This window comes from Anopheles coustani, chromosome 3, assembly GCF_943734705.1.
Source record: "Anopheles coustani chromosome 3, idAnoCousDA_361_x.2, whole genome shotgun sequence".
Classification (NCBI taxonomy): domain Eukaryota; kingdom Metazoa; phylum Arthropoda; class Insecta; order Diptera; family Culicidae; genus Anopheles; species Anopheles coustani.
Genome location: NC_071288.1, coordinates 4,800,134 through 5,362,784, shown reverse-complemented (window position 1 = coordinate 5,362,784; position 562,651 = coordinate 4,800,134). Strand labels below are relative to the sequence as shown.

The 562,651-nt window shown below is 44.8% G+C and overlaps 51 protein-coding genes across 74 annotated transcripts; 27 read left to right on the top strand and 24 right to left on the bottom strand.

Moving 5' to 3' along the window:
- The first annotated feature begins 2,477 nt into the window (after positions 1-2,477).
- On the top strand, positions 2,478-5,344 carry LOC131261234 (major facilitator superfamily domain-containing protein 6). The gene is made up of 11 exons (XM_058263214.1): positions 2,478-2,623; positions 2,694-2,957; positions 3,025-3,261; positions 3,348-3,483; positions 3,550-3,885; positions 3,958-4,119; positions 4,190-4,459; positions 4,536-4,632; positions 4,697-4,780; positions 4,851-5,059; positions 5,123-5,344. The coding sequence occupies exons 1-11, from the start codon at positions 2,478-2,480 to the stop codon at positions 5,342-5,344; spliced, it is 2,163 nt and encodes a 720-aa protein (XP_058119197.1).
- Positions 5,345-8,995: 3,651 nt separating this feature from the next.
- LOC131261236 (glycerol-3-phosphate acyltransferase 3) lies at positions 8,996-20,260 on the top strand. 2 transcript variants are annotated; one of them, XM_058263216.1, is made up of 7 exons: positions 8,996-9,717; positions 14,662-15,318; positions 15,498-15,734; positions 17,687-17,920; positions 18,082-18,197; positions 18,268-18,408; positions 18,486-20,260. In XM_058263216.1, exons 1-7 carry the CDS (start codon positions 9,565-9,567, stop codon positions 18,781-18,783), a joined length of 1,836 nt encoding a protein of 611 aa, XP_058119199.1. In that variant the 5' UTR covers positions 8,996-9,564; the 3' UTR covers positions 18,784-20,260. The 2 variants fall into 2 exon arrangements, with proteins under 2 accessions (XP_058119199.1, XP_058119200.1); XM_058263217.1 differs by lacking the exon at positions 15,498-15,734.
- Positions 20,261-27,517: 7,257 nt separating this feature from the next.
- On the top strand, positions 27,518-35,143 carry LOC131261246 (uncharacterized). The gene is made up of 4 exons (XM_058263229.1): positions 27,518-27,624; positions 28,461-28,628; positions 33,851-33,971; positions 34,081-35,143. Exons 2-4 carry the CDS (start codon positions 28,490-28,492, stop codon positions 34,277-34,279), a joined length of 459 nt encoding a protein of 152 aa, XP_058119212.1. The 5' UTR covers positions 27,518-27,624; positions 28,461-28,489; the 3' UTR covers positions 34,280-35,143.
- Positions 35,144-35,788: 645 nt separating this feature from the next.
- On the top strand, positions 35,789-37,989 carry LOC131261239 (SAM50-like protein CG7639). Its single transcript, XM_058263221.1, has 6 exons — positions 35,789-35,986; positions 36,079-36,251; positions 36,312-36,493; positions 36,561-36,699; positions 36,770-37,440; positions 37,519-37,989. The coding sequence occupies exons 1-6, from the start codon at positions 35,966-35,968 to the stop codon at positions 37,668-37,670; spliced, it is 1,338 nt and encodes a 445-aa protein (XP_058119204.1). The 5' UTR covers positions 35,789-35,965; the 3' UTR covers positions 37,671-37,989.
- A 338-nt stretch (positions 37,990-38,327) lies between these two features.
- Positions 38,328-44,176, bottom strand: LOC131261233 (OTU domain-containing protein 5-A). 2 transcript variants are annotated; one of them, XM_058263211.1, is made up of 8 exons: positions 43,748-44,176; positions 43,485-43,570; positions 41,846-42,359; positions 41,605-41,761; positions 40,586-41,471; positions 39,990-40,093; positions 39,697-39,915; positions 38,328-39,602 (listed from the first exon to the last, which is right to left on the bottom strand). In XM_058263211.1, exons 1-8 carry the CDS (start codon positions 43,895-43,897, stop codon positions 39,454-39,456), a joined length of 2,265 nt encoding a protein of 754 aa, XP_058119194.1. In that variant the 5' UTR covers positions 43,898-44,176; the 3' UTR covers positions 38,328-39,453. The 2 variants fall into 2 exon arrangements, with proteins under 2 accessions (XP_058119194.1, XP_058119195.1); XM_058263212.1 differs by having other exon boundaries at positions 39,700-39,915.
- Positions 44,177-44,566: 390 nt separating this feature from the next.
- Positions 44,567-45,221, bottom strand: LOC131261248 (protein kish-A). The gene is made up of 3 exons (XM_058263232.1): positions 44,985-45,221; positions 44,812-44,921; positions 44,567-44,750 (listed from the first exon to the last, which is right to left on the bottom strand). Exons 1-3 carry the CDS (start codon positions 44,985-44,987, stop codon positions 44,645-44,647), a joined length of 219 nt encoding a protein of 72 aa, XP_058119215.1. The 5' UTR covers positions 44,988-45,221; the 3' UTR covers positions 44,567-44,644.
- A 1,442-nt stretch (positions 45,222-46,663) lies between these two features.
- LOC131261237 (GPI mannosyltransferase 2) lies at positions 46,664-50,904 on the top strand. 2 transcript variants are annotated; one of them, XM_058263219.1, is made up of 2 exons: positions 46,664-48,253; positions 48,347-50,904. In XM_058263219.1, the coding sequence occupies exons 1-2, from the start codon at positions 46,786-46,788 to the stop codon at positions 48,472-48,474; spliced, it is 1,596 nt and encodes a 531-aa protein (XP_058119202.1). In that variant the 5' UTR covers positions 46,664-46,785; the 3' UTR covers positions 48,475-50,904. The 2 variants fall into 2 exon arrangements, with proteins under 2 accessions (XP_058119202.1, XP_058119201.1); XM_058263218.1 differs by having other exon boundaries at positions 46,664-50,904.
- A 120-nt stretch (positions 50,905-51,024) lies between these two features.
- LOC131260384 (probable ATP-dependent RNA helicase DHX34) lies at positions 51,025-54,908 on the top strand. Its single transcript, XM_058262087.1, has 5 exons — positions 51,025-53,001; positions 53,078-53,665; positions 53,728-54,139; positions 54,199-54,511; positions 54,572-54,908. Exons 1-5 carry the CDS (start codon positions 51,025-51,027, stop codon positions 54,894-54,896), a joined length of 3,615 nt encoding a protein of 1,204 aa, XP_058118070.1. The 3' UTR covers positions 54,897-54,908.
- Positions 54,909-56,526: 1,618 nt separating this feature from the next.
- Positions 56,527-59,298, bottom strand: LOC131261232 (uncharacterized). Its single transcript, XM_058263210.1, has 5 exons — positions 59,131-59,298; positions 58,936-59,049; positions 57,294-58,868; positions 57,085-57,214; positions 56,527-57,014 (listed from the first exon to the last, which is right to left on the bottom strand). The coding sequence occupies exons 1-5, from the start codon at positions 59,296-59,298 to the stop codon at positions 56,653-56,655; spliced, it is 2,349 nt and encodes a 782-aa protein (XP_058119193.1). The 3' UTR covers positions 56,527-56,652.
- A 20,503-nt stretch (positions 59,299-79,801) lies between these two features.
- Positions 79,802-82,185, top strand: LOC131261238 (uncharacterized). Its single transcript, XM_058263220.1, has 4 exons — positions 79,802-80,151; positions 80,229-80,655; positions 80,728-81,202; positions 81,271-82,185. The coding sequence occupies exons 1-4, from the start codon at positions 79,922-79,924 to the stop codon at positions 81,684-81,686; spliced, it is 1,548 nt and encodes a 515-aa protein (XP_058119203.1). The 5' UTR covers positions 79,802-79,921; the 3' UTR covers positions 81,687-82,185.
- Positions 82,186-85,592: 3,407 nt separating this feature from the next.
- On the bottom strand, positions 85,593-104,150 carry LOC131261247 (dynein light chain 1, cytoplasmic). 2 transcript variants are annotated; one of them, XM_058263230.1, is made up of 3 exons: positions 104,080-104,150; positions 99,930-100,098; positions 85,593-86,069 (listed from the first exon to the last, which is right to left on the bottom strand). In XM_058263230.1, the coding sequence occupies exons 1-3, from the start codon at positions 104,133-104,135 to the stop codon at positions 85,908-85,910; spliced, it is 387 nt and encodes a 128-aa protein (XP_058119213.1). In that variant the 5' UTR covers positions 104,136-104,150; the 3' UTR covers positions 85,593-85,907. The 2 variants fall into 2 exon arrangements, with proteins under 2 accessions (XP_058119213.1, XP_058119214.1); XM_058263231.1 differs by lacking the exon at positions 104,080-104,150 and adding an exon at positions 103,236-103,381.
- A 1,670-nt stretch (positions 104,151-105,820) lies between these two features.
- Positions 105,821-106,906, bottom strand: LOC131261245 (large ribosomal subunit protein uL22). Of its 3 annotated transcripts, none has more exons than XM_058263226.1 (3): positions 106,883-106,906; positions 106,455-106,548; positions 105,821-106,385 (listed from the first exon to the last, which is right to left on the bottom strand). In XM_058263226.1, exons 2-3 carry the CDS (start codon positions 106,533-106,535, stop codon positions 105,903-105,905), a joined length of 564 nt encoding a protein of 187 aa, XP_058119209.1. In that variant the 5' UTR covers positions 106,536-106,548; positions 106,883-106,906; the 3' UTR covers positions 105,821-105,902. The 3 variants fall into 3 exon arrangements, with proteins under 3 accessions (XP_058119209.1, XP_058119210.1, XP_058119211.1); XM_058263227.1 differs by lacking the exon at positions 106,883-106,906 and adding an exon at positions 106,842-106,871; XM_058263228.1 differs by lacking the exon at positions 106,883-106,906 and adding an exon at positions 106,855-106,865.
- A 208-nt stretch (positions 106,907-107,114) lies between these two features.
- On the bottom strand, positions 107,115-108,341 carry LOC131260378 (NAD-dependent protein deacetylase Sirt6). The gene is made up of 3 exons (XM_058262081.1): positions 108,232-108,341; positions 107,499-108,167; positions 107,115-107,432 (listed from the first exon to the last, which is right to left on the bottom strand). Exons 1-3 carry the CDS (start codon positions 108,295-108,297, stop codon positions 107,115-107,117), a joined length of 1,053 nt encoding a protein of 350 aa, XP_058118064.1. The 5' UTR covers positions 108,298-108,341.
- Positions 108,342-109,147: 806 nt separating this feature from the next.
- On the top strand, positions 109,148-122,362 carry LOC131261229 (mucin-5AC). Of its 6 annotated transcripts, XM_058263204.1 has the most exons (10): positions 109,190-109,225; positions 109,325-109,410; positions 109,775-110,069; positions 110,144-110,220; positions 110,304-110,480; positions 110,556-110,906; positions 110,974-115,953; positions 119,328-119,465; positions 119,546-120,982; positions 121,465-122,362. In XM_058263204.1, exons 3-9 carry the CDS (start codon positions 109,912-109,914, stop codon positions 120,820-120,822), a joined length of 7,158 nt encoding a protein of 2,385 aa, XP_058119187.1. In that variant the 5' UTR covers positions 109,190-109,225; positions 109,325-109,410; positions 109,775-109,911; the 3' UTR covers positions 120,823-120,982; positions 121,465-122,362. The 6 variants fall into 6 exon arrangements, with proteins under 6 accessions (XP_058119188.1, XP_058119186.1, XP_058119190.1 ...); XM_058263205.1 differs by lacking the exon at positions 109,325-109,410 and having other exon boundaries at positions 109,148-109,225; positions 119,546-120,070; XM_058263203.1 differs by lacking the exon at positions 109,325-109,410 and having other exon boundaries at positions 109,148-109,225.
- Positions 122,363-122,427: 65 nt separating this feature from the next.
- Positions 122,428-123,180, bottom strand: LOC131258677 (mitochondrial import inner membrane translocase subunit Tim29). The gene has a single exon (XM_058260034.1). It carries the CDS (start codon positions 123,091-123,093, stop codon positions 122,461-122,463), a length of 633 nt encoding a protein of 210 aa, XP_058116017.1. The 5' UTR covers positions 123,094-123,180; the 3' UTR covers positions 122,428-122,460.
- Positions 123,181-123,791: 611 nt separating this feature from the next.
- Positions 123,792-126,912, top strand: LOC131260804 (uncharacterized). Its single transcript, XM_058262627.1, has 2 exons — positions 123,792-123,969; positions 124,031-126,912. The coding sequence occupies exons 1-2, from the start codon at positions 123,793-123,795 to the stop codon at positions 126,728-126,730; spliced, it is 2,877 nt and encodes a 958-aa protein (XP_058118610.1). The 5' UTR covers position 123,792; the 3' UTR covers positions 126,731-126,912.
- Positions 126,913-129,793: 2,881 nt separating this feature from the next.
- Positions 129,794-135,538, bottom strand: LOC131260805 (ubiquitin-conjugating enzyme E2 Q2). 5 transcript variants are annotated; one of them, XM_058262629.1, is made up of 8 exons: positions 135,418-135,538; positions 133,147-133,853; positions 131,842-131,958; positions 131,410-131,751; positions 130,808-130,882; positions 130,449-130,740; positions 130,230-130,378; positions 129,794-130,110 (listed from the first exon to the last, which is right to left on the bottom strand). In XM_058262629.1, the coding sequence occupies exons 2-8, from the start codon at positions 133,306-133,308 to the stop codon at positions 130,000-130,002; spliced, it is 1,248 nt and encodes a 415-aa protein (XP_058118612.1). In that variant the 5' UTR covers positions 133,309-133,853; positions 135,418-135,538; the 3' UTR covers positions 129,794-129,999. The 5 variants fall into 5 exon arrangements, with proteins under 5 accessions (XP_058118612.1, XP_058118611.1, XP_058118615.1 ...); XM_058262628.1 differs by having other exon boundaries at positions 135,406-135,495; XM_058262632.1 differs by having other exon boundaries at positions 129,794-130,098; positions 135,406-135,495.
- Positions 135,539-137,091: 1,553 nt separating this feature from the next.
- LOC131261033 (cryptochrome-1) lies at positions 137,092-140,411 on the top strand. Its single transcript, XM_058262918.1, has 5 exons — positions 137,092-137,579; positions 137,659-137,993; positions 138,072-138,733; positions 139,365-139,613; positions 139,681-140,411. The coding sequence occupies exons 1-5, from the start codon at positions 137,429-137,431 to the stop codon at positions 139,922-139,924; spliced, it is 1,641 nt and encodes a 546-aa protein (XP_058118901.1). The 5' UTR covers positions 137,092-137,428; the 3' UTR covers positions 139,925-140,411.
- A 2,378-nt stretch (positions 140,412-142,789) lies between these two features.
- On the bottom strand, positions 142,790-161,070 carry LOC131272605 (phosphatidylinositol transfer protein alpha isoform). Of its 2 annotated transcripts, none has more exons than XM_058274415.1 (9): positions 160,974-161,070; positions 159,618-159,878; positions 153,627-153,657; positions 148,394-148,505; positions 148,073-148,224; positions 145,447-145,524; positions 144,452-144,561; positions 144,208-144,387; positions 142,790-144,131 (listed from the first exon to the last, which is right to left on the bottom strand). In XM_058274415.1, exons 2-9 carry the CDS (start codon positions 159,632-159,634, stop codon positions 143,993-143,995), a joined length of 819 nt encoding a protein of 272 aa, XP_058130398.1. In that variant the 5' UTR covers positions 159,635-159,878; positions 160,974-161,070; the 3' UTR covers positions 142,790-143,992. The 2 variants fall into 2 exon arrangements, with proteins under 2 accessions (XP_058130398.1, XP_058130399.1); XM_058274416.1 differs by having other exon boundaries at positions 159,618-159,853.
- Positions 161,071-163,094: 2,024 nt separating this feature from the next.
- LOC131271349 (N-acetylglucosaminyl-phosphatidylinositol de-N-acetylase) lies at positions 163,095-168,617 on the bottom strand. Of its 2 annotated transcripts, none has more exons than XM_058272751.1 (4): positions 168,600-168,617; positions 167,505-168,478; positions 167,336-167,429; positions 163,095-163,797 (listed from the first exon to the last, which is right to left on the bottom strand). In XM_058272751.1, exons 2-4 carry the CDS (start codon positions 168,244-168,246, stop codon positions 163,626-163,628), a joined length of 1,008 nt encoding a protein of 335 aa, XP_058128734.1. In that variant the 5' UTR covers positions 168,247-168,478; positions 168,600-168,617; the 3' UTR covers positions 163,095-163,625. The 2 variants fall into 2 exon arrangements, with proteins under 2 accessions (XP_058128734.1, XP_058128736.1); XM_058272753.1 differs by having other exon boundaries at positions 168,578-168,604.
- Positions 164,407-164,937, top strand: LOC131271352 (mite group 2 allergen-like Ixo r 2). The gene is made up of 2 exons (XM_058272755.1): positions 164,407-164,476; positions 164,555-164,937. Exons 1-2 carry the CDS (start codon positions 164,407-164,409, stop codon positions 164,935-164,937), a joined length of 453 nt encoding a protein of 150 aa, XP_058128738.1.
- Positions 166,608-167,133, top strand: LOC131271351 (uncharacterized). Its single transcript, XM_058272754.1, has 2 exons — positions 166,608-166,677; positions 166,745-167,133. The coding sequence occupies exons 1-2, from the start codon at positions 166,608-166,610 to the stop codon at positions 167,131-167,133; spliced, it is 459 nt and encodes a 152-aa protein (XP_058128737.1).
- Positions 168,618-168,974: 357 nt separating the features above from the next.
- Positions 168,975-173,623, top strand: LOC131271348 (phagocyte signaling-impaired protein). The gene is made up of 8 exons (XM_058272750.1): positions 168,975-169,198; positions 169,583-170,300; positions 170,364-170,484; positions 170,558-170,833; positions 170,895-171,090; positions 171,176-172,413; positions 172,487-172,748; positions 172,844-173,623. The coding sequence occupies exons 1-8, from the start codon at positions 169,150-169,152 to the stop codon at positions 173,020-173,022; spliced, it is 3,039 nt and encodes a 1,012-aa protein (XP_058128733.1). The 5' UTR covers positions 168,975-169,149; the 3' UTR covers positions 173,023-173,623.
- Positions 173,624-173,688: 65 nt separating this feature from the next.
- On the bottom strand, positions 173,689-183,819 carry LOC131261081 (TBC1 domain family member whacked). Of its 5 annotated transcripts, none has more exons than XM_058262985.1 (5): positions 183,552-183,795; positions 182,848-183,389; positions 176,362-176,750; positions 175,921-176,285; positions 173,689-175,847 (listed from the first exon to the last, which is right to left on the bottom strand). In XM_058262985.1, exons 3-5 carry the CDS (start codon positions 176,641-176,643, stop codon positions 175,325-175,327), a joined length of 1,170 nt encoding a protein of 389 aa, XP_058118968.1. In that variant the 5' UTR covers positions 176,644-176,750; positions 182,848-183,389; positions 183,552-183,795; the 3' UTR covers positions 173,689-175,324. The 5 variants fall into 5 exon arrangements, with proteins under 5 accessions (XP_058118968.1, XP_058118969.1, XP_058118972.1 ...); XM_058262986.1 differs by having other exon boundaries at positions 182,848-183,152; positions 183,595-183,795; XM_058262989.1 differs by lacking the exon at positions 182,848-183,389 and having other exon boundaries at positions 183,761-183,819.
- A 469-nt stretch (positions 183,820-184,288) lies between these two features.
- LOC131260377 (cytosol aminopeptidase-like) lies at positions 184,289-186,000 on the top strand. Its single transcript, XM_058262080.1, has 2 exons — positions 184,289-184,495; positions 184,564-186,000. The coding sequence occupies exons 1-2, from the start codon at positions 184,289-184,291 to the stop codon at positions 185,998-186,000; spliced, it is 1,644 nt and encodes a 547-aa protein (XP_058118063.1).
- A 212-nt stretch (positions 186,001-186,212) lies between these two features.
- On the top strand, positions 186,213-187,740 carry LOC131272534 (short-chain specific acyl-CoA dehydrogenase, mitochondrial). The gene is made up of 2 exons (XM_058274292.1): positions 186,213-186,338; positions 186,481-187,740. Exons 1-2 carry the CDS (start codon positions 186,308-186,310, stop codon positions 187,671-187,673), a joined length of 1,224 nt encoding a protein of 407 aa, XP_058130275.1. The 5' UTR covers positions 186,213-186,307; the 3' UTR covers positions 187,674-187,740.
- Positions 187,741-187,790: 50 nt separating this feature from the next.
- LOC131272533 (membrane-associated tyrosine- and threonine-specific cdc2-inhibitory kinase) lies at positions 187,791-191,203 on the bottom strand. The gene is made up of 4 exons (XM_058274290.1): positions 190,816-191,203; positions 189,193-190,751; positions 188,706-189,099; positions 187,791-188,624 (listed from the first exon to the last, which is right to left on the bottom strand). Exons 1-3 carry the CDS (start codon positions 190,870-190,872, stop codon positions 188,760-188,762), a joined length of 1,956 nt encoding a protein of 651 aa, XP_058130273.1. The 5' UTR covers positions 190,873-191,203; the 3' UTR covers positions 187,791-188,624; positions 188,706-188,759.
- A 658-nt stretch (positions 191,204-191,861) lies between these two features.
- On the top strand, positions 191,862-197,701 carry LOC131272426 (uncharacterized). Its single transcript, XM_058274149.1, has 4 exons — positions 191,862-191,936; positions 192,016-195,305; positions 195,369-195,581; positions 195,649-197,701. The coding sequence occupies exons 2-4, from the start codon at positions 192,045-192,047 to the stop codon at positions 197,542-197,544; spliced, it is 5,370 nt and encodes a 1,789-aa protein (XP_058130132.1). The 5' UTR covers positions 191,862-191,936; positions 192,016-192,044; the 3' UTR covers positions 197,545-197,701.
- LOC131272427 (suppressor of fused homolog) lies at positions 197,671-199,321 on the bottom strand. The gene is made up of 2 exons (XM_058274150.1): positions 199,179-199,321; positions 197,671-199,114 (listed from the first exon to the last, which is right to left on the bottom strand). The coding sequence occupies exons 1-2, from the start codon at positions 199,319-199,321 to the stop codon at positions 197,854-197,856; spliced, it is 1,404 nt and encodes a 467-aa protein (XP_058130133.1). The 3' UTR covers positions 197,671-197,853.
- Positions 199,322-216,166: 16,845 nt separating this feature from the next.
- LOC131260376 (homeobox protein Hox-A13-like) lies at positions 216,167-218,279 on the top strand. The gene is made up of 3 exons (XM_058262079.1): positions 216,167-217,682; positions 217,754-217,932; positions 218,010-218,279. The coding sequence occupies exons 1-3, from the start codon at positions 216,167-216,169 to the stop codon at positions 218,277-218,279; spliced, it is 1,965 nt and encodes a 654-aa protein (XP_058118062.1).
- Positions 218,280-219,571: 1,292 nt separating this feature from the next.
- LOC131260482 (poly [ADP-ribose] polymerase tankyrase) lies at positions 219,572-232,376 on the top strand. The gene is made up of 12 exons (XM_058262219.1): positions 219,572-219,610; positions 221,205-221,626; positions 228,255-229,037; positions 229,113-229,972; positions 230,038-230,257; positions 230,336-230,568; positions 230,643-230,915; positions 231,063-231,354; positions 231,425-231,582; positions 231,650-231,942; positions 232,015-232,171; positions 232,261-232,376. Exons 2-12 carry the CDS (start codon positions 221,431-221,433, stop codon positions 232,336-232,338), a joined length of 3,543 nt encoding a protein of 1,180 aa, XP_058118202.1. The 5' UTR covers positions 219,572-219,610; positions 221,205-221,430; the 3' UTR covers positions 232,339-232,376.
- Positions 232,338-233,520, top strand: LOC131260368 (loricrin-like). Its single transcript, XM_058262068.1, has 2 exons — positions 232,338-232,357; positions 232,404-233,520. The coding sequence occupies exons 1-2, from the start codon at positions 232,338-232,340 to the stop codon at positions 233,518-233,520; spliced, it is 1,137 nt and encodes a 378-aa protein (XP_058118051.1).
- Positions 233,521-234,906: 1,386 nt separating this feature from the next.
- Positions 234,907-238,462, top strand: LOC131261086 (protein spartin). Its single transcript, XM_058262996.1, has 2 exons — positions 234,907-235,419; positions 236,208-238,462. Exon 2 carries the CDS (start codon positions 236,234-236,236, stop codon positions 238,094-238,096), a length of 1,863 nt encoding a protein of 620 aa, XP_058118979.1. The 5' UTR covers positions 234,907-235,419; positions 236,208-236,233; the 3' UTR covers positions 238,097-238,462.
- Positions 238,463-238,543: 81 nt separating this feature from the next.
- Positions 238,544-261,105, bottom strand: LOC131261087 (beta-TrCP). Of its 2 annotated transcripts, none has more exons than XM_058262997.1 (10): positions 261,042-261,105; positions 259,569-259,948; positions 246,963-247,185; positions 243,323-243,509; positions 242,990-243,254; positions 242,719-242,910; positions 241,946-242,208; positions 241,678-241,867; positions 241,454-241,597; positions 238,544-241,345 (listed from the first exon to the last, which is right to left on the bottom strand). In XM_058262997.1, the coding sequence occupies exons 2-10, from the start codon at positions 259,620-259,622 to the stop codon at positions 241,130-241,132; spliced, it is 1,734 nt and encodes a 577-aa protein (XP_058118980.1). In that variant the 5' UTR covers positions 259,623-259,948; positions 261,042-261,105; the 3' UTR covers positions 238,544-241,129. The 2 variants fall into 2 exon arrangements, with proteins under 2 accessions (XP_058118980.1, XP_058118981.1); XM_058262998.1 differs by lacking the exon at positions 261,042-261,105 and adding an exon at positions 260,881-260,898.
- A 2,069-nt stretch (positions 261,106-263,174) lies between these two features.
- Positions 263,175-267,004, top strand: LOC131270820 (uncharacterized). Its single transcript, XM_058272484.1, has 7 exons — positions 263,175-263,676; positions 264,335-265,230; positions 265,314-265,447; positions 265,541-265,616; positions 265,699-265,793; positions 265,864-266,194; positions 266,269-267,004. The coding sequence occupies exons 1-7, from the start codon at positions 263,177-263,179 to the stop codon at positions 266,856-266,858; spliced, it is 2,622 nt and encodes an 873-aa protein (XP_058128467.1). The 5' UTR covers positions 263,175-263,176; the 3' UTR covers positions 266,859-267,004.
- A 963-nt stretch (positions 267,005-267,967) lies between these two features.
- LOC131261202 (uncharacterized) lies at positions 267,968-269,377 on the top strand. Its single transcript, XM_058263169.1, has 2 exons — positions 267,968-268,029; positions 268,759-269,377. Exons 1-2 carry the CDS (start codon positions 267,968-267,970, stop codon positions 269,375-269,377), a joined length of 681 nt encoding a protein of 226 aa, XP_058119152.1.
- A 56-nt stretch (positions 269,378-269,433) lies between these two features.
- On the bottom strand, positions 269,434-270,986 carry LOC131261201 (phospholipid phosphatase 4). The gene is made up of 3 exons (XM_058263168.1): positions 270,554-270,986; positions 270,082-270,467; positions 269,434-270,012 (listed from the first exon to the last, which is right to left on the bottom strand). The coding sequence occupies exons 1-3, from the start codon at positions 270,694-270,696 to the stop codon at positions 269,498-269,500; spliced, it is 1,044 nt and encodes a 347-aa protein (XP_058119151.1). The 5' UTR covers positions 270,697-270,986; the 3' UTR covers positions 269,434-269,497.
- Positions 270,987-271,105: 119 nt separating this feature from the next.
- Positions 271,106-271,652, bottom strand: LOC131258787 (uncharacterized). Its single transcript, XM_058260166.1, has one exon. The coding sequence runs from the start codon at positions 271,600-271,602 to the stop codon at positions 271,123-271,125; it is 480 nt and encodes a 159-aa protein (XP_058116149.1). The 5' UTR covers positions 271,603-271,652; the 3' UTR covers positions 271,106-271,122.
- Positions 271,653-271,762: 110 nt separating this feature from the next.
- LOC131259469 (signal recognition particle subunit SRP72) lies at positions 271,763-274,316 on the top strand. Its single transcript, XM_058260969.1, has 3 exons — positions 271,763-271,999; positions 272,062-273,874; positions 273,939-274,316. Exons 1-3 carry the CDS (start codon positions 271,891-271,893, stop codon positions 274,090-274,092), a joined length of 2,076 nt encoding a protein of 691 aa, XP_058116952.1. The 5' UTR covers positions 271,763-271,890; the 3' UTR covers positions 274,093-274,316.
- On the bottom strand, positions 274,223-277,150 carry LOC131259467 (uncharacterized). The gene is made up of 2 exons (XM_058260966.1): positions 276,227-277,150; positions 274,223-276,158 (listed from the first exon to the last, which is right to left on the bottom strand). Exons 1-2 carry the CDS (start codon positions 277,062-277,064, stop codon positions 274,393-274,395), a joined length of 2,604 nt encoding a protein of 867 aa, XP_058116949.1. The 5' UTR covers positions 277,065-277,150; the 3' UTR covers positions 274,223-274,392.
- Positions 277,151-277,685: 535 nt separating this feature from the next.
- LOC131259468 (bifunctional lysine-specific demethylase and histidyl-hydroxylase NO66) lies at positions 277,686-280,087 on the bottom strand. The gene is made up of 2 exons (XM_058260967.1): positions 279,810-280,087; positions 277,686-279,724 (listed from the first exon to the last, which is right to left on the bottom strand). The coding sequence occupies exons 1-2, from the start codon at positions 279,987-279,989 to the stop codon at positions 277,784-277,786; spliced, it is 2,121 nt and encodes a 706-aa protein (XP_058116950.1). The 5' UTR covers positions 279,990-280,087; the 3' UTR covers positions 277,686-277,783.
- A 423-nt stretch (positions 280,088-280,510) lies between these two features.
- On the top strand, positions 280,511-281,212 carry LOC131259470 (large ribosomal subunit protein bL33m). Its single transcript, XM_058260970.1, has 3 exons — positions 280,511-280,551; positions 280,655-280,758; positions 280,831-281,212. The coding sequence occupies exons 1-3, from the start codon at positions 280,511-280,513 to the stop codon at positions 280,881-280,883; spliced, it is 198 nt and encodes a 65-aa protein (XP_058116953.1). The 3' UTR covers positions 280,884-281,212.
- Positions 281,213-281,340: 128 nt separating this feature from the next.
- Positions 281,341-322,587, bottom strand: LOC131259466 (1-phosphatidylinositol 4,5-bisphosphate phosphodiesterase). The gene is made up of 13 exons (XM_058260965.1): positions 322,379-322,587; positions 319,712-320,316; positions 298,402-298,724; positions 298,154-298,213; positions 295,850-295,987; positions 293,727-293,806; positions 289,050-289,126; positions 288,819-288,978; positions 288,574-288,740; positions 286,224-288,493; positions 286,051-286,140; positions 284,786-285,186; positions 281,341-284,210 (listed from the first exon to the last, which is right to left on the bottom strand). The coding sequence occupies exons 3-12, from the start codon at positions 298,570-298,572 to the stop codon at positions 284,896-284,898; spliced, it is 3,504 nt and encodes a 1,167-aa protein (XP_058116948.1). The 5' UTR covers positions 298,573-298,724; positions 319,712-320,316; positions 322,379-322,587; the 3' UTR covers positions 281,341-284,210; positions 284,786-284,895.
- A 3,853-nt stretch (positions 322,588-326,440) lies between these two features.
- Positions 326,441-430,457, bottom strand: LOC131258641 (uncharacterized protein CG43867). The gene is made up of 17 exons (XM_058259996.1): positions 430,047-430,457; positions 429,888-429,980; positions 357,450-357,512; positions 333,875-334,632; positions 333,397-333,781; positions 333,076-333,328; positions 332,036-332,598; positions 331,828-331,968; positions 331,617-331,761; positions 331,438-331,550; positions 331,182-331,361; positions 329,299-329,394; positions 328,229-328,341; positions 327,762-328,140; positions 327,514-327,688; positions 326,797-327,436; positions 326,441-326,631 (listed from the first exon to the last, which is right to left on the bottom strand). Exons 1-17 carry the CDS (start codon positions 430,359-430,361, stop codon positions 326,442-326,444), a joined length of 4,602 nt encoding a protein of 1,533 aa, XP_058115979.1. The 5' UTR covers positions 430,362-430,457; the 3' UTR covers position 326,441.
- Positions 430,458-466,239: 35,782 nt separating this feature from the next.
- Positions 466,240-468,397, top strand: LOC131260364 (organic cation transporter protein-like). Its single transcript, XM_058262064.1, has 4 exons — positions 466,240-466,498; positions 466,557-466,782; positions 466,885-467,779; positions 467,856-468,397. The coding sequence occupies exons 1-4, from the start codon at positions 466,347-466,349 to the stop codon at positions 468,206-468,208; spliced, it is 1,626 nt and encodes a 541-aa protein (XP_058118047.1). The 5' UTR covers positions 466,240-466,346; the 3' UTR covers positions 468,209-468,397.
- Positions 468,398-512,135: 43,738 nt separating this feature from the next.
- LOC131258642 (serine/threonine-protein kinase VRK1) lies at positions 512,136-514,251 on the bottom strand. Of its 2 annotated transcripts, XM_058259998.1 has the most exons (3): positions 513,944-514,251; positions 512,532-513,875; positions 512,290-512,464 (listed from the first exon to the last, which is right to left on the bottom strand). In XM_058259998.1, exons 1-3 carry the CDS (start codon positions 514,187-514,189, stop codon positions 512,438-512,440), a joined length of 1,617 nt encoding a protein of 538 aa, XP_058115981.1. In that variant the 5' UTR covers positions 514,190-514,251; the 3' UTR covers positions 512,290-512,437. The 2 variants fall into 2 exon arrangements, with proteins under 2 accessions (XP_058115980.1, XP_058115981.1); XM_058259997.1 differs by having other exon boundaries at positions 512,136-513,875.
- A 25,323-nt stretch (positions 514,252-539,574) lies between these two features.
- LOC131260353 (hatching enzyme 1.2-like) lies at positions 539,575-540,720 on the bottom strand. Its single transcript, XM_058262053.1, has 4 exons — positions 540,600-540,720; positions 540,350-540,529; positions 539,969-540,286; positions 539,575-539,912 (listed from the first exon to the last, which is right to left on the bottom strand). The coding sequence occupies exons 1-4, from the start codon at positions 540,718-540,720 to the stop codon at positions 539,575-539,577; spliced, it is 957 nt and encodes a 318-aa protein (XP_058118036.1).
- A 94-nt stretch (positions 540,721-540,814) lies between these two features.
- On the bottom strand, positions 540,815-541,741 carry LOC131260348 (high choriolytic enzyme 1-like). The gene is made up of 4 exons (XM_058262046.1): positions 541,690-541,741; positions 541,479-541,610; positions 541,252-541,415; positions 540,815-541,189 (listed from the first exon to the last, which is right to left on the bottom strand). Exons 1-4 carry the CDS (start codon positions 541,739-541,741, stop codon positions 540,815-540,817), a joined length of 723 nt encoding a protein of 240 aa, XP_058118029.1.
- A 7,306-nt stretch (positions 541,742-549,047) lies between these two features.
- LOC131258643 (heterogeneous nuclear ribonucleoprotein 27C) lies at positions 549,048-552,994 on the bottom strand. Its single transcript, XM_058259999.1, has 2 exons — positions 552,834-552,994; positions 549,048-551,923 (listed from the first exon to the last, which is right to left on the bottom strand). Exon 2 carries the CDS (start codon positions 551,764-551,766, stop codon positions 550,534-550,536), a length of 1,233 nt encoding a protein of 410 aa, XP_058115982.1. The 5' UTR covers positions 551,767-551,923; positions 552,834-552,994; the 3' UTR covers positions 549,048-550,533.
- Positions 552,995-553,579: 585 nt separating this feature from the next.
- LOC131258640 (DNA polymerase alpha catalytic subunit) lies at positions 553,580-558,772 on the top strand. The gene is made up of 4 exons (XM_058259995.1): positions 553,580-553,663; positions 553,731-553,934; positions 553,997-558,112; positions 558,181-558,772. Exons 1-4 carry the CDS (start codon positions 553,648-553,650, stop codon positions 558,495-558,497), a joined length of 4,653 nt encoding a protein of 1,550 aa, XP_058115978.1. The 5' UTR covers positions 553,580-553,647; the 3' UTR covers positions 558,498-558,772.
- Positions 558,773-559,074: 302 nt separating this feature from the next.
- LOC131258644 (nucleosome assembly protein 1-like 4) lies at positions 559,075-562,324 on the top strand. The gene is made up of 2 exons (XM_058260000.1): positions 559,075-559,216; positions 560,243-562,324. The coding sequence occupies exon 2, from the start codon at positions 560,291-560,293 to the stop codon at positions 561,509-561,511; it is 1,221 nt and encodes a 406-aa protein (XP_058115983.1). The 5' UTR covers positions 559,075-559,216; positions 560,243-560,290; the 3' UTR covers positions 561,512-562,324.
- Positions 562,325-562,651: the final 327 nt, after the last annotated feature.

Genomic DNA, 562,651 nt, shown 5'->3' with positions numbered 1-562,651 from the left:
CGCAAAACGAAAGCAATCGTTTATTTTATATTTTATCCTTCAGTTTACGCGGTTATACGGTTGGTGCCACCATCATTAGATGCACCAACCAAATGGTGTTGAATTATCGATCGAGAACCCGCCTTGGCAAACGCCTAGGGGAAATGAATTACATCGGTGCTAATGGTACACCAAAAAGCGCTCATCGCATAATGTAATGGTGCTTGTTTGAAGCCAGAGATTTTCCACGCAATCGATCCGTACCCCTAGACCTATTTTTACTTTTGTGGTAGCTTTTAGAACCGCTTGAATTGTAACGCCGTTTATCCCAAACATTATGCATGGGGTCTCTAAGACCAGGATTCGAAAGCTTCAATTGCCACGGTGTATAAGTGAAATGTGCTTGAGCCAATAGAAGTTTTAGATCAAAACTATTCTGAATTCGAATAATAAGATTCGCCAGCTATACATAGTACACGTTCCCAGGTTGGCGAAAATACGTTCTCCTCTTAATATTCTAAAGATAAACTTAGAGCCTAGACGATATATACAATAACAGACGATTTACAGAGACTGATGATGAAAAAGTGCTGTCGTAGGAACAAGACGAATCAAAACGACGAATGTTACAGGAGAACCGCGTCCAGAAGGGACCTCAAATAACAAGAATTCCTACACGCAAGGCTAGACCCAGCGCAGTAGTTCCTATAATGCCATAACGATTGGACCGAACGTTTTGTCTTCCACAATTATCTAATAGAGGCAACTTTGAAAGACAACCTATGCTGGTGCCAGTACGATGGTGCTTCCCTTTTATCAGCGCTTCCTTTTGGATATTTCAGAAAAAGTAGAAGAGAAAATCGCTCAAAATAGACATAAATCACTAAGGAACACACATGCCATTCATGAGCATCAGGAATCATCAGGTAATCGTTACAGCGGCCCGATGTACTCGGGATTACATTTACGAACAGGAAGAATCGAAGACGAGACTAATACAACAAACCAGAAAACAAACATTATGAAAATAAATTATCTGTGATATCAGCATATATATTGTATGGTTTAAGAATATGTTGTTGATATGAACCGCAGACATCACAAAACCCTCGGTACAGATATTTGATGCACATCAATACAGTTTTCTCTTCGTCTCCGGACTATCAGCATATGGATTTTAGATGTATACTCTCCTACTTTTGGAACGCATTTCTGCACCGATCAATTACAATAGTCCAAGCCGATGAGCGTTTTAGGCTCAGGTTTTATCGTATCAAACTTTGCCTCTTCTGGAATATAATGTAAAAGATTTATAGCCATAAGAACGTAAGTTGAAATAGTAAATAGTTTTACAATCTTTGTACATTTTGGATGAAATAAATGCAATTTGAAATCGATGTCATAACACGAAATGAAATAGATAGAGGTGGTCTCCCCGCCGCAATAACGATTCAGGTAGTATCGTTTCCCTTATTACGAAAACACAAACGGGTTCGTGTGCGAATGATTTGAATTTCGAAATACCATGAAACGATGAAAGCAGGTAAGTATAACGGCCGAGGCAAGTATCCAACGGTCCTATCACGTGCTGTCACCGTACTCCTACTCCGGACCGGAGCTTCCAAGTGACGGAATTTTGCTCTACAGCAGCGCTTTCCAGTGCGCAGGTCCAAGGAAAAGCACCACTCGTCCGCGTCCCCCGTTGGAAAGGTTTATTTGGTTGGATTTTTCTTGGATGTTATCGATTATCTCTCGAGACTCCCCCTAGGGCAGCCCGTGACGAGACGTGCTGTACGTGTACGTGGTGTGCCATCGCTGAAGCTTTCTGAAGGACCGTTCCGTGCCGGACTTCTTCGGAGTGCTTTTTCGCTTCGGAAGCGTAAGAAAAACCATCTCCAACCAGAGCCAGTAAAGGTGGAGATTGAGTTTGGACTTTGCTCGCTGGTGTCGGGGTCCTTCTGCATTCGCATATTGTAAATGAGTAGTGTGAGTTCACCATAGCAGCTTTTCTTCGATTGTGAGTTCGCGAAAGCGTTACACTGCATCAGGTCATCAGCAACACTTGGCCCTACCTTTGCCAAAAGTGACCATCGGCCTATATAGAGCATATCGGAAGAAAGGTTCAAAGGTTCCCTCAAAAAGGCAGTTGTTGGGTGTTGGGAAAAATTGGGATCGTTCGCACCGTTTGACATTGGTATCGGATTGCATGGGTTATGTCACTGCTGTAGTAGGAGTGCGAAGTGCTTCCAGTTGGGGAAGGAACGGTGTATCGGGAAGGAAATCGATGCCCTTGTAAGGGTGGGTGCGTTGTGTAGGTGTGGACCGAATTGGTTCGACGGTATAATCCCTTCCTCGACGTACGGTGGTGTAACACAAACAACGTGAAGAAACATTGCTGACCTGGTAGCTCGCCAAGTTCTGTTTGGGGAAAACCGTATCGATTGAACGTGTAGGAAAAATATTCCTCGAGTGAAGCAGCTCCAGCAAGCAGGAACAAAATGCAACCCTTTTCGAACGATTACGGTGGAGGGTACGGTGGAAATGAGTACGGTCAGCAGCCCGAGCAGGAGATTCCGATGCGCCCGCAGGGTGTTGCCAGACCGATGGTGGACCCGGAAGCCATGGGTGAAGTGGACCCAACACTGTAAGTGCTCCAAGGAGGTCCTCACGTGGACTTGGTTGGATATGCATGGTAAATGAATTCTTCTCTTCAGCTACCCTCAGGCGAAGGAGTCCACACACAAGATCCGGGGTAAATCGGATATCCTCGAGATGCTATTCGGTTCGGTCGATCAGGAGCTGCTGCCGGTGAAAACGTTCTACTTCTTCTTCTACTCGGCCTTCGGGTCGCTGTTCCCACTGATGGGTGTCTACTTCAAGCAGATGGGCATGAACCCGGGTCAGTGCGGTTTACTCATCGGTACCAGACCGTTCGTAGAGTTTCTTTCGGCACCGTTCTGGGGCAGTTATGCCGATCGGTAAGTCAGCTAAATACGGTTTAGGAACGCCAAACGTAACAACCACTTGTCGATCGTATATTCGCAGTTGTAAAAAGGGTAAAATGCTCCTGATAGCATCGCTCGCTGCGTGGATTATCTTTACGCTTCCACTGGGATTCATCCAACCGCCAGCTACCAGCTGCATTGAGCGCAAAAATGCCACTGACTTTGAGCTACGGACTCCCCAAGTGCCCCGGATCCTGAAGCGCTCCATCGACGAGAGTATGCTGGAGGAGATCAGCTTCGGAAAGTACACTACCGACAACGATAATTCATTCACAAGGTACACGAAAACCTAAGCCATCGATGTTGTATAGTAACAATTAGGCGTTTGTAACTAAAACAAATGTATCCTTGTATTTCCCGCAGAGTGGAACGTGCGGCACGACCAGTTGCGGCGGCCGGTGTATCACCGCTCGATGTAAGCTACGCCAACAACTTCAACGAAAAGCTTCACCGAGATTGGGTCTCACCGTTGTTTTCATCGATCGTCTATAGAACTGCCGTAAGTATTTGGAGGATGTTCTTCCCCTACAAGGTCCATCAACTCAACTCATTGATCTTGTTGCAGGATATTCAAAAAGCCTTCTTCTTACTGCTGCTCCTGGTCATCATAGGCGAATTCTTTAGTGCTCCGGCAATAACACTCGCGGACTCGGCCGTCATAACCATCCTGGGCGAAGATGCCGACCGTTACGGCCACCAGCGTATGTTCGGTTCGCTGGGATGGGGCTTGGCCATGTTTTTCGTCGGTATTGCACTGGATCACTCGACGGCGTTCCCCGACCACCCGTGCGGTCCCGAAAAGCAGGAAAAGAACTACACCATCTGTTTCGCCACCTTCTCCGTGCTGATGGGGGCGGCACTGATCTCGGCCACTCAGATTACCTTCAAGTATGACTACTCGGTAAGTCATCGCGTACTCTCATCAATCGTTAGGATAAACATAAGTGGTTTTGTTTTACGAATTCGCCACCAGCAGCAACAGGAACCGGTTCAGGTGGAGAAAGTCCCTCAGGAAATGACGCACGAGGAGCAAATGCAGGCACAGCTCGCACAGCAACTTCAGCTACCATCTCTTGCAGCAAGTGGCACGGGAATGGCCAGTGCAGCTCCACCACCAGCAGCTCTTGGAGCGCAGGTAAGCGGATCGATCTTCACACCTCTGTTGTAGAACACAAATTACAAATCATCAACCGGCCATCTTCCAGACGAAAATGTTTGCACAAACTACACGCGAAATGCCGGAATGGGTAACGGTACTGCGGCAGTTTAAGGATCTCAAGTGCGCCTCGTTCCTGTTCGTAGCCTGGTTCATGGGTTTCGGCATCGGGCTCATCTTTACCTTCCTATTCTGGCACCTGCAGGACTACGGAGGTTCACCTACCCTGTTCGGTGTGGCCTCGGTTATCAACCACATCTCAGAAATCTTTGCCTACTTCTTCAGCTTCCGATTGATCACCCAAATTGGCCACGTTAAGGTAGAAAAGAATTAAATGTTGCAACTTCGAACACGGCACTTATTATATACACTATTTTGGGTGTATTCCTGTGCAGGTACTGTGCCTTGGATTGGTTGGTAACATTCTTCGGTTCCTGTACATCTCTTATCTGAAGAACCCCTGGTGGGTGTTGCCGTTTGAGTTCATGCAAGGTATGTTGCGAATATTAGTGGAATTTCGATCAATTAAAGCTCACCAATTGGTTTGTGTTTCAAGGTATTACGCACGCTGCAGTTTGGGCCGCCTGTTGTTCTTACATTGCGCACAATACACCACAACATCTAAGATCGTCCGCTCAGGGTAAGGCCGTTTTCGGGTGAAGCCAACTTTAGAATGTGTTCAAAACTGTTTTGCATTTCTTACTATCCAGGTGTACTTCAGGGACTTCATCACGGTTTGGGTAGAGGCTGCGGTGCCGTTATTGGTGGAATGTTTGTCACGTACTTTGGCACTACGGCCACCTTCCGGGGATACGGTATTACCTGCATTCTGGTGCTGGCAGCGTTCGTGTTCATCAACTTCTACCGCAAGGACGAAGGCTTCATCTCGGAGATTCCCACCACGGAGGATCCACATCAAGTAAGATCGATGACATCTATTTCGTTTAAGAGAGCGTACACTAACTTTGTGGCGTACTTTTAGGTGGCAGAGGAGACAGCCCACTTGGCCCCGCACGGTGTCCCCAGTAATCCGATACCGCGTGCCCTATCGAGCACCCGGCTGAATGAAATCGGCCAGCAGAATGCCGACAATGGGTACGGTACGTACCAGACTACCGGTGGTGCCCTGGACGTGCCTGGAGGAGCACCCAAAAACCCATTCGGTGCTCCACAGGGTAATGTGTACGGTGGAAATCAGTACTAAAACCTCACAGCACTCAAGCACACACAAACCCAGACAAAAAGAATGTCACCGACAGTGGTATGAAACTTTAAAGCAAACATGTAAACGTTGACTGAATCATATAGGTTGGTACAGGGGACGATGTAGTCGAGTGAGACACACAACAGGATCGATGTCTTGAACAACAGACACTCTAGAATGTAATGGATAACAACTTTAAACTCACTTAAACAAAAAAAAACTATCGAGCAAACAAGACCGTGTACATGAGCTCAAGCATAAGCCATTCAGCCATTCCGGGCCACCGAGCTGTTTGAGGCAGGAGAAGGACTATGTGAACCATTACTAGGTATCCTCGGCTAACGGCGAGCCGATACCATAGCCTTGGTCGTGGTTGTTAGCAGCTAATCCTTAGACGGTAGAGCACGAGCGGCATAGCATTTCACTCGTTTAATAATCCCACCATAGAGACCACCTTCGTCGCGATTCGTCGGTGCTATCGGTGGGTAGCAGCGCCCCATGGACTGGAAACATTCCGGACTTGGGACCGCAAAACAAAAAAAAACTTGTCTTACTTTAAGTTTCCCAAAAACCAAACAAAATGCTCCTGAAACGATCAGCAATCATGACGGTCGCGAACGCGATCTTTCCTCTATTAACTACTACTAGTACTACTAACTTATCGCTATCGCTAGCACTAGTCGTTATGTAAGCGCATCTTGCGCCAAGCAATTGTCGGAACCTCCAGCATACACTCGTCTTTCTCTTCGTTGATGTTTGGAACTATTCATATTATACTAGAGACGGCCACTATTCGATTGTTATGTAGTGGCGCGCGTACGGCGAGAGGCGCCTCAGAAAAGGTACTCAGTACTCTATCATCGCACATCATATACCGATTTCGCTAGTGAATCGACCTTTCGGTGGAACATCTGTTTGACTATCTTTTAAGTGAAACTGGACAAGTATTAACTAGTTAAAGTCGACTAAACGAAACGATAAAACAATTCAAAGTGTGTGTATGTGACTGTTGTGTGTAGAACGTAATGTGCAACGTGCTGCAACACGAGATGGCACGAAGCAGATGGGTTCGTTATAAAAGGATAGCACTACCGACACCCTCTACTATTCGAGTGATTAGTATAGCGTAATCTAGGGATAGCCCTAGCAACTTAACGCAACTCACAAAGGATACGATAGGGTATAGAATAATAATGGGTGTGATTGTACAACTCTCACACTCTCTTTCTCTGTTTGTCTATTGGTGTGTCTGAATGTGTGCTAGAAGAGATTGGTCCATTGTAAATCAGAAGAAAACCTCTAAGGATTGTATTTCTTTTCATATAGCATGGACATTAGTGGCTGCCTTCACTGCTTGAAATCGGTTAACCATCGACGAATGATAGTGAAAGAAACACATTTTCTAAATGATTTGTTATGAGTTTAAAAATAATATTTGGAAACACGTGGAAGCTTTTCAAACGAAACCAAAAGAATCGAAATCTATATGTTCACACAGTATATCAATGGCACAACGAATACTAGGTTTTTTGGCTTTCGATCGGACGACTACGATCGAACGTTGGGTTTTTGTTGGTTGTTTTCGGTTATGTTTGATAAATCGCGTAGCGCTTTGTAGGGTTCGGTAGCCTTTGTTTAACGATTCCCATTTCCATAGGCAATCGGGGTAGCATGCAAACAGACGAAATGCAAACAATCTGATAGAATGATAACAATTTTACACAACAGATATGAACAAAAACAAAAACGTAAACAAAACACGCAAAAGCTTTATTAACTCTAGCGATACATCATTACGCATATCAGTTTCCAACCTTATATTTGAACAGTGTTTTTATTCAGAGAAGTATATTTAAAGCAAAGCATAAACATGTACGAAACGGTGTGCAGAGATTGTTGTAATATGCGGGCGATGTTGAATCACGGAATCAGAAGGACATTGGATAAGTCTATCCAAGACACAGGCGTCTGATATAACAGAGAGTATTTACTAAATATAGCAAAATATATATACACTTCACATTTCACACTGCACTGCTACAGTAAAAACGAGACAAAAGGAAGGCAATCTGGACGTGCACACTCTGGTATACTCTTAGTTGCGACTGTTTGCGTTAACAATTATAGCGGAGAAACTGTATATTTATTTATTTTATTGTTCAGCATTTCAAAAGAGTTCGAAATATGATAGATTTAGTTCGATGTTTAAATTGTTGATAAATTAATTAGTCTTGCTAGTTTTAAAAACCTAATCGAATCGTAATACTATTTTCAAGTTTTAATTCTTTCTATAAAACCATACCAATTCCTAGCGATTTCAGAACATCTGATGTCTCTGATGTATTCGTATCCCACTAGATGTTTGCGATGCCGTAAAACGAAAACCTGAATATACTTAAAAATAAAACAAAATAATTTATGATATTAAAGAAATTACTATATTCACACTGGCACCAAAGTAAAGCCAATGATCAAACAAACATGAACATAACCATTCCACAAAATGATGCCCATGATCGATGTACAGCACCGACTATTGAGGAATAAACGTAAAAATTCTTGCAATGTAAAACGCACTCACACAGAATTATCGTAAGAACTGCACCACAATGAAATTATGCTGTAAAGGAATCCTAACTGCATATGCAATCTCACCATCATGGGCAAATAAAGATAAACTCAAAGAAACATACGATTGTTTTAATGTAACATTTTTCATTATTGTAAGGCAGTTCGGGCTATAAATGATCTGAGAGTTCTATACCTGAATGTAGAGAGAAGAACCTCAGTTGAACGATTTCTTATTTTCGTTCGTCCACGTGTTATTTTTTCAAAGTATCACTCCATGGCGTTTTCAACTTGACACTATAAACGAACTCTTTTGCATGCATCGTAATGATCAAGATTGCTTAAAAACCAGGTTATAGCCAAAAGCCTTCGATTCAGTTTCTCCAAATTTAATTTAAAAAAAACTTTAAACGAAGTTGTGTGTCTTAAAGTGGGGAGTCTAACGCTAAATTAGGCCAAGCCACTATAAAGTTATAAACAAATTAGTCATTTCCGTTATTGTTCAAAATTATGACCAAGGTTTTTGAAGCTTGTTGGTACGTTGTCAGCTTCGTTCTAGTGATGAGAAAACCGAATCTCTACTAGGTATGCGAATCTCCAAATCCGAATCCCAATCAATTGAACATTCCCGAGACGATGTAAACCAATCAATGGTGCTTCAGAAAGCGTTCATCCTAATTTTAAGTAATCAAGTATGAATAAAATCAAATCAGAACCGAATCAAATCGACTCGCAAGCAAATCCAAACTGACTCAAATCCCGAGCGAATCAAATCTGATCTGAATCCGTCAAATGAGATCGAGTCCCGATTGTGCCAACACTAGTTCCTTGATGAGGCAGATGTGTATCTACGTCACATTCAAATATTTATTTCATAAACTAAGAATTTAGGAAGAATCTTCGTTGCATCAAGCTGTTTGTCTTCAAAAGACCTTTCATTTGAGGGGTCTATCGCTCAAATTGGCCGAGGCACTAAAAAGTTATTAGCAAATTAGCTATTTCAGGGACCAAGCTTGTTGATGCCATGATTCTGGGAAGTGTGCGCTGACAGCAAACTTCGCAGATGTGTTCCGGCGATGAGACGCGATTGACGTACAGCTGCGGTGCGTAGAAAAGAAGCGGTGGTTTGTTGTGGGCTGTTCTGTATCCCGTGGTTTGGTGATAATGACGGCGTTTCTGGTAAAATCGCGGATGTTGGTGACGGAAAATCGGAAAACAACAATCAACTGATTGTCTACTGTGTGTCGCATCAGAGCAGGCGGAAAGCAAATGCACCAAAAGTATCGAAGTGGTTTGGCAGAAAAAAAACGATCGAACGGCGCTAGACGTTGACGGTGGTTGTGTGGTTCGACGGGGCCGGTCCTTGGGACGACCACGCGGTTAGAAACGCGAAGTGAAAACGCAGGCAAACTACTGCGACGGAGTGCAGTGTGAAAGAAGTACAAACCTTCGCCTCCTTGGACCGACGGCGGGGAAGCGCGACTGCAGCGCGGGGTTACTGAAGGTTGACGGAGCGCGCCGTGACAGCGCACGACGGACCAGCGCTGGCATAACATTGTGCATGGGTTACGTAGTGATTTCGCCGTGATTCGAAAAGCTTCCAGAACCTATCACCTTTCGACGACGGCCCGTGGCCACTCCGACACATCATCATGGGTGGACTACTGGCGCTCGGGTCCATCATGTCCATGATAACGCTCACACCGTTCTTCGTTTTCCTGTTTTCCATCGTGTTTATGGCATCGATCGGAAAATCGTTCGGTGTGCGGCGGCTGTACGTGAATCTGTTGGTGAAAATCTTCGAGGTAAGTACGGGTGAGAACGCGGGCCATCCACTTTGCGGCATGAATGAACGAAAATCGTCCTAACGACGAGGTCGTCCTGATTGTCTACGTCAGCGCGTGAAAACGCCGCGACCCCGGATCCCTTGCGCATCTTCCTGTTAGTGAGCCGGAGAAGAAAATTGTTGCTCATCGTCCGGAAAACTCCCACACCGGCCAGGATGGCGCTATCCGACGACGATGAGCGCATCGTAAAACAGCAACATCAAGTTGCCCCATCATGTGTGTGGGAGGTTGTCTTGTGTCTCGCGGCAAAATCAATACTCTTCATTCGTCTGCGTCTGGTTTCAGGATGTTCATCTTTTCGCAGAAAACAGATCAAATCGATCCGGTAGGCGAGTGAGTTTCAACCTTTATCCTTGTGTCGCCTGGTGGGCGAATGTTTTGATTTCTTCTTCAATGGCACTCAACGACGATTACATTCCGGGTGCTTACTTTCCTGGGATGTATTACGAATTTCCCAATATTTTCGTAACAAGGAGGCTCATACCAAGAGCAATATCGATTGAAAATGTGACTGCGGTAGGATTCTATTAGAGAATCAATCGTTCCACACGTCCTACCGAATGAAGCGATTACTTGTCATGCATACGGGCTGGACTTTAGCTCGAAAAGGGGTTACCGTGCCGGCGAAACGCTGCCGGATTTATCCAATCGGGAGTGGTGCCTCCATAATCGATAGCGCGCCGTTGTCGTCGCCGACACCATGAACGGTCAGCAAATTTCCGTTTTCTTTATTATGCCACCCCAACCGTCGCGTCAAAGGCAAAGGAAGGGACTTGGCTAGCTGGGGTGTTTTTGTAGAAATACTGCTGAATCATCGACGAACCTTATCAAATTCGCTGCTAAGACGCTTGTTGTTTCATGCGTATTTGACTTCTACCCCTATCCCGGGCCCGTCTAACCCAGGACCTGAAACCGTTGCTTATGTTTTCGGTCGGTAACGTCGTAAGACGTTTGGTACCGCACCAGAAAGGGCAGTTGGGGTCACGGCTCAACTTGCTAATGCGCTCGAAAAACACAGAATTAATGAAAAATCATTTTTGTTCCGTAGGTTGCGGTACAGAATGTCCCGTTAAAATTGCATCAGCGTGTTTGATTACATGCTGCCATGGAAACAACTTCGATTACTTCCTCTCCCGTGTGCGAAGGAACTGATCTAGTTGTCATTGATCCTCCATACCAGCTGTAACCTGTCCACTGCAGCTATGGGAAATACTTCCGCAGGAAGTGATGGATGACCTCCTGGCCCGCATAGGTTACGAGCGTCAGGCGGGTGCTCAATCACATGCGGCACACGAGTGGCACGATGCGGTGCCGTATGCACTATTCACGCCCGATGCCGTGGCTCGGCTCCATTATCTGCTGTTGTGACCGTGAAATTATAATCACCTACCCTTGCCAACCCGTTGGGCTGCAGCGATTTCGCGACCCCAGGTCGCTCAACATGCGGTGGAGTCGAGCGTGTTCCATTACTGTTTGGTGCGTGATGTTCGCCCCGTTCTAACCTTCCATGCTGGAGGAGTTTTGCGCACGGATTCCACCAACACACATGAGCGCATCCTCGCTTGACTATCTACAATGTTTTGTTGTACGTTTTTTTTTTAAGGTACTGACCAGTTGGATGAGCGCTTTGTTTAACCAGCGATGTGAAGCTATTTTTATTTACGCGATCCAATGCGAATGCTGATGAGTACACGGATCGATTCTGATAATGGCCAACAAGAAAATCCCGCCCATTCTGTGACGTCGTCGTCGGGTGTGCGAGCAATAATGTGCAACAACGGGAAGCACTGGGAACGCGCGGGGACGCATCTGACGAGCCCCCAATCGAAAGCCGGTTGCATTTGTTGTCATTTTCCCTTTCTTACACCTCCCTTCGTTGGCGGACGATCGGCGTGTGTTTACATGGCCGGTGCCGGTGAACCAAAAAAGTAGTTCATCCGTCCCGTTGAGCAGACAAATGTCTCGTGGATGTTATTGTGCCGAATGGCGATTCCGAAATTGATGTCAGACGAATGATGCGACAGTAACAAAGCGGTCACGCTTGATTGAATGGACGTGTGCGCCCATCCGTCTCAGCAAAAGGTGCAGTAGTTCTAGGGTAGACGAGTTCAAGAGTCGTTTTGTCTGTCCTCATACTCCCTGCGGAACTCTAACTTAACGCGAATGCATTAATAGTTAAGTGAGCTTGACATCCGTGGACATGCTTGAACCTAGTGTACCCGCGCAACCGATTCGCTATACTTCCACGACATCTTTGGAAACCCTATTTGAGAAGCTCTTTAATGTGGGTACGATAATGACATGATCTTGCTTGCTATTAAACCACCTTCCGCCAAACAGCGCCCTAACACTTGATTTGCCACTTCATCTCCCTGCAATCGTTTTATCTTCCTAGATAGCTTATCGGTGCACATATGCACTTCATTCTTCACAGCGTCCCATTCCCTTCGACTCTATCGGAAGGTTTAATTATTTTCTTGTCGCACCGTATGGTTTGTGTTTCTTTTTCCCCTATTATTAGCACCCCCGCGCGCACTTCATTTGATTTGATCTAGTAGGGCTTCAGGTGTTCGTACGCAAAATCAATGAACACGCAAAACAAATATATTTTATATCTGTTGGCCAACAAACGCTAGCGATAAGATTAGATCTCCCGCTCGCCGGGATCCGCAGCATTTTGTGCTTTCGGTTCGCAAGAGTTATTGCTGATACATTTATCGCCATTTGTTCGACCCCGCGACAATTCCCCCTTCGTGGCATGAGTTTGCTTAATTATTTTCCTTGTTGTATCATTTTTTTTTCTTTCGGCCAAAACATAGAAAAATCGTATCGCAAATGATAAAGATTGCACAACCAAAAATTTCCAGTGAAATGTTATTACGCGGCCCGTAAAATGTGTGACGTCCAAGCTCGTAAGCGTAATGAATGATTTTTGGTTTTGTTTTGCAGGACAATGGGGTAAACCGTACGAAATAAATTCAAATATTGCTTGTCGAAACCACCATACTATTTTCAAATAAGTCTTGCTATGTTATTCAGTTTATAAAAGAGTAAAACATAATTATGCCGGTTAACCCAAAACATGCATCATCAAATTGCTTTACAATTGTTTTTAATCTTTTCATGAAAGCTGTTTTAGTAACGAACAAGGAAATATTAAATTCCATTCCAAGCATACCTCCTAGTTTTGATTTTCTCGTTTCAGAATTTTTCAAATGTAATCAAGTGACTGACATCTTCTTGTGAAAAAATGCTTCAAGCTCGTTTTCATGTTATCAAGTGAAATTCATAGAAGCACAGAACAGATTAAATTACGAAGAAATTACGAGAGAAATGTTGGTATATTTTTATCGCTATCTTTCTTCCAAGCAAATGAAAGTGTACAATGCAAATGTCACTTAAAGATTTTGAAATAAGTGTATTTTTTGTATTAGTAAATCCATTACATGTTCTGCAGCATCCCTGTTCTTTAGATAAGGATTTTCCAAACCCCCGGAGGCATTTGTTCAACAAATGCTTGCTTCATTTTTTGTATACGCCAATTTGTCCTCTTTTAGAGATTCTATCCTGGGGAATTTGCGCACCCTACGGACGGCTCGGCACACGGCACTCGCGGGGCCAGTGTTTGATGGTTTCCATGCTCCGGTCTCAGTTTGCTTACCAATTACTTTATTTATTTGCTCTATTACGATCCCCGGTGCGGAAGCCATGTCGTCGTTGTCGACGGCGATGTCATCGGTTTAAAGGCAACGGCGAGGGCAGAAGATTGGGAGTGGGGGGAAGTTGGATGCACTGGAACAACAGAACGGACACCCTTAGAACCACCGGGGAACGATAGGAATTCTCTAACACCTTCGCACCAACGAGCGGCGGGGTGAGCACGTGGGTGCAAGGGCATCGGATGGCGTGATTCCTTTTGCACACAAACAAACACATGCAGACCTCGCGGTATAGATGTGGCCCCCTAGGAAACACAGCTGATCCGATGTAAATAGAGAATCGTTGTCTTGGCGGGAGAGAGAGAGGGGGGGGGGGGGGGGGACACTATGTTACGGAATAGTTGCAGCAGTAAGACGGTTGCGGTTGGCAATCAGAGGCAATTTTCCTCACTTCCCCGCACGTATCGGGAGAAAAAGTAACCGATAGTGGCGATGTGAATAAACCTTTGGAATTGTGTGTGTTTATTTACGCGCAGTATGCAGTTGATAAGCATAACACGTGCTGGCACATGTTTCAGAAAAACAGATAATAAAAGTGAAGAGCAATAATGTTGGAATACATCTATAACTGATCTTTCTTCGCCAAAACTTATTTAAGCAATATTCAGAGGTAGGTAACCTTGAAAAAAACCACCATGCAAATGCGCTGTTACCAAATTTGCATCCCGTGCCAAGGGTAGCGCCACGGTGGACTGACGAAAACGTTAATTCTCTATGGTTTAGTGTGAGATGAGCGAAGATGTTGGCCTTTTCGGTTGACCTCCAGCAGGAACAATCCGCTTAGCCAATCTTGTCTCTCTAGATCGATGATGATCACGCCGATGATGGGGATGCTTACGTCACTCTGTTTATGTTTTTTTTTTCTGCGCCCTTGTCTCATGCGTACACCGTGACGCAAGCATGAAGCGTTAATGTTTTCGGACGTAATGACAGAGAATTTGCTTTTTAGGCTATCTTCATACAGTAAGGATGGTTTAATTCTCTACGTAAATCAGACGGAAACAGTGTTTTTTTGGTATAGAAAATAGATTTTGTATTAACTTTGAATGAAGCCAGAGTCTACAAACCGAGGATAATTGATTTAATTACATTAACGATTAGCATGGCTCCTGGATATAAGAATTTTTTCATGCACTCCAATTTTGGTATCACTAATTACCCTGTTCATTGCATTTCATTTTAGTTCGGGCGACAAAATATCGAATCGGTGCGGCAACAACAGTACGCCAACATAACGAAATCGGTCGCGGAAGTAGAACAAGCCCGGGCCGCAAGCGAATCCGGCAACCAAACGACAGAAAGTAACGACATCGGTGATGGCAGTGAAACGAAGGTGAACGGAAGCATCCCCAACGGGAACAGCACGACCGGCGGCCAACACCGGCTGTCGAACGGTGGCGACGCGTCATACATCGTGAACGGCGGTAACACGGTCATTAGCCGGGCGGAGTCGCTGATTCTGTCGCCGGAAGTGATCGACGATACGCGCAGCAAAAGCACGGAACCGCACGAGGAAGACGGCGGCACGGTGGGAGAGGAGGGCACGGACGGTGAAGACGGAGCGGGGACGGACGGTGGATCGGAAGGCGGTGAGCATGAGGCGGCCGGTTTCAAGTTGGCCAACTGCCTCGACTACGTCAAGTCCGGCATGGAGGCGATCATCGAGGACGAGGTGACCAGCCGGTTTCTGGCGGAGGAGTTGAAAAATTGGAACCTGCTGACGAGAACGAACCGACACTACGAGTTCATCAGCTGGCGGCTGACGGTGATCTGGATGATCGGCTTCCTCATACGCTACTTCATCCTGATGCCGATGCGTGTACTCATCTGCTTCATCGGGGTAAGTTTGAACGTGGCCGAGTGCTCCCGGAGGCTGTTACGGTGCCTCGCGCAGACGAGGACGAATGAAAGAACCGAATTGGCATTGACTTTCGTACACTAATTGGCTTACACTTTCCCCTGGGATGGTCTTGGTCTTCTTCCGTCGGGATGGCACGGTCCTCAAAAAAAAAAAACAAGGTGGTCTACTGCGTGATTGGCTTTGCTTTCGTCGGCATGATCCCGACCTACCGACTGCGCCGTGCGATGAACGATGTGGTGTTCAAGCACACCTTCCGCATGATCACGCGCTCGATCTCCGGCGTTGTCCGGTTCCACCATCCGGAGTACAAGCCGAAAAACTGCGGATTCTGCGTCGCGAACCACACGACCCCGATCGACATTGCGATCCTGTCGACCGACTGTACCTACTCGCTGGTGAGCAAATTGTGTGTGTGTATGTATCGGTACCGGTTTCTGCACCTGGAAAACGCTGGGGGAGAAACGCAAGGTTCTCCCGTCGTGGAATTGTTTTTGTTGTCGGGCGCATCCTTCCATCGTACGAGCCATCTGTACATATAAAAAAAACCTTCATTCGAGAATGTGTCGGACTGTGATTGTGCCCCCATTGTTGTTGTAGGGAAATCAATCCTCATAGGGAAAGATTTGACTGGTACTTGCACGTTGCAGCAATGATCCATCCATAAAATCGACCCCTCATAAATTGTATGTCGCGTCACGTATCGCGGTTGAAAGTTCGATCCATCATTATCGCTAATCCCAAACGTCCTTCATTTTCTTATCTCCCGCACGCACGTTCGTGGTTACTTCTTAAAAGCCATATGCTACCGAAACATTTGATTTGTTTCGTTGGGAATTCATTACGGGCACAGCGAACTAACTGGTTCATAAGCATTCCTATTTTACTCATATTTGGATACTCCTACTTATTGTGTTAAGAAGGCTGAAAAGATGAAGTTGCAGCTGAAATCAAATAGCACATATTGATGTATGCCGAAAATTTTTTCGTCAGGTCCTAGAATTTCTCAATGAGCATATTATGGTACACCCACATCTTGAAAGTTCTTATAATTCCTCAAGCAAAGTTCACGGATATTCCATCAGGCTGTGTATCAGCGACCCGCGCGACAACATTTCATTGTAAAGTACTTAAGATAAACTTATCGGAGCCCAACGTTAAATTTTTTTTGTTGTCCCTTCCCTTTGTACCATTTTGTTTCACTGTCAATCCCTTTCCCCGCTTGATAAAGCGAACAGATTGTCGGCGAAATTAATCTCCTAACCGCCACCTTGTCTAATTAGCGACGGCGCAGCGAAGCGTCGCTGGCTGGTCGGGGCGAGGGAAGAAGGTATGCAGAAGGCAAAGTTCAACTAAACGATAACAACAACAACCCCGATGATAGAAGTGTTGCCGACTGCTGTTACGATGCAATCGCAACCCACCAACCCTCGCGCTCGGTGCCGATGCTCTCAGTCTCGAGTGCATTGATGTTGACAAGACACGGGGTAGCGATGGCATGAAACACCTTCAGGGTGGTTGTGTCCCGCGCTTTGAGTGAATCTTGGTTAAACACTAACCGCCGTTAAACATTATGACGTCAGGTGGACAAAGTCTACTACATCGAACCCTGGGGGGAGGGAAGGGCAATTAACTGATCCGGCTAGAGAGGAGGGGCAGTTTCGTTGACAAAGGTTCGTCGTATGCGCAGACGAACAGCTGATGGCAACATAAGTCATCATAAAAGCTTTAATAGGGCTATCTTAAAGAAGTTTTGTTCATCGTTTGTTTGGTACAACTCTGAGGACGATAATCGATACAGTATCTCTAATTTTCTGTTGATAATTCAATCGCAATATAGCATCAGACAATGTTTTGTTGCGTTTTAACGTATGTCGTAAAAATGAACATTTCCTCGCAAAACACAAGACTAAGGTAATGCGCAGTTTTTGCCTCACCAGCAGATTGAAATGCTGTGTGAGTTCCTCCAACTATCCCTGTTCCCTCTGAAACAAAGAACCATGCATCTCAAGACGCACGTGATTTACCCTCTCAAGGATTAAAAGAAGAAAGTAAAGTTTTGCAAACGACGTCCACATGAGCTACGCGCAAAAAGCTATTCCACTCCCTCGAAGACCATACCATCTTAAGGCCAAAACATAAACCTTCGACCTCTCTTGTACATACTCTCGAAGTTACGAAATTCACCACCGGACCACTTCGGGTTTCATAATTGTAAATATAATTTCAACCAACTCATCCGACACTCACGCTGCGACATCCTTCGCCATCCGATTTTCTCTCTTTCTTTCCCTCACCGCCACACGATGCCATCCCCTTCGTCACATCCGTCCACAACCCCCTCGGTCAGGTCATGTGGTTAACGTTCTGCACCGCCGTGGTAGGCTGCATACCGGAGGGTTCCTTCAAGCGTACCATGGTCCGGAGCGTGCTGATTCAGTGTTTCGGCTTTCTGTCGAGTGCATTATCATCCGTGGTCAATTATCATAACATAGAAAATCGCCCATTGAATGGCATCTGCGTCGCCAACCATACCAGTCCGATCGATGTGTTAATGTTAATGTGTGACAATTGTTACTCGCTGGTAAGTAGATGAAGCGACACGCGACCGGAACGGTGGATCCCGTTCCGCCCCATGCCGATGCCACACATCCGCTGTGGCGCTGTCGTTATCGTCTGATCACGGTGTGAATGTTTCTTACTAACTTGACTCTGGTACATTTCTCATCTTCCTGCGGCGTGAAGATTGGACAGCGACATGGCGGATTTCTGGGAGTGCTCCAGCGAGCGCTGGCCCGAGCATCACCGCACATATGGTTCGAGCGAGCCGAAGCGAAGGATCGTTTGTTTGTGGCGAAAAGGTGAGACTACCCTGGGGGAGTAGCGAGGGCAATGGAAACTTGGTTTAACCTAGTGACACTTTTTCCCCAGGCTTAAGGAGCACGTGTCGGATCCAGTCAATCCACCGATCCTTATCTTCCCGGAGGGAACCTGCATTAACAATACCTCCGTGATGCAGTTCAAGAAGGGTAGCTTCGAGGTAGGCGGTGTCATCTATCCAGTGGCCATCAAGTGAGTGAGAACGGCACATAGCGGCAGCAGACGATTCAGATCATGATCGTTTCATTTCCTTCCTTTTACTTTTTTAGGTACGATCCACGCTTTGGTGATGCCTTCTGGAACAGTTCACGGTACTCGATGATGCAGTACCTCTTCCTAATGATGACGTCGTGGGCGATCGTCTGTGATGTCTGGTATCTGCCACCGATGTACCGCGGCGAGGGCGAGTCGGCGATCGACTTCGCCAACCGGGTGAAGAGCGTCATCGCCAAGCAGGGCGGTCTGGTCGATCTCGTCTGGGATGGGCAGCTGAAGCGCATGAAGCCAAAGAAGGAGTGGAAGGAAAAGCAGCAGGAAAAGTTCAGCAAGCTGCTGAAGGGCGAATGACAGGCGGCCTAGCGGTCGTCGCCGTGCCGGCACCACCGAGCGTCCTCGGCAACAACCGCCGGACCGAAGGCGATCGAGCCGGGAACGATCACGGCAGAGAATCAAACGGAGGCAGCCCCACAGTAACCAACGACAAAAGAAAAAACTCGACGAACTCATGCATCCTCCAAGGAACCATCGAACAGCATACAAACCCCCCCATTTATCCACAACGGTCAACACCGATCAAATGCCAATCGACAGTGCTCTTATACCTTTCGCTTCGACGTTTAGTGTATTTTGTTCGTGAACTAAAATTGTTCTATCCCTTCTTTGCATTTATGTTGTTAACAGAACACGTTTTGTACTGTTTCCATCTTCCGCCCGATTCGGTTTGCTCTGTTTAGGAATAGTATAAAACATCCGGATATACTTACGGTTTATAGAACCGAACCTCGTGCGCTAACAAAATGTGTTTGTTTTGGTTTTTCGTATACGATTTGCATTAACACATCTTCTATCGCTTGATTGATATTCTTTTACACTTTTTTGTCAAATCTTTTCCAAATTTCTGGTTCTGGCAAAGTTGTGTTACTTGTGATTAAACGTTTTCGCTTATGATAAAGAATTCCCAAAACGGTTTGCATTACTAACCCTTACATTTTTCTTGTATATTCCTCCCAATGGGAAGGTTCCATTTGTTAGTATGGCGCTTTAAACTATCGTCGTTCATGTTTCTTGTTATTTACATCATTCTTTTTCGAGTCTGCTAGCTCATGGCCTCTGAAGCCATCTATAAATGTTGTATACCTTTTAAAGCAAACTTGTAACAATGGGCAAACCAGCTTTATCTTGGAAAAGATAGAATCGCTAGGGCAGCTACTACCATAAATGAGTATATCCACAGTATCGTTGGTATCGTATCGTTAACGCTACCTTAAAAGCATTGCGTTGCATTGAAAAAGGAAAAGAAGGGGAAGGGATAGTGAAGGTACGGTAGGGTAAGTCGTTTATCGTGTATCATAAGACTGAAAGAAAAAAAAAAGAATAGTATGGTGATGCAGGCAGGACGCGTGATAGGAATGGCTAACGCAGACAAACAATCTGTTAGCGCATTGTACATATTGAGAGAAAGACGATTTTCTTCGACGAATGGTCCAAACAGCAGCGATTAGCGGTGGAATGTTTGAGCATATTTATACGGAACCATATGGCGCAAGTAGGTGAGTGATCAATGATATGTGCGTATGTCAATCACGGGAAGCATATAAAAAGGAAACGTTGGCAGGGACAGTGAGATTACTTAAGATCGACCAAAACCAAGTGTACGAGCCGTAGGAGGAAACAACCAAGAAACCGATACTCGAGTAACACGAGTTACACGAAATTATTGTTACTAATCAAATATGCAGTCCTTAAAGAAAACAAAACAAGCATATGATACCAATCATAAGACCATTCATTAGGTCTAACCAAAATAGATGCTATTTGAACACTACTTCTTAGGCTTGAATCTTTTACGGTTGGCACGGGATGTGATGGACCGATCGGGCATCGTGTTTGATCACTCTCGATCCTCTTTAGGAGTTTGGTTGAGTTGACCGTGAAACATTGAAAAGGTATATACTAATGTGTTGTGGTTTGTTTGGTTGTGCGTTTGTTGCAAAATTAGGAAGTAATTCATAAAAAAAACCACCGGTTAGAAAGACATAATCTAAATCCTTCCCTTCTGTGCACGGTCGCATTGAGTTTTATCGTTTCGTTCTCAAGAAGCTTCCTTATTCTTGGTGGTAGTAAAATCCCTCTGGTGCCAACCCTGTCGCAAGTAGGAAAAAGGACAGAAGTAAAAGACCCGGATTGGATTGCTAGCGATGTGATCTTACAAACGCAATGGCTTCGTCCGGTACGTGTGTTTAATGCAGTTCAATAACGCAATTGTTTCCAACGTAAGGCAAAGGTGTAAAGATTTCCACATGTCCTTTGTAACCAGTACCGAATGAGGGTGCTTCGTATTCACTATGAGTAGTCGAAAACCTCGCACCACACCATAGATTTCTTGGGAATATAGTAGACTTCCGAAAGAATACAACGTACCAAAAACAAGCCCCGACGTATGCACTAATCACAGTCCGAGACCTCACTGGCAAACCATGAACGGAGTGATGCGAATGACGACTTTTAATTTAAAACGTAAGTGAAAGCACACAACTCCGATATGTTTAACAAATATGCATAAACGTATATTGTACAGCATCGATTGTAGTGTAGAGGAAGCTAAAGAAGTGCGCAACTGTCTATAGAACACATTATTATTTAGGTTCTAGGATTCTAGCGAGCAAGGAACTGCACACCGTTAAGTAAGTACGTTGCACGTTTTCCGATCGCGTCTGACGATTTGGTAAAAATAACGATTTATTTCAACGGTTGAAAAGGAAAAGTTGATGCGGAATATCTGGTTTTGGTTCCGCGGTAGCGATCGGCGACGGGGCAAAGTATATAATGATAATGAATCACTAGACGGCTTGGTGGTACACAATTTTCGGGAGTTGGGAAACAAGGTGAACATGCTAATACCTAATACCTGTCAGTCAATGATATTTATGGTAAAGTAAGGATATAAATAGTAGCGTAGATTTCCTATTTGCGGATTGAGTGTTCGGAGAAAAAGGGTGCTCGAGTGGTTTGAGAAGCGAAACTGTGAACGTGAATAAATAATAAATGGGATTCTTTTTTCCGTTTTGTTAAACCAGTGGTTTCCGTGAAACGCTTTGTGTTAATGTTACATACCTTAGTGCATATTCCTTTTAAGTTTCAGCATATTTAAGATTGCAAACTACTGAAGATTGAACACTGGTTGCTAGCACGTGACATAAAAAGCTTAAAAGGAACTATACCGTACAAATGGCCAACACTACAGTAAGTAAAAAGAGTCAGATGTTTCTACTCATGAACATGTTGTGGGAAATGGCTCAAAAGAAAGGCTTCTTTTAATTACACTATTTTCATTTTTGTTCATTTTTTTCAATTTGTACTGTTTTTATTCTTTATTTCAGAAGGAAAGTTTAACGTAGGCCAAAGCCTGTTTATAAACAGGTTAAGCTCGGTGAAGCATCATGCAAAAAGCTCATGCCAGCGAATAAGCTTTTCAAGCATGCAAGCATCTCAAAAATATTATTGTTCTAAATCGATGGCATAAATAGGTAAGAAAATATTTTCCCTTCAATGGTTTTTGTGTCAAAAATAAACTTTCAGTTTACTTTGATGTGTATCCATAAAGGGATCCAGGAAAGGGAAACCCAGGAAATCAGACTGCTTTGATCGAGGACCACGATGTCGGTGAGTAGACTATACAGAGGCGCATAACGCAGAAGCTTTACATTGGAGCGATGAGTGCAGCGTTTAATTTTTGTATTTCAACTTAACATTTCAAATGCAAGGTTTATTTTGATACATTAGACATTATTACAACAAGGTGCAGTGTGTAACATAGTATTAAATTTCTGAATGAAACTTAACCTTATGTCTTTTAGCTGTATCTTCATGTTCATGCTTTATTGGCCAATGGTAAAATGTACACGTTTTAGCGAGAGTAAAACGAAGACAAGAAAATGAGTCACATAAATCATTTAACGACCACACCGTTGCCTTTTAATTTGGCGGCCAAACAAGCTTCAAAGCCAGTTTTTACTGAGCCGAGGTGAATTTGTGCGCGGAACAAGTTTTCCGTTGACTTTTTCGGGGAGGCCGGATCGCCGGTACGTCATGTACCTACAACCAGTGCAAACACCGCCGCACCGGTCTGACGCACCGGTTACAAAACCTATCACATGCCAGCGTCTACTGACATTTTAAAAACACGGACAGTATGGGGACAACAAAAGAAGGGAACGCGAGCGACAACGTCCCGGGGGTTGTTGCGGTTTGGGGATGAGGGGTGTGTCGGGAACCCCAGCCCACTTCCCGGTAACGAGGACCCCATCGCCAACGGCACCCGGGATTGACGTCTTTTCGGAGCCGTCGCCTTCAGCGAGGGAAGATTGGGGTTTTCCTGTCCCTGAGCGGACCAGTTCGGCCAGCAGTGCCCTCGGGGGGGCCACCGACTGGAAATTGGTGTGGTGATGCCTACGTTTTGGTCACGCATCACGTGACAAAACGCGTCGCCACCTTTTAGGCCATCGCATGAAAGCACGGCCGTGCACACACTGCAGTGTTCTTTCTTTGTGTTCCTCTGACCTTCCCGGAGAGCTTCAACGGTAAACCTGAACCGCCCACTGCAACCCCGGTAACATCTGCCAAGAGCCTTCTCGCGAAGTAACGACTGGTTTTTGCAGCCCAATTGCCGGTTGTGGCAATTGCAGTTGTGCAAGCTGTAAGAGCGTCACCGTGGATCATCGAGAAGCTGTCCGGTCGCTTCTGCGCGCGCGTCGTAATCCGACAACCCTTCCGAAAAGCCGATCCGACCGATCGGTACTACGCAACCGAGATAACGAGCGATTCGCAGCTGAAATCAAGCCTCAATGCGACTTTAATACCATATTTATGACGGTTTCTTCATTTCCGGTACAATAGACGGCGAAGGACGACATTGTTTATTGTTGGTTAATAATCTTTAATGTTATTTTGGTGTCTATTCTTTGTTGAGCTTCTTCCGATATCTTAAATTGAAATTTTACCATTGCGGTAGGTGTTTTGGTAAACCTAAATGAACGTCAAGACAAGAATTGTTTTAAATGCCATCAAATAACGGCAATCGACCAATTCCACGTGCAACCGACCGGAATGACGTCTTTCGCTGAAGAAAACTTGTCACCTTCCAGTGTAAGTTTGTTGTGCGAACAAACGTTGCACAGGTTTCCGGCATCTGGCATGGTGGCCTAGACAGGGAAAAGGTGGGAAACTTTTCTCTCGCTCGTATGGGTTTTCATTATCACACCCCGCCCCACTACCGTAAGGTCATACATTGAGCGCCATAGGGAAATGTTCAACGTTTCTACGTCATGTTTGCCCTTGCCGAACCAAGCCGTACATGGTTCCGACAAGAAGTTTTCCCTTACAATGCGTTACACACATTCAATTGTAATCAAAGGTTGTTCCTCAGTAGTTCGAAGTTGTTTGGTTTGGCAATTATTTATTTTTTTTCCTTCCGTTAGAAGAACACGCCGAAGGCACAAACCAAATCTGCCGGTTAATATTAGAAAACTCCCGTTCAAATATTTTCTAGGGCAGTAAAGGAAGGATCGTTTAAATCTTGGATACGGTATTTAAACCCGCTCATGAAACGATCGTAAACACCCCGGGACGGGGGAAAACCCGGCTAATCATCAGTGCCATTCTATGCAAAATTTTCTCATTCGCAAAACCCATTGTTGCGCTGGGGGCTTCTTCGGTTCCGCCAAGCGAAATCCACGACACTGTCACGGTTGGGTTGGGTCCGGATTTTGCTTTCGCGGCCCCAATGAATGTTTTCAGTTTCCCAGTCTTATTTTTTTTATCTGTTTTGTTTTTCACCAGAAGACAACCCCTTTCCCACATCCCAGCCGATCTGGCCGAAAGGAGTTGGATAAAATGGTGTGCCTTTCTGGGGCCGAACGTGCGGACGTAGTTTTTCGTTGCGTGTTGATTTTTTCTCCACTACTTGAACGTTTCTCTTTGTTTTGCCCACCATTCCGCCACCATTCTCACTATTGTACCATTTGGAGGTGGTTGGAGAATACGAAGATAAATCATTAATTATGGTAAATAGACAGATTGTGCCAAAAAACCATCCGCGAGGGAAAGACACCGGTCCGGAAAGTGCAAGGCACAGCATGAACATTTTAATCGCCAACTTTCTAACGTCGGATACATTTTTTTATACATTTGTAGTTAAACCACAGAAAAATCCCTATTTCATCAAAAGTTATAACACGTGACCGCCGTAAGAATGTCATAGAATGTTCAATCGAGGTTCGATCCTTAGCCAAAAATCCTTAAACAAAAAAGCAATTAATCAGAAACGTAAAACGATATGTTGTGTTAAGGCATTAATTTATACGACCAGTGGTGCTATATTTGTAGGCCGATTATAAACCAATGCCACCTCCTTTCAGATGTTTGATCTGCAATTTCCATCACTATCCAAATGCAATCATCTCTACCCACCCCACGATCTGGCAGGAACATTACCCTTTATACCATAAACTGATTACCTTTTGCATCTTACTTTTAAGATTCCCGGCACGCACCTTTTTTACCGCACCAGCCTCAAGGGGATTGATTAACAGTCCAATTAAAAGCACTGTGGAAATTTGATATTCGTTTTTGCATGCCGTTCGTCGTCCAATGTCAAAACTGGCACGGTTCATCAAAGCACCGCCCTAACCTCGATTCGTAGATCTTCATAGATTAGAAGATCCGATCCAGCGCCAGCAGTTTGATCAGTCCTTCGGTCAACACCCTCGCAGCTCCCCTTGCTTCGCCTCCATTTCCCACTGGTGGGGGCTGTTTCCATCGGTTGCAACGTTGGCTTTCGTATCGTTGAACGTTCCGTGGCTATCATTTCAACCTTCGTGCTAGCTCATTGATTTAGCGAGCGGTTTGGAAAATCTCCCACGAGTTCCACCAGTGCCGGCAGCACGTTTCCGGTATGGGTTGATATTGAAAACTAAAAAAAAAAAATCGAAAAGCGATGACTACCGTTTCCCAGGAACTTGATCGGCACGAAATTACAGAAATAAAGCTGCCTCAAATGGAACACACATGCCGAATAGAATGCAACCATCGAATAATTGTCGGAACTTTAAACTTTAAACTCGTCATTATTGACGCGGAAGAAGCCAGGTTTAATCATGCTCCAGTTTTTGTTATTTGTTATTTGCCCGGACGTGATGCAGCGGAGATATTTTATGATTCATTCTTGTTTTTGACGCAGGCAGGGCTAGGTTTGAATTGCTTGGCCAAACAAAGGCTTCGTTACGCATCATCGAAAGATCGAGTGGCAAGGACGTAACACGGAGCAAGGTTTATACCCTCCCAAAAGATCGACTAGCAGCGGGTTGAGGGAGGTGTTGAAACCATAGCATTCATACCTGCTACATTTTTATGACCAATTAAGACCAGGTCCGACCGGCGAATGTGGCTGCGACGAAGACTTCCTCCTGTCGCGGGCACGGCACTAAGGCAAGTTCGAACGACCAATCGATTTCCAGACCGCAGGCGGCTAATCAAGAAATTAGCGCTGGACAGAAGCAAAAAACTCCAACACCGCAGACGGACGTTGGTTGGGCCCGTGGTATTTGTGCCAGGGTGGCGCGCCCGCCAATGCAACCGATACGACACACGCACGCGCACGACGGCTCCAAAAGCCCAATGTCCCATGCAGCGACATTCGATCGCGATCGACCACGAATGCGCCGACGAGCCCGCGATGGCGTTGTTACGAATACACTAAGCGCACCGCTTGGACTGCATCGACTAAGTATAGGTCTGATCGGCGTCCGACCGTCCGACCAGGACAGCGGTCCCCGGTAAAAGGAAGCGAATGGTAGCGCAGTCTGAGGTGGATAGATTTTTCTCGAAAACCGATCCCGAGAGTTGGAAGGAGTTCGAGTCGAGCTTGAAGAAACGTGAAGCAAGAAGAGCAGTGCGAAGGAAAATGGAGAGACCCGTAGGAGGGGGTTCACGTGGTCGATGGAGACTTATTTTGCTGTTGTTTTTGGTTGCCGTTTCGGACCATTTCCCTCCATCAACGCTATAAATGTTCGAGATGGTTTGGCGCACTCTCACCGAGGTCGAGTTGAAAATAGAAAGATTTAACGCTTGGCCTCCAGCTTCCATCGGCATCTAGATACTATATGCTATGGCCCGGTACATTAAGCTTACTGATCTTTATTTTTAAAATGTTTAATTCCATTAAATGCTGTCGAAACTTTCCCCTATAGATGCACGAACGATCAAGAGGTACAAATCTTCAACGCCACAAATGGAAAAACTCGATCACAACTCATCACGCGTAAAATCGCGATTACTATCCGGCTATGTTCCAAACATCTTCAAAGGACTACACTCATCCAAGTAGGACTTATTTGCTGCCGGCTTGATTGTTCAAAGGAGAATCTCCTCGAAGAGATCCCCCATATCATAGTAGCCGATAGAATCCTTGGAACATTCAATGGAAGTCGGAAGACCAGCAACTTGGAAGACATTTACCGCGAAATTTGCTTTGGTGCTGACTCGACATAGGTCCGCCATCAGCAACAACGACAACAACAGCACCCGGTAGAATAGCGGACCACTAAAGTCGTCCGCCAAAAGCGATAAAAAAGCGGTGCACCACGGGCGACTTTCACTGCGGCTGCAATCCGAAAAGCTCTCGCCTTTTGGCAGGGGTAAAAGGAGGAAGGTAAGGGTTGTAATTATTATTATTCGCTGGGTACTCTTGATGTTTTTCTTCTTTTACTCGAAGTCGCGGTGACTACTCGCCAGCCAACGTCTACTATACATGGTGTGCTATCCCCCACCAGCATCCGCACACTTCAAGTAACGCAACTCGCGCGCAACCCGAATCCCCGGCGGACGGCAGAGTCAAAGTGCAGATCGGGCGTCTCTGTCAGCGACCGAACCCCGGCAGCACCAACGCCGTGCTCTTTCTCGCTCACATGGCGAAGAGAGCGGTTCGGCGGGAGGAAGGAGGGGCGGCCTGTTGCTTACGGTGGGTCACGCGCAGAAAAGCAAGAAATAGCGAATCTCGCACACGGCCAGCGCCATTCGTCGTCCAACCGTACGTGAGTGCGTTCGTCTGCTCTTTGAGCTCTCGGATTTTGCCGGAACCAACACCCGAACCAAGCCAGCCAAAGTCACCGGAACTTTGTTTCCTAACTTCAGGTCAGTAGTGCAGACGGTTGTTTCAAATGGAAAAGAAAAGTGCGTGATCAGTGTGTTGCTTCCGAACAGCAAAACCTTAAAGTGCGATGGTCTTTCCACTTTAAACTAAGTGACGTTGACCGGTTGAATGTGCGTCGTATCGCGATCTCTAGAAGGGTTCTTTTACTTGAGCAGTACCGCCGGTTGTCCATTCGACCGGGATCGCCGGTGTGTTACGTTGATTATGTTTTATTAGAAAATTGGATCTGACACACAAACTCCGAGCTCCGGGTGCTGCCGGTTGCCGCTGATACCGCCTGGCATGTTCCAGATACACATGGCGAAGTGGACCGAGTCGATTCGTTCCAGCGTACAGATAGGACAGATCGCACGAGTAGGATCTTGTACAGGATACCAACAACAAAACAATAAAATGAAATAAACGAAGCGAAATACAGATGGATCAACATCGCAGTAGGCATTGTGTGGCGTGAACTCTGCACGTGGAGACGTACTTCCAACGATCACAGTACATTCATTTCTTTTCTGGAGTGATACATTGTAGCAATAGGCGATACGTGACGAGAACTGTATCTCGAATTTGTGTCTGGAACTTCGCCAGTCTGGAAAGTCAGTTTAAACTTACGTGCAAGTGCGTTGAAAAAGGAAACGAATTTAGTTTACCCAGTCGTTAAGCAACGTAAAATACAAGTTGAACTAATTGTTTGTCCGTGGAAAGTTGATACTAGTTGAATTTAATTAAGTGCTGCACGCACCGGAAGGAAACTGCCTCTTTCTACATCTCCCCTAACGTTTGTAGGAATCTCAACGATCTATTTTTTTCTCTTCCGATATAGAAAGTCAACTTCCTACCTAAACACCCAAGATGCGTTCGTTCACCGTTGTTGCCGTGCTGGCGCTCAGCTTCTGCTACGTCTATGCCGCCGACGAGGCCCCCGCCAAGGAGACTGAGGCCGAGGGTGGCAAGACCTACAAGCGACTCATCCCTGCCGACGTCTTGCGAGGTAAGTGTATCCGGGTGTCTCCCCGAACGCCAACAACAATCGAATCGTTCGAAACGTGGTACCATTGTTGCGTACTGCGTACCAAGGAGTGACTTAAAGGGATCGGAAATCGTTTCGTCACATTCCGGTACTTACGCTGCAGAGGCCATATTGGCGTGCGTCGGACTAGCAGACCATCCGCCGAGAACGGATTGCATTGATCAAGGCGCTTGTACGGGGGGGTTGGAACATTTCGATGCTGCCATCGTTGCTCATCCACCAAGGCGATCAGTTGGCTCATTACCGAAGGCCTCACCTCTTGGCACCTTGGAGGAGTAGGTTAGGCAACGCCAAGAAGAATCGTACGGCGTGTGTGTGTATGAAGTGTGGCGCATTGTTTCCACCAGATACGGAACACTCGAACGGAATGTGTGACGCTTCGGTAATGCCGCAATTGGTGAATTGATTTGCCGGACTGAAATGCCAAGCCCTGCTGCCGGGGCGTACGTGTATCCTATTGCTGCAACTTCTAGCGTACCTGCACACCAGTGTTTGCACACCAAGTCCAATTGCAGCATCATGGGCGGGCTCCTTCTTCATTCGGTAGAGGCACACCTTTTGGGTCCGGACCGGTGCAAAATGTAGTAGTCGGCACTGTTTGGCAAGCTCTTTGCTTAAGCCTCAAGTGATCATCCGATAGATTATGACTAGTTATAATGGGAAACCATTTACTGAACTGGTTCCCGCAGCGAAATGGAACTGTTCCGTGTTCCGTAATCGAGTGAAGTAATTGAGGTGGCAAGTGAGAACTACCTGAGCTTCTTGGCCACTACCCTTAGGGGTATGTTTAGTATCGGAATGTAGTGCGTGAGTGTCAACGACGGTTGAAGTTACCGATAACCCCCAGTCCAACCCATGGGTCATAGAAATCTGGCCGCGTTGTAGGTTATGTCCCCATTTCGTGTGAAGCGTTTTCGATCAGCATTTCGGTCGGTGTGGTACTAACATGCCGCGCCATTGCTTACCAAAGGTGTGTGCAGTCACACACCTGTTTTTCCTACCATACGGGATTGAGCAATTGGCGATGACGCGAACGGACGCGGTCTGCGTTTCAACAATTTAAACGCCCTGCCCACACGGCGGTAGCACACTCTCTGGGAACCGTTTCTTGATTACCTAGTATTACTGGTCCCTTTCAAACTTCGGCAAACTTTCAGCACCGGTTCAGCACCGGGGAAACACGTTCCAACGGGGCGTTCTTTTACGGTTCTAGATCAATTAGAGGAGGCGTGTTATTTGTGGCAAACAAACTGCGCTGCAGCAAAAAAAACACATCACATCAAGTAGACGTCAAGCTAGTAGCCTAAGCGTTGCTATGGCAGCCCAATGCGTCACCTTTAATGTACCGCTTCTTGGGCACAACAGGATAAGGTATTAAGAGCAACTCTCGGTCCGCTAACAGGCCATGCAGCTAACAGCCCGCCAGCCCCCGTAAAGTGCAGTTGGCATTGAACCGCTGCGGCCAACCGGTTATGTCTTTAAGCGTCCGACAACGGCGGCGACGAGGGTCCCTTCCCCTTTCGATTTCGGTTTCGATTTCTTTCGCTCATTGCCAAACCAGTGTCCGAGACACCGGGGTTTGCTAAGCATATGGTGGCGCTGTGATTAGGAAAGCCCACTACAAGCAGCGCCATGAAGAAAACTAAAGGACACCTCCATCATGCTCTAGCCGAACCGAGATGAAGAACGATTTTAATGATCGTAATGAAGTGTAACAAAGTGTGTCCCCTCCTTGACGGCGGGGAAAATTGCGTTCGACTCGGGGTGTGATCGAGAAAATCCGATTCGATCGTATACCATGATGGTCAGTGTCACCTTCAGAATGCGACGGACGAAAACAAAACACGTTTACAAATGAGTTAGTTTTAGAAAGTTAGAATAGACCACTTTGGCAGTAAAAACTAATTCCAATCACAATTTTAAAAAACAACATAAAGTACACGATCCGTGACATTAGCACGTGCCTACGGTTAAACTGTCGACTCCATAAACGCGTTAGTTGCTCTAGGGCAACCAAACCAAGAAAATCATTATTCCGCCTCTAGAAGCTTCGTTTCAGCAAGCTTCATTTTGACCGAAAACCCGTGGATTAAAAGCCGACTTTTCCAGTGTGATTATGCACTAAACAGGTCATGGTTCCGTTTCCGTTTGACATCGCACGGCATAATACAGGGGGAGGTTTTTTTTTCTACTGTTCGTGTTTCATGCACCGTGCCCACGCTTAGCATAACCGTTACGCATTGACACTGAAAATAAAAGGGTAGCCCCGAAATGCGCCACCTCCCACTCGGACTCGGTTGGTTTCCTCTGTCAACAGCCCGGTTTCCGTGGGCACATCTTGCGCGCACCGCGGTTCGGAGGGAGGTTTTTCAGTTCTCTCAGTTCAGTAATTGCTTACCATTGTCCGCAAAAGCCAACTCCCTGCCAACGAATCATCATCATCAACATTCAGTGTCACCCGGCAGCAGCAGTTCATCATCGATCATCGGTGCATCGTCGTCGGTTGAAGGTTCCCTTGGAAAAGGGCTTATGTTTCACATGTATGTTTTTGCGAGTTTCATGGACGTCCATGGGTATATGCAAACCTTAAGTAGTTATTAGTTAGTTAGGTTTATGATACCCATCTGGGAATGCTAATTTAGCAAACAATGGGTAGGTTTATAGCTTCGGAATTTATTTGATTGATTTGAAATTTGAATTCCCTGCATCAACTTAACTAGAATGGAAATTTAATTCATAAATCAACATTTCCTATGTTGGATAAATCACAAGTAAATCCAGCAGACTCTTGCAGCGTTTTTAAAGGTTCATACCCAGATAGTTTAGAAACTTCGAACTAAGTATAAAAAAAAATGTTTAAAATTTTGTTCACCCACACGTTGTCTAGTGCAAAACTGGTAATGGGCCGTGAGCGAATGGCATTTCCTTTCACTTTCGAATGTCTTACTAAAAACCTTAGCATTTGGTATGTCGGTTTTTCCATTTCCTGCTTCCGCTCAATTAGGTCCATTGTTTCCATTTTGGAGTGAAATCGTGGGCGATATTCTGCAAGCTTCCTTAAAAAATCGCATTGACCAGCGTGGTTGTTGCATTTAATTTTACCAGCAACAACGTGGAAGTGAAGGTGGAAACCATCCGCTCTCGACTTGCTATCCGGTGATACATATAAGCGACCATTTCAAGCATCTTTTTACACAAAAATGACATCATATAAGAGACATCATCAATTGATGATTGGATGGATAAACAAATGCACGTACAATTCCATTCTGGAAACTTCGGTCGATTGTGCTAACGAAAGGGTTTTGCCATCCATTCCAAGGGCCACACGGAAAACGGGCAAACGGCAACGGTTTTGCGAATTCATTAACATCAGGAAAACAAAGCAACAGCGATGATGATCATGATGGTGATGACGAGTAATACTGATGGTGATCGAGTGTCCAAGTCCGGCGGGGTCGTCACAAGCAGGGGCCACTGTCAAGGTGACTGGAATGGAGGCAAATCCAAACCACACTCTCCGATGTGCTCGTGCTAATTTGCTATGCCAAGCGTGAAAAACGACAATTTTCACCGCATCGTCTCTAGCCACCGAGCCGAGGGTTCGTAGTAGAAGCAGCAGCCGTATTCGTGCCTTTCTGACCACACCACGATTGCTTTTACGAGCTCTGCCTGGTCCCTGGAGTCCATGACTCACCGCAAGTCAAATTAGATGCACATTAATGGAAACACAACACATTCTAAACATGAACGATCATTGACGAATGGTATGATTAAAGGGCAGCTTCAAGTGAGAGGGAATTGCTCGTGACGCGATCGAAGCAAAGTGAAGGGAATGAAGGGACGCGATCGTAAACGGTTGACCATCGCCGTGGCTCGCACTTCGCGAGCATTGGTTTACATAATATGGTTTTATTAGTGCACCTTCACCGACGGTACCGGCAGTGAATGCATCCGTTCGGAAACAACTTTGTCGTTCCGGTTGCTGTAATTGCAGCCATTCGCTAGACGCTCGTCTCGTAAAAGCATGCACAAGCGAACACATCCAGCGGGAACCAGTTCTGGAAGGAAACGAAATTGAAAAGAGAAAAAAAAATGGCAGAAGTCGTCCCAAAATCGTATCCCTTACCCATTACGTGATCGAGCGGGCCATCCCCGCGAAAGTGCCACGAACCCAGACATGGCGGAAGAATTATGCAATTACTTTCCACCATCCCCCCTCACGAGCAGCAGCACATCTCGAAGATGAAAGATCCGCAAAAGGTTGTCCGTAGGACGGATACCGCCTACCACACACCGTAAATGGCGAAAACAAGCGAAAAATAAATAAATTGCTGTCACTGTTCGCCAGTTTGCTTCACTGTTTTTTGAGGAATTGTTTGGTCGCGCGGGGCCTGGTAGGATTTATTGCTTCTTTTCCTTACCAAGTTTTTTTTTGTGGTGGTCACGGTACGAAAGGCTCTCCTTCTTCGTTTGGCGTCGGTGACTCATGCACTTTTGGGGGCGACGTTGTGTGACCAAAAACTTTTTGTCGTTTTGGTTTTTCTGTCACTCTTTTTTAAAGCTAATAAAAAACCAGTTGGGGGTTAATATATATCGTACGGGATGTGAAGGTGCTTGCGGTTTAAATTAACATACATTATATCACGGATTGCAAAACAAGCTTTCGCGCCTCTTAACTTTGCGAGCTGTACACTTTTCGAACTCGAGACGTAAAAGCACTCGCTTTCTTCTTTGGCGACTATTGTTCTCCGATGCGATGCGAACGAAAAAGGGGATTTTTACAGCCATGATGTTATGATGTTTCACCCGACACGAATCTCGGGTGAGCAGAAAAAAGCGCTGGTTTGGTTCTTAAATAAGAAGATGCCCTTTTAAATTGTTTTCTTGTTTTCGCGGATCAGAGTTCCACTTTGTTTCACTTTAAGAAGAAGGAGAATTAAAGTTCTTTCAAGAGTCCATTCGCATCGCCAGTGAACCTGTTTTGTATCGCTCATCAGTATGCGAAGTTTGGATACACATATTTTGAAAGCATGCATTGTAAGGGAATTTATTACCCTTGGAGTTGATGCTCCGAGATGTTCTCGTTCCTTGTTTTTAAACGTTCGGCCCACGGGAAGTTAAGAATAAAATTAAATTTAATGTGGTGTTTTTCTCCATTACTCTTCTGTTCGCCGCTTCAGATTTCCCCGGCATGTGCTTCGCTTCGACCAAGTGTGCCACCTTCGAGCCAGGCCAGTCCTGGGAGCTGACTCCGTTCTGCGGCCGTTCCACCTGCGTCCTGTCCGACGACGCTCAGCCACGGTAAGTTCGTGGGCCCACCCCATCGGACAAAGTCAACCAACTGGAATTTAAACCCGAAAATACATTTTCTCATTCCCACGATTATTCTCACCCACTAAAAAAAAAACAGTCTGCTGGAGCTGGTTGAGGACTGCGGACCGCTGCCACTGGCCAACGACAAGTGCAAGCTGGACACCGAGAAGACCAACAAGACTGCTCCGTTCCCGAGCTGCTGCCCGTCCTTCACCTGCGAGCCGGGCGCAAAGCTCGAGTATCCGGAAGTTAAGGCTTCCACCGAGACGTCCTCGGAGCAGCCGGCCAAGAACTAAGCGGCCTCTTCCCCCTCATCCCTTCGGCTTTCGGGACATTCCCGGCAAGCGTCATCTTAATCTTCGAGCTTTTGAGCGGCTCGGCAGCAAGCTCTTATCCTAAGAATCGTGAAAAGAAGAAAAACAAAAGAAAACACTAAACCTAACGAAACAAACAAACAAACAAACAAACAAACAAAACATCCAACCGACAAAAGTTGTGCGAGTAATTCCTTTAGTATATGTTTATTATTTTATTTCCGTAAATCTGCTACTCCATTTCCATTTACTCTTTACTTCTACACAAGCCTTCTCCCATCGCGATTAGATAAACGTAACCAACCGCCACCAATCCATCCTCACATCCCGCTCCGTACATCCGTCAAGCAACAATATCAAGCAGTATATGAACAATTAGTCAAGTTTGTGATATTAGAAGTATATATTTATCTGGAGAGGAAGCAAAAACAACGCATCTAGCAGGACGCAACGGCAAAGGAAAGGACCCCCGGCAGAACCAGAAACAATAGTGCACGTGCAAAACCAAAAAAAAAAAAACTAATAATGGAGAAAACGGTCAGCCGAGCAAAGTATAGGATGAAGGAAACTTGGCAGCATTTAGTGTGCAGCAGTAGTGTTCTCTAGCTTAGCTTTGTTTGCGCCCCCCACCCACACACATGTTAGGCTCGTTGAGTATCATTTCTTTAATATTTTTTGTCATCCCAACTTGTCCACTTCATGCATCCCGTACATTTCTCCTCATTCAATCCGGCGCAGACGATCATCTTGTGTGACGCAACGCATTGATTCAGTGTAAAGTTTTGTATTTTTTGTTTTTTGAAGTATCTTTTCAAATAAATTCAGTTCGTATGAATTACAGAGTAAGCGAGTTTGGGTTCTGTTTCTTTCTGCTTGGTTTTGTTTTCTGGACGATAATAACGCGAGCAGTATCGCTATCACAGCGAAAATAGAGTCGTTTTTTGCTAACTTCATTCTTCACTTAAACTTGTAAGAAAGTTACTATAGGTAAATTTGTCATTCGGTTCTAATTACAATATGAAGATGAAATCGGGCCTTTGGGGGGAGGTAAATTTATTATTTTAGTTAACATTTTCTACAAGATTTTGCTAACACTCGTCAAAATCTACAACTGAAGCTGTGGCATAAAAAATATTCTCCGTCAGATCACGTGTCGATAGAAGATCTCGTCTATTTTTACCGCCAAGCGTTTTTGCGCCAAGCAAGCTTTTGGCAAGGTGGGATAGTAGAAAACGAGTGACATTTCTCTTGCGTATAATTTACACGATTTTTGTCAGTCTATGGACTTTCTTGCGAAATATGTGTGCTTATCGTCTGTATTGTTTAATTTACCATATTAATGATGCTTTTGTGAAGCAAAATGTTGAATAATTACTAATAACGGGCTTCAATGACTTTGGTCAACTTGACCAAGGTATAAGTGCGAACTGTCAAATTTTCACACACCGGTTTGAAGGATCGAAATAATCAAACACTAAAAAAATACATGTTTGTTGTTGGATTGCCGAATGGTGCAGAATGGTGCATTTATAGAACCTTTGAAGGAAACATTCTGGTGGTTTTCCTGCGGCAAATAGTGGAGAAAGGTTTCGGAACGTTCCGTGCGTGTTAGTGTTTTCCCGACCTGACCACCGGCCACACAATCATTACATAACGTTCGTTCCAACGATGGGAGGCGGTACATCGAAGGCAAGTGGTGATCACATCTAATCCGTTTGTTCCGCTGCAAGGTGGTCAGCTGGTAATTTGGTTTCTTCCCCCTTCATTCCGCGTTCCAACAGGCCGACGCTGGACCGGAGGCTCGTAAGCAGCCGGATCTGACCCGTTTCAAAGCGCGCGTAGATCGGGTGTACATCGGTGGCCTGAGCCGGACGTACGACGATTATGTACAGCGTGCCGCAAGACACCTGTTTAAAGCGACCAATTTTCAGGATGTCATCATCGAAACGGCCAAGTATGCGAATAGTTTTCCACTCTCGAACAACGGACGGCTTTACACAGTTTTCCATTTCAGCGTGAAAGATGAGCTGCTCCGGTTGGGAATCTATAAGAATCTGCGGATCTCGATCGACACCAGCAAGGGTGACGGTGCATCACCAAATGGATACACCGTGGCGTTTCAGGGCGAAGAACTGTCACGGATCACGGGCAGCGTTGGTGTCGAAGTTGGCCAAAACGATGGTGCTGCAACGACCGGTAAGGCGTGGTGAAAACAGCATCCGTCCGGAATAAGAACTGATATTCCTCTTATGTTCTTCCACAGAGCTGGTCACGCCGAACTTATTTGGGCGGGGAGAACGATTGAGCCTCAACTGGAGCCATAGTTACGTGCGTAACAGTGTGCTAAATCTGAAGCTCACCAAACCGTACCTTCATACGGCCGTCGGTGATTACGAACCGGAGTAAGAAAATTTCCCCACAGTGACCCCCTGGCGTTGTTATTCTAATTTATTCGTTGATAATTTTGCACAGAACCTCGATTACCATTTTCCGTCATTCATCACCATCGCCGTGGGCCAAGTACCGCACCGAAGACAACGGCATGTTACTTGACTTTTCCTTTGCGATCCCGGGGCTACGATTCAACAACAGCCTCCAGTACGAGCTGGGCATGAAGGAACTGTTCGCGATAGACAAACAAACGCCCTTTTTCGTGCGCGAACACTGTGGTCCCCGGTTAGCTTCGACCTTCCGCTACATCTGCCAGTTTGATGGTCGGGACGATAACGTATTTCCGGCGAACGGTGCATTCGTGAAAAGCACGACCGAACTAACCGGCAGCCGGTTGTCGCAGCTGGGAATCGTGCGCCAGGATTTGCATGCCGAGCTGAACGTTCCACTGTTCCTCGGTATGTCCCTGCAGCTGTGTGGCCGCGTTGGCACGATACTTCACGACAAAAAGAAGGAAGCGCTCCCGATCAATCAGCTGTTTTTCCCCGGCGGCCCGCAGTCGCTGCGTGGATTCGAGTTAGCCGGCGCCTGTCCCCGGAGGGACGGTATTGCGGCCGGCTGCCAGTCCTATTGGGCGACCGGGTTGCACCTGTGGAGTCCGCTACCGTTCAACCAGTACTTCGGTGGGTTCGGAAACCTCTTCCGAACCCATGCATTCTACAATATAGGCACTTGCAATAGCTTTACAACCGGTAAGCTTACGACGAGGACGAGTGTGTTTTGATTACCATTCGACGAAAAACTATATGTCCCTTTCTCTTCCTTCTAAGATAAACTTCGCAGCACAGCCGGTGTCGGACTTGCGCTGAGGATGGGCCAGAAGGCGCGCATCGAGTTCAACTACTGCCAGCCGCTTTCATATGAAGTAGGCGATCGGGTCGTGAAAGGTTTCCAGTTTGGCATCGGTTTCGATTTTGTCTAAGAAACTCAGACCAGGAGGACCATTCGCAATGGAGCAGATACAGTTTGGTTCACCGTTTCCCACTGCTTTTGCATTTCCGTCTTTGTTATGTTTGGCATTACGTTTTGAAACTGTTGCTTTTGCTCTCCCCTTCCGGATCGATGGGATCGGCATGGACACCTCTGTTTGATCGATCATTTAGCGGGTCAATTCCGCCGCATTGAACTTTTCACACGCATTTCCTATATGTTTTTATCCCTCAACCGATCGTGTCCTCACCCACACAAGTCAGTATGGTTAAGTTAAAAATGAATTGAAAGTGAAAATAGATAAATAAAAACCCAACAAAATGAAACTTACCTAGCGATTGTTTGCATATAAAACATAACCGAAAAAGAGAACATAAAAAACACAACAGTATCAGCACGTGCTGACACCATGATTAACAAATTAAATTCATTTGTTGACTCATATTTAAAAACAATTTCGGATGGAACACAAGTAAACCCTGGTGTTTTAATTATATTGATCACTTGCATGTATTATCAATAATATTTATATTGTTCGTTTGTTTGTTGTTTTCCCACATCATGGCGTTTTAGTATAAATTTTGAATGCTTTATAATATTCCATCTATTCGTTAGCCTGCACGCAACATTTCAGAATAAAACGAAGGAAACAAAAAGAAAGGGCGTGCGTATCGTGCCAGTAACGGCTTCCTGCTATTGCCACCATCACGCTGCAGTTCCATGCGATGAAAGTAGAATCGACGCTCGTAAAACTATTACAAAGGGTGTTAGTAGCGGAGAGAGAGTGAAAAACAAATAATTGCATGCCCGAATAGATGAACCCAAATTACATCAAAATGTTTGCACAATCATATCCGTATTTTTCGAACTTTACCACCTACATCACTTAGAACAAACATTACGTTTGGAAATTCCCTGCGGCTGGAAAATGCAACATTCATCAGATTATTTTTCCTGCTGCTCTCTGCTACACACAAGCAACGAAGGGGCCCGGCCAGCTGTAGCTCTGTACACTATGTCGTTTAAATACCTCACCGTTCCCTTAACGCACTAACGTTACATAGAAAATTTAAAACATTTTCATAGCTATGGTTATGTTAAAAAGAGTGGAAAAGAAGGAAATGAACAGACCCCGAAACGGCACTACAACTTATCAACTTATCGTGCATACTCTATACGCCAGCGAAAGATGATACCACAACACGTTGCCCGGCTAATGGGCGCACGTTTGTGGAAATAAGCGAAACATAATAAAACCATGCCTTTTTTTCTCGCAAAACATTTTTTTTTTCAGCCAAAGCACTAATACCACCGTTGGTTGTGGGTCGACAAAGAACCAAAAGCAAAGATGTTGATGTTAAATTTATGACCGTAAGTGTAATCCCTATTGCTAAATCCACTAGAGCCGTGTTGGTACTTCGATACGATAGAACTTGGTGTGTCCCTGCTGAAATTGCTTACTTCTTACGCTGTGTTCTGTCTGTGTACTCCTCCTTCCGGTTATGTCCGTGATTATCTGCTGAACCTCTTTCTTCTTTTCCTTTCCGATGCCGATGAGAAAAGCGTCTAAAGAGGCAAACTGGCTCGGTTAGAGCGCGCAACACACGAGAAGGAGTGTTTTAGGAATCTGGAAATTCTGTTCGAGACAAGCAGGACTCTGCTCGTCCTGCATCGTCCCTGTTATTTCTTTCATCCTTAGTAACGTTAACTGACAAAGCTAAATGTACAAAACGTAGTGTATGTGTGTGTGTGTCTGTGTGGTTTTGTGCACCTCCCTAGGGGGACGGTGAATCGTACTCTTCGTCCGTCGTGCCGTACTTATCCTCGTGCAAGGTTTTCGAGCCGTCGCAGCGTTTCACGAAATCCATCGCCGACTCTTCGAGCGCCTTCTGGATCATTTCCCGTTCCGATAGCTGGCCAAAACCTGGCGATAGGAAAGCGAGTCAACGCAAAAGAGGGAAGCTTGGTTAAGTATCTGTACCCTCCCGTGAAGCGTGGTTTGGTTGGAATACACTCACTACCATCGTCGGTATAGGAGGATTCCAGCAGAGATTGGTAGAACTCGGACATGGGCGTTTCGTCGCGGGTTGGTTGAAGTGGTGGCTGCTGCTGCTGCTGCTGCTGCAAGGTACTGCTGGCCGGGGTCGATAGACCGCTACCACTGCCCCCATTGCTGTCCTGTGTCGACGTCGTGCTGCTCGAGGTGCTCGGTGGCGACGAAGCTTTTGTCATTTGGTCTTGGATTCGAACGATAAAAGGAATCATTACTTGGGATTAGGATGGGCTTAACTTAGTTTAGAAAATGATCTACCTTTGACTGGACTCTCGGGTCGTAGAGGACTACTTGAAGCACTCGCCGTCCGATTGCTGTTCGCTTTGCATTTCTTCATTTCGCAACTGATGGCCTTTTCGATTCTAAAAAAGAATGAAACAGATTTTTTAGAAAATAGAGAAAAATGGGGTTAAATACGATCGATGGAATTATATATCTTCCCTTTGCGAAAGCAGAAAGCAAACATTCTGAGGCAAAGCAGCACGATAGTCAGCAATAATGTGCTTGAATCCAACTCAAACAGCTACACCACAAAATTAAGGTCACAGCAGGCCAAGCAAAATCAAATGCTTTGTGAGGAACAAATATTGAACAAGACTAAAAATGACGAATTGTTCTTTGTGCTGTTTTCTATATATTAATGGACTATTCTATAGTTGATAAATTCATCAGCACGGGACTATTGTGTTTCCATCGCTAAACCATCGGTAGAACAATTACCTCACAAAGCAAATGGCATTTGCTTCTTACTTTGCATGCTGCGCAAAGAAATGATAATCCATGGATTGGTAAAATTTATAGATTTACAGAGCACTACAAAGATTATGCACGAATAAGTACAGTTCTCTACTTACGGGGAATTAAGGTTCCGTTTTTTACGGCGATTTCCTTCACCACTGCAGGTCATGGTATTATTGCTGGTATTACCGGTATTTGTGTTTGCGCTCGTGGCGGTGGTGGTGGTGGTGGTGGCGTCCGTACTAAAATAGTACTGCTGCTGTTGTTGCTGTTGCATGGAATATGAGGCGTCGCATCCTCCGGTTGGGTCCTGCGAGCTGCACTGGGCCGGCGAGGGCGGTGAGCAGTCCAACTCGAACGAGCTGTTCTTGGAGCTGGAAGAGGAGCAGGCTCCTCGATCACCACCGGCCAGTCCAACTCCACCGCCACCAGCCGTCAACGTAGCCGAGGGCGACTTGCGCAGTTCGAGCAAATAGGATGATGCCGTCTGCTGTTGCTGAGCTGCTTGCATGAGGCCCCCATGGCCCGAAAACGACTGTGAACCACTGGCGCAGGCCGCCATCATCTCGGTCGACGTGATCGTGCTGCTGGTGCTTTTCATATTCTGACTACTACCCCCACCTCCTCCTCCGCCTACTCCTCCACCACCACTACCTCCACGCCCTGCACCACCGTTGCGCATATTGTCCCGGCACCACTGCAGGTAAGACTCACGGGCGATCTGCTCCTCGATCGCCTCGTTCGTTGCCTCCCAGTCGGTCGTTTTCAGCTTGTCTTCGAACATCGTCTTCTCGATCTCGAGCTCTTCGCTCATGCGGACCGCATCGGCCACTTGCTTGATGTCACCCTCGTCCGGCCGGTAGCCGGCGAGCCCGAGACCCACGCCAACGGACGCTTTGTACGGGTTGACGATGGCGTTGTAGTGCGAACAGCGCTGGTACGACAGTCGGAGCGGTTCGTTACCGTTGTTTATTTGATCCGAGTTGAATATATTGATAGGTTCTGCAAAATGAGAGGAGGAGGAGTTAATAAATTACTACAGTATTAAATAATTAATTTACTACGATCTTTTAATGCTAGAAATAACTATTCACAATTGAGTTATGGGATTCTCTTACAAAAAATACATTCTTACCACTTTGGTAGCAGTACAGCTCCACGGAACGATTGTACATTTCTGACATTGCTTGAATTTCTATGTGATTGCCGTGAACGTGATTAGCCCGTTTCCGCTTAACGTACTCAGCAATGTCTTCGGTGACGAACTGTGCGAAGTACTCACGATTTTGGTACTGAGAAAAAGCGTAAATGAAACATAGAGTGGTTAGATTAGGTTTGATTGATTGCAATGGGGTCACGTTGGGGGTCACACTTACAATATAGTCCATCGTCTGCTGACGGATCACCTCGTGCATATCCTGATCACCGTAGACCTGCAAGGAAATCGCTCGAAACAGACACGCCCCATCTTCCTCCATCTCCTGCAGGATGAACCCGCGGTCCGAGAGGACCTTCGCGAACGCCTCGTCACGCTTTTGCCACTCGTCCGGCGTGAGCTGGGCATCCTTCTGGCCGATATGTTCATCACCACTATTGTAGCCGGACAGGGCTTCCTCGATGACGGCGTTGAGATCTGCTCCGGAGGCTCCCACATTACCCACCGCTCCTGTGTGGCCGTTTAGAAGGGAGCTCCCAGTGCCCGCCGCTTGAAGCGAGGCCTTTGGCGAACGACAGCCACCCGCCGACCCGGCCAGCGGGCTCGAGCAGGAAGAGGTCTTACCACTAGCTGACGGTTGCAGCACATGATGATGGTAGCTGGGCGAGCCGGCAGTCTTGTCCCGCTCGCGGCTTTCCCGTTTGTGATAGTGATCGCGTTTTAGGCGCCCAAGGCTGTGGTGAAAGTGGGCGAATAATTAGGTTATGATAAATACGCAAACAGGTTCTACGATCAAACATTTTTTTTCCTATCTATCTTGATCTTTCGAAGCATTAATAAAATTGTTTCAGTGGTTCTTGAAACTACTTGCTATTTCTTGTAACGGCATACGGGTGGAGAGGGAGGCGGGTAAGTAGTAATTTTGTTTACTTCGGTTCGTCGAACTAATACATATTATGACATTCACCTGACAGACGAATGACATTCATAGATGCATTTTTTATGTTCGGAAAAAGACCAATCCTGCAACAGATGTTGAAGCAAAAAATGAAGATTTTGGAAACTTCTGCTACCAATCCATCGCCCTCGACAAAAAAGCCAGATGGAGTTGCGGCGAACCAAGGGAAACAAATATAAACAAAAGCCATTAATCATGCTACCGCAGGTCTGTATGTCTCAAGCAAACCAGAAGCCAGAATGCAATAGAAAATAGAAGAGGTCAATACTAAAAATAGGATCGATTCGACAGACAATGCACATTGGGGAGGTGGCCAGATCCTCCTAACACGGCGGTCCAAATAAAGACACGGCGATGCTGTGGGACGTTCACGTACATCTCAGGAAAGCACCGACGTGCGAAACAATATGCATTAAAATCGCACGACACATCTGGGACGTTCTTTCGTACGTCGACATCTATCGATTTTGCCTCCAGTAATTTGGCTATTGAACCAAAAAATGAACACCATAGGTGCTCCAACGAAACCAGCGCTAATGGGGAAGGAGAATTCCGAAAAGGAATGTCACAAAGATGGCCGATCCGCTCAAGAAAGTAAGAGGGAGTGAGAGAGTCGCCAATCGGGCTTAGCATTCCATCGGGCTACTACATACATGAAAAGAACATGCGAAAGTTTTACGCTAAATTCGTGACGCATTCGCATCAGAAATCGATTTTGTTGCTTTTGTCAAAGCTTTTACTGACGATTTTACGTTCGATGGGAAACTGTTCATTAGCCATCAGCGGAGGTGAGGGATTTGTTTTCTTTTGTTTTCTGCTGATACGCAACAAATCAAAACCTTCTGCCATGCACTAATTGCTTCGGCGACAAATGGAACAGTGTGTTTGATGGAGTTCTTACTTTTTGTGTGGGCTCCTGCGATGACGGACTACGCTTTCATTGTCGAAGTTGTGAGGCGTAAGCCCCCGCTTTTCCCTCGGCAAAGCCTGTAGAGTAGATCAAAAAAAAAGGTCACCATGCATGTTGATGAATTCTATCAAGTGTCCATGTCCCAACACATCGCATCTGGGGCGGGGGTCAATCGTCGTGCCATCGTTTCCCCCCTGATGTGAAGGGAGGACCACTTGGCACCACCTGAGCCAGCTGCCTATCTCGATAATTACTTGTGATTCCGATGACGACAGCTGATTTAGCACCACATTACGGTGCGCCGCTCGGACACCTGCATTGCCTACACCATGGACACTTTGGGAGGTGCCCTCTTGCGTTTCCTCTTTCGCACTTTTTTGATTAACCACTGGCTTGATAGTCATCACGGAATGCGACTCTCACACCATTCAAATTCACTTTTCACACAGTATGCTGCACAAAAGACTCCAGCACAAAGCAGTGGACACTTTTCTAGCGCTGTTACTTCTTTTCTGAACGACACTTCCTGGTCCGATTGCACAAATCGTACATACTCTATCCGCCTATTACGACGACGAAGTTCTCTGCTGCTTGCTACGATGTCGGATGACGAACATCAAACAACGACGACAACCACAACGACGACATAGAAAACTATTCGCTGGAAAAGCAATGCAGAGGAGCACAATATTATTGTTTGAAGGCGAACTGCTGGCACGATTGGAATTGACAAATCGCTGTGCTACGGGAAGGGTTGCCAGCGTTGGACTGCTGTGGTGCATCATGACAGTTGGTTGGAACAACAACCTTCAACCACTCACAAAACCTTGATCACAATTCTAAACTGTAACTAAAAGAGCCAATTCCTTATGTTTTACGACAAAACTGTACTATACGACTATTGACCTTATGTTATTTCATGCACTTTTTAGTCTAATTATCGTACCTGTGAGAAAACCCGACTCCAAATTCTGCCGAAAACTTCCGGTGTTATCTAGCATTCAAGCGAATATTTTAGTGCATATGTTTCGCCGGTAGCTTTTCCAGGATTCATTTAAACAATGTTTTCTTAGTCGAGTTATGAGTAACATAATTTATTCCTTCAAATGCATCTTCGATACTTGAGTTACAGCATTCGCACGATATACTTGCTAGGACCAGAATAATATTGAGACAGCCATAACTAAACAGCACACGGACACGTAAGGAGATTTTCGTTCGCCGACTCGTGCGAATTTCCAAAACAATCCCAACATTCTGAAACAAATAGACGATTATGTGTGTTCTACTTTGAAAACCGAAGCTGCGAAATACGTACCCTTTTTTATTTCGGTCAATGATGCTAGGGAACAGCGAACGTAGATAGGTACAAGTGCAGATCAGCAGGAGCAGCACCGACAGGAGGCTTTGGAAGTTAAATATTGCGCTCTGCAACGAAAGCAATGGTCGTTAGACACCACAGGCAGGTTTCAGATTCATTGCCTTACTTACCATTTTGTAATTCTTGTTGTTGAACCAATCTTACTGCTCAGAAAATCCTGCTGCATCGGATCTGATTTGCGAATCCACACAAATGACGTGTTTACATTTTTGTTTTGACAATTGGTTCAACTCAGCAGCTTGAACCTCAAGCAGCTGCTCAAAAACAGCAGATAAACAATGCAAGTTTTAAAATAATCTCGAAGGTTTTCGCCATTTGACACAATTCGTGATAAATTTTCACTTCCACAAAGTTGTTGATCTGTCCTTTCATTGGACAGGTCTGTTGCTAAATGAGGCACTGAAAAGTTATTAACAAATCAGCTATTTCATTCCAAGTAGTGACCAAGGTTTTTAAAGCTAGTTGATATCAGTTTGGCATGCTGCGGCTTCATTCTAGTGGTGGGTACATCGAATCCCTAAATCAGAATCCCATTTTCCCCCCCAAAAAGGCGCGAATCCAGCGAGCGAAATGCACTAAGTCTACCGAAATAGTTTTGGATCAAGTCAGAATCGAATCAAATCGACTCCCAAACAAACCAATTTGATTTGAATCTTAAGTAAATCATATCTGAATCGAGTCCCATTCGAATCAACTCTTTAGAATCCGCTAAATGGGATTCGAATCTTTGGAATCCGTCTAGGGATTCAATCTTTGAATCTTCCGAATCCTGATTCTGCCAATACTAAATGTAAACATTGGCAAAGCAATTTCACCCAATTCTTCTCGCTACGAACGATTGAAGCAAAGGAACGATATAGAAACTATTCTACACTGTAAAAACAAAGTTTTATTACAATCATAGTTTGTGCATTTAGTTCATAAACCATTGCGGTGATTGATACACGACATCGTCGAAGAAAACGTTACATTGAGATTTGGTAATTCTTTGTGCCCTGTTATGATACTCGGCATGTTCGCGTGTCGTATTCCAAGTTTTATCTAAATTTAATATCGTGTATTATAGATAGTTCAATAGTTTGGTGTGCCGCTGAGTTAATATTAGCAGTATACAAATTGGATCGTAAACCAGGTAAGTAATTCCTTTGCTACGAGAATGTTTTGCGAAAAATAATCTCCGTGAAGAATGGTACACGCGGTATTATTACGATGATGTAAAGTGGACGCCTGCGCGAAAGGATCCGAGTTCCGGGGAACTGCTCATGTGTACCATCTAGAAAAGGAATTCTCAATTTAGTGCCTCAGTGTTAGTTAACCAAACCAACTACGACTGTGTGGAGAAAAAGGACGAACTGTCTAAGACTTTCACCACCCGCGCTGTTACCGCTGGTCTGTTTTTCGGGTTGGAAGCATTTGTTTGTTTTAACTCAAGCAACATCGTGCATTTGTTTTGCTCACGAGCTTCGCCGTGCTCCGGGATCCGTCCGACGAAGCTCCGTCCACTGACGAGACACGCGCATTACCATTCGCCAGCCAAGTCAATCCCGGGGAAAGAAGAAAGATTTTGTGTTTAGTTTTCCCACCCAGGACAGTGTGTGATCTCGTTCCGTGGGGGGTGCACTGTGTTTCTTTACTCGTTCCGTTCGGTGTTCGTATCCGAATGGGTGAGTTGCAGTCATGAAGGGACTGGAACCCTTGCGCCATTGAAAAGTGTATACAATTTGTTTCTTCTTTCTTTCCAGGATCGATAATTGGTTTGAAATTTGATGGTACCTCGTAACACATTCTGTACCAGAATGCTGTGTTGCTAATACATTGGATTGAATCGGAGGAAAATTGCTAAAATCCCCGTGTGGAGCGTGGTGCACACAATTTTATGCGCTGCTTCAACCGACCTGATTGAGCTCAAAAATGCGAATGGAAAGCAATGGCGGTAACAGCGGTGGCACATCGCCAAAACGTAGAACAAACGTGGTAGGCAATGGGAAAAGTAACCTTCGCCATCACCAGCATCAGCATCATCAACCGCATCACTATGCCAACAAACAGACGGAATCGAGTGTACTTGACGGAGGAACAGATGCAAATCCAACGTCGTCGACAGAATTGCCTCCCTCGTCTGGGTCATTTTTGCACATATCAATCATCAAACTGGCTCTTGGCAGCCGTTTGCTCGTAATAGCACTTCAGATCATGGCCAATCAGCTGCTGCCGGATCACGATGCTGGCGTGTTCATTGCGCCCCGTGATAAGGATGCTCCGGAAAGACCGCTGGATGCGTTAGTGCGGTTCACGCTCGGTGGATTAGATCGATGGGATGGCCAGTACTTTCTGCATATTGCCGAGCACGGTTATACGTACGAGAACACGTTGGCGTTTTTCCCTTTGTTTCCGTTCATTCTGAAGATCGTCAGTAGTGCTCTGAACAGCACCGATGTTATCACCTTTATAAGCTATCGCGAGCTATCCCTCGTTCTTGCTGTCCTCTTCAACATGGTCTGCTTCATCGGGGCTGCCAAAGCACTCTATAGACTAAGCAAGCTGGTGCTGGGCAGCAAAAAGAAGGCCGAGATCGCGGTACTGCTGTTTTGCTTCAATCCAGCCTCGATCTTCTTTACCGCACCGTACACGGAGAGTTTGTTTGCCTGGCTGTCGTTCGCCGTGATGTACCAGTGCATCGAGGATGTTACGTCCGTCTTCATCACGATCCCACTGAGTCTATCTATCCTGTCCCGTTCGAACGGCATGATCAACATCGGGTTCGTGCTATACTTTGCCATTCGGCGCATTGTGGCCCAGTACAACTTCCACAACGTGATCTGCATTTGCTCCCGTCTCTTCACCATGCTCATCATCGTACTCTTTCACTACGGAATCGCACAGGTGTACAACTACTACCTGTTTTGCTTCGAGCAGAAGTTTAACTTTCCGGCTCACGTTCGAGAGTACGCGTCCGAGCACGGACTCATCCTGGCAGGCAATAAGACGGAAGAATCTTCTCCCTGGTGCACAAACCTACTGCCACTCTCGTACTCATACGTGCAAAGTCACTACTGGAACGTAGGGTTTCTTCGCTACTACGAGCTCAAGCAGCTGCCAAACTTCCTCCTCGCCCTACCGGCCATCTATCTAACACTAAGCAATTCCTACCGCTACCTTCAGGAACATTGGGAATACGCCGCACGGTTGGGCCTTTTCCGTGTGTCCAAGAAGCAATTTAAAATGATGCGTCCTTACGATCGACTCGCGCTCGTGTTCGTCGTCCACGCGATACTGCTTACGCTTTTTTCGCTGTTCTTCGTGCATGTGCAGGTCACGACTCGCATCCTGTGTGCCGCCAGCCCCGTGCTGTACTGGTACGCCGCGGAATATTTCACCGGCGAGCGAACGTTCATTAAGCGTCAAGTTATTCGGAAACTTTCCAAGCAGGTGAAGGACGGCGATGAAATCAGCTGCACGCATGTGACCAACCACGTCGATTTGAGTGATCTCCTGGACATTCGCTGCATGAATTGGCAGCAGCAGGCGATTTTGGGGTACTTCGTCGGGTATACCGTCGTCGGGACTATATTGTTTAGCAATTTTTATCCATGGACATAGAGAGAGCGTAACCCAGATCGTACTTGATTGTTAAATGAACTCTACATTTTAACATTAGTATCCTAATGTCTTAAAAAGGAAGAAACCTTGCGCCTAGAACGAAACTGGTTGCTGAACCAATAACCTTGCTCTACATTACGGTTTAACACTTATCTCGTGCCTTTTTCGCTCTTACATTATGAATACTACCAAACTATGGATAAAAAGTCGTAAGAAACCTAGCAAGTGAACTCTAAGGTTTACGCCATCGCAAAAACCTATCGTCATGATCGATATATCAGCATTGGTGTATGCTGCGTTATCTATTTTGTTATATGCTTCTCGGTCAAAGAATGTTAGCTTCAATTCGAAACAATGCCAAATTTAAACTTAGTCAATTACATTTATTTATAAAACGGTTTGCTTTAGTTTCAACATAGTTATACGAAGATAATTAGATCGTCTTCCATTGGATCTCTTATATTTGAGCGAAGAAAAAACAGCAAAAGGCTTTCCAAACAATGCCGCGAACGAACGAAAACCATACACCTTGTTTAAGACTGTGTTTCTAAACGATAAGTAGACTAAATGCTAGCTTTGTGAAGCTAGCATTGGTTGTAAGCAAAAGACGCTTGTAGCTAGACTCTTCATATATCCATTTGCTCGAGAAAGGTACCATTTACAAAACTTGCCTTGCATTACCACCGAATTGGGGAAGACAAACTATTGCCATATGATATTGGAAAACAACATTATTTCACCATTGGCACAATTGAATTGAAAGCCAAACTGAACGAACAAAATTTGCTCCGCGGCTGCTACGTAGAGACAAGGCGATATTAGTTGTGCGTTTAGCAAAGACAGGTGTTTTTGGGTCAACGTCAGTCCTACAAAGCTGTATGTAGAGAAAATAAACGAATATAGTTGAATGTAAACATCTTACATTAAACCCAACATAATATGGTTTATAATTATTAGACTTAACTTTACAAAAGCAAACAGTGAGCTGACTTTATCGTAGTTTATTCAAGTAAAAAACGAACCATTAGAGTGAAACCAACGACTTTGTTGGAAAGCGAAGCAAAGTCCGTCAACGAAATATAAACGATCGAAGCTATTCTATATTGAACTCGTAATTATACATCAAAATCAATCCGTTATACATGTACACCTAACAAAACTGGAAACAATCAAATCAATTTCTCGTTGTAGCACTAGGCAATCAAGCGAACTTAACATATGCAGTGAAAGTCATTCTTTCCATAGAACTAATTACTGAAAACTTTATCACCCCTCACCGGAACAGATGTTGTAGTTTATACAAAAAAAGTGCAAACAGACCACAATTGAACATTTGAATTAAAGGTAGTTTAAAAGGGGCAACCCGGGACAGAACAGGAACACTATATTATACAATATACGTAGGTTTTAGGAGACCAAAGCGATAACAATTGAGTTAGTGATTAGTTAGAAATACAGAGTGAAACAAATATTAAAGCAAATCAGCATAATCAACTAAACTAGTAAAACGAGAGAACTTAAATTTGACGTTAACTTCATTCATAATCCATCCTCTTAGCAAAAGATACCATTAATCGAGCAAGTTTAAATATTTCTGATAATACAAGCAAATTTTACAAAGCAACAGTTTTTATAACTGTGCGTTATATTAAATAAAAAAAATGTAGAAAAAGTCATTTAAAGCAGAAGCATTAAAAAAGATAATGAACAAAATAACCGAAAGTCAACATACGCATTTTACACTATTTGCATAGAAGTTTGTTCGTTTTCGCTTAGACGTGGAAAGTCTAATTAGGGTTTTATCTATTTCAAGTGTTCTTCTCTACTCGATGTGCAATATCGCATGCAGTTTATCTCGTTTCATAAGTTTCATAGGGACTAATCACGAACAAAGAAGGAAGTATCTGTTAACTTAACCACTATTTGTTATCATCTTCACACTAGGGGACCACTACAATGGATGGAAGAGCTTACGAGTATCCTTGCGATGTATCTTTCTTCTATATTTAAATCAGAACAAGATTTAAAAAAAAACAATACCTTACTATCTCGGGGATTTTCATCGTTCATCAAGACCCGTCGTTATCGTAACACTATCTATCAAAAATAAAAAGTCTAGTCATTAAGTTACTGAACACTTGTTACATTTACCCCGTTCATACCAACTGTTGAGCAAAACACTATAAGCCACTAATAGCGACTATAATTAGTGCGTTTCATACTTCTGAAGTCGAGAAACTAGACAATACCTAGTTAGTTAGTTAGTTTAGTTATGCTGGTAGACTAGTTCCGATAGAAACTCAGACTTCGCTACCGTTCGCTCTATTGACAATTACTAACAACTTCAAGCGTAACAATATCATGTTTAAAAACACACGTTTATTATAAATCGATCAAAATAGTAAGAAATAAAGATGCAAAGTCTGACAAAAGCGAAGGAAATGTGTCCCTTTTTCTTGTTCCCGTATTCTTTTCAAACTGTTCATAAGAAAGAGCGGAAACAGCTTGTGCCATTCATGATTTACGTTTCTCCTCTTCAAGATACACGAGATGAGTCGCCGGTCAGAAGAACACCGATCGAGACACCGCGAGCATCGAAAGCAACGATCCCGTTCTCGTTCTCGAAGCCCATCGTCAAGAGAAAGCGGTCATGGTGGTCAAACCCTATCGTGGGAGTCAACGGAAGAGACAAATTTGATCAACTTTTCCTTTCTCGACTACAAGACGGAGCTGAACCGTGTGCTGCGGGGATACTGTGCTCGCGATCAGTTGGTGGATGATGTGAACGATTTCTGGCTATTTGTGAACAAATACGAAACACTACTGAAGCGTACCGGCCAACCAATTCTACCGAATCCACCAAACGAAGCGCAGAAAGAAAGCTACACCGGGCGCGTGCCATCGGAGTACAACAAAGCACTAGGTTGCTGCTTGGCACTGAGGGTTCCGCTGGAGGAATTAAGGGGACGTCTGGGAAACAGCAAAATCACCCGCACCAAACTGCTCCAGTTGCTGCAGATCGTGGCACATTATTTGGACTTCCGGCAACGGGAGAAGTTTAATAAGCTCCGCAAACTTCGCCAGGCTCAGGCAAACCTGCCCGTTGCGAAGCACCGCGAGGAAATCGTTGAAGCGGTCCGAAACGAACGCGTGGTCGTGCTGGCCGGTGATACGGGCTGCGGTAAGTCCACGCAGGTCCCGCAGTACCTGTACCGGGCGGGATATGAGCGGATCGCCTGTACGCAACCGCGTCGGATCGCTTGTATATCGCTGGCGAAACGAGTTTCGCACGAGCTGCTGGCCGAGTACCGAACCGAGGTTGGCTATCAGATCCGGTTCGAGCGTAGCAAAAATACGAACACAAAAATTATCTTCATCACCGAGGGACTGCTGTTGAGGCAGCTGGCCAGCGAGGACAGTCTCGAGCAGTACTCGGTCATCATTCTCGACGAGGTGCACGAGCGCCATCTGCACGGGGATTTCCTCCTCGGAATCGCTAAATGTCTCATACGCGCCCGACCGGACCTGAAGCTCGTGCTTATGTCGGCCACGATCAACATCAAGCTCTTCGCTGACTACTTCTCCGAGGAGGAAGCTCGCATCATCGAGGTACCGGGACGTCTGTTTCCAATCAAGCTCCACTATATGCCCCAGCTCCAGGACGTCCCAGTGGCAGGAAGTTCCGGTAAACGCTCGCAAACCGATCGTCTCAGTCCGGAACCCTACCTGCAGATCCTGCAGCTGATCGACCAGAAGTATCCACCGACGGAGAAAGGTGACGTGCTCATATTTCTCAGTGGGTTGAACGAAATAACGGCCATCGTCGATGCGGCCCGGGAGTACAACGAGAAGAACAAAAACTGGATCATACTCCCGCTGCACAGTACGCTCTCGATCGCCGAGCAGGACAAGGTGTTCGACTATGCGCCGGAAGGGATGCGGAAGTGCATCGTGTCGACGAACATCGCCGAAACTTCCGTCACGATCGATGGCATCCGGTTCGTGGTGGACAGTGGGAAGGTGAAGGAGATGAGCTACGATGCGACGACCAAGATGCAGCGGCTGAAAGAGTTCTGGATATCGAAGGCATCGGCCGAACAACGGAAAGGGCGAGCCGGTCGAACGGGACCCGGCGTCTGCTACCGTCTGTACGCCGAGAAGCAGTTCTACGACTTTGACGCTTACACAACGGCGGAGATTTTAAAAGTCCCCCTAGAGTCGTTGCTTTTGCAGATGATATCGATGGGTTTACCGAACGCTCGACTGTTTCCCTTCATTGAACCGCCCCCGATGGACAACGTCGAGAATGCGATCGTTAGCCTGAAGGAAGCGGAAGCGTTGACCGAGGATGAAAAGCTCACACCGTTGGGGAAGGCGTTGGCAAAGATTCCGGTCGACATTGGCATTGGGAAAATGCTGCTCATGGGTTGCGTGTTCCAGCAGTTGCAGCCCGTGCTGACGCTAGCGGCGGCTCTCAGCGTTCAGTCACCGTTTACCAACCGAGCCTACAGAGATCCCGAGTGTGAGGTAAATACCAAAAGCCGGTCGAAGAAAATTATGCCGTGCGTGCTGACTATATTTGTATTTGTTTTTTTCCCCACAGAGAGCCCGTAAATCACTCGAGTCGGACCACGGGGATCCCATTACCCTCCTCAACGCGTACAAGGAATGGCTGGAGGTGAAGCAAACGCGCACCGACTACGGTCGCAAAGGGGACGATCGGCGTGGCGAAAATTCCAAAGTCTGGTGTCGCCGGCGCGGCCTCGAAGAGCAACGGTTCTACGAAATCACCAAGCTGCGCAATCAGTTTCAGGATCTGCTGCAGGACTGTGGGCTGATGGAAATGCAGAACAATGATAATCTTTCCAGCGCCGAACGGGCGATTCGGAATGGCGAGCTGCGGCAGCTGAAGGAACTGCGAAAGGCCCACCGTATGGAAGCACCTCGGAAGCGAAAACTCCTTAAATCCGATCCCTGGGGCCTTGGCGGGGAAGATGACGAGGAGGTGGATGACGGGAAGGTGGACATCCGGGATGTGGAGTTTCGGTTGAGCCACGACTCGTCGAAGTTGCAAAACCTTGTGTCGGGTGCGACGGCTTGCAGCTATCGGGATCTGATGACCCTGAAGCTGATTTTGGTCAGCGGTCTCTACCCACAGGTTGCGATAGCTGACGAGTTTAACTACTGCAAGGTAAGTATTTTTCAGAGGGAATTCCACGAATATTTCAATCAGATTCCTTTCCGCATTTCCAGAGTTTATCGGAGCAATTTTTCCACACTCGCTCGAAACCGTACGTCTCACTGCATCCGATGAGTTTTTTCGGCAACAACGCGCAAATACTCCAGCTGACGGACAGTGAAATAGAGGAGAAAACGGGTCTGTACAAGTCACGCCAACCGCTCAGCTCACGGCACCAGATCGTTTGCTATCTGACCCTGCTCGAAACGAACAAATCCTACCTAACCAACACGCTGCGGATGCCGGCAGCACAAACGTTGCTCCTATTTGCACACACGATCGAGACGAACGACACCTGCTCGCGGATCGTGTGCGATCAGTGGTTATGTTTGGACATTCCTGCCCCCGAAAGTGGCCAGGCACTACTCTTAAAGGCGACCAAGCTGCGGCGCCTTTGGAATCGTTTGCTGGCAGAGAAATTAAAAGGTAGAGGGCACAAGGAGATGCCGTAGTTAAAACTAACTTGTTTTGTTTTTTCGCTCCAGCCCTCACTGTAACGGCAGATGGTGAATTGACGAAGATTGAACGAAATGTTTCGATCGAAGAAATGAATCGTGAACTGTGGTCAAGCTTGGCCCAGTTCATGAACACCGAGGTATGCTACACCATCAAAAAATTGCTTCCGGCGGATCTGAAATCACTCTTCAAAGGACCACAGAGACTCGTCGACGGTGACGATGACGACGATCATGAGCGAATAGAACTGCCCGATCCGAATCCTTTCGCCGAAGATTTCCAACCAATCTACAACGAAACGAAGGGGGGTATCCATCTGACCGAAAATGTTACCTACGGATGGTACGTATTCCAATTTAGCTGCTTGTTTCAATCAGTTAATTTTTATTCCTCCCCTTCCAGTATCGTCGAAACGGAATGGAGCATGCAGATGCAGCAGGATATTCTCGAGCAGGACTGGGAGTGTAAAAATTGTGGCGGAACCTACCAACTCACCGGGTTGCAAAAACTCCAGCACGGCAGCATCTGTAAGCCGGTTGAGGTCAAGGAGGAACGGGACCAAAATGTACTGGCAATGGAAGGAAGTTCGTCGAAAAAACACAACGCAAACCGATACGAATGTCCGAACTGCGGTCGCACCTTAATGTTAAGTGCAATTGAAACGCTAAGGCATAAAAAAGCATGCACTAAACAAATCAAACAAGAGTTGCCAGATAAAGAATCATAAGTTAAAATGTAAAAGATACCAAATACCCTAATGGTAATATAAACAGTACTAATATTACAGCCCAATAAACGGGACACTTAGAAATGAATGTATATATGCGTTACCTTTTTCCGTGGTTTTATTCATGTATATAGATAACTTTGGCTTTTACAATGATTCAGATCAAACTGCACGTGGAATATACCGCCGCCAACCGCCGCATTACAAATATTGACTACAAAGTGTTCAAAATGTCTATCATCCTACGAGGAACATCAAGCTCTGAGGCTCCTAGGAGGCTACTTACATGTGACCGTAAACTGAAGTAAATGCCCGATCAACGCTCATCGTGATTGATTGATAACCTCTTTGCTGTTCAGATGTTGTTTCGAAATTCGCCAAATGAACTCGTCAAAACAGCTAGCTTCCGTATCGTTAATTCTTGGTGCAACTGGTAGCGTTGAAACGTGGGAACGTTCCAGAACAAACATGTCTTTTGTTGAACTCGTATTGTGATTATTGTTGTTTTCCCCTTATAACATTTACACGATCACACCAACTACCGTAACATCTTTTGGCACTGTGTAAGACATTCTGATTTTCTGAAGCAGGATTTCTGTTATTCCTTTGGCGGTTTTCAAACGCCATGAACTCGATTGTGTGTGTGTGTGAAAAAGATGCGTTGCGTGAGCTGGGCGTGGCATTTATTTGTTTTATCTCTACGAGAGTCAGCGTGTGGAAGAAGCTCTTCGACGTATCCTTATATATGCTTACCTGGTTGTATTCAGCTGTCTTCTACATCTACTGCTAGCTACTATAAGTGCACTGTAGCGCTACTGGTAAAATGTTCTTCACTTCACTAATCGCTTGAGTCTACTCGAGTTTGTGGCTAACATTACCTAAAGTTTGTTTGTTTCATGTTGGATTTTCTTTTTGCTTTCCTTTTTTATATTCTCTCCCGAGCCGACGACGAGGGCTATAAATGTTATAAATTCTATCTCGCACTTTCATCCTTCCGCACAATGTATTGGCACAATTCAGGACATCGATTAACATCTAATTCGCTAACTGTTGTACACCTCGACATTTACTTTTTTTGTTTGCGGTTGATACGTTTCCTTGTTGTGTTACAATTCCTAAATAGTCGCATTTGGCATTTGGTTTTTGATTATCTCCGGTTCATTTGTGCCGAGTTTCATGCTGTTCTACTTTCTTCCCAAGCGAGCTTCAAAGTCTCATACACTAAGAATTGTTAGAAGTGAATTTAACGTTGAAGGAAAGATCTATCCCAAACGCTATCCCAAGAACTGTATTTAGCCGAACGAAGAAGTGCGTGACCGAATGTGAGTTGTCATATTGTAACGGCAAAGGGTTGAGAGAGGTAACTTTCACTAGTCTACTAAATGGTAAGGAATAGACACGTCGTGGGAGGAATAGAAATCTGTTCTTCAAACCGTGATTCTTTCAAAATTATCCACTTGCTTCTACACTTGTTTGTTTGTTAACTCTGGTTACCAAGAGCCGAGCTCCAGCCGCTACAGCCTGCTCTGTTTCTCGAATATATTTTTCAAACAGTAAGTCATCTTTGCGCGCGACGATTACCGGGGCATGCGGATAAGCCAATGTTCAATGTGATATCGAATCGAATGTTTCTCCCTTCGTTCTCGGACCCCCAAACACTACCGTCCACCCGGGGGGAACACTCCCCACTCGTAAGCAGAAGTGCTCAGTAGTGTTTTTGCTTCACTAAACATTAGTAATCGTGCGCACACAGTCGTCACAAGCTCAGCTTCAGCGCCTTCCGTTGGCTCTCCAGCTTTAGCTCCAGCATCGTGTACGGTATGACCGAGATGACGAGCAGGATCGCAAGGATGATGATCTTCGGAGCCTCACAGAGCACTCCATGGCCAGCGAAAGTGATGGCCAGGCCGAGGAAGCGTAAAGCCTGCAACGGGGCGGTAACTTCGGCGAACTTGTTCGGGTGCGTCGTGGTGGTCAAAGCGAACAGTAGCGTCTCCCACACTGCATTGCATACCCCCCAAGCAGCGGGAATGACATACAGCACGGCACTGTCGTCTCGTGATGGTTTCCAGCGGAGAAGTACGAGCAGCAGGCAGGCGTGAAACAAGAATCCGGCCACTAGGGAAAACAAACAAATGTAAAATGATTGGCGTATGGAGCTTACGGTTTCATTTAGAAGATAGCTTACCGATAACAACGACACGCTTCGTGTGCCTAAGAAGCATGCTCAGGGTGCAGGCCGCAATTAGCTGCATCACACCCATTCCTACCAACGCTCCGGCGACACTGTTCGGTCCAAGTTCACACGCCACAAATGCCTGCAAGGAAATGAATCGAGCATAAACCCGATGAGTCTGTTTCTTCAAAAAGGTGTGTGTGTGTGTATGTGGCACTTACCTTCATAAAATCCGCCATCATGTACGCCTGCTCGGTACCGACGAAGTAGGCAAGTGGCCCGGCAAACAGCAACGTGTCGGACATTCGACGAATCGAGTCAAACTTGACATTAAACTCGATCTCCGTCGTGAACGCCGTCACGATGAAGGCGAGCACGCCGAACACCAAGTAGATGCCCATCAGGGGCGTTGCTCCCGTGTAGCCCTGCAGTTTCATTTCATTTCCTAGTGCGCTACTGTTGACCGGGATGTTCCGATCCCACACCGGGCACAGATGGGAACCGCAAATCCGTTCGCCGTAGTCATTTGTTTGGAACATACTGTACGGAAAGCGGTCGAGCAGTGGGCGGGAGCTGTCCCGGCTGTCATCACTGCCACCGGAAGGTGTGCTGCTGGAAGGGTTGGTGGTGAAGGCTGTTGCCTCCTCCCCCGGAGTGGCCGGATCCGGTAGTCGAATGTTGTAAAGAAAGTACATCGTTTCACGCAGCGTCGGCATCGAGGGAGTGACAATTTTTGGCGATGACGCCGTCGTAGGTTCGTGCTTGGTGGTGGTGCTGCTGCTTGGGACCGTGGTGTCTTCTTGCGCCGCTGACATGGCAGTCTCGGGCAGGGAAATGAGCATATCCCGCTCGAGTGGCACGTATCCTCCGAGGTCGCTGCTCGCGGAGAGGTTCGGATTCAACTGCGGCACCGTTCCGTTCGGTGCCCCTGTCAGTGCCGCATTAGGAACTGGTTGCGAAAGGCTCGATATGTAGTAGCATCCGATTCGGTTCGATCCCGAGGCGCAGGTAAGCACGAACGCAGCCACAACCGTGCCGACGATGATACCAAAGTCTCCGGCCGCCCGAAACCATCGTCCAAGCCGGCGGACCTGCTCCTCCCGGCTACACAGCAAACGATGATCGTCGTAACTGTCCGCGCTGACACCGGCCGTACTAGTCCCACCACATTCGGGCTGCGAGCAGCTCAACTTGCCCGCCATCGAAACTAGCAGCGCCTGCTTGCAGATCACCGACGGACCGAGCAGCATCCCTAGGAGAAGATAACCGGGCACGAGGGACAGCAACACTGGGTAGATGTGAGCCGCCAGGAACAGACACAGGCCACCGTAGCTCGCCGCCAGCACGATCGAGTAGCCAAAGCGTTGTACCAGCTTCGTAGTCGCAAGGCTCATTACGGCCGTCACGGCGCAGCAAAGACTGAGCAACCCCGAGCCCACGTCGGGGCCAGCGGCAAGCCACGATTCCTGCTGGAACCAGGTCGAGTTCGCTCCCTGCAACACAACCAGCGGAACCAGTGCCGTGCACATAAATCCGTGGGCGATGGCCACTAGCACGAAGTTCTTGGTCACCCGCGAGCGGACGTGCGAGGGAATCTTGTGCCGGCAGCCGTAGCTACGATTCTGCACCGTCAGCAGCTTCCGAACCGAGGTGGCGCCGATGGAACTGTTAACCGAATCCCGCCGATGTCGATTTCCGAGCGAGGAAGATTGGAACTGATAGGTTGGTGCGAAAGTGGGTCCTACGGAGATCCGGTGGCTGCGATTCGATGCTGGCGAGTAGTTAGTTAGGTATTGCTGTGCACATAGGGATATACGATTATAAGCATTCGACATCACCGCTCTAAAAGGTCGCACAACTTACGTCTATTATTGGATCGTCCCATATGTGATGGGCCTGACCGGAACTTCTTGTTCGCATAACCTTTCGCGAGCCAGGCGGACATTTCTGCTGGAGAAAGCTCTTTGCCGCAGCAATCTAAAACGTTAATAGAAAACAAACACATTCACCGCAATGTTTATACTCGATTGATTTAATCCTCCCACCCGTCTGTCTCACCTGTTGCTTGTGGATGAAAACCGGTCGCTCCAGTGTCCGGACCGATTCCTTGTCCCGTCCAAAGTCTCGCTCGATGATCCTTTCTCGGGCCAGCATACGTTCCCGTTCGACGAGCCGCCGTTCGAGCTTCTCCGTCGACAGGTCGCTTAAATTTGGCAAGCTTCCCATGATGGCGTTCTGAAGGACACCTTCTATCGTTCGTCTGCTCGTTCAATGGTGCCTTAAATTTAATTCTGCTATAAAGCACCTGTCGTGGGTTTCATCGTTCTCTCGGGATGTGTGTGCGGAAAACGATCTGTTGAGATGTCGGAAAACGATTTGTTGTCAAAAAGAAAGTATGGTAGTTCTAGTAATCTTGGAGATAACGACACCTTCAATAACAGTTGATTGTAATTCGTGGAAAACTTGTTTGGAACTTTTGAAACCTCTCTATCAACTATGGATTGATATTGCATAGTTCCTTGCTCTCCATGCCTACTATATTTTTATTTGGATACAGTTTCCTAACCTTTTTCTTTGGTTGTCTATCTCTACTGAAATGGTGAATGCAAAGACAATTAACAGACAGGTCGGGTCAAAGCTGTTTTTTGCTCCGCCATTTTTGTGACAGTTGGTTAAAAAAGTGTTTACAAAAATTTCCAGCTTACTTGTGGGAGGTCTCCGCCAAAATCTTCGCGAAATAGGTAGTTGGTAATTCTAGATCACAGTATCCATGGTTTTGCGAATAGAAACTGCTCTTCTGTGTGAAATCATGGAATATGGATCCTTTTGCTCGCTGTGATTGCCGAAATTAAGTGTGTTGGTCTGCCTTATACGGAGCCTTCCTCCAGAACATATTTCGAACGCCTCAACTCTTTGTTCTGTTGATGAAACATACCAAATTTGCAGTTTTATCCCACTTTCTTCGCTGTTCGTGAGAAGTAAACAAAATTTTAACCAACTGTCTAAAATTTTCCCACGGTTTTCGGCTCGTTACATGGTATGCTGCGACCTGTCTGTTAATTGTCTTTGGGTGAATGCCTGTTTTCCTTAACTCCTTCCCGGAACAAACGATGCGGTTTTCTTTCCTTCCAAACCGGGTCAATCACAATATGCCTCGCAACGGAGGAACCGACAACTCAGTACAACATAATTGAATTGATCGTATACCCAGAAATAGAGCAAATTTCCCTGGACTTCTCCACACTCTACGTCTAGAAATGGCATTAATAGGCTTCCTACGGTTCGGTTGCATCCTAAAATGGATGGAGATTGTCTTTCATGTATAGGGAAAACCTTATACCAGCGTAGAGGTACGGGCTTCCGGCGAGTTGAGTTCTATTAACGCAAGGTGCCACGCGTCAGATTTTACCACCATTTTGACGTTTATAACCAAACTCCGTTATGCTATCCGTTTTGTCTCAGACAGGAAGACTCCTGACGGAGCCACATTTCCGGCAGCTGGTTGCAATCGAGGTGGCATTTGCTATCCTTTTAAACTTGCTCCATGCTAACTCGATTCGAGTCGTTTTATGGAAGCTGAAGCTGAAAATGTGTCTTTTTTTCGTTTTTGCTTCACAAACTAAAAACCATGAGACCTCGCGTCCGGGGAGCTCCATTGCATGTTTTGCAATGAAAGCGGGAGGATACGACAAGCCTTGACGGTGCACCAGTCGCTGGAAACGTCGTTCGCAGCTAAAGTTTTATGAAAGCGAACGACGAAGGTCTTCCGGCACCTGTACCGACACGATTGCAGCACGATTTAGAACGAGATACGACAGAACGTGAAATGGTTTATTCAACCCTTAAAAGAAAATTATTCATTAACCAAATGTTTGTGGTATAATAAAAACAAGTATTCTAATGTTTGTATCGACTCTCAAACATAGAATACTTTAAGAAGGAAATGAATTCATCAACTTTTTATTTTGATGTCTTTTTTAAGTGATTTGAAGTACATTTAAAGTATTAAATAAACAAAGTGAAAGTACAAATGTTAATGCTTCAAAAGTAGATGATTGAAAGGCAAAAACTATGGTCAATATTCTGACTCCTATTTCATTTTAAAAAACATTATATCTTCGAAAGTATCAGGCCAATATGTTGCTTGGAAGCAATAACACACCTCCAAGGGTTTAGCATCCGGATCGTTCCTTGAAACTCGCGCACGCCACACCGGAAACAGCCGACCGGAGACAACCACATCAAGTGGTAGGAAAGTGTCGGTTTCAAATCGCTCCCGTTATTCCCCACATCCTTGTGTTCTTCTCGCTTCAACGTTTCCATCAATCGCTCGAAGAGCAGCCCTGCTTCCCTTTGGGCAACATTTTTTATGTTCCGAAAAAACTTCTGCAACTCCCCCGAAAATCAGGACAATCTCATATATTCGTGCAACTTTCGTTAGGGTATTGATCTTTTTTTTTCCTTCTACTTATTGTTTCACTGCCAAGTTTCGTCCCCTCTTGCGTTGGTTTTGCATTATCAATGAGATTAAAGAAAAGCTTTAGCAAAACCCGAGCTCTTCCTCTATTTTAATAATCCCATCCAGAAACTCACGTGTATCCAACTGGTGGCGACGCCACTGGAAGCTTTAGAATCTCCCCATGGCGAGTGGGAGGATGGTATTGACAACAAAAGGGACGAAACGCAATCAAACACCCCCTCGGGAAACAATGGCCCACCCGTTCCCATGGTTGGGTTTGAAACAGGCACCAGTTTGCATCCGGGTGAAACTAAAATCCATCATTTTCAGTCGCATATTCTGCTGCGGTTGGGCGGTAAAATATGAATCCCACCACACTCCAAACTTCTTCGAAGGACTGTTAGCTTTTTTTACTAAACCAACCTGAAACCTTTTGTTGGCTGCCCGCCACGCCACGAGGAAGCCAACGGCATTCATCTAAATCACCAGTGGCCACAGAAGGAACAAATCACAAAGCCGGCCCACGTGTCCCTGTGTTCCGGTGACAAAAGCAGCCACACGGAGATCCACGGAACGTTTCGTGTCGTTTTCCTGCTCGTTCATGCGTGCAATTTACTTGCAAATTTAAACCGTCCCACCCCCCCCCAAACCCTTTCGACTTTGGCCCACCCGCGGGAAACAATGCACTAACGTGGGTTGCTGCCGGAAGCTACCGTCGGAGATTAGGTCCTCAATTTTATGTGTGTGTGTGTGTGTGTTTTTTTCTCGTTTTTACTGTTGTGCCATTACGTTTGGCACGGGGAAAAAATTGCGGAGCAAAAAAACCCCATATATTTTCTCGCCCATACCCGCCTTTTCATTCACAACCGATTACGTCGTACGGTCACGTTTTCCCTTTCCATCACATCATGCTCTGGTGTGGAAAGTGTGTGTGTGTGTGTCGGCACTCGGCACTTTTCCGATCTTCCTGCCCTTGGGTAACGAGAAGGTAACACCAGATATTTGCCCGCAATGGACCATTTCATTGCGATAATCTGGCGTGATTTGCGAACCCCGAGCGCAGAAATGCGTTTGGCGAGGGCGACGATGGGGGCGCACGGTGTTTTACTCGGCCGGTGGAGCCACCCGGTGATCCGTGCAATCGAAACACACGGACGTCCCACAGGCCCAACCGCAACTTTGTAGCAGAAGATTGCAAAGAGAAGCTCCTCGGATTGAATGCTTCAGCAGTGCGATTCGTTAGCCTCGCCATTTCTTGGGTCAAAAGTCGTAGCGCCGGGAATGGAGGGAAGAAGCGAGCAGGGAATCCATCCACGCACTCTAGAGAGCGTGTCATTAGTTTGCATAAAGGGCAAGAAACGCCGTCGGTCGTTGGCGGGATCGAGATCCCACTCCTCATAGTCTGTCATTACCCTCCAACGCAAGATAAGCAGCATCGTTCCCTCGCTGAGGTGAACTAAAGTGAAAGAAGTGAAAACATCGTACAATGACATTTTTAGTTGTGCATAGCAGCATACCAGATTTTGCCTACATTTCAAGAGTTACCTAAGCTCTATATGTTACTCCACAGATGGGATAAAGTTTATGTTTGGGTCATGGATGGCTGGCGTTTTGGCTCTTTTCGTATTTCGTTTGTTTGTTTTGTGACAACTCTCCGAAGCCTCCGAAGAATTATGAGAAAATAAATCGATGAAATTGAAAATACTTGAGACTTACTTTCAAAAATGTATTTAATTATACTCTTCAAAATTTAAATATGCATAGTTTCATAACATTGTATTGCATAACTAAAAGCTTTGAAAACAAGTAGACTTTTCCGCAAAATAAAACCTCTCGCAAAGAGATGCCGCAGACAAAAAGTAATTCAGTATATTAGTTTCCATTCCAACATTTAATCCTCCCACCATCCTCCCATCGAGCATTATCTCGTACATTGGCGTTTCCTGCAGGAGAGTATTATGCGAAAATTGCCATAGAAATAATTTCCGGAAACAACAAACCGTTATTGGCGCTCCGCTCTCAAGGACAAGAAGACATGCAAAGCTACTTAACTTTGACGATTTCTTCCACCACTCAGAAGAACGCATCCTTCATACAAGGTTTCGCTGAATTTCGATGAAGACATGCCTTCAGCGCTCGAGGTATCATCTTCGCAAGTGGTTTGGGCGTACGGTTTGGCGGGATAGGCCATACCCTCTGGTGGTGATGGCTTCACCAAGAAACGTTACAAGCTCAAGTCAAGTAGCGCCGGAAAGTGAAATTGATAACTGGCACACTCAATTGGCGTAAAGTGGAGCATCTTCGCATCGCTGTACTGCTCTGAGCATCAAATTGGAACATAAAAGCTCATAAAAATTATGTAAAATAATCTAATTATAAATGTTTTACACCGGAAGGCTCGAGATAAATCAAGGGACATTGGAAATGGTATAATTTTGAATGAAAGATAGAAGTCACAATCCGTTGGTTTCATATTGACAACTTATTTTTTTGTTTCATTTGGTAAGAACTTGGTTATTGCTGGTTAGAGTTGATAAAGGCAGATGACACTAGACGAAGGCTAATCATGCTAGTGGAACATGAAGATATGTTTTCTTTTCAACCATTGAAGGGAAAATAATCTTTTCTCAGAACAGCATGCAAAACGCCCATGCCGTTCAAATAGTAAATGCCACCGCCTTCACTTGGGGCGCATAAAATATTTAACCCAAATGAGAAATGAAGCGAGGAATTCATCGTCGAACGAAGGTTTCTGCTAGCGAACGCCAACTCTTTTGCCATTTTACGAACCACTAAATTGTGCCAACAGCAAAATGTGCAAACATTTTCGGTGCAATTATCTAAATTACTGAAAGTGCGCGTGGGTTTTCGGTAACACTCGGTTACCCATTTCCCTGGGGAGGTTTCTTAAGGCAGTCGTCTTTTTGTTTCTTCTCTTCGAAGAAATGATGGGGTCGGTGCTGCATTCACATCCTGCAGCGCTGCAAAGTTTCTTCAATGTTGTTTAATATTAATCTTTTATGCTTATACAACTCCGAGCACGTAGTAAACTCCAAGCATGCACAACAAAATAATGAAACTTCGGAACAAATATATACTTATTTCACAACTTTCCCGGCAACCCACCATCTCGAAGCTAATGAGAAGGTGGGTAATTTTTCCGAAAACTATACCCCAGTATCAAACGCCTTCCAAGGAAGAAAAAAGTATCGCTTCAACATCAGAAGCAGCAGCTAGAAAAGAAGCTAAAAAAAGAATCTTCAAATGAAACATGGAATAAGGCAAATTGGATGCTTCTCCCGCCTAGACAGTATCATTATTTTCCAGTTTGTAGTACATGTTGCTAGCTCGCTGGGCAGAGAAAAGAAAGCTTTATTGCTGGGCAGGAGCAACACCTACCAGACATGAATAATCAATTTACTGGCCGCCAACCCGCGAGGTAGGCAACCTCCAATTTCGCTTCGCATTTTCCGACTTTTACCAACACGAACCTTCGGTTTGGCAGAAACGAACAAAGTAGCAAATTTAAGAAGAGCCAAATTGGGTGTAAATCGAGAGAACCACGTGAATTGATAAATAAAATACACGGGTTCCACGGTGACGGGCATCGGACGCTTTCCCACCTAGAGAGCCTTCGTGCGATATCTTAAGATCAACCGATGGTTATTCTTCCCATGAAAAGAAGCATCTATTATTAACCGTCTCATTCCGGCTTCCGAATCGGAGACGATACATCAACTTTACGATGCAATGGAGCATCTAAACTGAGGTCCCAGCAAGAGCTTTTGGCAGTAAAAATAAATATTAAATAAATGAGATCCTAATGGTGCTACAAAATCGATCGATTTATTTAGTCCGAACGAAATTTCTTCCAAAACCTGAAGTTCCAATAATGTTGTTCGTATAGCCTTGATTTCCTATAGCATTTGTACGACAATCGTGTTCTCAATCGGTTGGTTGAAATCATCACCTGAAACCTCCCATTTTTCTATTGCCTTAAATATCCTTTATTCATCTCTCTCTGCTTCAAGGACACACACTCTTGGTATTTACTCGCAAAAGATTACACATCTTACCTTTTTTTATGTTAACACGGTCCACTGATCCTAGTACTATGCCGCACCACCACCGTACCCGTACGTCTTCTGGCCACTACTTGTCCTTTATTCCAAATCCTTTATGTTTACACAGACGTGTTTGTAAGCGAGTGCCGAGTGCTGCCCGGTGCAGTCGCAGTATCCTTGAAAATGCGACACCCGGAGGGTTTTCCCAGTGCTGGCCAATTGCACGGAAGGCCACTCAACCCACCGCACACCTGAATGACAACAAGCTTTCCCCCTTTCCTCGTACAGCGTTTTTGGTGTGGACTTTAGATTCCTTTCTTCAGTGGATTGCGTTTGTTTGTTGGGTTTTCACGGTGGTCTTTTTCGAGCTGCTCATAAAAACACACGTTTACGTTCATATTTTCGTCGACACACACACACACACACACACACTCACACACACAAGTGGTGGGGCTTACTGCTGTTTGCGGATGACAAGGAGTTTTCCTTTTTATCACATTCTAGCAATAGCTGCTCCAAGAGGTAGTTTTCATCCTTTTTCCAATGTATTCCAGTGGTTGGAATGATAATTGGCACACTTTACTGCGTATTTGGAACCGTAGAATATGGGTTTCCCTTGACGCGTGACGACGGTATGCACTGAAAAAGGACACTAGCTCGGACACGACGCAAATCTGTGCCAGTCGAAGGATGTTTCAGCACTGAGAAACTTTTCATGAACACATGCACTAATATCAAACCAAACCATCCTCTTTCACCTGTGGGTGTTGGGAACTACCTCTACGCTGGGACTGACCAATGGATCGCATCAATCTGCCAGCGTACCGAACGCGGGACAACGCTTTTTTTGCCTCGGAAAGGTCCTGTGACACCATCGACTGTCGCACGCATACTGCGATGGAACATGCTCGATCCCTGCGTCCAACCCATGGCCGAGCAGATGGCGTATCGATGTATTCCCTCCGGTACTCGGATTGCAACATTTTTGACAGCCACGTAAGGACATGCGCCATGGACCATCGGGGGCCGATGGAGCTTTGCCTGGTACGGACGAAGCTTTCGTCGACCGGAAGTATGCTATTCAAAATTTTACTCTCCACGATTTTGATACCATAATTCAAAAGAATATACTTGTTAATTTTATAAATAGAATGATCCGGTCGAATCAAAATTAATAATATTGGCATAAGTAGAAGGAAAAAAAAATTGTACGAAACATGATAAACCTCTCTTTCGAAAAACAACTAATGCCCGCTTCTAGGTAACTTTCCCGTTCGATTGAAAAGTGTAAGCCAACGTTCAAAGCTACCATCAGTTAACATTTTCGCGTTAAATTAATTTACAAAGATCTCCGACAAGTGCCTAATCTAGTTAATGATAATGATGGCCAGTTGATTGTGCTTCTAGACGGAATTAAAAATAGGGTAATGACGTCACATTTTTTATGATACGTTTATTTACAAATATATAATGTTTTTAAAGTGTTTATAAATCCCAAACAGAGCTGATTTTGACAAGAAATGTTGTTGAATTTATTTCCAAGTCCAAGTAAAAATTCTTTATGGTACAATCATCTTTTTTATTAGATAGCGAAAAAACAATTGTTGAGCTACGAACGCAACTTCCGGTAGCTCATTCCGAATTCGAATAATTCAGTCGAGTTCGAATTAATAAGCCTGTCCATTTTACCCTACCTTCCCTTAAATATCAATTCAGCTAAACATTGAACCAGTATCGCCACCTTCCTTTCTACCAGTAACAATTGAATATCAGAACATCAAAGCAGATGCCTATCATGGAGCTCAAAATTGAGCTCAAAAGAAGGCATTTAAGTCGAAGCCATCCTCAAATCAGGTCAAGAAAACTGATAAAAAAAAACAGCATCGCCTCAAGGGAACTCTGCTGTGTTTTCTCCTCGGACGCATTAACGCGTTCAAAACGTTCTGCGAAAGCAAGCTCCCCCTCGTTTAACCGTTTATCTCGAAGATGATTGCTGGAACAATTTCCATAATTAAAAATTAGCCCATACCAGACCGTCAAAGGTTTGGGCGTGAAAATGCTCTCCGCTTCGATTTATATTTCAATTTTTGATCTTAACGACCTCTTCTGCAAAGTAAGTGTGCTCTATCGATGCCTAAACGGCGCAGCCACACCTTCGTACATTATCAAACCGATCTAGAATGTTGAACAAACTGTCTGCACTTTAAATTCGCGTCTTCATAACGCCATGCCTGATCGCAAACGCTGGTCGCAAAAATAAGCCCATAAATAAATTTATTGATTTTTGCGCCAAACTTCTTTTCAGCTGATTTGTCACGCGTTAGGTTCCGTCGTTCTGCTGTGTTGATGCTGCGGCTGAGCCGTGAAGTGGAAAATTGTAACACCCCTGCACCGCAGCCACCACCGTTTCCCGTCGTCCTTCGGTTTTTGGCTTCTTGGTAGGAGACAGCAATTTGAGCCACGGAAGAAACACTTTTCGGTTGAGTTTATTCTTTCGGTAAATAGAAAATGTTACGGTTGTTTGTTGTGCTTGAGGAATAACAAGACTTTTGGCATTGGTACAAAGCGAATAAATTTTATATCCATTAACAACATCTCTTTTAGGAATCTATCATAGCGAAGCGCTTTTGAGTATAAGAGGAAAAGTGGATAATGTAATGAAACAAATAAGTCTCTTATTAATTTATTGCTAAAATTCCAACGAAGTTAAGTTTTGTGAACGAATTGCCATGAAAGCGAAGGTGATCAACAAGAACATCTATGAAACTAGTTACACTTGTACACACAAGTGTTGTCCTCATTAATCCAGCATCCATCCATTTAATTGATGGAATACCCCCTTTGAAGTATAACAAAAAAAAGCAACATCAACGAAACAGTCAGCATCTGCAGCGTGTGGATTAAAACATCTGATCATATTACTCATACTTACGTTGGCATGCAGGCCCCTTAGTCCGCCCCCTCTCACGGAAACACTTTTTTTTTCATTACCACCCAGTTTATTGGGTTCCAATTTTGCTGCCTCATTATCGTTCGACCTCACCGGCTTATGTTAATATCAAGCTGTTCGTCGAAAGCCGCCTTATTGCTTTTACCTTCAAGCATCGAACCCAACGCTTTTCGTAAGGAATTCTTCTCGCAGTTACTTCGACACACCTAAGAACAGGTTCTTGCAAAAAGGGGGCGTTCGAAAAATGAAAACAAATCTCTGCATCGACGTACATGCGTCCGATCGTAAGGAAGATGAAGGATGTCTGAAGAGACTCAAAGGAGGAAAATAAAAACCAAAACCGCAAGTAAAGTGACGCGCCCTTCCTGCACATTGACGGCGCGTTCCAAAACGAACACAGTTTAAACACAAACACACACATACCGCTCCCAAAAGACATCGATCAACGACCATCCCCTACCCCGTCTTGCTTGCAGACGGATCACCCGATATGGCGAATCCGATTCGCCATCGTAAAACCACGGTCCAACCGGTTAATGCTAGTCCGAAGCTAAAAAGCCACTGGGTTTATTGGCGTAAAACGGATATTGACGTAAATAAAGATCGTGGGTTGCCTCCAGCATCCTAAGCCTAAGGTACTAAGTTCTGGGTGGTGGTGGCGTTGGCTTGGAATCAAATGGATACCGTATCTAATAAGCATTAGTTCCACTTTAGCACAGTTTGTACGTCCATGGACGAGAAAGAATTATTTGCTAACAAACGATCAGTTGGTTTTCACTTCAAAGGTGTGTGTCTTTAACGCACACGTGATTCAATCACGTGCAATGTTACACATAAAGATAATTTTCCGAATTATTGTACTAGGAAACAACTACACTTATGAGTTCATTTGAGTCCTTTAGAAATTGATTAGATATGTCTTTTATACTTCGGTTACGTAAACGATCGTGATCCTTTCTAAAACTGTCCCAAGCAGCATCAATCGATGACCGATGACGTAACGCTAATCGTGTTGATAAATGCCTTTCGTGGTTACATAACCCATAGACTACTTTAATCTGTAATCTTCGCCATATCTTTTTGTTTTAGGACCCTTGTTTCTAACAGCAACAGAACCTTCAATACTCAACCAGTCGGGAACGGTCTTGGCGGGAACAATTGTAATTCGCTCCCGCGCTACGATTGCACTCTTGGAATTTATGAAAATGAGAATAAAGCAGACACTTGCAGTATTCCGTATCCAAGCAAAGATTAACAGGTCACTACCTGGCTACCTTCATCAGTGCTCAAGTGAATATATAATAGCACCAATCGCCACCAACGTGTGCCGGTAAAAGATTCAGATAATCGGACGATGAAACCACTCACGATCGCACTGTAGATCATCAAATATGCGCATACGGTAGGCCGCACTGGACAGGTGTGGGATATGCCAAAGCGATGGATCTAGGCAATTCTAGCTTGCAATGGAATGCTATAATAAGTGCGAGTAATTAGAATACATGGGTAACATGGAATTATTCCACTATGATTTTAAGTGTACAAGGTTCAACCGTTCTCAGACAATAAAAAAATCCGAACATCTTCAACGAGGCACGGAATTTTCGTAGTTTATTTAAAACTACTGTAAACGTACTGTCTAGTATCCAATAGTATATTTTTGAAAGCACCTACATCACATTGACACTTTTATTTGTGTTCAGCTAACCAGAGTCCTTCATATCGGACACGTGTAAATCAAGTTCGCACATACTGTGACTTCCTGCTGCCTTGCAATCACTTTCGCACGCGCCACAACCTTAGCTCGATCGTTCAACCAGTGCAACCCGGCAAACACTACCTTCCGACAAAAACCTACCAGACAGCCACGATCCAATCCCTAAGATATGGCCGACAAAATCAGCAAAAAAACAAACCCTACTCTGTTGACCCTTTGGACGCGAGTCACAAGTCTATGGCGTGCGATGGAGCAGACTTGATCGGGTGGAAATAGCCCATGCAGTGGTGCACCGGAACGTGAGACATATGAGATCCCCGAGTGCCACAGCCTTGCCCTTCCCTACAAGCCGAGCAAGAACAGAAGGCTACCCAACCCACCACTTACATTCACTACCACTTTGGGGGCGATTCTGGATCCAGAACACCGCATCCTATTCCACAGTCTCCCGCGATTGGATCCAGAACCTTCGAAAGGTCATAAGGAACGCGAGTTTAGCGTGCGAACTTTCAAGGGAAAATGGACCAACCTGCATGTTATCGCATCGTAACAGTCCCTCGGTATGAACCACGATCGTGTTAGACCGGCCTGCAACCTTCATTGGCCACGGACAAATTGGTGAACCTTGCGAAGCAATAAAACTCGTGAAATCTTTCCCTCCACCGCGGTTTCATTTCTCTCCAACGCCAAACGGTGACACCTGCACACAGGCACGAGGGAATTTTATTGGTTCTATTTATAATCGGACCGAACGACTGCCGCACTCGCATGGTTTTGATGAACGCACCTCCGCAGAGTGCCGGAGAGATACACAACGGACCTGCTGCACATGCAAAATAGTTGCAAAACAGTATTGCCAGCGGTCGATTTGCCAAGCCGGTCCACTTAACGCAGCCGCACAGGTGGACCATTAATTTACGGTTTACTGACGCTTTGGGACCAAGGTTGGCACGCGCATTCGAATGTCGGGGGCTGTTGTATGATTCGGATTTCCAATCACTTTAGCCAGGTCCACCTGAGCATCAAGAATTCTTAATGTCCCTCTCCTTGATACTTTTTTATTTGATTTGCGACAACGGATCAAATATCTATCGTGGAACAAGCATTGTCAAGATCAGGAAACGGTAAAAGGTATTATACTATATTTTTTGCGAAATACTATTGTGATATTTTTACGTGTTTTTATGCTTCATTTCAGTCAAAGTCTCCACTGCCGGGTACAAACAGGTGATGAAATTTTGATTTATTGAGATTATCTACATCCTGGACAGTAGTTCAGCGTTAAACACTTGGTCACCGATTTAAAACAATCTTTCATCCCAAATGTAAACAAGGAAATCAGACGCATTCTGCATGACTCACCAACGCAAGGGGAAACAAAAGAAACAACATTTTTTGGAAATCCCTCCCATTTCGGAAGCACACGAGAGAGGTGTCTCCAAATAGCGGTCATCTGGCTTCCGCCATCCCCGCCCGCCAATTCGAACGAACCACGGTTCAGATACTTGTACAGGAAAATTGGAGGAAACCCCACCATAAATATAGTTCCCTTCCACCCGTCGCTCCGTTGGAACCGGTTCCGTGTTGGTACGCGGTTGGAACATGCTGGTCTTGCTGACTGCTAGCGAAAGTTGCGGTCTATTAAGAGAAGCACAAGAAAAACCCCCAACACACAGTCCAACGCCACTCCCGGAGCTGAAAGCTGGTTTCAACTGGCTTCAACTGCCTGTCTCTCGCATTGAACTTGACCGTGCATCTTGCCGGAGGACGGAAGGCTCTCGCACCCGCCGGTCGAAATGATGCGGATCAGCGACGCTTCATTGAACTTGACGTTACGACCGTGGCTGCTGCGGCGGGTCTGACGTCTTGTTTGGCACTTGTTTGGGTAATCCCAAAGATGTACAGTTGATGGGCTTTTAAATCTCACACTGCGACATGATGTCGATGAGCAAAAGCTTCAGTTTTTAAATTTACATTAGTGCACCTGTTCGACAACAATGTAAATTTAATAGCTTCTATTGCTTGAAATTATTTAAAATAAAACAATATTTCCACAATAACAATTAAAATTGACATAACTATTAATAAATGACAAGCGAAATAAGTTAACAAAATATGACCCCATCAATACATTTCTCATTAACTTTATAATTCATCAAATAAAATTTTCAACAATATGATTCTTCCAATGAATAGTGACGACTGTGAAATCTAATTCAACCAAAAAGGCGAGCTATTTCCACCGGAAATACCAACAAAGAAAATAGATAATTAAACTCATTATTTGTGGCTTTTCGGCGTACTTGAACCCAGCATAAGTTTGCACGTTATTTGGTGTTTATCACCTGAAACTTGTTTCCTGCTTAACTTTCTCAACTAGACCGATCAGTTGTGTTATAAGCCACATACCATGCTTTCTTCTGAAGTATTGGTGTGCGGTTTAATGAGATTCTCAGCGGCGGTAGCGATTGTAAATTGTTTTTGTACCTAAGCGTACATTCGTCCCCTCGACCGCCGCCGGGTGAATAAATGTACTGCTTGAACTCTCATTTAATCTCATCAAACACGTTCCACCTACACACGCCCGCCGGTTGATCCCTTCAGGTGGTCGACAAGACGTTTGATCCCAATGGCCACTGGTGATACATTTCCATCCAGGTACGCGCACAGCGAACGTCCGACATAACATTTCTTAATTGTACCAAAAACAAACGCTACCGTTTGTGCGATGGTGAGAGTTGGCCGGCTGCGACGAGACAGTTAATTGACTTTCCGCTGAAAACTATCAACAAACAAATCGGTCGTCAGCATGGCGGCACGCGATACACCCTTCGACTCTGAGCTATCGGTTGTTATGGAGACGGTGGTGCGAAGAAACCCTGGCGAAGGAGAGTTATGGCCGCTGGTATGATGGCTTGCTTGGTTTCCTTTCCCATTCGGTTTTGTTGCTACCAGTTGTTGTGTATGTCGATTTCAATTTCCCCTAGAATGGAACCCACCTACGACCAATTTTGCTTCTAGTAAACTTCTCCTCCCCCTCCTCACAAGGATGATTTGGCAGGGGTTGCTATGATCCCGGTTGCCTTTTGTTTACTTCAAAGACGTTGTTTTACCTCGAATGGAGGAAAGAGACTGATGGATCAGATCATTGCTCTCTAGTTATCCTCATCCACGCCAGTCCATTCCCGCTATTTCTTGTTCTTAGTTTTCGTCTTCCAGAAAAAACCCCAAGATATTCGCTATAATCCACGACCAAGAGTCCAAGTACCAGCGACTAAAAATACATCCCATAAATGCCCGTCATGTTCTCCCGTAGAACCAGAATCGTTCTGCTCCAAGAATCTAGATCCAGGGTCAACTGGTACAAAGGCAACAGTCCCTCCAAGCCAACGTCGCTACAACATTAAAATCATGATCTTGGCAGCAACTATCGTAGAACTTTTCTGGACTTCCCGGTGGACCATTCTTCGTCTTCGGAAGTCCGATGGAGGGCACCGGACTAGAATTCAAAACCCTGCCCTCTCCCCTTGGAGACAGGGCCTGACTTCTGCCCGTATTTCCACAGTGGCAGCAAGCAACGAACTCATACCTCCCCATATGAAACTGGTTACCTTTACCGCCCCTTGGCGCGTGTTTTCTCTCCTTCTCGCAACCGACGGTGATGGTGGTGGTGGTGGTTGTGGTGGTAGCCACTTGCACGGTTTGTAAACCTTTTCGCATTTTCTTGTGCTTATATTGGCGCGTTCTGAGCCACCGGCAGCTTAGTCAGTGTCCGAATCACGCCGGCGACGGTTGTCCAGCAGCGGACACAGTCTTGTGAACGAACGAACTAGAATCGGGGGTTCGAAACCGATCAGCACACAGAGCAGAACCTGCGAGAAGAAACCGAGAAACGCATCGCTTGAGAAGAGGCGCGCACCGTCTTGTTCTCTGCGGCGCTGTGTGATCGTGTCCGTGTTGATCGAGTGCCAATCAACCAACAAGAAACAAGTGAACCTATATCATATTACAAGGGTGGAGTGCAAATCCAGTGCTTAGAATTCCTCACCAAAAGGCTTTTTGGGGACGAAGCTTAGCATCGAAGTGTGATACAGCAGGGATCCGAGGCATTCTAGCATCTAGCTCCGGACCTGATTCTTGTTCAGCGCAGGCTCAACAACACTGCCAAAGGTGAATGTCAGCAATTGTCTGTAATTATTACGGACTCAATCATCCCTCCATTTCATCCTCCCTCCTCCATTATCGTTTGTCGTAAAGACACTTGGGATTCTAGGAGAGTGCCCTCGAGTCACGTTTCTGGTAGTATCGCTTTGTGCCTCGTTCTTTCAATTTTGTGCCCTTCGTGTGGTTTTTATCTCATCTTCTGCACCCATCATTAGCCGCCCCACGGATGATTGGAGACGCGTCTTTCCAACCTTTTTTCTTGTTTTCTTGCAAAATCATGCTTTTCTTCTGATGACGCCATGTGAGGCCACACGAAATTCAAAAGAACCGTTTTTTCTCTGTTCTCAAGACTTGCCAAGCTAACGTTCATTGAGTTTCCGCTTCAAGCGGAGAAGATCTAACAATACCAAACAGTGAAACCAAACCAGTAAAGGTAGCAAGTTCGGCAAGAGAAGTGTTTTCTTAAGAAATAAAGTCACAAAAACATGTTTAGGATGGTCGAAGTAATGAAACGCAAAAAAACATTAATACTCTCATTATACACTTCTCCTTCATGCAAGCAAACAAAGTTACAACCTTCCTGAGAGGTTCATAAATTGCTCCTTCCGTGTCACCCCGAAATAATATTTTCAACGCCGAAATCGAGGCCTTCAAACAGTTCAAGTTCCGGCAGCTTTAATGCGTAACGGTCTCGTTAAATCTCCCACACTTGACACCTTTTTTTAATCCCGTTGGTGGTTTATGGTTCTTTTTCCGTAATTCAAACAATGTCCGTATCCGAAGCTGACATCAGCATGCGAAATCTGTCAGTTTTTATGCAATGTTTCGATTATAAGGTTCAATAGTGAGCTCAAGTCAAGGTTAAATAATATTTCACGGGTTTGAATTGATGATATCATTAATTCATCGTTGCATTGGAATGTTATGAACAGCCTACAGCTTTGATTATAACCTTTAAAACCACAATCGTCCATAATTACAGTCCCTGATCGCCGAAAAATTTACATTTCATTTACAAAGTGCGAGCTGCAAAGGGCTAATTAAACCGGTTGTGACTTGGTTGGTTGGAATTAAAACGTATCACCAACGACTGCACTTCCGAGGTGCGATCGTCCCAAACCCGCCATTTTCTTTAAGGCCATCGAGATTAAAATATTCATGACAAACTTCCGCCCTCCGTCGGTAACCTACATTTCTTATGCTCGACACCAGCGACAATCGTTATGGTCGACCGATTCCGACCGACCCAGGAATGGTGCTGATCGCCGTTGATCCAAACCGAATGATCAAGGGCCAGAACCGCCTGCACCGGAACCATTTATCATCGCGGTTTTACAGTGTTTGGCAGCGAGCGGATTTTGCTTCGGAGATTCGAGCTGTAGGTGGACGCTTTATTGTTTCACTGTTTCGTTTCGTTCGAACCGACAACAATCACCGCCAGTGTTTCTCATCTTTAATCTGGCTGCCTCTAAACTGGCACGTCGACCTAAAACCTTGGATGAGGAATTTATGAACACGGTACAGATTCCGATCATGCCCGGACATGCAGCGTGTCATAAAACATCATGCGAGTCTTACAGCGACCGTTGTCTAGGGTTTAACTAGAGCCTGGAATCATTTTTACGACGTAAACCTGACGCCAGCGAGGTCTTTTTGCAAAATTCGGATGACGAGAGCCGAATCCGCTCCGAAAATTTAACAAGAATCCCACATTTTGTCTATGTCTAGGATTTCCGATCGTTTTCTTCACCACAGCACGATAATGCGGAAATCAGATGGAAATAGTTTATGTCTCCTGTATCATAGCATTGGTTTTTATTAAACCCCCCCCAAACCACCAACATCCCTTCCGCGAAAGCAAACGGCCATTGCCACGATTTATCATCGGTTTTACCTTGAACTTCCTCCGTTTGAAGAAGGAACCTAACACGCCGCGTTGGTACTGTGTGGGAACCGTCAACCGTCTGCGGCCATCGTTAATGAACCATCGCTAAGACAAAACGTGAGCCAAAAAAAAAAGGCGTAAAACGTTACGTTACTTAACTACCTCGACGCGATTACGAAGCGATGCGTGCTGCCAACACTTTCAATTTCACCATCTTGCGATCGTTCCGTCGCAGTAAGGGGAGAGTTAAGAGACTTAAGCTCTGCGTGAGACGGATCATTATAAAGGTATGTCCATTCCTGCGCTAGCCTGTCTATAATCGCATTCGGACACGGAAGGATGGATGTTTTGTTGCCTTCATATATGCGAGCTAATTGATTTTGGACGCCTCAAGCGATTTGGCGATCTAAAGAAGTGTATTTATGTGACAACATGTTTAGATTATAGAATAGTTAATAGATTAATGTCTAGAAAAACAATAACATCTGTCATTATCTTTTGATTAACTAATATAATCATATGATTTAGTTCTTCAAATCTGCAGTTCGTGTAATAACATATACTTTAAACAAACAAATTATTTACAAAAATGAATAATGGATTTGAACTTATTAAATATTACCGTGAAATTCCACTGCCTTAAACCCCTTTGATGTGCTCGTTGTCGCTCACATTATATCCATGAATAATTTCAATACCTGATGTAATACATGTCTGTCAAAGCAGTATGTTATGGATAAATAACCAATTCCATATGCTTGGGAAAAACAGAAATATGCAGAACTACCTGAATGTACGAAATGAAACATGAACAGAAAAAAGTTAAAGCTCAACCCACCGGGTAACGAACAACCTACGCAAGTCTCTAATTTACATAATAAAAATGTGACATAGAAATGCACATGATAGCCTCGAGCTATTTGTGCATTTTACACTCCATTCGATTTACATTCGTGTATTCTAGGTCCCCGCGAGCCGTGGTGCCCATTTTCCTACCCGGTAGTGGGTACCCGGCTACTCCAAGAACCTTTCAATCCGGTCCACAGCTTGACTGCAGCCATAAATATGCAGCAGGAAAGTGCATCACGCTACCGGACTTGATTGAGCGGCGGTGTTGATTGATAATTAAATCCGCCGTTCGCAAACACCTGCTGGACACCAACCGCCGCAGCGTGAGTGGCGGTCGAACTTGAACTTGAGCGTCCCTTTTTCCGTGCGTGTGTCAACGAACAGGTGGTGATCGTGACGGACGCCGTCGGAGAGTTGGGGGATGTCTGTTTTCCGCCCGGCAATAATGACATATCCGTGTCAGACTCCCCCTCGGGGCTACATATTTATCGTGTTAGAGAGCTGATTTGCTGTTGGTTTTCTAGCTCCTCAAACAACCGGCCGGTTTTAAGCTCGGCTACGTGTGTAGGACTCCTCGCCTCCGTGTGAAAAGGAATGCGCCAGAGAATGGTCGAACTAATCAACCTCGTGGGGATCAAGCAATTAACACTAAACGTTCGAGACACTGTGCACTTTAATGATTCTTACAGTACAAGTGGGTAGTGTGAAGGTATCGGTTATGTAGAATATTTAATCACATTTGAAGCAAGGAATAAAACGCAGTCTTGGGACCCTTTTAATCAAACCCTCTGCTGCCTCCTTCGTCAAAGAGATAATTCCAAGACCGTGTTAAACACGCTGCATGATTTTTGCTTGACAACAGCATCTAGGAAAAGAACTGCAACATCGATCCGGGGTTCCTCATATCAGGATTCGAATCAAACAGGATTCGATTGCTAAATGCGCTCCACACGAGCGACATTCCATTTTTGCTCCACTTCAACGGGTGGCCAAGGAACAGTTTGTTCAATTTGCTTTTGTTTCCTGTATCGATTCATAGGCACACCGGCGGTTTGCCGATTCCGAAAGTGAAAGGATCTGCTGTGTGTAGGCATTATATGTTCGTTTATGTTTCATACACTTAAAATTCCAACTGTCAACTTATTTGTCGCGAAAATAGCGGGCAAACGATAAAGAATTAAAAAATAACAGCCCCACACGACGGCGGCTACCTTGAGGAAAGGCTGGGCTTGAAATTGAACCCAAACATGGAATCATGTGCGTCCACGAGTAAACCGAGGTGGGTGTAATATATTTTTACCGTCGCATGATGGAGGCCGTGTTTCCGGGTTGGAACAAACGATTGCGAATCGAAAACAAACATGCAACAACGAATAAATCCTTCAAGCTGTTTTTTATATGAGCTTCTGTTATAGATGGAATAATCTGTTATGCGTTAAATTTTTTTGCAAAACATGTAAAATGTGATAAATTGAATAAATTATGTTGATACAATAATATTAAAAAAACGGAAAAAAACAAAACAAAAAAATATGAAAAGCATGGAAAATTTGTTAAAAGTATGCAAATAACCGCAAATAAAAAATCGACCAATTAACTTCAATCGAAACATACAATACTGTCAACGCGTTAACCAGCATCCGGCAACAAATAAATCAACCATCCGGACGCGTTCCGTACGCGGTAATCTAATTAACACAATTGACATTCATAGCGTGTAATGTAGATTTCACGTAATAACAGACAATAAAAACTTCCTTCCTCCGACCACGTGCGCCCACTTAACCACTAAGTCGCGTTTGACACTGTGGAATCATCGCAAAACAATCGAACCCTGCACATAGCATCCATAAATCATCAATGACGAACTCCACATCTAGTAATCGCGTGGCGTGGCGTGATTTTGTCATCTTCTTCTGTTTTGTAACAGTTCCCGCCACCAGGTTTTATTGGTTACGCTTCGGAGAGAGACGTGTCGAGTTGATCTCTAGACCTATTACTACTAAAACCGGTTCCAGTGCGACATTGAACTGATCATCTTCGGATAGACCGGCAATTGTACTGCCGGTTCAATTACATCATTTGTTTATATGGTACATAAGTCACGTTGTTTGCATGTCAGTTCTTTTTTCCATATGAGCTGTATGAACAAGGTTCGATTAACGTTATTGACAAAAACCAAACCGGCCGTTCAGGACATGACTGGCGTGTTTGCATATCCACTCGTATTTTAATTGAGAAATAACGATCAATTAGTATCAAACTCACCCGTCCTCACGTATAAACAGCCTAATACAGTAGAGCACATGTCAATTATAGTTGATCAACGATGATTGAGGGCTAATCATCCGGCAAACACACGCACACCCACGGATGGGAGAATCGAACCAATAAATCTGAAAAATATAAGATGACTAATAATCGATTCGAATGGCAAAACGTTTGACAATTTAGCGAGAAAGAATTCAGTTATTCTTACCTTACAAAAATGCGCGGGCAAGCCAAAAAACACACAAAATGCTTTCCATACTCCAAACAGATGAAAACACTAACACAGGTCCCTTTGAAAGGATCATCCATCTTTATCTTCGACCATCTACAATTGAAGCTTATCAGCTTAGTTGGCCTGTTGGATCGGGAACGAGTGTACACGGCAAATTCGTCTATGTAATAGAAGTTTTTATTGTTTCTTCCGTATTTAATCTGCCGGCAGGAACGGTGTATTTATTTGAGAGTGTGAAAAAAACCCCTCCAAACCATCATGCAGTCATCGGTGATGGAAAAGCTGGGCTTTCTGTACAAACCGTACGTGCTGGCCGTGCTGACGATCGGCTACATTGCGGGCGAGCTGGGCCACTACCTCATCGGCGTCACCTCGAAAGCGACCGCCATTGAGCTGATCTACGGTGACCAGGCGTGCCAGCAGAACCACACCGATTACCTACGCCACGAGCTACCGGCCCAGTGTGCCGATTTTGTAATCGAGCATGAGTAAGTACCGAAAAGGTTGCACTTTGCAGACGCACCAATCGTAACGTGTTGGTTTTCCCTTTCTTTTGCGCTCCCAGATGTCATCAGCAGCACATCAACGGCACAGTGTACTGCGAGTGGAACTACAATGGACTCGGTCTGGAGTATCAGCTGCTGGCCGGTCCGAGTTTCATCGCCGTGTTTACGGTGATGGGAGTGGTGCTCGGTGTGGCCGCCGACCGGTACAACCGAGTCCGGATGCTGTTCGTGTGTACGCTCGTGTTCGCCATCGCTATTCTGTTCCAGGGAACGGTCAAAGAGTACTGGCATCTGATCCTGCTGCGTATGGTGATGGCAGCCGGAGAGGCTGGTTGTAATCCACTCGCTACCGGCATTATGTCTGACATCTTCCCCGAGAGCAAACGGGCCCTCGTTATGGCCATCTTCAACTGGGGCATCTACGGAGGGTACGGTATCGCGTTCCCGGTCGGTCGCTACATCACCAAGCTGGACATCGGTGGACTGGTAAGAACGAACGCGAAAGGCTGAACAACAAAACACTCCCTATCAACGCCTGCTTTTGTTCCTTTCCTTTAGGGCTGGCGTGTGTGCTACTACGGAACCGGAGTGCTGGCCCTGATCATGGCGGTCCTCACCGGAACGACCCTGCGCGAACCGGAGCGCAAAAGTATCGGCGAAGATGCGAACGCCAAAGCGAAAATTTCCCTTGTCAAGGTACTGACGCAACCGCGCGTCCTTCTGCTCATGTTTGCCGCCTCCATCCGTCACTCGGGTGGCATGACGTTCGCGTACAATGCCGACCTGTACTACAACATCTACTTCCCGGACGTTGACCTGGGCTGGTGGCTGTTCGCCGTCACCATCGGAATCGGCAGTATCGGCGTGGTCGTCGGTGGCATCGTGTCGGACAAATTTGTCGCTAAGATGGGCATCAAGTCCCGTGTGGCCTGCCTCGCCATTAGCCAGCTCTTTGCCACACCGTTCGCGTTCGGTTCCGTGTACTTCGAACCACTCTGGGCGATGATCACTCTCGGAATTAGCTACTTCTTCGGTGAGTTTCTGGGTTGTTCCGTTACAGAGTAACAAACGATCTTAACTCGTCCTTTCTTCATGTTATAGCCGAAATGTGGTTCGGAATCGTGTTCGCCGTGCTGGTGGAGATTGTCCCGCTGCAGGTCCGTTCGACCACGATCGGAGTGTTCCTGTTCGTGATGAACAACATTGGTGGAAACCTGCCCATCCTCGTCGACCCGCTGGCCAAGGCGATCGGCTACCGCGGCTCGGTGATGTTCTTCTATGCCGGCTTCTACGGTATCAGCACGGTGCTGTTCTTCATCACGATGTTCTTCATGGACGGTCCGAAGCCGGACGCCCCCGCGATCGATCCGACCAGCCACACCAACCACGTCGAGATGGGCCACGAAAACAACACCTTCCAGCCAGACGACTATCTGCCGCCACCGCACACCAACGGCGCAAACGGACACCATCGTAATATCGTCAGCGTACGACCGTCGGAAAGCAGTCGACTTTAAGAAAAACAAGCCGTAGCCAGCCAAGCTCGGGCAAAGCAAACCCCACGCCAACTACGATTGTGGCACTTTGGGGGATGCCTGTCCGACAACCACTCGCAAAGTACCTCTGTGCCTAGACTGTACATGTTTTTTATAATGATTATTAATATTTTTAACACTAACGTTGGTGTAACGTGCAAACGATGCTCCACGGGGGACCCGCGGAAGATCCAACCTAGGATACACAGCCAAAATAGTGGTCTCCCACAGAATCTCTGCGCGCACGGACTATCTATTGATTAAGATGTAAGATATTTATACCCATCGATATCGATGAAGGTCACACACGCTCGACCTAATTACGAATCCCAAGTTCAGACAGACAATGCCACAAGAGAACACTGAACGCTCGAAATGCTTTTGAAGCACATCTCAAGTCACGTGACTCATGAGATATGCTATATCCTGATGTGACGTTCTGCTACGAGAGTAATGACATACAGTAATTGTACATTTTACAGACCGTGTCTTATCGGCACCTATTTATGTAGATACTCTTCTGTTGCGAACAAACAATAAACGAAACCACCCTTTCCGAGATGAATACCATTTTGGAAACATTTTAAAATTCGTCGGTAAGTTTGTTTTTATCAAAAGAAATTACACAAAACGAAACAATTTGAAAGAACAAGACATAAAATTTGGTCAATTTTCGAATCATTTTAAAAACAAATAGACTCAAACAATACTTTGTTGGATTTGATCATGTTTTCGATTTTTTTTTATATTACTTATTTATTTAGTTCTTGTTTTGCGTTACGATCTCCTTCCGACACACATTCTATAATTTTGCTCGAACATTACATTCAATGTTGTTACTGGTTTGTGTTGAGTGTGTAATTTGCTGTGCAATTCTGCCGACGACTTATTCCCCACAACAGTACCCCTTTCTGCCTGAAGAGTGGAGGAGCCTGCATTTGTCTAAGAAGTAGTAGAGTGACCCGAAAAAAGTGTGTGTACACCGTTGTCTACGGAATGAAAGCATTGTAAGGTGACACAATTCTTCATCCTTCCGGCAATTGTTCTAGTTTAAATTCTTCACCTTCTTGGCTACATAACTATCAAGAAACAGCTTTTTTTTCACAGATTTTAGTATAACCTAACCAGCGATCGATAAAATTGTAAAATCTGCTCAAACAAATAGAAAGAACGAACTGATGTATGCCATATCCTTGCGACTAATATATGGAGGAAGTAATTGAATGACATACAGCAAGACACAGCAACATGCACGGATAGGAACACACCAAAAAATACATTCCACTCGCATAATTACACACCCATAAAATCCGATTTCAACCGATGTTGCGACGAATGATGAAGTTCATATGTTCCGATGTACGGGAATCGTTTCGGAAGATTTGAGTTTGTACAGAATACAACCCAAAGAAAAGGGCTTCCAAAAAGACGTTAATTTACACCAATTTTACGACGCACATCTATGACATGGAGAGGGTATGGGGGGGGTAGTGCGGGGAGGGGGTTGATAGTTTTCCTAACGAAGATTTTTAATATTGTGATAAAACAACAACACATACGGAACATTACCAGAACATTGGATCTCTCTGGGAAGACAGTGACGATGCTGGCAACAGGATGAAAAGGAATCGAAACGAGATACAACATTTTCCTGTATTATAAAACATTATCGTATTTGACAATCATTTATGACTGGACATTTTGTCGTCGCCGGGAGAGAATTTGGACGGCTTTTCCATGCAAAACACCGACCAGAACTACCAGAGAAACCATGCAAAAAAATCGACAAACATTACAAAGATAATGTTGCCGGATATGAAAAAGAAACGATGATAAAGAAAAAAGGAAACCCTTTCCGATTTTCGATTTCCTTAAAGAAGAGCAACGAAATAGTCCTCCCACATGTTAAATTCTTTTCGTATATCTTAACAACTATTAGACTCAAGTGCACTAGAAACACCGTTTCCACGTCCTTTTGCTCCACACCACATTGCTATCGCATTGTTTTGTCATACACACTTGCACGCGCGCACACACACACACACACACACATGACATCACATCCATCAACATTTAATTTCAATTTGGTTCGATGATCAGGGGAAGATATGAACACTGAGATATAATAATGGCGTGAACTTTAGTGCTGGTGGATGGATGGTGATGTGGTGAACGTGAGAATTGAATATCAACATACGATGATGGTCACACGTCGGCACCAACCTCAACATTGGGCCATCATCCCTCCCTCTATCTGCATGCGTGCGTGCCTGCCCGTACCTGCCTCGCAACTAGCTCACATAATCACATCCATAGCAACCCAATCCTGACGGAAAGTTCGGAAACTAACTGATTTTGCCTGGGCGTACTGCCGTTTCGTGATTGACTTCTTCTATATACTTTCCGATCCCCACTCCGATGTTCTTCAGGATTATGTGCAGAAGGAGGCATAAGCATGCGCCAATGGCTTCTTCCAAAATTACGATTTTTAGCTTCGCACATGGAGGATTCATGAGTTCGAGTGTAATTCTTTATTCATAATGCTTCATCCATACATACTATAAGTAGTGAACAGAATGGGTTGCAATCAATAAACATAACTTAACCGATGGTTCGAAGGACATCCCGCCCCTTCGAGGTAAATAAGCTTGGTCCTAGGACTATAAAGATTTTTTAGTGCTGTCTCCCAATAATCCCTACTACTCGCAGCCTCCAGTGAAGCTGATCAGCTCGCATATCGACGATGATGATCGTTGGCTACGTGCACAGGACACTTCCTATCGACATTGAGCGGAAAACGGAAAAAATAATGCGCAATATAGAAGGACTTCGGCGTTGATGGTCTATCCATCATTACTTTCTACGTGTGGCGTGTTTCATCGAAATGGAACGATACCAGATGTTCAATCAAAAACTGCATCTTCAGGGATCACTCCTTGCCAGAGCTTTTCCAAAAGGAGCTACTAAGTGTCTCTCTCTGTCTGTTAGTAAGTTTTGACGGTGTTTGGGGCATACTTGTCTCTGTTGTCACATCTAGCTTCTCGTAGGTACACTTAGAAATGACATCGAATCGTACGCGTCCTCTTGTTGTGCGCGTCCTGTGGTACAGTAATGAAAAGGCTTCACATAAGTACTTTGAGAACTACTTTTCGATCTATGGCGTTCAATCTGGACAATCGTGAGCGTTTGAGATCCAACACTATTTTCTTCCGGCAACCTATACTGACCCTTTGTTGATTCTGTTCGTATGAAAGTGTTTCTAAACAAACTTGTAAAAGTTTGCGGCTACTATGATGCAGCCTTCCCTACTCCATACTCCATGTAAAGCAATGTACCGTAGAATCTAGCAGAAGCTGTGCCTCTATTTCAGAATGTCTACCGTTCACTGATGAAGACGCTGGGCGTCATCCTTATGTAAACACCTTCGACCGCGATATGAAATAATAGAAGAAAAATCCGGACACGAAATGATTGTTTAACCAGTTTATCTGTAATTATTGTATACTTAAAGATTTTCTTGGCATAGAAACGAATGTTATTTTGTATCGGTCCATCTCAGCTTATTAGTTCGATCCTTTGTAGTTTTTGTTGTGTTTTTTAACTGGATTCAATGGTATCTCGGGTATAGCTGCCGGTTTTAAAATCAATCGGAATTACGTGAAGTTACTAGTTCATTGTAGTGTGTTTGACTATCTTTCACCACAACCTGCTATACGCCATAGAGCGAGTTGGATCAAGCTCTCACATCCCAAGTTGAACTAATAGCCGGTACTGTTTTGTATGTTACTAATCATAACGAATGGAGAAAAAATATGATAAACCCATATTAATTTCCTCAAGAGACCGCCCTGTTCCGCATTGTACCATCCCATCGAAGATCTTTTCTCGCTCTCTCTCTCTCTTTCTCCAGAAGCTGGTCGTTCCGCCGGGGATCCGCATCATCTAATAGAGGCATCAGATTCGTTCCTCAAAATTTCAAACACACGATTTCTAGTTGTACTTCGGGTACCGCGTTCATCCACTTATTCTACTCATCACCACCACACCAAGCAACTGGTTTCAAACGGCATTGTGTTTGTTGTTTGTCCTTTCCGCGCGACCATCCACTCGTCCAGTCCTGTTGTTCCGAAGTGTTTTTTTCCAATACAGCTCCACCATCCGCACAAACGATGAAGCCCGGAGATACTTAGCTAATTTTGTGATCTAACCGCTCTTAAATAATAGGATAGCGACCTGGCCGAGATAGAAGTAAATAAAGTGGCGCGTTTCGTGCGTCACGTACGATCCGAAGTTTCGGCCGACGATGCAGTGCCAGGTGGGGTTGTACTTCTTATCAAACTCTTTCTTTATGTAGGCAGCAATGTCCTAAAATTATATAAGCATAGCGAGGAGGAAGAAAAAGCAAAACGTTAGCAGACATTCGAAACACCGTGACTTATAAGAAATAGAGAGAAGAACTCTTAAAAAGGATGAAACGATGGAAAGCATAAACTTGTTATAAAATAATAATCCTGAAAATCATTTAATCGCAATCGAGAGAAACATGGAGTTCAGTTACCCTCTTCATGTGTGTTTCTTTTTCTTCGATACACAAACACTCCGAAGTGGGCAATAAAAATCCATAAAGGAAATCTGTTGCCTGCGTTGTAAAACACGTTTTTCAAGGATCGTACAGTTTTACGAGCTTTTATTCAGGGTAAGCATCCATCGATCAAACGATTCTGACCGACGTTCCTAGGAAATACAGTCAAGTTGCTTTTTAAAAAACATCTGCATTTCATTAATGTATTCCAAAAAAAAAAAAAAAAACGCAGCATTGGTAAAAACATATACGGAACCCTGTTAGTAATTGAAACATGTGTTTCCCACGTTGAACAGTCTACAATAGTTGGAATTCTCTTCGCTTCCTCCGGTAGAATATTTATAGAACACACCATACCCTCTCGACACATTTATCGGGGAAGAGACAGTTTCTTCGTTGTTTGTTCTTAATTTTTCAACAGTTCCAGCAATCGCCGTAATGGTTGGACAGTAACATAACATAAACCGACGGAATCAGGAGTCGGTGGTGGGTATTCACTTTAATTAAGCGACCCGACCCCCATAGCCGCACCATAAGCGGTTTCATGTATCAATTAGGCTTATGTGAGGTGTGGCGCAGGGTCCTCCACAGTAACCGTTTTAATCAATTCCCGAGCATATCCAACCTGCGGGGAAGGTGTTCAATGAATAGCTTTATTGCTTCATTAAAATTTGAATATCTGCATGCATTGGTATGCAATTTGCATTCTCCCAGAATACAATAAAAGATTTATAAAGTTTACGCTGCGGGACGGAGAAGTTGAACTTTTCAAATCTCAATAACAATTGTTGTCCGACCGAAAGTTCGCGCCATTGCTTTCTGACACAGAGCTGACTTCGTTTGAATCGTTAAAAGAAGTTGTAAAGTGCAGCCGAGATGATACCACTCTTACCATAAAAATTCCAACGTAAAACAAGAAAATAAAGCCCTCAGTCAATGATATTCTGCAGATCGTTAACGAAAAAACACATCTAAGTTGACTTAAGTGAGAACGAAGTTAATAAAGTTTAAGGTGTAGGAAAAACTTAAATTAAAAAATGTCAACTAATCCACCAGTAATTACGTTTGCGATTGAATGTTGCAAACAATACGAAAACAGAAATGTCTGGAATTTAAGGCTTATACTAGTTATTCGTCAGAAATGGAAATGCAATTTCCCCCAACGTAATTAAAAAGGACAAGTAAAACAGAACTATTTTCCTTTTGTTCCAAACAATGACCACTAAGAATCCAGAGGCATAAGGCATATATTTCTTAAATTTATGGAAACCATCATTTTTTGCTGCATTGACTATGTCGGATCTAACACACCTAGCGCTTCCTCTCATCATCAACAGGCATGCAGAGTCTATTGAAGAAAACGGGTCGCATCGGTAAAACTTTTTCTTCCTGAACTCAGTATAAACTCCCACTGGAATCCAACTTTTCCCTGCCCAACCGGCAGGCAACTCCAGACACATATTTATCGCACCCATTTTTATGGAATGTCAGCGTCTGTGTGTGTGTGAGTGTTTGTGGCAACGAAGTGTTGTTTTTGTATGCAACGAGATCCGGTTGCCAGCAACAGCCGCAACCTGCCGAGAAGAGTTCAACACCGCACACTACCGGAAATCGTTTTTCTTGCGCTCAAAAGGGATGCTAACAAAGGACTTCACCATTCCTCTACGATAACGATGGAGCCTGACTATAGAAGGAGGAGGGTTATGCTGGATGCTGCATCACCGGAGAGCGTGAATGCATCTCTCCTTTGTGCAACGATGCATCAGCTCGGTTGCGTTGGAGGGGTCTGTCCATGGTGAACGCGTGTATGACAGTACAGAGTACGAGAAAACGCTTGAGCAGTGGCCGAGCACCAAACGAACAGTTCACATACGACGGCGAGCCTTAGCGAGCCCCCTTGTGTGTACATGAAAGGTAAACATAATCACAACCTTGCCTCCATGGCCAGAGTTGGGCCCCTCAGCAAAAGCACAGCAGACTCAGGACATTCGATCGGTCGCAGCATTCCACGAGCAAGGATATTCCACCGTCTCTCGTTTCACAGATTCAGCTTCGTTGGGGTCATGTTTGTCTAGCAAATAGTGGAGATGAGCGACATAATCAGCAGCACTCGTCTGCAGAAAGTTTTAGGTCACTTTTGGTCTGTTCATCATCAGTGGACGAGAACTAAGGTTATGATAATAATGATGATGATGATGCACCCTCGCCCTTGTTCGTATCTAATTCCGCCTGCATCGCACCAAGAAGAATGTTGTTCCAATGCACAACCAATAGCAATATATGTAAAAAAAAACTCAATAGACGTCACTTGCACGTCGATCATTAATGCCATTTATCATACTTTATGTTCAGAATATGTTTTATCAAAAGAGCTCTATCATATGCATAATTCACTTTGCCCCGTAGAAAGTCATCCTGTCTGCGTTGAGTTGGCTTAACATTGAGAGTGATGCTGTTATGCAAACATGATTAAGAAAAAATCAATTAATGGAATATAAAAAAAATCCCTATACCAATGCAGATAAACGAAGGCAGATACCGGCAGAAAGATGAATAAAAAATCCCCTGTGCAACACAGCCCACTCTACCAAATGCGCTGCTCTTTGGACGAAAAATCCGCTGGACATGTACACGTTGGACACGTCAATGACTAACAAATGAAAAAATCTATTTATAAATTTAATTTTAAATTTGGTGTGCTGGGCATTACCGGGAGTTTCCCATTGTTAAACGTCAGTAATTTAATAAAGCCATTAAAACCATGAAATTCGAGACTATCTACTCCTCTTTGGTATATGGAAGAGAAATACATGAATTTAACTAAGCTTCATGCACTACATATTATCGTGTTCCCAACAGCAGTTGCCGTTGAACAGCAGTATTAGACCAAGAACTCAATCTACTTCCCAAACTCCGTAATCGATTACGCGACTAAAGATACTAGAACATTCAAATCCAAGTAGCACACGCCGAAGAAGTATTACCAGCCTACTTTGATGTTTTTTTTTTTTTCGGAAGGACCACCAAAACCCACACAATTGCATCAACCTTTTTCTTGCCAGGACACGGACACTCTTTGAAAATGTTAAGGTTGGCTGCTTCGTAACATTCTAGTAATAAACCTACCTCTCTTAGTATACGAAGTCGTAGGCGTCGGGTGCTCCTGTTCCCAATTATAGTGAACTTGGGTTTGTTTATTGGGCTCTTTCTGGCTCGTTCTCTTTCTCTCATGTACCTCACCCCAACTCTCTTTGACCTCCGGAAGCACAACCAGGTCATCGACTAAATCCCGGTCACCTCGAAAGTTTGAGGTGAAAACAACGCATACCAGAGAACCATTTCGTGGAAACGCGTGAAAAGGCTAGTCCGAGTGGTGTGGTGGTGGTGGTGGTGGTGCAAAAGGATAATGGTAAGAAAACGCGCAATGGTGGTAGACATTTACGAATTTGCTGCTGGATGCATTTTCTCCTAGTTTTTGCTTCTTCAGCGTAATAGCCAAATAAAAATGAAACCTCGCTAAACAAAGCAGTGGAAAATTAGAAACTTTTACTTGTCGCATATCTGAGCGCGTTGTTTCATTCTTGTCAATCCCTACCTTACGTACAACTTTCCGCGCTGTCCCCAAATGAGTAGTGAAGCTCATAATTCACCCTAAATGCTTCCAAAAAGACTCGTCCCCATCGCCCTACGCCTTCGTCTTGGAAGGCACCGGGCATCTATTTTTCTTTCAACTCTTACTTCTGCGTTGATAGGTTCTTAAAGCGAAATTTATTTGTTTACCGCACACAAACAGCAGCAACCGGAACAACCGGAACGGCTCCCTCGATGAGTAACGAGGAAAACGGAAAACACCCGATGGTGGAGACGATGCTTTATAATGCGCATACCACATTTCCACCAACCCCGGGGAGGACACACCGGGACATAGTTAAAACTATTTTATATATCGATCCGTTCCGCTCACGCTTCTCACATTTAGGTAGGAATATTGTGGAGAACTTCTTTCCTAAAGGATTTTTTCCGCAATGGGGTTCATCGTCAACCCTAGGTAAATGGTACCTCTAATGTCGTTGGGGAATTGCTTGCTAGTATACGCGCAACTTCCTTCAAACGACTAATAATTTTTAGAACCAAAAGAGCACGCAACACAATTTCCCCAGTGTTTAACGCATCCTGCACACACCTGTTCCGTGCGTAATCCATTTCATTGAATTAAAGTTATATCAATTATTACCTCATTGAATCTATATCTCAAATTGCTTCCATCTAGTTTAACTTACATTTTTTTCAAAACAGTACAATATTTACGATGCCATTGTGGCAAAGAAAATGACATCATCGCACTTGGGTTGCCAGAGACAACCATATCAACAGTGTACAATTTGCTCATTAAACACTTTCCTAATAGTATTTTCTCCCATCCACAGCGTGTTACCTGCACCCATCGTACTACCATATTCGCGCAAAAGATCGGAGCAAAACCTTATTCCAAGGAAAATTTGTTTTTCCCCGAGGCAGTAAATACAACTTTTCAAACAGTCATTTTCTTACACCCTCCTATTTCTTGGAAAACCAAACGCGAGTTCACACACCTAACCCAGCGATAGGCAAAACGAGAGAAAATGGCAAAGACTTTCCATCAACGTCATCTCACAGCCGCCACCGCGCCTTTTACCCGACGCCCATCCAATACCTCGTGTCTCGGGGTTCGGAGGATAATCGCGATGGCAGCCTCCTCTAATCTTGACATTAAATGGATTTATTATTTCACTTTTCCTCCATCGATGCTCTTGACGGTGGTGCAGGCAACAAGAGCGTGTCGTGTGGAAGAACAGTAAGCGGCGATAATGGGGGTGGCGGAGGAAAAGAAGTGTGCAACAAAAAGCTTGTCGCATAGAAGAAGGTGGCCGACGGTCGGCTGCCTCCGTCGTAGAGTTGAAAGCAAATAAAAGTTAATTCCAAAATTGAATCAGAGATGCCGAAGGAGCAGGACAAGAGAAATGGTACACCATTCAAATACCACCACACCCAAACCTCTGCTGGCAGGGATGTCCATCCGGTCTTCCTGCTCCGGTCGTCCAGCATGGTTGACCGGGAACCAAAAAAAAAAAAAGGAAAAAGGAGTGCACGCAAAACAGGACCTCCTTTTCCGGTCGGTCATACAAGAAAAAAGGGAAAACCAGGTGATGAGCACTCTTACAGGTATCATTTCTACAGAGGCGAAAAGAAAAACCACCCGGGAAGAAAATCAGTCGCTTGTTGAATTGGCCATCATATTCGTGTTATTTTTGTTTTGTAGGTTATGGCTGCCAGCGTTTAGTGCTCCTTTATCCATTAAATGTTTCGCCAGTAGTAAAAAGCAACAAGATGGTTTGTCTCTCTATCGCTTCTTTCTCTCTTGCTGCTGGAACCTACCAATACCTCACATCGCAGTCTAGCTCTGCGAGTTGATCTGACTCTCTTTTGACTACCCGCTCAGTTTCCCACAACCGGATGAAAGCCACCCACACACTAAAACCCAACGGATGGTACGCAAAAGCGTAGCATCACCGTTTGGTGATGCTGGCGGCGTAGGGTTGGTGGTGACCTGCTATAATTACCACTTCCTCTTGTGTAGAGCGCAGCAGTGGCCAGCTACCACATCTGGCTTTTCCGCCGGTGCTCGCATTCCTGGGTGGAAATCCGTTCGCCATGATGCTGTGTCTTTTTTGACGCTAAATTTAGCAACGACGCGTCCGTCGATCATAAAATGGAAAATTCCAGTCCACTCTACCCCGGCCCCGAAGGGTGCGTGCGGGGGTTGTGAAGAGAAAACGGGGGCGATAAATAAAAAAAGCGATGGGAATTAAATTTAAAAGGATTCTCTCTCCGGTTGCGTATTTTTCCAATTCGTCCTCCCCACCGTTGGTCTACTCCGATGATGGGGACATCAGTTTCGAAAAACTGTTCAACTATTTATATACCCCGCCAACACACCGATGATGCCAGAAAAGTGGACGAATGGCCAGCATTAGATCTTAATACCAACTTTTCCGGCCGTCACCTTTGGAGCGGTATCCATATTTCAATCATCTAACGTCTTTATAACGACGGGAAACTCTCTCTCTCTTTCTCTCTATCTCAACACTCACCCTTTTTTTCATAAAGGTTTCATAAATATGTATTTCGAGGGAACCACCAACTTTTCATCTGTTGCTCTCGATTCTCGATCGATCTAAAACACTTATTGCCAATCTTCCTTTTTTCCGGGGTGAAAGAAGAGGAGGAAAGCTTTCCGCCGGTCCCTTTCCGGTCCCATTCAATAACTCGACGCTCTCTCAAAATCTTCACTTATGGTGTCCCTCGTGGCGGGAGTTTAATTCCATTAGGAGAAAATAAATCAATCAATTTATGAATTAGTTAGCCCTGCCTTGTAGGCGGCTAACGATTTGTGTTTGGCGTGATACAAAACAAAGCTAAAGCCGTTTGCTTTCCTCGGAAGGAAAACGGAACGCTCAAACGAGGGGAGGGAAATAATAGACGTGCGGAAATTTCAACTTCCGCATCCGGAAAAGGATCTCAAGTGGCGGTAGCCGAGACTCGTTCGTCTTCGTAAAGCAAGAAATATTCATGACAATACGACATCCGTGGCAGTTTCCACAAAATGTGACATCAAGAGAGTGACTTCCCACGACATACAACAAACACACTGAAATGTGGTTTGTACTTCTTGAAAAGCTTGCAAAAAGGGTGGGTATCGAGGTGTACCATTAAAATAAAGCATATTTTAGCATCAACTGATGGCTGCTGCTTGTGAAACTGTCAATTCAATTAAGGAAAGGAGGAGTATTGTGGGGGGGGTAATTAGTTGGAAAATTTGATAGCAGAATTTTCATCTCCCTCATTTGTCTCAACCAGACCGGCTGTAGGCTGTAAGTTATTCGCTCTACAGGTAAGCGAACTTCTGACCCATATTCTGACGAGTGCTGCTGCGCTGTTTATCTAAGCGCTCAAGTGACTTTCCGAAACACCTTGAATCGCCTAGAAATTCATCTCGCGTAGGAAACTTACAGTTACTACCCAATAACATCGAGCACGGAGTGGACCGTAGTGAAATATGATTCGAGATATGACAACATGGCCTTCCATTTCTTCTTGGGGATCTGGCTAAATACCGTTTTATCTACCTCTTTCAACGTGCCTGTTAGCCAACGCCGTGCAAGCTAGCTTTGAGAAGGTGAGATATCATACGCAGCAAACCATCCATCCCACCTGACAGAACGGACCATAAATCAGCACCGTTTTGTAAACTGTGTTTTTGTATTGTGTTCTGTATCGAGATAAAATGCTCTGAATGTCAACATACGCACCACCAGGACCATGTACAACCGTGTTCAAACCCATTGGAGATGGGGGGGTGAACCCTTACTAATGAAAGGGAAATTAAACGATAATGTAGTTCAAACGGATAAGTGTCATCAAAAGCGATCAAAAGCTTCATTAATGGCGTTACATTTACCCTTTCCCTTTCTCGCAATGAAACGGGATAAATAGAGGTGGAGTTAATAACTGCTCATCGCAAGTACGTTTAACCAAGCACTCGAAATCTCTCCAGCTCTTCTGGGCTACTTGCCTACCCCACTTTAAATGAGCCCTTACCTTCTTAGTACGGTGATAATACACACCATTTCCCTTTTAAGTTTTACATCCTGTCGATTATAGGTCTCTCAACCGTAGAGAAGTGATCACTTATAAAAAAAAAACCTGTGTAGAATCTTCACGAAGACATTTCGATACACAGCAAAGTATACCTGGCTCGGGAGGTGCTGTTTTAAATTCTAGGCCTCTAACATCAGAGTTCCCCATTTCAACGGTCTACCATAGTGTACCTTAAACCTTCTTTTTCTGCAAAAGTGTTGATAATTATACAGTGGCTTTTACACTGAAGTTGTCTCTCATTTCACAAAGCTTTGGCAGTGAACTGTTCCGAGCAAAGGCGCATCGCGTAGAACGCAAAAAGCCAAAATGTGTCGTGTGTCTCTGGAATGAAGGTTCAAATGTACTTGCCATCTGTTTTTTAGGTCAAGCAATCCGCTTTTGACGCCGTTCCATTCGGGATGAGAGGCATTTCGCTTCGTTCGTATTCCCTCACTATAGCGCAGTTTGCGTTGAGGGAATACGTACCAAACATCAAAGAATTTTGGAGTGGAATAAAACTTACGAGCAAAACTAGGGCACAGGCAGTATGATATGGCATGGCGACGTTTATTTCCATCGGATGAATTCAGAAGGTCAATCAAACGGAAAGTATACCATTCGATAGCGATTGGAGGACAAGAGAAAACTCAACTTTATTGCAGTTGTTAACTAATCCGTTGCAGTTCGTGGTTTAGTTTTTTTTATCTATATCTTGCCTCTGGACATATCTTATACTGGACATAACAAGAACAGTCAAGTTATAACAACGCCTTCTGCTAGAAACGTCTGCCGAAAATAAACCAAACCTAAGTAAATAGCCAGTCAGAAGCGACTAGTTAATATGTGTGCCCTACAAATATGGATATTTTGAAATCATTAATCCTACCACGTGCAACTGTGAAGTTTGAACTACAATATTTCACATTCTTTAACAATGTATCGATATTTTGATATTGAAGGATCCTATCAAGTAGAGCAGTCAGGTCAAGTAGAAAAACCGATACTCAAATGAACGATAAACTCGGATGCAGGACTACAGAGAATATGCTATGGTGCACCAGCAGGAACCAATTTTCCCGAACCTGTTGTTGATGGTTGCTTCCAGCAAATTGCTGGACCATCGATTTGCAATACACTTTACTCCGACGACGCCGAATGGCGAGAAAGATGATGCATGGCAGGCGGGAAGCGGTCGCCGGTTGGTTGGCTGGCTAGCTGGCTGGCCTCAGTCGGTCACCATCATTAGTGTGTGTTGCCCTGCATAGGTGAAATAGTTCTACCCCTCACGGTGACGGTCACAGGTCGGTCGTCAGGGAGCTCTAACACAACAAATGCAAGCCCTTGGCCGTCGTGCCGATATGCCGTGGTCTGGTGGCGCGAGCAAAAACTCATTAAACGTTGGCCGTCCCTTTTCGGAATTAGATCGATATGGTGGTGGTTTTGTGCTGGTGTGAAGCGCGGCGGCGATTTGGCTCGGGGTGAATTTTAGTCCTAATGGGGCCTTTGTCTGCTTTGTTGCTCGATTGCATACCCTTGACGAATGTATTCCAAAGGTTCTTCTGCGGCTTTATAAAGCCATTGAGGACTTTGGAAAACGTAACTGCATTGAGTACTGTTTTGCACAACGAGTAGGACGCCACGCGTATTTTACGGGATTATATCATGATGTGATTTAACCACCACCTACCAAAACTGCAATATGGAAACGAACAACATGCTAAACAAACTACCATTTTCACTTTCCGTATATAGCTTTCCCCGGTTCAAATAACCCACCCACCGCACAAACACTGATCTAACAATACGCCACCTGTTTTATGCCCCCGTCAACCAATTCATTATGTCGTGACCTAACCTAGAACACATCAGGTGACTAAGAAACCCCTACTGACTCGTATCAGCACACTAAACTAGGGTAAGTTTAATTATCCCAAGACAAATCTAGTCCACCAGCCAGCGCATTGGAAGGGTGAATTTAAGTGGATGAGTCAAAAATTCGGTCAATTCCGGCAAAAGTAGATGACTGCGCGTAAGCTAGCAAAAAAGCTATCCTTACCCCGTCACACTACGCGATTCGGTTGCCCCAATCGAAATCGACAGACAATTCGAAGAACCACGCGATAGGTTGTCAAAGTCAGTGGTAGTGTTCTCATTCTATCTAAACGATAGCAATGAATATAGATTAGTTACCCCGATGCTATCGCCTGATAGGAAAAGGATTCGGCATAGCCTGAACCTTTTTGTTTCTAAAAATATGCACGATTGAAGTGATTCAAATAAAAACTAAACTAACTTGTATATACGATGAACGATCCAAATTCTAAAAAACTTTACAAACTTGTATTACATAATTTGCCGAAGTAAACACCCTAAACAGGATCATCTTATCATTAGGGAAATATGTGGGAACTTAACCGCACTCTACTGATACAAGAAGGTCAACAAGGATTTCAAGCAACACAACACCTATTTTTTAGTTATTTTTCTTCCACACCATTGTAAAGGTGGAATAGGTCCTTGAAATATCTAAACCTAGTAATGACCTCACAAAGTTTCATTGAAGGGTTAAGAAACTCAACTGACATCAAGTGAAAAGCCAGTCCTTAGCCTTCGGAAAAATAGCTATTCAAAGGCTCCAAATGGTTTTGGCACCATCAAGGATTCCGCAATCCCGGAAACAGTTCTCCTCAATTGGATGCCGGGCTGGTATTCGTGTCGCCCGGCTGCTTTGGAGAAATTCAAAGACCACTCTATGAGGACAGAGTATTGCTTGGCCGCTTATGGTACTAATCCAAATGACCCCCGAATCAACATCTCGATAGGATTTTACACCCAAAGGAACGCTTCAACTGAAGGTGATTTTATACAAGGACATAGGTGTTGTTTTGGTATTCTCATACCAGCCATTGCTATCGAAAAACAGATCAGAAGTTCTATATTTATTGGCCGTAACCAACATGAAGAAAACAATAAACAAACTTCCTTCTATCTTCAATTTTTCCATTTCAAAACCATGAAAATAAACTCATCGTACTGAAACGCACAGGATTGAAAGACAATAAAAAACTAAAGATGTAAAAAGAGAAACTAGCATCTGCATATAAAATGGGAGTATTATTGCGAAAATTTATAGACTTCTCCCCGCCGGCCTTTACTTTTGCTATCAAATCGATACCAAATTCGCACGACCTCTCGCATCGAATGGCCAGGGAGATTAGCTACCTAAACCTCGAGTTGTGATGTTATGCCAATTTTTATGGGACAATCGGCTCCAATGGTAGGCGGCGCTACAATACGGTTACTTCGATCGACTTGTGGGTAGAATTGCGAACTATGTTTTGCTTTTCCTGCCAAAGGATACACGATATCGTTGCTGCTTCCCAACCCAAGCAGGCACCGCAAGTACAGTAGAACAAGACTACCGTGCCGCCTGGTGAGGCGGAAGCATCCGTAGGGGAAAAAATGATAATTTGGTTCTACCAATGCCAGGAAGGGAAGGCATTGCCTTTGCACTTGACATAAATCAGTACCACTTGAGTGGCCCCGCTACTCTCACCCGCATCGAAACGACTCCGCTTTCATCGGCTTCGTACGTTGTTCCTGTGAAGTTTCCTTTCCACTTCCGGCGACCGGCCATTTATAAGAACGCGAATGTGCCCACGAATCCAAAATGTGTGCGCTGAGGCTAACACTTCGAGAACATCGACCACTTGTGATCAAGTGCCGAACTCTGAAAGCGGAACTTACCAGCTTCCTGTCTTCTCTTTCCGTACACCTTGTTGTCTGTCTCCTCCTTCTTCCTTACTATAACGTGACACACACGCGAATTTATTCTGCGATTGTGCGACCGTTGTTTCATGTATGGCGTTTCCGCTTTTATCGTTTGACCATCGATTTTTGTTTCCCCATTTACTACTAACATTGCAACTCACGAAGAAAGTTTTCCCAGTACCTTTCAATGTGCATTTTGCCCACGGCCATTAGTGGTTCTTCCTGTGGAAATCCCATTCCTGTGGAATGGGATTACTGTATACCGTTTCAATTCATCGGCATCCATTGCTCGATGATGATAACACGCTCTCGATGATGCTCAATTTCCGCAGCGCATGTGAAAACGGTAAGGAAAACGAAAACTTCCATTACCAAAAAGTACACTTAACATGTCCCTCCTTCTACAGCAAACTCAAATGCGTTGTATTGTGCACGCATTTCTCTTTTTCCGCAATCGATTGCATTTAAAATTGGGGTTTAAGGGCGGGGAAATCCTGCTCTATGTTTTTCCTCTATACGGGTTTGAATCGTTCAACGCGATTCGTTCAGCACACTCCGGCAAGGACCATACAGGAAACAAGCCAGCATTTTGGGCAAACTTTCGTCAGCGATGAAATTGGTACTGGAGCATTGGAAGGCAGTACGTACTTTGGGGGGCCTTATATATACGAAACGTGGCCAAGCGCACATTATACCGCGATACCCTCTCCTTGATGCAGGAAAAAATTCAGCAAATGTTCTCGAGAGTGGAACGCCTCTCTTTCGCCAATCCCCAACTTTACCCCATGTTGCCTACCTCCAGCTCTTCGCTGCAGCATATTGATTTTCCGTGTTTATTTTAGGGGGATTGATATGCGTGTCCGTTCCTTAACGACTATTTTTCCATCGGCCGATTCCTTCGTCCGTAGAAAAAAGAACATTTCTAAGCACCCATAAACTTCTACAGCGAAAGCATGAAGAATTGCTTTTCAAAAAGGTTGCAAGAATAAGTCCATGTTATGTTTTCATCCGATACTACGGATGTTTATCTACAAATGATTCGTAGAATGAATCAAACTTTCAAGTTCAACACAGCGTAAACGATTCCACAACTATTCAAAGGTAAAGGAAACAGATCTGCGAACACAATTTCAATTATGTTGTTTCATGAACATCCTTGTAGACGTCCCTACTGTTCCTGCCAACATTAATCGTTTTTGCTGCACAGCTACAACACTGCAAGTAAAACTTGGGCCAAAGCTAAAAATAATACAAATTTATTACAGACGCATCTTGTCGGACTTTTCTAGCGCGACCCAAGCGATACTGCCTCGCAAGAAAAACAGCTGTTTCACACTCCACTCAACGACCACCGCCGTGCGCACTCCGCCGGAAAATCATTTACCATTGGTGACATCATCATAACTCACCAACCCCCGGCTACTACTGATGCTTTTAGTCACCATTCATTCGCTGCACCAAAAGCAAATGCGGTCATGGTCGGGTCGTGTGTGGATGAAACGGAAAAAATAGGGTGGGAGAAGGGCGCAGTTTGCAAGAGTTCACACAATGATCCCTTGGTTACTGTGGACCAGTAAGAGTTAAATGTCTTTCAACCCGTCTCTTGCGGGTAGGTTGAAGTAGATAAACTTGAAGCTGTTCCTTCCGACAAATGAGAACACTTCCTGCTGACGTAAGACAATCGTCAAGGGAAACGTAAGAAGAATGTAAAAGCGACGATAAATGTGTCGTAACGGCTGAAGGCAACAGGGCAGGGAAGGAGAAAATTAACTTAAACCCATGTTCACACGTGATCTAACACGGTGCAGCATCGTCACTATTCAGACGCCATGCTGTCTATGAACTTCAGCCGGGTTGAGGTTGGTTCTGTCTATTAAGAACCAACACCCAACGGTACGGAACTCTCGCCCCACACACGTCTGGTACAATTAACATCGACATCAAGGCACGAGAAGGTCGTTCGTGAATAAAGTTTACCAAGCGATATGGGCTTATTACATTATCCTTTCGATAGTTGGAGGCACGAGCAGCCACTTATTGCGAGCGATACCGCGCACCGAACGTCCTTGACTGACAAGGCCTTGCTCTGTCCGCGCCCGTGTATCCTTGTAAGCTCGTGCATTTTCCCGGGATGTTTTTCCGACGCGAGAAAGAGAGCACACCCTTAGCCGTTGGAGGTTCCCTTTACCACATACCTTTTCTATGTTATATTTTTCCAGCGCTTGTGTTGCACAATCCACCGCATCCTGCTGCATTTCCTCGCCCATGTCGGCATTCTTGATCACGGCTTTGCGGTCACCCATTTTTTTAGAGCTATTGGTTCTGTTTGTTCTGGATGGCGACGAAGGTGAAGAAGACGAAGACCTGTGTGGTGAGAGGGAGAAAACAATGTGAAAACTTGATTAGATTCCGTGTCCATAAAACTCCCGATGAACCCATTTCCACCAGCAACCGCATCATTTCCCAATTACAATGCCTTTGTGATCGCAAACTGAGCATCTTTTGAGCAAAATGATACAGTGTAATTAAAGCTTTTCACAGAAATAATGGGTTGTGGGATCTATGATCAGATTTTTTTAAAGCACGCTATAATTTCTTTTTTTCTGGATTATTAGATGGATCACCACTATTTATTGGGGAGGGAAAACCCTTTTACTATCCCACCCGTCAATAAGATCCCTAGCGAAAAACCTTCGATGCGGATGTGATTTTTTTAGGAATTCTAGTGTTTGACGAACCCTTTCTACGATGTAAAACTTCTGTCGACTCTTAACCGATCTTTCCAAAATGATATGCTTGGCTTCGCAATGGTTGCTTCGGTTTGAGCAGTTATTGTTCGCACAACTCAAAATCATTTGGTATATGCCTCCTGAGATGGTGAAAAACATAACAACGAAAGTCTGATCGAAACATTATTCAATTTAGTCTTTAGTAAATTGTTTTGGAAAATGAAATCACCCTAACTTTCCCTTAGCACTGCATCAAAAGCAGCGTTGTTCGCTCTTACTTTTTTCTCTCACTTTTACTTTAATGTCCCAGTCAACAAAACGAATAGGGCGCAAAGAAATGGTTGTGGAAAATCGCATCGTGGCGAGCGCTGTTTCGCATGTTCATGTACAATTATGAGAGTGTCGGAATCAACCGCCGTCCATAATTTATATCCAGGTCATAGACGTTCATAGCGGCAGCAGGGTGAAATAGCAAAGTATTCCTCCATGGGCGCTTCTTCTTTCGCATTACCAAAAAGTAAGTCAATGATTAGGTTTAGCTTCGTGATGTTGAACGTGTCAACTCATGTGATCATCGTGTTGCTGAAAATCGCAATAGAAGATTTTGAGGTGAAAAATTAAATTTCCAATACACAAGCACCATCGCGTGTAAAAATCCTTTAGCGGCGAATAACGGGACAGCGTTTTTAACAGCAGCACCTTCCGAAATCGACAAAAACACGAACAACGGGGCGGGATGGATGCTTGCCTTGCTAAGTAGGAAGGTGTCACGATGCATAAATAGCGGCAACACATAATTCATTATAAGTGGCTTTTTTGCGTTTACCCAGCCAAGCGATCAGTTCGTTTGCTGCCATTACGTACCGCACGGGAAACATGAATAAAAGAGTCCAAGGCCAGTTGAGGCCACAACAGAAAAGGTACGGCGGCGCACATCCACTACACCCGGAGATGGCATAAATAGCGACCTTGAACAATGCCTATCCAAGACGAGCGAGGCGGGCTTGGTAAGTCAACCCATATCACCCGTTGTCATCACGCTCCTACCGCCCCGCCCTTCCTTCTCTTACAGCTTTATTTTGATTCGTTGAAGCATGCTTAGAGGCTAAAATTTCTTTTATCCTTCGTACTCGTCAAAGTCCTGGAAGGATACTCTACTAATACTTTAACGATACACTGCGAAACCAACATCTACAGTGCCTGGATCCTAGTAAGCTGGGGAACCATGTTCGACACGAGCTCCGAAGAAACGAACAGAAAATTCAGCTCCACCTTTCGCCTTCTCGGAAAAACAGGACACCCCAAATAGGTATAGCGCCCAGCAAAGGAGGCCATAGGGTAAAAATGGAAAAAGGACTGTAAGCATCTACCTACCTAGCGAACAGAAATGGTTTAAGGGTTAGTGCATACTTTTTTTTCGCATCCCAGAGATTTGCAACAGTTCCATAATTTGCAGTCAACAACGTGGAGCCTGCTCTCTCGGGCCATGCACGTGCAACAACATACGAACATTCCACAGCCAGGACGACGCGCATGTATGGACGATGTTTCCCGACTGAGCAAGAGGAACGTCATAAAACGACATCGTATGCTCGACGATACTTTACAAGACCATACCCTTGGCGCTCCGATTATGCGCTGGGTGATAAAAACGGTGAAAAAAGAAACTGCAAGTTTGTTCCCTTCCTTTGAGCGGGGCAGCAGTACACCATCCGTATATTGCAGTATAAAGTCAGAGAAAAGTTATGGCATGAAACAAGGCCCAAAAATGCACCGTTCCTCCAGATAAACGCGCGCGTTGTTGTGGTAGCGTGGACGGTTTTGTGCGCCACGACGAAGCTTCTAGTAGGTTCGATGACAACTTCCACCACGTTGGCGGGTAGGGGGCTAGGTCCAACGGATTCCCATACAACCAGACCAATGCGGTCCGTCCGGGGCGTCCGGGGCATCCGGGATCCGGGGATCCTTGGGCTGCAGAATGATGTGTCAACTGTCACGCGAACGCTTGCGTACTTTTCCTGTCGCTTTCTTTCTCCCGCTAGAAGACGAGCGTTTGCGCTCCCACGAGTCCGAAACTCAATATCCGTTGGCTCGCCCGTCCCGAGGCTTCCGGCATCGGCGGCCAATTGGAGGAAGAAGAGAGTAGATGCACAGGAAATTTCATCAGCTACGTCACAAGCCGTCGCTTACTTCTTCAAGCCCTCGCCTTGCTCCAACAAGCAACGATTTGACGGCAGTTAACCATTTACAGACAGATCACGTCCTACGGTAGAGAAAATTTTGGTGGTATACGAATAAACCGGCTTCTCGGCAGCAAACGAAATACGCAACCAGGAGCGAGTTAGAGGCATTGGGATGGACGAAATAGGATCGACGAAGTCGAAAAACGTATACCCACACACGTTATTTGAGTAGCAGTGTCCCTGCACCCGCCAGCCGATTGTCCTACACCGTTGTGTACCGAAAAAAAAAGCCGCTCAACACTTTTGCCCTTTTCTAGCCACGGTGATGGGGCGACGAGCGCACGCACATGCACTACACGAACAAATTCCAATGAAGACACCCTTCCTCTCAAGAAGAACCTTTCTTTTGTAGAACACACTTTTGAAAACGCCGCACCAGGTCCCGCGAACCGATAAAATGTGGTTCTTGTTTGATTGCGCTTGCTTTTTTGCAGCCGCCCTTTTCGTTCGCAAATTCCCACACGTCGTTCTGCAACCTGGCGTTCTTTTGCAAACTGCTTCGTTCTAACACACCAGAAAAGATGCTCACCGTCTAGTATTTGTACTCCGTTTCGACTACTTTAAATGATTATCACCAATGTTTCGTGGAAACACGAGATCACACTTCGTACGCAGGTTACGTTCTCGCTACTCGCGCTGCTGCTTTCCGTACTCTGACTGCTTGCGGAACGCGACGTACTTCGCACAAAACCGCCAGTTAAAATCGTGGAGGTTTCTACCAGGCGGTTTCTAGCAGCCGAAAGCATGCAAAACCGTTTGTAACCGGTTGACGTGACGTTTCGAAAACAGTATCGTATGCTACGGGGAAGAAAGAGAAGGCCTCGCGCTGTAGAGATGCGAAGTCGGAGCTGGAGCGAATGGTTTCACCAAATCCCTACTGGGAGCTTGTGAAATGAATCTTCTTTGCATGATTTACAAGCAAGAAATAGCGTTGGTAGATAAATTAGTCGATCTACCGAGCCCAGATCTAATGAATTGTTGGTCACTCCTTTGCCGCATTGGAGTTAAAAGATTTGATCCCTTGCGTTAATTACCATCACTAGCTCGTTAGATTTGTATTACCGGTAAAAGGGCTTCACGTAGAACAGCTCACTAAAATGCTCGAAGAGTCATTTATATGACTCGCAAGCAGATCGATTTATACACCACAAAATTACACTCTCAAACTTGAACCGGTTGGCGGTTTTTTCCCAGCCAATGTGCTCTAAACTAATGAAACGCATCTAATTTAAAAAAGCCTCGTGAAATGTTTTTGCAACCGTTGCGTACCAATAATAAATCTACTATGTTGCTAAAATAATAAATTAACTCATAGGTATATTTTACAGCAAACAAGCTTTCACATTGAATATATCAAAGTATTGAACATTTACCAACGTATCTTGATTTTGATGTGTTCCGAAAAGGTTGCTTTAACTGATTTGCTCATGTAGTCATAGTTTACCGGCAGTGAAACCAGATCGATTATTTAGCCTTCGGTATCGAATGGGATGCAGAGTACAAATGCCAGCATTCTTTATTGCTCCTTTCACCGAGAAATGAATGGAAAGGCTTGCATGCCAAAACCTGTGGAAGAGAGAGTTTGAAGAAAATGTTCTTTTAACGAGCGAGTGTTTAATGGACTGGAGGTGCTTGAGAAACGAATACATTGGTTCTATCAGGAATAAGAAATTCAAAATTAAATCAAATTGAAGCTAAACATGTTTCAATGCTAGTAACAATGTTCATTATTAAATTAAACTATTGCTATTTCAACTCAATACAATATGATTCAGTTTAAAGATTGGAAACCCCATGTCACCGTTTCGTGCACGAATTCTGGAACCAGCGAACCAAAGTGACAAGGACATCAGGGCGCAAAAAACAAACACCACACAATTTGGTTTTAAATTGGTATCAACAATCACAGTTTTCTATACGCTGTGATTTAGATGGGGCCGACAATTTTTATCGACTATCGATAAAATCGCAATAAAATGTGGTGGTCTACTTGCCGAAGGACGAAAGAAAGTTGCTGCAAAACCATATACTTAATCATGCACGCACACCACCGCATACACCAAGGAACATGTTTTCGCAAAATTTTCTCTCGCAATTTTCCTCTCGACGTACGTTGTTTTGAAGCCTTTCTGAACTCGGTCGAACAGCATTGAGGCACGAATACGGTATCGCAGGTAATATTTATCATTTTTGTCTAAAACTGAATAATTTTCGTATGGGGACCTTAGTGAAGTGAAGCGAAATGATAGTGCGGCGAGACAATTGAAAGGCATGTTTTTAATTTTACTATTAATAGTTGCCCGAAAAATGTAGTAAAAGGCAGCAATTGAACTGTTTTCTACAGCACAATATACGATACCACTTCACTTTTGAAACAATTCAACTTTACCAAAATCGGCTTTCTTCTTGTTACCTGCTCAAAATACCTTCGAAGAAACACTCGCTCCACACTTTGAGATGACCTTTTTCCTCCACTTAACCGCAAACGCTAACGTATCCTTGCGGTCGATCGTTCCGGTAAATGGCAAAATATTTCTGACCTTATCAGCGCTCACAACCCGTGTCAGCTGGCGACAATGTTTCTCATTGAACCATCCCCCAGCCATGTGAAGTAGTGAAGCTCGAATTTCGATTGCCTCAGGTTTGTCCATGTGATCGGCAAGTAGAGTGAGAGAATCCTTTCAAACGACGAGAGTCCTTGTGGAAGTGACAATGCTCTCAATTGCTCTGGTGGTGTGTGATAAGTTCAACTACGTCTTGTAAAAAGAAGATAAAAATGCTTGCTTTTCGCACCGCACTTGGAGATAGAAGAGATGTAAACTCTCCGACCACGAGAATGCATATGATTTGTTGTTGCTGGGTCGATCCTTTGAGGAGAACAATTTGTCCATGAACTTTAACCGAGGTCTATCTCCTTTAAAGACTGTGTAATTCCAATGTCGAGTTGTATATACTCACCAGGTCAGCATACTGTTTAAATTCCTATAATCAGAACAACTAACCCTTTCTGACAGGGTCCAAATCTACACCTTAAATAAAAATGAACTGATTCGTTGGATATCTTCTCTATGTTCGCAAAAAGTGAAAATAAACTAAACGGGTTTTTTCTCACCAATCTTTGCACTTTCCATGGAGGTTTTTGTTTGTGTGACGGTTTTATTCACCACCTTAAATGAACAATTAGCACAACGAAAAATTACTCGTTGCGCATCATTTTCTCCTTCTGCCTCTGCATCTTCTTCTTGGACAGCTTCTTCTTCGCTGGCTCTCCGTTGTCGGTGGCCTTGGTCACGACATCCTCCTTCTCCGTGAGGGACAGTTCGATGTGACACGGCGACGACATGTACGGGTTGATACGACCGTGGGCACGATACGTACGGCGGCGCAAGCAGGGAGCGCGGTTCACCTGGATGTGATCGATCACTAGGCGGTCCACGTCAAGACCCTTGTAGTCCGCGTTAGCTTCAGCGTTCTTCAACAACTGTAGCAAGAACTCGGCGGACTTCTTCGGCCAGCGACCGACCGACGTATTCCAGTGCTTAGCCTGAGCGCAACGTCCAACGCCACCGTTGAATCGACGGAATGGAACGCACTCCTTCTTGTCGATGACATTCTTCAAGAAACGCTGAGCACGACGGAGCGGCATGCGCTTGATGGCTAGTGCCGTTTCGCGGGTGTTCTGTAAGTGAATAAACGATTGATGTCAATTTTCGCGTTCGCTAGATGCTCCTCCACAGGCCATGCTTACCTTGAAATGTACCCGAAGGTTCGACCCGCGAGATTTGCAGGATTTGGAAGGATTATCAGGTTCCTTAGCGTAACGACCCATCTTGATCCGAAGTCTATGAAATGGAAAACCCTTGATTAATGATCAACCCACAATTCGCAACACAAAACTGCTTTAACTAATGTATCGGAAAAGTATCACTCGATATGCTACACTCCGTGACAGCACCACACTTCGATGGTCAGGAAGCCAATGTTGATGTTACTTCAACGTAGTGAACTGTTCGATTTCACGGTAATATCTTGGACATTTCTTCAATATTCCACCACAGCACCGAATTGAACACTTTTCCGATACAAGTTCTACACATTTCATTGGGTTTTTGGTCAAAATCCATCTAATATTGACCATTTTTGCCGACAACAATTTCAATGCGCTCCGTCACTAACCTTGCAAGATGCCGGAAAGAGAGACTTTCGGCCCTTTGACAGCTAAGCTGTTGAGGAGTTTCCGCTTTGCTGGTTGTCAAACATAGCAGTCTAATGCATAAAATACAACAATTTTTCAAGCAAATGTCATGCACTTTTAATTCAGCTTGTTGTATTACAGTAATGGTCATATTTATAAAAACAGTCAAAATTATTTTAGACACTACTCGGATGTTGGATTTACATAAAAATATTAACAGATCTTATTATCTTTATTATCAATCTCTTGGGTTTGTGCTTCTGATTTAAGCTTCTTTGCGTTATACTTCACTTCCGCTTTGTCGTCATTTTGCATGCGCTTTAGTTTTCCTTTTTCCTTAATCATTTTATCGTAAAGTTTATCCATGGTTTTTACTACACTGTCTGGGATATTCCACCTCACGCTATACGGTATGCTTTTCGTAGGATCTTCAGCTGCTTGATAGTCCGGTATTTCGATTCCCAAACGTTTGACAACTTTTTCCATTACTAGATCAACATATGAGGAAATTTTCATGTCTGCTTTTTTGTCCTGCATCAAGAAAACAACCTGTTAGTGAAACTTAATAGACTAACTAATCAAATGTTAATTACTTACATGTTTGGTCGGTTGAAGATTGCATATAACTAGCCGTCCATCATACTTTTTATTTTTCAATGGTAGATCCCCGCTTGGGACAATTTGTAGAGTCGTTCCAAGGCATATGTTAAGTTCTGCCATGGCAGAGTGCATAAAGGCTAGTTGAAGATCGTTCTCTGGAAGATCGTGTTCCCAGTCCAAGATGTTATCGATAAGGTTGCCTCCTCGACAACCAAGCTGCTTTCCAGACCCCCGACAAATATTACCGGTCAGCTTTTTACCAACCGTTGGTGCTGGAGTACTTCTAACATATTGTTTCCGACATTTGAGGCACACTTCCACAAACATGTTGCCGTGTAGCTCGGACAGATATTCCCTGGCAAGTCCTGAGCGGAGGTGCAACCCGTCGATGTTTTGGCTCACAATATACTGAACATGCCCAGCGGCAACCAGAGCCTTCAAAGCCATATGCGTTTTCGTTGGAATGGCTTCATCGAACGAAATATTCACCGAAGGCTTCTCTCCCTTTTCCTCAAGTGTCCAAACTCCTTTCGGGCCACGGAAGTCTGGTATACCCGCACTTGTACTGATGCCAGCTCCGGTGTGGACGACGGTGTGCTTGGACGCTAGAATCATTTTTGCCAGTTGGTCACACTTTGATTCTATCAACTCGGGAGGGTCGAATATCTAAGGAACATGCATATGATTAATAGACTGTTAGAGGAAGTTGCTAAATTTCGATAAGCAATACTTCTGGGACACCGAGAACTCCTTTGTTTTCATATTTAGATAAACCTTCAGCGTAATTACAAGACATCAAGTGAATACGATTTCGGCGTTCAGCGAGTGACTTTATTTGTGCACAGCGATTACAAATATTTGTATTTTTTTTTTTGCGATGTTGTTTACGCATGTCGATGCAGCCGCCAAACATGTTTATGATAGGGAGTTCATCTCTCTCTCAAATTGTTGATATTGATAAACTTTTACATCTTTTCTAGATCCAGTGTAATTAAGGGTGCAAGAAGTATCTTTGGCAATTACATTTGAACACCAAGAATTATGGAAATAAATGCCCAAACATGCTGAAAATGTTTCTCTTTCGTTCTACCATTTCAATCACCGCAGCGAAACCTGCGCTGTCGATGCAAGGATCGGCGTAATTATGAGGTTCTTAGGTAGGGTAGGCGTAACATGACAATACCCACTAGTGATGGCAAAATCGAGTTTATCGATTCAAATCCATTCTCAGCTCCGGAACTCCAAATCCGAATCTTTGTCCGTCAAACAATCGCGAGACTAATACCATTTATTCCGAACGAAGTCGTCCAAACTAACCGATCGTTATCAAACAAATGACTAAAAAAGCATCACGAACAAATTTCATGAAAGATCGTTAATTTGCTATACGATCGATAACACATCAAGCACTAGCAGTTTGAATTCCCCTCAATTCTCACACATTAATTTTTGCAACTACCCGGTTGACAAAAGTTCAAATTTTTGTCAACCGGGAAGGTCATTACGTGACTAATTTGGTGTCTGAATCGAGTTCCAAATCTGATCCGAATATGTCAAATGGGATCCAATCCTTTAGAATCCTCCAAGGGATCGACTCTAAGAGTCTTTCCGATCCCGATTCTGCCAACACTAATACCCACCCGCCGTCAAAATGGCGAAGACAGAAAATTAAGAGTGCTGGAGTTTGATCAACAAAAGTGCTGTGCAAAAGGCTAAGAGAAAAGGTAAGTTTCAACTAAAGCGCAGTTATAACCTTCATAATTATAATTACCAGAAGTATGGATGAATTCTCGGGACTCACAATGGTACAATTTGATGCTCAGTATTGCAGAGAGTCACCTTTAGCGACATAAACCGCGTCCCTTGCGCGGGTCACACAACGGTATACCTTAACGACAACGATAGAAACGTAAGCTTCATCAGCATTGGACAATGATGAAATCTATTGAGAACGTTGTTGAAAAAAGGATAACGAAAACCATTCTCAAAAGGGATTGTTTTTCTATTCCAGAGCCGTTTGGCCGCCAAGAAGCGTAACTTTTTTGCAATTGGTAGGAAAAGATAGAAGTTTTCTCAACACTAGTTTAGGAAATGTTTGCAAAGCGACACTGTTGCAGTAAGAATATGATTGCCTTTCGTCTAGCGATATGTACGCAGATATGAAGCTATGTTTCCATACCGCACATCGCGTGCTATTTGATAAACGACATCGAAAAAGGTATCCTCAAAGATACCAACATTTCTTTAATTCTTGTTCTTCATGTTTATTCTAGCGAAGTACAACTGCCAACAGTACGCAACAAAGACACCATTGGACGGAAGTAGAGCAAGATCGAGACATCCGTCGTTTAGGCTAACCTAGCAAGCTAAACATACAAATCGCTGCTCTTGCGAAGCAAACGGATCCGTAATGGAGGAGCTGAGCGACGGAGAAATAGTATGGGTGAAGGTCAGCAACAGCTGGTGGCCGGGCGAAGTAATGGGCGAGGAACGGTTAACGGAAGATTTTCTATCCTCGCTCCGGAAGAAGCCACTGGCGGTGGTGAAATTTTTTCAAGAGGATACCTAGTAAGTAATTCTGGTGGGCAAATTATGTCCAAAACGAGAGTGAAATAGGTACTAATTTCTCTCTTCTGCTCTAGCGAATACGTAAAAAATCCAAGTTTCATTTTCAAATACAACTGTCCAAGAAAAGGAGAATTCTTGCGCAAAGGTTTGGGTAAGTGCACTGCAATAATGGTTACTAAGGAACAGCAACTCGATATTTTTTTTTTAATATGTCTTTAAATACTTCCTTTGTAGAACAATGTCGGGCCAAAAAGAAACATATGGAAACGTTTCCGGCGGATGTAATGCACGCCGAACGCATGACGGGTGGCGACCCGAACATAGTAAACTCAACCGATTTTCTGCCACAGAAAAAGGAACGTTACTCGGGTTTGTTCCAGGATGCTGCGAAAGGGAAAGGTAATCAGAAAGGTGCGTGTCGAGAGCCGTTTTGTTAAAACCAAATTCTATATAACTGCCCAATTCATTTTATTTTGCCGACTGCAGGAAAGCCCGTGAACTTGACCACACCAACCACACCAGTCCCTGTTCGAAAACCAACACACGCTGTCCGCATCCTACCACAGACATCGGGGGGTACTGGGAATACAGCACTGTACGAAAGCGAGGCTGGTACATCATCCAACACTTCCCTTTCGGAAAGTGTTTCTTCGGTCGTCGGTTTACCGTCACCGATGGCTTCTTCGGCGCAATTGTATCACTGTTACAAGTGTAACTACAGCGCCAACCGGCAGAATTTGATCGTTTTACATATGAAACATTGTCGAGCTACAGGAGTTGCTGTAGGGGCAACACCAACATCTAGTGCAACAGTAACACCGTCGCCTAGACCAAAAGGTATGTTGTATTTCTGTTGCAATTAAGGAGTAAAGTCCACATGATAAATTTGTATCTTTCTTCGCAGTTGTACCCGCAGTTGAAATACGGCAACCATTGGACGATACTACCGATGATGAAGAATCCGGACAGCAGGAAGTTGGCACAACGAGCGTAGGTCGCATGAAGCGTTCGTTAATTCTATCCAAGGAACAGAAAGAGCAGCCCATTATTGCTAAACAGACGGGTAGAACGCGATCCGGTGAAACAGTGGCACGGAACCGTGCCGGTCGGACACCGAAGCAAACAGGATCGGTTGGCCAACGAAAGAACAGGCGTACTCAACTGGTGAAAAAAGATGACGAAGAAGATTTACTTGTGGATGATGGGCCATCAGCAGAAATTTCCGATCCATCGGAGGTACATGCTACTGACCAGCATCGTGTAAAAGAGGAAAAGGAGGAACCTTCGGGCAAGCTCGAACAGAAACCTTTAGACGAAGGTGTGGGAAAGAAAGCTAAAACAGACGTGAAGCTCAAGAACGAACTGCTGGCGGATTGGAGTGAAGATGACCAGGAAGATGTTCCCGATGGCGGTGACAAGGGTGAGGTAGAGAAGAAAGCAGAATCGATCGTGTCGCTAGAGACAAGTGTTCCTGCAAAGAACGTTTCCGAATCAGTGCAGCAAGAACTGAGCAGCAAAAGCAAAACTTCCAGGAATGAAAGAGAAGAATCAATCAAAGCCGCCGCCCCGTTGGCTCAAAACCACGTATCAAAAAAGGATACTGCAGCGAGCGAGGAGCTTGGTAAGGATAACAAAAGGAATTCTGTAGAGGGCAAGGAAAAGGCAACTGAACATGGTTCCTGCTCATCGGTGGTCGTTGCTTCGGCTGCACTGCCCTTTGCCAGTGTTGCCGTAACTACACTCATCACCGCACCTCCAGTGATTTCGCCGTGTACTACCATCAAGTATCGGAATATTCCGAAGAAGCAGAAGCGTGAATATATCGAAGTCACAAACGACGATGCGTCTTCCGCACCATCGCGAGAAGGTAGCACGGCAAGCAGCACCTCGTCGACGGCCGGATCGAGTGAAATGCTTGGTGGCGGAGGAACGGCGGTACCGTCAGCAACGACCGTTCCCACGTCCTCGGCTTCAGAGCGTCCGATCAGTGCCAAGCAGTTAATTTTGAATCGTGCGACACGAGAATCGAGTGGGGAAGGAGGAATAGAGGAGCCAGTTGTGCCCAAGGCAGAAGAGACCAGCGCAGTAACAGTTTCCCAGCAGGAACCGAATAACGAAGCGACAAAATCCCCAGCGGAAGAAGCTGTATCCTGCTTCGATTTCGAGGAAGATGAGGAAGGCAAACAGGGAACGAAGAAGTTCAGCTCTATCTCACCACCATCGCGCCGGTCCGGATCGCTGCTTGATCGGAAACGACATGACAGTGAACGGAAAAAGTCCGCCAACAACGAGGACGTGTTGATGGCACCTGCAAAGCCTACCGACGAGAATGAAGTTGAAACGGTGGCAAAGCCAACCGATGACGAAGATCTAAGACTCCGCCAAGAAATTGATTCACTACTGATGGAGACAAACGTACCGAAGCTATCGGATGATTTAAACGAAGTTGTGGCCTCAGGCCCCGTAACCTCCGACAAGGTTGACTGCAATCGTACCCTTCCGCCTAAAGAAAGAGGCAAGCGAATTTTTAAAACTCGCAACAAAACCAACACCACTTTATTAACAACCTCTTCATCGGTTGCCCCAGTTGATGACAGTGGAGTAGGCGACGAAACACATCCGACGGTTGACGCTTCCCCTTCATCAGAAGAGAGCAGTAAAATGCCGGACGTCGAGCAACCCGAAATGGTGTCTCCCGAGCCGAAGCACATCGAAGAATTCGATGACAGCGTTGCTATGCCGACGAGTGCGTCGAAAGATAAAAAGAAACCGATGGCCCAGAAAGAAGAGGACTCTGCTGCTGGTACGCGTGGAAGACGGTTCGAGAATTCCGACTTCGCAACGATCAAATCGAAGCGCACCAAGTACTCCAAGAAAGAGCAGCAGCAGCACGAAGAAGAAAATCAAATTCCGTCAGTAACTTCGTCGGAAGCGGCAGCTGCTGATGTGAACGAAATGAAGGAAGCGGATGATAAAAAACGGAAAGATGAGTGCACCCCAGTAGTAACAACGACAGATGCCACATCGTCGTCGCTTGCAAAAAATAGTGGTGCGAAGGGACGTCGGGGAAAACAGAAGAAAACTATCCCCACCTTGGCAAACCAGCCTGAGCAGCCTGCACCAGCCGAACCGAAAGTAGCCGTCATGGAAGAAAAGGCAAACGTCGGCGGAAATCATCATGATGTTGGTGTTGATGAGAAACAGCCACGTAAAGTCGTTGCGGATGCTGTCGGAATGTCGTCTGCGAAGAAAAAACGGAAATCGAGCGAACCACATCTTCCGGACAGTAGTGATGGTGCGATGGACGCCACCGCTCCACAGGCAGTACCTACGTCGGAACGTAAGAAAGGAAAAAAACGAAAGGAAGCTTCCTCGTCCGATGAGGTGGCCTCTGAAAGTAATGCAAGCGGCAAAACAGATGCGCCAGCGAAAACACCGAACGAGAGCGAGAATGACGTGGGGGAGCAGGTGACTGACCGTAGTGTCGAGAAAATGATCGTAAAAGAAGAAAAAAATGTTTCCGTGGATCCGGTATCAACACAACCATCACCTGCAGAAGCAGCAGATGATATCGGAAAGGTCGCTAACACCAAACCCGCGAGTATAACCTCAAAGAGTATTAATCCGCGGAAGCGACATCTTCACTCGATGCTTCAGTCGTCCGAAGCCGTCAGCACACAACAGAAGCGCAACGATGCTAAAGTGTTGATCAACCCGGTTGACACTTCTACCGATGTGGTTCCGGCGGTTTCAACGGTTCCCGGTTCGGTGGAAGCCGTCGTCGAGTCCGAAACTCCATCCATTCCAGAGAAGCGGAAGCGTGAATTGAAATCAGAACCGTCGGTGTCCGAACCTTCAACAACCGAAGAGCCACAGGTGCAACCGGTGGTCGCTCCGGCGGCGGTGGAAGATAAATTCGATATTGATAACATGCCAATCGTTATTGGCGACAACGGGGTTCTGGTAAATGAGGTTGTGATGGTAGAGCCACCGAAATCGTTGGCCACCGATGGTGCCTCCTCTATCCTTCCAAACGCCATCGCCGTCGTAAAGAGTATCAATGGTGGTGGAGGTGGAGACAACGCAACGTCATCATCGTCGACCAAGATGGCGGAAGGACTGCTACCGAAGGCACCGACGATGAAAGAAAAGCGACCAACGATTGTGACTACTGTAAAGGGTGGCACGGCGGGGCAGGAACAGATTATTATCACGAGCAAAGGAACGGTGCTAACCACTTCCACCTCGTCCTCGGTCAGCTCGAAAATGGCTGCAAAATCTACGGTAACTGTCACTAGTGCTTTTAGCATCGTTAGCGGAGGCCGTAACACTGCCTGTATGACAAGTGCGACCACCACCGCCTCTACACCAATGGCTCATCGTCGAAGCAACAATCTCTTGGAGCAGCCCGAATCGTCAACTTCCTCGTCGTCGTCGTCATCGTCGTCATCGTCATCGTCAACATCGTCATCGGCCAATGGGCAACAAGCGACAAGGCTACCCTTAGAAGATGGGAACTTATCGGCCACAACAAAAGCAGTCTCCGTTGCCAAGCCATCCTCCTCGTCCTCCACTGCGTTGTCTTCGTCCAGTGCTGCACCAAAGAAAGTCATTACTAAAAAAGCCCTGCACCCGGGTGATACCACGAGCTCCGCAAGCAGCAGTAAGCAGCATACAACCGAACCCGTAAGCGATGGCGCGTCGTCTTCCGTGTCGTCTTCGTCCTCGTCCGTCGGCGGTGGGGTCAGCAACGTCGGTGAAGGTGGCAAGAAGATTCTCCGAGTATCCCCACAGAAGCTGAAGGAGTTCAGCCGCCTGGGATACATCGAGGACCGTGGCAATGGTAAAGTGCTCACACCGAGCGGAATGCGTAAGTTCAAGCAAGAACTTCAACAGCAGCAACAACAGCAACAACAGCAACAGCATGAGGAGGCTCAGGGAAAAAAGAAAGCCAAGCCTACTGCTCCAGCAGTCACAAAAACGCTTCCGTCGACCAACGTAGCAATTGCATCGAGCAGCAGCAGCAGCAGCAGCAGCAGTGCCGCGCGACAATCGGTGACGGAGGTGGCCTCATCGGGTAACGTGGTGGTTGCGGCAGCAGCTGACTCATCCGTGCAGGAAGGATTCACCGGCGCCAGCGAAGAACTGCCACAAGAAGCGGCTCACGGTGAGCCGGCAGCGGGTGGTGCAGTGATCATTGCGAATGCTGGAGAAATTCCCGTGGTATCGCCGGTAGAACCATCGGCTTCCGGAACAACGACTGCGGTGTTGATCGAAAATTCACCGACCAGTAGCGCCACCGAGGTGATACTTGGTACCGCCGATCAGACGGTGGAAGCGAGTAGTAGCAATGGCAACGGCGGTAGCGCAGGTGGATCGACGTCCGGCGTACAAGAGTCCTCGCAGCTGATCGCCGTGCCGGCCGAGAACTTTGGTGGTCCTCCGAATCTATTCTACCTGTGCTCGGTTCGTGATGAAAGTCTTGTGCCCGTCAATAACGAGCTGCTATATTTGGACCCTTCGAACCAGCTCGTTGCCCTTCCCGAGCAACAGCAGCAAGGGCAGATGCAACCAGGCCAGGTGGGGGGAGCTAGTGCAGAAGACATCATCAATCAGGCGGAAGTGATCATTCCGGCCGGAAGCCATGGGGCCGAAGTGGTGGGTGTAGGAAGTACCGTAGCTGTGGCGGCTGCGGTCGGAGGTAGCGAAGCGGGTAGTATCGTTGATGCCGGTGCCGTTGGTGATGGTACGCAACAGAGCTTCCTGCTCAACACTCAGGACGGCCAGCAGATCATTCTCGACCAGCAGAGCCTAATGGCGCTGGCAGCCGGTGGCGAAGCACCACACCTTCTAACGGCTGATGGACAGCAGATACTGCTTCAAGGTACGTAAACGATTGCCTTTCCTTATTTGCTCCATGTTTTCAAATTTATATGCGCTTCGAAGATCGATCAGATGAGTGATGAAAATATGCTCAGTGTCAGCCGAATGTGTTTAGCGGCGATTCATAAACTTTTTTAACTTTAAACTTATCCATAACTCATGGTTAATTACCTCTGCTTAATTGCAATGTTAGTTTGGTATACGATGTAATTTTAACCACTAAAATAGATTAATGATTCAGGTGTAACAACAGGGCATAAGACAAATTATCTTCGGCTAAAGCTAGGAGAAACTTGGGAAACATTATTTTATGCTTAAGAATGTAGGTAAAATCACACTCTTCTGAAACCTTTTACAAGATAGAATCAACATTTATTTAAGCGTGTATATGGTTTTTTGCCTTTTATTATTTGGTTAGTATATGTTGGCATGGATAGACGATAAAATGGTGAGGCATGGAATGCTAGGCTTTTCTTATAATTTTAATTCGCTTTCAATTCGCGCAACACCTATGTGTAGAATAGTAGAAACAATTTACTACCTCCTCAATGTCACACGATTAAATGGCAAATTAAAGCACATTATAGGAAATGCATCGATCATAACACTAGCACCCATTCATTCATATATTATTTGACTGTCCATGTAATGCTTAATGGCCAATAAAGTATTCACTCCATTTTTTTTTTTCAACCCAGAAAACAGAATTTCAATAAATGGAAGTCCTACTTGAGGTCCTCGCGGTAGCAATATGCGTAGATTATAAATTAATCAGCATCCCTTTTAATTTTTCTTTTTTTGTGAAGTAAACATTCGGTTTACTAGTATTAGATGAGGGTTGTTTATTTATTATTTTCCCTTTGGTTCTTCTCGGAGGTTAGTTTGTTTGTCCCCTCAGAGGGAGTTGACTCCCGTAATGCAACACAATAGGAATATTTTTAACGTTTCGTAGTCCAAGATAAAACGGCCATATGGGCCTATATGCCCAAACGTATATATTAGATGGTCCTACGTGTGCATCTTTGCCACGTTTTATGCCGTTTGTATGTTACGTTCGCACGGTATAGTTTTCCGACTCTGTTTTCTCATTTCTTTCTATTTTCTATTCGAAAATTTCGCAATCAAAAAAAACAGACAAAATTTCCACCCACTTCTTTCACGTTTCTGTTTTTTCCTGTAGGTAGCCTTTTCACCAGTTCCGTATCGGTCGATGATCCCGAGTATGTTTGAATCCCGAGTCCGAACTGCGCGAGTGCAAACTACAGCGAAAGAAAGAATGCGCGAGAAAAGCGAGTGAAACGAAGCAGGCGGGAAATGAAAGGAAATATGCAAATAATGCGAAAATTAGAAAGGAAAAGAAAGGAAACAATCTTATGACTATGGTTGCGCCCTGCACATTTATAGGAGCGAGGTGTTGCAAACTGCAACGGTTATACAATTCTATGCAATATCTATTTCAAAAATCACTTACACATACACACACACACACACACTCTGTATCAATTTCCGCCATCTGATCTACATCTAGTAGACCTGCAACTACGATGACCTGTATGCACGGGAATGGCTGGCAAACGAGGATTCTTCTGACTGCACCACGCCTGCTCATTTCGTCACTTCTTCTGGAGTCAGTAGATCATCGCTATAGTTACTTGATAAAAATTCGTACTATCTGTGCCCAACACACTCGAACACAACTACACTACACACTTTCTATCACATTCCTATGGCTACTGAGCTTTTTCGATGGGCTAGTGTTACTTGTACTAAGGTGTAGCTTTTATTAAATTGACTGCTTGTGTGGAACGTCCTCTCTTCATCCACTACAATACTGTCCTATTCCAACAGCTTTATTTACCCCCATTTGTGCAGAAATGTATTGTACTAGCTTTTAGTTTTACCTCTATTACCCGTGTTTAATTTCTCAAAAGCGTAGAATTGCTCCGGGCGTGTTGTAGGTTGGCCCCGCAAAGTTAGGGCAGTTTGAATAATACACTTTTCCTGTATATTTATTGTTTATCATTTTGGAGGTAAACGTTTTAGGAACTAAACGAAACTTGCTGTAAACACACAGATGCATGTGTTGAATAACGGCTTTGGATGATAAGGTATGCCAATCGAATAATGCAAGAAGCTGCGCGCCCTTAGAAATGGTTATGCACTTACAAGATTATCAATCTATTTATAGCACGCGGACTCAGATTGCGGATATACGCAATTTAGAATCGGTTGTCCGCAGTTGGATCTGCGACGGCCGAGCGGTAGCGCCGGTTATAAAATCGGCCCATGAGCGCCAGGGCTTTTCAGTACGACGGCGTGGGTTCGAATCCCCGACCGGACCGTCTACCCTGTACGAGAGGACTGACTATCCACGTACTCAAAGGGAAAAAAGTCTTGTTAGGCCCTCCATGGCCGCCAAACAAGGTTGTTACGCCAAGAAGAAGAAGAAGAAGAAGAAGAATCGCTTGTGCATAAACTTTCTTTTAGCAAAACGGAACTTGCATTCTCGAAAAACCAGGACACTCAAAGGAATAGCAGAACACAAATAGAGTAAATTAGGATTTTCTTTGTTACAAGAGAAAATAAGATACACGAGACCACGTTGGTGAACATTTGGTAAAAGATTTTGTCAAGAAGAAACAAAATTAGTTATGCGCACGTTGTCGTCGTGTAAGCGAAAGTAATTTTATTAGATGTTAAAGCCCGCAAATATTTTAAACTGTTTGTCTTAGACAGACTTTGAAAAAAAAATACATATATACATATAGATATATCTATAATAACCGCTTTATATGCATGATGTGTGTGGGTGAATGACGCTAATTGTGCTGTTGAGATCTTTTTTTCAATCTGACTTTGGACTTGTAAAATCAGACAAACTATTGTAACGTGTACGTTCATGAATCTTTCGATTTGGATATAAACGAAACAATAAAACTGTAACGGTAAAATATGTCGATGGCGTAAAATGGCGTCTGCAAAATAAATCATGCACGTAAACGATATTGTTTGGCTGTTCAGTTTAAGAAGATACATTTAGAAAAAAAGAAAAATAATTAGGCTTCACGAGAGGGGATTTTATGTACAGATAATGGTGAAAAATATTGTTTTTCAAACGATAGTTATTAAAAATGTAACAAACATATTGCCAACACAATATTTAACAAACGATGATGATAATGCAAAAGAAGAGGTTTGTGTTTAATTTATTCAGGTTGGTGTGTTGCATGAATGTTGGATCCAGCTCTAATGATTCTTTCAGCTGGCTTTAGTGGGCCCCATCGAGCGGGCCATTATCATTGAGGAGAAATTGTGTGAAAATGTTATACGTTATCTTTCTCTGTCGTGGTTCCTTTTTCAAATGCCGTGTTGCAGAATCTGCACAAGAGTGGTTGGCAGCTCTCTCCGCCAGTCAACAGGGGGGTCAGCAGTCAACGCTCGGTACTCTAGTGACACCCGAAGGCACGCAGATCATCGTGGCACACGAACACGCTGGTTTGATCGAGCTGCAAGGTAGGTTGTTGGCTTTGAGGTTCCAAATGAGGTTCATTCAAATGATGCAAACGGTTTCTGCTGTACTATTCGATTTTTAGAGCATCCAGTCCTTTTGCCGACAGATACCATTCAAGTCAATCCAAACACGACGGTGGAAACGAATGCCGTGTTGACAAAGCCGCCCATCATGTCGACGGTTGAAGTGCCAACCAAAAATGGCATCGAGATTCCGTCCGCGGTCGGTGCTGGGCGCATGGAACGAAAAGGGTACTCCATTTCATCCACCTCCAGAGTGACGGGGGCGGAAGGGCCGCCCGGTGCGCCATCGGTTGCGATCCTGGGAGGAGGAGGAGTAGGAGCAACCAGCAATCTCGACGAATCGCTGGCGGCCGTCATCGGGCACGTTCCGAGCAATCCGCACGTACCGACCTCACTCGAACTGCCGATCACCGTGACGAATCCGGCGATCGCAAAGACAACCACCACGAGCAGCAGGTTGAATCCTCCGCTGTTTCCCGTAACGACCATCGCGACGACGGTTCCCTCGCCCTCCGACATGTTATCGTCCTCTGCCCCGACGGTTGTGTTGATAGCAGCAGACCAGGCGACGATAGCCGTAGCAGGTACGATCGATCGTGTTCCCTCTCCTTCGAATCCTTCTCCTCTTCCTCCTTCTTCTCCCCCGTCTCTCGTCAACCCACTTTCAGCAGCGAAAAGGAAGCAATCGTACGATGATACCGAGCCGAACGAGGGAATCATATTAACAGCGACTCTCGAGAAACCACGCAAATGTTCGTCTCAACTGCAAGAACCGATAGTAGCGGATGAAGACGTGGACGATATACAAATTCCCAACACTCCCGAGTCGCAACAGAACAGTGAACGGCAGATGGAGTACAGCTTCAGTGACAACGACTGCGTAGACGATCCGGAAGATAGAAATCGTCCCGAGAGGGAGCTAGACCACGGAGACTTTCCGACCCCAGAAGATCCGGACATGGAGAATAGCAACTCGAACTGTAGCGAAGTGATTCCGTTGCAACCGAATGTAGTCATTCTGGGCGCCGAGGATGACGGTATTGATGAGGAAATTGACAACGAAAATGACACCGACGAGGACAGTAGTGCAGAGGTGCAGGTGCACAATAGTCAACGTCGTGCTAACAGCAACAGTTCTGGTCCACCGAATCGAAATGCGAATGGATCGGCCACTGCTGGGTCGAGTGATGGCAACATTACTGAACGCCATCAAGGAGGTAGTAGCAATAATGACAGTGGGATCGACGCTAGTACACACACCCCACAGGTGCACGATGAACAGGCAGGAGGATACGCAACAGAGCGGATCGCCCGTAGGACGATCGTTGAAAGATAAATGATCCAAATGTTGGAGATTGTGTCTATTGCACTCCATCACGCAGATTGCAGGGATTCGAGTCAAAGGTGGAGAGAAACGGAAAACTGAAGCAGGAGACAATTAATATAACGGCCACGAGCTATGATTAACAAGAACACATAATGAAACGAATATATAGGTATCTATACTTTCCATGTAACTTGGTATTTGTTATTGACCTGTGACGAAACAAATCTAGCCTTACACGTGTACATAATTACTTCTAACTGTGTAGAGCTTTTCTTGCTATTTTCTGCTCAGTAAAATCCAACTTTTTGTTTACAAACGATTAAAATTAGCTACCTGATCCTTTAGTAGATTGTTATATTTATTTTCCTGCTTCTTTTGTTGCAATAGTAGAGGATGGAAAGCAACCGTTACGATTTTAATGTAATGATCTAAATCACTTTAATGATGCGGTTTCTATGATACCTTACATTTGAATGACACCTCGTATATGCTCGTTTTTCCTTGGGATGTATTTTTTTCCTATCAACTTCTTTTTACCTCTTCTTATTTATTGCTTTAGATTAATGTATGTTCATATTTTTTTCAAATTTCTTACTACGTGGATTTTTTTTAATGCTTCACATTTTTCTCTCTCACTCTTTTCTCTTTTAGATTCTCTCTTCTGCTAACAAACCATTTATTTGGAAGCATCCACTACGGAAGATTGTGGGGCACATAGTGCTCGTCTTCTTTAATTGACACTGTAACGGCATTCAACCTAATCATACCAGTGGCCTCAGAGTATCTGGAAGCGTGTACACTGTGTAAAATAGAGCTACCATGCAAAAGTAACTAATTTAATGTGGAATGACACATTCAGCTGACCTTCCTACCTTTCTTGGTAAACCAGTAAATGCAGACGAGGAAGTTTAGAAGAGTTATGATAGTAAACTGAATAGAAACACTTTTAATCACAGTACACTTCGCAAGGCTTAGAAACTCCACCGGAAATGATGATATTTCGTGCTGCGAATCCTAAGCATACACGTGGTCAGTACTGAAGCAAAGATTTCATATTTCCCGCTATCCGTTGCAATGTTCAGTATGATAATTAGAAAAGATAAATATCGATTGATTGGTACATTTATCAAGTGAAAAATCAAACGATGCTCAAATTGTTTGAAAATTTGTGCACACAGTGTTACCAAAAGAAACCGATTGCTAGATGGTATGGAGCCGAGTGGGTTACAATTAACATTTTTAAAAGTGTCTCATACCCGTCTGAACTCTTAAAGATACGATGATCTTATTCAAGGGCTACTAATAGGGCTTCGCAAAAAAAAACAATTCGGATAACATAGTGCGAAGAAATACCTATTTTACAGGTCAAACTAGAAGCAGCGTTAAGGTTGATTGAATAAACGATTAAAATTAAGTAGTGGGGGTAGTTTGGCAATGTAAGCAACTAAGTAGCATGCAGCTACAACTGAGTAGTAGGCTTTGTAAAATATAGCGCAAACAGTACAATTAAGATTTTTTCCAAGTCGAATAAATTGGCATATATTGCAGAAACATGCAAATAACATGTCGTGTGTCATTATGCACGAAAGAATAGAAACACGTGCAGCATTGAACAACAAAAGTGGTTTTATATTTGTCCTACTAATTTTATAAGTTTTCTTCATTGATGTCGTAGTCAACCATTTTCCGCTCGAGTGTCCAAAATTTGCCATTGAAGCCAACGTCGACAATGCGTTGGTGGAAGGTTAGATAGCGTGGTTGGAGGTATGGACATACTGCTTTATAGATTGCTAGTCCTCGGTCGTAGTTATCCAGCCACATGAACGACACCACACCCAACGATAGCCGCCTTATGATGCCTTCGTTGTGGCAACGCTCCAGAAAGGTGATGTGTTGGGATGCAACTGGATTCTGGCAAGTTGGATGTACGAGGGAAAGCTCATTGTACGCCCGCCGGTATTGGTCGTAGAAGTCGGTCTCAGAGGGATTTTTCGCACCGGCGTAGGTGGCCGATGCTAGTAGTGAAAGGTACACGCCACTCCGTACCGGGCGATCGCGCATCGTTCGCCCTGTGTCGATGACCATCTCCTTGTAGTCTATTACGAGGTTCTTCCAATAAGTGGCCCATTTTTCCAGTATCGTCCCTTTGTACCGCTCGGGGATAGTGATCGAATCGATGCGAGACTGAAAACCGGCGTACCGGGTCTTGATCTGATCGAAGCTGTTTCGAATTAACGATGGTGCTCTGCGGAATCCTCGGGCGCCTGAGTTGATCGACATTGCTTCGTGTAATCGATGTTAAACTTAAACTATACTTATCGGCAGCAAACGTGAGCAATAGTGTACGAGAACGTATTTTTATGTAACTTCAACAGACAGTTGTTTGTTTACATTGGATACGTTCCGAAAATTTAGCAGTGTTGCCATTGGAATTATTATGCAAATTATTTTAAGTTACGCATTTTCAGCTCTTATGCTCTATGAAATAACATTTTCATTATTCTTTTTAAAAGAATCTACATTCTCTGAGAATTTATTGGGACTGTTGTAAGAAACTATAAACAAAAAACAACTAAACACATTTTCCAACTTCTTCGTACTTTGGCAGCACTGCATTAAGCCAGTCCTCTCAACATGTGTAATTGTGTTTGTTTCTTCACCCCAATGATGGGGTGGTACACAGTGGTGATGAAAAGTTTCAAGGTAACTCGCTCCGATTGATTCGTTGTTTTGAATCCGACCTAGAGTTCAATAATTATAATACAACAGTGGAGATCACAACTTTAAAGGATGGTAAATAAAAAGAACCATCGAGCAACATTCTGCCTGCATTAACATGTTCAGACATTTGATAAAAACATTGGCGCCGTTGGCAAAGACTTCCTCTCCGGAATCCGATCCGAAATTAAACTGCCAACACTTCAAAACACAACACGTGCGCGTTTTTGGTTTGTTTATGAATTTCGATGAAGTATAACGATGGAAAAACGCGAATCCAATGAACTGCTTCGTTTTTTAACGAAAATTGTCAACGATTACGGAATAAGTGACTCAAAAGGGGAAGCAGAAGGAAGCAGGAAATCAACGGAATCCCGAAAGAGAAAAAATACCACCGACGAGAACCAAGCCGATGGTAAAAGGTTCCGCCCGGTAGAGGTAAGCTCAGAATTTTTGTGCCTTAATCAATCACACATAATGAATGGCTTTCTTTTTACAGTGGGTTAATCCTGTACTTAGACCACTGGTGCAAAGCCTGATCAGTAATCCGAACAAAACCTACCAGCAGTTCCACCTACATCACAATGTGCTCCAGGTTCCACTGCAGCCGAACGTACTTCGAAATGAAACTCTTTTTAGCCATTTTGAAATCAAAACACCGTGGACGGTAGGCCTGCCGGTGCCACTGTACTGCACACCTGGTCCAGGTCCGACGTCACCCGATCTTATGGTGCGGCAAGTTCTCGCAAAGTACAACTATAAGCGCGAGCTGACCAGCGTACATCGGTCATACAAGCTCATCGAGACGCACCGGACGCGGCCGGACCTGGATCTACGGGAGGTTGAGGAAGACCCTACCGTCAAGAATAGCGCCGCTGTCATTTATGCAGGCCTTCTCGATCGAGACCCCGATCCGTACCTTTTGCTCGAATCCGGCTATGACTATCACTTTACTGGTGGTTCCATGGCCACCATCGTTGCACCGGAAGGCAGCAGGACGCTCGCCACCGTATTCGCAGCGTGTGGAGGAAATCTCGAAGAGGTGAACATCATTCAGCTCGACCACCTCGGCTCGGAAGTGCCAAACAAAATTGAGGCCAAAAAGTCAGCCAACTACCTATCGGAAGATGCTGGTCCGGTACTGGAGATAACTGCCGACCCCGGAGGGCGTTGTGTTCTCATCCGGAAGCGTCATACTATTGTTGTTCTTCGTAACGTACCCAGTGGTAGACAGGAAAACGATGAAGAACTGAGCACTATGTCGTCCGACGATACGGAATGGCGTGCAACTCAACGTATCCGTTCGAAGGTGCCCTTCGCTAGCGTTTGCATGGTCAATTTCGGTTTCCTAGTTAGACGTACGATCAGCATTTGTACGGTAGACTACAGGAGACATATACGGTTATGGCAAATCGATCGTAAAGCAGATCCTGTCGAAAAATGTACCAAGAAACTGCCAAGGAATGAAGGCCGCTTGGAAAAGAAGACGGAAGAAATTCGAAAGGAAGACAACTGGGCGGCGGTGAGGTGTGTAGACGGACGTTCTTTGGTTGCCTGCTTGAACCGTCATCAGATTCACCTTTACTCAATCCGAGAGGAAACCGACAGTTGCGTTGATTGTAGCGATTCGGATGAGGAAGTGGAAAGCCCTAACGCCACGTTCGTGTTACGGGGAAGTTCCAGCATATCTCAATGGACTATGGCATGTGAAAGAGCGAGCGCCCTCGAAGTAGCGCCGTCTGAGAGACTTATCTTTATAGCCACGTGCCATAAGATTATTGTTGCAAACGTGGAAAGTCTCGAATGCGACAAAGCGAGTAGCTCATCATCCAGCTCGATCAACGATGAAAGCATGTTACGAGTCAACGTTTTGATAGTGTTTGCACACAACCTTCAACAGCGGCCAGCGTTCATGAGTCACGTTGCATACGCTGGGAGCGATGAAACGGATGAGGAGAGTGGACATCAACATTTCCTTTTGGTCGGTAGCCATTTGCCGATGAGTTACGGTGTGTGTTCGTTCACGAAATCATGCATCAAGGGTTCGGCCTCCGAAAAACCACAATACTACACCCGGCACCTTCCACTGCATCCACCGACGTTCCATGACGCTTACAGGAAAGCTCAGGCGAGTGGCCACTGCCTCAGTACCCACGAGCCACTGAAGCGGCGTTTCTATGCCTGCCAGTCCGGAATGGTGCTGCTTCCGGCGAATGGAAATGGCGGCGAAGAAGAAGATGGCTACCCTCATATTATTTTACTAACATCGGGTGGAGATTTATTGCATCAAAAAATAGTCACAAAGCGACCGGAGCAAGACTCATCATCGGCGAGCGATCTTACACGATCCCGGATAGGACATTCGAACGTTACGGAAGAGCTGCACCATTGGCACGAGAAGCTGCTGCTGGATGAATCGATAAAACCCAAACCGTACAAGGCAACCGATTTTAGAACGTTAAAAAGGTTTCGCGACATCTTTAACTGCACGCACGACCCAAACGAGCTAAAGGACATCGTATTTCGCCCTCCAACCAAAAAATGGTCTAGAGGGCAGCGCGAAAAGCAGGCCGATTTGAGTGCGCAAATGTGCAGGGAGCCAAGTCCCACGAGGTCCATTTCATCCGTCTCCGATACATCCTTGTCGGCTTCAGCTGCGGGTGATTATGTCTCTGCCCGGGCGACAGTTTCCAACGGTCCTCGGCAACGACCAGAGCCTCTAGCCTGGCGTCAAACAATCGAGGAACTGCAGGAATACAAGGATGTCCTAGCGCCCGGAATGCTAGCCGTTTGGGGCTACGGTGGACCAGTTGGTGGAACGTTTGCCCAAGGCTTCCCGGAGCAAATTCCTACCAAGCTGCCACCCTACCAGAACGTGAACGAGCGAGTTGGTAGCTGGGTTGCGAAGACGACTTCTGCCGAACAGTTTGGATTGGGTAGGGCCGATGAACACATGAGTGAGATTCAGGACGAAATACCGTACGACGAATTTGGGCTACAACCGTGGCAAGAACCGAAAAACGCCAATAAGGTTGAACTACCAAACCAATTCCAACGGTTGCGCGATGAACAACTGATGGAAGTAATCTCGCAGAATGACACGGCATCACTTTCTCGAGCAGTTTTCGAAGTCCAAGCGGAACCGAAACCTTCCACCACTACCCGTCCGGCGAAGAAAAAGTATGTGAAAGGTTTCTGATCACAAACTCTGGCGGCCATCGATGGACCGTCAAGTGCATGGTGACGCATTTATGTGTGTATGAAAAAAGTTTTTAAAATATAAAATATATTTTAACCTTTAAACGAATCAGTAATTATTTGGAAAACTCCATTTCATAATATTTATAACTCGCAATAAACCGTCTGTTTCGTTTCTGTTCTGAAAGGGTTTGAATTTATTACTTCATTATTTATTAATATATATATATATGTGTGTAATATATATATATTTTATATATATGTATTTATTTATAATTTTATATAAACTATTGTTTTCTTGTTCTTAATCTTAATATTTTCCCCTTACTTTAATATACGCCCATCCGTGTTCTCTCACAAGTGCAACATTGCTTGCAAGTTGCTTCTTTCTCTGTTTTTTGTTTGAATTCGCCTCCCGATCTGCAGTTTTTCGCTCCTTTTGGATTTCGTATTATTTCGTTAATCCTTTTTTTTCATCCTTCGTAAATTTTATCCTCGCCTGCTCTAGTAATCGATCTATTTTACATATTTCACAGTCTGATGCAATTAAACATAAAAATACAAAGAAAGACGAACGTTTTTATTTTCATCTCATTTCCCATGTAAAAGTTCTAACGCCTACTGTTTTTGTTTTTGCTGGGTGGAACACAATCCACCACAAGAGCGCGCGATCGCAGCGCGAACTTCGCTTCCCCTTGTTCCATCGTCTAATTCCTATCATACATTTATTACGCATTTTCGTTATGATATATCGTGTCATCTTACTTAACTCTTTTGCTGTGCGCTTCTACCACGCTAATTCAGCATTAATAAGTGTGACAAAAAGCGCAAACTACATACACGCATCATCATCATCATCATGCACACACCAATTTCCGTGTTCTTCACTTTTCTTTTTTTTTTTTCCCCACACGCTCCATAGTCCGAGTCACAAAAATGTGCAATTTCGAATGTTGGCAATCTTCCCATGGAAACACAGTCCACTGTGAGGATGGATTTCTCCTGCTGGTAGTACTTAGGTCCTATCGACTCCAGTTTTTCCCGATGTTCTTTCAGTAAGGTGAACGTAAAAAGCATTAAAACATTTGGTTATTTTAATGAACCGTCCCGCAGCGATGGCCAGCCGAGGGATCTAGTAGTCATTGTTTTAATACCTGTTGTTTTAAACATATAACGCAGTAGAACCTGGATAGCGTAGAACAGAAGAAACCGGGACTTTATTCTAGCTCTTCGAGTTTACTTTTAACAGGTTTGGTAAAACCCCAGGCCTTCGCACTAATGAGGTTCTTCTCACGTCCAAAGACGTCGTACGTTGTGAAGACTGCAAAAATGGTGTTCCGATATTCATATGAAAGCAAACACTTGTGCTTATATCTACATCTGGTTCATATCTTCGTTTCGACAATATTCAGGTTTTACTGTTTTTGTGGTTTGAAAAGGTAGTTTCAAATAATCAAACTTTTACGGTTACCAGTTCTAGTTTGGTATAAACAGAAAAGACCAGAAACAGATTTCTATCCTTCTGTTGTCCTCTTTCATCTATCCTTGGAAGAATCGTCGGTTGCGATGGAAATTATTGCAACAATTATACATTGTCCAAAACACCACTTTCTCCTTTGCCGTTAAACGTAGAAAGCTGTTTTCTTCCTCGATTCACCCATTGCTACCGCAAATCCATTGGTTTACTCCGACTTCCAAATTCTTGCTTCGAAGGACAAATCTTTGCGGGACCAGGTTGTATGCGTGTTTGGGGTGGAAAAAAGCTCAATATTCTTCTATATTACCTATCAGTCTAATGATGACAGTGAAAGGACAGGTCAGAATCTAAACGTAGGGATTAGATTATACCACACAAAAGATTGCCACACGAAGCTGCCAGCCACTGCCCTCTTCCCACACACACCACCCTCGAACAAACCCTTATCGCCTTCTCTCCTTTCGATCTTCCTCTGCACTCCTGATTTTGTTTTTTGTTTGTTTTTGTGTTACTTCTTTATTGCCTACCCTACAACATATATCACTTGCACATTTGCCTTGTGCTACGGGGTTCGGATTCCGCTCGATCGTAATTTGGAAGTGGCCGCATCGTCGGCAGGGCAGAAAGCGAGGGCTGGTTTAAGAAATAACCGGTATGGGGGTGTGGTATGGTGTGGTGGCAGAACCACATCCCAAACGGGAAGGAGGACTGAAATGGTGGGAATTTAAACTAATGTTAATCAATTAATTGCTAAACCTCTTACGTTGCCCAACACAAACCCCCCAACTCTATGTACTCCTCTGGGTGGTTTCCTTTTTGTCGATCGTTTATATTTTAAGCAAATCATTAAAGAGGATGAATGTAATACAACGACCAGCTACAGGAGAATGTAAAATGTTTATAGATTGCGTCCATCGTTAGCGGCTTACTATTAATTAATGATGTTTACTTTTCCATTAAGCCAACTGACCTCCTAGTTTTCCGCTGGAACTGTCCTTCAATAGTGGATTGAACATAACTTTAAGACCCACGAAATTAGCACAGACATGATGGACCACGAGTTTCGGTGCCCGTTAGAACGTTTCCACCCTCGCAGAACCCGAATCGGCGCGTATGCGTTCTCTGGACACACAGGAAATTCGGGACCGATAATAGTGGGTAGTGGTTTCAATAGTGGGTGTATGTGTGCTAAACGTTTTCCACGGGTTTGTGTGTATGTGTGAATCTGTAATTCTATGTTTCCTACTACCTATCGTCACTTGTCGCTGACGGTTTCCATTCATTGCTCTTTGCTTATTCTTTTTCACTTGTCTCTACATTTTATGCCGGTACTTTGTCCATTTCGAGAAACTCCTAATCGTTCATACTTCGGTCAACCCGATAATTCACAAACAAACACACTACATACGTTCCCTCCCATGGGAGGAGGAGGGTCTGGGATTTTTCCTAGCCTCCTCGCCGGAGGGAGGCTATTTGCCATTCGTTCGCTTTCACACACTCGCACACACGCAAAGACACATCTTATTTCTACCAACATAAGCACGATTAAAAGAACTTATGTTATAAGGAGTAGTTTTTTCTCGTTTGTTTGTTTTTGTTTGTTTACTGTTTGATCGTCATCGGATCTTGATGATGCTGCTTCGTCTTCGTTCGCCGTTACACTCACTCCACCGCCATCGTCTCAACGTCGGGAGATCACACCGAGTGGAGCGCAGCAGCTGCCGTTATGCCTGAAAACTTGCCGCTGCAGCATCGCCACGGACGCACGGTACCTCCACAACCCGCCACCGTCCTTAACCGTCCTCTTTCGGCGGCGTAAACCAGCCATTCTTTTCGTGGATTTGCACGAGCGATTTGAAACTCTGCTGCGCTCTAGCTAAGCTGTACTGACCCTGCGAAACAGACTGAACCTCGATTAGAGTTTGTGTCGGCAAACGGGGACATCAAGTTTTTCAGCTTCACATTCGTTAATCAAAGGGCATAGTTTCAAGTTGATTGAGGATTCGTGTATAAAATGTCTCACCTTTGTCGGACCGAACTGTATCCTCGCCTTGCCCTTGACTAGTGTTGCCGCTATTTGCATGATAACGGCCTCCACCGTGTAGGCCGAGCTCCAGCCCTGCTTGGTGAGAAGTTCCATGCATATTGCACCACCCACCAGTACGTAGCCACCTGCAGTGGAAGGTAAAAATTAGTCTACGCAAATGCCACGCAAATCTATGGATGGCCATCGGATACGCACCGGATATGATCGGATGTACGACGCGTACGAACGGTGGCTCGAAGGGGTACGATTCTTTGAACATAATGTTGAGCAGTATGCTGTCCTTGCCCTCGCGCTCCTTCAGCAGGATCAGATCGTTGTGCAGTGGGCTGTCCGGGTCAACTGACATCAGTCGAATATTCCACTCGTAGATCGAATCGTTCACCAGCTCGATAGAGTACATGTTATTCTTGAACGAGTCTGACCGATAAATGTCTCGCAGTTCCTTCATCAGTCGATCCGTCGCTTGCACCGAGCCGGAAACTGACCCCTGAAGGGCGTAGAAAAACGAAATTTATACTTTTTCTTAGAGGCGAAGGGAAAAATCGTATACTTACCTTCAAATAGTCTTGCCGTTGTGTTTGTCTTAATCTTTCTAGTGTGGCTAAATGTTCCACTTCCATTTCGTCTTTCTGCAATGAAATAAGGATCAACACTTTAATTACAAGGAAAAATCATTTTTATAAGCTTAAAAGAGAATAGTTAACTTGGAATCGAAACAGGCCTCACGATCAAAGACTCTACCGGAACCGGGTGAGATCACCCTGCACCGGATTGTGTATATGGGTCATCTTGATAAGCAACATTAAGTGTGTGTTCCACAAAAGGAATGTAATGCGAATTGGCAAGAATAACACAACACACCAAAGAAATACTTCTTTCTCAAATGAAATGGGGAAATTAAAAATTGTGACGAGAAAAGATCCTGTTGTGAACATTGGTTCTTATTAGAAATTATTCACACCTAGTTTAATAGCGCGTTGTACGGTCAATTGTATGTTTTGCAGTACACCTTTCTTCCTTTCTGAGACTCAGAAGATCGATCATAGCAGGCATCACACACTCTTTTGCACATGGCACCAGCCTACTATGATAAACAATTCATTGGGCTGACTTGTTATAGCCTACTACAACACGCAACCCATTTCGCCCACCATACCTTAGCTGTACTGCGACCATCGTCCATTTCGAGGGGAAGATCCTCTTCGCCTTCGCTCTCCTGATCACTCTCGCCCACGACATCCTCTATATCATCACAGTCGGAGTCGATCTCTTCGATCGGCTGTTGTTGCTGCATCTGCAGCTCCTGGTGTTGTTGCTGCTGGAGCGCCGGAAGGAGCTGCTGAGGTGACATGCCGTGCTGCTGCTGGTGGTGGGCGGCCGGATGTTGGAGCTGGCCGGCGGCACCACCATTAGGTTGGAAGGCCTTTTTGAGCGTCTCCAGATCGGGAGGTAGTGGAACCGTATGCTGCCGGCAGAGCTCCCGTAGCAGTATATGAACCTATGATGGGATGGAGAAGAAAAAACAGCATGTTTTGTCATTTCATGCGTAGAGCTCTAACCGTGGAAATGCGAATTGTACGCTACTCACCTGATTTATAACATGATTATCTAGTCCGTTCGTATTCGTAAGTATTTGCACGGCGTTACTGATGCTCGTGTCCTCACTCTCGGCGAACCATACTGGTGGTGTGGATGGGTATGTTTCCTGTAAAGAATAATGAAAAATGTTGTTAAATGGACATGTTTAAGGCTGGTAATTCCAGAAAAAAAAATCGTTAAATCAAAACCGTAGTGCGGACAAGCTTTTTGACGAATTATTTCCATTTTGTTGTTTCGCATCAAAGAAAAAAATGTTCATTTTATGTTTGTAAATGTTTTTCATTTGTATTCAATTTATAAAACAAATCGGAAAGTCAATAACCTCTTCTGTTATGTTTCGGCCTTGATGACGGTCAATGGTCAATGGATAAAGTTAAAATTTATCTTGCGCAAGAAAAACAAGACAGGAATATTCTCTTGCAAACCAAATGCAGTTGCGCATTACTTTTGCTACTGAAATAATAGCATCAAATAACATTGAGCAACGAATCAATCGAAGGATTGTCAACAAGAACTAGAACGAGGATGACGAAAACCTAGGAATGCAACTGCTAAACAGCTGGTGCATTCGGTGACAGTGCAGTGCAGGTGTATCGGAATAATTTTATGTCGTCAACAATGGCGCGTCTGAAACAAGAGCCAACCCCTTTAACTCAATATAATAAATTAAATTGCGTTTTTTAAATATGAATGGTGTGAACAAAATTACAATAGATACACTTTTAGATGACATTAAATCATTAATATTTGTTATTAAATGCTACGTTATCAGAAATCTATAATGATGCTAAGAAACCAAAATTGACCTGTCGTTTGTAGAACTTTGCACATAATGCAATGTCTTTGTTATCTAGGATGAATCAAGCAAAATAACTTTCTTGAAGGTTTTTGAGAAGGCTAACAAAAATGTTTATGGGATTCCTGCACCGATTGCACTTTGATATGTGCCATATGCAAAACAAAAACATATGCATGTACGTGTCGGAAATACATTATGTAGACTACGACAGAAACTATAGCAAGTTCTTCGACCAAAGCAATTCAATACTCTACAACGTCATATCTATGATTTTCCCAGGCTTGATCGGCTTCGTAAGTGTCCTGATTCCATAAGGATGTCTGATAGCTATCGGAGGGCATTTTTTAATCAATGGATCCGTTTTAATTAACCTTTAGAGGATTTCCGCTAGCATCTCCAAAAGGACCTGTCTCCATATTTGCTTATCCCAAGAAGGTAAGACGTAAAACAAAACAAAAAAGGGCATAAAGCACGGAGCATGAAACCGTTACGTACCGTAATGTTGGCATGGATTACGTATTGTTTGCCGTTGCGGCCGATGAAGCGGCAGCTCAGTTCGTCCACCGTGGCGCTAAGGATCTGGAACCGTTCATGGTTCTTCGGGAAGACCTGCTCGAGCGTTTTGATTTCCAGCTTCAGCGTATTCAGGCACGCCATCACGCCGAATGTTGGTGCAGTGCCTCCTCACCACACCTGCGGAGGGCTGGGGAGGGGCACACAACGCCGCGGGAATGGATGAGGGAGGGTAGGCTGGGGAAAGGCAACTAATAATAATTCCGGTTCCTGTTTGGATCCGACGTCTGCGATGATGGAGATGATGGTTCCTTGGTGTTGGCTGCTGCTGCTGCTGCTTGTTTGTTGTGGCGCTGATGGCTTGCGGGATACCCTAAAAACGCACTGGGAGGAGATGGAGTGTGTTTGCACTCGTACAAACGACTTTCAAATCAACTTTCACAACACTTTGCACTTAGTTTTATGTTTAGAATCGGCAATCACAAGCTAAAATCACTAGAGAATTTTTTCGCTTGAAACAGAGGTAATCGTCGAGCTTTGACAGATCCGTCCGTCACACTTCTACCTGGTATACTAACACATTCACACCAGGACGAATGACGTTTGGCTTCGTGCGCACAACAGCCTTCTTCGCTACTGCTATCGAGTGGAATTATGTTTATGTTTATGCCTCCAATACGTAGAACCAGCTAAAACAGAGAAATTGTAAATCCAGGGCAGGACACGGAAAAGAAAAAAAATTGTTTTATAATACCACGATTTTATCAGAACAGCAGTTACATGTATTTTGTGTTTTCTATGAATTTTAAAAAGAGGAATTCTCATTTAAAGTTATGCAGCCTCTTCTTGACCCGAACATTTTTTGTCCTAAATTATTGTGTCCTGCTGCTGGTACAGTTCTCAAAATACATTTACCCAGTGGAGCTATGTTTATTAGGACTTTGCACGAAGAAGGACCCTATTACACACGCTTCTTTCCTGACGACAGATCAATGAAACTCCGTGGCCTAAGTATAGACACTGTAGCTTGTTCCTTAACCCCTAACTCGTATATCCTGGAGGAAAGGCAGGCAGGGACTGCAGGGATGTAATGAAGTCCTTTGTCGATGATTTCCACACAAATACGTTGTTGGCCCTTTCTCCGTAGCAAAAGTTTGCATTCCACTAAACATGAACTTCATCAATTTATGAGAAACATATACACACACGTATAATTACACGCACAGGGCACACAACATATCGAAAATCGCTTGGCTACACACATCACAAACTGAATGTACTGAAAAACATCGGAAACTTCAACATTACGTCCCGACCGTACACACTTCCGGGTTTTGCGCAGCTCGGCTGTTTTCCACTCTTGTTGTTTAGTTTATATCACTTCGCTGTACGTTTCCATTCGAAAGATTCTCACCAGATCAGTGCCAGTGCAATAATACAGTCCATTCGGACGTAACGCACAAACATGTCCGCGGTTTAACTGTTCTGCTGAATTTTCATTTTGAGCTTTACCCAACCAGTTCTCGCCCCATGCTAACCCTCTACCACACCACCACACCACGCCCACCCCACGCACACATCGGGTGACAAGAAAAGTAAGAAAGTTATTTTGTAGTGCCAAAGATTGCTACCGACTGAAATCATTGAAGTCAAACAAATGTGCAATATACGCTTGAGTTTAGCATGCACGGGAACTTTCCGAAAAGGAATGCTTTTTCAAAACGGTACTGCCGATCATGATTGAAAAACATCCGACGATGCGTATTAGGGGAAGGGTTAATAATTTATCTTAATGTTGGATTTTCACTTCATCACTCGTTTTCACTCACATTATTGTTTGCCAATAGCAAAAGCTAAAAACGGGGGAATGAAGGAAGTTTAAAACAAAAAGGAGGACTACTTGATGGGAATTCGCAGGCTGTCTTCCGTAATGCCAGTAAGCCCCAATGCCACACAGTTCATGGTATAATCTACGGGCATTTCAAGAACACCGCGGCCAATACGGCGATATATTACATTAGCACATAATTAGGAAGAATATTTCAGGTATCCTAAATACAAAAGCGTTTGGCTTTACGATGTTCATACTGCTGGTGTTTTCCTGAACATGCCATTCAACAATAACTGCACAATCTTCGCAAGGTAGCCATGTATAAAATAATCCAAATATAATTGCAGTGACGCAGTGCAATTGTGAAAGGAAAGTCTTTTACTTTGATCAATCAGCTCACTGTGACTCACTCGAAAACATACATTCGACAAAGAATTTTGTCTCACGGATTCACACGAGTGGAAATTGGTCTGGATTCGCGATCGCAGACTAAATTATACACGCGGAATGAAATAGGACTTCACGATGAAGATTTGCCATCGATATTGAAGCACGTAGGGAAAAGCTAGGGTGTCCCAGAGGGCTGCAGAGGTGATACACTAAAAAGTTTACTTGATTGAAATGGCGGCTGTTTTGACAATTGCATTTCGTTTTCGCAGAGTTTAATGATCTTGATTGTGTTTTTACCAATTTTGAAATATCAATAAAAATCCACGTAAATCAATCCTTTTTTCAAAAATAGAATGCTATCTTAAAACATATGAGAAATTTTAAAAATGCCTAAATAAAATCAAATTACAACTCGTAACACCTTGCAAAGACATGAACCCTTGGTCAACATTTCTGTCAAATTACATTTTGGAACGCGACTACGATATTCCTCCAAAATGAGATTTCAAATTCACAAAATGCTCCAAAATACCTACAGAGATAGACGTTAAGATTTTTTTTCTGGAAGATCACCACAATTTCACCAACCATTTGCATAGCGATCGCTGTGCATCGATGCACCAAAAGAACATCAGATAACCTTTTTTCTGCAAAATAGAATACAATTATCTAAAATACCAAATTTGTTGATCCTAAAACGTCTATAGTAGATTTCAAATTGTAAGATTAGGAATTCCTAATGCGCATGTGCTTTCTATCAACAAGGATTCGGGTTTTGTCGGAATTTGTGCTTGGGAAGTTCTGGCCGTATTGGTCTCTTGTGGGGGATGTTTGGAAACAGTTATGTTTCTGATTTTCAAGCTGCAAAACGTAAGTACGTAGACGTCGCTTAGGTACTGGAGAGAGTCCGTACAAGTGCTGTAACCGGAAGAAAAAATGGTTCCTCAGTAAAAGGTTGGCAACCGAGGAATAGATAATGGATCGAATTATGTTTCTTGTGTTCACAGTTTGTGCATACTATATAGCGTTTTTTCTCTAGTAGAAATTGGAACTGGCTGAACTTATTTCTGTGTTCGTTGTCTAACAATTCTTAACATTAACATTCGTCTTATCCCGTGTATGGTGGGTTCAAATTCTGGTAGCCCAATCCAGACAACACATCTTTAATATCAAAGCATTAACGATTGTCTGAACTTCTTATAGCTAACAGCTAATTTAATATCGTTGATATACGGATAGCACATGCCGCAAACAATCCTTTACTTTTGTCGTCCACCAACAATTGCAGCTATTCCTGGTTGGTAATTATGCTCGAAGAAAGCTCAGCATAAAACCACTCCGTGGTTGTACTCCTTGTAAAGTCGATAACCCTTTTTCCGAGAAAATCAGGGTGGCATTACGAACGTCATGATGCGTCTGCCAACAAGTTACCAAGTGCTTACCTAACCACTATACCATCTTTTAAAGTATAATTGACCTCAATGATTGAAATTGGTATACTTACTAACTAGTTCTTTCGATAGTTAAATATCTGGGAGATCCGTGGGGTGATTTTCACGTGTCGTCGAGCTCCCCCAACGGCTATGCTAGAGCAACAGGTGCTAAGATGTTGTCCTCCACTGTACCCCCTTGTTTTGTTCATTATCAGCTGTCAGTAGCAGGCTGACAGAAGTACAACATCGTTTGCTGCGCGGTTGCTAGCAACACAAACAGCAACAACACCACGAACACATAAGTTTTCGGCGATAAAACCAGTTCGCGGGGAACACTACCCGCAAATTGTGACGCACGGTTTGTTCCTTTAGCTAATCCGCTTCAAAACGAAAATTTTTCCCATAACACACGGAAGCGCAGGTAACACCTAAACGCGTTCGCTAGAAACGAGTTCTACCAGTGCCAACAGGAGGAGTGCGAGGTTTGCGGTTGGTCGGGAAAGTTGTGTCCTATCACGCAATAGGAAACATCGTACGTACTCTTGAGCGAGGTCGTCTTTGACAGCTGCAAAGAGTACGGTGAGCGCATCTTGCGCACTTCCTCGTAAAAATGACGATCAATAATATACTCTGGTTCCGCCACGGACTCCGATTGCACGATAATCCGAGCCTCCTGGAAGCGCTGAAAAATGACTGCGCAAATCATTCGAGCGAAACGGTGAAGCTGTTCCCAGTGTTTATATTCGATGGGGAAAGTGCAGGTATGTTTCAACAATAATTGCCCAGATCCAGATGATCAGCAAGTGACCCGGTTGCTACGTTTCTTCCCCCCCGCAAAAGGTACCAAAATCGTCGGTTACAATCGGATGAAGTTTTTGCTGGAATCGCTGACTGACCTTGACCGCCAATTCCGTGAGCTCGGCGGGCAACTGCTCGTATTCCGTGGGGATAGTGTGACCGTGCTGCGACGCTTGTTCGAGGAGCTGAACGTTAAAAAAGTATGCTTCGAGCAGGATTGTGAACCGATTTGGAAGGAGCGCGATGATCGGGTGGCGAAACTGTGCCAGTCCATGGATGTCCGTTGCGTCGAGCATGTCTCACATACGCTTTGGAATCCGCTGGAGGTGATCCAGACGAATGGAGATATTCCACCGCTGACATATCAGATGTTTTTGGTAGGTCAAATGCTTGACGATGCTCGATCGGTCCCAGGCCATATAAAAGGATTTATTTGTTTTCTCTCCCCTCTATAGCATACGGTGAATATTATAGGAGAACCACCGCGTCCCGTTGGAGCCCCCAACTTTGAGTATATCGAATTTGGCCGCATTCCGGCCATTCTGTCCTCGGAGCTGAAGTTATTCACGAAGATTCCAACGCCCGAAGATTTTGGGATACGCTACGATGGACAGGCGGACATCGCGTACCAAAAATGGATCGGTGGTGAGACGCGAGCCCTTTCCGCTCTTGGCTCACGGCTCAAGCAGGAGGAGGAAGCATTCCGTGAAGGATACTACCTTCCAACGCAGGCCAACCCGGAGATACTGGGCCCTGCGACGTCGATGAGTGCCGCCCTTCGCTTCGGATGCCTGTCCGTGCGCCTGTTCTACTGGTGCGTTCACGATCTGTTCGCCAAGGTGCAGTCGGACAGCCAGTTCAAGTACCCGGGTGGGCAGCACATCACCGGACAGCTGGTATGGCGCGAGTACTTCTACACCATGTCGGTGCAGAATCCTTACTACGGCGAAATGGAGCGCAATCCGATCTGTCTGAACATCCCTTGGTACGAGCCGATGGACGATTCGCTCGCCCGTTGGAAGGAGGGTCGGACGGGTTTCCCGATGATCGATGCGGCCATGCGTCAACTGCTGGCCGAAGGCTGGCTGCATCACATTCTGCGCAACATTACCGCGACGTAAGTAGCTAGTATTCTCGCAAATTGTTTAATAATTTGGGCGCCTTATCAGATTATTCAAATCGTTTGCAAAAACAGATAGAGGCGTGTATCGAAATCAAAAAGTTGTTAGCACAAGTAATCTTGTTGTCAAATTGCAGTCATGTGTCCTACAGCTGTTATCTCTGTGCTTGAGAAGCATAATCAGCCTTTTTTTTGGCTAAATATAGGAAAAAAAAACATTGGGTCCACTACATTCATTCCTGCTGTAAAATTGTATTAATACGTGCTAAATAGCCGTTACATTGATTCCTGCTATAGCATTGTTATGGATTAACATATTTAGAGCGAATGTTAAATTTGCAAATGTTCCCCATGTATCCAGTCCCTTCGTTCTGTTATGCAAATGATGCCATGAAGATGATGATACGAAGGTGAAGGTGAAAAGAAAACGCAATAAGATGAAACGATCCTCGTGCGATCTTCGCCCGGTTGCTGGTAATGTATTCGTCTTTCTTTCCCTTTATGCCCTCTAGTTCGCATTTGTTGCGTGATGAACGGGTTTGCTTCTGGGTAATCCCAGAGCAACGGGACTGTTCGTTAAAGAATCATATCCGTGTGACAAAATAAATCGTTTAACATCGTCTTCCAGCTTTCTCACTCGAGGCGGCCTGTGGATCAGCTGGGAGGCGGGCCTGCAGCACTTCCTGAAGTATCTACTCGATGCGGATTGGTCCGTTTGCGCTGGCAACTGGATGTGGGTGTCCTCATCCGCGTTTGAGCGGCTACTCGACTCGTCCAAGTGCACCGACCCGATCTCTCTCGGACGGCGCCTCGACCCCAAGGGAAGCTACGTGAAGCGCTATGTGCCCGAGTTGGCCAACTATCCACCGGAGCTTATGTAGGTTCTCGCCAGCGATCATTATAAGCAACATATTTTTTATCCTTTTTCTTTTCGTTCCCACTAGCCATGAGCCGTGGAAAGCGAACCGGGAGCAGCAAACCGAGTACGGGTGCGTCATCGGTGAACACTATCCAGCTCCGATGGTCGATCTTGCCGTAGTCGGTAAGCGCAACGCGCAGACAATGGCCTCATTACGAGAGAACCTGGTAGCTGACGGCAGCTCGACGCCGCCCCATTGTCGTCCGTCCGACATTGACGAGATCCGGCAGTTCTTCTGGCTGTCGGATGATGTCGTCCCGGAAGCCTAAAAGGCCACATCCGCCCCACACGATATACAGGGATACAAGTGTACACTACCAGGCTGCAACAGCACTAAAGCTAAAGGGTAAAGTTACCGATGGTTCCAATCTCGCCCTGTAAGGGTGAAGAGTTTATTTTTGTTATTTCTTATTTTCTTCTACGCGGGATTTTGCTAGGTCTGTGCAATGTATCTACACATTTTCTGTTGTTGGTGGCAATCTATAAGTTGGGGTTGCCGCTTATCGTCGTTATAATCACGTTTGAGAAGATTTACTTCTAGTTTTTAGTGGTATACGTTTTGATATGCATTTTATAATGAGAACAAGACGCGCGAAAATACGTTCCACAGATGCAAGAACGTGAACACAGTTAACGAAGGGTCAATGGATGAAGGGTGGACAAGATTGGTCTCAGAAATGTATAATCCTAGATGTATACTAATTGTATAATCAATGTGCAACACAAAAAAAATGTCAATAAACTTACCATAAAATCAGAGAGTATCTACTTGTTATCAATTTGTTCTCACTCCACAAGAAGTTGTGCACAGAAACAATGATTGGTTTGGAATTTAATGTTTTCTTTTGTCGCTTAGTTTTGTTTTCATTTGCTGTTGTTTTCTTTTTAAATATTTTACACACATACTGAACAAGAACATCAGTGTTTGTTGTATTAGTATTGTTTTTTCTGCACTGTTTTTTTTATTCTACTACACTTTTTCTTCCTATTCGTTTCGATCGTTTTCGCTGCATTCTGCCGTTTTTCCAAGTGTTCTCTTCTGCTCTGTACTAATGCAATTCATATTAGAATCAACAATGTGAGTTTCCTCACTGCTACCAGGATGCTTTTATATATGAGCTTAGGTTCGCTTTTCTCGATAATTTTGTATTTTACTGTAAGTGTTAAATATTCTTCGCTTCGAGTGTTTGCTTTCTAATTTGTATAGGATTTTATCCCAGTTCCCTACATCTTCAGGACGTTCTTCATCGCTTCGTCTTTTTGCAACGAATGGGTGCACAATGGTTTTGCATTTACGATGGTTCGTACTTCGTTACCATGTTCCCAAGGAGCAGTTTTGCCCAGCCAGCTTTGATTAGGAGTAATTATTTGAAGAGAGATTCGATGTTGGCCAATACACATGTACAATGTTTCAAACAACATTTAGACATTAGAAAATCCATCCTCAATTAGTCCTTCCAGGTGTGCGTATCACATGGTGATGGAAGTAGAATTGATAATAACAACAGTTTGCATCGCTCCCATCGACAACTTTTTAACCGGCGTAAGTAGTGGTTGGATTATGTTCCGGAGTTCATCCCATCATAATCGCAAATTTCATCCAGAAAACCCCTCTTCCTAACCGATATCATCACAAACGCAAGGTGGTTTTTCTGATTTTTTTTCATGTACTAATCACTTCATCATTGTTGAACTACGTGTATGGCGTACAGGCTAAAGGGTTCTCGTGGTGTGTTAGATAAGAGCTCTTGTGTTCGTACAATTTTTCCATTTGGTTCCCCAATTTATACGGTTGTTGTCTAGTTTGAAAGTACGAGTAAATATATTTGTTAAATATATGTTTATAGGGTGTGTTGGCATGTGCTACATGCTTTCTCACATGTGGCCATTCTCTACTACTCGGTACTGGTTACTTTTTTGAGTCTGCCATAGAAAGGTTCTTTTGGTGCCGCTGTGTGTTCTTAGATATTTGTGTTCCCTTTTCTTCTACTATTACTTGCACCACCAAGTTTAAACAGTAATGTTTATGTTTTTCGGGTTTTTTTCAATTTCTTCAAACATTTGAAACCCATTCTCGGTAAGATTCTACAGCGCCGATTGATGGAAAGAAAGAAGACTCAAATGACCGATCGGTTGAAGTAAAAACCTGTGTATATAGCGCTACTAAGGACGGCTTCGGCATCGGGATAATGGAGCAGAAATAAAACTTTGTCGGAAAGTATTCCCCAAAATGGCATGGGACAAAGCTTGTTCTAATCATAAAAATGAGTGGCAACCGTTGGTTTTAAATATTGCAGAGCGCTTAAAACTTATTGCTTCTACTGTTCTGTTTTTTATGTTTGGCTTGTAGGTAAAGTTGTTTATTTTGCGTTCTATTTTTCCACGTTTTGTCAGCTTCGTTTGTAAATATTGTCAATTACTTTTGCGCCAACTACGATTTACGATCTTCTGTTTTGACTTACAATATATTTCTTTGCTTTTTTGTTGGCATTGCATGCACGAGGGTCGAATGTTTGCATAATTGCCATTTTAAATGGTACAATTTTGTATTTGGTTTGATAGGTTGCATCGAGCAACAAGTTCTGATGTTCTTTACATTGAACACATGTATGAGCTTGAAACGTTTGCATTTGACTTAGGTGATCATATTTAGGATGCCAACCAAGTTGATTTTTCATCACCCTGCTTGTGTAATTAACTAAAAATGTGTCAAGAAATAAAATCTACCATTGAAAATAAAACATATTAAACTTAAATTATTTCAATACTCACCTTTAAAAAACAAACAGTTGAAAGTGGGAAACCTGAATTTGTGGTCTTCCTAAAACGCTGATAGAAAAAAATAAAAATGGATAATGCAAAAGAATAACGTGATAAATGTGCTGCTGTGTTGGAAATAAAAACGTGATCGTTCATGAACGAGCTAAACCGCCACAACAATAAAATGTGGTAAATGCACTTGTGCAAATACTTGTTTTCCAGAGAGTCTTCTATTCACTGCTGAACCAGATACTGTCCGGTGGATTGGAAGATTGGCTATAACGGGTATGTAAGCTTCCTGCTTAACATTAACGTGTTTCTACCCCTCATCTGAAGAGGGCTTTCTGACTTTTCTTTCAAACATTTTGCAGCATCTAACCGTAACGCAAGAGAAAAGTTCTTCCGGTATGCTTTCCCAATCAGGCTTATGTGAATGAAAAGCAACTGGTGTTTTATTGAACTAATAATCCTTTCTCGCGTTTTTCTTTCTCACTGGCTCCTCATCCCCTTTCCTCCATACTTGTGTGTTTTAAAAACCAATGGCATTGTCAGGCAAAAATCGACACGAAACAAATAATAGGCCCTAAGCAAAAGATAAGCAAATTGCTAGCTGTTTGTCGGCAGGTAACCTTCTTCCACCCGTCGTCCTTTAAACCTTTCCTTGATTAGCGTTTTGCGTTTGGATTTTGTTTACTCTGTATCACTAAAGTACCGGGTGCCATGCATACCGCGTTTCTGTTCGCGAATAAGATCCTACCAGTTTTAATGCTGTTCGGTTTCACGTTGGAACGTTGCGTTTGTGTTACACGTTTGTCCTGCTCATTTCGGTTTACGGTGTGTGCGAGTGATCCCGAGCAGTGCACTCCCGCCCGACCGTATTGTGGGGTTTTCTATTAGAAGAATTGGAATTGTGTCCCTATTTAATGCTTCGCCTATGATTTTACCCTTTTTCCGCGCTCCCGCACATTCAAACATCACATTTTATCGTTTGTTTGCTCTCCATCATACTTGGACAATGTTTTCCCGCTTTTTTTTATTGGTTATTGCAAATGTTTTTTCCTTTTATTTCCTTCGTTAGTATTACCATTGCTATTGCGAATGTTAGTTCTTCCCTTCCTTTTTCTGCACACACATTTAATGTTCTCGCTACATTTCACCTTACATGTTAATACACTTTGCGCCTCGTCCTTTGACTGCCGCCCGGTTGTCTTGCGATCGTCATCTTGCTCTTGTTTGTCCCACTATTAGTTCTGTTTTGTTTTGTTTTGCCTCTTACACCACACCACACACATAACCTTTCCAGTTGTCGCTTGCGGTTAAATCACCTTAGATGAAAAAAAAAAATAAAGTAACTTACGAGGAAAACCAAGAAAAAAAACATATAAACAAACGACCGCCTCCTTCACGCAAAACACCTCCTCCCATATTTTTCCATTTATTCCGGAGACGAAATGAGAACGGTTGGTCGGGTTGTTGAACCACCCATCCGTCTCACTTGCAGCCCCAAACAACTCATCCCTGGCGCTCGTTGCTTTCTCACAGCTGTCTACTTGATACAGGGTGGCCGGCTGGTAAGCTTAGTCGGTTTCAGCCCGCATTCCGCGCACTTCACCGAGGTGGCGCTGCTTGTCCAGCTCCTCTTTGGTTTTGTCTTCCAGCTCACGGATGTCCTGCATTGTTAGCCCGTGCCAGCTATCCATCCAACAGAAGACTTGTCTGCAAAGTCACCAAATAAACAACAGGGGTGCGTTTAGGGCGACAAACTACTGACCAGACAAACCCTTCCCCTTACCGGTGGAATATGGTGAACAGCCTCCGTTCCGACTTCTGGATGAAGCTTTCTATTCTCGACTGTAGCCCGAACCATTTGAACTCACACGTGACCAGCTTGTAGCAGGTCATGACCGGCGATACCTTCTTCTTCCATTCTGGGCCGACCAGCGGACCGCGACCAGTTTTCTTCGACTTGAACCTGAAGAAGGTCGGGAAACTTTTAGTATTGTTGCACAGTTGTTGCGGATGGGGTTGGAACTTACTTCGTAGGATCCTCCGTTTCTTTGTAGTCCGCCTGCGTGACGGGATCGTTGGCGATGTCGATGTGGACCACATCACGCTGCTTCAGCTTCTCCGGGGTCAGCTCGTGGGCCTTTCGTATTCGCATATTCGAAGCAACAAAAAAGGTGTACACGAATGGCAGATTTACAGCAATATTACGGGGGTGTTTTTGTTTGTTTCGGTTGATAGCGACACCAACGGAGAACAGCATAGTGTACAAGAAGAAGTAAAACAGAAAACTGTTAATAATTGAAACCACGTGGAGGAGAGGTTCCGGTTCTATTTCGTAAATGGGTTTAAATGTTGTTTTATTAATTTTGCTAACGACGATATGTTGTTATGACGATAAAGCAACCGGATGGGAATGCACCGCATCAAAGCAAGCAATAAACTATGAGTTGGAGAGGCTCGAGTAAGTGTGAACAATAAAATGGTCAAAGCAGATACGGGGGATAAAAAAAAAAAAGATATATAAAATGACGTCACAACGTTGAAGGAGCAATTTAAGTATTAGCAAGGGAATGACGCATGTTTGCTAGGTGAGATTTTTTGTTGATCTCTAGAATTGTTAAGATTAAAATTTAAAAGATTTGATTGTCTCGTACAATTACACCAAGAAGATTATTTTAAAGAATAACAGATTTTCTGAGTCCCAGGACCTGATTTCAGTTCTTAAAATAATATATGCAAGCATAAGGTGAAATATAAACATCTCATATAGACAAAAAGTTCTAAAGAAATACCCACATTACCGAATGTCTTACATAAGGATTTAATAAAACTGTTCATCTCGAATGCTAGTGTTTCTAGTGCTAGGTGAGGCAGTTTCGTGAAATATATAGCAAAAGCGTTTCCCCCGATTAGAATTACACTTAGAATATTCCCCACTTAAAACTATACTCCTGACTGGGTTTTCTCGGGATGGTTTCGATTTTTGGTGCGAAAACACCATATGCGGGGCCGAAAATACACTCACATTAGGCTGATCGCCGGCATCGGCGACGTGTAATGATTCGATGCAGATGATGAAATTATCCTTCATGTAGCCGGGATTCTGCAGCCATTGGGAAGTGGTAAGCGCGCGCGCGGTAGTGATGTTGGCAGTGTTGGCGACCCCAGTGTTGGGGCATGTTGTGGAGTGGAGTGAGCGAAGGGAAAAAGGAAGTGGTTGGCATGTACAGAAGGAGTTTGCGGTGGCGTGATATACCCGTGGTTTGATATTCCACAGCAAGGATGAACGAAAGCGGCCACGCAAACGTAGGTTGACGATGGGTTGTCGTTTGTGGTTGCAATATTCGAAGCGAATCCATCAGTGTGCCAGCGATGGACGGTTGGTGGCGGGTTGCGTGGAAGGTGGGTGTGTATGTTGGAGGACCGGTTGGAGGCATGCCGGTAATTCGATTGGCATCGAAGAACCACCAAGTGCCATTGTGAGAGGTTGTGTGAGCCGTTTAATGATCAACGTTTAGGGATCGATTTGAAAGGATTCCGTGTGCCAGCGGGAAGGGGGGTGCAGGCAAATCCAGCAGCGAGAGCAGGTTCCGGTGTCGATTCACAGGGCATATACAACAGGACATATACACACAAGTAGGTTTGTTTTGTTTTACATGTAACCATTAACCGCCGAAGGAGTGTCGAAGAACATTACGTTGTGTTCGTTGGACATTTTCCGGGATGTGTTGTTTTTTGTTCGTTCGTTCGTGGATTGGTTTAAAAGTTAGGATTAATTTTTCAGCGCAGTGTGTTTCCAGCAATTAGAGCAAGGTTCCGCCAGGTAGCAGCATGGAAAGAGATTGTTTAACGGGAGCGGAACGGAAACAAAATCCCAGAAATGGGAATATGGAGAGGAATGTGGAATTGGGAGGGTAACACAAAATGAAAAAAAAACGAACCAAACAAGCAAACCAAATAACAACAATCCAAAAATCATATCCAAAATCGTCCAACGGGACAGGGAGTGAACGTGGGGGGGGGGGGGGGGGGGGGAAGAAAGTGGAATAGGGGATACATTTTGGTAGGCATACATAGAAAAAAAGAGCAGAGAAAAAAAACGAAACAAACATACATTAGTTCCACACCACATCCTTTGCCACTTACGTTCTCGAGATCGTCGTCACCATCGATACTGTACGTCTCGATCATGATGGTCATCTTTTCCTTCATCCAATTCGGGTTCTACGGGGAGGCGATGGTTTAATTATTCACTATTCAATATAAGGATCGTTGACTGACGACGACGCTGGAAAACCCTCCCATGGGTTGTCGCAATGGGTCATGCAAAGTTACGATGGAGTCAAGTTGGATCTATTTTCTGCACGGACACACAAACACAGTTCATTCGCCCTTTCGACGTGTGTTGCACGGGTTACGAATTAAAAATAGCCCAAACGTAAAGGACGGGGCATGATAACGGAGGTAGTCCTTGGAGAAGGAACGTCCATTGGTGGTAATAATAGGCCCGAAAGGTGTTCCATCCAAAGCGAAATCGTAACCGACACACAAAGGCACACAATCATTTTATCAATTTCCGGAACATCCGGAACCTGCTAAAAAAAAGGTACTAATCCAGGACGAGGACAACGTTGATCGGAATTACCATCATCATCGTCGTCATCATCATCATCTCTATTGCTGCACGCGCATTTGGGTTGAAGATGGTATCAAAAATTAATTTCGGTGATTCGTTAGGAATCGGAACGCTTCCACTTGACCGTTATTAAAGTGTCCTGGTGGTGTGGAAAGATCAATAAAAATGTCCACATATGGCATTCATATGTTTGTGTTTGTGTGTTTACCAATGTTATATCTCGCATGACAAAATAAACAAAATGCTGCTCCTTTGAAATTAGCTGTTATGGCCTTATCACACTGGTCACCAATGGTGGCATGGAAAAAGCACTGGATTGTCAAACGACCATCGGAAACGAATGACATTGGAGTGGCTGGGGGTCCGTTGGTGAATGAGCTTGCCCGTATCACCGAGCTGTCATTGTGTGGAGTTTGGTGTATCTGGCATGTTAAGCTTGATTTGAAAGTGATTCATGTTTTTTAATTTTGTTAATAATCAATTATAAGCATAATAAGATTATAAAATTTCGGTATTTTGATCTTAAACTGCCGAAAACCGCATGAACCGAAAGTGAATTATATAAACTCCCACTCCCAGGTGGCCTGCCTTATCACACTACCAAGAGGCACCATTGTGTCAAACTGGATGCCAAAACTAAATTTTGATAGTTAGGTGGCTTTGCAAAGCCACCATTGGTGACCAGTGTGATAAGGCCATTACAGTTTGAATTTCGGTAGTTTTGACAAGCTCCCGCCTGCTTTGTTAAATTATCTTTTTAGTTGTCAAAAAAAGTTTCCCTAAAAATGGTTTAAAAAGGTCAACCCAGTAAAGTTTGTGCCTGAATGTATGTTTCCCATGAGTTTCGCTCTTCACGCATGTGTCCACGCAATGAAGACACGTGTTGGGAATTCGTTGGAATTTGGAAATGAGACGCTCACGAACCGTGCACGATCGACGGCACAACAACTTCGTTTTCAGTTTGTCGCTAGGCCGGGACATCGGGCGGCACCGAACGATCGAACGAATGACTTACGGTGATGACTGTCCGGCAGTACGGATATGCGTTCCAGGCTTCCTCGTGCACCTCCAGCGATCCCTTTGGGGCGAGCAGCCGGATGAAGGCCGGTACCTTCGAGGCCAGATGGTAAATTTTGTACGTATACTGGCCAGAGTTGTACTTTCCTCCTGCGGATGTTTGTGGCGATGGTCAGTTGTCGCGGAGGGTTGTGAAGATTTCATGATGAACGGAAGCCACGAACGGAACCGCCGGATTTGTGCGATGGAACGAGAGAAAAACATCATAATTATATTGCACACGGTTCGTGCGTCAGGTTGGGCCTCGCCGGGTTCTTACCCAGCAGTGGGTAGTTGTCGAAAGGTTCATTTTTCAGCACCTCGATGCCTTCACCGCCTCCGGTTTCATTTTTGGAAACTTCCGCCACGCAGTACAACTGTGCAACTTGGTACTACGGTAGAGAAAAGTGAGAAAGAAACAAAGAATTTTGTTAGAAAACTTACTAAATACACTCCTCCCGATACCGCTGTTTTGAAACCAGCACACATCAAACACAAAAAAAAACCTCTCCAACGCGCAAAACATCTCCTCTTGAAAGTCTTCTCGCCCGGAAGGCCTACAATTGCAATTCAGACACTTCTTCCGGCGCGCCTTAGTTTTTCGAGGGGTAGGACAAAAAAAGAACCCACCATAAATCACCCACCGCATGATCCTTCCATTCCATCCCTATAACAACGCCCACCGACACCCTCATCTATCACGAAACACTTGATTTACGAAAAATTATCAAATGAAGTGTGAATATCGTCCGCCAACCTCCGGTCGGATTCCTATTAAAAAGGAAAACTTTCCTGCGGCCGTGGGTTGGTCGAACGGGAAGGGAAACGCAACGAAAAAACGAGGACGAGGATCCACCTAACTAAGTGCAAACCGAAAGGGGGACACGACACGTCTATGAAAGAGAATACTTTATACTCGTACCTTGGGTTGTTGTTTCATACTTTTTCCAAAGGTCAACGTTAAGTTTTTCTTTTGCAACAGTGGACTTGCTTTTTAAGTGTTTCTTGTTTGCTTTATTGGAAGGACATTTGGCAAACAGAACACTTGCGGCCCGTTCTTTGGGGAAAGACGAAAGGGCCAATCGAGCTGTTTTATTTTAGCGTTTAAAAAGGGTTTTAAAAGAGATCATTTTATCCTTCACGTCCTTTTTTGTGTTTAGAAAATTGTTCTAAAATTCCTGACGGAGATACTGAGATAAAAACAAGCTTAAAATTAACATCCGCATAGCTTTAGCGGAAGTGCACAATCTCACAGGAAAAATGAAATATTATGAATGCTACCCGTATGATTTTTCCTACGAACATTGCCATCTTCAACCATCCATGGGTTGCTGTGTGTGACATCCTCCTCCGAGATTGATTTCAATGGAGCCAAAGTTCAGCATTAGTTACGTCTCTCCAACCTATGGTGCTTTGGGAAAAGCGCAACGATCAACTTTACATTCATTATTTGCATGCACGGGTTCGACCAACGTGAAAGGGAAAGGATAGTTGAGGAATGTGCTTTTTCCGGAACGAAACGTTAGTTAAAAACCCCAACTCCCAGCTCTTCCAGCTCAACCAGCTGTTTATAGTTTTTCCTTTTCAATTTCACCCTATCAACTGCAGGCCAGCGGGAAGCGAATAGATTGCCCAGCAGGTGGAACAAAGTTTGATTTGTTTTTTAAGATGGAAAAAACAACTTGTGAATTCTGCTGTTGCGAGTTTGCGTACATCCAAAGGGCGCCACTTCCGTTACAACTTGTTTCATTTTTCTCTCCCTTCGGGAAAACTCACTCACCACCCGCCAGGGCAGAACGGTAGTCCCATGCAAGATCGAATGTGAAACGTGACAAGCGCAAAGGTGGTCTCAAGCAGAGCAAAAGGTAAAGGTCGGATTTCAAATTTAAATTAAACAGATTTAACTTCCTTCCATCGCAGGGCATGGTGAGATGAAGAATAATACACCATAGTCTTCGTGCTGACGTGACGAAAAACTTTCCGAGTGCACTTATTTTGGGGAAAGATTACGTAGGAGTGCGAAAGAAATATAGCCCATCGAGCGACTTCAGGAACGTACAGCTTATAATCTTTTTGGACTCGATAAAACGAGCCTTTAAAATCAATCCCCAACCACCGGGTAGTTCTGCACGAGGAGCGAAGATAAAAACACTGTCCATTAAATTTTGCACAATATTGGCAAACGTCAATTTCATCCAATTGGAATTGGAAATTGGAGAACGGTGTCGCCGTCACGGTGGCCGCGTTATTGGCAACCGCTTCTGCGTGTCCTCGTGTCGGTGCAAGGTAATGGGATCTTTTTCTCCACCCAATTTCCGGCCCCCGCCGATGGATGCTTCCCTTCGGTAGCAATTGGTTTTTCGACGCGGTTAGTCGGCTGGGGGGGACTGGGAAAAGGCCCGAATTCGGGGTTGGAAAAGAAATTATAGGTGTGCGTAGTTTTGTTTTTTTCATAGAAACAAACCCAATCTTCTTTCTATTTAGATTTTTGTTCGGTAAACAGCACATGATAACTGCCTTCAAGGTGTTAGTTAAGTCGTACAGTTAATACGCTTTCTAAAAATAAAACTATGCGCCAAAGGTTGAGGTGAAATAATCGATACAGCCATCATCATCATCATCATAGTTGTATGACGAACGGAGGAACAGATTATGCTTCCTTGCTCAACAATCGCGATCTCGGAATCATTTACTTCATCTTCACCCACGAGACTCGATTACGATGCGGTTCCCATGAATGTTAGGCAGCGGAAAAGTCCACGACGTACGGTGTTTACTTTTTATTATTTCTGGCCATTCCTCGAGCCTTTCGTTCCGTTTCAGTGACGTAAGAGAGAACACGATCGGGCGAGCGGGCGATGGTTCATTTCCAACACGTTTTCCATACCTACACCAACGTCAAGTGCCGCATCGTGGTTGGTTTGGGGTTCGATGGCGACACACGGCCAACAAACTGACCACCAACATCAACAACCACGAAACCAAGCAGAGCATAAAAGACCCCCCCGACCATGATTTACACCCATCCTGAAGCCATCCTGGAAACGTGGTATTTATAGACAAATCACAACTACAACTAACCGGGTCGGGTCGGGTCGGCTGAGCAGTCGTCTCACACGCGACAACATTTCCACGACTGGAAGGAGAGGTTATCCTGTGTGTGGGTTTTTTAAATTTGCCACACCGTTTTGCTTTAGCCGTGAGAAGGCCATCGGGACCCAAACATGCATTGGGCGGACGAGCAAACGTGATTCCTAAAGGACTTTATTATTGGAAATCCAAAATGTACGTTCCAGGGCGAATTAGTGTTGTGGTCAATTACAGATGGCAAAAGGTTGGCCAGGTAGAGTACGAATGATTTTATTCAACTGGCAAAAAATACACAAGCACAGTCACACTACTTATTTCAATAAGCTAATCGCAATTTCTTGCGAAAATGGGGAGAATTTGGCGAGTGTTATTGATTTTTCTATGCAAATGATGATGACCATTCAAACCAAATGGAAATCGTTATATACCGGCGTTCTTTTTACTTCCAAGGATTCGTGCTTTCCAAACCGACCTTTATCGGCGTTGGAGTGTCCTTTAGCGAACCGCTTCTTGAGAGGTTGGCAATAAAAAGAAAATCTGTGTTTCTATATCAACACAGACTCAAGCGAAGAGCAATTATTCATCATTCTATTTGAAGAGAATATCGCTTTCAACCTCGCCTCCCCCCTCCAGCAAAGGATTTACGACTTACCGAGCCTTACGGTAGCTCACCCCATTTTTCCTCATGGCTCCAATGCTGCGAAAGAGATTTCCAGCAAACGAATGATGCTACCGTAACCGTGGAATCCACGTGAATCTCCTGCGTCACCGATCCCCGGCATTCATTCATGGTTTTGCACGGGTTACCGTGGTTCAGTTTGTTGCCCGTTGTAGGTGCGAGATTGCTTTCTGGTTTTTGCTTTCGCCTTGCCCGCCCTTCTTGTTCATTGCATGTAACAAATTTCTCGATGTTGAATATTTAATGTTTATCGTGCAACGAAGGAAAGTGATCTGCGACGAGAAGTCCTTCGTATTCTTGCTAAACCAACTTCCAGATAAGCACCGAACCGAGAAGTTTTCCCGGCTTGCAAAAAACCACCACAGTGTGGGTGTGTGTGAATGATCCGATTTGAATCCTGTTAATATTGGTAGCTCCCACCCAGTACCGATATCAGTTACCCCGAAGTTACGTTTTTTTATTCTTTGCAGCTCTCCAAGATCGTCACAGACGTATGGAAACAGTAGTTTCATTGTTTTTTTTTCTTCGTTTTTCTATACTTTTCCCCCCATTTTCATCCATAAACAGAATGGTTGCCCCCACGCAGAGGGAGAAAACGACAATGAATGATGGTGAGTAATAAAGTTTCCGAAATGAGAGGAACCTTGAGCCCGATCAGAAACAGTGCTGACGGAGCGGTTGATTAAAAAAACATGCACACAAACACACGGTTTCTTTTATCGAATACTTTCACTACAAGTGTGCCAAAATGGGTATGGCTTTTGGAAGAAACATTATTTTGCATATTCATTCTTCCCCCGTAAGGGTGATTTTCATTTCCACCTAAAGGCATCTTTTCTAAACTGTCAAAAAGCGTGATTACATAAGTATCATTTTTCCTATTTCTACCCACACCAAATGTGTGCCTGCCAAAGAGAAGAGCTAGGACTAACTTCTAGGATTAAGTGCTCACGAGGTGTGTGGAGGGTTTCCCGATGAATATTTGCGCCTTTACCATGAATTCTAAAAGGTGAATTTATGGAAAATGTTCGATCCGATGGTCTTTCGCCGCAACACGTTGGCATTTTCTTCTTCATTACATGAGACAATATAATAATTACCGACCGGAGGCGTTCGAATAAAAACGATCCTAACGATCGCCCAGTTCTCTGGAGGTGGTGGTTGAAGGCAATCCTTTTTTGAAGAATTTGTTTCATTGCAACGCAATTTGGACTAGCATCAAACCAAACGAAGATATTCGTTCGTATTCAAGAACTTTGCAGCAGTTAAACTTGGTCACGTTGTTACCATAAACCCCTGGCGCGTAACTGGTTTACGTATGTATCTTCAATTCCATTGAACTTTTAACCATAAACCCTTAATTGGGTTGCAACAAAAAGCTCCAACATGTCATCGGCATGCTACGAAAACAAATCCCTCCCTTCAGGCTTTTTTTTTGGACGTGGGACAAACAGTGTGGCGACGTCTTCTGTGGCTCCACCGCTGGAGCTCCACCAAGGAGCTAACGAACCAGCGTGTAAGGATACTCTTTTTCGGCATGGGGTCCCTTCCTAAACCGGAACGTGTTACAACGATCCGGTGATCCGAGCTGGTGCGTGGGTTGGAAGAATGCGTGCTTCTGTGCGAAGTGCCCCCCTACTCTTGCGGTTGGCAGATGTGGCCCGGGGATTCGTGAGGATTTTTGTGTTTAAATCGGGCGCTTTCATGTCTATCGGCTGGAAAAACGATGTTAAGTGACGCTTACCTCCTCGACCGTCAGTGGCAGGGTAACTCGACTGTAACGAGAAGGGAAAAGATAACACAAATCGGTAATTAGTGTCGGTGTCGGCTGGGCGGTAGGTAGCAGCAAGCAGCGGGGCAAACGTTTCGCCGTGGACAAGTTCTTGGTTTGCTTGTTTAAATAATTAGGTTGGAGGGAAGCAAACCAAATGTCTGTCATACAAAATCAAATCAAAAAGAGTTGATTTGCATGATGGAGGAATATGGGTGTTGAAGAAATGGAATGAATTATCGCAAGGCATGCTTTGAGATATTTTTAAATCCTTTTTTTCCCATAAGTAACCTTCCCAACATCGAACGAAAATGGTTTATTTATTTGTTTGGATCTCCATTAAAAGCTGCGATAAAATGCATAAATGACGACAGTGTTTGATGATGAGAGGGCAGGGAAGAATAAGAAAGCAAAAGCGTAGCAAAGTTTGAAGCATTACATAACACAACACACAGCGGCGGTTCTCCAGAACCATTCTGAGCGCGGTAAGAATTTTATGCTGGAACGCTTAAACACGTGGAGCGAGACGAAAGAGAGAGAGAGAGAGAGAGAGAGAGAGAGAGAGCTACTAAAGTTACACTACTAACAGTCAGAGAAGAGTGTGAACAATTCCGCCGGCCCTCGCATCCTTTTTGACACTGGCGTTGGCATCCTTTCTGGCACTATCCTGTGACTGTGAGAATTGTTGCTCACTGGCTAGGAGTGAACATTTGCCACGAAGTGAGCGAGTGAGCGGTGAACTGCTTGAACGAGACGATTATCTCACAAAGCCGGCAGTCTCGAGCCTTCCTTGCGAAGAGGAAGAATAAACATCAGCCCAGCACGTGCTTGTGACGCGATGATGATGCTGAAGGAAGAGCTTGTAAGGACGATGGAAAGGAATGAAAAATCAAGAGACAGCATCAGACGGTTTGGTAATACCTCTCCCCTTCTCACCAAACGACCAACTAGTAGTTGGTTTTAATTGTATTAGCTGTCGATTTTCTGCTACTAAATGTTCCCACTTCCTCTTCCGGGTACCGATCGCTTGGCACTCATGTTTTAAGGGCGGTGGAAAGTAGGTTAAGTATCAGAATCGAATTAAGGACATGATTGGGGCGAACCCTTTTCGCGTTCGCTGCGAAATCAATAAAGAGCTTCATTGAAAAGAGGGAGCAGCAGGAGGTATAGCTTGCAGCGGTTTACAACACGCCATTATTTACGCAGATGTGATAACAACAGCGGACAATTACCTCGACTTCAAGGGCGCCGGTTCAACCGATACGACTGTGCAACGTGTCGGAGTGTCAATAATGAGTTGCGATTATTGGTGGTTCGAAAAGTTGGCCCGAAGAAGCCATTTTCGTTTCCGAACGCCAACTATCCGCCAACTGTGAAACCGAAAGTCATCGAGGCCGGGCGCGCGTTCGGCCAAGCATAAAGATAACATTCTTTCGCTGAGCGCGCTGATAAGGTTTCGGTGCCGAGAAACGAGAGCTACAAGGGATTCACTACTTTATGGTGCGATATGTTCGCGTTATCGCATTTTATCGTTTCTATCTGATAGCTTTACGGAAGGGCTGCTCGTTGCGCAACACTACATCGTCCAGAGCTTCCGGGGCAAGTATGTTGAAAACTTGTGACTGACTTGTGTAAACAGCAATGCTTCGATTTAGGAAAAATTGTGAATAACCAAAAGATAATATAAATAAAATGATAAAACCTAACTTATTGCGCGCAAACAACCAAATCATGTAAAACCTATCGAAATGCCCATAGCTAGACACAAGAGGAACATGTTTCGAAAAACTACTCAACGGTCCATGGGAACTAAACTAAGAGGGTTTGTAATTAGTTGATTGTGTTTTGGTTTTCCTGTGCGTTTGATCATATCGTCCGGATAGTAATTGCATTCACACGCTGGCCCCTACAGCCACAAAAGCTTAATATAGGGATTTCCTATGTAGAACTACTTGCGGGTGTTCGACTCATTACTTTGTTTTTTCTTTTCATTCAACCTTCGTAAACCACTTTGCGTTGCTGTATTTCGCCATCGCAAGTCTCAAAAAGAAACTAATGCTTCCAAATGCAGCAATTTCATCTAAGGCAGTAAAGTAAGTCCACACTAATAGTTAAAAATAAAAGACTGGCGGAGAGTTTTTGCACCTTTCTCTCTCGCCACTCGTGACGTCCTTCGCACTTTATTGCCGACCGTTTTCCATCATGGAAATGTTGATGTTATTCGCACTTTGAATGTATGCCAAAGCCAAACGGCCGAATGGTTGGTTCATCTTATTCGCCGAGAATGATTGCCCGTTGCTCGTCTAAAGAAGTGTTTCACATACGCAGGTTGTTGTTGTCAGGGCCTTTTGGTCTATTCAACTACCATAGGATACGTAGGCCTGCGAATGTATCATTGCACTATACGGGGAAACGTTAAATGTAATTAAAGACATGTGGACACACGACTTACAAGGTCATTTTAAACCAGTCAACCTTCAATGATGGCGGTTCAAATGTTAAACGAGATGAATAGGTTCTCAGTTTGGTTTAATTTCTATTAGAAAATGCCAACAAAGAGGGACATAACAGTACTAAATCATAAAATTTAAATTTTGGCAAAAGCACCTACAAAAATGAAACATTGTTTTGTTTTCTTTAGTTGTCAAAATATATTCATCATTTGGAAAACTTAAAAAAATGGTCAAACTGCCATTTGCTTCACTTTTGGCACGGTTCACCAACACTGTTATAAAACGATGATTAATCGGTGCCACGACCAAGTATCTGGCCGGCATAGATCCATCATTCGCTCAGCAGTTCAAAGACGTAACGTCTATCATTGAATAAGTGATATCCGGTCATGGAACGATCGTCTTGGAGGGAGTCTCGCACGCCAATGATTAGTAGTAGGTAGGTTCTATATGCAAATAAGGGGCCTCGGAGGCAACCGAACCCATTAACCTTCTCAGAACCAGCCAGCCACGGTTCGAGTATCCGATCTCGCACGCTGACTCTGGTTAGCGATTCTTAACTCATGCATGATTAAACAGAACACGGATACTGTTTGCAGTTCACCCTCTCTTTCTTCTGACTAAGAGTGGAGGAACAAAATGGACCAAAAATGATTAGTGGTAGAATGATAAGATCTCGATCATGGAGGGGTATAATAATGTTATTTGAAATATTGATGATATTAAAAACCGCGTGCAGGCATTCATCAATACAAACCACCATCGATGAGACCATTCGCATCCAGTATCCCGGCGAGTTATGAAGTGATATTCCCAGCCCATGATTAATGTCTAATGAGGGTCATTTAGTTCTATTCCACCAGCGGGCGCCAATTACATTCCCGACCGTCAACAGGGAAAGGGAATTTTCGATTCTTGAATCTCCCGCCCCGAAACGAAACTCGACCGCTTATTTTTGTCAGCTGACGGAAGCGTGAAAGACGGATCCGGCTTATCAACCACCGACCGACGATTCCATTTTCTTCTTCCTTCTAATCAGGCGACAAATGAGCATGTGGGCGCGTCTGAACAACCACTCCTCTATCCAACGAATCTAAATCGAAAATCGAACTGCCGCCTTCAGTTGGCCAGTTTATTGTTTGATATTTACTTGCGAAGCATTCGATGGCGGTGCCTTACATACGATTACATTGTTTAATTAAGATCTGTACACGTGGAACATAAGCCCAACCGCATTGAACAGCGTCGGCAACAGCTAGAGAAAATCGCTTTCAAACGACATTTTAGTAACACATTCAATTTTAATATTTGTTATAGTGTTATGAGTCGAAAACGTTTAACGTTGCTCGTTTCACTCTTTCGGAACTAGCTTTCCTTACGTTTTAGTTCAAATCAAGCACTTATCAACGATGGATTCCCTAAGGAAGATAAGCCCTTCCATCGTTGAGCCACGCAACCGGAACGAACTGAGCTCCTCCGATCGATTTGGTTCAAGAGTTATCGCGAATGACGGTAAAAATTTGCTGGTCTGTTGAACCTGTTTGATAAGAAGCACCTATGATTGCCCCTTTTCCTTAAATAGTAACATAAATTCGTACTGGACTATTCGTGTTGTGTTATTGATCACAAAAATCATATGCCGCAGGTTCATAGTTGTTTAATAAAATTTATAAAATTCTTAAACACATAATCGAGGCTATTTGGAGAAAACGCAAAGTAGGACTTGGAATTGGTGTCTGCTGAGTCATTTTATGCTTTTCTTATGTCTGTTTCGCTTTCACACATGTGCTACACGTTGGCAAACGTACTAACGACCATATTTGGACGAAAGATAACAGAAGCTCACATCACTCAATAATCTACTGGGGTCGATAACGTTTCGCAAGAGATTGTAAGTACCAAAATGAAACCTGTAATCTAACCTGTTTGCTTCATACGAGTCGGAAAGCTTTTTTAAACTATTCTTGTAAAAATGGCAAAAATGTACAAAAAAATTTTGTTAGAGGTCAATTTGAACAAAACAGATAGAAAGGGACAATGCACTTGCAACTACATACAATTACGATAAAAAATCAATCAAATTAATTGGTGCCATAGTTCGTGCATAAAATTGAACGGAGAAAAATTGTCTCCTTGCCAAAAAATGCTCCAACACGGGATAAACAATCCCACAGTCTCGTTCTTCACCATCATCCGTCCTTGCGATGGTATACCCTTCTGAGGCCGGCGTGTTGCAAAATTGCATTTGCTTGTGAATCAATGATAACGTCAACCTTGACACCGATACCGTGCAAGTGTGTGCGGGATTATTGGTTCGATTACTCGTGTCACCAATTAATGTCTATTATGCGCCTTCCAACGGGATCAGTCATCAAAACCCCGTGAGCAATCAGAAACTTTTTATGTTTCTTTATAATTGTCGAAACTATGGCATTGTTAAAACTATGCCACCCACTCCAGTGCAAAAATTGCAAAAAAGTTCCCCTCTTCAGGACATGAATAAGAAATGAAAGTAAATCACAACTGCCAAGACTTTCGATCAGGAATTAACCATTCATTCACCCACTGTGCAATCGACCATGCCAATCAATGGGCACCGTAAAAAGAGGCCACAATAATGTGCGGTCGAACGGATGATTAGCGTGAGAAGGGGCCGTTTTCTTGTGACCGGTTTAACATTGAAGGCATACGCGGAATGTGCGCAAAAACATGATACAGATCTTAAGGTTCGATACATTTCATAGAAAAGCCCCAAACTTAGCCTTGGAGCACTTTTTGGGACAACTCCTCATGGAAACAGGAAAAAAAGAGAACAAAACAAAAATTAAAGTAATGTCTCCTCTGCTAGTAAATATTAATTTAATACAACAATAGAAAATCAACCAATTTCCACCAAAACCAATCAACAAAACAGATTGAATTTTTAAAACCTCTAGCAAACTGCAAAAATCAACAAAACAATTAACAATATCTCATTCTCACTTATAGTGAGAAAATTTGAGGAGGTTGCGGCGTGTCGCTCTCGCCCGAGAAGACTCTCTCTCTCTTTCACTCACCAGCTCCAAGCTGATCTGTCAAGTTACAATTGCAAGAATTGTACGTCACCAATTCTTTCGTAGGATAATTTTCGTTCTTGACAATGGGGAGTTTTCCAGGATTCCTTTCCCGTCCTGTCCATTAAACCCAATGTTTCGCTTCACCAAACACTTTACCGCTTTAGCTCCTGTAAACTCTCTGCTGTTCTCCCAGCAGTCATGTGTCAAACTATTGGCGGTGAAAAATCAATTTTTGTTTTGTTGCCTAAGGAACTTCCAACTAGTAAGAACGGCTAGGAGTTTAAGCGAACAGTGGAAATAAGGGAGTATTTTTTCAGCCTTAGTTGAAATAATACATGGGAACAACACGCTTGGTATTTTTAAATGGCTCCACATTGATCATTAACTGTGAATATTATGAGTTGCAAGGGTGTATTTTAACTGGCTATTATATATATAAAAAATTAAATACTTACAATTCTTTGATCAACATTATGCACTTCACTCGCAGTCAAAGCGTTGTCACTGTTGTTGTTTTGCTACTTTTTGTTTAACACTGAACCCAAAAATCAGCTATCCTTCCGGCCGATACTGATACAAGGTGTTGGGTATCCTTGCAGAAATGCTGTTCACTTATTCTTTTGACACTTTCGTTCACTATCGAATGGAGCAGATTGGTGGAAGCAGCACGATGCGACGCAACGGAAGCTCACTGATCGTGAAAAGGAATGCAGATGCTATAAATCAATATTTGCAATTAAGGTACGTAAAAATGTGAAGCCAGGGCCGCATAAGCTGAGACTACAATCTTGAATCACACACTAGATTCTGTTGTATTAAAAAGATAATTCTAAGCAATTGAACCAATCTATAATGAAACTAAACAAAGAATCAACAATGTTATGGCATGGTAGAACGCCAAAGCGTTTTATCAGGATGCTTCATGAACGGAGGCCACGGTGCGGCCCCCCCCCCCCACGGCAGGTGGGGAAACTAAATCCTTGAAACATATCCCTACGTTATCCCTTGGTGTTCACATGCACACTTTCTCTTTTCGCGCTGCATGAGTGTGCTGCTCTTACGAGATTAACCGGATGTCTCGTTGCCCCGCGGTGCACCATTTGGGCATCCATTTCAAGGTCCATTTGGCCTACTAAGAACGGCGACTCCGTGAAAATCTGCACGACGAGTGGGTGGGAGATGTTGGATTACACAAGCTTTCGGCAAACTCGTTTACAGAACAGATGGCCTTCTTTCTTTGACTGTTTTTGATGATGCTGCTGCCTGACTCATCTCTTCAACCCCGCTACATACCACTCGGAATCTCTCTTTTCTATCTATCTTGACTTTGCGAAACGTGCGAAGAGGTTAGCGCACACAGTGTACTTGAGAATGCCGTCGTTTCTGTGTGCTTTTATTGCTAAAATTGATGTTGGCAAGGCATGCTGCTGTCGTCAGCAGTTAGTACACGTCGCCTTGATGTTGACGCTCCGTGCACCCGCGGAGACACTTCCGATGGATAGTGGAACAGGAGACGCACCCGGAACAGTGATAAACATCCGAACCAAGCTGCCGGAAAGGTACTTCACATAAGCCTCGTGGACACTAATGCGTGACTCACGCTCTACACACGGGATTTCGAAGGATATTCGGTTGTGTCGGCTAGTGTTGGAGTGGGTGGTTCCTTTTACAAGAAGTAACCCTTCTTTTCGCTATGACAATGTGAATCCGCCCTAGGCGGGGGGCGAGCGCCAATGCGACCAAGACACGCGTTCAACTGCGAGACAGAGGAAAGAACGGGGCGAAGAAATGTCCAATACCGCATAAATCACCTTCTCTATCGACAAAATGTCCGAACAATTCACACCAAATTGTGCGGAACCGACGACCGAGCTGCACGCCACCGAAATCGAACCGACCAGAATCGTTGAACCAATAGAACTGATTGTGTCAGATTTTCAGAGATGTCAAAAACTCGCGGAGTCTCAAAATTCCATCTTGTGACTCACATACCGTTCTACTGCGAGCGTCAGATATAACGCAATTCTCTGAATTCGCAAACAAAATGGATCAAATCGGATGGTGCTATTTAATGTCGTTATACATAACAAGAACATTTAAATTAGGCAAAAATAAAAATTACAGAAAACGAAAGATACAGGCATATCCAGCACCATTTTAGAGAACTTCAATAGTGTCCCACCTGCAACGCTGAACCACTTTGGGCTGTCATTTGTGCGATATACGTTTACACTCGCTAGTTCCGTACGCCGCTCAAGCTGCTATACCGGCTTTACAGGGTTTCTTTCACCTTTCTTGAAACTTGTAAGAAGCTGTGAGATACAGCCCACTAGGCAAAAACTTGCATGCTAACTCCTAATTTTGTGTCACCTCGATTTTGCCCATACAAAATTGAGGAGTTTTGAGCAGTTTTGAGGAGTTTGAGCCCCGGGCTTATGAGCGTGTGTGAGTGAGAACGTGCAGTCCAGATCTATGCATGTGTTGGTGAGGACCATGGGATTTATGTATGTAGTAGTGATAGATATTTTCTTTCGGTTGGCGCCACAAAACACGAATGTCAAAATTAAAATTCCATCGAATTTTTATTTATTTATAACGCAATCGCAATTTGCTTACGTTCAGTTTTAGCTCCTACTGAAGAAAGGTAAGATTTCCTCACTTTGCATAAGTTAACCATTAAAAATAATACAATGTAATGTTTACAATTATACATACCCAAACTTCAGATGGCTTCACCAAAAAAAGAGATCATTCCGAATAATCCGGTGCCAGACTTTGCAAAAGAATTTCTTTCGATACGCAGGAGCATGGCGCAGCTAAAACTACAATCGGACATTGTTACTACGAAGGTTGAAGAGCTACATGAAAAAATGGATAAGCTTACCGAAATGATGGATAAACTCATGGTAATCCATAACGCCAGTGCATCCGTAACTGCTAGTGATTCAATGCCAGAGGTTACCTTATTTTCAACGTTGGAGAGCTTCGAGGCGATGAATTGCCTGGGAGTGCGGTTGGAGGACGAGACAGTCCATATTAGTTTTAAAAAATGGGTGAACCGCAATATTCGCGGAGGCAGTGCGAAACAGCGAGCCTGCGACGCACTAACTTTAATAAACTGCCTGCGACTGCGGATTCTCGAACTTGTCATTTGCTCACTGGCTTTTTTTCCACGCACGGTTCCACTAACACAGACAAATTTTTGAATCGCTGTGTCCAGACACGGGAAGTTATGTTTATACCACCCGTGTTGGATCCGACAGAACGTTGATTTATACAGATGAGCGGGACAGACGATGACGAGCTACACGCTAAAAAGAGATAGCATACTCGACAACTTGTGTGCAAAGACCGAAGTATGGGCCAAGAGGGATCGGGGGTGGGAAAACTTGTATGGTAACGGCTAAATTGACTAGTGGGAGGATGATTTGTTTGGTCAGTTAGAACGAGATGTTAAGTGTTAATACATTCTAAGGCGTTTCGCAAGACGTCTAATACCGATGATCTAGAAGTCACCAAATGTAGTCTGGACGATGGTGTGGAAGAATATCCACTTCTCGAAATTATCATCGGAGCCCCGGTTCGTTGCGAATGGCAAGGTGCCGCACGGCGTGCTGCGGATGGGACGCACGCCTTCGGTTTCCTGCATGTTCTGTGTTAAGTGTGACACCCTGGAACACATGTTCACCTCCTGCACTCGCTTTATTGCCGCCTTGGACCTGCTGCAGCAGTGCATCAAAAATGAAGCTCCAGGGGTCAGTCGTCATTCCAGTGTCTCCGATTTCCAGTGCTTGGAGACATAAGCATACATAACACATGTCCTTAAGTGTGAACTGTATATGTGATGCTAGAGTATAAGAGAGTTTATGGTTTAACTTTCACCATTTTATAATTTATAAAAAAATACATACAAAATGATCATGTTTATTTTTTCTTTGAAAAAGAATTTCATTTGCCATTTATTTGCCGAACGAAAGTAAAAAGGAAAAGTAAATGCTATGCAAATTGTTCGTGAAGTATTTTCGAACGAAGTTTCGTACCGGAATTTACGCGGATGGCGGCTTAATATGCATCTTTGCATCTTTAATACTTTTTAGTTTTAAGCATCGAAGCATTGCTCACGTATTTCAACAACTAATTGGAGTAATTTAACTAATCATTACAAATTCACCGTCATACAGCCCTCTCATCAATACAACTACCTGGCACTGAATCGCATTTCAAATTTCAACTACTTAATGGATAACGAGCAGACTAGCGAAAGCGCATTACAATTTTTGTATTTTTTGTTCGACGCTATTGTCGATCGTTCGTTCGCTTGTACGTCGCCAAACCTCCCTGGAGATATCACGTACGCTGTGCCTCAATGGATGGTCCCGCGGTCCGATGAACGAAGCATGGTAGCATTTACAATCTAATTTGGTGGTTGGCTATCGAAATAAGATGCTGCCTGTGTGCCATCATTAGGTGTCTAGTATCTCGAATTCAACGTCCGATTTGTTGATCTCGCGCAATGAATTGATCACCATGTAGCGGGAGAATACTATATACAGCTTCCGGAACCATACCATCTGGGAGTTGTGCAGGCGCATTGCATTTTGCACAGCGCGGCGCGCCCGCCAGCTGAGAATGACCCTGGGAATAGAAAAATATAAAGTGCATCAGACTTTCATATTTAAGGAAATATTAAATGCGCATTCACATATTATTTTTCACATTATGCAACAAATGAATATATTTATTGCATACCGATTGCATCCAATCGGTATGCGATACCCTTCCAGAATGTCATAGCAGCTGCCCCTGCATCTTATCGACTAATCCTTGACCGATAGGAGATCGAACCCGAAAGCCAGTGTGCGTTTGTTCGACGTCATTGCAATTTCATCGGATGGTCGATTAGCAGGCATCATTAAACGATAATTCCGTTATCGTTATTTTCACCAGACCCCGTTGGGAAGCAAGGTAGACCTGGGCTCACACTATGCCTAAATCGGACGATAAGGATTTAACTATGTTTTTGGACAGCTGCGAAGATAATGCCTAAAAAGTGCGTATATACTACTATTTTAGTAACACCTAGACTAATAAATCACGCGTTTGTCAAGCGGATTTATTTTGAACCGATAAGAAATATCAGCAAAACCTCCAGACACGCACTAGTTAAGGTTTGGTAAAAAGACTATTTAAGGGTTCTCGACTAACGGAGCTCACCACAGTAGCTCAGCGCCTCCCGAATCCAAAATGATCAAGTTCCTGCTGATTGCCGCGATCCTGCCGGCTGTTGTCTTCGGACAAACACCCTTCCGTCCATGTAAGTTTATTCGCTTGCTGACTAATAAAATTGATCTATACTAAGCACTCGTACAAACTACTCCTTCTCTTGGCACAGGCTCCGGTCGGCCCGCTCCTGTCTCAGTTAACATCGAAGGCTGCACTGCGCTTCCCTGTGACATCGTCTCAGGTGTTCCACTAAGAGCTCATGCTACAATCACCACACCAGTGGCCACTCCCACCGTAACCGCATACCTACGCGCTACTCTGTTCGGTCTAGACCTTGGATTTAACATCCCTGAAGATCTCCAGGATGCTTGTGCCGTGGGCATCACAGGAGCATCGTGTCCTCTCACTGCCGGACAGACTTTTGACTACACGCTAGAGTATGCCATGGTACTTCCGATTGTCGGTATTACCGCGCAAGTGGAAGTCGGTCTGAGAGCAGCGGACGGTACATATATTACCTGTATCGACATTGATGCCCGTATTAGCGGATAAATGATATGTAACTTACAAATAAAATTGTTTAAAAATAGCTACATGAATTGAACCCTTCTTCCGATGAAAAATGAAGTAATGAACTGCGCCCTTGGGTTCCCCTTTGATTCTCGAAATTTAGACGATAAGTAACTTTATAGGATTTCTTATCGATAAAACTTATATCGTACACAAACGAATGCTGGGAGTGTCTTCTAGCAATATTTTTCGTTTGCGATAAACTGCGTAAGGCTCTCGTTGATAACAAAATATAACCATGGATCGTTCAAACAAAATATAACCATGGATGGAGGTAAATGGTAAATTGCAACATTACGCTCAAATGAAGTCAGTCTCGAAGGAGACAATCTGTTAAACATGAATTCATATAAACTTACAATAGAAATAAAGGAACAATGGATAAAAATGACCTTCTCTGGTATAGTAACTTCTCACTGCTCACAAGAATCTTCTTCTTCTTCTTCTTCTTGGTGTCACGACCTCTTGGTCATGCCTGCCCGTTAAGGGCTTACGAGACTTGTTTCCCTGTTGTACGTGGATAGTCAGTCCTCTCGTACAGGAGGGAGGGTCCGGTCTCGGTTGGGATTCGAACCCACGCCGTCGAGGTGGTGAGCCCCGGCGATCATGGGCCTATTTTCTAACCAGTGCTAACGCTCGGCTGTCGCGGACCCCCACAAGAATCATTTTGCTTATTATTAAAACATCTACCGCTCCACCTGAGTATGTAACTTCAAGCCGGTCTTCACGTATTAAAAACTGATCCTTAGCGTAAGATCTGGTTATTACGCAATAAAACATCGATAAGAAATCCTCACAGGTGAAAAGATAGAAATGCTGTACCCTTGATGCCTTGACGTAACAAAGTTCCCCACAGTAAGGTGTTATTTTTCTGCCAAATTTTTCTATCTTATCGTGCGCTTTTTGTTTTAATTGTTCACCCAACCGATGGAACAAACAATTTACCCCCCACAGTGGGTGAATTATTCACACACAAGAAGAAGAAAAAAGGAACAATAAGTATCCTTAGAGGTAAAGTGCAGCTAATCCTTCTTTCCGTTCCGATTATCGGCTACGAGTATTCAATCGATAATACCTCAATACGTTTTACCGATTGATTGCATATACTGTACAATGCAGTTTAAACATTAAATGAAAACGATCAAATAATTTAATTAATTTTACAAACTCCTCGAGGACTAAAGATGAATAAACAAGAAACTTAGTAAAAAAGAAACTTACAATAAAAAGGAATTGATTCCAATTATTTAGTAAAAACGATAAATGTATCGGATACCAATCGATCTTGGGACTCAACGATACAGGAAATAAACTTTGTAAGTAGAACCAAGGCGATCCAATAATCAGGAAAAATAAATATTATGCTGCTTTTTTTACATCGTATTTTTTCCAATCGTGGGTTTTTTAGGTAATGCAAAGATAAAGTCGAAACAAACACATACGCGACAATTAATGGCTCCCTTTTGTGGCTACCATTATTTTGGCGATCGATAAGAAACAACGATAGAAGAATTTGGCTAATCTGCTTGATTGCAAAGCGTCCGCAGATTCGAACCCCCAGCAGCAAACATCGTGCTTCCAGTATTTAAGCGGTGTCTATAAGCAACATCAGTCAGTTCCACTGGAAAGCACACAAACCACAGCCAAGCGAAATGTACAAGTTCCTGCTGATCGCGGCCCTGCTGCCGGCCATCGTCTTCGGACAGACCCCGTTCCGAGCATGTAAGTACAGCACCGTCGTTGACTAGGACTAAAATGGTAATCTAAAAATGATTCCTACACGGTCTAGGCGGCGGTGGAAGGCCAACCCCGGCAAGCCTCAGCATTGAGGGATGCACTGCTCTGCCGTGCACCATCACTTCTGGTGCACCACTGATTGCCCGTGGCTTTGGCATCGTGTCTCCTGTTGCCACGCCCACCCTGACTGCCTACCTCAACGCCTTCCTGCTCGGACTGGATGTTGGCTTTGAAATTCCGGCGGATCTTGAAGACGCCTGCGCTGTCGGCATTGTTGGCGCTTCCTGCCCGATTGCTGCCGGACAGTCGTTCGACTACGAGCTCAACTACTCCATGGAACTCCCGCTTACCGGTATCACTGTGCAGGTTCAGGTTGGCCTGACCGCCGCCGATGGAACTCCAGTCACCTGCGTGGAGATTGATGCTACCATCCTCGCCTAAAAACCGCCCTCATCCTGCCCTAATAAACTGAATACCCACTAATCAAAAAACCGTTTTTAACTCGTGTTTGCAAGATTCGTTGGAATTGATTCGCATCGTAACGTTTCAAATGTCTCTTATGAAAAAGTATTCAGCTTTACGTTTCTTACTATTGCTTCAAACGGTTATGGAATCATATTTGCTACTTGTGTTAAGAACTTACCAATTAGTAGAAAGCAGCAGTGTTATCGGCAGATCAAATATTGATAGATATTTTCTGCAAAGGTTTACCGTTTCTAACGTTAATACTTTACAATCTGCAATTGATGAATATAAAAAAGGATTCTGGTTAGGTCAAATGTGCTCGCCAACTAATCTAGGACGGAACATACTGCTAGGGATCATTCCGGAAAGGCATAGCGATGCGGTGGCATAGTAAATTGCACAATGATTCGGATGGCCGCTTACACCATCCTTGTCGAACGTAATGACCAGATCCACATCGAGCGATTCGACTTGGCGCAGTAACTGGTTCGCAATCGTCACCGTCTTCCACTCGATCGTCGGATCATCCTGCAGGTGGGTGGCGTTAAACAGCGTAATGTCCTCCGGCCGGACACCGAGACTTTCGCAAGCGTCCCACAGCTCCTGTCGGCGGATGGGCCCCTTGCGGTCGTGATTTCCTTCCGAGAGACAAAGCACAAACACGCGACACTGGCGTCGGCGTAGTTCCAGTATCGTGGGCCCGAAGAACATGACTTCGTCATCGGGGTGGGCGGTCACGAGAAGTGCTCGCGTGCATGGCGGCAGATGACTTTTGCGTACCAGCCATCGGCGATATCCGGGACCGAGCCGACGAAAGAGTAGTTTGTATAAAATTATGCATAGTATGCTGTAGGCCAACAGCACCAGAATAATATGATCCAGTGTTTCGTTTAGGTAATGTATCACGATACTGTAAAATGCGTTTAAGTAGTTTTCCTGACTTCGCCCCTCCTGTTGCTGATTCTCTGTATCCTCCTTGTGGTATACCGCTGGTTCTGTTAGCAACACCGGATCGTAAAACTCTTCTGAAGAGACTGTGGGAATATTCACTACACTTCCGTTCGCGTCGACCGGTGATGAATGAAACATTGCCTCATCACATCACATGGACCAAGGTGTCACAAATCGCTCTAACAAATGAGAGAAATAAATACGCGGGCAAATGGTCCATCTAAGTGTGCGCTGCTTCTGCTCAGTTACAGCTAAAATTAGTTTCTTCAAAATATGGTGCGTTGCCGATTTTGGTAGAATCCAATTTTTGGTTTTTCCAATCGAAAGGGGTCCGGCTGCAGTGCACTCCCAAGTCAAGTCTTGCAACGATCTGGGAGGAAATTAAAACGAATTAAATGGCAAAAATAGCATGCCAGGATGTTCTTAATATAGGATCTCTTTTTTTAGAGCTTCACTTTTCTTTTCTTACCGATATGATACGTTTTGTTTACCTTTTTGCAAATCTTTCTGAGGTCCGACATGCCAATTTACGAAGTGACACATCAAACGGCTGTTTTCTGTTTTCTTCTTCTTCGTGAACATAAAAAGGAGAATTTCGAATCAGCCCTGATCTAGAATTCGAATAATTGTTTACTGGTCTTTTACTTAAAACCTACATATATTAGTAGTTTAATGGATTTCGGAGAAGTAATATTCGTTCTTATAACTGCATCATAGTAATTTATTGAAAATTCTTTTCAAAGAAAAGGAAAACACGTTTCTGACATATCTCTCCGCGGTGACAAGTGCAAGTTTGACAGTTCGCAAACGAAGGAAAGGAAAATGTCGAAAGACAAGTGTGTTCTGCCCATCACTCTTGACGGATGCTGATCCACACGGAATTGGCCTCAAAAAGCCGTGGAGATCGTTCTACTATCGTGCGGTGGTCAGCATAGCAGTACAATTGGTTGGACAGTGAATTAAAACAGCACGCAACGAAAACTACAATCATCGACGGTCGACGACGACGACGAGCTGCTGAATTCGCAGATCGCCAGCACGATGCAGAACGACGACTTTGTGTACGAGCGCAAACTGCGGCCAATATGGGGTAAGTCGTGGGGAGCCCACACTGTAGCATGCTTTTCTTTTTGCACATTGGTACACAATCGTGAATGGAAAGTGTTACTTTGGTGGGATAGTCGTGCTCGATTCTTCACAATATTTTACATATGGTATCCTATTTGAAGACGTGTTCTAATCTACGTCACCTTTCTGCTGTTTACTTAGCGGAAGGTTGGTGGAAGTAAAGGATTCGTGTGGGAGAAGAACTGCCTTGTAGATGGAGGTATTGAGTTTTTCGATGAAACCGGTTCCAACAGCCGGCCGGCCGGCCGGCATCGTTCGCTTCTTCTATAGGACCTTTCGCTGCTTTGCTTTGCTCATCCCGTCGTTTTCTTCCGAGCGATTGAACGTATTGTTTCCCTATTTTTAGAATCGATCGAAATTGGCAACTACAAAAAGGCCCTGCAGGATGCCGAGAAAATGCTGAAGAAAAAACCCACCATGCAGTGCGCACGGGCACTGAAAGCCTGGGCATTTTTGCGGCTCGGACGGGAAGAGGAAAGTAACGCTATCATCGCTACCCTCGAGAAGGAGGAACCAGTGGAGGCGCCAACCCTGCATGCCCTCACGCTGTGCTATAAGGAAACGCACCGGCTGGACAAAATCTGTACGCTATTCAGCAACGCCGTACGGCAGGTGCCGGGAAGCGAGGAACTGCTATCGCAGCTCTTCATCGCCTACATGCGCGTGGACGACTTTAAGGCCCAGCAGTCGGTCGCGTTGCAGCTTTACAAATTGCGGCCGCGCAATTCGTACTACTTCTGGGCCGTCATGAGCATAGTGTTGCAGGCATTGCGTGGCCCCGATGCGGACAACGCGCAGAAAGTGCAACTACTGTTGGCCCTTTCCCAGCGCATGGTTGATAAGTTCATTGCGGAGAACAAGCTGGAGGGGGCACAGGAAGCCCAGCTCTATCTTCAGATCCTGCAGGAGCAGCACAAGTACGGCGAGGCGTACGATTTTCTCCACGGTGCCTTATGTCAGAAGCTGTACCCGGGTGCGCCGGTATACGGTAAGATAGATCTTCTCAAGAAGCTCAACAAATGGGGCGAACTGAATCGGTTGCTGAAGGAACTGCTGCTTCAAGAGTAAGTAGTTGTAATTGCACCTCACGCAGGAATACAAAACCGATGTCCATTTTCCACCCACAGTCAGGACCGTTGGGATTACTATCAGGATTACATTAACTCGACATTCGAACTGATAAAGGTCGGAGAAACCCCAGACGGAACGGATCACACGGTTGAGATGTGTCACGAATTTTTATGCGACGTAAGTTTGTCGGGAACATAAAGGCCAAATTTGTCTAAGGTAGTAAGTTTGGCTCATGTCTTGTGAATTGCAGATAATCGAAGCCCAAGCGAAAAAGTGTCGTGGACCGTATTTGGCTCGATTGGAACTGAATAGACGCATGTTGGAACAGCGGTACGATGAAGAGCAACTGTTTGGCAAAATGTCCGACATGCTAGCGGAGTATTTTGAATTGTTTGGCGATAAGCCTTGTTGTGCGCTAGACATGAAGCTCTTCCTCGAGTACGTCCGGCCAGCATCGGAGCGGCGTGTGCTTGCTGCGAAGTTATTGAATGGCCTTGGGCTTAGTTCTGCCACTCTACCAGCGAGTGTAAGTACAGGACACGAAGATTAGGGATATGGGAATATGACAGTTCTTTCCGGTTTCACAGAAAGCGCAAATGCAACGACACATCTGTACGCTACAGCTTGCGCGATACAGTGGGGCACATGCGGTCGTGAGCGAGGAACTGCTGCATGCCATCTACACCTCATTGAGTCTACACTATGAGCACGGTTTCAATGCACACGGCCAGGGCCTTCTCGTTACCGATATGGGACCATCGGATCCGTATGCAATCCTAGCAGGTATGTACGGTGGGAAATGGCTGGGAATGCCATGTTTTGTGGCCACATTGCGTTGACCATGTTATTGTTATTCAATTCAACACAGCTCAAATCATGTATGAACGCGCATGGCGCATTCAACGTTCCGAGCCGGCCATCGAAGCGCTCTGCCTGCTGGCCCACCTGCTGTCGAACAGTGTGAACAATTTCCACGCCAAATTGCTTGTATTGCAGCTGTACCACCGATTAGGGCTGACCCTGGCAGCCCAGGAAGCCTACGAGGCGCTCGACATCAAGCACATTCAGCTCGACTCGCTCGGGTATCTGCACTGCGCACACCTGGCGAACGGCGGATTCCCTGCCTTCGCCAAAACTATCTACGAACGTACGTTAAACTTTTTCGAGAACGACAACGAAGCGGCAGCCGAGTTTCCGAAGGCATCGTACAACTTTGGCACCTATTCGAAGCTGGTGGAAATTATCGACTTCCGGAATCGGCTCACGAATAGCTTTCACTTTACGCTCGTCTCGGTGGAAGCGCAGCTGCTGATGGTGGTCGGTTTCGTCGGTACCTTACCGCAGCTGCTATCGCTGTATAGACAGACGCGCCCCAAGCCTGGCGACGATCGCATTCGGTGGAACAAGCTGGCGGACAATCGTGATCTAACGATATTCGTTTGCTGGGATCCGACGAGCAATGACGAGGAGGGTGACGCAACGAAGACATCCCATCCCATGGCCAATGGTAACGAACGTGAGCAACCGTTTGCTCCGGCCAACTCCAAACCGGTCGGAGCTTTGCTGGAAGAGCGCCGGGAGGCACTGCAGAAGGTCAGCTATGAGCAGGATTACGATCTTCTTCGGTTGCGATCCGGTCTGCAACGGATAGTCTTCTCGCTGGTCGAGCTAAGTCTCGTGCGTCCATCGGGTCAAGAAGAAACCAGCGGTGCTACATCCGAATATGCCGTGTCGCTTAAGTTGCGCGATCATTGGGTCACGCTGATGGAAGAAATTCGACGCAAGCAGCACGTCCCAATCAGTGGGCGGTATCTAGTCAACCTGTTGCCCTCGCGGTTGCATCTGTACCTGCGCCTACCGTACGAGGCCGTGTTCACTCACTTGGCCGACTTTGTGCTTTCCCTGTGGCGAGGTTATAGCAGCGAACACAAGCAGAACCCCAACACTACCAGCCTCGAAGCGCTTTCTCAGCAGGCGGAACGGTGCGCAAACGATGTAACGAACCTGTCCGAAACGTTGAAACGTGCTATCGATACGTACCACGAGTCGGTTGATCTACTCTGGCACTGGAAAGCCACGCACGAGCTCGTCAATGGTTGCATCGAGGTAAGCAACGCTTTGCAAGCCTACTCTGATTTAGTACTAATTGATTATCGTTCTTTCTCTCCTATTCCGGTAGATGATCTCACTTATGGTCTTCGTGCTAGCGGTATGCTACGATAAGTATGTGCACGCTTCCGCCACACCAACGGTTACACCAGCGTCGGGGAAACGGTCCAAAAAGCAGACGACAAATGATGCCGCCGCTAACAGCGACACTGCCACCAACGGTGCCTCCGGACCTACACCCGCTTGTGTGCCCGAGAAGGATCGACTTGCACTGGTAACGAAAGTCCTGCGAGAGCTGAAGCAACGAATCAACGAGGTGGACCTGGCGTTAGGTACGAACCTCTTACCCAATGACATCCAAGTACAAACTTATAAGGCAAACTTTATGAGGCGGTTGCTTTAATGTTATTCACAAACCTTTTTGCAGCCTCCTGGAAGGCGCCCGTCGTCGAGGATACCCTGTCCGCTGCCGTCGAGCGAATGTCGCTAAACCCCAAGTGTGCGACGAACGTGGAGGCGGCGATTGTTGTAAACACCCAGTCCGAGGTGAAGGAACTTCGCAAACTAGTAAAGGATAAGCTGAAGCTGATGAGCAAAGCCATTTAATTGTTCGCGCCAGAGACATTTTTCGCATCTAGTGTATGACGTTCCATTTCAACACCACGTGCCCAGTGTCTCGACTCCACCGCCAACCGCCACGTCACGTCAGTAGTACCTTTTTTTCCTCTCCCGCTGATCGGTGAGAAATGCGCCCTGTAGGGATTCGCATTGGTCAAGTCTTGTTAGTAGGCGATTTAAAGTTTAAGTACGACCATGCCGATGTTTCCGATTTCTAGTTTCTGCGACTATAATAATGCTTTGGCAACCGAATGTTCTAGTTTCCCCTTTTGTTGCAATAAAAATTCGTCTGTTCTCATCTCAAGCGCGGATGCACAGCATTCGATCGCAAAAACGTCGTGTTTGGATTGTTCCTTCATGTTTGCGCTGAAAAAAGAATCTGCCTAGAATAGACATTGGAGGGAATGTTCAATAAATATTCATTTCAAATACTAAAGAACATGAACGACTGATTGCGACGAGTTTTGGTGCATTTCTTGGTGCATCTGTGTTACAAGCGGAAAACAATACTAACTGTTGAATCAAAATGGCATAAAGACTTCTCTCCGAAGGAGCTGACCGGGAACTGAAATAAACAGATTGAGTAAATGATTATTGTAACTAGAATAAAAAAACGCATCAGTTATCCGAAAAATCCAATTCTTGTGACGACAAAGTTATTGAATAATTTGACTTTATTATCTCTTTGAAACGCATTTTTATAAGAATTTTTTTAAACATGTGCGCATTAGAGGCTTTCGCTGCGTTCTACATGTGCATGCAGTTACTTCTGCTCCTTTTCCGCTAGGTTGTTACAGTTATTTGTAATAAATAATAATAAGACGGGTACGGATGGAACACTAAATTAAACTACCTAGCTTTCCTATGACATTTTTCTTGCGTTTATAACTCGCCAGACCATTGCACATCAATCCAATAATTGTGTTTTTGTATATAATGCTTCATTGATTTCATTTAACATATATGATTAAATAGATGTTTCATGCACCCGCAACACAATTTTGATCTTGCACGAAGGTGAAAGAAAACAGGAAATTAACGTACATATTAAATACTAGAGACGAGCGCAGACCGTTAGCCACAGCACAATCTCGTGGGGAGAAGGATGATTATTCTAAGGAAAGAAAGGCACCAGTGAAATTGTTCTCTTGTTCTCGATTTCTTCCTCCTTTTCAACTGCCCTTTTTGCCAAGGGAGTACTACTTCGTGCCACGTCGTTTTATCGATGACTTAAACATCTAAAAAAATTACATCGAAAAACAGCTACAAGCAAAAATGAACGCTTTTTTCTCTGATTTATACGTAGCTTTTCAAATAAAACTACAGATAATGTGGGTTTCAAAACAGAGATATCATACGTTATGTACTAAATATGCGAATGGGTACACATACAGTTTTCTCTGTGTCATCTATGCCGTAAATTTCATTCAAAATTAAACGACAGGATTTTGTAATAACATTAATTCTCTGTTCGAAAATTTACGATAAAAATGATTTTACATTTTTTGCTGACGTGGTGTTTGAGACGATGGAATGAAAGGTAAGGAAATAACTGTTCTATGGATCAAAGATTATTCATGCAACATTGCTTCCCTTTACTTCACATGCATTTTAGTTTAAGTTTCAAAAAGTGTATATTTCCTACATCTATCACACGAAACTCATCGAAAAGATTCGATCGAAAAAGGATGTAATGCAAGAAAAGAATATCGAGATCGGAATAATGTTTTCGAATGAAATCGCCTTCCTAATAACGATCTCCCTAAGTTCAATGATGGATGGGATCTGATTGATGTTCCTCGTAGAATAGACGCAATATTGTACTATAAACCATTCGCACCAAAACAATGGCAAATGGAACGGACGTAGCGCTGTGGTTCGTTTTGTCTGATATTGTTAACCGTTGCAGTGTCTCCATCCTTATAGCTACTAATTTTGCTAAAGAAGTTCTTCCAGTGACTTCTTATGGTGCTTAAACTACCAACGTTCCACTCTCTACACTTGTTGTCGAATTTCATGCGTACATTGTCAAACCAATTTATATATCTTAACACTATTTATCCCAACAAGAGAAAATATTGAAAGAAGTTTGGGGAAAGCAAAAGCTTATCTTTTCGATTATTTTTGCTTGGAAAGAAAAAGGTTGCTGATATTTTTAAACTTGAACAACGAGCAGTGGTGTTTGTAATTCACTTCTTAGTCAGCTTCCGGTTAATGTAGCGCACTTGAACGTATTTCCCCCCGGACTAGTTCTCCCGTCAACTCCCTGCTTCTAGGGCGTGTCTTCGGGCTACGTACTCCTACCTGGTAACGCGGCACCACCGGTCCCGTTGGTAGACCCATTTTTCTGCTGCTCTAGCTTTGCCTTCCGGTGCAGCATTTCGATCTTTTTGTGCTCCCGGTGGAAATCGTCGATAGTGATATTCAATCGGAAGATATGGTGCATGATAAAGTCCTCCTCGAGGAACTTTTTCGGTGGCGATCGGAGCACTGCCAGCGTCTCGCACAGGCCGTTGCACTGTGAACGAACCTTCTGCGGGCCAAGCGTCGCTCCGATGATGACGAGCGCGACTTTGAAGAATATCCGAACACCCTCGCACAGGAAACAGTCCCACACGCGCAATAAAGTGTCCCAGGGAAGAGTACGCGTCATGGCGCACAGAAACCAGTCGGTCATGTACAGCAGTGGGTCGACGTTGTGCTTTTGCAGATGCCGGTACGCTGAGGGAGATGTTTTCTTGAGTAGCCGGTTCAGCATGCCCGCGTCCCGCTGTAGCATTTCGAGCCCGGGTGTGAAGTAGTTTTCCAGGTATCTGTAATGAGACGAATCGAAAGCATGATAAAGCATGTCTCTACGGAAGCGCCACGGCAAGCTTATCATCTTACTTATCGCAGATTGCGACGAAACACCAGAACGCCTGTTCGGCAGGGAGCTGCATGAGCAGAAAGGCCGCGATCGGAGCTTGCGCCTGACAATAGCCCACGGTCGGATTGTACACCGAATACGCCTTCAAGACGTTGAACAGCTCCTTCTGGCCCGGCTTATCATCGTCGATGAACATCTCGTGATGTGGAAACTGTCGATGTTGGTCCTTGCGTATCTCGTCGATAATCTGTGGATTGCCCGGCTGCTCCAACAGCTGCTCGTACCAGTTGGGAAATTTCTCCATCAGATGGTTCTCTCCGGTCAGCAGAAACCAAGCCTTCTGTCGAAGTGCATCGGGGATACCTTTGCGACAACGTTCCCTAACCTAATGAAGACAAAAGCGTAGCGACATTAACATAATCCCCGATCACCAGGTTTGAAGTTGGACGTAGGTTAGGTACCTTTTTGTAGTTCGTGTTCATATACTCCGACCAGTGCGTCGTCATGTGGATCCATTTCTTCTCACGAGCGAGGATCTGTTCGCGTGTCAGAGTTTCCTTTTTTGGCTTCTCCGAGAACTGGTGCCCACCGTAGAATCCGTGCCGGTCCGGACAGTGCGAGAAGGTGCTGGCCGTCGAGCTGAGGGAAACGGTGTCGGCGTTCTTGCTCGACTGTCGATGCAGCGACACGGACGTCGCCGACGCGCTGCTCGTGGACGTTGGTGACGTTGCCATGGCGATCATACTATCCTACGATCCCTGGTTTTGTTCGACATCCGCTGTATTCTTCGCCAAAAAATTCACTAACAAGAAGTCACTGATATGTTGTGATGTGATAAACTGACCTCAAACTGCAAATGACAAAATAAAACAAAACAAGTATCGTAACTGTAATCTAGGTTCAGTTCATCTTACTTTCTTTTACTTCCAAAAACATCCGACCAACAGCCATTGGCTCAAGATTTAAAATCACATAAATTATCGCTTAGTTTTTGCTTTCGACGTTCGTTGTCTATTTGTTCATCGTCCTACTGTTGCTAGCGCTATGGTTAACACGAAAAATACTACCCAGAGACGACAGCTTCAACCACAGCAATACGGCATTCTCATGATTGGTATGCATTTATTCTTTTGAGCAAAAGTGAAAGTAAAACACTGCGTTGGCTCCATCGGACACTTTTGAAACAGCTAGCGATGAACAGAATAGAGCTAACGCATATTTTTCCACAAATCAGTCAACTATTTCCGCTCCATCCGATACAAAACTTTTTACTAACCGATGGAGAAGGAAGATTGCCCCACAAACAATTTATAATCCCGACAGTTGCTAGTTGGACAATGTGTACGTTTTGCTTTTACGATTCAGAAGAAAGCATAAGTGTTCAACCAAAATCAAAGAACGACACGATGTAGTAGTTCGATCGTTCGTTCTAGAAGGAATGAGATCTGTTATCCCCCGTTGGCTGCAGCGTATCACTTACTTCCGTATAATTCAGCGCAAACGGACGATTTATTTTTGTCCGAAAGTCCCTTCCGTTGTGGTAGGTTATGGTTTTAAGTACGGACTGCCAGCGATCGAGTTGGAGCGGTGTTAGGATGCTGCTATATCCGGATCACCGGTTGATTGGATGTTAGCTCCAATGGTTGGGCGTTGGAAGTTTCACACACTTTCCTACAGGAATGTAACACCGTAACGGCGTACTCCCGATGGCTAGGGGTTGGCAAAATCTAATTCGTGAAGGGAGAGGGATCGACACTAGCGATCGGGGATGCATTCGGCGGAGGCTAAATTTAAACCCCAACCTTATTGCTGTCGCGGCAACTACCACAGCATTCGACTGAGGGATTCCAAGTAGGGAGCATGTAATGTTCCATGCGGTTCGACGAGGTATTGATTGATGACTCGCTTTCGGTGAGGCGAGGGGAGAAACATATAGCCCTAAAATAACACGATCGTATGCAATTGATTTTCCGATGGGTTTTCGTCTCGGGTATCTTGGGTGTTGAAATTGTTAATACAACACAAACGACGAGAAGAACCACTTCTTTTAAGATAAGCTGAAATGCATACTACTTGCATTCAATAGACACACGAAATCGATTTTTGTAGCTCACCAGTAGAATAAAAACCGATCCCGATATGTTGTATATGAGGAGGCCGGCCTTCCGTCCTGTACCACACTGCAGAAGATTCATTTATTTCAATTGAACCTAACCGGTTGCACACCATTAAGATTGATCTTCCGCAGAGGAGACGGGAGGGAACTAAAACAACGCAAACTTGGCCCGGAAAAGAAGAGCACCTAGCGTAGACGTTTGCTTTGCTAAAACCGTTGATTGGTTTAGTGGCCACTCGGGATGTGTGTGCATAGCGAATGGCTTCATATGTGAAGAAAACGGGATCTTGGGTTGGAGCCAGTAGAAACAGAAGAAGATACTTCGGCTTACAAGGGTTCAAAGACTAGCGGAGTCGGATCAATGTTGATAAATTATGTTCCATAGTATTGCATCCGTCGTTTTAGCAGATCAAAAGCCGGAATATTTTAACAAGGTTCTGAAATCAGATAGTAGGTATTTCATAAGTTCAAAAGACATCTGGAAGATTCGTTTGAAAAACAAAAAAGCGATTCTGTATGGCTAACTACGTTGCCAACAGGCTGGCACACACTGTAGTATGATACTCGCTCAATCGATTTAACACACCGCTGAGTTCACGCTGTGCCCTAATTGTTCGCGCAAAATAACGGATGGCTTCTTCAGCACCTCCATCGCACGCTCTCTTCCCCATAAAGCGAATCGGAACCACTCCAATCCCTCCGCCGGGCACCACATTGTTGACTGCGCCGTATACTCCCGTTCGGTACTCCCGGCCAGTGAAGCGCAAATGTCTAAGTGGGTGAGCGCATTTCGGTTGAATCTGGGCGAATTTGGCCAGCGAAGAGAAACGATGTACCATGTAGATGGACAGGAAAAGTCGATGGTTTTGTAAAACCAACCTGGAAATTTAAGAGCGTTATGCGAAGGCTTTCAAATATACATTCAATACAGATTGAAGGTGTAACCCTTTAACCTCAAATTGTGTGACTGCTAACGAGCTCGGTCTTTCAAATAAGCATGCCAATCCGCTGCACGTGTTAATGCGAGATCTACGATGGCGCGCGCGCGCGGACAGACACTTTCCAACTTGCACTTGTTGAAGTAGAAGACTAGGGAGCCACAGGGTTCCGCGGCAGGGTGCCAATCGTGTAAAATTAGCATAACCTACCTCCCTCCAATATTTGTCGCAATAAACAAGACCCCTCCGAGGAAGGAAGACGGCCGCTACGATGGCCACCATCGCCAACTAACTTTGCGTAAGCAGCAACAAGTAGACAAGTGAACCCTCCCCGTCTAATGTGTCTCGCGCGTCCGGTTAGAAATTGAGGAGTAACGCGAAGCAAAACTGGCGAATAAAAAACGAACTCATAAAAATAAAACAATCGCGCACGGGCGATCACGATCATCCATCGACGGTTTGGTTTCGCCTTCTGTTTACCGAGTGTTGGTACCTTAATTAACAAAATGAAAGCCAATCGCAACCGCCCACCCCCAACGGACGTTAGAAGGGAATGGTCCGAATTGCGTTTCTAATTGGAGGATCAGAAGTGTAACGTATACGAAGGTTATTTCAATTGCTGTCAAAGCGGAAAAATTGCTATCAAATTCAACTGTTATTCTGGATTTTTTTCATGCTATCGGTCCATGCTTCCCAACTGAATTGGGTTTGTAATGTGCGTAATGTTTTGGGTACATTACTAAAACTTGTAAATTCATTTGTTCAAGTCCAACAGTTATCATTAACACCAAATTGGGTTCGAAAGTTTAGTAATTGTTGATTTCCTTAAATAGAATAGTTCTTATCGCGAAAAAACTATACAAATTAGCCACAAGCTACCTTTATCAAAAACTGTTACTGAAGTGAATGGAAAAATTGGTTCTAGAACTGGACAATGTTCCGACAAGGTTCCACACCTTTTTTGTGATTTTAGAATACATACACCCTACACGACGAACTCCTTAAGTTTTATCATTCATTCATTATCATGCTAGAAAAACGGGGTTAGCCTCAATAGTGTGCATGACTCTTATCTTTCCCGTGATAAACACTATACATGGCGATGGTAGGCATGGGCAAATTGAATCAGAACTGTATGATTCACTCTGATCTTTCTACTGAGCGAACGAGTACCGCACATTCAAATCAACCAAAATGATTCTTCCGCACGCCGATGGTCCCGACTATGCATACATAGGAAAAATCACGACTCGCCAGCTGTGTGACGATGCCCTAGTGGCAAAATCAGCATGCTTTCTCGTTCTGCCCAATTGACAATTGATACCGACAGAACGAGAAAGCATGATCATTTTGCCACCGGGTTCCTTACCGTCTATAGCCGTACGCCAGCGGTGCGATATTGATTCGTTCTACGGTTGATCATGAATGTGTAAGACAATACGTCACCCGCTGGCGGTGTGGTATAGGTTCTACGTACGATCGTTCACTGTGCTCCCTAGCCCTGCTCAACCGCACGCCAGACGTGCGGTATTGATTCCTCGTGCGGTCACCTACCGTGCCGGCTATAGCCGCACGCCAGCGGTGCGATATTGATTCGTTCTACGGTTGATCAAGAATGGATAAGACAATACGCTACCCGCTGGCGGAGTGGTATTGGTTCTACCCACGACGATCGTTCTCCGTGCTCCTTAGCCCTGCTCAATCGCACGCCAGACGTGCGGTATTGATTCCTCGTGCGGTCACCTACCGTGCAGGCTATAGCCGCACGCCAGCGGTGCGATATTGATTCGTTCTACGGTTGATCATGAATGGATAAGACAATACGCTACCCGCTGGCGGAGTGGTATTGGTTTTACCCACGACGATCGTTCTCCGTGCTCCTTAGCCCTGCTCAATCGCACGCCAGACGTGCGGTATTGATTCTTCGTGCGGTCACCTACCGTGCAGGCTATAGCCGCACGCCAGCGGTGCGATATTGATTCGTTCTACGGTTGATCATGAATGTGTACGACAACACTCCACCAACCGGCGGTGTGGTATTGGTTTATTCATTGATCAACGAGCTGGCTAGCCCTGCTCAATCGCACGCCAGAGGTGCGGTTATGATTCTTCGTATGGTTGATCAACTTTCCTACTATGTAAGTGTGGGGCAAATCTTTACACCATTCTTTCTTTCGTTCGTACATAAACGATAGCAAAAAAAAGCGGTTATTGTATCAACCGCTATAATTTTGAATGAATTACTGTTTTAGGTGGGCAACGATATTAATTATGGTTGTTAAAATCACATCCAGAAATATCATGAATAAATATTCTAATATCGAATATTTATGTAAAAAATATTCTGAATGTATGTGATATCTTACAATATATCCCATTTTTCACGGTGTTATAATGACCAGGCCAATATTTGTCGTTTAATCTATAACCCATTCGACGAAAAATCGCTCTTGGGACGTGCGGAAGAATCACCGCACGCGTTCAGTTCATCTCACTGAGCGAACTGCACCGCACCTGATCTTTTTAAAGAATCATCTTTCCCATCTCTAGGCGATGGACGTGATTCACGGGATGTTGCTCTTCATGTCGGCTGGTCAACGGCGCACCTCGGCAACTCCTGATATTGCAAAATTCATCGGGGTGTGAGATGTTCGTTTAGAATGAGGTAGTAAAGACTGTGGTTCTTCACACCAGCCAGACGAATATAGAACAAGAGTGTCTCTTCAAGTATACAATCCTAGTCTTTATAAGCGAGAAATAGCACACTAAATCCCATCAGCCCTTTGAGTATCATACATATGGATTTCTACCTACAGTCAAGAGTTACAACTTTAGTTAAAATGACAACATCAAATTTATTTTACCAATACACGAATTATTTAAAGTGGCAGGCAGTCGAAACGAACAGAACGGGAGAGAAAAGCAGAACCGTGGCAATTGATCCCAACAACTCCACCAGATGTCCACAGTCGTGGATCACGTAAACGCATTGTTTTAGGAGCTCTATGCTAATTTTCGGTTCATCAAATTGTGCTCGATGCGAAGTAGGCAATGTTTCAGTCTGCTGTCCATTTCGGCCATGGTATATGGTAAGCCAAACCGAAAAGTAAACATGTTTGGCCACGGACATTGGCATCGCATATCGTCATCATCTCAGGTTGAACTCAGGGGTCGTAAATCTCCGTTTGCCGGATCGGACTAGGGGGAGCCGCAGGGTATTTACATTTGATGTCCCTGGAACCGCAGAAAGTTAGACCGTGTCACTCATACTCATTGTTTGCACACAACAATTTCACGCATACACGAATCGCTCCCTGGGCGGTCGGAGTCACGTTTCGTGTCGCCGCCACAACACCACGAACGACGGTGATGTTTGAGCTAGCTGAGGCTTCTTCTGCGATTTCACGCTTCCATGTTGCTCAACACATTCTACGGGCAATAGTGGCGTGGTCGCTTTTAAAGAAATGTTTAAACTAAAAGACCTTGGCCGAAGGAAATAATGTCTGGTAATGCACGGCCTGCAGGTGCGAGTTTCGATCGAAGCGCTAACCCCTGCTCACGTTCGTAATTTGTTTCCGTTTTTATTTTAATCACGCGCGACATAAACGAGAACAAATTCCGACCGAGAGATTTCGATCAAGACTGATGTCATCGAAGTGAAATTAATCACTGCGGTTGTCTTTTTTGTTGTTGTACGATTAGAACTGAGGCGGAAAGTTTTGAACAATTTCTCCGTTCACCGTCATTTCAAAAGCATACATCAGCGTTATCAGAAGAATGCAACCCTCTTTTACAAGCATGTGGAAAAGGAAAGGAGAATCGAAGGGTATTCGCGGTGTTGTGTAAACTGGCAATATTTCCAGTTGCATTTCTGTACCTTTTTTCTTACTTACATTATCATACACAAACAGTGTTATCAGCTCATCTCGTTCCAGGGGAGTATTAGCTGCTACGGCTTGGACAAATGGATACTAAGCATCACCACCGAACGCGAATATTAAACTCTACACCACCAGGGTATCGACACAGGGGATAATAAATGATAACAATGCTACTTGACTCGGTTGCCTTTTCTTCACGTACAGGAACAAAACTTCCGCAGTATGACGAACTTTATCAGTGCAGATATCAAATTAGCAATATAGAAACTGGAATTTCCGAAGTACGTGCTTGCCCTTTTGATAGTAAGATTCATGCACTATTTTCAAACATTCCCCATAACAGGAGGGAAAAAAAACACTATGTATTACATACGCGTTTTGGATACTTGCGGGCGGAATGTGCGCTCGTGGTGACGAACGTATTTTCTTCTTTGCCTTTGCACGACAAAGCTTTATTCAAGGCTCCACGGTATCCAGCGGAATGTGAATGTTGCTCCGAGCCGATTTCACTGCACCTGGTTATGATTTCACCGACAGCTCGTCGTACTGCTGCACTGTCGATAGATTATAAATTTTATTGCCTTCCACCGTACTCGTCCGTCAATTTCGTCACTAGTCAACAGCGAACGGAACCATTTACGGGAAATGGTATTTTCGCTCGAGATTGGTTGTTTCGCTGAACATTTGAGCAGCACACAGAGCGCCCTACATCGTACCACTGCTGCGGGGGAGGTCTACATTATTTTTGTCAACACGTACGCCTGCACATCCGTTTGTTGCTGATATTGTGTATTTACAAATAAGTTTATCGATTTTGTAATGGTTTCTCTAGCGCATCACTGAGCATGATCACGAAAACATTTCGCGGCAATGACCACAATATCACCCGAAGGCTCGCTGGGCCAGCAAATGGTTCTACGCGTACACGAATAATGTCAATCTGCTAAGTACGCCGTTTTACTACCAGTGCTGCTGGGTTTTCGTAAGCGAAGCAGTGTGCTGTGGGAGGAGGCTAGCAATACTGACATGCTAGTTCGTGCCATGCGAACGTGGGAGGTAAAAACTCGAATAAATGACAGTTCAAGTGACAGAACTGGCCTGCAAGCTGTCAAGTACTAACTTTGTGTGTACCGTTGGTTGGAAATCGTTTCTCCAAATTAAAATGTTTTCTTTTTAATGACTTCTAGAGAAATTTATTTGTCTTTCTAAACGGAAGGTGAGTGGGTAAATACAAAATCGCAGTTGTGCAAAAGCTATCGGGCACGATAAAATAGACACAATTTATTTAACAATTTATCCATTGTTAAACTCATCGAAGTAGACTTGCCTTCGTACAAACGTATTCTATTTTAGTCATTCGGTTAGAGCCTATGAGCAAGATCAGATAGGATTTTTCGAACTTTTTTCCGAAGACATTTTGGCCAGATCCAGATCAAACGAATCAAATAGAAAAATGTCGTTTAGAGCATTGCAGAAAATTGTTCGATCGTCTTTAAAATCTTTTCATTATTTGCCCATCCGAAACATTCAACACAATGTGAAAATAAAAGAACAGTGCTCGAATCCAGCGTCTCGAGGGTTAGTGCTCGGAGTATACGCGGACGAAAGTGATCGACTGGATATCGGGGTACTTACTCCGACGGCAGCTAAGTATAATGAGGTATTTTTTCACATCATTAAAATTGTTAATCCACGTAAACTAGACCCTTTTGCATGGCATTTTTCTAGGCGTATACCAGTGGACGACTGCTTGAGCTTCTTCGACTGGCCGGACCGATGCCGAAACGTGGTGAGGTGAGAATTTTATACAATCTCGAACCAACCTATTCCGCCGTGGCAGTTTGTGGTCTTGGTAGCGAATGTCTCGGTTACGATGATGTAGAAAAGATGGACGTATCGAAGGAAGCAATCCGTATCGCAGCAGCACGCGGTTGTCAGGAGTTGCAGAATTTGGAAGCCAGCCGCATCTACGTGGAAGACTTTGGTCATGCGGAATCCGCCGCGGAAGGAGCCCACATGGGGCTTTGGGTCAATCAGGAGCTACGCAGCGTGGATCAGCGGAAGTTTGTTCCCCAGCTTCAGTTGTACTACGAACCGGAACTACCCTGTGATTCCAATGGATGGCGCATTGGACTGGCGAAGGCCGAAGCCCAGAACCTTGCTCGGCAACTACAAGAGACACCATCGAATCTGATGACACCTACAACATTCGCCCAAAACGTCGTTCAAATTCTCTGCAACTCGGGCGTCAATGTGGAGGTGAAGGTACGCGGTTGGGCTGAGAATCAAGGAATGACATCCTTCCTGACGGTAGCTAAGGGTTCCTGTGAACCTCCGATCTTTCTCGAGCTAAGCTATTACGGTGCAAAAAGTAACGAACGACCGATTGTACTTATCGGCCAGGGTAATACCTTCGACAGCGGCGGCCTTTGCCTAAAACCACTCGAAGCATTAACGGACATGCGAGCAGATATGACGGGAGCAGCATGCGTTGTAGCAACCTGCAGGGCGATTGCCGCCCTCAAGCTGCCCGTAAACATTCGCGCACTAATTCCACTTTGCGAGAACATGATCGGATGTAATGCAATGAAACCGGGCGATGTGATTACGGTCAAGAATGGCAAGAGTATCGAGATTGTGAAAACCAGCAATGAAGGACCTCTGACACTGGTGGATGCATTGCTGTATGCGGAACACTTTGGCCCCAAGTACATCGTGGACGTTTCGACTATCTCGAAATCCGTGCTGGAAAGCTTCGGAAAAGTTTGTAGCGCCGTCTTCACCAACTCCGAGGACCTTTGGCAACGAATGCAAAATGCCAGCATTCACACGGGCGATCGAGTATGGCGGTTGCCATTGTGGGATTATTATACGCAGCAAATTTGTTCTGCAGACCACGTGGATGTGCAGAATATTGGTTTGGGTGAGGGGGCGAACAGCTGCAAGTCTGCTGCGCTTCTTCGCGAGTTTCTCCCTTGTGGGCCGTGGCTCCACATTGACGCGTTGAATGTAATGAAGACCAAGGGAACCGACTTTCCGTACATTCGCCGTGGAATGGCTGGTCGACCAACGCGCACACTGATCGAATTTATTGCTCAAAGCGTTGTCCAACGCCCGGACTGTGGCAAAGGGAGTTCTACCAAAGAGGTTCAACCATACCGATAGAAAATTACGTAAGGGCTAAGCAAATAAATCCATAACCGTCTAAATTTGAATGGTGAGCGTTCATGTTATTTTTCTGACATGTCGGAGCAACAGGCAGTTTTACTGTAGTTTTGTAAGAAACACAAACAACAGAAAGAGGGAGTAAGAGAGATAGACAGAGAGAGTGGAGAAAGCAAAACAACAATCACTCGATCGCACACAGTTTCATCTCTTTCGGGTTATTTGTCGTGACCGGTGTCTCGGGCAAAGTCCCTTCGAACAGTGTACAGTGAATTTGCATTTAATAAACTTTACGATAAGATTCAACATGTTTGCTCTTCGTTCGGCTATCCGCATGGGTAAGAAAATTGCCGTTAAGATTGGAAAGCTCCGATCATTTCGACAATCAAAACAGTTGCACCTTGTGTTGATTTACACACACGCCATCGGCCGTTGAACTTTGGTCCTTCGTTTCTTGATTTCCGGTTACCGCTCTTTCAGGACATCGTCTTCGATATTCCAATGCACCTCGTACGATTGCGAGTTTAGCCGCACTTCCAGAGACTCATCAAATGCTGCAGAGAACCTGCCGCGATTTCGCAGATAACGAGCTTGTTCCGAATGCGGCCAGGTTCGATCGGGAGCATCTCTACCCGGCGGAACAGATCCGTAAAATGGGTGAACTGGGCCTGATGGCGGTGTCGGTGAAGGAGGACTACGGTGGCACCGGATTGGATTACCTCGCCTACGCCATCGCGATGGAGGAGATTTCGCGCGGATGTGCCTCGGCTGGGGTTATAATGTCGGTAAACAACTCCCTCTACCTTGGACCACTGACGCACTTTGGCAATGAGGAGCAACTGCAAAAGTTCGTAGTGGGTTACACGGATGGATCGAAGGTGGGATGTTTTGCCCTGTCTGAACCGGGCAATGGATCCGACGCCGGTGCGGCATCAACAACAGCAACACTAAAGGGCGACCGATGGGTCCTGAACGGTACGAAATGCTGGATTACGAACGGATACGAGGCTGGTGCGGCGGTTGTATTTGCCACCACCGATAAGTCGCTCAAACACAAGGGCATTTCCGCATTCATTGTGGCGAAGGAAACGGCCGGCTTTTCACTCGGAAAGAAGGAGGACAAACTGGGCATTCGCGGCTCATCCACTTGCTCCCTGATTTTCGAAGATTGCTCGATTCCGAAAGAAAACCTGCTTGGCGAACCGGGCTTTGGCTTCAAGATTGCGATGCAAACGCTCGATGCGGGTAGAATCGGAATTGCCAGTCAGGCGCTGGGGATTGCTCAGGCCTCATTGGAATGTGCGGTGGATTACGCCAACAAGCGAATTGCTTTCGGCAAACCCATCGCAAAGCTGCAAGCAATTCAGACGAAAATTGCCGACATGGCTACGCGCGTCGAGTCGGCCCGCCTACTTACCTGGCGGGCAGCCTGGCTTAAGGATAACAAGAAGCCGTTCACCAAGGAAGCTGCGCAGGCTAAGCTGGCCGCATCAGAAGCGGCGACCTACTGTGCCCATCAATCGATTCAAGTGCTCGGTGGCATGGGGTATGTGTCTGATATGCCGGCGGAGCGGCACTATCGGGATGCAAGGATAACGGAAATCTACGAGGGAACGTCTGAGATTCAACGGCTCGTCATTGCCGGGGCAGTCCTTAAGGAACTGTCGGCATAATACGGTAGAAGGGTTGGTTTATGTTTGGAAATTCATCTTAGTTCAATTTTCTGTTATATGGTACATTTACGGATGAAAAGATACATTAAATATTATATTTTGCAAATAATATTCTACTATAGAAAATACATGAAACATATTTATTTGTGACTATATGATGATATCCACTGATATACCTTCTTCCATTTGCCAATTATTAATACATTATTTACTATTGTAAAGTTCAACAGCAGATGAGGATCCTCTTTCGAAAAGGATCATGGTGGCATTTGTTAACCATAGTTTAGTAGACTAAAACTATCTGCTAACGAAACGGTGTTACTTCAAAAGTTTGTTCATCGAGGTTATTCTCTAGCTTCACTAGAAGTTGGGTACACACTTTGTAAAGGGTTCTGCTATCTTTTCTTAAATATCGTTAGAAATGTAAAGACCGTTATCTACATAACGGTGTGCAAAAACAGTTGACGTTATTATCTGGAAATATGTTTTTTTTCTACACTAATCACACACCTTGCTTTGAGACCATATCTTTAGCGTGAGTGAAAAACTAGCAACTTCAACCGTGTCCATTTTCCGCGAAGGAAGGCAGAAGGATTTGTAAATAGAGAACAGAAACTACGTGGTAGAAAATTATCACAATACTTGTTAAATAAACCCTGCTGCTTCATCTCTATTCCTACTGCTTGCGTGTAACGGCAACGAATTTTAAATTATGTTTTCTGCGTTGTCCCAATCCCATACCCTATTGGTCGCAAAACATGTTCGCGATGTGCGATACACTAAATACTACTCTTCCTTGCTTTTTCGTTTAAACACAGCTTTTTCTTGACTCTTTGATTTGATTAAATCCTGTTTAAACTGCATTGCGGGACTACTAGTATGTTTAGCATTTGAGATCTAATGCTCTTTGAACTTCCGCCGAAAAAATATCGTTGTATACGGGTACAACTTCTGAAAACAAAGGTTAAAGATTTATTAATCACCACGTATAAATCAGACAGCACGCAGCATTTCTGTCTTAAGGTTACTTACCTTCTTTGCGTTATAGGCAATCATTTTCAGTGCCAATTGCGAGGACCTATTGTATCATTCTGAATCGTCGTCCTCATTGAAACACAACTTTTTCTTTATTAAAAAAGACGAAAAGCCGGTGGATGGAGTATCACAGGCCGAGGCACCGGCACTACGGAGTAAGGAACAGTTTGGTGTACTGGAGATGGACAGTTCGCGCACCGTGGCGGACGGTGATAGGAGGTCATTGGATGCATCGCCGCATATGGATGCGTTAAGGTTTGGCGGGGAAGGCCCAAGGGGACGAATATCACTGTCGCTATCATTTAGCCGAGGAACTTGACACGGTGTTGAATGGACTCGACGCGATGGACCATTATCCGATGCCGATGGAACATCGAAGTCTTCGTCGAAACTGTGTGGGAGAAAACAGGTTTTAAGTATTCCTATTTTTTTTTAAATCCCTACTTCAGTTGCTGCTATAATATCATGTTCCACCAATACGTACCACAGGAGCCGCGAAGGCGACCATAAAACTCTACTCGAGTGCCGAGAATCATTTCGACTATGCTGCAACGGCAGCTGACCGTTTTGCAGATGATGCTGTAGATGATGATGATTCAGCGGGGTTGAGTTGACAATACGGATCGTCGGAGTGTGAACGGGGATGGAGTTGTTCAATGTCGGCGTTACTTCCACGCTGTTCTTATCATTGTCAGAGGAGTCGTCCTGGAAACTTTCGCGTAAGAAGTGAGCACGGATATTCCGAGTATTCCCACTGCAAGGACTGCTTTCGAACGAGGACAAATCATCGAACATGTCATCCTCTGCCAGCAAACTAGAGACGTGATCCTGGAAAGACCGCGACACTCCAAAAGATACTCCATTTCGGTGTCCACTTGACGCGTTGGAAATATTCATTGCGCTCCCACAACAGCTACTCGCTTCATGATTGGTCCGCATGCTCTGCTCTTTCACGCTGTGTTCGGCAACGGTTTCCGTCTTGTCCGCGGGAAACTTTCGATGCTGCAGGCGTAGGCAAGCCGCAAACCACATGACGGCGGTAACCACAAATCGCCAAAGAGAAGACAGCTTGCGGCGAAAGTACGATCTTCGTTTTCTTGACTGGTGCAACTTCCGGATTATCGGATGATTCAGCAGCGCATCCACCGTTGGTCGGTCCTCCGGCAGTGGCTTCATCATGCGAACAATAATCTCCCTCAACGATGGCGAGATTTTCCGCGCCAGATTCTCCGGCAACGGTTGTCCACTGCGCAGTCGCTGCCACATGCGTCCATTCCGGGGCAATTCTAGGTTGCACGTTAGCTCGAGCGTCGCGATTCCTAAGCTGAATATATCGGCCGCCTTCGTGTACCGACCGGCCATCAACTCCGGTGCCAGATAGCGTGAATCACCTTCCATAGCGTCCTCCGTTTTGCCTTTGGTGAGGTCGAAAACGAGCCCAAAATCGGCCAACTTACACGTTCCATCGTCCGTGACGAGAATGTTGTCCAGCTTTATGTCTAGATGAATTAGGTTGCGATCGTGTAGGCTTTTTAGGGCCAGTAGTAGATCCAACAGTATCGACCATATTCGTTCGTCGGAAAGCTGCTGCTGTTCGCGTGCATACACCTCCAGGTTTTCCCGGCACAGCTCCATTTGCATGTACAACCGATCGTCCTGTTCCCAGGCTTGGTAGAGTTTCACACAGTTTTCGTGATCGGAAAATTGCTCGTACTGTCGTACCTCTTCCAAGCAGTTGCTGCGGCAATACGAGCTGCGGAAGTAGGTTTTCGATTTTTTCACGGCATACAGGCGACCGTCGGTACGGCTACGTACTTTGAACACTTCCCCGAACGATCCCTCGCCCACCTTTTTCAGCTGCTCGAAGCATTGTTCGTAGTAGGTCTCCGGACGAGAACGATTGTACAATGAGCTTAATTCGGCCCGGCTATCGTTCAATCGGAACGAGATTGCGTTCGCTACGGATGCGTTAAGGCTGCGATTGTACGGATGCTGTATCTTCGGTGGCCGACGCATATGAAAGGAATCATGATTTCCTCGAGGCTAAAGAAAAAAAAGCAAATCAAAGTTAGCAAGACTACGTGGCATCCTATGATCAACTAAATACCTGTTTGAACGAAAAGTCTTCTTCAAAAATTTCTGGGACAGGCAAGGGAGATTTCATGGCTGCTGTTTTTTTTACGAGCCCGCACTCTGGATAACTATAGACCGGTTTTAGGATGTATCCTATTTCAGTTGATTTCGTTCTGGATGATTCACATCAACGCATGTTTCAGCATATGGTTTCGAATAACTGCGAAAGCACACACTATTTGCAGGATCGTGTATTAAACGGCTCAAAACCTAGCATGAACAACAAACTTTGCTTTGTTTTCAATGTTTAGCTTATAAACAGCATCCACGCACGATACAAAAATCCTATTGGATTCGCTTCAGCTTGAAGCACAACAAGATCCCTGGATGGAAATCTCTTCGGAGACTGATCGCTCAACTTTTCGCAATACTGCCGTTGTGAGGTTAGGACGTTCTAACGTTTACACCACTTTTTGGGGATTTACCCTACACTTCGGTTCGTTGATTCTCTAGAATGAATATCCTCAATAGCTGCCACTTTTATACATCATTCTGATGCAAACGCATTTCACGACGAACGAAATAAACTGCAACAGGTTTACGCTTCGGACATTCTGCCTCGCTACGAGTGTGATTTGTTGTGATGTTGTGATTTGAAGTAACACTTGGTCGTTGCAATTTCAAATGAAACTCGGAGGGCTCTCAGCTGTCACTTTAGGTACAGAGCCCTGTTGGCTACGCATTGGTTATCAATCAGTGGAAAAATAAATGTTTCCTCAAACGTTTGAGGTACCTTTACCAAATTCCTTCGAAAAAGTTAAAAATATATCAGTAAACGAAAAACGTTGACTATAATTCTCTTAAATTAAGCAAGAATATTTTATTTCTTATTGTCAACAGGGCACTCACCGGATTTGGTTTTTTGAATCAAAACCTACGCCTATGAAAAAGCGAGAGAAGAAGAAACCTGGTAACTGACAAACATACGAAGCGGCAAACGCAAGCTGGTTTTAGTTCAGCTGTTCGTAGAGCATGACGCTCCGGCCTAACATTTGTAATAAACTTCAATCTATGGCGGTCTTTTTAATATTATTTTGAGGCTTTCTTTTTACCAGAAGGCAAAGTGATCGAATAACAAACGAGATTATTAGTATTGTATGTATAAATCGTAAGTTGATCATGTATGAAATGTGGCCCGCATCAATACACTCTTCTTTTCACTTTCGTTCCACAGCAAATCGTTAAAGCTGCCATTAAACCAACATGGCTTCTGAGATATCCTTCAAGGAAAAGGTTGCAAAATATCGTCGACAGCTGGGATCATCCAGTGTACCAGAGATGTTGCTTCGCACGCTCAAGGAAATGGAATGTTACGTCGACGGCTTTCCAGACGATTCAAACAGGCAAATATGCGCCGCACATCTGGGAAAGGAACTGGTGGATTGGATCTCTCAGAAACAGGATGATGTGTTACAAATGGAACTCGGTCAATCGTTGTTCGTCGTGCTCGAGCGTTTCCTAGCCATTTGCCACAAGGCACAGAGTGCAATAAGGTGTTTTTGTGTAGCCCGATTGTATAATGCGGGCATTGCGCTCAACACGAAAAACACCAGCCAACGTCTGCGGTTGCGTGTTTGCGCACTGATATATCAATTTCCGATCGAAGATGAACAAGCGGAACTGTTCGATCGGATAAAGCGAATCGTGCTGAAGACGGTACAGGATTGGGGCTCAAAAGATGGGACAGGAAAATCGCTGGAGGAAGGCATCGATCTGGTGATTGAACTGCACCGCAAGTTGCTCGTTCATGCAGCGGGCAAATCAGCCGCCACCAATGGAACACGTTCCGGAGCATTGACTTTATTCCGCGAACTTTTCGACACAAATTTGGCACTGCTGTATCGAATTTTTACACTCAGCCGACCTAAAGCACACCATCTTTTCAATGTCGTCATGGAAACTATGAAAACGGTGATGCGACCGAATGAGATAGAACTGGAAAGTTTGCTAAACGAGAGTGTCGGCTTTGTGGAAAATATTATCACCTTCAGCGGAGAGGGAGGAGAATACCTGAAGTTTACAAAGTTCATATCCATGTTCGCCGGACTCAGTCGGGAACCGTACGCCAGCTGCCTCTACCTGCTTGACCAACAGCTACAACTTCAACAGCAGCCCAAACCGACGATCAGAGATATAGATCAACTCACCAATCAGTTGAAAAAGCTGCACAGAGAATATGTATCGAACCCGTTGGTGGTGAAGGTGGCCATCTTTCTCGCCTGCCAAGGAACCGTCTACTACTATCGATTACCACAGGATATAACACTGGCGATTTCGGGGAGTGTAATTGAGTTATTCCAATCACTAATGCCTTTCGTACGCCACTGTCCGGCGGAGACGGTGCCTGAGCTATGCCGAAAGTGCACCAGCTCTCGCCGTCACTTCGCTGAACGATTGCTTACCATGCTGGTGCAACAGTGCATCTCGCAGGTGAAAGATGCTGTCGAACGGAAAGCAACCGGTGGAGTTCCGCTAAACCCTTCCTGCACCGTTGACCGGGTCTGTGAGCTGATTACGAAAAAGTTGGCCCTACTTGACTCGCTCGGCTGTGAGCGTAAACGTCTACTGATCGATAGTACGATTCGACAGAGCGTTACGTGGATAAAGTACGCCCTGACGACTTTACGCGATGACCCGAAGAACGCCGATGATACTGCGGAAGTGCTTAAACTACTGAAGCTATTGATCACCACACAAAACACTCATAAATTCGATTTCCTGACCGATTTGCATCTGGTGCGACTGCTGGAAAACTGCTACATCGAACGTCCCGATTCCACGCCTGCACAAGCGAGTGTCTTCTGCTGGGGAAGCGTCAGTGTCCGTATGCTGAAGTTACTCCTCACTCTACGCGAAGGTAGAACTGGTGCTGAGAAAGAAGAGGATCAATCGACGTCGACAGTCATCCCCATTATTCGATCAATCATGTTCAACCAGGTAAACGCACCGGATGGTGATCCGATTCGATCGCTCAGCACGGTTCAGCTGTACGAGCATCCTTCGTTCGATCGTCACGGATTCACGTTCAGTTGTGTGCTATCTAGGGAGGAGAAGTTTACGATACTGGCCAAGGAAATGGCCCTAGCGGTGAAGTACAAAACGACGCTTTCGTTCACACCATTGGACTACTTTATCCAGCTGCAAAAGTTGGGTGATCTGCGCGAAAACTGTCTCACCTTCGGTATGGCACTGTACGGTTTCAGTGATACCGATGCGGAAAGTATACCGGCGGAAACGATGGACAAGCTTCGTGCTAGTTTAGCCGCGTACGAACCGACGAACATTCAGGAGCGCGTACAGCGCTCGGCATCGTTGGCGATAGGAAGCTACCTTTCCTTCAGCCTGCTTAGTCGCGAGACGTTAAGCCGGGTGCGAGACGTACCGTTCAAGATCGAGCACTTCCGAAACGACCAGATCGACGGACTGCTTACCGAGAGTCAGCTCGATCGGGAAATTCGGCTGATCGACCAAATGGAAGCGATTCGGGCGCACTACGGTGAAATGCTTACGGCGCTGGTGGAGGACAACTTCCAGTCGATCGGAGTGTTGCTATCGGTGGTGCAGATTGCGAGCATCCTGGACAACGTGGCTAGATACTGTCAGCTGAATTACTATCCACACCGGGCGGTCGAGCTACAGCTGCAGAATTTACTACTCGTAAGCCAGGGCCGGGAAGAGCGTCCACTGGAGCAGTGCGCACCGTTGGGATTTCTGTTGGAACAACACCGTGAAACGGAGGAACTGTTGGACCAATGCGCTACAAGCGAGACTGCATGCTGGCAAAAGTATGCCGGTACAAAGTTGGGCCCACTGGCGAATCTTGCGAAACGTGCTGCAGAACTTCTGAAGTCTTTCTCCAGTCCAGCGCAACAATTCACCGATGATGTGCCCGATAATAGAAAATATCAGTTTCTCAATCTCTACCTAAGCCTGGCCGTGTATTATGCTTCACTGGGAAACCTTGCGAAATCGCTTGAACTTATACGCCGAACCCTGGCACATCTTCCTCCAACCGAGCCTTCGTCCGTTTTCGGGGAAGGAACAGACGGCGTGAAGTTACTGTCTCCAATCGAAACCATTGGTCTGCTTGTTAGGGGTCGGACGGCGCAGATCATTTTTCGCCTAGTGGTCGAGTACGGACTTCCCTGGCCAGGAACCACGGACGACACGGCTGAGGCGCCTCCCGCTATGTGCACCTTCCTCAAATCGATGCTCAGCAACTTTAACGAACTGCAAAAGCTCCCCAACAAGCACACGTTCGTCTTTTCGCTAGCTACGGTCGAGATGACGGTTTCCGTACTGCAGTACTCGATCGTCCGGTATGACACGGGTGCACTGGTGGAACCGTACGTTGATCAGCTATTAAAGTTTGTCCTTCGTCGAGGAGCTGGACTGCGCGTGATGCAAGTATTGCTACTGTACGGACACATGAGTGCCGATATGCAGAAGCTTGACCGGGGCGAGGTGAGTGGGCAAAGACCATCAATCTTTGTGAAGATATTATTCCAATTGTTTGATTTTTTACAGATCTCCCTACGTTATCTCTACCGTGTGCTAATGCTACGACCCATTGGCAGCAGTCCAAGTCGCAAGGAATTTGGGAAGAAGATCCAAGAACCTCCCGTACTGTCCGACCGACATGATAGTCGCCATCGTGTGCCATTGGTGTCCCCAAATGGTACTGATAACGATTGCGACCGTTTGCGAAAAGTAGTGCCAAAACATTTGGAGAATTCGATCGTAAGTTTGCTGGTTGCTTATTGTGCCAACTGATTTCCAGCTCTCTAACGTTTAAAATGCATTCCAGACACCCGCCAAAAAGTGGACGCATTTGGACCCGAGCGAGTCGGCAGAGCCGACGATCGAGCAGTATTTAATGTTTCGACATGCGACCACTTGTGACTGTTCCTACTGTCGCTATCCCCAGTACAAGTGTATGTCGTTTCAGGCGGCCGCTCTATCTGCCCGACTTTCCGCTCTCCAGCGATCCCCTGTGAGCACGAACCGGGCCGAACTCGCCTACGAGGCTATTGTCGACCATTGGATCACCGCGGTGGAACCCGAGCTGGATCGATCTTCCGAGACGGCCTCCGGTTGGTTCGGCGCTGGCTATAGGACGGATGTCGTTACGAGTGTAATCCGGACGCTTGTGCAGTGGGGACAATTTCTAGGTGCATTGCATAGGTTTGGTCCCGCGTTGAACGCATTAGATCGAGCGGTTCGGTTCAGCGAAAGGGTGAAACAAATTGCTCCGATTGATCCGGCATTGCTCGAGGATGTCAATTTCAACAGAATAACGATGGCTTACGCACAAAAACGACACGACAGTCAGCCATCGCTGCGACATAAAAGAAGTCGCTCGATGATAGAGAAAAACTTTCTCCAGACGGTGGTGCCAGGAAGGATTGATGGTGGTGACCCAACGGATGGTGAAATAGTGACGCTGAGCACGGAGCTGAATAAACTCTTGCTGACACCACAACAGCAACCTCCTTCAAAGATGTCGGAAAGTAGAGGTCGGGGCCCATCGAGGACTGTCGATGGTGTGAACGAGTTGATTCGGCAAGCGGCCTCCCGGCGTCATCAGCTGAAGAAGAAAGCTCAGCATGAGCCGGCGGTTCCAACGATCACCCCGCTTTTTTCCCGATCCTACTCTGCTTCGGCCCGCAAACCAAAGACGGTGAACATTTTCGTGGATTCGCCACCGGGACCTCCTGCTGGCAAGCACAGATCCGCGGTTCCCGCTACGGTAGCGAAAATGAAGCTCTCTTCTACGGCACAATCGGCGAGTGCGCCAAATAGTGCCATCTCCGGGGATGACGTTGATGTAATCAACGAGCACATACCACACACTGCTCCGACTACTGAACGAAAACGCCGTGTCTATGGAAAAAGAGCATTGCTGCAGGATGATTCCCTCACGCCCACCAAAAGCAAGATTAAGTCGTACAAAGAAGCATTAGAGGCACCCGGAAAGGGCGAAAACAACCGAAAACAAACCAATGTGCATCGTTTCGAAATGAACGGTTTCCCCAACCTTGGCCAGTCGACGAGTGGTTCTGAGGTCTCGCCCCCGAAAACTCCCCAAAGGAGCAAAACAGCTGGTACGCAAGCGAGAGAAGATGTTGCTGCCAGTCCCGGATTGAACGGTTCGTTTCGGGATGTGCTGGTGCTGGGCGGGGCAAAGAAAACCAATGATTCTTCGTGTGTCATCGTGCTGGACGATTCTGCCGATAGTCATCAGTCGGAGGAAGCGGTCGAGGCAAGTTTCGTCCACCATGCAGCCACCATGTCGACGGGTAAAAATTCCGCCCTCTCACTTAAATCCTACTCCGATCGGAAGCGGCTAGCACAGGCGGCCAGTGGATCGAACCTGACACCCTCGACACAAGCATCCACAAATCGTAGGGCACCCTTTGTGGCAAGTAAAACCAAACTACGTTTTGACGATCCCAGTCCGGAGCACAAAGAAGATAATGTACCCTCACCGGATGCCACCAAACCTTCGGTGGTAGCGGCGGAGTCATTGCAATCGAAAGGCTTTGTTAGCGTCGCGCGCAACACTACACGAAAACGAACATGCCAACCAACGATGGACGATGCGCCAGAGACGACCGGACCAAATGTTTCGCCAAATAAAATGCCCGCCTCAGGTGTGGATACCATCGCCACAAGGACAAGGCAACGCAGAAAACGAATATGAGAGATTGTCGCGGATTTCACGCTTTTAAATCTACCTGAATTACCGAGAATGTTTTTAATTATGTTTTGGACTGAATAGATAATAGAAATAAACCAATTGAACTGTAAGGCAACATATTTGTGTAAATCGTTATATTAACTAAACATGGTACTACTTTCGATACGAAGTAAAATTGAGATTTATTTTAAAAAAAAGGCATCCTTTGTCTAATCAGAGCTAGTTCTCACACCATGCGCTGTGTGTGTCAAGGCACTTTTAAAATCTAATACGAAAGAGAAACACTTGGCACGTGCGGCGATTGGACATTGGTCACGCCAGTATCGGCCCTTGTTGGTTGAGCAGCTCCGGTGGAGGGTTGTCGATGATAAATCGGATGTTATATTCCGGCCATTCGTACGTGAGAGGTATCTTGAGATTGTCCGAACTCTTGGTGCCCAGCTCGGCAAAGCTGTCCACCATTCGCGGCACGAGCCGGTTCGGGATGAGTATTTGCACCCAGCAGCCGAGCACGGCGTAGGGCGTTTGACGGTTCACGATCGACCCGGTCACCGATTCGGCTACAAACGTGACCGCCATATTCTGCGCCTTGAAGGTAAAGTGGCGACCGTGACGAATGCGGTCCTTAACGGCGAGGATGAGAAATTTGGCGGCATACGGTGCCAACGTGAGCTCGATCCCGGTCAGTGGGAACACCCGCGACGGGATGTTCGGATTATCGAACGGGTTAACCATGTCGGAGGAAGTGGACCCAATGGACGAATGCTCGATGCCATCGTTCGGTTCCTGCTTGACGGCAATGTTGCACGACGAAATGGAGCGCGTGAGATCTTCTTCCGGATCGAGCAATTCGCTTTTCACCTCCACAGCGAGGGTCCCTTTGGCGAGCTCTTTGAAAGTAAAGTCCGCATTTACGCCAGCCAGATCGGATCCTTCCTTCTCGAGATCGAGCTCTAGCTGACGGAGAGTTTCGGGAAACTGTTCAAATACGCTTCCGGAGCGTGCCATATCCGTGATGAGCCATGGTCCACCCGTAGCCGGATCTTTACGCAGCAAATTGAGCACGCCTTTTCCGTTCCACCGTGACGCCTGTTCGAGCTCTTCACCCGTCACACCTACAATCTGCAGAAAATCAACCCAACCGAAGGGAGTTTCCGTCCGCGGAAGCTGCGGATCCTCGGCTATCAGCATGTGCTGAATGTCGGCAGCGGTGGCGTTGTTCGCCTTGCTTCCATCGAGCGGACGACGCCATGGTATGTTATCGCCCGAACAAAGACGGTTGCCCGATTGGAAGACGTACTTTGCTAGCGATTGGAGTAGGTTCGCGGGCCACGTTGGAGGACGTTCATCTGGCGGAGCGTCGGGCGATTTCACCAATCGAAACGTTAGCTCGAAACCCATTCCGGACCGTGGTTCAAGTCCACCTGAGGTGTCCGCTAAGTGAACTCGCCCATCCCCATGGAGATCCGACAATCCGAAGCTTACGTAGTGCCAGTGCGGGGGAATGTTTTGCTCGGGATCGCCTGGATTGTGGTACATGCTGATGTAATCCAGCGGATCTTGTCCACCAAGCCTGTAATGTTCAAATATTTTAAGAAGCAAAGCAAACTCCTTCCAGTGGATGTCTGATATCTTACCAGTACTTAAGGACGGTGGTCACTTGCAAGGGATTCGTTTGATCGGGATAAATTTTCAAACACTGTTCGATCAGTTTTTGCAGCCCTCGAGGAAGAATGCGTCGTTTGAGACCATCGTCTTTTTCAGTCTTGTTTGTTGCCATCGTTTGGGATTGGGCAATACAGCAGCAACTAAAATTCGGTAAAACAAGGCGCTGTAAACAAAAAACTGACGCTAGGTATGGGGTATCACTTTTGTAAACAAGCGAACCAATTTCACATATGACGGATTAGGACTCGGATTTGAAGATCCGGAATGGATTCAGTTTTCCCATCACTACAAGGGTTGCAAAATGTAAACAAGTTACTAAAAATCAAAGCCGTTCCTAAAGGGAATCGTAAAATATGAAAAGCAACTGTGGTAACAGACTATTTAAGAAACAACCGTTAAAGTTCGAATTCGTTTTGCAATGTTTTTAACAAATTTAGCACTCTATTTCGGAATAAATATTTGAATAAACATACAGAAGCGTGTTTTTAAAAAATAAAGGTGCAATATGATTAGATGTTGTAATAAATAACTTATTTTCACATGCTCATATTCAGCTCAACAAAAAAAGAGCGATGATTGTGATAGCAAAAAGTTCTTCTTTGTGTGTTTCGTTGTCGAATTCCACTGCATAAATTTCATTAAAAAGTTTTCAAAATGGCCACATATTTCTATCGCCCTATTATGAGTCAGCTTTCAATACGAAGCAGTTTTTGCTTAAATCAAACAATTTTATCTTTTATGGACCAGGCTTGGTTGAGGATTGTATTTTTGTTCAAGAAAGAGATATTGTTGTGCAACATCTACCATATTGTAAGCGAAAAAGGACGAAATGGTTTGCCACATTCCTTCTCTAGAACAAAACCGGGGAGCAAGGTAATCATGCCACCAACAAAATAATTAAATCTGCTTGTAATGAACAAAAGTTTGCCGCTACTTCTGTGGTATAAGCGTTCCACAACCACCACCCAACAATTTTCTCTTTATCTTTTGCCTTGCTACATCAAGCGACCAATATAAAAAAAAACACGCGAACGATGGGCAAATTAGACGAAGAACTTTCTTCGTTTCGAGTGGATTAAAATCAGATAAGATGAAAAAAAAATGTTTGAAAAAGAGATGTATAAAAACAAATCCTCCCGCTTTGCGCTACCAAGGTAGAAAGGAAGGAAAAAAGTTCAGGTTCTGTTGCTTGAGATAACCACTGTACGTGGTCCATGCACACTATACGTGTGGAACTACGGAAAAAAGCTCAAAAATATACGAACAAGTGAAAAGGGAGAGTTAGAATCATGATATGTTACTACAGGCAGAATTAATTGAATTAAATACGTAAAAGATTGCTCAAAACATTAAGCTACATAACAGAATTAAGATAACATTAAAATACTTTTTTCGAAAGAATGCCATTGTAAAAACAAACTAAAAAGCCAACATATTAAAGATAGCAAATCGAATCGGAGAATTATCGTGGAATATTTCATAGATCTGTGCTAGCATCGAAACTCTGGTGGAACAATGCTCGTCCTCGACGTGGAAAAAGTAAAATCCAGCCATCATTTCAGAAGGAAAAACAGCGAAGGGAAACCGATCCGTACAAAACGTTCATGTGCCAGTTCAAAGATGAAAGGCATTCCGGAGGCGACTCGGGGGCGAAATCTATTAACGATTCGACCAGAGTAGTGCCCTCCCTCCAGGATCCTGTACAGGCTGGACGGCAGGACGAAGGATGAACCGCAGCCCATCAACCGTCCCGGAAACGGCTATTTAACTTCCTCGCACGGCCACGGGCCTTCCAAACGTTTTCCCTCTATTTTCGTACCTTTTTTACTGCGGTCTGCACGGGGATCCGGGTTTCCCCACGGATAAACGCGCTCCGTGGATGTTTATCGTTATGAGATTTGCAGCTCGGTGAAAAGTGAAATTCCGCCCTTCCGTCCCGGGGACGGGAATGCATGAAGAAGAGCATGTAAAACCGTACCGGTCAGAGGGTGAGGAGGGACAAGGTAGAATTGAAAAATGGCCGCAACGGAAAAGCACGCGTACCTTGGAAGGAAAACTCTATCAAAGCGAGTCCGTTTCCGAAACGAGCATCCGAAATACTTTCACTTGATTTTTCTCTCTTTCTAATGATGTCGATATATTTTTTCGCTTAGTTTGAAATTGTTAAATTTTTCTACTTACAAGAGCTATAATGGTTTTCATGTTTATCCTTGCAAACAATATTTGCCGAATATAATATTTACTTTATAGGATTTCGCTGCCATTGATTTTACAATCCTTTTTGTTTTCGGTTATTGTTTGACTTGTTTTTTTCTGAGAAGTTTCTAGACTTCATTCGAAAAACTTTCCCTATAACTCAATTGCGGTCGCATCAGGGCAACCTCTTTGTAAATTTAATAAATGTCTTCATAAACATCATCGTGCCCGGAACGGTTATTATAAATTGCAACGCAATCGAGCGTCCAAAAGATTTTCCAAGGCCCTCAATGTGTATTTGCATTGGCGTCGCCTTACCGAATCAGCGTAAAGCTCGGTGATTTATGGAAGTCGATAATGAATAAATTTACCAACAATTTGTTCCCGCACTTCTTTCCAACAGCCGTATTCTACGTGCTAGCTGAAAAGCGGCCTCTAGACAAAGACAGTGCTTTCCCAGGTGGCAGCATAAGATGGCCACTGCTGGAGAGCATTGTACCAAGGAAGTTCGAGGAGAAGAGAATATTAAAGCATCGAAAGTACAAGGAAATCCGTATCCAGCCGCAAAAACGGCTGTCGCGATTTGTTTTCCTTCGCCCGCTTTGTGCTGGGAAAAAGACGCTTAGCACAATTAGCACTTGATGGATGGTTGCTTCCCTTGTAAGAAAGAAGTCTCAACCAGCGGGAAGAGGAGATCAATAACGGGTTGTCACGAAGAGGTACGGAAAGGGAAGAGATTTATTTATTTTCCTTTCGATAACGCCGGGGTTTATATACAGCTGGAAGTTTTCTTCGTTTTAATCGCCTCGGAAGTGTCAACCTTGGTAATAATGATTATGTAAAGAGGACGGGAAACGAAGCGTAATCGCTAGCGTAATCGTGGTATTCTGCTGGTCAATCTGTCAAAAAGAATTTTGGCTCACCTACCCTATAATCGCATGCGTAATCTTGTCAGAACGTAAACAAACCAATCAATAGTTCATTCATCCGTGACTAGTTATCAAATTTCTATGATTATTTAGCGTAGTTTTTGTATTTATTACAATAAACAACAAAATAATAGCAGTAGCTTCAACAAATGTTGCCATTTTTACCAAATCGCAAAACATAAACAAAGCAAAGATGACGCTTGGCCTGAATATCGACGATACACGAGAGACCAGCGATTACGCTTCGTTTACCGTGCCCTTAAGGATAATATAAAGCTGCAGATAGACGGATGCAATATTTCACTGCAATGAAATAAAATTTGACATTCCTACCAAAAATGACAGTGAAAGCAATATTTCGATGCTTAACCTCCCCGTTTGGATCTTTGCAATGTTGCAATGAAATACGCATAGAAATATTGCAATGACTGTCATTTTGGGTAGAAATGTCAAATTTTATTTCATTGCATTGAAATATTGCATCCGTCTATCCGCAGCTTAACTAATAAGTGGATTTATATAACAAAGAGTGGTGGAAAACAAAACTGGTTTTCTGTCGAAATTTAAAAAAAATGTAGCCTCTTTAATTCTTCCTGACAACATAAATGTGCGTAGTTTAATTTCGCTACAAAATATTATATTTAAACAAAGAATCACATGATAACAATACTTTTCTTCGGAAGTTACCCGGAAAACGGCGTCGTTCTCACAAAGAATAACGTGACCATCGACTCTTAAGCGAGTAAGCCACTTGTTCCTTCGTGTTTCAATTGGCCGGGCGTTCGGCATGCGCCAACCCGCCATCGGGAGGTATTTGGGCATGTAAATTTAATCTAAATCTATTTAATGATCATGATGATGACAATATTTGCTACCGTGGCCACACAGAAGAGGGAGCAGACCTTTCGCTCCATATAAAAGACAAGAAAAAACGAAACCATGAGGGAGAGATGGAAAATTCGTATCGCGCGGAGATAAATTTAATATGACGTAAAAAAGAAGGGAACTAGCAGTTAAGGGAAAAAGAGCTACAACGATTATTTTCGGTGGCGGATGAACGAAATGTTTATGGATAAGAGTGATCGGCTTTTTTTTTTTGTCAAACAGGGCCTACGAAGAATTGTCCACCAGTCATTCCCTCCATGAATGGCCTTCAAATGGAGGGGAAAATGCTTGTTTAATGTTTGAATCACGCTTTTCCTTCAAACATTCACACCAACCGGTGGGGTGCGGAAACTTCCACCCGCGGAAAAGGACAGATCCTCGAGAGGTCGACTGTACAGAAGTGGAAAAGTTACGTCAGGGGGGGAGGATGTAGAAGCAGGTGCCATCGGAAGAACGAACACGTGTTCGGACGCGTGACAATTCGGAGAGAAAAGCAATAAATTTCATATTAAACACCACCGAAGACCCGCAATGAACCATGCGACAAATCTCTGTCGTTGTTTTCGGAAGCAAAGGTGACTTGATTCCGCGGAAGGAACATAAACACGTGCTTTTTTCGTTGGCGCAAAAGGGAAAACCACGTGCCACCGCTTAACGTACGAGCGGCTCGACACGTTAAACTAGGTGATGTGTTCTTTTGATGTTGACTATCTTGTGTCCATCGGCAGCTCATGATATTGATATGGCATCAATACGTAGATGATGATGTCTCATAAAAGTTTGCCCTCTTAAGGTAGCACGTGCATTGGGACTTTTCTCAGATAAAGTTATTTAGCATGCATAAGACAAATGTAACATAAATATGGAGTTGGTAGGAAAGAATAAGAGCCACAAAGTGTAAATATATTTTCCCCCGGGAATACAATACTTTTGATCAATCGTATATGTTCAAGCAGAAAATATTTTAATGAAAATCTCTACCAACAACTAGTGATCAACAAGTTGACATTTATAATAGCTAAATAGTGAAAAATTGGGAGGGGCTTTCTTAGTTCAAATAGGCCAAAATGACCTCCGCTAAAAACTATTTATTGAATGCTTAAGAATCAATGTACAATTTGTCACCCTTACCGCCTGGAAATTAGCATCCATCCCTCCTAATTTGTCCGTCCATCAGGCATGAAGGAAAGCTAGCTGTCAAATGAAAATTTTCCATTCGGCTCGCTTAATGCTTTACGGTACGGATTGCAATGTTCAAGCTTTGGTAAACAGTATTCACGGCACATTAACTTTTACCATCCAGTCAAGTCAGCTATCATTTGGTGCTGGAGGGACAAACGGGGACATTTTCTAGAAAACGAGGAAATGGTGGCCACCGTTTGGTTAAGGCACCTGTTTTGTATTTATTCCCCTTAGCAGTCCTTTTTCCATCCTCGGATGGCTATGCCTTGACTTGAGGACTCCCTTGAATCGGCTACTGGTGAAAGCAATTTCGTATTATTATAGGAAAACGATGAAAATATCCTTTTGGAGGAGGAAAAGCGTAGCTGGTATGTATAATGTCCCCTAGTGATATCAGTCACGATTTACGGCTTATTACGGCAAATTAGTCGTATCATCATTATTGGATTTGCTACAATCGTTTGACAAATATTTTAATAACGCACATTCCAACCTCAACCGTCGCGTCCCGTCCCGTCTAAAAGGCCTTCCTTCGTTCCGGAGGGGTTGCAAACCCGAGGGAACCACGCTGCCACTCCTTGACTGAATGAGCTCGTTCGGGTCCCGAAAACCCTCCCGACTTCAAAGGTAGCTTCCCAATGTTCCGTTACCCAACTCAAACCAACTCTCGTCTTTGATGCATTTTCCGTGCAGAGCTAGGGGGAAAACCTAGCGAAAGCATTTGTGTTGTTCTTTTTCCCTCTGTTTGTCGGGGTTTCCCGGAAGGTGAGGGTTCCGGAAAAAGGTGGCAATAATCACAGACAAACATATTGCCCGAGCTCATTCATCTTCATTCGCGTGACACCCCGTTATCCACCCGGTCGATTGTTGGCATTATTAGATCGAGAAGTCGACAGCCCCTTCAAGTAGCCATTTCGGAAAAACATTTGCCCTTTTCCCGATCACTTGCATGCTTTGTTTATTTTTTATTCTTTTTGCAACATGCTTTTGCAGATTGGTAAATGTTTGCGGAATTGATCATCTTCGTTTTCCCACTTTACTCTTCCACGACGTTCATTAATGGTTCGTTGCGGGAATCTTCGAATCCACCCCGCTTCGGGGTAATGAAATTATCTACAAAATTTTAATTAAACTTTCGATATTATTTATCCTCAAAATAACAACATCATCCCATTAGCGGCTGCAGTTGAACAACCACCGGATCCATCGTTGTTGTTTTTCATCTGAAAAGGATAATCACTGGCCGGCGTAATATCACGACGGCGAAAAGCGAACGATTATTAGCCGCAGCGCCGAGGCAAGGACATTCTTCCTTCATCAGCCACTCCCGGCATTGCTCCTCCGGCATGGCAATGGCGGCTGGATAATTTTGCGCCAGATTATCGCCATAACAATAATAATCACCGAGGAGAACGGAGGCGAATTTTAATTAATGCGTTAATTAATTACCATTCCTTCCTGCCGCTTCTGAGCCCTTGTTTTCCCTTTCGAAGCGAACATAATGTCACCATCAATGGGTAATTTATGTGTCTTTTGGCGGGCCAAAAACGTCCCGATGCCGTGATGTTCGGCGGAAAAGCGTCACCGGAAGCTACGGTAGCTCTCCACCTTCCATCGCTAATGGGATGGACTCGCGTCGGGTCGGTTCGGGACATAATAATAAGCTGATGTTTCGTGGTTTCCGGGGTCCGGGGTTCGGCTTGGGAGCGGTTTTATTATATCATAATTCGAGTGATAATAATGACGCCCAGGGCCGATCTTCAGGGTGATGATGGCGCATGCTAGTACCGTCTCATCGGATTCGTTGAGAGGAAACGCGATGACGATACGTTGGCTATTTGGAAAATGGCCTGGATTTACAAGAAGCTCTAAGTAATGAAGATTCCAGAAAAGAGTTTTCCATACCAAAGATGGTTGCAAAACGTGTAGTTTTAGCTTAAATTACTCAAAAGAAAACATTTTTAATGATAAAAGGTTTTTACACGCTCAAAAACTCCTTGTCATATTTTCGGTTAAGTTGGGGATGTCAAAAAAATGAACACTCGATTTCTATTTGTTGCTTGTTAATGTGCAAGCATGTGATCATTTCATCTGCGCATCAAGCTTTGTGGTCAGTTCAACTGTGTTCAAAAATATTTCTTACCAGTTATTTTATGAAATTTATATTATTTATATTATTTAATTACCCTTTGGACGTTTAATTGTGTCAAAAAAACACAAAAACTATCTAGCCCTCTCGTGTGGAAATGGATTAAAGAGGTAATTTCCAAAGTTCAAAGAAGTCTCAGATGCCTGATAAACCAGGGTATATCCAAATGGGGCTCCAGGGCTCGAGCTGGAGTAAAAATGTATTCTCCACTCGGTGTTTTTCCTCCGCTCCTGCTCCAGTGGAACTACCATAACTAGCTTCCGGGTCCATGTCGATCGTGTGCCCCACGGTACACTGTTATCAAAGAGAAAAATTAGCAAATGAATCAAAACAGGCGAGGGCGCTTTTCCTATTTTCCACCGACCTCAGGCTGGCCTGTGGTAATTGCAATCAAATCTGAATGCAAAACCATCATGGCCCTTTGCTCATGGCAGCCATCATTCGGTTGTGGTTTACCTTTTATTTATCTCTTCCTCCTCAGGAGAGCTACCGCTTTTCCCGCTTTTCGCCGGTAAACGGACGCCATCGAGAATTGTCTGGGGCCCATCGTGATGATCATCATAATTTTGGTACGATATAATGGCCTTTTTCAAATCCCCATTTCCCAAGCGATGTTTGCTCCCTACCGGAACCGGAAAAGTTTTCATTTTTCTGCCCCCCCTTCGTTGTTTCTCCTTTTTCTCTCACACGTACAACCTCCCACTACAATTTTCCACTTCAACAAAATGGACGGCTTGGTAGAGGGATGGGATGAAATAGCAAAACACACAGATATTCCACTCGAGCTTACTCGATGGATGCGTTTGCAGTTCAAGCAGATATTGGACGAATAAATGGATGGAGTGACTGATAGCAGGGTTCGCTCAGAATAAATAGTCTCCCGGGAAACGAAAAGGGCAAACGGGCAATTTTGTGGCCACCAGAGAGAAAGAGAAGCCGGATAAACGAATGCACGAATAATATTGTTTTACAGTGTTGATGAAAGCCAGCGGCCGAGGCTTCAATCATAGTCGAAGAAAAAACAAACAAATGTGCATTGCAACAATGGAGAAGTGGGGATACGACTACCCTCCCCCGGAGGGTGGAGATCAAAAATGGCAATTTTATTAATAATTTTGTAGCCATATCATTGCGAATTACTCCTCTTCCGTTCGGCTCTCCTGGCGACGAGGCAAACAATCGTCGATGGTAACCAAAGGATCAAATTAATATGGATTTCCCGGCTACCGGGCGGGCTTGACCGGGGTCCCCCCTTCTAGAAGGCTCAGCGCAAGGTTGGGTGCAAGGGGAAAATATTCTCATCAAAATTTGTTTTTGCGTTCCGAGCAATTATTCGTTTACTCGTACTATTCGGATCGGCAACCATCCTGGGTTGAAGTTGGTTTTACAATTTTGAATTTATTCCCGTGGTGAAGCTTTTCCAACAGGGGCGGGAAATGTGCGGGTGGAATGGTTGCACTAATTGTATGTTATTAGATTTTCAACGCAAAAGGTAAATTTTCTAGCGGTTTGCTTCTCTAACCGACCTTTTGTTTTTGATGGAGGCCTTTTTTCTGGTCAAAGGCTTTCCACTGAATTTGTTTTACTTAGCTCAAACATTATTTGGTAGTTGTCTCGTTTAATTATTCTACATCTACTGTTTACTCTTTCACAACACGTTGCCTTTGACTCTCGAAGATATTGGATTGAATTACTTTATTTCGAACATAAATATTCTCGTATTCCTTTGATTATCGAGCATTCCGTTCGGTTGCATTTCACCGAACAAAATTGTTTTCGAACGAAGCGGCGTGACTCGAGTGGGAATTCGCTTGAAGCTTAAAAAATACGGGATAATCAATCGAAATAACTTCGAAAATTTCAATCTATTTAATTACACCAAAGTAAGGATACACTGGACACATATATAAAAAAGATGTTGTTTGCTAACACAAATTTATTTGATTTGTAGAACAAAAATACAGCAATGTATACTGAAAATAAATTGTTCAAATACTAGTCCCTGTATGGACCAGCTTGTAAAGCAACATTTACATACCTTAAGGATAATCTCTGTACAAGCTGTAATTAAAATATGAGCTAGTTCAACGATGCAGCAGCTATGCATCTAGCATAAACGAAAATTTCTAACGAGCGAGTTTCAATGGATTAATTAAAAAGTTCATTTGGATTGCAGCAAATATGGCAACCCATATGCCCAAGTCTGTCCTTACTGATGGGCAGCTTGAAAGGGTGCTGGCTAGCAAATGTCCTGCTAAAAGGGATTAGATTTTATCGGAATCATAGTCCGGCTGGACAAACGCTAGCTCGTTACGACAGAGTAATACCGGGAAAAAAAACTTCCATAGCAACGACTGCAAAACTGTAGCTGAGCTGAACGTTTAATGGGCACCAGGGATACTGAATTTATAATAAGATTAGCCGACCACTGAGTGGATCCACATTTGTAACGTTTTGTCTGGATGGTGAAATTTGATTTTTTATCAGTGTTTTGAATTGCATTTCAGCAGTTTCAACGAATTATTTTCAAAAGAAAATTGTTTAGTACATCAACCACAACCCACAAGACCACAGAGTGTACTCAAAACCAAATGAAATTTTGATGAATAATCCACATTTATTGTTACACAATTATGAAACAAACACTCGGAAAGTTAATCGGTATGAACTAATAATGATGTCGAAGCAAATTAACAAGAAACGGAGAAAATCCATGCTACCACATTTTCCACCCCAGCGTGCATCCTTCCCTCCATCGTAAACATTCTACTGAATTATTACGAGCCGGTCGGGTTTTCCGCTTCGAGGCGGATGGAAGTAAATACGTGGGCGGAGCCTAAAACCAACAGCCACCGGCAAACGAATGGGGGAGAAAAGCGTTTCCACGTGGTAGAGGGAGGTAGGAAAAATGGTTGCACAAACTACCCCACCAACCAAGCGGCCACCCATCGCCAACGTAGTGTCTATGGTTTTACTTTACGGGAGACCGTCACCGTTGTCATCATTAGCATCGTCGGAGGTTGCCATAAAACAAACCGTGCCGTGCGTCGTCATAAACATGGCCCCATGGACATTGGACTTTGATGGCAGTTTTAGCCTTCCGGATGGTTTTTTTACCGGAAGCTTTGAGGTGAAGTTAGAACACAAAGATCCAGACAAAAATTACTCTTTCATCTTTTTCTGTACGTTTTCGCACAAGGGTAAGAGAATTAACCAAGAGATGCAAATTAAGTCTTTAACATACCTTCGGAAGCTTCGATGCACAATAGATCTTGATGGTAAACTCCAAAATGATGGCCTTTAATTTCAAACACTCTCTTTTCTCCTTCCTTCACTCAGTTCTACTCCTCCTCGAGGAAGGCAATTGAATGTGTGAAGTCTTAATTAACTCAATGCTGGCGTAATCTAATTAAGGTCTGGAGGGCAAACCTCGACGGCTATCGATCGATTTGGGGTTGAGAAATGTATAGCCGAAGTATCTTTGCTTCTAGTAAACTGCTAAAGACGAATGTTTGGTGATATTTAAAGCCTCCACTGATTGATCCAATGGCGCGCCAAATGTAGCTCAGCCTCGCTAATTGCCTATCGTATTTGAGAACTCCTCTCACGACGGCATTCCCGACATTGGTACATTTCCTCCGCGTCTGGACGTCTGGTCCCGAACCACGGTCTCGGAATGTCACCATTTTCGTGGAATTCTACTTGATGCTGGGCCTCTCTCAATCCCATGCCTACCGCCAGCCTGCCTTTTCCCAATCGCGATGGAGTCAGAAAGTGTCGAAGACGCGCAATAATGCAATTAACGTTCATTTCCAGTTCATTTGCCCTCCTCCGCAATGGGGAAGAGCTTTTCCGAGCTACGCCAGACCCAATTTTCCGGCCATCGCTTCAATTGGGCGTTTACCCCGTCCTTCACTCCATTGGCACAACTCAATTACAGTCCGTGCGTGCTACAGAAATTGGCTCTCATTTAAGGCTCATGATAAAATCCGTTCAGCTTCTCTCCGGTTTCCGCTTTCGAAAGCAAGCGCGTACGCCGGAAACTCCTTTCCGGACAAGATTGCACTGGTCTCGGTTTTCACTTTCGCTGAAAACATCCGTTCCATTTCAACCCATAAATACCCCAATCGCAAATCGGCGTCCTGCAGACGCTGTCTGGACTTCCGGGGCATCCATGTTGGGTGCCTTCAGTATTATATTCTTCTACCCCGAAAACCCGTCGGCAACGAGAGTAACCGATTCTGGTACTCCTTTATCGTGTCTTTCGTGTCGGCTACAACATTTACCTCCTTTTCCTGCGGGGTCAGTTTTTAGTTTTACGTTCGTCCGACGGAAGAAATTTGCTCGAGAAAGGATACGTAAATGGCGTTTTCGGGAGGAACATTCTTACTCGGAAGGACGTTTTTGATATGGCCTCCCGCGATAGGGACGATGATGGAAACTCGGGGACGTCAACGTAAGACGACGGCGCAGTACGAAAAGTATTTCAATTAGAATTCCTTTCCCCGCTATGTCGGGCGAATTGTTGTTTATTTTGTGCCAAAAATCCATGCAATTTTCGTGTGATATTTTTTCACTTTCAAAACGCGGCTCCTTGATATAAGAATATGAGTATATTACAAAATAAGAATCTAGTATAGTAAATAAAAAAACCCAAATGAATATGACAAGTGAAAACGAAATACTTAAATAATCTTATACATTAAACATAAAAAAGACTCACAAAAAGATACTAGATCCATTTTAAGTAAAAACTAACGTTTCAAACATTTTCTGATGAGTTACATAACTTCTGAACGTCACATAACTATTTCTAATGGTCATGTTTGTTTTATGTTAGCTTATTGATTTGCCGGTGGTTTACTATTCCAATATACACCTTTCAAACCGCTAGTTGCTTTACAAAACCAACCACTTTTGGGTTTTGCCAACGAGCGTTCGTTTACGCTTCATTTAATTTGCTCCCCATTGCTGCTCATTTGATCTCACGACGATAGCTACGGAACATTCCTTGCATCCACAGACAGTCTTCAAAGCCCCATACTTCACTTTTCCTCTCTTTTCCCCATCCTGGGAGCTCCACCGAGCCACATCCTTCAAACCTTGCCAAAGCAATCTTACTGTCAATTAAATTTCCGTTAAGAAAATGAGCCCGAAAATTCACAGCAACTTAATCAGACCCGGGGCGGGGTCCCTCCCTTCACCAGATCGGTCGGTGGTCGGGTTTTTCCACATCCTTTCCCGGGGCCCGGAAATTTCCATCGGCTCGGCTTCGTGCTTCATTTTCCGCTCGTAACAATTACCCCCCGGGGCTGGGAGTTTTTCTACGTGCGTGAGTGAGATCGCCAACGAAACGAAACGAGAAGGGGAATGAAAATGTGCACCGGGAAAATATAGGAAAATAAGTCGGAGGTGATGCGTTTTTCACTGGCGTGGAAACGAGACAACAGTTCGCATTGGTTTACACACGTTTTATCTTCCGAGTTGGAGTTTTTCCTCACGCGAAGAAAAATGGCCGATCCAGAAAACTTCCCCTGCTCGTGGACGGAAATGGCAAAGGCAGTTTTCCGGAAACCCATTTCAGTACGCATGACCAAATCCCCTCCATGGGACGGAAAGCCGACAACATAGCTATCCTTTTTCCATCCCAGAAGAAAATAGTACCTTACGAGAGAGTCCTTTTCACTCCTTTAGAGGTGTTCCTCCTCTTACCACCATTCCTTTATCATGCTCAGGGTAACAAATTGTGGTGAAAATATTCCACATTCTCTCGCTAATATTGTTGTCAAGTGTTATGATTTTATTTTAGCCCATCCTTTTCCCATCGCTAGGCTCCCCAGAACCTAGCTCTCGGTTGGGCTCCTAGGGTTTTCCACATGTATATTTTCCCTCCTACTCCTTCTCCTATTTTGAGCGGTCCTTGTGTTCATTTCGCTTTCCTTTTCCTACTGTACGGTGGAGGTCGAGCGACTGAGGACGGATTACACAATGAACATTGAGAGATCACAGATTTGTTGGGTTGGTTAGACCTTCTTCCACCCATCCCTCCACCCCACTAGCTCATGCTTCGTACCCGTTGCACGTGTGCTTCCCATTCATGACTTTATGGTATTTTTATTAGTCCTTCCGGGAAAACGGGGAAGTTCCCTACCGGAACCGAATCGGGTGCGAAGGGAGGAGGTGGTTTTGATTGTCTGGTCAAATTAACGAACCTTCCGCTGCAGCCACAGCCGTTTCCCTTCCTCTCGTTGCGTGCACCTGCAAAAACAACATCATCACCATCAGGATCATCATCCTCCTCGTCGTTGTCGTTTTTCCTACCCTAATGGAAGTGAAATGGTGGTCGGGATGATGGTGGCTAATCGGTTGCATCGGGGAGGGCGATATCATTCCGAGACGAGAGCCTGACTGCATTGTCCTGATGTCCGGCACCGATGCTGCCAGGATGCCAGTCCGTTGTTGACGTTCGACCGCGCGGTATCGTCACCAGTTCACAGGAACTCCTTGCTCAACTCCAAGGAGCAATGGACAGTACCTGTGTCTATTAACCTAATAGTGGTGTGTTGTTCATTAAGCTGTTTGATTATGCAGTTGTTTCCTAATATCCGAAGTGTACAAAGGATGGTAAAAGTTTCTCCAACGCTTGTGACAATCTATCCTCAGCTCATCAAGTACTTAGCGAAACATAAAGATTGTGATTCCTCCGACGGTGTTTTGATTTCTTGCAATACCAGCTGTGGGGGAGCTCAGAAGTATTAGACGCCCGGTGACTCGGGAAAACCCCCTTGGTTCTCTTCGGTCATTGACAGGGGTCCATCGACATTAGCCTCACTTATCCCCACCACAAAAGGGGCAATTACAGTGGACAAATCAAATCCAACTTCACCATGCCATAGGCCAGGCCTACCATCCTTTCATTTGTGCACAGTGGATCAGGTTACACCCAACGCCCTCAGTTCAGGTGGTCAGCCAGGTGAAACCAAGTGGCCAGTTCGGTGTGTTTGGGAGGTGAACTACTCGTGAAATCACAGTAAGGTTCCACTTTTCGTCGGTTGCAGACCATAGTCAAGCACTTACTCCGAGGTTCGATGGCTCTACATTTTTCGTCAGTGAGTTTGGAAAAGTGGTTTAAAGTGATACAGTGAGATTAGTTGGGAAAGTTCTCGTATTTGTTTATTAGAGTTTTTCCTTCAGAGAACGAATGAGACTAATTAGAATTGGGAAAACTATGAATGTGTGCTGTATAGAAATAAAGTGACAATTAGACACCTCCTTCGGCCAACGGTAGTTTTGAACTGAAATATAATTCTAGTGATACGAAAAGGAAGCCTGTTGATGATTTATGTTTGAAATTAAATAATAATGAAACATTGTTCGAATAAATAAGTGTGGTCTCCCATTCTGTCGAAATATACTTTAAATACCGACGAGATACGACGATACCAGACGAGATACAGAGTGTGCATGTTGCGAAGTGCTCTGAAATGAATTAATTGATGATGATAAATTGAAAAACAAGTGATTCTCCGCCGCACTCTCAGATACTTATGTATGAATGTTCAATGGAGTGTGATTGAATAACCACTACTATTTTCGTTTCGAAAAGTAAAAAGCTGTGGCTGTCGAGAACGCAACAATTGGTAGGTAGCTTTCGTTTGAAACACTGCGGTCGAATTAAAATTGATCATTTTTCTGGTATCATCACTGGTATTTTTCGAAAGCTTTGTCCCATTTAGACGGTCTGTTTGCTCTTCTCCGTTCGACTCAGGATGAACCAAAATTGTAACGTTATCTTGCGTCACTTATGCAAACCGGTACGGTACAGGGAAGGGATTGAATTTCCAGTTGAAGCTACAGTTTATGCCAAATTGTTTCGCATCTTCCGTCTCGCCGGTGGCGCAAAAGGAAGGGTTAATCTTAAATATCACCCACTAGGGCTTCATTGGAATGGAAATGGATCGGTACTTATGGGTGTCGCCAGAAAAGGAAACACCAGAACGTAAACCAACTGTGCGGCGAGATTCTCACTTTACTAACCGCTATAAACTCGTTGTTCGTCTCCGGTGAACAATAGAGTCGGCCCTACACTTATGCTGCCATTGCCATTGTTCAAGCATGATCATGTTTCCGACAGCGGTCTGTATGAGGCCCAAAACATACCATATTTGTATGCTTTCTTTGCAGTCAGCCCCGTAGAGACTCATAAGAGCATGTTTGAGCTGTCCATCGAAGTAAATCCGGAAGTTTGATACTCGGTTGGATGATCCCTTTTTCAACAATGATGATTTCCATCAAGCATGGTAAAGTGACCTCATAAAAAAGGACATGCGATACGCACTGTTGAGCATATTTATGCAAATGTAATAACCCCTTGCCAGTGTTTTGCATTTGTTGCGTGTATCCATCCCTTTTGCGGTTTCTCATTCAACAAGCTGCCCAAACGTTATACTTTAAACCAATTAAGTTCGGTTTTCTTGGGGCGAATGATTTCCTCAATAGTTTATTACGTCTTTGACATGTGTATAGACAAATTTTCAAAAGTTGTTTAGGTTTTGACATAAAATATACCCGCATTAAATCAAAATTTACCTCAGAAATGACTATCTCTGAAGATTCCAACTAACCTTCTCCGGTGGTAATCTACAACGCCTTATACGAATCACTTTAAGTATTCATTACATTGTTCAATTCAATCCATTCGATCGTATATTGCAATATTATTTGATTTACATTTCTGATTGAAAAATGTATTTTATTTCTCTTTAACTTGTAACTTATTTACAACGTTTGTTGTTTTTCTGAGTAGACAAGCCTTTGGCTAAAAAGTGGAATTTAAGTTTAGTTAATGCTGTTGGCAGCACTTTTTTGCGTTGTTATACATTTGTGATCTCTTCTTTTTTATAGTTGTAACTACAGCGGTACTTACATTTTCGTAATAAAAGTCTTTTCGAAAATAACATTAAAACAGTATAGTTGTTTAACAAGACACTTAAATATTCTTCAAAAACTATACTTTATTGGTTTAATTCAAACAGTTAGAGCTTCATTTTTACAGCAAATCAACATTTTGAAAACCTATAACATACTTTTACTTTGTCTAGCAAATCAATATTTTGATAACCTGTAACATACTCTTACTTTGTCTTTTTAAACTCAATTTTAAATATTTATAGCTGTCAGAACCCAAGAATAATGGACAATTTCTCTGAGTTATGGAGTTCACGTGGCGTACTATGGAAACCCATGAAAGACTACAGAAAAGATTCACTCTCAACAAAGCTTATCGTTCACGTCTTTCGGTTGGACATAAACTTGTCTTTTTTTCTACTTTGGGTCAAGCTTGGTTAATTAGCGGTTAAAGTACCTGCTGGTTCGTGCGGTTTTCGGATAGTTCGATGGCAAACGATAAAGTTTCGGTTTCCCTTGTCGCTTGTATGGTTAATATGGGTTAATTAATAGAGTAAGAGTAGGGGGTTTTGCAAGTTATAGCCACCGTAGCAACACCATAAATCACCAGCGAACATTAATCTCCTTTTTTTGTATTGTTTTCTCAACTATTCCCATCAGATCGAAGTGGTACTTGTGGGGTAACTTCTACAACACATAGTTTTCAAAAATGATCCATCATCAGCCCACAAAGTATCACCATGCGAACCCGTTGACACACTTCCTCAATCTGCATACTTCCCACGCAACGGCCGCTGCTGCTGCAGCCCTCGCTCTCGCCTCCGACGCTGGGCTGGGACAACACCATCATGGCCATCACTCCCACCATGGACATCCGGTGACCGGAACCAACACCCATCAGCATCACCATCTATCCAGCAGTTCACAGCAGCACTACCAACAGCAAATGGAAGGTCAGCGTCAACACCGAGAGGATATTAACGCAGGTGTTGGGTACCGGGGAAAAACCTGTAAATTTGAGACACAAACAGATGAGGACGAGGAAGGACAGGACGATAGTAGCAACGAGCGAACCTGTGCCGGAGACCGGAAACGTCCGTTCGATAGGGGGAGCGAGCAGGAGAGACAAGAAGAGTTGAGTGAATCGGAGAACAACGTTGATATCGATGTAGATGATCGTGAGACTGGGGAAAGTGAAGGCAGAGGGATTGTTGAGTATGATCACCAGGAGAACGGCAGAGAAGGTTGTAGAACATCAAACAGTCTACGTGAGCAACCGCGATGTAGTAAAGAAATGGTTAGCTCTAGTGACGTTGAGGAGGAAGACGAAGAAGATGACGAGGAGATTATCATAGATGGGAAAGGATCAAAGGGCGAAGGCGGCTTCAGGGATGGGGACGAAAACATGCATAGAAACAACCATGCTGGGTGTGCCAGTCCATGTACCAACGAAGCAAACACCGCCGTACTTGAAACGGATGGATTTGTCGGAAAATCGTTCACAATAGCGGCCATTTTGGGGCTCAAAAAGAAGCAAGACGAGGCGGCTGCAGCGGCGGCTGCCAACGAGTACAGTGATGGCGCTATGAATCTCTCCACGGGAGCCACCTTCCAGCCACAACAGCATCAACAAAGGGCAGCTGCTGCAGTGGCTGTTGCTGCGGCGGCCATGGGTCGTTTACCGCTCGTAATGGCGGCAATGGAAAAGCGGGAGCGTGCCGACAGTGTGGACAGTGCGGATACTTGCGGTGGACCGCTAGGGTACGGACCGCTACGTCCTCTAAGTGCTGGCCATCATCAACCTGGTGCTACAGGAGGAGGAGCTTTAACGGCCCTGCAAAGCCTACACCAACTACCGGGTCTTCACGGCACTGGAGGAGGCTTTTCAGCTTTTCATCCATCCACTGGTGGCGTTGGGGTTCATCCAAATCTTCATCAGCAACATCAGCATCATCCCGGGAACCACCATCACCCCCATCACCATCATCCTGGATTCGGAGGCCATCACCATTTTCATCACAATCAGGGGCAACCAACTCCACAACACCCCCAACAGCAGCAGCAACAACAACAGCACCAGAATCAACACCAACAACTACATCTTCAGCAACATTCCACGCATCAACAACAACAGCAGCAGCAGCAACAGCACACTACTGGTGGACATCATATGGCATTGGGGCCACATCATCATAGTCAAAATCATAACAGGGATAAGTTTAAAGGTAAAACTCCTATTGACCATAGTCGAACATGGATGTGTCTTAATTATAAAATTTTTTCATCTCTCCCTCAGATCTTGCCAAAAAGTCCAATCTTTCATCATCAGCCGCATCGCTCAAGAGCAAAAGAGTTCGTACAATTTTCACCCCAGAACAGCTGGAACGTCTTGAGGCAGAATTCGAACGGCAGCAGTACATGGTTGGTCCGGAGCGACTCTATCTGGCACACACGCTTCAGCTGACGGAGGCGCAGGTAAGGATCCTTGAAAACGCGGCGATCCTTGAAAATGTTTCCTTGAAAAGCCATTTCCGAATTGGATCCCATTGTAGGTTAAAGTGTGGTTCCAGAATCGTCGAATTAAATGGCGCAAGCATCATCTAGAAATCACACAGCAACGGTTAGCAATGATACGGCAACGGCAGATAGCGAACGGATTACCGATCGGGACTACACCAGGTCCACAGGCTCATCTCGCCCAACCGGCGCAGGCACAAGGAGGCATGAGTGGAGGCCGGATGGTTAACCAGATCGACTCGCCGGATCTGACTATTTGTACCGATTCCATGGATGCACGCAGTGCTAGTGAAGGTGACGACTAAGTCGGCGATTATTGGCGCTAGTGAGGGTGATCTACACCAGAAGCTCGGACTTTATACAGGGAGAGATAGGTTAAATATATCGTATTGGGTTCGCTGTTAATTACCAGCAAGTAGCTTAAGCTTCGTAGAGCTTTAATCATACATAAAAGAGATGATGCAGATGAGATAAACACAAGATTTGATTGGAGTTAGAAAGCAGCCTGCAATAGATGTAAATTTGTTGTAAATATGTATGGGTATAAATAAATCTACATTGGACATATCAAAACAAAATTGGGAAATCACTACCGAAATTAAACCGATTTTTATAATTTAACTGTTTTAATCTAAGGTGGTTTGAAGGAGTAGACTTTCAAATATTACTGAACAGTTTATGAATTGAAATTTTGAATTTTCGATTAGTACTCCCACATTCAAATTATTACCACAGCAGTCATGAACATACGATTTGACATTTTTGAAAGTCACAAATTGGTTGTAATAAGTTTAGTACCGTTTTTTTGTTCTAAAATTCAATTGTTTTGAAGCCAAGATTATTATATAGTGTAGACGTGTATAGTGACCTTGTTGTGGAATTCTACAAAACTAAAAACAATGCAAAAACTTTTCTTAGAGCAATGTAACTTGCCTTCAAAAGACCTTTCATTTGTGGGGTCTGTTGCTGAAATTGACCAAGGCACTAACAAGTTATTAACAAATTAGCTATTGCAGACATTATTTCAAGCAGTGACCAAGGTTTTTAAGCTTGTCGACACGCTGCTGCTTCGTTCTAGTGGTGGGTACATCGGATCCCCAAATCCGAATCCCAATCCATAAATCAATCGCGAGACGATGTAACCAATCAATGCCAGTTTGGAAACCGTTTATCCTAATCTGAATCCCCATCGAATCACAACTGATAAATCGATTTTTCCGTAATAAAAACATGCCACACATTTCCGACGTTCGCCGCTGTAAGTAGTTCTGTTGATCATGAAAATAAACTAACGTAAGGAAATGTATGATCTTCGCAGGCATTGAAAAACCGGGCACAGTAATTTTTTTACCCCACCCTCAGACCGTACCATTAGGTTGATAGCTTGGCCGAATATTAACGGTCCACACAACGTTTCAAATAATTGTAGATCGAAATTAATCGATGTTCTACTGTCAAATCAAGTCCCAAACAAATCAAATCTTAATCGAGGATTGGGAATCAATTGGATTCGAATCTTTGGAATCCGTGTAGGGATCGAATCTTCAAATCTTCCGAATTCCCATTCTGCCAACACTAATAGTTTCCAGAGTCGTCCGAGCATTCGAGGCAGACGTACGCGAAACTGTAGAAAAAGGTACTAGCAACAAACACAATTTTGCTGACCGTTTTATTGCATTGGTGGCGAGCCCATTGTGTGATTATTACAAATTCTAGCCCTTTTGCTACTCTGCTCCACCGTTGCAGTATTATTTGCAAGTTAAAACCGACATAAACGCAGTGCTACGTGGTGATAAATACTCCTGCGGGGGGTGAAATACAGTGACCAAGAATGTACTCCCTAAAAATATGGAAAAATAATAGTTTTCCAATGTTTCAGTGTGAATAAATGCATTTAGTTGTTTGGAAAAGTTCTTGTCATGATGGATGGTCGCCCGTGCTCGAAGGGAAAGTTCTCAAGTGCTGCGAATGCCCTTCTGTTTCATCGTCACGATTTACCTTTCTGCGTGTTGCGTTATTTATGTGTGGTGCCCGTGTGTTTATCGGTTTCCCAAGCCTTCACCAACCACTCCGCGTGCGATAATATTCTCCGCGACCTGTTTCTAGTGTTCCCGTCAAGTCGAGTGTCGAGCGACGTTAAAAACGAACGGGACTCTTTCGGGACAACTTTTCGCGGTGGCCTGTTTCTGTTTTTTAGCAATCTGCGAACTACCTCGCCCCTCTTTTCCTCGCTCCCTTTGCAAAGTTTAACGTTGGAAAATCTCGCACCTGCACTTGCTCTTAGCTACTGATACTACGCCTGACGGGTGTAGGTCTTTTTTCTTTCTTGGCATGTGAGTCCTCTTCTTTGTTGCTTGGACTACTTGTGTTTCTTCCCTTCGCTTTGATCTGTTGTGCCAGAAAAGAACAAGGTGGATGGGAAAAACTGTCTTCCTCAGCATCGACCTGTCATAACCTCCGTCTTCTATGGCAACCAACATAGCAGCATAAAAATCTTGTCCATGATTTTATTTGTTTTATGCTAACACTGGACAAAAAAGAAGGGGTTTACTAGCTGCCAAAACAACAGAGAGATGTTGCGAATGTTTTAATTTTCATCAACAAAACTTCTCCCGTTTTTTTATTTGTTTGTCATCTTGGTTTTCTCATTTTCCATATGTCACTTCTCGCACACACAACAAAGTTTGGCTCAACTTTCCCCCGAAGAGGCTTCATCCACGGAAAACACTTGATTTTCTGTTCATCAAATAAGTTGCGAAGTCATTATTTTGAGGAGGAAACGTCCCGGTCCGCTATCGGAGAAAAATCAACGCAGGAACATAGTGGAGAGGAAGTATGCAGCTGGCATTTCCTGCCCGTGCGCGTTACCAGAATATTTGATGCGTTGTTTTTGTGTGATGCAGGAAAGCGAATAACCAACCATTCCCGCAAGGAAACACTACCATCATTCGACGCATCGGACCTTCAAACGAAAAACCGAATAAAAATCAAGTGTAACGGGAAAGGCGCAACCCTTTTACAACATCGGCTGTGCTTTCAGTGCTCAAATCGTCCAATCAAACATTTCGCTGCCCAAAAACGTTTCCCTGCTGGACTCTTCTCTAACTCCGCGAGGAAGAAAATTGATCTATTACGGCTCCAATCATTTCCGTGGCATACCGTTTATAATTCCATCTGGCCCTTTGCCAATCGATGTAAGGCGATTAATGGTTGATTTCGTTTCTTTGTAGTGTGCGGTGTGTTGTACGTGTGTGTGTAGTGTAGAATAGTGTTTGTCCAACGGGGGTTCCGAAGGGGGTGAACCGAGTGAAACGGAGGAGGGAGTGCATTGGCTGCAATCAAACACACCGGAAGCGAGCGGAAGCCGGGCGGCGGGAGTCGGGAATCTAGCCACAACGCAAGCGACAACGGAAACGGCCAAAGAAGCTGGATGCGTGCGAGATCGGTCTGAGGGAAATGTCGGCCAACCGTAGCCGCTCGATGCTGTCGGTAAACCTCGAGGCGGCCGCCATGGCCAACGATCCGCTGCGCGACCTGTTCGAGGCCTGCAAGACGGGCGATCTCGTGAAGGTGAAAAAGCTCATCACACCACAGACGGTCAATGCGCGGGACACGGCGGGAAGGAAGTCGACGCCGTTGCACTTTGCTGCTGGTAAGTGTAGGCTTTTGTTGCCTTCTTTCGAAACGTTTCGATCTAAGCATCCTTTCTCCTAAGTGTTGTTTGTTAATTGGCGCAACAACCGCTGGGCGGACTAGGCCTGGCGAAGCTCCATCCGAAACCACTTTCTTCTACGTGGGAGAAGGACAAGTTTAACAGAAAATGGGACACAGTTAACAATCATGTACATGAAAACCCCCCAATGTGAACACATCGTGGACCCCAAGAGTTAGGAGCCAATTTATGCCATCAGCTTAAAGAATTGAATTGTGAAATTCTTTTCCCCTTTTCTTGCTTGGATCGATTGAGAGTCAGAAAAAGTCAGTATAGCGACAAACAAGAATCCCACATAAGAAACGGAACAAAATTTCCATCTAGTGACACTTGAACTTTTACTTCCGGTGTGTGGATCAGTATTAGCTCAAACTGCACAAAAAGCCTCCCACGATTGACCCACTCTCTTTTTTTCATTTCAACTTTCTCCGTCCTTCCATTAGTCCTTGGACACACACACAAACATACAGAGCATCCTTTTGCCATTCTCGAGATGGAAAGAAGGGGAGCACATCATTACTGGTGTCCTTCACGAATGCAAAAATAGTGCAGCAGCGACGATGCTAGAGTGCAGTGCAAAAAAATGCACGTGTGTGTTGTACAAGGGGAGAAAGGTTGACAACTCGTTGAGCGTTATCAACCCGATGGGAGCATGCACCCGTAAAACGACAAATATTTTCCGAGACCACATGACTGTGTTTCATACCATTTGCGATGAACGAGCTTTAGAAAGCTTCAAGTGGGGCAAATGGATATTACCATTGCCAAGGATACCACTCCATCGGCTACCTGTCTTTATTCTTCGACTTCCGGTTGTTCGGCAGTGGTTCGCAGGAGATGAGAACGTGCATAATATATGACGAAATTGCTTTCGACCCGATAGCCAAGATACATGAAGGCCAGAAGCTCAAGGATATGCCACTATTGAACAAAAAGCAGCAGTAGTATTAGACGCTTTTAAACATCCGACAGCTTACCCAATCTCATCGGAGTCCTTTTGTTATCCGATAGATTTAAGCAGCATTGACAAAAGTGAATGCAGAGAGAGCATTTCTACCTGTTGACGTGATGTAGCGTTGAAATTGAATTCAGAAGTGAGGATTGTGGACTTCAACGATAGTATGCAAAAACTGTACGTGACTGTAATGCCAACAACTTCGTGGGCCATCGTCATAGAGTTTCACTACAGACGCGTCGACGCCCTCCCCATACCAGGGAAACCGAAGTGCGTCTGTATACTTTTGCATTCAATCGGTGCAGACCTAGATCTCGGGGGTATAAAAAGAATTTTCAATGTTAATCAAGGGTTGCCCAAAAGACCAAAGTGTGGAGTTTCACATGGCAACGTAGCTTCGACACTCGCATTATGTACGATTATTTCCTACGAGCTACTTGCAAAAAGTGGAAGGAAACGGAAAGTGAAACCTCTATGAGGTTAAACTCAATACGCAAAGAGAAACCTTAAGTGAAGTAGGGTGCAGGTCGTTGTGAGGTCCACCCTCAAGACAACAACGAAACAACACAAGCACCAACAGCTTGGTTGGTTGGCGGGGAAACAAAATGCAAACAATACTTGTAATAAAGCAGCATCTCAGTCATTCACGGAAAATACAAATGTAGTCCGCAGCCGGAACCAGTGTTGTCGAGGAACTTTGGAGACACTCTCGGAAGATCATCTAACATAACATACAAATGTATCGAGGTTTTAATAAATTGAACCCGATGAAAAATATCGGCAACTGTCCGCCAAGGAAAAGGAATAATCTCGTCAACAACGTGTAGGCTAGGCTCATCTTCTGTTCGTTTCTTTTGCCCACTTACTTCTTCTTCCCAATGACGACGATAGGCTCTTGAAAGGTTGTGTTGCGAGATACACCTTATGATTCATTCGCCCCCGTGTGTGTACACAACTTCTCCGGCGTCTGTAGATTGTGGCGTGCGTGATCCACGGAGCGATGATTCACGAACAGACCGATCACAATGCAGACACGCAACAACGATCATCGCAAAAATAAAGGCCCGAACGTGAAGCTGCCTCCAACATCCGACAATGTGTAATGATGAGTTTACACATGCTTCTCTATGCATGTTTTACCGTTGCTGCTTGCATTGTAAATCCCAAATATTTCCAACTGCTTAACCAACGCGTCAACGCGTTAGTGGTTATTTTGTGTCCGTTTGCCCTTTCTTCGGCAAGTGAAGTTGTTAATGTAATGATAATCAAAAACAAGTTGTGGTACCATGTTTGTCGATCACAAATGGAAGCAAACCCCCCACGCCACGGCCTCGCCTTTTCTCTTCTGCAACTGCAGATACTTTGCCGGATTGCCATTTGGAGCTGCTTATCATCGGACCACTTCGGTCACACCTCATTGCATCAAATTATTCTCTGATAAGCAATCAAAAACACACCTTGTTATTTCGAAACACCAATAAACGATGATGTGACGGTATTAGATATTGATAAGATGCATTTCGGAAGATAGCAGAATCTCGTTTGCCTTGTAGGAAAAAATCACACATTAGAGCACAATTTAACGACATTTACGACGTTCATAAAAATGAAACGGATGACCTGTTTTTCCCCTACGATCGTTATGGTGGTGTGTCCGTGGCAATGAAAGTAAGCACCCGCTGTGCGTTGGTGCTTCAAACGATCGCACAGCTTTCTTCCTCCGGAACCGGAACGAGCTTCCGTTCGATTTCGTTTCGAACGGAATGAGTTTGTGTTAATTACTAACAGCACCACCTTCACTGCCCGAGCGAAAACTACCATTTCTCTTTCGTTTTCATTTGTATTACCAATTCCCCAGCGAATTGATTTCAATTCGATATCCAAGTTTGAATTCATTGAAAAGTATCCACTTTTCATTGGTTCCAAACTTTGCAGATTTTAATTAAACTTTTCCGGGAGCCGATGTGATCAGTCGAAATGGGCGATCGTGAAGAAAAGATATTTCAAGAAACGTTGTGTTTCAATGATTCTTCTATCAAATGAGCATTCATAGTATGAACTTCCCTTTGGAGCCCCACTTGTAGACCTACAAGAAATAGGACTTCCCAAACCCAAACCTCTTTCGGCATATGTTTGATCAGATGTTGCCCGTATGTAAGCTTCCCTTCCCATCACCGAACGGTACGAAAACAACTTTTGTAGTAATCAACCATCTGCGAATCGAATCGATTCACGTTGAAGGTGCCTACCTTCTGACCTCCATCGAGTTTCTCTCCAATAGACGGCCTCTTTGTTGTAACTTCCTTTGCCGCTGCAAAGCTTTGGAGCTGTTCAGACAACAGATGCTGCTTTTCCCTGTCAGTGAATGGAAAAATTAATATCTAGTAAATGGGCCAAACGATGATGGACAGTTTGCGGCGTACCGGGACAAAGAAACTAATTTCTGCCCGTTCTTCGCTTCTATTCGTTTTTACTCGACAAAACGTGGATTTTGGTTGTAAATCTGGCGTAATTCATGCTTAAGCACAAGCAATGTTCCTCCGTTGGCCTATGTTGAGGTCAAAAACGATAATTATTTTCTTTCAACAATGTTGAAACGAGGCTTCGGTCGGGTTTGGAATGGAAAAGGCTTGGCGAGGTTGAACGTGGTTTGAAGCGACTACATGTATGTTGTGGTCTATTGTGTTTGTGTTTCTTTTTTAGACTGTTCATGGACACGCCGTCGGATCTGTCGAATGCCGCCTGTAAATGCTTTCTCAATGCAAGCCGACTGGAGCTTCCGTGTAAAAGTGTTTAACTTTGAGCTCAAAATAGCATCAATAAAAACTATTTCTGCATATTGACGGTATAAGATTATCTTGCTAACCCTAACCTCGGATGCTGAGTAAGACGGAGGTTTGTTTGGCTTCCTCTAGAGCCTTTCACTATCAACCCACAATACTGTGAAGAAAATGAGTTGAAAACCAACACAAGCCCTTTTGTGGGGGTTTGTGCAAGAAGCGGGGGAATGAAATGGAACGATGCGAACTTGAATTATGGAACCGCCGACGAAGGAAATGTGTGTATGTATGCAGCCAATGTAAAGCGTGTGCCCAGTGGGTTTTCACAATAGAGATGTCAAGAAGGAAAATCGTTCACAAATGATAGGAGGAGGAGAAGAAAATCATAAATGGACCTTGTTCAAAAGGAATGAAAAGCGTTGTTTGAAAGCGAATGTTTCATCTTTAAAAGCATCACGTATTGTTGTGTTAGGAGTAGAAATCCAATCGAAATAGTTCAAACTTTCATATCATAGTTTCAATCATATTTCATTCGGATTGTCTCCTGTTCATCAGGAAACTACTGCATCAAAATTGAGACCACCGGACGACTCTGACACTATGCTCTATGCTCTATGCGTCCTCGCCTACTACCAACTTGTTATGGTGCATAAGCAAAGCTTTTGGTAAGGAACCGAACTGCTGCAGCTCTGTTGTAACCATCCGTGTTGTTGCCGACTCTACCAATACTACTCCGGTGGTGGTTGTTACCGAAAGACAGCATATCGAAACCACAAACAGTGCACTGCTGCACACGAACACTGGCACAAGAATGGAGCGCCACGAAAGACGGCTCCGACGACTCTGACGGCGGCACGCCGTGACCTGGTTTCGCACGACGTAAGCCACCCCAATCGTTGTCTGCAGGGATTCGTTAACCAGCAGCACCATGAAGGAGGATAGATTCGCAACATGGCTATGGCTATGGCTATGGCGTGGAGAAGCTGGAGTGATGGTGCGGGATTATCATCTCATGTTCGTGTGGACAGCGACACTGCTTCGTGTTGTGGAAATTTTCATCAGGCGAGAGTCATCTAGTAGCTCCTTCTCCTACTGGGAGGGATGTTGGTTGCTAGACATGTGGGCTACTTAGTTGTTCCCGGGGGAGTATAGCCATGTTTTTAAATGTCGTTACTCCTAAACCTAAACGAGGTGAGGTCAGCCATGACTGCAGCCATTGGAAGGATTATGCTATAACTCTACCCTTATTAGTCGCTATGGAAACCGAGCTCGCGGTTCACTCCACGCAAAACCTGCTTCAGTTTAGACTGAAATGACTTTTTACCAGCATTGGAACGTCGCGGACCCTTGTGTTTACGATCCATGAGCTCTAACTTTCGCATTGCATTTTAATTTTTATCATGCACATCCCGTATGCTTATGCTCCCTACGTGTTCTGTGTAGATGAGCCTCAAGCGAGTGTCGTCGAGGTCGACGGCGCGGTGTTTTTTCCCATCCATCCTCGCTGGACATTTGCCAACAAACCATACGTCTCGACCTTGGTGTCACGGGTTGGTAGCGCTCCTGCAGAACGCCCTTTTCGAATGGAGAGTCCCCGGTTTTGTGGAAGTTAGTTTTGTATCCAAACGAGCCCCGAAGCATAACCTTCACTTTTCTAGTTCGCCTGGGTAGGGATAATTTTTAACCCCAAAGCGAAAGAAAAAAAAAGTGTTACTCAGGGATGGGGAAATTCTGTCCGATGGAAGTTTGTATTTTATTTCACGACACATACGGGGACATTTTAAATCGAAAGTATTTTTAAACAATCTACTACACTTTTCATCCATATTTTGTTTGCCATGAAACAAACAGATTTTAAAGTAGGTCGTGATAAACATGATGGCACAAGAGATATTATACCTTTCTTGTTTAACGACGTTATAAACCATAATGCTTAAACCAGGCATCACCTCTTTTGCTTTTTAATTTGATGATTAAATCTGTCGCACTCCGAACACTCTTGGCATGGAGTCTCCGTTGGGAGTCGCCCCATGCCAAGCAGGCCAACAAAAGCGTTATGTTTAATGGTGATGAGTGCAGTAGCATAACGCAACAACGCCAGTAATCAGCTTTCCGATTGCGAATGATAATGCAGGCCAAACGTTGACGCACGCTGCGTTATAAAATCGTACAAATGGTGGTTGCTTTTAATAAAAAAAAAATCACCACCAACCGACGTGCGACGATGGAGTTTCGGCGTGTGTGCCTTACGAAAGCCATGGCCTGTTGGCACGGAGTGAAAAAGGGGGTTCTACATGGGAAAGTGGAAATGGGGTGCGTTTTTATGTTTGCCACCTCGCAAGAGTGGCGCTTTTTAGCGAACACCGGGGCAAGCCAGCGATAGACGGGGAGGCTATGCTCCAAAACCAACCAACAGGGGGCTTAGATCTGACCGCGCTGCCGTGTAGAAATGCAACCCCGACCCGATGGTGAATATGACAGCACCTTAAATTGACCGTAATAAATCATTAACGCCATCGACGGGGAAACGAACCGGACGAGGTGTAGTAAAGAACCAAGCGGACCGTGAAATCGAACCTGCGGTACTCAGGCGTGTGGTACATAATCCTTTGGTGTTGCTAGACTTCCTGTTGTTGAATGGGTCAAGAAATAGCGTTAACACTAACTCTGATGAAGTAGGCCTTGTATCATGAATGTTCACGGTTTAATACCCATTTGAAGCTTTTGGTATATTTTGTTGTTTTGAAGCTTTTGGTATAATGTTCAAGCGACGAAAACTGGATCTCTCTTCTTCTCTGCTAATGACCATCCGTTGGTTTTTCTTTCTTTTTAGGTTATGGACGAAGAGACGTGGTTGAGTTCCTGCTCGCGAACGGAGCCTCCATTCAGGCGCGGGATGACGGTGGGCTGCATCCGCTGCACAACGCCTGCTCCTTTGGACACGCGGATGTTGTCCGCTTGTTGCTGGAGGCCGGCGCTAATCCGAACACGCGTGACAACTGGAACTATACACCGCTGCACGAGGCTGCCAGCAAGGGCAAGATCGATGTGTGCATCGCCCTACTCCAGCACGGTGCCGACCCAAACATCCGCAACTCGGAGAACAAGATCCCGCTCGATCTGGCCGATCCTTGCACGCGCCCCGTGCTCACCGGAGAGTATCGCAAGGATGAGCTGCTAGAGGCGGCCCGCTCGGGCTCGGAAGAGCGGCTGCTGGAGCTGCTGACGCCCCTGAACGTCAACTGTCACGCCAGCGATGGGCGAAAGTCGACCCCGTTGCATCTGGCCGCGGGCTACAATCGCATTCGGGTGGTGCAAATCCTGCTGCAGCATGGGGCTGATGTTCACGCGAAGGACAAGGGTGGTCTAGTGCCGCTGCACAACGCTTGCTCTTACGGACACTTCGAGGTGACGGAGCTGCTCATCAAACACGGTGGCAACGTGAACGCAAATGATCTGTGGGCGTTTACGCCGCTGCACGAGGCCGCTTCGAAAAGCCGGGTCGAGGTGTGCAGCCTGTTGCTGAGCGAGGGTGCTGATCCGACGCTCCTGAACTGCCATAACAAGTCTGCGATCGATTCTGCGCCGACCCGGGAGCTGCAGGAGAAAATTGCATGTAAGTCAACACGTAAAGACTACGACGAAGACCATCCTTTATCTTGTTGTTTTGGTTTCCTATCCTCCTGTGTAGATGAATATAAAGGCCACTGCGTGCTGGACGCATGCCGGCAGGCGGATATTCAGCGACTGAAGAAGAACCTCACGACCGAGACGGTCAACTTCATCCACCCCTACTCTGGCGATACGCCGGTGCACGCGGTCGCACAGTCCGTCTATCCGAAGCGCAAGCAGGTGCTCGAAGTGTTGATCCGCAAGGGCGCCCTGCTAAACGAAAAGAATAAAGACTTCCTCACGCCGCTGCACATCTCGGCGGACAACTCGCACAACGAACTGATGGATGTGCTGCTGCGGCACGGTGCCAAGGTGGACGCACTGGATGGACTCGGCCAGACGGCACTTCATCGGTGCGCCCGGGAGGACAACATCCAGGCTTGCCGACTACTGCTCTCCTACGGCATCGACACGGGCATCGTTTCGCTGCAGGGCTACACGGCCGCCCAGCTGGCCACGGAGAACGTACTGAAGATCCTCCAGGACCCACCATCCGACACGGTGGACCTTGAGTGTCAGCTGCTGGAGGCGGCTAAGACCGGCGATATCGACTCGGTCCGGCGGATCATACTCTCCAGCCCGATGACGGTCAACTGCCGAGATCTGGACGGACGTCACTCGACACCGTTGCACTTTGCCGCCGGCTACAACCGCGTGCCGGTGGTGGAGTTTCTGCTCGAGCACGGCGCGGAGGTGCATGCGTCCGATAAGGGCGGCCTGGTGCCGCTGCACAACGCTTGCTCGTACGGCCACTACGAGGTGACGGAGCTGCTGGTCAAGCACGGGGCCAACGTGAACGTGGCGGACTTGTGGAAGTTCACACCGCTACATGAAGCGGCCGCCAAGGGCAAGTACGAGATTGTCAAGCTCTTGATAAAGGTAGGTTGCAAACACAAATCCTGTGACGGCAAATGTATGTTCTTACGCTCTCTTTGGCATTGCAGCATGGAGCTGACGTGACGAAAAAGAATCGAGATGGCGCAACACCACTCGATCTGGTCCGGGAGGGAGATCAGGATGTAGCCGATTTGCTACGTGGAAATGCAGCGTTGTTGGACGCGGCTAAGAAAGGTAACCTGGCACGGGTGCAGCGGCTTGTCACGGCCGATAACATCAACTGCCGGGATGCACAGGGTCGTAATTCCACTCCTTTACACCTAGCTGGTAGGTTTCGGTGAATTCGTACGAAGTTTATTCCATTTTTCTCTATTCAAACACATCTTTCACTCGCTTTTATTCTAGCTGGTTATAATAACCTAGAGGTTGCGGAATACCTTCTGGAGCACGGTGCCGACGTGAATGCCCAGGACAAGGGTGGTTTGATACCTCTGCACAATGCCTCCTCGTATGGCCATCTCGACATTGCCGCTCTGCTCATTAAGCACAACACGGTGGTGAACGCCACGGACAAATGGGGCTACACACCATTGCACGAGGCCGCTCAGAAAGGGCGTACCCAGCTGTGTTCACTTCTTGTGAGTTTTTTTTTTCAAAAAGTTACTTTCGGTTCCTAAAGATGATTTACGAAATCATATTCCCCATCTTTTAGCTCGCACACGGAGCCGATCCATTTATGAAAAACCAGGAAGGTCAAACCAGTCTCGATCTCGCCACCGCCGAAGATGTCAAGTGTTTGCTGCAGGATGCCATGGTCGCCTCGCAGGGTACGGCCGGTGCTTCCGGCGGCACGCTCACCGGCGCCACAGGAACTGCCATCCTTTCCTCGAACGGAACGCTCCTTGCGACGACCTGCTCACCGACCACGGAAACGGTCACCTTGCCGACGGGCGCATCAATGACGCTATCTGTTCCCGTGCCACAGGTTGGAGGCTTAATTATTTCCTCCCTATAAATCGTAACTTATTGGCGCAGCAACCATTCTTTTCACCTCTAAGTTGAGCCCACGATGGATACAATTGCACCTCATATTCACCATACGTTTGTTCTTTTTCCCTCGGTCAATTTACAGCTCCCAATCCGTAGCTGCCTCAGCCCGGCGCAGGGCGCCGAAGCGAACGTCGACGGTATCGTGGTGGATCACGACGACAAGATGTCCTCGGTGCCGTCGATCGAATCGTCCGTTTCGGTGTTCCTCACCAGCCTGCAGCTGGAGCATCTGATCGACCTGTTCGAGCGGGAGCAGATCACGATGGATATCCTGGCCGAGATGGGCCACGAGGATCTGAAGCAGGTCGGTGTTTCGGCGTACGGCTTCCGGCACAAAATTCTTAAGGGCATTGCTACGCTTCGAGCGACCACAGGTACGATGAGAGGGTACGAAATGATTGCATTTTGAATGGGGATGATCAATGCGGTTGGAACTGCTTACAGGACTAGGACTTACGCCGAACCCTGGGACGCTGCTGGTGGATCTTCTTCCCGACGACAAGGAGTTTCTTGCGGTCGAGGAGGAAATGCAAGCCACCATCAGGGAGCATCGCGATAACGGCCACTCTGGTGGCTATTTCACTCGCTACAATATTGTACGGGTAAGTAAGCAATACCCTTCTCCCCCCTGAAGGAAGACATAACACGATCTTTTTGCTTGCCACACAGATACAAAAGGTACAGAACCGAAAGCTCTGGGAGCGGTACGTCCATCGACGGCAGGAGATTTCCGAGGAGAATGGTCACCAGGCGAGCGAGCGGATGCTCTTCCACGGGTCACCGTTTATCAACGCCATCGTGCAGAAGGGTTTCGACGAGCGGCATGCGTACATCGGTGGCATGTTTGGAGCCGGAATCTACTTTGCCGAGCACAGCTCCAAGTCGAACCAGTACGTGTACGGTATTGGCGGTGGCATCGGATGCCCAACGCACAAGGATAAATCGTGTTATCAGTGCCATCGGTAAGAGCTGCTTCCTGAGTGTTTAGTGCATTAGTTTGCAATGTAGTTAATCTGTTACTTCTTGTTGCACAGACAATTGCTACTCTGCCGTGTAGCGCTTGGCAAATCGTTCCTGCAGTTTAGTGCGATGAAAATGGCACATGCTCCCCCGGGGCACCATTCAGTGATCGGACGTCCATCGGCAGGTGGATTGCATTTTCCCGAGTACGTTGTCTACCGAGGTGAACAGGTACGTGTGTGTGTGTGTGTGGTAACGAAAATGCAGGACAATTGCACGGATATCCTGACCGTTTTGTTTCTTTACCTTGCTTCTTTCAGGCTTACCCGGAGTATTTAATAACGTACCAGATCGCCAAGCCGGACGATTGTGCCAGTGGCGAAGAGCCGGCAAGATGATGGACAATATCGGCCGCTAGTAACATCAGCCAAAACAACAACATTCTCGTCTCCGTCGTCGGTAGTAGCGGTGGTGGTAGTAGTGCTGGTGGTGGGAACGGTGGAACTGGTGATGGTACTAATGGAAGTGGCGCCTCGAATGGAAGCAACAATGCAATTGTCGGTGTATGCAGCAACGTGGGAGGATTATTTACTGGAGGCGGAGCAGGTGTCGTGGGAGGTGCCGATGGAAGTGGTTCCGGGTCGAATTTTACGCGCATTCGCTCGACGACACGCTCAACGATGGCTAAAGCGACGGCAGTCCGTGTTTCGACGGGAAAAAAGTTTAGCCAACTATTGATCATTACGCCGGCGGTCGCGATCGATAGCAACGAACACGATGACTACAATGGTCCGTTTAATTCGTCCTCGCTGGATAGCGGGTGTGGAGGAAGTAGCGAGGGTAGTCTTTCCGATGACCCGATCGTCGACGAGGCAGGGCAAAGCCAGGGTGGCGGTGATCGTCGCAACAACAACAATGGCACGCGACTGTTGCCTTTATTCGCCGGAGGAAGGGCATCGTCATCCCAGACGGCTTCGGCATCATCGTCGACTCCCGGATGGCGCTGGTGTGGATTGATCTGTTCGGCGGTGAAATGTTTCCGTGCGGCTGCAGCCACAACTACCGGAAGGCAATCAAGCGCCTCGGTTAGGGAACCGCTAGCCGGAACGACTGTCCGTTACACAACGTCGGAAGCTGGTGCTGCACCCTCGGGAAGATCCCGTGCGGGTGGCCGTCGTCCTGGTGCTCCCCGGTTTAGCCGCAATCATGTGTACGAATACACGATCAAAAGCTATCACCATCCGCAGCGTGAGCGACGTTCGAATGGCCATGCCGCTGGAAGCCGATCTGCATCGATATCATCCGAGTCGTCTTCGCTGTCCGGCGGTGGAGCGGTAGCACCAATTGTCACGGCCGATCATGATCATATCAACAATAACAACGGCCACTGCCCCAACAGCAGCGCCAATGGCAATGGGAATATTATAATGAGCTCAACGTTGCTGCCAAGAACGGGATCGGGTGCGGTTGTAGTTACGACTACGCAGATGCTCACGGACACCGAAAGGACACCTTCACCCTTGATGGATACGGGCACAGCTAGGGCCAATGAACGGAACAACATTATGTACAAGTTGTGACCGGGCAGTGTTAACATTGAGCGAGGAGTTAATCGACAGGAGCGAAGGATCGACGTTACTTTCACGGTGATCCTTGGTTTTACCCTCTATGCATGAACTTTCAAAACCGACCAGCTTTCGATTCATGTTGTTGAAGCTTTTTTCGAAGAGGGAAACCACAAGCATCGTGCTTTAGCTGCCACAATATCGTCTATATATATCAGCATCTCTCTTTATTCTTAAAAACAATACCCTTCCAGCCGCAGGGGAAAGTATTAATCGAAAGCCCATCTTGTACTGAGCCGATACCAGGACGGAAATGTCGTAGGGCAAGGGAGTGTGTGAAAGCATGTGAACGCCCGTCCGCCCGGGATCAGTTAGTTAAATAATCGTAATTATTCATGCATCATATTTAAAGGCATTTTTGCATCGACATTGCTAGCTACAACGCCATCACCGGCAGACCACGTGTACCCAGTGGTTTATTTCCTTTTTTTACCGATTATCCACCTACCATCGAAGCGAACCACATACACCGCCATTGCATATTCAGCCGGACGTAAACGCGAACGAACATGGCTACGAAAAGACAGAACCCCCGATTAGTTAAGCGCCAAATAGCGGGCAAAAAGAAGACCAACGAAGCGACGAAACGAACAGATCCTGTCACGAAGGATACACCCCACGTAAAGACAGGCCAGGCAACTCGCTCCTTCGCATAATTAGTTAAGAGGCTGAAGGAGTAATGCGTACGTTATTACTCCTGCAGGAAGAAGTTATATTTCATATACGAATCCACGCAATCGTAAATTACCAAGCCAATAACGTGATTCTACACAGCAAAAAGGGAAAAGTAAGAGCGATAAAATGAAAAAAAATCATTAAACCGACGGGAGGAGGCTCGATCATATGCAAATGGAATGCAATTTCTGTAAGTGACCGACTATGGCGACGCTCTTATTATGTTGAGCGAGGAAAACAAATGTGCGGAAAACCCGTGGTAAATATTTCGAATTTATGCGTGATGAAACGTGTGCGAGTGTGATGATTCAGAATAATGACAAGACGAGAGGTAGCAGGAATGCAAGCAGACACATTATACATCCTACATTTTTTACTATAAATAAATAAAACCAACATACGAAAAAGTAACTCAAGATGGTTCGCAAGTTAATACACAATGATGACGATTAAATAGGGTGATTCCATGGTGTTATATTATCCCCAGCATCCCCTACAACAAGATAAAAATGTCAGTGGCGTTGTTATGAAAAGGTTGACAGCTGTTTTCTGTGAAAAAAGAAAACATAACTTCCCCCCCTCATCGCTCTACCTTACGATTGCGCGAAGGGCAAATAAAAACAAAGCAATCTCCGCCTGCAAACTGCGGTCAGTCGCGGATTGAAGCTTGTCGTGGACTATTCGCTCTCGTAGGGATTGCCGAAAAATAGAATCTCATCATATTCTAACTCAACGCTGAAGAATTCTTCCATGTGATTCATCAGTTATCGAAATAAGTTTTCCACGTCGAAGCTTCCGGAAGGAGTAGAAAACATTCATCCAATAAAGTGTTGCTTTACCAAACCGCTTCGGAATAGTTGGGCCACATTAGTCAAAGTGCTATAATTATTGGTATCGTCATGACCGTTTCGTTGTAAAGTGTTGTTTCGTGGTTGTGCTAAAATTTTCCCCGGAATCTCAAGTACACGTCACCGTTTGCTGCGTGGTTTTTCTATTTTCCAACTCAATAAACGGGACGGTTTTCAAGTGGTTGACGAAATATCACATCATCCGGCAAACGCTGTGCACTATCGCGTGGTTAATTTGGCGTAAAACAGTCCGTGAGCTGGTGGTGTTCATTCGTGGAGCGTGCAGCTGATAACAAACTATCTACAGCAGCGGGCGCAAATTGACTGCAAGGTAATAAAAAAAGAAAATGGGACCGTTTTATAAACCTGTTATATTTTTGGCATCGGTTGTGTAAGTTTCTGGTTTTTAGAAGTGGCAAAGACATGTTTGCATTGCATTTTCAGAATGGTGCAACGTGAAGAAGTAGAAGAAAGATTGATCTCGAAACTTGTCAAATAAAGCCATTCACTTTCCGTTTCTTTGAATGCCAACTAATCGAAGTAGCACTTGAAAGGTGTCGTAACCAGGAAGAAACCACTTTACGGAGGCTTGGATTACAGAAAAACCACCTCAAACATACAGAAGAACCTTCTCAAGAAAAGACCAAGAAGGAAAACGCCGTCGTCATTGGGTTTTAATCAACAATTCTAATCGCATGCGCATCGCGTACGTATTGGGAGAGTGCCAAATTTCCACTTGTTGCATGCGCTGGATTACTTGTATTTATTTCCAAATAAAGCACCCACGAAACATTTTCATCTTTAAAAAGTTCGATATTCGATGCAATGAATGATATTTGGCAATCAATCACAGGTCAGTTGGTGACGTCGAATCTTGTAGGTGCTAGACGATTTCAAATGTATTGGAATGATTTACAATAACTTACTCTAGACTCCCTTTAGTCGTGTATTTTGTTGTAAAGTATGGCTTCTTTTTCTTCCACGCACAACCAGAAAGCATCAGCACCTCGCACTAGATGTAGTTTTTATTATGCCTATAATGTTGTTAATTGCTCTATGCTAAACACACATTTTAGATGACAAAATGACCTCTTACTTACCCCCCATTTGCTTCCTCAGAGACGGCAGATTTCGCCTGGAGAACGATGTTTCCATCGGATTCGACGACGACGCTGACCGCCAGCGCCAAAGAATGGCGCCGTACATTCGACGCGATTAAAGCAGGCCATGACGAAGCGTACCGGACGATCGAGCGCGCGATAAAGTTTGAAGAACACGAACGCCCCGATCTGGCACTTCAGACGTACAAGGATGGTATCCAGCGGATCGACGAAACACTTGCCCTTCCGGTGGAAGTACCGGATCTGGGCGTGCAGGGCCAGGCGGACGATAGCTGGCAGCAGGCCATCGGGATGATTCACAAGCTGAAACGGACGCGTGGCGAGGTGCTGCAACGTGTTGGGCAGCTTGGTGGAGGGGCAGCAGGTGATGGTGGTCAGTCGGAAAAGAATGATAAAACTGGTCAACGTCCGTGGACGTACACCGAGCTGGCGAGGGCACTGCAGGAAATGTCCGACGAGCAAAGCAGCGAATCAAAGGAGGCCGCTTCGACGCCGACGACGACGACGAGGTTGGAGTTGCTTTTCTCCTGCGACGGAGTACAGATGTATTACATCGAGCCGGACGGTGTCGTTAGCAGGACGATGGCCGATTCGACTTTGCGCGTCGTCCGGATCGAAGGAGACGAGCAGAGGATGCTTCAGTCGACCGTTTTTCTGCAAGTCATCGAAACACGTGCTGCTATTCGAATTGAAAACGCCGAGGAACCGCTGGCGGAAATTCCCGAGGCCATGGAGGCCACGATGGAGCAGGAACCACCATCGGTTTCCATTCCAGAAGACCAGGCCAAGGAAGAAACAACCGAATTCCTTCTGTATCCACTCATCCCGGGCGTTTCTCCTTGCTATCGGACCGAATTCGGCGCGTTTATTCTGCCGGATCTTTCCACAGACGCTGGTGTGGATGGACGTGCCATAGGGCTTATCATTCCGCCAGGTGCGGACGAGGTGGTGCTAGAGATTCTGGTCGCCTTTCTCCACGGTGTGGTGACGCAACCCGCGTCGGATGTGCCCGTAGGTCGTGCCGATCGTAAACGTTCCCTCCTGCCCGATTCGACGACCGTTTCTGCCGGAATTATCCGCGGTGCGTTCTACTTATCGCAAGGATTAGTACGGGGCGCCGAGAAAACGGGCCAGCTTATAGCGACCGGAACGCCGTACGTCATCTCGAAGATGGGTCCGAAACCGGAACCTCAGCCGGACGCAGCGCAATCCGCGGGAGGAGGAGGAGTTCAGGTGCCAAAAAACGTCCGCACCGGCATCGAAATCGCCCGGAGTGTCACCGGAACGGCGGCCGGTGTGACGAGCTACGTGGCGGGGAAAGTCGGATCGGCCACGATGGCTCTCGGGCGCTTCCTGGCACCGCACATTCAGCGTCACGGTAGCGCCCTGCTCTCCTACGGCACTGGTATGAGCGCGGAGGACGCCTCGGAACGGATGAACGGTGCGCTTACGATCTGCGCCGGTGCCGTCGAGGGTTTCGGAACGGTTTACGAAGGGCTCGAACGATCTGCGTCCATTCTCGGCCAAAGCCTAAGCAGCAGCACGGTGAAGATCGTGGAGCATCGGTACGGCGAGGAGGCGAGTCGCGTCGTCGGCAGCTCGCTCGATACGGTCGGCAACGTGATCAACGTGACGCACAACGTGAACTGCATCACGCCGAAAGGGTTTGCCAAGCGGACGGCCAAAAATGCCGGCAAAGCGCTCGTTGCGGGCTATCGACCAATGGTGCCGGAAGTGGACGCTATTGCTGGTTCCAACGGGACAACGCTTGGAGAACCAGGATCCACCATTGGAACCATCGGAACCGTGGCAAGCACCAGTAGAATCGTACCAGCCTCTGTACTCTATCCGGATCTGGGAGGTTTGGCTAAGCAACTGCAACAGTAAAAACAGCCCAACAGACTCCAAATGGAACATAGAGGGACCGATCCAGCAAACCAGGGAACGTTGTGTTAAGGTTATGGTTATTTAGATACTCATCCGTCAAAGGCAGCAATCTCCAAACGAAGGCACTAGAGTTTACCCACATTAAGGGAACTTTTTTTTGTAAAACGCTTTAGGTATATCTTGCCATTTTTGCATTTCATGTTTTTACTTCGGAATGGTTTTAAAAGTAAGAACAGGGTTTTAAATAATAGGATGTAAAGTGAGATTTTACGCGGGACAATTATTGTGAAATCAAAAATGATCTGAGATGAATCTTATATAAATGTTAACTCAATGAAACAATAAATTAGTACAAGTGTTTACCCAATCAAATCAAGTTTTTCTCTCAATGTTGTTCAGAGATTGATATCGTCTTTCTCTTAAATCATTTTTGTTTAGTTTGTTCATTCTATTGTTTATTATTTGTCTCCCTTTTTTCCCTTATCTTGTTTTTTTGTTTGTAATGCAAATTTCTTCACAATTCTCCCTTTCGGTCTATTCTTTTAGTGCTACTCTCTTTTGTTCCACTTAACTGCTCCACTACTATACCTACACTTGTTACACTCTTATCACCTCTTCTTCCATAACTGCAGAAATGTATCCTTCGTCGGGAACTACTCTCTACACAAGAACAGGTATTTCCGGATCACGCTCTGGTTACCATTATCGTTTCCATATTTCGTAATAATTTTTCATTAACTGTGTGTGTGTTTCTTCTTGCAGGGGAGAAGGGCGTTTGTTCAAGATACTTTAGGCTGTTGGTTTTAAATGTTGTTGCCCCCGTTTTTGTCTTCAACCCTTCTGTCGATTCATTGAACTATTTATATCGTTTTCCTCTTTGTTCTTGTTAAAATGCTGCCGTCAATCGCTTACGCTGCGGTATTATGCGCATAACTTTTCCTTCCTTTCTTTAGTTTTGGGAGGAATTTTGTGGGTTTTCGTTCCATCGTTTCCCGGCATTTGACTTGTGTAGCGGAATGGTTTTTATCTAGATTTCATGTTTTCCCCTGTTGTCGATGTTGTGTTTTAGAGATTTTCTGTTTAAATTATTTTGTTTTTTCCTTTGCCCGCTCGATTCACACATGTATTTTGCTTCCATCCTCTAGATTGGCTATTTTCGTAGAAGCATTTCTTGTGTATGTGTGGCAATATGTGTGTCCGTCCCAGCCTTCCGGATACAGTACCAGCAGCCCCCATTCGTAATCATAATCATAATAGTAAATCGTGCTAAAAACAGAGTAAGAAAATCATCATACAATAATAATATTCGTGTTCACTACAATAACAGTCGAAAAACACTACTTCCGCCGTCCGCCCCTGTTTGGAATTCGATTCTTTTCCGTTTTGCTCCAGTTTTTTATTGGGTGAAACTCTATCCATAACAATATCCAACCAGTGTGGCTCCCGCCTCGGTTAATTTTCTTCTAGAGATACTCTTTCCTTTACTTGAATCCTCGCCGAACAGCCAATGTATTTCTTGTTTTGTTTTTGTTTATTTTTTAATTTAAATAGTTACTCTATGATCCTAGGTTTATCTTTTTATTTTTTTTCCTTTTGAGACTTGTTGGAGAAGTTTATGCAGTGTAAGCAAAATTAGAATAAGAGAGTAAAAAAAAACATAAGAGCTTCAATTGTTTGTTGAGACCATAAAGCATTTCCTTCCTCAATGTTGCCTTTATTGCATATTTTTATACGCTTTCACTACGAGGAATCTGTTACCATATCCTTGTATTTATCATTTTGTTAATGTTAACTAACTATATCTTCCATTGACGATCCATTTATCAGGAAAAGACAGCGGGTTGGACAGCTTTAAAAACTGTTAAATTGTTCGTCAATTTCATTCACTCTCGACACGTACACGGATTGTTGCTTACTTTCTGCCAAAATTGCCACGAAAGAAGACACAAACAACGTGCGGCGCCTCGCCAACGTCCTCGGCTTTCCTTGCGAACCATCTCATCTAATGAACACGTTCGGTTATTAGTTGCTGCTAAGGGGTTTTTCAATCGATTCCATAAATTGTAGGTGAGAATCGACCCATCAACGGTTTCTCGATTTTGAGTTGACATCGTCATCGAGGCATCGGTGTTGCTAAGGAACGAAGCGTTCGAAAGCACGAATGCCTACTTGATTTGGAATAGAACATGTTTTTACAAATAGTTTAATAAAATCACAATCCTAAAGGTCAAAAAAACAAAAATCCAAAAAGAATCGAGTTGGTGGAAGGTGAACTGATAAATTCGTCCTATCATCATGCCGGATCCCGGGTTCCCCAGGATCGACCGGCTCCGCCCGATGATTAGCTTGTCATCTCAGCCTCTCCCGCGTACACCTTTGAATGTGCCTTTAAATTGCTCTGCAACAGGAAGGTTTGTGTTTGTGTGTGTTATAATTATTCCTTTATTATCATCGCTGCATCTTGCTACACTTTTGCTCCGTTTAGTCTGAATCAGTTCTGAGTTTTTTTTCCGGGGGGGTGGTATTTATGTATATGTTCGTGTTTTTAACTTTCTCCTACTCCGTGCCTTTCTGTTGTTTACAATCCCGTTAAAAACTGTACCGCTCCAGAAATTGTTATAGAAGTAACATATAAAAAAATGTGTTGCGAAAAAAGAAAAACAACATGAATGTCCCAAGCAATTCGTAAGATTTAATTTTGAGAAACGTTGTTTTTTTACAATAAGTGGCGCCAATGGTCTTGGGAGTCTCCTGTTATGAAAAAAGGGAACCAAAGTACCCCCCCAGTCCGGGGAGCCAGCGTTCACCGGAGAACCAGAAGGGAAACGGAACGGAACGCAACGGAGGAGGTACACGGCGTCAGAGAGATTGGAACAGGATGGGGCTTTTGATGGAAAGTGATGATGATGATGATACATTCACGCGATTCCTCTCGGCCAAGCAGGAGTGTTTTCCGTCTTTCTTTCACCCCCCCGCCGCTTTCTCGCTGACAGAAGTGGAAAAAGGTAAGGATGGGAGGGGACCTTTCCTCTTTTAGTCGCTCAGTTCGTCGTTCTGGTTGTTCGTCCTATTGTTGTGTAGCAGATGGTTGACACCGTTGTTCTGGTTGTTGCTACCGTTGCCACCACCACCTTCAGCGCCCCCATTCGGACCGAGGGCACCACCGCCAGCTCCCCCGAGACCGCCGCCAACGGCACCCACACTGGAGCCACTGCCGCTACTGCTTCCGCTGTTGTTGTGAAGGTTCATCTGCGGGGGGAAGAAAACGTAACACGCGGTTAAACTCGTTCTTGCACCATTTTGGATGGAGCCAATGTTGGGCACAATCTGTTAGGCGCGCTCACTTTAGGCACATACCATGCTGGTATTGGGCACCACCACCGACGGCTCCTCCTTGGGCGAGCAGTTGAGGAAGTCCCATATCAGAATCGTGTCATCGTGCGAACTGCTCACGATCTGGAATTCATCGAATTGCAACCGGAATACGCGACCGGTATGTTCCTGTAACGGGATGAACAATGCACCATTAGCCCTTAGAACTTCCTCCGACGTCCGACTTGCGTTTGGCAAGGGCAACTTACCACCAACGTTTTCAAGCACAGCGTGTTAGTCTGTGCTCGAATGTCTAAGGCAGCTTGGAGATCCCATACTTTGATTTTGCCATCGTACGCCCCGCTGACGATGCGCTTCGAATCGAACCGGATGCAGCGAACGAGCTCCTCGTGGCCCTCGAGAATTCGCAGGCAGGTCCCGCACTCGATGTCCCACAGTCTGTTGACAAAAGAAAAGAAACGTTTTTTTACGATATTTGCGATGCATTCAAACGTTTGTCCATGAATACACACGTACCTTATCGAATTGTCGGAGCTGCCACTAACCACCAGCCGGTCGCGGTACTGTAGGCAAGCGATGCCCCGTTTGTGGCCGTTCAGCGTGCGCAGAAACTCGCAGGTCGTCGAGTTCCACACCTTAATCGTGCGATCGCCGGACGCCGACACGATGTACTTTTCGTCAAAGTCGACCACGTTGACTGCCGCCCGGTGCCCGACCAGGACGCGCCTTAGGCCGATCTCCGTCGGCGACACCATGTCCCATACGGCAATTGAGCGGTCCTACGTAACGACGAAATTCGATGAGAATAAAATTAAATAAAATATCTACAACATTTTTAAACAATAACAACTTTTACTAAACGATAACTGTCAAAAGCTTGTTGAACCTCAAACTACCTTTTGTAAACGCAACAATTCCATGGCAACGTGAGATGTTTCATCATTGCAACGACACTTAACACTTCGGTTTGGCAAAGGAATGTGTTGCTTGGTAACTTGTGGTTTCCAAGCTCCACAAATCAATGTATGAGATAGCACTCTCCTTTGCGCTTATCTTGGTTGCTTTGTTATATTTTGAAGTATTTGGAGTTAAATTGACGAGTAACATAGTATTTTGCAATTTTAATGATGCAAATAGTTTAAGCCTATCCTGTTGCCTTCCGTTAGAAAGTTTACGTGGCAAAACTGTGTTAAGAAACTGTCTATCCACCATGAACGTTGAAAGTTAGCACTCGATGAAAGTTGCTATCATTTCGCCAGCGAAAGACACAAAAAGTTTGGCCATTTTACCTTTGAACAGGTCACCATCATGCCGTTGTTGAAGCGTAGATGTAATACCGCCTCGCAGTGATGTATCAGTGTGTTGACCATTTCGCCTGTCTTGACGTCCCACACGCGCACCGTCGAATCGCTGGACCCGCTGATGATGACCTTATCGTCGTACTGCAGGCACAGCACCGATCCGGTGTGTCCCGTGAGGATCTGCGGAAAGTGAGAAAACCATACGCAGCCGATTAGAACACCGGAGCCCGTTCCAGGCAGCAGGTCTCGCGCGCCGTACCATGCAACACTGAAGCGATGAGCGGTTCCAGATCTTGATGGTGTTGTCCCGCAGGCCGGACACAATCTTGTCGTCGTCGTACTGCAGACAGTAGACGCCCTTCGAATTCTCTGACCGGCAGTTTATCCGCTGAAGATTGTGATTGCCCGTGCGCCAGTTGTTCTCGATCGCTTCGATGTCCTTCATGATCTTCGGGAAGAGCTCGCGGTAGAATTTGTGCTGCCGCAGCGTCACGCCCGGTCGTGGGATGAAGAGATATTTGATCCTGTTGAGGGAAAACGAGCGGGCATTAGCAAAGGGAGACGTTATCCAGTGAAAGGCCGATGAACTCACCATCCTTTGCGATCTGCTAACCCCCGCCAGAGGGTATCGGTGCGGACGTTTCGTTCGATCAACTTCTTCCACAGCATGCCCTCGGAGATGACGCGGGACCATTCCTTGCAGACGCGTTCCGCCCGGCACAGCGACTTTGCGTCCAGATAGGAGAGAATGTTTTCCGCCACGTGATCCAATCCTTTTGCTGCAAAACAAATGACAATCAATATTAAGCCAACGTTATGGAACTATTTTGGTTGAGAAGGTATCCTTTCTTTTGCTCAAGGATATCGGGAATGTTAAAACCCAAACCCGAGTAAAGTATTGCGTACAACAAATAACATTTTGGGAAAATTGTCCTTCCAGTTTTTGCCTTCGATCCACACGGACATTTGGTATTTTATCCTTCCTTTGGATGGTCATGCTGAGTTCCTTAGAAGCTTTTTCCTATTTCCAACATTCATTGACGATGAAAAACAGTATGATGTCAAGGTTACTCTCCCAAACCTTTCTTCCCTTTTTTGCCTTTCTTTCTTTTGGATTCCGCAGGGTGTGAAATTAACGGGACTAGCCTTCATATGGACACCATATGGCAGGCAATAGGGAAACGAGATGTACTGTACTTTTCACTATAACTCAGTGAAACATTGTGTGTTACTTCGCTGAAATGGCTTCCATGGGGCGACGACGGCGACGCTGAACGAGGAACCACCAAATCCCTATCGATCGATTTCGTGATTCATTGCTGGACACAACGGCACGAACCCGGAACGCCGCAGATTTATACGTTTTCTCGCTGCCTCAATGCAAAGTGTGTGCCGTGGCGGCGCCGTCGGCCAGTTAAAACAATATGGTTCTCTTCACACCACTCCGCGGCCGAGGCTGATTTGCAAAATCACTGACCGCACCAGCTCCATCGTTCCCTTGCGTTTTGGGTTTCGTTTGGCCGGTTTGTTGCGCGTAAAACAATCATGCAGAACAAACACGCGACGACGGGTTTGAGGTGCCCCATGGTTATTAAATGCCGCCCAGGGGTTCAATGAACGCGTGAGTAGTGGTAGCGAACCTTCCGCACGTATATACATTTTTTCCGTAATTAAAGCCCTTTTTCGCACGCAAAATGCCCCGAACCTGGGGACCCGTGCGGACGTGCCACCCGAGGGTCAATCACAAACAGGCGATGGGACCGGTAGTGAATAACCACAAAGGGAATGGGGATAGGTTTGAGACCGAAAATGAAACGAAAATAGACCTAACGTCAAGATGACGATGGGGTAAGCGACGGCGGACTCAACCGATCCTTTTAATGGCGAGGATTGGCCAACATATACTCTTTGATGGTAATCTTTAGCCATTAGCCTTGCGTAACCCTTCCAAAGCGAGGAGCATTTCGGGATGCCAAGTCCTGCGAAACCCCGAAAAAGGAGCACCAAACAAAGGTGAAAACTGTGACCAATCTACTTCCCGAGAGGGATGATCTTAAAATAATCTTCTATCATATAACGTTTAAATTGGGTTTAAAAGGATCGTGTCGGTTGGAAGCAGCCTACAAGGAGGGTAGACCTTTGGAGTTTCTAAGCACGCTCCACGGGAGGATAACGATCCTAACGATAAACAGTTTTGATGGACGGACAAAACGTTGGGATGTTTTTAAACCATCATTTCATCTTGCTGTTTGTGCAAGTTTGTTGTTAATGCATTTTTAGTGACCGAATAGTCAATGAAACTTTCCTAAGTCAGTATCTTTTGTTGCAGTTGGAACTAAAAATCTTGATGGAAAACTGTCAGAACTTGTCAAACTCCTAATCAGAAATTACTTTAAGTTCCGTGTTCATCTCCCGTGGGGGAAACTATTTCCAAACCTAGAACATGTTGTCCCGGTGTCTCAAACCTTCTACGGGACATCATCCGTCCGTCCTTTATGGTTACCCTAATGTGTTCTACGTTGATTCTCTGTTTGCTGAACATCGACACCATGATGATGTCGCGACAATGTATATTTTCTTGCGAGGTTTAACGAGTTTCTTAGTGTCTAAGGACTCCAGCAACTGACTCCCGCGATTTGTCATTCTGCCACCCCTTGCGACAGTGGGTGGAAAACGGTCAAAAAAAAAATTCGAAGGAGCTTTTTCAGAACACACACACACACAAACCCCCCAATTAAGGGCATGTGGCGAATGTTTTATGTTTTCTCCCTCCCTCACTCTCTCTCTCTCTGGTTGGCTGTCGATTTTACCGAATGGTGTCTTTATAGCTTCTACCTGATACTCTCTATTAGTTCCGGTCTTCTCATACCACCTTCTCCACCTCAGGAAAGCCGCAAAAGAGATGATTATGGCGCTGGGGCATCAACAACGCCAGACGCCAGACCCGGCCCGTCGCCATCGGCTTTTATAGCTTTCGTCGGCTCAAATGGGTCAAATTTGTCCCACCCCTCGTGGTAGTGACCAAGGGGCATGTGTTGGGCACCGACCGACGCCGTGAATGGGCTCTTCTAGTTTTATCCACACCGTAGAACCCGAACACACCCAACCCGGGGAGGAGAGCTCTAAGGCAAACCTCTAAGGCTAGGAGGCGCTGGTTCTGACAGTAAAATGTAGGTTTATTGAGTATTAAACCGTTCCCCTAAAGGAACGGAGATCCGCGCCGTCCACAACAACGGTGAAACCAATCGAATGTTCCGAGGTTTTCGGACCGGAAATTACACCCCATCTAGGGAAGGCATATGGGGAACAAATGTGTTAGCCGCCGTCGATAACGAACGCCGGGGGGTGCTCATCGGATAATTTGGGTAGCCATTTGGCGCGCTTAGCAATGAGTGATGTGCGAAAAGTGATTTCTAAACGTTTACCACCCTCCTCAAACCTCGAACACTCCGAGAAACCGATCGGCGAACGGTGGTGGGAGGATATTATTTTTCCTCCAGCGAAAGCTCGTGCACCAACACATGTGTTTTAGTCCATTTTTCCATCCCTGCCATTTCCGTTCCCACGCCAAACGATTCCTTGGTGTGGTGAACTTGAATCGGCCCTTAACCTTCCGAACCATCCTACTATCCATCCGCTGACCTTTTTCCTCCTTTCTTTTTGAGTTTCTCAGTTTGGGTCCGGGATTGCCTTTCCTACAGAATCTCCCGAGCAAACATGCGGAAGCAAACAAACTTTAGCAAACTCTCCCATCATCGTTCTGCCTCTTTCTAAGCCTCCATTCTTTTGCCCATTGTTGGCGAGGAAAAGAAAGGCCCCCGGGCCGGCTCTTCCTAAACAGGTCGGTCGGTGAAAGATCTGCGACGAGTTGGGAACCTGCGTTTCCTGCAAACTACCTGACCATCATCGGGGACATGCCCGACCGAGAGATGATGGTGTGCCCGTGTCTGCGAGCAGACCTGGAGAACGGCGGCAATCGAGAGCAAGCGCGGGTTTGACCTACTTTCGCGTGTGACCTGGCGTACGAAGGCCCGCCGGGAGAACGCACCCAAAACCGGTGGGCTCTCTTTGCTGGAGTTGGTGGTTGGAAAAAAGGGCAACTCATCATCGGCCGCATGCCGCGCCCCACTCTCGCATGCATTAGAAGGGAAGGTGGTGGTGCTCCTTTGGAGGAACAAGTTTCCCCCCTCGGCCGTTGCCACGAAGGGCTCCCGCGGAAGGGATGTACTTACTGGGTAGCAGTGTGATGAAGTCCCGCTGGAGCATCGGTTTCAGGTAAGCGTTGATGTGTCCGTGCTGGTAATGGCACATGCGGGAGAGAAGCTGCTCGACGAACTCCACCTGGTTGGCCTCGTTCCATTTGGTGAACAACGTCAGACAGGTGTCGAGCTCGGTCTGGAACGCCGGTGACGGTTCTTTCTTCCGCGCCGGATCGTACAGTATCTGGGTGGTGTACTGGAACGGAAACGGGGTGAAAGGAGCAGAGAACAGAACGGAACACAATTAGCACAACAACAACAACAACAAAAAACACACACACGTTTGCGTACAAAGAAGACGGGGCCCTGTCAAACAAGAGGCTGTGAGAGAGCGAAGAGCGTACATCGGTCGTCGTAATCGCACAAAAATGCGCTCGTTAACGGAACCGGAACCGGTTCCCTCCCTTTCCCCCCTCCGCTGCGCGGTCGGGAAATCCCGCTTTCCAAACAAATTCCACCCCGAGGCCAAGGGGAAAACTAGGAAAACAGTTTAATGAATGAAGCCGAATTTGGCGGAGAACAAACAAACATCTGTGGTTATCGCCTTTAATTAAAGCCTTCGAACAACTGAGCGAGTACAGTTAAACGTTGAAGAAACGTGCAATCAAAAAAGACCACACTTTACGGTTTTCGAACGTTCCGCAACTAGACGATGGCCAGCGTTTGGTTGAGGTATCGAATTTGTGTTTTGGGGAGGAACAACAAACCTGATTTATATCTTTCCGAGAGGAGAGTAACCGCGGCAGTGTATGTAGAACATCAACATTGCTAGCCTACTGTAAAGTAATTGATGTTGAATCGACAAACCTTCAAATGGCAACACAAACGGGTAAGTAGAAAATTCGTCGTTTCCTAGGATCACGACCAAGTCGAGAGGTGCAGGTAAAAGTAGGCGAAAATCGCATTCCGGTCGAAACATACTTTTGCGAGGATTGTTGTGATTCGCGCTCGTTTTCTGATGCGAAAAAGCGATCATAGCCTACCTTATCCTGTATCTTTCAACTGGTCGTCTCTACTTCATGCGACAACTTTCATTCTGGTAGATCCCAGAAAGTGACGAATTGTCTATTTACCCGATTGTGTTGCCTGTTGAGGATCCGATCCGAGACTCGATCCTCAGAATCCGATCCGACAACTTACAGTTGGTTGATCCAGATTCCAATCTGTGGAATTGGAATTCTTCCTAAAGCTAAAATCTAGAGCTGGAAGAAAAGCTGGTTTCTTCATCTGGGGGACTCTGTCCTGGCACCGGTTTCCTAGGTCTTGGATTTAGCATCCATTTCGAATCGATCGAGCCAAGGATCGAGTCTGTGAATCAGATTGAGCTCCATTTGTAAATCTTAGATTGTGTAAAAGAGAAGAACTAAGGCAGTATCGGGTGCAACATCCAAAATAATCCTTGATTAGGTGGACCAATCAATAAGAAGCACAGCAGCATTAAATCATTACAGGGTTCACCAAACATTTGGAATATTTGATCTCAATCCAGATTAATCTTTGATCAGTCCTGGGAACTGATCTTTAGGATGCTGCCAGATTAGAAACCCGATTCGTGTGTAACCAACATCCGGATCCCACTTCCCAATAAACATTCGTTTGAAACACCGACCATAAGTAAACGTTATTCAATTGTAGAATGAGACGGCCCAAAAAACTTTCTTTTACTCGCCATGACTCACCGAAGTCCACCCGGGGTAAAATTCGAGTTGTAAGTAACGTTACATTCGGCTATCGGAAAAGAGACAACGACAACGACAACTACAACATTTCCCCACGTGTTTGCTTACTGCTGCTGACAAGCGCTGTAAAACAGTTTCAAACAGCTCCAAATATTTGCCTCGCATACACGAGCAGTGATTTGGTTATGTTATTTTTAAGACGATATAAAAAAACCACTCCCGGAGGTGTCAAAAACTCCAGCACCGAGCCCGCAGGTTGGTTCCCACCCAGGCCGTTTTCCCACCATCAATTGTGCATTACATACGGGGTGGTTTTGGGTGATGGCCATTAGCACCGTTTTCTATGTCACCATGCCCCCGCCGGTACCGTTAGTGCAGCACTCACACTGGGGCGGCTTTTTGGTTTTTGTGGGACACAGGGGCGAGGCTTCCAAACTCTCCGTTGCATTGCACGTATTGTTGGGATCCGCAACGTAACCACCGTTTCGGAGCAGGCTCCCAGCGTTAAGGGCGCAGTTTATTGTTTAAAAAAAAAACCTGCGACTCATCAAACATTTGGAATACATTTGCATACACTTTGCGCATCGATAGACGACGCGTGAGTCGGCTTCAAGTGGTTTTTGGGAGGTTTTGTTTTTTAATGAAAAAAAGGTAACAAATATTTGCCCAAAAATAGCACCACATTTTAAAAAGGGATTACGAACCACCAGGTGGGCTTAATTAAATCAGGCAGGTTTTCGACATTTTATGCCCACTTGGTATCGGGGGCTAAATGCAACCTGAAAACACTGACAAGGGGAAGAGGGTTGAAAGTTTGGTTTTCTCATCTAATCAATGGATGATGAGATAACCGAACCCCGGCTTCGGCCTGTGGCCACTTTTCTCTTTCGTTTTCGGTAACACCAATTGCTCCTATCAAAAAACAAAAAACAAACTGTGTCGTAAAGCGACGTCGTGTCTGGAAAATTCACCCCAAAATTCCGTGTGTGTGTATGACGAGACGAGGCGACAAGGCCAACAACGGTGTGTGCTAGCCCAAAATGGTGCGTTCCACGATGCCTTCCATTTTCCATCTGGGTCAACCGGAGGAAGAGGGAGGAGACTGTCACGTGGTTGCATGCAGTACAGGGGAACGGGAGGGAGCCGGGTTGGCTAAAACCCATCACCTCCGTGGACAGTGCATTCGGCGCTGCATGCGATGAACCTCTGGCCTCTATTTGTTCCGAGCCATCATTTTTCGATCCGACGCTCATCGAATGGCTCCGTTTTGCAGCAGAAGCCAACGCATAGTACGTTAGCGATGGCAACGAGCGATCGATCGGGGGGTGGAGATTGCCAAATTATCACGCCACACGAAAAGCGATCGCCGCAATCGTCGGTCGAACGGATACGCGATTTTCCCACCTCCTACCCCGCGGCTACAATCGAATTTGAGAGATCTAGATCGAGAAATCGGTACCGATCGTGCGCGAAAACGCTGTGCCTTGCCAAATTTTGCCAAGGGGCACACTCGAATTCGATCTCGATTGGAACACGAAAGAGGCCTGTTTTCGCCGGGTGTTTCGCTTTTTTTTCCCCTCCCAAGCCGAGCATAGCTAAAGAGAACCCAATTTAAACCTGAGCACCGGAAATCACATGACGAGCATGGCCTACAAAAAAAGTAAAACAAGGTGCACCACCCCGTGTAGCTAATCAACATTTGTGCGAACAGTAATTTTATGATCTCCACCACCGATCGTGCACATCGAACATCGAACGCTTTCCTAGCGCGTGTAAACGAAAGGAGTGAAAGTGTTACAAGAAAACAAGTGAGGAAAATTGGGGTTAGGATAAAAAAGAAAGAAAACAAGATTCACACCAAATAAAAGCACGATGCATCGGACCAAATAAATTTCGTGACTCAATTTTGAAACCAACCCGTGGACTTCGAAGTTGCCAATTTCAAACCGTCTTTTTTCTGTCCTGCGATGGATGATTAAGTGTTGAAAAATGAACAAAACCTCCACCTTGAGAGGGTGGTTTGCTTGAGATGACAGATTTGTTCTTAAATCAAACTCGGCAACAGTATTGAACATATCTTGATTTTCAGCTCAAGTATCGGCGAACCCGGCATGTTTGCCATGGTCGTGGTTAGCTTCAACTTACTCATCCTGCTAGTGTCGTACGAAGATTTCACCCATTCAACTATTCCGAACCGCTGATCGATAGGAAGAGCGCGTGGAATAGATTTGTCAACCGAAAACGAACGGCAGATGGTGGCGATTTTTCGAACCGAAAACATGAGTTCTATTTTAGTTTTCTGTTGTGTTCAATTTTTTTCGCTCTAAAAAATGAGAAGGAAGAGTTTTCTTGTGACTTACGATTGATCCATTGCCAAAAACAAAAAGATGTTTCCTTTCGCATTCTTTCAAACTTCTCGTAGTCTTTTTTCTTCGTCTTGGATGTGGATTTCCTCCAGTACGGCTTTTGAATTCAGCTTCCTGGACCTCCGCAAGCTAACCTGGAGACATAGACCTCTATAGTGTTAAGGCCATATGTCCTTTCGGTAGACATTTCCTGTGCTGGATCATTGCCTTTTCTTCTCTTCAAGAGTTGTAGATGAGAGCTGCGGCTATGTTTTGAACCTGAAACCTTAACTGAATAACTTTGTCGAAAACAGTGCAAGCAAAAAGCGGGCAGAAGTACAGGAAACCTTGACTCACTTACTCTTTTTGCCAGGAACGGTCAGTTCAAATCTGCAACGATCGGACAACAAAAGTGCACACGTTTGACTGTTTCCCTTCCAGCTTGTGTCGGAGGCATTTTTTTTTTCGTTCGCCATTCCTTCCACTTGTGGCTACACTGTGTTGAAGGTTTTCGTGGTCATAACCATGCGTCTGCGAATTTTACGTTTATTTGGAGCAACAAAAAAAAAAGTGTGTGTGTTAAATGAAATGTTACTATACAATACAGCGTGTCGTGTCTCCCTTCGCAGCGGCTTGTCGTCGTCCGTAGTATCGAGGGCGCGAAATGCAACTCCCTTGTAACCGAAAAACAAGGCCAATGTCACAGACACACACACACACACACACACCGACAAGGCGGAGAAATCACGGCGAAGACGGACGACTTTGGAATTACAATTTCGTCGCGACATGTGCGAAGTTCTTACACATTCTCGCCAAGGGAGGGTGGTAAGATGGCGGTTTCGAGTATCAATGGACAACAAAGAACGCGAGTTGCATTTTTCGATGTAGTTGAAAGAAAGAAGAAAATTGTTTATTTTGCAAAGGGACAAGGGAGGAAAGTCGTCAAACTGCACCTTCTTGCACTCATTCATTTGCATGCCACGACGACGACGACGATGATGATAAAGCGGCGGGCAATGTACCAAACCCGAAGAAAGAAGGAGGGAAAGAGGGAGGACTTTGTGGTACAAAGGGCATGGAAGATTATTTTATTTCTTTACTTCCAGAATAGCAAACGCTTGAGCAATGCTGCGATGTCATTACAATTAAAAGACAATATTCAAACATAGATAAAATACCCGGTGGAACTTGGTTTTGACAGCGAAATTTGAACCCGTGCTTATGAAATATTCGAAATAAATTATCACGCTACCTTTTCCTTCATCCTGATGTGGAAACGATGCTTTACCACAACAGAGAGGTTAAAACATGGCGTGAAGAAACTAATTGTTTCCGACAGCTGTCGTTCGTTACGGCAACATGCATTCATAAAAATACCGAAAAATAAACATACCACACAGGGGGTCGGTCGGGTGAGCGGCTTTCACAGTGAATTACATCAAAACCATCAACATCACGCATTTCCCTTAAAACACGCACATTCGTATTCGAAACGGTGCCAGGTTTTCACTGTCGAGGCGATGCCACTGGTGGATGGAATTGATAAATCATTTAACGTAACACCGATTGACGCCGGTGGTAGTGGTGGTGGTGATCCTTTGTGGCGAATGAGGAAGGTGTTAGCAAGTAAATAGGATGAAAAATTCATAAATCCACCCACCACCACGGACTATCTTCTCTCGATATGATGAATAAATTATCCGAAGCAATGTTGTGATAGTCTGATGATTATCCGGAGTGATCGAAAGTAATTTAGGCGTCATTTATCATTTGGAAGACATTCAATGGGAAATAGTAAGTAACAAACTAAGGTCTATATTGTATCAACGGCCTTTTTATATAACTTCGCACCCTCGCCCAGAATTCATCTGGGTCCACCTAACGATCTGTGGGATGCACCTCTAGCGAACCCCTTCAATATCTCAACGCTTAAAAACCTACGTCGGGTATCATTGACTCACCAAAGCTGCACCTCCAACGTGTAATCTCGCAATCGAAGAAGGTGTACTCCATTCACCAGCCATGTGACTCTCTTTTAAGCAACGAAGAAGAACTATCTGGTTGCCAACTCCAAGTGGTCTTCTCTTCCCATATCCACCTCTTCGTGGGTTGGCGCCTCTCGTTCATTGTTCGTTGGCTTCGTAATCGAAACATTACCACCAGAAGGTACGCCGCCCCCGGGGGGTGGGGGCTGCCATTCGACACGCACCTCTCTCTCCTTCTCGAACATAACCCCACCGGCAACAAAGCCGTTTGTCTTGGCGCCTTCAGCTTCACAACAGCAAAAGCGCGCTTGCAATTCCACGTTTTGCACAATCGCACCACACGGGCTGCGTGGCTGATCTTTTGCAGCATCACCTTCGTACGGGTGGTGCAGAGTACTAGGCTTTACAACGGGGAGGCTTTGCATAGACATCTTCGGAGGTTGCGAGTGTCGAAACGAAGACTGAAACAAGGCCATATGCCAACCAGCGGATGGCATCATCCATGGAAGACCAAGGGGCACCCCCTCGTGGTTTGAAGAAACCGATTACGATTGTGTTTGCCTCATAGGAACTCCTCTTTTGCGTCAGAAGTACCAATGGAGTTTGTAATGCGAGTTGCAGGAAGTACAGAATAATCGATTATTGATATTCTTAATGCAAGTTGTTGCTTCGAATGGATGTACTAGTCGGCAATATCTGAGTCATATAGAGCTTCCAAGTAAGTCCCAGTTCAACCATGACTAGTGGGAGAATGGAAAAATGGAATGTAGTTACCAAGAATCATAAACATGCAAATTCGCCGATTATATTACTTTCCTAATTGCTCTAACTTTCAACAGTCTTCTTCCGAGAGAGAATAAATCAGAAGCTAATAAGAACCATCGAAGGACAACGAATCCGCTCTAACGGAAATTATGCCTTGGTTGTTCTAGGTCCAAAAATCTCCTTCAATGTTTCATCCTTGAGCAAAGACCAAAACCTACGACCGACAAGCACACACGGTCAATTTCCGCTAATTCAGGTTTGAACTCACACGCGCCTGTCCTTTCTCATATGTGCAGGTATCACTTTTTTTTTCTACCGGATGTGACTTCGTTTGTGGTCCCTGTCGTTGCCTTCCTAAGTTGCCGCTCAACTTTATTACACTTCGCCTTCACCGGACCTTTAGCTTACTCGCACGAGAGTTTTGATCGGGGAGCATGGAGTGATTTCTTCGTCATGTTATTTGTCGTTTTCGTTCCAGTCCACTCCAGAGCATCGGCAGGTTTAGAGCGTGATGCGTCGAGCGAACGAGGCCGCATCCCATCTCCGCTGGAAACTGGTTCCACACCACCCCGTCGTGGTTAGCGACTCGTTTTATGTCTCTACCTCAACCTGTAATCGATACCTTGCGCTGCTGCCTTGCTGCCGATTTAAACCCGACGACCGGATGCTTAGAAGCGCGAATAAGGGTTTGTGTATCGGAGGGGTCTTCTGCGTGTGCGGTCACTTCGGGCAACCTAAGAACTCACACGCATCAAACTTGCCCGAGGAACGTTGTTTTTGGTGTCAAGGTTTTTTCTACCAAATGAGGCACATTAAAAGGCTATCATAAGCCCGCTTCAGAAACCGGGCGGATTATGTTTAAGGGAAAGTTCCCGAACACGAACCGAAAGGTTGGCCTGGAGTTTGGAGTCGGAGGAGAAAGTTTCCAGGAACTTGCGGGATCGTGTCAGATAACCCTTTTGTGAATGAAGTGTCTAACATTGGACAGGGGGAACTGAAACTCCGTGGAATAAAAACATAAATGTTTATTTATTTTACGTATCTTAAGTATGAACACTAGACGAAACATGAATGTAAGCAACTGTTCAGGAATTTTTACTTCAAGACATTTACCTCATCACTTCTACGGCTGATTAATAAGTTAATCATTTTCACGGCACACAAATTATCTTAAATGATCCCAATTTCATCTGCTTTCCCGCTGCTCTTCTAACACTCCTCCTCTTTTCTACAATATGTTTCTCCTTCTCTGATGCTCTTGCCAAGAAAGTGAAACATACTGAAACGTCTTCTAGATTGCTTTTTTGTGTCAGTTTCAGCACAAAGTATGAAGATGCAAAAATCGGAACGAAGAAGAAGGATAGATTAATAATTCCGCGACACATCTTTACCTATTCCTCCGCTTGATTCACCTTCCACATTTCCACAGCCACACACATGCGGAGAGGAGCTCTGGTTTTGTGTGTAGGTTTTCACCCCAACCCGGGTGCATTCGCGTGGCCTAGTTTTCCATTCCCGGAGCTGGCAACATGGAATGGAACATGGGATGAGAGACTGGAGACTGGCTGTGCGTCGTCTTTGATGCGAAAGGCACGCTTCAGAACACGTGTGACAAATTTAATCTAGCAAGGGACATTTGAGTGGAAATCAGCGAACCAAGGTAACGAGGAAACATTTCCTAGCATGATGACAGATTTGATGGATGCGCTGAAGAATGTTCCGATTGTAATTCCAAAGGCTAGCCATGGGACATTTGTTTGTTGGACCATATTATTATCCAAACGGAACTAGGTAGGTAATCCGGGAGAGATCGTAAACATTCACTCCACAATTAATCGCATTGCAAACTAGCAGTTCTACCGTTATTCCGTTATCAAAAGCGAACTCGTCATACCGTTGGCGTGAAGTGGCTTTGGGTAAAAGCCTCGCAACAAAGTTTGTGCCAGGTAACGATTAATAGATAATGTATCCGGGGATCATTTTTCTAACACCTTTTGTTCCCGAAGCAATACATATTTGATGTGATTAGCTTTCACAAATGACTACAAGAGAAAGCTGATCATATTTTCTGAAAAAGATACATAAAAATGACTCCCAGAACGCCGATTTTTTCTAGCAATCGGGAAAACCGCTATTGTGCGCCACGATGCATCGTTAGTTTCCCGGACGGAAACCGCAATGAAACAGTATCTCTCATCGGTTGCATCCATCATCCATCCCATGCACCGTTGACTCACCGACTCACACCCCCAGAACCGTCTCCCCCTTTCGCCGCCTCTCGCGGGAGTTGGGTTCGTTCACACACATTCAACCGATTGCTTGCAAGCAACAACAAGACGCACACGGGCACGACCGATGCATGTACTGCACTCCCTTGACCCTCGACGAGCACGGATCGGGTGGGTTTGGGGAAGGAAAGGGAATCGATCCTCGGTTGTACGGAGGAGTGGAGGCTCGTGCGCTTCACAAGAAACACGCGGGACGACTTCCTCGACAGCCGGTTATTCGTTGTGTAGATGTCGTTTACACCTTCACAACCCGACAACCCACAGCCGCCTCCGGTTCTCCCTCGCCTTCGCCATCAGCCCGCAGCAGCAGCAGCAGCCTCTGTCGCGGATGACCTCGATTTCTTGTGCCGCCGGACGAGCCTCAGATTCAGGTCGGCCCCGGTGCGACTGTAAAAGGGCACACACTACCTCCTTCCGGAGCAGAGAACGGGGGGGTAGTGGAGGTGATTTTTTGCTCAGTTTTAAAGCCGCCAGCTTTATTAGAGACCACGGGTACAGCAGCAGCAGCCTCGAAGTGTGCCACTCACACACAGGTGAACGGTTGAAGGTGGTTTCCGCCATCAAATGGAAGAAGGTAAAGTTTAGCTACACCTTTCCTTTATCTTTTGATAAGTTAAATACATTCTCAAAAGTCTTCTTACAACATCAAGCTTTAATTATTCTCTTGACAATTGCAGAACTTCAAAAACTTTTCTGGATGTTCCCTTTTTCTTCTCGATTCTTTCTATTTCATTTGTTATTCTAATGGGCTGAGTTCTTTTCTATTTTCACTTCAGAAGTCTCTTTCGTCATTTATCTTTCTTTCCTTGCAATTTCACTAGTACTTTCATTCGCATCCCATGTTTTTTTCTTATGTACCGTCTAAATTGCACATGCCCCCCACCAATGATGCACTACGATCCTCTCTACCCCTCTTATTCTATCTTATTTCTCGAATCAAACTCGAATCGTACGCAATACCGGCAATTTTCCTCTTTCCGTTCAGGCTTTGTGAGTTTTTTTTTCTTCTGCTCTTAGTTTCTCTCGAGCGTAAATTGATTTATTTTTGGACCACGAGGTCAGTAGGTCCCGATGCGTCTGCTGCGAGAAGGGAAAAGTGCAATGATCGTGAGCGTTGGCTGCACTGCACTGCCGACATGCGGTTGATGAGCATGCACTTTCATGTTGGTGAACATTATTTTCTGCACAATTCGTTGACAAAGAAAGTGTCGCATGCAGAAAGTAGCCCCTATCTAGATGAACTGCAAAGTTGAAAAAAGAAACGATAGCTGATAAGATAACGAACGCATCAGCAGCAGTCGTAGATGAATTAGAACAAATTCATACTTCATTGCATGCACTTCAATTTAATTTAGTTTTCTTTTTACTCATCTCTTTTTCCTCAACATATTGTTCAAAAGTTCGAGTCCTGTTACAAGTTATCGAAGATACAGTAAATTACAAAAGAAAAGAATATTGAACATAAAATTAAGCAAACCAAGCAACGGCATCCCGAGGAGTCGTTTGTATCCCGGCGCATCCGGACCTATCTCAACCAAAATTACAATGTGCAGTGTGCAATTGCATCATCGTCTCAACGCTGCATCGCTGCATCTTTCCTGTCGCTTCGGTCACGCACGCGTTTATACTTGTTTTGGCATGTTTCTCTTTGAGTGTGAGTAACGTGGTGTCGGTCACTTTCATGAGGAATATTCTTACCGGATACGAAACAGTATTTATTGATCCTTTGTTTGTTACTGAAGCGAGAACGGATAACCATTATCCAGTCAAAGGTCAATAACGTACAATAATCTTTCCAATCCGTTTCGACCTACTCATTGCAGATCAAGATCAAACATCTTAACCATCGTCTTAACCATAAGACGCGGAATGGACCGCCTGATAAATGACAAAAATAGGATAACATTTATTTAAACTTCGTTACGTGAACCGACGCAATGTTTTATCTTCTGTTTCTGTCCCAACGTTCCCACGAGGTCACTTCCGGTTCGTTTGCCTAGACACACACGGTGCGAAGGAATACAAACCTAACCGACGACATGAGCATTAAAGGAGGCAAAATAACGTTCACGATATGCATTTGAAGAGAACGTATAAAAAAATCCTCATCTTATTTGAAGCTGTTGGCCTCTGTGCGCTTGATTTTGCAAAGCGTGTTAACCTTGCACCGCACCACACAGCTCTCCCCCACCAAGCCGGATCCGGATCTCGACTCCGATTTGTTTCCTTTCCCTTCGTGGAAGTGTAATAAAGTTGGTCGGAACTTCGTCGCAGCGTATGGTAGAATTTAAAATCAGAGTAATTTATCATGTCTAAACGAATAAAATTGTAATTATTGGTCACCATAAGGATTTGAAACGTGCGTCAAATGGAAATTGAATTACTTCCCAAAAGGAAGCACCAGAAGTATCACTTCCTTGTCCTGAATACTCAAGGCTAAGAGTTTGAAATCCCCAAATCGTAACAGTTGTGATAGCTTAGGCACAAATCGAATCATCAAACGGCGATTTCCTCTATCCCCTTCCTTCCATTCGGAACGTTCAACCCGCGGCCGGAAAGAAATGCAAATGAAGAACTTTCTCTTTTTCGTTCCTTTCACTCACTCGTCCATGGAAGGTTTGTTGTTTGCTGAGCCACACAGAGTCGTTCGCGCGACGGTTTTACTTCAGATGGAAAGTGTACTTTTCCACCGTGCAAAATTATGATTTTTCATTTACGCTCATTGATGAACCGTTGCACTGCAATTTGGTTGTTTATGGAAATAAAAGTACATTTGCCCACTCCATAGCGAATCATGCGGTTCGAAGGAAAACGCATCCAGAGCGGACAGCCAATGTCCAATTTTTCCAACCGTTGGAAAGGAACTTTTCCTGCGGCGCGTGAAAGTGCATGTCGCTTAACAGCGATTCGACGCATCCGGAAAACAGCGGCGGTAAACGGAAATGTAGCCACCGATCGGACACAAGCCGATCGGTATGTGGAGAAATGGAACAGAGAAAGGAAATCGATTCCGTGTGCGCCAACAAACCAAAACCGCGTGGGCGTGAAAATAGCCCAATTTTCTTTCCCTTGAATGTTTTTCCGCTGAAAGTGAAACTCATTGCTCTGCGGTGTCTTCCGCGCCCCGCCGAGTGTTCCGACACACGGCCTTTGGTGTGCAGCGATGCGAGGTGCATGGTTTTGTAACCGAAGCAAGCTCCCCAGGGGTGGGAGGAAAAACAACGACAATATGCACATATTTATATAAACATTTGAAAGGAAAACCGCCTTGGCGCTTTCGCTCTCCGGTGAGGGGCTTGAGTTATGTGGATTTATTCTTCCTGTAGCAAACAACAAGCGCGAAGTTTGCCATACACATATCAGCCGAAGAAACGATGCGAAAAGTTGTGTTTCGGGCCGTAATATCTCACAACGAATGTACTTCTTCATCGGCATAAACTTTTACCTTAAAAATTCAAACCATTAAATGAGATAGTTTTGAAAGAGGGTGGCCTACTAAACATAACAAACTCACCTGTGAGTTGCTGATCCCATCGTCCATGATTTTATCCGTATCCATTTTCATCATTTCGGTGTCCAGGATTCCTTGCTAGCGTTTCCTGTGGCGATCACCAGAAACGCGACGGTCTAAAGACCTATGTAAGTTGCTTTTGACGACAAACTCCACTGAGAAACCGGCCCGGGAAACTGATCCTGCAGGAGAAGCGTCACCCGGGAGAGATTTTCTTGTTTTGTGTTTTCAAACGATCACAGACACGGTCAAGTGCGTTGGGATTTCCTTCGGGACGTATCCTTGCCACCGGTGGTGCAACATTAATGGAGGTTGCTTGTATCTTAAACGAACACTTTAAGGATAATGCTGATCACGTTCAACCTATATATTAGAAATAAACACTGTGGACAAAAAGGTAAGAAGCTTTCATTAAACATCGCTCCGCGGGTTTCGCACAAACATAAAACGCAAACGCTGGCTGTCTATCGAATCACTGTCGATAAAGGAATTTCCACCGAGCAAGCAAGTTGTTAGCTAGCAAGTTACGGTGAGTAGATGAATCTAGATGGAAAAGATAACAAATAAAAAAAAACTCCCGTAGGCATAATCGATCGTGAAGTGCAGCTTCTTCCGTACACCGACAGAGCGATAGAGCGAGAAGTGCCTATCTGCAGCACACGAAAGAGATGGAGAAAAGAAAAGGCAGCACAAAAAGAGGAACCCTCTCTGAATCACTCTCTTTGGAGAAACTTTTTACTCTCCACTTTTGTGCGAACGACATTCACATAAGCATTTCCACGATTTTTTCCTTTCTTTCTTTTCGTGCCTCCATTCCCAATTCCACACGGGCATATTGTGTGCTATCTTCCGCGCTAGGGCTGCTGTTCTGTGGCGGAAATTTCGCTGGTCAGCATTTTGCTGAGGAAACTGTACAACAACACGCGGGCTTAATGGGGATCACTCTTTTTTCGAGACACACGAAAACTAAATTCACTCCAGCACCACACAACAACGCACGCTTCCTTCGCTGAACGTCGCATAACAACGCGTTGATTTCGTTTGCAGAACGCACCTCTCTTTAACAAACGTCAACACTGACGGAAGGCTGCCAAATGCATGGTAAAATAGCGTTGTGCTGCGAGGAATGACCCAGCAGCAAACGTGTACCAGGCACCAGCCAGACGGAGGCCTATCCGCCGTAATCAATATTTAAACTCCGCTCGAACGAAACACGGGTTCGAAAACAGGCACACCACACACAAGCGGGCGACAATGGCGGCGAATGCCTTTTCCGAGCGTTGAGTGGAGAGGAGGCTCGGGCTGCGAAAGTCACCTTTCAGGCACACTGGGCGCGCACCTCTGAGTCGGGGATGTTTTCCGCTTTACCCGTAAGATGCAGCGACCGCGAACAACTTCTCGGCCGTTCTCGATGGGCAATGATTAGCGATATTCAGGCAACCGTGGGTCGCAGAAAGATATGAAAAAAACACTTACGATTCGTTCGTCCAGCATCGAACCGCGGAGACGAGACGAAATAGTCCGAACCGAACGAGTGACGTCAACTAACTGAAAAAGGTCGAACAACAAGAAAACTGACAAAAGGAACCCCTAGGACGGTGCCGTACGAAACGAAGCACATTCGCTGTCGGCTGACGTCACGATAGCAGCAAAGAAGCGGGCCTTCAGTGGTAGATAGAATGAGCGCAAAACACTCTGCTACTGCAGGACAAAACAACATGTTATGACTATGCAGAATGTAAACGCTCAATCGAATATTGAGCTACTGTGTGAGCGAAACGGCTAGCTACTTGACGTGGGATGGAATGAGAACAGCTTTTCAAATCAATCTGGCAGCACTGCTCTCAGCAAAGTTGCTGAATTCCGTGCGTTTTGACACAACTGCACTATGGGATTTCAAAAGTGTTTAACGTTTTCAGGCGATGCTGTGCTTCCGTAATTATTTTTGTACACTTTCAAACGCACGTTCTTGTTATGGCGAATGAGCCAGTCATATTTTAGTTCAGTATTCAGTCCATAAACACTATCTGAATTCGTTTCGGCTGTGGACCTCAGTGTTTGTTGATAACGAGCGCCAAAAATTTACCGCAAGCCGCCCCGGGCAAACAGAGCAAAATCAGTTGGTGATGTGCATTCTAAGTAAGATTGAGCTAACTGGTGTATTCCGATAAACATTGATGGACTTAAATAGCAGTTTTTGCAACTCTTTTGTGATTGAAAGATTATTTCCATCGCTAAAACCAATACATTCGATTGATTTAGTTTACGGTTGTTTTACGGCTAGAGCTGCTGCGTGTGATCTTCTTATCATCTTCCCCGAGATCCACAATGGCACAATCCATCAGGTTGCGCGGAAGACAACCGCACGGGTGATGCAAATGTGGCGGAAAAGAGGACGTTGGGAAAGATTGGAGGGTGTCTGGTGTCTGTGATTATTCTAAAAAAAAGTACTGGTCTCTGCCACGGGTGGCCCATTATTATCAGTGCGCGGTTTGTCAGTTCGCATCGGGAATTTGGTCGATTCGTTAACCTATTTATTTCACCTACATCGTGGCTGGCGGAGCGTGGTGTGGTTGGCTGGTCACTAAATTCTAGCTAGTATTTATGTTTCGTTGAAAAATGAGTGCAGCTCCCCCGTAGTGCGCTGAGTCGTGTCGTTTCTACTGCGAAGATTGAGAAAAGAAGCTACGGCTAGCTCGGAAAGAGAAAGGGAGAGAGAGAGCGCACGAGTGTGATTAGTGCTTGGCCGAGAAAGTGATAGAACGAGCGAGGAGCGTTTGCGCCGCTGGGCGAGTGGAGAGTGTGGCACTACTATTAGTAGGCGAGATAATCATAAAAGGATACGATCGTTACACGGCTGATAAACCAACAGGAAGGAAAAGTACCGTGCTAGGGTTCACAGCAGCAGCTGTAATCAGTGCTCGTGCTGGTGTGCCGGCCATCCGGAGGGTCGCGCTGCCTCCCTGCGTGGGTAAGGAATTTGTGTCATCGGAGAGGCCATCCCTGAGCGACCCGTTGTGGTCTTTTGGGGCCAAGGACCGATACAGTGCGAGATTACCTGCGCGCCCAAAAGAACGAGTGAAGGTCGTCGCCGTCGCCAACGGTGCCGTTGACGTCGTCGTCGTCGTTGTCGTCTGCTCTTTCGAACGGCGCAGCGTTGGGTGGACCATTATCTGCGGAGGAAGAAGTATTGCAGGGCAAGTGCCGCCACTGCAAGAAAAACCAAATACGACATCGCAGAGGAACGTGACTTTTTGGCCATCAATAATAACGCGCCCTCCGCCCTCGCGTCCAAGATCCGCGAGTATTCGCGCTTTGACAGTTGATGTGCGAAAGAAAAACAAACCAAAACAAAAAGTAAATAACAGCCGCAGAAGCCGCAGTTTGGTTTCCCCATCGAAACAGCTGTTGCTTCACAGGAGGAAGCTTCTGCTCGTGTGGCGCCCGGTCAATCCACTCACCGTCGTGCAGACGGGCGCTAATCGCATCAGCGTGTCGCCACGTTCCTGCTGTCTGACCGAGGGAAGAAGTGGACGGTAAACCTGTGCTACCATATTGTGTTGGAGCTCGACGGTACCGTGCCGTTTACTCGTGTCACCGTTGCTCCACACATGCCACACCGGTGTGTGGAACTACAGACTTCGCTAGACCGGAAACCAAAGGTAACAATGTCGGCAGCATCATCGTCGGTCGACGAGGAATCGAGACGGGCGGCGTGTGCGAGGGGTGACAAAAAGATGCGCGTCGTGGCACTGGTCAGCGGAGGGAAGGATAGCACGTACAACATGATGCAGGTGGCGGCCGAGGGCCACGAGGTGGTCGCCCTGGCCAATCTCCATCCGAAAGATCGGGACGAGCTGGACAGCTACATGTACCAGACGGTCGGACATCAGGGCATCGAGAAGCTGGCCCAGGCCATGGAGCTACCGCTCTACCGGCGGATGACGCGTGGCCATTCGATCAACACTAAGGGCCACTACGAGCCGACCGAGGACGACGAGGTGGAGGACCTGTACGAGCTGCTCGGTCAGGTGCAACGGGAGCAGCAGATCGAAGCCGTTGCCGTCGGCGCCATCCTCTCCGACTATCAGCGTGTGCGCGTCGAAAATGTGTAAGTTTAGGAAAAACAGATCATCCGTCGTCAATCGCAACGCTCCTCGTGATGCAATTGCGTTCGGCACACACCGAGTCATAATAAGCTGATGCTGATGAGCTTCCCTTATCTTATCGTGCCGGCGGACGACAATCAAATGCATTTCTATTGCATCTTTTGCAACCCCAACCAAGCACCGCATTGCAGTGTCTTGTGTCGTTGCGCTGTGTTTGTTTTTCTTTGATTCCCTCCCTTGATACGTTCAGTCAAGTAACGCGCGTCAACACGTGTTTTACATTGTTGTTTCGTTTGTTCCTGTTTGCTTGTTTGCTCGCACTTGTGACGTCATGCCGAGTGGTTGTCAATTAATTTTGTAACTGCATATTTTTTCTTTTCTGTTCGATCGATTTTGATTTATTTCCTACGGAGAACTCCTCAAATAAGGATAAATTTGCTTAGAGTTTTTAATTTACCATTTTTTTTTTACACTTTCCTAGACACAGTCGGCAACATTGTATATGCGACCGCACGATGGACGATAAGGTTAATTTATGAGCCATGCTTGACGAACAGCCCGGGCGGAGATTTTTGTAATCCATCCCGTGGGCATACATTTTAGCAAAGTTCTGATAGGCCAGCGTCTAATGAGGGGTTTTTTTCTTTCTACATTTTCCAGCTGCGCCCGACTGAACCTTATCTCGCTGGCCTATCTGTGGCGCCGGGACCAAACGGAGCTGCTGCAGGAGATGATCGACTGTCAGGTGCACGCGATCATCATCAAGGTGGCGGCGTTGGGCCTGATGCCCGACCGCCACCTCGGCAAGTCGCTCAAGGAGATGCAACCGCACCTGCTGCTGATGCGGGACAAGTACGGACTGAACGTGTGCGGCGAGGGTGGCGAGTACGAGACGTTTACGCTCGACTGCCCACTGTTCCGACGGCGCATCGTCGTGGACGACGTGCAGACGGTGATCAGCTCGGCCGATCCCGTCTGCCCGGTGGGCTATCTGAACTTCACTAAGCTACGGTTGGTACCGAAGGAGCATCGGGGTGAGCCGGTGGTGATTAAAAACTCGCTCGACTTCATCCACGACCTGAACGAGTCGAGCTATAGCGACCTGAGCGATCCGGACCTGAGCGAGACCGAGCTGGAGCTGATCGAGCGCAGCAGCAGCGGAATCGTGGCGGCCGTTTCGCGCGGTGCCGCCATGCGCAACTCCTTCAGCAAGGACGACCTCAGTGGGGGGCTGAGCTCGGCCGTGCTTTCGCGGAGCAACAGCATCACGAAGGAGCTGGACGCGACGACACCGACGAGTACGGCCACCAGCACGGCCACCACGACGCCGGTGCGCATCATCACCAAGGCACGCGCCAGCATACCCTCCGACAACGGTGAAGCGCTCGCGCTGCCCACCGAGCTGGCCATGTTTCAGTACGCCCGCGAAAGCCGTCCGCTGTGCAACAAACCGAGGGCAATCGTTAACTCGAAGGGTTGGATGTGGGTGGCTGGAGTGCAGGGCGTCGGTGACGATTCCCGGGAAGCGATGGCCAGTGCACTGTCGACGCTAGAAGGTGCGATTCAAAGGGCAAAGAAACGAATTACCAAGTCGTTAAACTCTTGAAACATTTCTTCCAAATAATTTTTTTTTTTCTAGAAATGGTCCAATCACGTTCATTCACGCTCAGACAAATCTGCTACATTACGCTGTACGTGCGCAATATGGCCGAGTACAGCTTCATCAATGCGATCTACTCGAAGGTGTTCAACTTTCCCAATCCTCCCACGCGGGTAAGTACGAATATGTAGTTTCTGAAAAGGTTTAAGCCAGAAGGATTTAAAATGTTTGAACGTTATCTACTACTAATTTATTTTCTTTCCCAGGTGTGTGTTGAATGTCCGTTGCCAGCGGAATGTGCCGTTGTCCTGGAAGCTGTCGCTTTTAATCCAGTTTCCAGTGGTAAGAAACAGTTTCCCAGCGGAGTAGAATTTTTGTGATACATGCGCCTAATTGTTGCTTTCATTATTACTTTCTTACGTAGCATCAGAACTAGAACACAGACGACAAACGATGCACGTACAGGGCATTTCCCACTGGGCCCCGGCTAACATCGGCACCTATAGTCAGTCGACGAAGGTACGCGGACGCAATGGCAAGGAAGGCCGTACGAAGTGTTCATTGAATAAACCACCCGTTTTCGTTGTAGGTCGGCCACATAACGTACATCTCGGGACAAATTGCGCTCGTTCCGGGTAGCATGACGATCATCGAGGGTGGTATCAAACAGCAGTGTAAGTTGACTCTACGCCATCTCAGCCGGATAGCGAAAGCAATGAACGCACAGGGCGGCCAGCTGCGGGATGTGGTGCAGGGTATCTGCTTCGTGACGCACCCGAGCTACATCTATGAGGCCCGGCGGCAGTGGGAACGACGGACGGCCAACGCCATCATCGATTACATCGTCGTGCCGGCGCTGCCTAGGGGTGCCCTGGTCGAGTGGCAGGTGTGGGCTCACTCGCATAACGACAAATTCGACTGTAAGTACCCGTTGGTTACATTGAGGCAAGGGATGTATTAAGTTATCTAAATAATTTCATTACTCTTTCGGTAGATGAAGAAACTGGCTGCGCCATCGGTGAATACTCAATCTCGATCCGGCGACGTTGGAACTATGAGAACAATTGCTCCTCGATCGTGTGCTACGTCTCGACCGGTCTCGCCACCTCCACCACCAAGCTGACCGAGCTTACGGACGACTATCTCCAGCGGCATCATCAGTTGGCGCAGCGTGTCACGCCCCACCAGATCCACGAAACGATCGCGTATGTCCTGCGCAAGTTACTCCAGGACTGTCCCGGTCTGCTCGGTCCCACCAGTACCAGTCCCACCTCCGGTTGTTCATCGTCCTCCTCGTTCTCCAGTGCTGTACCAGCGGCCGAAGTAGAAACCGAGCACCAAGTAAACCACCACCACCACCACCACCAGCAACCGCTGGCCGTTCCAACGAAACCGGCCGTCCATCTACGCGTGTTCTACCAGGTCGATGCCGTTCCGTCCGTGCAGTTTCTGATCGATGCGCTCGAGAGCTTCCTGGTGTCGCCGGCCAATGTGGCCCGCATCGCCTACACCGTTATCCCGGCCTGCCATCTGCAGAACTTCAGCACCTTCATCTCTATCTGCGGTCTGCGCCACCACGAGTAAGCTAGAGACTACTCCGCCACGCGCTTGTTTTTTAATAAGTGGTCATACAATTTCACTCTAAGGTAGCTTTTTAAGGGCATCAAAAAAAAAAAAAAGATCAAAGAAGAGAACAGTCGTGAGCAGTCGTGATAAGGGCACTAACAAAATATGGGATAAAAGCTTTCCGTTTTGCGACATAGTGTTGTAAGGGCAGACAGTACAGTTGAGCAGGTTCGACTTCCGGAGGAAAGGACTAGGAAAGACATAGGCATTATTGTAGAATCGCGAATAGTACGGAGCGTGTGAATGTGTGTTTGCGTGTGTAAGTGCGATTTAGAGTGAGCAAGAACAAACCCTGGGTGAGAGAACGCAATGCCGCTGCCACCGTGTGGGAGGGGGAGGCAGGCGAGTATGATAATCTAAGTCCGAAAAGTTCAAGTCCGTGTGTAACACGCCGAGGAAACGATAAAAAGTATGAATAATATATGAAATTGTTGATCTTACGCCATGTGAAGTTTTTGTTTTGTTTAAGAAAGAATGAAATGAATTTTAATGAAATAATTAAAAATCGATAGACGATTTTCATTCAGAAACAAACTTATGAATGGGTTTAAGTTTGCAAAAAATAAATCCGTCACGTGACGCAAACCACCAACATTCGCGCACTGCTTATTACACGTGCACCTTCGTGGTCGTTTGGTTAACATAAAAATCTTCGTTCGACCGGTCCGGTCAGTATCTGGAGGGCATCGAGTTTGCCATCGCCACTTATGTTAATCGTCTCTCCGTGACTTTGTGTGTGTTTGTGCTTCTTTCCCTTCAATCAAACGCAATCGGGGGTATCTCGCGCCATCCCCCTTATCAATGACGGGGCGCAATTAAGACTTTACAAAATAGTACGAGGAGTGAAAGAGAAACCAGCCCTGGGCAAAACAACACCCTTAAGAAGCGGCCGGGCACAAGTACGACGGGGTGCAATTGCATCGAAGGTTCTCTGGAGGGTAGGCTCGTAGTAACAGCTGACCGTTTCTAGCGAGTGGAGTTTGCAAAGCGAGCCTTGGTTCCGCTTCCCGTTATTGCACAGGTCACAGGAGCCCGGGTTTAAAGGAAACATTTCTTTGACGTTGAAGATGCCGTCGACCAAGTTCTTCCATTCTACGCGTAAAATAATCGGTGCAGGCGTTAACTACAAGTAAGTAGCTGTGTTGGTCTTTGAAGTCAAGTGTTTTGCTCAGTATGACCTCCTTCTGGTTGGATTTATGCGTAGAAAACATTGCATATTCCGTAAAAACTTTGGCAAAAGCTCTGTGAGTGATGAATTGGTTTAGAAACAATTTCGGTGTATTGTCACGGTCTAGGTTGCCTTGGAAAAATGGTTTCTTTTTAATGCCGATCATATTTTTGTTCATGATCAAATATATAATACAAATAAATATACTCTAGGACAAATGCGTTACAACATTCCGTCTAATCGTACACTTTATTATCGGGTCTTGTTTAAACTAGCATAAAATAATTGGGTTACGTAAAACTATTTTTCTCTTGACCGGTTAAAACAATGCAATGAACCATAGGACGGTATGACTTTGTTGCTTTATTTAAGGAATTTGAAAATAAGGACGATAAATCAACAGCCTCTGGATATCTTTCCTTTGGGTTTTAAAAAGTAGTTACAGTATTTGCCCTAGTTCAATAGATGAAGCTATGATCAATATTTTTTCTCTTATCACTCTTAACACATACAGATAGGTACATCTTTATAGCATTCAGTAGGGAATCCTTGCTCCCACATGCTGTGATACTTTTTGCGTAATGTTTTCGGTCGGATTTCGCTAATATTTTATCTCACTATCGAGTGCCTCGCATCAATTGTTTCTAACCTTGCTTTGGATTTGACGGTTTTGTTTTATCGTCGCTGCAGAGAAATTCTGCGCCTCACCAACGCCCCGAAACCGGACGCACCCGTCATATTCTTCAAGCCCATCTCGTCACTGCTCGATGCGGAACTATCAGCGAGTGCTTCCACATCCGTACCCACGATTCGGGTACCGCGCGTCTTTGGTGGTGTGATCAACTTTGAGGCCGAGCTGGGTGTGATTATTGGGCAACGGTGTGCCAACGTGACGCCCGACCAGGCCATGGCGTTCGTTGGTGGCTACTGTCTGGCACTGGACATGACCGGCATGGACTTTATCATCAATGCTCGCCCAAGAGGGCTACCCTGGTGTTTGGGCAAAGGGTTCGACACCTCGACTCCGGTTAGTCGATTCATCGCCGTCAAGGAACTGCCCAATCCGGACGATGTGCGCGTGTGGTGCGATGTTAACGGCGTGCGCAAACAAGATGACAGCACGAGCAATCTGATCTTCCCGATCGCTGAACTAATCGCGTACGTGTCGCGGTTTATGACCCTCGAGGAGAACGATCTGTTGCTCACGGGAACACCAGCGGGGGCGGGTCCAGTGCGCCCAGGGGACGTTATTGAATGTGGGCTCGGCGATGGTTTGGTACAGATGAGGTGCAGCGTCGTCGATGAGTAGTGTAGAGACTGAATGATGTTTGTTTGGTTGTTAAAAAATCCACAATAAATTCGTGCTTCGTTCGTAGCAGGCGGATCATATCCTTTGGGTAACGGACACCTGTCAGCCAACTGTGATGGATTATATCCACTTAGCTTCCTTTTGCTCGATGGCGGAAGAAAGAAGGCTTCTCGTTTCCCCCTCCGAGTCGTCGGCCCCATTGCCTTCGATCGTTCGACCGTCGTAGTTTGATTTTGTGACCAGTGGCGATCCGGACGGGGGAGGCGGCGCCCCAGCTTGGAGCCTTTTGCCACGGTTTGGACTGTGCTGGTTCTTTATGGCTGATGGTGACGAGCCCAAGCACGACTCCTGATACTGCAGGGGCAAGTACGGCAGATGGCAGTTGCGTTCAGCAAACGCCGGATAATACTGACGGTAGCATATGTAGGAAAGGACTAGTCCAATCAACGACCCAATAGTCACGTCCTGCCAGTGATGATGGTAGTCACAGGTTCGACTGATCGCAATCATTGTTGCTGCGAACAGAGGCAGTCCTGCCAATATTACTCGCACCGAGCGACCTCGACCACGTTCGTTCATCAGGTGCAGCTTTCCGATCAAGTACCAGGTAAGAAATCCGAGACCAACAAACGCAACTACACAGAAACAAGTAAGAACCATTAGGAACATGTCGATGTGAGGGACTAATCTTACCGTATACTTACAGGAGGAGTGTCCGGATGGGAAACTTTTCCGCCCATCCATGAGAGCCCGCATGTCTGTTCCGGTGCAACGCAGATCTTCGTTCATCACCCCATCGGGGAAGCAGCGCCAGAAAAAGTCGGGCCGTGGGCGACCGACGGCAATTTTTATCGTGTTCGTAATGACCCCGTTCAGACCGAGGCCAAGGGTGAACGCCAGCACGGCGGAACGTAGGTCGTGGCGGTCTTGCGTTCGCAGATAGTGCAGTGTGAAAAACAGCCCCGGCACACCGAGCACCACTGGCCAGAGCATGGTGAGGGGGACGTAGCTATCGGACCTTGGGTTCCGGTACAGCCATAATTCTTCCGGTTGAATTTTACGCACAAACGGTGCTTTGAACTCGAGCGCTCTAGATAAAAGAGGGTCAAAGGTCGGTCGGGGATTATCACAATTGAGAGGGATTTTGTAGCAGAGTGGCGATCCGGTTATCCTTACATGTATATACAGGTCAGTATAATCCTCACGGTTGTCTCCAGGGGTAGATTAAGCTCCAGTCCGGTGCGAAGATGTTTCTTTTGTGATGACTCAACCGAGCCTCCACAGGGATATGCTGGTTCCAGCGAATTCGTGGACGTCATTCTATTGCCCGTTGGTGCGCGAGGAAATATGTTTGACCGCCTGTTTTACCACGAAACCACTTGGAAACAGGGTATTCACGTCTTACCCGGTCGAGGGCATCGAGCACATAATGACGGGATGGTCCAACGCGGTCGAATGCTGGAAATCGTACGATCCAGCTGCAAATGCCACAACGCAGTCGACTGACAGTTGTGGAGGAAAGACAACGGGCATGTTTGCGAAAAGTGAAACGAATGTAAACATCAACGGCATGTAAATAAAGCAACCTTGCAGGTTTCCTGCATGATGATGAATCCTTTTGTTTCTCATCCAAGCAACAGATGGTAAAGGCAAACTTTAATAGGAATTCGAATGATTAAAGAAGATGTACTTAGTTGGAATGAAAATACTACGAAGTTTTGATTGATATTGCGTCAGCTAGTAGCTCAATTTTCACTATTGTGTTTATTAAGTGCCGCAAACAAGCCCAGATAGTGACCAAGGGTTACGCGGACGTTCGCTCGCTCGACGATCGACTCCAGGGAACGAGTAAATTTGTCTTTCGCACTGTTTAGCGTCGGTGGGCGGAGAATACCGAACCAAGAGGCCGGATCGATGCGGTCTTCCTCCGCATCGACCGGGTGACTTTCGAGGGTCATGTGTGGCAAGGCACCGGCGGACTCGTCCGGGGCAACTGCGACGGTGTGTAGGGCCCGGAACGGTTTGTAATCTTCGGCCGGGAGCTGAATGGCACTAACGGCATTCGGGCCTTTGGTGAAGCGCGTGTGGGCAAGGTCTATTTGACCCTCGGTCATTAGCCGATCGATATCCTGGCTCAGCTGGACGTCTCGCTCCACCAGCTCGAGCGAATTGATCAGGAGTTTGTCCATCAGTTCACATAACTCCTCCCGGTCGGTGTTTTCCATGGTGATTTTTAAGATTTCTCCACACAACAGGAATGTTTTTCCTCACAAATTCGTTGGTATTTCGATACTGTCATGTGACTTTGACAGAGCTGTTATGTTTGTGTGTTTGTCTGCCCCGAACGTCAGCGAATGCCATGTCGACCGAAAACTGTCATAAACAGTGGACAGCCTCTTGCTCAAGCTGATACGCGTGGAAAACTGTTTTCCTAATTCCGAATCAAATTTAAAGGTAATCTTCTGAATTACAACGTGTAAGAAGTCAGCTGTACCGGAAATCCGGACGCCACCATGTCAAAGGCCGAGGCCAAGGAAGCCACCATTAGGCAGCTGTACACGGAGCTCAACAAGTACTGTGGCAGCGCCGAATACGACAAGGCCCTGAAAGTGGCCAACAAGAGTAAGTTACGATCGGACACAGCCACCAGCAATACTTACCTTTTCATCCACCGTTTTTTGCAGTCATTACGTTGGATGGCTCGGAATGGAAAGCAGCCAAGTGTAAGTTGGTCTGCCTGCTACAGAACGGGAAGTTCGAGGAGGTGCTCAAGTTTCTTGACCGCGGTACATCCATCCCGGACACCACCTTCGAGAAGGCGTACAGCGAGTATCGGCTGAATCGGGCCGAGGATGCCTTCCGTACGATTCAGGCGGTGGCGGGTTCACCTGGCGCATCGGTGGAGCAGTGGGCCGCTCTGGCACCGAATCTAAAGGAACTGCTGGCGCAGGTCCTGTACCGCCTCGAGCGCTACGATGAGTGTTTCGAGCTGTATCGCAGCATTATTAAAAACACTCACGACGACTACGACGATGAGCGGAGGACGAACATGAGCGCGGTGGCAGCGAATCGGTGCATCGTGGCGGGAGCTAACGGCGACCAGACGCAGCTACCCGAGAACTCGTACGAGCTTGCGTACAATGCCGGCTGTGCATTGGCTGGCCGCCAGCAGTACGGCGAGGCGGAGCGAAAGCTGCGCACGAGCGAGAAGATGTGCCGGGAGGCGCTGGAGGAGGACGGTGCGACTGAGGAGGACATTATCGATGAGATCACGATCATTAAGGTGCAGCTGGCCTACTGCCTGCAGATGCAGGGGCGCGTGAAGGAAGCGTCGGCACTGTATGCGGACGCACTGCGCCATAAGACGAATGATGCCGCGTTGACGGCGGTGGTAAGCAACAATCTGGTGGTGATCAACCGGGACCAGAACGTGTTCGACTCGCGGAAGAAGATGAAGGTAGCCACCTCGGAGCAGGCGGAACAGAAGCTAACCTCGTGCCAGCGCAAGACGATCGCCTTCAACAATTGCCTGCTGGCGTACTTTGCCAGTCCGGCCGAGTGTGGTCTGCTGGCGACCAGGCTGGCGGTGGCTCATCCGGAGCTGGAGTTTCAATCGCTGCTGATCCGTGTGGCCCAGCTGGCTCGGGACAAGAAGTATCGGGAGGCGATCGAGTTGCTGGAGGCGTACGCGCAAAAGTTGCCACGCGAGCGCACGGTTGAGTTGTTGCAGGTACGCTTCGCCATCGTTCAGCTGCAGCTAGTGGCCGGTAACCGTAAGGCGGCCATCGAGACGCTCGAGGCGCTCGGTGATGCACGCTATCGGCCGGGAGTCGTATCGGCCCTGGTAACGCTGCACCTCGGGCTGGACAACAAGCAGGCCGCCTCGGAGATTCTCAAGAGTGCGGTCGATTGGTACAAGCGGCAGAAGGGCGGTATCAGCGACGCGGATCTGAGCGACATGTGGCGCCAGGCTGCCAGCTTCCACCTGCGGGGTGGCGAGCCTGCGACGGCTGCCAAGAGCCTCGAGGAGTTGCTCCGGACGCACCCGAACGATATGAAGCTACTTGCCCAGCTCGTCATCGCGTACGCCCAGTTCGACCCGGCCAAGGCGCAACAGGCCAGCAAGCGACTGCCGGCTCTGGAGACGCTCACGACCGTGTCGGAGATCGATGCACTCGAGGCAACCAACTGGATGATGATCGCGAAGGCCGTAAAGCGCAAGCAACCACTGCCAGGTGGCGGTGCTTCAGGCGGTGGTGCACGTGGTACGGGTGCGGATCAGTCACCGGGTGCCGGAACGCCTGCCGAGCAGCGCAGGCAGAAGCGCAAGAAGCGTAAGGGCAAGCTGCCGAAGAACTACGATGCCAGCGCTCAGCCGGATCCGGAACGGTGGCTTCCACGCTACGAACGTACCGGCTACCGGAAGAAGCGCGACCGTCGTGTGAAGGAGGTCATCAAGGGCAGCCAGGGAACCGCCTCCGGGCAGGCTGACCAATAGTAAGTCTAAAAGCGTCGTCACGATTTTCGCATCGCAGAAACTAACTTTCTTTCTTCTCTACAGCGACATGAGCAAGGTGTACAACCAGGCGAAACAGTCCCCGGCCACGCCGGGTGCTGGAGGCTCGGCGCAGCACGAGCAGACGGCTGCAGCTGCCGCTGCCACCCGCCAGTTGCCACGTAAGAATCAGCACAAGAAAAAAAAGGGCAAACACTAAAACATTTCCAATAAAGTGTGCATTGCATATAACGTCAATCAATTAAACCTTGTAATGCGCTGGTTCAAAAACACATCAAATATACACCGAAGAACAGCTTTGGCGAAGGATATTGTAGTTATAAATGTGTAATGATGTGGAGCCAATCATTTTGTCCGTACATCTTCTGCATTTTGTGTAAATGATACGCGTTTTTATTCAAATTAAATAATAATAGATAAAAATTCTAATATCTTCTTTTAATGCATGTTCAAATATGACGCTCTGCAGACTGTTGGGTTATCTTTGTGTTAAGGCACTTCAATCATTACTCACCGACGTTGAGGCGTTTGTTCTGATTTTGAAAGAAAAGCTACACAATTGGATGGAAGCTAACCAAAGGTAGTTGCTACAGGTGGGAATCAGCTCAAGCACAATTCTATTCTTTCCACTATAGAACATGACATGATGTGTACCTTCCGTCTTGCCAGTATCGTCGCCGTCGTCTTCGTTAAGGAGCACCTTGGCCTCGCCGTTCTTCAGCAGATAACGTACGGTGCTGTTAAATTGCTCTCGACCTGCCTTGTGACGCAGGGCCGGCAACAGGTGAAGCCAGCAGGCAGCCCGTTCCCGCGAACCGAAGTAGAGATCTTCCGTATTCGTGTACTTTTCACCATATTTAATGAACTTCACCGCCAGACGTCCAATCTCTATCAGTTGCTTTTCCATATCCGCTTCAGTCTGAAGCGAATGCGAGACTTGCAGGCTCATGGTTTGATCCATTTTGAGCGCGGCCGCATCGCACTGAAGTTGACAAAAGCATGCCATTATGGCGGCCCAATCATGTGCACCACTGCTTTTCTCCTTGGCCAGTACGCTCCAGGCGAACAGCACACTGTAGTACACCGTTCCGACGGTGGGTGATTCGTGGTTCAGCGCGTAATCAAGCGCTTCGGCCAGCGTCAGCGGCGGCTTTTGGGCCTGCGAACGAGTGAACATTTTCTCCAGCAGCGAAAGTGTTTCGAGATGTTGACTTTTGTGTGGAAGAGTGAACGTATTTATCCAGGCCCTTTTGGCGCGCCCAAGGAGGACAAGCTTTTGAGCGGTCGTTTGTTGGTCTTCGATACGTTTGCAAAGCTGCACAAATTGAGCATTAAAAAACACCTCATCTTTCGTTCTAATATGATCCCAGTCGTGCGCGTCAAGCGACAGTAGGTGGTTGTACACGATGCGGGAGCCGTCGAAAACGATCGGTTTGTTTGCAGTCCTTTGGGCCATATCAAGTAAGAAGCGTAAGGCGCGTGAATAGCAATAGCTATTATCAGTGTGTCCGTTAATTAACCAATGGAAAAATATTGTATCGCCATCCGGCCCGAGTCTAGTAGAGCGGATCGTGTTCAACTGCTTCGTTTCCTCCTTCTTGAGCTCAACAAGTGCTTTCAGTAGCTCTAGCCGGTTGTGGCTCGGCGCATTCCACCAAGCCAGCAGTGTACCGAACGTGAGTAGATGTCCTTTGCCAATGGTGATGTACTCACCCAATTCGCAGGGCACATTGTTGAGCTTTCCAACCAATATCATAAGGGTAATCAACCCATCAATGATCTCCTGCGTAAAGACTCCATTTTTCAGTGAGCATATCTTCTTGATCGGATCAAAGTAGCTTCCCACGTAGTTCAGAAGTTTTCGAATTGCAGTTATCTGGAGCTTAAACAGAGTTTCAAATTTAAACTCGTATCCGAACAGCCGGAGCGTGATAAACTGGTCGTCTACGCTAAACTTCACATCCTTTAGCGAAGGAAAGTAGTTAACCGCTAAATCCAGCAATTGAGGAAACCAATTAGGAAGCTTGCTCCTAATGGTGTCACGTGCCAAGTTGGTGCAATAAGTGAGGAAAAATCGTTCTACTCCGTGCTTTTGCATTCCTATAAACAGTGCGGCCGCATTCGCCGCTGTAATTATTTCGCGGAACGCAAAGCAAAGGTTTGTCGCGACTGCCACCCATTCCTTGGCATCCAGTTGCTGCCAGCCGTTCACGCAACTGATGATTGAGTATACGGTGTTTGCGGTGGAAGTGACCTTAGCCGTTACTGTTTGGATGATATAAATTGTAATTAAATTGAAATCCTAGTAACCATGCAGTGTGTTTATTACCTACCCTTCATGAAGGCTTCCGCTTGTTCAAGCAGCAGCAGCTTCTCCGGCGACAGGGCGTTCCGCAGGCGGGTTACCTTACTGGCCGCCGTCAAACCGACGCTCGAAAAAGCTACCAGGTTTACCACCAGGGCAGCACTGCGACCGAAAACCACCGTCCCTCGCTCATGTTTGCACCCGTCCACCAGGTCCGCAATGGAAAACCCGAGCAAGGGTACGTTAGCCAGCACAGCTAGCGGCATGGCTACCACTGGAGCGATCGGTGCCAACAGCAGCCCCGACGCAGCGGCACCACCCACGGCTGCGATTGTTTTCAATGTCTCAATTTTTCGCTTTTCGATAGTGCAACTGGACACGAGCAGTTCGTGACACTCGTTAAACTGTATCACTCCATCGGTTGGAAACCACAGCTGGCACGGGGGCATTCTGTTCGACTCCAGGAACTTGGGAAAGTCATCGTAAAGCCGCAGGTTGAAGTCCAGGTACGAGACAGATCGTGTTTTCGGCTTACGAACACGCAACAGTGGCACGAGGGAAAGACCTTCCGCTTCACGGACAAGCACCAGTGGAATAATCATAAACTCGAAAGACGGCATACGCTCGACGATGGGAAGCAGCGCTTTGCGGGCTTTTTCATCCAGCAGATCCTTGCTTTCGAACTTGGCCAAATCATCCAGGTTCTTATCTACATAACCCATCACAAATCCGAGTATGTTTATCACTTGCATTTGCGATTCTGCAACAACGAACTTGTCCGCCTGTTCGCTTTGCGTTTCCGGTTCGGTATTAACGTTCCGGTAGATGAACTCCATCATCAGTTTGGTGATATGTTTTTGAGCCATGTTTCCCACACAGTAGTTTGGTACACTTTTAGCCTAAATTTGTTACTTGCTCCTTGCTAAGACTCTGCAGCGCTTATGCACCAATGCAACTTCGGTAGCAGAGTGTGTGATCGATAAGTGTACAATGCCAGGGGTTGGCACAATTTTTTTTATTGCGTGCCAGGTTAAAAAGAAAGCAGAAAATGTCCCCAGTTTCGGGGTACTTTTAGTGCAGGATTTTTTAATTTAAACTACAATTTCAAAAAGCACAACACTGCGACATCGCGTTCACTTTTGTTCTTGAGCACGTAATCTGCGAGGCACAATTTAACGACCCCTGTGATAAATAATTGGAAGGTGGTTATAAGGGTGGGTTGAAAGTGTGGCAAAGAAACAAGATTGCATTAATCCAGACGAATACCGTTGTTAAAAGAATCGTTAATTCGATCTACTGCGATAGCAAGCGAGTAGAGTTGAAAAACCTGATAGCCAAAATCGCGATCGTGATCGTGTACAAAATGTTCTTCATTTGATTCCAACACAAATTCTTCTGAGCTCCATTTCAACGCTACATGTCATCAAGTACTTGATCTACACAGACTTGAGTCTACAACTGTAAACGTAAAACGAACTCTTACTACGGCCTACTAATTTGTTTTGTTTTGTGTCTTTCCTTGGAATATCTTCGGTTCACAATTGAAAGAGAACGGACAATTGAATTGACGGATCTTAACGGGTTACTATGGCGAAGAAACTTCATCAGTTGCCGCTGCAGTCGCTGCCGGCCTCCGGCACACGATCAAGCCCTTCTCCCACAGGCTACGGATGAACTCGAGCCGATCTTCGACTGGTAGGCTGGCCACGGGAATGTACCGCGGGTACATCTTGATTAGCAGCTCCACCCCGAGCGCCGTTTCGTGGTCGAGCTCGAGAAAATTCGCCTCGTACTGGTGGTACTCGCGCGAATTGTCCGTGTGGTAGTAGATACGCAGCTTGTCCTCCTCGCTCACCAGCCGCAGGATGTTGCGACGCAGCAGCCGCACCGACGACTGCTCCTCGATCGGCCGCACGCACTCCACCGTTCCGTCCGGACGGAACTCGTAGTTTCCTGCGCCGTAAACCGTGTCGTTCCACTCGGTGTAGTCGACCAGCGGTGGCAGGGCATCGTGCTGGAAACGCTTGGCCAGCTGATCGACGGCCGCATCAATCGCCGTATCGGAGAACAGCTTGTCGAACATGGCCCGAATGCGCACGATCAGTCGACGTCGCTCGGTGGTCACCTCGTCCGAGTGAACGATACCGAAGTGGTGATGCAGATCGAGCGGTAATCCTTCGCGCAGCTGCTGGTTCTCCTCGGCGGCGCTGGCCAGCGCCAGCGGGAGCATCTGCTCGAATAGGTCCGCCCAGCAGTTGCGCTGGTACACGCTTAGCGTCACGTGCAGCGAGTGAGCGCCCGGAACGGTGGCCGCCTGGTGGATGCAGCCACGCGGAAAGTACAGCAAATCGCCCGCCTCAAGCACCACGTCCAGCAGTGGCGTAGCCAGTTCCTCCTCGCTCAGGTTTTCCGACGATACGCGCGCCAACGTTTCTTGCGGCTGGCGGGCCGGGTACAAGCGCCATCGCTTGCGACCCTCAACCTGTAGTACGAACGCCTCGATGTCGTCGTAGTGTGGCGCGAAGCCCTGACTGTTTGGTGGCGTTAGGTAGAAGTTGGCCCCGGTCATGCAGTGGAAGTACTCCTGCAGCTTCACGTTCAGCTCGTAGATCGAGCGCAGGTAGGTCTGCGGGTTGAGCATGCGCACGCTGCAGCCTTCGCCGTAGAAGTGCCACATGTCGGGCGGGAGGACGCGCCCATCCGGGTTGTGCGTCTCGCGCTGCCCGCCCACGTACGACGTGATGTCGATGTTCTTCGTGTACTCGACGTTGTTGGTGCGCAGCATCTCGTCGATCATGGCGCGCGACAGCAGGCCGGCGTAGTATTGCCGGTCGTTGCGCTGAACCAGCAGCGGCTTCCGCTCCCAGTAGCTACCCATGAACTCCTCTACAGTGATCGGTCCGATGAGCCAGCCGAACGTATGCCGGCCGATCGTCACACTGTCTAGCTCATTTGGCATTCCCGCCGGCAGGACCGGTGTCGAGGCGGCTGGCCGTTGCAGCTTGCCTTGGGGTGTTTTTGGCTCCTGCTTAATTTTGATGGGCGTGAAATTGCTCGTTGGCGGAGGCAACACATACTCTCCTCCTGCTTGCGCAGCACCGTTCGAGGCCGGTGTGGCCGGTTTTGAGGCGTTCGCTTTGGAGCGGTTTCGCTTAGTAGGAGGTTTCTTAGCGTCCGTTGCACCATTCTGCTGCTGCCTCTGCCCTTTGGTACCACCGCTTTGCTCGCCCTTTGGTTGCGCCTTGGGAGTCGTCTGTTGTTTGGCCTTCTTTTTCTTTGCTATCGCGGCCGCTGAGGTGGCCTGCGGTTGTGACGTCTTCGTTGGATACAGTTTGATCTGAAAGCGCACCTGCTTGGCGGGTTTCTTCTGCTTCTTTCCACCATCGCTAACACCACTTCCGGCGGGAGAAGTAACCACCATGTCCGTAGCGTTGGTGGTATGTTTATTCTTTTGTTTCTTCTTGGCAGGCTGATCGGTTTTGCCATCTTCTTCTGTACCCAGTTTTTCATTCATTTCCTCCATGATCTTCGGGGGGGAAAAGAATGGCAAATCGAACGTTTTATAAACGTGAAAATACAAAAAAAGACGCCCAAAACGGTCACTAACTCACCTCGTTGATCATTTGCGCTTTCATTTTCGTAGAGGCTGGTGTGGGCGTTCCAGGCGGCTGACCAGCGACCGGGGATGAGGCCGGCTTTTTTCTCTTCTGCGGCGGTTTTTTACTGCTCGCGCCTTCCATGCCTTCGACGGCGGCGGACTCGGCCACAACGACCGGCACCACGGTTTCCATCGCCCTGCAGGACCGATCACAAATTTACACGATAATAGCACGAACCCCAACACGCGCTTTCACGCAATGTTTACTATGATGTTGCTCGTGCGCCCTCTCCCGCCGCCCTTCCCAAACATCCGTCAAACGGTGAGCGCCGTTTTTTGTTATGACTTTTCCGTTACACGTCCCAGTGACAACGCGTGGAGAAGGGGCCCGCTTAGTAGCGATAAAATCCAAACGAGTTAGAAATATTCTGGCTGGTAATTGTAGTAATGGTTTTACACAACCTAGGCAATGTTATAATTTTCAAACTCATAAATCACCAGCACCAATATGGTAGAATTAGCAACTGAAGATTCATCCGGTTCGATCTGAGGGCTGTCAAAATACTCCATATTATGCAACCTTCTACATGTAGATTGTTTTGCAGCAACATTGGTACATTTCGGCAACTAAAAGAACGTAACCGGATCCGGTGGTCTCGTTTTAGCTGATAATTTTACGTTATTTTCCACCTTATGGTGCGTAACTAGAGTGCAATGTTTCTCACTAATATTCTACTGAAGAAAGCAAAGAGCAAGTAAGCCTAAGACCATGTTTTTCTATCATGTAGCCTAAGACACATGGTGTCCGTAACTTCATGACTGTTTTCATGTACTATTCCTTTCGTGTTCGTTGTGCAGGAACATCCTTGTTCTCATGGAAAGTGCGGTCAGCGGCCATCAGTTTACGACCATACGGGAACGGCTTGCCGATAAGCTGGAGCTGCAACGGTTCGACCCATACAGTAGGTTTTACGGTGCTTTTACACTTTTGGGTTCCATTGTAATTCAGTATCCCCTTTCCAAACCATTTCTAGTTCAAAGGATGTCTCTCTATCGGGAACGGAAGCGAATTCGAAGCTTAAACTGATTGCCAGCAGAAGGAAAGCGTAGCATTTCATTCGTAGAATGTACTGTAAATGAGTAGAATAAGTTCACTACACGTGGAATAAACCTATGTCTTGCACACCCTTTAAACTCTCATAGGGCTCACGCCAGAAACAAACACATTGTTGCTGAATTCAACAAAAGATCACATATTATGTCTTATGCTCTATCGATTCAGAGAAAAATGTGATACCAATATCAAACATAAGAAATTGTCAACATGGATACCATAGACATGCATGTATCCATGGATACGTTACAGTGGAAACTTACCACACGTGGTGTTAGAATATCTCGAAAAACACCCAGTAGCTTGCCAATATATTGCTTGACTAAATGTAAATTACATATGTTTAGTTTGATTCTTGTATATCTTACTTCGTTCAATGCTTTCGGATGGTTAACGTATACGTAAAGAAAACATCCCACATTACATAGTACATTTGTTTTTCATTTGAATTCATCATCATTGTTGCATTCCCTAAGGAGAATTGTTGATAACGGAACGGTGATTTGAACAATGCTATAATCATTTCACTCGCATCGGGCTTCCTTGGTCAGCCAAGTTGCCATCATGCCGACCGACCGATACCGTATTTCCTTAGTTCGTGTGCCCAAGCTCTTGCATGTTTCTTCGTTTCTCTATAAAATCAACTACGAGTTTGGCTACGTGCTCAAACAGTGGGCTGGATGGGTTTTTAATTTAAAAAACAAACTGAACTGGTACAAACTGGTCCGAGAGCGAAAGAGAGAACACACACACCGAAAGTATTCGTCCTTTCTACTAACGCTATAGTTATTAATTGTATTATTATATAACAGTATCGTTTCACTAGTTTATGGTTGATAGTTATTTATTATGCTCTTGTCTGTATTCATTGTTTTATTCATATATTATTGACGACTGGAAACGAGCGGCGTCCAAAAGAAGAAAAAGGCTGGCGAATACACTCCACAGCTGACCGATTTGACCGGGGCCATTGGGCCAAGAAAAAGGGGTCCCTCGCCTTCCGGTACTCGGAACCGGGCGAAGAGAAGCACTTCTTGTTTCCATTTAATAGATAATCTCCTTCTTCTCGGGATGTATGTCCCGTGTGTCCCATGTTCACTGCTCCTGTCTCTCTTCAGAGGGACACATAGTTAGGAATGATATTTTTGTATGTGCGTGCCTTTCCCTTCTCTCCTGCTCTGCTGGTGTTTCCTTAACGTCCCATATTACACCACCGACGTCGAGGGTTTTGGAGGCCGACAATTGTGTCCCGCTTCCGGTGGCGCTTATGATAGTAACCTGCTTAAAACATAAACGACTAGAGTGTTTCTTTTTTTTATCTGTCAACGCTGGATTTTGAATAGCTGTATGTCCCGGGACCTCACTGCGCACCACTGCAGCAAGAGTTAACGGAAAAAAATGTTTCACAACAAATCTAGGCAAGTGCAATATGATGTGGTTGAATAAAAAGGGACCTTCCTTTCATCCTTTCGCAACCCCCCTTTTTCGTCTGCCGATTTTCGATAGCGCCCAGGAAGGAAGGAACGAGAGGAATGATCAAGAAGGACACTGAGACGACGAGATCAACCTCCCAGATCCAGTTCCGTGGCATTGGAGAGGAATTCCGGTTCGGTTGTCTCGAAATAGGCACTAATATGACTCTCATTCGCATTGCGTTCGTTTGCGCACACAGGATTGCACGTTCATTCGTTAGATTTGGGTGTACGTGTTTTAAATGTTGCTAATTTGCTTACGAACATTGAAAAGTGCTAGTTATATAGCATTCAACGCCGGAAAGGTTGAAACACGCACGTTTAACGGATTTCTAAACAACAGAGTAAGTTAATCAGGTCTCACCATGGCAATGGACGCATATAGAAAGAGTGCTTGGATTCGAAACAATCTCTAGGAAAAGTTTCTTCCCTTTGCAATAACTAAATCAGCAGACATTTCCTCCATGATTCGTTTTTTTTCAGCGGGCGCGCGATTCTGTCGAAAAGACAAGAGAACTCAACTTTTTACTACTTAATAATTTTGATTAGAACATAATACAAGTATTGTTTGACAAGTTAACAGCGTGTTTCATACCTTCATACTGCTACTTTGGGTGTAATTTGGTATCAATTGCCTCATCTTTGTTCCGTGGCTCTTACTAAAAGGTAACTGGTCAATGATTTTCAATCGGTTTCCTAATGTTTCTTGCTTTTTTCACATGCAACAAGTTCACTGGTCCTTCTAACAAATGAAAATCAATCAATCAAAGAGATTGTACAATTTGGATATCTGTTTCTGTTTCATTCGCGTTGTTTTCGAGCGATGTTTGATTTCTTTTCCTTTTTATTGTTTATTGGATTTCTCTAGGATTGATTTTATCAAGTGCATGGCCTGTCCTTGGTATAGAATAAAATTGCTAGCGACAATCAATTTGTCCTTTCACAAAATCGGAAACTCAAGCGAATGGTATAGAAGGAACGATTCCTCTAGAAAATGTTCATTCTCAATTGACTTTTTTTCGATAATGCCCGATCGCAAATAAATTAAACTGATCTACTAACACTAAAGAGCTACAGCCAATCAAAGTGTTTTTAGACATATTCTCATTAACAAAGTAATTTAGCAAACAGCAAAAAGAACTATAACATTCAGGCAAATGGAAAACATGTGACTATAAAAAAGGCAAGAAAATGTGTTCTCGCTGATCGCTATAATTGTTCTTTCGCTTTGGTTTTCTCTTCCTTAGACCTCTTAGATTATGTGTATATGTTTGTATGGATTTTAAGTTTACATATGTATGTGATTTGGACAAATGCATTGCACATCGCTATTGTTCACCCACGTGGCGCGTGGACAGTTTTCCCTGCTGCGATAGGACCTTTCAGCCATGAACAACCATGAACGAAGGTAACTGTTGGGTTGCCGGTATCGGTATTATCGGTTCATAAACTGTATAGGGTGGATACTGGACGTAAATACACTCTCCTTGATGCCTTCCTTCCCGGTAGTTACAACAATCCGGTACGATAACTAGTTGGTTCTTTAACATAAACTAAATAAAAACAAAATAGCTAGCTGGAGATCCGTGGCGGCTTGCCACGACGCACAACATCACAAACGATTCTTTAGGTCCTTCAGGTCCACAACCCCGCCGAAACTCTCAAGCCGTTATCCTTATTTCTGTATGACCACCGTTCAGCCTTCGATCTACGATCCAGGATATGATTGGAGGATTGAGATCCGGACGTTCCGGTCGGTTTAGGCGAAAAACTCGTACTTCGATGCCAGCTTGTATTCCTCTTCGTCCACTTTGTACATTTCGATGAGCTGCGTTTTATGGAGAGGAAAAGAAAAGATTTTAATTTTGATTGTTCCTTTCCGTTCGATCGGTTTGGGCGGATGATAGTGGTTAGTAAAGCAGCTTATTTTCCCGGTTGCTAGGATAGAACTCGATTTTTGTGGTGGCGGCTTTTTCCACATTTCAGCTAGTATGGTAGTTGGTCACTTTTTCCGACTGGAGTATCGAATTAAACCGTCTTAAGAGCCCCCCAGGGAGCAGACAAACTAATTATTAAAGGTTAAATACAAAAGAATCTATTTTGAAACATAGAGAAGATGTTTAAACGTTTCAGGAGGATTGGAAATAAACAGTTTAAAATATATATTGATATAAGCGTGATTTCCTACCGTTGATACTGTGCGTATGCAAATCCATAAAACATGGCCATATTACTTAAAAGAAGATGCTGAACAAGCAGTATGACATTATAGAAAGAGACAAACTTGTTTATCCTTTAAAAAATTAAAACAACAAAGTGAGTCGAAGCAAGAATGAAAGAAAGCGATTAGTAGAGAGTAGAAACAACAAAAGTACAACATAAAAATAGAAAAATATAGCTTACATTGACTAAATAATACTTTTTTGCATTCAGCACGAATCAGAAAGCGTCCACTAAAGGCGCGCTGCTTTATGCATTTTCCTTTGGAGCGGCATCAATGCGAAGGTGGGTTCTCAGGAGCAAATGCAGGGACAGTCGGCCCTCTGTTTGGCGTTCTCTCGTTTCGCCTCTTCGATGGTGTTCAGTCGGAGCAGATGCTGCGCCGATGGCGGAGGAATGGTTGACACGCTCCGGAACGCAGCAACGGGTGGTGCCGGGGCTGGGGCTGCCTTGTTGTTCGATCCCGCGACGGCGTTCGGGCCGGTGAGTGATGCCGTGCTTGCCGACGACTTGGCCATCAGCTGCTCGGCATCAATACTAGCGCTACTATCACTACCTATAAGCCTACTTCCGTTTTCCGACAGCTGATGTGGAAAGTTTGTGCGGTTTTGTGCGTGAGTTTTTTTTGGTAACGCATTCGACAAAAAAAAAATCGATTGAAATGGTACAAAAGAAAAAAACAAAATTAACGATGCTCGTTTTTTTGAAACTGTATCAATGGAATCACAAACACATAGAAAAATATATGTAAACGAAAAAGGCAACAAGCCACAAAACAGGCAAAGTAGTAACAACAAATATGGGAAATAAAATTAGACTAATGCAAAGTAATACTAAAATGAGTAAATTACAACTAATAAAACATAAAAAGAAGAGGAACCGAAAAGCACAAAACAAAACAAACAAACTTATGAATAAATACAACGTACGAGGGAACGTTTCGAATTGGAAGCTAATGGGGCAAACATCTGCTCTCACTATTTGGGTCCTGGAAAATTCGAACTACACATGCACTACACAGGCGCAGCCTACTACGCAACTACTATCACTCTGTCTATAATGCCTACTCGATGACTCGAATGCAAACGAATCTGGTAACCACTGAAACGTTATACCACGGAACAGAAATTCACTTTTCCGCGCCACGGCAGCGAGCGGCACGGGTCACGGTTGGTTTTGATTTTGGTGAAAACGTTATTATTGCGCTTTTTGAAAGGAAGATGAAAGAGGATGGACGTGGAAACACGAGGAGCATACAACAGCACGATTTACATAGCGAAGATCCGAGGGGGGGTGGATTGGCCGGCAAAAGATGGTGAAGGAATTTGTTTCAACACGAACTGAACAGAACGAACGATGCGCTATACAACGGTTTCGATCGTCACGATCTCCCGGCCAGCGCCACCAACCACCAAACCACCCATCAGACCGTTGGGGGACTGGGATACCTTTTGCACATCGTTCGCCAGCTCCTCCAGCTGCTTGTCGTGGGTGACCTTTAGCTTTTCCTTCTCCCGGTTCTGCTTGATGGTGGCAGTCTGGAAAAGGAAGAAATGGCCCGTGAGATTCACCGTTGGGTCTTTCAAAGCACAGACGTGTAGTGTGTACTGTGCAAAGTTACCTTTTTCTCGTCCATGAACCGCTTGATATTGTTTTGCTTTTTCTCGCGCAACCGTCGATCCTTCTCGCCCTTGGTCTTGAGTGTTTTGTCGTTCGCCACCTCCTTCGAAGTCTCGACCGAGATCTTCGCCTGGCGGCTGTTTAGCTCTTTGATTTCGCGCTCGTGCTTCGCCTCGAGCTGCTTCATTTGGGCGGCCTGTGTCGTCTCCATCAGCTTGCGAAGGATGTCCTGCTGGTCGGCGAGCTGCTGCTTGAGTAGGTCCCATTCCTCCTTCTTGTGCCGCTCGGCCATCTCCGTCCACTGGGCGTTCTGCTCCTGGATCAGCTTGCGCACGGCCGGATCCGCCTTGATCTCCTCCTTGCTCTTGCCTTTGATCAGCCGCTCGATCGCAGCGTTCTGTTGCTTCTGCACGCCCGCCCGCTCCTTCGCGTGCTTCTTCTTGACCGCGTCGAGTTCCTTCTGCTGCTTCTTGGCCGTCTTCTGGAAGCCCTTCTCCTGGCGCAGCGAGTCGACCGTGATCGGATCGAACACGAGCGGCGGCTCCGTTACCTTCTGCTCGTCGCGCTTCGCCTGATCGTCCTTGTCCTTCTTGCCCGTCTCCTCGATGCCCATCGCCTTCATGTTGTCGGAGCGCTCCTTGGCTGCGCCCATGAACGCTCGCGGATCGGATAGCGCGTCCATAAAGTCCTCGAACCCGTCCGGCACGTAGATCTTTAGCTCGATGTTACAGAACAGCATCGGCAGCGACATCGGGAAGTTGGCCTCGGTACGCAGCGAAATGTGCCGGTAGCCGCCTTGCAACCCATCCAGCGGCAGGATACGCTGTCCTAGCAGCTTACCGTTCTCGTCGTACACGCCGAATCGCAGCACGGCCAGATCGGGCAGCACCACCTTACGGAACAGGAATGGTTCCTCGTTGTACACCGGATTGAGACCGTTCGCCGGCACCATACGCGTCCGGAACTCCTTGCGCACCGTATCCGACGGCAGTCCGTACATGTCCACCTCGACGTACGTGCCCACCTTCTTGTCGGACAAGAACTGGCCGGCGATGACCTGCACGGCACAGGAAGCCGCAATCACCCCATCGACCGGTGCGTCCGCGAACGGATCGAAGCTACGGTCCGCGCGTCGCATGAAGTCCGGCTTCAGCAGATACCCGCAGTTCCCGTTGTACTCGAACTTGCCCTGGTTCAGCTGCATCGGCAGATCGGACGTCTGGAAGTTGAGCGACACCATCTGGCAGCCGGCGTTCCAGAACACCTGCGGCATGTAGTTGGACGAGTCGGCCCGCGTGCCCTTCGGGTAGATGCGCGACATCTGGCGCTTGTTGTAGTTCACGAACTCGATCGCCTGCGACTTCAGCAGGTTCATGCCGGTCGTCTCGGCGAACGACGACATGTTGTGGTGCACGTTCTTCTTCTCCGCGTAGTCGAACGACTGGAACTTGACCGGCTGCGCGTAGTTCACCATCGACGACAGCCACGGGTGCACGTTGGTCGTCGAGCCGGTGTACTGGATTGGTGGGGCCTCTGGATCGCCCCCGTCCTGCGAGGCAGCTGCCGCCGCCACCGGAGCCACCGCGGCCGCCGTCGGAGCGCCCCCCGCCGCCGCCAGCTCTTCGATCTTCTTCACATCGACCGCACTGGCGTCCTCCTTGTCCTCGTCCTCGATCACGAACTCGCCCTGCAGGAACAGCTCCAGCTCCTTCTTCTCCACCTCCGTCTTCAGCCGTTTGTTCTTGATGAGAATCTTGCGCTTGAGTAACGAGGGCGGCGGTAGCGGTGCGCCCGGCTCGAGCGGGTAGTCCGGCAACTGCTCCTTCAGCAGCAGATCGCCCAGAATCTCGTCGCAGTACTTGGCCAGCTTGTACTGCTGCGACTTGCAGCAGTGGTTCTCGAACGACAGGATCACCGGGTAGTCCGAGGTAACGAAGGCCGTGTCGCGCAGCGCGTAGATCACGTCCTTGAACAGGATGTCCGTGCACATCGCCATACCGTGCGTGATGATCGGCTCCTCGTCCTCACCCTTGCCGTCCCAGCAGTCCAGCTCGACGCACCGACATCCGGCCAGCAGCGTCTGGCGGTACATCTCCACCGAGCTCTTGCCACCGAACTGCCGCCCGGACAGGTACGTGTTGTGGGACGAGTTGATGTAGTAATGCGACAGCGGCTGGTCCATGTCCATATAGATGTCGAGCCGATCGAGAAACACCGGCGCATTCTCGTCCGACATCAGGTACCGAATGAGTCCATCTTTGGTGAGTGTTTCTATATTGAGGGTTTGGAGGATAAAAACATGAGTCATGAGGGTTCACTGCCACTTCCAGAAAAAAAGACCCAGCACATACTTGCTTCACGCGCCTCATCGTTCTGCTCGTACATGTTGATGATTTCCAGTGCTCGCTTCTCGTCGTACAGCGGGTAGAGGATTTCGTTCAGGCGCGGATCGCGCTGCTTCTCGTTCAGGAAGTTAATAAATTGGTCCAGGTTGATCGAATTCGCCTTTCCCTGCGTTCTGTTTCGGGCGGGGGGTCGGGAAAAGGGGTAGATAAATACACAGTTCTTTACGCCAAAACTCCCTAGCTCTACTCACATCGAGCGGAACAGCTCTTCGATGTCGTTGCGGGGACAGATTTTGTGGTACAGCTCGTAGAACTTTTCGAACGTAAAGTCAGCCTTCTCGATCGAGTCGTTCTTACCGCTCGGCAGCCCCAGGTCGGCCAGGATCTGATAGATAAGCTTTTCCGTTTTTCCTACGGAAGATACGGAGAATCGTTTTGAGAGCACTGCACTTGAGGTGGACGATTTCAACAACGATGCTTACCGGAAGCGAATGTACGGGCGACCACTTTGACCGGAACTTTTCCCCGCGGATCGACTAGAAATCCGAGCCGCATCCAACTGGAGGATCGAGGTGAATGTGTTGTAAAAGAAAAGAGATGTAGGTGAGCGAGTTTATATTTCCTGTTTACAGTAGGATGTTTCAATAAGGTGAAATCAAGCAAGAAACAACTTTAAAACTTACTAACTATTAATTATTACTGTTAACAAACACTAACATAAGCATCAAATGATAATCATGCATGAAAATAAGAAGTAGTTAGTACCAGGATAAAAAAATTAAAAAGAGGAATCAAAATGTTACAGGAATTTTGAAGCCTGAATAATCAATAGACTGAGAATAAAGTGGCAATGAAAGCGAGAACATAGATTGAGCGAATAGCAAATTATAACTTCTTGATTTCAAATCAAAGAATCTAAGTATAACAATAAATAAAATGCGTACAGAAAATCTCGGAACAGGAACATGGTTGCTACTTATAAATAACTTATATTTTTTACACCAACTTTTATGATGAAACGCATCAATTTAATCGTAAGGATCAATCTAATAAATATTATGTAACGTTACACGTTGACAATCTCGTGTTGGAACCGTCCCGGGTGGGCGATATGTTTGTTCAATGTCCGCCGGCAACACTCGACACCCGCCGATAATAATACACATCTCCGGGGGCCGGGTGTTGGCACAATGTTGGCCGCCCAATCGCTATGATAGCCTCCTACCACCCTCCTCACCCCATCCTTAGCCTACGACACTGTCGTCGATGTTGCGCCTGCAATCAACGCTTGTACAACACAATGGGTTGAATTAGGGCGTGCTCGGTGTTTGGCCACTCCGGCCCGACGGTCAGTCAGCTGCAGCCACTTTGCATCGTGTAGAAGGGTAGTTTCGGGATAATCGGGTCGTGCTTCCCGGCCCGAGTGAAACGCCTTTTTGTGCTCCACTTGAGGTGCTCTGACCTTGTGGAGCAGTTTGTGCCGGGGTAATGGTATGGTTCGCTTTCTCGTTTTATTAGTAGATAATTTATGGTTCATCTTTATTGTATGCCTTTGGTTCCATCCGGTGGATGAATATTTCAATGCAGGGATTAGGTTCTTCATTACAGTCACGTGTTTGGTTACTCCAGTAGATGTAATATTAACCTCCTTATTTATTGATCACCATGTCTAAGCTGCAACGATCTTATACAAACTACACACTTTCTAATTGATTCTACTGGAGTTAACGTGCCTGTTCGTAAGAAAACGATTTAATCGAGTGACAATTGAAATCTCCGTTCGTTAAGCACGCGTTCGATTGCCTTCGATCAATTCACACCTGACACAATATGTGCACACAGCTCGGCTCAGGTTCGTGCCACGTGTGGAGGTGAGAACAAACAAAAAATTATCATACATAAATATTGCAAGAAACAACCACCGTGTGTTCGCACCATGAGATGTAAGCGGGGCGCGGTTTAATTGAGTAGTCAAACAGGGCATAATAGTTATATTAGCCCCAGGGAATGTTCAACAAGTTCTTGCGTGTCCAGATAAATGATAATCCGAACGATTCTGAGTCGTATTTACATCAGTAAATCACTAGCACGAGAACGATGATTAATAAATAAAAGTATCGCAGAAGATAAGGTTGTCGTGGTGAGCTGTTCTGGAGAAAGCAACGGCAACAACGTCAAGTGCATAACGCCGGCTCATGCCGTCGATGGAGGCGCATGGTGGACGGTGGTATCGGAAGCGCATTTAACGTAACGCTGCTCGCAAACAAGACGCGTCTAAATTGCTTAAGTGCGCCATATCAAACGTGGTGCAGCGGCACACATTCGCGTTCTGCTGGTCCCCCGGGACGAGTAATTTAATTCGATTCCCACCCAGCGGGCCGCCTTCCCCTCCCCCTTCGCGCCCCCACACGGTCGGTGCAGTCCGTGAAAGAAGGTGCAAATTCAATTAAGTCCATCCGCACCGATTCCGTCCGTCCGTCCGTCCGTCCGTGCGATGCGCTGTGGTCAGGATGCCGCCACGATCCGGGCCCGGGTCGAGATGAAATGGATATATTTGTGGCTTTGCGAGTTCGAGGTTTCGATGGGGTTCCACTCCCATTCCCTCCCGTACTTGAAAGTCAATTTACGCAATATGCATGATTGCCTCCAAACCCTGGATGGAGCTTCGATGGGGGTTTCTTCTGCGATGCATCCGTACCACTCGAGAGATTCAGCTAAATATGTGCCAGCAGTGCCTAAATGGACTAGTATAGCCTGTTTTTGCTGTGCAATACAACTGACAACGGAAGATACGGGATGATGAACGATGCGATGAGCGATATTCTAATGAACAAAAGCGAGTCTTTTAAAGGTACGAAACGAGTTTATCGAAGTCAAATCTACAAAAAAGTTACTTTCTGGCATACCTCGGTAACAAAGTTCTAAACATAACGTCGAACGAATAAACTAGTGTCTACTACTCAACGGGGATTTAAGTAAACATCAGATAAATATGTCTCATGTACTTTCCGGTCATTGGAACTTACTGCTTCATCAAGTTCGTCCTTGGGCAAACATTGTTCATTTTACTGTTGTGTGTGATGTCACGAAGTCCTTGTTGCCAAAGCTACAACCGAGGGTAACAGAAGCATAAAAATAAACAATGGAAATAGAGGAAACTATATGAACCATGAAAAGATACACGAAATCGAACTAAATTAAAATAAGGTTGTGTACATTTGCTCGAACCAAAAGTCCATACGTCACAGAACATCGGCCGAAGTCCCCTGTTTCTCGGTGCAATGGCGGCACGGAGAGTGTGTTATTTTCCGACTTTCCGAGAAATTGTGCAATTACAACATGAACCCCCGGGTTCGGGTTCATTTACTGCCGCCTTCGTCGGCGTGCGATTCGGGTGGCCTTATCTTCCGCTCGCACGCCACATTTAGGTCAAGGCCTGTGGGAAATGAAGTGAATTACGGGACGACGACGACGGGCTGGAGCGACGTTCTCCGGGGGGTGCTGTGCTGCCAAAATAACTTCCCCGGGAAGGCGAAACGAAGGAGTGAACGACACCGAGACCAGCATCAGGCAACTGACGCATCCTTCCTTTCCTACCGGGGGAGGAGGATGGTAAATTCAACCAGACGATGACCTTACGCTGGCTAGAAGTATCCTTTTGCAGTTGAAAAGGAAATTATGTCGCAAACTTAATTACGACTGCGTTTGCTGGGTGGTTATTTTTCCTCATGGTTCAACAACATGCAAGATATGCTATAATTAATTGAGGTCTTTCTGAGTTGTTCGAAATAGAAGGTATTTATAAAGTGCAACCGAGGTGTTTACATGTTTTTGAACTTTTCTGAGCTATTTTGCAAAAAAAAAAAAATCAAAGCAATCCTTGGTGAATGCCAAGATCAATAGGGCACAGATAAGCCAAGATTTATAGGGCACAGTCCTTTACTGAGAATGTGCTCAAATGAACATCGTGGAGGCAAAGGTTTTGATTATTTTTCGTTTTCGTGTACATTGTGTTGTGTTGTCACTGTTATATTCACAAGGGTTGCGTCAAGATAGAGCCGGCAGATAGTAGATTTATCGTGATCCACCGATCGATTGCTTTACTATTGTTTGCCGCCGATTATCAGAAACCAAACATTTGCATAGTTCTGCTTCCTGCTCCGCTGTGTATTGGAAGTCGTCGCGCAAAAACAAGCGTTTGAAAACGGGCCATTAAAAAAGTATGGCGCGTATTGGACGGCACGGTTGCGTACAATTTAATTTACAACACACTCCTTCCGGCAACCCGATAGTGGACGGTCTCCGTATACGGCATTGTTTTTCGTGCCTTGCAAGAGTTTCCCAGCACGTCGCCGACGATGGGAGTGGCGGCAGATGTAGTTGAATTTTTCCCATTAAAAACCGGCACCGGCGAGTGTTGTGTGACAGATGACACACAAGCGAAAAAGAACTGCTACGGACGGATTATCGAATAATTTATTGAACACTCCCGGCAACTCTCCATTGCCATAGCCATTGTTTCAATTAAGTTCCATAAGGTCCGTCCCTCCCCGCCACAACCCGGGAGTGTGGGAAATGGGGATCGTAAATACTTCCCGTGGTCCGTGTTTATGGCGAACTAGTGGAAAATTACCACCGGGGTAAAGTGTTCTTCCCCGTGCGGCACTATTTCTCGGGCGGATTTAAGTAATAAGCAAAAAAGTAGATGCGGCGCCGCACCAACGTCGGGGCGGTTCAGTTTTCCGAACTATGATTGACGCAATAAATCTTGAAAAGTGTTTTAAAACCCACTGCGTTTATCCCAGTTGCAGTTGCAATTAACGATTAAATGTGTTTTTCCTTTTATGTGTTCCCCGAGCGGAACTGCAACAAATGGATTAAGTGGGGTGTAAAGTCGAAGGAAAAGTATGTTAATCGCGGAAATGAGCTGGAGCGTTTACAACCCGGATTAGTATAGTTTTACTAGATGTGACAGAAAAAAGGCATTAGTGTGTTGGAATCGAAGCACCGTTGGATAGGAAAAACCGAATGAAAAAAGCATGCACAAAAGCATATCCCATGCACCATTGAAAATAACAAACAAATTGAAAACATGCAGAGCAAAAGAGTGGGAGAGAGAGAAAGTAGAGGAATAACGTCATCAAGACACAGGAACTTACTGCTTCTTGAGGGCGGTCATGGGGCAGAAATTGTTGGCCTTGCCGTTGTGGGTGATTTTCCGCAAACCGTCAACCCAGATCTGTGAAGCGGGAGAGAGTTGAAGAATAAGTGGAAGTCGCGGACGGTTTCAAAACGGAGCCAACATATTGACGTGAAATAGCAGGTCCACGTTTGACCCACGCGGCTGACTCATGGGCTCGGGAACTGTGACAAGGAACGCAAACTCAATTTAAATTTTCCCGGCCTGCCACGGCTCGTTTTGTAATGGGAAAACTTCCCCCCGAGGGCGACGCTTTACATGGGCTAATTAAATAGAAAAGCAGGTCTCGTCGTGCCGCACAACTTCCACTAGGCCGCACTAAGAACAAATAATTGGTTGGAAATAGTTTGTCCAACCCGTTTTGTCGCCAACATTGACAATCGTCTATAGAGCGTGGTGTGACAACGAAACTTTAATGAGTTTGAAATTCTTCCCGAAAATATGCTGTCGCAGGAGGCTTTTGCTCATCCACCTGTCAACCATTGCGCTCGAACAATTCATTCGGGACGGGGGTGTGAACTCACATACGGAAGACGAACGGGAAAAGTTTTCCCGCCTGCCAAGACCGAGGAATAATATCGTATTTTCATTGCGTTTGGAGGAAACTTTGGAGCACACTATGAAGTTTCCAACACTCCCAAAATTCGTTGTAATATTCTTGTCTGCAGCCGTTGATGACAGTTGAACGGATCGCGACATCATGTTCCGTGGGTTTCTAAAACGCCTTCAACGTCTACGTCGCAATCGTTTCCTGGAGTCGATGTCGGGACCGAAGATTGATCCGGAATTCCGGATGAATGGTTGCGCCCTCCCGTCCTCGCACCTTTCCTTCCTTCGGTCGTTATTATCGCCCGCGGGCTGGATAAAGCCGACCCCAGAGCAGAGGTTAGGTTGGAAGCCAAAGGTCACAACAACAGGGAGGGGCCCGGCCGATTACGGTCGTCGAGACGATCGGTGCGGAACGAGTTGGCCCTAGGGTCGACCACCGGAAGGCTTGGGGGCGTTCGGTTGACTGCGCAAATTATCTGCCAGTGGGTATTAATAACAGCGAGCGCCGCACGTATGATGGCAGAACGATGATGCTGATGATGATGATGATGATGGCGGCAACAAACGGGCGATGGTGGCGATGGGGCGCAATATAATATATAACAATGTTATCACTCGGAAGGCATCCTCCGCCAACACGCAGGACGGTAGCCCCCCTCCCCCCGTCGTTGGTGTTGAGCGGGAAAACCGGAAGGGGCCACAGGGTTTTCCTTCGCTTACTTTCCCTTCCGAGTGTTCGGGGCAGAGTTTCGTTACCGTAGCCGTATGTCTTGGAGTTCCGAGTTTGGTATGAAGTTCCTAGCTGTTTGCCTTCGGGCGGCGGGAAAGGTAATATTGTCGGAGTATTTAACCCCCGATGTTTGCTCTGCACATGGGTAGTGGCCAGTGCACGCTTTCCTTCCGTTGGGTCCACGAAGGTTGGTTCCAAGTCCAGGGAATTGTTATCCCCATCACGGGAGGTACAACGTGTTATAGTTCGCTTCCTTCGTCCACCATCGGTCCTGCCCCTCCCGTTGAGGTTGTTGTTCACTAATGAGCGAAACTGGAAAGTGAAGTGAACTTAATTCCCGACTCTTGGGCACGCCGGGTCCTCTCTTTCGGTGTCGCAAATTGCGTTTAATGATGGCGCACAACATTCAATCAGGTGACGCGCCGGTTGGCGCCTCGTATGTGTTGTTGCGCCACTCAATTATGGGGCTCGATCGATTTCCACCCCCGGTTTCTCATCGTAAGACGAGCCGATAATTGCACAGAGCTTGCTCCCGGGGTCCGTGGTCCCGTTTGCAACAAGTGTCCGGCAACAGGTTGGCTCCTCCTGTTGGCTTGCTGTCAAATCGGACGATCCTAACCTCCACAATTCGTCGCAGCGGGTGATTGTAGGTTTCGTCTAGCGTCTAGGCCTAAATGCAGCACCATCCAGAAAATCCCGCAGTTTCCTCTTCCAATTCCACGTGGGGAGGGTTTCCCTTGCTTTGGTGCAGCTGAAAAAGGAAACCCGGATGGTCCGGTTCGGTTCGGTTAGGGTCGACTTACCTTCGCCGTGGCCGCATCCGGACAGACGACATGCTGGTAGTTGATGTTGATGTAGTCCGTGCCCGAGCAGATGGTGAGTGATTTTTCCTCCACATTTTCACCATGCTTGTTGCACAGTTGATTGTACAGCTTCATGTCCTGTTGGAATGGTGGAGGAGGTGAAGAAACGGAAAGCTATTAGAATGTTTGGCACTGAAGGAACGGTCCGTTTCGGACACCCGGTAGCAGACAGCTCGGGACACTCTCTGGACAACATGTTGCTCACATCGTGGGGGGGTGTTTCTTATGACGTACGTTTTCAATCAACAACTGTGAGCTGTTGTATTTAAAATAAACGCTTTGAAATGAGTACACAAGATTACTCAATTTCGTGATACCAAAGGGCGTAATTGTTTTATATCACTGAAAATTTATACTACCATCAAAATTACACATTCTTTAGAACTTGCTTGAAGAGACATCATTTAAATTCATCTCATTCAGCATACAGAAAGAAAGCATCCACTGAAAACATATGAAAGGTGAAAGCAAGTAGCACTTCGGTAGCGTTGTAGTTTCACTGAAGTACAGTTTCAGCACGCTTCAAACGACATGTAAAGCGTTTTGGATGGCACTTCCGTGTTGTTTCGAGGGTTTACTTCTCCGCCCCGTGTGTGGGCCCCGGGGGTGGAGCCGGAAAAAACACCCCTCGGTTACATCAAAGAGGTGCGCGAAGGTGCACATAAATGGTAGAAGCTGCAGAAAAGCACATCTCGAGTAGCGGCACCGTACAAAAGCTCCGGTAGAGGTGGCTCCACACGAATTAAAAAAGGAAAGAAAAGGAGAGTTAGGTTACCCGCCGGGGGAAAATCCGTCCTAGAGCCGCAGTTGTTTATTTACAGTAGCTTTCTGCAATTTGGTGACGATGACTTACGCTCGATCGGATATGCTTGAGTTGTTAGTTAAAGCAGGAAGGATTCATTTCCACAGTTAAACTAACTAAATTGCCTTATGTGCTATGTTGAAATATGAAATCGTCTAAGAACTGGTTAAATCAATGTAAATTTAAATTATATTTCGATTCAAAACGATTTCCAAGTTGCTAGGCAAACAGTAAAACATGGTATGCAACGAAAGGAATATCGAATTTAGTAAAATAAAGTACATGTTAGATTGCCTCTTTGTTCATTTACTTTCTGAATTCGTTGAACGGGTTTGAAGATGGAAGGATTGTTTACAATAATTTGACTTCATTAATTGCCTTTTGTGTTATGTTTTCATGTTAAATTGGTTAAAAACTGCCCAAATAAATATAACAATGTAATCATTCTGATCGAACACTATTCGTAATCGTTCTACAAATAATTTTAAACTGGCAGATATTCTCGGCTTCCAATCCTCTTTAACGACGATGCAATTTAATTCATGTGATTTGGTCCATCGCTGGCAAAAAAAAGAGATACATACATTTGCATCAGATGAAGTGACGAACATGACTGTTTACCGTTCTAGCCATTTTGCTTTCTCATCGAACTGTTTTGCTTTATGTTTTCATCCATCCGAGGGATGGAACATCAATCTTCGTATTGCTACCGTTTAGGGTGCATTTAAAAATAAATATCGACAATACAAAAAAAAAGAACCAGCGGGAAAACAGACACAGATCGTTCGCAAATCGAACCCAGACCACCGTCATCGCATCGATTGTGGATTCGAATTGACGAACGGCTTTTAGCCCGCTGCAAAGAGAGTTCGCTTCGAAAAGCGGTTGCAATTAATACTTCCTCTCCATTCATGTCAAGTGGTTTCATTGCAGGAAAATTTAACCGAAGCAGGCCGCGGCCAGTCCCCGACACGCGGCAAATGGACCGAGGCACGTGTTTGACGTGCTTAATCCGATCTGGAGAGCGGGCCGCTTAATGGCGCGCGCCGTGGAACTAAATTAAAATATGTACGACGAGGCCCGGGCGCGGTAATGAGTTGATTTTACTCAACGTCAATTAAAATTCATATTGTTTGGCGCGGGAAAGCGTTCGGGGCCCGGGTTGAAGAGCAACGGGATATATAATACAATTATGTTACAGTTTATAGGATTACTTTGGCGCGAGATGCAAACATTGGCGGACAACAACAACTAAGCGAAGCAGGACGTTCAATCGGAGCGTTGTGAATATTTTTAACCACCATTCTACCGGATTTCCTCATCCTACGCTCTGGCGCTCCAAAAAGGATGCAGTGTATAGGTCAGTTAATTTCTTCCCTCCGCCTCACACTTCGGCCCAGAAGCATCCCACGTCAATAAGACGTCGACGACAGAACACTCACCTTTGGCATTCCGCCCGCTCTGATATCGCTGACTTGGCATAATTCAATAACGTCACCTTCCTGCGGGGGCGTGATGGGAAAAGAAAAAGAAAAAGAGAGGAAGTTGAGTTGAAGAACGAGAAACTTGACGGCCCGGGGCCACGTGCACCAGGGCACGTGGGCACGTGGAGCTCGTGGCGAAAACTGGCGAAAAAGGAAAAGCGAAGTGAAAATGGCAAATGGCAGGAAAAGGGGAACCTGGAACTTACCCGGCCCTCGCTTTTCCAGTAGATGAAGAACCCGTACTCGTCCACCTTGAACGTGCAGTTCGGCTCGAGCTCGTTGTTGTCCTTCTCCTCCGTCCACCGGTCGAACACGCATCCTGTCAGCAGCGGCTCCGGCACCGAAATTTGCCAGTTGAACTCGAACTTCTTCGTCATCGTGCGGCGGGCGGGCGGGCGGTTGGGTTCAGAACGGAAATGCACACACTCCTACACAGCCCGCACAGGCGAGAGAGGACGGGAAACACTTTCCTTGCGTGGCCGCTCGCGGGAGGAGCTCCGATGGCGCTGCTCACGTTACGTTTGTTTATCTGCAAGCGTGCAAGTGGAAGGAAGAAGAAAGTAAGCATTTAGAGAAAGCATTACCCGGAAGTGGCGGGGGAAATCTTGAGTGAGAGTGAAAACCGGGAAAACAACAGACTAATGGAAGAGAATGGGAGGACAATTTTCTGCCCGAAGAAAGCAACGAAAGGAGTAAACAGCAGAAGTATAATTTAATTTCGCCACTATCCTTCGAGCTCGCGCGGTTGATGAAAATAGTTCCACAATTGTCCCCGTCGCATCCGAGAGTTGGAAAAACGTGATGCTTTGTAGATGTAACGAAAGAGTGATGGTGGAGTGGAGAGGCAAAACGAACGAAACGAAAAAAAGGCATGTAACAACCTGCTCGACGAGCGAGCGAACACGCGACTTTATGCGTCCCCCCCCATCATGGGGTGGTACGTACGTATATGCCACCCGCCGTGGTGGTGCCGCCCTTGAGTTTCCCTCCTCCCTGCCCCACCATCCCCTACCATTCTCCTCCACCCGCCCCGTCCTTGCCTTCAGCACGATGGCAGTAATTAAATAAATCAAACAACATTTATTAAATTAAGTGTTACTACGACAGCCGTCGTGCCATTCGCGGCACATGCCATTCGATTAGTGGTGACATGCACATGCACCACCACCACCACCTCTCACAGCTTTTCCCACCCCACTTGGGAGCATTACCGATCGTGAGTCTCGTGCATCGCGCGCCTCGGATGCAGAGACCGGGTTTGGTTTTTTTTTGTTTTTTGCCAAGGTGCCATCGGGTTCGGTTCCCTTAACGGGCGCGCTTGACTGGAATGACACCAAAGTGTCTGACTTTTGGCCGTGGCAGCAAAGCAAGAGATAAATACAACTTCACCAGCTAATGAGATGACCGATAAATTGCTTAGAGACTTCGGTTAAGTAAGAGTGGTTTGCATCTTCATTCTGTAGCGCTCTGCAAAATGGCGAAGCGAAGACGAACCGGCCCAGCCGTTTCGGTGTCCTTCCAAACCAGATGGTCACCCCGTTATGACGTTAGAGTCGCCGTCGTCGAGTGATGCCTTAAGTGCGTTGAATGGTTTCGCTTTGGACACAGACACACACACACGCACCATGTAGGCGTGCGATTGTAAGTAATCAAAGCAAATTATCCCCCGCGACTCTGAGGGGGGAAAGGGCTGGCGTGTGTGCGAGTGTGGAAAGAAAGGTAATCTTGTTACGGCTGACATGTCCATCGACCGAAGCAGAGGAGGGTGGGGTTCGGGGGGTTCTGGCCGACCGGAACACGCGCGCACACACCCTTTGGTGGCGGTAGCCGGTTTGTTGCTTTCAATTAACAGTTTATCCATCATGTTCACTTCGTTCCAATTACATCCGAGTGCTGCAAACGACACACGGGCGAGGAAAATGCTACGGTGATCTCAGTAGAACAAAACGAAGAAAAAAAAAACAACGTTGCTCCCACAAAGGGCTGTGAATTGATTGACTTTTTCACTCGGAATCGTACGGTGATTAACAAAAAAACAAAACTGTCACTATTTTTCATCCTTCATCCGAGCTTCTAGCTGTAACAAGCTATGCGGGAATATTTAAAAAGCAATTTATATGTCCCATTAATTCAAAATTTAGATTTATTAACTAACAATTTGCTTGTTATGTTTTGATCGAGTTCATGAACAAATACACTACACAAAAGGCCAATTACTTACAATTTCTCCATTTTCTTTTTTCTACAAACGTTTGATCTGTTTAGATAAACTTATGGTTCCAAATAATGAGCAGTAAAACGAGAGGTCGGGTTAAAGTTTTTTTCTACTCCGCCATTTTTGTGACAGTTGGTTGAAAAAGTGTTTACAAACATACGTGCAGTATGTGGGAGTTCTTCGCTAAAAACTCTTTAACGAAATAGGTAATTGGAAATTTTGGATCAGAGTACCCATGGTTTCGCGGATAGAAACTGTTCTTCTGTGTGAAATCACGGGATATGGATCCTGTTGGTTGCCATGATTAGCGAATTAAGTGTGGTGGTCTTCCTCACGTGCAGGCCGCTCCAAAACATATTCCGAACGCCTCAATTGCCCCTCTGTTGATGAAACATACCAAATTTGCAGTTTTACCTCACTTTCCTGGCTGCTCGTAAGAGGTAAACAAAATTTCAAACAACTGTCAAAAATTTTCCCACGGTTTTTCTCTCGTTACATGGCATACTTCGACCTCTTTTCCATTGGCTTTGAGCGGGATGGTTGATTTTGGTGTTGCTCTGGTAATTTTTTTTCTTTTGTGCTGTTCACAAAAATACATGCAAAAGCATTTGTTTGCACTTCTCGAGGAAAGAAATCTTAGAAGATTGAGTTTTTAAAAAACGTTTTCTGGTTTATCATATTACCTTTTGATATATTTTAGTACATGCCGTGCATAAAGCGTTAGGAAACTTGTAGGCCTGTGCAATTAAACAGATTGAAAGTAATTAATCGATGAAAGTGTTGCCCGAAATGTTGTGTTCAGGAGAAAATCATGTCCTGTATCCAGTCTTTTATTGTTGTAAAAAGCAAAACTAAATCAATTAAAAGAGAAGCATCGGTGTACCGGTTTATAAAAAAAAAAACAACATTGAGTTTACTGAAGGGGAAAGTGTCTGTTCAAAATCAGAAATCCCTCAACCGAACGTACAAAGGACGTCCATTGTATAGTTACCTTACTCGGAAAATCCTCACCCTCGTACTGCACTCGTTTAACATTCGTTTCGTGGTTACTTTGAAGGGTTTTACACCCGGATCAAAGTAAAAACTATAACGTTCCATGAGCTCGCCAGAGCCTGTATGTTTGTGTGCAGCAGCAACAAACACTATGCCAGTGTGGTGTGAGGGCTCAATCGACTGGAAAAACACTGGTTCAATCCCACTCCAAGGTCAGTGCGGCCCTGGTTTGCCCAGCTTCCGAGCGCTCGGGATGATGAGGGGAGAGAGAGAGAGAGAGGCGGCAAGGGAAAACTAAAACTGTAATCCTACCGAAACTACCCTCCCCATCCACCCGCTTCTTCGTCTGTGTGGCGAACGAGTGGCGACCCATTTCCGGCCGACAAAAGCGGGGAGGTGGCCCAGCCAGCACAGGATGGATGTCATCAATTATTCACAATCCGTAGTGTGTCCTTTTGGGGACACCACGTATCCTGGACGTTCACTTCAAACACAAACGTCCTGTGACCCTGTGCAGACTTGGCGAAGGGTAGGTTCGGAGGTGGGAAAAGGTAATTTCATGGGGACACATTTCCACCGCCCCGCGCGGCTGGTGGAAAAGCGCGGGATCGCACCGAAGGTACGGCGAGGCCGTTTTTGGGCTATAAATAGCCGCCTCTTATTAACACTTATTATTCGGCGTGGGGGCGGACACCATCCAGCAAAAGAGTGTGTGTGTGTGCGAACATCATTGCCGCTGGAAGAATGGAAGAAGGATGTGTCCAAATTTCTTATTTCCGCCTCCAATGTCGACCCGCAGCGGGTGGCAGAAAGGAAGAGGTGTGGCATAAATTTGCAAATCTTCGTACTGTTTTGGATATAAATTTAGGATTTCCTTGCCTCGCAAAGCGATGGAAGCGTGACCGAACCGGTGGAATGTCTCGGAGCCAACAGAGAAGTGGTGTTAAATGGCAATGCAAAATGGAATCGGTTGGATTTCCTTAAACGAACACGATGGAACATTCCAATCGACAGCAATGACCAGGGGTGTGTTGGTTGATGGACAGAAGGCAAGTGACGCTCCTAACCTTCTGTTTCCGATCTTTACACGGAGAAGGACAAAATGTGAAAGATGAAAGGAAAAGCGCGTGCCCTCAAGAAGATACGATGCAACTGGAAAATCGAACGCAAAAGAAGGGATGATGAACAAACAAGATGAAAAGTAAAATTATAAACTGCTCGTACAAGAGTTCCGTAGATTTCTTAGGAGGAGAACAGTGTGTTCAAAGATAAGTGAAGCCAAGTTGGAAGTAAATCTGTTCTGGAACCGGGTGGAACAGATATCTTCTCATTCCTATTTCCCTTTTTCCTCCTCGGGGAGATACTTGTTCACCCCGTTGAGTGATTCGCCATTTGTGCATTGAAGATGTGGCCTAACAAGCGACTGGTTGAATAAAGAAGAAATTTAAAGTAGATCAAAGTTGAGCACACCAGACCGCTTCCACGCTTGCTTCTGCACTTTACATCGCGCGTCCCTCTTTTCGATTGAACGCACAAGAGGCCGTTCCCCGTTCCACACTCTCCTTTAGTGGCTCCAGGACTCTTTGCATGCCATAGTTCCATCGGGGTCAGTCGATTCGGATCGAGAAAGCCGTAAAATCGCCCCAAGGAAGGCTGAATATCGAGGAAAACCTCGCTCCCAGCCATATAGTATACATCACAGCCGCAATCGCTTAACTCGCAATCCGCAACTCGATCGTTGAAGTTCGTTCCTTCGCGGAGTGGAACGGAGGCAAGTAGGGGGAGATTTTTATCATCCCTACTAATCTTTCGCCCCACCCGCGAACTCCCCAAAAACCCCCATTTTGACTTGACGGGTCAGCCATGGTGAACTACTTCAGCAAAGCTGAAAATAGAATCTAACTGGACATGAAGTGAGGCCTCGTTTGCGCGAACAAATATTCTGATGTTTCCATCGACACCCCCACCCCCTGGCATTCCAACATGATGGAAAACACTTTTCCTGATGCCCCTCCCCCCAGCAGCTTTCGACCACTCTGTGTCGACCGAGTTTCATTCCATGGGTTTGATGTTTTACATCGCATCAAAAACAATTGTATGTCGCTAAAGTTTACAACCGCTCCACTGCTCCATATCAACGATTTAGTATATTTTATTCATTTGGCTCCAATAAGAGACAAAATCGAACCGTGGTTACCTAACCGAAGCAAGGCGGGGAAGAAGTTTTGCATGCGTGATACAATATCCCTCGAACGCCACTCCGGAGGAGCAATATTAATATTGATAGGTCCCCCGAGACGGGACTATGTTTTCATAAGCAAATGTGTTTGAATTCACACAATCCCACGAGGTGCACGGGTGCGGGGGGAAAGGAATAAAAGTTACCAAAGAGCAAATAGATTTGTATCGATCCGGTCCGGACCATACAAGTGCTGTTCAATGAACACCGCTATGGTTTAATGATTTTTGAAGATGAAGTTACAGTTACATTGCTTTTTGTCTCTAAGAACCATTTTTCTTCGAACATTTTTGTCGCTTGCCTAAAACAAGAAAATGGAAAACTTTAATAATAACTAATAAAATTATGCCTCATGCTTAACGTTTTATCTATTTTTGTGTACTCTTTTCTACCAATTCCGTTTAGCCAAAATTGCCAAAATTCGCTTGATTCGTTTATTATTATTTATTTCGATCGTATAATCGATCGTTTTTTGATTATGCCGAATGTATTTAACCCTGCGTAATAACGTTTTTTTTTAAAAAGGGACAAATTTTTAATGTTAGAGACCGAAAATTCGTGCCTTAGAGACAAATATTGGTTGGCTGATGGACAGAGCCCAATTAACACGTTGACTGCCATGGCTATCATTTTTGATAGTGAGCTGTCATTAGTTCTAAAAAGGTTTCGTCCCATAAATACATGAGAATGCAACGCAACGATTATAGTAATGTTCAAAACTTATTCTTTGGGAAGCTTTGGGAAGGAAGATTCTTTGTTTAGCTTTCGAAAACCGTCGGTTTTATGAAAAAAAAGTGTGCCAAAAACGCTTAGCAGTCAACGTGTTAAAGGAAAATATAAGCAAGTTTAGTGAAAGTACGATATATTAGTTGACCAACAAGACAATATTGATTAGAAAAAACATCTTTAATATTTAATAAACTGTGATGTAGAATTCTACATTTTTTTTAGAAAAGATCACAGATTTAAAAACAATTGAACAACGTGCTGTTTAAAAAGCGTATCCTAAGTGTTCCTTTGAAACCTTTCACCGTCTCGGGCGGTGGCGGGCCTTTTTGCCACCAGTTCTGTGGCAATAGTTTTGTGACAAAAGACACCGCAACAAACACGGAAACAATAGCAGCTCACAAGTGCGGTTTTGTGCTCTTTGTGACAAACACAATTTAAAAGACGCGGCCACCTTCTACGGGCAAGTACCTGTGAATGGGCAGGACCGGTTTTCCGACCCACCAGCGGTAGAGAAAAGCGAGCAAAAGCGCGATGGCGACGTACACCAGAAACCACTGCATAAAACCTCCGACACACTACACGCCCTCCCCCACCCTTCTCCTTCTCTTGCACTTGCCTCGCGAAACAATGGAGACACTCGGAGATTAAGACACAACACGACGGCTCTTCCCGGTGTTGTGATTCAGGAAGATTTTTAGAGCCACTTCTAGACAGGGGCCTCGAACTGTCGCACACAAACACTCACACATACACCCACCCACTCGATTTTCCACCGGCACTGAAGTTCTACTATGTTCCGGACACGGTTTTTGCTCGATGGCCGCGGACCGTCTGCGAGCGGCTCGGCTGGCCGACAATGGTTTTGTGCGACAGGCGCTGGAGCCCGTTTTCCTTTGGTGGGCTTCTCCCATCGCCTCCCGCCCTTTCGCCCCCGCCCGACCCGGGTCCAATGGCCCCATGGGGAAAACGGGAACCTTCGTCCCGCAGGGGGGGGCGAAAACCCATCGGTCTAAAGTGTGTGGAAGAATAAATGCGTCCGATGGGAACCTTCAAATTTGATTGCACACTCGGAGCCATTACAGCGGAGTTGACATTCAAGCTGGGGGATGATGTGGTGGGATTTCTGCACGTGAAAAACTATTCCCCATAATGTGCGGCAGTTTTCCCGAAAAGGAACAATGGGCAAGAACTAGAAGGCGAAACAGGATTAAAGGTTGGGAGGTTTCATACGACGGTGCCTGGGACGTGTAGCGTTCGGATTAGGGAAGCCATTCAGCGTACCAAGGCTGAACACCTGGTGCTGTTGGACATCCGTAGACATTGCTTCAGTAGGCAGTTGGGTTGGTTAGTAGGATGTCCTAGAATGTGTCTATATTTTACAGAACACACATTGAAGGCTCCAAAACGGTGACATTCTACAAAAGAGGATTTAAAGTTGAGTAAAAACACCACCAAAGAATTCTGGTTTGTGGAATAGAAAGTGGAACTTCAGAGCCAGGCAATATATATTTCATAAAACATTTGCTATTTAAGAGATGTCAAACACGGTTTCTCCAATGTGTCCGCTTGAGTTCCAACACCTTTTCCACACCATATTTGTGGTCGAACCGTTTCGTTCTCTTCAGTTCAAAGACAGGAAAAAGAAAAGAAGCTTCCCAGATCCCTTGCGGGTTTATACACGGTGAAATCATTTTCGTGCATGTTACATATTTTAAACCTACCGGTTTGGTCGGTAGAACTGGGTTGACTGGGTCTCGGGATCGAGAGGACTAGAGCTGTTCCTTTTTTTTTCGCCTCTTGTTCTTCTGGTACTTGTAATCACTTTCCGCAGGCAACAAACAAACATTGCTATCGATTTAGAGTGGCGTATGTAGGGCTTGGTGGAGTCCATAGGAAGACATTCACCAAAGGCTTCCTCCTGGCAAATCCATTTACTGGGAGTAGAATCCCAGCACCATGTGGTGTTCTCCTTGTGCTGCTGCCTTCCGTTTGTTTGCTTTCTGCTTTTCTATATCGATTTTTGTCAAGACTGCCACTCCCCCCTCCCTTGGGTGGCCTGGGGGCTTGGTTTTGTATTTATGAAGTTTTCCTTTTGGGGTGAAATTGTGTTTTTCTATTGCGCCGCTAGAGGGGGCTCGCAGAAAAATGTCACCACAGCTTTGACAGCTTCGTTGGCCTGTTCCGTAGAATCGTTCCGTAGGTGACATTCAGGCTTGGTGAAAGCGCTATTCTTTCCCCCCGCCCCCGGGGCCGTCACCATCAACTGCCATGAAGTAAATGCAGCGTTTTCTTTTCGGTCGCAGCCCATGGAAAATCTAAAAATGGCCAACGATTGATCGATCGTTCGCACCGGTTCTCGCGGGTTTTTGGACGCTCGTCGTAACGGTTATGCAAGCTGATAAGAGCTGGGACAAGTTTTCAACTTTTGCAAACATTGATTTACCATCTGTTTTGATTTCCCTGATGAATTCCAATAGAGTCTGGGCCATTGATAGTTGATGGCAAAAATTGGCAAAGTGACTTAATGAAAGTGATAAGTAATAAGATATGAGTTTTCGGTTGTGTCATTGAAGAAATAGTAGTATTCGTCTTTAAAAATTATGCGAAATTGCAGACACGGATTTGTTTGTTGGCGCTGTGTCCATTACAGTTTGAAATATGTAATTCCTTTAAAACTCGTAATTTAGGAACAAGGAAGCAGAATCCACACTCCACTGGAACACACACACTCCCTTACGGATGTGCGATCTTTCTCGTTTGGCGTCGGACAGAGAAAACAACTGCACCGGCAAAACGATGAGCGAACGATGTTTCCATCTGAACTGGGATTTCACGTTTTCCTCGACAGCCCAGAATTTTCCCCCATTTCTTCTTCTTCTTCCCGACGATCGTGCCCCAGTGCGAATGACAGAGGAATTTGCTTCGGTGAAATGATTTATTTATGCTACACCATTACCGCCATCTACAGCTTCACCACCACCCCCCGGTTGAAACGCGGGCACACACACACACACACAGTCCCTTTCACCTGCCCCTACCCTTGTTATCATGAAAATAATCATCGTCAGTGTGTGATCTACTCCCGGCCGACATATGCAACAGTATGCATGGGTCCTGTGGTTTGTCTGTTCGAAGGATTTCCTCCCCGAAAAGTAATTACAGTGAAGGTATCAGGATTGGCAAGTTGAATTATTCAATCTCACAAAGTGGAATTCAATTGAGGAACGCGCACTATGTTTAAAAAATACCGATTGTCAACTCATTTGAGTAAGAGATCAATAATTGTGTCGAAAAGAAAACCTGGAAAGCAGAACGGTGAACCAAACCTTGGTCCAACACTGTACACATTTGGGTTGGGAGGAAATTCGGCCGAATTTTCATTTCGTGTCCCCGCGAGCCACGGGCACACGATTACCGTTTGTTTATTTTCCTGTCCCGCATCCATCGTCGTTTCGGCCAGCTTTTCCCCGTCGGCCTTTCCACCCGCATGCATCAGTGGTGCTGGCGGAAAGTCATGATCATTGCCAATGGCTGCCGGGATGGAATGCTGGGGGATCGTGGGAGCGTCAGGAAATCATATTTTTGATCAACCACCTCCACCAACCCCCCGCCCGATGTAACCCGCTTTTCCCGATTCACCGATTATCGGCACACACACACTCACTCCCTCTCGCTCTCTTTTTCTAACGATGTGCGAGATGCGGTTTTGGATTGGGAAGGCATCGGCATGTTTTTGGCACTTTTGCACCGATTTTTTGCCGCTTGCTCTTTTGAATTGCCCCTAGATTTAGATACTTGAATGTTTTATCATGACAGCGGGAATGTGGTGCAAAAAACCAGAATTGCTGCTGATAATAAATAGTATCTGGGGGGGGGGGGGGGGGGGGGGGGGGGGGGGTGGAGTTTTCAAACTTGTTTCCCATGAGGGAAACAGTTTATAGAATTCGTGTCGTGGAGGTAACATATTCAACTTAACTTAAGCAGCTGAATTGTGATATTTTAATTTTTTTAAATTGTTTATTTCACAAAAAAAACATTTCCAGTATGAATAAGGAAGTACAGGCCGGCCTCGGTTTTCATCACCAAACGGGACGGTCTAACGTTCTTAAGCAAGCCGTAGACGTTACATATTAATCTGCACAGATGTTTGACGTCTACAGCCTTTCCTTAGCTATTTCCAACATCCCTCGAGATATTCGAGATATCTGGAGGGATGTTTGACAGACGATGGGTACGAGAGAACAAAGGAAATCTGTAGACGTCAAAGATCTGCACAGATTAATATGTGACGTCTACAGCCAGCTTTACGATTATAATACCTACTTAAGACTTGACGGACACAAAACAATCGTTGTTTGTGTACATTCTTCTCGTCTGAATTTGCAGTGGTTGATATGAAGGAGTTCTTCAAACTTTAACAAAGTTCATGTGTTTGATCATCAAATCAATGGCCATCAATCGTTTTATACTCCGTTTTACTTCCTGGGTTTCCATGCCGTGTAGGTTTACAATAATACATACAGTGCTTCAATTGAAAGACCTTTTTGATTGAGCAAAGTAGGCTCTGAAGCAGAAAACCTGCACCACTCGTTTATGAGTCCATGTTCGGCTCTTCTTTCATACAAAATGCATTGCATCGTATGAGTAAAGAACAAAGCACGCTACTATAAACCAACTTCGAACGATTTGTCAAACGACGAAAACCGAGGCCGACGAAAACCGGGGCCAGCCTGTATAGGAAACTGATTTGAACAACCTCAAGTCTCAAACTTTGAAGTTTGTAGGTCAGATATAGTCAAGAAAACAAATTTAACCGACCTCTACGAGTTCAGCTTCGGTTTTCAACAATTATCGGTTGTCGACTTAATGACCTAAACTACAAAATAGTTTGCTCTTTATTTTGATTATTTTTAATGTGATTGAATAGTGGCGTTTAGACATTATGGATCAAATAATAAATTGAGAAATTAAACCCATCGGTAGTAGTTTATCATTCTCTGAACCTTTACTCACCAGGAGTGAATGTACTTGAGGACCTCTAAAGACACCTTGCAATGTGAACTCCCTGACATCGGCCCAGGTATTAATCGGGTGCACTCGTCTCCTAAGCATCGATGGATGGCGTCGTCACCGGTGATGATGTCAAACGGGTCGAGGATTAACTTTTCCCCCGGGTGCCACCAGGTGGACACCTGGAGCACCCGGGATTGATGGATTTATTTATACCGCTTAACCTCAGAAGCGACGAGAAGCCTATGGATTGATATCCGATTCCGTCGTGCTAAGTGCCCATAATGGATCCTCTTTGATTCCATTTGAACCGAAGGTGACCGGCGGAAATCGAATGACGGATAGATGGATACCCATCCCGTACCTTCCTTGACCAGGTGTGTGATAGTTCGTGGCACGTTTGAGTGAATTACAGGCGGTTCAATACCACGAGATAGATGGGAGGTGTAGTGGATGGAATTTAATCAACGAAGCGATCCATTCATATCGTCGTCGAGATTGTACCCGAACAATGCAATGCAATGTTCAGCTGAAAGGATGTTCATGCGCCCGCGGTAATTGTGCAACTTTCAAGGCCTACATTTTAATAACTTTTCCGACCTTGACTGGCACATGTTATATTCTGGCACAATGCATCCACGTCCTGGTAAACTGAAGGTAAGCGATTCTAGCTAGGACTACGGTCCACGAATCGATGTACTTCTTGGAATCGGTTCAAGTAACATCGGTCCGCCTTTTCTCCGTTGACCTTCAGGTTCTTCGCAAGGCACGGTACGAAAACGCTGCTCCAACCCGTTGGGCCCGTGTTGGAAAGCCGACAATCCCAGTCCGGGCCTCGAGAGCGCCCATATTTTCCAGCACACGTACGTACAGCACACCACCAAGTTGGAGTCAAGTTATCGTCAGCAAATTATCCAACGTTTATCACGTTTGACGTCAGAGCGATCGGCCACACTTTGGGGCTTCTCCTTTCCTTCCTTGGCTCGGAAAAGTTAGGCACCCTGAAGTCTTCTCCATTTTCCTGCCGATGTCCCGCCGACTGTAAAAGTCGGGGAAGGGAGGAGGGTGGCCAACATGTTAAGTGTTCCGATGTACGTACGTCAGTTCCAAGCCCTTCCACAAACCGTGCGGCGCTTCGGGGTGCTTTCAATATGTCGGATTATATTTTTAGCGAACAAGCAGCGCGGCCTCCGATTTGATTGCATTTCTCAGCCGGGCTAAGTCAGCTCCATATCCCTTGATCCATTCCGCGCGGGAACCTCACCTTGTTGGGAAACGAGGCGTCAGGCGGTTGAGGCGTCAACCACACCAGATGTACGACGTTCACTGTTCGCTTCCCGCACCACGACATTATTGACATCATCGAGAAGCAATCAGCATGCAGGCGGACATGGGTTCGACTCTGAGGAATTAGTCCACAAGTCTAGTACGATTTGGAAGCAGGAGTTCCGAGGCGACTCCCTTGTGGCGAGAGACCGCACAACCGCAACCACGTTCAGGGTCTCTCGAACTGGATGAGCTGAGACTTCCGCGATTCACGATTGCCGGTTGGATCGGGTGTTGAGTTGTATAATCGATTTTTACATACCCCACATTTCATCCTTGATCGATCCCTTCCCAAAAGGGAAGGTATGGAACTATGGTAGGACCGGAGAGGCTCTAAAAAGGAGCTTCATTTCTGTGGCATCTCCAAGCGAGTCACGATGACTACAATTGGAACTTAAATGCCCCGTGGGGAAATACTCTTTTCTTCCCCCTCACCTCTATGATCCGGAGAGTTTCCCAGATTGTCACAAAAGGGGCTCATCAACGATTCTAGACCTCCCCGCCGCCGCTCATCAGCCTCTCGAAGGTCGACCGTTTTATGATGGTTCGGCTAACAAAGGAGTAAAAGACCCGGGTACGTCTGAACGGCGGAAGGAGGCTTGGCATGGTTACCCTGTCAGCCGCAGGCATTGTGAGCCCCGGCAGGAAGTCCATGGAAAACCGGGCACGTAAAGTGGGCCAGGATCAATGGCGGTGCATCTGCAGTGAAATTTTCCATCGCTGTCGTTGAAGGTTGAAGGAGCAAAAAAAAAAAGGGAAACAAAAGGAGTGCAATTTTTATCGTTTTTTACTTGCTTCCAATTTGAAATAAAGGTTAGATAGTAACAGTGAGGCCGTTTTGTAGATGCAGTTGTCTTGCATGGGCTTTTTGGAAAGTCTAGCAAATAGTTTCCTTGACCTATATTTCAGCTTATAAAATATGAAACTGCAAACGTTGTCCATGAAGATAGCCTCCAATCTGTTGGAAAACATTTCTTTTCGTTACCTTTCGAGGCGATTTGAGTGAAGTGAACCGTTCCACATATCAAAAGGCTTATCATACAACGTGCTTCCGTTTTTACCCCTTTCACTCTTCGGTGATCTTCGCTTTTCATAGAGCCACACCTCCAAAATCCGCCCTATTACGGTGTGCTGATAAAGTGAAAATGCCACGAAAAGTTGATATCGAAAAGATGTAAAAACAACTTCTCGTCCTTTCACGGCACCACGTGCCAAACGTGCAAAAGATCTATCCAATCTCTCTCTGGCGCTCCATTTCCGCAACTACATAAAGTAAACAGACGCCATACACTTTTTCTCCGGTTTTCCCACCTGGCCTCCGGAAAGCGGGGATGGAGCGAGGGGGGGCGGAATACTCAAGCTGCTGGCAGTGGATTTATTAAAAAAGTTTTTTCACACCACAAACGGCAACCAAACTACTTATACACACACACACCCACACATAGAAGGGAAGATAGAAAACTAAAGGCCACCGCCCGCAGAAGGTTAGACGAGCTGTTTATTGCGAAGAATGTTGCAAGAACTGTTACAGCGACGGACGGAACGAGGGGTTTGGTAGTAACTGTTTACCGAGGTGCCACTCGTGTTCACGCTTTATTTTCCCGGCATTTTCCGCCGGGACGAGCGAGTGTGTGTTTGCAATGCGAAATAAAATCGCGAAATCCGGAAGGGTGTTTGGGCTTCCCGTTGGTCACCGAAAGGGAAAAGTGTGACCAAAGGGCGGGAAAAAGGGAAGAATAAATGGGGTGAACCGCTTGGGGAAAAGGTCAACTGGTGCGGTTTTGCCACTTTCGAACGGCTTCGCTGGGGAAACTGTCAAAATAGTAAAACCTTAAAAACGATAATGGCGACAGCTATTTGATGTTACCGACCTCGGGAGAGTGGTATATGAAAGGGGACAACTTTTCGTGGAAATGGTTCAAGACTTAACAAACAAAGGCACTAAGAATGTTTCGGTTTGATATAGTTTGTTCACAAGTGAATAATAGACAGTTGTGAAAAAATTACCCAAATGTGACAAAATAACCCTTTAAGTAACAGTGTACAGGAAACCGTGCTATCGATTAGGCCATGTGTCGCCGTTAGAAAAAGAAAACGATCCAAAACCCGCTTGTACCAACTACGCAGAAAATATGGAAGTAGATTTTATCAGGAAAGGGACATCATGGCCGCCAGACCCCGGCCTTTCTTAGCATAAAAACAACTTTCTCCTCGAGCTCTATTTTTACTCCTTCTTACCGTGGAGTGCGAATGGGAGAAGAAGCAGAAGAAGAAGAAGAAAGGTAAGGCCCGAGGAGTGATCACCTTCATCATCGGCGTCATTATCGGCACGGAAGGCAAGAAAGTTGGACCCCGGTGCTAATGCGCGACCATCGTGGATGGAGTGTCCTTGGAGTGGAGGGCTCGTGCGTATCCTCTGGTGCTGACGACATACAGCTCGTGCCTTGAAACCTGGACAAAGGGCGTGACACGGAGGGGGGAGAAAGAATTTGAGCGGCCGGATGGATTGATTTTTGAACTGCTGTGCGTGTGAGTGACTTCAGATACGAAAGCGATCACTGTCAAATGTGCTCCAGATTACGAGCCTCCGGAAGCATAAAGAGGGAAGCATCGTGAAAGACTAGAAAAGGAACTGCCTGCCTAAAGCACATGAACATGATTTACTTTTCGCAATGGGAGCGAGTTTTCATAACTTTGTTTCGATACAAAGCAGCGTGGCGAAGTTAGGAACTCATAACTTTGGGCCAATTATCGATACTTTTTGAAAGTACTAATATCATATCCAGATATCTTCTGACACAAGCTTCGATTACTTGGCGATAATGAAAACTTCCATTCGTTTTCAAGAATTTGCAAAAGGAAAAAGATGAGTAGGCTGTATGCTAGACGTTTGATTCAAAAACTTTCTTCGCGTATTTTTAAAAGGCACAGGGTTTCGATCCATATAATGGAATGTTTCAATAGGTAGAGAGAGCATTTTAAACACACAGGAGATATTTTTAACCGGTTGAGAGAACTTTGCAGTCATATAGGGAAATGTTTCAGACAGCTAGGGGTGGCAATGCTCCCCGGTGAGTTTGCACTATTCCCCTAGCTGTCTGACACATTCCCCTATATGATTGCAAAGTTCTCTCAACCGGTTGAAAACATCCCCTGTGTGTTTAAAATGTTCTCTCTACTCTCTAAATGTATCGAAAAAATGGAACAAGAGGAAAATTGTTAGTAAAAAAACGATTGATCCATAGATTTTGGTCTAATATAAGCAAGACGAACATGAAAAATATATAAAAAAGAAAAGCACACTGACAATAAATACAAACACATACCTAGAACTAACAGAGAGCATCATAGAACAACACAAAACCTTAAGCAAAATAAATGTTGCCTAGCAACGAAATGGCAGCCATCGTTGGTTATTCTTTGTTGCCTCCTTGGCGAGGCAAACGTTTGGCGAGGTTGATGAGGGCTCGAAATTGCAAAGTCGAATGGAAGAAAAAAAACTGTACCGGCCCATAAAACATTTCCCCGTGCATTACACAAAATCGAGCAATAAAATGCGCTCAATTAGAAATGCAGAACCACACATCGCCAGGTTTCTCCCCCGGGGATGTACAGATACGAATCGGCTAACTCTCCGATACCAGTTCCCCTACAGCATTTGGCTGGCGGCCAACGCACGGTCGGATAAATGAATGAAACCAGGCACGGGAAAAAGGGCAAAGGAAAATTCGACATTAGATAGTTTAAACACGAGAGCGCGCGACGTCCGCGTTCCATTGGCAACCACGAGCCGCAGAAGAGCTCGGTCGGCCAGGGGGTTTTTCATGGTCACATTTAAGTGCGATCAGGCCATCTGTTCCCTGCTTTGGCGGTTCGCGGAAGCGGACGTTTAAAGCTAGATGAACTACAAACCGTTTCGGTTGGGATCAATAAAAGATTGATTGTATCATAAAATCATCTTCCAGCCTCTATATTCGTTTACATCTCAGATGTTGGTGTAACGTAACTTTTGCAACGTAGAGATATATGAACTCAATTAGAGATTTGAATAATCCTTTACTCTCATACTTGAGTAGTGTGAGTAGTGCTTCGTGGAGTAAATCTCCAATTAGAAATCAGAGCTACCTTAGAGGACCCTCTTCAAACTCAGAGCATTCGCAGGGAGGGAACAGAAGGACCTTTTGCATACATTTGTCCGACATTCCGTTTCATTTAAATTAATAAACACCACCGTACGTGGCGGAGGGATTGCGAAAGGTTCCACTTTCGATCCACTAGTTCAGGAGGCTGGATCTCAGTTTCTCCCACTTGGCCTGGAACCGTATCCTCTCCCTCCATTCGATGCGAAACGATGGTCCAGTCCCGGCAAAACTTGAAGTTTCATCTTCCCAAGTACAAAACGACTCCGCAATGAACTCCCGGGTGCAAAGGGCGAGGAGGTTAAAGACGTGGTGGCGTCCGGTGTAGCCCCCGGGTGAAGTTGCCGTGAACTCGTTAAATCCAACACCTTTCACCCGAGGACAGCACCCTGGGAGTTAGGGTAGACTCAAGAGGAATAGTCAAAGTCCAGAAGGAAGGTAGTCCAAGTGAGACGAAACAACTCGGGACGGACAAGGACTCGACTCCGCTGGACGGAAATGAACCGGTGGCAGATCTCGTTAGAGGCATCGTGTATGCAGTCCGGGGACTCGGGTGAACAAGAGCTTCCAGGTGGTACCCGGGCGGGAGGATTAGTAGTACTCTTCCCGAAGGATCTCTCCAACTATGCCTCTTCTCGCAATCACCGTTCCAACTTGGTAATTTATCTCTTTTACGCGATGAGGATTTCATGGATATTCATGGAGGAGTGTTGAGGCAGTACTTCATGCCTTGAAATTGCAATATAAATTTGCTTTTCCGGGAAATTCCAGCCCTCTCTATCTGCTATCCATTACGCCAGCTACGAGGCAAGGTACGGATGCCAGCACAGGTGAGCACTTGCAGAAGAGTGTCGCTGACACGAGCTGCAACGTACCGGGGCCAATTACGGAACCCTTGTTCCGAAGGACCATGTGCGCCCGAGGGTGTGTGAAGTGGAAAAAGGGCTTGAAATAACACCATCGAAATTGAGCCGTCCAGTGAGAGAAGTAGTACCAGAGACCCGGTTCTACATATCGATGCCCGGAGATCGTTTGTAAATTAAAGTTATTCCATCCGGGGTTTTCCCATCACGAATTCCTACCCCGAGGGGGGGACGAGATGTTAATGACGAGATCGGAAAATCACATTTTTATTTGCTCACCACCACCGCCGAAAATTAACACGATTTTCCAAAACCACAGACGGAACAGACTTTTCGGGTTTCGTTGTGATGTTTTCCGTTGACCGCAGGGTTTCTTTTTTGGGAACGCCAAGGTTTTAACAAGGGAGGGCAAAGAAGCTGGGGGAGGGAGGGGGGGGGGGACTGAATGGAAAGGTTCGGAACCGAGCTTCTGCTGCATGCGGGAAATAGTGGGTTGGGAAAACTTTGACACAACGTGTGAACCAACCCACCTGTTACTGGGTTGGGTTTGGAAAATCTGTCTTCTCTTTTCTCTCTTTCTCTCTTTTCTCTCTCTTTCTATCTTCTCTCTCTCTTTCTCTTTTTCTCCATTTTATGTACTGCTGTTTTTCAAAGTTTTCACTGGACTGGTCAGCAGTTCTTCTTCGTCAACATTCCTTTGAATTCCGCCAACATTTTGCCATCGACTCATTTGAAAATCGGAAACAGAAGATGGAAAAGAAAAATTCTAACGTAAATAAACCGATTTAATACTGTTTTTTATGGATAAAATTTGATGCTAATACATTCCTTTTTTTATAAAGTGCGTTTCAAATGTTATTAGATTGAAGGTTAGAGATATAACTTAGAAAGTTCAACCAAAATATTGTGTGTTAAGTTCAGCAACACTTTACCTTCCAAGCAGGAAGAAGTAGTAAATCGCACAGAAAAAAAGGTCAAAAAGTTTATTTTTAAGTTCACCTCAGTTTATTGTCCAAATTTGTCGAATCAATTTACGCCTTTGACTTCATTAGCATCAATCAAGATGTTTTGCACGACTTCGATTCATTGTCGTGGTGCTGATTAAGGCGCGAGAAATGTGGCCAGAAGAGAATATCTGGTCCAAAGCCGAACCTGGAATGTGTTATTACCCTAACTTTTACTACAAACACGACGGTTTCAGTATTTTCCCCCAGAACGTTTGACTTATGGTAAAAGTAAACAAACGTTGGGGAAAACGAAGAATGAATTGATTGAATTCGAAAATCGCTTCTTTTTTATTGAGGGGGGAGAAGACATCGATCAGATTCAGACGCACAGACAGAAGCAGCTTCCTCTGGGGCAACGCGTGTCTGGTTGTTTTTCCCTTCCCCTCCCTTGGCCAGCTTCCGGTTTGGTTTCCGATGGTCGGAATGGCGAGGATGCAATTTAATTACCGTATATAAAATCGCTCCCAATGGTGGGAAACCGTTCGTCGATGGCGTTCGGGGTCCCCATCCCTTCCTGCTACTACCCGCGTCAACCGTTCGGCCCGTGATTGTTTACAGCAATTGCCCTTTGGCGGAGGTCACGCGAAGCAACAGCACGGCTCTGGCGCGAAAAAAAACCGCAAACCGCTGGAATGCCACGCTGGGGCGATTTATTGAGCGTGATTCTTTACGACAGGCCGACCCGAAAGCTGCCGTTTCGCCGCTACTTTGTGCATATGTTTTGCGAGCGAAATATTAACGATTAAGCGCAGCTAAAGTATTAACTCAAAACGCGACGGTGGAAAATATCTCCTAGCGCTTCGGGGGGACCTTGGAATGCAATCGGTTCGCCGATAAGGGGTGAGGGGTTGATTACGTCATATCTTGTACCCGATCTTATCTGTATATTGGAGTCGGTGGATAACGTGGTATTTGATAGCGTGAACCAGCTCATTGTTTGTGGTAAAATAAGAACGATTGCTCCACCGTAGATTGTTTTGGAACTCGTCGTGAGCACATTCAATACGACACTGTTTCTTAACCGACCCATTCCTCTGCCCATCGGGGCCAAGAAGAGTTGTGTCGAAGGAAGGCACGACAGCAAGGCACGGGAACGGAGGATAATTGGATCGAATTACTTAATTCGATAGTGACTATAAACGCATCGCTCGAGCAACGGGCAGCGATAAAAACCGGCTTCTTTCCCGAGTCCGCGAAACGTTATCTCGCCTACTTCGATGGGATGGGAGGTTTGGCAGAGAGCAAATCGTGTCAATTCCATCGCGTCCGTGATGATTGGCGATAATCGGGCGTAATTTTGGGGTCGTTTAAAACTGAAAATGAACTCTCCACGCCACGGTCTCCAACACCGGGAATGGTGGGGTCGAAAGTTTGGCAGATTTCGGTAAAGGTGACACAATGACATTTGAATAGGAATGTCGAACATGGAACAAAATGACTTTGGTAGCCATTTTGGCATAAAGTCTTTGGTATATTTTTATTTTCTCTGCTGAAGTCTTTGGAATCTAACTATTGCTGGGTCGAATAAATCTATTCTAACTTTACAAGAAGAGGGATTGGGATTCTGGGATTGTGGTTCAAAAACCAAACCAAAAGTTTATGTTTGCCTTAATGTTCAGAACGGAACGGCTGGTTTGAATTGTGTAAATTTGTAACAAGTAAATTCGAGTAGGCGTTTCTTGACTGCGTTTTGGGGGTGAAATTTTTTACTAACGCAGTAGGCTAGATTAAGTTTTTTCTGTATTGTAATAATATTGCGTTGTAGATAGTTTGCACGAGAAGCACGCGTTTACCATTTTTTAAAATAAAACACAACGTAGGGACGTTAAAGGAAACTAGGAGTGATAGTTTCAAGAGGTAGTTTCGAACAAAACACCTTAGAAACGAAGTTGATATCAATGTAATTATGGTGGCTTATAGCCAAACATGAGCGGCAACGGTTGTATCTTGCAGATTTTTTCATTAATTCTCCCTTTTTGATACAAATAAGGAACCATTCTTACGTTCATATATACTTTAGCTTGATTTGAAGGTTTGTGTGGATGTGTTATTGCTCTAAATTTATCCACAATCGTTAGTTCTACAATATTTTCCCCCCTCTTTTAGTGGATCACCATCTTATCTTTCTCGGCCGTTTCGTGATTCACCAAAGTAGTACAAATAAACTAACTTCTGGCGAAACCATTCCATGAGAAAAATAAACTCCAAACGAGTTGCTAAATCCCGGAACTAAATTAGGAAGCACAAACCTAGGAATGAAGCATTTTCCTTAAGCAAGAAGAATAAAAAAAATAGTACACCCCATAAGGCACAATGCCTTCCACTGTTCTCTTCCCTTTTGGCGGCGGATCCGGCCCGGGCCGGCTTTCCATTGAAGTAGCTGTGTCCCACAGCCCTTTTCCCAGCCACCCACCCCTTCATCCCGTGGTATGGTAAGAAAGTGTTATCATCGCCGTTGGCAAACACCTGCGCATCTTTCGGACGCACCGTTTTTTTGCGGTTGGTGTTTTGGTTGTTGAGTAAACACACATTTTTACTCGAGTACAGCCGATGTGTGTTTGTTTAGCGGAGGGGTGGTTTTGCTGGCTTTTGGGGTGGGATTGGGAGCTGCTTCCGGTGAACTAAACCAAGGCGGGGTTTTTGGAACTGTTGTAACTTTTGGGCTTTTTAGCGTACTCGTTTAAATAACGTTACCTTCTTTTATCCTCTCGACAAGAGAGTTTGATAACAAAAAAAAAACCCGGAATGTATGTAACGAATGTGTTTTTTAGCAAATAATATTGGCACACTAGAGAACGTGTTTTGTTGATTCTATCGGTGGTAAGAAAAACAACACGGAACAATATACGAAATAAAGATTGGTCGTGCTATTTTCGGCGTTCGATATACGGTTTTTACGATGCCTTTTAAGAATGAGCCAAACTTAAGTAAAGTGTGCTACTGTTTTCACATCCTTGCGCTCGGGGATGTGTATATGTGTATTCTGTAAACTCACCTTGAACTCCTCGTGCACGTTAACGATGTGATGCTGATGGTGCAGCGCGCATTAGTTTCACGAGCTTCACGTGGCGCAAAATTGGGGGGTGATGGTGATAAAATAGGCCGAATGGGCCCGGGTGCTCTGCGCTGGGTGCTCCGTGTTCGGAAAATTCGATTCTTCACCGAACGCCTACCATACGCACACACACGCACACGCACCGCCTGACGAGTGATGTTTTCCACAAATCAACAATTTCCGCTCATTTTCCCTCGCGGGGCACGTGCTTGCACGGTGATGACGATGGGAAAAAAATCCAACACAAATTTCGATCACGGCCACCGTGCGGCCATTTCCCGCACCACACACTTCACACACCGCCTCTTCGCCCCCGCACCGAGGGTAGGGAGGGGGAGATGGGTTTGTTTTCCGTGTTGCACAGCCGGCTGCACAAAATCACCACCACAACTGCACGCGCGCGGGTGGGAAAATCGAACTCGCATACCCACGCATACACACTCAGCCACACACGTACACCCGCGCACACACACACTCGCACACACACACATACACACACCACACCGCACCACACCACACACTGCTTCGTTTGTGGGCTGCTGTTGCTGGCCGAGGAAGAAACAAGTTGTTGTTATTAACACTTCACTACACGGGATCCGAGTGTGCCGTGGAAATGATCTACGTGAGTCAGCGCGGGGAGGAAAACTGTGTACCTTTGTACACTGGGAGTGTGTCCCCCCGCCCCGAAGAGAAAGAAAAACCGATTCAAAGCCCGGGGAAAATTCGCCAATCCGCCAGCGCGAGGCAGAGGATGATGACCGATCTGTCAAAAATCCGTCGACTGAGTATCGGCCGTTCGCGAATTTCCACCGACAGCTGTCGGTGAGCTCCACGGAGTGAGAAGTGCGTACTCGGCGCTGTCGGGCCAGGAAAACGCTGACACTGCCTGTGTCCTTTAGTTTTTTTTTTCTATTGTTGCGTCCCCACTTCGCCAGGGATTCAGGGAAAATCGGCGAGCACACGGGACGGGAACAAAGTATCACTGATGGCAAACCATTTTTGCTGCCACTGCTACTGCTCTTGGGATGCAGGTACTCATTTTCGCGAACAACGGTTACTGCGACGATGGGGGTTGTTTTTCTCTCCGGGGATTCGGGTTTTCCATCGCGAACGCGCGTTCGCGTCGCTCTCGCGGAAAATGAGTGACCACCTTGGGCCGCGTGGGTTACTGAATGGGCAAGAGATAAATGCGCACGATTCTCGCGAAAAACGAGATTGTGTCCCCAAAAAACCCCCCAAACGGAAATAGAGGATGGGGGAGAGTGAGAGAAAGTCAGGGAAAATACACAAAACATCCAAGGGGTAGATTTATGCCAAGGGGGGTGGGAAAAGGAAGGATATCTCCGAAGCACGCACGGGAAAATGGAAAAGCAAATTTTTCCTCCGTACTGTACTGACGGTTATTAGAATGGAAGTTTAATCGACTATTACTAAAGTGACGTTCTTTCCGGCTTTTCACCCATCCCCGACACTGGAGTGTCATTCACTCGCACACGCCCTTTTTGAGGTTTTCCGACCGAAAATGGCATAGGAAAAAAATTGGGGGGAAAATTTCCTCCCGTTCAGTTTTCCACACAACGTGTACAATAGAGCATTTCGGGCGTCTTATCTTTCGCCCTTGATGTCGCGAGGGTTCACGGACCGTTTTTGACAGATCCCCAAATCTTACAATCGAACACCTTCGGCGAGAGCCTGATGATAACACACGAAAACGCTCTCAGAAATGCTAAATTTGGGGGTTCAACGTTTCCAAAGGACACCCTTCACGCAGACGATGCTGTTTTAAAAGTCAGGAAATTGTTTAGAAAAATGTCTGTTGTAGTCAGCGCCGAAAATTTTATGGGAGAGCTCTCGGTGTGATTCCATAGCAAAGTCTCTGCTACTGGGGTTTTCCTCAAACCCGTCGACGGTGGAGACTTTTAAGGTTTTTCTTTTTGCCAAAGTTTACTTTTTGTTCCTTCATTCACCCTTATTCCGCGCCCTTTAATAGTTATCATTTTACGTTGCCTGTGATAAAGCGGAGCTGATCGAATTCTACTAAGCTATCGGGCGACCCCCAAGGGGGTTTGATAAGAGCGCGATGCTAGTTGTCGCCAAGCCGATTTAGTAGGTGGTAGTTACAAAAAGTATTACAACCAAGTAAACCATGGATCCCTCTAATCATGCACCCATGCAGGAAACATGCACCCAAAATTATGCTTTAAAAAATCACAAGGACATTAATCAAGTTAGGCAAACGCATGACCTAACCTAACCTAAGATCTCGATCCCGTGGTTTGTTCCGGTCAGAAAGGAGGGGGACCATCCGCTTAATCGGCGACCTGGCCTTTTCGGGGGGGCTCTCTGAGCAAGGTCGTTCCGGTGCTGTGAAGTCCAAGGCGCGTCAGATGCATTCTGCTTTTGCTTTTTCACACTGCCACTATCTGCGAGTGTGAAGTTTTATTTGAAGACGTCTTTGCTTTGCGACGGATTTGTCACGGGACTTTCGCAAGAAGAAAAGAAAATTACGATTGGCGCCCGGTTCTCTGTGTGTCCCAAAACGAAAAAGGCATCTAACGACGACCGACGACCGTGAGTCTTTACGGCACTGCGGGGTTATCTGCTCACCGTTTCACATGGCGTATTCACAACGCAGCTCGGTCTGGGTAAGCTTTTAGGCTATCACACTCGACACCACCGCAATGGCCACTCTGCGAAGCTGGCCAATTTGTTGTTGATGTTGCGAGTCGCGGTGCTGTACACTTCACAAAGTACACCGGGTGATTGAAAACGGAGGATGGTCGTCGAACGAACGGACGAACGACGCTAACCGTGCGACTTCACCAACGACTTTGACAGAACTGACGCTCGAACTGACTTTGACAGAATTTACTCGGCTGGCCGAGTAATGCCGGGCATTTCTGCTGAAATAACAAATTTGTTAATAACTTCATGATCGCTTAACCGATTGGTACATGTGACCCCTCAAATGAATAGTCTTTTCAGGACACACAACTTGTGATACAAAAGATCTTTCTGTTTTTCCTAGTTTTTGAGAAAATTAATTGTGGGAAAAAGTGACAGCACTCTACCGGGAACAAGGTTGATAAACCTCGATTACTGTTTAAGTAATTTTGGCAAAAATTTGCCAAATTGTTGAAAACTATTGATTCTTTCAACCGATATTCACAATTGACCCCTTAAATGAAAGGTCTTTTCATAACGTGCAACTTTGTCGAAGGTAGATTTTCGCGTAGTTTTTTGTTTTTGATAAAAAAAACCACAGGTGGGAACGCGTTCGCCCGAGGGGGCGAAAAGGTAAAGCAACCTTGATTTCCAATTTAGGTTACAAAAGCCAATTCTCACATTACTTTTTAGTTCCTTGACCGATTTCCACAAATGACCCCTCAAACGAAAGGTCTTTTTATGACACGTAACTTTGTCGCGAGTAACATTTTACATTTTGACCAACCTTTCTAGTTTTTCTACCAGCTCTCGACGAGCGAAGAGCGGACAATTTCCTCTCCGCGAGAACGAAACTTCGGTTCGGTTTACCGGTTCGTAGAACAGATCTTTTTGTTTCATATGTTCAAAAATGGACTAAATTTGACGGTTTTCGTTTCTCGACTAGTTGGCAGTTGATGAAAAAAAAGAAGTGATTCAACCCCGCCACAGTCCTACCAAGTCGAGGCAAAGCAGTACAAATCTCATCCGGTTGCACGAGTCAGGTTTGGGCAAAACTGGGAAGGTGTTAACTAACAATTTAACAAAGTACAGTTATTCACATTTTTAAATTTTAAACACCTGTTGTTTGATATTGGATAAACGGCGAAACAAATTGTCTGCAAGCAAGGAATACTTACCATTTTAGAAAAAAATCATAATTGTAATAAAGCATATATTATTCAATAAACAACACGTCACGTTAATATTTCAGTATCGGTTAAATATTTCATTTCGTTTTCGTCTTATTTTCACCTTTTTGTTTGTTTTCCATCCAGAATGGTTCGATTTTGCAACCATCTCCTGCTTTAGTGTCATCACCTTATGTTCTTATCGCAATTGATAAAATTTTGTTACACAAATTTTTATTCTCCGTGATGATTGATGGATTTCGAAAACTTATATTGCCAGAAAAAACTTACTGCATCGTCTGCCTCCTCTTTTGGGATGGATAGTGAACTGAAATGGATGCCGGAACAATAAGTTCTTCAGACATTCTGTGCGTTTTCATGGTGAAGGAAGTAAGGAAGCCGAATGGCGGTTGTGGTAAAACACGCTTGGCTGGGAGGACCTACAAGGGATTCACTAAGTGACTACCGTGCCACATTGTGGCACATACTGGTTCCTGGACTAGTGTGTTGAGGCCTTTTTTTCCAGAGCGGACGCTATCTGCACATGCTATGCTACTGTTAACGTTTTCTTCTCTCACACTATAAAGAACTCACGCACGCATAAACACACGCAAACTAGCACTATGGTGGTCTACTATCCTGAGATACTTGACGATAAAGGATGTCAAAAGAAGGAAAACTGTTTAAAAGCTCCAAAAGTGTGCAAAAAGAAACCAAAAACCATCCACCAAAAAGTGGAGTCTTCGAAAGGTTGTCCCTAAGATTTTTTTTCTCTATCCTTCACACCTTCTGTAATGTTCAATCCCCATTACAAAGCTTTGACTTGATGGGATACTCCACCTGAAGAGACTTTCGATTCTAATTGCAACCTAAATTCGCTTCCCTATGTATTCCTATCGCTATACAAACTGGCTTTCTCTATCGGCTATCTGGGTTTCCATCCATGGCGTAGTACCGTACTGGGTATCGTTTTTAAAGTGTGTCCTCTAGTTATGTCCGCACTCACAATAGTGATGGCAAATGTCTCCATTCCTGTGTTTTTAGGCTTCGGTGTTTGTATTCGTTTCTGTTACTGCTTCCATCCACCGTACTACTGAGGGCTTTTGGATTGAGGAAGGAAGGATACGCGCCCGTCGTTCGGTACGAAACGTTTCGTTAAATGCTACCCTGTGTGGCATATATTCTATTCTAATTTAATACACATTATCTTAAAGTGTTCGGTGCGATTTTTCATTTCGTGAAGCAAACTCTGACATCTCTTAATTCGTATGTTAAGCGGATCTCCTACTCCGTTCATTTTTCTTCTCCTACTTTAATTTACAAATATGATTTGCCACAAATTATACTTGTGTTAGCAGCCCGTTTGACAACTTTTACCTCCGATTTCTTCTGCCGATTTATTAATTATCATTGTTTAATATTAGATTCGTTTCGATCACAATGGTTTACAGTATTGTTATTCGGGATTAAACGTTTTCAAATGTGCTCTTTTTTTCTATTCTGTTATCTGGCACACAGACAGCGTACGCCACACCGTTGACTGTGCCACGGTAAGCTCCGTTACGTGTGAAAATTGGTAAACGTCGACAATTTGGCTTCTAGGGGGATCGTTGTCCTGGCGAAAAACATTAAAACATAAGGGCAAACAAATAATTATGATAGATGGGTTAAAAATACCTTAGTTAACAAAAAACAGCACAGAGAAACAAAGAAGTAAATTAAACATGAAACCGGAAAACAGGTCCTTAACAAAATAAAGAAAATTAGTAGAGAAGCTGAAAGCTGACTTTAAAGAACCTATACCTTCTGTTCTTACCATAAATGATGCACAGTTAAAATTTTTAATCTATCGATTTGGTTTCGAGTTGCCTTCGGTCTACGGTCACGCTTATTGGTGCGCCTAATCAGCACGTAGAAAATTATTGTGAAAAAACAAACCCCTACTAAATGCAGATACAAACGTTCAAATTTACTGCACCGTTGCTTTGGCAGAGTGTTCTTGAATACATTATAATTACAGTAGAGGAGTGGCGCGTGGGCTTTTGTCCCTCTTTGAGCTTAAACAAACCGCCGAACGATCTCCATATTCAGATCTTATACGTCATAACTTAGTAGAGGGAATGTTTTGTGTTGTCGAACTAAGTAACTTATCGTACATACATATGGTTGATTATGTTTTAACTGGTCGCTACATAAATATATCATTATACACTTTTCTCGATAGCACGCGCAATGGTGAAAACAAAAAGATCTCATTACAAACGATGTAACACACATGACTATCGATGTGATCGTCACGAATTAGGTAAAATACCAAAGTCTCCTTCAACACGCGGACAAGGACGTCTCATGATAGTGATTCACTGTAACACCCTACGATGAAAACAAAACGTTTCAATAACATTTGCTTCATGAAATTTGGTAATAATGATGATGATGATGATGATGATTATTATTATGATAATGATAAAGATCACGAAAAGGTTGATAAGATTAGTGCGTGCCTGAGGAGGCCACAAAGAAAGCTAATGATAAAGAGGGGGGCAAAGATGATAAGCTACGAAAATGAGTCGGTTATGCTCAGAGTATCGAAGCGCTTAAGCTCGGTCGGTTGAAGGTTGATGATGTTGTCGATTTGTCCTTATCATGGTAATATTTCCCACGACCGTCGCTCATTCCAAAGGAGGATTATACGTAAAAGTCTACTGTGTTGATAGGAATCGTTGTAAATGCAAATGATAAACGATCGCCAGCATCCGTCCCAGCGTAAGAAGGGAAGGAAAGAAAGCACGCTAGTCTTTGAAGAAGGCTCGCCGGGGTGAGCCGGGCAGGTGCGCTCACTTGAGCCGCTGGTGATCCGGGGTGCTTTTCAGGATGTCCGGCTGACCGTGCGAGCTGAGCGTGTGGCTGACGTGGGAGTTGAGGGTGTGCGAGTGTGAGGTGAGCGTGTTGTTGGCATGGGTGGCGTGGGAGTTCAGCGTGTTGTGGGCGGGAGTTCCCGTCAGCGAACCGGGCATTGCGCGGGATCTGCGGATGGAGAAGAAAACGCACACAAACAAAGAAAGGATAAATAAAAGTACACCAGACGAAGCTTTAGCGGGTTCAGCGAAGCGCATGGGGTCGAACATTGAAAGGATGAGGATGATTTTTGGTGGAAGATGAGGGATATGAAGTCGGAACATCCATGCTTACCGAATGCTCCGATGGCTTCCATTGCGGGTCAGCGTGTTCATCTGTGGCGTTCCGGGCAGCGTGTGCCCGAGTGCGTTCATATAATCCGCAATCAGTAGCGTGATTTCCAGTATCTTTGGCTTGCTCATGGCAAAGAGTAGCTTCTGTTCGTTGTTCGCCGACTGGAGCGTGTCCTCTGCGCTCACAACTAGCATAAAATCGTCTTGGCAACCGCCGAACGTCATGACGGTGCTGTACGGATAGCGTGCGATCGTCGCCATCGAAGACAGCTCGAGCACACTGAGGGCATCTTCCGAGACAGCCAACCAAGCCATTGCCTGATCGGAGTGTCTCGGTTTCGCCTGGAACAGGGACGCCCCGAAGAAGGGCCACTTGCGGGCACACGTCAGGTAGATTCGCACACAGTCCAGTATCGATCGGCCCTTGAGGAGCGCCCACTTGGCCGAGAGTAGATCCTGGAGCTCTTTTAAGCCCTCCTGGTTCAGGGCGTCCCGGTAGCGGTACGGGTAGAACTTGTCCAGTGCCTGCAGCGAGCTGGTCTTTGATTTATCCGCCGAGAAGTCTCCCAAATCGATCTGGGCCATAAGTGAGGCCAGTTCCAGAGCCAGATCGCGCGATAGCGGAAAACGTCCTTGTACCACTAGAACCAAAATTCAGATTAATCCAAAATTTCAGATTAATCATCACAACTATGACAATAGTTATTTAATGGCATACCTTGTAGATTCACTTGATAGCAGAGCAGTAACCGTTCCTTCTCCGTTTCCAGTTTGGCCGCATGCTTCCAGTAGAGCCGGTTTTTATACGTCAGCTGAATAACGCGTGAGTTCTCGAACTTGCCCGATCCCTTCTCACGTAGTGCCGTTTCCCATTTTGAAATCACGTCACAAAGCTAGAGGAAAGAAGCAACGACATGTCAGTATGATCGCTGCATTGCCATGACAAATCTCACAATATTTTCTTACCTTCGCCTGCGGATCGAGATAGTGCTCGAGGTCCTTCTCGATCGGGTCGTCACTGAATAGCGTGAAACCGTTCGCCGAATCGCGACAACCGATCTCCTGCGCGAGCGTACTGTGGAACTCCTCGATCGTGGTCGATCCATCGAAGGACACCACCTGGTACGTGCCATTCATCATGTGCACCGGGATGGCGTGCGGGAGCGAGTGGTGGTACGGATTCTTCAGCAGTATTGACAGAACCTCCATGCGCGACGGCTTCGTTTCGCGTCCTCCGTTCTGCATGGTGCGTTCTAGCGCTCGCTCGCAGTAGGCCGCATATTTTCCGCACTCCGTTTTCGAGTCAGCGTTCCGTGAAAGGTGTAGCTTTAAGTACCACAGTAGGCTGAAGAAAAGGCAACGCAAGGAAACATGGGTTAAGTTACTGCGATAGGAGGAAACATTACGTGCAGTGGATATTCCTTAACACTTACCGACTGTTTTTAGGAACGAATAGTGACACGGCCAGGGCCAGTAACTGCCAGCCCTGGATGAACGTGTACGTTGGAGGGTTTGACTTGCAATCGATCGGAGGAACGGTTGGGGCCTGTAACGTGGAGTATTTCCGGTTGAGAAAGGAGAAGCAGCAAATCAAGTAGCAGCATTGATAAGTAACTTAGTTAGTAAAGCAACATGACAGGCGTTTAAATTATAGGTTAAGTTTGTAACGCATAGTTAGTTTCAACTTGCCACCAAACATAAACAATCTATGCAAGTAAAAAGAGGGATTTTTAATTTAAGGTAACATCACGAAAGAAGCTTAAACTGATGATAAGAAATGATTCAATGGAAAGTTGAGCAAACAAACGGTGTTCATGATTGGTTAGTCATAGAAACGTGTTAATAAGTAGGAATCAATTAAAAAAAAGAAAAGCAAAATAGAAATGCTATGCCCGTAGTTGGTGTAAAGCGTAACCAATCGTACTAACTCAAGAAGAATAATAGTCAGCCATATCGGGGAGTAAAATTGTGAATTTTAACATTTTTTGCGAAGCAGTTTTCAAAGCCAATGGGAAGCGAAGGAATGATTATTGCAAAGGAAATAAGGTTGAGGCTCTTTAACTCCGGATAATATTGTGTTGGCATTCGAGCATTAAATGGAGCAATTGGATTTTAGGGATTGTATTAATCAAAAATATTCACAATTCACAATTGTAGTAAAAATTTGTTTGGTACCAATTAAAAACATTTTCTTACTTAATAATAAGCTTATTAGAGGAAAATTAGGGCATGGCGGCCTTAATGAGGGTCTATACGAGCAAAACAGGGTGCAGATTGTGTTAAAAAATCAGGTGAAAAGAAAACAACCAAAAACGCCCTGTCAATAAAGGGTTGTGTAAGTAGAGTTCGGTTGGCAACTAAAGCAAGAAAAATAATTCGGACAAAAAAAAAGGGATAAAACCAAAAACACAACTAAACAAAGTGGTAGAGAACAGAACAGAAACCGAAAACATCAAACCGAAAAGTCGTAGCCACAAAACTCAAATCCAACAAATTGTCCTACCTGAATGGAAGTGGGTGAGCTCCCATTCGCTTGGGCACCTGGGCCCTGCTGCGTATCGCAAGTGAACAAACTCTGGGTTGCGCAAAGCAGTAGTTGCTACAGAGAGGAAAAGGAGAAACGAAATTGCACAAACGGATGGACACGGTAACCGGCGACGATGGAGGCGGGGAGGGTGTGTGGCAGAATTGGCATCAGAATCCAAAAATAACATATCAGTTGCCAAAGGTGTCGTTGGGTGGTTTTTTGCGAAAGGAACATTTTAATGAAATACAACCATTTTGGGGAAAGATGCACAAACAGGAGAAATTCAAATCAATTTTTCAAAATAGGTACGGGGTAGGGGATAAAGAGAAAAAAGAGAGAAAGAGATAAACAAAGTTCAGTTAATGGAATATGATTGAAAAAGATAATCAATCGAATGAACATGATATGCATCATTTGGTGGTATAGAGTAGAACGGTAGTGACGAGAAGTAGTGAAAGGACATGAAAACTAGTTTGATTTCACATATGCACTAATCGACACTGCTATATAGACCCCTATCGGTATGAGCTAGGTGTATAATAACTTTGTTTTATGCACAATCCTTTTGCACACTACAACAGTTATTGACTAGTTTGGCTCCGATACAACTACAACTATGTTTTGTCTAGTTTGCTGATGAAAATTAAAACATCGATAAACAATACATGAAGTAGAAAAAGATGATAATCACTGCAGCAATAGGACTTGCCTAATGTCTATGTTCAATCATACACATGCTCGCGGCAGGAAGTAGATATTTTTATCGTTTTTCATTTATAACTATAAAATAGGCTAAATGTATAAATCAACCATTTAGCTGGCATACATGAGCTCGAATGTATTTACGGGTTTCTGTTAAAAATAAAAGAACTAAAAAAATGTGAAAATAAATAAAAAGTTAAACAAAACTTCGATTGAACATCAATTGAAATAAAGAAAAGTTTTACAACTAAAATGTTTGTTATGGATTGCATCACTGTAGAAAAAGCATAGAAGTATTGGTCAAACGGCAAAATATAAAAACACAAAAATAAATGTATACAAAGCAAAGCGAGTTACACATGTTGCTATGAACTAAATTGTTATGCATTTTCTGCTAATCTAAGGCAAGCAAAAGTATTATCATTCCACAATTAGTTTTACGATACAAAGCAAAATGTTAAAACAGCATTCGATAGTATGATATGTTATCTTCGGACGGAGAAAAGGACGATTAAATAAGATGAGTATGAGTACTGAGGGCATTCTATAACCTACACTCGTGTAACGGTTGTTGGCCATTCGGTAAGGGTTCGCTATTGCGGTTGCTAAATGAAAACTAATGAACGCAACTGAGATGAAACTAACGTTTGGAGAATTTAAACCGAGAAGTGTGTGGGACTCGTTGAAGATTTTGTGTGAAACCTTTACGGTATGGGACGATTTTAAATACTGCATTCGCTGCTATTCTAGTTCGGAAGTGAAAACAAAACTGAACAAAAACGCAAGGGTGCTGCAGCTGATTGTGGATCGATTTACATGGCCGAATCATGTTGTTTCCTTTGGGAGGAAGTAAATTTCGTGCAAGGAATGATTTCAACAAAACCGAACAAACGATCACGAATTTGGTGAAACATCCAATTGGAAGGGAGGGTTGTGTAACGATTGATTCCGAAACATTGTTGTGGGGATAACGACAAACAAATAATAAAGATGGTTAACGCAGGGTCAACGCCGGTTAGAACTAAGTGTTAGATTGAAGACGTAACGCAAAACGAGTACGGAAAGACGAATTAAAACTGGAGAAGAATAAAAAGCACATAGAAGCGCCCTCGTCGGGACAAACTTACACGAGCGGGTTTGGCCAGTTTCTTGTTTACCTGGACACCTACACCCAGCTTCTGACCGGTATGGCGGGACGTTTGCTTGATCAGCGCGCAGATCAGCTCGGACTGCAGCTCGGGCATGTCCAGGCACTGCTGGAGTGCGTTCTGCGCCAGCACGACATGGTAGTCGATGCCGGGCTGATTGACCGCCACCGAGAGGAACAGTTGGCAGCTCTGAAAGAGATGAAAAGTGTTAACCGAGCGTCGTGAAATCGAACGAAATACTTATTGAGATGGTCGGTGTTGGTACCTTGAACAGTTTTATCGCTTCCGCTTGGAGCGTTTCGGAATGTAACGAAGTCAAGGGGGACGTAATGTTGTCCTTCGTGTGAAGCAGAATCGGATGTCGCCAGAGAACACAGTCTGGAGGGAAGGAAAGAAGGAAATCAGTAAAGAACAGCCACTAGCGCACCGAGGAAAAGCTCGTACTTGGATCACCATCGGTTTCCATCAGCTTTTGGATCAACTGTTCGTACTGCGTGCCGGCATTGGGTCCTCCTCCCGAAACGACCGTTAGGTGATAGAGCCAATTGTCTCGCTCTTGTTTCCCTGGCAGGATTAGATAGGTAGGACCCTATGGACATGGAAACGGAGACAGATTAGTGTGTGTTGATCGCGTGCCGTAGATCGGGCTTACCACTCCTTGTTGTTGTGGATAGATGGCCACCGTGAGACGCGCCTGACTTTGGGCGGGATCTTCCCTCTCTTCCGAGTCCGAATCGGATACGTGTTCCACTTCCTCAACGCGTGCGTCCCGCATATTGATCTGTCCGAGGGGATTCTGGAAAGGTACCCAAAAGGTGAGGGTTAGTATATGAGTCTTCCCAATCAGAGTATTCCTTTCTTACCGTCTCGCCCGGTGCCTTGAAGTAGAGGAACATTTTTCCCAGCAGCACACACCAGCACTTCTTCGCGTGTCCATTCTTCACCTTCGTCACCCAACCCTGCACGGTCGGTTTCTGATCGTCGCGACTCAGCAGCAACTTGGTGGCGTTCCGACGCTGCACGTTCTGCAGCACCCGGATCCAGTCGTCCATGGTGGCGTTCGAGTCGGCCGTCAGATAGTACACCTTCTTGCCGGTGTCAATTTCGAACGTGGACGCACCATCGGCCCGATTGATACGGCACGCTTCGTCCAGCGCTATCTGACCCTGCGGTTTCCGGTTGACATCGTGCTGGCTCTTCCAGTACGTCAGCGTGCCGTTCTTCAGCACGAACCACCGTTTGCGCCACGTCTTCAGCTTTCCGCCCAGCTTCGCCAGGTGGCCCACTTTCTCGAGCGTTTCCATCTTCTTGTTGGGCGAATCGGCGTACGAGGTGCGCATCAGGAGGGAGGGCATTGACGCGTCCATGCAGGTCGTATCGACGGTGGACACCGCGTCCGGCGGGATGGCGTAGTCGTCCGAGAGGCCTGATTCAAAGGACAGTTCGGAAATTACTGTCGAGCGTTAAGCGGATTTCGCCGCCGGGACACGCCAGATCGAGATCGATGATCGAGTGTTGGTGTATTTATGTAGTGTTGTTGTTGTTGTTGTTGTTTGTTGTTGATGTTAGTGTTTTGTAACGCAACGCAAGAAATAGAAAAAAAACGTAGAGAAACAAACGAAACAAAAAGAGAATCAAAATGAAAATAAAACAAAAAGATGTAAATGAGTGAAAAAGTTTTTAATGGTATTAATGTCAATGCAATAACTTCAAGCATAGTAGAAAGTAGATTTTTAAATTTAAAAATGCAAAGCATTTGGTAAATAAAAAAGCAGACCTTCAAAATAAAAGGTAAGTTTTAGGAAATTAAAACATGATGCAACTCGAATAAAAATAAACTTATTTATGGATTCTGAGTGTATCCATCCATTTCTTTGCCTTGAAAAAAACCCTTGGAACTTACCACGCCCTTTGTTCTTTGGACTTTCCGAGCCGGAGCGCTTGGCCGGGCTGAGACTAGAGGAAGTTTTGAGTGACTTCGAGGGACTAGAGGCACTGCCGGACGTGCTCGTCTCCGTGTTGTCCGTGCTGGTGGAGTTGTGCGAGTTGTGCGTCGAGGTGGCGCAGGTCAGCATCGCGCCGTGGCCGTCCTCGCCGTCGCTGCTGTCGTCACTGGAGTCCCCGGTGAACGGCATCGAGCGGATCTGGGATGCACGCTGCGAAGGGAAAAACAGTGAGAATGTCAAACCAGGGTTTCTCTGCGACCTTTTGACGTCCGCCTTACCCCCTTAACGGTGGCGTACACCGGGACGCTGATATCACAGTAGCCTCCGGAGACGGTCTGCGAGCGGGTGTTGGGCCCACCGAGGCTGGACGTCATACCGGAACCGGACTCCTGGTCCTGGGATTCGTTCTCATCGCCAGCACCGTTGCCACTCCCCGCCCCGGCCAGTCCATCGTTGGCGACCTGGTAGATTTTGGCCTCCCAGCTGGGGAAGCGGTGCAAGGGTGGAGTTGGTGGCCTCGGTGTGCCAAGATCGGCCACGGAGTCGGAGGTGGTAGTGCTGGACCCTCCGCTTGGGAGTCCCTTAAGCCAGGCCGGGGCCTTCTCACGCGAAGGCGTGTATATCTCGGCATAGTCGTGTACGGCGTCGACATCCGAACCGGGACTTACGCCGACCCCGGGCGGCGGAGGAGCCGGATGCTGGTGGTGGTGATGGTGATGGCCCACGATCGTCGGTGGGTGATGATGGTGGGCCGACGTTTGCGGTACGGCCGTGGACAGCGTCGGAGGCTGCTGGCTGAGGGGAAGCAGATTCAACCCGTCGACGGCGGCCGCCAGATCGCGGGCCAACTCCTGCGGTTCCATCGAGAGGTTCCGCCGGTGGTGATGGTGGTGGTGGTGGTGATGATGCGGGTGATGGTGCGAGCCGGCGCCGGAGCTGCCGGCGTGGAGCGAGCGGTGTTCGGGTGGATCGAGCGACTCGCTGCGCCGTCGGCCGCTGCGCCGCTTGACGTCCTGCACGTCCAAGCTCAGGCTCGTCCGGACGGGCTGCGAGGAGGCGATACTGCTGTGCCGGGTGCTTTGCGTCGCGATGTGGTTCCGCAGCAGCTCGAGCTGCTGGTTGCACTTGATGTTCTGCTCGCGCAGCAGCTGGTTCTGCTCCTCGAGCTCGCGCAGCTTGTTCGTGACCCACTCCTTGATCTTGGCCGCCTTCGCACCGACCTGGCGCGCGTCCTGCAGGCGCAGCTGCTTCTGCTCCTCGATGGCCGACTCGAGCTGACTGATCTTCACCGGATCGGTACCGTTCTTCGTCGGCTCGGCGTTGCTTCCGAGACCGCCCGGTCCCTGCCCTGGTCCTCCGGCTCCAGCGGCGGCAACGGCTAACTGTTGCGAGCCTGCTGTTGCTGCTGCTGCTGCTGTTGTTGCTGCGGCCGGATTGCTGCTCGGTGATGGTGATGGCCCGCTTAAGTGCTGTGACTTGGGCCAGTCACACAGTCGCTGCTCCATGGCCCGCACCTAAAAGAGGAGGAAAGAGAAGTAGAAAGAAGAAAACAAGTGTGAGTCCATGAGACAAAAACAAGCCATTTCATTTCCCTCCGTGGAGCAACACTTCGCAGCAACAAGTCCGCAAAGGCAAGCAATTTCGCCGTAACCAAACGCCGAGAATGGAGACTATTATCCTGGCTGTTATTAAACTTTCCCACTGCTTCATCACCGAACACACTCGGGTCGCCTCCGTTTCTCGCCGCACGATGACCGAGCAAATTAGTTTTCATCATAGTTTAATTGAATTTTGCAACCGCATTCAGCCGGGACGGTCGAGCCGGGACAGTGGCCGGGAAGGAGGCGAAACCGCTTAAAGGACTTTCGTTGGGTCGTTGTCCTTGTCCATTTTGCGTCGGGTTTTCTTGAACGAGGATGGTGATGCAGCATCGTGAAACGTTGTCTTACAGAGACAATATGCGATGTTTCTTTTCTCCCGAAGCTTGTCAGCCAAAGGAAAATCTTCTTTAGAAAAGGAAAACAAAAACGGAAATAATGGAAAATTGCGAAAGAGAACGCGATTTCATTGCCGAACGGTCAGAGGATTAAAGTAGAATAACAAACAATAACAATGAAAGTTAAATCGACAAACACTGGTTGCTAAAGGAAACCACAAATAAAGACAAATGTTTTCTGGTAAAAGTTTTACAGTCTCCAACAAAACTTGGTTTGGGTTCTTGCGGGAAAGAACATTTAGTCACAATGAAATGCAAAGTGTACAGACGCGTGTCGAGACACGTGTCGCCACAGGAACCCAGTTCTAGAGCACGGTAAATCTCTCAGCGCCAGTTGACAATTAATTAGTAACAATGTTTACACATTGTCATTCGAGAGGATCCGATTCTTCCCCCCGGGCCGGGACAATTCGTTTCATCTTTTATGTCCTTCGTCTGTCTATTACTGTACGCCATCAGAATGGTTTTTGTCCTGGAAGCGACCGTTTTTTCTAATGGATGAAATTTGTTTTACTTCGTCCGTTCTACAGATTGAAGCAGCGAGTGTCTGACAGTTTGTTTAAAGAACTTTTGCATGGACAAATTAAATTGTACGTAAAAGGGTCAAACGAAACGAGATGAAGAGACCGTAATTCGATTGTCCCGTACGGCTGCATTGTTCTACATCCAATTTGTATTCCCCGTGGAGTTCGTGACTTCTCGTGCTCGGAATGTGCTGGCGCGTGTGAGTTATGACTGTGAGGTTCTTTCAATTATCTAATTCTTTCTGGGCCAATTTCGTACCAGAAGCTCCAACCCGAACAGGGGCACGTTCAAACGATCGCACATTGCGTTATGAAGAATGACATAGTAGTTATCCGTTGGAAGTAAACATTAACACACCCACCAACCAGTCGGCTTCAGTCGTGTTGGGAAATGGTTCAGAACATCCCCCCCTGGGAATGGGTGATGAAAAATGAGTATTCCACGCGCCCCGGGGAATTGTCCCAGTGTGAGTGAGTGTCACGAAGTGTTCACGCAGGGCATGGCGTGATATATCATCCCCCCACCCCCATCCGAGAGGGCGAGGAATCTCGGACGATGCTCCGGAGGAGTATAGCTATGCCCCCCCTGGTGCAATGACACCCTCCTAACGAGATAGAATGCACACAATGTGCGCAGGGGCATTTCTCTGATGTGTTGTGCTCGTTGGCAGTGAAGCTTGACAATCGCTGGACGTTTCCATTTCACTGATCAAGGAACTTGGCTGGGAGCGGCGATCAAAAGAAAGAAAAAAGGGTGAAGATGAACCAACGGGTCACGTTGTGCAACAGCATCACTTACATTTGATTGAATATTCGCATCCATTTCAAACCCCTTTTTCCAATAGACTGCAACCTTATTGTGCTATTCACACGTTTCATTGGAAGATGGTGCTCGTTATATGTATTTAATAGATCACTTTCTAGTAATCTATTTTAGTCTCTAGTCGATGATAGGTTTTTTTCATCGATTTGTATCCTTATATCAGTTTTCCAGTATATATATAGTCTTTCCTATTTCGCCCAAGTCTATGATCGTTTGCATTAGCTTATGTTACTTTACTTTTGAATCTAAAGGTTTCTTTTTATTTTGTCAATAATTTTACATAACTTTCTTTTTGTATTATTAGTTCATCATGTTTTGTTTCTTTTCTCCTATAAGTGTGTCATTTTTCTTGCATTTAATTGCGCTTGAAAAGTAACACGAATACATTTTTCTACGATATTTTGGATGGTTTTTCAACCAACTTTTAGAGTTACCTATGTTTCGAAATTCTGACCAGCATTAATGGTAAAAAAATCGTTCAGAATACACTTGCACTGGACAGGAAAGAACCATTAGTGAAACAATTTGCAGTTTATCACGCCCTCTTGTTCCTTTCTTTTTTTTCCCCTTTCAGTATGTCATTGTTTCGCGTTGTTCGCTGGTCAGAAACTTTTGCGCTCTCGGGTTCGCAAAGTCCTTTGTGCATACGAGGATGCACTTTCGGTGTCATCGTTGCACCGAAATACCGCCTGAGATGAAGATACAGTGTTTCGTTTCGTTACGTTTCACCGGCACCAGAAACACCGAAGACCGACCGAGTAGAAATGGAAATGCGAAGCCTGGCAGGTACGTGCGCGGATGTGTCCGTGTGAGATGGAAAATTTCACTTCCGATTTCACAACGAGCAGACACTGTTTGCTTTTCTAATGTTTTTTTTTTTGAAAGTGTAGGTTTACATGCAAACGCGAAAAAAAACGCACGTTCGTACTTTTTATCTTATGCTATGCACTTTTTGATGGACGTTTGTTCATACCATTCCTCTTGGATGAACAGTTTTCCAAGCTTCAAGCGAGCAAAAGAGGTATGGACGTAACATTGCGCCGGGACAAGATGAAATATTGCAGATTGCGAAAAATCTTTCCACCATTTCCAAAACGGGACGGAGAGGTGGGAAAGGGGTTTGTAGCAATGCAAGGGACAGAAAACAGCCATTCAAAACAACCAGCGGATCCGAGGGCTATGATTGAATTTTACTGCTTGCTGGCTTACTACTGTTTGCTCTTTCGTGATGGAACCGGCGCTTCCCTGTACCGGGTAGGATGTTGATCTTTACCATCCACCAACCGTTATCTCCATCCGCAGACATCCGCTCTCGGGGATCGAGCGTTATTTCGGGTAGGACGATGGCAAATCAGACAAACGGGTAATCATTTGAGTGAAGGAAAAACAATACGGATACTTGTGTTGGGCCAAAAAGGGTTCAGAAGTTCCCGACCCGGGTGGGGGGGAGGGTGCAGCAAGGAAGTGCATGTCATTGACCTGGGCCACAAAAAACGGGCAGGAAAAGTTCATCCGGTTGCATAACTGATGGGCGCACAAATCGTGTAGCATGTCGGAAAATGCCCCTTTTGGTCGTGTTTGGAGCAGAAAACCCTTTAACGGGGATTGGTATGAATTCAAACGAATGCTGAAATGCTTCATCAACATCCTTTGTTTGCATAACACGGGCGAAGGAACGGGGGGAAAATATGAAAAACCATCGGATTGTTTTCCGACATCGATCGAGAAAGATTAAATTCCATCGGATTAACAATGATTCCACCGAAAAACATGCACCAAAACGGGGCACAAACAGTGGATAAACATCTCTTTCGGGGCGATGAATAATCGAGGTGTACATAATTCGTAATCAACTTGCGACCGACTTTGACATGTTACATCGTTTTCCAGAGGTAAGTACGTGCATGTGGCACGTCATAAGACGGGGGGCGTTGTTGAATTAATCAACCTGATTTACGTGATGTGTTCCATTTCGAACCTCCCAAGCCAGAAAGGAACTACAAAATTGGCTCACAACAATACAGCGTGCCGTTAACGTTCAACAAACCAGCTCCTGGGCCAGGGAATGTAACCTCGCACTCGCGCAAATGAACGACTTTGGGTGGGAAATTTGTTACCCTTCACCAACCACCGACGCCCACACGTTGTTAAGGAAACATTGTTTTCCCTCCTCCCTCCCAGCGAGATTCGATCACCCTTTCCCTTCGAGCGGGGAAAACTTTGGCGAAACTTTGGCGAAACATTTGAAATCGACTCCCGAACTCCAGAGTATATCCTCCCGTTCTTTCTCGAGAGCGCGCGACGCCTGCTTTGTTTGTTGCTTGTTGGGTGAAAAGTGCATTTTGCGTGAAGTTTAAAATTTACGGCAATGGCAACGGCACCGAAATACACAACCGAACACGATGCTGCTGCCGCTTCTTCCGCTCAAGAAGTTCGACAAGCGCACAAGTATTACAACATAGCGCACCATAGGCGATGCGGTAGTTTCCCTGCTTTCCTCGCGAACTTTCCGTGGATCCGTGTAATTTATTGCAAATGCGTTTCCCATCAGGCAAGCAAGAGGGAGAGAAGGAGAGAGTTTTCTCACAGCAGTTTCGCCCCGCAAGGCAAACCTGCAGCTGATTAAATGCAATCTCGTGCCAGCAAAACTCCCGGTGGTGGATGATCCGCGCCATGGGAGGGAAAAACCGATACCATAAACATGGCTACCGAAGGTCCGGGGGGTCGAGGATGCTTGGAGCTGAAAGATACAGCACTCCCGCACATATTTCCCGGCAAAAACGTTTCCAGGGGAATGTAAAACCATTTCCCGCACCAACGAAAGAGCTGATGGTCTTTGCGGAAATGCGCACACACACACACACACACGAGAGATAGGGTTTATAATAATCCTCTCGCCATCCATAATTCGGGCGGAAAAAGCTCGTCATCGAACCGGAACAATCCGTTTTTTTCCATAGATTGTGTGCACTCTCAACGGATGCACCGGGATGCAGTCGATGTTTTTCCTTCATCAAAATGCATCTCGGTGCGCTGATCCTCGCCTCGAAGGTACCTTAATCCAATCGACGACATTACTTCCCGTTTATGGTTATTATGCCATCGGCATTTCTACCGGAAATGCGAGTGCGAAGGATTACACGACTGGGAATTGGATTGGATTTAAGTAAATCAAATGGAAACGTTTTGAAAAATATATCTGGTAGGTAATGTTAAATTTTGTTTCATGAAAATAGGGAACGTTTTACATACATTTCGTTAAAGTTGTCTTTTTACTAACTGACATTCAGCCATTTGCAAAAGAAGCAAGATCAAAGGAAAGGTTTGCTTCCTTTGGAGTAAAAATTGCTTCGGGCAACCTTTGAAGAACTTCCCACGACTTCGGTTTCGAGCAGGTGGAATGTCTCGTCATATTTGCATACCTCATCGGGTTCTCGTCAACTTCGGCTCGGCTTGAGCTCATCCTTGCCGGCGAAAGTCACCTGACCGAACGAAGATCAACTTTCCAAAGCTTCGTGTGCTCAATCATTCATAGGGCTTCGAGTTTGCTGGTTTGCCTTTACCTCTGGTTGTACCTTTGGCCTATCACAGCCGTACAGAGGAGCACCTTATTTTGGCTTAAGAAAGTTTAAGTGGAAGATTTGTACGGGTTCTACCATTAGGGGTTAATCCCATCTAAAGACACCCAACTGGAGCGGGAACTCGGGGAAGAATGCGTAACGAAACTAATTAAACTTTCTTTGCAGCAGTGTCACTTGTTTTCTAGCTCCTTTAAATCCTTGTTAAAGTACTGAGCTATCAAGAAAGTACAGTTACAAACCCATTGCGAACTTCAATCTATGCGTACTCTAATTGAAGTTTTGTGAGATAGTCTTCAAGGTTCAAATGCAACAAAGTATAACATTTGATATTGTTGATTTGAAGTCTCAGAAGATATGCTTCGGTGTCAAAGTAAGGAAGATTTAGTTTGGTGTCATCCAAGTCTTAAACGGGACACTTGCAGGTTCCATTAACGACTTCAAACGTAAAGCCACGGATTGCGGATTCAATTAAATCCTTCAACAGACACTTCAGGTTCCTCCGAGGGTGTCATTCTAAGTTCTTTCTTTCCCTTCCCTTTCCGAGCTGCTTTAAATCTGCAAATACATGAAGGAAGCTGTCAAGAATTGCACTCTATTTCCGCGTGGATCTCTTTCTTCGCGCCCCAGTATTTTGCGTTGCGGTTGTAAGCGGCTGCGAAGGAAAGTTATTCTAAAGGCAGAAGAAGGTTGTGCCTCCCCTTTAAGGCTGCAAAACGTGGTGGAAAGAAAGGGTATGTGCCTTTCCACTCGGAGCACTGACAACGGCTCTCCGACCAGCAAGGCGAAGATCAAGAATGTCACCGATGACATCGCGAGGCCATAAAAGCGCGCCGTGGTGTGGAGAAACGAGCGTAAGAAACGCACGGCGTAAGGCGTCTAGTTTTTGCAAGGCAACGGCCACAAAAGGGCACTGACAGCTGATGATGGCTCCAAGACGTCGGTAAAGTGGCGGACTTTACGGGGCGGGAACGCCGTAGAAGGGCGACGACTGGCGCCGACTGGGAGTTGAAGAAATCGTCGTCTAGCCTGGGACGTTCTAGCGTCTAGAACGCAATGGGGGGGTGCAAAAGTGTCGCTAAAATGGCAAAAGTTGTGCGGCAACGTATTAGAATTCGCTCCAAAACGTTGGGACAGTATTAGATGAAATAAAAAAGAACTGAATACGATGCCCTTCAGCAGCCCTTAACGGCTCTCGACTGGGCTTCATCCCGGTTGTTGGATTGCAGTTGTTGTGCTGCAAAAAAAAAAGTGGATGGCGCAACATTCTAAATCGCTTTACAAAATAATGGCCCACTTTACCGTCGGTTATTACTCAAACAGGAAACATCGAGTTCTATTTCTCAACAAAAATAGCTTTCAATACTATTTGAATTGCTTCCTTTCCCGTTCCACAATAAAAAAAAACTCCAGCTGGATCACCCGAGGTCCAACACTTTTCGAATCCGGTTTCAATTTTTCGTTTCGCCATGGGATGCAAATAGGAAAAAAACGGCATGGAAATGCAATAAACGTGCTAGAATGTGAGCAAATGAAATGTAGAGTGGAAAATAATCGCACAGCCGCGCGCGCGCTAGATGATTGTTTTTAAATTGCCATTTTTCCATTATTTCCTTTACAGACAGACGGAACTGAATGTGGTTGGAGTTTGTTTTCATGGGGCAGATTTGCATCGTTCGTTTCCAGCATGCATTGATCCTCCGCAGAGGGAACTTTTCTTTATCATCATTCTAAATAAACTTGGTTTTTTGCTTTCGAACAACATGGCTTAATCATTTTTAATGTCTCTACGGTTTTGATTGGATAGAAAACGGCGTACGATTCGCATTTGTTTACTAGTATTATCGAATGGAAATTTGTTCTGCTTGTTGCCATTGCTGCATTGATGTTTTCACAGTTAATAAGTTCGTCTGACTCAAAACACATTTTACCACTTTGTTTGTTTATGCATTTGAAAATGGTATGGCGAGCGAATTGATTACGACCGTGCGCCTCGATTACGATTGCTACAAAACGTAGAGCAGCTCTCTAATAAATATGTTTATTTATGCTGGACCCTTCACCGTAACCGTTGGCTTTACTTATGTTGGCCCACAAACTGACTGGACGAGAGGGAAGTTCCTGTCAGGGGGGGGAGGAGAGGCAAAGTCAATAATAATAAGCCACAGTCACAGTTCGCCAGATGGTCAAGTAAATGCAACGACTTTCTATGATACGAACCCCATTGAGTTTGTTCATTCCCATTTTCGTTTCGTTGTGGATCGCTTGGAGAAAAACTTCTGTTGTTCCAGTTTGGAAAAACTAAACCATTGTGTGGCTTAGTTTAAGCGATCTTGCGCAATTCCATTCCGACCGTAAGTGAATCATTTCAAGCAGAAGAATAACGCACATGAAAGTTGGCCATGATTAACAACCTTCGGCCCTTCTCGATTCGATCGATGGAAATCATTGGGGATTCAAGTCGGTCACCAATGGGAGGTGGGGAGGGTTCGGTTTAATGCTGTTTATGCGCTCGATGCTTGGGCAAAACCCGTGCCGCTCGAGGCATAAAATATGGGTGCGCTCTCTTTATGGCCGGCGCACTGATTGACGTATCTTCTCCTTTTCGGAAAAAATAAAAGGAGCAGAAACCGGAACCGGTTGGCAAAGGAAGCTTGGAAGCAATGGGTGGGCTGGTGAGGGGGACAAATGTGTAGGTGGGGGAATAATTTCGACCAAGAAAATCAATACGTACACAAAAGAAATAATTTTCTCAGCGCCATTGTGCTGCTCGTCGGTTTCTTCGCTGCAACGACGACGAGGAAGAACATCCGCTTCCGTGCGGTTCATCGAAACGTTGATACTGCTGGCCATCATGGTGGCGGTGAAGACGTTTTTATTCTCTCGCAGTTTTGGTTTTCATGTAAAGTATCTCGGTTTTTTATTTGTCGGAATTATTATGTATATATTTTCAATCTGATTTTTCTCCTCGAACACCCAGATGACACTTTCGGCACTTCACTTCCATATCGATATCATTCGGAAAAGAAAACGCACATACAAAAACACACACATTTGGGCACAACACCTTTTTATGGTTTTTTTGTGTGGCGGAAAATTGAGATCAAATTTCGTTGAGTGTTTTATGATTTTTCTTAGAAAAATCTTTCTTCACACGTGTTTGCACTCAGTTAATGATTGTAAATTATGGCTGAAAAGGTTTTCCATTCCAAAAGATAATGGGCACATACATCACAAGGAGACGTATAAATAATTGATTAAATTTTGTAATATTACTTTTGAGCACTTGTTCTATGCAATGTGTGTTATTTTAGCATCACTAACAAAACTGTGGATCGATTCGTTGGAAAATAGCAAGTTTTCCCAAAACAAGAAAGATTGTATACTTTCCTAAACACAATTAATCAAAAGTAACTTATGGTTTTCAAGTTATTTTTGGTATTTCTTCCTACCGATAAATCAAAAGGAAACATCGAACGGAAGATGATTGAATCCTAGCTTTATACGAACCCTTGTGTTATGCTCAATACTTTATTCCTATGTTTGTTCTGTTGCTTCCAACCTTTTCGGTTTACTCGGGGTGATTAAAACCTATACCAACACAGACACACACACATACACATCCTTGGGAACCGTTAACTGACGGGAAGGATACGCGTTCCTTTCGAGGGGTTACCAAGGGAACGATAACCTCACACGCGCAAAATAGGGGAATAAAACTGTGAGGGGAGAAACCACCGATGCGATGACTGTACAACGCATTGATCGACCGGAGGATTTTACGATGCCTCATCCTGCAGTTTGCCGATGAAGAAAAATAAGTTGCAAAGTCCTTCTTCTCGAGCGGTGCGCTTGAGATTTCCGTTGATCGTTGCAATGCAGTTTTCGGTTCGCGTCGCTGTCGCAAAAGAAAATTTATGACCAAGTGTGCATTTAATGCGTTCATTAGCATCATGCGTTCCTGCGACTTGCCTGGCGGCCAACTGCGCGGTTGTATGCGTAAGCGAACGGAGAGCGAGCGTCAGCTGGCCGCGACCCTTCGGCAACGTTTCGTTAACATAGGGACGGAACATGCAAAAGGGAACATGACGTGGCGGGGAAGTTGTCGTCGGCAGCGGCAGACGTCGAGACGATATGGTTGATGAATTTTCAGCTTCGCTTTGTCGTTCCTGCCCACTCTTTCCCGCCGCACCCACCCCCAAAGCACGTGCCCTTTCGCTCTTTCGCACGTCTCCAAAAACGGAGAACATATTTTCAACATAATTATGCTCGCTAAGTCCCGTGCGTTATGGTGCGATTTGTGATGTGTTGCGCAAGCAACAAAGAAGTGGCGCACGAACAGGGACGGAGGGTGGCCAGCGGGATGTTGAACCGTCTTTCGGGGCTTTCTTTGTGTTTCACCAGCGCAACATTAACCCTTCGGTGCGGTTTTGATTGGTTTTGACACGAAAATTGCACGATTGCGAAACAAAACCAGGTGACGAAAAACGCTTTGTCAGAAAAATTAAACTTCTATGGGGGTTTCAATTTTTTTCATAAAAGAACAACAAAACGTCGCCAAACCCCTGGCGCCAATTTTGGAAGGTAGTAAACGTGTTAATTTATTTGACACACTCAACAGCAACTCTTAACAGGAAAAAATATGCCAAAATAATGTAGGGCAGGTTATATTTTTCAAACCCAGCCTAAAAAAAGGCCCCTTCAGTTCCGTTCCATCGACAGTAGATTTTATTTTTTGTTTATGAACATAATTTACTGTTGATCGAACAACACACTCATACAACAAACAGGCGGCAGAAGGCATGGCAAAAGATTTGCTACCTTCGAACGGTTTTCTTGCGTGTTTGGTTCGCCTTCCGAGCGAAACCCCCGAATAATGGCGAACGAGAAAATCACGTGCAAAAGAGTGGTTGGAAAGGAACATTTGGTGAACTTTCCATTTCTATCGTGGTTCAAATTTTGCCCGAAAACGATTTGTGCGTGCTGTTCTCACAGGGTAAGGAAAATTGTTTGGAAAACTGATTTGTTGAAGTCCGACCGAAAGTTGTTCGGAATGGAAAAAAATCAATTTGTATACCAATTTGTCGCAAGTTTACATAATTTATGGTTTGGACGCATTGGAGTTGGTAGGAAATTAATCAACAGAACCGTTGTGCGAATATGTTTGACTTAAATCAAGGCAGTTTCCGATGAACATAATTTCGTCTCGTGTCTGTGCTCGATCATCACGTTTGGCTTTCGAAGGGAAACAGAGCATATGGAAAACTTTTCACGCACGCATTTTTTCAACAGGATCTCGATTCGTTCCGCTTCCTTCCGATCATCTTGTGTAATCGAGCACGCACGGCGTGGAAAACCCGCTTTTCATTCCGCACTGACTCACGTACGCATCGAAGCAAGCACGCACGAAACGCTACGAAACGACGATTCACACAATTCACAGTAGCGAAGAAAGAAAAGTAAAACGGAAGGAAACAGCAGGCGTCGATCAATTAGTTCCATTTGCGGTACGATTTTTCCCGTATCCGGTGTTTTCTCTTCTTCTTGATGCGCCGTTTAATTGTGGCAATAAAAAGGTGGAAAGAATGAGATACTTTAAAACTACTCAATGGTAGGATTTTCCTATTTTCACACACTGAGAACAAGAACCAACAACAGCTTCAAACAATATGCTTTTTCACTGACCACATGATCACGAAATTTTCATTTCCCTCCGATTTTCCGTGCCACTAACACCACCTCAAAAACGCCCCGACTTTGAGAAGATCAACCAAACGGGCGTTCCGGCACCGCAAATACACAACCGGGCGGAATTTCCATCGCGAAAAATCCACTCCCGAAATAAAGATCGAAGTGTGCGATGGGATCTCTTTGGTTTTCCTTTTTTTTCTGCTAATTAAGAAACCAAAATCCTCCTAGTTCGCACTCGAGCCAGCGGGTTGTTCAAGATCAGAAACCAGACCAGAACTTCCAAACCGATCCGATCGAGCGTTACGCGAAAACTATTCGAAGAAGAGTCCTCGTCGCCGAGTCGGGTTCGCTATAGAATACGCAGGAGGAGATTCCATGATGGAGAGCGTCGCCCATATAGGATTCGGCAGAGAGAAAATGGACTCCCAGAGTCTGAGTGAGCGAACATTAAACTCGAGGTTCTCTGGTTCTCGCGTGTACGCGAAGGGACGGCGATGTGCGTACTCCCTTGTTCTCAGTTGGTTTTGAGGCGTTTGAGGCATGAAAAACGCTTCAAGGGACCGCCGGCACACGACCGCAAGTTGGGAGCGAACTACGAACGTTGACATGGTTACACGGGGGAGTGCGGTTCTCTTAAACCATTTTCCCTTCCAATCGCTGTTTTCCACAAGCGAAGTCCACCGCAGAAGTCCACACCAGGAAAAGGCAGGAAAATCAAACGCACTCTCTTTTCGGTCGTGGAGTGGCCGCTTCGACTCACGCCAAACCTGTGTTCTTTGGCAGATGATTCCCATTCGTTCTTGATTTGGTTTTTTGGAACTGGCACTTGCCGAGAACGGGGTGCGAGGAACGACATCATTAGAATGGCTACACTATACTTAGCGCCACCAAGACGCAGGGCAGACAGAGGCTAAGAGTCTTCTAAGCCGAGTGCCAGGCGAGGTTAATCCGAAATGGATTACGATTACGTGTTTGTTTTATGTGGGGCTGATGAAAAGGCCGGGCGCGTTAGATGCGTTCAACATTTTCGTCTGCGTTGGTGTTGGAAATGATAGACATATAGAACCTGTTTCGGTTGTTTTTCCTAGCGATAGGCAAGGTTTGGGGAAATACTGGTCACTACACACGGATGTGTGATAGGCACATACTGGCATAAAGATTACTTGTTTCTTGCATTAGTTTTTGAGGAACTGAGCAATCAACCAACATTGTTAGAATTTTGCACGCCCGTAGAAGTTGGAAACTAATTAGCGACGCCACCGTCATGATTGGCATTTCGAAAGTAATGGTCGTTAGGAAATAGTCAATTGGAAAGAAACATCGAAGAACTAACATGTGCAAATGAGAGGTTGCCTTTGTGGTGTGTAATGATGAGCGTCTAAGGTATCAATTAAATAAAATAACAAGAATTTAGAAGCCCCTAAACTACATACAAATTGAGGCAGCAATTTTTGGGAAACGTAACAGAACTCCGTAGAAAACAAAGTATTAACAACGTATTGTGATTACATTTTATATTCTTGACTGTGTTATGATAGTTTAATTCTGTTGTAAATGAACAAAACAAGCATTCTTTTCATTACCGATATTGAGCATTTGTTTGTTTAAACCTTTTCTTAGCCCAGGACATCTGACAGAAAAGGGTTCTCACCTGAAACGAGAGAAAGAAAAACGGAAGAAATTTAATATCGTTTGTATGGAAGCAATTTAATTAACAGTTCCGCGTTCCAATCCCGAGAATTCGTTTTCTTCTATTTCCCACTACGAGCACAATCACCGACGGTGGAAAAATTCTTTTAATCCCTTCTAGTTTTCCCACCGGTCAGGTGTCTTGTACCTCGGGTCAGCTGTTTTGATCACGTCCCGAACGTGTTGTTGTCGCAGAAAACGATCGAAAGGTAAATCCCCGTCGGAGCAATTTGGAATGCAGTTTCTGGATTTCACGTTTTTGCTCATCTGTGTTTGGTTCGAAATTGCATTCAACCTGCCATGGTTCTCCGGTTCGGCCTTGGACAGGAAACCAGGGTCTGTTTCCTTCAGAGTGCTTCCCGAGTACCCTTGTGAAGTGTGTCCCAAAGGGTGGATTTGCCTTTTTGGCACAGCTTTTACTACTGCAGATGCCACTGCAATATGCAAAAACCCGGAAAGCCATCCCCAGGAGCAGCCACGAAAGCCGGCGAGGATTGTTTGTCATAATCAAATCTCTTTCGGGGTAGTAGTGGAGGGATAAAAAAGGAAAAGAATATTAAGGAGTTGGGGACAACATAAAGAAAAGCTGTTGACGTTTCATATAAAGTGAATCTTATCCTTTAATGAAAAAAATACCCGTTAGTATGATTTCGAACACTTCACAATAAAGAGTCGTTGTGCATAATGCGCTTCTATTAGAAAAACAATAAAATTGACACTCCTTGATAGGATTTTTATGAACATAAATAAAGGTTCTTGTTTTAAAACCCATTTCAATAGTTTTCAGTAGATTATTTCGTTGCTCGCATAACAAATGGCTCCCATTCTCGAGCCTTTTCTCATTAGCCGGATGGCAGGCATGAATTAAAGCAACATGAAATACATTACCATTTTCACGGTAGGGAAAAACCAGTACCACTAATGGTAATGGTGTAAATTCAACACTTTATGATTCCTCTCCGCGATTCCTCTCTCTGCAGGGGAAGGTGCATCCGGTATATATTTTCCGTTCCACCACAAACATCGCTTTCAGGGTATTTTGTTTTCGAAAAAATAAAAGGAAATTACACCCCAGTCGACAATGTGGGGAAATATTTATGTGTCACTAATTACGGATGCTAGCGGGAGCAAAGGTGCTATTTAATGCTCTTTGATTTTTTTTCCTTAGTTCCAATTTATCTCTGGAATGCAACGCGGAAGTATGGAGTTTTGGGAAATGTGCAAGGAATATATTGTATCGTGAAAGTTACGCGTTTCCGGATGGGGATAACTGATTTCACTTTAAGATAGAAAAGGATCAACTATTCTACAAGGATACTATCACCAAAAACAAGTATAAATGTAAACCCTCTGACAAACCTGCACGTATAATGGTAGGTCAACTTTCGAATAAAGGAGATAATATTCCTTTCCTTTGATATCCGTCCCTTTTTTAACAAGGACACTATCACCTTCAAAGCCATTCGTACTGCAGTTGAAGTGTGGCAACGATAAAACCATGCCAGCAGGAAAAAGGCAACGGATCGCCTTCCTATAAGCCAGCAGCAAAAGAAGAGGATCACACTGCGTAACCTAGAAAACGTGCAACTTTATCAGTCAATCCTCTGCTACCGGCGAGACGTTTGGGATCTTTGCCAGCATAATGTTTAAACCCCTTCGCTTTGTAGTCCGCTGCGGTAAAAACGGTTTGCACGATCCGTTTTCCGCTGGGAGTTTGTTTTATGTGCTTCGTGCATTTTCTCATCTTGCGCGGAAAAGCGGAAACGTGGACATTCTCAATCACACCAGAGTGGATAAAATTTTATTTAACCTTACCAAAAATGAATCATCGAACATATCTTAAACGGCATGTATTCAATATGTATTCATGATTAAAATAAATAAATTTAAATCATACATTTATCATAAAGGCTTTTTCTTACAACACCCCGTGAGCATTCAATTGTTTGCAGAGTCCCCCCTCCCACCGTGTTTTTCATATTATCATAGAAAAGTTGTGCATCGTACCCGTTTCACTTTTATCGTCATTTTCCGACAACTTCCTTCTGCAGCTTCGAAACAATACCTGGCGAAGAGCCACGTCGCCCGGTGGAAAGTTTTTACTTGTCACAGCTCCCTCTGCTGTTTCATCTCTTCCTATTTTTTCCTTCCTTTTTACAATTTTCAACTGAGAGTAAACTGTCGAAAACAGTGCCAGGAAGTAGGCGAAAAAAAACCCCGCACGGTTAAGGATATTACTTTATTTTCCCTTTTTTTCGCAAGGGTTGCTCGGATAGAAGGAAGCGCTCGATCTCGACAAGGATCCCAAGGATCCGTAGCGCATTGCCATCATTTTAATGGGACAGGATCAAAATGGGAAACAAGGACGTTCGCAAAAAACCGAGCAGACAGTGAAACCGAACGGAATGGAAAACGGTGTTCAAACCGGAGTTTATTTCACTGAAGAAAAGGGGCGACATGAAACTTCGGAAAAATAACTCAAAGATGGATTACTTCCATCGCTAGTTTCGCAGGATGATGATGCGGTCCCAGGAAGAAGTTGCAGTTTCGTTGCAGCCAAACGACAAATCCAACCTGAAAATTGGCAATCCATTGGGTTGAATGGAAAAGTTGGATTTTTATCGCGTATAAATAGGATACAAGAAATATTTCTTCCTTCGCAGCGTTTCGGCGGAGTGCAACTTAATGTCGTTGAAGAAGTGGACAACATTTATTATTTCATCTCTACTTTCGTTTATGGTACGTCGGATTGACCGGACGACTGTTGGTTTCCACCGACGGTTGGAAAAGGTGAACGAAATAAAATATTTTTCCCGACGACGAACGTCTGCAGTCGAAAGGTGATTCGTTCCGCCTTTCAGCTGGAAGACAGACACCATTCGATAAAAGCGATTGCAGGGAAAAAAACGCTCACAAACGATTCAATTAAAGTAAATCGTTTGGAAACGAGGGAAAACTGTTAGGAGTTAGGATTGGAAGGATACTTTGGACGTTGGTATCATGATCAAGAGGGTGCGTGGCAAAAAAAGAAGAAGGTAATGATAATCGTGGCCATATTTGTGACACTTTGTGAAAATTTGTAGCTGAGCTTCGCAAAGGATGAAGAAGTTATAATAATCGTCATGTTTTAGGTAATAGTACAACCTTGTTCCTTTTACGAGCAACATATCAAACAGCACATTTACTGAAGAATTATTTCAAGCCCGTGACAAATTCGTTAACAAATTTTAAAATATGTTAGCCATTCACCTTTCGGCGCGTCCCGACAAGGACGACATCGCTTAATGATACCGATAAATCAACTTTGAAGAGTGACAACTTGAAACCCGTGACTGTTTCCAATCGTGCTGCCACTCCTAACGTTTGATCTGTTTTGTATTTTCATCCACCGTAACCGCTTTTCGCTGGCGGCCCGGTCCATGATTCATATTTTCATAACCGAAACGGGAACGTTCCGAAACACTTACATTTACGTGTGAAGTGTCAGCTTTGTTTTTAATTCCGCTCGAATCAAATTTAATTCCATGAAGCAGCTTTGACGATGCTCGTTTCAGCATTTTCTTGTTTTCTTTCACCCTCCACGCCCCGCGTGTTTCGTTTTGTGGTGACACATTAATGACTCTACTGAAGCCAAACCTGAGGCGACCGCAGGATGAGGTTTTTCTCTTGGGCAAGGAAAAACACGTCGTGTGGTTGACGTTCGTTAAATATGTCGGGTCGGTTTTTATTACTCCCTTCCCTCGGTCGGTTCATTGTTGATTTTTCAACTGATAGTTAGACGCGAGACAGTTCCGAGCCGGCGGTAGTTAATCATTGGGAAAATCCATCGCGACAAATCGCGTGAAAAAAGAAGAAATGAAATAATAATAAAAGTCAAAAATTCACCATAAAACACCGAGACCGTCAGTGCCGTTGGGAAATGGAAAAAATGTAGCCCCGCAAGGGACCAAACAAATTAGGTGTGAGATGTGTCGAATTTTCCAGACTCGCGCGTTGTTAGAACACATTTCACGCAAGAACTGAATACGTCTTTCGACTTGGGGGCAAGCGTAAGTAGATGGCAGCATAAAGCCGGGCCAACCTCTTCCAATCACGCCACGAAATTTTTAAAACAAAACCACTCACAACACAGCGGGTTTTCTTGACTTTCAAACACACACATAAGGCGAGAGTCGATTGCCTCCTGTTGTGGCCACCTCACTTGACTTGGTGCCCTGCTACGTTGGCGATTGCGTCTGCGGGATTTATAAATAAAATCATTGAGAGGAACATATAAGAAACCGGCACCAGGCGTTTTCTTTCGGTTTTTCTTTCCGTTTTTCGCTGACGAACGCGCGCTCAAGTGCGGCCATCGCAGACGGACGTTTCCCGGGGGAGGGTTGGAAGTTTTACAAACAAGTTGATCCAGTTTTTGACCGGAGTTTGGGACGCGTGGATGCGGAAAAATTGTCACCCGAAAGATACGGGGCTCGGAAAACGGCTGGGATGAAATTCGCGTTCGCGTTGGCTTTTGGGGCATGATTTGACTGCTTTACGAAATCTGCAACACGCGAGGGAAATACTGCACCTTCCCTGGGAATCGGACGGTGCGCTCCCGCTGGGCCAGGGAAATGGGTTTGGTTTTTCCGACGACTCATCTTGCGCCATGCCAGTGCGTCGTTGAATTGAACGTTGCAGTAACATCGTTGCATTTTCACGATTTTCGCTATCGTCACAAACACACACACAGACCGGGGAGTTTCTCTTCTCGTGAAAGTTGGCGCTAGGCGAGGGAAAATTAATTTATTTCCAACCCATCCGTCCGTCAGCGAATGACGAGCATGAAAAATCCCCTCCCCGACAGTTGGTTTTCTTTGGAGCAGTTTTTCTTTCGCAAAATATTGAAACTGACGTTTTGCAGCGCAATTTTGAGGTCAATTTAATCATCGATAAAAAGCGTTTTTTTTACCCCTTTTTGTCAAAAACGATTTAATTAAAACGATTCCCTTTTCCTAGCCACGGTCAGCAGGATGATGATGGACGTATAAATGGAAAGTACTTGTAATAAATTTTCCTCCTACATGGTTGCATCAAGGCGTGGCTCGGTGCGAACGAAAAACATGAACCATGTTTTCCACCGTGTTTCTCTTGTTTTCCATCGGACGGGTTGAATTGTGGTGAAAACACTTGACACCACTTGACGCCACGGGAAAATCGGTTGGTTTTGTTGGTTTGGAACGATATGCCAAAAGTTGTGATTTACTTATTCACTCTAGTATAAATACTCATATATTCTTAGGTTTATTAGTTTTAACAGTTTTTATCATTTTTTGATTGAGTTATTTTTATCTTTAAAAATACTTATTTTTTTGCTTGACTTGAAACAACCCTTACACTTCTCGGATGTGGTGATAACTCTACTTAATCTTTCCCTGGACCTAAGGGAAGAAATTTGCCACTGTTCATGTGTTAGTGGGTTGATGTGGGGTGCTTCTTTCTTATCGTTTAGTTTTCACCAGCTTCCCTCTTCCATAAAGTCCAAACTCGTCCACGGAACGGATCGATCGTTACAAGACATGGATCAGCGGGATTTGCTTTGCGGACGGGCTGCGGATTTTGACCAACAACAAGGACCCATCCCAGGCAGAAAGGAAGTTTGTACATCGCTCAACATCTCGTGCGCTCATGCTGACACCGACGATGATGCATACATAATCCGGGTTGGCAACACTTGAGAGCGGCGGCTTTCTTGCATGCTGCCGAAACATGGAAACACGTTCTCGGACGAGCCAGCATCCACCGTGTATCGGGTGCACAGTGGAGAGGAAGGAAATCGATGACACCCAGACGAAGGTACGGGCGGGGAAAACCCCTACCACGTGCCTTATGCTTATGCTCGTTTGCAGTCGTCGCCAGAGTGGCCAGTCTGGCTGTCGGCCAACATATTTCGGTCGCCATCGGTAGCAAAACGACCCCCGGAGAAAATTGCCGCACGCCACGCGTGCCAGGGAAACTCGTCATACGCCACCCTTTTTTCCTGGGGGTTTCCTGAGACGGCAGGGGGAGGAAAGTGTCTCGCCAGTTGTTCTCCGAACTATACGGGACGAAGGGAAAATTGAGTGAACGGCGTGATCTCGATGCTGGCGGTGGCGTCTGGTGTGAAATGATGGGTGCCAAAGTTTCGGCCACTCCCATCGCTCACACCCCCCAAACTAGGTTTTCTTTTTTTTCTAACCTTTTTAAAAAGAATTGGAGAAAACGAGTCTATTATCGTGTGATGGTTTTAAAAAATTAAAGCAGTTTAAAACATAAGCTACAGTAAACAAGGGTTTTTGTGTAGCAAAGTGTGAAATATATTTCTAAAGGGTTTTCGAAACCATGATCATCAATACAATAACGATAAGGATGTTTATTAATCTATTACTACCATCTTTAGACGAAAAGGTGAACATATAAAACAAACACCGATAACATTTTCTTAACCGTTTCGAACCGAGGAGAGAAGGGAACAGAAAAATCCAAATCAAGCGTCAAGAATGTTCAAAGGAAAAACTTTCCTTCGCGATGACCATATTATTGCTTAGGAAAAAAACAGATTTTCTCAAAGTATCTTTCCTTCGCTAACTCTTTCGCCACGTACCGCACTTTAAACCACGTAGAGCATTGGAAAATGGAGTTGATGACAAGAAACTGCGACTAAGTTCGTGGAAAGAATGAAGGTATTTTTGCACCGTATAGACAACCGATTGGAAACCGGTTGAGGCAGAGTGTCATTCCCTTAGGTTATTCTTTTCAAGGTATTTCTTAGATCTTCCTGCCTGAAGAGACGGAGAGCGGAGACACGGATTATCGATGGCATTAAACTTTGCCCACGCTTTGCAGACGGAGAGCGGAGACACGGATTATCGATGGCATTAAACTTTGCCCAAAGGGAAAGATGCTTCAGAACAAATTTTAAAAACTTTTCCGCTAACGATGGTTAGGACATTCGAACGTGGCATCGAAAGAAAATGAGGGAAGATATTGAAATCACGTGCACAGTGTGGATAAGGTCAATGCCCTTCTAACAACAGATTGATTGATTAAAACTCGTTATGTAAGACAGAAAAAAATATATAATTTCACATAATTTTGTTTGCTTCATTTTCATACATTTTCCCATTGCTTGGCTTCACAGGAAACAGCTAAATAATTACTATGTAGGTCAAGGTTAAAACACGTGCGTGTTTGATCGGTATCGGTGTGTTGGTAGCTTTGAGTCTGTTTTAACAACGACGATGATATCGAAAAGCCCAAAGCGATCCCAGACTGTTTCCCCAAACGATCGATGAGATGTTCCCGTAAGTCCATGCTTTCTCCCACGTTCTCAATTTTCCTTCCTGTTTACCTTATCTCATAGATCCCGTGACATTTTATGTTTGTGTGCTGGTGGGCTGCGTGACGGTTGTTGACTTCGTGGGAATCTTGAAGGATATTGGCACTTAAAAAAGTGACACTTTTCACCGAAACACTGCTACACTTCTAGCGAAATAGGTTTAGATTAGGGTTGGAAAACATTTAAATACCATATCAGGGAAGTACACAACAGGAAAATATTACAAACAAACGCCGCCACGGTTACCTACACAGCGTTAGAGGACACAACCTTTTTTTTGTTTTTCGTTCACAAATGAGAACTAACATCCAGTGTTACGAAATTTGCTCACTCACTTTCTCGATCGAAAGAGCAACACACAGGAAAAGCTTCCATCTCTTTGGAGCTTCCTGTCACAGGACGGACGACGCTTTTCCTCGCTCTCTCTCACATTCGCGGGGAGCATTTTCACCACTCTGTTGTTGTCTCACAGCCACGGTTTTGGCATTCCTTTAACTTTAACTTTATTTCTTCTTTCGCACATTTTCCATTACAACACAACAGAGCAAGGGTGAAAACCAGGGAAGGCGGAGGGAAATTCTTGCCATTCCGTTCAATGAAACAGAAGCACCCAAACGCTGATGGATGAAAACATTGACTGGTGACTTTTACGACCGGAATTTTCTCAACTTTGTCCCGAAAGTGGCGAAAGTTGACGTCGTACAGCTTGGTTTGGTTCACACTTTTACGTTTTCGGTATGAACTTTTCCGACGCATCTGGGCCCAGAATGGGAGACATTTCCAATTCTTAAACCCCCTGCTGAAGGATAACTCTTTTACGACCTTTTCATCGATTTTGATATGGGTTTTTTTTTCTTTTCCTCTATTTTCCACCAGCAGGTAGAGGAACAAGTACGGGCTGTGCAAGTTTGCGCAATCGATCACGAACACCACCGTACGCGAGAAGGATTCCGACGCGCATTTGAATATTGAAACTAGATGAAATGAACGCCAAATTAAGAACAGGGGGTTTATGGTTACGGCCAATAAAGAAAACGACTACAAGTAACATTAATCAATAAAAGCACGCGCTTCAGACACGATTGATTCTGCACTGAACGGAAAATGCTGTGCATTCTACACGCTCTAAACCTGCTATCTTTTCTGAAAACCTATGCAAAAGGACGCCCTCGTGTCTGGTGAAAACGGAAAACACAGTTGGCGCTGGATGGTTGTGGTGTGTTCGCTATTTACACAGTTGTTTTCCGATTTTCCACGCCACTTTTCCACTCTCTAGCAGGTTTGGTTTGCTGCTTTGAACTGTTAAATCATAGCCGCACTTACGGAAAACGAATCGAATCGAAAATTTTCCGAGTAAATACACGCGCACGCGACTAGCAAAACAAGATCCGTCGAGGTAGTCGATAAAAAACGCGTACCCCTCAGAACGTCCGTCAAAAACGCGAGACATTCGAAACTACCTCGCTTAGACGTGTTGGTGTGCGTATGTGTGTTTGCGTTTGGTTTATATGAACTATGTGTAGTGCTGCTTACTGCCACTAACACAACACGACATTCGTCCTACGGGTGAGGAAAACCAGTGTCAACATAAGGAGTTGGGTAAAAGGCCCTTTTCAAGGAGGGCTGGAATGATGACAGTTTTCAAAGAAGGCTCGTCTGAAGGGATCGGGCGCACGGAAAAGTCCTTTTTCCCCCTGTTTTCTTCCCCCAAGAAAAGGGACCTTCATCTTCTTTCGATGGGCTCGTTTTCGCAATGGTGTAAGTATCATCGAGCAGCGTGGAAAATAGGCCTTTTAGTCGTTGGATTGCAATGTGTCTGTGTATGTAGACAGTTGAATGCCAAACGATGGTATTTGTGACCCTGCAGAAGGATCCTTCGTGCGCATGCGAGAAATTTTGGTGGATCGTGCAGGACGAGCGAAGGGATGAAGATGGTGGGTGCAACCTGACAGATCCAGACTGTCATAATTTGACAGAAAAACGATCAAAACGGAAAAAGGAGTGCTTTTGATGGCTGCTAAGTTTGCACCGTTTTGGAGCTTTTTATAAAGTACTAGTTCTCAAGCTCCATTGAAATCCAAATGTTAAATGGTAGTGTTTTCTTGTTTCCAACTTGAGTTGTGACAATGTTGAGAAAGGATTTATTAAAAATCAGGGAAATTTTTTTGTTTTTTAACATTAAAACTAATAAAAGCTAACGAAACAGTATATCGGAAACAGGAAAACATAAAACTAAATAATACTTCCTTAACTTAGATGTATAAGGTTTGTCCTTTTCGACGAAGCGATCGATTGCTAGGTATGTTTACCCTATCTGAGAAGATGAACAAAATATCGTTATTCGGAATCAAATCCCTCCCTGTTACGTTTGTTTATTTTGGGCCGTGTTTACTTTTAACCACATTAAATGATTGAGTGCAAGTTGTATTGGGGTTCGAGGGAAGCCTGGGAGGAAGAAACGAAAAAGAATCTGTAGAACGAAAGGCAAATCCATCATAAACGAATAAATGTCAACGCTCCTGGATACCTATCGTGAAAAGTAAACCAAGTAAGAAACTGGCTTATCGAAGAAAGGCATAAGAGGGAAAAGAAATTCTTCGTTTTGAATAACACATTTTGCCCGAGGATGAGGAACATGGTCTGCCAAGATCAAACGGAAAAGAAAACACGACTTACCTTATCTTCAGCTTCATCGGCGCGTTCCTCCGCTTCGATGACTCGCTGCTCCAGTTCGGAGAGCTGAAAAGAAAGCAGAGTGGAGAATTTCAACTTATTTTTTAGTTAAATTAATTATGTCTATATTCTTTAATAAATTATGTATTTTTCAATACGTTTTTCTGGTAAAAAATTGTAAGATTTTTTAGGAGTTAATTCTTCGAAATTGCACAAACGGCGCTAGTTTCATTTCGAACTACGTTTGTGTCTCGACTAAATACGAGCAGTTGTTCTGTTTGACAACCAGGTGGCGCTGCTGTTGTTTCAAGTGATTACTCGTCTTCGAAGGAAAACGATAATTTTACGGAAAGAAAACTCGCTTCCCTGGGCTTTCGGCCACATTCCACGAGGGTCTCATTTACCCAAACATTTATTTGTAATTAAGTGATGGAGAAGTTTGTGAAGTGATTTACCACAATGGACCTAGGAGAGATTTGTCAACTCTCTCGATTCCGACTTTATTCTAGGATTGAAGTCATAATGAGCAGTGTTGCTGCCTTTTGCCTCCAAGCGAAATGGTCGGCCATTGCTTTCTACCACGCGATTTTCTTCTGCTGCTGCTGCCGTTGATGACTGCAATTAGTGCTAATTAAAATTTCGTTTCGTGATCAACTTTCTCTTCCATGGCGTTTGTGTTGTGTAGTGTTTTGGTGGCGCGCTCTGGCGCTGATGAAAACATTCCACCATTTCCAGCAGCAGTTCCAACAAATGGACTTCGCCCAATGCAACCGGAGGAAAACGCTGGAGAAGGGTGACATTTTTTGGAAGCTCCATCAACCACACGGAAAATGCAAGCAGCACACAATCGTTAATGGTGGCGTAGGATGAAGGCAACAGAAGGCAAAGCGGCAAGAAAATACAAACTAATGATCATGAGCTTGGATTGCAGCTTGGCAAAGCTAAACGACGACGTGGAGTTCCGAAGAATTCGTCTTAGCGTTTGTATTACCGAGGATATTCTTGGAACAATCGCAAACGGAAATGACTACATAGACGGCGTGGGATGTCATTAGGACGAATTCTGTGTGACTAAACGGACCTGCAGCAGGGAAACAAGGGAAATGATTTAATAAACAGCATGAGAGCGACAAAGGAAATTAAAATTTTGGAAACTTTAAAAGCAACAGTTTTCTTCAGATAATGAATTTTGATGTAAGAAATCTAACTCAAAACATCCATGTTGAAGTGGTTATTTCATAGGGTTATTTATGTCGAATATAAGAATTTCTGTATCGTAAGCAAGGCACTCATGTTCCTTCTTTTCCACGAGAACACCATTAAAGGCAGGCACGGAAAATGCAACAACTTTCAATTACAGATTCCCCTCCAACCTCGAGCCAATATTTGCCAACCGAGGCGAGCGGTGGAAACCCCTGATTGAAACCTTTTGCCTCATCCATTCGCCGAACGTCAATTTTCCGGTACTTTGGATTTTGCGGTCAACAGGTTGTTCGGGTTGCTCGGGAAAACCCGTCCCTTTGCTCCCGGTTTCGAAGGGATCGAAATGGCTAAACAAGCCTCCGGGCTCAGGAAAATTTGTTGTGAGCATCGGAATGAAATGTAATTATTCAGCCCCACTTACCCCGGCGACCTCCTCCCGCGCCGGTTCACCAACGTTCTTTCCGATCTCTTCCAAGTGGAGGGAATTTTTCTTCTTCGAAGTGGCGGCGAGATTTTGCTTTCCGCCAGTACAATCTAACGCGTTTAACGAGTATCGAAAAAGGTGAGCAGTTGTAGCAGTTCCGGCTTATCGAACGGGAAAATCGATCGTTTTTCGCACGTAGCGTACATTAAGGCGCGTGAGCCAATCCAGCGCGAGGAAAATGGGGAAAGCCTCGAAGGTGAAGATTTGCCAGGAATATTGTTAGCGTGCCTTTAACCATTCGGAGGAAAAAAGAAACGCCGTTCCGAAACCAAAGTCTAATTCAATTTAAAGAGGTATGTAAAGGAGCAAAGTTGAGGAGTCGTAAAATTTCCTGTTTAAAGGCGAAAAAAATCAAGAACTCGAAAGAATCATTAGACAATTAGTTAAATTATCTAAACCTTTGAAGTACGTTACGTTTTCCCACGATTCCAAGAATTAGTTCAATCAAAGAATCAAACAAGAATTCGGATATTATTATGTCCATTCAAATGAAAATAAACTTTTCCCAAAGTAACGTAGAGTTGAATAAATGATTGATTACTGAGAAGTAAAGATTTCCTGTGAAAAAGAAAACCGACACAACACAAATAGGAACGAAGTCCCTCTGGCGCAACTATGCTAAATGTAGTTACTTTCCTAACAAGGCTGGTTCCTAACAAGGCTGGCTCCTAACAAGGAAAAACAATGTGCGTGGGTTTTGCTACGGCTGTAAATGGGATTTGACGAATGCCAGACGAAGTGTAGGTTTTCCCGTACTTCCCTTTGTTGGCATATCATTAGGGGGAGCATTCCGCGGGCGATGCGATTTTCCTTCAACCATATTCTTCCTTCAGTTCGGTTTGGAAAGTAGGAAAGAAAAAGCCTACCACCATTGCGGGGGTGCTCTGGATGGAAATCTATTTTGATAAATGTTCCTGCCGAATTGTTTTGCGAAAGACATTCCACGCTCACATCCGCCGAAAGCAGCGTTTCGTGAAGAATCCTTCAAGAACACCTTAAAGGTTTCTACCAGAACCTTTTTCCGTTTCTTCCAGTAGAAAGTGGTTGGTTTTCGGAGGGCTCGAAGAACAGGAAAAAAGGATCGTAATGCGCTCTCCCAGCGTGGACCGGAAAATAGGCGAACGAATGGAGGATTTTTCATCATTTTTCCCCCCGCCGAAAGAAAAGATGACAAGATGATGGATGAACGACAATGGCAGGGAGAAAGGATGATTGTTGTTACACTGGGTAGGGCTTTTTCCTGGCGAAAAATCCTTTTTCCACACCGTTGTAAGTACCAAAAATACTGCCAAGTGGGGTGGATCCAATTTTCGTTGAGTAAACAGTTGCACTTTCACGCCCCAAAGCCCCAAACCAATGTTTTCCGTTGGGTTGTTTCCGTTGCCGTTTGTTTTTCTCTTGAGTTAAGGTAAAAATTAAGAAAAGCTGCAAAGAAGAGTTATGAACGTTACTGAATCCTTTCAGTTCGGAAACATGTCCACTTGTTAAGAATCCTTAAGTCTTTTTTATTCTATTTTTGCTTAAGGTTCTTTTCCACCTTTACGCTAATGAACTGGTACCGATTCAAAGAGGTGTAAAGCTGTACAACATTTTGATGATGATGGTGACAGATTTTCCCATAACTAACACATTGCAAATAATTTTACCTTCTGAGTGAAAACGAGTCCAGCTTTCTTGCTTTCCCTTTTTCCTTTCACCCGCCTAGATAACCAGGACTCGGTTGAATTCTAATTAAGTTGGCGGCCACTGGAAAAGTTTTCTCGTTCATCAAAACTTCAACAAGTGGCTTGGGAAATGGTAGCGAAAGGAAAGAGCACGGGAAGAAAAGAATAAAAAGGCACGCAGAGAGTGATACAAACACCGTCAAACAACCATCACCTTGGGAACATCGAGAGGCAAAGATAGACATTACGTCCAGCATCCATCCCTTCGGGCGGGATCACAAGGGTTCAACCATCCGAGGGCGACGGGGACGACGCAAGCCTGTCGGAGGCAAAGTTTACCCCCCTCTCCAACCCCCCATTCCCCCGGTCCGTTCCGGTCCAGGTTATTTTGAGGGGGATTTTTGTTCGCCCCGGGCCAAACGGTGTGACGAAGAAATCAAACACAACGAGCTACAATTTGATAAATTTAATTCACTTGGTGTCTGTTTGCGTTTTCCCAGGAAAAATAGGGAGGGTACGGCCCAGTGGCCTTTTGAAACAGGATAACGCACCTAAGAGGCCGCAACATTCGCACGCCGACACAAAAGAACTTTCCCCGTCCACTCGAGCCGAATTTTCATTCTTATGCCCTTCCCCTCGTGCGGTAGAAAAATGCAGGTGTCGGAAACGGAACGGTGGTGGTACGTCACGCCCTTTTGTATCGTAAGTTGATGCCGTCTGGCGAGGCTTTCGGGGGCTGTCGTCAAGGATTCATTCGCTCGCCACTTGAAGGAATACAATAAGCCTAACGAGGGGAAGACTTCGAAGCCGTTGGTGGGAGGGTAGGGAATGGGGAATGAAGTACCAGGCGTCTCCAATTTTCGGAGATTCTTCAGCGAAAAAGATGATCAAAGTAGAGAAGAAAAACCACCTACAGGGCGCTTTGAGAGGTTACCAAAAGCATGTTTCGAGGGGTGGCGGTCGGGAAAGCCGGCCTATTATTCGACTATTGATTGTCCGTTCGTTCGAATACGTTCCCGGTCGGTTCTTTGTCCTTCCGGTGACGTCTATCGGGGTGGTTTGATTTTTCGCAGATTTTTCGTGTTTGCTCGCCGGGGCAAGAGTGGGTGTGGGGGTGGGGGGAATAAGGTGGGAAAATCGAATTTTATCTACCATCAAATTTTATTGTTGTGCGGTAGATGAGCGGTTCCGTACGCAGGTTAGCGTGAAAAGACCCGTGACGAAACGTGAGAGAGGGCGCGCGCGAGAGCGAAAGGAAGGGGAAGAAAATGTGCCATCAGTTCGTCGCGAAGATTGTGCGTGGAAATGGATAGCGTTCGAGGGATTTCCCATTTGTTTGACCGATTCGCACTTGTTGATTTCCGGTGGCCTCCCGCAAGGAGGGAAAATAATCGTTAGAATATAATTTGGAACTATTAAATTACTTCCGGGATGAACGACATGGAGTTAAAAGAAGTTGTAACAAATTGAAATGATTAAATCCATGAAAAGAGTTATTTGTTATACGACCTTTTATTAAAAAAAAATACATTAAAATCAACTCCCAATTGAATGCACTGGAACGGTACCACCTTCCAAGACATTACCCTTTGCACGTAGAACACGTGTACCCCGTGTGACCTAATTTTCCGATCGAGCACGAGCTCCACCCAATGGCACACTGCGCGGTGTGCCCCGAAGCGTGATGATTTTCCACGAGCACAATTACGATTACCTTTTCGTCGAATGCACCCCTTGCTTGCTTGCACGAGGCGCCAACGTTGTAACGCTTCATGTAACGCCATTTATTTCGACACTCGTCGTGCGGTCGGTGTGACATGTTGACATTGGAAAAGTCCAGGAAAATCCCGGCACGTTCCACGACACAACCGGTGGTTCGCTTACCGAGTAGGGCAGGTGCCTTTGGGTTTCTGGAGTAAAACCAGGAACGAAACCAAAGGCGAGCATTTTCTTCGGGTCTTGTGGGACACACACACACCACGCGCGCCGGAGGAAATTGCAGCGAAAGGCAAACATGAACTCGCCCAAATGCACCAAAACTCCGGTGCTACGGTGCCATTGTGTGGCAACGCTACAATGCATTGCCCCCCTAATTAGTTTAGTTCTATGAATAAATTAGAGGCAATCGTTTCAAGGCAGAGTGTCAAAGGAATATTTTGAATAATTTCGGTTCGACGCGGAAAACTTCTGTTGAATACTTCCCTTTGCGAAGCACAATCTGTCTTCCTAAAAACATATCCAACTACAAGAATTCACCATACATGCACAACTTAAAAAGGGAGAGTCTTGCTGGAAACAACCCATTTTTCCAAATGGTTAACGGTGATGATTGTTAAAAACAATAATATAAATTCCGAATTTTCCAAGCGAATCGTACACGACCGTCCGCTATGTGCCACACTAAGGAAACGCGAATTATTCCTCCCATTGTTCAACGCCCAGTTGGGATGATGGTTGATGTGGTGGGGAGACTAGTATTTTCCTTTACCTTTTTTTTCTCCATCCCAGCAGGAAAACGAAACAGAACACAGCTCATGCATATTTTATCCAATAAAAACAAAGCGACGCTCATCGCTCGTCCTCGGCTGCAAGGGAGAGGTGGGTGGGTAAGGGCAGGGTGGGTTGTCTCCCAAGGACTGCATCAACATAGATCAAGCATCGTGTCGAGATGAAGGAAGTGAAGTGCAAGCGAATGAATGTTGACAGCGCAAACGACGCCAACGGCAGCGATGGAAAGCAATATTTTCCATTATATTTGTAGCGCGTGAAACTTTCCTCGCTATACACGGAAAACTGCACGCAGGGAAAACTTTTCTTCAAACCGCAAACAAGTGTGAAAGTTTTGCGATGAAAAGTTGGTGGTTTAGTTGCAGTTTCATACAGAATAAAATATGCATATCGCGGATAAATGAGTTAAATTAGTAAAAAATAATGGAAGGAAAAACGGAGGATTTTTACCTTTAGAATATAATCCATTTGAAATAATCCACGTAAGGTGCAAAACCTTGGTCAACATTTCATCCATCATCCTCCAAAATCCCTCATAATCCCTTGAGAACCCGTACCTAAAAAAGCATAAGAACACAATTTGTCAAAGTGGTGAAAATTAGTTTGCAAAGGATGAGTAAACAGTCCAAACAAAAAACTACCTACAAAAGCTCTTGGGAGAGAGACAACCCCGTACGTTCCTTCTGGTCCCTCGTCTGGACGTAAATTCATTATGGTTTCCCAAGGTGGATCCTCCTTTTTTCCTTTTGGTTTTCTCCCGGATCACAAAACAAAAACGATAAGGAAAACACATGTTCCACTTGACCATTGTTTTTTGTCGTTGCGTCTGCAATGAAACCCCGATATCCATCCATGTGGTGATGCCCTCTACTGATCTCACTACAGTCGACAACAATGACACAGAAACGGACCATTCCTTCCGTTTGGTGGAAAGTGTTCCATGATTTTCCTCCTTCCTGGCGAAAGGTTTTACCGAGTAACTCTGACCTGAGGTTTTCGGCAGAGGGGGAAGGAAAGAAGACTGCAAGAAATATGATCGCCCATGGATTACCCGCTCGCTTCTTCAAAGGCTAAACGTCGCTCCCTCACAATCCACACCGCTTTCCATCGGCACACAAACACGTGCCATTTTCCACGTTGCATCGTGAGCTGCCGTGTTCCTTTTTCTTTTTCCTCACTCGATGGGAGGGGATAGCATGAAAGATTGTTTTAGATTCGTTGGACAATACCTCGACGGTGGGAAGGGGGGGAAAAACACTGGACGGTGGCGCACTTTTCCCCCTAGAGAGCAAGACGTTCGTCTCTTCGAGGCACGCCATCCCTAGTGTGCGCATCTTTGAGTTACGGTGGAAAAAGAACTTCCTGTCTTCTGTTCCTGATGATCGCTGGCTGGGAAAAGCATGGCAGGGAAACACACACCCCGAGAGCCCTGAGCACGAAGTGCAACAATCACGAAGATGTAATTCATTTATTACCCGCTTCCCAACGGGGGAACGGAATTGAATCGGTCCCGTGACTCAGGGAAACTCCTCGAAGCGGAGGAAAAGAAAACCTATAGACATTGGAAGGGGAGAAAAAAAAATCCACTGCACCTCAGTTGTTCTGGAAGCGATGAAAAGCTTGCGTTGCCATGGTGAAAATCCCCCATCGCAGCTGATTCTAATAGCAACCATCGTTAGGTCGCTGATGTTCTACCATTTTCTTGAGCTCTTGGTTGGGAGAATTTCCTACTATTTTTTTTCCATCGTTTTCAAATTTCCCCGATGTTTTGCTCCGTCCCGTTGATAGGGAACCATTTTTCACCAGCGACGTGCATTTTACAACCCGGATCTGGAGTGGACTGGAAACTGGAAAAGCTCCTCCAATTCGTCGAGATTTTAAGTGTAGGAGATGTTTTCTTCTCTGCGAGATTTAAATACAATTTGTTTGGCCCAAAAGCCAAATGTTACGTTAGTACAAGCTCCTTCTTGTTTGGAAGCCATTGAAAAAGGGTTAAAATGAAAAATGTCTTTGCTTCCCCATTCGTGTTTCCCTTTTTTGAATCAGTTACAGTCAACCTGAACCAAAGTTTTCCCGGATCAATCGATGTGCTTGCGGTCGCTATGCGAAATAAAGCCTCCCATAAAACCCAAGCGATCCGAAAGGGAGGAAAAAGCTCGAAAGATTAATCGCAACCACTGACGACGCTAATGATAGACCGTAACGTGATGGATGCCTCATGTACTTGAAGAAGGAGCCAAAAAAGGTACACGATTGGGTACCAAAGATCACCCCTACCGATACTCACTCCCTTGTGAGCTGAATGAAATGGTTTAGTCATTTTTATACGATGTTACTTGGGTGGCTTTTCTAAGCAAACACTTTTTTTCTGAAAAGGGTAACAGAAGAATAAAAAAGGAACGCCATAAGAGAACTAGAAAAGAGTACGTGCAATCTCTAAAGGAACCATCAATCGCCAATCAATCGTAAGGATGGAAATATATTCCTACTTCCAGTTCAGTTCGATAAAGTGACGAAGTGGGGGTCATTATCCTTTGAGCTTATGTTGGGTGGATTTTTCAAAAAGTCCCATTTAATAAATTTCAAATGATGAAACCAACGGCGGCATGAAGCATATGCTGGAATCTTTTAGGATAGGGAAATAATAAATCGTCTTGATTGAACGACGAAAATACATGCTGTCCAATTTATTTCATACTTCCGCCTAGCTGAACAACATACTCCCGGAACAAAACGGATGATTGCTTTAATATTTCCCAAAATGCCTTTCAAAAGAACGCACGCAACCGTGATGGACGTTGAGTAAACCGGCAATAAAACCATTATTTTACCTATCCATAATTTTTTTTTCGTTTATGCGCACGCCCCGCGTTATAAAATAAATCGAAAAGGACAAAATTATCATCGCTCCCAGTTGACCCCACCGGGGGCTTGTCGTTTAATAACCCGAGGTAAAAAGGAAGCTACCTACATGCTTCATTCAAATCGCTTCTTCACTGCTCCATCGGGCAACAAACGGATGCAATTAATCGTTTTCCACGTGCCATTATCTACTTTTACTACCGCGATCGAGGCTAAAAGGTTTACGGCCCCGGGAACCGTCATCATCGTCCGGTGACATTAATTGAAAAAAGCGAGCGGGCGAAAATAAATTCACTACGTAATCCTGCCCTCCTCCCCGCCCTCAGCGAGACTTCCCCAAACGTTAAAGGGTGGACTTTATTTAAATCTCCCGCCCGTAATCCCGCATCGTAATAAAGTGGATTCACCGAAAAATCGCTACCGCAAACAAAAACACTTTTCCGGGTCTAGGAAACGTGGGATAATTTTTACAGAAGAATTATACTTCCGAAAACAGGATGAGATTCACCTGGACCTTGGAAAATGTATGCCACTCACGAGCACTCGGATCGTAATTTACTCCGGGACTGTTCGCTAACCAGGAAAACTATTCCCAAAGGATGAAGAGGACAAATATGCCTGGAAAAACTACCTCACAGGTATGATGGGAAAGAGAACTGGAAGCTTGTGTTTTTAAAGGTTTCTCTGCAAAAAAAAAAGGTTTTATTTGTATGTGAATATCCGTTTCCGGTTCGACGATGTCCTGAAATATCATTTTACAAATTGTTCATTCAACTATTTGGGGAAGCAAAGCGAACGCATGCGATATCGCGTTTTCATTAGAGGTCAGTCCTGGACTAGATCCATTAGATCCCTGGTCCACACACACACACACACACTGAAACCGAGAGACAGAAGGTTTGAGCTTCCCTTCTCTAATCGACCGTAACCGAAAGGAAAACAGGCAGGAAAGGCAACCAACCCTAGGGCTCATTTCAGTCGGGTTTGCGGACAATAAAGCGCTGAATTTATTAGCAAAGATTAAAAATGATTTCAGGATCGGCTACCGTTCGCCCTAGACCGGGACACTCTTTCCATATTCGCCTCCAACTAGCTTTTTCTTCACTTTTCAGGCGAATGCGAGTTTGTGACTTCATCAGCAGTCAGCTTTTTCTGCTACCCTTATGGACGAACCCGGCCGAGCACGATATGGCATGCAGTCGCTTCGATACCACTTCAAAATTCGCTTCAACCCCCCTCCCACTTCCCAAACCGACCAACGAGCGAAGGGTCAAGCAAGGGAGGCAAGGGAACCTGGAACGATGGTCTTTGTAAACATAATTGATTACATGAAGGTTTCAAAACGGCAAAATGCTAATTACTGCTGCAAAGCACAAGTTATGGAAGGATTATGAAAATCAACGACATTAAGGATGTGGAACTTGGCAGCAGGGGGAGGTCACACAGGGGTGGGTCGGGGTGGTGGGCGATTGGTGAATGAGAAAGTATGTTGCAACGCCAAGAGCAGCAGGTTTTTGAATGCTTTTGCAGCAAATTTGAACAACCCTGCGGTTGGCTGGTGAAAAGGGTTAGTTTTTTGCGTTGTATAAAGAAAGAAGCGATGTTTTTCGGCGTGAGTGGTAGGTATATGTGTTTGTTCGAAATGGCGTTAGGAAAAATGTAAAAGCTTTTAACAGATTTTTCAAACGAACGCTTTTCCTTCAGTGCATTCTGCTGGAGGAAGAACATTAAACATTGTATCAACTTTTAAACTAGATCCAACTGATCCGGATCCGACAAGAGTTAGATTCTCAGAATCAGAACTCAATCCCTGCTGTGCCAGATGACCAACGACAAATCCGGAATCAAATAACTTCTCAAGAGATCTTAATCTGGATTGTGAATTTTAATTTTAGGAGATACTAAGAGATCAGAATTTGTTTTTGGAATCCAGAACTCACGGGATGTGAATCTGTACTCTGGATCTGGATCCCATATGATCCGAATCCGGATTCTTAATCTAGAACTCAATAGATTTATATCCGTATTCTGGATCTAGATCCCATTGGATTTGGTTACCAAGTGAATCAACCAGGGATCAAGCTCCAGAAGCCTATCAGGACCCACTTCTCCAACACTACATATTCTGAATCAAACTAAGATATCTTGGTGGCATTTATTCCGAAACACTTACCACAATGGTTCCCCTTCCATCGATTGCTATCCGGCGTGGAACAAACCAGAATACATTTCCTTCCCATAATTAATCATTCCGCTAGCGCTAATTCGCAGATATATTATTTACTCGGAATTATTCTTCGCCAATCCGCCTCACGCTAAATCAGACCGAAACGAATCCATCGGACGCGTTCTAATTATAGACGGCCGCAGAAGCGAACTTTCGAACGAACGACCGAAGAGAGCTTTAACTTCCCCGAGCGAGCTCATTTGCATAATGCTACCGGACCGGATCGCATTACCGTGCGATTATCCTCCACGCGAAAACGCGGGGGCCGTGAAAACTATTCAAACTTTGACCCGACCTCTCCGGCTGGTATTAGTTTGCACAATTCGTTGTTGATTAATGGCTCCCACGCTTCCGGGGCCGGGACCGCTTTTTGCCGGGAGTCGTGCCTTCCTCGTGCTTTAAATTATGCACGCAAACTATGTGTCCTCCAGCGGAAGAATGCCCCCAGCACAGAAGGAGGCGTGGAGATGGATCCTTATCTGGCGACCGTGTTGTGACGCCCAAGGACCTTTGACCGGGCCTTCTCGGAAGGTGGGTCAGGATGGTCAGGACTTTTTCTCCCCCTCAGGAAGAGCAGAACGCTGTGTGGTGAATTGATTGGTAATCATTTCCTTCCCATTTCGTGTAGCGGATCTTTCGATCGGGAGTTTTCCACCCGCCAGGGTGGAAATCGAGTTCAAGGTGGCCGGACACACTGGAACTAAATCGATGGTCATTAATTTTCCCTCACGGTGGGCGACACCCAACCGATGGTTGGACGTCAAATTGAATTCATCTCGAGCGTGTTCGGGACGAACGGACGAGAGGGAATTTTCCGACAGTGAATTGCGTCGTTTGGAATTGAAACGGCAGCTAATCATTCAATTCGTGCGCAACTTCCGGGCGGGGAGAAATAAAGTAAACGAAGTAGCTACCGGTGCCCTAGCTGGTCGGCCCCTTTTTTTCTCTTTCCCGAGTGCCAGGACCAAGGTGGGACCGTCCTCCGGTGGCAGCGGCGTAATTCATCTTAATATATGACCGAAAGCAACGCGAAATTTGCGTGCCAATTGGACGTTACGGTACTTCGGCGTGTTTGGGATCGTGTTCCAGGGGCGGGAAGGCCCTATGGTATTATTTTTCATCTCTTGAACTGTTCAAACTTTATCATCCCTTAGGAGAGGGGGCAGTGGTCGAGTTGAATTAAATACGTTATAAACAAGTTCGCCTCTTGCTTAATGTTTCATTGTTCGTTGATGATCGGCAGCAAATAATAACCAAAAGTTTTCTTTCTTCGGTTTACCGGTTAATAATTACTGCTTGTGGATGAATGATTGATTAGAACGAAAGTAAATCAGCGAAATGAAATCAATAACGACACTGTTGTTTGACACGGAATTGCGATAACCATTAGAAAGTAAAAAAGGCAACCTTAAGTAAAAACGAGTGATGGTTTAAGGCCTAAAACCTGAGAGTAGATACGATAATTTGCTTTAAATCAGAAAGAAGATCAGAGCAGATGATAGTAGACAGTTTACAAATGTTTCAGATCAGACAAGATCGTGTACGACAAAGAGCAGATCAGCTAATAAGAAACTATTCTTCTAATTTTAATTCAATTCTTCCAAGTGGTGTTTGATTTTATTTTACTCTGCACTAGACTACATAACTAATATTTTTATTTGTGTACAATTTGAACGTTTCATGATACAATCCACCTCCAAAAGGTTCACCACGAAGAGTAAATCCAAACAAAACGAACGCCTTATCCTGTCAAAGTTTCTTTCTCGGAGTGCACTTCCGCACATCGTAAAAGTGAAGGTTTTTTTATGGATATATTTTATATTAAACAAGGCGCATAAGCAGCAACGAGCTTTTCGCGAGCACTTTTCTATCGTTTATGCGCTCTAAAAGTCGCTCGAAAGGAGGACAAAAAAAGTGGATGAATGTAAAAGAACGTGGAAAAAAAGAATGAAAGACAACATGAAAAACCATCTAGCGATAACGCAGCGCCCAACTGCGGTGGGTTGGAAAAACTTTGGCCAAATGTGCGCGCGTTACCATTCACTTTATCATATCTTTTGGTAAACTTTACAGTTTTATGTACTTTCTGTACTTGTTTTCGGGGTCGGAAAAAAAACCAACTTTGCACGAGAGTGGCCCGATACCGCTTGACGGTGCGAAAACTCATCGAGCCGTTTTTCTTTAGATCGTTTTTTCCTAAAGTTTGGGTGATTTCCGCGAGTGTCAATGCAGCGTGCAAAAAAGGACAGCTAAAAACATCGAAACTTGCATAAAAAGAAGAGAAAAACAGGCAGCATCTACTAAACGCACGCGACCGAAACGATTCAAAATACCGCTCACGTTTATTTGCATTGGATGGAAAAACAGCTACGATTTCCTTTTTGGTTGGAAGAAATTCACGTGTCTTTGGGAGAGTTTCTTTTAACCTCCAAGACAGTCTTTAATGATTTCTTGGACGGTTCAAGTTTGTCCCATTTCGAAACGCACACATATACACCCAATCTTGACACAGTTTTCCTCTTCGATTGGTTGTGTCGGGGTTTGTTTCTTTCTCTCTCTCTCTTGTTCCGTTTTATTTCCCCCTCCTTCTCCTCCTTCAGCCCGCAGAGTTTGGGGGAAAAAAGTTTGTCGTCAAAAAGTGCATTTTTATCTTTGGCCAACCATTTTTAGTGTGTTTCCGTTTAAAAGGAAAACTTTCGCGTTTTGGGGGTGGGTGGTTTTATATAGCTTTCTTGTTCCACTTTCCGCCGAGCGGGAGTGAGGGATAATGGAAACTTGTTTTCCACGATGGGCACGACACGATAATGCACCACCTCCGACTCCAGGGATAAGACGTATCTATCTGTTTCCCTCGCTCCACCCACCACGAGGGAGGAGGGAGAGGTGAAACCCATAAAGTGTCCTTCTCGGGCGCAAATGCAAATGTTTCAATTTCAACCAGCGTCGTCGGTTGGTGTCGGGAGCGCGTAATCGTAATGGGAATTTTATTGTTCATTTTCATTACTACAAACGACCGATGCTTAACGTAATCTTGCTTTACTGCAACTCGGTGTTATGGTGTGTGCGCTTTTCTCCCCCAAAGGAGCGCCACCCCGGAACGTCGTTTTGAAGGTTTAGGATTATCTCCACGAGCAAGAGAGAGGGAGTAAAATCCGGGAAGAAAGTTATGTATCACTATAAAGACGGTGCGCCAAGGGAACGGAAGAAAAGGGAAAACGGACAGTGCTCTTACAGGCGCGAGTTTGGTTTGATGAGTTTGTTGTGTACGGTGATAAAGGGGGAGTGGACCATAAATCGCCGCCACCGAGCGTACCGAGATAAAAGGGAAAACACTCCCAGATGCACGGGACATAAAAGTGAACCCCGGAAACGGCTAGTTTCCAAGGGGGTTTTTCCGGACGAACATCGGACAGGGGGGGTGTTTGTTTCACTTGATATTAATTCAAACGGTCAGCAGCCTTTTGTTTTTCCCGGAAAGGCACGCAGAGTAAAAGTTCAGGTGATGTTTGATTGTGCTTTGATCGTCACGTCTTTTATTGCTCCCGGATTGTCGTGCGCCGTTCTCTAATCCCCGTGAGAGCCGGTGGCGGTATCGGAAAAACAGGCCGCCGCCGCCACCACCACCGCCTTTCGACGTTTTACGACGACATTACGCCCGTCACAATCGGCATTGTGCTTTTCTTTCCGTTTTATTAACCCCCCCAAAGTCGCAAGTTCGGTCCCAAATAGTGCAAGGATTTCCCGAACGAAACGAGGCACCTCTTTCGCGCGGGAAGATTTATTTCCCTCGCCGATAAGCGATGGTTGCCGTGTGCCGTGTTGAATAGTGCTTTCTTTTATCGTCGACCGCCGAGATTCATCGCATTATGGTTTGCCGACTTGTATGGGGGGGGGAGGGGGGGGGGGGGATGGGTAACTAGCGAAGGGAACGTCGTCATCGAAGCCGGAAGGCTGGCGGAATGGCCTATTAAAGGGTGGGAAGCGGGAGTCAGATTCCGGCGCACTTCGCTGTTGTCACATTAAAGGCGTTTCCCACGAGGATGAAAAAGGATCTGGGCTGCCGAGTCGAGCTTTGTCGTTCAAGCTCTTAAGCGATGAGGAATGGGAGTATCTCTAGTTCGTTCGGTGAGATTTATCCGGGATTATCCATCGCTGTTTCGGAAAGATCGGCTCTCGGCTGAAGAAGTTCTCCCAAGCGCTAACAAGTAAATGATTTATGGAGACGCTTTACAAGCAGATGGAACAAAGCAAAACATGTAAAAAGGATCCTTCAAGCAAGCGAATTCGATTGTTTCTGTAATTGATTAGATTTTCCAACCAATGAAACAAAACATTAGACCTGAAGGTTTACCCATAAATTAAAAAAAAAAGGAGAAGAAAAGAAACCTTTCCCAAAACTGAATATAGGATCATCGAAAAAATGATTTTCAAACACATTTGCTATACAGTAAAATCTTAATAAAACTGTCTTTCAATACTTCAAACCACCAAAGAGTGAAAAACCATACTACATTAATCATAATAATCATTTGAGGAAAAATTTCCTCCGAGTATGGATATTTTGCATAAATGCATGTGGAAAATGGTGCCCATAAAAACGACATTAGGCGATAAATTCATTTTCCATTGCTTTAATACGCCGGCTTTCGCCATTAAACGGAACCGAAGGAGTGGCTTTGTTATCAAAGCTTTGCAATTACGTATTCAACAAACTGCTTCAACGACGTGAAGAAAGCTTCCTTGACTTACCATAAGATCCCTGTGTCTTCCTTCAAGTAAGGCTTCATTTTCCACCGGAAAACAGCTCACCACAATTGAAAAAATCGCAGGGAGGTGAATCAGAGGGTTCATTCAAACTGAACTGAATTAATTCTAAACAAATAAAACGCCTACTGAGTCGCATCGACGTTGGATTGGGCGTTTGTTTCGAGGAATGATTTGAGTTCTAAAGATTACCTTTCAACAGCCGGGAATTGGAGAAATGCTAATGCCATGCGTGCTTGCGAAGATATTCATTCTACTGGTATGTGTGTGGTGGTCGTAAAATTTACCACAATGTTCGATTCACTTCAGTAAACAGAAAAGATTAATGCAATTTGTTGGAAGACTCGTCGTTTGGCAGAGAGTCAACGTTCACAAATTCTTATTGTTGATCGTTAAAAAACAAAGCTTTGAAACAATCAACACCATGGCGATGAGAGAAGCCGGGTTTTGGACCCGTTTATACTTTTTCATTCCATTTTAATGGCATTCAAGCCGGCGTGCAATTAGAACGCGACGCAGATCATACGACCAACAACCGAAAGAAGGCATTTCAATTTGCATCTTTCTCCAGCGGAAAATAAAAGGACGAAGCCTTTCCCGACCGAACTCTACACGACGCACTCAAACGAGCTTCCACCTGTGCGTGTGTTTGTATGTATGATGAAAATAACATACACAAAGGTCGTTTTCCGTTTTATTTTCCCGAGCTGAATTCAACCTTAACAACAATGCGAAACCGGACGATTCCAGTTAATGGAACAACAATGGGCACTACAATGGGAACTACGCCCAGCAAAAACCCCGGTAATGGGCTGTTCAGTTTTCCGAAAGGGGGGAAAACACGTTGCAGCGTAGTCGTGGGGGGGAGGGAAAGGTTTTTCCTCTGGAGGGAAATTTCTACGCATTACGGCGAACTACACATCACAAACCGAATGAAAGCACCCGGGGATGGAGTTGACGCACTGTGGCTCTTCCGAAGTCGCTACGAGACCCGAAAGGGCCAGGCCAGGAGCAGGTAAGTGCAGGTAATGATGCTACCATCTCCACACCTACACACCGGTTCGGTGCTTAAAGTAGCCATCATCACATCCGACGAGCGGACGAAAACCTTTCGGAGGGCGTGCAGGAACGTGGAACCTGCTTTTTACGATCCCTGCCCCCGTCTTCAGTGAGTATGTGTGTGTGTGTGTGTGTGTGTGCTGCTTGGAGGAATGGAACTCACGCAATGGAATCGTCCAAATCTGAGCTACGGCGAGTACGCCGAGACCGTGATTTACAGCTTTCCGGAAGCTCGATCGGAAAGGGATAGAAACTGTTTCTGGGCTGTTCATATTAACTTGCCTTCGTCGATGCGCAAGGATGCTAATTGATCTTCTCACCACGGCGTGGAAGGAACACGTTAAATCTGGAGAAGACATACCTGCGAAAAAAGGCGAGAAAAGGCGAAGAGAAAACGTTAGAAAGGGTTCGTCGAAAAATGGGAAAATGATGTCGAAAGGAAGGCAAGTGCCGATAGAAGTTCTGACATTCAAAGATGTCTTTTCCAAATGGAGAAGTAATTCAGAAGATACGACATGCTGAGAATTAATATTATTGTTAGTTGGGTTCTGGGGAGCCTAATTTTCCTATTCCGATTTTAAACCTATAATATAGCCTACTTGATTGTTCACATAATTTACATTTCGCATAGTTTGCTATGATTCAAACATCGTCTATTCTGAGACCAGGATTAAACGAATTAAGTTGAAGACAACGAACCTTTGGTGAAAGAGAACTTAAAAACATGTATTTAAACATGTGTAAACTATTCATTAAATGTAAAAGGTCATGACAGTGAAATAAATTTCCATAATACAACACATTTGTTAAACAAATAGGCAAAATGAAAAACAGGAAAAATAAAAGATATACATTTGGCAAATGAATTTCGATGGTTGTACTTCATCAAACATTATTACAGATGATAAGTCGTTGCTTTGTGGCACCATCACGAATTGCCGTCGATCAAAAAACGAGCGGTTAACGAATTGCGTGGATTTAAGGCACTTACTTTGCTTGTTAAATATTCGCTTGGTTCGCGTATCTCGTAATCAAAGATGAAATCTCCCTCGGCATTCTTATCTTTCGCGGCTATTTCTTTCGTTTTTTGGTGGCGAAAACAAACACCAGGGCAAACAGAGAACAAATATACCGGCAAAATGAAAAAGAACCCCCAAGTTAAAGCAACCCTGCGTTCGGGGAATTTTGGGGCTCGCCAACAACAGGGCGCTGAAGAGCCTGGGAAAGCAAGGAAAAATGTGAGCATAATCGTCATCAGCAGCGCATCATCGCCACCATCATTGTTGAGGGGGACGCTGCCTTGCTCAAGTGGGGACCGTCTCGCGGTGAAGGCAAAGTGCCACATCAACCAAGAGACGGCGCCCGGGAGCCTTGGGAAAACAAATGGAAATCCTCGACGAAGCGCGGCGAAAGCCGACCGAGAATTGGCCGTTTGGTGTATGAAAAATTAACGAAGATATAAGCAAATTATGCGAACACGCGTCGCTGGGCGAGCGTTTTATTTAGTTTTCCTCTTCCTCTCGTGGTTGTTGTTGAGTTGTGCGGTGTGTGTGTTTTCCGTGGGAAACGTGGTGGACACGTTCAGGAGCTTGAGAAATTTGGAAACACAAGAACACAACGATTTTTTAGTTTGCCGCGAGATTCTTGTGCGGGAAAACTACGGGAAAAAATGTGACGCGAAACGTGAAGTGAAGTTAAGCATTTTGTTTCTGTTTCTGTCCCGGCCCACCGTAAGTGTGTGCGTGTGTGTGTCCAAGCTCACTCTTGCATGAATGCGTTGATGTGCCCCAAGGACCCGAGGGCTGGCACAAGCAAACCCGTGTTGTTGGCCATGTTGCTGGTTGTGTGGGTGAAAAACAGCGCATGAAGCAAACGCACCATACGCCTACGCACACTTACACTTGGGAATGGCTGTAAGGAATTCTTTTCCCTCCTTTTTCCGCCAGCGAACCGGCAACGGAATAAATATTTTCCCTTCCCAAACAAATCCCCTCGGGCAAGTTAGTTGTTGACTGGTACACTTTGGATGGCCAGTTTTTCTTCCAACCTTGTTGTTGTTTTTTTTTTATTTTCCCTATACCACCGGGTATCGTTTCATTTTTTTCCCATCGCAACGTAGGCGTTCTGTTCTCCTCGTTTTTCCACACAAATTTTTCTTTGTGGCTACACCGTAGATGAAATGGAATTTCATCTCGCGCATTTCATGGAATATTTTGCTTTTCCACTAAGGCTCTTTCCCCACCACCAGGTTTGGTTGTTTTTCCTTTTTTCGCCGACGTCGACGACGATGACGACGGTAGGCTTCGGAGAAAAGCGGATGCAACGAAGAAAAACGACGGACGAGCTTAAAATAAATAATACATTAGAGTAACAATTCCACCAAAAACGCATCGTCCAATAAGGGAGGGGGACGGCAGGGGAAGGCAGTGGGGAAGCTATTGGTGGAAATGGTTTATGGGTCGTGTTAGTGTCGTGGTAAATGTTTTGACAATTACTGGCAAGTCCTGAGAAATCGTTGAGTGTTCAGGTTCTGTAAAACCGCAAGGTTCGGTTTTGATTGCTCTATAGATTGTAGTTTATTCGTAAGCGGAACTATAACAATAATTGTAAATGTTCACCAGAGGTTTTTAGGAAAATTTGAGCGGAAGATATGATTTTATTTTCACTGAACAAATGTATAAAAAGTTCAACATCAAAATATTAAAGACTGTGCGCGTTTGGTGCGCTCTGCTTTAAAATCTTGAAAAAGCTTCTCTCACCATATGAAAATTGAAACTGTCAGGAAGTTATGTTTTATTTTTCCCGCATCCACACGTCACCGGGAGGATACATTTAAATCTCGTTTGTAGCACGTGCAACATATCACGGGCCGCGAGCGGATGTTATCTTGGCAAACATGCCGCGAACGCCAAATGTTTATGTCTGCTGCCGAGAGACAAGTGCCGTTTACACATTTTGCCATTTTTCCCCCCTCGCGCCATGTTGCCACATCCCACCGAGCCGGGAGCGGAAATGACAAAAGAAAAATCACTTCCGAATATGCTTCCCTCCGTCTGCTTTTCAACATTAAAATATTTCTTTCACGAAACGTCTGCAAAAAAAGGAACGACAACAAACAGCAATCGTTTGTAGGCCGTCGCTCGGAGGAACGTTTTGCTGACGATAGATCAAAACTATACACCGTTGGCATAAGTCAGAACACTTAAAGTCAGCTCGTTGTGCTGGCTGGGAGGATTGAGATCAAGCACTGGAAAATGAAGCACAACGTTGAAGGAAGCAAGTTTTTGTATTGTGTTGCGTTCGTAATTTATATCAATTTGATTGCTTCCGTTAACAACAGATTGTGCCCGTAAGTAAACAAATGGCTTTCAGAGTAAGCAGTGGTTGGGTTTTGGAACAATCTACATGTTTGGTGCACAATACTTCCAGGTGTCTACATGGAAACGAGATTTTAAAGAGTACTGTGTAAGAATATAAGCACAAAGTCGACTTGAGTGCATAAAAAGTTTATCAACACAATTCAATTCGTAGAATTAGCATAAGTCTGTTGAGTTTTCCTTCGCTTAGTTGACAAAGTTTCACGACTGACGAAAGGTGCAAAATTCCATTTAGGATCAGGGATTATCAGTCAAGTACCGAAAGCCAGCGCCCCGAAAAGGAAAATTCATCAGGCAAGCGGTGAGCGTAATGCATCTTACGAAACTGACCTCCAACATAAATAGACGCAACTTTCGATAAACAATTCCCACGTCGTTGCTACGAGGATTTACGACGAGCCCTTCGGTCGTTCCGTGGTTTACTTGCGGTGGGGGAAGGAGAACTGCGCTTACGGAAGCTTTGCCAAAGAGTTTTTCAGCCAACTTTTTGGCAGCTTTTTCCCGACTTACCACCGCCTACGGCATGCAAGTTCGCAGTAGGCCGACGAAAATCATTTTAAACTCTTCCACCAACACAAAGTGGCAAAGTGCCGGAAGAGTGTTGTTCGGGAGGAAGATTTAAAATCCATTACGCGGTTATTACGCGACTTGCGGCGGAATTTGTTTGCAAACGGATTTATGTTTGCCATACTTTCGCTTTTGTTGGACGGAATTTGGTGATGCGGTCCAAAGATGCTGAATTCTCGCCTGAGAGAAGCTGATAGACAAAAAAAAGGCAGAGAGAAAAAGTAAGAAACGCAATAAAGATAAGCGATACATAGAGTTAGATAAGAGATGTTAAGGACTTATAAGTTCTCTTTATGTACATCGCCAATCGTTGAAATCTCTTGGTTTTACTAAAAGAGTCTTTTTAATTTGCATTCTAAATAAATTTCACTGAAAATATTACAAAAATGCTAACCAAGGAAGAATTTGGTTTTGTCCTATTTATTACCCAATTTTATCCCATCAACTTTATTGCGACCCAAGAACAATGTTCGTAAGAAAGAAAAGCTTTTACTGAATTGACATTTTCCGTGAAAGCTGAAGCAACAGAAGTCTCTAAAAGTTGAGAACGAGAAATTCGATTGACGAATTTTACTTCCAAAAATAGAAAAACTACTTTTCAGTCCTTTTCTAATAAGTTAATTATTCGTTATAAAATGTTTGTCACTTCGAATGGGCAGTTTTGAAAACCCCAACATTAGCATCCACACAGCAAAACTTGACTACGTCGAGCGGTGGAAAATGTTGAAAAAGATACAGAAAAGAGAATGTTTCAAAGAGAATACACAAATAGGTAAAAATGCGACCAAAAAAAAGGTACGGGTAGCGTTTCGTTTTGAGCGATATTAAATTAAATTTAAATTTTGAATGAGATATGCACGAGAAAGTAAGGCAATGGACTAGAAACCGTCCCAGTTGAGTGTCGAAGAGAGAAGTAAAGAATGAATGGCGAAGGTTGGCTTCTGGAAAGAAGCGCACAGCGAACGCAAATGACATTAAAAAAGGACACACTGAATTTCATCAGCTTGCGGAAAACGAAACTGGCGGAAAGCGGCTACCGAATGGAAGAAGAACGAAAGAAACGTACCGCAAAAAACACATTCAAAAGCTCCTCGACCGGGGGCTGCTGGAATGTGCCGGGAATAAACAGAAAATAAATTCCGCCCGGCAATTTGAAACGTGAAGAGGGGCTGATGCTGATGGGCCGGCGGCGAGGTCGCCAGTAAACGACTTCACATGGTAATAAATAAGCTCATTTTTTCGTCAGTTGGCTGAAAGAAATAACTCAGTGCAGGCGTGCCGTGGCGTAGGGCAGACTTTGTAACAGAATTTTGTTAATTTCCTTGCCTCGCGCTGGAAAAGCCACGACAAGGAAAATCTCACCAGGATTACTGCATCTTAGCACCTGTGTGTTCGGGATTTCTTGGGTGGTTGTTGAGCCAATTTTCTCCTCTTTAATTCAGTGTTCCAAAATCTCGAAATGAAAGAACGAAAATTAGCAACGGGAAATAAAAAAGATAACAACACTGCCTTTAATGAATTATTCCACCAGAACGAGAAGTTGCAAATTATGATTCCACCCACAACAAACGGACGTTGTCGAGGTTGGGCGATAAATTATTGACTAATTGGCAGCCCAAATCACTATCGACGGCTTTCAACGGATCGAAGGGTCAGTGTTCGAATGGCAAAAAGATGCAAATGTAATTTACTGATGATGGATGACGGCGTGACCGGGACGAGAGTTCGCGCGGCCATCGACGACATTATCATGAATCATGTCAGCGTTCGATTGAGTGGCAGTGAAGATACCCCGTTGTGTAAATCCTTCAGCCATGCACAAAACCTCATACACTTTTTCCCGCCGACACGTTAAAACATAATAAATGGGTAGAACAAAAACCAAAAAAAAAATCAGCCATCCAATTATCGGTTTAATTGTGAAAATTAACTGCCAACGTGTTCTCGCCATTTCTCTGCCGCCTCGGTTTCCACCGCGTGGTGCGCGAGTGTCACACCGTGGTCTCATAATTGAGGTAATAAATTAGATTTCCTTGCGCTTCAAGTTAGCAGGACTTTTTTTTTATTTCCCCATATTTTCATTTAATCTCCGTTTTCCTTACTCCCGTTTGGGAATGAGTTTTTTTCCGAACGGATTTTCTAAAATACCTTCAACACTCGAGAGACCATCTGTCTATCTAGAGGCAGAGAATTTCCATCACACGCCCTCAAGCGGAAGCGATTTAGCAACGTCGACACAATGAGCGACATTGTCGGGATTAGTGAAAATCATATTAAGCTGTGCGAGCGCCCGGTGACTGACAGCAGTTGAAAAGAAAATCGTTCCCGTCTCGGGCCATGTCTCGGGCGCAGGTTTTACACGAGATAAGATCAGAGCTCAGCTCGCTGGGTTGAGGTTAGCAACAAACTAGTAGCTCGTGATGGGAAAAGCAACTGTTTTAGGAGTTTTGAAACAGACTGTACAATCATCATGATGGCTCAAATCGTAACTCTTTAGTAATTCTTTTCTGATTTTAAACCAGCAAAATTACTTATTAGATTAAAAAAGATATTTCCATACCAAATCCTTTGATCATAATCCAAACAGGGATCCGATCCTTCTTTGAAATCCCAAACGGAGATCCGGATTTATCGAATCATTCTATTGCTGTGGCGACTAAAAACTCCCAGGTGGATTCGAAACCGATTTAGGGATTTTGATTTTCGGTTGGGATCCGAATCTTTAACGATTCAAATAACGAAAGAGTCAGAAATAGTGTCTAAAATGGTGTAAAGAGTTCAATTCCTTAGTACGATTCAGTTCACTCACTCATTCGTACTCACTATGCCCATCACTACTAAGGTGATTTTTTGAAAGGCAAAATAAAATTCATTGATGACCGTTACCGGCGGCTCGGCTGGGCTGTTAAAACAACTCTATGCTACCGGCAGCCTTCGGAAGCCATCGGAAAACGCCCAGGATGTGACCGGAACATTATGCTTAACGGATAGAAAGCCAGACAAACACACACACACACCTCATCGATCGATCGAAAGGAGGCGGCACCGAGTGGTGTCGGATTGGCAAGAGATGGGTTTTTGTGGTGAGAAGATAAATTACTCCATTTCCGGAGGTGCAAAATCACGGAAGAACCACCACCACCACCACCACCCCCACACCACGCCAACCTTCCGTGGCCAGGATAGAGACTATCGATTTATCGCCACGGTTCGTTGCCTTCGTTCGTGCGTTCATTCGATCCCTCGATCGATCGCATGGCGGTGGCCCTTTTTGTATTCGGTTCTCCTTTGCGAACCGGAGAGTGACGGTCCCATCGGTAGTCTAGGTCCATCCGTTTGCCGGTTCGGTTCCGCCGAACAGAAAGCCGGTCGGAGCGAAATCGCAATCTATTTGTTTTATGTTTCTCATTAGCGTGACCCATTTTCCAAACGACGGCCCGGTCGAACGGATCGGTCCTGTGTCAAATCTCTGTGTGAGGGAAAACCGTTGCTCCGCCATCAGGAAGACGGCGGGAAGTTTCGCGGGAGATTGCCATCGGAATGGAGGTCACTGGCCAAGTCTGTGGCCACGAAATTAACGGCCATATAAATGAGCAACACGAAGCGAACATATTAAATTAGAATACTTCGCAAACCTCCGGCCGGGAGACATTTGTACATTATTCAATATTCATAGCGGGGGTGAATCGGATATCGTTTAGTTTGCAGTTAATTATTCATTCGAAATTAAGCTTGGAGTGAAAATGTTTATGAAACCCCACTTGAAAGTTAAAATTTGGGTGAAACAAACGCAGAGATAACATGAAACTTTAATTATACAGTATTTACCTCAGTTCATGTATTTGTTTTGGTTTTAAATTTCCATCCTTGGAAACACAGTAATGGTCTATAAATTACTTCATAGAAATGAAACGAAAATGCACTTCTAATTGCATTTCTAAGATGCGCAGATTGCAATGACTCGCTGCACTCATTGCACTTCAAAGTAACTGTAATCAGAACGCCATTTCTTAGCTTCCCTTGCTTGAGCAAGGTATGAAACGGTGAAAATGGAAAAAGGAAACATATCTTGGTTCAGTAAATCACTACCAACAGTTTTGTCATCAGCGTGTAAGAGGTTTCTTTTCGGGCGTACGAGGTTCCTACTTTCTACGAAGGCTCAGGAGATTGAGAGAGAGAGAGAGAGAGAGAAAGCGGGAAAAAGGGTGTGGGAAAGGTGAACTACAGAGCAAAGCACGAATGGGATATTGCCGGAAGAGCTCGTAAATTATCCACGGCAATCGCGCACGTTTCGGATTGCTTGCTACCCCACCGGCCTCTCTCTCTCTTCCTGCAAATTTTAATGTACCAATAAATATTTGTCTGTTTAAATGCAGGTTAACGTGAAGCGTGAATTATGAGCTTTTCCCGGGGCCACCGCCACCCGTGGAAAACTGGGCACCAAATTATGTCGCCTTTTGACTGGAGTTGAGCTGGAGTTCGGAAGGGAAGAAGACGGCACAATAGGGTGCGCAATCATGATGCCGTGGGAAAACTAATGTACGCCGCAGCACGAAGAAAACGATCCGGGGGGAAAATCACCTGCGCGAACCCCTTTCATGTTCGCTTTGATAGTTATTATTTATTTGCATTATCCTTCGCCGGTGAGTTCCGGGTCACGTACAACAAAGCAAAGCAAACGAACCCCGGTAAATGCGAACAAACATTTCAAAATTCTACCTCCGGAGATCATAAATAAGAGCTCGAGACATATTCAGTGCCGAAAAGCATCTTCAGGCCGGGGCCGGGAAAATCCCTCAGCTGAACCGTTGCGTTACACATGTGTAAATAAGGAGTATGGTTACATTCTCCGGGAGGATATCCTAAACTCGCAAGCTCCAGCGCAGGCAACACAGACACACATCAAGTTGGATAATATTTTTCCAACCAAACCCAAACAGGCATTCCACACACGCTTTCAGAAAGAACGGATTGTCCCAGCGTAAACCGGATGCAGTTCTCCCGTTCTCCCAACGGCACTAAAGAAGGTTTGTTTTAAACCATCCTGACATCCACACACATCACACGTTGTAAAGAGGTTTTCCCATCGAGCTGGTTAAGCCGGAATTTCTTCGCGGCTGGTAAAAACCTCTCCATCCTGCCGGAACGCGACTACTAGCACCATTTAGTTCCGAGGCATAAATATACATTTTATCCAGACGGAAAACAAAGATAAATACCTTCCACAGAAATGGGTGAAAAACACAATCGGTCGGTGCGCCCCGGCCCGGAAAAGCTCGGCTGTGGGAATCATACCAACGCGTGCTCAACAAACCGTCGTAGATGGAGGCGCCCAGCTGTGTTGGTACGCTTCCGGTCGCACGCGGTTGAAAAACAAAAGTAAAGCAAATGAAACAACCCTTGAGAAGTTTTTGAAAATACCAATAAACAAAGAAATTTAAACGAGTTTTAGAAAAGTGCTTGTAGTTTTCATTATTTAAGATAAGAGTTCCCTGAGTCAACATAGATGAAAATCGACATAAAAATTTATTAAATACGCAAATTAAGCAAATGTAACAACTCAAATTTCATAATAATCATTATAATTTCAACAACACAAAAAAACAGATGAAACCCGACTTTGTGAAAGTTCAAACGATTTTTTGCAAAGTGACGTAAACGTATAATAAAAAGAAAATGATGAATAAGAATGATTCAAAAACATGCAACATGGAAACCTCATTTTAAGAGAATAAACAAAACGAAAAAGCGCTACATTGTGACCTAGGTGGAGTTTGTAAAATTCAGCTTTTCCCTCTCTGATGGCACCACGTATGAAAATGATGAATGTTCATTTTCGTTGCTCAATGAAAATTAATATTTATTGTCCATTGTTTTGCGACGGGTATGCAAAAGGAAAAAACGAAAACAGGAGGTAAAACCAAATAAAACGAAAAACAACTGATTCTTCTTCCCATTCTCACGCGAGGGCACGGTTTTATTTTTACCGTGTTGCGTTGGTTTGAGTGGCAGATCATTTATTCCGCCATATTGGATTATGATGGCGAATGGCAGGCGATTTTCAGCGAAGGATGAAAACACGGGGCCACCGTGGTCCCCATGGTGGAAAAAGGCTGAATACAGCTGTCAGTTGTCCATTTTTTAGCCACCCAACCGGAAGATACTTCTCCGCAGATACACCCACACACAAACACACGCACACAGACAGCAAGGAACTGTCCGAACGGTCGGCTGACGGTTATTAACATTTTGCTCGTTCGTCATGCACGCATTTCCACCTGCTTGCCACTATCCGGGTCGAGGGTTCTGATGACAGATGGAGGGAGAAAAGCCCATATAATCCGGCCGAGAAAAGAAAAAAGCTTTCGCTTCGCAACCGGCAAAGTTGATGGAGAAAAGATGCCGATATGGGTGAGTAGGTTATCATTTTTCAACCGAAAAATATCTAAAAACCAGCCCCGGGTGTCTGTTTTGAGTTGAAACAAATACGAGCATGACATAATAAGCCCTTTCCCCAAACGGAAACTGACTTCGGACATCGGCGCGTAGCAGACGCATCATCATCGGGCTGCCAGACGGTGACCGAAAGTTGGGCCCTTTCCTCACCCTTCCCTACGTCCGCAGGATCTTCTTAGGGAACCTTTTCCCAACACTCAAAAAACCCTCTTCGAAGACTGACGCAAAATAAAGAGTGTAGAGCATTTGCGCCTGACAGCTAGACATATATATGTCAGAGGAATTAGGGTGTACGCTTCTTCTTTAAGAGCGGGTTTCTTCTTCGTTTCGTGGAATCCTTTTTTTCCAAACCATCCTTCATTCGGCACTGGCCGTGACAGCTGCAAGGACATGGTTGGGATCCACGCACATGTGTAGCTTGGAAAGAGCAACGGAAAAGCGGAGAAGAAAATTGGAGCAATCAATGGAACGGTCAACAGCAGATACAATACTCCAAATCGATGCTCGAAAAAGATGAACCTTCATAGAGGCTTGTTTCGATCTCGACCTAGTGTAGATAGCCATAAATCCCCCGAGTCTATAGGAATGTCTGCCCAAACCGACTGTATTCAACATTAATTTACCTTTTGAAGTTACATATGGTCGAATTTAGTACAAAATGGTAAGATTTGTTTCGTCAGACCGATTTTATGATTATTCTCTAAATAATCTACTCTGTGTTTAACATTATACGATCAGAAGTTACTTTTAAAAAAGTTTTGATTGTCAAAAAGATTTTTCTTTTCCCACCACATCGTATCCTAAGGGATTTCAGGGGGGAGGACAAAATGGGTGACAGATTCGTGTCCCACGCGTTTCTGTGTCAAGGATGATTTAGACAATTTGCCGGAAATGTGTCAACATACGAAGGAAAAATAAGCAGATTCTGGGTACGCCGCCCTTCAGGACTTTCCCTCGAGGGACTCGGTTAGGCTTTTCCGTTCAGTCCGACTCGGTGCTGCCTTCGTTAGCGGATACTTACAAGATTACCGCTTTTCCTTTCTAATCTTTTCTCCGTGTCGCTTCGGCTCGGATTGCGTAATGGGGCGATTCCAATTACGCGTCGTTCGTTCGTTATGATGCACAGAAAGCTTTAGTACAACAACAGCAACAACAAAAGGAACCAATTGTACTGAGGTTCCGTTTGGAAAAGGGCTTATTTTATACCATTCGTTGGCACCTTGATAGGCACAAGATTTGAATGACAGTTGATTGGGTCGTTGGTGTGATTTCCCAGCGGCCATCACTCACTCCGGAAAAGTGTGGATTTTCTTCGCTCAAGATCACGAACCGAAATTTCACGTACACGGTTTTTCATCGAGTTGACAAGCGACAAAATTGACCACATCTCTCCCGGGGGAATGGGAGGGAAAAAAACTGATCAACCTCTCGACCAGGACTGTTTTTATCGCATTTCAATTATTTTCGATATCCGAACGAAAGATGGAAAAGCAAAAAATTATGATTTTTTCGACGTTTGGATTCCCTCTGCTGGACTTCATTCGCACTTGATGATGGAAAGGCGAAAGCATAACTAAGTGAAACCGATGATAGATGAACGAGTGTCGTGCAAATAATTTGGTTTTTATCATTGACCGGCCGGGTCAAGTGGCAGAGCCGACAGGTACAGATGAGAAAAATATGCAAATAATAAATAAGTTATATACGATACACAGCCGAAAACACGGTTGCAAAAGAGCAGCGAGTGAAAGTTCTGTTCCGAAAACAATTTCCCGGAAGATGAAAATACACTGATTGCATTTTTTACAGCTTTTTATATTGTTGATTTTTAATCACGATTCAGAACATCGAATGGGGAAAGTAAATAAATATGTCCAGCGCCGTGGAAATGTCCAAATAGTATGCTCGTTTTGGTTTTCACCGGAACGGCAAAATAACTTACATAAATATAAATTCAATGATTATTCAACAGAATTAATGTAATTACTTTCGTGTACTTCGAATCGAACTTCACCAAAAACAGACGTAAGATAGAATATGTAAATTGTTAAATATACAATTGTTTACAATAAATTTGATTATCTCGTTCCATCTACCTAGCCATTAAAAACATTGTCGGTAAGTCTGATGATTTATCGAACCGATATAAATTTTTTCACTTAAAGAGAAATTTAATCTTTAAATAAATGTGTCACACTTACAAACATCCCATGCATCTCTTTCTGATAAGTTCAATGATTTTCCCTTCGCAAACATGTGTGGGCACAAGCTTACCTAGAAGAAAAAAGAGAAGAAAACAATACACGGCATTAGTTATTTATTTTTCCCATTAAATACATCCGTAACAAAACGCCGTCATTATCCAACCACTCTCAGCAGGACATAGGAAGCATTAATCACATAATTTCCTCACTATCGAGTCGATGCCGTCCGTTTGGCAGCCGCCTTAAACGGGTGGAAGATTTATCGGCCCTACATGGGCCCGTAACTCGAGAACCGTTGATTAAAAACATGATTTATTTGAAAACGTTCAACTGTGTTTCTCCGTTTCAAACGAGTGGGAAGTCGAACACCGACGATTATCTCGTCTGTGATTGTAAAAGCATGATGTGGATTCAACTTGAGACGATTGAGAATTTCTTCGGTAGGAATTAAGAAGACTATAGTGCTTCTGTTTATAATTTTCGTAAGAAGATTTAAGCTAAGATTAATTTATGGAAACAAAAAAAACAGTGTTTTCCACACAACACACGCCAGCTGTTGGAAAGCGTTTTACCAGTCGCTTCGATAGAGAGTCATTATTTATTATCCAATTTAGATTCAATTATAGCTACACGATGAGCGATCGAGAGCAAGATGTGGCACTCGTGTCTACGGATTCCTTCTTATAAAGGATACTGAAACCGAAAAGAAAGAAAAGTTCCATCTGAAGCCCGAGAAGTGAAACGGGACGATCATAATGACACGAGCGGGAATGCACTGATCTACTCAAACCTTTCTGCTGAGAAAACGAAACGGTAAAAACGCGCTATCGAACGACCAAGGAAAGGGAGGCCGATGGGAAGCTGTCAGCTCCTGTCAAGCTTCCGGAACAAACTAAACGAATCGGACAAACAGGACGCATCGACACAATGGGAGGTCAAGCACGGAACCCATCGGCGAGCAACGGAGCGTATCGAAGCCGGTCCAAATCCGTGCCGGCATGGAACGTTGGGGTTTGGTAAAGCTTGCGTCGAGGAAAAGAACTCGGTTGGGGTTCGCTGAAGCGAACGGGTCCGGAAGTGGTAACTTAAATCACGGTCTAATCTAATGAAAGCTCGTTCAACCCTCGGACGGTAACTGGTTGGGTGGAAGAAAACTTACGACGGCTTATGGAACGGCAACGAAGGATGGGGCGAGACGGAAAAGAAGTGAGTAAATCAGAGCAAAGTGAAAAAAAAGGCGTAAAGAAAAGAAGAAAGCAAAACTATACCATTCGATGGGACCAGCGAATGTATGGTGCGATACAATAAATAAATAAATGAAGAAACAATTAATTGACTCCGGAGCACGACAACGAGGTTCAACTGCAACTCTAATGAAGGTGGAAATGATTTAACTCAATTTGATTCATCTTTAATTGATTGCATTCGCTTCAGATGTGGAAAATGAGAACGCGATGTTGTTAAAACAGTTTATGTTAACTCACACTTTTGCGTTTAATACAATAGAATCTTGATTGCAGTGACGATGATGTTAAATTATATCTTATAAAACAGGTTTTTTCTATAGGAAGTTGATTTCCATTCACTTAGTTCTAACGAAAGGAATGACAGATAGGTAAGTGTTGACAAAAGGTACATAATTTGAAGCTCTACGCTTTTCCAGAACCCAGTCTATATGTTCCGTTGATAGGACACTAAGGATTGTGGTTACTATTCCTGATGAAGCTGAAACCTAACGTTGATCGCACAAATTACTACGGGCCAAACAAGTCCACATCAAACACTCCACAAGAACGTTGGAATCCTATGGTTTGAAGAACGATGGAATGGGAAAGACGGGTAAGATTTTCATTAATTATCGAATCGACTCGGAAAACCAAACATCCAGACATCACACCGACACCAACACCACCACCTGTCAGCTACACTCTCCTTCTCGTTTCGTCAGTTGACATTGGGCCATTCAGGGATTACAGCGTGGCGCTATAGACGAAGACATTTTCGTCCCAGGAAAGCTATAATGAATTTCGTCCCTTAATGAAGCATTCGGAAGCAGTCCTGCAAGAGGATGTAAAACATTAGCACACATTTGGCACTCGATTGAAGTGGTCTGGCGCATTACGGAACTCTAATCGAGTTGTTCCTGAGTTGGTGCTGAAATTCTAATCAAAGTATTGAAAAGGATGAATTTAATCCAAGAAGGAAATGATGCAGAAGTAGTTTTCGTAGTTTAAAGGTGGAACCTTTTACGTTTCTTTATAATGCTTCTATGAATAAAAGGTAAAACAATACATCACACAATTTTGTAACTATTCTTGTTAAAAAGGTTAAGCTTTTATTACAACAAAGTATTCCGCTCAGGAGCGTTTCCCATGTTCTACTAAAGAAGTCAACCGTTTCCCGTAACAAACACCAGGCGCCTCCATCTGTGGTTGTCTTGAATTTCGTAATAAAAAGAGCGGCTGGAGATGCGGAATGTGCAGAATTAATCTAAAACAGAATTCCAAACAGCCCGATCAGTTGCGGAATCACGCTCGGAAGTGAAACAGTGAATCCATCTGCCTTTTTCTTCCGTGCGGTAGGCCGAAATCTTAAGCAGTAGATTGATTGCCTTCACTTTCACTTTTCCGCAAGCGCACGCCGTCCCAAACGTTTTGTTACGAACGCTTGGTCAGATTCAGTATTCCTCTGCTCCAGTGTTGGGGGTAACGATTGCAAACTACCCGAACGACGAAAGCTACTGGACAAGGAAAAAGTGAAACTCATCCTCAGCCTCGGCTCGCATCACTCAAAGCGAAAGCCGGAAACGAGGAGACGCAGATTTTAATTCCCTTAAAAGCATCCCCGGTTGGGTCCAACCATCTTCGAGCTGAACGAAATGCTCGTGACGTAACCCACAATCAAACACACACACACACCAACAAGATGAACGGGAATTGATTTTTCTCCAGTACCCCTCTAGCGCCCCTTCAGGCCTCCCCGTAATCTCGTGAAAAGTTGGAATTTTGTGCTGCGCCATATTAATTAACTTGAATATAAACGTTAATTCATCACGCCGGAATGTTTCTCGACGAAGCGCAAGCTCGGAAAATTCTAAAAATGCCTCTGCGCACGATGCGTGTTGCGGACGACCCAGCGTTCTTGCCGGCACGAAGGAGATTGATTGAAAAATTATCGACAAAATGGAATAATCTGTTGTGTTTAACGACGCGAGCAACGGAAGCGAAAGATAATTTTCTCAATTTTGCTCCCCTTCATGCCAAAATTATCCTGGTGAGGCGAGAGAAAAAGTACGAGCAGAAAAGAGGACAACACGCTGTTGCGCTATCGATTACCGGCCATCAGTCAATTTCCGTTTTCGTTTGCAGATGCCAAACATTCCATCCATTTTATCCCGCGTCTGTAAAGTCGGTAGACCGTTGCATTTCCCAAAAAAAAAAAAAAACCGGAGGCAGCTATTTAGGTAGACGTGGGTGGTCACAGGAAAAACCTGCGGTAGCTAAATTTCTAAGCCTGCTCTAAATATTGGATTGGCAGGGGGAGGCAGCACTAAGCTTTTCCACCGCTTCGCTGCAGCATAATCAACCATGGCAAGCTCAGATTCAATCAATCATAACAACAGACGAGGGAGAAAATCCATCCAAGCAATTTCGTTGGTATCTCGTTCGTATTTTCCTGTCTCTTCCGGGCCGGCCAGACACAAGCAAGCCATGGTCTTGGTAGACATGAATTTTCTATGCATTAATGCCCGCCTATTGAAGCATAATCAAATAGATTTTCCGTTGATTCCATTTTTGTCTGCTCCGTGTTTCGTTTTTTCCTCCATCGTATCTCATGGCCTTTGCTTGTTCGAACGATTGTTTTGGTTTGGTTTTTTTCTGGCTTCCAGCAGTCGAAGGATTTTCCAATCAAACTGCACGCTTCGCAGGAGCCCACATTCTAGCCATCTTCTGCCACACCGGACTGCACTTCCTGTTTGCAAATATCCGGCTGGCAGTCGAATGAGAAGGAAATTCACTTCCGTCTGCCTCCGATCCGGTACGATGTCGGAGAGAAAAACATGCTTCCTGAAATTGAAGATTTCATCTTTTGCGATGTGATTTCTATTGTGTAGTTTCTACCATTCTTACCGAAAGATATTGTGGTTCTCTCTAGTTTAGGTTTGGTGATGCACACCGATGGATCAATAATTCCGTACTAAATTCGTTGAAGAGGACCACGAAATCGATAGGTTAAGTATAACAAACATTCGTTAATTTGTTCATGTTGTGTACGTTTTAATCATCGTTGAGGTGATCCAAAAGCAAGATCGAAATTTCTTATCGAATTCTTTAGGGTAGTAATGCAAGGTCAGAAAATGCTTTGTAAGATCAGTTTAGATGTTCAATTTAGTTGTTAGGTTTACTTGTTGTATTAATTAAAACGAGGTTATAGGAAAAAGCAAATGTTTACTAACTTTTTTAAATGTTAAGTTTTTGGCCGTTTGTACGTTCTCACTCTTCCTTCTTTCTTCCAACCAAACCTGCAAAGTCCCATTAAAGGTCTAGACGGCTTCTCATTTTCTAGTCCCGTGTGTTGCACATTATTTTTACACGCTTCAACTTCATTTAAAAAATCCCGAACGAGGTGAACGAAACCGCAAAACACCACCCGGGGTGTTGTAAAGAGCGTCGGGACGAAGGCAAAACCTCGGAAGTTATGGAAAAGTTTCCATTCGGCAGCCCATTTGAATACAACATTGTGTGTGCTGGCACAAAAGGCCTCGAAACGTACACGAGACGTGCTAAAACGCGGTGAGGAATATAATTTCTCTTTTCACGCAAGCTTTCTCCTAGGTTCGCACCCGTATGTGTAAGTGCATGTCCATGTCGATAATCCTTTCGGGACACCGAAAAAAAAGGGAGGAAAACCCCACCCCGAGGTGTAATTTTGCAGAGGTGAACGCCATACCAGCAACACACACGCCGCGCTGTTTCGAATAGGCGATTTTAAGGTCTGGTGGAGTTGCGGATTCTCGTTAAGCTTTTCACCTTCACAAAGTTGAGTGTGTTGCTTCAAGCTTTGCATTTAAGGTTCAAATACTTTTGACCTGATGTGTACCTTTAAAGCATTGATGTTTCGGTATTTAAATTTTAGTTACAGAATACGAATTAGCTTCATCATTTTCGATGTCTATTTAACTGGTTTAACAGTCAGAGGTAAACTGTAATCAATCTGTAATTGTCGGGTACGGCTAAGCTTAAAAGGTTTTTTTTCTGAATTATCCCTTTCGATCGCAATAATATAACGATTTATGCATACAGCTTTCGCTTTTCGTTCCTCTTCGTTTCATCTCATCAACATAATCGAGAAGTTCAAATAGATCACTTTCCGATGGCTCCATCATCCGCAACCCAACGCGACATAGAGCTCGCCAAAGTATTTCACATTGGTTTTGACGAGAGAAAATGATTGATACTCCTTCAGCTCCATTTCCAGCGAAGAGAAAAAAAATTGAAGCAAAACCCTTTCCATTCCGAAACATTTGCTCGCCAAATCTCCACGAGATCCTCCATCGGCGATGTCATTCGGGGCGCAAAGCTGCGCAACCGATTAGAATGTAAAACAGGTAGAGAGAGATGAGACTTCGGTTTAGGGCACTTCTACTTAATCGAATTTCCAAATCGTTCCCAACGTTAACCAACGTCGAGTGCTGCTTTAAAGGAGCATGGCGCAACCGTTGGGGACATCTGGGCAGCTGGTTTCCTTCCTTCTCTTCCCGACTGTGGCTGTGCACTTGAATATTAGATGGATGGGATAGAGAGAAGGGGGAAAACCTGAATCACCGGTAATGGAGTTGCATCCATCATCGCCATCAGTCTTGTGAAACGATCTGAAATTCCTCTTGCATCTCTTTGCTTTTCTTTTTGGCTGGGCCATGTGTTTGGAACGGTTTCACGAGTTTTTCCTTTCACTGGTCCACTGATGGAAAACTTCTCCCCAAGAAAGAGTTCTTCTCTAGAGAAGCGGAATGAAGTTGCCACTACAACTACATTCTTGTGATGACGACCAGGTGTTTCTTACCGTCGATGGAAATGGGTTAAATTGTTGGCTAAAAATCCTTTCTTTCGAGCTCATCATCAGCATTTTCATCCATCTGGCGCGAGAATAGCTTTGGATTGTTTCATTAGAGCCCTAGGCGATTAGAAAAAGTACTGCAATGGGGATGCTTATTAGCATAAAAGTTGGATCAAGCATTAGACTAATTTGTCACGGGATTTGTCAGGGATTCAATTTATGTTTTGGACAGATCTCTACGATTTGTGGCATATTAAATGCGTAAAATCATTTAGAAATCGTTATAGTAAATTAACTTTACGACGTACGCCCCTTCTTTACTAAAAAAGATAAAACTACTACCAGTTTATTTAAAATGCTACATTACAAAGGGCAATACTTTTCGATAAAAAAATCGCGTTAAACACTCTGTTCTTGTTACAAAGAATCTGTTCATGCCACATAAGAGATAGTTCGATGTGAGAAAAAACTGATCAATTGGACTAGAAAAAAAGACAACGACAACTTGCTATTAACTTCGCAAATGAAGCATTGACACATTTTGAGCTCTCGTCTTACGTTCCATCCACGAGTGACTGATTGCCGAGGGTTGACGGATGACTGAATCTAGAAACTCCTCCTAGTTCGAACGATCGGACGTGTTGATGATGGAGAAGACGGTAGAAAAATTGGTAAAGTGTAATGTTAAAGAGTTAGAAAACTGAAAAAAACACATGGAAACATATTCTGGAGAACTTAAAGAGCAATCTTAAAAGTTTTTTAGCAAAAGAACATGTTTGGTCATCGATGCTGAATAAGACTTGTGTCAACGTATTGAAAAATATGAAAAAGATAAGGCAAGTTTACACAGTATTCCTCAATAGCCTACTAATAGAGAAACTTTACCAACTGCTAACTATTGCAACGTTTCAATTTTCCTACCATTCCTTTGCAAATGCAACGCCATTCAATGTGGAAACTTCCTCGTGCATCGGAAAAATATTCGGTCACAACCTGGCACCATCCCTCCCCCGTTCGAAACCATTTCCTCCGGCCCGCCAAACGTCGAACGTCATCGTTTGCGTCAGCTTCTTCAAGCATCCATCACTCGAGCACCTTTTATGCTGGCCCACTCAGAGCTCGAGCTTGACGATGACCGGAGGCGGAGTAAATGGCGGTGTGCAAACGTTCCCATAAACTTTTCCCCCTCTCCCTCCATTCATTCCCCCTTGGTTTTGGCCGCGGCGGTCCTTGACGAGGGCATTTTCTTGGGCTCGGGTTCCTCCTTTTGGGTTGGAAATTTATTATTCAATCATCGCATGTTCACTGCTCGTATAATTCTCCCGCCCGGAGGACCATTCCATCTTTCCCGCCGTGCCATCGATAAAACGGTTCGCCGTGGTTGGAGTTTGTCTCTACGATTTTGTTTTTTGCTGTTGTACTTCGCAATCTGAAAACCGATCACCGAACGAAGGGAACTGCATGTCGAAAAATAATAGAGTTGATATGGAAAAAAATCGCAGCGACTCATTCCAGTCGTTCGTCTTCGGAACGTTTAAGTAGGAAAGGAGCTGGTGACAGCGGAAGGGAACGAAGCTGGTCTTGTTTCTCACTGTTCTTATTTTTCCTTTAGCTGCACTTCGGAAAACCCCAACCCGAGCACCTCCGGGGTTCGGTCCAATCGATAGCAATAATATGGGAAATGATACTTTCAAGTGGTTCTCGAGCAACTTCTCGCTCGCCCCCCGATGGGTGGGTGCTTCAAATAAAGTTCTCGGGTGGAACAAACTCTCTTGCGAAACTAGCGAAAAATAGTGGCAGCAAGAACGTCAAAACGCCAGGGAAGCGGAAACAAGCGTTCGGAAGAAATTGAAAGACTCATTTCAGCCGGCATGGCGGATTCCGCTTCGCGCTTGAAACGATCCGATTTTTCCATCGCTGAAGTTGTGTATCGACAGTACTTCGACTCGAGCGAATGAGTTCACTTACTCAACCCGTAGGAAATTGATAGGAAGAGCCGTTGCAACACGAAATGAAACATTCAGCTAAAGTGAAGAAATCTTTTACGTTGCATTATTTATGGAAAACTTTTCGTTTCAAAGCATATATTCAAGAGATCATAGGGTGCATCGTTAAAGAGACATAAAATCTCTCGATGAAGTTACAATCATGAACATCAAAATACATTTTACTAAATCAAACTATTCTACCATTTCATTACGTAAACCACTCTTTCCTACTTTAACTCGCACTTTGTTGAGAGCTTCGAAAGGATTGACTAAGTTACGATCCGCACGGGGATTTAAATCAGACTAAATTGATTTCCGGATAGTACGACGAAACGTCGACGTACGCCCTTTCAACGTGAATCCCGTTTCCCTTCCGCTAAGCTGCTCTTCTTTCCTTTTCGGAAAAGCTTTCCCTTAAACCGGAGGTCAGCTCAAGCTGGGAGACTGTTTTTCCTCCTTTTTCGTTCCTCTCCCAAGCAAATCCGCTTCTTCATGGAGGATTTCAGGTGAGGATTTTGCTGTGGACTTATCTTTGTCATGCTTTGGGTTCGTCGTTCTGCCGGAAAGTGCGCAAAGAATAAATTTCCAATGCATCGAACGGCAATTCCCTCCGGGGGTTGGGTTCCGGAAAGCGGATCCAGCACAACAAAACAACCGAAGTCGAAGGGCGCGTCTCAGAGTACCGTGTGGCATTGGGCCAACTTTTTCATCACCGGAAGGAGCTGGAAAATAAGAGAAGATCCTGCTCGTGTCGTCCGCTGCTGCGAGTGTTTAATGAAGAGATGCAGTTGCCTCCATTTTGGGGAGGGAAAATGAATTGAAGCCGATCGTGGATACTGGAAAATCTCCACTGTTTGGGTAGGGATTGTTGTACGATGCACTCGGGACGTGCTTTCGGTTACGGCTTTGCCTATCGGATTGACAGGGAAGCTATAAGCACGAACCGGAAGTTGGACTCTAAACGGGCAAGACAAGCGGAAGCACTCGAAATGAACGAGGCGGAATAAACCCGGCAAGTTTTTGTACATGGCCACGGAGCAATTTCCGAGCCGAGCGAAGTATCGGACTATCGATGAGCTTTGTTTGAAAAATCTTTCGATGGAGGCGCCTGGTGGCGCGTAGAATTAAACGGAACTATTGAGGGTTTTTTAAATGAAAAGGTTAAGTACGACGCCATCAATATACATTTTCATAACGCTACGGTTTCTAACCTCTCGAGTATGGTTTTACCTATACGGATATCTTTCTCACATTATTTTTTTCTGAAACGTAATCCAGCGATAAAGATGCTATTCCAGTTAATCGCTTTAATCGACTTCTTTCTCTTCGTACAATAAAACCGGTTTCACAGAAACGCTTCATTCGAATAAAATTAGTGTTAACGGTTATTTTTATGTGCGCCGAGGATCACTTCACGCCGATAAGACGCCCAAAAGTTTACACCGGGATCGTGCAGTCATTCAACCCGTCGTTCGCGTTCGGGTTTCGCCAATTTCCATACCGAATGAGCTTCATAAAAATTGGCGACGCCTCAATCCGCTTCTCCAAGCGAGGGTTGGGTTTAAAATATTTAACGGCGATGTATGCAATTGCAACACTTTAAAAACAAGTGCCTGCGGGTGGAAGCCCGATTATTTTGTGTGCGGCTTTAAGTGGTCAAACGTGGAAAACGACCATCAAACGACGTCCGACATGCAGATTGCTACCGTTTGGACCAATTTCGATTACCATTAAAATTTATTATTTATGAGCTTTTTAACTTACCCACGTTTGTTATACCATCGACCCAAGTGGTCGATACAATGTTTCTGCTCCGAGCTGGTTTTTTCGCAATTGCAATGCTAGTTGAATTAATAAAAAAGAACCACATTAAAAATTTGCTTCAATTTTCCACTTCCCCCTTGGCAACAACGCGGCCCGGCTGGACGTACATCGACAGTGATGACTTTTTCCCGTTTCAATCCAACAATTTCAACGCAATCTACCTTTTCCTTGTTTCCTTTTCCCTCCGTACGAAAGGATAATAGAGAAATGCAGTGGGTGCACCAACACCAGTGCATCCATTCCACCGGAAGCGTGCACCCGGTTACAATATCAACACGATCACGCCTGGTTTATTGTCAGCATGACGATTCGCAGACGAGCACGAAGGGACGAGACAACATCACGGGTAGTGGTGAGTTGTGTGAAAGCGGTCGCGGCAGACAACGCAGAATTTTATTTCCCGGTTCCATTTTGAACTCACATACATTTCACCATCCCCGGGCGATTTCCGTTTAAACTCGTACCATTATGTTTTTCCTAGATCATTTTCATACCTTCCAGCGCGAGCGGGTTCCGGTTTTACGATTCGCATCGCACGAATGGCAGATAATATCCTGTTGCATGTTTGATGCATTGCTCGTGTCTCGCTGTCCGGAAGCATTCCCTGTTTTCCTAAAGTTAACTGACCTCCACCCTCTGGCTAACCAATAGCCTGAACGGTCGGCTTGCAGTTAATGAATGTTTTGTGTCTCTGTTTGAGTGAAGAATGGGAAAAAGGGGGGATGAGAATGGAGGAACACTTTTTACTTCACGGAACAGGACATACTGCATGAATATTTCTTTTTACATAGTAGTTTGAAAAACAAACATACAGTTACTCCCAAAAGTGAAGGTACGGTAAACCTCAGATGAGATTCTTTAGTGATTTTGGCTCAGTTTTGGGCTATTATTAATAAAACAACATATTTGAAAGTCACTAAAGTCATAGTACACACATCGACAATTGCAAGAAAAAAGCTTCAGTATCAGTAAAAGTGTTATATTTTGCTAAAATGTGCTATCTTTTACCTTCAATAGTGGTCCTTTCAGTTAAAATTTCGTATTATTCATACAAAGTTGACCTTATCCTTGCTTGAAAGCATGAAAATCCACTATTTCGATAATGGATTAGAAATAAACACTGTACCGTCACTCTTGGTAGAAACTGTATGTAACTATGTAAAGCACCAAGCAAAAAAGTTACACGCGAGTGTGCAAGAGAAAAAATCAAAAGCATTGCACTTGCACCCGGTTTTTACAACTGCAGTAGTTGTTGTTCCCTGTCGTTATTACCTACTATTGCCAAGGCTGCCGTTTGCAGGAAGGAGTAAAAATCGATCCCACCCAGCAGCAAGTGTTCCCTTGGCCCAGGGAAAGGGGGGAGGAGGAAAACACACTGAACCACACACTTAACGACCTCTGCTGCAGTAGTAATAATAATGGAGAAGCCCACACCATCAACACTGCATTGCACACGGTTGTTGTTACTGCAGTCCATGTTAAAGCCGAAACCGTAAGTGGCGATTGGTTGGGTTGGGAGGTCAATTTGAGATCGGTGCGTGTGTGTGTGTCAGAAAAAAGAAGAGTTACTTCGCACACACCGATGTACGTTTGCATATCGGATCCGGAAGCCATCCATTCCGGGCTGCATAGCCAACTCCGATGCATAGTAATCAACTCATCAAGGGCCATGGGAGCAATAGGAGAGTGTTCGAATGGGCATCGAGGTGCAGTGTAATGAAAAATTAAGCGAATGTTGGTTCTCGTTAAATTACATTCCTCACTCCACAGTACCCCGTTCGATGTTGCGGATTATATATGTGGCACTAGGAATTTCCATTTGGTCAGTATAACATTTTTTATGATCATTTTCCCTGCCATATTCGACCACGGATCATTACAGACACTGTATATTGGACACACTACGACACTGAACTTCTTCACCTTCGAGTAGGTAAACAACATTCGAACCAATTCCATCGAACTTCTGGCCATCATCAGTTTCGCACTCGAGCACTCGCCGCATGAGTTCCACTTCAGATACACCCGACCGATTGTACTCCGCTGGCTTACCTTCTTGAGCATTTCCTCCAGGGACTCCATGTCGAGATTGCAGTAGAGATTGGTGCTGTTGTTCAGCATCGGGTTGGAGCAGTAGTAGTTTTTCGACCGGACCAGCAGATGCTGGTGGTGGCCCAGTTTCCGGCCGGCGATCGGCGTGCTGCGCGCGGACGAAACGAGGGCGCCGGGCGAGGGGGAGGCGGGGGAGAGGCGCTTGTGGGCCGGCGAGCCACCGCCCGGGGTGGAGGACGAGGCACCGTTGGCGGCACCACCGGAAGCGAGATGCTCGATCAGGAAATTATGGTAGCCGCCCTTCGGTGGAGGCGTTTCCAGCAAGAGCAGTATCGTGGCTAGGTCCATTGCATCAACCGTGTGCGATATGCGAGATTACAACCACCGACGACGGTGGACAGCGAAGACGACGACGACGACGACGAACGCGTCAATGATACCGATGACGGTGCTGATAACGAGCTTGATGATGCAAGCGAACGATTTGTTCCGTGCGACGATGCTCGTTCGATTACGACGGGATTCGGCTTGCTTGGTGTAGTGAAAAGGAGCTGCTGAGGCTGCTTTCCAGTCGAGTCGTCGCCCTCAAGTTTCCACGGCGAAGCGGCGGCAAAGCTTAGCGGCAAATAAAAAGCAAGCAAAAGCGTAACGGCAAAGCGGATGATGCTGGTGGCGACGGAAAGCGGCATTAACGCAAATGGGGCTGGCGGGCAGTTCGGGGCGGCAAAAGGCCAACCAGCAGCAGGGAGACACACACGCACGCACGCACGCACGCACACGGTTTGGTTTTGTTTATTTTATGATTCTCCGCTAGCACGCCGGGATATGTGTGTGACGAGATGTGTTGCCACTGATGCTTTTTTATGTTATCGATTAGCACCACACGACGATGGCGAGGTTAAAGAACGGCCCGGGACCGTTCTGGCGGTATGTTTTTCCGATACGGTGACACATTTTAAAGGAACACTGCTTCGGAACACCTCACTCACAAATTCACTATCAGCAGCATTTGTTTACAGCTTACACGATTATTGGGAAAAGATTTTTCACTACACAATTTCGTTCCATTCGAATTTACACCCAAATATGACTACTCTTTTTTCACTCAGCTTAACAAACCATCACTTCTTCCTAAAACCCCACCAAAAACGACGTCATGATATAATTAAATTGTGATTCCATCATAAAAATGTAAAAGAGAATATCTAACAAATACGAAGTTCAAATATTGATTTTGAAAGAAAAGAAACAAAGATAGAATTAATAGAGCAATTTTAATGATGAATTAATTGAAAACAGAAATCAAACGGGTATAAGGGTTTGGAGAACACTGCTGTTGAAATATACAAATTTGATTTCCAAAACACACAATTTTAGATCAAAAAACAAGTCAAAGGGACTATTGCTTCACCATTTAACACTTGAATAGAATTTCACCATACACTATTCACACTTTCGAGTAACATGCATCACATTTGAAAACGTTAGTGGAAATAATAATCTCATCGACATCGGTAAGTATTTTGGTTTTTAAATCTTCTCCAACATTCTTCCTTAATGAGTTGTTTTCCTTCGTTTACCACAAATGCTTCCACGGTAAGCTACGTACTCGGTCGTTCGATTAGTTTCGCGAAAAACTTCGACTTCAAATTTCGGCCCAGGTGAAAAGCATCCAGTTCGGACGACGGTTAACCCATCACTGACAAGCCCCGGTCGCTGCCGTGTAGCTCCCAAGGCAGGACGAAAATTCCACGACGGTGAAAATTGGCAGGAGATAAGAAACGACCAATTTTCCGAGAGTAACCGTACTCCCACACACACAGGGCGGAAAAGTCCTGTCGCGTGGTCGGCGAAGAGCGAACGAAGTGTGAAAATATGCGAGCCTGTTTTCCAAGGTATTTTCGGGCGAACGCTAGATGAGAGAAACAGTGGAAAACTCCTTATTGTCCGCTGCTCACTCTCGTGTTGGGAGGAAACTCCTCAAAACTCTCCCCCAATGAACACGCCGGCTGGGATGCGAGCGGTGGTAAACAAAGGTAACTCACTCTCAAAAGGCAGGATTTTTCGAATTGAGTTACGAAAATCCTTGTTTGAAGGAATGAGTGACATTCGCGGAAAGGGATATTCATTACCGAATGAATTTCCCTCGCGAGGGATTATTTTCCTTTCCACCCAAAAGTGTAAAAGGGCGGCGGTTTGATAGACTCCCAAACTGCAAACATTGTTGAGACAAATGTTAATTTTAGAGAACTCAAAACGGTAACCTTTCATTTATTTTCCATTTTACCTTTTTCTCTTTTCTTCTATAAGGCCATAAGGAAATTTAAAAAAATCCCATTTTAGTTCGTTTGGTAATATCTAACCTTGAAGAGCGTTTTGCAATAAAAGGCATGATTTACAATATTTTATAAATACGGCCGAGCTCCATCAGCCGAGCTAGCTTTCCCGGTCCGGCTTCTTCCGGATCTAAGGCTAAACCGAGAACGACCGACAGGAGGATCGGCAGTAGTTTCGCCTTGACTTCGGTCACGGGCAATGGGTCACGTCAGGGCACCGTTACATTTCCATTGACCATTTTTTGATTGGCTCGTTTTTCTACGTTCGCTTCCTTCCGGCACCACGAGAAACCTTCCGAATGCATCCTGGGAATAAAATATGAAGGCAAGGCGCGAAGAAACAGAATCCAAAACGCGTCCGAACACGCTTCGAATTTTCCGATCCCGAAAGGTATCTTTAGCGGTTGACGATGGGTTCGGGGAAAGGGTAGAAAATCGATTTTTCCATGTAGCGTTCGTATTAAAGAGGAACTGCCGGCGATTGACGACACGAGATCAAAGACGATGCTGCAAGGGAGTCGACACGAGGTGTGCCGTTTATGGTTGATAATAAGGCAAGATAATGAGGTGGACAGTTCTAGGAAATGAGGGGAAAAAAGTGGTTAAAATACAAGGTAGAATTTTTATGAGTATTTTCCTTCTCGGAAAACATTCAACTGTGTCCAACAAATTAACGTTGCGTAAGAGTTCAAATCATACTTTTTTCAACTGTTCTTCATCGACTTCCTTGCCACATAAACTTACGAAGGAGAAGTTGATAATAAAACCAAACCTATCAACCTGGGAAGGAGGAAGCCAAATGGAACAATTCTAATCATCGAATTTCAAGCACACCAAATGGGGCCCCGTCGATCGGAAAAGAACTGACCAATTTTACGGACGTTGATCGAAAACTTATTTTACGACGATTTCTATCCGTTCTCCAGGGAAAATCCCTTGTGCTGAATCAAACAAAATAGCGTTCGGGTAAATAGAGTAGCAAGGCGAGCGATGGCCGCTAGTTTTCTGTGTTTCTATTTCAGTTGTGACTGCCGAAATGGTTCATTTACGAAGGATACGGCAGCGAAAAGGGTGGAAATTGTGGAGGGAGCGACATCCTGTCCAGTGGTATCAGAACCTAGACTCGTTTTCGGTGCAAAAGCTATAAAGTTGTTCATGCTTTCATTAACCTCAAAATAAAGATGATGTAGGATGGTATCGGGAACGCTTTCGGGAAAATTTATACTTAAAGGCGATCGAGGGAGTGGGAAAACCAACCAAACTTTATGATTCAACGCCGCGTCTCCACGGTTCCAGAAGCGGAAATTAGGTCAAACTAGCACAGGGAAAAAAAGGAAACAATGGTAGAAGAAAAAAAAACCCCAAAATAAACGATACCATAACGTGCCATTATATACGAACGTTGGTGCCACGTGTTGTTTTTCGGTGGTGGTTTTTCAGCCGATTTTTCGATGCGCCTGATGAGGGTAGTATAAATAGAATCCTTGACCAGCACCCATCGAAAGGGTACGCACAATGTGTTACTCAAGCCGCAAGCCGTCAGCAGACTCCCCACAAATGAGTCCCGAAACAGTCGGCCCGTAATTTGAAGTCATCGCATGTTTTTCCATGTTTCTTTCTTCCCCGAAAGAGCGAAGCGAAATAACGAAAAAGCGTGTCCAAATCCACTAACATAAAAGTAAAAAATGAATAGGAAATGCAAACAACATTAGGCGCCTCCAGATTCAGGCCATTCTATCATCGGCTTTATTATACTCTTCCCGGCAAAAAAAAAAAAACCAAAACAGGACGAATGCGGAATTGGTGGCCATTATCCGGAAAGAAAGGTCAATAAATTGTTAAACCTGCGTGTTCCCTAGGGAAAACGATGGAAATCATTCGTTTCTGGAAGGACCAACGAGTTTACCACAGGAGTTGTTAAATGGAGCTATAACGCAACCACTTTTTTTTGGTAAAATTATTCAGCTAAACACCTTTCTCCAAATGATTTTATGATACATGCTACTACATAAAGCACCTTTATCAGAGCGGAACATTAAAGAACAAAAAAATAAAATTACAAACAAAAATAAAAACAGCATTCGGACTATGAAAAAGTCATAAATATTCCGATAAACTCACGAAAGAAGACAACAAACTCGCCTCCGAACCGATCTATCAAAGCTAATGTTCCACGACGAGAGTGTGGGATTTAGGTTAATGTCAACTTCTGGATATTGTATGTATTATTTATTGGCTTTTCCTCTATCCAATCTTTCCGATTTGAACTGCGTCCAAAGACCATCGGTTTTCGGCTTTTCCTACGGAAAAAGGTAAATTTACCGGTAATTTCTTACGCTCGACATTACGAACATTTCACGTATGCTGCCATAATCGGGTGCCACAAGACCTCCTTGGATGAAAAAGTACTTCATGACAGATGATCTGCCGGAAGTGATACTTTATTTTCTGACAAATATTTTTCCCCGGGTAGGTAAAGTATTATCCTCAATTGAAACGAAACAGAAAAGAAAATATATTCGCAAAAAGGCCGCAACTGGAACTTCTCCAAACCAAAAGCAAATAAAACAACCCGAACACAAAATGGTAAGAAAACAAGCAAATGGAAGGTGACAAATCTCATCACTCCCACCCCTCGACATTGAGCCGCGCGCAAAACTGACGAAAATCTCGCGGCAAGGCCCACTCGGCCAGTGGTTTTCCGAGGACGGTTTTTCTTTCGGGACTTGCGCCCGAACCTCCTCCAAAGCTTCATACTTTTCTTTCGACGGTGCACAGGCGAATGCTCGTTTTTCATGCTTTTGCTGATCGTTAAATTTATTTTATAGCCAATTCGGAAAAGTCGTTTTTCGCCCGTCGCTGCTGCCCGCCTCCCGTCCCCGTGTACCTTTTGTGTGATGTGTCCTTTTATATACCGCCTCAAGCTGCTGTTGAGGTTATACTTTCTCTAGCAAGCAGCAACAAAAACGAAAAAAAAACCCAACCCCAAAGTCCAAGGATCGGACCGAATGTTGGGGGGAAGGAAATTATGAACAGTGTGAGAAAACACATTGACTCGAGCGGAGGTTTCGACGATGTTGAACTATCTTCCACCGCAAGCTGACAGGTTGCGCTCGCTCGATGATCCACTAACGCGCCATTCGGTGGATGGCATAACGCCACCATAAAGTGCCAACCACCCTCGGGATAGTGATTGTTTGAGGGCAAAGGAATGAAAATCATATCGGCACATCGCAGGATATGATGTAGGACTTAATCCACAGTCCTTTTTTTTCGGTCGCCTCTCGTAGTTCTGCTTCGCCCGAGGCCCTCACAAACACACTCGCTGCGAGGAGAGTGCCACGAATGCTTTTGATCATCGTCCACTTTTATGGATAAACTATTTTTTGCGTTTTCAGCAGCACTTCAAACGGCCATAAATTCGTCGACTGTTTTCAAACAAAGAGTCGCAAAGGAATGTCATAAAATCTATTAAAGGCGTTTACACTCCCGACCAAGCGGTTGGGACCAATCCATTGAAGTGAAACATTCAGGATAAATAACATATGAATTACTCTATATTTGACTTGTTTCAGTTATATGTTATTCAAGATCATTTTCTGCTCACCATTAGCATACACAAAAGCTTGTTTAATTTCAAATCAAAATGTCACCATCGATTTTACTATGCCTTCTCGACAATTTGAGAAAATAGTTTCAGTACGTTTAGCGAGTACGACGAGTAAAGTATAGGACATTACTAAATCCCGCTCTGTCTTCCATGAAACGAAAGCTTTTAAGCCGACCTCGTTCGTACTGAATGCCGTAGAAGGGAAAGGAACTAACACGTAACGTCCTCATAGTATCCTCATGTCTTTCCATCAACTGCTCATTTTCCCTAACGAACTACAACATTAATTTTCCCAGCTGCCTTTGCACCGGCACCGAAGGCACAGCATTGGTACGCAACCGTGCAGAACAGTGAACCTATGATGAATAGCTGTCAGCGTGCACTTCCGGAACTGATGTCCCGTCAAGGACACCTGCAGAACCTGCGCTAGTTGAAATTAGCGACATTACCGTGTGCGACGCACGCCAAAGGTAGGCAAAAGTTAGTGGAAAGTAGTCCTTGAAACGAGATGCACCGTTGCAGCTGCATCAATGCGTGCAGTTGAGATGGAACTTGACACGCCAGGCATCCTTTTGAGCGTAATTGCGGAGTGCCTCCCTTCGGCAAGTGGCTTATAAAGGCATCGTTTGCGGGAGCTCATTTGAAAGTAAAATGCTTTAAATATGGTGCTGGAGTTCACACAGAATATCGGAAAAAATTTCCAAGAAGAGAAAAAATAAAGCACGATAACTTGACAGCCTCTTGAAGGCCATTTTTATATTTTCCAATTAAATTTGCTCGGTTTTACGACCGATCGAGTCATAAACAGATATTGCAAAACGATTGCAATCAATCGCGGACCACCTTCGGTCGGCCTCGGGCGAGATTATGGTTTTGAACGTATTGATTTCCAAGGTTTATAACTTTTCCCTAATGGATTCCATAAAAAAGAAGTGAGTTTATCACTCGAATTTATGTACGTCAGGTCACATCTAAAACTCATAATTTTGAAGCGAGAGTGCAAAAGATGAAAAAATTTCAATTTATTGAAAAGCTCTTGAATTTAAAGCCAACTGGAAAACATATTAACAAAACAATATTGGCATTAATAAACCAAGTAACGGAATAATTAAAATGTTCCAGTTTGGTGAATAAAATTCAATTTTAATTGCTTCTGATAATTTATCCCACCGCTCAGCTCTACATTGTTCTAACGAGCTGCGAGTTGTTTCCGTTCGGTTCCAATACCAATCGTCTGCTAAAATTTAATCAATTACCAGCAACATCATCACTCGCACCTCGCCGAAAGAGTTTCAAGCAACACCACGGCTCGGAAACGCAAAATGTCCTTTCAACGTTTGACAAATTTCATACCCTCGGTCGTGCGAGTAAATGAGTGCCTGCGTCAGGGCGGAAAATCGCTAACGAACAAATAGACGAACGGCGAACTGAAAGTGCATCGCACCGCAATTCGGTCGCCCTGCGACATTCGACACAAAACGCCAGCGAATCCGATGCACCGGGCGGTGTGAGTCTCAGCGGTCTGTGGTCGAGACCTAGAGGTATGAGCGGAAGGTTTCGTCCTCCGACTCGTCATTGTCTGGCGAACATCAAAACGAACGTTTCCGGCAGAATTGTTGCGCACAATGTTAATTATGATAAATTATGAAACCGCACAAAATGCAACACGATGCGAGGATCGGAAGGGCGTGAATCGTTTGGGCTGATGAGTGGATCAAGTTTGGGGATGCATCGAAAAGAGGGGGAGATGTTCATGCCATTGTGGAGAAAAGTGAATTTTATGTAGAGTGGATAAAGATCGTTAAACTATGAGGTAGTGAAGAGTAGATCCGATCCTAGCTGAGAATAGTTTCGGCTGATTCGGCCAACTCGGGATTGATGCTCCGAATCCGATCCGATGCTTTGTTGTTACAAGGATCCCAATCCTAGATTCCAAAGATGGCAAATGCTCTACATTCTGGATCTGGTGCTCAAGGATTATGGATCTAGATCCGAAAGGATCTGAATCCGGATTCCGATTTTGAAACCAGTTTCTCGATACGGATCTTGACAATTCCGCATTTGGGAACAAATCTGGATCAATTCGCGGATCGCATCCATAACTAATTTCCCATCACTAATATGTAGTAATTTAGCTTGCGAACTTTTAAACTTGTTCATATATTTGAGTAGTCTACTATTTAGTATGTCATTTCTAATACAAAACCATATCCAAAATTCTTATAAAACCCCTGAAAACTTCTTACTCGAGATATCGTTTAACGTGGTGTAAACATTTATTTGAAAAATGTATTGCTCATTCAATTAGGAACATTCGTAATGTGTACTTCTTTCATCCAACACGCCAATAATCTTGATCACTCGAGTCTAGAAACCACATACCGACGTTCAGGATGGATTCCTGGAACGGCAGCAACGTTGAATGGCGAACCAGTACTGAGAGTGGCTTTTATAGAGCTAAAAGTATTTTTTAATACTAACCAACGTTATTAGCAATCGCAAACGTATGATTGAAATTGCATTGGGATCCATTGCGGTGCAGCTTTGACCACCAGCGATGCCGGAGTCGTACCATCTAAAGCCGAACCGAATAAAATGGAGGAAATTTATTAAATGGATCACCACATCATCCAACCAAGTTAAGGAAGGAAAAAATCCTCCCTTTCACCAACGCAGCGAATTACGTTTCCAGATGTTCTGTATCGAAACATCCGTCAATGTTCTCACATTCGGCAAAGCCACCGAGCGACATACGATCCGGATCCCCGCTCGGAACGGCAGGAGTGATGAAAAATATAACTAGTTTTCCTTCCCCAAAAGGATACGCCACTCGGTCCACTGGCGATTGAAAGGAAGCCAATAAGTGGAAACGATTTTTCCGCTTCTTCGCATCCTATTTATTACGAGCGGACGGTGGACGGGACAAGTGGAGTCGGCGAAATCTAGTCTTACCGTTTATTAATGTACTCCCTGGTGGGGCAAGCGTACGCTGGGAAACCCGATGAACTTTGCCGGCTTGAAATCATATTTCGGTTCACTTGGTGTGTCCTTTTCGGAGTCTTCTTTTATCTCTCATCATTCCGAACATCGGCAGACTTCAGCGTGAAATAAATAAAGCTACCAACATTTTGTTATCGCATCGAGAAGAAAAACGGAATCATATATCGTTGGTTTCAAATGGCACATTTTAGGACGGTTTATTTTTCAACTCGGTATGAAATCATTTTTATAACGAGCCTCCAGTTGTCGATCACCAAGCTTGGTGTTGTTGGATTGTCATAAATTCCATCCCCATCGAGAAACGTCAAGTTATAAATTTCACACCGGAAAAATGAGACACCAACAGCAAAATTGCTATTTTGATAGCTCGCCCTAGCAAGGATGATGAATGGGAAAGATATTTATCAGATGATTTATTTCCGTATTAGGCTGTGGTTTTCCACCACATTTAATTGCAACAAACACGTTATTAGATTCTTTTAAAAAGAATAGTTTTTATTGACACATAAAAATATACTTCAAAAAGTGTCAGTTGTCCTCGATACGGGCTAATCGGTGGCCACTTTTCCCCAGAATCCATCTTTAAAGACCCTTCTAACGGGCGAAAGAAAACCAACCCGGCCCACCAGGGGCTAAAAGAAAAGCGCTGCAATCATCAGATAAAAGCAACGACGGCCCGATCTCGCTCGGATGGGCGGAAAGCAGTTCCACCGAGAGCGCGTTCTTTATCCCTAATGTCCTAGATTTGCCCCGACCCGCCTCAAAAACTGCAGCTAAGTTCTCTTTTCCATCAGCGTGCTGCTGCTTACTTCACGAGCATCGTCATCCAGTAACGTGAAAGGTAACGTGCAAGGGTCGAACCATCAGCACCATCAGGATCATCATCATCATCATCATCACGAGGGCCGGTTAGGAAAAGAGCGACGAAGGGCGAGCGCATCGCGCTTACCTTTTCCTTTCCTGCCAGACTGCAGACGGCCCGGACGGTTGCAGGATCACGTGGGAAATTGTGGGTGAAAGTTTTCCCCTGAAGAAAAATCGTTCAGCACAGCTCTTGCCTGCTTCCCCTAAAGATGGGCTGCTCCCAGCATTTACGTTCTTGACGATGGCAAACGGACAGTTTTCCGGTTGAAAGAAAACATGCAACCAGGTTCCACAAACCAGGTGAGCAGCACAGAGAGCGCGAGCGACAAAGCAAAAGGAGGAAAAAAGATCAAGATTGTAGATTTCTTGGGTTTAACTCGGATTGTACCATTTTACAAGGCAAAAAGGTAACGGCATGAAAGGCATCTGCAATGAACGTGGAGAGAAAGCAGATAATTTATGGAACTGGTAAGAAGTAGAACACACCACACACAGACACACAAGGAAAAAAGGGGGAAAAAGGAAAAACCCTGCACAACTCACAACTCGGCAAGAAGGAAATGAGGTTTCAGTAACATTAAAGAGTGCATATATTACCACTCTTTACGATCTGCAAGCTATCTTTAACCATCCTCTTGCCCGCATCATGCAATTTTCCGACATTGGCTTCATTTTTTCTTCTCTTCCCCTCCCCCCGACGGATGAAGTCAGACTCGCTCCCTTGATCTAGTGCTGGGAAAAGCGTGGTCGTAAGGAATGGCTCCTTACTTTACGGCGGGATGGGCGCGTTGAAAACCCAACCAGCAGATAAGGTTGAAGGCTGCGGCGTATAAGCATCACTCGAGTCACTTGGCGGATGATGTTGGGAATATTGAACCAGGCTGAGAGATAGCAGGCTTGCAAGTCAAGATTTGCCATGCATGAACGATGCGATTTTTATGAAGTAAATGATAATCTGAAGGAGGCATAAGACGTGGTTGTTTTATGCCCAAAATGTGTTGAAAAAAACTTCGTTTATCCTGGTTTAATAAGGTATAATTACTAGTGATGAGAATAACAACTCTTTTTAGAGATTTGAATGAGAGTGAATAATCATAACGATGATTCGAATCTTTAAGTCATTCTTTTGTGATTTAAATCGTGTAAAATGATTTATTAACCTTCGAGGTGATTTGAAACCTTAACTGGGATTCGAATCCCAAAAGAATGAACGAGTGGGTAAAAGAGTCACTAGTCGCCATAGAGATTCGAATCCCAAAATGTGATTCGAATCCCAAGTTGTGTTTCGAATCCCAAGTTGTGATTCGAATCCCAGTTTGGGAATCACTATATGGGATTCGAAACCCAATTACTGGGAATCACTATATGGGATTCGAAACCCAAAAGAATGAACGAGTTGGCAAAAGAGTCGCTAGTCGCCCATGTAGTGATCCCAATCTGGGATTCGAATCACAACTTGGGATTCGTATCACAACTTAGGATTCGAATATCTATGGCGACTAGCGACTCTTTTACCCACTCGTTCATTCTTTTGGGATTCGAATCCCAGTTAAGAATTCAAATCAAAGGGAGTCACAAAAACTATCTGTTAGGATTTAAATCGTTCATTCAATATTAAGATTCGAATCACTCACTCATTCTCACTCAGAGCGCACATCACTAATAATTACGGTATTTCAGATTGTTTAATTCTTTTTTTTACAACATTCACCCATGAACAAGGTTGTAACTTCAGATGATTCATTTCTGTACAAGTTGCAAAAAACCCGTTGAAGTTGCTATGTTCAACGGCTTTTTTGCAATGTAAAATGAAAAATCAAAGTAAAACATGCCAACCATTTGGGGACACATACATAATTTTTGTCGAGCAAAGTACAATAAAAACGATCCAAAGCGAACACAACGGATGAATGGTTTACATTGTAACGCATAAGTTCCGTCGTGAACATCTTCCCAGTAACTGCTGGCAAGAAACCTCCACATTTCCAATCCCGCCCCCACGCCCCATTCCATGTCCTTTTTGCTGGGTTCCGGGTGCACTTCCGGTACAAGAAATTACTGTGAGAACAACATTTATTACCATTGTTTTATAGTGCCTGGTCGTCGCCGTCGTGTAGCGATATTAAGAATTTACTGCTAACCTTTATCTACTTCCCCACAACCATCCCTGTTTCCTTGCCCCGGTTCCGGTCCCTCTAGTGAAGAGAAGTAGAAGAGACATCCTCGAAAATGCAAGCAGCTCGGAATAGAGAAGGAACGATGCGACAACGCACCATTTCCCTGTCATCCTTCCCCACCCATGTCCTGCCGCCAATGCGGTCGGTGGTCCCGGAGCACTCGTCTACAGCGCGGAATGGCCGGAACGCACCGAAGTAACATTTGATCAGCGCAACATGGCGAACCGGGAGCGATAGCAATGACAGCACGAAACAACAACGACGTCGACGATGGCGAAGACGACAATGTCCCAACAACACCCGGCCGTGGCCAAGTCGGTGCATTTTCATCGCCCTCGCCGGAATGCACCTCCCGGCTGCTGGCGGCCATCGTCGTCGTAATTTTCCCCCATCCAGCCTCCGACCATAACCCCTCCTTTTTAGATATAGCGCATTTTGCAGCCCACCAGAGTCTAATAGCGAAACGACGGTGGACGCACAATGTCTCGGCCATGGCCAACGCTGCCGATAACCCCGGATGGAGCAGGATGGAAAATGGAAATCCCTGGCTCGTAAAGTTCTTTTAAATGGAATGCAACCCCTTTGGAAATCCCGGTACGCATCCAGGGGAGGATGCTGCTGCCGCGGGCGAACATCAACCCATCATAAGACATTACAAGCCATTATCGTGTGCGCTCGCGACAATGGACGGAGGACCCGGAAAACCGGTAATGGAAGGACAAATAAAAATCATTGCATCCGTAGGGCGGTGTGTTAGAGAAGGGTCAAGGCAAAGTTGATAAGGAAAGGGCCCGACTTTGTCTTCTTTTCCTTGAAAAGATTGTAAAAATGTAAAAACGTAACAATGTTTGGTCAAAAATTTTGAAATAAAAGAACTAAATTTGCAGTTCTATTGGAAACACTTCCAGTAGTTCGGAAAAAGAATAAAATAGTTGAAATTAAAAAAAACCACAAAACAAAACAAGCCAGGAATATATGAAAAACATCCTTCGGTCAAATCTCCAAGCCTCAGATATTAAAAGTCAACCGACACATATACAAAACCCGGAAATGAGTGTCTCGGGGCAACGGATTTCCACCGATGAAAATAGTTGACGATCGGGGGAAAAGTGCACACGAGTGGGTTATGCTTTCCATCCCCCGCGGGATGGATGAGATTTTATTTCTCGACACTTATATTTTTGTTTCCGTCCCGTCGGCGTCGGAAAATCGGGGGGAAAAAATGGAAGAAAGTAAAGTATCGTACGATATATACTCCCGAGTGGACCATCGGAAAATGTCCACCATGGAGCGGAGCAGAGTGTGGAAAAACTCCCCCAAGCGCCGGGAATTTCCCTGTTTTTTATTTGTCCAGGGCTCTAGCGTCCCTTGAAATGCCCTCCGACTGGCTCCAGACTAACCGATTCCGGGAGGGCACAAATGTCAGCTGCAGTCAGCGCGTTTCTGCTGGAACCAGGATGTGTTATCATCCAGCCGGCTCCGGCGCCAGGAAGCAGCCCAGCATTCGGTTCGGTTCCGACCAATCGGCCACCGAACAAGCGTTTCCTCCCTATAAATCCTTTGAAATTACTGTGCACCAGGGAATCGGCCCTCGGCGGGGTCTCCGATTTCTCGCCGGAAGGAGGCGGCCAACGACCGGATCAAAGATTTCGTCTGCGGCGAAATCGGAAAACGGAACCACGCCGGTCGTACCGGTTCGGGTTTCTCGTGGATCCTGTGCGGTTCTGCTTTGTCCAGCAGCCGAAGCATGCAGCTTTGAACTGATAAGAACCTTAGAGCGACACTTTCCGGTGAAACCATTTAAAAGGGGACACATCCGGGGGATTTCTTTTTCAACACCTTTAGCTGATTTGAAGAAATAGAAAACGTGCTCCGGATCTTCTTAGTTAGACAGACACTAGCTTTAACTTGGACCGGGAAGATATCAATTTCAAAGTGTATTCGTCTCCTCTTATCTTGTTTAAATTATCTCTTTATAATCATTAGAGAGAGAGCACGGCTCTGTCTTTGTAAACAAATTAATTAAAAACGGCTCTCGCTGGAAGCCTTACTCGTGTGGAATTTTCATTCAAACCGAGCCCATCGAGCGACGAGCGGTACAAAATACCGGAAAACATCAGGCCAGACACGACACACACACACCAAAAGGCCGAGAAAGGCAAAGTATCATTGCAGGCTTAAATTCCCAAAGCATCTGGAGTATTCCTTCTTTCCACCGCGCGACGGAATACCACTTTCCACCTTAATCGTGTGAGAATCGAGGACTTTCCCACTGAGCTCTGTCAACCAAACGCAACCCGAGAGCTTAAACATGCTCTTAATGAAGGCGGATGTCGTTCCGAGGCCGTTGGAAAATTGTTCGAATTCATTCGTTGCCGTCGGACTGAATGCTGCGACTAAACCTTTCGCGTGAGCCGAACAAAACACCACGTCGACGAGAGCTCAGTTGTGGCTCAGTTTAACTCCACGCCGAGCACCATCACACAACCATGGTGGCGGCTTATGTGAAGGATTAGGTTGAAATGAGTTCTAGGTTGGGGCATCCGGAAGCGAAAAACAGACTGTCTTCAGCTTAGGCCACCGACTCCGACGAAAGAAAACGGACCGGATGGGAAAACGACACTTTCCGGATTCGACATTCGACATCCATCCAGCAAAGCGGATGATGATTTAATCCGTTTCAAGCTGATGAGCGAAGGTTTCACGTTGGTCGGCATTTAGATAGATTTTTGAAACGAAAAATTCATACTTAACCGTTTTGGCTTTCAAGGTTGCCAATGGATGAACATAAGCTGTTTTTACCTACAAAGAAAAAACAAAGAATTTTAAATTAGTAAACCATTTGAAATTTAATGTTTAATGAAATATGACAATAAAGAAAATAAAAAGTAAGGGAACTTACTTAATTAAGAAGTTCAGTAGATAAAACTCAATTCAAAGTATACTCAGACATCACAAAAAATTAGTACCGACCAACTTTTAAAACTCTGCGTGAAAAAAGAAATTGTTGACCACTTCCCTTTTATTGTTTATGCATGTCTTATTCCACAGACTTTATATTAAAAACACCATGTTTTCAACGACATAAAATGAAAACTCTCCTACTCTCAACCCCAATAAATGTCCATGACTGTTATCATTTTGGACACAGAAGAAAAAAAAAGATAGACAAACACCCCGAAGAAAACTGACCATCTCACATCTGGTTCGCCCAACGAACAAACGAACGAACCGAAATGCGACGAGGGTGAACTCAATGAAAAGTTTCAAGAATCAAAATTAAATTGACTCCAAGCGAAGGGTCAGTCGACAGGCTTGAGCTTTCTGATCAAAGACCCTCGGTTGGGGCTTGCTTTCCGCAAACAGTTTTGGGGAAAGCTTCCCCGGGTGTGCCGCCGGCCAAGCAGAAGTGAAAGAAATGTGAAAATTAAGAAATACTCCTCGCCGTTCGTCGCACCACATCCACATCCTGGCGATCCTTTTGCCCCGGGTTATACGAAATTCCGTATGCTACTGGTGTTTCATGGTATTTTTCTCAGTATGCCATCGGAAACTCCCCTTTCCGTTTCTTTTTCGGAAAGAAATCTAGTCACCCGAGCGTGAGCAAGTTGTTTTCCAATCGTTGTTTTCCACAACTCCCCGGATCACTATCGATAAGAAAGGTTCCATTCCATGGGCAATCAGAACTTCTGATTCGGACTTCGATTGGCCGGGAATGCCAGCTGTTTCATTAATATTTTCTACTTATCCGCTTGCTTAGTTACCCAGCGCTCGCCAAAGGGTATCCGTTCTCGGCGATATCTTTAGCACGCAGCTGGACTGGTTTCAGTAGATCTTATAATAAGATTTCAACCGAAGGAGAAAAACAAAAGAACGGGCATGTGAAATGCGGTTTTTAATACTTTTCTCGCGAAACTTGTACTTCTCAGCGAGGGAAAGATTATCGGCGAAACGCAGGCTAGCTACTTTTCTGAATAATCAAAGCAATCACGTGTGTTGCTGAGACGCTGTTTGATGCTGCCCTGATCAGGTTATTTCAACATTTTTTCTTATCTTCCACCATGTCCAGCATCGCTCTTTTCGTTTGCTTCCAACACTATCGACTCATCGTTTGCCTCCTACTGCGATGATGAAGATTAATATTTAATTAAACACATCACCACACTATCGCTCAGCATCGGCGAGCCACGGTATTTCATTGAAATAAAGAAAAGTGAAAATCCAAACCGTCTGGAAACGGTATCTAAGATTTTCAGATTAGTAAGTTCGGTTAGTAATAAGCTTTTGCTTTAATGAGACTGATATCCATAAAATAAATCTTTGCCCGGGAAACTATTTCTGGGGTCATGAACATTATCTCCCATCGGTAAATTCTCATGATTCATAAGGATTATAGAGATAGGAAGAAAGATGTTCAATAATTTAGCATCCGTATATTGAGTAGGATCTTGTTTCCGACGACGCCGGATCGCCTAAGTCTGGCAACACCATCATATCTTGCACAAGAAGAAGCGATGTAAAATTCATTATCGAAGTCATCAGTCGACATGACCTCGGGGTCATTGGAAAACACAACCAGACAGTCGCAGACAGACAGATAGACATGCGAATCGAAGGGAGGAGGAGGTTTGAATGTGGAAAACGGTTTTAAATTAAATCCTAAAATTTACAACTCGTCGCACCCTCCTACGGCTGGTGACCAGGATGATGGTCATTTTGGCGAACATAGAGTACATAAACGCACACACACACGCACGCTCGCACGCACACCGACATGGTCATCGCTAGAGTACGACCACTCGTGTCAGAAGCTGGCGGTCAGGGTCACGAATGCTATCGCCAGAAAACCGGGGTTCCCAACCAGCCCAAAATGATGCCGGCGGGGAAAATATGGCAGTAAATAATACGCAATACATTATGCTTAATGCGACCGGCCACCGTGTGTGTGTGTGTGCGTTGTGGTCGGCAGAGAACGAGAGAAAATCGTGTTCGGTTTGGCTTCCGGAGTGTCGTCTGGCCGTTTTGCGGACGGTGTCTAGCTGTTTCCGGTGCTTTTATTTTTTTTTCTGTGGTCCTCGTTTCGTGTCCCGGCAGTTCGAGGCTAAATGACCGTGTCCACATATGGCCAATTGCCGAATGGCTTAATTTATTAATTTCCGTCCCATACGAGGACGGAGGAGGAGAAGCAACTGTATTACAAGCCAAAACGGGGGACCAACCGAAGGAAACTACCCGGAGGATAGGAGGGGAAGATGGGCCAGCACGGGGGGGAAAACACATTCCAGACTCGCCGGGGCGCAGCATAGTTTTTCGTGTCGGATCGCTTGTTTCACGGCAATAAATGTGGCAATTATTGTGTTGAGTGTGACCAAAACGGGTTTGGTTAAATGTTTTGGCTTGGAGTGGTTTTCTTGTGGACTTTTTCGTGCTTCGTGCTCGCTTTCGTCTCGCACTGATCGCATCCTAGCGATAGTCAAGGACGAAAACCAAAAAAAAAAACAAATTAAACTGCCGTCTGCCGGATATTGGCTGGACAACAGGAAATCATTGAGTGGCCAGCCCCCATAAGCGGCTTTATATTGCTTGTCGGACAGTGCAAGTTTGTGTTCAAGAGGAAACACGTCCAACAAGAGTGTGGTCAACATTATTGGGGGGTTTTTAAAAGGGATCCAAAGTGCAGTTGTTAAATACAATTTGAATCAAAGATTTTTCATATCAAACAAACGTTTACAATTAAATAAATTAAAATGTAAATTATAGTGTTTATCCTGTCGAAACCCGATTCCCTCCGATATTCCAATGTTTCATTACACATCGAAAATAACCAACCCGAAGAACCTCTTTGATCAATGTCCATCACTCACAGAACCCTGTCCTGTAACGCTCATGTAACAACTGGTTATTCAACAAATTCCTGCACTAAAATAACGAACGCTCCTCCCCGCGTGCTTGTAATTACGATCGAAGTCCAATTTCAAAGCTAATTGATAGCTGTCCATCCACTGTTCGTTCAATTTAACACCCGTTGAAAGGGGAGGGCCGAATCGAGCGGATCTGTAATCTCGCGGCGTTCTGCCCCCGCGTTTAAACTGGTTAAACGAGCGAAACTAAACCAACTCGCAAATTAATCAATCCTCTCTTTCGACAGCAGTAAGCGTCCGGCAACGTCCGGTTTTTGGATAGCATCCCAGGTAAGGTGATTCATTTGCGCACACTATTACAATCAGCTCGTGTCAATTAGGATTGCTGCTATTCAAGCTAACGTAAGCATCGGTAGATTACTTAAACATTAGATACCAAATGAAATGAGCAATAATTTTTCTTTATTTGAGTAGTTTAAATGTAACTTGAAAAATCTAATAGTAAGTGTAGTTGATGATTAGAGTTGGGAATTGAGTCTGGATCGTTGAACCGTTAGTCGGATGGATTGATCCGGATGTGATCCGGAATTCCCAAGATTCAGATCCAGTGTTTGAATCCATATTCAAAAATTCGGATTGAAATCGTTTGGGTTCCAGATCTAGTTTGCTTCGGATTCAGATCCCGAGGGATCCAGATTCAAATACTAGATTGCAATCCCTTCGTATCAGGATCTGGCAGGATCAGAATCTGGATGTATTGACCAGATTAATTGTCATCTAGATGGATATCACCAGTTGCCTGCTATTCGGAGAATCAATCCCAACCGATCGAGACCATCACTACCAACGATATGCGTTAGTTCTGTAGTTGAGCTGAAGTGCAAGGAAACTAATTCCACAATGAGGTGATTGCTATGAAGCGCCCCAAGCAACATTTCTCGCAATTAGTCTGGAGCCATAATCAGCTGAAGCGTGTAGAACTTTAGGAAATTATTCAATTTTTAATTAAAAGCTTCATCAAGAATGCAACAAATGCGATTAGCACATAGACGAGAGACAAATAGGAGCATTGTGACTTTTGATTGGGCACTATAAGGCAGGGGAAAGCTAGGTACTTTTGCTCCTTTTTGACAATTCAGCTCGCCAAACTCCATCGGAAGAGATAAGCCCTTCGCTACGCTCGGTTTCTGTTCATTAAAACGGAATGCATCCTCATAGCAGGGGGCCAAAATCAAACCAGAGACAAAACAGGAAGGAAATTGCATCAGGCTAGGGAATGAATGAAGACGACCGTCCACTACCGGGACTTTCAAAACCCTAACAATCAAATGGAGTGACAAACCATGAACGTCGAAAGAATGAAGCCCAAACCCGTCGACAGGGCAAGAAAGGAATGCTAGAAATGAAATACGACGAAATTATCACAACATATCAAATTCTTCCACCGACCCGACCGTCGACTTCTGCGGTTGGAAGCGAAAGGCGAAGGACTCGAGAAGGCATCGTATGGCGAGCAATCCTTCCCCATTTCCGCAACGATACACACGATGAAAGGATATCTCGGTCGACTGAACTGGCCTTCCGGTATCGCTAAACGGACTTCCCGTCCGCACCCGGGGGGATGGGTAATGACGGTCCTGATGGTGGTGCTGACACTGCACAAACCACGGCCCTCCCGGAGCCGTCCCCCGGACGGAAGGCAAGCCGCCTCACAAACTAGGCTACCGTCATATATTCCTCTCGGTTACCTTCCTGCCGGAAAGGGGGACTGGTAGTGACGGTGGCGGTTAGTGTGTGTTGTAGCCGTTTTCCGCCTGTGGCCGCAATTTTCAGCCAACATCGACAAGCGGCACGGGCGGCTGAGGTCAGCTGCGGAACCACCCAAACTGCAGGGATCATATTTTGGTCGAGTTTATTTATTCTACGCCACTCGGTCACTTCATGTTCACTGCAAAAAAGGAAGTGAAAGTGAACGCGCAGCGAATGGAAACGTTTCTTTGGAGACTACAGAAGAAGGGTAGCACGAAGGAGAAAGCCTCTAACTCGTACGATTTCTGTTGCAGCGCACCAGATAGGACGAATCATTGGGAAAGTTTCATAAGCAAATGAAATAAAAGAAACTAAAGGAACAACATCGGTGCGAATTTGTTATTACTGATGGTTTTCCCAAGCTGTATCAACATCATTCGACAAACATGCACCGTTTGCAATATGCCAGCAGTTACCGAGGTTTATCAATTGAGGTTAGAGTCGAGAATACACATTGCGTGAGAAACCTACTAATAAAAGGTTGCAGAATCGAAAATCTCATAAAAATAGCATGGGAAATGTTGTATTATATTTCAAGACTCTTTTAAAACAAGAAAATGAATGAGTAAAAAGATGACAAAATGGTTAAGTGTTCAACTGAGGCGTCGTTTCACAAGTTGTTAAAATATATAAACAGATTAAACCATCGAAAAGAAATCTGGTATCGATCTGGTGAACGATAACTTATGAAAGGAGTGTAAATAAAAAAAATAAATGCATTAAGTAATGGTAGAAGTTGAATGTCAGGAGCAGTTTTGAGAATATATTTGTATTTGAACAATTACGATAGAGTAAACACAAATTGTCTAATGAGTCCAATCTCTGCTTGGAAGATAAGACTATTCTTCAGTTTATTCATCCCACTTATGAGTATAAGCTTTCGCCTCAAGCATGTCTCTGCTTGTTATGATGTCCCCAAAAGCCTTACCCCTTCCCACCGTCGCGGAATGATTTGTATATTTTCTTTTATGACAATTTTATATCACCGATAGTGTTGGGTCGTAAAAGAAAAATATATAATGGAACAACTAGCGAAATATGGTAAATTTATGGTTCACACGCGCTGCGGACGAGAAAATGGTACGATGATGGCCGTGAATGGGTACTCAAATCGAGGGCGCATCGTAAGGACGGCAAAATAATAACGGACAGGAAAATGGAAGCCGCTCCGAAAGGGGTGATGATCTAGCGAAAGACGGACAAATAGCTTGATTGGGAGTATCCCTGGGGCGGTCCTCCCTCAACGGCCTTTGGCCATTCTCAAGTGTGGTGTCTTCGGTCGGGGAAAAAAAACCTACTTCCAGCAGCCATCCCCTAAAAAGGATAATAGTCCCTCGGTCAATCGCCGGATTGGGCATGATGGCCACACCACTCCATCTCGTCGCCCAGTGCCTTTTTGTGGGTGGAAAAGGCCAAAAACTGATGCCAACGATAATAGCCTCTAGAGCCGGCTCTCGATGGGTGGTTAGCTGGCGTCTGCAAATGATTGACGATTTAGTGGTTACGGCGGTTGGAATCGATGACGGTGAAGAAGACAAAGCAAGAATAAAGCACACATGGCGAACTGGAGAGCCGAAGCGGAAAGAGAACAGAAAGGTGGGTATATTTTAAGTACCGTACGAAAACTGGATCCTTTTCGTTGAGGTTCTACTCTTGAGACTTGTCCGTTGTCCTATCGAGGTCCTTGAAAGTCGTTGAATTAGTCTGAAACGGAGTTTATTTTGGTGAAACGACAAATTCCCTCAGAATATTTTGAAAGCATTTTGAACTCAAACGTGCATTGCTAAGGCTCTCTTTGTCAGCCAATATTCTACGATTAAACAACGACAACATCTATGAAACTATAAAATTCTCCAACCCATCCATCACGCAACTAAGCGACAGGCGTGTAACGTTAATTATTTGATTTGCGTTTACGGCAAATTAACCAACTTGATTACCTTTCGATGGGTGGTGGTAACGCTACGTTCGCGGTTGGCTCGTATGTTAATAAGCTCCTCCGCACGACCCACAACACCCGCTGAAGATGATGAAATTTGATCGCTTCGTAAACAATACCGGCGGCGCGCCTGAAAGCTGCTCGCCTCGGCGGAAACTCTCGTGAGCCGCTCCAATTACGAGCTCCAGGGGCGTGAGGATGAACGAAAGCAACCATTTTGCCCGCAGGCAAACCGCTGTCACGTGCCCCCGAGAACGCCACGCCGTGTCGCGAGAACTAACACACGCACGCAACCACCAAATACCGCAGCGACGCGAGTTGGAAAATTGATAATTAAGATTCTTCCCCGCACGGTGGCCGGGAACTGAGCAGCAGCGCCCGCAACAGTATAAACAAATTCGTCATGCGGCTTCCTTATCCACCAACAACCGGGGGGGATTTCCACCTTCCCAGCATAAGGTGTTGTCTTCTAGTGTCGTGCGTTGTACACCTTTCCCGGGGCAAAAGGGGTTGGGGATTAGTTCGCATAAAATTTACGAGCGAGTAAATTATCAACCGCAACTATTTCGTCGAACCGGAGCGAAGCTTTTAGGCTTGTTGTTGGGAGGAAAATGAAGCCAAACTATCAACAACTGCGAGTCGGGTTTCTAACCGACGCGTTTGCGAAGTTACGCATAAACAAATAAATGACGAAGAATTATGAATTTAATGATTTCGTTGGATGGAAGTTACTGTAATGCCACAATTTTCTCTTTCAAAGGAAGCGACCTTTATTTTAACAGTCAACCAAAATCTATTACGACAAGGAAAATATAGCCACTGCTTAATGTACGAATCATTTCGAATAACTTTCAATGACTGCACAGGGAAAAACACTATTATTGCATAAACAATGCGGCCCCGGATATTAAACGTACAAATTTGCTTTCAATTCGGCGTAGTGGGGTGGGTGGTAATAATAGAGAGGAAAATATTCAAACATGCTTTGCTTCGATTTTGGTTACTTCCCTAAGAGGAGTGTCCATTTCCCCTACCACCCTGGTTCGTCACATTTAATATCCACATCCCGAGCAAACGCAGGGTACAGTGGCGCAGCGCCTTTATTCCGAACCCACCGCTCCGGGCGACTTCATTTTCAAACAGAAACCGAAAACGCATTGCCCAAACACGAAAGGAAGTCGCAAAACCGGAAAAATTACACGTACACGAATACGTACAGTCATGCCGGGGGGGGAGGGGTTGGCGAGTCCCAAAAATTAGAGACCGCCATTTGCAAACCGAGAAAACGTACGCAACGAGCTCGCGTTCGGGCGGCGGAGGAAAGTCTGCTTTCGAGTGGGGTAAAATTAAATGCTTGAAAAATGAAAAGCCAACAGCCGAGGCAGCACTTCACGTGGCGGGAAACATCAAAAACATGTTCCACATTATCCCTGCCGGTCCCCTCTCCGTCGTTTGCGGGGAACCCTTTTTAGGAGTGAAAAGGTCTTCATAGTACTCCCCGGAGAGTCATACGTTCATTCGGCCCGAGCTGGCCGGCCGCCGGTCGTGCGTCGTGTCCGCTCGCTTTTTTGGGTAGGAAAACGGAACCTAGCATTTCCATCCGTACGAGGAATGAGAGCGAGTGTTGCTAAGGGCCACTTCGAGGACAAGGGAAGTATGATGAAGCGGTATGAAGCGCAGGAAAGGATGAGAAAAGACACTAGATAATAATTGGATGCGTTCGTTCCGTTGTGCAGGGTTTGCCGGAAAAGTCTGAAAAGGAAATAATCTTCCTAATCATCACCACCACACGTCAGAAACATTTGTTTGAAAGATTTTACTTCTTGCCTTTTCACAGTTGACTTCCAACAGTTAATTTAAAATCTTGCGAAACATATTTTTATTCGGGAATTAATTTTCGAAATTGATCTTAAATGAACTTTAATGCAACTCTTAACGATAACTTTCGGTAACCAACGTTCCATTTTCCCTCATACTGGTTTAGGGAAACGCCAATCGGAGCAAACAAGCGCAACAAAGCACAAACAAAGGTACAATGTTTAACCCATCGCTGACCGAAAATCGGTGGCAAACATTGGCCTCATATTGACCGACGCACGAGTGAGTGTCAACATACCCTTCAGCACCGGGCTGAAACAGATCGACATTCAACACGACACGCAAACGATGGCGTTCTGCTTTTTTTTATTCCAGGTGGGGCTTTTTCGAAACTTCGGGGTGGAGTTTCACCAAACAATGCCAATCGACACGAACCGGGAGCGAACCGGTTCGACGCGGTACATAGTACATTCCGACCATTTGCAACCGACAATCAAACCCCGCTTGCTTTTCCTTTTTTTTTGGGTGTCTAGGTGGGTGTAGAAAGCGAAACAAAAAATGTTAAACACAAGGAAACACCCGGTCCGAGCATCAAACGAACGCGTGTCAAGTTGCTCGCAGAGCGATCATGAAAGCGACCAGGCGTCTCCATCGCAACGAAACATCATCCAATCGACGATGAATGCTGCTGACGCGTAGGAATTCGCTGTAGGGAATACCCGTGCAACCATGGTGAAAGAAATCCCTTCGTCACACATACACACGAAGGCACACATGCGTTGCAATCATTATTCCATCACCCATCCACCGTCCACTTGATTGAATGTGACTGTTTCGTTTAAAAATCGATTGACTTTTATTTGCCATCCTGCCACCAGGACGACACCGACATCGATACGGGAGTGGGGATCAAACGGAAGTATCAGACACATACCATAACAGCATGGTATCGGAGGATCTGACGGCGAATGAAAGCTTCCGAGGAACTTCAAATGGTGGTTTGGTTTACAGCACGAGCAAGTTTGAATCGTCGCCGTATGATTTCTCGCCTCCAACGCAGGAAGTTGTTTCGCTTACTATCCTTTGACGTAACGAATGTTTCCTTCATTATTTTGCTCATTCAAACAAACGTAACTGGATATGAAATGAAAATAACAAAACCCTTATATCCGGTGTTAACAAACATTGTCGTCGCGATAGTGCAAATGCAAATTCCATTTGATGAATTCTTCACTTTACAAAGCTACAATGTGTCACGACAGATACATTACACATGATTCCTTTTAATATGAGAAAAAAGAGGTTTGTGGAAGCTGAAACTAACAAACACAAAACACTGATGAAAGGTACAGTCAATACTAAAAGCAATTGCAAATAAAAAAATCTTTCACCACAGATTTTAAAATGAATAGGAAGAAGGATTATTGTATGACTACAAAAGAGTGAAACAAAAACCTTTTGGATATAACGAAGTCCTTTTTCTTGTGATACTTTTAACTTACTAGAATGACTTTTTTGTATTGAGCTCTACTTTTTCAAGGATTTAAACGATTGAAACTAACTTATTGCTTTCGGAGAGTTTTTTTTTAGTAAATTATAGTGCACAATTTGTTGTTTTTTCTGCGATATTTTGTCAAAAAACAAGTTGTATGGGATTTTACAATAATTACAATAATTGTATACAGAATTAGAGTTGATTTACCCTTCTTTAGTTATCTTATACCTCCTTTTGATGAAGTATTCCACTAATGATGGCTTTTCACAGAGGAGGGTCCTTCTCTTTTTCCACTCATGAACGAATCAGTGCTGCACAGAAAAAAAAACATGCACATGCCAGAGGATTTCATACTTTCAAAATTTGCATAAACAACTCAACCCATGGTTTGAGAAAAAAAAATCGTGCGTGAACATCAGCTGCACCGAATCACACACAGTTCCACCACAAGTGGTGAACAACGATCGCACGAAACGAACACACGAGAAACCTACGGTTTGATTGATTACAATCCTTCCGAGCAGGACGGCCACACGACGGCGCGTTTCCCCCTTTTTTCCCGTCCGGGAAATGCTTCTTCATTCGATACGAACTCATTTGTCGACAATGAAAACCGTTCGGGGCTACCGAACCCCAACGTGGGTCTATGCCAAACGGACACGGATAATGCACGGGATGCAGATAAATCGCATTCCGTGACGGCGCATATGTTTACCACACTCGCTCACACGCTTCCCCCATCCTCGGTGCCTTGTTTTCCCTAGTGGCGACGTTTGGAGCATTCGCACAGCGGTGTCCGTCGATGTTGGACGCTTCCTGCACATCACCAGATGATGATGATGATGATGAAATGGGGTTTTGCCACTCCTAATCAGCATCAGTTTGGTGTAGGATTACATTGACTTTCCTATTAATTTGCTGTCCCGTCTCGATTTTCCCCCCGGTCGGAGGAAAATGGCATCGTATGTTGCTGTAGAGTTTCACTTTCACCCGAGTCTCACACTGTCCGGGGACCGGGGGTTTTTGCCCCCTTGAGGAAAACCTTACGTGTCAATGGGAATTAGTTCCGAAGGCCCAAAACCATACCGGGAGATACATCGATTATACGTCGTACCAAGGCCATAGGCTCAAGTGTATCTAACAGTGATCACAAAGAGAGAAATTAATGTGCCGCAATTTACGACCAATGGTGGAAAATTATTGTGCTGAAAACATATGATACTTTATGCTTTCCCTGCTCTATTGTTCAATATGTCATGGATGAGTTTTGTGGTTGAAAACGGGTGGCTTTCCACCTTCAACACTTTGTGTTTTCAATCATGTGTTCGTTAAACACTTCAAATGACGAAAGTTAAACTTTAACAGCTCGGTCTTTAAATAGAAAACGATTCACAAAACCACACCCGCCGAACAAAACGATCGAACACTCCAACAACTTGTTCGCTCCATTACTTTATTCATGGGGTAAAAACAAAGCAATGATGTAAATGTCACGACCAGCCCCGGTTGAAACCAGGAATCCCGAACCGGATTCCCAAAGGACTCTTATGGTCGCACCGTGTGTTTGCATCGGCCCACGTTCGCAATGTTTGCAGTAAACATGTGGAAACAAATGACCACCCCACGACGATCCCGAAGCGTGCTGTTGATGATGATGATGGTCATGTCGATGATCGCAACAAATCGATGGTCGCTACCGGGCGGGTTGATTGTCTGGAAAGGGACAAACCTACGAGTTAGGTGAATCCATCAGCGGCCCCCAACCAGGGGAGAGTTTGACAAGAGGGCAAACCCGCTGTAAATACCATTTACCCGGATTTGTTTACGTGGAAGGATACAATGCGACCACCCAGCGCTCCGCCGGAAGCAACGAAATCGAACACAAACCGGGAAACTTGGTGGACAACAAGGTGTGTTTGATGAACGAGCCTTCGAGTGGACGGTTGTTCAAACGCAAGCGAACAAAAGCTCAATTACAGCAAACACACCTCCGTGGTCGGGAAACTCGTCCCACTCATGGCAGGTTCGAAATGGTTTTCCATTAACTTTCGACGCCCGGGTTGAAGTTAAACAAATCTCACACGTGGTTCATAGAATGTTATACTCTAGGAGCCATATTTGCAGGCAAACTAACTTGATGTTTGCTGAATGAAAACGCTGAGAAAACTTATTAGTTTAAGCTCAACATATATTAATGTATTTTGAAAAAAAATCAACATTTCATCAAATGACTGATAAAATATTTTATTCTTCAGCATAACATAATCATCAACCCATGGTAGCGTCGCTATTTTATTGAATATATTCCGCTTCGAATTACCTTTTATCAGCGAGAAACTATAGGAGCAAATGACTTAAACATAATCACCAAACAAAACGACCTCCGAATCCGTCACGTCAGGATAAACGTTCCCCTATCAAAAAAAGAAATCGATTACGGCCATTGACCATAAAACGATTAGGAAATAACCGCCAAGAAAAGGATATTAGAGTGTTGAGAACAATAAGCAGAACGGAGCCCTGCTATTGTCACAACATAGAAGCTAATCTTTATTCTTTAACCTTCACCTTAAAGCTCTGTTCTATAATGTTAAAGATTGAAACGGTCATATTTCCAAGCAAGGAACAGTTTATTTGGAAGAATTCCTTCGGTGTCCTCTCATAAATTTGAGGGCATTCTAAGTAAACGAAAATGTAAAAACGTCGCTGGCGCATCGTTGCGAATTCTAAGCATAATTTCCACACAAGAGAAAAACAAGCAAAAGAAAAATATAAATACCTTAGTAGCATATAATTGTTCAATTCATTGAAAGGGTGAAAATTGTCGAATAGATACGCATAACAGCTCAGAAACGCTTCCATATTTCTTATCGCAACAGCCAATAGGTCTAGTGTACTTAAACATTTTAAGTTTATCAAAACAACCGAATATAAAGAGGGGATTGCAATCAACTCAATTCGTTTGAATATCATTAGCAACAGTCGGTTATTAAAAAAGGTCCCACGTTGAAAATGCTGCCCTTCTTCGGCTCTGTTGCCAAGCGCTGGTAAATTTAAACCTTAGTAATCCACTTCAACCACACTTTCTTATCCCCCGTTTCACCAAGGAGTCGGTTACCAAGATCAACCGAACCTCGAATGGCGTCTGGAGAGAGAGGGAGAGAGAGAGAGAGAGACTTTCGCCAGACGGCCAATTATACGAATATCAACACGGCTGCTTTTCTTATCCCCGGCTGCCGTCTCAAGCAGCCCAATGTAAAGTGCTTTCAGGAATCCTCAGACACACGCCCGTCGAAGCAAGGAAAGGCGGGGAGGAAGCCAACAAATTAAACTGGAAAATATTGATTTTTTACACCGTTCACCGTTTGGGATGCCAGCTCTGTGTGTGTGTGTGTGTGTGTGTGTGTGTGTGTGTGTGTGTGACTTTGGGAAGAAAATGAAAATACCACTCACGAACTCTCGAAAGCCAGACGGCTGCCGTACCTGCCCTTGAAAATGCCTGCCCGGGAAATGAGGAACAATTTTTGCAAATGGCCAAACTTTTTGCAACAGCGTCGATAAGTGCTTACTTTTAATATTTGAGTTGTTTTTCCACGACACAAAGGAAAAGTAATGGATGTAACGAGGTTTGTAATGGACGCTGTTTAATCAAAACACCTGTACAGACACATTTACAGGACATTAACTTCGGCATACGAAGTAAGTTCTTTTCTACCGTTCTTATTGCGTTCAACACGTTTCATATTTCCATTGTTGCTCTCTTTGGTTCCAAGCACTTTTCGTCTGAAAAGCTGTTGGAATTTCGGCGGACCATGGGATATTTCAAACGTGATTAAAAGCGTCGCTATCGCACGCTTCATTTCGTATGCAAAATTGCAAGCAAATGGACAAATTTTCAAAGTGCCATTTCACACTCTCTTCCCAACAGCCGTCGAGGAAGAATTAACTATTAGCGGGCTGCAGCAGTTGCGAAGGGTTTCTCGGTCGCCTTATGCTGACTCACGCATAAAATATGTTCTCATCTCATCCCACGCCCCCTCTTATCCGGTTTTCTGCTCGTGTGGACATACTAAAGCGGGACCTTTGCAAACAGAGCGAACGGATTTCGGGTACGGGAACGTTCGTGTCGCTGAATTAATTTTAGCGATTTAGCAGACGTTCTTGCATAAAATGGGAAAATCATTACGATCTCGCCAACACCCCTGCTTCCCTCATCCACTTTTCAGTTCCCCCTGGTTTCTGGAATGGGTCTTTTTTCAAACAGAATATTAGAAAACATATTTGAACAGGTTCCGTCCTTTTTGCTCCTCCGTCGATTTTCACTTTCTTCCCCGTCGTCGTTCTCGGGCAAATCTTTGTGCGAGTTCATTGTCACGTCGGAATTGACTGCTTGCAACTAATGTCGTGAATGAAAGAAAAAGCCAGAGTCGAGTGAAAATAAAAGAACACTCCGCCAGCAAAGTGGAGTCAACATACCCTTCCAAGAGTAGCGACAGCTAAACATCATTTCGCAATCTCAACACGTGCCGGGTAAGATATTAAAGAAAAAACACCTCTCAAACGGACCGACTGTTGAAGAGCGACTTTTATGTCACAGATTATTATTCGGTTATTTGGTTATAAAACACTATAATGACAACAATTTAAATATTAAGTTTTCTCTCATTTCTCTCTTTTAAATTCTTCCTATAAAACTATGTTGAATGTCAAGGACTGAATACTATCAAATATGAAGTGTGTAAGCCATAGCTTTAAACGAAAGTTTCTCGAAGAAAACGAACACAATTCTCTAAGGAATCGAACGAAACGTACGATTCCCGCTGGTATATTGCGGTTGAATGTGTGTTTGAGCCACCTCCATCCGGTCCTCATCCGCGTGTTTCAGTTTCACCCACGTGTTGAGGGAAGCCCCGGCACAAATGGCCGAGAAATGGTGCAGTAAATTAAATCTAACATCGAGATAGAGCACATACAGAAGTTTTATTTCGTGTTAAAATACTTTATCTTGCCTGGCCGCCATGCGGTTTTCACACAGAGAGACAGAGAGTGAGAGCACCGGGGAATATGGCCACGAGGAAAGAAGCGGGTGGTGACGGTCACCGACAGGGCTGCACCATTCCATAGAAATGACAATATGCGAACGGCTCGTCGTTTCAGCTGTCAAAATGAGGAAATTAAGGAAGGATCGGCTGGGAATGGAGAAAATGGTCGGCTTTAGTGCCATAAAATCTTTATCCCTGCGTATTCCGATGTTGATTCTTTCTCTCCTCTTTTTCACCACCCACACTCACGCAAAAAAGATGATGTGTTCTTACACACTCCCGCCCGTCACTCGTTGTACGTCCATCGTTTAATGTGTTCGAAGGTTGAACCGCAATGAACTGGGGGAAATGGACCATACCATATGGAGATTTACCAATAAGGGAATGACACAGAGTGTGAGGCGGGATGCGGACAGTTTACTAAAAATCCATGCTACCATGAGGCGAAAAGGCAGCCACTGGCAGGCTCTTCTTTGAGGCTAAATGAATAATCATAAAATAATGAGCTTTACGAGCTGGTTTCCGGTGGCGAATACGGACTCATACGTCCCGGCTGTTCACTTCTTTCTCCCCCATTCACCGACGAAAGGATTCGAGCGAAGGATATCATTTTTACGAGGTGGTGATAATGTCCCGTAGTTGATGAGCGAATCCTGCCCTTCGTGCCTTCCGGCTCTGATGCGGAGGAAGCGAAAAAAATGCCATCGGCAACGCCAGTTTGACCAGGGTGCCTGAAGCCCTGACTCGTGAAGCTCGTGCGACAACGGTCCACAACGGCCGAGCTTTTGTGCACAAAGTACAGATAAGTTTAATGGGCCCGTTGGAAGATCATGAAGATGTAGTTTCATGCGAGGATTGAGCCGTTGTTTGCCTTACAGCAACACTTTGTTAAAGCACGTTGACGCGTGGCTTGTGATTTGATTTGATTAGGAAGCTGCCAAAACGAAGCTGCTGTGAGTGTATCGAGGTGGGATCGTCCAATAAGGCCGTTTTATGATGCACCACACATCGTTAAAGGAACTTGTTCCAATAACCCAGATTAATTCGCCATTAAAGAGCAGGGTTTGGATATCCCGTTTTGTGTCCCAGCATCAGTAGATTATTCAACCGTTCGTTTTAATCCTAGATTGCATAAACAAGCAGTCGTTAGAGTTGATTAAAGACTTTAGACTTGGGAGTAACTACCATACATACCTTATCCCGTAGCATATCCCGTACACGTCCAGCTTGATTCCGAGATCGATGCAGTTCCAATTGTAACTCCAAACAACGCTCCTGCCAGTTAATCTGGTTATGGTGAAAAGAAAACCAGTTAAACTATGAACTATATAGCTAAGTATTTTGTATATTCACCTCCGGTTGATGATGAAGATATCCACCCGGTCCTCCACCATGATGGTGTCCTTCCGCCATCGAAAGCGGATCGGAACCGAGGCTGGTAAATGGAGGCCACGGTGCATCGCAGTCCAACGCCACCAGCGAGGGGTTCGCGATGTAGGCCGCACTTGGTTTCTGCGGAATTGGCGGTGGCTTGGAGCTGCTTCCACCTGGTCCTCCTCCTCCGCCGCTTCCATTACGTCGACTCATCAATCGCGGACTGTTCGGTGTTGATCGTGAGCCCATCATAATCCTACCGAGCACGTGAGGGGGAGGTACAGGAAGGCCCATGCCACCACCACCACCTCCTCCACCACTTCCACTGCCACCAGAGCCGAGCGTTCCACCGATGTAACTCCCAGTGCTGCTGCTCGAGCTAAGCTTCGTACTCTGATTTGACACGGACGATAGCGATGTGGAGGAAGACGCGGTCGTATTGTAGTTGTAGCATCCGCCTCCAGCACCGTTGGTGTGGCCACTTGCCCCTCCACTACCTCCTCCATGGTGGTGCTGTAGCGTGGAAGACGACGAAAACGTTTGTGTCGAGGAAGAAGATGGCAGTGTTCCACCGATGGCTTGAGGGTGATGATGCAGTGGAAGTTGTTGAGCACATCCTCCTCCTCCTCCTCCTCCTACACCAACACCACCTCCACCTCCTCCTGCATACTTAAGATGCGCTAGTTGATGTTGCTGCTGCTGGATCTGAGCCTGCAGCTCGCTAAGGCTCATCAGAGGATCGAAAATCTGCGACAACCTTCGTGGCGGGCTTTCCTCCGCCATCTTGTGTAGAATTGAGCAAGTGTGCTACGGTGTAACAGTCGCTTTAAAAGTCACGACACAGGTGTTGGATTTTTTCTCCGCTCCTATAAACATGGTCAGTTCCTTCACGTCAATGGGATCTTAATATCTGTAAAGAAAATTAAATAGGAAAAGAATTAGTATCAACATGGGTGAAATTATATAATACTTTTACAGTTGACCACTTCAAACGCCGTAGGAACCATCCAAACGATACAACATCTGTTTAGTCGAAGCATTCATGTGGACGATTTCTATCAGTTATAATTCACATCCTCCACATTGGAGTGCGAGACAAAGGAACTGACTGGTTAATACACGCGTAGATATAAATTTTCAATCACGTCCTGATACTGCGCCATGATTTATTGGTCACACAAGGCCGATGTTCGCATCATTTGCACGAGCACGAGCACTCTAAAATGGTAAAGGATCGATTTTGCGTGCAGTTAGAGTTCGTTCACAGAACGTGTCTCTTGTCTGCGCGCTGGTCGGTTGCATATGCACTCGAGACTAGCACCAGAACGTTCTAAACACTCAAATCCAACGGCACGAACGACTTGTGGAGAACATAACTACGAGTAGTTCTAATCCGATATGAATATTTCATTGCTCTAATGTCCTAGATTGCGCACGTTTCTTGTTTCTAGCTTGTGCAAAGTGGCGGTTGTTTTACGAGCTACGATAATAAACATCGATACTGTTTGATTCTTTCTGTGAGCTTTATGGAAACTTCAACATTAAAAACCTGTAGAAGGATGTTAACGATCTTTCTAAACCATGCATCAAGAGCCAACGTGTTTGATAAAAAGAACTGTCAAACTCACAAAGGCAGTTGGAATCGATTTTTATATTCGTTATCCTTTTTGTTGCTCAAACTGTGCTCTAACAAGACCATGAGTGGAACGCGGTGTGAAAAAAATGAACACATGAATAAACACCCGGTGAAATGCCAACTGGTAACATGAAGTCGTTTGTTTCTGCACAAAACCAAAAGAAATAAAAAAAAACTTCGTTAATCCGTTCCTCGCAAACAACTCCACACACAACTGAACATGCCCGCGAGGACACGATAAACAATAGCATAGGCGTGTGCTCAGCATATTGCCATGTTTCCCACAAAACCATATCGGGCGCGCGGACATTTTATACATAATTCACACGACGCCACCGGAAGAGACAGCGCCCCAATATGCTATTTTGCCGCGCGCACATTTGCAATTCCACACCGGAATTGCGTAGTGCCACGAACTCGGAGATGGGTTTTCAACATGGGATATTGGCCGAATGGGATTGGCGAAAAACAAGGGTTAAAGAAACATTGGAAGCTTATACATACTTTAAATACATCTAACCATTTGTTTTGTTACACCAAAACTAAACTCCATAGAGTGAAATGGAATATTTTAAACGACAAAAATAAGATTCGTGGATTAATTCCAAAGGTCCAACTCCACCCACATCTGGTTACAGATCAAGCAGACAAAACTCGCCTTTATCGAAGGTATCAACACTCAATCTCTTTCAAGATTACGTTTGCAAACAAATCGTCCGATACTCATATATTTTCCCAACTGAAAAAATATCATACGTCAAAGGACATGAAGGAAACCAACAAGGTTTACACCCGCGGGCTCCAACGGGCTATCACTTTTCAACAAAGCATTTTCTCACCCATCAAATCACTCCACCCTCCCACTTTTCTTGCATTGAATATCCTTTGTATTCTGCTACTGGTTCGTGAAAAACATGTAAACCAAACACGGTTCTGTTGCGTACCGAAAACGGAGACAGAAATCGATGAGTACCTATATCATACACATTCCCAACGAAATGAACAAAATGGTACCCTTTGCATAGACGCGAATGGGAGGGGGGGATGAAGAAAATAACACACAAAAAACCTTCCTCTATTGTGAAGGAAAACCTTGGGGTGGTGGTGGCGGAAAAAAGGAAATTGGATTTCCACACCCCTTGGATTTGATTTGTCAAACATTTGCCATCCCACTCGTAGTTTTGCGGACCGCAATAAGAACCAAAAGAAAACGGAGGCAAAAAATTAAACGCAGTCAGAAGCGCTCATATGTTTCCATCAAACAGTGTTCGCTTGTTTACGAATCGGCTCGAAATTATCCACAACCTACACCGAAATCAAAAACCCTTAAATAAAAATACGCAAATCGATCACACTGTTCGATCCGGCGGGCTGCAACAATAATCATTGTGCCGTTTGCCTTTCTCCAGGCCAGGTTTTTCCGATGGCTAAACGTTGTCGAGCCCCCAAAAAAGACACAAATGCGTATGGTTGTTGCGTGAAAAAATATGATTGTATGAAGGCTGTAGCAAAAGACCGTTTTGATTGAAGCCTGAGGGTCGATTTCGGAGGAAAAGGCGAATGTTTTTATTTATTTTCCATTCCAAATGCTGGGCTTCGGTCGGGTTGCCGCAAAACGAAGGTGAAATGTTTTACAATGTGGCGGTTGCGGTTCAGATTTATGTGGTTTTACGGGTAACGGATTCACAATGCATGAGCTTGCACGAATGGAATCGTTCGAGATGAGTGTTATCGCAGTGTTGGACAGTCAAATTATGAGTAAACAGATTGGAATTGAATTGGACACATGTTTATTTCATGTTATCTGTATTGTTGGAATAAATTGCTACCACATAGAAATAAAGGAAACCATGAAATTAACATAGCATTTACAAACAAATCGATGATCTTAACCAAACAGGAGAAAGTTTGGTAGATATTATTTGAATGTTGTTGTAAAATTTATGTTGATATTACTTTCTTCTTTTATGTCTTTCACTTTACTCCCATAAATATCATCAATTGAAATGGGTTTGAAAATTATAAATACGTAGAAAATCATTGAAATACTAATGAAAGAATCCTTCTTTACGCTATTTCAAAAGAAAGCAAAGCAATTTCGTTTGTAAAAACCCGCTCTTAGTTTTCCTTCGCATAACAGCTTCCAACCAATTCAGTGCAGCACCAAGAGAAAGAAAGAGTGAAAAACGGAGTGAAGTATTCAGTAGGTAAGAACTACTCGGTGCTGCACACAATGCCAATGCAATAAACTCTGCCAAAGGCCCTCGAGGCGGGAGAAAGGGCTCTTTGCTCCGTTTGCAAATTACTGCAGAACCACTCATTGGAACCTCTGGACCGAAGTGTTTTCTTCCAATAACCCTACGCCCTACAAAGGCAAAGGTAAGGCGAAGGGGTTGGTGGGAAGGACGTGCCCGTTCCGCACTATTACGATCTGGTTTCAAATACCTCTCCACAAAGTAAAAACCGCTCCCATTCCTCCCACTGGCATATCAAATACCTCTCCGGATGGCAAATTACTGCAGAATTTTCCCCGAAACCGTTACCCAACGACCCCCAGAACCCTTGATATGGCTGCCTACTCCTTTGTGGATACGCTCACCGCAGAGATATCGGTGCCAAATGGGTCAAACGAGTGTACATAACATTTAACTTATGCTACGACACACTGAACGCAACGGATTCCTTTCGTCTACCGAGTGGATTGGATTTTCACTCGCCAAACTCATAAAGTTTCGGTGCGGACTCGTAGTAATTTCTGGAACTCTACCCTCTAAATCGGGTTGACTTCTCCAATTCCCCCTGTGCCCCTATCGATAATGGAAACACTGGCATTGCTTTCCGGAGTACGTTCCAAGGTACCTCCCGACGTTGATAATCCAATCAGGCACGTTCTCGAAACGGTTTTGCATCATATCCCTTCCGAATTAACATCGATCGAAAGAGGCAGCGAACTGCCGGCTCCATATCTCGAAATCCTACTGCATAATCGTTGACACTTGGAAATAATTACCCACCAATACAACCCCAACAGCCTGTTTACGCAACCGAAGCGTAAGAAGCAAAACCCGGGTCTCACTTCCTGAACTTTCTCGTGCGGATCTCCCACAAAAACTGGCTAATAATTACTTCGGCGTCGGAAGTGGCAACCACTTTTCCGGTGTTTGGTAAGACAACACCCGTTTCGGGCGACCGAAGGAAAAGGCGAACGAGGAATCACTTTATTGCCCGCGTCGAAACCACGAAGGGAGCAAAAAGGTGAATTTGTTTCCGGAGCGTGTTCGGAATGCGTGATGAGATATTTCAACAGGAGTTTCACAAATCGTTTTCAAAACACAGCACAACGGAACATACCAGTCCAGTGACACACATTTCATTAGAGTTGAACTTTGAGAAGCCCTCGAAAAGAGGTTGATCCTATTTATCCATGAAGAGAAACCCCGAAACCTTCTGAAACAATTTAAAGAAAATGAAAGAAAAATCTCGGCTGCCGCAGGTAGCAATCGTAACAAAGTGTCGTCAAAGTTGAATTACTTCCGCCACGTAAAACACTCAATCATCACCATTTTCGTTCCCTTCCCGAAACCCGGCAAGCTGTCCGTTTGGAAAAGCCTTTCACGCTCGGATTGCAGAAAATGGAGGGAGCGGGGACACACAATGGTGAAGCAAAATTTCAGTACGATTTCTATTTCTCGCGAATCGAAAATGGCAAAAGGACGTGTACACGGCAAAAGCTCGAGATGAAGAGAAGAAAAAACCTAAAGGCAACCTTAAACCCGGGCGCGCGGTACCGCACAAACCGAGCAAATAAATCCATTAACACAAATTTGATTTTCTACCAAAACTTTTATCAATTTGATTTATAGATAAAGTTAGTTCACCGAGCCCAAGAAGCGAAGCGGGGGGGAAATGGTCGACGTGCTGGAAAATGATGGAAAACTCGAAATGTTCCCCCGGAAAAAAACCGTTACCGCTAACCAGTGCGTTCATGCCAACAAAGAAAGGAGGAAAGTTCAGTGCCATTGCGCCAAAATTCTTTCATCAACACCATAAATCAAGTCGCACCAGAAAATAAGTGAGAAAAGTGAGACGGTATGATGGTGTGCGACGGTTTTCCCCGATCAACGTAGCAATATGGTGGGAAAGTAAGGAAAAAAAGAACATGAAAAAAAAGGTTGACAATGGTTAAACAGGTCAAGTGCCGCACAACATAACAGCGGCACCATGGGAGGAAAGTTGTGAGTTCGCATCCAATAAATCGATTCACCTAATCCGAGAGCCCACTCCGGAAGGCCCGAACAGTTTCCTGGGAGAAGTAAAAAAAAGGTCGACTCCACAGCCGCTACTAATTCATTGCAGATGACAAGAGTTTGAGCATCGAAACCACTTTGCGCGGCCGCACTGGATCAAGCGAGAGCCCGAGGACATCGATTCATCTTCCGGCCATCTTCTTGGCGGGACTTTCCTCCTGGCAGGATTGATTGATGTGTTTACGCCAACATCGCGCGCTGTGTTGGCTTCGACGTCGTTCGAATGGAGGCTTCTGCCTAAATGAGGATCAATTCATGTTGTGACAATGGCGATTTGTACCATACCGTGGTGGGGGCCGTTCCGGACGATCGTGGCGATGCGATTTTGATAGGAAAAAGTTTGGCAGATTATCCGATTCAATTCCGCTTTGCCTTTTCTGGCAACGGTAACGAGGTCAATTCTTATGCCTCTAAAGCTAGGAAAAACGCTGATTGCTTCTGCTTCGACAGAAGATAAACTTTTGATACACAACTTTATTTTTCACCAAAGCTGGCTTCTAGCGTAGAGGAAATGTCCTAGCAAAGAAGTTGAACCCGTTTTGTCTATACTAGTAAACCGAAAACAAGAGAATAAACACGATAATTGTCGTTATTATTCTTTATATTCTATAATTGTATTTACTCCTATTCCTATAAGTCGATTTTATTGCATGCCTACTTTAAATTCCCCTCAGAAGTAATTGCCTTCGATATCAAAACGTATGTTAATAGCTACCAAACTTCACTTGACTTGTATGTTGATGGTAGTTCTTGAAACTCACATATTTCTTATGTAGTTATAAATTTTTGCTAATATATTTTCTTTTCAGCATTTTACTGTTTTGTTTGAATATTTGGTTTATTTTCTAAAACAAAACTGTGTTATAATACAAGCTCAATCACAAAATTTTGATATAGGGAACAAATTTTGAATTTAAGAGATATTTTTTCTCTACATTTCTGATAAAACTTGTTTATGACGCGTAAAAATTCATGGTTTAAGTGACAAAAATTATCAAAAAAAATGCCTTAGCAAAATATTTGTTGCTCTTTTTCAATCACGGCTTCGTTTCATGCAAAAATAAGCACCAATGACTGTATTAGGAAAGTTGGTCCAAACTGGTAGTGGAATCATATCAAAATCCGGTCATGTAGAGGCGTTTTTGTGGCCCATTGAAACGAAAATGGTAAAATCAATGGGCCCTTCGAAAGCAACCAATGCCGGTGTACCAAGTACCGACCGAAAATCATTTTCTTTTTTCCTCACAAAATAAACTTCAAACCCATTTTCTGCGCCCCAAAATACTCTAATATAATGCACGCGTTCAAACTCATCCGAAAATGGACACTTTTTTGCCGTGGATTGCGATTGTGGCGATGGCCCAAAAGATGGCTCTTTTACACACGGAAAACACGGATGATCCTTGGGGTCGTCGGAAGGAAGCAACATACAAAAATGGGGGGTGAGGAAAAACACAACCCAATCGCGCTATGGAGATGTGTACAGGAAAATGGAAACGATAGCAGTGCAGGGTCGGGAAATGTCACTCGCAGCTGTGACACGCAGCAGCCTAACATTAGCATACGCTTCCGTGCGTGCGTGAGTTCGTGCGTCCGAACGGGGGCATACAAATCGCGCTTTCCCAAACGGGATCTACTTTCGTTCTGCTACTCTTTGCTGTGGCGCGGAAAGCCGTTTGTGACAAAGGATGAGCGAACGGATCGGGGGCTGGGAAAAGGATACACAGCACTTCACGGGTACTTTAAGATGCTCGCTATCGGATGCACGCTGACTCTTCTCCCCCCCATGTTTGGTTTGTTTCTTCTTTGCCGCCAGCTAAAAATATAAATATTCGATAATACTCGACACAAATCGGTATCGATTGGAGCCGGCAGAAGGAGACATATTTTAACGCTTTTTTACGATCCCATGATGATGGTGGAAATGGCAGCGTTGAGTTTCGAAAAACGGCTACTTGCGATATTACACTCTACGTTTGGACTGTCGTAGGAGGAAATCCTTTTTTCTTGCATTCTGTTATGGGTGGGAAATGGTTCTATTTCAACCAGATTCACGCATTCGAAACTAACATGTACAGTGCTCCGTTTAGAAGTATTTTATTCGGTTTAGTATGATTTTAAACATGAACTCAATACCATAACTCTATTTTATATACCAAATTAGTGACCATAATCTCAACAAACGGCAAAAGTTATGTTATGAAAGAAAACAGTGCCATTTGAAATGAAAAAAATTATACAAAATAAAAACAAACGGGAAACACAAAACCGTAACGATTTCATCTCATCAACACGAACAGCAACAAGCCAAACTGTTCGCCCGGAACCCGTTGGTGCGTAAATAAAAATGTTTCATGCGTTGGCGGTTTCTCGTCATGGCGGTGCGTTCAAGTGGTGGAATGACTCTTCATAACATCAAATTAGCATAATTTACTCTTTCCCCTTGCCGTTCGCTTCTTTATTATGTTTTGTTTTTGTTTTGCTGAGCCAAACCCCGCTCCGGGGACTGACCTTTCAGGGGCTGTGGTAAAATTATGGAAAGAAGGGCTGATATGCCCATCCGCCGATGATGTTGCCGATGCTGATGATGATAATGATGATTATGAGTAAAAGTGCATCATCACCAGGACCGTTCTGTGGTCGACACCAAACGGAAATGGAAGAGACTCGTTAGTATGGGGGTGTGAAAAATACAAGCTAACCTTTTTTTGTTCATTCACTGATTTCAGGCCTCGACCTATTCGCGAGCTGCAATAATCCTCCAGAGTTACGTGCGTAATTAATCTGAATTTAGTTTCTGTTAAATATACTCCAGTAAAACAACACTAAAACATATAAAACACACAGCTTAATATCCTTTTACTTCGTTTTTATCAGTTTCGTGTTTGTTTTAATCACCGTTATCCAATTGAACACATCATACGACGATTATGTTGCGTTTTCCTGCAACCAGGTGTGGCCTAAACGTTCGCGAAAGTGACATTCCAAAATATACGCCCCGAGGGTTCCATTTCTCGCCGATATATATGTAACACTCACAATCAACCAACAAGTACACCGTACACAGGGCGCTATCAACCGGTATCTTTTTTATCACGATATAAACATGGATACAAAAGCGGAAAATCTGAGAAAAACGCACCCCCGGCGTCTTGCGTCCGAAAGGAAAGAATGGAAGAAGCACGTGCAGCAGAGCAGCCAGCAAAAAAAGGCGAGAAAAAGGCCCATCGAGGTGCCAATAAAAAACGAAACACATGTTTGTACTCGATGCTCGATTGGGTGTGATTCATTCGAATCGATTACGATACAAACCGATATGTTTCTCCCGAGGCCCACAATGATTTGGCGATGTGGAAAAGCGTGGCGTGTAAGTGGCGCTTATGTTGATTTGGCAGAAAGTACCTTCCGCGCCCGCCCCCTAACCCCTTTTTATTATTCATCGGAAGGAAACGGCGCCGTACTGCCATTTTTATCTTCACCGAAAAGCTAACCGCCAGCCTTTGGCTTCCGCAGCATCATCGTCAATATTTTCTTGTACGTTGTTGCATACCCCCACCCACCGTCCTTTCTACTGCTGCGACGATTGGAAGTGGGCCACCCTCATTTCGGTCCACCCATCATTTCGTATAAATTTTCATAAATCGATGACTTTTATTGAAATATTATTCAGATTTACGCCACCGGAGAAACAGAGGGTTCGATTCGATGCTGTCCTGCTTCGGAGAAACCTTTTGCTGTTTGATTCCAGTTTTGTTGTTTTCCATTTGATATGACTACTTTTCTTCATTGTATGACGAAGCTGTGTAGCATGCCTATGCTATACGGCTTAAAATCCACCACCACTGAAGTACCGTGTTTTGCTGAGCGTGGAAAGCACAATGAACTCTCCATTCCATAATCAAATGTTATGAACTAAGTATCGAAAACAACTAGATCAGGTGACACCGCCAGAAAACAAACAAAACACATTTCGATAAACCCTCAACTCAGAAACAACAACTAAATACCCCAAACTGCAATCTAGGCAAATTGATAGATCGACGCACCCAGCGATACAGCGCAAGCAAGTTGCGACACGATGGTGCGCGAGCATTGCACCTAAGTAATATGACCCACGGCAAGCCGGTGCATGAAAAACAGGGAACCAACAGGTTCGGGCATTTGAGCCAAGTAAGCATGACCCACGGCGGGCCGGATGTTATGAAACAGACAGGGAACGATGCGCGCAAAAACGTTTGCGCGATCGACGTCAATAACCTAACCATGATTAAAAACACCAAAATTATCAAACCAGCATTTATAGAACCGATAAACAACTTTTGTAAAGTAGGTCAGCCTCATTACCAACACTTATTAAACCACCTGTAAACTAGCCTTAAGAAACAGTATAAATAAATCGATGCCGAATAGACAAAGGAACTATTCGGTGGAAACTGATCGGACGTGGTCGTAATGCCCGTCGCGAATCCAGTAACAAAATTTCTCTGAGTTTCATCTGATTTCAAAGTGTTTTCCCGATGACAACCTTCCGCTTCGACAAGTTCCGCGACCGCGAGTGGTTTCTCGCTGTATTAAAAATTGCATGGTGACCACGAACAATGGATACCGTATATCCACCACATGGCGACCGTGACCATAATCAGCAATCTTCGGAGTGAAGTGATTAATAAGTGACTCGAATCATCGTGACCAACAAGAACCCTGATGATTGATAGTGCGGAAAAGTGTAATTATACATTCAAAAACGATAACCTTTAAAAATAGACAAAATGGGAGGAAAATCGTCAAAACCGCAGGCTGATGTCTCTGGAACAAAAGACATTACAATTGTGCAAAATCAGGAAGTGCACACAGAAATGCACGAAGCACATGAGCTCAAGCTCAACATTCTTTTGGTTTTAGTGACAGCAATCTTACTGCTGCAGTGTTTAAAATGCGCATATAAACTCGTTGTAAAACACGCAAAAAAACAAGCATTAAAGGCATTAGAGCTACCACGTTAAAAGTGACGATAGTTATCGCAAATTTGAGTTTAACGAACACAGACACAAAGTGCCAATTATACAAAGATAAAAACAATTAAAATAATGGTGCGCGAAAAAGCAGTGTCGACGCACGCAGCAAACAAAACAGAGTGAAATGCATAACGCCTATCGTTAGAAAATCATGTTGTGTGTATGAGTGACTATGTTACGCAAAACACAGTTATTGGCGGAAATGAATCGAATGGTAACCGGAACGGCACTTGTATCAAAGGAAAAGGCGCACACCAAGCGACTACAGCAGTGAAGACGACTCTACCGAAGGAAGGAAGGAAGGAAGGAAGGATGACGATAGCAGCAATATAGGATGATGACGAATATCCCTGCACCCCAGGTCAACGATACACGATGGTGGCGAGAAGCATGAAAGTTAAGTTTATTACATTTTTATCATAAATATATTAGAGTAAGAATAAGAACTAAAGTAAAGAAAGATGCTCCACGGATAAAAGAAAATAATACGACAATGAAACAGAATATGAAGAATGAAACGAAAAAATATGAAAATATGAGACATTGGGGATAATATGCGTATAAATGAGAATTTCTATAACAAAGTTTACAATTAATCCAACAAATAGTTGCACGATGAACGATGCCAGACAATATTAAACCCGCGGATGGAATTAAAAAATTAGAAAGGATCTTAGATAGGATTAAAGATTATACGAAAAGGCATAGAAAGGCCACATTAAGAGCAATCGAATTAACTTCAGAAGAAACATTCGAAGGGTTACAACATTATTTCCTTAAGCATGAGAGCAAGTACTCGGACCACGAAGTAACTGCATATATGGTAGCAGCAAGAAACTTGCTGACAAAGATTAAAGAGTTAGTCAAGTTGCATATGTCAAAACCGCAACACGTACAGTTCAGTATACTGGTACGTTGCATTATTAATTTGACAAAATTACACAAAAAGCATAAGAAAATGGCTACGTTCGATTTCAAAACGATTAACGCGGTTGTACCGTCGTTTGATGGCAAGCCAGAAAATGTGAAAATGTTCATCAAGGCGATCAAGATAGCCAGGGATCTGGCCAAGGATAATGAACCAATGTTAGTAAGGGTATTAGAAACAAAGCTGATAGGGAAGGCAGCTCAAGCGATGCCCGAGGACATTATGAAAATTGATGACTTCATCGCCGAAATCAAGAAGCGATTTGAAGAAAAAACGGATCCATTGAAAGTGATCGCTGCTATCAAAGCAATCAGAAAGTCGGACAATAAGGCAATAGGAGAGGAGATTGAGCTCCTCACGAACAAGCTGATGGCTTTGTATAGGGAAAATAAAGTCCCTGACGACTTTGCAAATAAGATGGTAGTAGGACTGGCAGTCGATACACTGGTAGAAAAAATTAGTGGCGAGAGAACGAAAACATTGCTAATGGCAACTAAATTTGCAACTGTCTCAGAAGCAGTGCAAAGAATGCAGGAGCTCGATGCAGCAAATATGGACACCAGTAGAGTGTTAGCAGTTCAAAGGGAATCAGGAAAGGGACAACCTTATAGGAGACAGTTCGAGCCTTCCTATCAAAACAGAAACGAAGACAGATACCGGCAAGCTGGGAGGTATCAGTCGAACTACAGGAACGAAAGAGGTGGAAGAGGAAGAAGAGGAGGTTGCCAAAACTGCAACCACTCTAACAATGGATATCCATCCAATCGTTATGGATACCCACCCAACCCACCCAATCACTTCCAACACCACGCTAATAACCAAAACAGACAGGTGATTCCAGGCCATGCACGCAATGTGCAAACACAGCAAAACTGGCGTCAAAACTCGCAACGGGTTTTGATCGCGCAGGAAGGTGAACAAATGAATCCACCTTCTGGCGGCGAAGCGTATATGGAAGAAAAAATGCGCCAAGCGCCCAACGCCAACGCTGACCATTTTTTAGGCCAACAGGCGCAATCTCAACAAGATTGCCAGTTTTTGCAGTAAACTTATCAGCAAGCAATTACATTAAAGTAAAACTGGATATGTCAAGGGATGCATATAGCATACTAATCTTAGATACAGGTGCAAACATATCCCTATTCAAAATGAATAAAGTCAAACCAGATCAAATGTTAAATACTAACAGAAAGATCAATCTGAAAGACCTTAGTAGCACAGTAACTACAACAATAGCGGCAACATCATCAAAAATGCTATTTGGAAATAACTGGATTGAACATGAATTTCACCTCATACCTTCAACCATTGACATTAATGCAGATGGAATTCTTGGAAAGGATTTTCTTACAAAATTCATGTGCAACATTAACTACGAACATTGGTTACTTCAATTTCATCATAAAGGTGAAGTGATATCGCACCCAATTGAGGAAGAAGCCAGTAATCGAATAGTTTTGCCATTTAGAAGTGAAGTCATTCGAAGAATTAAATTAACTAATGTTCAGGAGGACTCAATAGTACAAGCCGAAGAAATTAAGCCAGGTATATTTTGTGGAAACACAATTATCACACAAAATGAACATTATGTTAAATTCATTAATACAACTGACGAAAATGTAATTTTATGTTTGAATTCATTTAAACCACAAACAGAACCACTGAGAAATTATAACGTTCTCAAGTTCATGAACAACAATAGCAACAACTTAAAGCGAATACAAACAATTCTTGATCAAATTGAACTTAGTAAAGCACCAATAGAAGCACAAAAAGATCTCGAAAAATTAATCATTGATTATTCAGACGTCTTTTGTGTTAACGATGATCCAATTACAACCAATAACTTTTACACACAACAAATCCAGTTAAAGGATAACATTCCTAGCTACATTCCAAACTATAAACAAATTCATTCACAGGCAGAAGAAATCAACAAACAGGTCGATAAAATGCTTAAAGACAACATTATAGAACACTCTGTTTCAGCATATAACTCTCCAATTCTTTTGGTACCGAAGAAATCGGATGAGGGAAACAAGAAATGGAGATTAGTTGTAGATTTTCGGCAATTAAACAAGAAAATCGTAACTGACAAATTTCCATTACCAAGGATTGACACAATTTTAGATCAATTAGGAAGAGCCAAGTACTTCAGTACTTTAGACTTGATGACAGGCTTCCACCAGATCTCTCTCGACAAAGACTCGCGAAGATACACAGCGTTCTCAACTCCTTCAGGCCATTACCAATTCACAAGAATGCCATTTGGACTAAACATTAGCCCCAACAGCTTCCAAAGAATGATGGCAATAGCCATGGCCGGGTTGACACCTGAACTCGCATTTGTATATATAGATGATATAATTGTTACTGGATGCAGTGCACAGCATCATATCAGTAACCTAGTTAAAGTATTTTGTAGATTAAGAAAATACAATCTTAAACTTAACCCTAGTAAATGTAAATTTTTCAAGTCTGAAGTGACTTATTTAGGACATAAAATAACAGATAAGGGCATTTTTCCGGATGAATCAAAATTCGATAAAGTAAAGAATTTCCCAACACCTACAAACGCAGACGAAGTGTTACGTTTTGTAGCATTCTGTAATTATTACAGGAAATTTGTCAAAGATTTTGCAAAGATTGCAAAGCCGCTCAACCAGTTGAAGAAGAAAGGAGTAGCATTTTTGTGGACTGACGAATGTCAGCTGGCGTTTGAGCAGCTAAAGCAATGTCTGCTATCGCCAACAATCCTTAAATACCCAGATTTTACAAAGGAATTTATTATTACAACGGACGCATCCGACTTGGCATGCGGGGCCGTATTATCCCAAATAACAGACGGAAATGATTTCCCTGTTGCGTACGCAAGCAAAAGCTTCACGCCGGGAGAAAAGACTAAGCCCATCATTGAAAAAGAGCTTACAGCGATTCACTGGGCTATCAATTATTTTAAACCCTATGTGTATGGTCGGAAGTTCAAAGTAAGAACCGATCATAGACCACTAGTATATCTATTTGGGATGAAAAACCCAACGTCTAAGTTAACTAGAATGAGATTAGATTTAGAAGAATTCGATTTCGAGATTGAATTTTTAGCAGGTAAAGCCAATGTAGCTGCAGATGCATTGTCCAGAATAGTCATCAATTCAGATGAACTAAAATCATTTATTCCCAAAAATAAGGAGGATAAGATGAATGTACAGATGAAGAGCACAATCTTAACAGTGACAACGAGAGCAATGTTAAAGAAGAAGGAGATAAACAAATCTGAGAAGAGTGAGGAAAAGAAGAAGAAAAATGAATCGAGGACTGATCATCCTGCGATGTGGGAAACGGATAGACCTTCCGAGGTATCCAAAATACTGAAAATAAAGACAAATGAAAGTAGAAAAGGAATAGAGCTCATGGTATATAACCATAAAGGAAATAAAGCGCTAGGGTCGATAATAATCCCCTCTAATAATGATGCACCGAAAAATGGAAGTCAAGCACTAGAGCTTGCTCTTCTAAAGTTGTGCCAAGTAGCAAAAGACTACCACAGAGACAAGTTAGCTTTGTCAATGCAAGATATATTGTTCAAGTACTTCTCCCATGAAATGGTAAAGGAAGTAGCCAATAGGACTATTTCTAATTTCAGTATAATTCTGTTCACTCCAACCAGTTGGATCACAGAAAGGGAAAATCAGCTGAGAATAATCCACGATTATCATATGACCCCTTCGGGAGGACATATAGGCCAGTACAGAACGTATCTAAAACTTAGAGAGAAGTATAGATGGAAAAACATGAAGGAAGACATAAAAAATTACGTACGAAATTGTAACGCGTGTATTAGGAATAAAACAATTAAGCATACTAAAGAAGAGACAGTTGTGACGACAACCCCTTCGAAACCATTTAGCGTAATATCCATAGACACAGTTGGACCACTTCCAAAAACAAACAACGAAAATAGATACGCAGTTACAATTCAATGTGACCTAACAAAATACGTTGTTATAATCCCCATACAAAACAAAGAAGCAAACACAATAGCCAGAGCATTGGTAGAAAACTTTATTCTCACTTTTGGTAATTTCTTAGAACTAAAATCTGATCAAGGTCTGGAGTACAACAATGAAATTTTAAGCAAAGTAGCAGAAATTCTCAAAATAAAACAAACATTTGCAACCGCATATCATCCACAAACCATAGGAGCGTTAGAAAGAAACCATAGATGCTTAAACGAATATTTAAGGTCATTCTCAAACGAACACCATAATGATTGGGATACCTGGACTAAATTTTACGAATTTGTGTACAATACCACAACCCATACAGATACAAGATATACACCATTTGAACTAGTTTTCGGGAGAACAGCAAATTTACCACAAGATTTATATAAAGCAAAAACAGAACCAGTTTATAATATCGAGCAATACTACAATGAAATGAAATTCAAGTTGCAAAAATCAAACGAAATAGCCAGGGAAAATTTAATCAGAACAAAAGAAAAACGACAGGCAACCTTGAACAAAACCACAAATCCAATAAACCTAAAAATAGGAGATACAGTGTACATTACAAATGAAACAGGAAGAAAACTAGATCCCATGTACATTGGACCATTTTTCATAAAAAGCATACGGGAAACCAATTGCGTAATACAAAATTGTCAATCTAAAAAGGAGAGCACAGTTCATAAAAACAGAATAATTAAACAACCTAGTGAGTAAGGTCATGATTCTTGACAATTGAGTAAGAACCATAACCTTCCTCAAGAAAAGGGGGGCGTGTAGCATGCCTATGCTATACGGCTTAAAATCCACCACCACTGAAGTACCGTGTTTTGCTGAGCGTGGAAAGCACAATGAACTCTCCATTCCATAATCAAATGTTATGAACTAAGTATCGAAAACAACTAGATCAGGTGACACCGCCAGAAAACAAACAAAACACATTTCGATAAACCCTCAACTCAGAAACAACAACTAAATACCCCAAACTGCAATCTAGGCAAATTGATAGATCGACGCACCCAGCGATACAGCGCAAGCAAGTTGCGACACGATGGTGCGCGAGCATTGCACCTAAGTAATATGACCCACGGCAAGCCGGTGCATGAAAAACAGGGAACCAACAGGTTCGGGCATTTGAGCCAAGTAAGCATGACCCACGGCGGGCCGGATGTTATGAAACAGACAGGGAACGATGCGCGCAAAAACGTTTGCGCGATCGACGTCAATAACCTAACCATGATTAAAAACACCAAAATTATCAAACCAGCATTTATAGAACCGATAAACAACTTTTGTAAAGTAGGTCAGCCTCATTACCAACACTTATTAAACCACCTGTAAACTAGCCTTAAGAAACAGTATAAATAAATCGATGCCGAATAGACAAAGGAACTATTCGGTGGAAACTGATCGGACGTGGTCGTAATGCCCGTCGCGAATCCAGTAACAAAATTTCTCTGAGTTTCATCTGATTTCAAAGTGTTTTCCCGATGACAACCTTCCGCTTCGACAAGTTCCGCGACCGCGAGTGGTTTCTCGCTGTATTAAAAATTGCATGGTGACCACGAACAATGGATACCGTATATCCACCACAGCTGAATCTCTTACCATATCTATAAACACGTCTATAAAGGGATCAGTTGAATATTCCTATCATTTACATCATTTGCAATGTAATGAGTGTGTTTTTGATAACTAGAAAGGCTATACAATTTAAAAATATGTTGCATAAAAATCAAACAGCAAACTAATAAATATTTTAAAGAGAGATGGTCAAAGCTACTGGACACTAGCATTTTAATTTAAAAAAAGCGACCATTCTTTACGACACTTCAATAAATGATACTCAACAGTACCGCCTCTCCTGCGCTGAGTGTGAGGGTTTATTCAGCTCGTCACGTTGTTCACCACTTGATGCCCAACATAAAACGGCATGGTGTCCGGACACTTAATTAAAAATCACAACAGACAGTTACTATTAATAATAATCTTCCATTCATAAAAAAACCACTTTCATTTGAAATGTAGGTTGCAGTATGTTGTCTGCATGTTAAAAAATAAAACGATTATAACAAACCTATCCAGTTGTGATGCAATCAGTGATTTCCGATAGCTGGTTTGCAATCAATAAATAAGAGTAAACGATTCAAACCTAACACCGTAATTATACGAATGCCGTTAATTCATTTGGACGTGACCAACAATAACAATAAGTCTCACATTATGATAATAAACTGTAATATTTATTCTATTGCGATTACATCAGTCAATGGTGCAAACATAAATACGTTTCATTTGCATCAGAATGTGTTTTCGAATGAATAAAGACAAAACATAACGGCTGTCCGTACTCGACAGATTAGGTATTTTCCCAATGTATTTAATTCATTGGGCAGCTTCTTACATCAACTTTCACTTCTTCAACCGCACGGGGCAACGACTTCAATGTATATTGAATGAATTTCATGCCCTCTTACATATTTATTCCTATGGCCACCGCAGCATCCGCAGCTTCTTCTCATCCCATTGCGTAAACGCTAATCCACGGGTTTCTGCTACAGAAGCGTAACAGCGGAGTGTAAATCGTCAACGCTTGTGAACAAAGATAAATGGACGAAGATAATTTTTAACAACCCACCCACCCAACAACCCAAGACGAGCCAATTGTGCGCGCGGGGCAGAAAAATGCGTCAGAAAAGACGGCATCCAACTGGTGGCACCGTAAATGTTTGGACTGACCACAGGGGTCAATTCATCGTTTTACGATTGAATTAATAAACGTCACAAGCATCATCATCATCATTGTCGCCCTCGGTGCGCACCCTTCACATAAACTGCGGCTGGCCAACACAGATTCAATCACGCTGTCAAAGACAAATGGATAGTGAAGGCACTGAAGAATAAGATAATCAACGTAAATGTTCATCAATGTATAGATGATTCACAAAGGAAAACATTGCTCAACTTTATTGAAATAGCGAATAATCCTAATCCAAGCAAGCACGCAACATAAAATACAGGTAAAAAAGAGAGACAATGTACAATTCTAACCACAAACACCTTCTTCCTGTAGTGGATTCGATGCATCCTATTTTATTACATCCTTTACCACAAAATCACCCTAGCTATCCAAAATTGAGAGCCCTCACAAACCTCATAATGGTTGAATAATGCAATATAATAACTGCAACGGTTGCCACCAAAACACCCATTTAAAATGCAGTACATTGTATGTCTACCGACATTTTAAACAGCACCAAACCAGGGTTAGATTCCCATTCCTACTGTACGCATCTACTTCCAATGATTTTCACTACAAAACGATTTCCTAACGCAACATTCCACCGGGAGCAAAACGCCAAACGCACAAACGATTGTGACGGTTATTTTCATAATTCGCTGCGCCAAATCCTGCTCCGGTAACGAAGCGGAAGAATCTAAGCGAGAGGTGAACCCTATGGATGAATAATTCAAAATGGCTATGATTGCAGCTGGCATGATTGCATGAACGATGGAGCTGCCGCTGGACAGTTGACCGTAGTTGTAAGCAGCGCTAAGCGTTACACATTCGCGATGCAAGTCTGCCGTAAGGGAACTCACTTAGCTCCACTAAACTGGCCCTGCATTGGACCGATTTGGACTGTGCATTTGTAGTTTAGCGAACGGGTGGCTCCATTCATCTACACAAAATTGCCGATTTGAAACTGTTTGCAGTCCATTTCAGGACTTCAAAGAGATTGCAAATGGAACATTTAGAAAGCATAGTAGGATCTATGCATTTGAGATGCATACTGTGGCCGTTGAATGCTTTCAAGTGCAGTGTGTTAATACAATTTTGATTTCTGGTTGAATTGGCCTAATATCCCCTTGAAGTGGGTCTTGTTTGAGATCTTAGGACTTCTATTACTATGCATTCTTCAAAGGAGCTTAAATATGGTGAAAGATCACCTAACGGATGCCATTTTTCAATAATTGACTTTGGCTTATAACCATCCCAATTTCTCAATTGTGGTACAGATAAATGATCATGAATTGAGCACCAATTTTCCCCAAGCAGCGCAAGTGCAACAAAAGCAAGACAGGCCAGTGGCGTACTTTATTTCATTTTTATTAACCGATGGGGAACTATGAAAAATAACGAGATGTGAAAATTTCCGCTATGGCCAACGGAGGGCTTAAAATTTCTTCAATAGCAGCTACAACCTGCCTTTAAAGCTCAGGTCTGTCCCCGGAAGGATGTGTCCGTTGGTGTTTCAAAGAAGCGACTTCTTCATCGCTTCAGCTCATAAACGGGCATGTGTTCGTGTTGATTCTTTCCCTCCTCAGCTGCCCCGAACACATTCCACCATGATCAGGGCGTGCAAATATTGCGCTGAACATGACAACAAGGACGCCAGGCAAAACATCGACCTTCCCACGCTGAACTGAGCTGGCTGCTCGTTTGCCATCCCGGCGGACGGAGATTTAAATAATTTAGTGGCTCTTGTCATGAAATGTTCTCGGGCAGGAAATGTTTCCCATTGCACTCTCCCACGGCCCTTACACCTTGCGAGATGCCGAGGCCCAGGACCTTGTCCGCCAGATCGACATTTTTCTACACGTGCTTTCCCATACCCAAGCGATCCCCAACATTCGATGGTTTTTTTTCCTCGCTGGCCACGCTAAGAGGTAAGGATAGAACGGCCAAACGATGTAGCACATATCTTAAACATCGCCAACATGCCAACGAAAATCAGATTTGACGGCGCACGCCGTGCTTCGAGATTTACGCCGTGATTTGTGACGATTTGACACGATATAATGGTGTCGAGAAAAACATGCCAAGTAACGAACACCTATGAACATGGTTTGCCCCGAAAAAAATTAATGTTACTAATGTATAGTTCTTTTTCGCGTAAGTTGACGCCTGAATGACTTTCATTTTAGAAAAAGCTCTTGGATTTTGTATATTTTCTTGAAAAGAACACAAAATAGATCTCTCTAAATATTTCCATCCTTATAAATACTACATCCTAAAACTTAAGCTATAAAACTTTTGCTAAGATCACCTAAGGGTTCTAGGAATATCTTGTCTTAATTAGAATCTTACAATGAAAGGCAATCCCTTTTCCATAAAATTGTCGTTTAACCCAAACTGCCAATGAGTAATTGCTAAGCGAAACGTTATAAACCGACCTCGATCACCTTTTGAGAAGTTGTTTCATCCTTGGAACACATACTCAATTACCAAGATCCGGAAAACTTTCCTTAGGAGTACTTTCGTTCCGTTCGCATGGAAGATAAATGTATGCTCCTTTGAAAACTATTTAAACTACTATGTCTCATTTCCCTCAAGAAGTTGCCTAATTTACCCCAGGTCCATCATTGTGTTCACCATCGTGCAGCCCAAAATTTGCCTCACGGCACCGAGATAAAGTCCAGCATCTGCCGGATGTGAGTACTTTCCAGCCAATTGCCCAACATTCAAGCCTCCCGGCAAACGGGGCTTATGTGAGACGTCCATCAAATTCTAAAGCATTCCTGCCAATTTCAACATGCTTCAAAAAGATCCTTTCCTTCCGATTATACCTTTTTCGCCTGCTCTACTAAATCTACAAAGGGCTAAGGATCTGGTCGCTTAAGCTAGAAAACTTTTCCTCTTTAATCAAATATTTATGACATCTAATTCTGGTACGGGAAGGATGCTTTTTCGAACTCATTCCTGTGGGACTTTAGGGATGCCTTCCCTAATCCATACGGGTAAAACTTCGACAAAGATTGACAGGGACAAGCGTAAAGATGAAATGTTTTGACAAAATTCACTTTCAATTACTTTTATCAATGTTAAGATGTATTGCAAAAATGTTTTTGCTTATAGGAATGTACTATTTTTCAGCTTGATGTGATGCCAATTCTTGCCAACTAGGTTTTTTGTCGAATATCGAAAACATTTTTTTACTTTTTTAATAATTTACCATCATTGCACATTCGTTAAGCTTACTATTGATTTATGAGAACTCCCGACATCAACCAGAGCATGGTAATTAATCTATGCATATTCCCGTAATTCTCCTTCTGTTAGGAACATAAAAATATACACATGGAAAAATGAATACGCTCTTCAGGGCCTAACGATCCACCATGTGTGAACTTGCGGCAGAAATAAACCACCATACTTAACCCAACTCAGAATAAGTCACCCATTGTGGAACTTCTTTTGCACTAAAGGTTACGTTCGGCTGGACGTCGTTATACCTTAGCGAACATCCCAAATTCCGGTGCGTCTGTTTGACATGACTATCGAAGGATATTTAACGGCCCATGAGACCGGATACGCACCTTGCGCTTTAGGGTAATTTGTTGCACCTGGTTGCATTCAACTCACTCCAAACCCTTCAAGCCATAAATCTCATTCTTTCCACGTGGAAAGCAGGTGCACATCTGCATGGCGTGAGCTTTACTTCCGTACTAAGTTTAATTAATGCGACAGATGGCAAACAACGGAGACGGTAAAACTTAGGAAATTGAAACTCCTATAAGAAAGTTTTACATTAGTGCAAGACTAATGTGCGCTAAATATTAATCAGAAAAAACAGTAGCGAGAGAGATCCGGTTAATATTCAACCAACTAAAATAAGGTTCCCACCAAACGCGCTGCGAGCAACCGTTTCACCACATTATCGAAAAGCAACTGAACCCAACAAATAAAGGAATTGACATCGGGAACGGAAACCACTGTACGAAAACGTACATTTCCACTGCTAATGAAACTTTTGTGGTGGATTGACTCGTTTGCTTATCGTACCGGAAGCGATGGTTGAGGGTGAAACAACCGGTACACAATCCGGACCGGGTTGCTGGAAAACTTTGCGACCGCCGAGTGCCAGATTGAAGGCAGGAAACGGTAGTGGCCCGACAATGTTCATCCTGCGGCGCCGATCTCGACATCGCCTTCACCGAACCGGCAGGATAATACCCACGAGATGTACAAGGATTCGATCTCTATAGGGACTGGCTAATAGAAGAGACAACGCGAAAGAGAGAAAGAGAGATGCCAAATGTGGTACGCCATGTACTAACGAAACCAAAGTCGCTCCACTCCGCGACGAAGCGTCATTCGAACGGAAATAGTTTCATTTTCTCTGCCCGTTTTTCCCGACCATTGTCGTCGTCGTTGTCACCGGCCCTTCATTGACTGTCGATGCGAGTACACTGTACCGTAACGGTCGCTTATCCATTTCCCGTCCCTGCTGTTTCCGGCCAAGCACTCGAGGGTTCCATGTTTTCGTAGCATCAGTTGGCATACTTCCTTTTGCTTTGGAAGAACATTTATTTCGTGGCACTCGTTGTTTCTGATCGTTACAGCTGCTTGCCAAGACCTCCTCCCTATGGTTCACAGAGTCCAACGTGCACCTGATGCTGTCGATCGCCGATTGTTTTTCCGTTCCCTATCCCCTTTCCCTTCTACTACGCACATCCAAACATGTGGAAAGCGGATTAAAAGTAGAACAGATCGTTTTCTCTGTTCGATTGCTTAAAGGTTGGAAGCGGGGCAGGAAATTATTTATACAAGCTTGATCTGTACAGACACCGATACCCGAAGGATTAGCAAACGGGTCATTCGAACCAATACAGAACAACAATGGATTGAAAACTTTTTGCCACCCTTTAACAAAAGGGAAATAGATTTCTCATATCCGTAAACTTCATCGTACTCAACAACTGGTACACTTTAACGCTGATATCAGCTGCTTTATGGTAAACTTTAAATGTCAAACTTTATCGTTACATAGGAAACAATCACCAAAAAAATATTTCGATTTAAGTTTGTAGATCATCAAGTAACGATTCATCGTTAACAAAGGCAAAACACAAAAATGCCAACTCTTAATGTCTTTAAAGTGGATCTTTCAAATAGACACCTCACTTTAACACGCGTGAGGGCTAAAAACCAGAACCGAGACCAAGTGTAAAGTGGACTCCCAAAAAGCCAACCGAAAAGAACAAACGCAGCTAGCGAGGCGAGACTGAGGAAAACTTTCAACCATATGGTCCTCCCAGGGCTAAAGTAGGAAAAAAAAGAATCCCTTTACCCTTGCGGAAAGGGAAAACAGCCACCATGGGCCGAAAAGCTAAAAACCATGAGGGAAAAACTTGGCTGGTACTCGACTGACGTTAGACTTGGCTAAGGGACATTGTGGACTTACCCGACCCCATAACACTAGGAGGGTGGGAGGAAATGCTAAGCTTGATTGCGGAGTGTCACAGGTGTAGTATGTTCGGGTGTGTGTGTGTATGCGCGCATGTGAGGTTATGCCTGTGCCAGCAAACGCGTACATGTGCATGTGTTCGAGGTTTAACCGCATGGTAGAAAACGAGGATAGCGGATTTAAGGACGAACGGGCGATTATAGCATAGGGCAGCGGTGGAATAGATTTATTACTGCACCAAAAATTCGCCCTCCTAGAGCTGTGGCTGCCGACCCAAAACCCCGGCCTGCAGTGGAGCTCGAGCACGGAGTACGGAGTAGATCCAACGCGCTCCCGGGTGCCTACGCCTCGTGCAACCTGGGACCAGCATAACCACAGTCGGGCGCTCTTCTGCGCCAGCACCGACCACAGGTCCGTTGCACATGCCGAAGGAATTAAATTCCCAATTTAAATTTATTCACTTCAGCGGTCCACGTCCAGCGGCACACTTTGACGATGACAACCGAGAGCGAGAGAAGGACGAGTTCTAGAGTTGGCACGGGCTATATCCGAGGTGGCCGTTGGTCAGAGGTAAGCGGAGCGGTGGCGACAGGGGTAAATAGCAGTTGGCAATGAATTTCTCGAGTCCTGCAGTCGAAGAAACCACCGAGCGTCACTGCTGCTGCTGGTCATTGGGTTTAATAATAGTTGAAGGGGTTAGCTAAAAATTAGATGGTTCGCCTCAAAATTAGACCAATCGAAAGTTTCGACTCCTGGCGTCCGACCCAGTTCGGTACCCGCACCGGATGAGCGCCCGAGTCGGAATGGAACGGACGTGACTGCTTTGCATATGAACGGGGAATAGAAATGGGGAAAATCATCCTCGCAACCGACCCGTCTCTTTCCTCGCGGGCAATTCTTAGAAATTTGATCAGACGTCCATTGTGGATTTTTGTGAAGTCCAGAACTTTGTAAACTCCACACAAGAGGTTCATTTCTAATTCAGCTACCGCCGGGGCGAAACTAGTCCACCACACGCCACAGAATGGTCCCCCGTACGGGGTTGGGAAAGGACCGAATCACCTTCATTTGGATAGTTTCGCCAAACGCACTGAAAATCCGGAACGGTCATCCGTCCCGGGTGGGCAAGAACTTCCCGCTGAAGGGTGGATCCCGGACTGTTGCTACGTGAGAATGCCACGCCGGATGACCGAGAGACCGAGTCCCGAGCTGGTCGGTTTGGAAGTTTGTTTGTGTATCCGTGAACAAATTGGGATAGGGCACGTTCCGAGCACGAGAGCACGCCGCCGATTGCCCAATCTCGGAATGTGGATCGATTTTCCACATCGCTCGAGGAGAGCCAGGCATGCACGCAACGCAGTGAAAAGAATTGACCAACTATCGGGTCCATTCGGTCAGATGTTTATTTTCGTTCAACCCAAAAAAAGGTTCTGCCTTTGACTGTTCAAACTAGCCTATATCGAACGGTTTTGTCCAATAGGCCAAAGATACGATGACACGAATCCTGTGCCTTCGGCCTAGAAGCGTAAACAAGGGCAGTATCCTTGGGTCCACAAACCTGCCCCAGAATCGTAGGATGAAGTCGAGGACGTGCCATTTCGGATGGGTTACTTTGGGTTGCACGATGTCGGACTACCGTCCATCAACAGAGGAAGCTCCAGGGAGTGTGAACTAACCTACCGAACGGTCGAATGAAGTTCCTTCCTAGAACGGAAGACAGCGAGTTTACTTTTGCGACAAAACGCTGCTGAAATGGAACATGTTTCATACAAAAATGGCCCTCATCTACTGAATACTTATACACTTAAAGTCGGTTTAATTGACTGCAACTTTCAATTTCCGTTAATTGACAAACGCTTTTAGAACTTTTAACCAGCATTTGTAAACGCAGTTTCCATGGCAAAGTGAAATGTTTCATCCGGGCAATCCTTGGAATGGAAAAAATCATTTCAAACAGAGAAAGGAAATATCATCGATACTTCTTCGAAAATGCTTGTCCTTAAGTGGAAACCATTTACTTCTCTTAATGATTCAATGTAAACGAACACAACCACGCCTTGACAGGAGATTATGACGTTCGGAGAAAGAATCGACATCAAACGGATGACTTCCAAGAACTCATTTGTTTGCAGTAAAATTTTATGAGAATTCACTCTGAGTTCATATGTCGTAAGTAACGACGGAGCCATTTTGCATGCTATCGTGCATTGTTGCTGAAGGATGTCCGGTCGATGCTAAATGTGTACTTTATCGGTAAACTCATCATCATTCCTGGATTTTTTTGATGATACCCTAAGTACATCGTTATCGGAATAAATTACGAATTATATACCTTATTTTGAGAGAACATGTTTTGAAGCTAATAAAGCTGGCCGGAAAAACTATTCAAAAAGTGAATTGCATTGATGTGTTGGAACAACATTGGTAAACAAATTCCCTACCACACAGTTTGATGAACAAATTAACCTCCGTTCCGCATCTCGAGCCCACTACAATTCGGATAATCACTTGACCACCGAAACGATTTTCTCATCAGCGCCAGCGCATTATCCGTTATTATAAAACGCTCGTCATTCAACGCACCAAATCTAGATTATTGTGCGTGATCAAAATTAACGTCAATCTACAGAATGACTTCACCAGAACCGAACCAGCGATTGACCGCGCGTTAGGTACGCAGGGAATGGCCAGTTGTTCTATTTTGAACCAGCATTCCCTTTAATCGAATTTACGAATTAGAGAGTCTGCTGCACAAATTCTAATGAAATTAGCCAATTTTCTATTATCTTTTTCCAAGGGTTGCGTGCCTGCAGAAAACACAATTTTGCATTCCCGCGCGGTGAGTTCGTGATCGGAAAAGCCTTTTCCTGTTTGAAAACCTGTCAAATAATCTACGGTGAGCACTTTCGCTCAAAAGCACCGACATCGGGTACCATTTTCGCCCCCAATTTTACGCACGTGCCTTCGTTGTTTGGATGGCGCCCCTCAGCGCTGATGCTCAGATTTTCTCACATGATTTTCCCACGCACATAGAACGGGAAAGCACGCAATCGTCACACAGCAGAACATAAAACACAACATTGGAACTGCAAACGCCGCTTCGAGCAGGATTGTTTTCATACCTGTCGATTTTACCCGCGGGCAGATTGTATACAACTCTCCCGACATCTAATCCCTGTGCAGGCGAAAGCAAGAAATAAGGTAAAAAAAACGCCATCATGTTCGCGAACCACCTTTTGCAAATAAAATATAAAACAAAAAGGAATTTTACGCGTTTGCGAGCCGACGTGCTTCACCCGTTCTGCGCTCTGCTTTCCATCCACGTACCTTTCATTATTTTCACCTTTAATTTCATTAAATTTATCATCGAGTCCGGGAGTCCGTGCAGGAAAGCGTGCCTGGCCTAGTTGATGATGGCCCTCACGGAAGGGGTTTCCCCGGGTTGGTTTCGTTTTTAACTTTGAAAGTTGTGCGTTTTCTGTTCCATTCTGCAGTTCCAAATTGAGATTCCCCAGGAAAAAGGAATCGTTTCCGGGAAATTTTCCCACTTCCAAAAGCTTACGGAACACATTCCCGAACCTCGTAGCCACCCTTTTAGTAAAGAAGGATGGTATTTCTTCGAAAGGTATCTGGAACACTTGGTCTGGTGCAGGTGAAATATTACCAAAACAGTTACAAGAAGAAGGAAAACAACACAGCAGAGCAAGTAAATTCAAGCACGAGAATATCAACGAACGAAGAATCGACCCTTTGCTTTGCAGAAAGTAATGAGCTGCCAGTTTCATAGTGAGTGAAAAGAATATTTAATTTCATCCGGTTCGCTTCGAACGATCCAATGGGAAAACTCTCAATTTTCCAACGACAGCGTACGGGTGAAGGTAACAAATCGAAAAAGTCTAATGAAACTCAGGTGCAAATGCTCAAATGCTGAATAGAAAAGCTTGTTCGTTTGTTTTTGGTAAGAATGTACCAACAGTGTTGAAGAAATAAACAAATGCTAAACGTTTCGTTCGAACCCAATTCATCTGGAATGAAGCTCGTACTTCCCCAAGTTCATTGTGGGACATTACTTTAAAATGAAAAAATGCTCAGAAATCTTTGATTTATATCGGTTTTAATAAAAGAAACACGATTGAAAGTAGTTAAAAAATAAGAGATGCAAAATCTTCGAATCCAGTTTCTAAAGGATTCTCTAAAACAGTACATTCTTGAACATTATTTAAATTACAAATACTCTCAAGCTTATGCAAAACCTATCCCTCGAACAAAGACCGCGGATTCAATGGCACAAATTCAAATTGACACAATTCTAAATGCGCGCACCCTAACCTTCGCGGAACAAATGAAATGAAGCGTATGACAAACTCCCACGCGGCCAAGCAGAAGCTGAAATAGAAACTCATTTAAATCCCAGACTAAATTCATCGTTTCCTCCCCCGTAACCTACACTCCCGGCGGGGACATAAAATGGGGAGACTTCTATTCGCGCCTGACGCTTTTACCAGCGGAAAGCCGATTGATTATTCAGCATTCGTACGCAACGCAGCCATGCTGCTGCTGACGGACGGGATTAAAATTCGGTTTTCGTTCTCTCCAGCCGGGCAACGGAGAAAAAGAACACGGAGAAACAAACGCCTCATCAAAAGGTACAAGCTGCTGCTTACTTTCAATGCCAAGGTTTCCTCCTTTGGGCTTTTCATGCAACCGCGTCTAAAACGACTCTCTACGCTGTTCTACGAGACGTACTGCTACTGAAGAAATCGCTCACGTACCAATTCCGACACCACGCTCGCGGACGAATCGACGAAAGCAAATCAATTCCAGGAGCGATCGAACGTTTGATGAAAGCTTCCCTCCTCGTTGTTCGGCAACTTACCTGTTGAGTAAAAAAGGTTAAATGAAAGATGAATAAATAAGTTATGCTGAAGTGTGATGAATTTCAATACAATGCCCTACAGTATGGAACACGCGGGGAGTTTATTATGAGCTCGTTTTAATATGTTTCTCAGAAAAAGATGTTCCCCGTCATATGACACCTTGGTTGTGGTGTTCGCTTACATACGATCACTTACGACTATTTCAACTTATAGCCAAGGGTAAGTTGTAAAGGCAAGCCCATCACATTTGAGTTGAACACATACAGAAGCAGAACCGGATCTGACTTAGTTAAACTTAGTTAGTTAAAAAGTCACAGCGTTTCTTTTAGTAAAATGTTGGTAAAATATATTTAATCTGGATTCTAACTTTGTTTAAAATTACCACCCAAATTTTCCGTGTTATTATTCCTTTTTATATAGATTTTCATTTTATGTTACTCATCTTTCCTCGTCTACTTTTCAAACAAACATTCAAAGTTCACAGCTGTAAAGAACAACTCTTAGCAATAAAACATCCATGTTAACATTTAATCTGAACTACACATTTTACTAGAGTGCTTAAGAAGCGCAAAAGCTAGCCAACAGTGCTCAAAGTGCAAGTCACAATGCACACACAGCTAAACATCGTTCCTCGTCGTTGTACAGTAATTGCAATATTGCTCCTCTTAGCAAATGCTGATAATGGTTGTGTTGATTACTCTCCGCCGCTAGATGGCTTCATCTGTCGGTGGTCTTAAGATAGACCCGACCCAACACCTCGAGATGCTTACAAGAACGCCGGAAAATACAGAGTATGATGTAAAAGTAGCGCACACTAAAAATAAAAAGACGATAACAGCTCGACAGTAAAACTACAGATATGCGGGACTAACTTTCATCCTATAGCGTTCTGTGAGAAGGAATAAGGAACGCTTGTGTAGGTGGCAAGGGAAAGATTGGTCAACCACTAAGCTAACGAGCAGTTCGATCGGGTGACTTGCGCCATTTCCGGAAACTGCACAACATGGTCAAGTAGCAAAAAAAAAAGGATAACCATAACGATAATGTCGGTGGCATTAGTGACGACGTAATGATTGAAAAAATGTCTTAGTTTTATGACCTGAAGAGCGAGAACGGGAAGTGAAAATAAGTAAACTCATCCCCCGAAGGGGAACCCATAGGGAACATCTTCTCGGTTGGTTTTCCCGGGCGGAAACCAGAAGCGACAAACAAATACAACTTCTTCCATCAACGCCATCAACCGTCGTCATCATCCCGAAGGCGCGTCCATTCATTCCAGTGTCCTCGTTTTCTCCCGGAACCGTCCGTTTTTTCACCGCTGCTTAATTGAAAATATATTAAACTTTCCCCATTTGGCGCTATCTTCTCTCAACCGGCCTCGGGAAGGTTCTACCCCTAATGAGGCACCCAAAGGGAGGAGGGAAAAAGAACCCCGACATAGACGAACACCAATTCGTCGTCCCTTGACCATCGACCAAGACACCGTCATCCGAGAGCAAGGTGTTTTCATTAGTTAAGATGTTTGATGCCGGCGAAATGCGCTCCAGTTTTCTTCCCGATCCTTCTTCCCCGCCGATGATTGGCGATCAGACTTTACGACTGTTTTGTGACTTTTTGTGGCGATGGGCGAGGAGAAAACTTTGACACACGACTCAAGGGTCTCCCGAACTGGAGTGACGAAGTTTCATTAGAATTAATAAAATAAAATCCAATCTTCTCCACGTCTATGTCGTCGATCAATGGTGACTGTTTTTTCTAGCTCTAGGTTATGAGAAGCTCTCCAGGAACGAAAGGGAATGCACACTCCTCCATTGGACCATATGGAATGTGTGTGAGTGTGTGTGTATGTTAGCTTCAAAGGACAACTTGAAAGAAAGCTTAATTAAAATTTATTCTCGTAGCACTTTGATGTATCTGCGTTAATTATGTTTACGTTGTCATGAACGTGTGACGAGAAATATGCTTTCGCTTCAAAGCAAATTAGTCGGGCGCTTGAGCTTTATGCTTTCTTTATTGCATTAAAAATCATACTCCCAACCATGTCATGTGTCTTGTGCTGGGGTAAACAATTATGTTGGATAAGTGATTCAAATGATTTAATTTAATATTTTTTTCTGCGCAAAGCGAATTATTTCTTTTTATTAAATAGATGCCTTGTTCCGTATTTCGACGTGGTTGTATTAACATATGCGGTAAATTATTCATGCAAATAAGCTCCATCACTTTTCTTGCCGAAGGTATGTTTGTCTACAACTAGGTAGTCAAAATATGCGCTCCTCTTGCGTAAGAACTAGTCTCCAATTTGTCCAGATGGTTGGGAAAGTAACTCCCAGCGCCTCTCAAAAAGTGCGTCCTGCGAAGAAATATCTTGCCAAACATTGTTGATGCTTTAGCTCCACCAACAACCCACTCATATACCCGGCAAGACACCAATTAGCGTCGAGCAACACAAACAGCCTACGTCGAGGCTTTTACGTCAAGGATCAACTGTGTGCCGCCCAACCTGACCGTGCCGCTAACTTCCCACCGGCGTCGACCTCACCCTCAGAACTCATGTGAGCTCGAGGATGAAGTCAAATTAAACTTTCAGCTAATAACAAGCTCGACGCTACAGCGTCTTTGACCTCCCCGGCACCCAGAACCACACCTGGCCACCCGAGTCCCATAGCCCCAGACACGCCGAACAAATCTTTTCTCCCCTTCCCTTTGGCAAATTTGAGGCAAAGGAGGCATAAATTTTCAAACTTTTCCGCTTCCGGGAATACCACCACCAACCGCCAGCTGGCAACTTTTTGCTAAAACATGCCACGGATTGGAGGGCAGAGCACAGCTTGCCCGATTCGTTTCGGTGACTCCTGTAGGATTATTTAGTATTCATACGTGCAACGTGACATCCCGGGGCGAGGGAAGATTTGCGCTCGTCGACTCCATCACGTGTAAGACCCGCTACCCGCGACACATCGTACACGAAAGTATTGAGTTTTCCATAGTGTGATGATGCCGGAGCGCACCAGAGACAGTCATCGTGTCGACCAAGAGACACTAAGTCCTCCTCCCCTCCGCAATAGCAGGTACCATCGCACAGAACTCAAGTAAAAGTTCCACACCCTGTTCCTCCAACCTGCTGTTTTATTTCTTCACTTAACTAACCCCTCGAAGATGTCTGAACTCTGACGGTTTCGCTCGATGACAGGAACCGATGTGCGATTCGAACCCAGAAGAAGTCATCAAGCCGTCAGTTTATTTCCTCAACTATCACTCGACGATTTCTCAGACCCCGAGCAGAAATCCTTTATCGATTCCATCCGGACATTCTCGACATAGTGGAATGGTTGCTTCTACGACGTACTTGGTAAGGGTTCTATGTCCAGCTATGTGTATCTATCCCCAAAACCGTACGCTTGGCCGCGATTGTCACCGAACATCGAGTGCAAACTTTTCCCACTCTTCCCAGCTACCGTAAGTGGAGCACAAACATACTTCCAGAAACAACCAGTTCTCCCAAAACTTCACGACCCACCGAAGGGGGATCTCTGCCGACGTGGTGACGAGATTTGGAAAGTTTACGTTTTGTACCAACGTTAATTTCGCACACACTAGCAAAAGAAGGGAAGAGAACCAAAAAAGTTGCATTTCAGTGCCCGGTAAACTTTGGGAGAAAGTTTTCCCAGGTCCGGAAACATCCACCCAATGGGACGATTGACAGTATATTCGCATTCGCTGTATCGATTTTCGAATCGACCCGTTGCTGGTGGTGAAGTTTGTGCTCTAGATTTCACCACCATTTGAGCTAGGACTAGTTACGTTCATTCTGCAAGCAATTCAAGGATTACCTTATTGCGCGCTAAATAAACTTTCTGGCAAGCGTTTTGTGTGTTATGTTCGTTCATTCTCTTGCGCTTAACCACATTCAATTAGGTTCCTAAACAAAGCATTCATTCTCAATATTGTTAAAGGAACTTGTTACTTGATACACAACCATGCATAACTGTAGTCACAACAACGATTTGCACATTAACCACATTTAATGAAAAGAATGAAAAATTTATAATTTTAGAAGATCACACTTGTGTAAAAGAAACTAGAAAGATTATAAAAACATGTGAATAAAGCTTAAAAAAAAATAAAAATGATTTAAGAAACCATGTATGGAGAAAAGCATTATAATAAAACAAATCCTTTTGACCCATTTTGCAGACAACATTATTTTTATTCCAACCGTTGCTTAGAAAACCTGGATACACTCAACATTCCGTGTACGGTCCTATTGACGGAAAATTAGTAGTTTTGTTCAAATGTGGTAGTTCGTTACAGTCGAGCGGATTGTTGATTAAATTTAAGTAATCTATATCTTTCGGAAGACTGCTCATGTTCAGTGCAGATATGTTATTATCATAAAGATACAATGCTTTCAGGTTGATAAGTGGCGTTAGGTAAACAAACGAAATATTGTTGGTCGAAAGAAACAACTCACTGAGCCTTATTGGAACTTCGTTTACATTCGAACTTACATTCACCAGCATGTTGTTAGCCATATCCAACGAATTCAGACTGTTCATAAAAGAAAAATGCATAAAGTCTAACTGTTCTATTTTGTTTCTTGCCAAATGGATGGATAGCAGAGATGCGAAGTAATCCGTACAGTTAGGGGTGGGTCGATTGTCGCCAGGTAGTTGAGATCCTTCCTGTTCCAAATAATAACTATGCCATGAGCAATATCCAACAGTCGTTTCATTCGAATCACCAGATACATTTAAGTCTGAGGAATTTTTCGTTAGTTCGACGCTCATATTCAAACTAACCAGTTGGTTTTCTTCCAGAAATATTGTCTTCAACTTGGCCATCAGCGCTAGCACGCTAAAGTCTAGCTGTTTCAATCGATTGCCGGATAGAAAAATTTCTTCCAAATTCTCGCAACAAACCAACCCTGGTGTTATGGAGATCGTCTCAATTTTGTTTCCCACCAAATAAAGAAGAGAAATGGACGAGTTGTGTAGTTTGTCGAAATTGAAGGATGTCAACTCCGAATGCGTTATCCAAAGAATATCCAAGAAGAGCAGTTTGGATATGGTCTGTGGTACTGTTTGCAACGATGTGTAATCCGCACGAAAATCTTGTATACCGGTGTTTTCATTGAAAATTAGCTCCTCAATGACCACGTTACGGAAGTTTACCACACTAGTAGTCATTTTTGAGGGAAACACTACTCGCGACACATTTGATCCAATAATCGACACCTTCCATGGCGTAATTTTCCTCATAGCCCCTGAGAGATCCAATGTGTCTAGCGATGCGTTTGTAAAGATGAGCTCCTCCGTTCTGTTGCTCAGAAACGAATAGTCCCCCATTTCGCTTTCCTTCGACAAGTTGATCACTGTACACGATACGTTTCCATTAATGATGGTAAAATTCAATGAATGCACCTCGCCAATAGCCGCAAAGCTGCACAAGGCGAGCCAGCACACCAATCTAAGGGAATGACATTTTTCCAATTTTAGTTGCTTTACAATTCACTTTACCAGTCAGTCAAATCTGGATATGACGAAACATTAAACAAACTTCAAAACAAAACGAAACCATAAAAGAAACATGCTACTTATTCGAACACGTGATTCTTATGTTTAGTCTGCATTATCCAGGTTTGACTGTTTATATCACTTTTACCTTTTCCACAACATCACAACGAACGATGATCTACGAGCCACAGCTTTAACTGGATTATTCGAAACTCACCACAGTGCGCCAATTTATAAATGTAATCTCTGTGAAATAATCATTTGCCAAATTTGCCATAATCAGACTAACAAATTATCACACCACGAATTCCCGGTATTCAAATGTGATTCATATCCGTTTTCAAATTCATCTGAACATCATTAGCATTGTTGAAAATTGAAACAGATCAAATACACATTACTAAAGTCATAAACATTAATATCAAAGGACTGAAGACACGAATAAAAACCAAGATGTTGTTTTTACCCACTTTATTTCTTCGCTTCACAGCAAAATTACCCTAAATCGAAAACAATAATTCTTCTTCTTCTTGGCGTAACGACCTCTTGGTCATGCCTGCCCGTTAAGGGCTTACGAGACTTGTTTCCCTGTTGTACGTGGATAGTCAGTCCTCTCGTACAGGGGAGGGTCCGATCTCGGTTGGGATTAGAACCCATGCCGTCGAAGTGGTGAGCCCCGACGCTCATGGGCCGATTTTCTAACAATAATTAGGAAGCTTTATTAATTTTGTTTCAAAAATGTAAACATATGTAAATGCATACCAAAACCGTAAGTGGTTTTATAAACGATATCATGTCTCTTACAGGTCACTCGAAGTCAAAGACCCGCGTCATAACCGTGAGATGCAACGAAGTCCACTCAAGCTAAACGATATAAATAGCATTTGTAAAAGTCAACGTCTTATTTTTGTAAATGGATGGTACTGCCTCGAATATTTAGTGGCCGAGGTATCTGTTAAGAGAAAACTTATCTCTTCAGTGCATCTCAGTTTACAGATACGTTATCAGTAATCATCGAATGCTTAATCGGAAACGAGAGCCAGATGAGGAGGTATTGAAAACACTTCCTGAACCAAAATCACGAGAAAATGACAATCGCTACACCCTGCTATGCTAAAAATACCTTAGCTTATATATGTTAAACATAGTAGTGGTGGTCTAGACCCAGGGGTCGCCATCTTTCGGCATAGCATGTCATTTTATCTCATGCATCTAATGGAAACGAACGACCAGGATCTAAAATGTATGATAATTTCATAATCAACTAAATAGGGAATAATGCTTTCTTCTACATAACAACTAACACATGATGAACACTTTCTTCTATTTAGAAAACATTATGAAAATACAAAAGAAAAAGGCATGGCAGAAGGTTCCTACAATCTCTTTCGTTTGAAAAGAATGTGCTACTGTTTGGCCTCCGGGGTTGCCACCCCCTGGCCTAGATTCTACAGGATACGCACTAATATCAACCCAAAGTGGCGCGACCGACCGGTACCCTCAGCTGATTATTTTACACATCGACCAGCTGTATCAACGACAGCGTTCCTCCAATGCTGTCGCGCACGCACGTCTTTTACGAATGTTTGTGCAATACAGCCCTCTCATAAAGTAATAATGCGAGATAAACACGCGCTACTTAAGCGTCTGCGCTCGACGCGAAACAGTGCGTTCGGACAGATGCAGGTTAACGGGCCAGTTTAAGATCCCATCTTCTCAACATCGCGTGTCGTTTGTCTTGTGTGTTGTTCTATCGTTCCTTCTTCGCTGCACAGAGGTATTCTACGCCTACGGCCGAGTTGCAATGGCAGGGATAGCGTTCGATGACATTCTTATAGAAATTGGATCGTTTGGGAGATTTCAATTACGACAGTTCCTGCTGATGATTTTACCTCTCGTATTCAACGCGTTCTCTAATCTATCATACGTATTTACCGCAGCGGATCTCCAATATAGGTGAGTAAATTAGGAGAATTGCTGTAATCATACTCATGCACTTTCATGTGAATTTCAGATGCTTTATTCCAACCTGCGAAAATCGCAGTAATGCCATCTACCAAACGGATTGGCTTCAAGCGGCGGTTCCCTACGAGAATAATCTCCCAGCAAAGTGTCTGCGATATGAGCCACTAACTAACACCACCACCGACCATTGTCGAGCCAATGATTTCAACCAATCTGTTATCGCCCAGTGTTCCAGCTTCGTTTATCAAGAGCCAACAGTAACAATTGTCAATGAGGTATGAGATGAACGCTATGCAAATCGTTCGAGTGTGTGGCAGAAGCGCAAATTCTGTCATTGGACTACAGCCTTGTACTTTTTATTCAATGTTTCTTTTTAGTTTAACTTAACATGTGACGAAAACATCTGGAAGATAACCCTCGTCGGTACGATTCACAGCGTCGCACAAGCCCTAGCGCTCTTGATCGGTGGTATGTTCTCCGATCGATATGGACGCAAATGGGCTTTACTAATTTGTATAGCGCTGGGTTCCAGCCTGGGTATAGTGCGGTCGTTCTCGGTGAATTACGAAATGTTTCTCGTGTTTGAATTCTTGGAGCCGCTCCTTGGATCGACGATGTACACGACGGCCTTCATCCTCGGACAGGAACTGGTTGGACCGAAGAAGCGCGTACTCGCCAAAAGTATGTGCCTGGTAGTGTTCGCACTCGGTGAAGCGTTCATGGGACTGATCGCGATGTTCATCCACAACTGGCGTTACTATTTGCTGGCCCTGTTTGTACCAGGACTAGTTTCGCTGACCTTTCTCTGGACGGCAAAGGAGAGCGTACGGTGGTTGCTTTCGAAAGGACGCCAAGGGGAAGCGATTGTTATTTTGCAACATGTGGCACGGGTCAACGGAAAGACACTCTCTGGAAATACCCAAAAAGCACTGGACGATCATTACCAACGCGAGCTGGCAGAACCGGCTGAGCAGAGTGCCTCCTTCGGTGATCAGTTGTTAGAAGTAATGAAATCGAAACGTCTCACCATCCGTTTGCTTATCTGCTCGTTTTGCTGGTTCACAAACGTGATGGTGTACTACGGACTCACATTGAACTCCGTTAGCTTGGCAGGAGACAAAAATGTTAATTTCATCCTGATAACGCTCGTTGAAATTCCTGCCGCCCTAAGCATGAACTTCATCATGAACCGATTCCCCCGACGGATGACTCAGTTTGTTTCACTGGCGATATGTGGTCTCCTATGTCTGGTTACGCTGCTCATACCAACAGGTAACACTATTTTAGGGTTACTAACTAAAAAATCCCAATTGATAAATTTATAATATCTTTCATTTTTCTCTCACAGATATCTTCTGGATGAACACGTTGATGTTCCTTCTAAGTAAAATGGCCATTTCCTTTTCGTTCGGCGTACTCTACATCTACACGGCCGAGATTTTCCCAACGAATCTTCGACAAAGTCTGCTTTCAATGTGCTCCATGATTGGACGACTGGGAGCGATCGTTGCTCCACAAATGCCACTGTTGGCGAAGGTTTGGAAACCGCTGCCGATGGTACTGTTCGGAAGCATCGCGCTGTTCTCCGCCGTCACAATTCTGAAGTTTCCCGAAACGGGCAACATACGACTGCCAAATACGGCCAGCGAGGCGGAAAATCTCAGGGCGGATAGCTCCGACTCGGAGCGATCGGAAAGTTAAGATGTAGAATAACGAAGGAACGAAAACATAGGTTAAGAAATATAGGATATCTGCAAAGAATGTACAAGAGTAAGAAATCTGTGGTTAAGTTAAGTCTTCTTATAAGAAAACTAGTAATACTCCCAGATATTTTGCAAAATGTTATTTGATTGACATTTTTAAAAACATGAACAATAAACAAATTGCATGTTATGTTACAACTGTACGTATATTTTGTGTTTGGATACACACAAAATATGGTTAATTCTTTCAATAACACGTGATAAAAAAAACTGCACGGAAAATAGATTGAACATGTAACTCCAGGCACCCAGCAAGAACCCTGGCGCTGTATAAAATAATTGCTTTAATAATTTTTCAAACACATACTTCGGTTATGAGTGTACGTGCTAATAAACGGTACGTTTGACTCCTGCAAAACTCCACAGTCATGCAACCTCACCAACTTCTGCAACAATTCCGTCGCCAAACGAACCGATTTGTGTCCAGGAATCGATACAGACCCACCGCGGTTCGCATCGTTGGGATGCCGTACGCTACCGTTAGTGGTTCCAGTGGGCCCAGATTGTGTTTAGTTAAGGATCGAAGCGTTCCATGACCTGCCCCCATTTCCGGCTCCATTCCCGCAGCGTCCCTTTGCCACGAGAGCGAGGGCAGGCAAAAAATCGTCAACATAGCTTCCTTTATACACGCGCCACATGCAGTGGCCGAACAGAAAAACCAATTTCCTATTACCGATGATTTATCGACGGTAATTCGCAACTTGGACGCAGTTTGCCATGGCGGGCCACAAAAAACGGTCAACGGCGGGGAATAAAACCATGTGTTAGGTACTCACAAGTAACCTCGCTTACTACGTTTTCCAATGAAGATGTAGCAAGCCCCGTGTTCCGGAGGGTGTTCTCGACCTCTTGCGATGTGAAATAAACTTAGAAGGCGAACAGATGAAGGAAGGAAGGGAACGACTTAGAGCAAGACGGGATGGAGTGCCAATTTATTAAAGAACGATTTATCGACTTCGATCACCTCCATGTCCTCTGATGAGATCGGTCGATGTAACAAAGGTCACCGTCAACACATTCCGAAAGTTGTTGAATAATTTCTATAAACTTACTGCTTTTCCATCTTGGCAAACAAGCCATAATGCATGATTACTTACTGAGAGTGGCGAAACTATTCTTCTAGCTACAGTTACTTCAACTCAATAACAAAGAGTTCAATTCCTTCTATCACAAAAGCACGTGAAGTATAATTTGTAACCAGAAAGCAGCACAAAACCAGACTCCAGTGGACCAGTTCTCCTTCTTTACATTGTCTTGTAATGATAAACCCAACCCCTTTATTAGCTCCCCATACTTTTTTGTTCCTGGTTCCACCAACCCATTCATCGACGAAGCACTTATCTACGCAAATGTTAAGTGTTGACATGAGCTTAATCTCCATCAAGTAAACAGACACCACCGCCCGAGACCTACTACCCAGTTCTCGGTTCCCCTTCGAACCCAACACCGGTACGCATTTGTGCCCCATTATCACCTCCAAGACAACGCGCGACGTTATAGGCAGGCAGGCGTTCAGCCTTATTAGCTTGCGGACGAAGCTGCGGACGCCTTATGAGGAGGAAGAGCATAGAACCACTCCGGGAGCATGTGGAGCAAAGAACATAAAACGCCGACCGGCTCGATTCGTCTCAAATCTGCGCAAACCAAGAGTAGAGTGAAAAAGATAACGAAGAGTAAAGAGAGAGTGAGAGGGAGTGTGAGCGAGCGCTCTATAACCACCACACGACAGCATAATTATCATTTTATTCGCATAAAATGCAAAATTTATTATAATAGTTCGTTAACATGGAATCGTTAGTTTATAAATTATTTATTAAGCGACGACCAAACACTATCGAGCGCCGAGCGCGCGTTGCCAACCGGGACGTTGGATGTATGTTTGGGAAACGGTGTATGTGTGTCTTCATACGCAAAAACCCCATCGATGGCAAGCCGAATACTCGGGAAGCTCGGGGATGGAATGGACCAAAGTAGGGCAAACCGGTATGCCACGGTTCGCGACTTCGCCGGGGTTGGTGGGTTAGTCCCTCTCCTCGAACGTGTGATGCGTGTGTTGTCCAAATGCCTGTATCGGTGTCCATCGCTCATGCCGGAAATGTGATGAAATGTGAAGGTACCACAAACGCCCGAGAGCCTGGAAGAACGTGCACTTTCAACACATTGCCGCACAGGCAGGCGCCTTAACCGTCGTCAACATCTTTGCTTTGCGACCCTATCGAGCTGAACCCCAGAAGAACTCGTCCCAGGTTCCCCAGCATACAACTCACACATACACACAAGCGCTCGCGTTCATTCAAAATAAGTTCCTCGAATGGTAGGCATGTCTTCGACGGAGGTTTTGTATAGCTTGTCTGCTCGGAGGCCTGGTCAGCACAGGCGCAGCCCTAGATGTGTTTAGTATGCAAAACAGACCCTATTGTTGTTGGGCCCTTCCTTGCGAATCGTTCTTCATACACACAGGGAGCACTCGGGAGGGCCGCCGTCTGCTGGGCGGAACTCGCTAAATAGGGGAATTCTTTTCCGCTTGGGAACCACAACGGGGCCTGACATCAGTTCCAAAAAGTAAGTCCATCGAGCAACGACTTCCCAAGGGGTACTGCCCAAGAACCCCAGTTTTTTGGTCAGCAACCGTTTTGGGACTCGATGAAAATACCCTATCCCGGTCCTTCTCGGGTATTCTGGCATGTCGAGGCGCTGTTTAGGAATTGGTAGTTGATGTGCCTACTGCAAATCCAGGCTATAATAGTCTCTCCTCCCAAGCGGGAGTTGCGCGACTGCGATTTAATCGAAAGGTTAGCCACAGTGACCACCACCTATCCCTCTTCCTATATCTCTCCCGGTGTGTCATGTTTGATAGAAGTTTGCCAAGAATTGCGCACCAAAGGAATGGGAGGAATGCGTTCGTTAGCGTCTCCGGTTCCGAGCTCTTCCGCTTGCCGTTCCTTTGCGGAAGAAGAAAGGCGTGTAAATTATACAACAGAATAAGGCCAACGGGTGACAGGAGAGCTGTGGATGTAGATGAATGGTTAGAAAATGTTAATGAAGATCTCCCACTCCCGAAGGAGGAACTCACACACTTTGTACAGCAGACCACATGCAGGCCTTTGACATACCGCCACTACAATGTCCACCGTGTCTCGCGGTTAGAGTTCTGGCAGGAACTTGTCGCGCCATTATCGCATACACTACCGTATACAACGGTGGTAAGGAATTTTATTAATCAAATTATGCCACCAGGGAATTTGTGGCATTTTTGGTCGAACAACCCCGTCCCCTACGTTCCGAACCTCGCGGAATCGCTGGAGAAACACTCGTTCGCCTCCGTAAATGGGTCCTGCATGGTGTTTACTTGTTGTCCAAAAAGTTGTCCTTCCGGAAAACTTGCTCCCCCCCAAAGCCACTGCGCGTCCCCTTTCCGGGAAATACACCGGAATCCATTTCCAATTATTAGGCAAACAAATGGCACAAAACCGGAGGCAAAGTTTTCAGCCCACTCGGTTCTTGTTACCGACAAACTTGGTGTAGGAGTAGGGGGTTGACCCGGTCATAGCTCTTTCTATTAAATCCAACAATGTGGGAGACGGCTTTAGTTCGGCTGCCGATGCGGTTGTTCTACAAAACACGGTAACATTGTACGTAAATCATTTTTTACGACTATTATGACGGTTTTTGGGGGGACTGCTAAAGAAATCCGTGCTCCATAACCTCAGGGGTTTGGGGGTTTGTTGATTTAATTAAATGGATTTTCGGGAAATTTTGATACGGTGGATATTGCTAAAGTTACGCTTCTACCAGTTCGCTAACATTTTCGGATATCTTTCACCAATATTAATTACAAAAATTGTTAATCCTATAAATGGACGGAAGAGTAATATAACGTCTAGGCACCTACTAAACGACTCCTAACAACCCGACCGTATAATCGGTAATACAATTCAACCAATGAATGCAGAAACCGCAAACCTTTAGACCCTCTTGCAGATAAATCCAAACACGAAAGCGAGCTCTGGTAATAAAATAAATTGTAAGCTCTCCATACCAACAACACACAGAATCTTCCAAAGGGGCTCTCAATGGACAATGAATCAGGATGCCAATGACACACGAAATGGGTAGAAAAACGCATTCCGCTATCTATTTTCACCCACTAGAAGGGCTCCTTGACAAACGGAAGTATAGCCCCAAAAAAGGGCACCAGAGAATCTTTTACAAGGCGCATGGCAAAGCCTGCAAGAATTACACGAATGTCTTCCAGGAGATGAATATCCTTTTTCTACGATTGCAAGGAAGCGGGGCAAAAAATTATCTAATAATTTTCCCGATGGGCCGACGGAGCGCAGCTTTCACCGAGGTCCAAAGAAAAAACCGAAGGAATGGGACAAGTACAAGAACATGATGACAATCCTGTGGAGCATCTTCTTAAGATCAAGCCCAACTCCCGCGAGAAAGGTGCTGAAAGCGGTGGAGAATCTGGAGAAAATTTATTCGACTTCTGCCCGATTCCTCCATATCCATATCCTCCGCTAAAACTGCTTCCTGAATGTAACAATCTCATTGCTCGCAGTAGAAGGAAAATGTCCTTTTTTCCACTGGTGCTGGCGACTAAGCTCTTGTCTCTCTCTCACCTTTTCGAGCCGCAGCTGCAGAATGCCAAAGTTGCACCACCAGGCACTAAACTATCATCCTTTCGCCCCCGTCGAGCATAAAATCCCGCACCGGAAGCGGGAGCGAAGGAGAAACTGTAAACCCAAACGAAACAGGTCACCGTCGTCTTTCTCATTTGCTCATTTCATATTCATAAGGATTTAAAAATACACCTTAAAATATCTATAAAGCTGAATAAAACATGAAACCGGCGCGCCCGCGCTTACGACGATGCGGTGCTGATGACGATATGGAACCGTTTTCCGTCCGCCCATCGGGAGCCCGGGATCGGGAAACTAGTTCTCGGTAAGCCCTCGCTGCTAAAACCGACTCGAAAGGTGATGGTGATCATGGTCTTGGCGGCGAGAAGATTTATTTGCGACCCGTGCAAATCTGTGTCCATCGCTGGAGAAATTTCTTTCGGCAAAAAATTAAGTTACTTGATTTGGGGACATTTTCCTGCATCGTTTCCTGAAGAACAACTTACGAACACCACAACGAGGAAATGTTGTTCTTGAAATATTCTTTTTCTGTTTTCTGTATAAACTGAACGCATACCTCCCCTTTTTGGAGATGCGAATAAATTAACTTATGTGCACGCAACCGGAAGCAGCTTATTACGCAAAGCGGTTGCATTTCCTGTTTCTCACGCCAACAGCTTCATGATTCATCACACGACATAAACGATTATCGTTGAGACCTCGAAATTGTGGCCAATAACATTTCCATCTCCTTCACTCGCTGCAAATTCAAAATTAATTGAATGAAATGATATTGCAAAAGAAAATTACCGACTGACAGCAAGTGGTAAGATTTGAATATCTGTGGTGTGTTGTGAAATATTTCAACAAAAACCTGCGTTTATGACATTTGCAAAATATGTCAATGATGTTTTTCTTCGGGTAGACCATAAAACGCACATGAGTACCTGACATACATTGTCTTCTAAATGCTTAGACGCCTCGTTGCCATACAAACATTCCATTTCAAACTGCGCCTCACTCTAACGTCTGCCAAAGTGGTGTGAGAAACAGTGGAATGAAAAAAAAACACTCGAATATAAAATATGCCACCGCCGGTCAAAGACCAGACAGCGAGCGAAGCTGACACCGACACGTTCGCGTTTTCGGGCGGCATCTTCAATTTAAGTTGTTCCCTTTCAAAACGTCAACCCGTCTGCGTCGGCCTGTCGGCTTCGCGAACCACCGACTTCACTCAAAACTCACGGCCCGCCACGACTTCGTCATAAGTTGTTCGCAACAAACTGTCCAAAACAAAACGAAAAAGAACACCCAAGGCATTTGGCAAGCCCGCGTGATCCCCAAGCAGAAAACTGGCAAAAACAGGAAAAAAAGCTCATCACCCGGAAGGGATGCCAGAATCGCTACCGCTCTATCCGAGTTCCGCTTGTGTCAGATCTTCTTGCCGCGTGCGTCGCGGTAAATGTGTGTCGGATGAAAATAAATCCTTGCCAAATCGAAAAACTCCCCCCTTTTCAACTGGCGGAGATTTGTAGGCGGTCCTGCGACATTCCCCATCAGCCATACAGCCAATAAAACTAAGTTTAATGCAGCACAAAGTTATCAAAAACTAATCATCCCCAACTCTTCTGCTGAGTGGCATCATGTTGAGGAAAGTGAAGAAGGCTGGAGAGATTTCGTTTTCTCTTCTTTTGATTCGCGCCAATATTTTTGGATTTTGTATTTTGTCGTCTTATACACAAGTACAACATTCTAAGCACGTCTTAACGCAAGTTAAAATTATCCACAATTTAAACAGGTAACTTTCTAAACATGACAAATGAATTCGTTCACCGTTCACTTCCAGTGTGAGCCAATGAATAATATGTCCTTCCGTAACTGCCTAGCGGCTGAACCACTCCCTACTAAGTGGAGATTCCTAGTCTGGAATTCCACACCATCGGACCGCGAACACCGGGAGGATTCGAACAGTTCTTAACTTAAAGAAAGTTCAAAACTAGCGGAAGTTACTGCTCTCGGAAGGAAAATCGAACCAGGAAGTGCCTTCATCACGTATTCGATATTAAACTTTTACTTTCAATTCTCGCCGGCATTCCATGGCGTCTGTCAGTCAGACGCGGCCGGGCTTTCTTTATCCTTTATCCTCCGCAAGCAATCGGAAAAGGGCACGAAGAAGGGACCAAAGATCTAGCCGGGCTAAAGCGTGCGTCCTTTGCAAAGAGCACGTAGGAAGCTGGAGCTCCTAAAAATTCAATGGAGCCGAAAAAGCCTCCCAAACCCCTCAGCACGAAGGGGGAGTGATGGGAGGGAGGAGGGGGAAACACTAGCCTGCCTGAACGGGGAGATCAACTTGTGAATCGATTTTCTTCTCTCGTTAGTCGCTCCCGTTTTTGGGATCGATTTTTGAGACGTGGAGTAACCTTTTTCCCTGGCCAATCTTTCTCTTTCTCTTACACTGGAAGCACACTGGAAACTCATTGCTCCGCGGGCACCCCGGCAGAGCCCTTTTCTTCGTAAAAGACTACCACAGCAAGGCAAAGGAAAATAAAAATCGCTGCATAACCAGGCTCACCTTTTCTCGTTTTACGACTCGCCCTCGTTCGACTGCCGTGCACGTTGCTTTTCTTTTTTGTGATGAGTCCCGCAGATGAAAATATGACAAAACTTTCTGCTCCTACCCCCCTCTCATCCTCTTCCTCCAACGCAAAGCAGTGGATATAAAAATATCCTTTCCCCGAAGCCGACGATCGATACGACACGAACACGGACGACAGTTTTTGACAGACCCTGCCCAAGGTAACTCGATTATTTTGTTGAGTGTGACGGTGCGAATCCCCTTGCCCTGCAGCAGGACCATTGGGGGAGGGGGTAGGAGACCTTTCGGTTGGCATTTACATAATTTTTGCAACCCACACCCACCCCCGACGGAAACTTCCCGTAAAAATTATATCAACTTTGCCGGGTGACCTTTTTTCCGCTTTTGTTTTGGTTGCGAAAGTGAGCTTTAAAATTTTTTGATGAATTTTGTCACACACCTTACGGCGTGTGGCCGTGCAAGGCCAGGACGAAATTGGAAGTTGGAACATTGTGGAAAGCGAGGGGACATCTTTATAGCGCCAAACCATAAACTTTACGAGCGCGAAAAGGAAAACTGGAGGGTTGGATTAAAAAAGCGCGAATGTTCCAACACGCCACCAACCACCAACCGCTTTTGCGTGTGATGCACAGTCACTGCATCCATCCATGGAAGACCGGTACTTCTGGGAGCCCTTTCCTCGCGGAAAAGTGTGCCACACACTTCCGTTTCGCTTACGAGAGTGCGTAAAGCTCTCATCGGTAACGGCGTGTAAAAAATCACAGCACATACCTGCAAACCACGTCCCAAGGCATCCCTCACAGCAACAAGACTTTGCTGCTCACATTTGCATGATACCTTGCTGTCGAGGTGTCGGTCTTTGTCTTGCGAGAAACAACAACGACCAAGATTAAATGTTTATACCCAAAAAAGGTTACCGCTTTCACTCACTTTTGGGCCGGAACAAGGGATTGGGGATCGTTTGGACCTACCATAATTTGTTTGCCGGTGAGATGTTTACGCCAAATCGAGATGAAATCGGCAAATCACCAGTGATTGCAGGACATGGCATTACATAAAACTTTAGATTATGCGCCTGAAATTCAATTGTTGCTACAACATCTACAAAGAACCAAAACAGGATTCGATCAATCTTGAAAATAACGACGATTGAGAAGTTTTTTTAAAAATAAAATGAAATCTGTGCTATTACTACCATTGGATTATTGCAAAATTTTGTAAAAGACATTCGTCCACATCACTAACTCTAATTATACCGCAAAAGAAAACAATCATTACTAAAACAAGCTAAGACAACAATAAACTGGAAAATATACAGGACAATCGAATCAAATCTGACCATTGCGATATCAAGCGATAATCAGGATTCTTTTGCCACTTGATAAGATCCCGTGCCATAAGGCTACGCACCTTTAACAGCGGATTATCCGATCCTTCCACCTAATTTCACCCGAAAAACGATTCCAACTAAATGTCTCGTTCCGCAGCGGCCGTGACTTGCAAAAACGCTGACCGTTTCTGTCAATTTATATAAATAGCTACTTAATTTGCTTCGTTAAACGAATGTCTCTCAACCGTTCCGCAGCACTCCACGGCGAAAAGCCAAATCTATTAGCGGGCAACAAGATTTTCCCACCCCTCGTTCGGCGCAAGAAGTTCCCCTTGAACGTGGGTTCAAAGGTCTCGACCGGCGTGGATTGTTTTCGCAGTCCGCATCTCCATTATCAGGACACGCTTGTACCTTGTGCAGGTGCTTGGCGGGAGGCTATTTTCCGACACCGACCCCGGGACGGCTTTTACCCTTGACCCATTGGAGGAGGAAAAGGCAAAGACACCTGGGCAGGTGAATCTCGATGAAGCTCGATTTGCCTCTTACGGTTAAAGTAGCACCATTTTTGTGCGCTTCCAGGAACGTTCATACATTTAAGATGAAGAAACGTTTAAAGCTGGAACAGCTGAAGATGGGGAAGCGAGGAGGGCTTTTATTGTAACGTCTAATCAGCACGCGCCTGACCACGACCACCAAAAGGACGGTTTTCGACGATTCTAGTGAAAGCTTACGCGATTCTCAGCGAAACACACGGAACGACACAAGTAAAGCTCTTCTGGACCAAGGATAGAAATGGATTCCTAACAACTGAAGTGACTTCGTCCTTCGCAAGGTGAAACAGAAGCAAAAAAACACAATCCAAGCATCGCTTTAAGTCCGTACCGTCCGAGTATCCTCTTTCGGGAGGGGGGCCTGAATTATTAATCGAGAACGACTTTTCCTTTTCATCGGAGACCAATTCGATGGAGATCGAGATTAGAGAAAACAGAACACCCATCCAGTCGTTTACGGTACAACAGATTTTGCGAAAGAAGAACTTTGGCACGAGAGCCGCTGCCGGTCTCCGGGGAATCTACTGAACCGAAACCAGCTCTTTCTGCCTCAGCTTTTGCTAATGGAGTGTCTCGGAAAATGGTCCCTTTACGCTAACCAACCCTGAAGCTTGCTCGTCTTACCGGTCGGTTGTTGTCTGTTTGGTGTTGTTTCATTCTTTTCACACACACTCTAGTGGATCAAAATTGTCGATGAGTCGTTGTATGAATGCGCAAAACACACAATGCACCCTTTTAGTGAACAATTTAATCGTACAAAGATTGTGTTTTCCTAAGCAACAAAAACCAAACGCTGCTGATAGGAGAACTGAGCAGGATCTAATAGTAAAATAAACAAATGAATATTAAAGCCAAATACTATCGCAAAAAATTATCACCTTTCAAAACGGTACAGGCCACATCACCAAACGAAATCTTCAGTTATCACTCGACGATTAACAAAACCTTGCTAATCAACGCGGTAAACACTCTCGAATAATCGAAACCGCAAACACTTGATGCACACGGTGACCTCACGCGGACGCACCAGACGGTTCTACGAAGATTCTACTCGAGACAGCACGCAAAAGCGACCCGATAAGGGCACCCATCTTGCCGACGCTGTCATCTGACAGTAGACAAATACCTCCTGTAGGCCTGACTTTGTAGAAGACACTTGTTTTTTTTCCTCCTTACTGAAGTCTGTAATTCAACAGGGAGCAAAAAAAAGTCTCGTGTCAATTTCCATAAAAAAACGGATGAAAAAAATTAGAACATGCGATAAGTCAACCCAGGCAAGCAATCTGTATCAAATGCTGCCGCCCTATCGGCCATTCAGTAGGTCACCCTGGGTTTTTTTACTTCTGCCCCGTTATCGGTTGAGTGATAAGCTCATTGATTGGGTTTGTTCTAGAAGAAAATCCTGCTTGACGCGAACCGCCGAAAACTGGTGATTGTTTTGCTCGATTATGTAAGAAAGGTCAGGTTTATCTTCTTGCATTGACAAATTTGCTGGTCATCGGTGCAATGCTGATAGCTTTTGTTTATCAAAAATCCCCAAACCCCATAAAAAATAATCCATGCCACTCCTCTCTCTTAATGTTATCGCGCAATCTATATATGAATACAATATTCAAACCACCACTACCTTGCATCTTTGAAATGACCCGTGAAAGATCGATCATCACTGAAACCCGATAATCTCCGATCTCAAACGAACTCTTTAATGATCAGAATTCTCATTTTCGAATTCCCGGACGAAAATATTCGACGTCAACACAATGACAATCATGCAGGAATACTGATGATGAGCTTTGGGGGATCGATTTGCATAACCCGTTTCTCAAACTGAACCAAAACTTGCGAATGCAAATACATACACGGCATAACACCATGCCAAAAGATCGATTTTGTATTCGTATTGAAACGAATTCGGAAGATGATTGTCCAGTCGGTCTTCAAACCGATCCAATTTACGAGCGATGCTGATTCCTGTGCGTTCTTCCTTCTCTGTATCTTCCAAAGACAACCCAATCGTACAAACAAATAAAATTCGCCATTTTTCCTAACATGGACAAAAACAAATCAATACCAATTGCTGCCAATCCAATGTAAACTGAAGCGAAGGCGGACAACAGATCAAAACCAATTTCCCTAGTCAAACGAAGTCTCCCATGCCCTCAACGTCAAACGAGGTGTAATGCAATTTGTGAACTGATTTTTCGCAATCCATCATTTCTTAAGCATCATAAATCACGTCACCCCGGTACAACCGCGAACTGCTGTTAGTCCGGTGACACGATGACCCTGGCGCTGGTCCGCTACAAGAAACGCTGGAACCCGTTTCTGCCTTTTCCCTTCGCGAACCACAGAAGCCATGCCATGCAGCTGCAATTTCTAATCCAGCGTCTAGACCAGCCCCTCCGGCTCGATACCTGGCATTTGGATCAAGTTTTTTGTTAGTTTTCTTGTCGCAACACACAACACTGTTCTCTTGCGTACCGCGTTCTCCCGATGCCGCAACCCCTGGGACACATTCCAGGGTACTCCAGCGCCAAGTTCTTCGCCACGCCATGCACGATGACGAGTGCAATTGCAATCCAGTGCATTAGGCGAAGGGAAAAGGTCCCCTTGCCACCACTCCCTAGCTTGTTTCGTCTAGCGGAGACCAGATCCAATCAACTCCTAAACGCCACACCATTTCCAGACATTCGCCGTTTGAACGTCCCAAGTCTCGTGGACGTGGTTCGGGTCCCCAGTATATACCCAGCCGTATTGGTCGCAGAGTCGCGGCGTTGTCGAGTTGATTGAACCGGGAGGACCCACGGGGCGAACCTCCTAATCGAGACCTCCCGCCGAACTACCCCGCCAAAGCATCAGCAGCCCCCGGGACTTATGGCAAAATGTCGAAGAATGTCGATTGTATGCACAAAAGTAGACAAAGTAAGACAACATCGAAAAGAAATAGCAGCAACAATTTCAGGGCAAGCGCAACAACGTCAGAACACCATCGAGAAACGGTTCACTGCGTTGTCATTCGTTGGCTGCCGTTACTGAAGAAAGCACAGGATCCGATGGATGTACAAGAGTTGGTGAGGATGAAGCAAGGGCAGGACGAGAACTGTGGCGTGTGTTATTATTATTATTATGACGACGTTCACAACGACAAACGAAGGCCGGAGTGCCATCTCGCGATGATGCACGTCGGAGTTTGGCGTTTGCAAAAGCGGGTTTCTTCGGTGCCGTTGCCATCCATACACACCTCTATCAATGTTTGTCATCATGGCCGTTGTTTTTGCTGTGCTATACGACTTCAGTAGACTTGATAGAATAGAACGATCGTGTGAGAGGGCATCAAGAGTGATGCATAAAGATTAGCAAACCAGCATGGGAATGAGAGGAAAAAAGGCAACAAGATAACCAAAGCACAAAGCGCTTGTTGTTGTTGTTGAGCAGTAAAAATTTGGAACCGGTCCAAAACCAACAAGTGATGAAAGCTCCAACATACGAAAACAGACTTTGAAAATGGACGAAACCAGTCACAACCAAGGACCAGTATTTGAAGGACGTTACTGTACCAAATTTCCTTCCATAAAACTGTGCTGTAATACCTACGGCAAAGCGACGACCTCCTAGGAGCTAACGGTTTGGCATCGATTGCAACTCAGCGGACGTGACACAGGGGGATACACGGCCGATGACAGCTCATCATCTTCCTCACCACCGAACGACCGAACCGAGCTGACGCTGCAATTTCTGGGCCGCAAAGTGAAAACCTTCCATCAGCTGTACCGACGGAAGATCGAAGGCCAACAACGGGCTTTGGTTTTGGGTAGCGTGAAGTGATCTAATTTCTTTGTCACTCGTCGTACGCGCACAACCCGGAGCGAAACTGTCCCTGCCCGACCATTTTTATTGCTCATCAGTCAACCATGACCAGCCTAATCCACAGTAAACTAATTTCCGGACCAGTGTTTACGATGAGCGATGAGGGCCCCCGAGTTGGGTTGAGTTGTTCCGAGTGGCCGACGGCTGCACCGGTAGACGTTCGCTTTGTGGAGCAAGTAGTAACCCTTATTCTGACATTTGCTGACTGGATGAACGAACCTGTTTGCCTGTGGCATGTTAATGGCAATGACAATAGGTCAGTAACGAACGGGCTTTTGGGTGACAAATTGATTAATGGCACCTTTTGTTTCCTCAGAAACGAATATATCATAACTTTTTGAGACGGTAATGGAATTTCCTAGATGCTGGTCTAACTCCTCTTTGTAGTGAAAAGTCATATTTTTCAGACTGGTCCAAAGACCGCAAAGATTTGTTTTGTCTTCCGGCCTCAAATCAGAGTCTTCGATTTGAAGACTCAAGTGCTTATTTATTCTAAGCGATAACGTTGCCTTAATTCCTGCAAAGAAGTGTAAACTACAGGCGGCACACGTAATCAAACAGACTGAGTAAATAATCCGAGTACGCGTGCGTCGCGATAACGGCACCGAAGTCAATGACTCCCTCTGGAACATCCCGCCACAGCGGCAGAGTTGGAGATTAGCAAGCTTAACTCGATTAACCCTTCGTGGCCGCCCTCGGCGATTTCTTAGGAAATGAGATGCTAGTTTAGATTCCCCGGTTTGCTGTGAATCCATCACTGTCGCGCGGCGGCATCGTATGAGGCCGAGGAATTAAATAATTTCATTCCTCTCCGACAAACACACACACGCACATCCTATCGGCTTTAATTAAGACAAATTGTCCCCCAAGAAAGAGGTTCCTCCCAAACCGAGGTCCCGACATTCACACTCCATTGGGTTTGATTTAAAATTCGTTCGGTTCCGAAAATCGCAATGTCACTCCTCGCAATCTCCGACGGACAACATTGTGGAGCTCGGTTTGAAGGTGGGGAAAAGAAACACCTCCGAGGAACGAACCGTGGACAGCGTGGTCTCCGCGAGGCGCATAACCTCTTCATTTGACCTTATTTTTTCTCTTTTCTTACAAGTCTTACAAGACACCGACGAAGAACTCGCGAACATTACGCTGTCTTAACGGTGCCCGGCGTTACGAAGTCTTACGAAAGTGTGGCGACAGCTGGTTGGAGCGCGTGGACGCGTTTGAAGGTCGACGCGAGGAAGGTGAAGGTTGCGTGCAATTTAAAGGCAAACCAAATTCCGAAACGCCTTTTTTTCTTCTTTCCCATCGAAGACTCGTGAAGAGGAAGAGAGCTGCCAACATATAAAATGTGCGACGCAAGAGGAATGCGTTATTCGTTAAGCTTACAATGCAAAAAATGAACACCAACAGTTGAATCACAATCGAATAATGCTGTGTCAAAACCGAGGAGTAAATTCCTAGCATGGAGATCGCGAAATAAAGAAAGAAAACATGGACATAAAAATAATGATTTATCGAATGAAAGGAATTTTCATTCCCTGGATACCTTTCAATCGTGGAAACTACAGAATCACATAAACTGATTATTGTGCATGTTTTCTGACGGGCCTTCATTTGACTAATGAATGTTATTGACGAATTTTGTTAACGGGAAACGTTGTCGGGGGTTCAACTTTGAACTGCCGAACTTTTGGTTTTTTTTCGAATTGAAAGAACGTTAAATGTTGAATCCGGTAATTGAATGGATATTTTTTAATTTGTTTCTTTCTCTTCTTTCATCTCTAGACACAACATCTCTAGTGGGACTTGGCATCTCTCCGAGGAGAGTTTCTTGCGTAGCATGTCCTAGCGACCACCACTGAGCCATGAACACTCCTAAGGTACGATTGCCTACAAACTCTTCGTTAAAGTTGCCCTGGGAACCTGAACCACCACGAATTATGGCCATTTAAACGCATAAACTATTCCAGATTTGTAGCTCTTGCGGAAATTATCCCTCGGAGGACCCAATTCAACACGATCCAGCAAAACTAGGTTAAATTGTGTCTGTCTCTATGGCTAAAACAGTCCCTTTAAAAGAGTTCAGGAGGACGGCCGCAAGGCATTATTGATTCAAAGACTAGAGGAAGGAAACCGCACAGGAATCGCACACAAAAGTGGATCAATCGAACGCCTATCCAACACTCAACTATTACTCTCCACGTCAACCTCACCCAACCCTCCTCTGGCAGGTTTCGATTTGGTCTCATGTTTATGCAAAAGGTCCCACCGAACGAATGTCGCCCAGGTGCCCTCGCATTGCCATCTGGGGACATCGAGGGCTAGGCGCGTTCCTCAAGCAAAAGGGTCGCTGCAACCTTTGGTAATGCAACCCCCGTGCCCTAGAGAGAGCCCCCGGCCCGCGTAGAGAAATAGAGAGAAGGGTGGGGAGGCAAATCTATCCAACACTAGCATCATCCAAGGGTATCGGAAAGTCTCTGCGACACTCTGGGGACGAGGAGAGTTCGGGCAACTCTTAGGTTCCATTTTTGGCATATTAAATTAGTCGCATCGTGACGAAGAGCCCTTCGGTGCCCACTTCGTTTTTGGTTTGGCCCGCAGAAGGTAAGATTCGGTCGGGAGTTGTTGCTTTCCAGCTCTTGGAGTTGGAGTGGCTGAGATTGGAAATTGTACTTTCCGAAGCTGCCGTACAATCCCTGTCAGACGGTCCAAAATTGTGTGCTAATCTAGCGATCGGTATAAGTTTGTAGCTAGAGGCATTGACAAAACCCTTCAATCGCACCCTAAAGCATCGGAAATTGGTTAGGAACTAGTAAAGTTAATTGATTGTTTATCCAATATAAGAAATCTGAAATCTTGTAATAAAATATTATGAGATTATTAGAAGACTGATGAAATGGAAGAGAATAGAATGTCTAATGCAGGCAAATAATATTCATTACTAAATTGGGATGTAAACTTCACATTATTTGAGTTTAATACGCACACCACCGTACCTACGAAATAAACTAAGCAACTACCTCTCCCTAGTCGACAGCAATCGTATTGAATTGCAAATTAAAATCTCATCATCACACGTGTTTAATAAATCAATGTTCAAAAAGCAACACTCCGTGCGGAGAGCTACCTTCCTCCAAGGCCGGGTGTATGTTCTCTTTCCGGCGGTCCCCGGACTGCGCGTATCTTCCCCTCCTCCCTCCCCCTTCTTTGAATTGAATATTTATACGACCACAATCATCGAGATCATGAACTTAAGCGATGATGAGTAGCGATGTTGGTGGTGACGTTGAATGAATATTCAAATTTGTCGCACCACTCTAACTCATTGCCACGCTCTGTCACTCTGGTGTCGTGGTCGATTTGCGCTTCACGGCAGGCAAAAACGGAAGCCTAAGATATTCGATACTTCATACCATTCTTAGCTTAGTGTCTGTTAATATCCTATTAATTGAAGATGCGTCGAGGATAAGTTGGCGAATTCGTGCAGCAAAGAGTATAGAATGTTTTAAAAATGAAAAAAAGAATGATTATTTTCCAGTTCGGCTGGAGTAAAAACCATACTGCAGAGGCATCAAACTCCACAACTGCAAAAGATCACTCAATATTTATCCAAGCATCAGTCAATCACTACACAAACTACGTCCATCGATCGGAACTACTCTTCGTGTTTACACAATCTAAACCCAAACAACCCCAGGTTCCCGGGAAATGCTTGACCGATGATAAAAATAACACAAGCTTAAAGATCTCAACAGAAACGGCTGCAGCTTCTTTTCTACACAGCCTTATAAGAAGATAAAAAAAAGTATGATCGTCTACCTCAAGGATTTTTCCTGCTTTCCAATGTGCATCGGAGCAGAACTCACCTCTTGGCGAAAAAAGACCATAGTATGTATACACCCTAACTGAGGAAGGACACTCCAGTGTACACGGCATACCTTCGCCGAAGCTAAATAAACTCCCAACTCATCATCTTCCGGAACTGTGTTCGAACCCATACCGTTTTTGTTGTTCTTTGATATCGTTATATCCTGACGAGAAAGGATGCACTTTCTTTTTCGCCTCACCGGATCACATCGTGTGGTTTGTTGTTGTATTTTTTCATGATTTAGTTTATTTTCTCCTTGACGTTCACATGAAACGTTATTTATTCTTCCTCACTTGTATCCTTAATACCGTGAACGAGTACTCTTAACGATTTTTTCTTGACTTTTTGTTTTTTCTCCACCGAACGTAACCAGCACGATATAAGATTCTGCTGATGATAGTGCACATTTCTACCGGATCGCCTTTTGCACTGCGTGTGGTTAAAAGTGGGAACCAGTCGGGGAGCATAGAGATGGACGTGCACGAAGCTTACACGATGAGCCCCCCATGCCTTCGCCATCACAAGTTTGCATATATTGTCGGATGATAAAGGATGCAACGGCTACGAGTTATTTTTAAAGTGCTGTCAGAAAAATAATGCCTGCAATGTTTGCAATGGCAGCGAAATATTTTTTCAATTTCTTTGCTTTCTAGTTATTGTGCCTCGTAAAGAAAAATAGAGAGGCAAATATATAATAACCATAGCGTCCACTATGGCCGGTCGGCCATTCGGTCACATAATCTTGTTATTTAAATTTATATGTATCGGTTTTCACGGTCGCAACGTAGGAAGGTGCAAAATTAGTTCATGTGCTAAGAAAGTTCTTGATTTTGCAAATTAACTTAGTTCTTGTAATCCATTATGTACAGGTAACTACAATCTATAAAAAAATATTTAAATTTTATCTGATAAAAAATGTGTGCAATATGGAAGGAATTTTCGAGTGCCATAAGTCCTCATGAAATTCTGCATCGTCTTCCACTTTCAATTTAAATACCCAGAATTTCTTTCTCTATCGTGTGTCAACCGGCTTTTGATCGGAGCTATCATTCGCGAGCAGGACATCGTCTATCGTCTAGATATCCTAGGAACTGCTCCAGTTGTTCATACTTCAGCTACCTTTGAAAAAAACATATTCGAGGTTCAATTTTAACAGTCGTTGTCAAGTTTACTTCGAACTAGATTTCAGGTTTAACAGCTAAAAATCGTAAAATGCAACTCTTAAATGTCAATGAAGATGGGTGACTACAAAGAAAAAAAAACTGTTGCATGAAACACTTGCAAAATTTATTTTTCATCTTAAACACAAAAAAGGTCCATCACTGTAGAATTCAAAACGATGAGAGTTGTGTTCTGTTTTTTATGCCCAACGGCAAGCTGCTAAGGGTTTTTTGCCGCCATTCTCATCGACTCACTTCGAGCCCTGGCCAAGGCATACCAGCCGGAACGTCCAGATTGTCGGAACCAGATCAACTTATATTGAACACACCGCTGCATCCCCATGCAGTCTTCGCCGCACGTGTGGCCGTTTTAGATTTCTCCCGACCGACCGGGCCGTGGGTAAATGGACATAAAATAAACGCAATCAACCGTTAAAAACCATCAAACTCGATCTCGGGCTCAGCGAACTGATGGCGCGGAGGGCCATATTTTACCCATATTTGTCCGGAGTCCACCCCGGCCGGTGACGTTGGTGCAGCAGTTCGGAGCTTGGACAGCTGGCCGTCTCGGCAATCACAACAACGGCGTTCGGTCGCCTCCAACGATGGATGGCGTCGCTGCACTCAACGGCTTACGTTGTACGTTACATTTTTAATTCCTACAGCGTGGAAAAAAAGCGCCCATGCAAAGGATTAAAAAATCAATAGCCAGAGGAAACGAAACGCTGAAAAAACACGAAACACTCAAACACGTGCCAGCAACAAGAGTGTTGTTATAAAAATGTTCCTAGTTCGCTCGATTTTTTTTCACTGTTGTTCATTACAAAGGCAAATCAATATTTTATAAAAGCGAAATTACGGGTTTTAAACATCTCCCAAGCCGATTTTGTTCATCCCTTCACGAGCGCTAGTAAATAAAAAGCACACAAAACTTACAACACAACTGAAAGTTGGTGGCTTTTCTTCCACCAAAAGCTGCTCTAAAACTCTCGAAACCTCATTCCCACCACCCAGCTTAAACTACCTTGGCTTGATCAGATACAAAAGAAAAGGGGAGCAAGAAAAAAAAAACAAATAAATAGGGCAGTTCCCAAACGAGGCAGATCCCCAACACCGACAAGGCCGGAGCATCTTCTTACCTGTAATGATGGGCAGGGCAAATGAATGAAACCCATTCGCAAGAGAAACCCGGAACAAGCGCGGGCCAACAGTTTCACTATGCTGCACTGCACTCCGGTGCAACAGCACGAGCATAAAACATCGTACACCGTTAGGAAGCAGCATAAAACAGCACACTGCGTAACGGACAAACGGTGAGGAGGGCATAGGAAAAGATAAGCGAACGATGAGTAGGAAAGCAGCAGAAGAAAAACGAAGATAGAAACGAAACAAAACACAAAACAAAGGCATGATTCAATCGCACTCAATTTATCCCAAAAACCTTCACCGCATGGTGGTGCGCTTCATCAATGGACAACCACCACCGTTTTCCTTCGTGTGTTCCGTTCCTTTCTCTTGGTTACGCGCGTTTTCTACCTCTCGCTAACGCGCTTTTCCCTATTGGGTTTTCATTGCACCTGCGGAGAATTCCCAGCGCCCGGATGTCTGAAGGGAAAAAAACACGACCAGCCGGTCGGGTCGCTTTATTCAATGAACGATTTTGGTTATCCACTTTCTCACAAGGGTTTCCCTATCTGCAGTGTTTTATGAGCTTCTGGTACGATTAGATGTATTTTCTATTTATCGTTTATTCATTTCATCTTCATCTTACATTTTTTAAATTTATTGTGACACAAGCTGGTATTTTCATCAAACATATTTGTTGCATCTTTTTTTTCCCTCTTCTTTCTCCTTATTGCCTTTTCTCTACCTTTAAATCTTTATTCAACATTTTTTGTAAACCTTTCCTATTTCAATCACGTTTGGGTTGCGTTTCTATTATTGTTTTGGCTCTTGTCTCGGCTACCATCTCCCATGTTCTCGACAGACAACGGGAAAAAAATCGAGGGAACCGTCAATGTCAGCACCGTTACTGATGATGAGACCATGTTAGACACGTACACTCTATCCGTTCCAATCCAGCTAGCTAGAACCTCGCATGCTACCTTTCACTGCAACAACGCTGTGCTGCTATTCTGCGCTATAACATTTATGCTGCGGGTGTTGCCGTTACCCTCCGTTTCCGTGACGACCCCAGCGTACATTTGAAAATACACCCTTCCCTCTTGTACCCTTTATCAGAAGTCATGCTCTGCTCGGAGCCACAATGGGTCGACACTTTATTTCACTTCAGCCACTGCCAATGTCTACCGAATGGGGGTGAAAAACATGTCCTTTCTTTTCATCACACCAGCGTCTAAACCCATTCTTACCTCTTCAGGTACTGTAGAAACATTGGCCTAGTCGCGGCATTGAAGAAGGGGCGCATAAAATCGTGAGAAGTTGCGTTTTATGAACCGACGCAAACTCCCATTTTCCTCAGCTGAAAGCGGGGAATGACGGGGTGGAGCGGAAAATGACGGTTCTTCATTTCATTGAACCGCCCGGACATTCGTTACCATCGTGGCAGCGACTTTCTTGATCGGGTTTTCACGCGATCGATCGATAGCAGAAACGTTTGCAAACATTGTGTGTTTGGCCCCGTCACGTAAAACGCCTATCGTACAACAATCTGTAGTGTCTGTCTGGCGTCAACTTCGTTGGGCAAATCCACTCGTTGGTGAGGGCAATATTTCACCAAATTTACAGACGTGGAATAAACAAAAAGTAAAAGCTACACTAGTAAGATAAAACCACCAACATGTTACGGAATTTTCTGTTTCCCATTACTTTATACTTTGAGCCGAAAGAAGCTTATCCTAAACCATCTCAACAAACCCTACAAAGCAGTGCTGCACTAACAATCATAATGTGTAACGGCATAGAAATAAAAACCCCATAATCATCCAACGGCAACGAACTAGCCGGAGGCGACGAACAGACGTGCAATGCAAGTGACATAACGTACGACAAATGTCTCGATGATACTTTCATTCACCCTTGAAGGGCCACCGGGCAACCCGCTCCCTGGCCGACTGATTACTGGCCTACGAGAGTGGTTCGTGACTTCTCGCGAATGGAATATAATTTATGCGCATTGTAGCTCCACAAGTGTGGAACAAAAATGTTTCCATTTGAATCATTACGAAAAATCTCGCCAAAGCTTCTCTCGTAAGCTTTGGTGTTTTTGCACGACTTCGTCCGTGAATTTCGTGATGTTGTTACGAGATTATATAAAGAGCAAATCTCGGCTTAGTCCGACCGAGGTTTCACATAATACATCGAAGCGGACTGCACTTCGCGAACTGTTTGATGCAGAATATGTACACGTGTAAGAAGATTACTCGTTAGCGAACATTAATTAACAATACCGTCGGCAAAACGTCGGTCGTTAAAGTTGTCCAACGCAATTTAAGTAGCTGACATACGCCGACTTCGTTAAAGCAAGTAAGTGCCTCCAATCGACAAGCAATAGAAAACCGATACGCGGCGTTGAACTGCGTATCATTTCGAAAAATATGGTGCTGTAAAACCAGTAACCTTCGCTTGTAACTGAACGAATCGCGAATTAGGTAATGAAGTTTACGGTGCACACCAGCTGCATTTGCTTCGCCTCGCGGATAAGCCTTCACCTTCGGCAAAGCCGGTGTACCAAAGTGCAGTAACAGCAGCACAAACGCAGGAAGGATTGCAACGCAGTTAGTTGCAGGGGGTTTTATTTTCTTCCCTCACGCTTTTTTATGTTTTTTTTTTGCCTAATGACTGCAACAGCTGCAGCAGCAGTTTTATTTCACGGTTGAGTGAAGGGCTCGATTAGAGGCATGAATTGCTAAGTCTCTAGTGATGGAGTTGAAGACTTCCTACATGTATTTGTCCTGAACCTTGTAGTACTGTTGAGTTTTCAAATGTATCCAAAACAACTTATCTCATTCCAAAATCGTAATAAATAGTATTTCAAACCTAATCCAGTGACTTATCAATTCATTTGTAACGCATTTCAACAACCAACATTCCTAGGGGCGAGGCTCTTGTTATGTGTCGAGATCGGAATGCGACGTATTTTCCACCAAATGTTGTTCCAAGAGTGTTTCAGAATTCGTCTTAGGCAAGCTAAGCACTAATGTGGCGAAATCCACGACTTGTTTACAACGAAGAGTTTCAAATAAAAATAAACTATTGACGAAACAAGTTCCAGAGTATGGCGTACCATACAATTACAGCTTGCTAAAGCATCTTTCACCTAACAGCCGTGAAATGATTTCGTTTTATGAACAAGCTTTTGAAAGATCTTGAAACTAGAACATGAAATCTCTGGAGGGAAAAGGCAAGTAGGACATGGCATTCTTCCAAAGACTAGGTGGTGTATCTTTGTTCCCCCTTCGCTTCGTTAGTGCCCTATTTTTCCTTTCAACTTTTCCCATCCGTCCTTTCTTATTCTTCACTCGATAAACAGTTGTTTTCAAACCGCCATGGGGCGAAAAAGGAACCTGCATCTTCAGAAAGCTGTAAAACAGTTTGAAACTTACATTTTTCCAACTCGTCTTTCAGCGCTTTTTATTGAAATGGCTGTTGGCTCGTGCATACGCGTTTCGGATCCAGCGGATGTGGAACCTTTGCACCTCCCTGGTTCCTGGTGAGGTGTACTTTTACCCAACTCTCACTCAACGATTCGCCAAATTTCCCTCTTCCATCGGCAAAGGGCGACCCAATTTTTTCCCCATCCCTTCTGGTACCGTGGCGTAATCCATATGTTTTCCTTGGAAACTTCACCGCGTACACCGCATTCGTATGCACACAAACACACTCACACACACACACAAGCACACATAAACACACTGGCAGGCCCGATTTGGCACCGGAGGTATATACGAAAACCACTCGCATCAAAATCAATAGAGACACCGGGGCGTACAAATACACACAGCGTAAACGCAGTGTCCTACCACACGCGGACGAGAAGGATATTTTTCGAGCCGGCTTTCATATCCTTTCCACTTTCATTCACCGGATCGGGGGGAGGGGTGCCCGAGATAAGCTTACGCAAGCACACATACACTCGTGCAGCGCCGGATATGGAAGGATCCGTCGTCATCCTTGTGCAAGCACCAGCAACTACCAGCACACAACAAACGCACCACGCTCTCCGCACGAAGCATTAGAGAGATTCCTCCTCCCTTTGCTCAAGTGGCACCTTTTCTTTTACTTTTATTTTTATTTCCCTTCCGCCGGAGAGGAGCGCACATAAAAATACAGAACGCACGAAGCTGGGACACGTTGGAAACGAACCAAACTACCAGGCCACCCGCGCCAAATCACCTTCAAAATTCCGCTCGTCGGCATCGCCGTTTTACGGCGGCGACAAATGCCATGCTTGATTATGTTTCCTCTCGCGCGTACAATTTCTTCTTCGCTGCTTTCCCAAAAAGGACACTAGCTTTTGCTCCGTCTCGTTTTGTTTGACCCTTCACATACGCTCTTCCTGTTTCACTCAAAACATTACATGGAAGGATCACGGCAAGGATCAATATTCAAGCTCACTACTCACTCGCTTGCACTCACTGAACGAAGAGCGGATTCACCAGATGGAATGAGAATGGATTCTCCGAATCACCGGATTCGATTTCGTTTCGCACGACCGATCTCTCTCGCACTCTCACGCACCACATGCTTCGCATGTAAACGTACAAACAAGTTGCGTCAAGCGATCTTCCTGCTTGATGGACTCTGTTAAAAAGATGTTTAACCTTTCGTTCGCCGGGGATGCGGGTTTCACTGCCTTTGACAGACGCCCACCCGAGGTGCCCAGTTATCAACAACAATCGTAACGCATCGTTACGATACACACGCATTCCGAAGCCCCGATTAACAGCGCGCACACGGTACGAAGCACACCTTCTTCACGACGTTAGCACGACACCACTGCTGGCAACTTTTTCATCGAAACCTCGCGGCGAGGCGCTATTTAGATGCATCTACGGAAAGAAGAGGGAGAAACGGAAAGCGCATGGACGTGAGCAAGACAGAAGAATCAGAGAGAGAGAGAGAGAGTGAGAAAGCGTGGATGATATAAAAAAAAACAAAAGCACACTTTGCAGCAAAGCACATTATTGCTTGCTCTGCAAAAGAGAAGTTTGATATGACAGTACGCGAGAAGTCCAAGGGACGCACAGGCACAGTGCAATGATCGATTGGAGAAAAGTTATACATTTCATTCACAATGCGGGTTAGAGTTGTAACGCACGTAACGCAGGCAAATAAACAACAGGGAGCGAATCTAGCACAACAAACGCACGTTAGACATCGAGAAAACTGACAGCGAACGTAGCAGTACCAAGTCGAAGTGGCATGGTTTGTTTTTCCAGTGTTTCTTAATCTCCTATTATAGGTCGCTTTTCTTGATTATCCACTCTCGCGGAAATGCTCTCGTGGATTCCTTCCTTTTTCACTCCCTCCCTCCAACACGATGGAAATTCTCTCCACGATGGACACCTACCTACTGTGGCCACAGTGGCGGAAACTTTTCGACGTACAACGAACCCCCATACCACACGCACTTTTGGATCCGCGGGATCCATGGACGATCGTCGTTCAAGCAAGACTGGAGCTTGCTCCAAGCTAGCTCATTCTGTGAAGGTTCCTCTCTCTCGAAATAAAATCTCTCTTCAGATCTATCGCTGTCTCGCGTCGAGAAAGAGACCACGAGCTGACGCTCTATTCGATCGATCGTTCAAAACGTGAAAACACAGCTGACAGTATCGCTCTCTGAGCGGGGAACTTTTTAAAAACCCCATCGTGTCTCGTGGAATGTGCTGCTGGAGTGTATCGAAATTTCAGCGCAAAAGAGATGGAAATAACAAGAGCAAAAACAGATGACAGTTCCTCCGACACGTGAGAAGCTGAGAAGATGGCGAGCACAGCTCACTTCTCGAGGAGAAGCTTCGGGGAAACCTTCTCATTGCTTCGGACAGTAGAAGGATTAATTTTTAATTTCAAACACGTGGTAGATCGGAAGGACCGGTGAATATTGGAAAAGCTTTTTGGACGAATGGATGAAAATATTATATTTCCATCGATCTTTTATATGTTAATGTAACTCCCATGATAAATGCAATAAACTTCCAAAATCATCATCTATGAATCTGAATTTCTTATAAACAATATCATTTAGTATGCTGCGGTTACATAGTTCTAAAACAATCAGCATTAACGAGACCATTATTCGGGGACTCGTAAAGACATTCAATCTTCACATACCAAGAGTACGAGTACTGTACGTATAGTACTGTCAACAACAAGTTTAGTTTATGTAAGCCCTCGAAAGAGCGCTCCATGTTCTCAATTTAAGTAATTGAAACTACGTACAAGAAACCCTCTCCATAAACTAACTTTTTTGCTTCTTATGAAATCACACCAAGGCAAACAAATGCTAACGCAAGAAGAAAACTAGCAGAAAAACATCCCTCGGTACGATTATTTATCTTCTCCACATGAGTTGATTCTTAAAGATGATCCTATAAAAAAGTGGCTTTCTGTTAGCCAAAAGGGGACAATAAGAGGAAGGAACAAAAAGGACACCGAAGAGGAAACTTGAGAAAAAATCAAACATCCTGAAACGATGCTATCGACGCCAGAAATCTGCCTTTACTGCTCGGCTCTATCCTGCTTGAATCCCCACCAAGGATTGTCGCAACGAAAGGGGTCAACTGTGTCGAGTAGTAGCACAGGGAGTGGTGCAAGAAAGAATCGAAAAAGAATAGTTTGCTCGTAATGAGATTCATTTATCTGCGGAAAATCAAACCAACCACCCCGCCTTCGGACGGATTCCTCATACCGACGGTTTCTTGAGCACCGGAAAATTACGGGACGAATCCATTTTCACAGCAGAGCGCCTCGTCGTATTCTTTTTGGAGTAAAATAAAATCAAACATTCTTGTTTGCCCTGCGTGCCGTCTACCGCCGAGGAGCAAAAAATAGACAACCCATCATGACACATAACCCTGCTTGTCGTCCTGCATTTGCCACAATGGAAAGCCAACTCCACTTTTCTTCGCTTTCATCTGGCTTTCCTTCGGCTGTAATCTGATGGGGCATGGGTGTAAAGAAAAGAATAAATGAAATGGCAAATATTTAGAGCTCGTTTCGGTTGATTAATATTGGCGCTCTGCCAGTTCGGGCGGAAGGACGAGAACGAAAATCCCCCCCGCCCCCCCCCCCCCCCCCCTCCCCACCAAACCGTCGAGCGGTTCGTTCGCTTCAGTTAACCTGTTCCGTTTGTAGCAAAGCGTGACGGCTTCGGTCGTGGAGGGTTGAAGCGTTTTGTATCCTTCAGATAAGACGTTGATGAGCCGAACAAGGTACGTACTTAACTCAAAGCGGAGGAAATACATCGTTCAAGCTAACAACAGGGCGGGCCGTGACGAGCGAGCGACGACAGAGTGTGGAAAAATTGTGAAAAATCACTGTTGACATCGTGTGGCGGCGCTGATTAATTCCGAAGACTGAGAGGAAAGCTCTTTTCAAGCAGGTTGAGGTGATATGTGCCAAAAAAGATGGAGGGCAAACATATTTGGCTTGCGAAGCAGTGTGACTTATACAAGCTTGTTAAATCACACAGATTAGATCGATGAACGAACAGTTTAAATATGATTTGCTTTTGTTTCAGTTAGATATCGTAATAAAACTGTGGCTTTTGTCGTTTCGTCGTTTACTGCAGAAATCTTTCAAATTAAATCAAAGCTATATGTCTCGTTGTACCATAAAGCATTCACCGTTCTCATTTGTTTCATCTAAGTCCTCAATACATCTTCGTTGAAGATGTCGCCTTTTACAGCATAAGCCATGCAGAATCTTTCTCAAGATGTCATATCGTCTGGACATGCACAAGAACAATTCACTTTATGCGGTACTTACATGCCCTGCATTTCATCCCCAATTCTCTCCGAATGGTTTCCTTGGAAGAAGGACTTCGTGAGTAGAAACAGTTCGGTTCTAGAGCTCAAGGAGAACAGACGTACAAAGCGAGAGCTGTAATACAAAAAGGAAAGTAAGAGAGAAGAGCCACGACAGGATGGCAACTCGAGAAGCAACGCTGAGGCTCGACTTCTCCAAGCTGCCGGTGAGACCTCCGGTTAAAGAGGTCATGGAGTTTATTGCCTCCAAGCTGTGCATAGCACAGGATCAGGTGACTAGAATTCACCTACGCACAACATCCGTCAATGTTCATATTGACGTGAAAGATCAAAATGTGGCACTGAAGATTGTGGAGGATCATGACGGAAAGCACAATTTTATGTGTCAGGGATCCGAATATTCCATTCCTGTCGTCATGGACGATGGCTCCGTGCTGGTCAAGCTGCACGATCTACCTTCCCGTATATCGGATGAGGATATAAAGGAGTACTTTTCTAAGCACGGAAAAGTAATGAACATTTTCGAAGGAAAATGGACGGAAGGACTATACGCTGGTTCTTCAAACGGCTACCGTTTTGTGAGAATTGTGGTCGAAAAACCCATACCATCGTTCGTAGACATTCGGAACACAACCACACTGGTGACTTACAAAGGCCAGAAACCGACGTGCAGGTACTGTGCCCAACACGTACACCACGGAATAACGTGTAACCAAAACCGTAGACTGGTTACACAAAAACAAAGTGTCAACGTTCGACTGCAAACTTCATACGCCGAGGTAGCTAGCACCTCGAACGCATCCTCCCGGCCAGAGCATCAAAATGTGAACAACGCACAACAAACTCACACAACTAAAGAAAGACACCACACAGCCATAGAGGCTCATGGAGACACACACGCCAACGCAGGGATAGTAGACCAGATAATAATCACCGACAACGAAAAAACGCAAAAACCACGTATGACCGATACAAGATCCAACTCTCCCAACGACAACAAGCACACTGGACTGACAAGATCATTATCAGCAAAGAGACAAGCGGACAGGCTCATAACAGACACGATAACTTTCGAGAGTAAACGGGGAAGGACTCGATACATCACAACACCAACAGCAGGTACGTCATCAAGAAATAGAAAGCACGCATCAAAATGAATAGTGTAGATATAAGTTTACGTATCATTTCCATAAACACAACCAACATTTCAAGCAAAACAAAAATAGACTGTCTCCAATCCACTATTAAAAAGTTAGACGCTGACATTGTGTGCATGCAAGAAGTATATCAATCCGACCTAACCATCCACGGATATACAACCATCACAAACATAGATCATCACAAACGTGGAACTGCGATAGCAATACGAGATAGCCCCGATTTAAAATACTCAAACATTGAAAGAAGCATCGATAGTAGAATAATCTCTGTATGCATTAACAACAAACTTAAAATTTTGAATTTGTACGCACCATCAGGAACTCAAAACAAACAAAAACGTGAATACTTCTTCCAACACACATTAGCGTACTACCTGAGAGCTCCATACGAATACTTAGTAATAGCGGGAGATTTCAATAGTATTATAAATGACAGAGATGCGACAGGCTTCTCCAATCACAGCGCAGCTTTGAAAAACGCTATCCAACACCTTCAAATGTACGATTCATGGAACGTGCTAAAACAAAATGTTGAATTCACATACATAACACACAACTCTGCCTCTAGAATTGATCGTATTTATGTATCAAGAAACTTAAGGACACAACTGCGTACTGCAACCATGCATAGCGTAGCATTTAGCGATCACAAAGCCTATGCCATAAGAATGAGCATCAAGCACAATGCTCCACCAATAATTAGACACAAACTTTGGTCATTCAGGAAACAAACCGTAAATGAAAACATTATCAACGAATTCAAGAACAAATGGACCCAATGGACAAGGCAAAGGAAAAATTATTCATCTTGGATACACTGGTGGGTAGAATTTGCAAAACCCAAAATAAAATCATTCCTTCGTTGGAAAAATAGTTTAAACTTTAAAGAATTCGATCATTACTACCTCAAATTACAACAGCAACTTGATACCGCATACAGTAACTACATAGGAAACGCAAATGAACGTATTAGCATTAACAAAATTAAAGCAGAAATGCTATCACTACAAAGAAGAATGACTGCAAACTTTATTAAACAGAGTAACACGTTCATAGCAGGAGAAAATATTTCCACACTTCACCTAAATGAGCGTAGAACAAAACGCACTATAATCAACAATATCAAAAACGAAAACGGACTGTTAATAGAAACACCAAGCGAAATTCACGAATATATTGTTAACCATTATGAGCAACTATTCTCAGCAGAAAACTCTAAGGATAGTGTTCCATTTACTTGTTCTCCAAAAGTCCCTGAAAATTGTGAAATTAATCAACACTTGACGAAACAAATATCCACCAACGAAATATACGAGGCCTTGAAAAATGCTCCATCAAATCGCAGTCCAGGTAAAGACGGTTTGTCAAATGAATTTTACCTTATATTTTTTGATATAATACACAAAGAACTAAACTTAATCATAAACGAAGCTTTGTACTTGAACGTACCAGAACAATTTGCAGAGGGTATAATTGTTCTGATAAGGAAACAATATTGCACTAAAAATTGTATAGAATCATTCAGGCCAATAACACTTTTGAATGCTGATTTCAAAATATTAAATAGAATCATGAGATCTAGACTCTCTAAACTAATTGATACCCATAATATATTGACAAAATCTCAAAAATGTAGTAATAAGGATAACAACATATTTCAAGCACTTTTGTCAGTAAAAGATAAAATATTAGAAATTAATGAAACAAAGAAGATCGGAAAATTCGTCTCCTTCGATTTATCCAAGGCTTTTGACAGAGTAGACCATGATTTCCTGTATGCTACAATGAACAGACTGGGCATTAATCAAAGCTTCATAGATTTCGTTCGTAAGACAAATGAAAAATCGAGCTCAAGAGTTTACGTAAATGGAAGTCTAAACAGAAAAATACGCATACAAAGATCCATACGACAAGGAGATCCTCTCGCTATGCACCTATTTGTAATATATATCCATCCTTTACTAGAAAAGTTAGAACAAATCTGTAAAGCCCCAGAAAATGTTGTTAACGCTTATGCAGACGATATTTCCATAATCGTCACTAAGAATGAACTACTAAGCAAAATCAAAGACACATTTGAACTTTTTGAGTCAGCGTCAGGAGCAAAACTCAATACAGAAAAAACGAAAGGACTAGATATAGGATTGCATACAAAAAATAACAAAATCGACATAGGGTGGATAAAAACAGAAGATCGGTTGAAAGTTCTAGGCATTGTCTTCACGAACTCTCTCAGGCTAACCATAAAGCTAAACTGGGATGCAACCACCAAAAAATTTGCCCAAATCGTAAGACACCACAAAATGAGAGAATTAAATCTACATCAAAGAGCCATTTCCGCCAACACTTTCCTCACATCTAAATTGTGGTACTTAGGGTCCGTTTTATCTGCCTACAAATATCAAATAGCAGCCCTGACATCATCGTTAGGTGAATTCATGTGGCCAAGAGGAGGTCAAAGAGTAAGCATGATCCAACTCGCCCTACCAAAAGCTAAAGGCGGTCTAAACCTGCTAGTTCCAATCACAAAACTCAATTCACTATTAACCAACAGACATTTAAAAGAAATCAACAACATGCCTTTCACAAAAAATAAACTAAAAAAGAATGAAAACCCCCCTAACATTTTGGACTTACCAAAAAACTACCCATGTTTGGAGATCATTATAAAGGAATGTGCCTACCTCCCGGAAGCTATTGTAAATAACCCCACTTCTAAACAAATACACAAAAATTTATTAAATTTTCTCCCCGCGCCACCTATTACAACTAAAAACAAAAATACCACCTCGTGGAAAAAAATATGGCGGAACATAAACTCAAAAGATTTAACATCAGCACAACGAAGCACATACTATCTACTAACAAATGAAAAAATAATTACTCAAGAAATCAAATTTAAATATAACATGGTTCCACATCCAAACTGCGTTACATGTGGAATAACAGACACACTAGAACACAAATTTCAAACTTGCGGTTTGATAAATTATCAATGGACTATGCTCCGCAACATATTAAAAGCATATACAAGCTCCCCTCTATCGTTTAATGAACTACAAAGACCACTCCTAGCAAATGTTAAAACACGAAATCGACCAATAATTATGTCACTATTCATAAATTATATTACTCTTGCATGCAACAATGAACTAAGCACAATATCAAGCGAAAAAACCTTACTAGAACTAATTACATAACTAATTATAAGACTCCTAGGTTAACGCAAATAATGTTAATAAAGAATGTATTGTTTTATATATAAAAAAAAAAAAAAAAAAAAAAAAAAAAAGTAGAAGATGTTTAGTGCTATGTTCCGATGTGTATCATCAAGAACCGGGTAGTAAGTCAACGTGTAGGTCATTCAGTAAGCGACTCGCATCACGAACCAGAGTCAGTAAGTGCGACTTGGTAAAACCAGCATAAATATGTTATTGTCTATCCAAATGTAGTTGTTCATGGTGGGTGAAATTTAATTTACTTTGCACAGTAAAGAGGAACAATCGGTTACCAGAGGGTTTGCTGATGACGTGTCCGAAAACATGGCATTCATATCAGATACAAATTCAGGAGGTCCGAGCACGAACAGTGAACCACAATACAATGTAATTTTATGCATCTATTCTACTGTTCATTTTCCATCTTGGATCCAAAAAGGTATGTGAAGAATAAGTTAATCAAATATTGCTCATTATTATGCAATTTTACTAAACATGGTCATATACTGTTTTGTAGTTTTGCACTTTCAAAAGTAATCTCCTGACGAAAAATAAAATGAAAACACAATAATATACTTCATTAGAAACATGTACCACGTATATCCTCTTGTTGAGTCCAACTAAACAATTTTTTATACTTATAAATTAAATATCTCGCCTACATTCATCACTGAAAGGCGTGAAAAGAAAATCTTTCTAATTAATTTTTAAACAATTAGTTCCTGTGTTTCTGTGGAAGAATTTATACCTGAAGAGGATTTTACAATAACAGTTCGCTAGCATTTGTTACTGTAGGACAGTTAGTCATTTGTAATAAACTGGCTGCGAAAAGTCACCATGTTCAGTCACTCTTGTCACGTAGCGGCATGTCGGGACCACAGACCCTACGGATCGAGTCGTTTCCAGATGAGATTGCTCCTGTCCTTCGAGTAGCCTTCAAGACCGACAATTGAACTCCTTTTCCTTCTGCGTACCCGAACGATAGGATCTGTCGCCCAGAGAAATCCAAACGTTTCCGGAAAACAATCATCGGTGTCCTTACTTACAAGCTCTCCCCGGAAAAAGCGCTCCAGTAACAGCCACCCAGGACACTTTGTAACTTCAGCGCACATCTTCACAAAAAGATCCGCACCACTTCGGAGGACACTCCCAGGAGATTGCCGGAACACAAATGAGCTTGAAATTGAAAAGTAATTGTACAATAATCGAACCCAATGGTCGAAGGGACATAGAAAACGGCGAACGATTTTTGCTCCCAGCAACAGGAAGCAATCGAACCGGAGAGTAAGAGAGAGAAAGTGATTGGATATTAGGAAAAAAAATGTCACACTTCCCGACGTTTCCTGCTGCTGGGAATGGATTTGAAAAATTATCTTAATTGAAAAGGAAAATAGACACGAACAGAATGGCAATTTCACCGAGCATCGATTGCCGGAGACTGGAAACGGAAGCACAGCTGACCCCGAAAAGGACAAAGGACAATTAAATCAGTCATTCCGTTTGCGTTTCCGGTTGGTCGATAGTGAAATCGATAAACCAGACTTTGTTAGAAATCAACTTGTTCTATTGAATTTTATCAATAACCGTTTATTAAGGTTGCTGAGTGCGCAATAGGCGAAAGAAGTGTTCAATATGGTTTAAATATTTATTGATGTAATTCTTAACTTACATTTATTGTTTTCATTTAACTCTTGTCAACATCATGAAGAGCAAACTTGTCATTTTTGTAGTTCTTCCCTGCCCAAAATGGACAATTCTCCCTGCCCAAAATTCTTCTCAACTTCAGAATTTAAAAAAGCGCGCCCCTTCTACCTATTATGCATAATACGGGTTTTCCAACAGCCCCGGCCGTGTTGAAAACCACATCGATTTCACCACTTTGTCGGCTGAGACCACTCAACGGAGGGTCACAGACGACACAGTGGACAATGGTCCAATCCCTGGAGCATGTTTTGAAACGGGCCCCCTTGGGACAACCGGAGCGGAAAGCCAAAAACGCCGGAGTTTCGACATACCCCATGCTCCATGCTCGATAGGCGCGCGAGAGAATGACCATGAAACCATGATGTATCGCGTCGAATCCCGCTGCGAACACTGCGCCATTTATGTTGCAAACCCCAAACTCCGTGTCCGGAACGCGAGACCTAAACGCTGCAGGTGTCGTGGATCGATGTCACTGTCACCACGGTCACTGTTCTCCCACCCCGCCCCGTTCGGTTCCCCAATGGCCTCCGGGAGCTCCATTTTCTCGCTTCCATTAGTCACAATGATTTATTGAAATGTTATAGATAAATAAGCGTGTGCGTCCAGGCGAGTCATCAAGGGCGATGCTAAACCCTCGGCTAAAACCGGAGGTTGTCACAGGATATGCCAATGCAAACCATGCTAGTAACTGCAAACCACCAAACTGGCCAGCTCGTCTCCTACTCCACCGTTTGGGGTTTGTTTCCGGTGAAATGCGCCGGTTCTTTGTGCTTAACCCAAAATGCATGGCTCGTCGTCAACAGAGCAGGATATCATCTGGAATGTGCAGCCTTTTGGTTCAGTGTTCCAACTTCAAGCGTTTGTTCGGTTGTTTGAGGTTCTTTTCAACCATAACCGAAAGCTATTCAGCCAGAACTAATTTTCTTACCCTTTTCGAGCGTTCATAAATTAAAACCAAACGAAAAGAATCCGGAAAATTGTAGGTTACATCGACGGCAGCACGCTCACAACGTTCTAGGTGCCATGTATCAACTTCAGAGTCGGTTTAAAATTTGTAGACTCAGCAGCTTCCGTTATTTTTTTATGGAACTAAACTCGTGCACCATTGAAAAAGACTTCAACCAATAATCGATGCATGGAGCCAAAGGCAGACAAGTAGAACATACAGAGACTTACAGAGACAGTTTGGAAAGGAAATTCACCCAGACTAAACCATCCAACACAAAAACAAAAAGTTAATCCTGGCAACTACTGATGAATATTCGAACCAATTTGAACGCTTTGTCCCAGGAAGAGGCTTGTGGAAGGTTCCGCAAAGGAGCTGGAAAACATGCAAACGGGATGCAAAATGACAACCAAAATTTATGACCATCACAGAATGATTCTGCGATCGATCCGAACTTGAACCATTTTATGTTTGCTGCCCACCAGTTTCTATCCTCTTCTGTCTGGGGATAGTTTGAAAATATTTGTCATGGTCCAGACTGATGATTGAAAAAGGCAGGAACAAGGCTCTGAGGGATATTTCGAACGTAACAAGGGCAAGTAGGTGCGATTAATTTTCTTAGCTCCCATTGGGGATTACTCGTAGCATGGAAAACTGATACTACCCATGCAAACCAAGCAAAAACGCTCCACATTTCGATGATAGTATCTCTTCCCTGTACGTGTTTTTTAACATCCTCGTATAATTGTTAAATTCAGCAGCAAACGCGTCAGCTGCTGTTCGATGGTTTTCCACAAAAAAATCATCCCTAAAAGCCTCACCACTCATCGGCAACGTACTCCCGCCGAGGCATTCGAGTGGCCAGACAGGGAGCCGGCTTTTGGGAACCACAGCAGGTCACAAAAGTGCAATTATTTTCTCATGAAAATTCGCCTCGGAGCCGTAATTAATGTTCGTTTACCGCGTATTGATTTATGGAAGTGGCGCCCGAAGCTAGGCCCAACCCATAGCGCTGCCCCGGAAGAGCGGATGTGGCTGGCGTCGATCGGTGGCGGCTCGCGTCATCAGCATCCGTCGAACCGAAAAGGGCAACATGCAAATGGCGTTCGCCAAGCGCGCGCCTTTGGTTAATTAAAAATGTTAGTTTTCCCGCAGGTGGTAAGGGTATGTGTGTGTGTGGGTCCGTGTTTAGGAAAACCGCCCAAATATGGCCTCGCTACAATTAGCCCCCGATGAAGCATTAGTCGGTAACCGACCTTCGGCCGTCGACCAAACCCGTAACCGCATGATTTGTAACCCATTTCGCCGGAGAGCTGACTTGGGAGGGGGAAAATGCGCCCCGGGAAATGGATGATTTAGAGCGTATAGGAGTCTGACCTTATCGGGTCTCTGTTTTTTTTCTCTCCAATCGCGAAACTGATGGCTCCGTACGCATGGGCTGTCGAAAATGGCAGCCTTTTGTGTTAATTTAATTACGCCCGTGGAAAAGGTGCTGATTATGTTTGATTATTGTTTCGAGGAAAAGTGTTGTTATTCAGCGAAAATAAGTTTTGAATGATGTTCTGACTCCTTTCACAATTAACTTAAACAAACCGAGTCCGTATCCCAATAAAACATCGATAAACACATTAAAATAAATAAATAAAAACACCAGTATTTGCTAACTCAAACTAATGATGCAACTCGAGCAAACGATTCCTTCAACCACACAAACGGGATGATTTTCGTTTCTTCCCTCTTGATTAATGACAGATTTTTTCCATCCATTAGTACAATGAATCGATAAAAGACCGAATCATTGTGCTTGTGTGGAGCGAAAATGGATTTGTTACGCACCCGTCCATTAGCTGTTACACAAAAACATGGTTTGGTGTTCAATAAGTGCCAGAAGATACAAAGTAAATTACGAAATCACTCTCGGGTAAAAGTAAACCCTTTTGATAAATTATGTTCAGTTTACCATGTTGTATATAAAAGATATTGAAATATGCTTAACTCATCGGGAGAATATCCATTCATGGAAACACGAACCTTTTTTCTACAACATTGAGGAAATTATAATTCGTTTCCACTAGCCATCCTCCTTTAGAATCCTTTTTGTATCTCTTTTCAAACAATTGCTGTTTATTTTGACACTTTAGCGCAAATAAAAGGGGGACGATCGATTCGCTTTCGGTAACATTCGGTTTCGATGGTATTTTCGAACGCTCGCGAAATCCCCGATAAGAACGGTGACCGAACGCTAATATCAATATTATTTCCCCCGAAAAATGACCACTTGTGTGGATCGGGTTTGCGACGGTTGGACGGTTGTTGTGTGACTTTATAACTTTCAAGATAAAATTTCAATTTAAAACCAATCCAATCCACCCGTTGGTCACACGCACCGATGTCCTTGGGCCGAAGAAGGATTGGGCACGAAAAAGAAACCCCCTTCAAGAGCCCAGCCTTAGCACATCAGTGCCACATGGTGGAGGAACTCGGGGCAGAAAAGGATCAAAACGTTCATTTTTACGACGTTAATTGATATTGATAGGAAAAAAGAACAGGGGAATATTGTTCTTTATCCCATTTTGAAAAGGGTGGCTCTGATTTAAAGAAACAGAAGCAACGGAAGTTCCTTTTCTTCGAGGCGAAAACACCAACAAGCAACGAAACACGAAACGAAAAAGTACGGTATATAGCGGAAAACCATAAAAGATTCCCTAATTTAGTTGCCGGAAATGAAGCAGCAAGAAAAGCAGTTAAAAGAATGGCCCAAAAAACTCTTCTGAATCTAAGGAAAAGAAAAGCAAAATCAATCGAACGGAGTGTGGTAAGGATTTTCTGGATCAATGCAACGATTTGGGGAGCCGGTGCGGTAGTCATTTTCAAAAAACGATTAAGGCTGAGGCTACGTGGAAAGGTATTGCAGACAAAAAAAGGTTTCCCATATTGTGCCCTTTTTTATCTCTCCTTGAATGTGGACTATCTTCTTGAATACTTAACCATCCCAGTTCATCACGATTGAAGGATGCTTCAAACTTCAGCAAAAGCTGGCCAATGTTAATGGCTTACTTAGGGAAAAAGGGTTCGCTTTTGATGCCAACCGAAGCGTTGTTTATGGATCTAATTCGATGCCTTATAGATATTCATTAAGTGCAAATAACATTATTGGAACCGTACTGGAGCGCTATTATGGTCATTACGAGGGTTGGAATCAAATTACGATGGTATACAAGAGCTCTTTCGCTTTCCTTTAAACAGTTTCCTTCGATTTTTTTTCGATTCCTTTCTTTTTCTTTCATTTCTTTTAGATAATGTATAAAAAATACAGCTCAATTAAATTAAAAAGAAAAAGGGGCCTTCAAAACTCTCTTGAACAATAAATTCATAAATATTTAATATTATGTTAAACATAAGCACCAACTTTTGCTTCTATATCACGCTGTCCCTGTGAAAATTCAGTCAAAATATGACTATAAATATTGTATAGAGTTCATGCCCAATCAAACAATGATACAGTGTTCGCATCTCCTTGAAAGGATCTTTCGCAAGGCAAAAAGAAACAAAAATATCTCCTTTAACAAATGCCGCCACACAGCAACATCCTAGTTTTCCAACGTCGTGAAAAGTCAACCTCCCATAACGACGGCAATAAAATTCCAAAATCAAAAGACGCTGAAACAACCCGCCAGCGCTGGTTCTTTACCGTTCCCTTCCGAGCAATTTTTGCAACAACCTGGCGTTACTTTGCTAAATTATTCATTAACAGACTGCCACCGGTGAACGCGTTCGAAAAGGGGGGAAAAAAACTCATCCACAAGCATAAGGCGCCCGGTAAGTGGCTGTCCCAGAAATCACCGCGTGCTACGCACGATGCCTTTGAAATGGTAATAACAATCATGAGCCTCTACCGCGAGGACTCGTAAGGGTCTCGCTAAAGGCCAGGAGAGTAAATGACGCCAACGATGCGTGCGCTCGTGAAAAACGAATGAAGCGAAACCAGGAGTCTGGAAGAAAAAATCCGTAACACGAAAGGAGGCTCGGTGGGGTTTGGATAAGTGCTAAAGTGGGTGGAGGAATTCTACAACCACCACCAGCAGATTCAGGCACTGGCCGCATCCTTTTATTGGAACAGCATCAGCATGGGCAGCAGCACCACATACTTGTACACACACTAAGCGAAGGAGAGATTTTGCCTTCTTTGAACCAACGAAGTGAAACAACAGTTGGCTATGAAAGGGCCCAATGTTTTTCCTTATTCTTTCCTGTTTCATTTCCGCCCAACCGCCCGAGAGAAAAGGGCATTATATTTATGTATTTTTCATCAAGACGAATATGGAGTGATAATGATGAATACGCTCAATTATGATAAAAGCATGGCGAGGCGCAACGAGCACACTTTGCAACGCACTTTTAACGCCAACGAGGGTGAATTCTACACGAACCAGAGCAGGGTTATTGCATCGAGTGAGTCCACCCTACAGTAGGCTACTGTTTTCGCTCATACCATATTGTTTGATTTCAAAACGTCAGGTGCTTTCCAAATAAGGCCCCTTCCAGCCAAAATATTTGTCTTTTTGTTTTATTTTTATGTTGGTCCCATACTATTGATATTATGCTTCTGTTTTACTACCTTTTTAAATTACTTTTAGTTCGTCTTTTCGATCCTACAGATATTCTTTTCCGAGTGAATTCTATCTTTGTACTACACTGTAACCATGAAATATTTAATGATAACTCGAGTGCCTGGAAAATTGGGAACCTGTTGTGCCTTCGGTAGAACAAGTGCATTAAAACTATCACTTTCAATCCGCCTCTTGGGAGTTGCAATTTCCTGTGCCATTTATATTTCCATTTGTTTGATCGCCCCTTCGAACGGGAAGCATGCACACTTTCTCTCGTGGGAGAAATTTTCCACCCTATCTCCTTCTGGGATTTGCTTAGTATATTTTATACACTCCTTCCCAGCTGGGTAAGTTTTCTTCACCCGGCTCATCCATACCCACCATTGCGAACTAACCCATCTTGAGAAATGTATGTGTGTTTGATTGCCAGGACTTGTTTTATGGTAAAAACGGAATACCTTTTTCTGACGCCGTTCGCGTGGTGATTATGACTCAATTTATATCAATTTGTTTGTCATATTCTCCGACACCACCGTGGAGCCTTCAGGCTGGTATATCTCCTTCAATCAGTCTTCAGTGCTTCAGCTCCCACCACGGATTCGCTCGATTTCGTCCAGAACGGTGGCCAAATTGCAACGGCAAGACCCCGTTCCGTCGGTCCGGAAGATGGATGTCCTTTGGAAGGAGTTCCTGGTTTATTTAATTTATTACACCAGCTTCGGGCCGTGGTGAGAAGCAATCGTTTCCTGGAGAAATTCTGACTTCAGATTATCGGGAAAACGGGGGTGTTGAAGAAATAGCGCTACAGAATATTCCCTACTTCCGCCGTATAGCTCGGAGTGGGTGAGCGTCGATAATGATTCTGATGATGATATAGCTGAAAGTGGAAACCGAGCGAAATGAGTAGAGGGAAATTAGAAAATTCCTGTGGCTATTCGTTGGCATCCCTTGGAACAGACTTCGCGACTCGAGTGCTGCATATTTTACCGACCTCCAGTGTGAGGCAAAACAGTTTATTTTATCCCAACCGGAAGCCCAGTTCCTGGCTTGGTGTCTGGAATTTGCCCCGCGAGCTCCGACGATAGTGATTCACGAGTCACGAAATATTCGAGCGACTCACTTTGCGGCTTTTTGGGAAACTGCCCCCTCGGAACACGTTGGAAGCGTGCCGAGGGTATGTTGAGGTAATTCTTCTTCTTTTGGAGAAAATTTATAGTCCCGAACCAGAGAGGCTGGAAAGAGATGGCACCCAAAAGCTGGCGATCGATTGTCGCCCGGAAAGATTTGTGGAAGTCAGGGACGGGTTCGCCTCGGAAAAGGTTTGCCTTGATTGGTTGTGGTTTCTTGTGGTGGGTTTGAAAATCCCTCCACCCTTGTGCCGGGGTTTCCGCCGTTTGCCGATAGTTAAGACGAACGGGCATGAAAAGACGATTTATGCCGTCCCTTGGGAAGGATTTGGATTTTCGTCTGCAAATATCTGACTTCGTGTTCGTGTGTGTTAGGGAGAAAGAACTGGTGTATGTTTGCGCGAATTGTGGTTTCTGCCATTTTCCACAAAACCAATCCTCGCGGACCGAAACTACGGGCGGGTTCGGCTTCTCAAGATCTTTGACCAAAAGCCGGTCCAGTTGATTTCGAGCTTTTTCGTGCGGTTTTGATTGCTAAACCGAGAAACGAATTGTTTTTTATGATCTATCGACGGTAGAACTGTAACTGACACTGACGGATGGGAAGGTCGATGCCGGAGCATTTTCATTCACCGAAAACCGTTTATTGCCACCCGGGATGGTGAATGGCAAATTTTAATTGTTTATTGCGGTGGTGGGAAGCAATAAATCAATCGTTCACAGGAGCGATTTTCGTAATGGCGATCGGCGATTGAAATGGTTTGGTTTATGCGCGATCGTAATTATGTTTTGCGAAGCATTTTCAATTTAAATGCAATGGCGGGCCCATTAGAAATGAAAGAAATATGAAGATACTCCAAAGCAAACTTTAAAATAAATTAGAAAACTGATTTAAATTATGTTCGTTTGTTGAAGAGGATATCCATTTAGTTTTATAATTGCACATTGCTGCTGTATTTTATTTATTCTGGGATTGTAATGTTTGTTGGTTTCAACGAAAGTAATTATGTTACCAGATGAGACAATCACTTTCAACAGAGAAGAATTACTTTGCTCATTTAACAAGTCTCAAGAATGTAAACGTTCTAAGCATGTCGGCGGTAATCAATCACAAGCGCTCATTAATCATGGTCCGGGTTTTTTCGCCTATAAACCGTCCTTCCTAAGACATATCAATGTCGTACAAAAATATCACCTGATGCCTAGTTAGAATATTTTCATAACCTTAATTTCAAGATATGTTTCTTTACCATCATGCACTCAAGAAATTGTGGTTGTTTATAAATCAACGTTTTTAATTTGAAATGTATTTTTATACTAAACTATGCTTCGTTACCAGAAACACAATTAACCGTAATGAAAAGTACTCCCACGGCGTACCATTATCGGTTTCAATCTCACTTGTTTGTCATGCTTTTACGCTCACTTTAGCCAAACAATCAACGAAAAATAGTCTCCGGCGTGCAGTTTGGCAACGTTCAGTCATTTTCATTGATTTTCCCAGGTTCGTACTTCGGTGACGTCCCGTTCGGTGGTTCCCCGGGGCCACCTTGAGCCAAACCGTTCAAGTTTGCCCCACAATCTGTTCCGGTGAACCGGAAAAAACCGGAACGTAAAAACTCCTCCAAAGGCTCTACCACGAGCACGACATTGGTAGCAGATTCCTAATCTAAACACACCGCCCAAAAAAAAAACACAGAACGACCCCGAACTGCCTTTTGCCACTTGTTTCCGTATCCTGCTCCTTAGGGTATAAGAAAAATACACTTCACAAAGTGGGTGAAAGAATGTTCAATATTACAAAAACTTATCACCATCACCAGCTTCCTCGTCTCGCGCGATAAAAGGCGATAAGAGTAAGCGCCATGTTGTTCTGTTACCCCCGGACTTAAACGCCACCGCTTCTCGCTTCATTCATTACAATATGCGCAATGCGTTTTCCCGGGCCCACCGATGTACCAGACAATTCACCAGAGAGACATACATTGTGCTTTATGCACAAATCGGCCTACCCTTCCATTCGCCCCTCACCCACCCCTTTTCCGACGGCGATGATTGGCTTCCTTGTTGTCGTCTTCCCTCCGCCCGCGTATCTGCCGATAACAAGATACGAGCTTCCGGAACATGATCCTGCTCAGCCCGCGAGAGCCTATTTTACATACCGCCAGTAAACAAACTCCGCTTGACACGTTCCCCACCCCCTCCAGCTGCACCCCCAACGATAAGGGTTGATGGGGGTTTTTCCCCGCAGAACATCCGCCAACCACCGAGTTTCCCGGTACGGCTTGCGAAAAACTTGTCCCGAAGGAGTCGCGGAAGCACCTCCGGTTTAATCTAGTCCAGGGAGCCCATTGCTGGAATGTTGGCGCTCCATCCCGAAGCCATCCCAAAGCTGAGCGCCACAGGCGAAAAGGGAGGGAGACTCGGTTCCCCACTCCATCCCGGCAGTGCTGCGTTATCCCCAAGGCATATCCAGGTTTATCCGTTTACCGGGAGGCACATTCAGACTCGGGATAAGCGTCGGAGTTTCCAGCCTCCCACGCTTTGACTTTTGCACTTGGCTCCCTGTCTGTTTTCTGTCCTGCGGTTACGGTGGGAGGCATATTTTATGCGAAGGAAATTAAATACTTCCGCTTTTCATCCCTTTTTTCATCACTCGAGGCAAGTGTTGGCCCGCCGGGGGAGAGGTGGTACGGATTATGCTGTCTCATAGCGTTGTAAGCCTCCCATACTGCCATGATAATGTGATATGGGTCCAAGGAAAACCATTGCGCCATTTCCCATGCTCCCAGTGGAGGTCGCTACCTTAAAGACAAATTTACTTGCGTTTTACACTTTTACGCGCCAATTTCTTACAATCCGGCATTTTGTCCCCGAATTCCGGGAAATCTTAACCCAGGATGACATTCTTGGCAAATCCTTCGGAACCCCGTGAAGGTTTAGGAAAAGGCTGGTTTTTGTAAACGGTTTACTATCATGGAAGATTACTTTGGGGCTGCGTAGACAAACAGTTACCTTTCGTTTTACCCTGTATCTCCTTATTATTCGCAAACGGGAGGTTCACCTCGAATGGCTCGAATTAAATACCCCCACGTAATTTCATTAACTCGAGCGAACAGGCAAGATTAAAAACAGAAGAGATTTGAATCCCTATTCCCCAGGCTCAAAAGCTTTTCCGGATGACGTGGCAAGAGTACGGTCCCATTTCCGGTGCTGTGTGACACGTGCTTCGATTTTTACTATTTTTTCCTGGTGACCCTTCCGATACTACTTTTTTTTTCATTCCCACCCCACTACAGCTACTTGTGGAAAGGATAAGAGAATTGTCCGGAACCAACGAACGAGATATCGTCCTATTTCCGGGTCACTGATATGGAGATTTGAAACCACCATTCTGTCACGCTTCGAAGGAAACAGTTCAACAGGAAAAAGTCCTAGGAAGCCCGTGAAAAGATAGATGGAAATTTTAATTGTTACAACCTCGGAAAAGAAACGCCTAGTAACATTTAAAATTAAAAAAATTGGATCGGTGCAAAAAGCTTTAAATTATCTCACCTGACATATTTTCACGATTTTTCTTCGGTGTCGATAGGGATTCCATGCGTTTATTTTTAATTGTTTCAGGTTGAGTAATTCCCGACTTTGCTTGTCTTTTTTTGGCATGGAAAAATTAAAATTTAACTCAAACTCTTTCACCGTTTCCGCTCATCATTGGGATTGGGACCTCACTGAAAATCTACAATCTCATTGGGTGTAAACTTGATGTTGCGAACTATGGTATGGGTTTTGGAAGATTTACAAAAAAATCAAAGCGTTACTATTGAAGTCATGGAACACAATCTTCTCTACTACTTTTACCAGTCTGTTTACTTTCCGCATTGAATAAATGCCTGAAGACATAATGCTGCACTGTTACAATAAGCAGAGTCACATCGGGAAAGGAACATAAAAAGGATATAAATTTCCACCTGTGCACCAATTTCTCACAACGCTCACACTTTACCAACATCGTTCCTTTTGAATTCTCCTACACAAAGGATTCATTTTTCACATCCTTCTGGAGCAGGGAAACTTTGCAGTGAATAAAACAACAAATGTGATGCCTGTTTTGTATCAAGTATTTTATTTTATTTTATATTATATAGTTTACACAAAACACATATTCTAAGTTTACATTGGAAATGAATAGCGCACAGTGACATACATAAAAGAAAAAAAATCAATTTAAGAAATTATTTCAAACAAATAAACATTATATTATTTTCAATCGAAAAGAGAGCGCGACACGTTGCCGTCATCGGTGGTGGAGGACACCTCGATGACGTCGTCCGATTCATTTAATGATTCGTTGAAAATCGAACGGCGTGTGGACACGGTGGCGCTCTCAGTTGCAATAGCGACACTTCCCCGTGATGCACTGGCCTGGGTCAACACGGAATTCCTCTGATGGGTAACCGTTACTCCATCCGTCTTCGCCGAGTGTACTGTAACATTGGAATTAATTGTGAAATTGAAGGTGAACTGCTGAGGAGTGGGCGTTCCTCCACGGACCTTTTTCGTTGGCGTATCGATGCGAATATTAAACACCCCCGGTTGCGTTTGGCTCTGGCTGACCGTTGTAACGATTTCGGGTGATAATTCGTTCTCCTCTTTCTTCATCGCTCTATTCGATCTGCCACGTGGCGGTCCTGCCGCTTGTCTATCTTTGCTCTCGGGTTCATTTACTTTCTTCCTACTAATTACTGATGCCTTGGAACGTTCCTTCTCGGGCGGTGTGTTTGGTACAGTATCAATGAGAGTACCGACATGCGATCCATCAGTTATATGTACCTTCGTGGAACCCCTCTTGGAAACGTTCACCTTTGACGGCCCCGCCTGGTACGTATCCTCAGAGTCCATTGTTTGATGACTTCGTCTTGTTCTTGTCATCATCTGATGCCGGAAGCTATCGTCCAATTCCGTATTCGGCACAGTATCCGACAGAGCAGAAGATCTTTCGGGGCTTTCCAGTGCCTTTCTTTTCGTGTATTTCGTTTTGTTCATTGGTCCCGATGATTGTTCAGCTTGCACCTCCTTGGCGAACGTTTCATCCAGTGCTCCACTGTTCGAAGCCCCGAGAGTTTTAAGGCCACGATCAAAAATTTTACTGAACGCCGCGTAGTTGGGAGTTTCATTGAACCTTAGTTCACACAAGCGTTGCAAAAACTCCTGCAACGGCTTGGGAGCGGGCAAGTGATTACGGAAACACTTTTTCAGAAAGTTTGCAATATCACCCATGGCTTCCTCTTTCATCTGCTGAACCTTGTTGCAATCCTTGAGTATCTTATCCTCTTTCCACGGCAGATTGCCGCCGGCCCATTCGATAATGTTGTAGGCCAAAATTTCAAAATCACCCCGCATAGTCATCACACCCTGATGCGCGTCACGAGACGTGTACTCGATGGTTCCGTTGTGCTTTTTCTTCGGATCCGGTTTAAACTGCTTGTCCGTCACTATCCGATTGGTCATACCAAAATCAACCAAGAACAACTTCTCTTGGCCGCGATCACCCATCCCGAACAGAATGTTGTCACCTTTCAAATCGGCATGGACATACTCGCACGAGTGGATGTACTCCAGCACGTCCAACATTTGTCGCGCTGCCCGGTACACAGTTTGAATCGGTAGGCATTTATTATGCCGCAAATACAGCGACTGGAGACTCGCTCCGTAACGCGGTATCACCAAAAATCGATGCTTAACGTTGTTCAGCAGATGTGTTCCGCTCGCAATGAAATGAGGGATTCCAAGATGCTTCAACTTACGCACCTTCCTAAACCGTTCGATGGCTTCCAGTCTGCAGTTCTTCATGTAGAAGTTTTTCTCCACAAATAGCGGTCCATTGTCGTGTGGTTCCTGCAAGATCAACAATTCACCATGTACACCCTGGTGCTATAACTGAGGATTATGCTGTAAACACTCACGATTTTCACTACGTTTGGATAGTCCGAATGTGTTTTCGGAGCCGTGTCGGAGAAATTGTACGCACAGTAGATTTCGCCAAACCCTCCAGAACCGATCGACGGACCAACCTTCCATTGTGCGTGTTGTGAATCCGTCAGCACCGTGCCCAGCGGAATGTGCTCCGGTCTGGCGTGCAAGTTGTTTGCCTTCGTGCGTTTCTTCGTGGTCACATCTGCTACTGCCGGAGCCACTTTTCTGCGAGACATGATGCTAGATTTAAGAGATGTTCAACCAGAAACGGATAGCGATGACCGCAAATCAGACGCGCTTTACTCGGCGCCGTTGATAAACAAACGAAAACAACCGCCCGGGACGATTGACAGTTTAAAGGTCTTCTGACAGTTTAGTGACGCTTTATGACATCAGCTTCGCGCGCATTTGATCAATCTGAAAATTAAGAAAGGATATGGAATAATCTCATTTATATATTTAGAAAATAGGCAAATCTATTAAAAAAATAAGCAACAGGTAAGACACAATTTGAAAGCAAACAGAAGGCTGGGAATGCAATGATTGTCGTAAGCAAACTGATTGTTTGAAGATCGTCAACATAAAACGATCATGAAGGTTGACAAATCAGCATTCTGACAGATCAGCTGTTGTTGTTGTCTACTGTCTTTTTTAATTTAAAGTGATCGGTTTGTTTACTAATTGTCGTGATCTCCACGAAACATTTCTACATTTTTTATTCTAAACTCCAAATTCGACAATATTATTCGTGCTTCTTTTCTTTCTAAATTTCATCCGCTCAATTAAACTTCTATCACAAGACTGCTCTTCGTTTGTTCTCGTTTCAATATATATACTTTTTCTTCCAATGTTCCAAACGCAGATCTATCATGAACATGTTAAAGTTTGGTGCAATAAGTGTGCAATAACTGCAAAGTGCAATAGACAAAGCAGTGGTTTCATCAAATGCAACGCGTTTTAACATGGATCATCGGTCTTACAATACGTAAGTACAATACGAATAAACCGGTTGTAATAATAAAAGACTTTACCTTTAGCCAGCTTATAGATAGACGAAATTAAAATATGATTGGACAGACTCAACCAGTATGATATCCTTGGGTCTGTAAAGAATGTGATACGTTTCATGGAGTCTTTGCTCAACTGAACATTTACTGGTTTGGTCCTAGATATTAGAATTTTTAGAGTATCCTTCGACCGACTCAAATTCTGGCTTCGTTTCTATTGTTAGAATTAGAGGTATATGGTCTAATTTCGGATCGGGAAACAAGGAACACGTGCGACCGATTCCACTATACACACAGGAATGAATTCTTTATTCAACAGTTCCGGTCATTTGACACATGCAGTGCTGCCAGTGTCATCAATTCAGTAGTTGTTCAAACCAGCTTGGTTCAACACTTCTTGTCAAACCAGGTTGGTTCAACACTCCTCCTCAACGCTGAACGTTTTGATGCCGATTGCCTCCCGATGTTGTCGAAGCTTCACCGCTTGCAACGGTTTCGTGAGTAGATCAGCTTGCATGTGCTCGGTCGGGCAATACTGCAGTAGCACGATGCCGTCCCGAACCATTTCTTTCACAAAATTGAATTTTGTATCGATGTGTTTTGCCTTGCGTTCAGCTCTGTCTCCGCTAACCATCGCAATGCAACTTTGGTTGTCCTCATTGACCACGACCGGACCAACCTGTTGTTCGCCAATATCTGCCATTAGCTTGAGGACCCATTTTACCTCCTGCAGACACTCGGCAAGGGATACATACTCGGCCTCGGTGCTAGATAGTGCCACACACTTCTGCTTATGGCAGCCCCATCCGATGAGCCCGCCGCCGAACTTAAAAAAGAACCCTGAGTTGGATTTGCGGTCGCTCTCGTCTCCTGCCCAGTCGGCGCCCACAAAACATTCCAGCTTCTGTTCGCTTCTTCCGAGGTAAAGTACGCTGTCCAGTGTACCCCTTAGGTAACGTAGTATTCGCTTAGCCTCATTCCAATCCGCTTCTGATGGATCTTGTACTCTCCTTCCCAGAATGGCTGTAGCTATTGAAATATCGGGTCTACTGGTCACAGCAGCGTACAACAGAGCCCCAATAAGACTTTGGTACGCTTTCGCCGAATCCAACTTCTTGCCAATCTCCTCCTTTCGTTTTAAGAAGCCGGGATCCATCGGATATTTTGACGGCTTTGCATCTTTCATGCCGAATCTTTCCAGAACTCTTTCCAAGTAGGCTTGCTGATCAATACAAAATTGTCCTTTGTTTAGCCTAACACGTATTCCAAGAAAGAATCTTAGATTACCCATGACACTTATTGTAAAGTTCTGTTCCAGGACGTGGACCACCTCAGAAAATTCCTCCTCCGTGTAACAAATGACAATTACATCGTCTACGTAAATGAGTACAAAAATGGACTTATCCGCTTTTTTGCAAATGTATAGGCACGGGTCCGCCGTTGATTGAATGAAACCCTTAGTTTTCAGTACGTCGTCGATTTTCTTATTCCAAACACGAGCTGCCTGCTTGAGCCCGTAAATACTGCGACGCAGCCGGCAGACTTCATTCGGTTTACCACTCTCGTACCCTGGTGGTTGTCGCATAAAAATCTCCTCCTCGAGATGACCATGAAGATACGCTGTCTTTATGTCAACGTGTTTCGCCAACATCTTCCTTTTGCTCGCTAAAACCAGCATCGTCCGAAAAGTTATCTGTTTTACGACTGGAGCAAAAACTAGATCATAATCGGTCCCGAATTTTTGGCAAAAGCCCTGCGCCACCAAACGTGCTTTATAACGAACGAGATTGCCGTCTTCGTCCGCCTTGCATTTGTAGATCCATTTCGACCCGATTGCCTTCCGTTGTGGCGGCAGTTCCACTAGCTCCCACGTATTATTTTCGCGATGGGACTGCATTTCCTCTGCCATTGCCGACTTCCACTTGGTGCTCTGTGGACCGGATACAGCTTCCTTATACGTCCTTGGTTCAGGCAAACTTTCCATCACCAAATTCACTTCCTCGTCGTATCTTACCGGCGGAACGCCTGCTGTTTTCCTCTGTGAACGACGAACGGTATCAGTAGACTCCGGAGGTTCGATCTCTGGCACCGCAGCTCCAGCTTGAACTTTACAGTCATCATCATCCCACAGTCCACGAAGCCAATTGTTGTCGTTGTCGTTCCAAAACCCTCGTGGCCAACCATCACCTGGACAATCCTTGCCGTAGAATTCGGACTCAGAGGTTGTTTCGTGAGTCAAATCGGGTTCAGCTTCCTGTTTCACTGTTTCATCGAAAGACCACTCGATTTCTTCCCTTCCAGTCGGACTATCCTCCAGTTTGGGTTCATCGTGATGATGCTCCTTAGATCCGTCGCTGAATTCGAGAAAACGAACATCCCGACTGATTTGGATTTCTCCCGTCCGTGTGTTTAGCATCCGATACGCTTTATGTTCCGCGGAATAGCCGACGAACGTCATTCGTTTCGCCTTGACGTCTAACTTCTTACGCTTTACCGACGGAATGAACACGTAACCGACGCATCCAAATAGTCGCAAGTGGGTCAAATTTGGTTTTCTTCCGAACCAGATCTCGAACGGCGTACGGTCTACTGCAACAGATGGCAAACGATTTTGCATGTAACAAGCGGTGTTGACTGCCTCCGCCCAAAATCGCTTGTGCATGCCCGCGTCCTGAAGCATACACCGGGCCATCTCACTCAGAGACCGGTTTTTCCGCTCCGAAACCCCGTTCTGCTGTGGTGAATGCGACGCAGTGTACTCCACCTTTATTCCTTCATCCGCGTAGAATCTCCTAAGTGTCTTGCTGGAGTATTCTCCACCCTGATCGGAGCGAATGATCCGCGGTTTACGTCCGAACTGATTTTGAACCAATTTCACAAATTCGCGAATCTTATCCTCGACCTCAGATTTTTTCTTCAGGAAATAGACGAAAGCATAACGACTGTGATCGTCTATTAAGGTCATAAAGTAACGACATCCCCCTGGCGTCGTCTCCTCCATTGGGCCGCACACATCACTATGGATTATATCCAGCACTTTAGTCGATGTCTTTTCTGCAACCGATGGAAATGATGGTCGAACCATTTTGCATTTGATGCAGCATTCACAGGTCACTCTGACTCCGCAGTCACGAATGCGAACACCAGACGCCAAGTTCCTTCGTTCCAACTCCTCCAGAGCTGCCGGGTCTCGGTGTCCAAGCCTGCGATGCCATGTATGAAGGCAATCCTTGGTGTGTCGGCTGTCATTCACCAATAAGGCCCGTTCATCAGCCATATTCAGTCGGTATAGGCCACCCACTTTATCAGCTGTAGCCACGACTTTCGCACCGTAAACAAGCTTGCAATTGCTTTTGTCGAACACTGTATGAACACCTTTACTGCAAAGTTTGGGCACTGATATAAGGTTGCACTCTATACCCGGGGCAAAAATAACGTCCGTTAGTGTTATCGACACGTTCTTTCCATAGTCATTGTCGCACGAAATAACCACGCAATCCCCTATTCCACCCGTACGGATAGATTTGCCGTCCGCTGTAAAAATCTCAGGACGCACACTTCTGTCTAAACGGCTGAACAACTTTTCATCGTTGGCTAAGTGTGATGTTGCACCAGAGTCAATAAGCCACGCACGCGTAGTTCCGGGAACACTGGAACGCACCGAAAAAAGGAACGACGCTTGGTCGTTTTCGCGCACTGTTTTTGCTCGTTCTATCACCTTTTTCTTTTCGCTGCTTTTCTGCTTCAGGAACTGCTTGCACGCCTGCTTCTTGTGACCGGGTTTTCCACAAAAGAAGCACACAATAGACTCCTTGTTCGTTCGGCTGCCCGTTTTCAGCGCCCGCTCCTCCGCCGCATCACCGCTATACAATTTTTCGCTTTCATCCAGTAGCTTGGACCGCACCAGCTCCATTGTTAGATCTTCGTCGGAGCGGTTTTCCAAAGCGGTGGTGAGGGTATCGAAAGCCTTTGGTAGGCTCCGCAAGATCATAGCTACTTGCATGTATGGTGACAATTTTTCTCCAGCATTCTCGAGACGAGAATACAATTCCTCCATGCTGTAGAGGAAATTCTCCATACTCTCTCCTTCACAGAAATTTGCGCTGCATATTTCCTTTAGAAGTGCCACTTTTCCAGTTAATGTAGCTTTATGGTGGTGAGCCTTCAGGGCATCCCACGTGGATTTGGCGCTTGTTTTATCCAGTATGAGGTTATGTTGGTTGTCCTCAACCAACAAAGCGATGGTAGCTCGCGCCTTCGAATCCCCTTCCGTCCAATCGGAAGTTACCGGTGCCGGCGCGACACCCGGGTCAACGTATTTCCACGTTCCCTCCCGCATCATCACCATTTTTACCTTGAACGCCCACGCTCGGTAGTTCCGATTATTCAATCGAACAACACTCACTTTAGAGAGATCCATTGTATTTTTTGTTTTTCTGACTGCGACTAATTTCACTTTTAAAAAAAAACTTCGCCCGAAAGATTAACAACACTTAATACACACCGCGTGGCCTGGGCCCATAACCTGTTAGAATTAGAGGTATATGGTCTAATTTCGGATCGGGAAACAAGGAACACGTGCGACCGATTCCACTATACACACAGGAATGAATTCTTTATTCAACAGTTCCGGTCATTTGACACATGCAGTGCTGCCAGTGTCATCAATTCAGTAGTTGTTCAAACCAGCTTGGTTCAACACTTCTTGTCAAACCAGGTTGGTTCAACATCTATGCCTTCTCATAACCTTAAGCTTAAACATGTTTTGTTTTGTTTTCATACAGTTTTTCATGCATTGCTATAATTTGGCTATGAATTTCATCGTGGCTCGATGAGTCTCGGTGCTTTAATAGTATCTCGACAACTGTATTTTAGGTAATACTGGTAATGCGATAAAACCCAAACGCAATCTTCCTCAGCGAGGACATCCTCGGGATGAAATTTGTTGGGCCATTTCACTTTCGGGACTAAATCACGAAAAGGATGGGCAAAGAATTTATTTCTCGTATCGCTTATCGCGCTGCATGCTGCGTAAGTTTCTTGTACTTGTTTTTCATTCTTACAGTCTCCATCGTTTGCCCACCTCCTGTTCCTGTTGCAGGACTGCTTGTTCCGCCTTTTAGCTGTTTATCGCAAGGCTTCCATGCCTCCGCCCATTCCTCCGGATCGTTCTTTTTTTTCTGTGCCTTCAAATCTCGTTACTTCCGCCACATTAAGCCCTGTGTCATTCCATCATCTACGATATCTTGCAGCTAACGCAGGGACAGCCGAAGCGGTGAATTTCCGCCGTTCTTTTCCGGACGGATTTTTCCTGCTATCAAATGTCACGATCATCACAGCGACTGCTTCCCCCGTGATGACGAGGCGGTTCGTTGTTGTGCCTCCATTGCTTGCAAAATTCGCCATCCCAACGGAACAGACAAAACCGACACAAACGTGTTGATCAAACTCTGTCGTTCCATAGGATAAATGAAAAAATAAAGCAGATTTAGAACCCAACCAGATTTTCCTACCCGTAGATTAGGAATATATTTTAATCAAATGCATCAAACGACTGATGCGTATGCGAACAGGCTCCCCTCTGTTCGGCCATCCGTACTAACAGAGCAAAATTTGCTTCGATACACAGAAAGCGAAAATGAGGCCACTCCCGGACAGTGAATGTACTTGCTGAAGAATATTGAATTTGGACCACTAGCACATACACCATCATGGTGTCATCATCATTCGCGAAAATACTACTTAGTACCAACGAAAAGGTCGTTTAAGAGTTGATAAGATGCCGTCCAGAACTCAAGAAACTGCCTTCTGCCAACAGAATACAAAAAAAGATGATAGCTTACCATTCTTTTAGCATGTGTATAAGATGTTTAGATATGTTGACATGTTTCTCTACCCTCTAGATTTACAAGACCACACTAACAAGGCATGAAGATGGCACAGTCTAACGATATCCCAAATGATGATGGCCGATGGTAGCGATTACTTATGATATGCACGTGGTTACTGGCATCTGGAAGTACACTTGAAAGTTCTTTTCCCTCCACTGCCAAACTACCGCCTAGTCGAAGGGACCTCCACATCGTCGCATTAAGTCGTCAATCACACACCCGTCTTGCCAGGATTGTCCGCTTACGTTGAACGAATTCGGTTGCAAAGGCCCGTGAACACAGTGGATGGGCTGATGAGTTTTTAATTTCTTTTCTCTTTCAGTCGGAATTTCTGATTGCTTAAAGCCATGGTAGAACCAGCATGGATTAGGCCTATCAATCAACTGGAAAGCAAAACTGATCCATTGGTACAATTGATGGACAGTACGGTGATTAAAGGATTACCTGTGAGACAGCTGTTTTGATCGGTTCGAAAAATCGTTCTTCTGCCGCATAAATCCGACTTAATCTTCCGTTTCATTGCAAACTACGGGAGAGTTTTGCGGAGTACGTTGTCCATCCAACCATCTTCCGGAACTCCTTTCTTACGATGACGTTGATTTTGCGAGATCCATGGTCGCCCATTATAAGAACGGAACTCGTTAAAGGTATATGAAGTGTATCTTTTACCTTCCGGAACCACGTCTGCTAATTCCAACGGGTGCGATGCCGATGGAAAGGAGGTTCCGTTGTTTGAAAACGCCACCCCTCTCCGTTCACGGTCGTCCATTAGGCATCGCAGGGAAGCACCCATTAAGATATCCCGGGGGTGCTGCTGTCCCAACTCTCGGTCGAAAGAAACACCCGGGGGAAAAATCTCCCTTTCCAACCGGTTTCCTGGCTGTGATGGAGAAAGGACCATCACTGTCAACACGCCCCCGCCCGAACACTTTTAAGTTGTCTCTCATTACCGGAAGTGTCGTACAGTGAAGCGACGAAGCAACGCGCAAGCAAGTGCCTACACAGTGGAAACAACCCACTCACCGAGGGACATTCATCCTGCGCCAAGCAAATGGTTCGGAGAAAACCTTCTTGGTAAGCCCTCGACGTACGGCAACATCATTTACGGCACCGAACGAAACAAACGACACACCCATTCCAGGCGTCCTAGTTTCATTTCCTTGTCTGTGCCATTAGTAGGGCACAGACAGCAGGACAACGGGCATGGAAGCTGCCAAAAGGGGCGACGGAAGACACTGTGCACTAGCTCGTTTCACTAATGTGGCTCGTTTCCTGGTCGCCGTGCGGAAGGGGAGTCATTTCTTGAACTGTTTAGTGGAGCTTCGCACTGTTTGCACGATGGCCACAAGTAAACACCACCGCTCAATAGTGGTTGCTTGGCCGTAAGATTATGATGATGGATGTAAGAAAATTGTGTGAGCTATAAACGTACACTTGGTACATGGACTATAGTGCCCTCTCCTATTATGTAGTGTTGATGACTTCTGTTTTGGAGTTCCTTTATTTTGCTTTGAACCTCCATCCTTGAAGGCGACCACTAATTTCGCAACACTGTACAAGTTGTTCGTGCTGTCCGGTGGTTAGACATTTGTTTGATGTTCTGAAGGCAAAGTGTCTCAATTATTCGTATGCCTTTCTATGGGAGTTTTATTTGTTGTGACATCAGTAAAAAATTAGGAAAATATGAATTTTGTGTCGAAATCGTACAATAATGAAAATCAAAAGTAAAACATCTCGTTTAATTTCTCCTAGAGGAACTAAATAAAATAAAATTCCATCAAATTCTCTATTACAGTGAGTCACAATTCAATCTCTCTCTGCGGAACACAACGATATCTTTCGCTGGTTAACTAACTTTTCCACCAATTTCCCTTCTACCGCGACCATTTTCTACACACAGGACATGTTTCGCTCGAGGACATACAAAAAACCAGTTGCGTCGGTGCCGGCTGCTTGACTCATTAACTGCTGATGTTGTCGGTTACCGCCGTCAGCAGATTTGTTTGCCACCCACTCGAGCCGAGCTCGATTATGTTTGCTCTCGACAGATTCGTCAACCGTTGCGCATTTGTGGCGTAAGGGCAAGGGCAAAGACTTGCCACAGCGTGTGGTGGAACGCGTACGAAGCGCAATTTCAATATTGACTTGCCAAAGCGAAAGCGATTTATTAATATACATTCTTCCTGGTACTCCCGGCCCGACGACGATGGAAGTCAGCCCCGGGAGAAGGAGGACATTTTGAATGCAAATATTGATCCTTCTGGCTTTCGATCGATTCGGTTTCACATCGTTCCCCAAAGAGGAAACTCACCGGAAAAATGTTAAACGAGGACCGAGGGAATTGTGAGCAGGGAAAAGTGAATATTCTGTTGACAGTTTGAGTCCCACTGGAGCACATCGATTGATGGAAAGGCGTCCTGCATTATGTACATGTCACCCCGCATGACGATGGTGGAGCATGTTTGCATGTGAACTTTGATGTCTAATGAAGTGGGTCCTTTTCCACATTCACGCAGTAACAGTGCACATTCTGGGTTCATTTTAAAATTGTCAAATGGGTTATTTAAAAAAATTATTCAGAGAACTTGTATGACAAAACGGAAAGCTAATGGATATTGCTTTTTAAGTTACTTCCCTTAGACTTTACAGGTATTTCATTTACCGGTATAGGACATTTTCATATTCTTTTCTAGGGAAGGGATAACAATCCTTTGTTTAGGTTCATGCAGGTTGGCAAACATTTATATTACTTACGAGCCTCAATTGTAAGAGATGAATGAATGAAATGTCCGTCCAGTTCTCCCCTTGAATCCCAAACATTCCCATTACAGTACGGCTCACGTGCGTTGTGGACTTCGTTGCCTAGGAGGAGCATGATGCAGTAAATTGGACGGCGGAATCAAGCCGGTAAAATCTTGCCCATAAATTTTAAAACAAAACAGAACCCGCCTTTGCAACAACCGAAAGAAACCCGTAGTTGGCCATAACGGTTTCGGAGCAACATAACCCAAAATCATACAAGAGTTCGGTTACGGGGTATGAGGCTAAAGGGGACACCGGGAAGTTCGTTCATGCGAAACCAAACCCACGCTGGATGCGAAGTTATGCCGCACCGAAACTCCTTCGAGACATTCGATTTCCCAATTCATCTTGTGTAATATTCTTTTGTTTCCATCATCGAGTGGGTGGATGTAGTGGAGGTTTGCTACAAAGAAAGGGGATTCCTTTGTTTGTTTCCGTTTGGTCATTTGTATTGAAACCATCCCAAGCAAACAATTGGCGAAAGGGATCGACTCCATCGGGTTTGTTGCTTTTGCGCCAAAAGAGAGTTAATGAAAAATGCACGAAGGTAAATTTATAAAAATTGCTAGAAAACTCAGAGGGTCAAAACGGAAGGTTTCTTTGTGAGTTTGGATTTAGTTTAACCAAAATAAAAAAAAAACAAATCCACATCCTGTTCAAACAATGTTTCTTAATAGTGTTGCCACTACCAGATTGCCCAGTCTTCCGCAGAAACCCAAACTTATCGAGAAAGAAAAAGCCCAGAGCAAAGTCTTGTTGTTTGGTTTTGGCAGTTTCCAAATGAATGGTCGGGAAATTAATACATTTTCCTTCGACTCACAGATGTCTTGAAGCCCAATTGCCCAGGACAGCTCTTTGCAAGCCATGAGAAACGAGATGGATTAATCGCTGGAAACGTCTTCATTTCATCATGACATTAGCTGTGTGTTGCTGGAAAATAATATTCGTTCTTGTTTTCTTGCCTTTCATTTCGGTAAAAAAAAAGCAAACAGTCTTTCCCCCTGCTCTCTTTGACTCATCAAGGACAATCCATGCCTTTGTTTTGACGCTCATCTTGTCCACGACAAGTCAAACAACTTTTCCACCAGCGTTTTCCGCCAATAAAGAGAGGAAAAAGTTGTGCCACGAGCAGAGTGCAACAAGAAGGAGAAATAATTTTCCCAAAAACTCATTCGGAGACCCATCTGAAACGTCGGGCGATCGCAAACTCTTTCCCTCGCCAAACTGCAGCGATTATTCAGCATTTTCCTTTCTTTTTTTCCCGTCTTGTTTTGCTTTGAAAATGATGGAAAAAATGGTTCCGAGCACATTTCCGATTGCAGCAAGTGTCCACCGTTTCCGCCGTGCTGGGCAGATTTGCGGCGAACAAAGAAGGAAATTTGCATTTGACCGATGGCTACGGAGCGAGCAAGGACGATTAAGACGGGTTAAAGGATAGGGAAGAGAAACAATGGGACAGGCCGGTGGAAAAAAGTGTTCTACGAGACTGTCTGGCAAAAGGTAAAAGGGCTATAAAAAAGGGAAACCGGGGATGTCGCAGAAACTGGGAAACTAAATTCTGCTGTCTCGTGCAGGGAAACTAAAAACGACCACTAACATATTCAACTTCCCATCCAAGGCTTTACCTGGGATGGAAACATGGACCAGGGACAGTTCCAAAGATAAAACAAGAGAACCAAATTAAGAAAGAAAAAAGTCCAACCGATGGATGCAAAAGTTTGTTTCCTTATTACAGCTTAATTTTCGTTTTTTTCTTCTTCTCTCAACTGATCGTCCAACAACTTGGGATAAATTGAGATTGCGTTGCAGTCTGCTAACGATGCGGAATTTTTCCGGAACTTTGCTTGAAATATACCTGTGCGCTGGTAAATAAAACTTTTCCTCCTTCTTCGGCCACTTTGGGGAAGTTTCTAAGCGAGCTACTATTAAACATGGGGGAAAAGAGAACTTTTTTAATTTTAAAGCTTCACACCGGATCTTTGCAGTCACAGCACTAACTTTAAACCTCTAAAAACCATCTAAATCATAAGTCATCGAGTTTTACGAGAATCAATCTACAGTAACGGCTGCTCAATCGTTGGCAGTTTTATTTGTCGTCGAATGTTGAGTGAAATGTTTGGCTTAGATCCAATTTTATGAGCGCCCTTCGATGCAGCACAGCGATGCAATGTAACAAAAATTGTGATCGGGCCGTTAAAGTGCTGCGCATTCTTAATTTCAAATTATTATTATTGCAGCATCGAAATTGGATCGATGACAGACAGAAAAGGAAAATGATTGCTGCACTTTATGCTTCATGCTTCGGCTTCCAGAAGCATGTAAATCATTTCAGTTTAACGTCGAACGGTTGGAGTAACAAAAAAAACTCCCACAAATCCGATCGCTCCGAAAATCGTCATCAGTGAAGTCGGGCTTCGAACGACGGACTTTTATTGGCAGGCAATTCGTTTCCATTCCGTCCGCTCTACCACCGGAAACGATCGCCCCAAGAATCCCTCCGGCCGCTCGTAAGTGGAATGAAATTTTTATCGACACTTCGATTACTGCAAACGACCGAAACTACCCGACACACACACACACAAGCCGGCAGGTCCCAGGGGATCCGCGACGTTGGGGACGTTTTAAAATGCACTGGCGGAAACGGGCGTATCGATGCCGCTCGGCACGTTCCCACCTTGATATCGCGGTTTTGGGGCGGAAGTCGAAAAACTGTGAAATAAAATCCGATTGAAGGTGGTCATAAAAGTTTATCCTTGCCCTAGGAGTGCACGCCCGCTTACGCCCTCGGTAGGTGTGAGGAGCCGGGGCGAAGACAAGAATCCATAAAATGCATCCAGCTGAACTGCACAACAACGTACGAACGATAAGCGCACATGGGAAAAAGCTGGTCGCGGGCTGGAGCATGCAGACAACATTCGTGTTCTAATCTATCGAGCTAAACTCGACCCGACTGTGCCGGGCACGAACGAATGGCGGGCGGCCATAGTTGGCGCCGTTTCGATTTCCATTTCGTGAATATTAACTAAACGATTCTCCTACCGCCGCCGATTTCGAACAGGGAGACTTGCTGGCGTTTTATAAAAACAATCCAATTTACAGCTGCTACTAAATTGTAGCGCAGATTCCGAATTTCCTGCCCAAAAGGGTGCTTCAAAAACGAAGCCCAAAAAAAGGGAACAGGGAAGTAGTAGTCTCCGTTGTCTCCCGCACGTACTGCTCATACATTCGGTTTTATTTTCTATTATTGCACTTTATTTCCGTTCCGATCCAACATCTCTCTTTCTCCGAAGACCCGCTGTGGAAGCTAAGTGCCCTCCGGGAAATAGCTGAGACGGTGGCTAATGGAACTGAGGTAGAAGAAGGCTGGAAATCGGAAGAAAGGCAGCGCAACGGTTGGATGGAACGACACGTGATCATTTTTAGTGCGCTGGGTGTGATTGTTATTATTGCACAAGTGTTTTATGCATATCGTTGCACCACGTGTTAGGAGGAGTGGACAAAAATCAAACAGATAGTGGCACAAGTTCTTGTCCATTCAGACCAACAAAATATCTATATATGTAAGGGATATTTCCAAAATCTTTGCTCAACAGTATCGGCATTTGTTTTATAGTAGAATCGAGATTCCTAGAAATCAAAATATTCAAAAACTTGTTTCCTTAACGCAATGTAAAGAGAAAACTGTGCTGACGTTCTTGGAGGTCGCATGTGGCATTCTTCCAACCAGGAAGAACCGCCAAGACGAAAGTTAATGCACATCCACTCGACAAGACACAAAGCGAACCACCATTGTATGCCCTTGGCTGGACCATTTTCCAATCAAACGTGAGTGTTAGTGTTCGCTGTCTCGCAATCGAAGTGTTTGAACACGATTCTACCTACCGTTGAAACTAGCCTTCACCCTGCTCTAAGGCATAAGGAACCTTAGAAGCGTCGAGCTAAGAAAAATGTTAGCATCGTCTTTTTTTAAGACGACAAAGAAAAATAAATTGTAGCAATTTCGACCGATTTGCATGCTTTGAGTAAAACAAAACAGAGAAGTAATGGAAGGAAAGATAAATGAAAGAGGAAACACCACGTTCCAAACATCGTTTCTTTTTTATGGCTTTGTGCAGAAAAAGCCAGAAGTCTTGTTTTGGGGTTGAGTAAAAGAAAGAACCTTCTCGTTTCCAAAGGGTTAAGGAAACTACCAATCAGTGTGAGGTTATATCGTATTTTATCAGTAGTTTTGATTTTATCTCCAGCACGTTCCGAAGGCTCACACTACTCAACACCTTAGTATCACTTTCCCAGTAATTTAAACGATAAGTACATGAGAGAATAGTAGGTGTTGATTGGTATTTGTGTTATAACTATCGGTTTTATCTAATAGACAATAAGTAGATGCGATCATCTAGTATATACCTCAATCTATTAAACGTGGCAATGGTTACAAGTGGGGTTGATGATTTTTTTCTTAAGTGAAATTTCTAGATAATTTCATAATATATTATACAATAGCAATACATTCTAACTGCTTATAAGAAAAAATCGGAATTGTTTCTCTAATGTACCTTCCAAGTACAAGATGACGTGTGTTCGAATCCCAACTTGGCCCATAAAAGCTCTAACTTTTTTCTTAATGGGTATAACGCCCTCCCTTACGTAATCTCTTTAAAAGGCTTGGTTTAAGTTCCATCATTGCGAAGTAATACATTTAGATTATCAATTTTCTTTGTAAAAAACGTGTTAAATGCTACTTTTACCTGGTTTTCTTTATTTAGCACTCGACTCGTTCAACACAGAGCACTCGGTTTTACACGGGTTGACCTTCTACTGACGGGATGCGCAGTTCGCAATCTCTCTCCAAGTGCAAGAAAGAGAGAAGACGAAATTAGAAAAGAGAAGAGAGCTCTTTCATGTCCACCTTTCTCTTGATGTGTCCTGCAGGACTATCGATTTCGAAGGACAATCGGAGTCTGGTAAACTATTTCCATCGACGGTGACAGACAATGTTGTAAAAGAACAACACACTTATATCAACACAGGGTTGAACGTTTTCTCAAGAACATAAGATGAAGTGAATGCAGGCGTTCTTCATGTTTGAAACTGTCTCATCGATCGAAAAGTTGGGAGCGCATGGTTCGCAAACTAATTAAGCTGTCTTTGTATGCAAATAATATTATTACAATTCAATTGGAACTGGTAAAACCTCAAGGAGAGTCATCTGATACAGCCGTCAAAGAGGTTGTAATTGATCAAATCAATTTTCATCGAATCCGATCCGTGTCAGGACATGCTGGTTAGACTGATGAATCCTTAACCAGCAAAAGCTTGAAAGCTTTTGCACTGTTCCACCCGAGTGGGGGGGAGGGCTGAATAAATAAGACCGCTCCAATGCCTACTAGAGATAATTCCGTAAGTCATCCGAATTGTTACGAGAAGTTCCCGCGTGCAGGATCTTTGCCACGTTTCGCACAGACCGCATCCGTACGATTTTCTGCCTGCACCAGTTGGGACCCGGAGGGAAAATGTACCATTTGTATTCGGTCTCGGGAAACTCTACACAGTGAGTTTTCCTAAGGAACCAACTCCCAATGGAAACAAATGGCACAAATGTTTCCGCTTGCACACCGGCCCACTCCCAATGTGTTCGTTCCAACGAACCATGATGAAACCCATTCCCGGTGGGTTGTAAACTTGCCTCCCACACCAACGTGTGCCAAGTATTGTGTTTGGTTTGTTTAAATGCTGGAAAATGCTATTGATTCTAACAAGTCCCAACCGAGTTGCCGGCTCCCAGAGTGGCTTTTGCTATAGCGTATCGGAGTTGTTGGCCCATTTGACTTTCTTTTCCCATTCCATGACTTTTAAATCAACAATGCAAAACCACAAAAGTATGCTAGAGTTTTGCAAACAATATTTGAGAAATGGGTAATTTGATATAAAACTAAAAGAGCGGTGGTTGAAACAAAAAATTGCCGTTTAAAATGTAAATACAAAAGGTTTTAAAAACATTTTAGTTTTGTTTTTAGTCTGTATAAATAACATTTAAATATTGTCATAAATTCCGACAATTTCGTATCATCAATAGGCGCCTTCCCGTTTCTATGGAGCGTTGTTAACCCATGCCAAGGAAACCCCATCTAAACATTGCTTCCACAAAACACAAACACTATGTTGAAAAAGCAAAGTAACAACATCAACAAAATTCGCAAGCAAATCAACAGCTTTTCCGACCTCCTTTCGAGGGTTCCCTTACCATGCCTTCGAGTTGTATGAGAACAATTTCCTAGAGTATCTTTGCCTAGAAGTAGTGATTTTCTACTGGGGAGAGGTTGTGGAAAAGTTTTTAGTAAATATACCAAATGAATGAATAATAATTTGCACTCTTTCATATCAACAAGCTGTTGTTTGAATTTTTCTCATAGACGGAACTTCCAATAAACAATTTCCCATTTTCACATTGAATAAAAAAACAAATAATGAAAAGATTTATTAGTTTAATTTTCAAAGTCTTCTGTTTTGCTAACCACTAGCTTCGATGAATCTTTTGCAGAGAGAAGAATGAGTCCCCACACACCAAAAGCACTAACCCAGAACCAAGACGGGCTATGGACTCATATCCCGGATGTGCAGTCCTTGTACACGTTCTTGTCTGCCCGAGCAACCGGTTCAACATTCGATTGTTTATGGCATTGCGGTAGCACTCTTCCCGAAACACTCTGTTGCGGAAAATTTATGACAAATTTTGATCTATTGCAGGCGTTTTCGGGCTGGGCTGGATGTTGTTCCTCCCCTCGTTCGTAGGGGAATTGAAAAAGGGCGTTTACGCGGAATGGACTTTTCATGCATACGATGTGTTAATCATCCCACTAACAAGCCTTTGTACGTGCGTCGTCCGAGGCACCCAACCCCAAAACAGACCCTCATTTTCATTAAATTGCGAAAGGATTCCATTCCCACCCCGTTCGCATACACTTCTGTAAAAGATCTCCGGTCGGGTTGTTGTGTGCATCGGTGAAACATGAATCCCATCGGGACACGGCCTGCAGGTTTCGGTAGGGAACATGTTTTCCATATTTGCCTACCATCCCGACGTAGGTCAAAAGGTCTAGATAAATTAATAAAACTTGGAAAAGTTTGTTTCTTCAGATGGAGTTGTTAAAGGCACACGTAGACAGATCGTTGGCCGAAGGACGCCAAACCGGAGGGCAAAAGCCACAAAATTCCAAATCCAAACGATAATTAACTCCCATCGGTCGGACCCGATGAGGTTCCGCTTTTTGAGCGCATCGAAAGGTCGTGCTGGATAAATGGGAAAACGTGTGGTCCCGGAGGAGCACGCAGGGATTTTTCCGAAGAGGGTTGAGAAAACGTTGAGCGAACTCTTCAAGAGCTGTTACGAACGGACGATATGTTTCGTTCATTTTTTAGGATTTCGCTTAACCAAATTATGCAAGAAATTAAATTTGAAGGAATGTAGGTAGAATACCCCCTTTAAAGTGCGACGAGATCGCCAGGCGCAGAAAATCGCGCCGGAAACATATTTTTTATGTTTTACGATAGGGAACCTTCGGAAGAACTTGCGCGCTTAACTGAAATCTACAACGATAAAGATCGTATTTCCAACGCCCGTTAGTTTAGGACAGCGCGAAGGATACGAGAATAAGGATAACCGGCGATAGCCGATAACGCGGTACCAACGGGACCGCCCGTAAACTTCGCTAGGCTTAGATCCTTTATGTAAACTCTCGGTACGTTCGCGATCGTGATCCTAAATAAACACAATAATGAAAGGACACGACGCGTCGGTACCAAGAGGTTTAGGCGATGCGTGTGGTCGACTAACGAAATGAAACGAAGATAAGACCCACGCAACGATGCGTTCGAAAGCGAGATCAAACTAAGATCATAAACGTCGAAACTCGCAAGGATTCTAGAAAGACCTAAGTAAACAAGATAAAATCTAGGTCACGCTTTCCACGCGGAAAGAGCAGAATAGAAGATTGCGTAACGAGGATCGAACCGTACCAGGAAATCTCGCGTGTTAGAGCGAGATCCTCTATCTCGCTTACGTTCATTAGAAGATAAGGAGCGTTTTAGTATATAAGCGCTCAAAACTTTGAATAAATCAGTTATTTTCACCAGGACACCTACGAGTAAAGTACCCGAAATTCTTTACTCCAAGCACCGAAAATCCGAAATACCCCTAAACCCTTCCAAGCTTACGCTAGATTCTGCTCTGTTCAGCGGCACGTCACGCTGCAGACCGGCTTCTCGTAAGAACCTTCCTAAAAAACTTAGAGAAAATTCCGAAGGCTTCTCTCCGATGTCGGCACGTCACGGCTCGGACGGAACTTTGGAAAATTCGACAAGTTTCCTGCTTTCTGCGTGGTCCTCTCCGTTGTCGGCACGTCACGACTCGGACCGGTCATACTAAAGCACCCCAATTCCTCGTCCAAAAAGAGTTAGGATAACTCGCGGAACACCTCTCCGTTCAGCGGCACGTCACGCTGCGGACCGGGTTCTCGACTTGCCCTAACTTCAGATCTCCGTATCACACGTTGTTTGCACCGTTGTTGGCACGTCACAACACGGGCCGAACACGTTGATACGCGAAATCGACGGACCTCCAAATCCGGCGAAAATTCTCGCGTGAGAAACGACGACGCACTCGGTCGGGTTCACCTTCGCGCCCGCTCGGATAACCGCCTCGTTACATGGTGGCTCCAGAGAGGAGTACAACATCGCGCGGGTTGTACTCGGAGAACGAATTCTCCTAAATAGGTGTGCTGTCGTCTCAAGAACAGCAAAAAATTTAAACATAAAGGTGTGCTGTCGCCTCAAGAACAGCAAAAAATTTAAAAATAAAGGTGTACTGTCGCCTAAAGAACAGTCGTGAAAGGTTTTCTGTTGCCTTGAGAACAGAAGTGTCCGTAGTTTCAAGTGAAAACAATAAGTTTGCCGTTGAGCCAAAGGGAATGCCCAAAAAAGGCCGTCGGCACACGGACACATAATTCGTCGTAAGGGGCTCAATGCGCTTGGCGTCAAGTGCTATTTAAAGTTTCACGGAGTGTAATCGTCGTTAAAAAACGGCATGTTAAACGGGCAAATTACGCCCATGTGTATCTAGTGATTAACAATTCAAACGAGTGTTCAGTTCACCGGTGAAATTGTCGTTAAATAACGACACATTAAACGGGCAAAACGCCCAACTAGGACCCAGTGATAACTCGAGTGAAAAGTGACTCCTAAATAAAAAACCCGTGAACTAATAATGCATTAAGCCTTAGGATAAACGGAAGTGATTCCTCAAAACGTGAAAAATTCGTTACAAGTTACGACAAGGGCTGCTTATATCCAGAACGGAATAAACCGCCAACAGGTTTCATAAATTTGAACCTATTAAAACTCTCAACTGAGAGGTCGACGACGCGCGTAGTCGATACGCAGGTACTCCTGCAAGAACTGGCTTAAACTTAGGGCTAACGCGCCCCAGTAAGTGTTAACCAGTTATGTTGAAGAGTGAAGTGCGTTTAAGTAAGACTCTCTGAGGAGAACTCTTACCGGTGTTTGCGTCATCACGACGACGCAAAAAGAAAATATCTTCGGTCAAACGGACCGCACCACTGCCATTAGGCAAAAAGGCGGCCGAAGTGTCCGTGATTAAACACGGACAAGTGAATGAAGGTTCAACTCCTCTGAATTGGATGATAACTTCTAATTCATTAATAGAGAGAGTTCGAATTAGTAATTCCTTCGGCGTGATAATTATCACCAATGCCAAATTATTATTATAATTTGGCTAACGTTGCCATTTAACGCACAGTAGCATCAACAATAGGGAATTGCGATTATCGCACCCCTAAAAACGATCAGAACATTGATCATTAATCTTGTGAGGAAAATTCCTGCAAGGACTAATTAACCTAGGATTAGTGTTCCCAGTGTTATAATATAATTCGTGTAACAGTACGCGATCATCTTTAAACGGAGCGGTGGCGAAAGCGCGAAAGGCGCCGTTCCAATCAATTATCCGGCGGAGTTTCCACACCAATTGCGGCGCAGCCCTCGGAAGTAAACCCACGCTCCCAGCAACGAAGGACGCCCAAAAGGAGGAAAGGTAACGGAAGTTATTTCAAATTCACCGGAATTTGAGTGGCAGGTACGTGGGTTATTTTTCATTTTTTCTCTGTCACTCATTCGATCCTCAGAATAAGGATCTAAAGTCCGAACGGACAATAAAAGGGAACCAAAAGGGATCCCTAAAATATTTACGTAACGCCAAGAAGGGCGCGTAAAAAGTAACGAAAAAGGGACGTATAAGGGTATCATTATGCCTTCCCCGGTTTTCGTAATCAACCCGCACGGCAATTGCCGTTTATGTCAGAAGGAAGATGGTGAGGATTCCGCAATGCTAAGTTGTGATCATTGTGATCATATGTTCCACTTAACTTGCGCAAGGAAGACTCGTAAGCCATCGGAAACTGAACCATGGCTATGTCCAAAATGCCATGCCACTCAATATTATACCTATAGACTCGAAGCTCGAATTGAAGAGCTACTAGATATTATTAAAAGAATTCATACAGTAGCAGTCAACGATGAGCAAGCGGAATCTTCAAAATCTCCTTGCGCCGACCAAAACCAAGCGGAAACCGCTTCAGTAAAAAGTTCTTCGGAAGCTCAAATTAAAGAGCCAGTGAAGACGAATTCTCATGCACCCTCATTGGACGATGAAGAAGTTGAAGATTCACTATTTGTACGAGGCTTGGTCAGTGCTCAAGAAAGAGCAGCAATGGGAACAATGCTAAAGAGACAAACTTTAGCGCAGTTACCCAAATTTAGTAACTTTAAAGAATTGCCAATTTTTGAAGGGACATACAATAAAAAAGCAAATGAGATTTTAAAGAACACTTTAGAATTCGTTGACGGGCATTATCAAGTTGGCCAATCGTGGAAACGAGATAATCATAAATTTCCCGACAGGCTCCTTTACAATATAAGTAGGTTTGAAAACCTTGAACACAAGATCCGCAAGGATCCTGAATTAATTAAATGCGCCATTTATACAGTGAAGGATAATGTTGAGAAGGGATGTTCAAGAAAATTATCCCCAGTAGAAGTCATAAAAGATTATAAAACATTGTTTTACCTTCCCATATTCATCGTAGTTAACAAAAACAAAACAGATGGTAAGAAAAAGAAAAACGAAAAGGGCCCTAAAATCAAAATGAAACAAATAGGGGTAAACAATAACACAAAAAACTCTGAGGTAGACGCGAAGGCGAAAAATACGACAAGGGTAATTGTCGATAGTGAAAGTGAAAAATTTGTCGCTCTTCACGCGGAATCTCATAAAAAAACCACCCTTGAATCAACGGGCAGAAAGAGGTCTAAATTAAAGTCAAGCATCAATCCATGTTCATGGAGAAATGGAGAAATGCAAGCTGACACGAAACACGCCAAGGCATCAAAACGCAAGGCGGACCCTTTAGAAATCGATTATGAACGCCACGGCAATAATCGAGGATCAAAGGTATTTTCATTAAATTAAAATCACTCGTAATTTGACATTGCCTTCCATGATTACGAAGGTATTAAGAATATCTTGCAAGGATTAATTGCCTACGATTGCAATGATATCAACATTAACAGCTACTCGTTGATGGGAGTAGCGGTTCGCATACAAAATAAAATTTGTGACTCGGGTTTCGGCACGAGAACATACAATAATTCTGATTCTGAAAATTACACATGATCCAAAGTAAATAAACTAATAGAATCTGCTTTCAAGAGATTTAATTCCAGGAACACACCTCTAGTGCAACTACAAGTAACTACATCGACCATGAAGTACAATTCCGAGCCGGTAACGGCAAAGGTAAGAGCTGAGACGCAGAGTGGTCAAGGCAACCAACATAAAGGAAAAGGAAGGTTGAAATGCAAGTATAAACAAGCTCAATCAGTCAGGATTGAGAAAACAGCACCGGCTTAACCGGTAAAATATCTGCCCGTGCTTAAAATTCTTGCCAAGAAGTTTAGAAAGGAATTTCAAACAAACTAAAAAAGATAAATAATTAAAAAAGGTAGTTCACTTATAGTAAAAATGCAGTAAAAATTATTCTAAATACTGCATACAATTAATCTTCGAAAATGATTAAATAGATAAAACATCGAAGAAAGATAGGAAGATCATACGATAAAAATATGCCAAATATAAAGGGCATTAGAAACAATTCTTGAAAGTAGTTTAAAGGGATTGATTGCTCACGATTGTACGAATAAGAAGTTCATCACATCGAGTTACTCACTGGACGACGAGGGCCGCACCAACAGCATGTGCTACCATCAGACATCCTGGACACGACGACGCTGAAGTCAACTGGCGACTTGCAGCAACATTCAACGGTCAGTCAACCTATGCGTCAGGTCTTGTACAACACGTGATTCAGAAGGAGCAAAAACTTGTATGCTGAGAAACATCATCTCAGCAAAAATTCGGTACCAGAAGGCTGCTCAATAGATGACGCAGCACGCTATCAGCGGAGAAATGTTCCATCGCAGTTATCGGTTAAGGACGTGGTGGCCACACGATACTTCAGCCGCGAGCCTCGAAGAACCTACACCCGTGAATGCGTTAAAATCACATCAACATTCGCGACTACCAGAAACAATAGATCGAGAAGAAGTTTCCATCGAGACATCTTCGAGAATCGTATGCAGCAGACGACGTGTCAAATTATGCAACGGCAGTGCCTTGACGACATTGGCATTGCATACTCAACAGGAGATGGATCATCCGCTATTTACATCCATCTCGCTGATTCCGACGACTATCCACATACTTCATTATGGATGCAACTTACCTACGAACCGATACAACGATGTAATCGTATCAAGTATGATGACTTAGATACGCTACCCACCAATCATCCGGTGAGCCGTACAACACATCCGGTTTCGTCGAAAGCATCCCTTGAAATCATGCATCCGCAAACTCGTTGCTTCAGCTAGCACAACGAAAGATTTACGTCGACGGCAGCAAAACAACTAGTCGAATTGATTATCGGCGTCCAAGATCGATAGAGGCATTAAAGTACAGTCATCTACGATCCTAGAACAATCAATCGACGTTAAATACATTCATCAGCATACGACTAAAAAACGCATCAAGCATCTGTATCGACAGGCGGAGGAGACAACGTCACGTCTCCTTCCGGCATCTTCGAACACAAGAGACGACGATTAGACCTGCCAGCAGCAATATGTAATTGCAAATATTCAACTACAACCGTGTATGAATCGACAGCTTCATCTCGGCAACAAACGGCGGGTACCAAAGAATCACGATCAACCAGCTCCATACGTGTAATTCATCAAAACCAATATTAAAATGACCTGACGCAGTAGCTTAAAGGTTGCAACGTAGCGACGTCTTTAGCAGAACGAAGACACCCAACTACACAGCATCGAAGCAGAAAATGTACGAATCAAAACGAGAATCAATCCCGAGACAAGTTACAACCAATACTAAAATTGAATCATTTAATATCATAAATTGAGGAATATTTAGAAACATCGTCCTATTTTTTGCGTAAAACTTGATGTACGCGTTTTACGAGGGGCGGTGTTACGAACGGACGATATGTTTCGTTCATTTTTTAGGATTTCGCTTAACCAAATTATGCAAGAAATTAAATTTGAAGGAATGTAGGTAGAATACCCCCTTTAAAGTGCGACGAGATCGCCAGGCGCAGAAAATCGCGCCGGAAACATATTTTTTATGTTTTACGATAGGGAACCTTCGGAAGAACTTGCGCGCTTAACTGAAATCTACAACGATAAAGATCGTATTTCCAACGCCCGTTAGTTTAGGACAGCGCGAAGGATACGAGAATAAGGATAACCGGCGATAGCCGATAACGCGGTACCAACGGGACCGCCCGTAAACTTCGCTAGGCTTAGATCCTTTATGTAAACTCTCGGTACGTTCGCGATCGTGATCCTAAATAAACACAATAATGAAAGGACACGACGCGTCGGTACCAAGAGGTTTAGGCGATGCGTGTGGTCGACTAACGAAATGAAACGAAGATAAGACCCACGCAACGATGCGTTCGAAAGCGAGATCAAACTAAGATCATAAACGTCGAAACTCGCAAGGATTCTAGAAAGACCTAAGTAAACAAGATAAAATCTAGGTCACGCTTTCCACGCGGAAAGAGCAGAATAGAAGATTGCGTAACGAGGATCGAACCGTACCAGGAAATCTCGCGTGTTAGAGCGAGATCCTCTATCTCGCTTACGTTCATTAGAAGATAAGGAGCGTTTTAGTATATAAGCGCTCAAAACTTTGAATAAATCAGTTATTTTCACCAGGACACCTACGAGTAAAGTACCCGAAATTCTTTACTCCAAGCACCGAAAATCCGAAATACCCCTAAACCCTTCCAAGCTTACGCTAGATTCTGCTCTGTTCAGCGGCACGTCACGCTGCAGACCGGCTTCTCGTAAGAACCTTCCTAAAAAACTTAGAGAAAATTCCGAAGGCTTCTCTCCGATGTCGGCACGTCACGGCTCGGACGGAACTTTGGAAAATTCGACAAGTTTCCTGCTTTCTGCGTGGTCCTCTCCGTTGTCGGCACGTCACGACTCGGACCGGTCATACTAAAGCACCCCAATTCCTCGTCCAAAAAGAGTTAGGATAACTCGCGGAACACCTCTCCGTTCAGCGGCACGTCACGCTGCGGACCGGGTTCTCGACTTGCCCTAACTTCAGATCTCCGTATCACACGTTGTTTGCACCGTTGTTGGCACGTCACAACACGGGCCGAACACGTTGATACGCGAAATCGACGGACCTCCAAATCCGGCGAAAATTCTCGCGTGAGAAACGACGACGCACTCGGTCGGGTTCACCTTCGCGCCCGCTCGGATAACCGCCTCGTTACAAGAGCCTTTCTTCAAAAGAACTCCAGGCTAAAGTTTATGATAACCGAGTCGCCGAGTACAATGCGAAGGAACAAATTGAAGCAATTGATGCATGAAGCGATGTCTAATTGGAAAAGTGAATTCCGAACGAAATGCAACAGTTTTTCGAATTGGAAAATATCTCAGCATCGGAATAAATTAAAAACTTTTAGTTGTTCATGCTCTCCACCATACCATTTTACATTATTAAGATCCAGATCCAAACGTCGTGTCCAAAATCACAGCTGCAAAGACGGACGGATGCATTTTCCTTGGAAGTTATGTCGACTTCACCCTCTTCACATCGCAAGCTTGACTGCCTCGGAAACATTAAACTCGAACGGAATATTTAAAATTCACCCGGGTGTGCCTAATTGGCCGGGATGGAATGATTTTCTGAAAATAAATAATTACCACACCCGACCCAAAGGTGCAAAAGTTATCTAACGAAGCTTCTCTGGTTGAATGATTCCTTTCGTAAAAGCTGCTCGGAGGATGAAAGTAAACGGTCTCTCGCCACATGCGTCCAGCTCGAGTGCAGAACGGTGGGGGTTTTCTGTAACCAACAGTTAATTGTTTTTCCCCCGAACTTTCGCCAGCGCTCGGGTTTGGAGTTTTTGGGACCTTCCTCCTAACAAAGTTTCGCATAGGTATTTTGCTGCAACTGACACCTTTGGGATGGCTTTTCTCTTCCTTTCATCAGCACAGTTCGGGAGCGTTAGTCAGCACGGAGAGATGTGTTTGAGAAACCCCCATTAGCACAAACCACACACCGAAACGATTTGACTTACGGCAAGAGAAAGATGTGTTTAGTAATTCTACCTTTTCAGCTATTTAGAGATCTGATAACTGATGATTTATTACAACTACTTATTTCCAAAAAACTGAATCTTTATCAAGCAAATGAAAAAAAGCCATAAGCTTAGAATTGATTTTTGGCAAATTTATTTTCAACCCTAGTACTACTTATCTTTTCCCAAACCCTCGCCGCAGTCGCACAACACGGAAACGATCTTTCATCCCTAAGGCCCTCGCCGGAATCCAACGCGAAGGAACAGGAAGTGGTTCACTGGGAACGGGTACCCCACAGTACATGATGTTGATGAGGAGTGCGTCATACCAGGTTAACGTTGCGCCCTGTCCGATTTCCCCGTCCCAACGCACCCGCGGGCGCATAGTGTCCAGCCCGGAATTTCGTACGGAAAATGCATCCCGTTTGTAGTGCATTATGCTACCGAGATCGTAAGGAACGTTGAAGGTTGTCGTATTGGCTGGATTAACCAAATCGAAGTTCATTTTGAGAGCTGTGGAAGAGGTCTTCATCAGTTGCAGACAAATGTACATTCAAAGGAACACTTACATTCGTCGTGGATCATGTTTTCGTAAAGTATCGTCACATACTGATCACGATCGAGTCGATTATGCTCGTGGTAGAAGCCAAGCGTGTGCATCAGCTCGTGTACCGGAGTGGTGAGGGAGTTCGCACAACCTGGCTGCAGATTCACGAAGGTACGTCCAACGCCCCTGCCAACGTCACTCCAACAACCAGCTTCGATATTATCGATCGAAACGTATGCCACCTCTTCCGGGTCCGCGAGGCGACGTCTTCGGAACTTGACACAGGTGTACCGTTCAAACTCTCGCATGGCCCCGTTGATGAAGCCCAGCTCCGACGAGTCTGCAGCGTAAGAACTACACGTAATAACGGTCCCATGTTACTGTATCTTTCCAGCACACTTACTGAAGGTTCCATCGATCGAGTAGATAACGGTTGCGTTTGGCCAACGATACGGTGCGTCAGGACTTCCCGCAAGGGCATTTGCGAATCTGGGCCTCGGCAGTCGCATATCACCACCGACCAGGTTTCCTAGCTCCCACGGTTCTACATCCGATGATGGATCATGGTTACGGACAAGGGAATCTGGCATAAGAACGTATCCTGATTAGATTCTTTCAGCTCTTCAAGTTCCCAATAGAACTAGCCACCATACCTACGGATGTGTCTATCAAGCGATACAACGAACTCCCAAAGAACGATAAATCGATGGGTATCAGGTCCGGCGATACCGCGGAGTTGCCGAATAGTAGGAACCACAACAACACGGCGTTCATTCCGCGACACAATGTTTCATCTGATAAGGAGAACTCTCAACCAAGCTGTACAGAAATTCTTTCCTTCAGAAGGAAAACAAAGACATCCCTTTGATCAAACGCAGTAGAGGAAGTGTATTGCGAGCACGTCATAGTCGGACAGATGTTCTCTCTGGCCTATTGCGTGGCCACTGAACGGGTGTCTCGGTGACATGGTGGGAAGACGGCCCGGATCGATGCTGTACATATCGGGCGTATAGTGTGTGATACTCTCGAAGTCGTATGGCAACGAAAATGCTAGTTCGTTCCATGGTTGAACCTTTTCATAATTGTACAAGGCCACCGGTTGCGGTAGAATGTTTTCGTAGTGAACGCAGAGATGCAGATCGCGGTCGGGTCTGGTGTGTTGGTGCAGAAACCCCAACACGTGCATCAGCTCGTGAAGGATCGTTCCCATGCGCATGGTGCAATTCAGTGCAAGATTCATGTACTAAAAGTTAGGGATAAAAATTGGTTCCACAAAGTTCCTTAAAAGTAGAAGCGTGAACTTACCGTTAAACCTTTTTCCTGTCGTCCTGTGTCAGCCCAGCAGCCTTGGCCTAATTTATTGGTGATAACCAGATATTGCTCCTCCGATGTTCTTTTGTGAAATTTTATGCAGGAAATATCCATCAGTGCTTCCATCGCCAAGTGAATATTTTTTAATTCCCGAGGTTCTGGAAACAAAAATAAAAAAAAATTAGAAGTTTCATTTGCACGAGACCTTGTAAGGTACTTACGAAAATCTCCCTGGAGTCTGTAAGCTACCGCCGTATTCGACCAAATGTAGTTTTTGGGAAGCACGTTTCTTATAACATTTCCATACCGTAACCGCTTCTTATAACACACATCATCAACATAATCAAGGTGTTCTGTCTTGCACAATAGCCAACATGAAATAAAATAAAATTAGAAATGAAACATTTATTGTTTTTTGCAACCCATCATTACCTAGCATGGGTGGAATAATTAAAGCCAACATGAAAAATAGCTTCGCAACCATTTTGGAAGTTTTTTTCAGTTATGTTAAGTTTGCCGTCTTTGGAAGGCAGTGTTAAATTGAATGCAAAACGGATTACTCACATTTAGTCACTTTCGAAGAACAGAAAACCCTGAAGAGTACAATAACGCCATTGCAAGTAAATGGAAAATGAAAAACGTGTATGTCATCCATTCATAAGCAGACACGCTGAAAACACTGAGGGCACATCTATCGGAGTGTAATGTTCATAGGTTTTTTTTCTGGTATTTTTTGTTTTCTTCAAATAAGTTTCCATACAAACAACCAGGTTTTTATTTGTATTTCCTCTCTTTTTTTCATGTTTCCGTTATGTTAGTGATGAACATATTTCTTGCAGTAGTGTGTTTCTTGTGTGGAGATCTTCAAAGGAGAGGACAACATGGGGTGGGAGAAAAGGGAACTGTTTTCTTTGTTTGGTGAAGAAACTACGAAGTGGCAACCATTTTTTGTTTGTTTCTATTCTTATTTAATGTTTTTCTTACACCGCGTCATTCATTTTAAAGTGTAGTTTTCATCTGTTGTGTATTTTTTTGTTTGTTACTTTCTCTTATGTGTTATTGTATCATTCCTTATCTTAAATCAAACTATCCATGCGGTGAAATAACAATATTTTTCCAATGTGTTTTTTTGTGTCCACCCTTTCCAGGTTGGATTATACCGTTTCTTTTTACAGCATGTTTGGTTCCAATTTTACAAACAAATATTAGCTTCCTTCGCTATCATTTAAGTGCTGCACTGCAGTTACTGATTGTTGTATGTGTTACTATGTCAATCAGAATCGGCAATTAAATGTTGGCAGTGTACTAAAACACAACGCAAAACCCACAAGTTGAATTGCAAGATGACTGGAACTAAATTGATCTCTTTACGCTATCTGTCGTTCGTTTTCCCTATGTGAAATATGAATCTTGTGTGTGTGTGTGTATGTAGTTTTTAAAGAGAATAATTTCTTAAATAGAAACTTAGCTCTAACGATTGTTTTTCAATGAGATTCCCATCCCATATGTTAGTCAACTGAAACAAGCTATGATACTATGAGGCCATCATCGTTCACTTCGTCTAACTAAGAAGCTTTCTAACTTCAAAATGGCATTTACTGTTTGCTGAATTTGTCAACTATTATCCAGAATATCAACTACCAGACGCCATGGATTTACATCGTTACACTCAGTTTAAGCTTTCTCTGAATCTGTGTTCTGCTAATCAGGTTGAAGTGTTTTCTGTCTATGATTCTGTTTATATGTTTAATGCGTACATGTATTTTGTTTCCTTCTTTGCGCTCTTATAGTTAGTCAAACGGTCTTTTAAAAATGATTTTCATTTGTTCATACATATTTATCATTTAATTGTTGCTTAAGTTATACCGTACAGTGTTTAGATTACATTGATATTATATTATACTTATTTATTTTATCTGTTAGTGATTAAATACTACGATATAGGGTCATTCTAGTATGTTTCTCTTTGTATCTTATTCCACTTGTTTCATGCGATTTCATGTTGTCATTTATAATCATTTTATTTTCATCATCTCTTCAAACACCATCCCCTTCTTAATGTGTATTTAATATGCGTATATTCTGTAAAGAAAGAACTACTTTCTCTTCCACTCATCCACAAACTATTTTACCGCACAATGACGCAACAAACACCTCTGGCTAGGTTGGTGAAATTTATGAATACGAAGAATTAATACCGCCAGTAAATTCCCCCAGCATCTTTTTTGCGTATTCCAAGTGGTAGGGCCCTAGTTGAGTGGCATTGATTGACTCGATGTAGTACTCCACAGGCCGCACGTGTATCCTTTGTGTGTGTTTGTGGTTGTGTATGTGTCCGGCGGAGCCCTATGTGTACAGTTTAGAGCAGGGTGGTTTCAAAACATTTTGTTTTCCAAAACTTTCCTCTAATAAACATACGTCATTAACGCTCGATATCCACTTTCTTACACTTTAATATACTTTTACCGAAAGCTTTATTCGCAAGTTCCCCCGTAGCAGACAATTCTAAATGTTGTGTTGTTTGTAGTGTAATATTCCTCATTCATATTCATTACTCTCTGTACTTTGTTAATGTTAATAAGGCAATGTCAAAAAGAAAATTATTTTTTCTCCTTTTTCTTTCTAAATCCATCGTTTGTTGTTTCGTGTTTCTTGTGATTCTTTGCTTAAGTAACAGTAGTTATTAGTCATGGATGTTGGGGCGTTGGTGTAGAGATGGCTATGTATTATCCCTTTTCGCATTCCAATCAAATATACTTCCCAACCGGATTCACCATTTAATTCACCATTCAGATTTTATTTTTCCCTAATGCATTGCTCATGTCTTTCGTTTACTTTTCCGTTTGCACACTCTTCAAGTGTTCGATGGAGTCCCTGGTAAAACAATGACAAATTAAAATAATGGAAACGATAAGCTGTCCGTTATCTAGCAGATTCCAAACCATATCGTATTCCTCTCCGGGGATGTGCATTGCTTAGGTTTAGATTTGAATGGATGTTCTGATCGTTCCATTTAGCACAAGCTTAGTGTTTTATTAACATGTTGGGTCTTGAGCAGTATTTCTCACTTGTAACGGCCATTACCATGTTGTACCTATTATAAACAATAATCATTGTATAAATGTATAACATACGCAGATTCAGTTCAGTTGGTATGTCCTTCTTGGGATCGTTTGTCCTGGTGTGCGCGGTGATCGAAATTCCACCTGATCCTTAAACAGCACCAACAGTGTGCAATTCGACGCCGTTAGAGCAAAGGTTTAAAATGTAGCTTACCGCTAGTTTAGGAGAGTAGTAAGGGTTTGGTTGGAAATAAGTCAAACTATGCCATCACGGGCGTGTCCCTTAAAAGTAGTAAACAGACCCCCTAGAACTAGACGTCTGTAGGCGATGGGAGTAAACCCCCGGCAGACAGACAGGCGACGACTCCGGCACACACCACCCTCCGAAAGGTCTGTGAACTAGAAGCCGATCGACAAAATCGTGTGTTTGCTTGTTACGCTCCAAAAATATATCTCTGCTTAAAACTCTATAACTTTTGGGGTGTGTCTTAATTTTCCACCGCTAGTTTCAAGTGTCATATGCCTTAAAATGGACACTCGTCGTGTACGACTTTATACTTTCGTACTCGCTTACCACTCTAGAACACCCCCTCTCCCGTACCTAGATAAAGCGGGGAATAAGGGAATGACCACACCAAAATGAAACTGACAGAGACCGAACCGAAAATGCTTACTATAGACGATCGTCGTCAAAACCTAATCCACAGCCATACACGTTTTAATTTTAACTTCCTTTTGAAGCGTTTTTGGGGCGATGAATTCAAGCTTATCGTAACCTTACTCCGAGCGATACATGATTTCTCTTTTCTACACTTCCTAGTAAAGCACGCCACTACTTCCTCGGTCAACCAAATGAAGTCTTTCTGCGGATGGGTTGAAAATCAAACATAATGTTAAATACATTAACGATAAGATCTAGTATTGTTCTGAGTTGGCTCTCGAAAATTTTTAATTTTACCGAGTATATCCTGCATTCTGAATCAATAGATTTATCTTAATTAGTTAACCAGTTCTCTTATGTAGCCTCCCGCTGTGTGCCTGTCGTGTAGTAACAGATGTAGAATTTTATTTATTTCTAGATTTAGTTTCTCTCTTTCTCGTTCTTACTTTCTCCCTTTGCACTAACTTACTTAACTTGGGTTTTGAGTTTTGGGTATTACAAGTTTACATTCTCTGTACTTTTGTCTTATTTAGTTTATTGATTATTAGTTCGTACTTATTTTTTGCATTCCCTATTCGGCTTACTAGTTACGGCTCCTTAAATTCAAAATTGATATTAACCAGTCTTTTCAATTTCAACTTACATGTTTACCATTTTGTTTCTATGTTTAACCACGATTGTGAATCGATTCAACTGTAGTTCGCTTCGTTATCGGACTATTTGCTTGCTTATATATTGTAAGTGTCTAAACCATGGCGTGTTTTACTTTTATTTTGCCTTTGCCTCGGCCACGTTCCCGCTTGTTTTCAGGCTGATGTCGACCCAACCCGTTGCTGTGCTCGTTTGATGATAGTTCGATAGTTTCATCACATTTTACGCTACTGCTTTGGTGGCTTACACTCCCCCGGACAGGAAAACGCGATTGGATGGTACTGCTATGGTTTACGGTTGATCAGCTCTCTACTTTCACCGTTTCTTTAGCTCTAGGAAAAAAGTTTTCAATGCTAGAAAAAATCAAAAGTGTGAGTATATTTAACAAAACCTTGAAATAAAAATTAAATAACACTTTTCGCAATGATTTTTATATTTTGACAAATGAAAAAATTTATTAAATTGTCTAATGTTAAAAACGAAAAAAGATCAAGAATACGACAGAATGGAAAAAATATAAATCAAAAGTAAAAACGGAACCACATAATTATAGGGTGAAACCAAGCGAAACTGTTCTAAACAATGAAAGTTGCAATTTTGATTACAACTCAAGACGGCCGACTGTGGTGTGTGTCCTGATCAAGAAAAATATGAAACAAACACTGCTTTTACGAGAAAAACAACCTCTTTACACAATTGTGTTTACCGAACAAGAGTGTAGACCAAGTGAAAAAAAATCCGTTACAAGACACACACGCACTCCAACCAGTTCCATCTTCCTAAAATATCGTACAAAAATAATAACGAAACAATACAGAAACACAAATGGGTTTTTTTGATGCAAAAGAATCATATTTTATCTTCCATGGGGTACGTTGTGGGATATACGTTCAAACGTGTACGTTGTTGGCGGGCGCAAAAAGAAAACGATACAAAATCGTACTTATGATCGTACATGCCTAGGGTTATGTTATAATATTAATTTTACGCATAAAAGGAGGAAAAAAGATAGCAAATACAAATAAAAAAAAAGCAGAAAAAGCTTGTACGCAAACTGTAGCGCGCTGTAAGATTAACGAATTCTTTCCTCATAGGATCGGGTAGCACACATGTTTTGTTGCTGGTTGTTTGCTTTGACTTCTCCATATCTGATTCGTTTTTTTCTTCTTCTTCAGCTTCTTTGTTCAGTTCAGTTCATAACACTTTTACACATTAAGAAAGTACTAAAAAAAAATCTATTAAGAACAAAAATTATTGGAACGAGTTCCAGAGCGCAACGGATCGACCGGGAATAATGGGGATCTTGGTGGGAGCGGTGGGACGGAAGGAGCAACAAGGACCAGATGGGTGGGAAAGGTGGGTGTGGATGATAATACACGGGGCGATTAGACGGCGAAGGGGGATTTTAGCATTAAAAGGATGGAAACAATCACTAACTTCTAACTATTCAACTTCTTCACTGTACCAATCGCTAGGTAAAGGCCAGATCGGAGGAGGCGAAAAAAGAACATCAACACTACTATTTTCACGCGGCGTGCGGTATTCGATACCGGAAAACAACAAAAATTCACGCTTCCTTAGACTTTTTACCTTACTTTTCCAACTTTCAGTTTCTCTTAATCACTGTGTCTTAATTATTGTTTGCTGATTTTACTATACTTTCCTTACTAAAGAGGTTTGTCTCTGCTTAATGTTTCCATTTTTTGCTTAATTCTGGTTGATTTTCTACTTATATCGGGATTACTTTTAGTTATGTTACTTTCTTTGCTAGTTTTTTTTTAGTTTGCTTTAAAGTATTTTACTTAAACATTCAACTTACAAACGCTCCCTCTCTCTCTCTCTCACTATCGCTCTCGCGCTCACTCGCTCGATCACTCGCTCAGGCATACTTTACCTAGTTAGCACTATAGTTTGTTGTTTTTTCTTTATATCTCGTTTACGTTTTTGCTCTCTAATGTGACCGATTACTATTATCGCTTAACTTTCGTGGCAAAAAATCTTACATTCGCACACCCCACCAACCCCACGAGCCGAAGCCCACGGGGAGGCGGGAGGGCAGTTTGCACTCAACTCTTAAAACACATGTAAACGTGACTTACAAAAATAAATCCTTATAATTCCTTATACTGTGGCTGTGTTGGTTTCTAACAATTTGCCTTTTTCTCTCTTTGTTGTAAATGTTACTGCTGTTCCAAGAAGAGAAGGTCAAACGCCTCCGCCGTAGCTGGCTAGTTTTGCTACCGGCCGTTAACGTTCCTAGTGTTTAGAACAGAGAAACTCGAAACCTCGTCCAAATCCAATCTTCGTGTCTCTTCCTTTCGCCCGTTGATTACCGTCTAAAAAATCCGCATAAGTCTAGGTAAAAGCCCGTGAACATTTGTGTCGGTTCGTTTTCCCCTTGGTTGTTTCCTAAAAAAAAGTTACACATTATCAGTTCGCTCTCTCTTATCGCATAACGCTGCGTCTAACTAGCGTGCTAGAGTTTCTTTTTTTGATGTTGAATTTACTGTTAGATGTTACGCTTTTCTCTGTGTATCTGTGTGCTTCTTTGTTGCAGTGTTTAGTTACATTTTGATACATGTTTTATGTTTTAAAACAAATCTTATTATCGAAATTTGCAGTTGGTTAGGATGGAAGGAAAGGATGCGTGCCAAATATCGATGGATGTATGGAAGGGAGAGCTCGGGAGCTTGTTTGGATCCGTTAGGGAAGGGAACAAAGGCATTCCTTACTACAGGCAAAACCACGAGCGCAGGACAAGGGTACCTTTCCCACCTCTACACAAAAGCCGGCCCGAGGAGGGATCGAGGCCATGAACAAGAAAACCCAAAATATACTATTCCTATGCACAAATAAACCGAATTTAAAAAGAAGGCTTCCCTCTTCACCGATCGGTGGTTTAGTATCGCTCTGAATTGTTACTTCCTAAAAGTTCTGCGTCGCTTACCCGGTGGTTCTAACGTTAGTATCTTCTGGAGTTTGCCTAGCCTTAATAAATGAATCTATTCACGGGACAGTCGAACTTGCTTTTGCCATGCATCATACACTATTCATATAAGGGGGCTGTCCAGTCAGCTGGTACGGAAGCATGTCTTCTTAACGTCTCGTGTGCTACCCACATTGACCACATTAGAGCTTAAAAGGAGGGGAAAGAAGGGGGGGGAGTAGGGGGCGCAGATTTTCCCAGACTAAAACACAAATACAAAATCCCGAGGCACGGCAAAACGCCGTACACGAAACCGGTGGAAGCTCCTGGGAAGAGGTTGGACTTGATGGGACCGTACGATATAAAGGGCGCTACAGAGTACAGTATCGTTAGCAAAAAGTTTAATGAAGAAGCTATCAATAATAGATAATTATAATAAATGTTCTTTTTAAAAATAAAAAAATGGAAAAATAAAAATAAAACGAACGAATTCGATCGATTGTTTTATGTGTAAAGAAACAAGAAACAAATCTCCCACATTTGCTCTAATCGCTCTTTTCTCTCCTTCGCCTAGTTTCTGTCTTACTAGAAGCTTTTCAATGATTTAAAACAACCTGTTTTTTTCCTGTTCGTTCCTCACGTTTTAAGTTCTATATGTATTATGAATTCTGCTACTAATGAACGGTACAAGCGAAAATCCGAATTTTTCTTTGTCGATTCGCTCCAAAGAGCGAGACTCTCATTAATCCAATATAGGCAAACAAAATTATCAACTGTACACTGTGTTTCTCAACGGTCGACGTTCGTCCTGGAGCTTGCCAAAGTAGTTAGAAGATACAAAAATCCTACGTATCCTTATACGCGAAGAATATTGGCGGGGATTCTACTAGGAGCGTGCTATCACGTTTTGAACAATTTTCCTCCAACACTAAAAAAAGAAACGAAAGACAATCCAATACAGTACACACACTACTGTGATTGTTTCTACCTCGGAACGGAATCTTTTGGGTACAAAATCCATCCGTCTCCATCGCAACGTTGTAAACCTACTACTATTCGCCCCCTAAAAGAGTCTTGCCGTGTGAGTTTCCGGTTTGCTTTACTTCTCCTTTCTCTTGTTCTTGTCTTGCCAATTATCCTGATGCTTTTACTCGTTTTATCTTTTTCTGTTTAGTAACTTGCATGTTTTAGCCCATCTCGCTACACATCGGTTTTACATCCGTTAATCTTCATACTTGCATTAATTTGTAAATTATCATACTCTTGTGTGTGTCTGTGTGTTTCTTGTTGGTTTTGTGTCTGCTTTTACGCTAGGTTTGTTTCGTTTTGTTTCTTATTACTGATGCTTTTTCCTTTTCCGCTACTGTAGAGTTATAGTTATTTTCTTATCTCATCTGCTCGTCAAGCATCCGTTTTCTTCTCTCGCTATTTGAATCATTTATCTCACAATGCTCGCCCCCATTTGTTTGTTTGTTTATATGCTGTGTATCATTAGTATATATTTATATATAGGTTTTTCCCTTTTTTTTAAAGGTTGTATCTAAACCTCCGCCCGCGTTGCTTGATAAAATAAAACCGATCCGTTCCAAAGGGGAGTGGTGCGCGTACGTTGCGTTTGTTTCTTTGTTATATGAATGCAAAGATGTAGCCGTAAGTTACTGTACTGTATGAGCTTTTTGAGTATACATTTGAACATAAAAAAGTATATATATATGAGCCGAAATTCCACCGCGCCATTCCATTCATTTCCTTCCGCTCCTTGCCCGCCAACCCAAAAGGTTGGCCCGTCCTTTTTCTCTCCGGTGGAATCTCGGAATATCTTAACCAGCTGAATTAAATCAAAAATTATAAATTTTGCAATTCTGTCTCTCCTGCTTCTTTCTTTTGCTTCTTCTGCTACTTCTGGGCCGCTACCATCACCACCATCACCACCAACACCACCAACTGGTGCCTCTCCCCTTCCCTCCGTTGGACGCTTAGAAGGCCTGGTAGGGAGGCTGAGTGGTGGCATCACTACCGGCACCGTACACCGAGCGCGGCCGGTTGTTGTACGTGTTTTGATCGTTCTGGTAGTAGTTGTAGCCGGTTGCGGCCGCCGCAGCCGCTGCCGCGGCCGAAGCACCGCCACCGTAGGCTGATACACCGCCGTACTCCGAGCCCGGTTTCGAAGGTCCTCCACTCGTGGGACCAGCGGATGCACCCGGTCCACCGGTGGGGCCCGATTGCGGACGCGTGTACATGTCCGCGGTCGAGCCGGCAGCCGAACCCGCCGTATTCGGTGGCATGTTCCACGAGTTCCAGTTGCCCGATCCGTACCCACCGGCACCACCGGCGCCCGAGTTGTTGTACACGTCGTACCCACCGTAGCCCTGCGTTTGCTGGGGCGTCGTGTTGTAGTTGCCCCACTGCTGCGGTGGCGGCGGAGCGCCCCAGCCCTGATAGGCATTGGCGGCACCGGCTGCACCCGCTCCGTAGCCACCGTAGCCCTGCTGCGGCTGCGATGCGCCCCAGCTCTGGTAGCCCTGGATCATGTTCGACTGCATGTTCATCGGAGGGCCGCCCATCTGGCCATTGCCCATCGGAGGCGCCTGCGGCGAGCCCCACTGGTACGAGTCCGTGCTCATGCTGTTATTACTGTTCTGGTTTCCATCGCGAGGCTCGGCCTTTTTCACCTCCACCTGCTTGCCGCTGATGTGGACGAAGTGGTCGCTAGTTGCCCGCTCCACCGCGCCCTCGTTCTCGAACGACAGAAAGCCGAAACCGCGCGACTTCTTCTTCTCCTGATCGTACATGATCACCACCTCCATGACGTTGCCGTAGCGACAGAAGAAGGTGCGCAGGTCGGTCTCGGTGATGTTCGGTGGCAGACCGCCCAGGAACACCTTCGGGTAGCCGCCGGTGCGCTTCGGTTTGTGCTGCGAGCGCGGATTGCACGGCTTCGGGTCGATCGTGCGACCGTCGAGCGTGTGCGGCCCGTTCTCGAGCGCACGGTCCACGTTCTCCGGGTCGGCGAACGTCACGAAACCGAAACCGCGCGAGCGACCCGTCTCGTTGTTCTTCATCACCACGCAGTCGATGACCTCGCCGTAGCGGCTAAAGTAACGCTGCAGGTTCTCGTGCGTCGTCTCCCAGGACAGCCCGCCGACAAACAGCTTGCCCTTCTCATGATCGTCCAGTTCGGCAGGGATCATTTTCTTCGATGGGTGCATTTTTTTCCACCTCGGACTCACACCACCAACGCCGCGTCCTTCGCACTTCCGGTGCAGATGGGAGGGATGATGGGAGCGGTTGCCTGAGGGATGCGTTGTGCCTAATGCGGGACCCTAATTATCCGTCGTTCACGTCTGCCAAAAATATGTTCACTTACTGCAGATAATTCACCACCGGAAGGAGCCGGGAAGTTGAGTCAGCGCGCGCCGTTTTCCACATGAGTCATCATCGTCGGCGTCGGCAGCAACAGGATAATGTATATATTTGTTATCAACAGGCAGGCAGGGAGTAGAAACGAAAATCCGACAGCAACCCGGCGAGAAACGTGGTAAGAAAATAATGCCGCACAGCCGATCGAAAACACCAAAATGGACGCCAGCAGCAGGACACGCGAGAAGAGGGAAGAGAAGAAAAGCAAAATAAAATATCCATCAGTGAGTGTGAGTTGACGACGTCGACGGCGGTGTAAAGGTATGTGTAGGCCTCGAGACGACGACGACGTAAGGGTGATTAACCGCATCGTCGTGTGTGCCTGGTCCGCAAGACGAAAGAAGAGGAAGAAGCTGATGCCAGCGTTTCCGCGCCACGGACCAAAAATGAAACTCACGTAATCACGACACCCCTGGCTAAATGACCTGGTGTCGTATTACGAGCACATTTAACTGACCGTTTCTCCAAAATAGCGAGTTCCGGCAGATGCGTTCGCGAAAATTGAATTCACTTTCCCTACCACTCGTCAATGTGGCCGTGAAAATAAGACAACCCATACGGTGTCGTAGGGCAGCTACACACGATGCCCGGAATGGCGACCGAAAAGCAGGCAGCGATGCGGAGGACGGGTTGCTGCGTGGCCCAAAAAAATCTACAAAAATCCGATATGTAAGCACTTTCTACACTTTTACACTGATGAAATGTATTTCGGGCTTTCGGAAAGCTGACTATACACGGCTACGCACTACACGTATTTTTTCGGGCACCATGTTCCGGATGCGCCACGACGGTACAAGCCATGGGCTACGGGGGTTCTTCTTTCGCCTTGCTGGCCTTTTACAACGAATTTACTTACTTTCTAGTACTTCTAGCGGCTTCTTTACGTTTTAAGGATTAAAATTATGCTTAGCGTTCCTGGTTTAATCTTATTAAGATGCCTTAAATACTAATTAGAAAACTAAAAAAGATTAAACTTCTTAGAAATCTAAATAACATTAAATGTGCTGAGCATCGCTTTTCCCTTTACACCTTTTCGAGGTTAGGATTGTAGAGTCGCGAATTCCGACCCGCACCTGGTAGGTTCGCTCAGTTCCAAGAGGTTGAGGGGATCAGTTGGTTCCGAAAAGATGCATTAGACAATTTAAAACAAACTTGCTTCGGATTTATATAATGAACTGAGCGATTTCTAATAATTTAAAGAACATGGAATGATGCTCACTGTTATTGAAATGCAACAATAAACGCCTAAAATCCAACTATTCTGGCGGTCGGGTTCACAATTTCCGATTCTGAACCTTCTTATGCCTTTTTGAACCCATTCGAGTATAGGTTCATAAACATCCCTTTCCACCACTAGTCAGGACTCGGAAAAATCCCATGTCATATTTCGCCGGGCAATTTCGCCACGTCTATCTGGACTATTGTCGCGAGAGCAATTTGATCCCTCAAGGTGTTTGAATAACCTTTTCGTAGCAACCTCGGGCATTGCATCGTTGCAGTATCCTTGGTCGCTTTTCGCGCGCCAAAACAAAACACAAACACTCTGTGTTGTGCGTGTTTTCTCCGTTCAGTTTAAGAAAAAATAGATTCAAGTGAAGCACCAACATTCCCAGTTGGAAAACAGTTTTGCTTTTCCCATCGATCGTACTTGTATCAGCTGGAGAGAGAAAATGTGCGACTCACCAGGTACGAATATTCGTAGCGGTCCATGATCGTTGGTGCTACATATTGTTTTGTCTTACCGAACCGACAGGATCAGAACAACGATCGAAGCGGCGACGTATCGATAAGAATGGCCGTTTTGCTGCGCTCGAACGGCTGAAGAAGCAGAAGGAGGTCGGTACGAAAAATAAGTACGAAGTTTCCGAGGTAGAGAATGTGTACGACGAAGTGGACGAAAGGGAGTATGCTAAGATCGTCAACGAGCGAATGCACAACGATTGGGTTGAGGATGACGGTAGGTGCTGGAAATGTGTGTTTGGGGGAAGGGCAATGATAACCATCCTCATAACTTTTCAGACGGTTTTGGGTACGTCGAGAACGGGCGTGAAATTTTCGACGAAGATGAGCTCGATCCTGCACCGACCGGTGGAAGCCGATCGGCCAGCAAGGCTGCCAAAGGCGATCGGAAAGGAAAGAAACGGGTCCGGGACGATGCCAACGGAGAAGGCCCGGCGACTGGTAGGAAATCGTTGAAAAATTACTTCAACCGTGAACAGGCGTCCAAGGCGAAGATAGACGATGATGACGCATTGGCGGATATTTTGGGTGAGATCAAGTCGGAAAACACTGGCGATGGTGAGGCACCCGACGCGGGGGGATCAATATCAACTGCGTCCGGAAACGCGCCAAAGGGTGGGAAAGAAATACGCCCTTTGGTGATGAAAACAGCAGCTCCGGCCAAACCGAAGGAACTGACGGCCGAAGAGGAAATGAAACGGTATATGGCCAATTTGAGCAAGAGTTTGAAAAAGTCGGAATTGAAGGCAGTTAAAGCGCAGACGGAGGAAGATAGCGATGAAGAGATGCTGAAGAATGTACTGGCGGAATCGGAAGCGAAACCCTTCGTTTCAAAACGCCCCGCGGCGACCCCGAAGCAGGCCACCATCGTACCGAATCCAGTTCCGGTGGAACCGGTTTCGATCGCTCTAGAAGCTCCTATCAAAGAAGAGCCTCAGGTCGACGAAAGTCACTTCCTCGACGACATGGATGATGATTTCGGCCCACTGCCGGATGTCGAAAAGACCGAACCACCCGAAAGCAAGGTGGAGGCAAAGGTGGAGAAGGAACCCGACACGTCCCCGAAAAACCTGCTCAACGGTTGGGATAACATCTTCAACGACATGGAAGACGGCGATATGTTGGATGAAATGACCGAAGCGGATCTTGTAGAAGGAGGTGCCAACCAGATGGAGTCTGGCTCGTCGGAGGTCATGAAGTTTTGGTTCTGGGACGCCTGGAGCGATCCGAACAAGTGCCAGGGGGAGCTGTACCTGTTCGGTAAGATTGCGGCCGGAAAGCGGGACTTCAAGTCGATTTGTGTACACGTACAGAACGTCGATCGTTGCATGTACCTGCTGGCCCGGGAGCACAACACGGAGACGGGCGAACCGGTCAGCATGCTGGACGTGTACAACGAGTTTTGCAACGATATTAGTACCAAACTGAACATCACCAAGTACCGCACGAAGGTGGTGACAAAGAATTTCGCTTATACCAGCGCTTCCAGCGGGTTGCAGGTCCCGGTCACAAGCGAGTACCTGGAGGTACGCTACAGTGCGAAACTTCCTCCACCATCGCTCGAGAAGCGCTACCGCACTATCGGCCACATCTTTGGATGCAACTCGAACGTGGTGGAACAGTTTCTGCTCGAACGCAAGGTCAAAGGTCCGTGCTGGATGGAGCTACGCAAAACCACACCGAAGGAAACAAAATCGAGCTGGTGCAAGCTGGAGGTGTCCGTGCCGGATATCGGTTGCGTATCGCCGGTAACGGACGCTACGTCGGCTACACCACCACCGCTTGTCATCTGCTCGATAAACGTCCGCAGTACGCTGCGCAATAGCACCAACGAAATCGCAATGATTACGATGCTCGTGAACGACGGGTTTTCGCTCAGCAAACCACCGACTAATCCGCCCTTTAGCCGACAGTACTGCGGCGTAACGCGTCCCTCCAACACGATCTGGCCGCTCAACTTTAACCCCGAGGAGTGTAAGGCGAAGGTGACCAAGTGCGAGAGCGAACGAACGCTGCTCAGCTGGTTCCTGTCGACCTTCCAGGTGATCGATCCCGATCTGGTGGTCACGTTCGATTCGTACGATTTTCAGCTCGATCTGATCTGCCAGCGGCTGATGACGACCAAAATGGCGCACTGGAGTCGCATTGGGCGGCTGAAGGTGCGCAGTCCGGCCAGTAAGCGGGTGGATGATTTCTTTGTTGGGCGCATGATCTGCGATGTGAAGACGTCGGCTGAGGAGTTGATCCGGTCGCGCAGCTACGACCTCAACACGCTCTGCACCGAGGTGCTGAAGATTGGTGAGGGTGAGCGTAAGGATGTGCTGCTGGACGAGATTCCGGCGATGTACGAACGGGCGGAAAGCCTCGTGCAGCTCGTCGGCCTAACAATGCAGGATAATTTCTATACGCTGCGGTTGATGTGCGAACTGAATGCACTTCCACTGGCGCTGCAGATTACGCAAATCGCCGGCAATCTGATGAACCGCACGTTGCACGGTGGACGGGCGGAGCGGAACGAGTTTTTGCTGCTGCACGCATTCCACGAGAAGGACTACATCCTGCCGGACAAGATCCCCTTTCAACCGGCGGCGCGTAAGGGCCAAACTGGGCAAACGGAGACCGAGGCGGAAAAGCGCAAACCGAAAAACAAAGCAGCCTACGCCGGCGGGTTGGTGTTGGATCCGATCAAGGGTTTCTACGATAAGTTTGTGCTGCTGATGGACTTTAACTCGCTTTACCCAAGCATCATTCAGGAGTATAACATTTGTTTCACGACCGTCCTTCCGCCGGCCGTCGGTGCGGAGGAAGGAGCCGATGGTGCTGATGGAGAGGCACTGGAACCGACCATTCTCGCCACGAATGAAATCGGTATCCTGCCGCGTCAGATTCGCAAGCTGGTGGAAAGTCGTCGGGCCGTGAAGCAGCTGATGAAAGGGTCGGATCTCACGCCGGAGCTGGCCATGCAGTACAACATCCGCCAGATGGCACTGAAGCTGACCGCAAACTCGCTGTACGGATGCCTTGGATACACGCGGTCGCGTTTCTACGCGCAACATCTGGCCTCGCTGATCACGCAGAAGGGCCGCGAGATTCTGCTGAACACGAAGTCGATCGTCGAGCGGATGAACTATCAGGTGATTTACGGCGACACGGACAGTATCATGATCAACACGAACATCACCGACTACGAGCAGGTGTTCCGCATCGGAGCAAACATCAAGCAGCACGTTAACAAAACCTACCGCTGTCTGGAGCTGGACGTGGACGGTATCTACAAGTATCTGCTGCTGCTGAAGAAGAAAAAGTACGCCGCCGTGTCGATCAGCAAGAAGGGCGATGAGTACACATGCACCCAAGAGCTAAAGGGGTTGGACATAGTGCGGCGCGATTGGTCGCGTATTGCCGTGCTCGCCGGAAACATGATTCTCAGCCAGATCCTTTCCGATGCCCCGATGGACGAGCGAATCGAGAACATTCACCTGCGGTTGGAAAAGCTGAAGGACGATCTTCAGGCTGGAACACTGTCGCTGCAGCTGCTAGAAATTACCAAACAACTTACCCGCCCTCTGGCCGAGTATGCGGACGCGGCGCAACAGCCGCACGTCCAGGTGGCGATGCGCATGAACAAGCAGCGCAATCGTAACTTTAAGCGGGGCGATATGGTGAACTACATCATTTGTCAGGACGGAACATCGTCGCCCGCCATGAAACGGGCCTATCACATCGACGAGGTGCGCGATCCGGCCAACAAGGAAAAGCTGACGGTGGACGTGGAGTACTATCTGGCCCAGCAGATTCACCCGGTGGTGTTCCGCATCTGCGAGCCGCTCGAAGGAACCGACGCGTGCCGTTTGGCGATTTGTCTCGGGCTCGATCCGAAGAAGTATCGCACGATGGTGAGTGGCGGCGGTGGCGGGGATCACCAAGAGCATGGTGGCGGGGAACACGGAGAGAGTCTCATCAAGACGGCCACCGAGCGATATCGGTTGTGCCATCGATTTGAGTTTACGTGTGTGGGATGTCGGGCTAAAAATCCTGTCGCCAGCGGATTCCGCCCGTCGGCCGGTGGACGCCATCGGTCGGTGTTTGAGCGGTGTGCGAACGAGGAGGGTGGCTGTGCCGTGCTGCCGGTGCAGTATCTCCCGTCGATCGTGAATGAGCTAACGCTGGCCATACGCGGCGACATCAAGCGGTTCTACCAGCGATGGATGGTTTGCGATAATCCGATCTGCAATCGCAACACCCGGCTCTATTCGCACGTCGCAACCAGGAACAACCCGTTCTGTCTGCACTGCCAGAAGGGACTGCTTGTGCTGCAGTACTCCGAGACGGACTTGTACAAGCAGCTATGCTACTACAACTACATGTTCGACCTGGAGCAGTACAGTGCGAAATGTAAGTGACTGCCTGCCTAATCTTCACACTCAAAAGTTGAGTCCTTCTAACCCTTTCTTCCATTTCAGTTACGAAAGCACTCGCGCCAGATATACGCAACGTGTACGCCCGGCTAAAGGAAACCGTTGAGCGGTTCCAACAGCGTTCCAAGTACGGTGTTGTCAATCTATCGACGCTGTACATGGACTATGCCATACCGGCTCCAAAATTGATGGCCGGTACTGGGCCCGCCAAGTTGCTCTACCCGATACGGGATTTCACCACCCATCTGGCGAAACGCTTGGAAACCGGCGAGCGAGACGGTGCCCGGAAGGGTGAAGCGATGGATCGAAAGACTTCACTGTTGACGGAAAAGTTTATCCAGTGGAAACTTTATCTCGAGTAAGCGCAGTTTGTCGCAGTGTTGCCTTTAACGCTAGGAAAAAAAGTACTATTAATAATTTAGTTGAAGATAACCTTTAAGCTGGATTTGAACATTGCAGGAGTACAACATATTTCATAAACGATAATATATTTCTAGAAAATAAACCAATGGGGCAATGCATGTTTTCTAAATTTGAGAAAATACATTCGAATTCGATTGATTGAAGTCGTGTAGCGTGGAGGATTGACTATTTAAACCTTTTCATCGTGTTTTAAATACTATACCGTTGAACGGTACTGTTGAATTTCAAATTTTCTCTGAAGTCGCCGGTTCTTGGCGCGCTGTCATTTTGAAAACGAGGTATGACAAGCAGGTTGCTGCACCTCTTTTTAAACATTTGTTTTTCTTAAAAACTAACGAAAAAAAACTGTGTATTTTGTTACAAAAATAAAGTATTTGATCTTTGAACTACTTTTCATTTGAGGGATATGTCTTTCGAATCTACTTAGGGACTAAAAAGTTATACACAAACTAACCTTTCTATGACTGTGAGTTCAACAAACCGTGGTCCATCAACGCTGCTGTCAGTTTCGTTCTGTCACTGACACGCGTGTTCCGAACAGCCCGAAAATTCAGTCGTTCCATCGGAAGTCCATCGGTTCCCCGGTTTCCTTCCAGCGCCCGTAGAGATAATCTTCGCGAGTTTCCAGCTTCCCAGCAGCCGCAGGAGCAGCAGAAAGGTGTGTTAAGTTGCTTTTTCTCCATAATCCGTTAGTTGTTGCGGTGAAGCATTTTCTTCCACATTCATTAGTTTTGTGCGTTCCATTTCGTACGGTCGCCGCAACCGCGTGCGTTAGTTTTTTTTCCTGTGTGCGTGTGCTGCGGCCGGTAAATTCCGGTTCCTGTTGTCACGGTTTCCGCGAGCCCGAAGACGGTGTGAGTTTTGTACATCTCCATGTGCTTTTTTTGCAGTCCGAAGATAATTTTCGTCTCACCTCTGGTACACTTATTCTTATATCGAATGCCTGCAGTTCAATGGCGGTCGACGCTTTCGGGGGTCTGGTCTTCGTTGTCTTTCCGGCAGAGATCGTCGGCAGCAGCTTGTTCCGCTTGCTTTGTCCTGCTGGAATACCAATTTACCTTTTTGCGCTGCCTGCTGAAATGGCAAACGTTCGATCTGAAACCGAATTCTAACCTCAGCTACAGCGTAGAGGATGTGGTAGGCTTCTTCGCAGCAACTGCTTCGTATTATCGCCGGTCCCTTTTTTTGCGTTTCGTACTCTCCATTGTGTCCGCCGGAAAAAGACGGCGTGGCGGGATGAATCATCTGGCGCATGTGTGAAAGCGAGAAGCAACATGGGCATGATGGAAAAGTCAAAGAATCGGATAATAACAGGAAGGGAAGGAAGGAAGCAGTTTGGCCCGCATGTGCTTCTCCACCCCGTGTGGGGTCGTTGGCGGACGAAAAAATGTAATGCGTCATAAATGGGAATGTGAACATATTCGTAGCGAAAACTAGCAACCTTTCCGGATTCGTTGGAATGGTAGCAGCAACCTGGCATGCTTTGACATCGAAGTAGACGTGTTACGCTGTAGTTTTGTTTTGGCGAACGCAACGAACGACGTCACACTGGAAATAGTCTTTAAGCCATTATTGGGTAGTTTATATTGGTTGGTTTCGCGGTGGAACAATACTATTTCAGTACATTTCCCAGTTGCTGAGGATTATATTATTTATTTTTTCTGTTGCTTTGTCCCGATTCCAGGTTGCCGAGTAAGCATTTAGAAGGCGTTATTAGCAAGGAACAAAAGAAATGACGACCGGAGCCAAGACCGAATCGTCCTCGGACTGCGAGGTACCGGACTTCCTCGATTCTCCCGGCTATCTGGATGCCATGTCGCGCCGGTACATGATGAAGCAGTTCATCGCCGGGCTGCCAGAGGCGGCACAGAAACGCGTGAACGCACTGAAGCACCTGCAGGTTGAGTTCACCAAGTTGGAGGCAAAGTTCTTCGAGGAGGTGTACCAGCTGGAGTGCAAATATCAGCAGCTGTACCAGCCCATCGTTGACCGACGGAAGGATATCGTGATCGGTACGGCTGAGCCGACCGAGACGGAGGCGGTCTGGGTGGATCCGCCACGCAAGAACCAGGACGGCGAGGAGGAGGAGGAAGAGGAGGAAGATGACGAGATCAATGAGAAGCTGAAGAAAATGGCGCTCAACTATCACAAGGACCTGCCGGCGAACGGACAGGGTATTCCCAACTTCTGGCTGATGGTGTTCAAGAACACGGAAGCGATGGCCGAGCTGATTCACCCGCATGACGAGCCGGTCCTGGAGCATCTGCGCAATCTGAACATCCTGTACGAGAAGGATCCGATGTCGTACGTGATCGAGTTCCACTTCGACACGAACCCGTACTTCAAGGACACGGTGCTGACGAAACGGTACTTCCTGCGCTGCAACCTCGACACCGAGGATCCGTTCAGCTTCGAGGGTCCGGAGATCTACAAATGCACCGGCTGCCCGATTAACTGGAATCCGGGAAAGAACGTCACGGTGAAGACGGTGAAGAAGCAGCAGAAGCACAAGCAGCGTGGCGCCACCCGCATGATCACCAAGACGGAACCGACCGAGTCGTTCTTCAACTTCTTCTCACCGCCGCGCGTCCAGGAGGACGAACCCGTCGACCCGGAGACGCAGTTCGTGATCGGGCGTGACTTCGAGGTGGGCCACTTCCTGCGTGCTCGTATCATCCCGAAGGCCGTTCTGTACTACCTCGGCGAGGTGCAGGACGACGACGACGATGACGACGACGAGGAGGAAGAGGAAGAGGACGAGGAGATGGACGACGAGGAGGGTGAGGAGGAGGCCGAGGAAGAGGAGGAGGAAGAGGCGGGTGGTAACAATGCGTTGGTGCCGGTAGGCGCGCCGGCGGCCAACAACCGACCGAAGCAGACGAAACGACGTGGAGGAGGCGGCGGTGGCAAGAAGAAGGACGCCGCGAATCCGGCCGAATGCCAGCAGCAGTGAGCAGCAGCAGCAGCAGAAGAAGGAAGTGACGCCGCTGGTGGAACCGCACAGCTTCGTTGTCATCACCATCATCACCACCACCATCATCGTCATCGTCTCCGTCGGTAACATCCGGTCAATTTTTACATTACTTTTAGCCGCAACACTCCCCGACGTTGTCGTTTCATCTTTACGCGAGAGAAACGGCCGACATCAGGGGAGTAAAATCTTCTTGTTAGTTATACTGACACTGTAAACTCAGAAAACGGAAAGGAGAGAAAAACGAGGAGGGAATAAACAAAAAAAAAGGAAAATCAGAGAAAGCAAGTGAGCGCATATTCTTACTTCATCCGTTCGAATTATTTTTCCGACCTCTTAGTAATCATTTCCCAAACACACACTTTCGCTTCAACCAATATCTCCGTGTGTATTGTATTAGCTTATTAAGTTTTCCTTATTTCATTTACACCACATAAATACACGCACTAGAATTCTCCCGTCGTGAAGGCAGGCATATCGCAAACGGACGCGAAATGAACGGAAATCGGGGATAGGAAAAACAGAAGTAGCGAAAGAACACCAGTAAACCAGTTAAGGCCAGTAAAACTGCCCGCGCCAGACTAAATAGGAAAGAGAAAGGAATGACTTCGGAGAAACAAAGTAATTGCTTATCAGGAATTGTAACCGTACGCTAGAGTTCGATCCGTAATAATTTCTAACGGGAGCGAAAACAAAATCCTGCATAATCCACTCTTTTTGCGCATTTCCAACGAGTAGGGGAAACGACTAATCTTTACACTAATAAAACCTTGTATTTATGTTAATGGAAACAAATGATCTGGGAGTTTTTTTTTTATTGTGATTACAATAGAAAGTAGTTCACAAAATTCATCTTGTGAAAATATATAATTAGGGTGCACATCATCATTTCAGCTTTTGTTGAGCTGCCTATTCTGTTTGGACTTGACCAATCACATTGGCAAGCAATTCGTATGAGAATAATTAACATGATACATACAATTGTGTAGCATTCATTGAAGCCGACTAAAGGCGATCTATCGTGAAACCATTGTCATCAATAAAGAATGAATTTTTCTTAAATTGTTTTTTCTCAAATTTACTTAATCATGTTTCTACTTCAATTGACTTCACGTTTGAACT

Coding starts and splice junctions, on each gene's coding strand:
- LOC131261234 (XM_058263214.1), top strand. CDS start 2,478: ATGCAACCCTTTTCGAACGATTACGGTGGAGGGTACGGTGGAAATGAG. Junction 2,624..2,693: donor GGTGAAGTGGACCCAACACT/GTAAGTGCTCCA, acceptor TCTTCTCTTCAG/CTACCCTCAGGCGAAGGAGT. Junction 4,633..4,696: donor GCCGTTTGAGTTCATGCAAG/GTATGTTGCGAA, acceptor TTGTGTTTCAAG/GTATTACGCACGCTGCAGTT.
- LOC131261236 (XM_058263216.1), top strand. CDS start 9,565: ATGGGTGGACTACTGGCGCTCGGGTCCATCATGTCCATGATAACGCTC. Junction 15,735..17,686: donor CCGACTGTACCTACTCGCTG/GTGAGCAAATTG, acceptor CCCCTCGGTCAG/GTCATGTGGTTAACGTTCTG. Junction 18,409..18,485: donor ATCTATCCAGTGGCCATCAA/GTGAGTGAGAAC, acceptor TTACTTTTTTAG/GTACGATCCACGCTTTGGTG.
- LOC131261246 (XM_058263229.1), top strand. CDS start 28,490: ATGCGTTCGTTCACCGTTGTTGCCGTGCTGGCGCTCAGCTTCTGCTAC. Junction 28,629..33,850: donor CCCTGCCGACGTCTTGCGAG/GTAAGTGTATCC, acceptor TCGCCGCTTCAG/ATTTCCCCGGCATGTGCTTC. Junction 33,972..34,080: donor TCCGACGACGCTCAGCCACG/GTAAGTTCGTGG, acceptor AAAAAAAAACAG/TCTGCTGGAGCTGGTTGAGG.
- LOC131261239 (XM_058263221.1), top strand. CDS start 35,966: ATGGGAGGCGGTACATCGAAG. Junction 36,252..36,311: donor GTCATCATCGAAACGGCCAA/GTATGCGAATAG, acceptor TTTCCATTTCAG/CGTGAAAGATGAGCTGCTCC. Junction 37,441..37,518: donor TTGCAATAGCTTTACAACCG/GTAAGCTTACGA, acceptor CTTCCTTCTAAG/ATAAACTTCGCAGCACAGCC.
- LOC131261233 (XM_058263211.1), bottom strand. CDS start 43,897: ATGACTATCAAGCCAGTGGTTAATCAAAAAAGTGCGAAAGAGGAAACG. Junction 41,762..41,845: donor AGCAGACGATGGACTATATT/GTAAGTGTGACC, acceptor GCTTTTTCTCAG/TACCAAAATCGTGAGTACTT. Junction 40,094..40,585: donor AAACGGAACCTTAATTCCCC/GTAAGTAGAGAA, acceptor ATTCTTTTTTAG/AATCGAAAAGGCCATCAGTT.
- LOC131261248 (XM_058263232.1), bottom strand. Junction 44,751..44,811: donor ATTGACCGAAATAAAAAAGG/GTACGTATTTCG, acceptor TATTTGTTTCAG/AATGTTGGGATTGTTTTGGA.
- LOC131261237 (XM_058263218.1), top strand. CDS start 46,786: ATGCGAATGGAAAGCAATGGCGGTAACAGCGGTGGCACATCGCCAAAA.
- LOC131260384 (XM_058262087.1), top strand. CDS start 51,025: ATGAGTCGCCGGTCAGAAGAACACCGATCGAGACACCGCGAGCATCGA. Junction 53,002..53,077: donor ACAGAGATCCCGAGTGTGAG/GTAAATACCAAA, acceptor TTTTCCCCACAG/AGAGCCCGTAAATCACTCGA. Junction 54,512..54,571: donor GAAAATGTTACCTACGGATG/GTACGTATTCCA, acceptor CTCCCCTTCCAG/TATCGTCGAAACGGAATGGA.
- LOC131261232 (XM_058263210.1), bottom strand. CDS start 59,298: ATGGGAAGCTTGCCAAATTTAAGCGACCTGTCGACGGAGAAGCTCGAA. Junction 59,050..59,130: donor TTTTCATCCACAAGCAACAG/GTGAGACAGACG, acceptor TTAACGTTTTAG/ATTGCTGCGGCAAAGAGCTT. Junction 58,869..58,935: donor GGGACGATCCAATAATAGAC/GTAAGTTGTGCG, acceptor CTATGTGCACAG/CAATACCTAACTAACTACTC.
- LOC131261238 (XM_058263220.1), top strand. CDS start 79,922: ATGCAGTCATCGGTGATGGAAAAGCTGGGCTTTCTGTACAAACCGTAC. Junction 80,656..80,727: donor AGCTGGACATCGGTGGACTG/GTAAGAACGAAC, acceptor CCTTTCCTTTAG/GGCTGGCGTGTGTGCTACTA. Junction 81,203..81,270: donor CGGAATTAGCTACTTCTTCG/GTGAGTTTCTGG, acceptor TTCATGTTATAG/CCGAAATGTGGTTCGGAATC.
- LOC131261247 (XM_058263230.1), bottom strand. CDS start 104,135: ATGAGCAAATCAGTTAAAGCAACCTTTTCGGAACACATCAAAATCAAG. Junction 100,099..104,079: donor ATCAAAATCAAGATACGTTG/GTAAATGTTCAA, acceptor CTCACCACACAG/GTCTTCGTCTTCTTCACCTT. Junction 86,070..99,929: donor AAAAATATAACATAGAAAAG/GTATGTGGTAAA, acceptor ATATAATTTTAG/GACATTGCTGCCTACATAAA.
- LOC131261245 (XM_058263226.1), bottom strand. CDS start 106,535: ATGGGTCGTTACGCTAAGGAACCTGATAATCCTTCCAAATCCTGCAAA. Junction 106,386..106,454: donor ACCTTCGGGTACATTTCAAG/GTAAGCATGGCC, acceptor ATTCACTTACAG/AACACCCGCGAAACGGCACT.
- LOC131260378 (XM_058262081.1), bottom strand. CDS start 108,297: ATGTCTTGTAATTACGCTGAAGGTTTATCTAAATATGAAAACAAAGGA. Junction 108,168..108,231: donor GAGTTCTCGGTGTCCCAGAA/GTATTGCTTATC, acceptor CATGTTCCTTAG/ATATTCGACCCTCCCGAGTT. Junction 107,433..107,498: donor ATCTTCAACCGACCAAACAT/GTAAGTAATTAA, acceptor TTCTTGATGCAG/GACAAAAAAGCAGACATGAA.
- LOC131261229 (XM_058263203.1), top strand. CDS start 109,912: ATGGAGGAGCTGAGCGACGGAGAAATAGTATGGGTGAAGGTCAGCAAC. Junction 110,221..110,303: donor ATTCTTGCGCAAAGGTTTGG/GTAAGTGCACTG, acceptor CTTCCTTTGTAG/AACAATGTCGGGCCAAAAAG. Junction 119,466..119,545: donor TGGTTTGATCGAGCTGCAAG/GTAGGTTGTTGG, acceptor TTCGATTTTTAG/AGCATCCAGTCCTTTTGCCG.
- LOC131258677 (XM_058260034.1), bottom strand. CDS start 123,093: ATGTCGATCAACTCAGGCGCCCGAGGATTCCGCAGAGCACCATCGTTA.
- LOC131260804 (XM_058262627.1), top strand. CDS start 123,793: ATGGAAAAACGCGAATCCAATGAACTGCTTCGTTTTTTAACGAAAATT. Junction 123,970..124,030: donor AAAGGTTCCGCCCGGTAGAG/GTAAGCTCAGAA, acceptor TTCTTTTTACAG/TGGGTTAATCCTGTACTTAG.
- LOC131260805 (XM_058262629.1), bottom strand. CDS start 133,308: ATGGCGTGCCTGAATACGCTGAAGCTGGAAATCAAAACGCTCGAGCAG. Junction 131,959..133,146: donor TAATCCATGCCAACATTACG/GTACGTAACGGT, acceptor TATTCTTTACAG/GAAACATACCCATCCACACC. Junction 130,741..130,807: donor AACGGCAAGACTATTTGAAG/GTAAGTATACGA, acceptor TACGCCCTTCAG/GGGTCAGTTTCCGGCTCGGT.
- LOC131261033 (XM_058262918.1), top strand. CDS start 137,429: ATGACGATCAATAATATACTCTGGTTCCGCCACGGACTCCGATTGCAC. Junction 137,580..137,658: donor ATTCGATGGGGAAAGTGCAG/GTATGTTTCAAC, acceptor CCCCCGCAAAAG/GTACCAAAATCGTCGGTTAC. Junction 138,734..139,364: donor CTGCGCAACATTACCGCGAC/GTAAGTAGCTAG, acceptor ATCGTCTTCCAG/CTTTCTCACTCGAGGCGGCC.
- LOC131272605 (XM_058274415.1), bottom strand. Junction 148,506..153,626: donor TGCCACTGACGGTCGAGGAG/GTAAGCGTCACT, acceptor TCTCTACCGTAG/TACCAAGTTGCACAGTTGTA. Junction 144,132..144,207: donor CTGTTCACCATATTCCACCG/GTAAGGGGAAGG, acceptor GTGACTTTGCAG/ACAAGTCTTCTGTTGGATGG.
- LOC131271352 (XM_058272755.1), top strand. CDS start 164,407: ATGATCAAGTTCCTGCTGATTGCCGCGATCCTGCCGGCTGTTGTCTTC. Junction 164,477..164,554: donor ACAAACACCCTTCCGTCCAT/GTAAGTTTATTC, acceptor CTCTTGGCACAG/GCTCCGGTCGGCCCGCTCCT.
- LOC131271351 (XM_058272754.1), top strand. CDS start 166,608: ATGTACAAGTTCCTGCTGATCGCGGCCCTGCTGCCGGCCATCGTCTTC. Junction 166,678..166,744: donor ACAGACCCCGTTCCGAGCAT/GTAAGTACAGCA, acceptor TACACGGTCTAG/GCGGCGGTGGAAGGCCAACC.
- LOC131271349 (XM_058272751.1), bottom strand. CDS start 168,246: ATGTTTCATTCATCACCGGTCGACGCGAACGGAAGTGTAGTGAATATT. Junction 167,430..167,504: donor TTCCGGAATGATCCCTAGCA/GTATGTTCCGTC, acceptor CATCAATTGCAG/ATTGTAAAGTATTAACGTTA. Junction 163,798..167,335: donor CTGCTGCTTTCTACTAATTG/GTAAGTTCTTAA, acceptor TTCTATTCCCAG/GGTCATTCTCAGCTGGCGGG.
- LOC131271348 (XM_058272750.1), top strand. CDS start 169,150: ATGCAGAACGACGACTTTGTGTACGAGCGCAAACTGCGGCCAATATGG. Junction 170,301..170,363: donor AAGGAACTGCTGCTTCAAGA/GTAAGTAGTTGT, acceptor TTCCACCCACAG/TCAGGACCGTTGGGATTACT. Junction 171,091..171,175: donor TCCGTATGCAATCCTAGCAG/GTATGTACGGTG, acceptor AATTCAACACAG/CTCAAATCATGTATGAACGC.
- LOC131261081 (XM_058262989.1), bottom strand. CDS start 176,643: ATGATCGCCATGGCAACGTCACCAACGTCCACGAGCAGCGCGTCGGCG. Junction 176,286..176,361: donor TGAACACGAACTACAAAAAG/GTACCTAACCTA, acceptor TGTCTTCATTAG/GTTAGGGAACGTTGTCGCAA. Junction 175,848..175,920: donor TTCGTCGCAATCTGCGATAA/GTAAGATGATAA, acceptor GTCTCATTACAG/ATACCTGGAAAACTACTTCA.
- LOC131260377 (XM_058262080.1), top strand. CDS start 184,289: ATGTCGTTTAGAGCATTGCAGAAAATTGTTCGATCGTCTTTAAAATCT. Junction 184,496..184,563: donor CGGCAGCTAAGTATAATGAG/GTATTTTTTCAC, acceptor GCATTTTTCTAG/GCGTATACCAGTGGACGACT.
- LOC131272534 (XM_058274292.1), top strand. CDS start 186,308: ATGTTTGCTCTTCGTTCGGCTATCCGCATGG. Junction 186,339..186,480: donor TCGTTCGGCTATCCGCATGG/GTAAGAAAATTG, acceptor CCGCTCTTTCAG/GACATCGTCTTCGATATTCC.
- LOC131272533 (XM_058274290.1), bottom strand. CDS start 190,872: ATGAAATCTCCCTTGCCTGTCCCAGAAATTTTTGAAGAAGACTTTTCG. Junction 190,752..190,815: donor AAGACTTTTCGTTCAAACAG/GTATTTAGTTGA, acceptor TTTTTTCTTTAG/CCTCGAGGAAATCATGATTC. Junction 189,100..189,192: donor TCGCCTTCGCGGCTCCTGTG/GTACGTATTGGT, acceptor TCTCCCACACAG/TTTCGACGAAGACTTCGATG.
- LOC131272426 (XM_058274149.1), top strand. CDS start 192,045: ATGGCTTCTGAGATATCCTTCAAGGAAAAGGTTGCAAAATATCGTCGA. Junction 195,306..195,368: donor AGAAGCTTGACCGGGGCGAG/GTGAGTGGGCAA, acceptor GATTTTTTACAG/ATCTCCCTACGTTATCTCTA. Junction 195,582..195,648: donor AACATTTGGAGAATTCGATC/GTAAGTTTGCTG, acceptor AATGCATTCCAG/ACACCCGCCAAAAAGTGGAC.
- LOC131272427 (XM_058274150.1), bottom strand. CDS start 199,321: ATGGCAACAAACAAGACTGAAAAAGACGATGGTCTCAAACGACGCATT. Junction 199,115..199,178: donor ACCACCGTCCTTAAGTACTG/GTAAGATATCAG, acceptor TGAACATTACAG/GCTTGGTGGACAAGATCCGC.
- LOC131260376 (XM_058262079.1), top strand. CDS start 216,167: ATGATCCATCATCAGCCCACAAAGTATCACCATGCGAACCCGTTGACA. Junction 217,683..217,753: donor TAACAGGGATAAGTTTAAAG/GTAAAACTCCTA, acceptor TCTCTCCCTCAG/ATCTTGCCAAAAAGTCCAAT. Junction 217,933..218,009: donor TTCAGCTGACGGAGGCGCAG/GTAAGGATCCTT, acceptor ATCCCATTGTAG/GTTAAAGTGTGGTTCCAGAA.
- LOC131260482 (XM_058262219.1), top strand. CDS start 221,431: ATGTCGGCCAACCGTAGCCGCTCGATGCTGTCGGTAAACCTCGAGGCG. Junction 229,973..230,037: donor TTGTCAAGCTCTTGATAAAG/GTAGGTTGCAAA, acceptor TTGGCATTGCAG/CATGGAGCTGACGTGACGAA. Junction 232,172..232,260: donor TTGTCTACCGAGGTGAACAG/GTACGTGTGTGT, acceptor TGCTTCTTTCAG/GCTTACCCGGAGTATTTAAT.
- LOC131260368 (XM_058262068.1), top strand. CDS start 232,338: ATGGACAATATCGGCCGCTA. Junction 232,358..232,403: donor ATGGACAATATCGGCCGCTA/GTAACATCAGCC, acceptor CGTCGTCGGTAG/TAGCGGTGGTGGTAGTAGTG.
- LOC131261086 (XM_058262996.1), top strand. CDS start 236,234: ATGTTTCCATCGGATTCGACGACGACGCTGACCGCCAGCGCCAAAGAA.
- LOC131261087 (XM_058262997.1), bottom strand. CDS start 259,622: ATGATGAAAATGGATACGGATAAAATCATGGACGATGGGATCAGCAAC. Junction 247,186..259,568: donor ATGGGATCAGCAACTCACAG/GTGAGTTTGTTA, acceptor TTTCCGTTCCAG/TACACCACCCAGATACTGTA. Junction 243,255..243,322: donor TTAGCAGATCGCAAAGGATG/GTGAGTTCATCG, acceptor TTCCCTCAACAG/GATCAAATATCTCTTCATCC.
- LOC131270820 (XM_058272484.1), top strand. CDS start 263,177: ATGCCACACCGGTGTGTGGAACTACAGACTTCGCTAGACCGGAAACCA. Junction 265,794..265,863: donor CCTATAGTCAGTCGACGAAG/GTACGCGGACGC, acceptor TTTTCGTTGTAG/GTCGGCCACATAACGTACAT. Junction 266,195..266,268: donor GCATAACGACAAATTCGACT/GTAAGTACCCGT, acceptor CTCTTTCGGTAG/ATGAAGAAACTGGCTGCGCC.
- LOC131261202 (XM_058263169.1), top strand. CDS start 267,968: ATGCCGTCGACCAAGTTCTTCCATTCTACGCGTAAAATAATCGGTGCA. Junction 268,030..268,758: donor GGTGCAGGCGTTAACTACAA/GTAAGTAGCTGT, acceptor TCGTCGCTGCAG/AGAAATTCTGCGCCTCACCA.
- LOC131261201 (XM_058263168.1), bottom strand. CDS start 270,696: ATGACGTCCACGAATTCGCTGGAACCAGCATATCCCTGTGGAGGCTCG. Junction 270,468..270,553: donor ATACTGACCTGTATATACAT/GTAAGGATAACC, acceptor TCTTTTATCTAG/AGCGCTCGAGTTCAAAGCAC. Junction 270,013..270,081: donor CCCATCCGGACACTCCTCCT/GTAAGTATACGG, acceptor GTTTCTGTGTAG/TTGCGTTTGTTGGTCTCGGA.
- LOC131258787 (XM_058260166.1), bottom strand. CDS start 271,602: ATGGAAAACACCGACCGGGAGGAGTTATGTGAACTGATGGACAAACTC.
- LOC131259469 (XM_058260969.1), top strand. CDS start 271,891: ATGTCAAAGGCCGAGGCCAAGGAAGCCACCATTAGGCAGCTGTACACG. Junction 272,000..272,061: donor CCTGAAAGTGGCCAACAAGA/GTAAGTTACGAT, acceptor CGTTTTTTGCAG/TCATTACGTTGGATGGCTCG. Junction 273,875..273,938: donor TCCGGGCAGGCTGACCAATA/GTAAGTCTAAAA, acceptor TCTTCTCTACAG/CGACATGAGCAAGGTGTACA.
- LOC131259467 (XM_058260966.1), bottom strand. CDS start 277,064: ATGGCTCAAAAACATATCACCAAACTGATGATGGAGTTCATCTACCGG. Junction 276,159..276,226: donor AGCGGAAGCCTTCATGAAGG/GTAGGTAATAAA, acceptor TCATCCAAACAG/TAACGGCTAAGGTCACTTCC.
- LOC131259468 (XM_058260967.1), bottom strand. CDS start 279,989: ATGGAAACCGTGGTGCCGGTCGTTGTGGCCGAGTCCGCCGCCGTCGAA. Junction 279,725..279,809: donor AAGCGCAAATGATCAACGAG/GTGAGTTAGTGA, acceptor TCCCCCCCGAAG/ATCATGGAGGAAATGAATGA.
- LOC131259470 (XM_058260970.1), top strand. CDS start 280,511: ATGTTTCTCACTAATATTCTACTGAAGAAAGCAAAGAGCAA. Junction 280,552..280,654: donor CTGAAGAAAGCAAAGAGCAA/GTAAGCCTAAGA, acceptor TTCGTTGTGCAG/GAACATCCTTGTTCTCATGG. Junction 280,759..280,830: donor GCAACGGTTCGACCCATACA/GTAGGTTTTACG, acceptor AACCATTTCTAG/TTCAAAGGATGTCTCTCTAT.
- LOC131259466 (XM_058260965.1), bottom strand. CDS start 298,572: ATGACGAAGAAGTTCGAGTTCAACTGGCAAATTTCGGTGCCGGAGCCG. Junction 295,988..298,153: donor GAGCGGGCGGAATGCCAAAG/GTGAGTGTTCTG, acceptor CCATTCCAACAG/GACATGAAGCTGTACAATCA. Junction 288,979..289,049: donor CGCCCGTACATTCGCTTCCG/GTAAGCATCGTT, acceptor TATCTTCCGTAG/GAAAAACGGAAAAGCTTATC.
- LOC131258641 (XM_058259996.1), bottom strand. CDS start 430,361: ATGGGCCTTCCTGTACCTCCCCCTCACGTGCTCGGTAGGATTATGATG. Junction 333,329..333,396: donor TGTACGCCACCGTTAAGGGG/GTAAGGCGGACG, acceptor TTCCCTTCGCAG/CGTGCATCCCAGATCCGCTC. Junction 329,395..331,181: donor AGCTGGGTGTAGGTGTCCAG/GTAAACAAGAAA, acceptor TCCTCTCTGTAG/CAACTACTGCTTTGCGCAAC.
- LOC131260364 (XM_058262064.1), top strand. CDS start 466,347: ATGGCAGGGATAGCGTTCGATGACATTCTTATAGAAATTGGATCGTTT. Junction 466,499..466,556: donor GCAGCGGATCTCCAATATAG/GTGAGTAAATTA, acceptor TGTGAATTTCAG/ATGCTTTATTCCAACCTGCG. Junction 467,780..467,855: donor TACGCTGCTCATACCAACAG/GTAACACTATTT, acceptor TTTCTCTCACAG/ATATCTTCTGGATGAACACG.
- LOC131258642 (XM_058259997.1), bottom strand. CDS start 514,189: ATGTCTCGCAGAAAAGTGGCTCCGGCAGTAGCAGATGTGACCACGAAG. Junction 513,876..513,943: donor ATCCAAACGTAGTGAAAATC/GTGAGTGTTTAC, acceptor TTGATCTTGCAG/GAACCACACGACAATGGACC.
- LOC131260353 (XM_058262053.1), bottom strand. CDS start 540,720: ATGAACGCCGTGTTGTTGTGGTTCCTACTATTCGGCAACTCCGCGGTA. Junction 540,287..540,349: donor CTCGATCGATGGAACCTTCA/GTAAGTGTGCTG, acceptor CTTACGCTGCAG/ACTCGTCGGAGCTGGGCTTC. Junction 539,913..539,968: donor AAACATGATCCACGACGAAT/GTAAGTGTTCCT, acceptor CCTCTTCCACAG/CTCTCAAAATGAACTTCGAT.
- LOC131260348 (XM_058262046.1), bottom strand. CDS start 541,741: ATGGTTGCGAAGCTATTTTTCATGTTGGCTTTAATTATTCCACCCATG. Junction 541,416..541,478: donor CAGACTCCAGGGAGATTTTC/GTAAGTACCTTA, acceptor TTTTGTTTCCAG/AACCTCGGGAATTAAAAAAT. Junction 541,190..541,251: donor GACAGGAAAAAGGTTTAACG/GTAAGTTCACGC, acceptor CCTAACTTTTAG/TACATGAATCTTGCACTGAA.
- LOC131258643 (XM_058259999.1), bottom strand. CDS start 551,766: ATGCACCCATCGAAGAAAATGATCCCTGCCGAACTGGACGATCATGAG.
- LOC131258640 (XM_058259995.1), top strand. Junction 553,935..553,996: donor CGATTGGGTTGAGGATGACG/GTAGGTGCTGGA, acceptor ATAACTTTTCAG/ACGGTTTTGGGTACGTCGAG. Junction 558,113..558,180: donor GGAGCAGTACAGTGCGAAAT/GTAAGTGACTGC, acceptor CTTCCATTTCAG/TTACGAAAGCACTCGCGCCA.
- LOC131258644 (XM_058260000.1), top strand. CDS start 560,291: ATGACGACCGGAGCCAAGACCGAATCGTCCTCGGACTGCGAGGTACCG.